The 576716-nt window shown below is 41.2% G+C and overlaps 2 protein-coding genes, 1 non-coding gene and 1 pseudogene across 4 annotated transcripts; 1 reads left to right on the top strand and 3 right to left on the bottom strand.

Moving 5' to 3' along the window:
- Positions 1-143939: 143939 nt before the first annotated feature.
- Positions 143940-145294, bottom strand: LOC131764141 (tyrosine--tRNA ligase, mitochondrial pseudogene; annotated as a pseudogene).
- An 11546-nt stretch (positions 145295-156840) lies between these two features.
- On the top strand, positions 156841-259505 carry TGFBR2 (transforming growth factor beta receptor 2). The gene is made up of 7 exons (XM_059077351.2): positions 156841-157324; positions 192537-192705; positions 196392-196582; positions 234460-235259; positions 236900-237041; positions 254072-254199; positions 256893-259505. The coding sequence occupies exons 1-7, from the start codon at positions 157231-157233 to the stop codon at positions 257070-257072; spliced, it is 1704 nt and encodes a 567-aa protein (XP_058933334.1). The 5' UTR covers positions 156841-157230; the 3' UTR covers positions 257073-259505.
- A 17560-nt stretch (positions 259506-277065) lies between these two features.
- On the bottom strand, positions 277066-539667 carry GADL1 (glutamate decarboxylase like 1). 2 transcript variants are annotated; one of them, XM_067043127.1, is made up of 15 exons: positions 539649-539667; positions 426029-426201; positions 421346-421472; positions 419025-419115; positions 415507-415613; positions 414699-414814; positions 408767-408846; positions 408592-408646; positions 403643-403759; positions 397497-397561; positions 397141-397222; positions 373758-373957; positions 364323-364374; positions 350119-350208; positions 277066-278818 (listed from the first exon to the last, which is right to left on the bottom strand). In XM_067043127.1, the coding sequence occupies exons 2-15, from the start codon at positions 426179-426181 to the stop codon at positions 278645-278647; spliced, it is 1509 nt and encodes a 502-aa protein (XP_066899228.1). In that variant the 5' UTR covers positions 426182-426201; positions 539649-539667; the 3' UTR covers positions 277066-278644. The 2 variants fall into 2 exon arrangements, with proteins under 2 accessions (XP_066899228.1, XP_058933355.1); XM_059077372.2 differs by lacking the exon at positions 539649-539667 and adding an exon at positions 466233-466548.
- Positions 358184-358290, bottom strand: LOC131764757 (U6 spliceosomal RNA). The gene has a single exon (XR_009337955.1). It is a non-coding gene; the product is annotated as a U6 spliceosomal RNA (small nuclear RNA).
- Positions 539668-576716: the final 37049 nt, after the last annotated feature.

Genomic DNA, 576716 nt, shown 5'->3' with positions numbered 1-576716 from the left:
ACACAATTAACCTGAAATTACTCAATAGCCAGAAACCATTTGTAGTTGGCATTCTGTTCAGCATGTCTTTTTTAAGGGAAGAAGGTGTAGAACATTCCTCACAGTTCTAGTGGAGTGGTTAATATTGCTTCCCATTGTCTCTAGGATAATTGTACACATTATTTTTAATTTAAAAAAACATGTTTTGATTTAAAAAACTAAGTTTTAGAATATTTTTGACCACTCAATTTTTTAAAGTTTTCTTGTTAGTCTGTTAATAAAATGCACATACAGAAAAGTACAGAAAACATAATTATGCCGTTCAATGAATCACACAGTGAATTTCTCAAAGCAAACACCTGTGTAACCACCACCCAGATACAGAAAAAGAATATACCCATAACTCCCAAAATACTGCTTATGCATTTATCAGTCAAAACACCAATCCTTCTTCCCACAGAAAGCCATGATCCTAACTTCTAGTACCCTTGTTTAGTTTTACTTATTTTTTGAACTTCATATAAATGGAATTTAAAAATCTGTGTTCTTTCATGTCTGGCTTTCTTTCACTGAACATGGTGTCTGAGATATTTGTCCATATAGTGGTATGTGGCTGTACAGTGTGCCATTGTATGAATATACCACAATTAATTTATCGATTCTACTCTTACTGAAATTTTCTGCTTCACCCTGATGCTAATCATATAGAATTAATTCCTCCTTCAAACTCACTATCTACATGAAGACAAGGTGTCATTATTTTACTCATATTCTGGTCTGATTACCTCAATCAGAGTGAGCCTCTGGACTCTAGTGTGTCAATTATGCCTCTGTGCTTAGGCTGAATTCATGAAAGTATGGTGTGTCTGTGTGTCTGCATTTTAACTACCCTAGATAATCAATCATTTTCCCTAAACACAGTAAACCCCCTTCACCACCTCATCCCAGACTTCTCAATAGCCTCTTCCTATGCCTTAGGGAATAGTTCAGGTTGATCTGAAACATGCTTCCACCTGAAAAGGGGTTGCATCTGTGGTTTCCAAATGTCATCCACTCTTGCCCTCTGTTTCAGAGCCCTGCTGCCCTTGCTGAGTGGCTGATCACTGTAGCTGGCAGCATTTTAAAACAACGGTACAAGTGAGGAAGGGAGAACACATTCTACTTGTCAAACTTACCATGGTTTTTAGAGTTTAAAAAAGGCTAGCATTATTTCCTAAATTTATCACAATCATTCAAGTTTTAAAATTCCATTTTTCCCCTTTTAGGGATGACTTGAATAACTTAGGAGAAAAATGACTGAAAATCATTTTTCCTAAAAACATTTTAATGCTTCTGCCTATCATCCCATATTATTGCCTGATACAGAAAGGTCTCCAAGATATTCTATTTAAAAAGGAAAAATAGGACCCTATATTTTTGTTGCCTTGAATAAACATAAAGTATCTCTAGAAAGTAACAGTGGTTACTTGGTTGGGGGTTGGTGGATGGGGATGAATGGCCAGCACATAAGGTAAAGATTTCACTGAATTCCTTTTAAAATGTATTAGGTTTGGCACAGGTTAACATGTCACAAATTCCAAAACTTAAATGAACAAACAAAAAAATCACACATTAAAAAGTCCTCAAAATGAAAGAACCTTTACCCCAATAAAACAAAAACCATTACCGTTAAGTATATTTTTATGTAGTAGTATTTTTATATAGTCACACTATGAGAGTTGAGAAATAAACCAGGTACAATTATGTCAGCATGCCAAAAATCTAAAAATAGAGTAAATAAAATAAATAGAGTATTTTACCATAATCTTCAAAAGGGAACAAACTTTTGCTGTTGACCGCAGTGGAGGAAGTGGGGCTGGACTTGTCTGTTCACCATAAAAACTAGAAAACTGGAAAATATACATGAAACTTCTTTCAAACATTGGGCAACGGGAAAAAACAGGTCATGATTTTTGAGATAAGGGAACTAACGATGGAAGCCCTAGAATCACCCCACTTTCTGCCTAAAAGCACATTCCAGACCACAGTGCAGAGAAGGGAAACAAAAGTGTATCACGGCATTTGGGCTGAGCTGAGGAAACAGAGCTCAGAGTTCAGGGAGGCTGAGGCAGCTGGAATTTGGGAGCAGAATTCTAGAAAAGAGGAAGCTATGCAGAGAAATCGCTCCAGATCTACGTTAGGATCAGGAGTCTGTGGCTGAATTTCAAGCCATATATATATATATATATATATATATATATATATATATATATATATATATGCTGAAATCCATGAGGCGGGGCAAAACAGATGGGAGGTCTGTCACCTGACCCATTTCCAGAGATCTAACAGAGCTGGGAGGGGTGTGAGCCAGCGGGGAGAGTCCTAAATGAGTGCAGGGCATTCCATAGATGCCCAAAAAGGGTGAGGGTGATGGTGTAGTAACAGGACCAAACTAGTCCTAGAGTAAAGGCTACTTTAGGTCAGCTCTGTCCAACAGAACTCGCTGCAATTATGGAAATGCCTTGCATTTGTGTCATGCAATACAGTAGCCACAAGCAACATGTGCCTTTCAAGTACTCAGAGTATGGCTAGTGTGACTGAGGAAGTTAATTTTTCATTGTATTTAATGTTAACTAACTTAAATTGAAATGGCCACACGTTAGCTTCAGACTCACCACAGCAACTTTAAAAAACTTGAAAACAAACTTCAAAAGGATCAAGCTGATTCTAAAGTAACTCAATTACCTTTGAGAATAAAGTCTAACACTCCTTAAACAAACATAACAAAATATGAAATCAAGGCTTCCCTGTGACCAACAGCAGGCTGTGCAAGTGACAGTGTTTGACCTCCAAGGCTGGACCAAAAAGGCATTGGAGCTGCCTCCTTAGTCCCTTGAACTTCTCTAAGAGAAGCCAAACACAAGGCTGGGTAACTCTCGAGCCACCCTGTGAAGAGGCTGAGCTGGAAAGTAACTGAGGCCTCCCACCAAAAGCCAGCCCCGGCTGGTCAGCCCTGAAGGCAAGTTTGTGGGCAATAGATCTTCCAAGCCCAGCTGTGCCATCACGCGACTGCAGCACCAGCCACAACCAACCACGGCCTTGTGAAACCCTGAACCAGAACCAGCCATGCCACTCCTGAATCCCTGGACCACAGAAGCCATGAGAGGTGTAAATAATATATTATTGCTATTATTTAAAGCCAATGTGTTTTGAGGTAATTTTTTTAAACAAGTATTCAATAACTAACACAATTAGGAATTATTTTACAACAACAAATTTGACAACCAAAATCCAAAAACACAAATTCCTTAAAAAATACAAATAGGGACTTCCCTGGTGGTCCAATGCGTAAGACTCTGTACTCCCAATGCTGGGGGCCTGGGGTTCGATCCCTGGTCAGGGAACTAGATCCCTCAGGCCGCAAGTAAAAGATCCCGCATGCTGCAACTAAAGATCCTGCATGCTGCAATGAAGATCCCACATGCCACAACTAAGACCTGACGCAGCCAAATAAATAAACAAATATTTTTAAAAATAAAAAATATAAATAATCACAACTGATGCAAGAAAGACTGGATACCTGAAGAGCCTGTGATTTATTGAAGAAATTGAATGTGTAATTAAAATGTTCTCACAAAGAAATTCCAGGCTCTGATGACTTACTTAACTGTTGAATTCTCTCAAAGTTTTAAAAATTATACCATTTCCACACACACACTTTCAGAAAAGAGGGGGAAAAAAACACTTGCAAACCCATTTGACAATGTCAGCATAACTCAGATACAACATCCAGGAAAGACAGTAAAAGAAAAGAAAGCCACAAACTTTCCCTCATGAACAGAAATTCAGATACTCTTAAGAAAATATTAATATATTGAATCAATTTATAAATAGAATAATATATCATGACAGAGGGAATTTTTCTCAGGAATGCAAAGTTGGATTAACATTCCAAAACCAATTAATGGAAAATGTTTTACAATTAGATTTTGGTAATGGTTGTACCACTGAATTGTATACTTGAAAATGATGAACTTTAATGGTATGTGAATAGCTTTATCTCAATAAAGCTATCATAAAAAGTTCAACTGGTGTAAATCACCAAATTAACTGAAAAAGAAAGAAAACTCAAGTGATTATCATAAAAAATGAATAAGAATTATTTAACAAAGTTCATCTCATGAAAAATCTCAGAAAACTACAATTAGAAGCTCAAGCTGATAAAGAAAATCTAAGAAAAGAAACTATAGATATCATTGTAGTTGACAGTAAAATGCTGAATGCCTTCTTTCTAAGATCAAGAACAAGGCAAGGATATCTTCTCTCACCATATCTATTCCTTATTGTACTAGAGATCATAGATAAGGCAAGAAAAATAAACAAAAGGAATAAGGAAGATTGTCTTTATTCAGAGACAATATATGGTCTGTATAGAAAGCCCCCAAAATCTACCAAAAAAAAAAGCTGCTACAACTGAGTTTAGCAAGTTTTCAAAATAAAAAGTTTATTCACAGATTAATATATTTTATATATTTATGTATTTATATATATTAGAAATAAACAACTGGAAATTGACACTGAAAAACAAAGCGAATCCATTTCTAATAGCAGAGGCATTCAGTTTCAGCCAAGATGGAATAACAGGAACCAGATTTGACCTTCTGCCTGAAAAACTTTTTTTAAATGGACAAAATATGAAATAAAAGTTTTCAAGATATCAGACATCAGATAAAGAAGGACGAGGATTCCTGAGAGATGGAACAAAGGAGGTGAGCCATACAATGGCTTCATCTTACTGCCAAGAGAGAGTTTGCAGGCTGTGGGAAGGGAGAGGAAAGCCAGGCGAAGCTTGGTGACTCCCTGAGTTGAGAGGATGGATATAGGCATCTCAGAAAACTGAGGCAGACAGACTCTTCGGGACTGCGTACTGGAGAGGAGGTGACCACACAAAGACAGAGCACAGGATTCCTGCAGAGGGCTCCCCTGGTCACGCAGTAGAATACTGGTCAATGCGTGCTTGTGAGGAAACTACTAGAACCTAGGAAAGAACCACAGGAAGAATTAGAGGTAAGAGTTCCCAGCTCCCATGCAGGTTTAGGGAGGTGCCTGTCCCCACCCAACAGAGTGGAAAACCTCATGATTCCCAGGGCTTTGGGTGGATGCCCAGGGGGTCTAGTCCCAGCTGTGCCTTTAGTCTTCCCATCCTAGATAGATCTTGAAGTCAAGATTCCAAAGGACCAAACTGCTTCCAAGACATTTAACTGCCCCCAGTACAAAGCTTAAGAATATTTATAGAGATGCAAAAATATCCAGCTCTAAAAAGGTAAATTTCACAGCAGCTGAAAGTTAAAGAAAAAATTTACCAGGGGTGTCATAATGGAGTACTATGCAGCTATGGAAAAGATGTAAGGTAAGGAAGATATCATAGAACTAATATGAGGTTGATTTCCAGGACATACTCTTAAGTGAAAAAATGCAAAGCCCACAAAAATTGTCCATAGTGTGTTAACGTTTTATATAAGAAAAGAATATAAATATACCAGTATCCGATCATTTGCCTAATAATGATTCTCTATTTTTCTTTGTTCCTGAAGAAGGAATTCAGCAGAGAGAAACCAGAAACTAAAGAGGTTGATTACCTCCAGGGGTCTGTGGGAAGGGGTTAGGAGTAACAGGATGAGGGAATAGGGCAGCAGGCGTAAAAAGGGGGGGCCCTTCCTTGAACATAACTTTCCATATAACTGACTCTCAGAACCACAGTACTGTTCACACATCCTTCCCATAACCCCAAATTAAACAAAGAATTAAACACATCCCGAACCTGAGGGTAACTCAAAATGGAATACAAACACTAGCAAAGGAACCTAACTGTATTACAAATAAATAATGACCACACTGAAGGGTATGGTAGAAAAAGAACTATCCATGGAACTTTGGAAAACTGTACCTTGACTGGATACTGTAGGCTAACAACAAAAACTGTAAAAATTATAATCCAGTTAGTAAAAGTTTTGGGGTTTGTTTTTACACAGTGGTTAAGTCTAGCAATTGTGAAACTACTTTCTGTTTATACTAGACTTGAACAAAAAAGTGAATAGATAATTGACAATGAGAGTCAGGGTTTCTTAGTGTTAGAAAAAGAATTTACACATAAGGAAAAAGGGAAGCCTAAAATAAACCACATGGTATCACATTAGAACCAGAGAGAGCAGTATGAATTCAAGAGTTTTCCTCTAATCCATGTAGATATGTGTGTAAGTGTGGATTAGTATATATGCATGAAGTAACTAGTTCTGCCTGCTTGGAGGTCAGAGCTATGATGCCCCAGCAACCATGAGAACAGCTAACACCCAGATTCTGTATTCAAATGAAAGGAACCGGGGCTCCTCGGAGAAGTGACTAATTCCAGGGCTGGGTCAACATAAATATAAGATGAGCCACAAACATCATGTGATGCCAGAAAGTAAGGGGAGTCTTGGTAAAAGAACACAGGAGCCCACCCGATGGAGCACTTCGTGGCCAAACTGGAAAAGTCTGAGCAACAGAGCTGTAACAACAAGATTGGACTTTAACTAGGGAATATACACCCATGAGTCCAAACTGATGTAGATAAATAATGGAATAAATAAATCTATACATACAGGAGAAGAGATAGCTCTTCTGCAGAGCAGTAGTCATATTAATAAATGTAGAAGGGAAGAAGAAAAGAATCATCATTAGGGAAATACCATAGAAATAAAGGATGTGGCAAGATCTTGCACATATTAGCTGCTATGAGCCCTAGTGTAATTTGCATACAATAAAATGCCCTATTCTACGTACACAGTTCGATGGTTTTTGACAAATATATACCCCTATGTGGCCATCACAAAACTCATGATTTGGAATATTTCTATCACATGAAAAAGTTCCTGCCTGCCCCTGTGCAGTTAACCTCTCTCATTCATGGCCAAAGATAATCCACTATTGGCTTTCTTTCACTATGTAAATTAGTGCTGCTTTTTCTAGAATTTTGTATCATATTATTCTAAAAGCTTTCTGACCTGGACTGTAAAGTCAATCAACACACTCTAAAGAAAAAACACAAACGTATAAAATCATCACATGTAATATCTAGGTCTCAAGCTGGGCTTCATTTGGAACTAGATCCTCCCTGTATGAAGTCAGGGTCCGGGGAGAAAAACGCAGTCTGTGTCATGTTGTTTATTAGATGAAATTTAACATTGGAAATATTAGCTGTTACTAGCCCTAGGGCGGGAAGGACAGCAGGGGGAGAGGCCATAGCAGAGCTAGACTGAAACTGGATCCAGGGCTAGAGTTGCAGGGGAGGGTCGGGACCAGGCAGGAGATGCTGCTCAAGTACAGATCTGGGGAAGATTCTCCCAGCTGCCACCTCTCCAGTGCCAGGCAACGGGGCAGGCTCAGCCCCTTAGGGGAAGGCCAGGGAAGGCCAGGAGGTGGACCTCAGGGCAAACAGGTAAATGACCAGTCCCAGTATGAGATGCTTCTTTGCCTTCAGCTGTGGAAAACTGAAGGGCAAATGGGCTGGTGTGGAAGGTCTGAGGTTCTAAATTTTATATCCTGACCTTCCTGAGCAAGGTGAATGGGGACAAATCATTTGGTTTCAAAACACCTCCCAGGGGTCTTTCGTAAAATAATGAAAAACTGCCAAGAACTTATCACAGAATCCATGCCAGATAAACATGGAGCAATTTCTGGGCTTCAAATCTTACCTTGGTGGGTCATTCCATTTTGAGTAGAAAATGAAGTCAATCATAAGTGAAAAGAGAACAAATATGTTAACATCTGAGCATTCCTCTCTGTAAAATTAAATAGAGCAGAGAGATGGATAGAAGCCCAGCCAAGGCATTTATCTTTTAGAAATGCTGAAGTATCACTAAGCAAATAATAAGCCAGAAAAAGCAAACATTCATTTTCCTGCCATTTCGGGGTGTGATCCTAATTCCTTCAATTCAGCATATTTGTGAGCTGCCTTGACCTCTTTCCTGCATTCTCCCAATTCTTGCGTCCTTGCAGGACTCCATCCTTTCACACGTGTTGTTCGTTCTTAATAAAGTCAGAGCCGACACTGCCTGCCCTCTCCAGGGAGTAATCTTGTTAGCTGTTGTTATTGATTCCGTTGCTAAGGTCTGAGAATCTCTGATGCTCCCCTGTGGGAGTGGAAAGGGGGAGGGAGAAGCATGTTCTTATAATTTTCCCATAAACCAGATGTTTTCTTTAACTCTTGTCTCTTTAAAATATTTTCTCTTGAGAAAAAAAAAAAAAAAAAAGGATTAGAACAAACTTGGGATGCCAATTCTTATTTTCTCAGCATACCATGAGCACACGCCCAGATAATTGAGAGGAGAATTCAGGCTGTGGGTGCTTGTGTACCTCTACTCCTCTGATAAGCGACACGCTGAACTGAAGGAAAGTCTGTTTCTTTAGTAAACTATATTCCTCCCATTTTCCAGTGATTCTGTTTCAATTACCACTGCTGATTAACATGCCACACCAAACTTAGGTAATACAACAACAGTCTTCTTATTTCACAGATTTTTGGGCCAAGACTTTGGGTAGGGCTCAGCCAGGGCAGTCACCTGGGCTCAGCTGGGATTGTCACCTACAATGTATACACGTAGCTTCTCCAGAATGGCAGCTTCAGGGAAGTTGGATTTCCATCGTGGTTGGTTTCTCTCAGAATGAGTGTCCCAAGAGAACCAGAATTCTTCGTGGCCTTTTATGGCCTGGCTTCAGAAGTCCCATAACCTTATTTCTGCCATTGCAGTGGTTCTCAAACCAGGGCCGCATTTGCCCCCAGAGAACGTTCAGCAATGTCTGAATATACTTTTGATTTGCACGACTGGGACTGGGCAGCTCCAGCCCAGGGATGCTGCTAAATATTCAGCAATGCACAGGGCAGCACCCGCACAGCAAAGACTCTGTGGCCCAAAACATCAACAGTGCCGAAGTTAAGAGACCCAGCCATGGCTGTCAGATTTAAGGGGAGGGAATATGCATCCTAATTTTTGATGAGAGAAGAGTGAAAAAAATTGCAGACAGTTAAAAAAATGACCACAAAGTTGTTAGTTTACGTTTTTTTCTAAATCAAATATCAAGTCTTCTAGTAATTCAATTCATGGGAGGTAAGTTAGAGAAAATAAAAGCTGTAATGGTTCAAAACCATGAAATGTAAATGTAAATTCCTAGATCCAGTCACACAGTCAAGCAGGCAAGCCGAGGGCCAGATATCAGTTGCATAACGTGATGTCCCCAAGCCATTCTGTGCTCTTAAGTCTCATGTTTCTACTTCCTTTCAGTCATTCCAATATTGCCCAGCTTTAGATGTATTATTTTTAGATGTTCGTGTGGTTATATTAAAACAATTTTCAAACTGACCTGCCTGAAATCTAGAGCATATTTGTAAGCTCCAGGGGAGGAAAACAGTATCCCTGGAAGACGGGGAGGATGCTCTGGGCTCAGAGGAGCCCTGCTGGACCTCAGCATGCCTGGGAGCTGTGGACAGTTTCCTCTGTCCCTCCATGCTGAGGAATGGCTGGAGCAAGGACAGAGTCTCTCTCAAGATGGTCCCCTGATCCAGGGTGACCTGTGTGGCAGCAGCCATTGGCGGCAGCGGTGTCACTGAGCGAGCTGACGAGTTTTGCACAATGGGAAAAGCACTAATGGCACCAACAGGTTATCCTGTTAGTTGGTTTCCTTTTACTCTTTTCTTAAAAATGTGTACTTATGTTCCTTTATCAGCTCCAAGTCTTTCCTACTGTCTTCGGTTAAAGCACTTGACTTCTTATTGCATCTTCTTCAGTTGATAAGAGGGGAATGACCTGGTTTCATTCCCACGTTCATCAGATGTTTCTGGAGCAGCTCCTATATTCCAGGTTCTGCACTGAGTATTAAAGAGTGAGGTAGTGACAGACAGACCCAAACTCACTGCAGGAGCCCCTGGGGCCGCCTGCCTCACATGGTCTAGTGGGAGGGAGATAAGCCCAACTTATGTTTATGTTACATATATATACATTATATATATCCATAAGTATATAATTACATGGGTTATAAATGACGGAAGAACCCAGCAGTGCTTAGAGTCCAGAAGCCTTCCTGGAGGAAGAGACATCTAAATGGAGAGTGAGTGCCCGGTGGACACAGTTGGGGTAAAGCGAGGAGGGGATTTTTCCAAGCCAAGAAAGCAGAGTGGATGAAGTCCCCTTTTCAGGTCCACCATTGTTGTTGTTTCTATTTGTTATTGGATTCTCTACCTGCTTGTGTACAGGTTTAAGATGTAAAGACAAATTCTTAACTCTTTGCATAAAAGTGGCAAGTAATTTGGAATAAGCTACTAGGTATAAGCTCTACAAATCTCTATTTTTCTGCATCTGGATATGCGCCATTTCCATACTGTGTCCTTTTTACTTGTTTTGCACTACTTATATAACCCAGGAAAAAATTCATTTTATCCTTCTTTATTTCCAGTGATGCTTTTTATTGGCAATCAACCTGACGCTCAGTGATGATCTAAGATGTGCCTTTGGCCATGCCTCCCAAGGCAGATCCCAGGCCCGGAGCACTCTGAGTTATCCATCACTTCCAACCGCTTCATATGCATTTGCAGCAGAACAGACACAGAGGTGTTTAATTTTCAGCTGATAATCTACTGAATAACTTATTTGTTGGTAATGTGAACAATGGCAAGTTTGCTAATTGTCTTCACTTTTCAAATGCAGCCTTCATGAACTGGGCTTTGTCTCCCCACATAGTTCAACCACTTACGTGCAGATGGATTCGCTATTTGCCATACTTAAAAAATTTCTCCAAACTGGCTTGTTTCTAATTTCAGTTATATGGAGAGAGCCCTCCAAACTGCAGGACATTCATGCTCAAGGGATCATTATAAAAGAAGGAAGGTTTAGGGCTTCCCTGGTGGCGCAGTGGTTGAGAGTCTGCCTGCCCAGGCAGGGGACGCGGGTTTGTGCCCCGGTCTGGGAAGATCCCACATGCCGCAGAGCGGCTGGGCCCGTGAGCCATGGCCGCTGAGCCTGCACATCCGGAGCCTGTGCTCCGCAACGGGAGAGGCCACAACAGTGAGAGGCCCGTGTACCGCAAAAAAAAAAAAAAAGAAGGTTTAAAATGAGAAGGAAAGATAAAATTTGACAATAATCAGGGTTTTCAAAAAAGATCTCTCTTTTCCTTTTATCACCCCAGCAAGTACAGTGAGAACCAGTAAACGCCCATATAGAAACATCCTCTTTCTGTAATACCTCTGAAGCTCAAGATTTTTCATCAGTTACGTGGGCCGAATGGTCCAGCCCAGGGCTATTCCCTCCCACTCCCTTCTGCACTTTCCCTCCATCACAGCCTCTGATCTGAGCCCTTAGCACTCGCTCACCCATCCCTCACATCTGACTACCACCCTATTGTTTTTATCCTCCTGACTTCTGATCTCGTCTTTGCTCCTATTTCTGTCCTTACCTCAAGCTTTCAACTTGACATATTATAAAGACATCATAACTATAGGTTTGGCTTAGTCACTATCAAATATACCATTCTCCATTCCAAAGCATGTGGCCTCAGGCTACTTTGAGTCCTCATTATTTGACCACCAGGACTACTGTTCCTAAAACTGCCCCGGCCAACGGTAGAGACTTAATATTTGTCGTGCAGACCCCAAAGTGGAAATTTTTCTGGAAACAGTATAAGGCACTGCTTTACACTGTAGACTCTAGAGGCAGATATACTGGATTTCAATATCAGTTCATGAATCACCAGTTATGTGACATTTATAAGTTTAGTTGCAATCCTTTTGATTTAATTTCCTCATAAAATGTTGATATTGATAGTATATAACTCCTGGGATTGACAGAACTAAATAAGATAAAGATAGAAGATGATTCGTCCACAGGCAAATAGATACCATTATTAACGTTACTGTTATCATTAATGGTAGTACTGTATAAATAATAATGAATTATAATAAAGTGCTTTTTAAATTATCTTATGTTTCTTTATAATTTCCATAGTGGTTATCACATACCACCTAGAGGGTACACATTCAGTAGAAACAAGTAGCTTGATTTGATATGTTTGCAGGGAGTTAGTGAGGGCATTTCAAACTGGGAAAATAATCTGCGATGCTGACACACACTCTTGCCATCAAAAATTTTACCTGAAGTGGAAACTGTACCATTATTTAACAGCTGTCTTTTGTGTAGGCATTTCACACACATTTCATTGAAACTACAAGTGAGGAAATCATCATTTAATAAAAAGTTCAAACTCAGTTGTCCACCTTTACAACTAAACACCTTCCCCTGAACCAACGAGTCTTAAGCTTCAGTTTGCATCAGGATAACCTAAGATTGCCAGAACCTGCCCCCTAGAGGTGTGTCATGAGCCAAGAGTCTGCATTTTTAACAAGTACCCCCATATCGTTCTTATTATGGAGCTGCCCAGACCTCAAACTTCACAATTATTCTGAATAGGAAAGAGCAGAAAAACAAATCTAAAAAAATCACAGTTTTAAAAAATTGAGATATAATCGACATATTAGTTTCAGTTATACAACATGATGACTCCATAGTTATATATATTTATATATAGTGAAATGATCACCACAATAAGTCTAGTTAATATCTATCACCATCCATAGTGACAAATTTTTTTCTTGTGGGGAGAATTTTTAAGATCGCCTCTCTTAGCAACTTTCAAATACACACTACAGTTTTATTAACTAAAGTCACTGTGCTGTGCATTTACATCCAATGACATTTAATTTATAACTGGAGGTTTGTACATTTTTCCCCTTCATCTGTTTTGTCCACTCCCCACCCCACCTCTGGCAACCACCAATCTGTTCTCTGTATCTATGCATATTTTTTAAAGTTTTGATCATCAAGTTTTGCAGCTGAATTATCTTATTAGCTGCTGAAGTCTTTCTATTTTGTTCTTGTCCACGTAGATAAGCTGGTTGGCCTATGGCAGAAAGGGGTATTTTGTTGCCTCCCAGACTTCCTTAGTTAAACAAGCCATTTGTAATTCAAATAATGTATTGCTATGACCTCCTTGGACTTGTTTCATATCTAAGTCATGGGTCAGAAGCACAGTCCCTGTCATGAACAATAACTGCCATTTCTCAATAACTGCCATTTCTTCATGTTCTCTTATATCCCAATTGCATGTCTCAAACTCCAAACCCAGAACCAGGTTACTATCCATAACCTAGCACCATTTTCCATGAGAATGGCTTCTTTGTGTAAGAACCTGAAAAAAAATTGTCTCCACAAATTCAGAGAACATTTGTATGCTTGGGCAGCAAATAAGTCCAAGGAGAAAAATGGAGCAAGAGGCTACTGTGTGTCCACAGCCCATATTTCAATAATTAATGAATTTGTTGGACACTTTATCTATGATAATACATTCCCTGGAGGCCACCAGATATCCATCCAGTACCTGGGTCAGGTCAAGGACCTCAGGGATTGTCTGGAGCTTTACTGAATAGTAGGAACCAAGCAGAAGCCTAGTCTTAGACGAGGCAGAGATGAATTTAGGAAGGAATTAAATGTATTTTTCTTTTTTGGTGCTGCAGTCAAAAAGATCGTTTAAAATCTGGAAGGGGACAGACAGCACAAATGGGAAAACGTGGGGAGAAGACTTCATCCTGGTCTCCGAGGGCAGTCAGGTGTCCTGAGTCATGTTCCTAAGAGTTACGATCGTATATAGTAAACAGGTTGGAACAAAAAGACACAGGCCCATCTCATGCAGCCCTGGGGACTTGTTCAGGGCTGACTGAAGGAAGATTATAAGAGCAATTATGATGAAATCCTTATATAGATGCATTCCTACATGCTGGATCTATTACAAAGGTAATTAGGTGCTTGTTGGTTGATGGCTTATCATCTGGGCATCCTTGGTATTATTCGAGTGGTTGGCACAGCCAGGCCTGGAGCTAACCCACATTCTCCTGATATTTACCTGTCAGCGTGTAGCAGTAGTTAAAATTTTAGTACCCTGCAAGCACTTTATTCATTGGAATACTATCACGGTTTCTGGTTTTTGGTCCTTTGGAAAGCAAATCATTTGCTGTAAATCTAAGACTGTCCTAAGGGACAGGATGTAACATAGAGACCGCCTTAGAGAAGTAAAGCAAATGGTTTGGCCAGCATAATAGACTGAAGAATGGTCCCCCAAAGATGTCATGTTCTAGTCTCCAAAACCTGTGAATAGGACTTTGCCTACATGATTAAGTTAAAAACATAACATGTGAGATTACTCTGCATGATTCAGGTGGGGCTAATGTAATCATATGGGTCCTTGTAAGAGGGAGTCAAGGGCTTTCCTGGTGGCGCAGTGGTTGAGAGTCCGCCTGCCAATGCAGGGGACACGGGTTCGTGCCCCGGTCCGGGAAGATCCCACATGCCGCAGAGCGGCTGGACCCGTGAGCCATGGCCGCTGAGCCTGCACATCCGGAGCCTGTGCTCCACAATGGGAGTGGCCACAACAGTGAGAGGCCTGCGTACCGCAAAAAAAAAAAAAAAGAGGGAGTCAAGAGTATCAAGGTCATAGAGAGGAGACTTAATGTCTAAAGTAGAGGTTAGAATGATGAACATTTGAAGATGAAGGGAAAGATCACAAGCCAAAGAATACAGGATGCCCCTAAAAGCTGGAAAAGGCAAGGAAACAGATTCCTCCCAAGAGATTCCAGAAGGAATACACCCCTGCTGACACCTTGATTTAAGGGCCAGAAGAACTATTTTGAACATCTTACCTCCCAAACTATCAGATCATAAATTACACAGTTTTAAGCCATCACGTTTGTGGGAATTTGCTACAGCAGCAACAGGAAACTAATATAGCCAATGTGGCTTAAATTGAGAAGTGCATGGTGTGGCATGTTATTGTTCACAAGACAGATGCTATTTTGGTTTACAGGTCTTAGAAAGAATCATTATTCTGCAGGTGATGATAACTGAGGTATGCTTGTAGAAAGAAATGAGGTGAACACAGCACTAGGGAAGCAAACAGAGGAAGAGTTATTAACATACAACAACCAGAAAGACAAGAAAGGGTCAACAACGATAAAAGTAGGTTAGAGAAAAGTTTATTACAAGCATTATTGGGTAAACGTTCTCAAACTGTGCCACGGGGTGGAGTCAAGATGGCGAACTAGGAGGACGCAGAGTTTGCATCTCCTCACAGCTAGGGCAACCACCAGGCACTGGTGGGGGACTATGGACACCTAAGGGGACAGGAGGAACCCTCAAGCGACCAGGTAGGACGTGGCGGGGAGTGAGGGGAGAGGAGAAGTGGAGGTGGGACAGGACCGGTGCCCCTGGAGGTGGCTGGGGGAGGGGAGGGGTTCCCACACCTGGAGATGCCCACCCACAGTTAGGGGATCAACAGGGATGGGGGGGAGACCCTTGGGAGAATGGAGGATTGGAATGGAATGCGGCCAGTGTTTCCCCTGCCCACTTTGGCCCAGGGAGCCTGCTGAGGTCCTGAGCATGATCCCCTGCCTACCGAGGCTCCCTCCTGCCACGTGGGGCCTGAGGGAGTGGGAGGCAGGGAGTGGGGAGGAAAAGTAGAGGCCAGACAGATGGGACCAGTGCCCCTGAGGGGCAGCTGGGGTAGGGGAGGGGTTCCCATGCCCGGAGTGGCCCACCCATGGTTAGGTAGGGACCTCAGCGGGGACCTCGGGAGAGCAGATGGTTGGAAGGGAACACAGCCACCATTTCCCCTGCCCACCTGGGAACTCTGGAGAGCCTGCTGAGGTACTAGGCCTAATCCTCCACCCTCCGAGGCTCCCTACAGCTGCCTAACCCCTGCCCCCACACCCCCACCCAGGGCCACCCAGGGCCTTACCTCCGTACTCTGCATTCCAAGGTCCCCCTCTGGCCATGCAGCCTTTGCCAGCCATGCCTAAACCCTGCCCCCACCTAGGCCCCGTCCCCCAAGGCCTTTTCCAGCCATGCGGGTCCTGAGCCTAGGCCCCGCTTCCCATGCTAAACCCTGCCCCCTGCCTAAGCCCCGCCCCCCACAGCCAAGGCCTTTTTTTTTTTTTAGGTTGTGGTTCTGTTACACCTTGTTGTAGTTGTTTCACTTATATTTTTATTTTTCCTAATATATTTTTTACTTTTCTAATTTTATTTTATTTTTTATTCTTTGTTATTGTACTGCTCCTTTTTTTTTTTTTTCTTTTCTTTGTTGCACCGTGTGGCTTGAGGGATCTTGGTTCCCAGGCTGGGGGTTGGGCCTGAGCTCTTGTGGTGGGAGCGCTGAGTCCAAACCACTGGACTAACAGAGAACCTCAGACCCTAGAGAATATTAATCAGAGTGAGGCTCTCATCTCGGCACCAACACCCAGCTCTAACCAACTGCCTGCAAACTCCAGTGCTGGACACCTCAGGCAAAATAACCAGTAAGACAGGAATACAGCCCCACCCATGAAAAAAATGAGACCACAAAAAATTATGTTACAGACAAAGGAGCAAGGTAAAAACCTACAAGACCAAATAAATGAAGAGGAAATAGGCAAACTACTCTGAAAAAGAATTCAGAGTAATGATAGTAAAGATCATCCAAAGTCTCAGAAATAGAATGGAGGCACAGATCGAGAAAATATAAGAAGTGTTTAACAAAGACCTAGAAGAACTATAGAACAAACAGTGATGAACAACACAATAACTGAAATGAAAAATACACTAGAAGAAATCAACAGTAGAATAACTGAGGCAGAAGAGTGAATAAGTGAGCTGGAAGATAGAATGGTGGAAATAACTGCTTAGGAGCAGAATAAAGAAAAAAGAATGTAAAGAATTGAGGAGAGTCTCAGAGATCCCTGGGACAACATTAAATGTACCATCTTTCGAATTACTGGGGTTCCAGAAGAAGAAGAGAAAGAGAAAGGGTCTGAGAAAATATTTGAAGAGATTATAGTTGAAAACTTCCCTAACATGGGAAAAGAAATAGCCATCCAAGTCCAGGAAGCGCAGAGCGTCCCACACAGGATAAACCCTAGGAGAAACACACCAAGACACATACTAATCAAACTAACAAAAATTAAATTCAAAGAAAAAATATTTAAAGCAGCAAGGGAAAAGCAACAAATAACATACAAGAGAATCCCCATAACGTTATCAGCTGATTTTTCAGCAGAAACTTTGCAGGCCAGAAGGGAGTGGCAGGATATATTTAAAGTGATGAAAGGGAAAAACATACAACCAAGATTACTCTACCCAGCAAGGATCTCATTCAGATTTGACAAAGAAATCAAAAGCTTTACAGACAAGCAAAAGCTAAGAGAATAAACAATGTAACTTTACACCTAAAGCAACTCCAGAAAGAAGAACAAAGAAAACCAAAGTTAGTAGAAGGTAAGATATCATAAAGATCAGAGCAAAAATAAATGAAACACAAATGAAGAAAACAAAAGCAATGATCAATAAAACTAAAACTTGGTTCTTTGAGAAGATAAATAAAACTGATAAACCTTTAGCCAGACTTATCAAGGAAAAGAAGGGAGAGGACTCAAATCAATAAAATTAGAAATGAAAAAGGTGGGACTTCTCTGGTGGTGCAGTGGTTAAGAATCCGCCTGCCAACGCAGGGGACACAGGTTCAAATCCTGATCTGGGAAGATCCCACATGCCAAAAAGCAATGAAGCCCATACGCCACAACTACTTAGCCTGCGTGCCATGACTACGGAAGCCCACGTGCCCTAGAGCCCATGCACTACCATTACTGAGCCCACACACCACAACTACTGAAGCCTGTGTGCTCTAGGGCCAGCAGGCTGCAGCTACTGAAGCCAGCAGGCCAAGAGCCTGTGCTCCACAACGAGAAGCCACTGCAATGAGAAGCCCGTGCACCGCAACAAAGAGTAGCCCCTGCTCAGCATAACTAGAGAAAGCCTGGGCGCAGCAACAAAAACCCAACAGAGCCAAAAATAAATTAAGAAAAAAAAAAAAGAAATGAAAAAGGAGAAATTACAATGACACCACAGAAATACAAAGGATCATAAGAGACTACTACAAGCAACAATATGCCAATAAAATGGACAACCTGGAAGAAACTGACAAAGTTTTGGAAAGGTACAACTTTCCAAGACTGAACCATGAAGAATTAGAAAATATAAACAGCCCAGTTACAAGTAATGAAATTGAAACTGTAATTAAAAATCGTCCAACAAACAAAAACCAGGACCAGATGGCTTCACGGATGAATTCTATCAAACATTTGGAGAAGAGTTAACACTTACCTTCTCAAACTCTTCCAAAAAATTGCAGAGGGAGGAATATTCCCAAACTCATTCTATGTGGCCACCATCACCCTGATGCCAAAACGAGGCAAAGATATAACAAAAAAAGAAAATCACAGACTAATATCACTGATGAAGATAGACGCAAAAATCCTCAACAAAATACTAGCAAACAAAATCCAACAACACATTAAAAAGATCACTCATCATGATCTAGTGGGATTTATCCCAGAGATGCAAGGATTCTTCAATACATGCAAATCAATCAATGTGATACACCATATTAACAAATTGAAGAATAAAAACCATATGATCATCTCAATAGATGCAGAAAAAGCTTCTGACAAAATTCAACATGCATTTATGATAAATACTCTCCAGAAAGTGGGCATAAAGGGCATAATGGTAAAAAAACTGAAAGGGTTTCCTCTATGATCAGGAACAAAACAAGGATGTCCACTCTTGCCACTATTATTCAACATAGTATTGGAAGTCCTAGCCACAGCAATCAGAGAAGGAAAAAAAATAAAAGGAATACAAATTGGAAAAGAAGACGTAAAACTGTCATTGTTAGCGGATGACATGATACTATACATAAAAAATCCTAAAGATGTCACCAGAAAACTACTATAACTAATCAATGTATTTGGTAAGGTTGCAGGAAACAAAATTAATGCACAGAAATCTCCTGCATTCCTATACACTAACAACGAAAGATCATAAAGAGAAATTAAGGAAACAATCCCATTTACCATTGCAATGAAAAGAATAAAATATCTACGAATAAACCTACCTAAGGAGGCAAAAGACCTGTACTCAGAAAACCATAACACACTGATGAAAGAAATCAAAGATGACACAAGCAGATAGAGAGACATACCATGCTTCTGCACTGGAAGAATCAATATTGTGAAAATGACTCTACTACCCAAAGCAATCTATACATTCAATGCAATCCCTATCAAATTACCAATGGCATTTTTCACAGAACTAGAACAAAAAATCTTAAAATTTGTATGGAGACAAAAAAGACCCCAAATAGCCAAAGCAATCTTGAGAAAGAAAAACGGAGCTGGAGGAATCAAGCTCCCTGACTTCAGACTATACTACAAAGCTACAGTAATCAAGACAGTATGGTACTGGCACAAAAACAGAAATATAGATCAATGGTACAGGATAGAAAGCCCAGAGATAAACCCATGCACCTATGGTCACCTAATCTATGACAAAGGAGGCAAGAATATACAGTGGAGAAAAGACAGAGTCTTCAATAAGTGGTACTGAGAAAACTGAACAACTACATATAAAAGAATGAAGTTAGAGCACTCCCTAACACCATACACAAAAATAAACTCAAAATAGATTAAAGATCTAAATGTAAGACCAGACACTATAAAACTCTTAGAGGAAAACATAAGAAAAACACTCGTTGACATAAGTCACAGCAAGATCTTTTATGACTCACCTCCGAGAGTAATGAAAATAAAAACAAAAATAAGCAAATGGGACCTAATTAAACTTAAAAGCTTTTGCACAGCAAAGGAAACCATAAACAAGACGAAAAGACAACCATCAGAATGGGAGGAATTATTTGCAAATGAAGAAACGGACAAAGGATTAATCTCCAAAGTATACAAACAGCTCATGCAGCTCAATATCAAAAAAACAAACAACGCAATCAAAAAATGAGTGGAAGACCTAAAGAGACATTTCTCCAAAGAAGACATACAGATGGCCAAGAGGCACATGAAAAGATGCTCAACATCACTAATTATTAGAGAAATGCAAATCAAAACCACAGTGAGGTATCACCTCACACCAGTTAGAATGGCCATCATCAAAAAATCTACAAACAACAAATGCTGGAAAGGGTGTGAAGAAAAGGCAACCCTGTTGCACTGTTGGTGGGAATGTAAATTGATACAGCCACTATGGAGAACAGTATGGAGGTTCCTTTAAAAATTACAAATAGAACTACCATACGACCAAGCAATCCCACTACTGGGCATATACCCTGAGAGAACCATAATTCAAAAAGACACATGTACACCAATATTCACTGCAGCACTATTTACAATAGCTGGGACATGGAAACAACCTAAATGTCCATCGACAGATAAATGGATAAAGAAGACGTGGTACACATATATAATGGAATATTACTCAGCCATAAAAAGAAATGAAATTGGGTCAATTATAGAGATGTGGATGGACCTACAGTCTGTCACACAGAGTAAAGTAAGTCAGAAAGAGAAAAACAAATATTGTATATTAATGCATATATGTGGAATCTAGGAAAATGGTACAGATGAACCTATTTGCAGGGCAGGAATAGAAATGCAGATGTAGAGAACAGACATGTGGACACAGCAGGGGAAGGGGAGCGTGGGATGAAATGGGAGATTAGGTTTGACATAAATATGCTACCATGTGTAAAATAGATAGCTAGTGGGAACCTGCTGTATAGCACAGGGAGGTCAGCTTGGTGCTCTGTGATGACCTAGGCGGGTGCGATGGGGGGGAGGGAGGTCCATGAGGGAGGGGATGAATGTATACATGTAGCTGATTCACTTCACTGTACAGCAGAAACCAACACAACATTGTAAAGCAATTATACTCCAATTAAAAAAAAAATTCTCAGACTGTCCCAATGTGAAAATTTGAGGTGCAGAGAAAACGTGCCATTACACAGCTAGTAAATGGCAACCAGAATTTGCACCCAGAAAGTCCAGTTTCCCAGCCTGTGCTCTTAGCCTCTTTGCTCTCCAGTCTCCCGTATGGCTGTGACATGACCCACAATTGTTTGGATGGGCAAGTTCTTCCAGCACGTCAAAGGCTAAAGAACTGTGTAGGGGACCACTGACTGCACAGGAGTGCTTTAGCTAAAGATGGTAAACATAGGCAGGAGAGACAAGAAGGGCAAGACAAGAGCAGGAGTAATCTGGACCCAAGGAATGTCATCAGTCCATCAGAGCCAAGAGGCAGTCTGATGAGAGAGGTCATACGAGTCAGATGACAGAGATGAAGACAGTGAAGAGGGCCTGAGCGGCGGGAGGTGGGGGTGGGGACTCAGAAGAGCCGGAGCACAACTGGAAGGATGAGTGAAGCCCAGGCCAAGCTCTGCCTAGAACAGGATTATCAGGTCAGCCCCTGTGATTGGATCCATAACTCTAGCATCTGGGGAATCTCTCAGAGTGGACCTTCAGAATACAGGAAACTCAATAGATATGCAGCATTCAACTGTGTACCAAAAGCAATTCCAAGAATATTTATAGAAACTTAATAAGAGCTCTACACTGGAAACTACTCAAATGTCCATCAACATCAGGATATATAAATAAATGATGGCACTTTTACACAGTGAAGTACTTATTCACCATGTAAACAGAAGACTTCCAACTACACTTGAAAATATGGTTGAATCATAAACAAAATGATACGTGAGGGAAACAAGACATTAAAAAGCGCATATTTTATGATTTTATATATGAAGTTCAAAAACAAGCATAAGCCATCGAAAGTGTTAAAAGTCATGATAGCTGTTACCCTGGCAGGGGGTGGGTGGATGTTGTCTGAAGGGGAACACAGAGGTAGCAGGGCTTCTAAGACAGTACAAGTAACCTGTCTTTTAATCCAGGTACTGGTTACATGAGTGTATTTGAGAATTCTATACTTATTTGTGCACTTTTCTGAATAATAATAACTTTAATAAACATATGAAAAATGTAGAAATATAGATGGATCTCTGGGGTAATAGGAGGTGTTAAAAAAATAGCATTTGAATCTAAACTGAGAGTTAATCAAACTGGGCTCAGCATCTTTAACTGGCTGCTGGAGAAAAATCTGAGAGCTGGTTGAGAAGAATCAGGGCCCCATGCTGTTGTCAGCTGAGCTTTATTTAATGCCACTTGGCCCTCACATGCTCACTCACTGTGTCAGGGATAAATCCTTGTTGCTTGCTATTACTAATTACTAGCCACAGATAAATTGACTTACCATTACTCCTCACACAGATTATTTCTTCTGATTAATGGTTCATTCATATCTGTGGATGGATCCAAACACCCATGTCCTAAATATTCATCCATGTCCATTGTAAAAGAGACGGTAGTTTCACAGCTCTGTGAAATAAACCAGGATCTGTGTTTAACTGTCCAGTTACTGGGATAAACTTTCTGTCATCTAGATACACTAGATATTATCTAGATCCATTTCCTCTCTTTTTTTTTTTTTTTTTTTTTTTTTTTTTTTTTTTGCGGTATGCGGGCCTCTCACTGTTGTGGCCTCTCCCGCTAAGGAGCACAGGCTCTGGATGCGCAGACTCAGTGGTCATGGTTCACGGGCCCAGCCGCTCCCCAGCATGCGGGACCCTCCCAGACCGGGGCACGAACCCGTGTCCCCTGCATCGGCAGGCGTACTCTCAACCACTGCGCCACCAGGGAAACACTCCTCTCCTTTTTTTGAATAGTCTCTAGTTCCCTGCTGATGAGCACTGAATTTTGATTTGTGCTCAGAATCACTTTGTCTAAGAAAATTTCCTTTAACAAGATGTCACCAAGGTAATCAAGTCAACAAACTTTTTTTTTTTATAATGGGGATTACAAGTACAAAATCGACTGGGCAGGATGGGTGAAGACAATGGTGATAGTTCAGGATGTGTCTAAGCCGATACTGTAACAGCCAGGTGTAACTTTTGCAGTAAAAACAGAAAGTGAGAAATCGGAATTGTCCAATTTTTAAATGTTGTCAACAAATTTTGAAAATTTCATTTGGTATAAGCTAAGCAAACCATATCTACGATAGGACTCAGCTCAGGCATAGCCAGTGTGAGCCTTCCACAAGCGTGATTTTATTCACTCCTCACAAATTCCCCATGATGTAGGCATCATACAGAGAAGGCTCACAGAGGTAACTGTGTGGGTCAAGTTCACACAGCTACCAAGGGGCCAAGCCAGGGTAACATTCAAGTCTAATTATCCAAATTGCTCTTCTTTTCCCCATGAGAAAAGCCCGATTTTGTAGCACTGATATTTGGGCTACAAATCAAAATGATGCTTTTTTACTACAGGTACAACGAGTGAAAAGGTAGAAGAACTATTTGCATTATTTGATAAGGAATTTGTTTTTTGGAAATTGATTGGAAATCCTGTACTACAAATAGAAAAGCATTACCTAGTATCGGATTTCTCATTATGATTCTGGCAAAAATATTCATCATAAAGATGCAGCAAGTAAGCCAATCACTTTATCTTGGACAATTCAATGACCACAAAGGGACATGATTTAAAATTATTTCTGGATAACAAGTGACAAATGTCATTTAGTGGAATAAATTTGTGGAGAGTCAGGATCCCTCTGTTTTGGTCTGGATTGTACCAAGCTTTCTACATGTTTATCCTCGGTGTGGTTTTCCAGAGAGGAGTCTTTTTTTAAATTAAAAACACTTTATTTTATAAAGTTTTTTTAAAAATTTATTTATTTATTTTTGGCTGCATTTGGGTCTTCGTTGCTGCATGTGGGCTTTCTCTAGTTGTGGCGAGCGGGGGCTACACTTCGTTGTGGTGTGCGCACTTCTTATTGTGGTGGCTTCTCTTATTGCAAAGCACGATCTCTAGGCGCACGGGCTTCAGTAGTTGAGACACGCAGGCTCTAGAGCGCAGGCTCAGCTGTGGCACACGGGCCTAGTTGCTCCATGGCATGCAGGATCCTCCTGGACCAGTGATTGAACCCGTGTCCCCTGCATTGGCAGGTGGATTCCCAAGCACTGCACCACCAGGGAAGTCCCCCAAGAAATATATTTTTTAAATTATTTGGAGAACAAAAATACAGAATTGTTAGGAAATATTCTCACTTGTTTCGTGATATCCCAAGTTGACATTAAATGCAATTTGTCTTTGAAGACAAATTTGTCTTTGAAGAAAAGTGAAACCATTTGCAAATAATATGAAATGAGGTTGATGAATTACATGTGAGGAGAAAAGATGGCCTATTTGTTTTAAATTATATTTTAAGTTTCTGTTTTCTCTAATATGGAAGGGTATAAGCCACATCTAAAGGGTTCCAGCCCTTTCAGATTGCAGGGCTGGAACTAGGCCTTGATTGTCTCTAAAAGTCACAAGATTCTTTTAAAATGAGATGCTTGTTTGCTTCACACCTTGGTATGGCTTTAGCTATTTCAGTTATAAATTTGCATTTGTTAGGCTATTTGGTTAATATATATGGGAAAGTGTTAATATCATTCCTCAGATGTTCACTATTCAGCAAGCCACATGGGGCTGTGCTGTACACAAATTCATTTCAAACCCTGCTAACCACTGAAATATTGCTTTTTCCTCCTTTGGATATTACTTCTTAGTCTTTTCAACTTTTCAAAAGTACTTGCATAAAGATCTTGCCAAATATACCATCTTCCTTCCCAGGACAATGACTCAGACCTTAACCAAGAATGTTAAATTATGTTCTCCTCACACTGTTTATCACATGAACTGGCTTAGACTTGAACATAAAAATATTTACTGTGAGCATGGCTTCACCTTTTACTCTAGACATTCTATAGTTTCATGGGCAGAGAATATCAGGCACTTAACCTTAAAAAATAAAAATAAAAGACTTAGGCCCTAAAAGGAGTTTCTACTTGGTTACTGCTTCCCACCAGAGGAAATCAGTCAATATATTCACCAATTCCAAGATCATTACTGTGTTGGGAACTGAAGGAAAAAAAGAGAAAAATACATATGTATTTATATATAGCTTACTATTTAGTAATATATATTATTATATATAACAATTTGTATAATTTATATTATATATAATATGTTAACATATATATGCATACATATTAATGTGACATTCTATCTTCAGGAGGTTTACAATCTATAAAAAAGTTGATGAAATTAAAAAAATATAAAACTATTTTAAATGCAGATACATTTTGCTTACATTTTTATTTAAAATAGCCCCTGATAATATTAACACACTCTTACACAGCTTTGGACACTAAATAAATATGAGGCAGGTGGTACTGTTAGATTATTTAGGGAATGTGTTACATGCCTATTTCATATAGTTTTTAACCTTGTATATGTCAGTTCAGAAAAACAGTGGGGGCTTCCCTGGTGGCGCAGTGGTTGAGAATCCGCCTGCCGATGCAGGGGATACGGGTTCGTGCCCCGGTCCGGGAAGATCCCACATGCCGCGGAGCGGCTGGGCCCATGAGCCATGGCCGCTGAGCCTGTGTGTCCGGAGCCTGTGCTCCGCAACGGGAGAGGCCACGGCAGTGAGAGGCCTGCGTACCACAAAAACAACAACAACAACAAAAAAAAAAAAAAAACAGTGGACTAGGGAATGTTTTGACTTAAGGGCAAATTGCAAAATTATTTCTTTTGTTGATAAGTGGTATAGAATAATCACAGAATCAAAGGGCACTCTAAAGAGCACCTTTCTTCATCTTTAGCCAATACTGAATTTTGTTGTTTTTCAAATGATTATTACAAACACAAAGTGCCAAATGCTAAGCCAGGTTCTAATGAGCATTATAATGGCAGTTGGTAGTCCCCAACCTCATGAAATCCTTCATCCAAATGGGAAGCACAAATGTAAGCAAAATCTAAGTGGACCCCAGGTGGTGAAGAGTGCTGGGTACTGAGTGCCCGGTCTACGCATTCCAAGTTAGGCCCTCCTGTCGTGGTGGGGTTGCTTTCAAATCCTGTCTCAGTAGCACATGCCATGGGGAAACAGCTGCAAACATTCATCATTAAAACATCGACATGCCAGCAACATGTCAGAGTTTCAAGACAAATTACATTTGTCCCTCTAGATACTACTATCCTTGGCTTTTGCTCCAAATGCAAAGCTCTCTTCCAATACTGTATCCTTATGGACCCTCTGGGCACGTGACGATTCTAATTTTTTGCTCAGATCTCTACCAGTGTTTCTTTTCTTCCTCCTGTTTATTAGAGACATCCTTGATATATTCTGGCTATTAACTGCCATTTTTTGCAAATATCACCCAGTGTGTCATCTGTCTGTCAACTTTGTTTATGGTGCCCCTCATTGAACATAAACTTTGAATTTTGATGTAGTCAAGTTCACTGACATTTCCCTTCTGGTTTGTGATAGAGGGAACAGAGTTTATAAAATCCTCCCACCACATTGTCACATAGACAAATCTGTATTCTTTGTTCTTAATTTCCAAATTAGCTAGGCCTCAATTCTTTGGTATGAATGCAAAATAAGCTTGTCATTTTCTTCAAAAAAATCTTGCTGGAATTTTACTGAATTTATAGACTAATTTGGGGAGCACTGACATCTTTAAAGTGTTAGATCATTGCAAATATAAACAATATTTAGCTCTCCATTCATTCAATTCCTCATCAGTATCCTACAATAGAGCTTACAAATGTCCTATCAATGGTTCTTTTTTTATTTTTCTTTATTGGAGTATAATTGCTTTACAATGGTGTGTTAGTTTCTGCTTTATAACAAAGTGAATCAGCTATACACATACATATATTCCCATATCTCTTCCCTCTTGCGTCTCCCTCCCTCCCACCCTCCCCATCTCACCCCTCTAGGTGGTCACAAAGCACCGAGCTGATCTCCCTGTGCTATGCGGCTGCTTCCCACCAGCTATCGGTTTTACATTTGGTAGTGTATATATGTACATGCCACTCTCTCACTTTGTCCCAGCTTACCCTTCCCCCTCCCTGTGTCCTCAAGTCCGTTCTCTAGTAGGTCTGCGTCTCCATTCCCGTCTTACCCCGAGGTTCTTCATGACCTTTTTTTTTTTCTTAGATTCCATATATATGTGTTAGCATATGGTATTTGTTTTTCTCTTTATGACTTACTTCTCTCTGTATGACAGACTCTACATCCATCCACCTCACTACAAATAACTCAATTTCATTTCTTTTTATGGCTAATATTCCATTGTATATATGTGCCACATCTTCTTTATCCATTCATCTGTCGATGGACACCTAGGTTGCTTCCATGTCCTGGCTACTGTAGATAGAGCTGCAGTGAACATTGTGGTACATGACTCTTTGAATTATGGTTTTCTCAGGGTATATGCCCAGTAGTGGGATTGCTGGGTCGTATGGTAGTTCTATTTGTAGTTTTTTAAGGAACCACCATACTGTTCTCCATAGTGGCTGTATCAATTTACATTCCCACCAACAGTGCAAGAGGGTTCCCTTTCCTCCACACCCTCTCCAGCATTTATTGTTTGTAGATTTTTTGATGATAGCCATTCTGACTGGTGTGAGGTGATATCTCATTGTAGTTTTGATTTTCATTTCTCTAATGATTAGTGATGTTGAGCATTCTTTCATGTGTTTGTTGGCAATCTGTATATCTTCTTTGGAGAAATGTCTATTTAGGTCTTCTGCCCATTTTTGGATTGGGTTGTTTGTTTTTTTGATATTGAGCTGCATGAGCTGCTTGTAAATTTTGGAGATTAATCCTTTGTCAGTTGTTTCATTTGAAAATATTTTCTCCCATTCTGAGGGATGTCTTTTCGTCTTGTTTATGGTTTCCTTTACTGTGCAAAAGCTTTTAAGTTTCATTAGGTCCCATTTGTTTATTTTTGTTTTTATTTCCATTTCTCTAGGAGGTGGGTCAAAAAGGATCTTGCTGTGATTTATGTCATAGAGTGTTCTGCCTATGTTTTCCTCTAAGAGTTTGATAGTGTCTGGCCTTACATTTAGGTCCTTAACCCATTTTGAGTTTATTTTTGTGTATGGTACTAGGGAGTGTTCTACTTTCATTCTTTTACATGTAGCTGTCCAGTTTTCCCAGAACCACTTATTGAAGAGGCTGTCTTTTCTCCATTGTATATTCTTGCCTCCTTTATCAAAAATAAGGTGACCATATGTGCGTGGGTTTATCTCTGGGCCTTCTATACTGTTCCATCAATGGTTCTTTTATTGTCTTTGTTATTTCCTGAATATTGTCGCACTTTTGTTAGTACTGAGAATATATTACTTTTGTTTATAATTTCTTGATTATCATTGTGAAATGAACACTATTAGTTTCTAGCTATCTTCAACCATGCTAACTCTCTTATTAATTCTAATAATTTCTTGATCTTGTACAATTCTATGTAGATGGTTAAGTCATCTGAAGATAATAATTTTGTCTTTCCTTCTCCTATGCTTATAACATTCGTACTTTAATTGGACAGAATCTCTAAACTTATGTTGAACAGTAGCGGCGATGAAAGGGTTTCTTGTCTTTTTCTGGTCTAAAAGAAAATACATCTAAATTTTTTCTCTTATGTTTTATGTTTGTCTAAGTTTGGAAATTTTTTTTTTTTTTTTTTTTTGCGGTACGCGGGCCTCTCACTGTTGTGGTCTCTCCCGTTGCGGAGCACAGGCTCCGGATGCGCAGGCTCAGCGGCCATGGCTCACGGGCCCAGCCGCTCCGCGGCATGTGGGATCTTCCCAAACTGGGGCATGAACTCGCGTCCACTGCATCGGCAGGCAGACTCTCAACCACTGCGCCACCAGGGAAGCCCTGGAAATGTTTTTATGAATGAAAGATACTTCCATTTTGATCATCATTTTCTGAGAGTTTCTCCTATAAATAGGTGTTGAAGTTTAAGTCTGTTTATAGAGCAGATGAGATATTCATGTGAATTTTTTCTTCAATTCCTAATGGGGTCCTCAGAGCCAGGAGTAAGGAAGGCAAGAGAGGCACTTATGGCACAAAATGTAAGGAGGCACTCAGCCCTAACATGCATGCCTCTGAAATATTATACCCTAGATGCCACCCCTAGAAGTGATTAACATAGATAGATCTTCTAATGTTAAACTTTCTTTCCATTCCTTGAAGAAGCCCTAATTGATCATGATGCATTTTTAATACTCTTTTAGATTCAGTTAGTTAATACTGTATTTAAAATTTTTGCATCTATTATCATTAGTTAAGTGAGCTGATGATTTTTTTCTTTTACAGCCCTCATCCAGTTCTGGAATTCTATCTTCTGAAAAGGAAAGGGATAATTTCCCTTTGATTCTAACTTTTTGGAAGAATTTGTACAGGATGGGTATCTACCCCTGTAAATCTTTCTAGCTCTGGAACACATTATGTGGGGTGAGTTTGGACAAGTCATTTTAACTCTCTAGACTTCAACTTTCCTCCTTTGTGAAATGGGGATAATGAAACCTGTCTGGCAGGTTTGTGGAGAGGATAAATGGTAAAGCTGTTAAAGTTCAAAGCATTGAGCTTCACCCAACTTACTTGGGCTTCCTCGCCTTTTTGGACCTGCCCCCCACCACCACCACTACACTGAAGGTTTACATTATGCTGTTGATCCTTCTCCAGCATTTACTTCCATTTCATTTGTGTCACCACACCTGTCGCTCCCTTCCTTGTCAGCCACAGCCCATTCTCGACTCCTTGTGGCTAACTCCTTTATGTTGGAATGCGGCAGAATAATGTTTCTGAAAAATTAACAATGTCCTTCCCATCTCATTTATCTCCTGTTACCTCATGATTCTTCTCCACTTTGGGCAGATGTTCAGAGAGCTCCATGATCCTTACATCCAGGAAGGAATGGAAATGCTGAAAGAAATGAGTATATTACTTTTTTAATAAATAAAGTGTAATTAAATAAATGAGTATATTACTTTTTTCTTTCAAAAATCTACATTTTCAAGAGGAAAAAATAGTTATCATAAATAAATATTACTTTTTTTCTTTCAAAAATATACATTTTCAAGAAGAAAAAAATAGTTATAAGCATAAAATATACACCAGAATTGGGAAAAAAGATAGATTTTGTTAGAATAAGACTCAAGACACACTACCCTCCCCAAACGCAAACCACCTCGGTAAGGTGGAAGACAGGGTTGAAACACTGAACAGTGATATGGTTCATAGGTTGATATGGTTCATATCAACCATGATATGGTAGAGAGGCAGTGTAGACACTTGGAGGAGGAATAGGCTGAAATGTGCCCCTCCTCTGGGATCCTTTGGGGATACAGATATAACAGGAAACTTAGATAATTCTGCAGATTCCAGTGCAGGGGAAACCTAGGCTATCTTTCACAGACAGACCCCAGGGAAATGGCAAGATGTCCAATCAGAAGTGCGTGTGTGGTCTGTTCAGGCAGATGGCACTGAGAGAGCCTCTCATTGCCCACTGCCCCAGGGTGGCATTGACGTCGTACAGTGTGCATACAAGATGAGCCTGGAAAGGACTAACAGAGGGCCACAAGGGGTCAAGCGAACTTTTCCAATCACAGTGTGGCCCAGATTTGGAGAATGACTCCAAATCCTAGGAGTTGCCTGAGAGTTAAGTGAGAGAGAACTAGCTGTGGGATTGGAGCCTGGTTACTGGGACCAACTCAGGAAGGGACAGCCTGGATCAGCACCTAAAGACAGACAGGAATGAGGACACCTTGGTGGGTCCAGCATGGAGAGCTGATGATGGCCCAGTCTTGCCTGCTTCCCTCAGGGCCCTGACACGACCATAAACCCCACCAGAACTCAGAGGCCACGCCAAGATATGGGCAAGAAGGAGGAATCTAGAACTGACTGTCCGAAAGTTTTCACCAACTGGCCAGATGGAGGGTTTATAGTAGAAATTGTGTTCTCTATGGAATCCTGAAGTCACGTTTCTTGCATACCCGGGTTTGTGAAATGAACTTTCTACCTACTACACACCTGCATCTCCCAATTGAAAACAATGCTTGTTGAAGATGTGGCAATGTGTTCCGTTGGAACATACCAATTGTTATAACCTCTGGCAAATGATTCAAACTCTCTTTGCCTCAGTCTCCATATCTGTAGATGGAAGTGGGGACTTTATTGCAGCTTTTTTGATAATGAAATAAAATACTGTGTGTTTCCCAGCACCGAGCACCTAATTAGTATTCAGTGTTGATTGTTTCATTTCCTAACTCTAACTCCAGGGAGAAAACATGGGGAAGGTGGCTACAGATATTAAAAAGAAAACAAAGAACTGGGGGAAGGTCTGTCAGAAGATTATTAATGCTGTTACTACTAATTATGAGACTGGGTGTGCAGCTGCTGGACAGGGACCACAATCAGCAAAATTTGCAGTTTGGGTCTCCCTCCAGTTAGCAAGGCCAGGCCTGTTGATTAGCCAGGAGTCCAAGTTCTTATTGCTCCACCATGAATTAACCCATGTGAAAACAAGAACTGGTTTTGTGTGCTCATTCTTTTTTTTTTTTTTTTTTTTTTTTTTTTGTGGTACGCGGGCCTCTCACTGTTGTGGCCTCTCCCGTTGCGGAGCACAGGCTCCGGACGCGCAGGCTCAGCGGCCATGGCTCACGGGCCCAGCCGCTCCGCGGCATGTGGGATCTTCCCGGACCGGGGCACGAACCCGTGTCCCCTGCATTGGCAGGCAGACTCGCAACCACTGCGCCACCAGGCAAGCCCTGTGTGCTCATTCTTTTAGTCCTTATGAGATTCTGAACAGAAAAATGTATGGGCAGTCAGCCTGACTTTGTTTTCTTCTGCCTACCAAATGGCCTTCCTGATTCAGTAATGTGCCTGTAATTAAACATCATGTAATTTTCCCTCACTTTGCGTTCAAGATTTCACCATTAGAGATTTATTCTTCTAAGTCCTATATGGTCTTCCAAGGTCAAGGGTTCCCTCTTGAAACGTGGTGGAATAACTATCTGCTCTTCCTTGCCTCACATCTTATGGTGGTTTGTGAGTGGCAGCCTGGAAGACTGTTCCAGAATTGCTCAGCACTGGGGCCTTGGGCCGCGTCTGAGGGCTTTGCCTTTCTCATTGATAAAAAGAAGTGTGAAGTTAAGTCACCTCTGGTTACATGGAGCATATATCATACATTTTTTGAAACATATTCAATTTCAAAGAGTCTTTCCCTTTGTTCTCATCAGTGGGTTCATTCCTTTTAGACCCAGAGTTCCAAAAAGTATCTCAATTTACTTTCAAGATTATAGCTGATCAAAGTTTCTATGATTCAGCTAGAGAACAGGAAATAAAATGTCTTGGGAGAAGGAAATAGAGTGAGCAAGGGAAAAAGCTGGAAGGCGAAACGTTTCAGGAGGGAAGAAGTGAGCTCAGAATGGGAAGCTGGGAATGTACCAAGGCGACTTCAATTTCCTCACAATTTTGCTCAGACTTTCCTGGCTACCCTGAAGCAGACATGGGCTTGTGGACTTCAGGATTGGGGCGATACGTCCTTTCTGTGTAATCATTTCCTTGTTAGTTAGAAACTAAATGTTTTGGTTCACGCTTTAAATACAAATGGGGGTATGGAGTGCTCTCAGAATAGCTGGTATATTCAGGCTGCGTGTGACAAAGAATGGACATGATTCATTCAGTGGAACGATGTCTACAAACAACTACGGTGTCTCAGATGCTGTGTCCATCAGTGGGACAACAGAGATTACTGAAGGCCCGTCTCTGTTCTCAGAGACCTCAGAGTCTAGAGGAAGGAACAGATGTATAAGTAAGTACAACAGAAGGAGAAACATGCATCAGCTCAGAGCCAAGTGAGTAAGTCTTAGAGGGAAATATTAAAGGACTGATTCCTGCAAAAGGGGAGATTTGAGCTGAATTCAAAGGATGAAGAGCACTTCCTCTGGTGATATTACACAGCATTTGGGGAGACATAACACTACGCGTGAATATATTTAGAAGATAGTGTAGATTCTTAGATACTCTAGAGTCTTGATATTTTTAGAGTACAAGGTGTACGATGGGGCAGTGCAGTGGGAGGCCAGAAGAAATGTAAGCTCGGGTAGATTGTGAATGGGGAGGAATTGAAGGGCAGGAATCTGTTATGGCATTTGAACTAGACCTACATGCCCATGAGGAGTCGGTGAAGCCTTTGAAGCAGAGGAAAACAGGACTGGGTTTGCCAGCAGGGTTGGAAGTAGGTGGGAAGGCAGTGAACGGTAGCCTCAGGAGGATGTTTTTGAGTATACAGAAATAGTACAAGTGAGATGTAAAGAGGGCTTTATCTAAAACAGTAGTAATGGGAAGGAAAACAACAGCTTAACTTGGGAGATGGTCATGAAACACTCAGTAGAATCTGATGCCTGATGTGAGGGCTGAGAGTGACCTCGATCCTCTAGCGCATGTAACTGAGTGGGGTTTGGGGTCATCGACTGAGAAGGAAAATGAGAAGGGGACATGTGTAATTAATTTGAGGGGCCAAATGTCGATCCAGATATCAGGACATGATCGGAAAGAGCTGTAAGGAGCTCAAAAGAGAAGGCTGCTGTCAAGCTCTGGAGAGCACCACTTGTTGTCACTTATGACCTGATGATGCCTGTCACATAGGAGCCACTAAGCTGGACTCAGTGGGCAAATGGAAAATGCCTCTGGCCCCAAATGCAGTCCCTCTGTCTAGGGGATTTACAAAGAAGGAGGGTGTAGCAAAGGGTACCCAGCACTGTTAGAGGAAAGACAAGGGTTAATGAGAACATACAGAGGGTTCACAGCAGAGACTTGGCCTTCGGTGCTATGGGGGGAGGGGAGTGGGGCAGGCTGCCTAGGAAAAAAAGAAAATGCAGAAGAAACCCCAAGAGTTACTAGAAATCGAAGAGTCGGTGGAAAGGAGGAAGAAAAGCCCTTGCCAAGTGGGGGAGGCTGCAGGCACAATGACCAGGAAGCAAGCATGAAGGTGGCCCTCTTGAGGACAGAGAGCAGTCCTGTTGGCTGGAGCATCCAGTCTCAGAGGGGAACGGCTGGGGGGAGGCTGGGAAAGTTAGCTCAGGCAAGAGGTGGCAAAGCTCCTTTGTAGAGCTGAAACTGCATCCACTGTGCAAGAGAAAGCCACTCGAGGAATTTTAGCAGGGCACTGAGACAATCAGATTTGTATTTTAAAAACTCACTCCAGCCACTGTGTGGAGAATGAGGGATTAATTACAGTACAGAGCCTGGATGTGATTACCCAGGGTACGGACAACAGTTCCATTCAACCTGATGATGTGCTTTGGCCTGCAGACTGCTTTTTAAAATTTCATTCTGAATTAATTGCGGGCGTCTAAAAATTGGGAGCTCTCACATAAAATCAGGGTTACAGGTTTCTTCTGAAAATTAGAGGAGACGTGGCAATGCTGGGTACATATTCCGGACCAATCAACAATTGGCTAGAGCATGAGCTGTCTAAAAAGTGACTCTTTCTGGACAAGGTGGGTGCGCCCCTGCGTCCCACAGTCTAATGGAAACACTTAGTTTGGTTTTATTGCTCCTGCCTTACCGGGAGAACATGCAGACCGAGAATGAGGGAACATGGTGCATGCCTGGCTTAAACCAAACTTGTGTGCCAGATCCCATTCCATGCCCTAGTCGCAGACCTCATTCCAACAATTCTCCCTTTTCTTGTTGGATTTTCCCTCTCTACTGGATCATTCTCATTGGCATAAAAACCTGTTGCCATTTCTCCCATCTTAAAAATAACTTCTCCTGGTCCACCTTCTTACAGTAAGAGGGATTGCACCAAAACAAAGCTCCCCCTTGCGTTGTCAGGCATTGGCAGCTGGCCTCCTAGCGAGTTTTTGTAAACATCTCTGTCCTAGGCTCAGACTGCCTGATGCCTAAGAGATCTGTTTATCCTCTCTGGCAAGATTGTTCTCACTCTTGCCTGTAAAAGGGAGAGCAAGAGGGGACCAAGTCCTTCCCTTAGAGCCAATCCAGCGGCTTCCTGGTCCAAGCACATTCCTTCACAGACAACAGGGAACTGCACACCCAATGGCCATCTGTCACTGATGCCACTTGAGCCATATGCACATCACCCTTGGCCCTTTCTTATTCTCATATCCTCCTGACCCTTTTTTCAAAGTCGTAGCTGACCACTTCCCATCACCTCCACTGCTACCCCGATTTAAGCCATGATCATCTCTTAGAACATAGCAATAACGTCTGTATTAGTTATCTATTGCTGTATATTACGTTTCTCCCAAACCTTAGTGGCTTGAAACAGCAACATTCATTACCTCACAGCTTCTGTAGATCAGGAGTCCAGGTGTGGTTAAGCAGGCTCCTCTACTTTAGAATCTGTCATGGGTTCTGGGTGTCCTCTGGGTTCCCCAATCTGCTCCAGACACACTGGCCTCCTCTCTGTTCTTTAAACATGCTGGTCATGCTGCTGCCCCAGGGCCTTTGAACTGGCTCTTCCTTCCGTCAGGAAAGTTCCTCCAAATTTCTGTACTGTTGATGCACTAACTTCCTTTGAGACTTTACTCAAATATCATGTCCTTAATGCATTCTACCCTGGAAAAACCACCCCTGTCCCTAGAACTCCTGATTTCTTTTATCTTATTTATTTTTCTATAACAGTTCTAATATATTAGTTAAATTACTTATTTATTACATAACACATAATGTTGAACCCATAAGGGCAAAAATCTTTATCTGTTGTTTCTTGTTGAATCCCAAGTGCTTGGAAAATAACAGGTGCTCAATAAATACTTCCTAAATGAATAAATGAATATGTAGAAGATGGCTGAGGACCAGCCTCAGGGAACTCCATATTTAAGTGACTGCTAGAGGAAAAGGATCCAGAAAAAAAAAATGGAGTACTTAATATCTCCTATGCCCTACTTCACATCCTACTGGCCCACTTTTTTAATCTTGTTGTTTTTGGAAGAGCAACCAGCTGAGCTCAGCTGTAATCTGAAAGTATCTTGTCTCAGCTATACCAAGTGACTGGGAATTTTTGCTACAGGGATTTGCTGCCATCGGCAGGAAGGGCACCTGTAGGAACCCACTGGACTCTTCTCCCCCTCATGCAAAGTTTAGAGTGAAATGCTTTTAACAGCCTGGAGAGCAATCCTTGACCAGTGGGGGATGGGAACTGGTGGGTGAATACTCCCCTCCCCTGAACCTCAGATGGAACATTCTCAGGTACATCTTCATACCTCCTTACACAGTTCCTAGCAAGACGGAGTCCCATGGATGCATTGGTGATGTTCTTAGTTAGTCGAGGGACATGCCATCAGACCAATTTGTTCTCCTTCCCTGCTTTACGGTTCCAACTACCTCTGAACTCATGTTTAGACAGAAATCACTTTCAAAAATGAACTCCTGGCATACAGCCTTTGTTTCATCATCTGCTTTCAGGAGAAAGCTATGTTGAAACATGTCCAAGTGAGACCATTAATAAAAAATGAACCCACAGATAAACAAAAAGTGTTGATGAAAACACTTTCAAATGCTACACAGAGTCAAGTGAGGTTAGGAAATTTGGAGATCATTGCTTCTCGGCCTTTTGGCTAAGATCAAGTGGAATTTGGAGAACACTCTTAGTGCACCAGAGAGCTGGGTGGGGAAGCAGTAGTAAAAGACTACAATGAGGTACCACCTCACACTGGTCAGAATGGCCACCATCAAAAAGTCTACAAACAATAAATGCTGGAGAGGATGTGGAGAAAAGAGAACCCTCCTACGCTGTTGGTGGGAATGTAAGTTGGTGCAGCCACGATGGAGGTTCCTCCAAAAACTAAAAATAGAACTACCATATGATCCAGCAATCCCATTCCTGGTCATATATCCAGAGAAAACTCTAATTCAAAAAGATACACATACCCCAATGTTCACAGCAGCACTATTTACAATAATCAAGACAGAGAAGCAACCTAAATGTCCATCGACAGATGAATGGATAAAGAAGATGTGGTACATATATACAATGGAATATTACTCAGCCAACAAAAAGAGTGAAATAATGCTATTTGCAGCAACATGGATGGACCTAGAGATGATCACACTAAGTGAAGTCAGACAGAGAAAGACAAAACCATATGATATCACTTATGTGTGGAATCTAACATATGACACAAATGAATTTATTTATGAAACAGAAACAGACTCACAGACATAGAAAACAAACTTATGGTTACCAAAGGGGAAGGATAAATTAGGAGTTTGGGATTAACAGATACACACTATTGTATATAAAGCAGATAAACAACAAGGACCTACTGTTAGCACAGGGAACTAGATTCAATACCCTGTAATAAACCATAATGGAAAAGATTATGAAAAAGAATATGTATATATAACTGAATCACTCTGCTGTACACCTAAGACTAACACAACATTGTAAATCAACTATACTTCATTATTTTGAAAAATAAAATAAAATAGATTACAGAGTAAAGGAAGGTAAGAAAATGGAGTCAGTAAATGGAGACTACTCTGTTTTGAAGGAAAGAGGCAGACTGGGGTGACAGCTGGAGGGATATACCGGGCACAGTGGGAAAAGACAGATGTTCTAAGAAATAAATACAGTCTAATGAAGTAAGTGTTATAAAAACATGATAACACAGGACCTGTGTGCCACATTTGCTGAGGAAGGAATACAGGAAGGCAGTTTTGAGCTGAGTCTTCCAGGATAGTTTTGCTAGGGGAAGGGTTGAAGGGTTGCGGACAAACCCCTGGGAACAGCTTCTGAAAGGCACTGAATTCTGAAAGAGGAGCGTGTGTTTGAGGAATTTCAAGTACAGCTGCCTGGCTGGAACATACACTATCACGACGGTTACAGGTGGCACTGGAGTCATGACAGGGCCAGACCGTTGTCTACAGTGGCCGAATATTCTCACTCAACGAGCTTTCTTTTATTAGGAGCACTGAAGTTATGGGAGAAATAATTAGTGCCATAATCACCCTAACAAAATCGACAATTCCCTGGTGTCATCTAATACTTAGTCTATAATTTATTTGACCCAACTGTTTCAAAAATATTTTACAGTTGGTTTGTTTGAATCATAATCTAAATAAGAGCATCATTTTATATATTAAGTCACTTAAGTCTTTTTAATCTAAAGAAGTAGATCCCTCACTTTTTTTTCCATGACATTTACTTGTTGCAAAAATTGAATTCAAACATTTTAAAGTCTGACTGCTGGACAGTCAGACAAGATAGATTTTATAATATCTGCTTTTTGGAATTATTGAGGTTTTCTTTACTGACCAAACATGGTCATTTTTGGCAAATGATTAATAGGCCCTGGCAAAGGAGGTTTATTTTACATTTGGACAGTCATGTTAAGGCTTTTACAGTCCTGGCAGCCCAACAGCTACAGGCTGTGTTCAGGAAAGGAAAGGTGAAGTCCAGCATCAACGAAGAATCCATACCTGCCCTGGATCAGCCCATCTGTTTGCTGAACAAGCACTCCTTTGTTTGCCAAGAACATGAAGCTAACTGTCCCCAAGTTCTTCAGGCCCTGGGGTTCTGGGCTTTCCATCAGAATTCTGTAGAATTTACTCAAGATGACTCCATCCATGTGGGGAAGACCAGGAGGAAGGAGTAGATAATGACAAAAGGGAGCTTTTAGCTCACATTTTGCTGCAGATAATTACGGGGAGGACTGCTATACAAATAATGAGGAGCGTGACCCTTTAGTCCTGAAGGATCTGGCAGGCACTTTAGGCTTCCTCTGCCAGAGCCCTACTATGTGACACTCTCAGGCAACAAACGGCGGACGTGACAGGCCATCAGCAGCTAAGCTGGCAGCTTAGTGTCCCTGCTCCTCCATCCACAACCCTTGTACACATGCTCTTCCCCTCTCGCCCCGGTGTGGTCCCCAAAGCTAGGCCCTTCCAGGTGACTACACATTGACCAAACCAGACCATGCTTCCCAGAGGCATCAAAGTTCCCTGGAGCAAACACTCCTCTGAGTCTTAGGACTATATCACATCAGCTTAAAATTGCATTCCAATATTTGTAATCGAGGCCAGAAATTCCAGTGGCTTTAAAAAGATAAAAGTTTTGCTTTTCTTTTCGGTGTAAAATAACTCTGAATGAGATGGTATATTAGGAAGTAACAGTGGCTTCAGCAAACCATTGGAGGACCAGGGCCCTCCTGACTTTCTGTCATTATAAACCAGAGTTTTTCAGCACTGCAAGTCCCCAGATTTCTGGACTTTCTCTTTTCCCTTCTATTCCTACTTGCAGACCGCCCAATGATTTTTCTGAGTTCACCTCTTTCATGTGAAATTCAGCTAATAGCACCAAGTCAGGCTACTGATATTCTGTTTGCAACTCCTAAAACCACAAGCTCATTTAGCTCATTATCTGGCTTCCAAATTAGTGCTGAGAGCTTTATCAAACGTTTCACTACAGCATAAACGGGATGCCGTCTTTCTGGTCTCATTAAGTCTCCTTGCCGTTCTCTGGCCAGACCCAGAGTCAATACCACATATATTGTTTGTTTTCCCTCAACAACTCACTTTTAGACGCAGGTATTTGTCGAGATGGGCTTGGCTGTGCTTCTGTCATAAACAACCTCAAAGATTCTGAGGCTTATAATCACAGATTTTATTTCTTTTTCATTCTCACCTTGCTGAGATTCAGCTACATATTTTCTGCATCTCAAGACTCAGACTGAGCACTTCTTCCGGATATTGCTGGGCACCAGGTAAAAGAAAAAAGAGAAGGTGACAGTTCTTAAAGCTTTTGTTACAAAAAGCTGAACTCATTATTTCTGCTCACGTTTCGCTGGCCAAATTCCCACGGCAGTGGAGTAGAGAAACGTAATACGCTGATAGAGAAGATGACGCATTACATATTCAAGCTTAAAGTCAATGGGGCAGATGTGCACTCCCTTCCCATGGAGGAGGGTAAGGCAGATGCAGTGAGCCCCCCATGAATATTCCCCTTGGCCTGGCCATTTCGGCACAAATCAGCCGCATGTCCAGCTGCTAGCGTGGAGCCTTCCTCGTCCATGTTTAGAACAGGCCCATAACGCCAGGAAATCAATGCCTCTTCCTACTGACCCTTTGGGCAGCCCTCCACCAATGAACATTCCACTTCCCTCATCCCTCAGATACATGGGAGTGGGATGGAGTCCAGTTGCCCTCCATGGTAACCTGCTTTATAACATGCCCTTTGTTGGCGTCTGTCCTGTTTCTGTCTTGCTTTTCATTCCCAAGTTTGTTTTCCCTGTGATTGCTTCCCAAATAAACTACTTGCACTTGAATCCTTGTTCCGAGGTTGCCTTCTGGGAATCCAAACTAGGATAGAAGGACCAAAAATATTTAGAGCAATGATACAATCTGCCCAGAAGAGAAGAATGGCTTTGGGCGGTAGTTAGCTATCTCTGCCAGAAATTCCAGCCTGAGAATGGATCCGCCCGTAGTCTCCACGTGTCTGTCCGCAGATCTGTTCATGTCTTGCTCAACCAGGAACACTGTTTCCCAGAAGTGATAAGGACTCCTGTAACAGACTATTTTCTTCCACTTCTGGACCACAGGAAGCAACAGCGGCTGTTTACTCTAAACAGATTTTACTACCTGCCTGTCACAGGGCCTCAGGGTGTTTACACAGGAATTCCTATATAGGCACGTATGCTCCCTGCCTGCAGCTCTGAGGCCATCTGTACCACACCGAGATGCTGAGAGCAGGTGCATCCCCGTCCTTCTCTGTGTCTCTCCCTCCCCGCTTCCCCCCACCCCATATCACAAAGCATTCCCCGTTCCCAAAAATCACCTCACCAGTGCTGTTCTGCATCCAACAGGCCTCATGCATACAAAAAAAACTCTCCATGCATACAAACTACAGCAGAGACAAGATAATTTAGGTTTCTTTTTTGGACCAAAAATTTTTAAAAAAACCAAACAAACAGAAAAAGACTAAAAAAGGATCTTTCTAAATTGCCCCCCGCCCCAGGAGCCAGTTTGATACTCATCATTCTACTACTGGAAATATTTTTTTAATATAAATTTATTTATTTAACTTATTTATTTTTGGCTGCGTTGGATCTTCTTCATTGCTGTGTGTGGGCTTTCTCTAGTTTTGGGGAGCAGGGGCTACTCTTTGTTGTGGTGCATGGGCTTCTCATCGTGGTGGCTTCTCTTGTTGCGGAGCACGGGCTCTAGGCGCACGAGCTTCTATAGTTGTGGCACGCGGGCTCAGTAGTTCTGGCTCGTGGGCTGTAGAGCACAGGCTTGGTAGTTGTGGCACACGGGCTTAGTTGCTCTGCAGCATGTGGGATCTTCCCGGACCAGGGCACATACCTGTGTCTCCTGCATCGGCAGGCGGATTCTTTAACCACTGAGCCACCAGGGAAGTCCCAACCACTGGAAATATTTTGACACTAGGAAGTGTGAGAGCCCACAATTCTGTAGCATATATTTTATAGGACAATGTAAAATACAACTAAATTCACTCCTTATGGACAAAATGTCTTCTTCCCTTTAGGAAGAAAGTAAATGTAAAGAGATTTTAAAAGGAAAACCATAACAAGAGTAAAAGAATTCCTATTCAATCCTGTCCAGAAACCAGAACTCAGTTGTAAAATATTTTAAAGCCCTTTAATTTAAGAGGATTGATGTGGCTTATTATTGTAAAAGTCAGAAATCAAACCAAACCTTAAATAAGAATGATGCCATGGGGACTGTGACAAGGAGAGCAGGGGACCTGTGCTGTTATCACTGCACAGCAGCCCACAGGCTGTAGTCGTAACACATGCGGAAGAGTGAGAGTGATCTTATTTTCCAGTGAAAAGACACACACATTTACATCCAAAGGAAAAAATGTTCTCAGTTTTTTGTGTCATATTTTAGTTGGCTTATATTTTCACTTCTTTGTATCCTAAGTGTCCTCACTTCTCTCTGGCCTCTTGTCATTGATGCATTGCTGATCTGCTGTCAGTTTTCCATCTGTGCCCCTGAAGGGAAGGGGAGTAGTACGAGGACTCAGACCCCTCCTGGCAGGACAAGCCCAGGGGCGCAGGGCGGGGACCTGTACTTCCATCTGTGTGTGACCTTTGATGAAGCCAGTTATCATTTCTGTGGAGATGTCCTCAGAGGGGAAAAATCAATAGAGTGACACACAAGAGACATTTGTGGGTTGGTGACACAGAGCCAGAATCTAGACACTGAAACTGACACATCCCTTACATGGAGGCTCCCAGACTAGGAATCTAAGAGAGGGAAAGTTAACAATTAAAAACTGGGTGATGTGGCATAAGACTTGCAACCTTTTAATTTCACCTAGTGAACAGATTACGAAAAACCAACCTACAAACAGATACCACTTATTAAGTGACTTGTTAGTGTCACTATTTTCAAAAGGAAGGACATTTGAATCTCTCCTTCCAACTGACTATATGTTGGTTTATAAGAACTGATCAATATGGTTCTAGTTCTCCTCCAGGTCGACATCTCCAGGCTGGGGAAAGCTCCATGCTGGTCCCACTCTATTCCGAGTATGGATATTAGGGAAAAAACATTTCTGAGATCCCCCTGGAAGAGCTTTTGTCTCCTGGGCAGGAATCTTGACAGGCTTCAGATGTTGGAATTTTGAGCACTGAAGCTTCTGGTTTGTACCTGAACTGCACACATTTTTTAAGTAGCTAAATAGTTTGGCAATGGTCACTCCTGAAAGATTTATAAGAATTCATGTTCTAATGACACTTTTTGTAATTCTTGAATTATCAGGTTGACAGGTTTGTACACATGGGTGCACAAGAATGAGCTAAAACACATTTACTGGGCCAGTGTCTTACTATAAACAATTACAACAATTCAGATAAATTATTGGCCAATATTTTTTATAGTGTTTCTTTATCTCTCTGCTAAGCAGAACATGTATGTATTTATTTATTTATTTTTATTGGGGTGTAGTTGTTTTACAATGTTGTGTTAGTTTCTACTGTATGGCGAAGTGGAGTTCCCTGTGCTATACAACAGGTTCTCATTAGTTCTCTATTTTATACATATTAGTGTATATATATTAATCCCAATTTCCCCAATACATCCCACCCCCACTTTCCCTCCCTGGTGTCCATGCATTTGTTCTCTACATGTATCTCTATTTCTGCCTTGCAAACTGGTTCATCTGTACAATTTTTCTAGATTCCACAAATATGTGTTAATATACAATATTTGTTTTTTTCTTTCTGACTTACTTCACCCTGTAGGACAGTCTCTAGGTCCATCCACGTCTCGACAAATGACCCAATTTCGTTCCTTTTTATGGCTGAGTAATATTCCATTGTATATATGTACCACTTCTTCTTTATCCATTCATCTGTCTATGGACATTTAGGTTGTTTCCATGACCTGGCTATTGTAAACAGTGCTGCAATGAAAAGTGGGGTACATGTGCCTTTTTGAATTATGGTTTTCTCTGGGTATATGCCCAGTAGTGGGATTGCTGGGTCATATGGGAGTTCTATTTTTAGTTTTTTAAGGAACCTCCATACTGTTCTCCATAGTGGCTGTATCAATTTACATTCCCACCAACAGTGCAAGAGGTTTCCCTTTACTCCACACCTTCTCCCACATTTATTGTTTCTAGATTTTTTGACACTGGTCATTCTAACCGGTGTGAGGTGATACCTCATTGTAGTTTTGATTTGCACTTCTCTAATGATTAGTGATGTTGAGCATCTTTTCATGTGCCTCTTGGCCATCTGTATGTCTTCTTTGGTGAAATGTCTATTTGGGCCTTCCGTCCATGTTTTAATTGGGTTGCTTGTTTTTTTGACATTGAGCTCCCTGAGCTGTTTGTATATTTTGGAGATTAATCCTTTGTCTGTTGTTTCATTTGCAAATAATTCCTCCCATTCTGAGGGTTGTCTTATCATCTTGTTTATGGTTTCCTTTGCTGTGCAAAAGCTTTTAAGTTTAAATAGGTCCCATTTGTTTATTTTTGTTTTTATTTTCATTACTCTAGGAGGTGGGTTAAAAAAGATCTTGCTGTGGTTTATGTCAAAGAGTGTTTTTCCTATTTTTCCTCTAAGAGTTTTATAGTGTCTGGTCTTACATTTATGTCTTTAATCCATCTGAGTTATTTTTGTGTATGGTGTTAGTGTTCTAATTTCATTCTTTTACATGTAGCTGTCCAGTTTTCCCAGCACCACTTACTGAAGAGACTTTCTTTTCTCCATTGTATATCCTTACCTCCTTTGTCATAGATTAGTTGACCATAGGTGCATGGGTTTATCTCTGGGCTTTCTATCTTGTTCCACTGATCTATATTTCTGTTTTTGTGCCAGTACCATACTGTCTTGATTACTGTAGCTTTGTAGTACAGTCTGAAGTCAGAGAGCTTGATTCCTCCAGCTCCATTTTTCTTTCTCAAGATTGCTTCAGCTATTCGGGTTCTTTTGTGTCTCCATACAAGCTTTACGATTTTTTGTTCTTGTTCTGTGAAAAATGCCATTGGTAATTTGACAGGGATTCCATTGAACTTGTAGATTGCTTTGGGTAGTAGAGTCATTTTCACAATAATTGATTCTTCCAATCCAAGAACATGGTATATCTCTCCATCTGTTTGTGTCATCTTTGATTTCTTTCATCAGTGTCTTATAGTTTTCTGAGTACAGGTTTTTACCTCCTTAGGTAGGTTTATTCCTAGGTATTTTATTCTTTTTGTTGCAATGGTAAATGGGATTGTTTCCTTAATTTCTCTTTCTGATCTTTCATTGTTAGTGTATAGGAATGCAAGAGATTTCTGTGCATTAATTTTGTTTTCCCTGCAACCTTACCAAATACATTGATTAGCTCTAGTAGTTTTCTGGTGGCATCTAGGGTTTTCTATGTATAGTATCATGTCATCTGCAAACAGTGACAGTTTTACTTCTTTTCCAATGTGTATTCCTTTTATTTCTTTTCCTTCTCTGATTGCCGTGGCTAGGACTTCCAAAACTATGTTTAATAATGGCAAGAGTGGACATCCGTGTCTTGTTCCTGATCACAGAGGAAATCCTTTCAGTTTTACACCACTGAGATTGATGTTTGCTGTGAGTTTGTCATATATGGCCTTTATTATGTTGAGGTAGGTTCCCTCTATGCCCACTTTCTGGACAGTTTTTATCATAAATCTATGTTGAATTTTGTCAAAAGCTTTTTCTGCATCTATTGAGATTATCATATGGTTTTTATTCTTCAATTTGTTAGTATGGTGTATCACATTAATTGATTTGCATATATCAAAGAATCCTTGCATCCTTGGGATAAATCCCACTTGCTCATGGTGTATCATGTTTTTAATATGTTGTTGGATTCTGTTTGCTAGTATTTTGTTGAGAATTTTTGTGTCTAGTTTCATCACTGATATTGGTCTGCAATTTTCTGTTTGCTAATATTTTGTTGAGGATTTTTGCATCTATGTTTGCCAGTGATATTGGCCTGTAGTTTTCTTTCTTTGTGATGTCTTTGTCTGGTTTTGGTATCAGGGTGATGGTAGCCTCATAGAATGAGTTTGGGAGTGTTCCTTTGAGACTTTTTGGAAGAGTTTGAGAATGGGTGTTAGCTGTCCTCTAAATGTTTGATAGAATTCACCCGTGAAGCCATCTGGTCCTGGACTTCTCTTTGTTGGAAGATTTTTAACTACAGTTTCAATTTCATTACTTGGATTGGTCTGTTCATATTTTCTATTTCTTCCTGGTTCAGTCTTAGGAAATTGTACCTTTCCAAGAATTTGTTCATTTTCTTGAGGTTGTCCATTTTATTGGCATATAGTTGCTTGTAGTATTCTCTTTTGATGCTTTGTATTTCTGTGGTGTCCATTGTAACTTCTCCTTTTCCATTTCTAATTTTATTGATTTGAGTCCTCTCCCTCTTTTTCTTGATGAGTCTGGCTAAAGGTTTATAAATTTTGTTTATTTTCTCAAAGAACCAGCTTTTAGTTTTATTGATCTTTGCTACTGTCTTGTTTCTGTTTCATTTATTTCTGCTCTGATCTTTATGATTTCTCTCCTTCTACTAACTTTGGGTTTTCTTTGTTCTTCTTTCTCTGGTTCCTTTAGGTGTAAGCTTAGATTGTTTATTTGAGATTTTTCTTGTTTCTTCAGTTATGATTGTATTGCTCTAAACTTTCCTCTTAGAACTGCTTTTGCTGCATCCCATAAGTTTTGGGTCATCCTATTTTCATTGTCATTTGTCTCTAGGTAATTTTTGATTTCCTCTTTGATTTCTTCAGTGATCTCTTGGTTATTCAGTAGCATATTGCTTAGCCTCCATTTGTGCTTGTGGTTTTTACAGTTTCTTTCCTGTAATTGATTTCTAATCTCACAGCATTGTGGTCTGAAAAGATGCTTGATACGATTTCAATTTTCTTAAATTTACTGAGGCTTGATTTTTAACCCAAGATGTGATCTATCCTGGAGAAAGTTCCATGTGCACTTGAGAAGAAAGTGTATTCTCTTGTTTTTGGATGGAATGTCCTATAAATATTGATTAAATCTATCTGGTCTATTGTGTCATTTAAAGCTTTATTAATTTTCTATCTGGATGATCTGTTCATTGGTGTAAGTGGGGTGTTAAAGTTCCCTACTATTATTGTGTTACTGTCGATTTCCCTTTTTATGGCTGTTAGCATTTGCCTTATGTATTGAGGTGCTCCTATGTTGGGTGCATAAATATTTACAATTGTTATATCTTCTTCTTGGATTGATCCTTTGATCATTATGTAGTGTCCTTCTTTGTCTCTTGTAATAGTCTTTATTTTATAGTTGCTTGTATCTGATATGAGGATTGGTACTCCAGCTTTCTTCTGATTTCCATTTCCATGGAATGACTTTTTCTATCCCCTCACTTTCAGTCTGTATGTGTCCCTAGGTCTGAAGTGGATCTCTTGTAGACAGCATATATACATATCTTGTTTTTGTATCCATTCAGCCAGTCTGTGTCTTTTGTTTGGAGCATTTAATCCATTCACATTTAAGGGAATTATCAATATGTATGTCCCTATTACCATTTTCTTAATTGTTTTGGGTTTGTTATTGTACATCCCTTTCTTCTCTTGTGCTTCCCGCTTAGAGAAGTTCCTTTAGCATTTGTTGTAGAGCTGGTTTGGTTGGTGCTGAATTCTCCTGGCTTTTGCTTGTCTGTAAAGCTTTTGATTTCTCTGTGGAATCTGAATAAGATCCTTGCTGGGTAGAGTAATCCTGCTTGTAGGTTTTTCCCTTTCATCACTTTAATTATATCCTGCCACTCCCTTCTGGCCTACAGAGTTTCTGCTGAAAAATAAGCTGATAACCTTATGGGGATTCCCTTGTATCTTATATGTTGCTTTTCCCTTGCTGCTTTTAATATTTTTCTTTGTATTTAATTTTTGATAGTTTGATTAATATGTGTCTTGGTGTGTTTCTCCTTGGGTTTATCCTGTGTGGGACTCTCTGCACTTCCTGGAGTTGACTGACTCTTTCCTTTCCCATGCAGAACATGTGTTTAAAATACAGCTGGTCTTTTCTCCATCAAAAGAACCTGAGCCAAATGTAAGGGGAATGGCTATCTGGTCAAGCACCTTCCTTGGGAGGATGCAGTGTGTATCATCTATGCCCAGTTTAATGAGTCTGGTAAAGGAACTCTTAAAAGACTTTTCATCAGGAAAACAAGGGACTTTGCTGGTTCTTTTCATCAAGGTAATTTTTTGCTTTTCTCCTTTAAAAAAATGTCCATATTTTTAAGTAATATGTACTAAAGTGTGTAGGAGGGAAAGCGACATGAGGGCCAGAATTTGCATTAAAATACTTCAGCTAGATGAAATAAATGAGGCAAAATCTCAGTAACTGTTGAAGTGACAGGTAAATGGAGCTCATTGTATTATCCCCTCAAAATCTGAGACTGAAATATGATCCTACTAAAAATTTAAATTAGTACTTAAAAGGAAAGACTACAACAGAAGAGGAATTTATGTCATGTTGGGTTGGGGCAAAGCAATGGAAAGGATCAGGTTATAAGATTCTTTTGGAAGCAGAGGGAAGGAGACATTGAGGTCTAGACACTGGCCTATGTGTTCTCTTTAATGTGCAGGTTAAAAGTCAGCTTGTGATGACTGTAGTAAAGATTGGTTCCCAGGCAAGAATCATCAATGGATACTAAATCTAGAAGGAAATTTATGATGCAGAAGAAGATATTTGCATGGTCTCACAGTGTCTCCACATAGAGGATTTCTTAGTTGCCAGAAGAAAAAAATCTTAAATATACAGTAGAGAAATTGGACAAGCCCTCAAGCAGGTGATCAAAATTAATGTCAGACATCAATGTGCCTGCAGATGTGATGCCCTGAGAAAGGCTCATCATCACCTTTGTGGTAATTATGTGGACAAAGGTCAAATCCAAGGGATGTTGGTACAAAACCTGAGATGAATCTTGGGACCTTGGACAACCATGGGGGGAACCACCTTACTGGCTATGGATCATCTTAGAACTCTTATTATGTGGAATGAATTACATTTCTACTTTTTTTTTTTAAATGTTTAAACACAACTAAAATCCAACTTAGACACTTTAAAGCTTTCTGCACTCTTGATTCAGAGAGAATATCAAAAGTAATTGTAGAAAACTCATATGTGAACTTGTGGTCTGTTCTAAAAAGTATTTCATTGTTATAAATGTTATATTTATTAAACAAGAAACATAGCACACATGAGTAAGAACTCAATTCAAGAATTATATGAAGAGGAATAAAGCAAATCTATGAAATGTAGGGAATTAATAAAGTTAAAAGCAGAAAATAAATAATTAAGAGAAACAGACTTCATAAATCAAAGGACATGTTCTTGAGGAAGACAATGAATTTTTCTGGCACATGTAATCTCAAAAACAAATTAGAGAATGTAAATTCACAAAATTAAATTGAAAAATATCATATAACCAGAGAAATGGATATTGTTTTCAAAGTTTAAAAAAAATATATCACCAACTCTTACACAAAATAGTACAAAATTGTACACAGATAAAATAGGAAATGAATAGCTATGGAAGAAATGGAAAATGTTAACCAAAGAATAAGGTTCATGAGAAAGACCAATGCTCAGATATGGTTTTATAGATTAGTTATTTCAAAGTATGAAGGGACAGAAAATTCTCATATCATATAAACTCTTCCATCACTGAAAATGATGGAAAGCTTCACAGCTCATTTATGTAATGAGCCTAATGCTAAGGCTGATATCTAACAGAGAAGACCAAAACATAAAATTTAAAGTTGAAGTAAAATACAAAATAAAAACAAATTTCATGTGATTGTTTCACAATAATTTATGGTGTGAACTTTTCTAAATAAATGCTATACTTCAATAAAATATAAAAATATAAATATAAAAATATAAATATAAATCTTAATGATATAAACCCTAAGCTCTCAAGTAACAGTTGAATTCAGTAGTTTATTAAAAAGGGATACATCAGGAGCAAGTGGGACATTGCCTAAAAATCTTATCCTCACATTATGATTTCTTAGTAAAAAAATATATAATATAATTTATCACATCAAATAAAAAGCCATGTAGTAAGTTAAAAAATAATTTGGTGAATATAAATGTACACAAAACCTTGAACTAGAAATAGAAAGAACAGTTAACATGGTAAAAAAAATATATCGAAGGCTAGTTTAGCATGTAAAAGTGAAGTACCAGAAACTAATAAGAGACAAAGATTTGAACCATTGCCACTACCTTTTCTTAAACCTTGGTTTGAAAGATTCAATCAATAACATTAAAAAGGTGTAAGTAAGATATTTAACAATTGCAGAGGAGGAGATACAATTACTATTTGTAGTTGTTATCATTTGACTTGAAAAATGAAGAGAATCAGATGGAAAATTTTATACAACTAATAAAATATCCAAAGACAAATATACAGAAACCAATAGCTGCAGTGGAAAAATGATTACTTTCACAATAGAAAATAAAATATTTAATATCTAGGAATATGCTCAACAGAAAATAATGTGCAAAACAATTCTATAAGAGAAATAAAATATGTTGATTTGTACAATATTCTGGAATGAAAATAAATTCTCACGAAGTAAATTTAAAAATCAATACAACATGTCCTTAAAAAAATCTCAAGGTGTTTTTTTTTAAAATCTGGCAAGTTGATGATGAAAGGTCATTTTGAAAAATATAGGGATGATACTTGCCAAGAATATTTTGAATAAACATGGAGTATTAAAAAGAAACTTCCCAACCAAATATGAAAATACACATAGACAGTAATTAAGTGAAAGTAATTTAAATCCCAGAAAAAAATGCTTTTTATATATACTAAAAGAAGAATTTCAAAGGTGACATTTTTGTACCAATAAATATTAATTGCACCATTGGTGAACTATTTGGGGGGGAAATTTTTGATGCCTACCTTATACAAAACATCTAAATGGATTCCAGATATAGTAAGTAGGTAAACATCTTCAAACAAAGCCTACAGATAAGCAGGTTGATCAAAGAGTAGATATTTAAGCCCTTCTCTTACAAATTCTTACTGAAATGATCAAAAATATATAAAAAGAAAATAAATAGTTAAAAAACAACAGAAATAGAGCAGCGCTGGAAAAAAGGAAAATGTATAACCATACACCCAAAACTTTAAGTGTACGTGAGAATAGATTACAGGAAGGGCAACAAAATTCTCATTTCCCAGCGAGCAAAGCTAAAGTCACCTAAAGAGTAAATGGGGGACACACCTAAGGAAACGCATTCTACAGAATTCTTACTTCCCTAAGCTCAGAGTAAGATCTGGGTAGAAAGACTGGCTGGGGGGTAGTCTTGAAAGACTTGTGAAAAGGTCCATGGCAGGCACCACTGCCCCATACCCTGGAAGCTGCCCTCAGTGCTGAATGTGGGTCCACAGTGAAATCGAGGGTTCTGGCCATCACTCTGCCACCTTCCCACACTCTCCACAGACAAAAGTGCTCCAGCAGGGACAGAAAGATGAAACAAGAGCAACAGACAATCCCCTAATGTCTAGTCACCTCTGTCCTGGGGCTCATGTTCAGTGGAAATCTTCCTTTACATTTGGGATCCGAGGACAGAGCGAACTTGTACCCCTGCTCATCGGAACTCTAGGTCACTAGTCGCCTGGAAAAGAGACTGAGAGGATCAGTTGTCTTCTGAGGGCCTGAGAGCAGCTTTACAGCCCCTCCCCCAGCTTCACAAAGGCACAGGAGAATCCCCAACCCTGTCCTATCCCAGAAGGAGGCGTGGAAGGTTTGAGGGAGGCCAGCTCGGTGGCCTTTGCCTCCTGCTGAGAGGGGCAGCCTGCCTGGGCCTGGCAGCTGGAGTTCTGGTGGGGCCAGAGCCACGTCAGTGGGGCCAGAACTGAGGACCCACATCCAGCACAGGACGACTGGACAATTCCCAGGGGTCCACGGGGATGGTGAGCGTGCCTGAGCACTGGCAGCAAAGGCCATAGAAGGAGCAATGGTCCAACCATCCCACAACCATCACAGACGACATCACCCTTGCACACACACCAGGCACATCTCAGCAGGACGCACCCAAGGCCCTATTTCCTGGAAAAGGAAGGGGTGACGGGCAGAATGAGATTGAATTATACTTCTGGATTTACTGAAAAATCACTGGATTGAAGCGATAGAAACATGCAGTTGGAGAGATCTGATTGTCTGCTGCTGGGCAGCTTGAAGCTAAAAATAAGAAATTAAAGTGGGTTATGAAACAGATTCTATTTTTACATGCCTGTGACTGAGATATTCATGCCTGTTATACCTTCATCAAGTCGGGTCTCTCCTGGCTTGGCAATCCTCGACAGCTTCCCAGGTGTGCTGGGAATGGAAACCCAAGCTGGTGGCCACCAGACCCCAGTGAGCCCCTCCCTGCTTGCTTCCCCCTCCTGGCTCATCTCACCATCGCCCTCCCTTCCTTCCAGACATCCCAGCAGCACAGACCTTTCCTCCCCTTGAACAGAGCAAGACCTCTGCCATCTGAAGTCTTTTTACCTTCTGGGCCCTTTGTCTGGACTGCTATTCTATCGCTTGGAATGCAATTTTCTTTTAACTTCCTTTTTATTCTTGAATTCTCAATTCCAATGTCACATCCTCAGAATGTTCTGACTTTCCTAAGATAGAGTTTTTTTCTATTATATCCCTAATGTACTTTCTTCATACTTTGTAAATCAAATTCTCTATTTATTATCTTTACTTGTTCACTGTTCATTATGTGCCTCCTCTCACTGAATGAGAACTTCCTGGGCCTGGACATCATTAGCTTTTTTTTTTTTTTTTTTTAATTTTGTGAATCCCTATTTCCTAGCATGGTGTCTGGGACATAAAATGTGTTTGATAAAACTTTTCTGATTGAATGAATTACTCAATTATTTAAAAATCATATTAAAGGAGAGTATGTATAGAATAGGGGAAATTTAAGTGACAAAAAGCAGATTACAGATAGATGATCTCAATTTTGTTTTGAATACCAAAAGAAATTTTTAAGTCTTGGAAGGAAATGTACTGAAAACTATCAGTGATTATTTTGGGGTACTGAGATTGCGGATCATTTCTAGTTCCTCTTTTATACTTTACTGGATTTTCCAATTTTTTCACCCTATACATACAGACACATTTTTTCAAGTATTAAATATCTCAAATATAGTAATTATCTGGTGGAATTTTATTTTTTTAGTCTTTGTTCTCCTTTATCTTTTAATCCTTTTTAATCCTACCCAAGAAACAGGACATTGCCATGGAAACAGCAGACTTGGGGTTGAAATCCATCTACCTCCTAAGGAGCACGTGATTTGGGGCAAGTTACTCAAGTTTTCTGAACTTCCGCTTCATTGTATAATAGTGTTACAGGGAATAATGGAGAGTATCTCACAGGAGATGGTGCAGAGGACCCCCAGTGTGCCCATCTGCTGTCAGAGAACCAGAGAGGATAGGGGAGCAGCTGCCCCCAGCTTCCACTCTCCCTTCTCATTGCACTTTTACTTATACTTCTTCCCTTTCCTATTTGATCCACGTTCCATCAGTTCTGGAATCATATCAGAAGCATCTTCTGGATATAGATGTCTGCTTCATTTATTTGAAAAGACTTATGTGCTCAATGAAAAATGGACTAGGATGGGTAGGGCCAGAAAAACCCAGAGCAAGAGTCTTAAGATGCTCTGGGTTCTGCTTCTAAATCCTCATCACCTTTTTCCTTTCTCTCACTGCTTCCTTTCAAGCTTTGAAACTCTTGACACCAGGGGGGTGGGGGTGGGGAATGGCAATCTTTGGACTAGAGCTGGAAAACCTCAGAGAAAGAAAAATTATCATACAAATCACATTCTACACAGCCAAAGAAGAGGTCAAGAACTGCAAAATTCAACCTGCAAAATATATTTGGCATAGACCAGGGTGGAGTGGGGTGGGGAGTGGCAGGAATGAATCTAATTCCAAACAAGAGAAAAATAAGTTTGAATTTATTTTCTAACTGACTCAGGAGAGATTTCAAAGTTGAAATGTTACAATTTGGCTGGCTCCTCTCCGCCAGGACCAGGCATTTCCATTCCACATGGGAAGAACAAAATGAGGCAAACAATCTAAGATTAAATGAAAACAGGTGGGATAGGGAGCTGCCTTTACATTTTACCACCTGGAGTAAGCATGTTTTCCTCTCGTGGTTTTTATAGACTTGGGGGCTGTTGAAGGAATCACACTTTGTATAAATTGAATCAACACTCATTAAACTCACTGGGAGAAATTTCTTTAGGAAAACAACCTAGATGGAAAACAAGCCCTTTGTTTTTATTGGATTTTACAATAGGGAGCACTCCAAGCTTTTAGACATTAAGGCGAACAGGAGCTAAGTATAGAAAGTACCCTGGTGTGACTGGACTTTGGAGAGACTCTGCATCTATAGAGAGATGAGCATATTTATCTGAGAAGACTGAGGTTAGAGAGATATTTTCTTCAAACCCCCAAATAATAACCTTAATGTGGTCTCACCATCACCCCATCCTATCTCCCCATGACCAACAGACTCCATCCCACGCCTGATTCCCCCTCAGTTTCATAGCTCTTCTCTAAAGAGCTGGCTTTTCAAAATATCTCACTCTGCAGCCTGATGATGTTTAGGCTACTGCTGAATGTCCAGAAGCAGCAAATATTATATAATCATAAGTGTACACAAGCACTGCAGAATCTTATCTCTAAAACACAGAACTGAAATGGCCACTTAAAACTCAAGTTAACTCCTTTTGCATACCAGACTTGTCTTTCTGTAAAGCCCTTCCAGGATAAAGAAGTCACTCTTCTGAAGTTCACTGCGGAACTGGTTTCAGTGTAAACATGTCCTAGGCGCCAGGAGATATGCTGAGCACTGCACGTAATATAAACAAGGGAAAGGGGAAGGGGAAACTACCAGCCTCTTTCTGGGAGCTTTATATCTTACTTTGTTGGTGTACCATTTACTCTCCGTTAAACTGAGTTACAGGGGACAACTAATTTTTACCAGCTAGTACTTTGGAATTGGAATGCAGATATGTTTAATTCTAAAGCTCATGATTTTTCCACTATCCTAAAGTTTGAGATGACTCGGAGCAAATAAATATTTGGGCTAGGATCAGCCAAAATTCTACTCATCAGAAGTATTCTTGGAAAGAGAGAACACTGTGTTCACATGGGAGAAATTCTTTGATAAGCCCCACCCACCCAGCCTGTTTCTAATAGGACCCTTGGTTCATGATGGGATGCCAAGGACATGATGAACAAGAACAGGGATCTGTCTTGATTCTGGGAGGTAGAATGCAGGAGGGTGAGAAGGAAACGTCTAAAGTCTTCTGCAGACTCCCAGTGTTTATGAGTGGGGTATATCTTGAAAATGGTTGGAAAATTGAGCTCTGAGTCATGGCTAACCTAGAGATAAGAGAGACAGCTCAAGTGATCTGAGAATTGAAGGATCGGGAGGATTCTACTGATATGTGAATTCAAGGGACATTGGATGAATTCTTTCTGCTGCCTGGTCTTCCTGACTCTCCTGTTAATGAAGAAATCCCCACCTTCCCGTAGAAAACTAGCTATTCAGACCACAGTTCTGTGGCAGGAGAAGCTGAAAACCAACTCCAAAGGAGCAAAAATATATTCTGCCTTCTTTAAAAATTTCCTTTTCTGGTCTGGATGTGTTCAAAGCGACACTAGAGTCAGATGACAGCAGGAAAGCCCATTACCCCCCGATGAACTTGAGCTCACAGGGAAAGCTCAGGACCCCAGATCAGAAGGATATTGGTGTGTCACCAGGGCCTGAGGCAAGGATGACTTTATGACTTTCTAGAAACAGAGTGTCCTTTCAACAGTCTAAGTCTGATGAGAAAACTTCTGCAAAAATCAATTCGATGCTTTAAAAAATTTTGTTTTTTCACAGTGAGTCTCAAACTTGGTCCAACATCCTCTCTGAACAGCACATTGAGAGGCCCCAAACCAACACAACTTAAAATCCCCAGTCCAGAGCCGCATGGACACTTCGAGTTTGTGGTGTTCAAGACACTGTTGGTTCTCCCATAAGGCTGGTGCATTTTGTTGTAACCAGTAGTTTCAGGCAATGCCAGGAACTTCTAGAGTTTCATGATCAATCCTTGCATGGTGGTAAAAGGAAAATGCATCATTTCTGTTTTGCTACAAGAATCCCTGGCAAAATTGCAGTGTGTTGTTTTTTCAATGTCATGCCTTTGTTTGATGCGTTTTTTTCAGTTAAATAATGAAGCTACAAGTAGGCCAAGAGTGTTTCTCCAAGTTAAAATGTTAAGGTTGCTCTAATTTTTGTACCTAATCTTTATTGTTTCAGAGACCAAAATTAAAAGTGTGTTACGTGAAACCATTAAGCAAAATGCAGTCATTGCTCACTACACCAAAGAATTAAACGCACCAGTAGGATTTCATTTTCTAACCAGGGAATGTACCAATCATTACTTATAACATGGCCCCTTTAAATAACTAAACTATATTTCCAGGTCTTATGCGCTATTTGAAGAGGTACAATGTGGTCTTTAATCACAGAATTTCATGCTTGAATTTTCACATCTTTGGAGAAAAAGCCAATGTTCTGGAGGAGATGGTGGGAATATCAAAGTGTTTCCTGATATAATTGTTGTTTTTAAAGAAAAGAACATACTACCCATTTCCGTCCTCCAGATTCAGCATAGAGTCTTTGCAGAGCCATTTACATCTAACCAAACACTCTAGCCACCTCCTTTTTAGTGCCCTGGTGCTGCCAATCCACGCAGACTATAAATGATGCTCTATCTCACTGTGGAACTGAGCCAGAGACTCACACAACAAGAGGATGTACGTGCCAGAGATAAACGCGGGTGTTAGGGACTGAATTGCGCCTCCCCCAACCCCATTCACAGGTTGGGTTCCTAACCCCCACTCGAGGTACAGGCAGGTTTAGCTTCTCCCGAGGCCTCACTCCTGGTAGATGGTGGCCTTCTCACTGTGTCCTCACCTGGTCTTTCCCCTGAGCATGAGCATCCACTGTGTGTGTGTGTGTGTCTCTCTCTCTTCTTGCAAGGACAACAGCCCCATTGGGATAGGGACCCACCCTTATGACCTTGTTTAACCATAATTACCTTCACAGAGGCCCTCTCTCCAAACACAGTCACCGTGAACGTACAGATTATGGGGCAATTCATTCTCATGAGAGTAAGGCAGCAAAGAAAGTAGCAGAGGGGTGACACTTGGGTAAGGCTTTGACAGATAACAGTGACAACCAGAGAGGGAAGCAGGACATTTCTAAAGTGGAAACTGCTTGAAAAGTTAGCTGATGTGAACGAGTGTGGAATTTTCTAAGAACAATGAGTCATATCAGGGATGAGAATGAGCAGTTATTTGCTATAACCTGATTTTGGAGATGATAATATTTGCTTTCCAATTCCACAATTTTATGCTGACACTACAGACCAGAGTTTGCAAACTGCAGTGGTGTAAAGAATTCTTACTTGATGCCAACATTAAATGTCAGGAGATTTCACATATGAAGGTGAATTTCTGACTTTCCTTGAAAAAACCAGGGCTTCCCTGGTGGCACAGTGGTTGAGAGTCCGCCTGCCGATGCAGGGGACACGGGTTCGTGCCCCGGTCTGGGAAGATCCCACATGCCGCGGAGCGGCTGGGCACGTGAGCCATGGCCACTGAGCCTGCGCATCCGGAGCCTGTGCTCCACAACGGGAGAGGCCACAGTGGTGAGAGGCCCACGTACCGCAAAAACAAAACAACAACAACAAAAAAACCAGAAGGTGTGTTTCAAGGCTAGCCTTGTTCGCAGATGGTCACCATGGGCTGAGCTGGAGTGACTGGCCCTGGACAGAGCTCCCTGCCCACTTGTTTCTTCATTTTACCAGCTTGGCACAGTGTATTCTGAGCTTACTGTCTCTGGGCTTAATATGACAAGAAAAATTATGAGATTTAAGGAGAATGTTCTTAGTCAACATTTTACAGAAGTACAGCACAGATTAAGAGAAGTGCATGAATCAATAGAGCTCAGTGATTTTTCAAAAAATGAATTCACTTGTGCAACTACCGCCCAGAACAGGAAATAGAATATTGTAGCACCCCAAAGCCACCTTCATGGTGCCCTCCCATCATCACCAACCAAAGAACACAACTCTTCTGACTTCTAACACTGTAGCTTAGTTTTGGCTGGTTTTATATACATGTCAATTAGGACAATTAATAAATCAACTTTTTAAATTTTACTTTTTATCTGTTTATTAGTCTGCCATTATGATTTCTCTATTTCTTTTTAATTTTCTTAATTTTTGCATTCTGTATTTTGATGTTTTTTTTGTGTTATGCAAATTCAGTATAGTTATATTTTTCTGGTGTCAGTTTTTTTAGGTTTTTTTTGCCAGCTTTATTTAGGATATGTACAGATAGTAAAATTCACTCATTTAAAATGTAAAATACAATGGGCTTAAGTATATTCATGTTGCACAATGTCACTACAATCAATTTTTGAACATTTTTATCACTCCAAGAATAAACTGCATTTATTTTAAATTTCATGACTAATAATTTTGATACATGGATCACCTATGGGCCTGTTTCTCTTGACTCTTTTCATTTATTCTTTCTTAGTTACATTTATTTTGCCCTGTCTCCTGACATATTTGGTAGCTTTGAATAAGTGCTGGGCATTGTGAATGAAATACTACAGAGGCTCTGTGGAAAGTTATGTTTTTTCAGAGAAAATTTCATTTTCTTCTGATAGGCAGGTAGATTACGGGCAGATCACCTGATCCAATCAAGAACTGAGATGTTTCCAGCTTGAGATTTTGTCTTTGCGAGGGCTGGTCTAGTTCTAATTTTTGATTTACTCCTAGGATATTGCTTCCCAGGCCTCTCAGATGAGATCACAGCATATATGCCAGGAACTCTTTTTGAAGTGCCCTGAAATTCAAATTCTGTCTCACAGGCACCAAGGGTTTGCTACAAAGCTGTGCTTAATTAACATTTAACTTTTAGCTGCTGTTCTCTGCTTTCCTTGAATGCTTTTACTATGTGCAGTTTACGATTCTACAAGTGCTTTGAGGGTAAAACCTGAATAAAATTTTAGAACTGCTTCTCTCCACTTCCCTTTCCTCTGAAACAACAGACCCCCAAATTCCAGATGTTGAATAACCTTGAGCACCAATGTTGTCTCCTCAAGCTAGTGAGACTACAGTAGGCTTGAGCTGTCAGTCTTCTGCTTGGTTCTTAGCCCTACACATCTTACAAATTAGTAAATATGTCAAGGAGAAAAGTAACCAGGAGTACTGGGCTCACCATGATACATTTTTCTTCAAAATCATAGTTGCTTTCCAAGGCCTTCAAGCAGCTGGGGGTGGGGGGGGTGTTGTTTTGTTTTGTTTGTTGTTTACCCAGCTTTTAGAGATTTCTAAGCAGAGTGATTGACCTGTATAAGCTACTTGATCATTACAAAAATCAGAAGTAATATCTATTAAACATTTGCTGATGGAAAATTTTAGATGAGTTTCAGGTCATCATTATTGCCCATCCTGAAATTTTAACTTGACCCCCATAAAACTGAATCTGATCTGATGCTATCTATCTACATGGAAATTTATCGTTGAAAAGGGCCTAAGAACATATCTCTTTATAATTTCCCTGTTTTGCAAGCAACCTATCAACTTAGTGATGAAGCTGGGGCTAGAACACTGGCCCCAACCTCTCAGTCCAGTATGGGTTCCTATACCACAGTGCCTCATGAATAATGCCAGCACATTCTCAATAACTACATCCTCATAACTACATCCTTTCAAAATTCCTTTGGCAGGGTTAAGTTGCAGTGACTTGAGAATAAATGTATTCTTGAAGTTATACAAGGAGTTTCTACAAATATACTGACAAATTTTAGTCAGACCAGTCTCCCAGTAGGAAATGATCATGCTTTCATCCTTCAGCTTTCATCCCTAAATAAAAATAACCCCTGTGCCCCAGATAAATAAATGATGACATCTGTAAGCAGAATCATGCTAGCAACCCAGGGCAGGTAGAATGGTTCCAGGGCTGGAGAAACGTCCACATCTATTGGTGGGAACTTTGGGAATGAAACCAGAGAAGCCCATTAATCTAAAATAAATTGTAGCACCTCAGCCCAGTTTCAGCTAAACAACTCCCCTGCTGCTACTTCTGCTGCTAGCACTAACTGCAGTTAAAGGAAGTTCATGTTTCTCAGGAGGCCCTAGCATAGGAAAGGCATCTTTAATTTTAAAAAGCAGGATAAATCTCTATCTCTTCCTTTCCCTAACAAGTGCTTCCACAAACCTGGTGGTGGGAGTGGAATTCTATAGGCAGTGTCTGCATATGGCTTTGGTCCCCAAAGTCTAAGCATATTCAGTAACTGTTTGCTGATAAGTCCACACAGGCTCTACCAGGCATTTGGGAGCGTCTCAACAGAACGTTGGTTGAGCCACTTTCAGCCTGGCTGTCACGTGACCAGGTTACCCCAGGGTGTGAATGATATATTCAGCTCAAAGACTTTTCAAGGGCCAGCTATAAAAGCTCACAGAATTCTGCCTGGTTACCCATGTGAAACCTTATTTCCCCAGTGCTTTTTCTTCCTGAAATTAAGTTCACTCCTTTGAGAGATAAAGGAATTTGCTTAACCAGCAGGAGAGTCATAAAAAGGCACATCCCAATACTTCCTGCCCTAAAGCCCCAGGAACTCCCCTGGCATTAGAATCCATTCTGTTTAATGTATAGCAACACATCGCTCCTACAGCAAGCCAAACGAAGGTTTTATGTTGAGAACCTAGGTATTCTAAGATGACCATGTCATCTTATTTTCAGAGCTTATATAATATGATCAGTGATAATTACCACCTAGAAATTCAATGAACACTCAATCAGCCAAGGTTACGGAAAGCACTATACTTTCCGTACTCTTGACTCTGGTATCTGTCAAAGGAGGCCACAAAACTGTTGTCATGTAATGAAGGAAAGCAAATAAATTATTTTTACAACCACAATTTATCCCTTAGGAGGCAGGGGGTACAAGAGAATTTTCTGGAAATGGTCTATATTTTAATTGGGGTGTGAGTCAAACGGATGCATACATTTGTCCAAGCTCATCAAATTCTATACTTATGATCTGTACATTTCACTGTATATAAATTGTACTTTGAATTTAAAAGGAGGTAAGGGGAGGGAAGGAAAAAAGACTCCAGTTCTGGCATGAACAACAGTTGCCATTTACTGAGATAGAGAATCAGGAACTTTCTTCAGAGTCATCAGAGGGACCAGGTGGGAGGGGCAGCCTCAGGCACTGTCAGCCAGGGAGCCTGTCCGCAGAGGACCCTCCACATGAGGTTTAACTTTGTTTCTTGTATGATTCTCTTAATGAATCTGTCTTTTATTACCTGTCACCTCACATTCCTTTTGAAAATAGGAAGAACATAAGAACAGATTCAATTATTACACCCTAATATCACCAACTCAACTCAGCATGGGTACCTCTTGACCTCACAGCCGTCTGACCAGCTCTTCCCTATTTGGTAATGACCCCATGGGTCCTTGCAGAGTGCTGGTCACTTTCTGGGGCACAGAGAGTTCAACAAAACTGTAAGAAAAAGTTTCACACCACCAATGTTGTTCTCTCTTGCAATAAAAAGGAAGCTTCAATTTAGAAACAACTTCCTGTTTCTTTCCCCCCCCCAGGAATCTCCCTCTGGTTTCCTTTCTTCAATATTCTAGTTGTTGTCACTAAAGAACAATTAAGAAAAAAATGCCGAGAGATCTAGATGTGATTTTTAAATAAAATACTATTGTTATCTTTCTGAATTGGTAGATATTTTAAAACAACACTTTCTGAGTATATCTTGAAGGGAAGTATTTTTTTCTCTGATTTCCTACAGTGACTATACGATAATAATAAGTCAGGTACTAAAAACTAGTTTTGGCAATTAATAAACATGTCCAAACCTGCTTTTGTTACTTCTTTGTGTAAATTGTTATAACTTATGATGAATAGTTAATACGGTCCAACAGTCCAATGGGACTGTTGCCCAACTGTTTTCTTTCAGAAAAAAATAAATATACTGAAAAATAAATTCCATCAGTGGAATGCCTTGGGAATCTTACTGTAGTTCACCTTGCATCTTACTATTTCCATGAAATATTTCCATTCTATGGCCAGAAATTAGGATGTCATTTTGTAGAATAGCGTCTAGAGGCAAGAAGGTATAATAGCACAATTTTACTTCATACATTTCCTTATTTATTGTTTTTAAAAATAGTCCAACACAAAGTATGATGGTGGAAGGTGGAAAGACCAGTGGATTAAGAGCCCCCAAATCTGTGTTCTGCAATATGCTGGTTGAAGGACTCTATGTGTGGGATTGAACATCAATGGTGGTGGTGGTGGTGGAAGAGGAGGAGAGGACTTGAGAAGAATACTAAGAACTAAGGAAAAAAAAAAAAAAAGAACCAAGGGAAGTGGGTTCAAGTCACAGTAGTGCTACTGGTTAGGAATGTTACCTAAAGCTCTTCTTTTTATCTTTCAAGAGGTCCATTTCCTTGTCCTTTCAGTTAGAACACAGTTCTGGGTAATCTAGCACTGTCTGTCCCTAGGATTCTGTGCAGAGTATTGAGGGGGAGAGGTCCCCTCAATATTGATTTGTGGCATTTTAAATCACCTAAGCAACTCTCAACATAAAAAGTGAATCCATTTACTTCTTCCTATCATTTGTACCTGTCCACAATGGAGTGTCTCCATTTTCATTTCTCAAGTAATGGCCATTGTACCTGTCCACAATGGAGTGTCTCCATTTTCATTTCTCAAGTAATGGCCATTTATAGATCAAGAAGTGAAATGAGCAAAAAAGCAGATAGTTTGGCACACTTTCTCTTTTCCTAATACTCAACTTCCACTAACAGAAGTGAAAGTCATATTTGCTTAGGGAGTAGGAGATCAGCCTTAAGGATCCCAACTGGCTATCCAGTCAAGGTCATTGAAAGGGCAGAGGCCAGCCAAAGTAAACAATTCAAAACTCTCTAAGCTTATTTTTAGTTTGAAGTATCAGCCTACTTTCTTGTTTTCTTTCCAGTGTGCTTCCACATAATCTGATTCTGATTACTAAATTAATGAGGGAGTTTTGAGGTTTGGCCTTTGTTCTTCAATCTTGCTCAGGACTGTCCGATCCTCTGGTCCAACGCATGCCATTTAATGTTCTTGAAATGTTATTCCCTTCTATCTGCAAAATGAGTAGCAATTCTCTATCTACCAAGAAGGATGAACACGTCCTGGTATGTGGACTCTTGCATTATTATTTACCGTCTATATAAATAAAAGTGTCCAGAGAGAAATTACATATTGCACAAATCATAAACTTGCAACGTTAATAAACAAAAAGCACACAGCTGAGAGCAGCTGCTTACAATTTCCTTTGGGGCCCTGACATTGAACCCAGCAAATAAATAAGAACTCAATGATTTCCCCATAACTTCGACAGTAGGCAGAACTAAAAAAATCTATGTTTTCTAAACCTTGTGTATTCTATAGGATTTGTTGCAACCCCACCTCTTGGTCCTGAATCACAGAGCCATCGCCTCCTTATGTGAAATTAACACCATTGACTAAATACAACGAGGGACAGGGGTCTTGGTCCTTCGCCTGTGCAGTTAATGAGGCCAAGCCCTAGGCTTCAGACAGAGCTCATGATACTTCTTAGAATTTTAAAACTCCTGCCTATTTGCAGTTTGTTCTAAACATAGCACTCACCCTAACCTGCCTAGGAATCACACAGACTCCTTGGAAGAACTGGTTTGTGGGAGACAGAGCAGTAGTGTGGATTATCAGCAGGTTGAGAGAGGGAAAAGTGGAGAGTGTGCCCAGGACATGCCCTGCTTCTCACTCCTTCCACAGGCATGTCTTTGTTATGACCCTGTGGGTCAAATGTAACTTCTATCATCAGAGGAGAAAGAAAGCAAGGAAGGGAGGGAGCAAGGAGAGAGAGTTATTTAAAGAAATCTTTCATCAGCCAGGCTCCATGTTAGATCCTAGAGACACAAAGATGGATAAAAGGCATGTGTGTAACCTTGAGATCCACCCACCAGTCTAATGGTGGAGGCAATACGTGTTCATGACAATTACAAGAGCATGATCAATTCAGTTAGAGCTACATAGTGACTTCATTCTGTCCTCCCAGTCACATTGGAAACACCACAGTCTATCCATTAAGGCCCTGAGTTCATAAGGCCTCCATCCTGGCCCTGACACTGGATACATGCGTGCCCTTCCTTAATTACCAAATCCCTCTTGATCTTCAGTATCTGTGTCTGTGATATGGGGGTGGAGAAGGGTGTAGCAATAACACCTATGTCATGGAAGTGATTGTAAAAACAAAGCAAAATAATACCTGCCAATGTTTACATAGGGCTTGCCACAGTAAGGACTCAACAAAATCGTTAGCTCTTTCTATTACCATCCCCACTTCACAGATGAGAAAACAGGCCCAGCCTGCACAGGGGCCTATGGGTAGCAAGAACCAGACTTGAGTCCATATGTGATTCTGAGCCCAAAGCCCTTCCCTGTGCACCATGAAGAGGAAGATTAAAGTGACTCAATCAATTGCTCTATCTGGAGAGACGCATTGCTGTGCTCCAGAGTTTTCTCTCTGCATTTATCATTGGTGTGGAAGCTTCTTGGGGGCTACAGGAGTTCCCAAATATCACAGACTATGTCTTCTTGCAAAAGAGCAAGATTTGAGATTGTGTCTAGGGCAGATCTGGTGAGTCAAAGCAGCACGTGTTTCTTTCCTCCGTCCACATTCCTTATTCCGTAATGAGATTGGGCATGTGAAATCTCACTGAAAAAGAGTTCTTTCATTCATTCATTGGTCCACCCAGCTTTCTTTGAGGACTTACTTTTGTGACAGGCACTGTTAAAGATCGTGGACTCTGCGTAAGATAAAGCCCTTGCCCTTAGGGAGCTTAGTTCCTACTGAGGTAGTAAAACATGTAAACAAATCTATTCTGTATTGTTTTAATATCAATTTATTTATTTATTTATGGCTGTGTTGGGTCTTTGTTGCTGTAAACGGGCTTTCTCTAGCTGCAGGGAGCTGGGGCTGCTCTTCGTTGCGGTGCACGGGCTTCTCATTGTGGTGATTTCTCTTGTTGCGGAGCATGGGCTCTAGGCGCATGGGCTTCAGTAGTTGTGGCTCACAGGCTCAATAGTTGTGGCTCACAGGCTATAGAACACAGGCTCAGTAGTTGTGGCACGCGGGCTTAGTTGCTTTGTGGCATGTGGGATCTTCCCGGACTAGGGCTCGAACCTGTGTCCCCTGCATTGGCAGGCAGACTCTTAACCATTGTGCCCCCAGGGAAGTCCCTATTCTGTATTTTAAAGTGTGGAATGGTGCTATAAATACCATAAAACAGGATGACAAGATGCAGAGTGAGGGTGGGGGCGTTACTGAAACGGTCTCTCAGAGGTGATGACTTTGAACAGAGACTTAAATGAGACAATGGAACCAGACACTTACATTCGTAGAGAACAAGCGGTCCTCAAAAAAGGAAATAGCAGATGCACAGACATACGAACTTGGCTTGTTCAAGGGACAGTGAGCAGCTTGTGGGGTGGGGACATCGTGAGCTGGTGAGACAGTGGTACCCAGTGAGATTTGCAGAAAGTATGAGCTCCACTGAGAAGGGTTATTCGGGCCCCAGGAGAAAGACTGGAGTTTATTCCAAGTGTAATGTAACGTCCTGGAAACGTTTAAGCTTGATAAGAATCACATTTTTTTTAAGTTGTCTTGACTGCTCTGTGGAGAATGGGCTACAGAAGGGCAAGAGTAGAAAAAGGAAGACCAAGCTGGGAGATGGCTGAGGTAGTCCTGGTTAGACACGCCAGGGACTTGGACCGGAATAGCCGAGTTTTCAAGTTTTCAGTGAATGAAAGCAATTACTTTGCATTAACATTTAACATTTGAGACTTTACTTGAATAATGTATAGAGTGGTATTTCTACATCAGAGATAAAGTGATACTGGAGTCTTCAAGGTTTGAATTGAGGTGATATGTAATCAAGAGTTAAATGCCCTTCGAGATTCTTAAAATTTTACTCCCCAAAAACCTACACCTCGGAGAAGCACCTTTTGCAATCTAAGCTTCTTAGGCACTAAGATTTAGCATTGTTTTTGTGTTATATTGAACATCTAAATGATGCTAATCTCGTCCTGCCTGCCTTTTCTCACTTTGAGAAACACAGAATCTCCTACAAGCCACAAATCAACAATCCTAGTTTGACTCACGTACGTGATATTCTCTCTTTGTCTCTATCTCTCCCTGGCTTGGAAAACATCCACAAAAGACCCCTTTCTCCAGGAGAAAAATGATCCGTCATGAGGAAAGGTCCACTGAAGAACCTCTGTCGGTTACAGTGACAGAACACTTTGCAAGTGTTCAAAGCGCAGGAGTGACTGTCACACACTATCGCACAGCCTGTAAGTGCATGTGTGAAAAAGGAAATACCTGGTCACTAAAGAAACTAAATCCTCTAAATTGCTGCTGTCTTTGGCTCCATTTTGAAGCATAAACCACAGCAACCAGCAATATCCAACCACTGATTTATAGCTCCTACCCACTTTCCAAAGCCATTCAAGCAGCAGGCATACAGCATTTACTACTGCAGGGATAAATGTGGTCAACAACTTGGTTGGCCTCAGGAAAACCATCGTGGGAGCTTCAGAATGAAGCAAGAAGATGATGCCGAGATTACTCTTTACAGGTATAAAATCTTCCTCTTTCTAAAAGGTATTAATATTTTCCTCCACTGAAAGACACCAAGATATTACCCATCCCTGTTTCTCTAAAATAATCTTAAACCAAGAGTCTTCACAGAGGGGGTCCCTGAAAGCTTTGACATAACACATCAGACTTTTAAATTCTATTCTCAGTGTTATCTGTGAGGGCACTACTTGGCCTAAGGCCCAGAGCTTCAAGGTACATAAGGGTGTGTGTCTTCAAAAGCAGCACACTCAATAATGTAGCATTTTTTCTTTCTCCCCACTCTTTCAGTCTCTATCCAGTGGAGGCAGCAAAGCTTATTCTGTGGTGAAACATGACCCAAATAATATTCAGAGGTATAAATGCAAAGTCTTCATCTTGTGTCCAAGGCAAACAACTGGGCATGGAGGAAAAATATTGAAACTGTTGAAGCTTGTAATACCATTTGATGGATTGCCGAAAGTTTCTGCTTTTGAGGTAGATGAGAAATTTGTCTTTGGGTCTCTTTGGAGACCACTCTCCAAGCCTTAATATAGAGTGCTTCTAATTAAATGATCTTTAAATCCAGCGACAGCTATGAATAAGTGTTTGGGGATACTGCCAGTTTCTGTGATAGATTGTGTCAACTTGGTGTCAAAGAATGTAGTAGTTGTTTTTTCTATAATCTTGTAGTTCCTCCTTCACACACACACACACACACACACACACACACTCATAAACACATGCCAGTCCTACTGGATAGGGTAGGATGGGCTTACCAAGCCCATGGAGCAATGCAGATGTCATTTAAATATATACTCATCCTCCTTGGGAAGGCCTAATGCAGCCCAAGCTATTAAATGTTGTTTAGACTTTAGACTTCTCTTCGCAAGAAAAGTGACTGTTCTTAATATGTATGTGTGTTTTGAAAAGTATCTTCTTAATAATTGGGAAACCAAGGCTCATCAGGAGTAATGAAGTGCTGGAGGGTTAGTACCTTCATAGTTTGGTATCTCCCATGGTGTTATTTTAAGTTGCATCAGCCAAACAGGAAATGAAATACTGAGGACTGCAACTGCCTAATTTAGACACAGAGACCAATTTACACCCTTAAGGTAGAGATGGATATTTCCTCTAAAGGAAGTGAACATTCCCATTTTCACAAATCCTGGGGAAGCAAAGCACCCACAAATGTTGATATCTTGAACTGAGGGAGGTAAGAACCTCTTTCCCTCTTGCCTGAGCTCAAGGGAAAGCTGGGAGCCTGTCTTCAAGGCAGAGTGGAACTGACCAAAATACCTTTGTAGAGAGAAGTGAGGTCGCCCCAGATACACCAAGGCAAACTGAAACCAAGGAAAGCTCCTCTGGCAGAAACCAAAAAGTTGTTGAGGATCCAATGATATTTTCTGCACTGTACTTTCCTGCTCTTGTTCCCAAACCTTGACCTTAACTGTCCTTTTGGGAAATTAATAGAGATGCTGGTCCCCATTGTTAAGGCGAAACAGCACTGAGGAAGGAGATATGAAACAGATGGCTGGTGAAATTGACAAGTGAAAACCATGTGGAAATTGTCCAACTTGTAAACAATCCCCTTGCATTCTCAGATATGCCTGGAGAGGGGATAAAATAACAGACCAGACTTTCCGCAGTCTGTCAGGATGACAACTCACATAGCTGATATTTGAGTATTAAAAGGGAAAAGAGCCCACAGAGACACTGGGTTACGTAAGCACAGGCTGCAGAGATGAGGGCAACGAAGACTCTAAGGCTCAGCTACGAAGGGTAACATGTGTCTCCCAAGATCCTCCCTGTGGTACAGCACCGGGCCCCTAAACCATCTCACTCCATCCATCCTCACAAGAGCACAAGGGGTGGCTTCCAATTGACAGGAAGCAGCCTCGACCCCCTTCATCAACTCTCTTGCATATAACTTTCTAAAACTCAACACTGATGAAATCAGCCACAAAAGGGGGCCAGATGTTCTTCAGAGTTAAGAACATCAGAGTCCAAATTCTTGCTCTGTTATTCATGGAATCCTGACTTGGGTGACAGAATTAAGCTACTTGGGTGTCAGCTTTCCTCTTTGTAGGAACTATCTGCTGAATATTTATTGATATCTTTGAGGAAAGCAGAGTTAAGTGGAATACTTTTCATTCATTTGCCCTGGGCAAGGTTAAACAAAGGCTTACCATACTGTTATTTTCATTTATTTTTCCTTTAATTTTGGTACATGTTTTCTGAGTTGACAGAAGAACACCCATCTGGGCTTCGCTGGTGGCACAGTGGTGGAGAATCTGCCTGCCAATGCAGGGGACACAGGTTCGAGCCCTGGTCTGGGAAGATCCCACATGCCGCGGAGCAACTGGGCCTGTGAGCCACAACTACTGAGCCTGCGCGTCTGGAGCCTGTGCTCTGCAACAAGAGAGGCCGTGACAGTGAGAGGCCCGCACACTGTGATGAAGAGTGGCCCCCGCTCGCCACAACTAGAGAAAGCCCTCACACAGAAACGAAGACCCAACACAGCCAAAAATAAATAAATAAATAAATATTTTTTTAAAAAGAAAAAGAACACCCATCTAGAAAAATCTGATCACTAATTTGACTGAAAAAAAATTACTCTTTACAAATGAAACTGATTATCATTCAACATGGGGACCTTGTTAGGAAATGCCACTAAGGAAGCAAATACTAGTCAATATGCTCAGCAGACAGATATTTTGATGGGTGTCCTGTGATTGTGTAAGCTCTGGAAATATAAAGTACATTTTCTTGGGAGTTCCTTGGTGGCCTAGTGGTTAGGATTCTGGGCTTTCACTGCCGTGGCCTGGGTTCAATCCCTGGTCGGGGAACCGACAACCCACAAGCCACTCAGTTCAGAAGGAAGGAAGGAGGTAAGGAAGAAAGAAAGACAGAACATTTTCTTGATTCATGAGAATTTTCACCTTTTAACATAGAGGGGTGAAGCCTTGCTATTTCTCCAAATGTACGGGTCCCTGAGTCCCCTCCCAATCCTGAGCAGTAAATCTATCACACAAAAGGAAAAACAAGCAATTTGCAAAAGCCATTATCATTATGCTGCATAAACTGATCAAAATAATGTATGCAGAGTTACCCAGTAGGTTGTACTGCAAATTGCAGGATGATACATATTAATCCAACCCTAGGAGGCCTGTCTACTGTTATGAAATTTTTTGATTTATATTAGCTATTAAGAAGTATTAGAAAATCTCCTGCTAGGGAAAAACTGTACCATAGCTTGAGGGGTCCCCTGGACATCTTGAAGATGGAAGGGCTTCTCCTGGAATAGAAGTCCTTCATGTTCGACAGCTGCTGGGCACATTCTGTGATAACCTTCCAAATATTTCGCGGTTCAGGTTCTTTTGATGGCTTAATTACTAAGTGCTGGCTTTTCTAATCATCCATGGTTTGAAGGTCTGAGGAATTTGTCTTAAGTCCTCTGGTGAGTTTGCTCTTAAGTCCTCCGGTGAATGTTAAATCTTTGTTGGTGAGTGAAAACTAAAGAATCACTCAAGTGTCTGAGAAGGCAAGAAAATCTGAGGGAAACAAAGATAGAGTTTTTGGCCTCCATGGAGCTACAAATGTTAAAGGGGAAAAGTGCTGATGTGAATGTCCTGCTGACCCAGCTGCCATTTTCTTGACCCCAAGGAAATGCCCTTCAGAAAGCTCGCTGTTCTGATACTAAAAGGTCTTCTTTTCAATCTCATAAAGCTGTGTTTTCCGACTCTTATGAATGCATTCTTATGACTTATATATAGCTCTAGCTCTTGGAATAAGATGGTTGGGTGACAGTAATGTCATTGTTGTTCTAATGTATCAAAGCATCCCTTCATGAGAAAAGCCATTTCAATAGACTTACATGTCAAGCAGAATAGGCCCATAGACTGTACTGAAGCCCTCTTTCATCAGGGCTTAATTCTAGCCAAGATCATCAGAAATCTTTCCATGGGAAAAAATGGTCAAAGACACCTTGAATCTGGAGAACTTGTTCTAAATTTCTGAAGCAGAAAGAATACTAAAAGTCAGGTGTGAGGTTAAAAGCTCTATACAACATATGGTGGGTTTTAGGGGTCAAGAGGGCCACATTTTTCAATCTATAAAATGATGATTGACAGGTGCCTCTATTTTCATTTTCTCCTCTAGGTTTCTAAAATTTTCAGATTTTTTTGAAATAATTTTAAAGTTGTAAAAATAGTGCAAATAATTCTCATATATCCTTCACCCATATTCCCCCCCCAAAATTAACATTAGCTTTATCTTTCTCTAGAGATAGATATAGATAGATGATAGATAATTAGATAGATACATAGATAAGAGAGATGATAGAGATAAACAGGTGACAGATAGATAGATAAACAGATATTTTTCTGAACTATTTGGGAACACACTGCAGACACTAGGTCCTTTTATCTTTAAAAACTTCCCTTCTTCTTTACAGCAGAAGACATTATCTTACATAACTGCAGCAGAGGTGTCAAAATCATGAAGTTAATATTGATACAATAATATTAGCAAATCTACACACCTTACCCGAATTTCACTGATTGTCCTAATAATGTCTTTAATAGCAAAAGGAAAACATAGTTATTTCTATATCAGGGTCCAATCCAAGGTTACACATTGCATTTCATTATTGTGCCTCTTCAGTCTTTTTAAATCTGGAATAGTTTCTCATTCTTTCTTATCACACAGGGTCCTTGATATAGTTGAACATTCTGGGCCATTTATTAGTTTTTAAACAGTCCCTCAATTTGACTTTGTCTGATGTTTCTCCATGATTTGGTTCAGTTATGCATCTCTGGTAAAAAGAGCACAGAAATGATGCTGTAGCCTTCCCTCCCTTTGGAAATGTGTTATTCCCCAGGCTTTTGTGACACGACGCTCACCTGAATTTCCTCCTGTCTCACTTGCTGTTCCATCCCTGTCTTCTCTATTAGATCCCAAAATGGCAGAGAAGCCAGAGTGTGCTCTCTGCTCCCCTCCCTCCTCCATCCACACCCTCTCTGGGTTGTCTTCTCTAATCTCTTGGAGCTAGGTACCACTCAGACTATGCTCTCTCTTCCCTATGCTCCAGACTCACGTACCCAACCTCCAACTCACATCTTTCTTTGGTTGTCAAAGCATCTAAAATTGAAAGAGGGCTGAAACCAAACTATTGACCCTTTCGCTCCAAAATTTACTACCAGAGACTCTGAGCTGAGACCTGAATAATAAGGAGGAATCTAGGCAAAAATGGATCAATTAACCTTTCTAGGATTATTAGAATCAGACAATGGAGAACTGACAATTGTCTTAGAAGATCTAGTCTAATATTGTCCATTGTAATCAGCCCTTCCATAGGGGCTGTGACCCTATAGTTGTTAGAGCTGTGATCATAAGAAATCTCACTTTACTAAAATAAAATCGTGTCACAGAAGTGATTAACTGAGCAAACCACAGTTTCACATATACCTCCATGTCACCTATATTGCATACTATTTTTTAAATGGACATAAATCAGGTTGCAAAAATGCACAAAATTGCAACACAGTTCATGACTGCTGATACTGAACAAAGGAATGGATGCAAAGTAAGCAAGCAGCCACTTGAAACACCTGTGTATTACTATGCTTCCTGCAACACTGTTTTTCCCTATGCTATCATGTTATAACTAATAGTGGTCTGCATAATACAGGTTGTGTTCCTGAATTAATCAATTAAATTACACATAATTTAGCTTAAGGGAGCACAAACTGCAGAAACAATATCTGTAATTAGCTTCTGCTCCAGTGCTCTCTTGCTGACAAGGAGACTGCTGTCTCACAAAGCGGCCCTTTTCATTTTTAAAACATTACCCAATATTATTAATGACTTCTTCATATTAAATCAAGGCTACCCCTCAATAATTTTTACCCATTGACTCTAAGATCAGTCCTCTGGAACTACAGAAGTCTTGTTTCTTCTGCACATAGCATGGTATGAAAACTGTCATGGTACCACTTTATTTGCTTTCTCTATCCTGGGCCAATACAACCCTAGTTGGTAAACGCCTTCTCGATAAAAATGAAGACAAAGAGGTAGGTGCTGCTGTTTGTGGACTGAACCAGAACAAGCTTAAGCATTGGTCCAGGCCGATGAGAATGATCTTCCTGCCTTCCAGGCTCTTCCCGGCATCCCCATCTCATGGTGATAAATGCCAAGTCCACGTTCACCCTTTGAAGTATTCACTGTGCAGTCTTTTCCTACCCCTGACTGCAATTCAAGTGTTATTTATTATAACCAAGGATTTGGATGTCCATAGCAAAGCTAATTCATTTCACTCCGACCTCTCATTTGGTCTCACTATGAAGATTCCAAATCCAGTAGTTCTGACACCTTGGAAACTATTGTACCTTTCCCATGGCTACTGTATGGTTGATGTATCACAACGACGTTCTCACCATCTCCATGAAACACATCCTATTCCTCAAGTTGGAAGGCAGTTTTCTTTTCCAGAAGGCCTCAAGGTCAAACTTAATTGTTCTGGCCACTGATTGGGCAGAGTTGTTTTTTTCTGTTTGTTTAACAGTGTCACCAAGGCATAATGGGCACATGATATTTAAAGTGTACAATTTGATATGCCTGACATATGTATACCTATAAAACAATCACCACAATCAGGAGAGCAAAAATATGCATCATCCCCCCAAATTTCCTTGTGTCCGTTTGTAATTCCTCCTTTCCCATCCTTCCTTGCCCTCCCCAAATACTCAAGACACTCAATCTGCTTTCTGTCACTATAGTTTTACTTGCATTTGTAGAGCTTTATATAAGTGGAATCATGTAGTATGTACTCTCTTTTTGTCTGCCTTTTTCCACTCAGAATAATTATTCAGAAGTTCATCCATATTGTTATATCTGTCACTATCTCATTTGTTTTGTTGCTGGATAGTATTCCATTAGATGGATATACCATAATTTTTTTTTTTTTTTTTTTTTGGCGGTACGCGGGCCTCTCACCGTTGTGGCCTCTCCCGTTGTGGAGCACAGGCTCTGGACGCGCAGGCTCAGCGGCCATGGCTCACGGGCCCAGCCGCTCCGCGGCACGTGGGATCTTCCCGGACCGGGGCACGAACCCGTGTTCCCTGCATCGGCAGGCGGATTCTCAACCACTGCGCCACCAGGGAAGCCCAGATATACCATAATTTTTTAACCATGCATCTAGTCTAGACAATTGGGTTGCTCCTACATTTTGAATGTTACCAAAAAAAAAAAAGAGTGAGCAGAGTTTTTTTAATCTATCTTAGATGGATAGGCTTATCAATGATTATGGTTCTCTGAGGTCTTCCAAGGGCCCACTGATTCCTTTAAAGATCCTCCTTTCACAAGAACTTATAGTAAGTGCCCCCCAAAGGCCTGTGGTTATATGAAACATCAGCTAGCACAGCACTGAAGTGTTGTTCACTGCATATCTTTAAACCACTCTCTCCTCAGGAAGATTTTCTGCCCACTGAGAAAATGTGAACTTTCTCTTCCCAAAGATTAGAGAAACCATGTTTCCCCTACTAGAGAGTTTTGGGCTCAAATCTTAGAATACTCATTGTTTGTCCTCGAAGGTCTATGGTCCCTTCGTGAAGGGATTCCCAATAGCCAACCTTGATGTTTCAGAATCTCCAGGTAAATATTTAGCTTAGATTCATACCCTGATTCTCCCTCTAAAAGTAGAAGGACATTAGGGAAGAAGAGATTCTCCAATTATCTTTATTGTGTCAAATCCCCCACTTTGAATGAAGATGATCTAATAGCTCTTCCTCACTTCTGCCACACCTCTTCTTTTTTTCTCTTTTTCATACTCTGTTTTTACATTTAAACCCTGCTTTGGGTCGAAGTTTCCTTTAGAATAAGATGAAGAAGGTTAAAAATTGTCAAGATCAATGAGATGGGTATATTGATTCTGTTTCCTTTTCCAATCAAGCTCTGTTCTGTTGCAAACCTTCTAACTTGGACAAAATTTGTGGGAATACAGGAAATGCAGAAATGTTTTTTTACCAAGATATATATATAAAAGAGGCTGTCATCTCTGGAAACAGCGCCAGTTTATTTGACAGCAGTTTCTGGGCTATAACGTGTTTGGAAATGTTCTCCCCTGTCAGGTTGCTTGAGTGACTGCTCTGGATACAACCTGGTCTCAGTCGAAGGCCCTGAGATCATGGAGCAGCTAATGGTTCACCTGGAAACCATTCTGCTGCGCCTTCAACAAAATGCTCTCCCCTTGTCTTTGACTTTCAGGCAAATTACCTTTCAACAGCAGGAGGAAAAAGTACCCATCAAAACCAATTCAATTTCTTAAATTGCTACCATTTAAGTTTACAGCACCATATTACAGCTATTCATTCGTCTTTCACATTGAAATCATTCGGTTCAAAAAAGGGCAGGGACGGGGCTTCCCTGGTGGTGCAGTGGTTGAGAATCCGCCTGCCGATGCAGGGGACACAGGTTCATGCCTCGGTCTGGGAAGGCGCCACATGCCGCGGAGCAGCTGGGCCCGTGAGCCATGGTCACTGAGCCTGCGCGTCCGGAGCCTGTGCTCCGCAACGGGAGAGGCCACAACAGTGAGAGGAAAAAAAAAAAAAAAAAAAAGGGCAGGTAATACCTTGGGTTTTGTTTAGTATCTTGGCTCACTGTAAAGACTTCATCCAGTCAGGAATTACCCTAAATCTGGAAAGCAAATTCTAAGGCTCCCAAACCTGGATTCTCTCATTAAGAACTCTGCCCATCAGTGTCACTCAACCCTTCCCAATCTCTTTAGTTTCATTGTAACTAATATGTTACTGAGAATGATTAAACCATAACAGCCTGCGATACACCCCCAAAGGGAATTACACAGGAAGCCTAAGGATGTTCCATAAGAAGTTTTATGGGACTGTGTAAAGGTGGCCTCCATTTCAAGTTCAAGAAGACTTCCTGCACTAATGGAGCTTTCAGATCCCAGATGACCTGGGATGATGTAAGCAGGAACCAGGGTCAAAGACTGGGAAACAGTACATGCAGATTAGATAAAGAACACTGACCTGAGCTTAACACCTAAAGGTTTATTAAGATTTGATCAGCACTCTTTAGACTGTTAAGACACTTAAATACAGCTGAAACTGGTTTAGTCAGGGAGGAGGAGGGACTTACTGGCTTTTATACTAAAAAGTCTGGGTTGAAGAAATGGCTGGATCCAAGAACCCTAATAATATTGTTGGCACCTTGCTTCTCTCCATCTGTGAGCCCTGTTTTCTTCTGTGCTGGCTTGATTCTATGGTAGCCTTTCCCCTCCTGTTGGTAAGATAGCCAGCCACCATCTTGCTCTGAGAGTTCATCATAGATTCCCGAGAGCATCTCTTTCCCAGTATTATAATAAAAATCTCAAATGTGCCAGTTAGCAATTTATTGCCTCTAGCTACAAATCCAGCCTCCACTGCTGTTCTTGTGATGTTGGAACACTTTCCTCTTGCCAGCTGGAATGATGTTAAGCTTTGTCAGTAGAAGGTGCTGGGGGACCCTGGAGAGGTAGAGGGCTTCTCTTCCTGGTTCCAGCATGCTTGGCTTTTCCTGGCTCCTGTTGTGTTGGGCTGACACACAGGACACTCAGTGGAGATCACCCCCTCAAGTGGCTTCCCAGCAGTGAGATCCATAGAACAAACCCCTGTGGTCAGCTTCCTGGCAAGCTCTGGGGGTAATACAGCAGGCTTCCTAGGAATGGGTTCCACAAGGGCCATCACTCACTTATCATCTGCTTCCTGGTGATAGCTTCCCAGTGGCCCGACCACAGGCTCCAAAACCCCACCCCCACTCAACTCCAACTTGATTCCCAGCAGTTTCCATGGCGACTCCTATAGGCAGCTTTCTGGGGAATCTGATAAGCACCCCAGCAGGTGGTTCTCTGCTTACTGGCCATGTCCCACTGATGTTGGACCAGCTCTGGTCTGAGCATCCCCAGAAACCTCCCCACCATCTATTGGCTACAATCATACCCTCTCCCAAGGGGTCTGAATCGTGGCCTGAGGGAGAATGTCCCACCTAAGTTTGGTCCTTCCCTGGGTATTCTCCCTCAGCCCTAGAATATTCTTTAGATTTCTCTTTTATCCATTTTTAGTTAACTCCCTGTAAATCATCAATAATCGTTTATAGTAAACCTTCCTGTTCAAATTACCATGTATGTCTGTTTCCTGATTGGACCCTGATCAACATCCCAGAGATGGTGCTTAGTCACTGACATTGACCAGGCTTGGCCACAGATCAATGGCTAACCTCATACTTATTACCAGAGAAATACAGGGAGCTCATTAGCCAAGCAAGGGTCTGCATCCCCTCCTAGAGCCATGGGTCACAGTCAGAGACTCCTACACCACATGGACTGGGATTGGAGAAAGATGGTTTCCTTAAGATAAACTGTGAGGAATGGATTTGGGGGAGGCACCAACGGCACAGTCCATCTGAAAGAGTATGTGCTTAAGCAAAAAATAAAGAGAGAGAGAGAGAGAGAGAGAGAGAGAGAGAGCGCGCGCAAGACTTAATAATTAGAGTCCTGAAGCAAAAAGCAGACATTTCAACTCAGAAGAACACAATTGACAAAAGTGATGTAGGTCCCACAAGGAAGACTCTAGACCAGAGAAAAGGCCTTTTTTTTTTTTTTTTTTGCAGTACGTGGGCCTCTCCCGTTGCAGAGCACAGGCTCCGGAAGCGCAGGCTCAGCGGCCATGGCTCACGGGCCCACCCGCTCCGCGGCATGTGGGATATTCCTGGACCGGGGCACGAACCCGTGTCCCCTGCATCGGCAGGTGGACTCTTAACCACTGTGCCACCAGGGAAACCTGAGGCCTTTCTTTAGCCACCAGAAGTAAGGTTCCCGGAAGCTTCTAAGAGAAGAGGAATGAAGATTGGGACCAAAACCACATACAATCTTGCTGAAACAATAGAGGATACTTTGGTTCACCTAAATAAAAAGGGCAGAATTAGGGCAAAATTTAAGCAAGACTTGATCCCTCAGCTCAATACAGCAAAGATACATTTCCTGTCATCTTTTGGCCTTGTTTTTCATAGTGCTGGCTTCATCCTGACCTTGTCTTCACTGTTATTTTTCAAAGGGCTGCCACCAGCTCCTGGGTTTCCTTGTCCAGAAAGAAACTGGGAGCATCCCTGACCCAGATTTCCCTGCAGAAGTTCTGTGACTTCTTTTTGTTTGACCTGCCTCATTCACAAATCCATCCCTCAACCACTGATTGAGACAAGGGGTGAGAAAAACATTAATTAGCTTAGCCTATGTCATACCTTTTGTGCCCCAAACCAAGAATGGCACAATCTGGGATTATGGGAAATTACAGCACACAGGCTAAGAAGTCAACCAACAGATATACTCACAGGAATTAAGTAACCACTCCTTCACTGAACACATACCATCTCAAATGAACTTCTAACTGATACCTATTATACTTATTGTATCTGTCTTCACACATACAACTCCTCCACTAGATTCTAGGTAGTTTCCTTCAATGATAGGAAATGGTCCTTGTTTATTATTTTGCTGCCAGGGAATAAACAGTAAAAGCTTAACGAAAACTTTGAATGAATAAAGGCCTTAAACATTATGCATGACAAAAGAGTTCAAACTTTACTCTGTAGACCATAATAAAGCACTCATGAAGGTTGCTGAAAGAACAGAATCATATTCTAAGATGTTTTAAAACCAACAATGTTAAAAAAAAAGAAAGACAGAAAATAAGTATGGAGGCAATCATAACTGACCAAGCAGTTGATTACAAGAATAATCTTAGCAAAGACAGCAGAAATGAAGAACAAGAGACTCTGAGAAATTTCAGAGGTGCAAATAGATAGGCCTTGACGATTAATATAAAGACTAAAATAGAGGGAAAAGTTAAAACAATTCAAATTTCTAACTTGTGTCACTAGATGAATTTACCAAGGAAAAAACAGAAAACAAGGAACAGATCTGTGGGAGAAGATAGTTTATTATATAAACTGTAGAACTCAATACTTGTTCATAAATACTTGAATAGCAGAAGACATTTATTTATAAATAGCCCTAAGATTTTTTTCAGCTTACCTCAAATTAGAGAGATAAAGTATTTGTTAATAATTATTACTGCAGTGTATATTATACTAAGAACAGATGGCTCTAATGTGACTAGCCTACAACATGACTTCTTCCACTTACAATGGTTTAGTGGGTTTCTTATTTTGATATCTACGTGGGCTACTGAATTTCCTTAGACAGCTGGCTCCATCAGTAAGAGAATGCAGTGGTGGACAATAGCCAAATCCGCTGCAGCTGCCTGTGAGCTAAGGACTGGGAGTAGGGGCATGAAGGGTTTTGTTTTCCTGCTGTTATGCTTTTCATATCTGAGCAGGGCTGAGTTCAAACCCCTGACCACACTCCTGCAGAAAGGACCTTTGCCATGGGCTTCCTGCCAACGGGCAATGATGGAACCAGGGTATCAAACCTGCTGCCTGGTGTCTAGCTTTTCACTCCCTTGTCTCTGCTGATCTCGAAAGAACTGAAGTGTTGGACTTGGAGCAGGGCTGGGCTTTAGAGCACAAGCTTTAAATTAGGACAGACTGACCTTGAATCGTGTATCTACCACCGATTATCTGTGTGATCTTGAGTTGTTTTTTTTACTCTTTTTTATTTTTTTAACTTTTTAAAATATTTTTTAACATCTTTATTTGGCGTATAATTATTTTACAATGGTGTGTTAGTTTCTGCTTTATAACAAAGTGAATCAGCTATATGTATACATATGTCCCCACATCTCCTCCCTCTTGCATCTCCCTCGCACTCTCCCTATCCCACCCCTCTAGGTGGTCACAAAGCACTGAGCTGATCTCCCTGTGCTATGTGGCTGCTTCCCACTAGCTATCTATTTTACACTTGGTAGCGTTTATATTTTACTCCTTTTTAAACCTCAGTCACCTTACCTTTAAAATGAGAATACTAGCTATTACCTAACAATACCACTATAATTAGACTCAATATATGAAAAGTACTTAGCACAGTGCCTAGTCAAGAAAAAACCTAGGGAATTCCCTGGCGGTCCAGTGGTTAGGACTCTGTGCTTCTACTGCAGGGGGCACGGGTTCGATCCCTGGTCAGGGAACTAAGATCCCGCATGCTACATGGCTAAAACAAACAAAAAAGAATAAACCTAATGGCTGTGATGATATTGCTATGAATGTTACAACTGTGAGATGTGATTTGTCACTCAGTCAGACCGCATTCCCTTAATACACATACAACGACCTTACCGTGAAGGCCACCTCTCTATCTCCTCATTCCATTTCTCCTGGGAACTAGCATGGAATATGGCACAGTGGGAATAGATGAGGATTTGGAATCCCACAGACTTGGGTTCAAACATGTTTTCCATAATTTGGGGGCTCATCTAAAATTAATGTTAATGATACATCTTCCCTCCAGGGTTAATGAGTTCACTGAGATTAGAGATTTTGTCTGTGCTGTTCACTGGTATGACCCAAGCGCTTCACCCAGTGTCTGGCATGAAGCAGGTAGTCAACCAATATTTGTTAAATAGTATTGAAGTTATTTGCACTCTGTCTGAACCATTTAATCTTATTTCCTTCATTTTGTGTTCCTCCTTCATTAGCTAACTGATGACTTGGAATCCATGGCAAAGTAACAGAATTGTCAGAGATGCTGGGATTCAATAGCTCCATAAGAAAACTGTAGCTGTTTTGAGCCAATTCTACTTTCCAGATGATCTTTGTTCCACATAGTGCTATTTGAATTTGTGCTAAAGAGATCTGAATAAGTTGCTAGCATTTGGGTAACTGAAGATGCCATATCAATAACCAAATTCCAGCTTCTCCAGAAATTTGGAAGATCTGGCAATGCATGGCTATATTCTCACCAGGCAACAATGAACAGAGCATCTGTTTCCTTAGACAGGGCATGCATTCCAATGGGCCGCAATCTCTACATCTCCCTATTGTATCTCTGACACTGCAGCTGACTGACTATGTGCCATCAACTTTGCTCTACTGGTTTTCTTATATCTAAACACCTCTCTCATTTACCTCCCTGAATTCTGTAGGTAGATGAGTTTATCAGTCCTGTCCCACAGTTTTAAAAGGTTATTGAGAAACTGGTGGTTTAATGCATACTTTTAAGCCTGTGGTGGGAATGGGGGTGTAAACGCAGGCTGAGGATCAGGTGGAGGAAGGGGTAAGAATCATTTCTCTTGCTAAGTCATACATATATTCAATAGAGTGCTTTACATTTTATGATACACATTTCCTCAATCTGTGAATACTGGTAACATTATAGCTATCACCACTGATACCATAAAAATGCCGACATGTTTGGAAATTTCATGAACATTTAAATGAATAACCTTGAATGTTTCATATTAGGAACATGTCTGGAAACATCTGCTGGGCTTGTGCTTTGGAACTGAATCTTAAATGATTTCATGAACCAATGGCATCTGAAGCAGCAGTCAGCTACCAAAGACGACAGAAAACATTTGCTGCTGGGATAACCACGGCCATTAAAACGCCTCCATCATGGTGTGCTTTCCCTAGTCTTTGTTTATGTAAGTTAGTGGTTTGTGGGCTTGAGAATTTCAGGATTTATCATCCTAGGAAAGCATGATGGGAAACAAGAAAACATAATCCTTTGCAACTAACTTTAAAACATCTGGCTCATGGGGTGTGGAATAAATGAAAGAAAGCTACCCAAAATTCAAAGAGAGAAAGAGGTGGGGGAGGAGGATAAGAGGAGAGGGAAAGAGAGGGGAAAGGAATGGAAAGAAAGGGAATAAAATTCAAAACTTCAAAAAAAATGAACCCCTGCCCCCCAAAAAAAAGAAAGAAAGGGAAGAGGAGAGAAGAGGGGAGGGGAGGGAAGAGGAGGGAGAGGAGGGGGGGAGGGGAGGGAAGAGGGGAGGAGAGGGAGGAGGGGAGGGAAGGAAGAGAAACTCAAGAAGTTTCAGCCTCCCTTTTCTTCTCTGCTAGTCATGAAAGAAGTTGACTGCAATCGGAAAAGGGAATGAAAAGGTGGAGGAGGAGGAGGAGAGAAAGGAGGAGGAGGAGAGAGTAATTAACTAGTGGAACTGCCAGGATTTCTATCTTTTCTCTCCTCCTCTCCATTTTGGAGGCTAAATAAAAGTAGAAAAATAAAGAAATCAAGACCACAGAGAGTTTTTACAAGATTCTCTTATTGGATGGAATATGCTGGCTCATGCCATCCAAGGAAATGATGGAAACTTGAATTCTGAAGGACTCATTCTTTACCTACAATGGCCCCCATAGTGAAAGCTGGTAATAGATAAAATGTATCTTTATTTTCAACCACTCTCCCTCACCACACACCCGGACATAAAACCTGTTTTCTCAGGACTCAGTCCTTTAGAGTCTTAAACTTCCCCAGAGAGATGTGGTGGTTTTATTTATGAACGAACAGAAAGGAAAGAAGGATATATATATATATATATATACATATACACACACACACACATATATACACATATATATACATATATATCTATCTCAGGGAACGTGATTGTGTCTATGGATCTAAGCTGCTTTCTCCTCCACCATAAATAAAGTTGATATTTTGATGTTCATCTAATTAATTCATTTCTCTATTCCTTATTCCTGAACTCAGAAAGACAAAAGAGAAATGCCATTTATTATTTTATAAAACTCCCAATTAGTGAATCAACTGGGAACTTTGATAGTTTTAAGTACTGATATTCAGAGGCTGAAATAATCCATGAAATCCATGGAGACACAAAGGTTACTGGTTCAATCAGGGCAGGAAGATGAGGCTTCAAGCTTCAGTGTTTCATAAACGGAAGGCTTTCTGGTTTTTGATCGTGGTAATTTGTGGCAGGTTTTTTTTTTTTTTTTTTTTTGTGATATGCGGGCCTCTCACTGTCGTGGCCTCTCCCGTTGCGAAGCACAGGCTCCGGACGCGCAGGCTCAGCGGCCATGGCTCACGGGCCCACCCGCTCCGCGGCATGTGGGATCCTCCCAGACCGGGGCACGAACCCGTGTCTCCTGCATCGGCAGGCGGACTCCCAACCACTGCGCCACCAGGGAAGCCCTGTGGCAGTTTTTATGGTGATTATACAGCTACTTTTTAACAGGCATGGGCTGTGGGGGCCTCCGCAAATTACCTTGAATTGTTCTCATGGGCACAGATTGTCTTTAGCAGGGATTATAACAACATTTGTTCATTCGGGACTTCCCTGGTGGCACAGTGGTTAACAATCCGCCTGCCAATGCAGGGGATATGGGTTTGAGCCCTGGTCCAGTAAGATCCCACGTCACAGAGCAACTAATCTCGTGAGCCACAACTACTGAGCCTGCGCTCTAGAGTCCGCGAGCCGCAACTACTGAAGCCCTCGCACCTAGAGCCTGTGCTCCGCAACAAGAGAAGCCACCGCAACGAGAAGCGTGCACACCACAATGAAGAGTAGCCCCTTCTCCCTGCAACTAGAGAAAGGCCACATGCAGCAATGAAGACCCAATGCAAACAAAAATAAAATAAATTAATTAAAAAGAAAGAAAGAAAAGAAATGGTAGTGACCTGCCCAAAATACATTCTATGTTTAAATAGGAAAAAAGAAAAAAAAGAAAACACAAACACTAAATTGTTGGAATCCACCAGAGAACAAAGAATAAAGGAAGATAGGGGGGATTAGGAGTTCCAAGGGTTGGAGGAGGGTTTCCAATGTAAAATGACTTGGTCAGGCTAGGCGACATTAAAAGATTATATTAGAGACTTGAGGGAGGTGATGGATTGAGCCAGGTAGCTATAAGGGAAAGGGAATAGAAGAGCATTTCAGACATAGGAAATGGCTTTAAAAAAAAATAATGTATTGCAAGGAGGCCAGTGACGCCAGGACAGAGTGAGCAAAGAGGAGAGAGTGTTGGAGAGGTAGGGGAGGTGTGAGGGAGAAAAATAATATAGAGACCTGTTAAAATTGTGCAGATTTGCCTGAGTGAGAGAGAGGTCATCCAAGGGCTTCATAGTCTGAGTTACGTTTGTAGAAATCTTGTGTCTGCTGTGTAAGAAGAGAATATAGGGCAAGGGAGGAAGTAGGGGGACCGTTAGAAGTAGGGGCACAGATGAGAAATGATGGTAATTTGGACCAAGGTCACCCAAAGGGAGGTAGTAAAGGGTATTCAATTTGGGGGTATTTTTTTTATTGGGTATAGTTGATTTAAAATGTTGTGTTTAATTTCTGCTGTACAGCAAAGTGATTCAGTTATACATATATATATTCTTTTTCATATTTTTTCTGTTATGGTTTGTTACAGGATATTGAATACAGTTCCCTGTGCTATTCAGTAGGACCTTGTTGTTTATCTCTTTTATTTTTTTATTTTTATTTTTTTAACATCTTTATTTGAGTATAACTGTTTTACAATAGTGTGTTAGTTTCTCCTTTACAACTAAGTGAATCAGTTATACATATACATATGTTCCCATATCTCTTCCCTCTTGCATCACCCTCCCTCCCACCCTCCCTATCCCACCCCTCTAGGTGGTCACAAAGCACAGAGGTGAACTCCCTGTGCTATGCGGCAGCTTCCCACTAGCTATCTAATTTACATTTGGTAGTGTGTATATGTCCCTGACACTCTCACATCGTCACCGCTTACCCTTCCCCCTCCCCATATCCTCAAGTCCATGCTCTAGTAGGTCTGTGTTTTATTCCCGTCCTACCACTAATCTCTTCATGACATTTTTTTTTCTTAGATTCCATATATATGTGTTAGCATACGGTATTTGTTTTTCTCCTTCTGACTTACTTCACTCTGTATGACAGACTCCAGATCTATCCACCTCATTACAAATAACTCAGTTTCATTTCTTTTTATGGCTGAGTAATATTCCATTGTATATATGTTCCACATCTTCTTTATCCATTCATCTGTTGATGGACATTTAGGTTACTTCCATGTCCTGGCTATTGTAAATAGAGCTGCAATAAACATTTTGGTACATGACTCTTTTTGAATTATGGTTTTCTCAGGGTATATGCCTAGTAGTGGGATTGCGGGGTCATATGGTAGTTCTATTTGTAGTTTTTTAAGGAACCTCCATACTGTTCTCCATAGTGGCTGTATCAATTTACATTCCCACCAGCAGTGCAAGAGTGTTCCCTTTTCTCCACACCCTCTCCAGCATTTATTGTTTCTAGAGTTTTTGATGATGGCCAATCTGACCGGTGTGAGATGATATCTCATTGTAGTTTTGATTTTCATTTCTCTAACGATTAATGATGTTTAGCATTCTTTCATGTGTTTGTTAGCAATCTGTATATCTTCTTTGAAGAAATGTCTATTTAGTTCTTCTGCCCATTTTTGGATTGGGTTGTTTGTTTTTTTGTTATTGAGCTGCCTGAGTTGCTTATAAATTTTGGATATTAATCCTTTGTCAGTTGCTTATCTCTTTTATATACACTAGTTTGTGTCTGCTAATCCCAAACTCCTAATTTATCCCTCCCCCATGCCTTTTCTGCTTTGGTAAACATAAGTTTGTTTTCTAAGTCTGTGAGTCTGTTTCTGTTTCCTAGATAAGTTCATTTGTGTCGTACTTTAGATTCCACACATAAGTGATATCATGTAGTATTTGTCTTTCTCTTTCTGACTTACTTCGCTTGCATGTATGGGGCCAGTAATGCAGCCCTGCTGAGATAAAACTATGAATCAGGGTGACTGGGTCGCAAGGAAGCGAATGTGATGAGGCAGGAATGGCTTTCCAGGCACATACTTCAGAGAGGCCACAAATGAACCACTTCATTTTTATTTTCTTTTTTCCAAATAATGAGATCATTATAAGGGCAGATTCTTTTACCCTTTTTCATAAATGATGCACTCATCCACCCTCCAATTCATCCCCCTTCCCCAATACAGGTCAGGATGTCCTTTGTCTTCCCACCCAAACCCCTAGCCCAGGACAAGCTTTGACTCAACTGCTGATCCTACAGGAAGGCACCAGTCCTTCCTCCCTGGGGAGGTGATGGGAAGGGCTGGCTGAGATCCACAGAGAGACAATTTTGAGGAATTGGCTGCTGCTAAATAATGCATGGGCTCTGTTTGTGAAGCTAATTAACTGAATTCACTTAATCGAAAGATGGTGCTAGGACTTCTTTTGCTTTCAGAAAGGGTTGAGGAACTGAATAGGAAAATCATCCCTCAGCAGAGCAGCCCTGATCTCTGTCACCGGAAAGTCATGTCAAACATCTGAAGGTGCAGAATATATTTTTCCAATTGCATTTTAGCTCTGTAATTACAAGGATCTAAAAACCTTGATTTGACTTTTCAGTAACTGGCAGTGGAAATCCATAAGCAAAGCCATTTCCCCCATGCCTGTGGGATGGAATGGATCATGAAGGAGCAGAGGATAGGAAAGTGATACTCCCCCCCACCGCCATTTTCTGCAGTGGCCTAGTTTGTCACTCATTTCATTTCCTATTTTTATTTTATTTATTTTATTTTTGGCTGTGTTGCATCTTCCTTGCTGAGCGCAGGCTTTCTCTGGTTGCGGTGAGTGGCCTTCTCATAGCGGTGGCTTCTCTTGTTTCAGAGCACAAGCTCTAGGTGCATGGGCTTCTGTAGTTGTGGCTCTCGGGCTCTAGAGCGCAGACTCAGTAGTTGTGGTGCACAGGCTTAGTTGCTCCACAGCATGTGGGATCTTCCCAGACCAGGGCTCGAATCCCTGTTCCCTGCCTTGGCAGGCAGATTCTTAACCACTGCACCACCAACGAAGCCCTCCTATTTTTAAATTCTAGCTAGGGAGCATCCAATTCCACATGCAGGGATTGTTTTGCTGATTTCAAAGTCCTGCAGGGCCACATTCAAATAGCAACGGGGACTTATTTCAGTTAAACTCCAGAGAGCATGGCAATGCAAGTGATTTTTGTTTTCCTCCCTGAGTGTGTATTATTCATCATTCTCTGCTATTTCAATGAATTATAAGGACAAGGCGATGTGTTGAGTCTGTCTTTCACCATTACTCAAATGCCATTCAGAGGCTTTCATTTTGTTTCTTTTCTGATTTTCTTTCTGTAGAATTTGTTTTTGCTGCTGTTATGTTTCATTTGTTTGGTTGTTTCTTTTTCTTTTTTTTTTTTTTTCAATTTAATCTTCAAGGTGTTTTTTTTTTTCCCTGAATAATACCCAGGGTTTGTATTCATCTAAAAATAACTCACACCTCTCAATAGCTGATTAGTCTACTCAGAGTTGACTTTAAGACACAGTACATATACTCAACTTTTAGTCTCGAAATTCAGAACACTGCTTGATAGCTAATAATGGAACCCACCAGCTCTTCAGGGAGAGGAAAGCTATTGGGTTTATCCCCAGGTTTTCTTCCCCAGAGTTGTCCCACTTGACTACCTTAAAACTCTCTGGAGGGCAATTCAAATGTTTGGGAGACATTTCTTGTGACCCCAAATGGGGCCTTGAGTTCAACCCATCCCAGCTTAGCCACAAAGAGCCTCCATCTCCAGCAGCTGTGGGTTTCCCCTGCTCTTGTAACCAAAAGCTGTGAGCAATCAGTCAGCTATGCTGGTCCCAGACCCAGTGGATTCAAGAACAAAAGATGTGCGTCATATGGCCATACCCTCTGCATGCCACAGGCCCAAATTTCTCCAAGCTGTGGCCATTACACATTTTTGTTCTCAGAAGAAGGTGATATGAATGGAAGATCACATGAAAATCACTGGAGAGGATACAAAGGTCAGATCAAGGGTGGGAATGCTCATCAGAGCAGTGTTCATGGAGGGTAAAGTGGTCACATCTGAGAATGTCATGTGAGAGGAGGGATGGTATTCTTGTTCTTGCCATGGGCCACGCAACGGCATCCTAATGGATATCGACCTGATATGATGTCAAAGGCCTGGGAAGATTCCCACATGCCGCAAAACGGAGAAAGAAAGGAAAAACAGAGGAAAAGAGCATTAATTAAAGACTCTAAAATTTCACTAATGAAAGAATATTAATTAAAGACCTCTAAAATTTCACTAATAAAATGTATTCCTTCCAGTTCTCAGCCTCCTTGGAGAGGTAGGCTATGTCCTCTGGTAGATGTGGTTAATGACTGATTTACTCAGTTACAATCAGGGATAGGAGATTCCTAGTCTTCTGGAGGGAGCAGAGCCATGGATGGCATGAGGCAAGCCAGGGGCCCACGGGGTAAAATTTAAGGAGGCTGACTGAGGAAGAGAGAATAAATATCCAAAACAGCACTTTTTAGAAGATGAATTGGGATACCAGGTAGGAAAGGAACCATGAGAAAAATAAAGGGATTTATGTGATGCATGCAGCAGACTGAAAGGAGAGATGGTATAAAACACAGATTTCCTGACTTCCAGGCTGGAGGGCTTTACCTGCTTGTTTTTGATTTATTTGGAATCCACAATATTATTTTACGTGGGTTACTACAGCAATGTGTTATATTATCTCTGCATTTTTTTCTGCTTTCTGACTTAGTTGAAATAACTATGGCTTTGGGGTTGGACAGACCGGATTCCAGTTTTACCACGTACAAATGTATGCAACTTTGAAGAAATTATTTACCACCCCTGAGTCATAGATTCTCCTCTGTAAAATGGGGCTGTTTCTGGAATTAAATGAGATAATTTATATGAGTTTACTTGGGCATTCATTCAGCGAAGTGTATTGAGTGCCTATCTATTGCCAGGGCTGCGGAGGAAACCAAGATGGCCCTAGGTTTTAATCTAGTGAAGGAAACAGATAAATAAACATGATATTTTGAATATATAAGACATTAATGAGCCCCTGCTCAAGTATTGTTTGTCAAGAGATGAAGTAGATGCTAATATTTGAGGTTCCCTCTTTCTTAGTGTAGGGGTGCTAGAATCAGTTCGTATAAGGGACTATTTCTTCTTTATTCACAGGTTTCATTTTTTTTCCAGTACATTAATTTAGCTTTACACCTCACCAAGTAGACATTAGAGCCTACTGAATGGATAATACACATTTCATAAATTCTCTTACACAAAAGACCACAGTGAGTCATGCTTTCAAAAGTGCCTGAAGATAGATTTACGCCCCATGACAGTCATAATGGTTCATTCGGAGCAGTTACACAGTCTGCTGGGTAAATAATGCAAGTTGTATAAATCACATCGATGCTGTGTTTACACAATAGGCCGTTACGATTCCAGAGGAGCTCAAACAACCTGATACAAGAGCATGTTATAAATGATGTCAATACAGTGCAAGTTTAAGTTAATCAAGGAAGCAGCCCCAAAGAAGGGCAGGTTTGTCAGGGCGGCCTAAAGGAGATAAGATGAATAAAATATGTCTTTGGTAAAAGTTTATATTAGTTAAGCCTCCTGGCTGCCAAATAACTGGAGTTGATTTAAACTCCCTTTATTTAAGAAAAAAAAAAAAGTGGAAGAAGGGTAGGATTACCTCTCAAAAATATGCAGGGATATTTCACAGAACCCCGAAGTCAAACTACAGCTAAGTTTTAAGAAGGAACTGAAATTAAGAGCGGGAATGCTGCAAAAATCCAGAAAGTTTCTCATTTCTGTCTTTTTTTCTCTCAAAAACTTCATTCTACTTTCAAATTACAAATTGGCCTTCTCTGTTTTCTTGTCTGTGTGGCCTCTTAGCATCCGAGTATCTCTGTTAACTGTTCCAGCAGATTCCCTGGCTCTAGGTCTTAGATTCAATTTCCCAGGTGGGAGATCCTCTTTGGCTCACTCGGGGTCAGATCTCCCCACCCCCTCACCCCCTCACCCCCAAGGAAGTTATAGGAAAAGGCTTGGGGCATATAGTAGAATCATGGCTGCCTGGGGCACAGGCCTGTACGCAAGGAGGTGTTTCTCAGAGAGGAGGATGGCTCGTGGAATGTAGAGACAGCCAGATAAATGTCCTCCAGAAGTGCTGTCCCCTTGATAAGACCCAGAGGCAGAGAGAAACACACAGAGTAGACTCAGGAGATACTGGGCTGCCCCAGAAACATCCAGGAGAGAGAAAGGATAAGAAAGTTACCAGGATGTTGCCTGTTTTTATAACGGCTTGATTTACCTTATATATATTTAATTCTAATGGAGTACTCATGTCTTGGCAGAATGCATTGCAAAATGAACAAATAAAAACAAAAACAAAACCCGCAATTTGAAACACTAGAAGGATAGGTTTTTGGTGTTCATGCCCTGTACCTATGAAAGGAGCTCAGTGAGTGTTTGCAATTTCTATGTTCTATTTATATGGGATCCAGAGTAGAAACATGTGAATAGCCTAGGCACCTGTTAAATATCATGGGCTTGATATGGGGTTACCATTAAAGACTAAAGCTCATTATTTATAAAATTCATTAGCATAACCCAAATGCCCCAGTACATTGTGACTTTGGCTAGTTCCTGTTTTGCCAGGAAGAATGATAGCAGATGGTTCTCATCACAGGAGTGTCAGGATAGTTCTTTGAATTTATAGCACGTATGCTGTCCAGCATTCTGCATCCTCCATGGTAACCCTAGTTCTTGGGATACCCTGAATCACGACTTTCCTTTGCTTGTCTCTTTCCTTCACTCCCCGTTCTTTTCTAGATGGTTCTCATAACCCAAGATAGGAACTTATTTATCAGCTGACTAGCTGAGCTTGGAAAAGACATTTTATTTGCTTATCAATCAGTCCACTATATGTGTAAGTGGACTGGCAGGCATTTGTGGGGTGTTTGGGAGATTCCCGCTTCCTTCCTTACCATTCAGGATATAATTCAGGGTCAGAAAGGCAAATTCATGTGTTATTTTTCTAAAAGTTTGGGTTTTTAGAAAAGGTAAGGAAGTTTAAGGAAGAAAACAAAACCCATCGAGAATTCCACCAAGTTTAGCATTAGGCATTCTTCTGCAAAGGAAAGGGAAGAGGGAAATAACACCAAATGGATCTTTCACTGAGGAGTACACAAGCTTTGTTGGAGGAGTTTATTAACTCACATCAAGATTAGAAAGATAGGGACTTCCCTGGTGGAGCAGAGGTTAAGAATCTGCCTGCCGTGGTGGGTGGGGGTGGTGGTGGGATGAATTGGGAGATTGGGATTGACATATATACACTAATATGTATAAAATAGGTAACTAATAAGAACCTGCTATATAAAAAAATAAATAAAATTAAAAAAAAAAAAAGAATCTGCCTGCCAATGCAGGGGACATGGGTTCGAGCCCTGGTCCGGGAAGATCCCACATGCCGCAGAGCAATTAAGCCCTTGCACCACAACTACTGAGCCTGCACTCTAGAGCCCGTGAGCTACAACTACTGAGCCCATATGCCACAACTACTGAAGCCCGAGCACTTAGAGCCTGTGCTCCACAACAAGAGAAGCCACCGCAATGAGCAGCCCGCGCACCACAACGAAGAGTAGCCCCCGCTCGCCACAACTAGAGAAAGCCCGTGCGCAGCAACGAAGACCCAGTGCAGCCAAAAAAAAAAAAAGTTTAGAAAGATCGAGATTGCTGACAACACTCAGTCAGCACTTACTCTTCACCAAGCACCAAACACAGACATCATCTCAGCTCATGGCGATTCTGTAAAGTAGTTAGGTTCCACGTGTTCATTTTAAAAGAGGTATTTTAGACTCAGGGAGCTTAAGTGACCTGTCCAAAGTGACACATTAATAAATGGGATCATCTGAACCCAAGTCAGAGTTGCTCCAATGCTGATGTTTATCCCCCTGATAAACATGTGAACTTCTTAAGGGAAAGAATGTAGCCTTGCTCTTCAGATGCTCCAGTCATGAAGTGTCCCCTAAGACACATTCATACAAAATCAGGTGGTTATTCACAATCCTTCCATTTTTAAATAGCAATCCCTGCCCATCCCCCACTTCATCGGATATGGAAGTTAGACAAGGACCTGCAGCTCCTGATCAAGACACACTGATGGATGCGGTCAGTGGATCACTGATACAACGCATTCCAAGCAAAGTATAGTCAAAGGGACCACCTCACTACAGAGTAAATAACTAGGTAAAGTAATCCATATGCAGAGAAAGAGAAAAGCCACATCCAACTCTAGAGCCAGGCAGACACTAGGTCTGTAAGTAATTTCTTAGGTCTCTGCTATATTTGACAGATGAACTCCAAGCTCAGTGATTAATGCAGCAACTTACCCAACCTGGGAAGCTAGGAGTAAGATTCAAGATGGGTAATAAGTTTAAGGAAGAGGAGAGGACATTGGTAAGAGACTTATACTGTGGTCAGATTATTTCACTGCATTATCAACTCCTGACTGGGCTTGGAGGGTGGGGGTGGCCATTCGTTAATTCACATTCATGTTTTTAGTGATGCACAAAGTACAATGCCATGTACTTAATAGGTGCTCGACCAAAAACAGCTGAAAAATATGACAAGGGTCAGGAGTTAAGGGGGAAGATATTTAAAAAAAAAAAAAAAAAAAAGAACTTAAAACAGTTTACTCTCTAGAGAGACAAACCGCAGAGAGATTTCCCAATGCCTTACAAAGGATTGTGGCAGAGCTTTGAGAATAACTCACTTCTTAAAGAAGATGTCCCCTAAAGAAGATGAATAACCTGCTATATAAAATAATAAATAAAATTCAAAAAAGGGAGATGAATAAAAGAAAATGGTCCTTTCACTTTGACTTTCAGTTGTACGACAGACTCTGAAGTATACAGAGTTGGTGCCCCACCAGCAGTGGGGTCCAGGCAGTGGAGAAAGTCTGGCCCTTCAGTGCTTTCTCCAGTTCGCCGGACCCGGGCAGGCAGCCCATTGTTCTGACCCATTCGTGTTCCAGACAAAGGAGGGACTTTTAGTATCCTAAAATAAATTTGTTGTTTCTGTTGGGGATTTCTTGCCCTCAGCCTAAAGTTTTTTAGTCTTTCTTGCAGCAGATGCACTAGCATACTTTAGGGAAGTCTCTTCTCTTCCCTGGCACTTAAAGCAGAAAGATTTTCTTGAGCACCCAGGGACTGCTCATAGGTGGCATCTCTCATTTTAGGGGGAGCTGAGCTGCCAGTTCAGTTCTGCTACCTACTAGCTATGTGACCTTGAGCATCACTTATCTAGTGTACTCACGCCTCAATTCCATTTGGTGTAAAATGAGAATCATAATAGTACCAACCTTATAATGTTGTTAATGACATTACAGAGATAATGTATGAAAAAGATAAGCCCAGTTCAGGCTCTCAATAAATTACTTATTTCTTCCTTTCTCTATGGATGAGGATACTTTGTCATACTCTTTATCAGCTGTCAGGAATATATGAGATGGTTCTCAGGATTTATTTAACAGATACGAGTAAAAGGATAAACCATAAGGAGTCAATATGGCCTTAGGGCAGTAATGCTTATATAAAACCTACATAAGAATACTATCAAAGAGTCAAGGTTGGTGAGAAGTCTCTTGAAAGATTAGAAATAATTACCAGTGAGTTAATAGGAATGGGTTCTGTCTGTTTCTCTTTAGTTTCTTTCTCCTACTCTTCCTTTGTCTTTGCTAGCTCAGGCTGCTTTAACAGAATACCATACACTGGGTGGCGTAAACAACAAACATTTATATCTCACAGTTCTAGAGGCTGGGAAGTCCAAGATCAAGGTGCCAAAAGATGTGGTTCTTGGTGAGGGCCCTCTTCCTGGCTTGTGGATAGGCCACCTTTTTTTCTTCTTTTTTTTTTTTTTTGTGATATGCGGGCCTCTCACTGTTGTGGCCTCTCCCGTTGCGAAGCACAGGCTCCGGACGCGCAGGCTCAGCAGCCATGGCTCACGGGCCCACCCGCTCCGCGGCATGTGGGATCTTCCCGGACCAGGGCACGAACCCGTGTCTCCTGCATCGGCAGGCGGATTCTCAACCACTGCGCCACCAGGGAAGCCCCACCTTTTTTTTTTTTAATTGAACTATAATTGAGTTACAATATTGCATTAGTTTCAGGCATACACCAAAGTGATTTCAGTTTTATATATATGTGTGTGTGTGTGTGTATATACATATATGTATGTATTTTCTTTTTCAAGTTCTATTCCATTATAGGCTATTACAAGGTACTGAGTATAGTTCCCTGTGCTATACAGTAGGTCCTTGCTGATTATCTATTTTATACATAGTAGTGCGTATCTGCTAATCCCAAACTCCTAATTTATCCCTCCCTTGCTTTCCCTTTGGGAACCATAAGTTTGTCCTCTATGTCTGTGAGTCTGTTTCTGTTTTGTAAGTTTATTTGTATAATTTTTTAGATTCCACATATAAGTGATATCATATACCATTTGTCTTTCTCTAACTTACTACTCTTAGTATGATCATCTCTAGGCCACCCTTTTGCTGTATCCTCACATGACAGAGATAGCAAGCTCTGGTCCCCTACTCTTCTTGTAAGGGCACTAATCTCCTCATTGGGCCCCACCTTCATGACCTCTAAACACAACTGCCTCCAAAGGCCCCATCTCCTAATACCACCACATGGGGGTTAGGGCTTCTAAACTGACAGGGGACACAAACATTCGGTCCATGGCACCCTCTTTCCTCCCCCACTATCCACCCTTTGGTCTTTCTCAACGTTTGAGATCCATTTACCTAGCAAATACCTTTGTTGTAGAAAAGAGAAATATGAGCAAGATTGTATAGACTAACAGGAATTTTCTGTGATATATGAGCAGTAGCCTCAATAAACTATAGGAGTCTGGACCTGCTGTGTAATTGCCCACAGAGAGAAGGCACGCAGATCAAATATTCTATAATCAAAATCATTATTGTGCTTATAATGGCTTAAAGCCAGCCAAGCTACACAGAAGGTGAACTCGGGTGTCTAGGAGTATATTTTGCAACTTATTTGTCCCAAAGATTTTTCCAAAAGCCTCGCATTATTTAAAGTTGGATATTTTGAGGGTAGGTATGTCAGTTATTGGCTGTCAGGTTTTATACTATAGAGAAGAGGTCAGGAAGCTTTCTGTAAAGGACCAGATAGTAAAACTTTAGGCTTCTGGGGTCATACGGTCTTCGTTACTACTCAACTCCACGATCAGAGCACCTAAAGCAGCCAGAGAAAGTTCATAAACATGTGAACATAGCTGTATTCCAATAAAACTGTGTGGACACAAGCTTGAATTTCATATAATTCTACATGTCTCAAAATATTATTCCTCTTTTGATATGTTTTCAAATATATAAATATGTAAAAACTATTTTAGCTTGTGGACCTTATAAAAACAGGCAGCAGGCCAGATCCGGCCCAGGGGCTGATGTGGCTTCCTCTGCTGCAAAGAACAGGCCACACTAACTTTAGCCTCAGAAATCATTCACATAGGTGCTGCCAAATGTCATTCACATGCAATCATTCATTTCCCAGCTTCGGTAATGGAGTGGAGACGTATATTACTTAGGTCACAGAAGACCTGAACTCGTGTTCAATTCTGGTTCTGAGTGACCTTGATGACGTCACTTAGCACCCCAGCAGCCCAGAAGGCATCTATGGAAGCTTTAGACACTGACGGTGAGGGGGCAGATCCACAGGGTCTGGCCCCTGCCTACCTCTCTCATCTCAAGCAATTTCACTCCCCCTACCCCACTCCCATTCTCTTTAGGCACTTGGGGTTCCTGGCTGTTCCTCAAATATGCCAAACTCGTTTTTGCCTCGAGGACTTTTACTTGCTTTTCCCTCAGCAAGTCACTTTTCCCAGAGACTTAGATAAGTGAATCATATACACTGTTCAGCTCTTTACTTAAATATGGCTTCCTCTACATGGTCTCCTCAGCCTCCTGATCTAGAACAGCACCTGACACCCACTGTACTACCTCTTTGCCTGCTTTATTTTCTACACTGACATTTATTGATAGCAAAATGATCTTGTTCATTAAATGTCTACTCCTTTGGTATCTAGCTTCCTTAATTGTCATGAGGACAAAATGTCTGATCCACTGCTAGAACAGCATCTGGAATATTGTGGTTGCTTCACAATCATTTGTTGGATGAACAGTGAATAATTAGTATGTGTCTCTGGAAATAAGAAATCTTTGGGGCCCTTATCCTTGGAATCAATTCCCAGAATCCCATTCAGAGTATTCTCTGTAATAGCAGATACTAAACATACCCTGCCATGTTAGGTAAGCTCAGAGAAATTAAATAATTTGCCGAGGGCTCGAAGGTAATATATGGCAGAGACAATGGGTGTTTAAACCCTGCTATAATATTTGAATGCCTGTTCTTTTTGCCCCACTCTTGATAATGTCTGATATCCTGTAGGTATGGTGACCAAACTGTCCATCATTAAAGCGAAGGTGTTTCCCCATCAAAAGTCCTGGCATATTTATAAATTAGGATACTACACAGAAGTCAAAGGGAACAAGCTACTGCTGCTTCCAACACAATGGGTGAGTCTCATGGTGAAAGAAGCCAGATCCAAAAGACTCCACACACTGTGTGATCCCATTTATATGAAGTTCAAAACAGGCTAAGCAAAATGATGATAATAAAAGCCAGAAGTATGGCTGTTTCTGGAACTGGGAAGAGGCAAAAGGGAACCTCACTGAAGGCTGAAAATGTTCTGTCTGTGTACGTGTGTACAAATCTCAAGATGTACACTTAAGGTTTGTGTTCTTATATGCACGTTTTCCTTTAATAAAGAATCGGAATTGAACAAACACTGAAACATAGAAAGTCAAGATATTTATAGAAACTACGGGATAGAGCAACTGAAATTAGGATGGCCTAAAAAAATTCAAAAGGTTTGATGCCCAGAGTTATAGAAAACCTAGCAGACCATCTAGAAGGGAATTCACGATGGTCTCAGAGGCTGACAGCTGATGGAAGATGAGACTGACCTCTGCCATCTGTCTGAAACCACTGCAAAAAGAGCTGAGCCAAGTCAAATTTAGGGAAGTGTGTCGTTTTCTCACGTCTTTCTTGCCTCAGCACCTCCCTCCGCTCCTTGAATTTCATGAAGCACTTCTCAGACCCAGCTTTTCTCCTGAGCGACAACCCCATTTTCCCTCAAACAGCAGGAGAGATGAGACATGCCCGTCAAACCTGAATCATGTTTGGCAGGAAAATAAGCTTGTTTTACTGCTGTTTGTCTTTGGAATTATCTTCCATTAAAAAGATTACAGTGAAGACAGCAAGTCTTTTCCTTTTTTTTTTCATAACAAGTCATAAAAACCCCAAGCCATTTAGGTATGGAAATATCCAAGAGCCCAAAGGGGCAGTCTGAGTTTTTATTAAAGAAACACCCGGTCCCTGAGAAGGAGCCCGAGAGGGTGTGATTGTGATGGGGGGGAAGGGACAGTCACCTCAAAAATGAGCCGGGGTCCTAAGAGATAAATTACAGACAAGCAACCTCCTTGAGCATCTTTGACAAATGACATCTGTGTTAAGACGAAAGCAAAGGACAAGGTCAGTTTCCCCAGTGAATGAGGCTGAGCGAGTCATACATCTGGGCACCTCGCATGCCTGGTGCATGAAGTCACCAGAGCGTCCAAAGAGAGTTATGTTTAAGGCCGAGGCTTATTTATGGAAAAATGAGTTTCGGGGCTTGGCTGTGCTCAAGCACAGACCTTTTGGGCTGTGGGTACATTGGTTATTCTTTACAACGTAGCTCTTGTCCTCAAGAACAAGTGTCCTGATTCCGGCCTCAGCGTGGAGCCCAAAGACCTGGCCTATCAGTTTCTTCATTTCCTGTGGGCTGGGCCACCCTCCCCCACTCCCTATTCTCAAAGGGCAGCTTTGAAAATGATGCCCTCAGCTCACTTGGATGCTGGTACCTCATCTGAATAATGAAGCCGAGAAACGCCAGAAGTGTTTATGGGCTGGAAGCAGAAAAAAGTGGCAAGGACCAATGTGGCCCTTTTACAGCATAACTGGCCTCATTCCTCCCCCTCCACAAGCAGAGACATACTGGAAAAGGACTGAGTGGCCGACCTCTTCTCTGAGCTTTCAGGACTTAGAGACCATAGGACAGATGGCTCCTCAAACTTGCTGCCGTGCTATTTCCTAGCCCCACAGGAATCTCTATCCGAAGAAACTAATTACTTACTGCTATTTTCTGCTTTCATCAAGAGCATTATGTAAAACCAGGACAAGATGATATGAAAATTGATAAAGGCCTTTAATTATGTTTCTTTGCCCCAAGTCTCCGTGGAGACCTCGGCATTTTCAAAATAAACTTGACGTGATGCTGGGGCACTTGAACTACTGTGGATATTTGAGAAAATAAGAGCATGGGCTACACTTATCAGCACTGACAAGGGGGCAACTGGGGCCGGCGTGTTCTCTAGCAACACGCCTGATGATCTGTAGTTCCTTTTTCCCTCTTTTTACCTTAGAAATCGTTTCTACTTTCCCCGAGGTGTACGCGGTGAGAGCAACTCTAAAGAAACTTCCATTGCTCTGCCCCCTTCTTAGTCTCTGGTTTGTAAATTCCAGGGGCTGTTTCTAAGGGCAGGGTGTCAGCCAGGATCGCTACTCCTGAAGGCACGTCTTGGGACCTTTCCCATCTCCCTTGCTCAGTAACGTGTTGAGTCACCAAAGGAAGGGGCGTGGCTGACAAAGGGACAGTGTCTCCCCTCCTTGCTTTAAAACACGTGATTTACCCAAGGGAATCAAAATACCTCCTGTCCAGTGAGGTTCACAGTGTGTGCAGACCTGAGGAAGCCTGGCTGAGGGCACAAAGGGAACAGAGTTCACTGGACCCACCGTGTCCCCCGGTGTGGACTCTGGCCTCCCTCCTCCCATCCACCCATTCACAGATATTCTGTTACCATTACAAGGACCCTCTTTCCTGTACTGGAACCACTTGGAGGTCCTGAAGACAAATGTCAGTTTCCTGAAGACAAACATGACCAATTGTAACAAGGAAGATTTCGGTATCCTTGAGACACTATGAGTATATGGCACACAGGTGGGACAGTGCATCCATCTTATCTCCAAGGTGCTTTTTTTTTTTTTTTTTTGACTGCAATTTATATGAGCCTAAAAAAATCACTTTTCTCAAGCCATCTCTGCCCAGTATTCTAACACTAGGTCCTCCCACGACAACTCCATATCCATCCTATGTGAGAGGGTAGTAAAGATACTAAGCAAGGTGCTGTGACCTCTGACCTCTGTCTCAGACTTACCCCTTATCCATCTCTTCCTTTCTTGTAGAACCTTAAGATTTTTCAGATTTGAAATTTTTCAGATTTCAAAATTCAGATTTCAAAAATTTCAAAAATTCAAGATTTTCCACAGCACTGAAGGATCTCAGCTTTACAGGACACTTTGACATTTGGGACCATTCCCCAGGTTCAAATGTACAGATCCAATAACAACCAGTGTTTAAATGGGCTCACTTTGGGCATTTGGGGCAGAAAAAGTCTCAGTCATGTGGGACTGTCCTGCACATTACACTGGAAGATTATAACACCTGTCTTAGTCTACTTGGGCTGTTCCAGTGAAATGCTACAGACTGGGTGGCTTAAAATAACAAACATTTATTTCTCATAGCTCTGGAGGCTGGGAGGTCCAAGATCAAGATGTCAGCATCTGGTAAGAGGCATCTTCCTCGCTTGTAGACAGCTGCCTTCTTGCTGTGTCCTCACACGGGGGGCGAGAGTAAGATTTGGTGTCTTCCTCTTCTTATAAGGACACTAATCCACATGGGGGCTCAGACCTTTCCTAAACCCAGCTCTCTCCCAAAGGTCCCATCTCCAAATACCCTCACACTGAAGACTAGGGCTTCAACATATGAATGGGGGGGCACAAAACTGAGTCCATAGGAACACCCCTGGTTTGCACCCACTAAAAACCATCAGTAATCCCAATCACTGTGACAAAATGAAACACTGACACACATTTCCTAATGCTCTCAACAGAGATCCACTAAATAAAAGCAAACAAAAACCTTAAGACAATGGGAGAGGTTGCTAAAATAGGATGGCTTTGTTCACTATATGAGAAAACACATCCAAATCTGAATATGTACATATATACACACATATGTATGTATAATTGAATCACTTTGCTGTACACTTGAAACTAACATAACATTGTAAATTAACTATACTTCAATTAAAATTTTCAAAATAAATAAATACATAAAACCCATCCAAGAAAGCTATAACATTTCAGTCATGACACCCAACTTACACTCTCCCACCTACCCCGATCCTGCCAGATGTAATTCAAAAACAAATGCAATGCCAGAATAGTAAAGTATAAGAAAATCCAATGTTTCATATTTTTTCCTAAAATAACGACTTTTTACTTTAAAAATGTACAAACTGTTTCAAAATAAAATAATTGTCCTTCTTCTGACTCCTTGGTATCTAAAGCATGTGCCTGATCTGACCATTGGGAAATCTAGCACTTCCCTGCAACTGAAGAGAAAGCTCTTCATCATGGACTTCATAATGAAGACCTGGTTTCTGCCTACCTCTCTACCCTCCCCTCCCACCATCCCACCCCCATGCTTTGTGCTTCAGGCACCAGTGGTCATGCAGATTCTGTATTGTATCCAACCCTAGCCCTATCCTCTAAATACACACACACACACACACACACACACACACACACACACACACACAATTCAAGTTCAAGTCTGTGATTCTGTTCATGTTTCCACATTACATGGAATGCTCCTCCCACACCCAACACCCAGGTCCTGTTCACCAGGCTAATTCCAGTCATTCTTTGAGCCTCAACTAGACAGCCTCTCCTCCAGGCAGCCCTCCTGACTGCCTCACCCCCTTCCTCATCACCCCTGCAGGCCTCCAGCAGCATATTCTACACTGGTCTGCAGTCATCTTTTGATATTCCTCTTTACCACTAGATTATAAGGAGTTTAACGGCAAAATTATTTTTCATCTTCTGTCACTTCAGCTTGATGAAATAAATTATTTCAAGTTCTCTGCGACATAGCCTTTCTAAAAGTTATAAGTAGCTAAAGTCATTCTTCAAAAATCTATGAAACTGTCAGAAAGCCCTCAGCATCCTTCCATCCTTCTTTCTCAGCAGAGATGTCTCAGTCCCACTCCCCAGACACTCACACATGTGCCTTGACCAAGGCTTTCTCTAATAGAAAATATCTTCTTGGACTTGGCCGTGCACGCCAAGGTTGAGCAACTGACTGAAGACTTTCCGTTGCTCATCAAAATTCCTTCTTTTTTCGTAACAAACTCTTCAACCCAGCTCTATGGCAGGTGATCTGATGAACTAGTCTAGCATTTCCAAGAGGGTGTGGTGAATTATTTAAGGTGGTTAATAGTTATAATTAATTTTAGTATTTTTATAATCTACGTAACTAGCAGATCACATCAGAAATTTCATAGTTATTATTGCTTAGGAGGAGGCTAAAATTAGAAGGAAATGAGTTACCTTAATAAAAAAATATTAAGTAGGAATATAAGTAACATAAAAATGTGACAAAAATCAAGAAGAATCCTCAACCTGATGGTCCATATTAAGTATCAGTCTGGATCAGCTGCTGTACCCAGTTATTCAATCAAACACAAATCCAGGTGTTGCTATGAGGGTGTTTTGTAGATACGATTCACATCTATAATCAGCTGACTTAAGTAAAGGAGATCATCCTCCATAATCTGATTGGGCCTGATTCAATCAGTTGAAAGGCTCTAAGGGTAGAACTGAGGCCGCCCTGGCAGGGAAGGAATTCTGCCTGTAGACTGCGGTGTCAAATCCTGCCCGAGTTCCAGCCTGCCCTATGGACTTCAGATATGTATAGCCAAGCCCCACATCTGCCAATTGGGAAAGTAGACAGAGATAGAAATAGACAGAGATAGATAGATAGAAAGATAGAGTGATAAAGAGAGAGAAAAAAGAAAAGGACCCCATCCTACTGGTTCTGTTTTCCTGTTCTCTGGTGGGATGCTGAATGATACATCAAATGACTGAGTTTTTGCTTGAGTTTCCCACTACCAGGGATAACTGCATATTAACTCTGACCTTCTGGAAACAATGCTTAAGAGCCTCACTCTCCTTTATTGTTTAGGATTGTTGTTGTAAACAAAATCTGAGATATTCGTACCTTGACAAGATGCCTTTGCTCTTTTTCCGCTTCCACATCCTCTACTGGCTTGTGGACCTATTGTCCCTGCCAAATGCATCAACTGGGATGGGAACAGTAATATATTTCAGCTGACATATATCACCCAATTTCAGTAAAGCAGTGCTGGTAGTCAGTAAATTAGTGCTGATACTTGATACTCACATGTGCTGTCAAAATAGAGGTGCTTCTTAGAACCCTGGGATCCTAGAGTAATCAGGCTCCACAAAGCCCTGGTATCCAAATCATATGGGGTTTTTTAATTAAAAATGAAATTTCCTAGACCCCCATCTCAGTTCTCCTATATCAGAATATCTGATAGGAGGCCACAGGATCTTAATTTGTACAAGCTCATAGCATGTGACTTACATGAGTTAACCTTTAAATCCAATGCCTGAGGAATTCCCTAGAGGCCATGCAGAATGGTTGTAGCTTTATATGTTTTAAATTTGGGGATCCTGTAACAGAATGTATTTGAGAACTCTCTTTTACAGCTATAAGGACCCAAAAGTTTAGAACCCACCAAGCCAGCCTGTGGTAGGCTGAATTACTGACCCCAATTCCCTCCCTGTCCCACACCCTTGCCATGGCCTCTTCATGGAGGGGGCATATTTCCACACTCCATGACTCTGGGGTTGCTTATGTGACTTACTTTAGCCAATGGCAGGTGGGGCAGAATTGACCTCTGGACCCTCGGTATAAAGTCTTACCATGGTGATAGCTAAATGATACATAGTCTAATTCCCTAATTGTGTAGATGAGAAAACTGAGGATCTAAGATGCAAAGTGACTTTCCTAAGGAAACTTAATCTGAAGGAATAATTCAAAATGCTAGGACTTTCATGGCAGGTCAGAAGATGGACACATTGAGAAGAAGGTTTTTAACACTCTTCCAATTACACAAAGCAGACCAGAATCCAAAGGTTGATGAACCTTTGGAGTAGCAGCATTGGTCCCTCCAAAAAACTTCACCATGTCATGCTTAGCCAAGAAAACAGATGAAGTTCAATGGGACCACCTTATACTCTGCAAGGTGAGGACTTGGCATCCTTTCCACCTCCTCTGCTCACCTCGGTTACTCTCAAACAATCATGCACTGCCTGTTGGAATGAAAACAAATGCCACTAAATGCTATTGTCCTGAGCATGGCATTTTTTTGCCAACCATTAAGATGTATACATCCAAATGCCTTTATTTACTACTCCAAGAAAGCATCTTGCCTACTGGGCAAGCACCTATAGTAGTCAACTTGACAGGGGGAGAGGAGAGTGGAACTGTTTGTCAAATGAGAGTCCAATAGGACTCAGGCTTGGAATTAAATTGCTCACTAAGACTTAAAAGAGTATCCAAACTGGGTGACTGATAATACGTTACAGAAGATACCACAAAAGAAATCTACAAATTCATGATAACCTAAAGGACATCATTTTGATGCCTGTACATGTCAGAGAGCCCGGTGCTTTGGATTACCACAGTGCTTCCTGGAAACTCTGTTTTGCCAAATATCTTGAATTCGGCCCAAGCATTCTCCCCATTCACAGGCATATGGTGGGTTCAGCTCTGAAGGGAGATGAACTCTGTGCGTCCTTGCAGAAGGCTCAGACTACGCAATATTTAAATTAAAAAAAAAAAAGATAAACATCATTCCAGGCACATTCCGTGCCTCATCTCCATGACCCAGTTCCTGTTATCCATCAAGTAGGTTTTAAAATAGTCCACGTTTTTCAGTCCTGCAAAGTCAACAGTACTGGAAAGTTGGCAGGTCCACTTGTTTAAACAAAGCTCCCAAGTTTTCTGCTGGCAGGTGTTTCCAGAGTTCTTGGAGCACAATTCTTTGGATAGGATATTTGCCAATATACATAGCAACAGGAAAAAAACGTGTTTTCCTTAGCCACAGTGGAGACACCAAAATGCCTTAGATGCAAAGCTGGATATTCAGTTTAGGGGCTTATTTTGGCTCTAGGCCAGGAATAAGCAATAATAAAATCCAGCATCTCTCTGTCCAGGTCTGATGGGTTTCACTTCTCAAGTTGGCGGTGTGGACTCTCCATCCATCTCTGCACAGTTTGACCCAATGAGTTTGGTTTTCCCTTCTTTGTCAATTCCTCCAGACTCCTGAATGTCCCATTCTCAAGCTTTCTAGCTAATTTTGCCTGAAATTGAGGCTGGGGATGGTGGGCTTGAAATTTAATATGATGAAGGCAGAACAGGTAAGACTTTATTCTTCCTCCATCTGTCCTTAGGCATTGATTTCAGTTACTCTTAAATCCAGCTTTCCAAAATTGAAACCTGAGACTGCTTTAAAATCACATGACTAGTTTTATAAATCTGTTCCCTGGCAGTTGGGCTAATTCATATTTGCTGCCATTCGATTCATTCCTCAGTCATTCAATTAAACTTGACATTGGTGCTGTAACCCCACGAGAGAGAAATAATCCCTTGTCTCTCACCCTGAACTGAATGAAAATAAATAGAAGATTTTTTTTAATGCAAAACCAAAGTCTGAGGAGGGGAAATATAAGCATGGAAAGGAAAGGTTTGGGGGACAAGTTTTTAAAACTCAAAGGAAGTCAAAATGTAACTGACTTAGAAGGTACGTAATGGTCAGTAAATTGTAACCCAACGAAAATTATGAGTTTCAAATTCTGCTTACAAAAATTTAGAATATTAGGCACTACTAAAAGTTATTTTAAATCATTTCTTCTTTAGTTACTTGCTAGTGGCAAATGTATTATTTCATGCTTGTGTTAATTGGCCTTATTTTTGCCTCTCTGTGTTACCTGTCTGCCACATCACCCTCATATTATCTTGTCATTTAGTATCTTTGAAAGCTTCCTTACAAATTTCAAAATGAAGATACACTTTACCGATGTTCTGGGTTTAGAATGGGCCCTTTCAAGTAAAGAGTCATGAACGTAGCCAAGGATCTTATAAATCCATCCGTTTGGGGAAAAAGAAATGGACATTTGATTGTCAGGGAAAAAAATCCATTTTTTCTTTCCTGTTAACTGTGGCTACAAAAAGAAACCACATTGATCAGACTCTGGATTTTTTACCTTGGGAAGATGTCTGAAGGAGTAATAGTTGTGAAAAATATAGACTTTGTTCAGACAGACCTGAGTTCAAATTCCTGCATTGCTACCTACTTTTACATGTTAAAAGATAAGGATCTTGGGACTTCCCTGGTGGTCCAGTGGTTAAAACTCCACACTGCCGGGCTTCCCTGGTGGCGCAGTGGTTGAGAGTCTGCCTGCCGATGCAGGGGACACGGGTTCGTGCCCTGGTCCGGGAGGATCCCACATGCCGCGGAGCAACTAAGCCCGTGAGCCATGGCCGCTAGGCCTGCGCGTCTGGAGCCTGTGTTCCGCAATGGGAGAGGCCACAGCAGTGAGAGGCCCGCATACCGCAAAAAAAAAAAAAAAAAAAAAAACTCCACACTGCCAATGCAGGGGGTGCAGGTTTGATCCTTGGTCAGGGAGCTCAGCCAAAAAAAAAAAAAAAAAAAAAACCAAGATGAGGCTCTTAATTCAGTAACAGTCAAATAATGGCACTGCCTCTTCCTAGCTCTGAGACTTAGGTCAGTTTGTTAAACTCTCTGGACTTTGCTTTCTCAATGGTAAATGGGCAGAATGAGTGTATATGTTTGGGAAAATTAAGTATATGGCAAGTGCAAAGCCCATAAGAGCAACTCAAGATGAAAACAGTAACAAACTTTGACAGAAGTGTATCTGGCTGCAACCTTGACATCACCACACTTTTTGTTTTAACTTTCATTGTGTTTTATCTTATGAGTAATAAATATTTGTTGTAAAAAAAACTGGAAAATATAGATTTTTTTAATGAGAATTGTTTAATCACTTATAGAATCATCTTCCAGAAATAATTCCCATGGAGAGTTTGAATCCTTTCAGACTTGATCATGAGACATCCAGGTGACATTACAATGCCCTTCAAAGGCTTCACTCCCATCTGGGGGAGGATTGGCCAGCTCCCTTGTAGGAGAGTAGAGAAGGCATGGGAAAATTGACTCGTAGGAGATAAATCAGGAGAAAGCATCCTAAGAAAATTTGGGAGGAAATGAACTTTTTTGTTTTTTTGTTTTCACAAAAGAAGAAATGTTGTGAATTTTAGGCAGGATATTGTTTTTTGCCAGATCATTTTTTTGGAAGAGGCAACAGTGCTAAGACAGAGCTCCTCCCGGAAAGATAAAAGGCCCTGGAGGATCTCTGCTGGTGAGTTTCAGTAAATATGATGAATCAATATTGTTTTAACTGTTAACTCCCAATGACTAAATTGGAAAGGACTGATAAAGCAATAACTTTTTTACTGAGTTGCCTCACTTTTCCCTTGATTATTGGAAAATTTGTGAAAACTTTTTGGCTGTCTCTGTGGCCTTTACTATCAACAGATCTCAACAAGTATTTTTGAAAAGATTCTCATAAAACCTGTTTGTTAACAATGTTGTATGTAATATTTATATACTGCTTCATTATTCATTATATTTGGAATATTAATAGCATAGCTACCATCTTTGGGGTGCTCTGTTTGTGCATAAATCCTCTAAATCCCATTTTTAAATTAAAAAAACTGAAGCTTAGAGCAGTTAAGTAAATTGATCAAGGTCACAGAGTTAGTGAGTAGTGGACATGGAATTTAAATACAGGTCTCCCACAGTCCAAAAATCATATTCTATTCACTACAATGTGTTAAACCTTATTGTGTGTGTACACACACAAGCTCATACCTGCTCCAGACCACTCACCAGGACACAATCAAGCAACTGCTGATAAAGGAAGATGTGCATAATTATAGAAATATGTGCATGTAGGAATATGCTTTGTAAGGGTTTACTGGGAATGGAACACTACGGCCCTAGACTTATACTTCTATTGGGAACTTCTCTGGTATGTGTGTGGCACAGTTACTAATTTTAAAAAGTCAATAAAATCAACTCATAGTCAAGAGCCTACACATATACATGAATATGATACTTGCAAAACCCAGAAAAAGGAAGAAAGGACACCAGTGAGCTCTTCACAGGCTCTGAGATGATTCCTGTAGGACCTATAGTCTCCATATGTTGGCGAAGATGACCACAGGCTCAAACTGCCAGCAACTGAAGGGTGAGCACAAGGTCTCGACGGAAAGGGAGGTAGAATGAGGTTGAAGTTAAATGGAACACAGAATTGCTTTCAGTGAGTAGAAGCCAAACCTTTCCTTTTCTTCTATACTTCATAGACTTTTCAGTCCCTTAAAAATGTCATGGGCATCAAAAGAAAACTTCTGGAACCACATGAAGTTTATTTCCTTTTGCCCTTATGTCCTCTCTCCGTTGAACCTCTACTAGCTTGAATTTGGGGAAGAAGCTTTATGAATGAATGAAGATGAAGCCAGAGAAAGAGAAGTAATGGTTATTAAGCACCCACTGAGGGCCAGGCACTCACCCAGTGGTCTGTATATCGAGTCCCTTCCCCAACACCCCTGCAGAGTAGATGTTATTATCCCATCTTCCAGGTGAAGAAACTGAGGATCAGATAAGCTAGGTAACGTGACTCATTCAACCATGTATTAACCCATGTATGAGAGTCAGGATGCCAGACAATTCCAAAGCCTTTCTACTGCATCGGGAAAAGAAAAAATAGGCCTGAACTTAACTTCCCAATTTCACAGGCATGATGAGACTTATTAATTTTGTTTAGTTTACTAATATCTGAGGAGTTAACATGTATCACATTCTTTGGGTCACGATAATCTTTAATAATTGTGAATTCCAGATAAAGCCCCCAATCATAGTCCAGTCCAGACCTTGGAGTAAAAAGAGGTTCACATAATAACAATAAATGCACATGTCTCTGCTTTGGGGAGAAACAGAGCCCTCTTTACATTCCTTCCGTAGAGTTTTGCAAATGTCTAGGGTGTATACACACTCTGTGAATTGTCTTCTTATGACACTAGGTGTCTGCTGTTTTCCTTCTCTTTTGCTCCATCTCACTGTGACTGTGTCTTTGGTTCTTTACATTATCAAGAGAGGCTGCCGGACTCCAGTGCCCACCAAGATGCCCTCATTGTTGCTAATGCTGCCAAGCCATGACCTCCCAAGGCCACCAGTGCCAGACTCTGTCGCTGCCCAAACTCCTGATATTAATGCTGCCCAGACATTGAGACCCCAAAGCCCACTGAAGCAATTAGTATTTAAAAAATGGAAAACAAACTTTCTTTACTTGTTCATAATGCACATCCATGGGGCCTGGGCTACAGAATCATTGGAGAGACAAGCCCCAAGGATGCTCAAGACCCCCAGCACTCCTCAACATCAGCCCACCACTGAACCAAGTTGTCTGAAGCTACCTTGTCTTTCCCTAGGATGTGGTCTTTCTTAGGAGGAATCTCATTCCTTCTTCTGAGGACTGGCTCCAGATATATGAGATGCTAAAGATAATCTCAGTCTGGAGCCCACCTGGGATCCCGGCTTTTGACATCTGTATGTGGAAAATGTGGTCCAGGGAAATTATGGGTTTGTTCAGTGTTCTCAAGCTTCTTAGTAGCAGAGATGCAACCAGAGTTTGGATATCCTGACTCCTAATTCAGAAAAATATTATTTTGTTCATTTGTATATCTATTCAATAAACATGTACGGAGGGCTGGTTTTGTGCCAGCCACACAGGAGGGATGTACACAACCTGTGCTGGTCCTTAGAACTCATGCCCTAATGGTGTGAAAAGTCCATTTCTAATGGGTGGTAAGTGCTCTGTAGGGTGAAAATCAAGTTCAGTGGTAGTTCACAGGAGGGGCCCCTAATCTGGGAATGGCCCCTGAGATGAGATGAACTTCAGGGCAAGGAAAAGGTACTCAGGCTAAGGAAGGAGGCTGATTTGTAGGCGATGGTCTGGGGAGGTTGGGGAGGTAGGTTTTTGATCCAGTGAAACCCGTAGATGGCTGAGCTCTAAGCTTTTTTGCCAATAAGTTTATGTTTTTCCTTTAGAAGTTAAATAAATATCCATTTTCTTTTTCTTGGTAATAACACAGACCTTTAAAAACAGCAACTTTATAACATAGAGGTTTCCGTGTGAATTTATTAGAAGGAGGGACAGAGGACGGGAATTTAATTAATGAGAAGGATGGGGCTGGAAGCAAGATTGTGACTTCAAATACATTAGGCACAACCAATGTCAAATAACCCTCAGGGGTGGATCCAGTTTTTGGGGGGGCTGAAATTCATATAACATGGCAGACATTTTTTAAGAAAAATAACGCAAAAAAATTTTACCTTTGTACTTTTTTGAAAGACCTGTGAGTACACGAACACACTGTAATTTGAGATGGGTCTTGTGAAAATGCAGGGTCCTGAAGTTTAAGCCTCATTAGCATCTTAATAAAGCCCCTTCTAAAGGCACCACTTCAGAGAGAGAGAGAGAGCCTAAAGCAATCATAAAATTCCTCAAATACAGGGCTGGGTTGCAGGCCTGTGAACTACTTATGTTCTTAATTTCAAAACTTTCCCTATTTGAGTGGTCTCAGGGAGTTCATAGATGGGAAAGAGAGAAGAGGAAAGAGGTAAAGGCTGTGTGTGTGTGTTCTTATAACTGTGGTCTGCTAAGGGAGATTTTTTTCATGGTCACTTTTAATAGACTGTGTTCTAGGAAGATTTCAACACCTTCTTAGCAAACAATGGCCATGTAAACCTGAAGTGAGCAGCCAAGAGGATGTGGTCTTTCAGCACTTCTGTCTAAAAAACTCTGCTGAGGAACTTCCTGCATGAAGGTGAAGGAAAAAATAAATCTTCCTGTGGACACACACACGTTCTCTGTGTTTCTCACAAGTGTTTTCGTTTGGAACACAGCTCTTCAAGGGTGTACTGGGGAGGTGGGTGGGAGTGTGGAGGGGCGTTGGAAGGGAAGGATGGGGTCAGGAAGGTGCTGTACTGTCAAACTCACGCTGCAGAAAAGAGAAAATCCCCGATGTCTATGCAGTGTCTGTGCTAAAATCACTCTCACTATGGCTGATTCCAGTCCACTGATCTGCCATCACTGATGCGGAGCTGGGAAGATACGGGTCCAACCAGTTCCTGCAGGTCACTGAGACCCACGGCAAGAGAGACCTCTGGATGTAAATTTTCTGTGGTCTGGTTGAGGTTTCCTGGGGGCACTCCCAGAACAGACCTTTTATTTCAAATCCTCTCAAATGTGAGAAGCAGGTGCTCGGCTTTGCCTCCAGCACCTGCAATAATACACAGAGTGAGGATGTCGGGGCCCACATGCTCTTGAGTGAATGCTGCTGGACTAAAGGAGATGCAGACCTGGGAGCAGGGCTGGCCTGGGTTTTGTAGACTCCAGATGGAGTCCTGGCACCCTGCTTATCAAGCTCTGCTCTCAGCAGCTGCAGCCTCAGAAGCAGAGGTTCCGGAGGCAGAGGCTCAAGCTCAGGGAAAAGCACAGACATTACAAGAATGGTGCCACCCTTACCAAGGGCTGCTTCAAATATAGTTTAATTTAGGTAGAATATGGTTAAATAAATGTTTTGAAGAAAAAATGTTGGTTGATTGATGGGTAGACTTCATTTATTTATATATCAGGAGTATATGTAACTTGCACTATAAATGTTTTTAAGAAATTTCCTCCCTCCCTCCCTCCCTCCCTTCCCTCCTTCGCACTGAGTGATTGATTACAAGGTTCTACACTAGATGCTTGTATAGAACAATGAATCAGACAAATAGGATGTGGTGTCTACATTGAAGGAGACACTCGTGTGAACGCTTACCTGAAGTGCTATGTTTCAGGCCCTGAGAGAGAAGGGTGAGCCAGACACAACTATGGAAGAAGCGTAGATTCTGGCTGGAGCAAGGGGCCAGAGAAGGGCAATCAAAGCAGATTGTGTATTGGGAGTTTGGGATTAGCAGATACACGCTACTGTATATAAAACAGATACACAACAAGGACCTACTGTTTAGCACAGGGAACTACACTCAATATCTTGCAACAACCTATAATGGAAAAGTATCTGAAAAAGAATATATATGTATGTATATATATATATATATATATATATATATATATATATATATATGTATGTATAACTGAATCACTTTGCTATACAACTGAAACTGACAACACTGTATATCAACGACACTTCATTTTTTAAAAAAAGGGGAAAAAAAAAACCAGATTGTGTAGAGTCATAACACAGAAACTCAAAAGGGGACAAGCCTGATGACCAGGTGTGCAGGGCAGCGTGCAGATGGTGTGAGTGGGGACAGGTGGAAACCCACGTGCTGGTCAAGGCAGCGCAAGGCCCTGAGCCTGCCTGGAGATCTGGGACGAGAGATGAAAGATGATCTGCCATGTGTGAAGATGCCGGGAGAAAACTTCCCATGGAAAATCTGGAAGAGCGTGCCAGGGTGTTGGGACTGAGGAGCCTCTTGTGGGTTTCTAACTGGGGAGCCAGTGGATCATTCCTGGATTCTGTTTGGGTTTGGTTTGAAGGCTCACTCTAAGCGTGCTGTATGAAGAACGGATCTGGAGATAAGAAGCTGGGGTGATAAAGGCAGTTAGAAAAACAGAGTAGTGGGCTCTGATGATGCCATTGACCATGCCATCCTAATAATGAGGATGGACAAAGCAGGGGAAGGAACTAAAACATTGTAAGGAGACAGAATTATCTGCACTTTGTCACCATTTTGATGTAGAGTGAAGAACGGTTTAAGTTGCCTCTCAGTTGTCTTGTTAGGGGTGAGGGACAGGGCAGGTACGTACTGAACAGTGATGAAGGGGGCAGTGGCTTGAGTAGAGAGTCAGAACTGTAAGAAAGTTAACTAAATTTAACTAAACCCTGGGAAACATAATGAGCAAAGTACAACAGCAGCAAGGATTACTTTATAAAATATGTTGAGATGTCTAGGATTTAGGATGTCATAAAAAAATAACATCCTGTATTCTTGCAGTAATTATCAATTTACAAAACCTCACTTTGATGCTGATCCTTACATGCACATACAAACCTGGTGTTACAAATACAGTAAATGGAATTCAGAGGGATGGAGGGGCATGTTCGAGGTCACACAGTTGCAGCAGAGGTGGGACAAAGAGTCAAACTGTCTTTCAGTCCTAGAGCAAAAATGGAAGGACAGACTGAACACCTATAGAGCATTTTCCTTTTCCTCTAGAGATATTCCTGCCATTGACACTGGGTGAGCTGCCTCCAGCCTCTAGTTTTGTCGGGCAGTTTCCTCATCAGGTCCCCAGGTCACGTCAATGGAAACTTGAAGGTCTTATTTGAGTTGCCTAAAATGATGTTCAGCTAGTAAGGCCTTGACATTCCTGAGGCTCTAATGATCCATTACCTTAGAAGTATCTGAAATATTGCCCTCCCATTTGTCATCCTCAGACCTGAAGCTGAAGAGGAAGAGGCAAATCTATTGTCATCTTTTCCTTTTCTGTGGAAAGCGGAAAGCAAAACACAGAAAAGCTGCTGTTGCCCTCAGGTCAAGTGACAGACACTGACCTTGGACATTCGATTCAGAAAGCTCCAAAATAAACAGAGAATGACGGAAGCCTGAAGAAAAGAAGCCAAATTAGGGATATCAAACTCTCTCTTGCCTAGACAAAGGACAGCTTTTCTCAGTACTCTAAATATGGCTCTGGAAGAGAAAATAAAGTTACTTAAAAACTCAATTATAAATTAAAGAGCGCAGAAAGCAATGTCCTTTGCAGCTTCTCAGAAGACAGCACTGCACACAGTTGGAAAATCTGTAAATGTTAGCTTAGCTTTCGTAAATTTCACGAATCCACATCTTCCTCCTATGCTTATTGGCTAGAATTGAGGGAAATGTCTCTTCACACAGTATTCAAACAGGTGGAGAAAAATGTATCATGATTCTTTTCTCATCTCGGAAAAGAGAAAAATACTCTGATTTATTTGCACAACACTATGAATATACTAAATGCCACTGGGCTGTATGGTTTAAAATGATTAATTGTATGTTATGTGAGCATTTTAAAGACTCTGAGAACTCCTGCAATGACTTAGATATAACTGAGAATTTCTCAAGTGCCTTGCAGCACAGAAACCTCAGTGCTTTGTATGTGTGTGTGTTCAACCAGTCTCAAAGAGAGAGATAGCAAAGTCCACAGTAGGCAGCCCTTAAATATCAAGGACAGACCAAGAGGAGAAAAAGACAAAAGATGCAGGAAGGAGTGGTGGGTAGGTGACTAAAATTCAATTGCAAAGTAACACGGATGATTTAATGAGATGGGGACCAGGAGACTTGTACTCACGTGTCTTAGGTCAGGTTCTCCGGGAAGTAGACTCAGAGATGAGATTTGCAGGCAGAAATCCCCAGGGATTCACATCTCTAAGGGGTGCAGAATAAACAATGGATGGAGGAGGAAGCTGAGCTGCGATGCAGGCTCAAGAAAGATGTTAGCCAACCCCGCAGGAAGCCTGGAGCTGCCCCTGTCCTTCACAATGGTCCATGGCCCCTGGTCCTCTGCACCAGCAAGCGTGGGGTGCTGGCTGCCCCAAATGTGCAACCTTGATTGAGGAGGACAACTCCTGCAGACAGATTTGCCTGTAAGCCAAAGGAAGGAAATGCTCCTGGAAGCTGGGTGATCAATATCTCTGTCCTGAAGTGGGGATCGGGGGGCCACACCAAAGCATCCTCTACCTTAGGCCACGATTTTCTGAAAAGTGCCCAACATCCCACAGAGGTCACTCCAGTTAAGACCTCTTCCCACACCCACACATCAAAGGAACATCACCTTCAGGAAATCTGCACTCAGTGAAGATACTGAGAGATTTCCTATCTCCATGCACTCTGATTCAGCAAGCGTTTTCACTTTGTGAAGAAAGGGAAAAATACAAGTCTACTTTCTAGGAGAAATCCTCTCCAGAAAGTTTGCCCACAGAGTTTGCATTAACATTACTTCAGAAAGAGTTGTTACAGATTAATCATCCTCAAATTGAAATGATTGTTTCTCGCTGCTATCCCCAGAAGTTTCATTAATTTACATCAAGTAATGCCACTGCTTGCTTTTGGTCCCTGCTCCTTCCATTGGAGTTGGCCTGTAACAGGGAAGAGCCAATTTTGACTCCATGTTGGATCTGTTTCTTTGACTTTAACCTTTGCTTTTCGTTGCTTTTGTTATTATAATCATACATAATGGCCTGCCTCAGGGAACCCTGCCCCTCTGCCTGAATGTTAAACTAAAGTGCCTTTGTTCAGCTCACAGCGAGATAATCTGACCCTGCCCACTTGTGAATGGCTGCAGAAAAGAAAAATTAACACATCCCTTCCGGGATGCTGGCCAAGCCAGGCAAAACTAATGGCCTCTTTACTTCCTCACCTCTTCTCCCTCTCTGTTCTATAAAAGAAACTGGCATCCAGACTCCGATAAGATGGTTATTTTGAGATATTAGTCTGCCATCTTCTCTGTCCCCCCGCTTTCTGAATAAAGTCATATTTCTTGCCTCAACACCTCATCTCCCAATTTACTGGCCTGTCCTGCGGTGAGCAGAGCAAGCCTGGGCTCCGTAAAAAGCCCACCTTCTACAGTGGAGTCATTTCAAAGGGGTGAGGGGCAATAGCTAAAACTAGAGATTTCTGGTGCCCCTCCAGATGATCTGTACCGGAATCTCTGAGGAAGAACCACAGCAATCCATCTTTTGTATTTTATGATTCTTGTGGATATAAACATTGAAGAACTGCTCTTAGGAGTTCTCAAACCTATCCTAGTTTAAGCAGATAATTAGGGAGTCATGGTTTTATGGTCCATCATATTGACTTGAGTAGCCCTCCTTTTACTTAATTGCACTTTGGCCAGATGCCAGTGTTACCAAACTCAGGTTTGGCTGCTCACTGCTGGAAAGTTGAGTGTTGGTTGGAAAGGAAAGGCTGCTTTATTCAGGAGGCCAGCAACTGGGGGAGAAGGTGGACTCATGTCCAAAAACCAACTCAAAAGACTGCTCAACCACTAAAGTTTTTAAAGGCAGAATCATTTGGGAAGGGGGTCAGAGTCTTCATTATCTTCTACCGTGTGCAGAATTTCTTCTGATAGGTTGGTGGTGAGGTAACAGGAATCTGTGTTCAGCCTGAAGTTACTGTCCCCCACCTGGGCGGGAGCCTTAGTTTCTGTAGAAGAACTCCGAGATATATTGTTCTATATATCCCTTGAGGAGGAATCAGGACCCAGCCCCAGGGCGGCTGCACTAGTGGTTCTTGCCTGCTCCTCCTTTGTTTCTGCATTCCTTTCCCTCCCTGATTAGCAACTGTTTGAATCTGCCCTTGGATCTCAGGGAAGGCCAAGGAAGCTGAATGAAGCCTATTTCCTACAAATAAGAAACGGGGTGGCGGGGGTTTCCCCGGTGGCACAGTGGTTGAGAGTCCGGACGCCTGCCGATGCAGGGGAAATAAGTTCATGCCCTGGTCCGGGAGGATCCCACATCATGCCGTGGGGAGGCTGGGCCCGGGAGCCATGGCAGCTGGGCCTGCACGTCCGGAGCCTGTGCTCCGCAACGGGAGAGGCCACAACAGTGAGAGGCCTGCGTACCACCAAAAAAAAAAAAAAAAAGAAACAGGGGACAAGGAAAGGATTTGTACCAGGGCCCCCAGGGTCCTGCTCTGTTTCACCAGAAGCCCACAGTATGGCGTGTTGTATGCACCTCCTCTGTACAACTATGTCTGTGTTTACTGATGAGATGATGTTTATGACATTTCACAGTGCCCTCTCTATAAAGACTCATGGGAGAAAATTCTAATCTCAGAATCAGACAGAATTGTTCATCTCTTGAGAATCACACATTTATAATGTTTCCTTCCTTTCGTTGGCTAGCAGAAACTTAAAATCAAGTTTTTGACACACTTCTAGAAAATATGCATGACTTCATAGTGTGATTTTTGTGTCCTGACTCATCTCTGCTTCTACTGGACTTTCCTGATTCATTTTTCTCATTTATTTGCTATTTCATATGTATCTTAGTAAGTTGTTTTAAATCCTTTCTGGAAAAAGGATGGGTATAAATAATCAAATGTTTTCCAATTATTAACAAGTGGACAGACACTGGACAAGTCCAATACATCAGTGAAACATCTTAACAGTAAAGCATTCCCTACCAGTATATTCTAAGTGTTTCTGCACAGAAAACTGTGTGAAGTTATTAGTAAAGCTATAGCCAGTTAATTGAATAGAATTTCAACTTTTGACAGCAAGAACTGGTCTAACAACATTCTGTGACTTGGCACATCAGGGGACATAGAAATAATACACCTTGTACATTTCCAAAGAATTACTGAGGAAGGAATTTAGTAAATGTCCTACAATTTTAATTCTCTTTCCTTCACCCCTAATCTTGTTTGCTTATGCACGTGTAGGCATAAAAATAATACAAAGGTTACGGAACCCCAAGATTTGAGTAAAATATTTCTGGTTCTCTGAGCTTTTACACAGAGCAAATTCCCTCTTTTCACCTAGCTGAAATGCATGTATTACACTCTGCTATGGCGTGAGGAAATTCCCAATACATGTTTGTTGCCATGTCTTTGTTCACCTTGGGAAAGTAAAAGTTAAACTGAAAATATTTAGAAGCTTGGAGTTAATACACTACAGATGAATTTGTATTTTGTAGTAGGTATTAACTGTAAGAGTATATTATAATTAGTGCTGGATATTTCCTAGAACTATATAAAGTATCTGAGTCTGCCAGAGATGAGCTCATAATTCTAATGACTTAGGAGTTAACAAGTGGATCATGAAACAACCCCCTGCCCCCACTTTTACTGAAGTCATCCTGGGAAAGATAGAAACAGCACAGGCCTCTGCTTCCAAAAACATATATGGGAAGGAAAGATGGAGCACTGGAAAATCTCTGGGGCTGTTAGAATTAGCCTTCCACCACACTGGTTGGTGACATATCACATAGTAGTTAAGCAGGCTCTGGTATCAGATTGCTCAGAGCTAAACCCTGGCCCTATTACATATTAGTAGCAACATTTGGATATTCAACTTAGTCTCTATGTGCCTCAGTCTCTCTTTCTATAGAGTGAGGATAATAATCCTATCTCACAGATTTGTTCTGAGGATCAAAGGAGTTAATCTATAGAGACCTGGACAATGACACAAGTTTAATCAATGTTAGGCTTGATTTTAACGCCTCTCTGGATGATGCCTTGAGACACAGATTTACCTGCATTCTTTATTAGGAGATTTGACAGGACATTCACACCGAAAGGAGCCATTACCACCATAATTGTTACTGGCCCCATTCCTAGTGGAAGATGCCAGGGGCAAAATGGTAGACGTGGTCAGAATGAACCAGCCTTGTATGCTTCACTAAGGAGTTGGAACTTTACCCCAGAGACAAACAGAACCACTGGAAGGTTGTAATGAGAAGAAAAAATGACTAGAGTTGGCTTTTAGAAGGATTTTTTGAAGATAAAGATTAGTTAAAGTGAGAGAAAAAACACAAACTAAGAGTGGCCTAAACAAGATAGAAGTTTGTGTGTGTGTTCTGGGATGTGTCGGTGTGTGTACAGTTCTTTCTCTTCCTCCCTTCCTCTCTTTCTCTCCTTTTTTCCATGTGAATGAGATATGCCCAGTACCAAGCTGGAGGCTGGTAAGGCAAATTCTCAAACTCATCTATGACCAAGACTGCTCTGTCCTGCTTCCTCTCCATCCTCAAAAATGTGGACTGGGGCTTCCCTGGTGGCGCAGTGGTTGAGAGTCTGCCTGCCGATGCAGGGGACACGGGTTTGTGCCCTGGTCCAGGAAGATCCCACATGCCGCGGAGCGGCCGGGCCCGTGAGCCATGGCCACTGAGCCTGTGTGTCCAGAGCCTGTGCTCTGCAATGGGAAAGACCACAACAGTGAGAGGCCCGAGTACCGCAAAAAAAAAAAAAAAAAAAAAAAAAAAGTGGACTGCACTTCGAGATTCAGGATGACTACTCAAGATGCAGGCATTATGTCTTCATTCCAGGCATCAGGAAAGGACAAAGAAAGGAAGGCTGTGCATTCTTCCTTTAAGAACACTCCCTGGAAGTTACACAAGACTTCTGCTTACTTCCTTTAGCTGAGCTCAGTCACGTGGTTTCCCGAGCTGCAAAGGAGTCTGGGAAATGTGGTCTTAATTCCAAGTGAACATGTAACTTAAAATATCTTATTATTGGGTGAAAAGAGAAAGGTAACTTTAGGGGACAATTAGCAGCTACCACCATTTGGCAATAGCTATTGGAGATGTCAGAAAGCTAGATCTTATAGGACCAGCTTCATGTAATGGGCAGAGTCAGGAGTGCCCCAGGTTTCTGGGTTTTGTGAAAGGATAGATAGGAAAATCCACTGATCTAAGGAAAAACTAGTTTGTATGGAAAATCATGTATTCATCTTTGAGCATATTAAGCTTGAGATATTTGTGGGAAAACCAAATGGAAAATATATCTGAACAGTTGTATTGAAATTTGAAGAGCTCAGAGGATTCATTCCAGCTGGTCATACAGAGTCATTGGTATAGAAGGTGGTTAAGGACAAGGGAGTGGGTGAGACAGCATCGGCTACACCTTCCTTCCCTAATTATGGCCTAGAAGGATGAGGGATGTGGCTGGTAAAGGCTCCGGCTGTGACAGACCCCATGTGGCCACTCTGAGTGATGGGATGACTCTAGACCCTCACACAAGCCGGGAAGGACCCGTATGGAAACAGGAAACATAGGAAAGACAGACAAATAAAAGCACGTTGCATAATTTTAAAAAAAGAACAGGGAGAAAAGAGATTCTATGGAGAGTCTGTGGGTAAAGAAGGGTTTATTCAGAAGAGGTGGCTGGATAGGCCACATGATGATGGGCGGCTGAGGACAGAGGCTCAGATGTCATGGTGGGAGGCCTTGTTTCTTCCCTGAGTCCTGGCAGCTGCTAATGCTTTAGGAAAAGGGTTCTCTCCAGTGATTTCTCAAACCATGGCTTTTGCATAGGTAAACCTGTGTCCTAAATCCAAGCAGCAGCAGAGGACTAAGGACCCCACAGTCTGAGGTCCTGGACCACAGTCTTCTGACTGTGCACAGTGCTTCAAGGGAAGCCAGGACAAGGGGTAAGTCTGAGACTTCCTAAGATGTGGAACTGTTTGCAGGGGTGCATCCTACCTGTCCAGGGGGTAGAGGGAGGGATCTCTTAGTTTCTCTATCCCATGAGCAGCTACCTTCAGTGGCCTGGAGATATGTCCTCAGTAGATAAACCAGTTACTTATGAGGATCCATTTAGATCAAACGTTGGCAAACTGGAGCCCAAGGGGCGAGAATGGACCCACTGCCCATTTTCGTAAACAAAGTTTCACTAAAACATGCCCTTCCTTTAGGATTATCTCTGACTACTTGGGTGCTACAGCAGCAGAGCTGAGTAGCTGTGATGCAGACCGTATGGCCTACACAGTCTAAAATGTTTATTACCTGGCTATTTACAGAGAAAGTTGGCCAAGCCCTAATCTGATAATATATACAAAGCACTTAATACAGTAATCTAGCACATAGTAAGTGCTGATAATTTATAGATGTTTTTATTTTTCCCTCTAAAGGCCAAATCTGGATTACTAATGTCTTTGTGATTGGAAGTTTGATTTTAGATGCTCTGGAAAAGCAATCCATCCTTGCTAATTTACATTTTGGTGGTGGTAAAATTTACCTATTTCTCCATTTTCTCTAAAGGCATGGATATATCATTTCAGCCATATGGATCTTTACGAGTGTGGAGACCGTGCCTAATTCAACCACATGGAAATTATTTTCAACTTAAAAGCATTTAAAACCAACAGATGATTTCATCTCTTATATATGCAATTATTATGAGAACTAAAATGTCCTACTATTTGATGCCAGGACAAGTAAATTCAAGGGCCTTTTAATCACTAATATTGACTATAAAAAGGGAAGTAAAAATGCGATTCAATTAATGTGTAATATTCATGGTTGTCGCATATGAAAATTAATAATGTGCGAGACTAGCAAAGCAAAACAAAATGAGACTCACGGATCCTATAACCTATTTTCCATTTACTTTAAGCACATGATTAAAAGATTTTAGCCTTGAAACTAAAATGCTGTGATATGGTAAGACACTAAATGTTAACCCAAATGATATTCAGAGTTTAGTAGAAAGAAATTCCTTCTACAGAATACGGGAAATATACCTAGTTAATATATTTGATTAAATTTAATTGCAACCGTCTATAAAATGTAATTTGAGAAGAGGTGGACTGAGTTGACACCTTATAAAGAAATACTAAAAAGCGACTCATAAAATGAAAGGTAGTAACAGCTGGGCCCCCCTGCAAGGAGACTTCGAGTTGAGCACAGGTAGTGATGGGAAAGGAAATGACGCATTTGGGGAAGTCTGGGCGTGTTGTGTTCAATCCTTAGCATCCTGGAGGGCCAGAGAAGTTCATGTCTCATAAAATCTCAGGCCTTGGCCAAGGTCAGATTTGAAGCAGTCATAGGTTGTTTTCAATCCCTGTCCTGCTCTTTTAGCACCTATCTACCTTCTCGTGGAGTTCTTTCCTCCCCTGGCCAAGGCCAGTACTGCAGTGTTGGAAATGTCCTATATCTGCACTGCCCACATGGTCGCCCCTTGCCACCCGTGGCTGCTAAGGGCTTGGAAGGTGGCTAATGCACTGAGGAACTGAATATTTTATTTTGCTCCATCTTAATTAATTTAAATTTATGTTTACATAACCACACGTGGCTAACAGTTACCACACTGGAATCACAGCTTCTATATCAAATAGGTTTCAGATTATCTTCAGAGCAAAGAGGAAGGCTGGGGATGTAACTGACATTGATGGATTATAGCTAGAAGATGTTTCTTAACATTGTAGGAAACCTGCCAGATGTGACCCACTACATTCTGTACCTCTCACTACCTCTCATCCTTCAAAACATACTTATCCCGTGTCCCATTTCTGAAATTCTTTTCTTCCAATCACTTCTCTAATTCATTAACTCAGCAAAAAATTACAAAGCAGAAAGTACTGAGACAGTGTCTTCCCCCCAAAGACTTTTTTAGTCAGTTTTGTCCAGAGATAAATACTGCAAAGTTTTAAGAAAAAAGTTAATCATTAAGGTTAAGATTGAAAAATTCACTTGGAAATTGTGGGAAATCCTTACAACGTCATCTTGGTAAATATCTGATTATCTAGCATGATTCCAATTTTGTTTGTGTACATGTGAAACAGGAGGGAAGGGGGCAGGACACAACCTTCAAAGGAATGACATAGCCCAAGGACACAACATAAACTGATTAGAACCAAACAAGTACAAGATGGTGGACAGTCCACTTCCACTAGACCTTGAGCCTCAGTATACACTCATTGTAACACATCAGCTAAATGACATACCCACAGGCACCATGATAGTTCCAAGGCTGACCATAGAAGGTCAAAAAGTGGGTGGTGGCCCAATTTCTGGAAATCCCCACCCCTTTCCCAGAATAGCTGGAATATTCCTCCCACTCATTAGCCTATGAAATTACCCATCCGTATAAAAACTGACAACCCCATACCCTGGGGCCTCTCTCACCTTCTGAGATGGCCCACACTCTTTCTGTGGAGTGTGTTTCTCTCTAAATAAATCTACTTCTTACCTATCACTTTGTCTCTCACTGAATTCTTTCTTCCATAAGACATCAAGAACCTGAGCTTCATTAAGTCCTGAGACCAGGTGTGTGATCTCAGTTAAAAGAACATGGGTTCAAGTCCCAAACTGGGTTTTGGCTGGGTTTGAGTCCTGGCACATGGGTTCAAGTCCCAATCTGAGCTGCACGGTTTCGTGTGTATAATCCTTAGATGTCCAAGTTATTAGACACAGTGAAAATGTTATTTTATAAAAGCAGACAAAAAAGTAGCAAGACAAGACTGACTCTCTAATTAAAGGACTTTCTAGAAAATCTGTAAAATGGAAAGATTTATATAACCCTGGACTTTTAAAAACTTTTCTTAAGTAAAGGCCTGTGTCTGTCTATTGGGATAATGCAAGAAAAAATCACGTCAACTCTATCAGTGACTAAAGTGAGTAAATCTCACAAATCGGCCACCAAAACTAAATCTTGTCAATGAGTTTCCTGACTCATACATGAGGAAATTATTTCCTTTTGTTTTCTGAGTTTTCGTTTCCTCCTTTCCAATGGAGATAAAACATGTGAGGGGCATCCCCACGACTCAGAAGTCAGGGGGTACACTGCCTGCTGTCACTGGGCAGTTGTGAGAATGAAACCGAGCAGGACACTGTAGGCCTCCTGGGTACAAAAGCCTTTCAAACAACTACTAATCGGGGAAGGGAGGGGATGCAGAGACAAGGGAGGAGCAGCCAAGAAACAATAGAGCAGCCTTGGGGCAGGGTCCTGGTTCCACCTCAAGGGATAAACATTAACAATATCTTTGCTCTTTACAGAACTAAAACCCTTCCAGAGAGAGGTTCACAGTTTGATAACCTCAAATCTCATCAGGAGACCACCTGAGGCCAGATTTTAAAGGAGCAGGGCCTTTCACACACCCTTATCCTTATCAGCAACCCCACATTTGAACCATTGCTATAAAACTCCTCACCAAGTCCCCCTGGATTGGGACACACAGTTTGAAGGGCATTAGCTCACTGTGTCCCCCTTTGCCTGGCAAAGCAATAAAGCTATTATTTTCTACTTCACTCAAAGATCTGTCTCTGAGATTCAACTCGGCACCAGCACTGGTATACAGAGGCCGAGTTTTTGGCATCAAGAGGAAAAGATGACTGTGTCTTCTAAAGAGTTTTAAAGAGTAGAATGTGCTGTCCACCACTTAGTATTGATTTTCTTCCAGTGGTCACATTTACGTTTTAGCGAGATTGTTATATTTCAACAAGGAATTGGAAGGAACTGGCCCACATCCTTCAACGCCCTTCTTAGCTACGGCACTGTTTTTCCTACAGGTAGACCCTACACAGAGTCATCACAGCCTGACACGGGAAAGTGACTTCTCCAGCCTGAGTCCAGCCTGGGGAGAGAGGGAGTTGCATGCCTTTATCAAAGAATAAGGAGTATTCTCTGTGGCTCCCACCAGACCTGGCTTAACTCCCAGGGTAGCTGTAACTCAGACACCTTGCTGCCACTCACTGGCTGCCATGTTATACTATCAGTTGTCTGTAATCTAAATTCTTTTCAAACGTATATACTTAAAATTTTTAAATAAAATTCTTAGGATTAATAGGAAATTAATGCTTGATATGTACACCTGAGAGGGATATTTTAAATCCCTTTTAATATTCATGGGAGGGTTTCCCTGGTGGCGCAGTGGTTGAGAGTCCGCCTGCCGATGCAGGGGACGCGGGTTCATGCCCCGGTCCGGGAGGATCCTACATGCCGCGGAGCGGCTGGGCCTGTGAGCCATGGCCGCTGAGCCTGCGCGTCCGGAGCCTGTGCTCCGCAACGGGAGAGGCCACAACAGTGAGAGGCCCACGTCCCACAAAAATAAAAATAAAAAATTCATGGGACACTAACAGTGAGAATTAAAATGAAGGCCACATTTTGATAAAACTTAATATTAACAGAGAAATAAATTTTGATACAAGTCACTGCCTTAACTAGATTGAGGTGATATAATAAAAGACAGCAAGAAGTGCAATTAAATCTTTTTTAAAAAATTGATGTCAAAAGAAAGATGAAAAGGGACAAGTTACATAGGGAGGGGGAAGTAGAAAATGATGTCAAAAAAGTAAAGTATACATAAGATTGTAAGCTATGTGCCAACTTTTTCAATTTTTAACATAAAAAATTGTCCAGTCTCACTAGCACTTTACACAGAGACCAACCCTTCAGGCCCCAACCTCATTCTGAGGGAACTTGGAAAAATTCCATTTTAGAGCCTTGATCTCAGGAGGAAGGAAACCTCTGACCTCCAAGTTAACCATGTTTCTCTTGCATGAGGTAAGCCCTCAGCAGCACAGGTGAGATTTACAAACCAGATACATGTTTGTCTAATCAGAGCCAAAAAGGGACTCTGCCAGTAAGAAGTAGAAAAGGCATTGTCTGGGCCAGAAAAGTCCGAACTGTTTGATTAAGATTACATTTCTAGGGAAGGTCGAAACTGCAATTAAATAAGGTATTAAATCTAGGTTTGCTTTTAGCCCAAGGGACACCATTTTGGGCCTGTGGATTTTGGTCACTAGGGTGAGCCCTTATTTAACATGACTGGTATCCTTATAGGAAAAGATTAGGACACAAACACACATGGAGAGAAGATCATTTGAAGACACCAAATGAAGACAGCGAATGAAGCCCGTTTGAGGACACAAACCAAGGAGAGAGGCCTTAGAAGAAACCAAACCTGCCAACACCTTGATCTTGGACTTCTAGCATCCAGACTGTGAGAAAATAAATTTCTGCTGTTTAAGCCACCCAATCTGTTATGGCAGCCCTGGCAAACGAATATAGGCACCTTTTCAAAATTTCTAAATCCAGTTGGTGCCTAGATCAGATTACACATAGAAGAGTAGTTAAAATGTTTCCTTATTACTGTCGACTTATAACAACAAAAAAAAAGCACCTTAAAGTTGAGAATTCTGTTTTATTCCTTGGACTTTCTGAGGACTCAAGTCCAGGAGGCAGGCTCTCAGCTCTGAGGGACGTCTCTGAAGAGGTAAGGGAGGAGCTGGGATATACAGGGGTTTCTGCAACAAAAACCAGTAGTCTGAACATCAAAACTATTAACTAAAGAAAACCAGACAACTCAAGTTAACGAATTTTAGCACTTCTCTATGTATGAGAAGATGCAAAAATCTGAGCTCATTGAAATCTTTCCTGAGATATGCACCTTAGCTACCTACATCCAGTGTCCTGTTCATTCCTATCCTGAATCCCCTCAGGGATCATCAGGGTGGCTATAGTGGCTGATGGCCTCATGGCCGCTGTATCCTTTGTTTGCTGATATGGCAGACAAGGTTTTTCATTCACGATACAAAAAGAAGAATACCATCAACCCATGATCTGACTTCTATTGGCCTACTGGTGCTGAAGCCAAGACTTTCCCACTCCGCTTTTAAACACAGATCCTCCCCAAACCTGAGGCTGCTTGCTCATTTTTCGACTTTTAAAATGCTTAGCAAATGGACTAATTAATAACAGATGGTGAATAGGAGAAGTAGAATAAAAGAAAAAGCTATCTCCCCATGGCACTGTTACCAAGACCTTTCTCCTAGATGGGTTTGTAGCAGAGGAACTACTGCAAACAAGCAACTGAGGAGAACTTTAAAATGTGAGCTCCATGGAATAATCAACCTCCTTCCCGGCACTTGGGTCTTTGTCAGGCGACAGGAACACCAGAATTACCCTAATGGAACAGAACAATGACTTATTTATTCTGATATCCTGTCTCCTACTGAGACTTATGCCAGGTTGTTTTGAGGAAAGGCTAAACACCACATAAGCACCTATTGTGTACCACTTGCTCGAGTGGGGAGGGGCGTTTGGGGGAGTATATAAAGGGTGGTTTTCTTCCTGACACACGCACATGGGTGTATAAACAGTATCCAATCATCTGTCCTCCTAGTTTGGATTTCTAGGGACCTTGGTGAGCAGGATTTCTGAGCTGCAAAAATACACTATGAATGGTGATAACACACACAACACTATATATTTTACTATTTTCAATCACTCCTTGGTTTCTCCGTGCCTCACCTTCTTTGATCTCTAAGAGGATCACACTGCCACCTTTTCTAAGCTTTTTATTTTGACCTTAGGTAAATGTTACATATTCAATTTTCCACTCTTGCCTATGGAATACTAATAACTTCTAGAAATCCATATTGATTAGATCCATTAAAAATGTATGATCTCTAACTTTACCTGGAGCATCAATACAATTACTCTATCTCTACTTGATATTTGTTTATTTACACAGCTGTTAAAAAATACTGTTTTCACTCTGGAATGCTTTGAAAATCCCAAATGCATCCTTGCATTTTCTACTACTTGCCTTATTTTTTTAGAATCTAATGTTTACTCAATGAATTTTTTATTATATAATATTTTATATCTATTCATGAAGTTTCAAAATATGCCAACATTTTCCATTTCTTAACTGATGTATTCTTATAAGAAGAAACATAAAAGTCTCAGAATACATCCTCATTATATCAGGGTCCCTGGTTCTGTCCACTGTAGCACTAGCGATGTGATGCCCTCAAACTATACAACCTGAAATCTTTTTTATATGGTAAGAGCTACAAGAAGATGGATAAAATCTCACAGGAAACATTATTCCAAAGCAATTTTCTCTGAAAGGACTGCCCTCACCAAAGCTACAATAGAACTCATATGGGAAAATGCTCCATTAGAAGTACTAGGAACTGGGGTGTATTCTGAGCAGCCCACAGGGGTAGATGAAAAATCAGTAGAGGATGAAAGGGCAAGAGCCATTCACATTCCATTGAGCTTTCACTTATTCTGACCCATCTCCTATTGTCTGGTTCTATAAATTTGTTTTTTAAAAATTATATTATTTTCATTTTATGAGAAGTAATTTTATTAAACTCAATGTATACACTGATTCAAAATGCATAAAATACAAAGTAATCTTCCCATATAACCTGAAATGTATAATAATGCAAACAACTTGGGGAAATATGCAGAAAAGAAAATTATAACAGATGAGATAAACAAGAAAAGGAAAAGACCAACAAATGAATCCTGTTTAACTGAATCATCCCTGCTCCAATCAACAGTCCTGGCCCCAGGATACTTTGCAGAAATGGTGGAATAGTTTCCATGTAGTAAGGTAGTAGAAGAAAAATCTTTTTCCTTCTGCATTTCCGGGTTCAGTGATTGTGGCCTGCAAATTAAACTGGTAACAGACAGACTAACAAGAGAAAACACAGCTCTAATTATAAATGTGTGCACTAGACTTCACAATGAAAAATGAGGCTCTAGGAGGCAGCCAGGTGATTGAGGCTTGCCATATGACTAAACAAAGGAAAAGGGCCTTTGGGCTTCTGGGCAGGGGAGGCAAGTTTTGAGAAGTCCAGGGGAAGAAAAGCACGATCAGTAAGGGTAGTCTTGCTATGCAGACTAGAGTCTTTCAGGTGATAAGAGTCTTCTCTCTGATACAGAGACATCTCTACAATGGAAATTTCCATTTGTGATAAGTAAATTTATTTACTTTATAAAAAGGGACATTTATATTTACTTTATTTGTAGACAATTAGGGGGAGGTGAAGAGCTTTCCCAGTGTCTGCTGGCTCTCAATTGCCTTTTGCTCAAAATATTCCTAACAGCAAAGTGTCATATTTCGGGGGTGCCCTATTCTGGTTCCCTTCAGGGACATATTACCACAAATTAATGAAGGTGAAATCCATCACTTCCCACTCTTCTTGTCTATTGGAGAATGAACAGACTTCATTTCATCCCAGGAAAATTGCTAAATAATTTAAGAATATAGTGTGCTGCAAATCCTTTTATTTTACAACAAGGATTGGAAAAGCTTTGCTCTAGAGCGTAAATACACAGCCAGGACTAGGGTAAGGCAAGTGAGGCGTCTAAGGCACAAATTTAAGGAAGCTGTCTCTCATTCGGGGTCATGCAGGTGCCCCTGGGAATTAGTACCTACTTAAATTTTACATCCCAGGCCCCTTCCTCACCTCACCCTCCACTGTGATGGAGTCAATCTGTTATTCTTTGCAGGCCAGATGGGCTCCTGCATCTACCCAACTCTGCCATTGTCCCACCATCACACCATAGACAATGCCACATGAATGGGTGTGGCTGCGTTCCAATTAAACTTTATTGACAAAAACAGGCACTGGGCCAGATCTGACCTGAGGGCTCTAGTTTGCTGACTGAAGTTTTATGGGAATATTTAAAATTAATATAAATGTTATATTATGTGATTTGCCCATTAAATTTCATCAGTATGCATGTTTTATGTCAGCAAATGACATCTATTAAAAAACAAATTTCTAGAATACTGACTGGACTTACGTAATGCTGGAAGGAAACTTCCAGAATTGGGATCCCAAATGTCACACATCTCTGGGTTAAGGCATGTGTATATTTTCACACCTTTAAAATTTTCTTTTAAAAATTTCTTTCTTTTCTTACGTTTTTTTTGGGGGGGTGGCTTTCACCTACCCACCTCCTAGTCCACTTGTCAAAATGCTAATTTTTTTTCTTTAAAAGCTAAATTTAAAATTTGCTTCCTCTATGAAACTGTCCCTCTTGGTCTCATCTCCTCAAATACAACATTACTCACACTCCCTCTTTGAAGATATAGCCCTTGGTTTGGAATTCTATACTATAAGTCTTCAAGTGGCCTTGGGTTATAATCTACTATACATGTGTCTAGTCCTCACTAAATTGGAATGGTAGGGCTCTTCTTGAATCACCTATTTTCCTAAATATGAAAGGATATTGCATTCTTGGTGGTCTTTAAATATATATCGCAATAAAGTGAATTGATTTGCATTGATTTGTTCTTAAGGTTTATAAAGCACCACTTTTACAAATCTCTCTCAGACCACTGCCCTACAAAAAGAAGTGCCCTGAAACCATGTGGGAAGCATGTTCGGCAGACTCTTGGCTCCAGACCACAATCACAGCCCACACTTTGTATTTTAACAAGCTGATAAACCACCCACCAGTTAATTATTATACTCTAATTTTCTGTGCTACATAACTCAGAATGAGAATACTCTAACAGCCCAAACAGGCTACGCTTTATTAGAAAAAGATTAATTGCAAACGATTTCTCAAAGTTATTCCACCAAATGCTTATGACATTTGGGATTCTCTTCGTAATAATCTAGTGGGGCAGGGGAAGAGAGGGCATAGATGAACCAAGATTGGTCATGAGTTGATGATTTTTATACTTAGGTGCTGGATCCATGGGGGCTTTTGTATATTTCTCACCAGTTTTATGTATGCTTAAAATTTTTCAGTAATAAAATAACAGCATTCAGTTAAAAAACAAAAGTCTGCCTTTGCCTTTGGTAAACACATTTTTAATTAGAGGCCAATCCACAGGGAAACAGAAAGGAAGAGTAGGCAAACAGATGGATGGATAGAAAGATAAAGCATTTCCCATTGAACTCATTTTTCTGACTTCATTTGTCTTGCTCCAATTCCTTCTAGACCTTCATTTATTGGTCTGCGCTTATGTTCACAGCTCTGGTAGTTTTCTTACTGTCTTCACCAAAAGCAGAGTAATGTGGCCTAATGGGTGGGTGGGTGGGTTCTTACATTAATACCAGCTAAATATTGAATATGTAATAGAGACAAAACACTGAAGTACTGTGTATTCATACATTTCATACATTTAATCAAGCAGCCTTGTATACCAACCAATGAGTTCAATCCTGTTTATTATCCTATTTTGGAGAAGATACTGTGTAACTTGACCTGTGCATTTCTGCTTATATGTCATTGGTCAAAACTGGGTCACAGAGTTATTCATATTTGCAAAGAAGTCTGGGTCAGTATCTTTACTTTTTAAAGTTTTTATCTGCAAGTATAGTCTCAAGAAGTTGCAAAAATCATACCAAGAGATCCTGTGTAGCCATTACACTGCTTCCCCCAATGTTAACACCTTCCATGATTATAGTACATTACCAAAATTAAGAAATTTACATTGACAGATTGCAATTAATGAGACTAGACTACTGACCCCATTAAGGTTTCACCAGTTTTTTTCATGAGCTCTGTTTTTGTTTTTTCTGTCTGTGTATGTAGTTCTGTGACATGTTATCACGTGTGTAGACTCATATTAACTATGGTCACAATTAAGATATGGAAAAGTTCCCAAACACAAAGGAACTCCAGGAGATGGGTCTTTTTAACTACATACATTGCAGCCCTGAACAAAATCAGGGATCCTGCTAGGAAGGAAGAAGGGAAATGGATTTGGGGTAGGCAGCAAGCAATACCTGCCACAAAGGGCAGCTATTTTAAGCAGATGGAGTTTTCCATGACCTTGGAGGTATGAATAGATTGCATCCACCCTCATCCTTCCTCCTGACACATACACTCCTTTTGTTCTTTAGAAATCTCTCAAACAAATGCCATTCAATTTGATTTATCTCATGCTGTAGGGCTGTAATGACCCCATTGAGATGTGGAATTCATAGTTTCAAGAAACAGAAAATGTATGTCTGAGTTCAATACCACTAAAACCACCCAAGAGACCAATGAAAGTACAAAGCATTTTTGTTGTTATTGTTCTGATGAGAATAATTCCTTGACACAAGACCAAAAGGCAACAGGTATAGGGAAATGAAAAACCAATAGGTTCTCAAAATGCATCATGTTTGGACAGGGAGCTGGGAGTAAGGGTGACCTCTTAACTAGAGAACCAACCATTATTTGCTGTTCAATTCCAGAATTTCCTAAATGAAATCCAGCAATTTGATTATCACAGGACCTGAGGAACATTCAATCTTGTTGACTAACATGAAAGTTCTTAAAGTGCCAATAATGAGGAAAAATGAATATGAAGAAACATGTAGAGAATTTGCACATTCACAGTAGGAAAAAATTATCTTCCAGAAAGTACAAATGTATCTAATAAAATAGGATCGTTTATTGAGTGCACTTTGATTGCACTTGCTTCGGCAAAACAAGGGCAAGCTTGATGTGATGTGGTTGATTGGTGACGAACAAAGGCAACTTGGGGACATTCTAATGACTTAGACAAGACTTGTCCTCCCTGTAACTGTTAGCTATGAGGGGTCTGCTGCAACCACAGCTAATATAATTAGCAACAGGCTGCTCAGACTCTGGGGAGAATGACCCCACCCAAGTAAAGAAAGAGCAATGGGGGCTTCCCTTCCCTGGTGGCGCAGTGGTGGAGAGTCCGCCTGCCGATGCAGGGGACAGGGGTTCGTGCCCCGGTCCGGGAAGATCCCACATGCCGCGGAGCGGCTGGGCCCGTGAGCCATGGCCGCTGAACCTGTGTGTACGGAGCCTGTGCTCCGCAATGGGAGAGGCCACCGCGGTGAGAGGCCCGTGAACCAAAAAAAAAAAAAAAAAAAAAAAGAAAGAGCAATGGGGAAAGCAGTTTACTCTCCTGAGCACATCCTCTCCAAATGCTGCCTTTTCCACCAGTTTTGAGGTTGTGATGGAGGTTTAGATGGATGATTTAAGACACCAGAGTAAGCAATGAGAAAATAAGGGTCAATTGACTCAATACTGGGTTGAAACCTTAGTGTTCAAACTATCAGAGAGCCAGCGAGAGTAACCAGAGGGTGACACCATTGTTATGTGCCAGCTCCCTCAAGATGGAGTAATGCCTGTGGCATTCAACCCTACCCCAGCTCACCTGGGTCTCAGTTCTAGGACTTAACGTTAGCAGCTAAGGGTGGGTGATACATATTTTATGTACTCATTTCCCTTCATGATAGAGGTGACCTTCTGAACCAAAAGACCTGAAAGCCCAGAGAGGGCCATAGAGCTAATAATGCCTTCTCAGGTTTCAGCCCCTACACAAGTAACATCCCCAAGGGAAGCAGATCAGTGCATTTCCATAAGGAGTAGTGAGGACCATGCCTGAAGGTAGCATGAATACCCTACCAGCGCACGCCAGCACACATTCAAAAACACAATAAAAACACAACAAACAAAGAAAACAAACACAAGCACAATGATATGCTCCCTGGATAGTGAGGGACAAATTCAATCCGGGATGCTCCACTATGAGACTTCTGAGTAAAAGACAAATATGAGACCAGTTGTATTCTTCCAACACCCTCCACTTTTCCTTTATCGCAAAGCTGAAAGCCAATTTTCTGCCTTCCTCATGGTTTCTTCCATTCATAAGCATTTTTCAATAAGTTAAACCTCGATATTTGATTATTCATCTCTAAGGCAGTTGATTCACCTTTCAATTGACCTACTCAGCCTGAAAATTGGCTGATGGATGAGTCTTGCAGTTTGGATGCTGAGCAAGGATCTCCGGCAGCATCCAATAGCTTCACGGATGTGACGGATGTCTAAGCACATAATTGCCAAGTTCTAAGGGCTTGAATTCTCTTGTGGTTCAATTCACGGAAGAGAAAGTCGAGACAGCCCATCTTAAAATAAGAAATCCTGCACATGCTTTATAGTACAAAATATAATAGCTTTATTGATACTACAAAAATATTAAAGGATTAACAGCTCAATGGTTTGTGTGGCCAAAAGTCCCCAAACACAAATTTTTCCTAATGCTGTTTAAACTGTGTTGCATCAGCAGCACCGGTAAGGCTGAAGTGGAAATGTGTTTCCAGGCAGTGATGAAGCGGACATGTCCTGGGCTGGATCAGGAGGGTGTGTACTTGATGAGATAAAGATGACAGCAAATTCTTTACTTTTTTCCCATTGGGACATGGAGTCTGATCCTTTTCCCCTTGAATCTCCGCTGGTCTCTCTGTTTGCTTGAACAACAGAATGCAGTGGAAGTTATATTCTGGCACTTCTAAGGCACGTTCTTAAGATGTCTTGCAGCTTCTACCTGGGTCTCTTAGACTACCCGCTCTGAGAAACTTGGGCCACCATGTGAGGACGCTGATTGTACAGGGGCTGCTAATTTGGATAAGTCATGTGTAAGCTCTCTGGAGGACAGTCCCAGACTTCCAGTCACTACCCCCAGGTGCAAAACATGTGAAATAAAGCCATCCTGGGCCCTTGGTCAACTTAGATCAGCCACCAGTTGAGTCCCACTGAGTGATCTCTGTCAACATCTAGAGCAGCAGAGAAATTACCCACTTGAGCCCTACCAAACTCCTGTCCTCTATAATTGTGAGATGTAATAAAATGCTTTTAAAAAATTTTATTGGAGTATAGTTGCTTTACAATGTTAGTTTCTACTGTACTGAAAAGTGAATCAGCTATACGTATACATATATCCCCTCTTTTTTGGATTTCCTTCCCACTTAGGTCACCACAGAGCATTGAATAGAGTTCCCTGTGCTATATAATAGGTTCTCACCAGTTACCTATTTTATACATAGTATCAATATATCAATAGTATATATATGTCGATCCCAATCTCCCAACTTAAAATGTTTGCTTTTTAAAGTCACTAAGTTTAGGGTGAATTTTTTTATGAGGAATAGATAAACTGAACTCTAAAAAAATATGTACCATGGTGTGATGTTGTAATTGATAAGAAATATCATTTAGATGACCAAATATATTTCTCATATATTTGGTCTTCATCCATGTTTCCTGGATCAGAGTTCCCCACACCCTTGAAATTTCCTTACCAATGAGAGCTATGGGAACATCTTCCATTATAATATTTGGTGTCTTGTCCTTAGTTCCTGAAATCTTTTCACAGCCATAAAGGCAAAGTGGGTATCTTATTATTCATAACAAGCCCTTTCCATGAAGACTGGGTTTATGCTAATGAGGTGACTTTAGGAAAGCACCTGAGGATGGGGGCTGGTTTCCAGGGGAACGAACAATGAGGAGAGGGTTGAAATCCCCTGATCTCTGAGGAGGGGAATGGGGGTTAGGGGTTGAATAAATTATCAATGGCCAGTGATTTAATCAGCCATGCCTATGTAATGAGGCCTCCACAAAACCCCAAAAAGACAGGGTTTGGAGAACTTCCAGGTTGGTGAACACATGGAGATTCTGGGAGAGTGACTTGCAGAGGGCAGGGAAGCTCCTAGCTCTTTCCCATACTGTGCCCTATGCCTCTCTTCCATCTGGCTGTTCCTGAGTCCTATTTTTTTCATAATAACCTGGTGATCCAGTAAGTAAAATGTTCCTTTGAGTTCTCTGAGCCACTAGCAAATTAATTGAACCCGAGGAGGCGGTCATGGGAACCTCTGATCTATCGCCAATAGTCAGAAGCACAGGTGACAACCTGGACTTGCAGTTGGCATCTGATGCTGAGGGAAGTCTTGGAGGACTGAGCCCTTCGCCTGTGGGATCTGACATTATCTCCAGGTAGATAGTGTCGGAATTGAGGTGAATTTTAGGACACCTGGTTGCTGTAGGACAACTGCTTAGGGTGGAAACACCTTCCCCTACTCATCTACATTGGAATTGGGTGTAGAGCATTTTAGATGGTTTAGTTCAAAGCCCTACATAGGATAATGACATTTACATAGTACTTACTCTGTGCCTGGCACTGTAACACATGCCATTCTCAAAAACCCTTATGAACTAAGTGTTATCATCCCTACGAGGAAACTGAGGCACAAAAGGATTGCAGAACTTGTCTGTGGTTACTCCACTAATAGCAGCAAGGCTAGGGTTCAAAGCCAGGCAGCCTGGCTTCAGAGTTTGTGCTCTTAACATTTATAATAAAATCACAACACTTCTTCTTTAAAAATTAGATTCCATTTATTTGAGCTAAGCAAGGACTATGGGAATGTACACCCTAAATCCTTTTTAGGTGGTCTGTGTAGGCAGACCATTTGTTCCCCTCTATTTTGCTTTGGGCCAAGCTGACCAGCTCCAGGAAGGACTGGGCAGGCTGGTGCGATGGCCACTGTCAAAGGGAGCCTCTGCAAACAGCCTGACTCCATTACAATGCTCCATTTACAAAGATCCTTCAGAACAATATTCTTCCTGACATTAGGATCAGGAATAGTTACAATTGTTCTGAACAATTGGTTGGCTTTGAATAACGACTACTTGGTTTAAAAACAAATATAAGTCCCGACAATAGAGGAGCTCAGGTTATGCATATTCTTTCTTCCTCTCTCCAGGCTCTACTGGATGCCCTAACCCTTGTTTCTGTTTAGATTTTGTCCTAATTCTTTTTATTACATGTGTCTGCAATTCGTGAATGCTTGTAAGTTTTTCTAAAGACATTTTAGAGTAAGACAAGTAGATATCAATCCATTAATAAAATGATGGGTGAGAAGATAGTTTTGAGTACTTGTGTAAGTTACAGAATTTGACTTAGGATGCTCTGATATTTTCATCTTGAATCTGAAGTGTGTGGGTGTGCGTGTAAATTATACCATACATCGCCCAGTTAGAAACTCTGGAATATTACTGAAAAAAAAAGTTCTGGGCCAGAGAAGAAAGAGGTTTGCTGCAGACATCAGTTAGAACGCTCTCAGGTAAACGAAACGAAAATCCTAAACTACAAGGAGACACAAAGTTGAAGCCCATTGATTTTTATTTACCAAGAAGTCTGGAGCAGCCCTTCCAGAGTCATTTCATCAGCTCCTCCATGAATGCATGGCGGACTGGTGTCGGATGTTCTCTTGGACCCTGCCCTGAGGTGGTAAGGTGGCTTCTGTCACTTCCTACATCACTTCCTCGTGTGACTGCTTCCCAGGGCAAGCCAGGATGGCAAGAAACCTCTCCCTGGATACCCTCCTGTCTTCATCACGGAGAAGCAACGCTTCTTAGAAGGACTCCAGAAGATGGCCTCTTCCATCTCCTCGTTCAAAACTATCTGACATGGGCATTCTCGGCTGCGAAGGAAGCTGGGAAAGGCAATGTGGACTTTTCCATCCTTCAGGGTGGAAAGCAAGAAAGCAGAAATGGGGCTGGGAAGCTTCATTAAGAAGCCCAATACTGCTGTCTGCCACAAGAATTCAATAAAAAACACTGATTATATAGAATATTTACTAAAGGGGATGGCCTTGGGCAATGAGTGATCAGAACAGAGGTGGCCTTGAACCGCAGGTTAGACTGAAATGGGGTTGCCCTTTACATATTAGTCTCGATTAGATACAAGTCCCCCAAAACATTAGCAAAATTCTCACAAGAATGTTCATGTTAACTGTGTAGTTCTTCCCAGGAAAGAGCTAGAAGGGCTTCTGTGGAATCAAGCTTGAGGAGAGAGGTAAGCTGGTTGTCAGCAGCCCCAGGGATGCTTCCTGGGTCACCTCTGGAGGTTGAAGGGCAGGTCAAGGCTGCCGGTTCTTAGAATGACCACCTGCCTTTGTCAGAGCAGGTCTGTATTTGTTATATTTCTACATAGAGTTTAAAAAGCATTTAGAGGCTCACAAAATGTCTGATAAACACGGGTAATTTGTTGCAGCTGTAGAGTAAGGTTTCCCAAAATGTGGTCTGCATCAGAATCCCCTAGGCCTGCTTGTTTAAAATTCAGTTTCCCAGATCCTATTCCAGGCCCATAAATTAGATATTCTGATTCACTGATTTGGGGCAGGGACAAACTTTCTGTATTTCAAGCAAAATCTAAAGTTGGAAACCCACCGAGATTCCCTATAACCAATAATGCCCTAAAAAGACACCTATTTCAATAATTAGGGATGTGAGCAAAGATTAAGTTACAAAGATGATTATCCCCTTGTCTTTGAAGTTGATTTTTTTTCTTCTTTCCTAAATGCTTGTGTTTGACATTCAGCCTTGAAATTCTCATACAGATTCCGAAATTACATTCCTGGTTTCTCTTGGCTTGTGTCTATGTATGCAAATTAAAAAGTGAAATATTCATTGAAAGTGTTAGATATAAGTCACTTTTTGGCTCCTGCCAGGAATGCTTTGTTCATTTCATCAATGAGGCAATATTTTAGAGTAATTGTTTTAAATGCAGACTTTTTCTTTTCCAGGAGTTAAATAAAAACAGGCAAGTACAGACAAATGCAAGCAGTGCTTTGTGAATGGCTGAAATTCAGGTACCCTTTCATTACATCACAGCAGCAAGAGACAGATTAAATTTCAAGCATGGAGACTTTCAATATTGTTCTTGTGATTGCAAAGCATCCACAGGCATTCCTTTGCACTAATAATTACCCTTCTCAGTTAATGCAATTGTTCCTAAAAATCAAACAGAAAGGTCCTAAGAAAATCAGTTTCTTTTTGTTTATCAACTGTAGATTAATTAAACGCTCTTGCTTCAGTTTCTGCACGGTACTGGTTTTCAATTGAGTTAAGCTTATGCTTTCACACTTTAAAGCCTGTTTATAGGATCATTTTTAATCCTCTTCTGAAAAGGTTTAATTTACAATTGAGCATGTTCTCTCCTCCACTTTAATTGTTCACAACAATGCAAATGAAAATGTTCTTTACAGCATGGAAAATGGGGGATAAAAGAATTCTCACATGTTGACTTTCAATATGTTTTTCTAATTTCTCCAGAAATGGCATTATATTTGAATAAGTGCCCTCTTCCATCACAATGGAAACATGGACCCAAAGAATGAGAGAGAGCACAGGTTTGTGTCGCAAAGGCAAGCACACCAGGACCCAGCATAGTAATAAAGAGTGACAGCTTTGATTAATGAGTGATAATTCTGTCCAGGCTTTATTTCCTTGCCTTTGCCTTCTGATCCCCTGCTTCCCCTTTCCCCTTCTTAATTTCAGTGACTACTCATCTCTTGTTCATCTTTAAAAGTTCTTTGTAGGGTTTCTTCAAAATTATATTTTGTATATTTTAGAAAAATATCAAGGCAATAAGAGAAGAAGAAGAACTGAAATGCGCAGGGAGAGTGAGCTGCAGTAAATCGCAAGTTCAAAAAAGCGTCCCTAATAATTGACTGCTCAAGTTGGAAATGTTAGCGCACACAATGCGCGCACACACACAAGTGCGCTCACACACAATGCGCAAACACAAAAGCGGGCGCGCAAACACAAAAGCTCCTGCACACACGAGTATATTAAAAGCAAAGAATAAAGATAGTTCTTACTTAATGTGCCTTTTTAAAAAGGGTATGACCCTACCTTTCATCATGAAAATAAAGAGGCTTATTAGCATGAAATGATTCTGTCCCTTCATTCTGTCTGTCTACTTTGAGAGTTTCCATTTGCTTCATTTCCATTTCTATTTGTATTTATGTCTTAATAGCAAAAGTCAACCTGATCCCAAATAGAGCTCACAGCCATGATGTAGAATGGAGATCACTGATAAAAGGTAATCCCCTTTGCTCCCAGCCTGGTGGATGAGATCTGGATAGATTAAACAGATTTGGACCAAACCAACAATGCACTCCTTGATTTATGAAAGTCCAAGCTGTGACCTTGGTATCACACCAGAAACCATTCTTTGGATGCCCTACCCAGGAAATACAGTCACTCTTCTTCTCTGGCAAAGTGGAATCATTAAGGAAACCCAAGGATCAGAAAGCTCACCAAGTTTGGAGACCATCAACTGGCCTGCAGATATATGTTGTTTGGCTCATATAGGTTTTTAATATTTTAAATTCATTGCCAGCATTTAAAAACATAAGATTTAACATAGAAAAGCAAGATAATTGATATTTTATGAAAAACTAAGATATCTGGCAGCGCCAAGCCTGTGCGTGGCAGTGATTGGCAAGAACAAAGTAGATGCTACTCCCTTTGGACAGAAGGGGTGCCCTCCTTCCAGTTTTCAGTCTCTACCCCCACCTCTTGCTCCCTCTTGCCCATGGCCTGCCCACTTCACCCACAGCTACTGCCTGCCTGGCCTCTACTGACATACAAATTTGAGTCTCCTGATTCAGCTCAGTGTCTCCACTTTACCAGGTGAGGAGACAGGATCGTAAGAACTGAAAGCCTTGACTGAAGTTGCAAGTTCAAAGTTGAAGCCAGCTTATCCCTCAGTGGGGTAGAGAGGAGCGGAACATAGTGAGTCAAACTCCCCTGTGCTGAGCAGGTGATGGAGTGTCATTCCAGAAACCAGTGAGTGGGAATCCCAGAGGGCAGGTGTGTAGACAGAATTCCTTACACCTGGATATGCTTCTGCTTTCTCCCAGTAAACTTAGAGTCTCATACCAGGGATTAGAGGTTTATTGTTACTGTTACTAACAACATTAACCTTGCTGGCAAGGCGAGGCCCAATTCCTGGGACCTGATTAGACATGAGTTAGTTCTACCATCTAGCAAAGATTGCCCAAGACCCAGGGCATACCAAGAGAAGCCCAGGAGTGGCTGGCCCCCACTGCAGTCAGTAAGACAGGGAAGTAGTGCATGTAGACAACACTAAAACAGTAATAAAACTGACTAAAAGTCAGCCTACTTTTTATTAATAGCACATGCTAGCAAATCTGAATGATGTCAGTGATACTGAGATATTCCTCTCTAAAAAAATATGTTGTTAAGTTCTAAGCAATTGCTGTGGTTATAATTGAATTTTTTTAAATACAGAAGCAGAAAATTAGCATATTATTTCTACATGAAACTCATAAAATCCTCAGTTAGACATCCTGCCCCAGAACACCTACACCCAGCTATGTGAATTCACTTTGACAGTAAGTTTTGTGACAGTCTGAAATCCTTTGAGCTGACTTCAGGCTAAGTTCCTGTTTCTAACCCCTGCTGTACTACATCTTCCTGTGCTTAAACAGTAGCTTGGAAATAAACAATGATGGCACAGTGATTGCAGACACAAGAAACAGAACTTGAGTAATGAATTCTGTCATTGTATGGTGTTTTAATTTGTGTTTACAATCCTTTAACTGCAAAAACCTTTATTTAAAGCCCCTACAATCAATCACACTATCTTTTTTTTTTTTTTTTTTTTGCGGTACGCGGGCCTCTCACTGTTGTGGCCTCTCCCGTCGCGGAGCACAGGCTCCGGATGCTCAGGCTCAGCGGCCATGGCTCACGGGCCCAGCCGCTCCGCGGCATGTGGGATCTTCCCAGACCAGGGCACGAACCGTGTCCCCTGCACCGGTAGGCGGACTCTCAACCACTGCGCCACCAGGGAAGCCCAATCACACTATCTTGAAGAAACAAATACATGGGTAGTTGTGCTTGGGGAGATTCAGTATAAAATGGAATTTTTATAATCTCTGCCAAATTTATCCTCATGTTTAAGATTTTGCATAACTATTTTTGTATACGTTGCTTAATGTGAAACATTTTTGAAATTAAAATGAATAAAACATGTTCTCTGATCAACTGTGAGTAAAACTGATTTTAAGAATCTAGATAACTTCTTTTTTTAAGGAATGTGTTAAGATTAATTTTGATGAGGTTATCAACAAATTGGCAGAAATGAAGCCTCAAAAGCCAACTGTAATGTTATTATTCATTACTATGAGTGAATATGATGGCTTACATCTTCCCCTTTATTCAAAGAATACATTAATGTAATTAAAAGTTTTAAACCATTACTCTGTGTTTCTTTTCTGACCATTATTATTATGAGTATTATTACTGATCATAATTTTATCTAATAAAGAAGGGTAGTGTTCAAATAGCATGAACTCTGGGTCATGACTATGCCAGAGTTTTCACATTTTGAAGTGCCATGTTCCACCTTTACCCCAAACTATATTCCCATGACTTCTCAGATGTAGGCTGAGAAGTCTTGGCTCCACAAATGATCACCCTGCAGACATCTTAGAAACAAACAAGCACCAGAGCAAGAATACATGTCTCTCCTTTGGACTTAGCAAGCTGGTCATACATGTGCCCTCGGAGGTCAGCCTGATTGTGGGTAGAAGAACAAAGAATCTGCCTTGAGGCAGACCTGGGTTCCAATCCTAGATCTGCCATTATCTAAGGTAGATCCACAAGTAGCTTAGGTTCTCTGACTCTCAGTTTCCATATTAGAAAAATGGGGATTATGCAAGGTTTTGTGGAAACTGATTAACAAACTGTTCTGATTATTTATTACTGTATAATGCACCACTCCAGAATTTCGTGATATATCAATGACCATGTTATTCTGCTTTTGAACTTTGTGGCTCAGGAATTTGGACAGGGAATAGCCAATGTGGCTTGTCTGCACTGTTCTGCCTGGAAACTTGGCTGGGGAGACTCAAATGGCTGGGGTTGACTTGAGCAGATGAGGCCTGGGATTACCTAAGACTTGTTCCCTTGCATGTCTGGTGCCTGAGCTGAGATGATATGGATGGCTGGGGCTCACCGGATCTCTCTCGGTGTAGTACTAGGGCCTCTCCAAGTGATTTCTCCAAAAGGCCTTATCACCATTGGTGACCTTAGGATGGTCAGATTTCCCACACGGCAGCTCAGAATTCCAGCAGCAAGTGTTCCAGCAAACAAGGTGGAAGCTGGATGGTCTTTTAGGACCTAGCCTTGGAAACCACTCAGTGTTATTTTCACTGAGCTCTGTGGGTCAGAACATGCCCTGCTCTCTCATACTCAAGGGGAGGACACATAGGTACTGCACTTAAAACACGCTATATTTAAAAGCATCAGCCTCACACCTAGAATATTAATCTCCAGAAATACTGTAGATCAGAATCCCCCAAATCAATTCCCTGTTGTAATCATACTATAATAAATAAACCATAAACTATGTGAACATATACTTCATAAGGCACTTTTATATCCATTGATTCATTATGTTACATTATCCCTATCTAAGCAGGAGAAATATTTTTTCATGTATTGGAAATAACATTCAGAGAAGTTGAATCAGTTCCCCAGGATCACTGGTATATCATTGGTTGTTAATTACACTGTTGGCAGCAGCATCCTCAAGCGCTAAAGAGACATGTGCGTGCAAACTCAGGAGTGAGGTTATCTACCTCTAATTATCATTAGAATCTGACCTGCATACTCATTAACTATTTCTCATTTCACATACACTCAAGAACCTGAAAGTTAAATGCTTGAAAATGCACTGAGTGCAATACATTGACGAAATATCACATTCATATGCCTGTAAAGAAACACTTAATATTGATGCTACTTTGATAATAAGTTATATATATACACACACATCTATACATATGTATATATATATATGTCATAAAGAGCTTGCACAGACACGATCACGTCTGATTCTCAAGGAAATATAGTTATATATGATTTTTTTTAACATCTTTATTTGAGTATAACTGTTTTACAATAGTGTGTTAGTTTCTCCTTTACAACAAAGTGAATCAGTTATACATATACACATGTTCCCATTATATATGATTTTTAAATTAAACTCTGGTTTTAAGGTAATTATAGATCCACATACAGGTACAAGAAATAAAGCAGAGAGATTCCATGTACTCCAAACCCACTTTTCCATTAGTGGTAACATTGCAAAACTATAGTACAATATTTCAACCATGACATTGGCATTAATGTTGCCGTCTCCTGTAGCCACACCCATTCCCTACTGCCTTCCATCCTCCTTAACACCTGGCAACCACTAATCTGTTCTCCATTTTAATACTTCTGTCGTTTTAGGAATGTTATTGACAGGTTTCCCGTTCTCTGAAAGTAGAGCGTTCCTATGAAACCTTCATAAGCTAAAATGGTGTGAAGCAAAGAAGTGATTACCTGAGGACACATCTTGATAACGATGTACTAAATAAATTGAGATAAAGCACAGAGGCTCCCAGACTCAGGGAACATAGCCTTTTCAACAAATGGTGCAAAAGCATTTGGACTTCCACATGCAAAAAACAAAAACAAAACTTTGACCTAATTCTCTTATTTTATAAGAAAATTAACTGAAAATGGATCACAAACTTAAATGTAGAAAGTAAAACTACAAGGATTTTAGAAAAGTAAACCTAGGAGGAGAAATCTTGGGGATCTAGCTGTAGATTAGAGTTCTTAGTCTTAAGAAAGTCAACAGAAGAAAAAATTGATAAATTAGACTTCACCAAAATTAAACCCTTTGCTCTGTGAAAGACACTTTAAGAAGATGAAAAGACAAGCTACAGGTGAGTAAAAATATTTGCAATCCACATATCTGATAAGGAACTAGTGTCTAGATCACATAGAGAATTCACAGAATTCAACATACAAAGCAGTTAGGACATGGGCCAATGACATGGGAAGATGTTTCATGAAGGAAGACATACGGGTGGCAAATAAGCACATAAAAGATGTCCAACATCAATGTTCCTTGGAAAATTAAAGTAAAGCCACAAAGAGATATCACTGCATACCTATGAGTGGGGTTAAAATAAAAAATAATGATAATATCAAATCCTGGTGATGACGTAGAGAAATTGGGTCACTCATACGTTATCGGTAAAAATAAAAAATGATGTGGCCACTTTAGAAAAGTTTGGTAGTTTGTTAAATAACTAAACATACAACTATCATATAACTGAGCAATTCAACTCCTATATATTTTATCCTAGAAAAATGAAGATACTTGTTCACATTGAAAAATGAACAAGAATGTATAGATTTACTCATAATACACCCCAAACTGGAAATAACACAGATGACTTTCAACAGCTGAAAACCTCCTTTTGTTGGCCCTTATGCTGAGTGAAGTTTTGAAGTGTAGAGATGATCTCTGACATTTCTAACGGATACCTGTATGTTCTTACTACATAAATAAAGTTGCTGCTATGAAGTGACATTAAAGTTTGTCAGTAAATGAATTCTTCCTAACTTTACTCCCAGAAGGAAGTTTAGATAAGCTATAGCTTTTTAACATATAAATCTACTTTGGAACATAGTAATACAGCTTATACTGTATGAAAGTCTTATGACTTTTTTCCTTTTAGATTTTTGTAATTGACTGAAGTATTATTACATCTCCATTTTTGTATATGAAGATAAATGACTTGCTCCAAGTAACACAGGTAGTAAATGCCTAGAATTTGAACTGTTAAAGCCATGCTTTACTGCCTGTAAGATTTTTCTAGAACAAATCTGATTGTAGACTATTTTGTGTGTATGTTTGTGTTTTACTTGATCCTCAGAGAAAATAAGGGTGTTAATACTTTGATTTTTCAGATGTTGGAAATAATTCTGGAGAATCAACTTGCCTGATGAAGGCAGAGCTTAACTGAACTGTCTTGATTCCAAATCCTTTAAATTTGACCTGAAAACTTCCCTTACTGGAATATCTTCTGGTATTCTCATATGGTTGGATATTTAGTATAATATTTGCCTCTATTTCATTTTGTTGGTTACTTAACTTTTTGGTTCATCTCAAGTTGCAATCTGATTGGGGACAGAAGTTGAAACTTGTACATTTATCAACTTTTAAATCAGTTTTAAGACATTGCTACCTTTTTACTGAGTGAAAAAAAAAGGCTATGAGTAAATTTAATTATATGGAAACACAGGCAAGGGCCTGGAAAATTGATTAGAAACTTTCTGAAAAGTCAAGTACTGATTTTTGTTTTCCTTGAAAAGAAACTATTTTGGGGACTTCCCTCGTGGCGCAGTGGTTAAGAATCCGCCTGCCAATGCAGGGGAAATGGGTTCGAGCCCTGGTCCGGGAAGATCCCACATGCCACGGAGCAACTAAGCCCGTGCGCCACAGCTACTGAGCCCGCGCTCTAGAGCCCGCGAGCCACAATTACTGAGCCCACGTGCCACGACTACTGAAGTTGGCGCGCCTAGGGCCCATGCTCCGCAACAAGAGAAGCCACCACAATGAGAGGCCCGTGCACCGCAACCAAGAGTAGCCCCCGCTCGCTGCAAATAGAGAAAGCCCGCCTGCAGCAAGGAAGACCCAACACAGCCAATAAATAAATAAATAAATAAGTATTTTTAAAAAGAAACTATTTCTACTGCAATTTCTAATGCCAACTATGGCTTCCTCTAACTTTCTCCTTTTTTACGGAGAACTGTATTTGCTTCCCAAACAACAAAAAAATCCAGTGAGATACAAACCTGATATAAAAGTATCCACAAGTCCTTATAGTACCTCTTTTTCAGTGTTCTTACTCATCTCCAAAAGAGCAAGGACAGGATAGGAAAGACAGCATTTAGTTTTTCATGAAATATAATTATTAAAAGAGATTAATCCTGGAAATCATGCTTTTCTATGGTAGTCCTTAATGTTTATGGATCAGGAAATAAAATAGCCCACTACTACACAAACATAACCAACCTATATAAATAATGAAATTACTCACACTTTGAGGCCGAGAGTATACTCCATTCTCTGTTTTGGATTTGCAAAAGCGAAGGTATAAGTTCGTATGTCTTGGGAATGAATGATGAATAAGTTTGAACCATCAGAAGGGTTTTTCATCATAGCTGAAGCCATTTTATCATGTAGAAATTCCTTTTTCCTATTTTACGTAACGAAAGGCCATTCTTAAGAATATGTGGTCCGACAACGAACACACTCTCAGGATTTGTTACTTGTCTGTGATTTATACTGACTCTGGCTTCTGTGATCATCTGATACCCTCAGGGACCATCTGGAATGGCATCTACTTTGCAGTAAATCTAGGACGCTTGTTCCAGGGTCAAGAACTAATTCAGAAATGAAGCTTCTTTCAACAACTCTTATAACCCTTGATCGCACATGACCTCCAGTGCATCTATGCTGCTAAAGGGCTTGTGTGCACCTTTTAGCAGAGTCCAGCTCTTCTTGTTCCTCAACAAGCTTTGTGACTTATGCAGCAAGTCGTTTCTGAGGACCCCGCTTTTCTGGCTCTTTGACATGTGGTCAATCTCTGCAAGGGGCAGAAAAGTGAAGAGCTTCAGGGACCTTTCTACCCAATCATCTTGCTGCCTGACAAAAAGTCGATACCATAAGCAAAACAACATTACCAGCAGACTTTTCCAGTTTTGCTCCAGCTGTAATTAGAGGAACAGAGATTCCAAATATAATACATCTTCTCCAGTCAACTTGTGGATGAACTCAGATTCAGACACGATATTGTCTGGTTGATCAGAACCACCCAGCTGTACCCGGCATCCATAACGATGGAACACGTAGTAGAAATCAGAGGCCTGGAGCACCTGGTATTACAACTCGGCCAAACTCCTGCCTTCCAGGCTCTTGAGGTTCAGCCGTGTGCCCACGCAGAAGTGGCCGACCATTGCTGCTAGGAAGTCCACCAGGTGCTGCTTCCGGTACCAGGCGGGGTTGTGCAGCACCATGAAGCTGCCCCAGGTCTGCCCGTGAGTGAACAGCCGCTGGTGATGAGCCTCGAGCCCTTGGAGCAAGCGCCTGCCTCTCTTCACACAGGCTCCGCCTCCAGCGCCTAGTGCTCTGCGGCGCTGTAGCTTTGGTCTCGCGGGAGCGCCTCGGCTTCTCCCACCAGCGTGGTCACGTGGTAGCGCGCTCACCGGAAGTGAGGCCCCAAAGCGCCAGCAGGTGTCCCACAGGAAGCCTGTCCGCCGTGGGGTTGAAGCCGCTGTGGATGGCTTGGGGAAAACTGCTTGCCAGGCCGCGGTCAAAGAGCTGGGGAGCTCTGTCTTCGTTCCTCTCCCTGGGGAGAATTCCTTGAACAGACCCCGAGGCTTCTGCACCGCCAGCAACCCCTGGGCGCCCAAGTGGGCTTTCCACAGCCCCGGGGCAAGACCCCTGACCGGCCTGGGCTCCCAAACCACTGGCCCCAGGAAATGCACGGCAACGGGGGCATCATCGCCATCCTGGAAGCAGCAGGAAGGAAATGCTGCCTCATGTGGGTTTATTTTTTTGTTTGTTAATTTTTATCTTATATTGGAGTATAGTTGATTTACAACGTTGTGTTTCAGGTGTACAGCAGAGTGATTCAGTTATGCATATATATTTATGTTCTTTTTCAAATTATTTTCCAATTTAGGTTATTACAAGATATTGAGTATAGTTTCCTGTGCCATACAGTAGGTCCTTGTTGATTATTTTATATATCGTAGTGTGTATATGTTAATCCCAAACTCCTGATTTATCCCTCTCCCCAGCATCATGTGGTTTTGATGAGAAATAAAATCACATGTGTAGAGACTTTGCAAATTGTCAAATGTTACCCCAATTTTATTTTGAGGTCTGACTAAAGGTTGTACACTTTGCCCAGAAGTAGAATTTTATGTACAGAATTGTTATTTTTCTGTGAAATATTCATGTAAAAGATATGATTTGAAAACTTTAAAAAGTTCTATGGTAAAACGATAATCTCATTTTCTCTAGTTAGAGAAAAATGTCTTATGGGTGTTCCCTATAAGAGAAGCAACATGCTTCATTGGAGCAAATTGGCTGAGATGGAAAAAAAGGCAAGCTTAATAAAAGGTGTCTATAAAATCAGTCAAGTAAAACATTAAGTGTTGGAAAAAGAGCTCAGTGTTTTAGTTGTCTTTCAGGAGTTTGTTCTGTGTGTGCAGGCAAAATGATAAGGACAAATTTCAAAGGCAGCCTCTCTGAACGACTTCCTCTGAAATCCTACACAACTGGTAGCATTCTGATAGCCTCTAGGTGAGAAATGAGGACGCAGAGCAGATGCTTGAATGTTATTATGACTTGGAGATAAGCATATGCCTTGGCAACTCTAAACAAGAACCAATGAGTCTACTGTCAACTTCAGGAAGGAGGCAGCCCTTTGAAATGCCTGCAGTGCAAGTGACCCATGCTTTCCCAATGATTCATCAGGTTAATAATTAATAACATCTGAGACTTGTGCAAATGATTACACAAGAGCACTGCATCCCACTATGAATTCTTCACCCCTGATACACTTGGGCCGAATGTTTTGTTACCAAATACTCTTTGCAATCATTCTTAGCCATTAATCTAAAGTTTCTGTGTTTGTAGAACTGCTGTGAACGGACCAATCTGTCATTGACAAATATTTGGTTACCTTTGGTTGATGAGAGAAGTTGGAAATGGATCAGAACTCCAGGTCTTGCCACGTCCTCACTACCAGGTAATGCTTCACAATAAAAGTGGGTCTCAGACTGAATTCTGCTACATGTGCAAATATTTGTCAGCAAACCAGCATTGGCTTCCTCTGTGGGAAGGCAAAGACTCTGCTCTCAGTCCTTTCATATATTCTGAAAGTATTTTTCCGGAAATGGTCACTCCAGGAAAATGTGACCATTTTCTAGCAGTGGAATTCAGTTAATCTGAGATCAGGGGTCAGACTCTCCCTAAAGTGGCTGAACACAGGATACTAGGTGAGGTCTAGGGCACCACTCCTTTAAGCCAATCTCCATATCCTGAGCACCAATTATTTCACCAATGAAAATTCACTTCTGATCTTCTTTTCGTCAATTGACAAACCCTCTGGAGTTAATCAGAGATAAAGATGGCTTGGGAATTCCCTGGCCATCCAGTGGTTAGGACTCTGTGCTTCCATTGCCAGGGGCCTGGGAATTAAGATCCCACAAGCCACGTGGTGCAGAAAAAAAAAAAAAAAAAAAAGATGGCTTAAATAATGGCAGAAGTTGCTTAGTGGGGGTACAGTCTTTTGATAAGGGCTTCCTAAAAGCTACCATTACCCTCCAAATACTTATCTTTAACTAGGGTACAAAATTTTTACCAGAAAATCTCAAATAGTCATTTAATCTAATTAGCACACATGCATGTTTTATGCTCTGAGCTGTGTACTAGCATGAATTTGAAGTACAAATTAAATGTAGCTCTTAAAATGGTTACTAATCATTTCTCTGACACCAGCTAAATAAACCCACCTTAAAGATACTTATATTTTTTAAGTCATTGAACCTGTACTGTTAAGTGATTTTGTACTTTTATGAAATGAACAGTTAGAACAGTTTGTTGTAATTAAAGTAATAACTTTTGTTTGATTAAGTTTCCAACTTTCAAGTCTTGTAATGTATTTTAGTTAATAACTATTCAGTTGAATGATTTTGAAGATTGGAAAATAATGTCAAAATGATAGGGAAGTTGTCCAGCATTTCTTAGGAAGCAAGTATAGTCAGCCCTCTGTATCCACAGGTTCCAAATCTATAGATTTCAACCAACCACAGATGAAAAAGACTCCAAAAAAAATTCCTGAAAGCTCTAAAAAGCAAAACTTGAATTTTCCTGAACTGCAGGCAACTATTTATATAGCATTACATTGTATTTACAGCCATTTACATTATATTAGGTATTATAAGTAATCTAAATATGATTTAAAGTATAAGGGATGATGTGCACAGGTTATAAGCAAATGTTAAGCCATATTATATAAGGGACTTGAGCGTCTGAGGATTTTGTATCTGAGGGGGTCCTGGAACCAATCCCCTGTGGATACCAAAGACAACTGTATTGTTAGAGAAAAAGATTTAAAGCTGTTTTGTTTTAATTTTACCTTCTTAAAAAATTAAGAATTAGAGATGGACGTTTTACCAGGATAAAACTGATTAACATAATTGTCAAACACATAAATCCTTTCTCCTGGGTGAAATCTATCTTCATTTGTACGATTTTTACTTTGCGAAGCATTTTCCAGAATTTTAAGGGAAGTTTATGCTGGTGATTAGATCCCTTGACAAGCATTTCTAGCCTCATTTGGTCATCAGGCATTGAGGGCACCACAGATTTTATTTCCCAAATTCACAATCTGCAGACTCTCAGTTCTTGAATATTACATATTATGGAGTTTATTCAGTGAATCATCCTCTCATTCACGGGTATTTATTAAGCAACAAATATGGATCAGGCACAGGAAGCTAAAGCTATGAGAAACACAGTCCCTGCCTCAAGAATGTCACAGTCTAGTGGGGAGACCGGGAGGTAGCTGGTGTGATGGCAGTAGATGACAAAGTTGCTGAGAGCCTGGGCTCTGCAGCCCTCTTGCTGGGCTGGAATTCTGGCTCTGTCATGACTTAACCTCCCTGGGGTTCAGTATCCCCACCTGTAAAATTGGTACGATAATACTATCAACTGCATAGGGCCGTTGTCAGGACTAAAGGCAGTTATTCATATTAAAAACTCAGGGGCTTCCTGGTGGCGCAGTGGTTGAGAGTCCTCCTGCCAATGCAGGGGACACGGGTTCGTGCCCCTGTCCAGGAAGATCCCACATGCCGCAGAGCAGCTGGGCCCGTGAGCCATGGCCGCTGAGCCTGCGTGTCCAGAGCCCGTGCTCCGCAACGGGAGAGGCCACAACAGTGAGAGGCCCGCGTACCGCCAAACAAAACAAAACAAAAAACTCAGAACAGGATCTGTCACATAGTAATGAATGTGTGGACAACACGTGTTGGCTACAATTATTATTAAGTGTAGGGTACTTGGGGATCTGCTTCCGCAATAGTCCCTCTGGTTCATCCAAGTCAATTCAGACACCAGTTCCTTCCAAACTGAACTCGTTACCTTTCTTATCTAGGATTTCCCTTCATTCCTGGTCATGACTCTGGTAAGAGTTGTTATTTCACACTTCCTTTCCTGACAGAGTCTTATGCCCTCAGATGTATCTTTCAGACTTCCCAGTCACTAATTTGAAAATCTTATATGATTATCTCTGATCATCTCCCTCCCCTGATCAAAATCTCCTTCAATGTCTGTCATCATCTTGAGTATAAAATACAGACTCTTCAGTCTCACATGAAAAACAGGGCCTACCAGAGCTCAAGTTATCCTGGGTCCCTCTTGGGTTTTGAGATGCCTTATTAATGTGTAAAAATGGAGAACTGCTAAAATAAAATGTCAAAATTTTGGTACGTTTGCAACATATAATAAGCAAATACAAATGAATATGTATTTATTTATGACAACAAATACATAAACATACAATTGTGTAATTCACAAGATAATTGGAGAAACCTTACAGATCTTAATTCATAGTTGATGTGGTTCATATTTGGTACACAGGTTGACAGCCATATGGTGGCTGGAGCACCTTCCTCTTTCCATATGATTGGTGAACTTCTTTGTATTAGTTAGAAATGAATTTTGACTGGAACTAATGACTTGTGCAGTACCAGTTTATTACGTCTCATGATTCTGCCATCTGGATTGGACTCACCTTGCTGAGTCTATTCCCTCTGCATTTACTGGGGCTGGAACATCCAAGATAGCTTCGTTACTCACATATTTGGTGCTTCAGCTGGGGGGCTGGGGTATCTGGTGGCTGACCAGCTGTCTCTTTCTCCATGTGGTTTCATGTGGCTAGCTTGGGCTCTCTCACAGCATGAAGATCTCAGGGTATGTAGACTTCTTACCTGGTAACTGGTTTCTGAGAGAGGAAGTCACTCTTTGAGATTAGTCCTAGAACTGGCACTGTGTCATTTCCATCATATTCTATTGGTGAAAGTAAGTTACAAGGCCAGCCCGTTCAAGGAGAGGGAAAATAGAAAATAGATCCCATCCCACCTCTGGATGCAGGAAGCAACGTGTGAGTATGGTGAGGGGAGGAAGGGATCACAGCCATCTTTGAGGACTTTCTACCCCAGATAACGTCTGTATGGAGGTAGTTGCTGTATTGATTCAGTGGGTCGACTCTGATAGTTTATTGTATCTCCTCTGTTTCAGCCTCCCCTAATCATGTTCAAGGGTAGGAAACAGAAGTAGTGAGGGGCACAGTGGCTTTCCTTGGTCGCTTATTTCTAACCACGTAGAGAAAAAATCTTTCTCACAAGCCCCGATCAGATTTCTTCTTATATTTCTTGGTGCAGAATTGGATTTTATATCTACTCTTAAAAGGATGGGTCCTTTCCCTAAGATGTAGTTAAATTTACATCCTAAACAAAATTGGACTTCTGAGAGCAATATGGAAAGGGGGGCATAGATTTTGTGCAAGCAAGTAACGATGCTGGCCATGTTCTGTAACTGCATATATAACCAAAATTGTAGAACAATTATATAACTGTATATAATTTCAGATAACACTGAAATATCCAAATTAGATATTTACCATCTACTGTCCGCGTAACAAACTCCATGCTACCATTTGACTATGGGAACCCTTTGCCTCTAGTGGGAGAAACTACATAGACATGAGGCAAAGAGCATGAATTCAGGGAGGGGTGCAGAATTGGGGCCAAAACATTCCATCTAAAATCCCCTCAAATTTATACTCCAGGCATTCTGAAACCTTTGCATTTCCTTACCTACTCCAAGCTCGCACGTCTTGTCTTTAAACTGCTGATCTGTGTACCTGTAGCATCCTTCCTCATGCCTTCACCTGACCATCCTTCAAGATTCAGCTCAAAAGGCATTTCTTCCCCTGGGCCTTCTCTTATTCTCAGGCTGGGTTAATGGCCTCTGTTGCCTGCCTTCTCCCGTGGTACTCTGAGCTCATCCCTATTGTGATAATCATATTATCAGATTTGTTAATATTATTTGTTTACTTATATACGTTTCACATTAGATCATAAGGACAGCCTAATGCCCTGCAATTAAGGCTAGGAGTACATTTTCTGAGTCCTCATATCTTCAGTACTTAAAGAGTATTTGGGTCACAGTAGAGAATCAAATGCTGGTTGACTAAATAAATGGATGGACAGTAGCTTGACATTCTATCCTGAAGGCAATGGGAAGCCACTGGATAATTTTAAATGTGATTGTTATTTTTGTATTTTTGGAGGGGAACATTTTGGTAACAGTGAAGGCTGTAGTAGAAGGGGTGAGACTAGAGAGGCAAGACAATCAGGAAACTGATGTAAGACTATGAAATAACAAGAGATAGAACTAAAATAATGTCAGTGTTGAGGATGAGAACAGAGCAGACTCAAGCGATATTTAGAAAGTAAAGAGATAGATCCTAATTCCCAGTTAGTTCTGGAGGGTAAAATAGAGGCCAACTCTTAGCTGATTTTTATGTTTCTGTCTTGGGTTACACATTGGAGATAGAGCCTTTTCTTGATGTCAGGAATGTACCAAGGAGTGGGTATTCTGGAATCCAATTTTAGAATAATGAGCATGTGGTACCGGTGGAACACCCATGAAGAGAGTTGAGTAGGCAATTGGAATAATGGTAGCTTAGGTGAGAAATCGGAGCTTGATAATTAGATTTGGAAATGATCATAGATTAGTGAAGCCATAGAAATAGCTGTGTCCCCCAGGAGGAATGAGAGAAGGGGCAGAGAACAAACTTGATAAGAACTAGCACTGACCAATGAGTGGAAGAAAACAAACCTGTGAAGATACTGAGAAGGAACATCTGGATAAGCATGTAGGAAATGGGGTGGACTAGTTTGCTAGGGCTGCCATTGCAAAATACCACAGACTCGGTGGCTTAAACAACAGAAATCTACTTCTCACAGTTCTAGAGGCTGGAAGTCTAAAGTCAGGGTATTGGCAGGTTTGGTTTCTCCGGAGGCCTCTCTTCTTGGTTTGTAGGTGGCCTCCTTCTTGCTGTGAGTTCACATGGCTTTTTCCTCTGTGTACTCACAGCAGCATCCCTGGTGTCTCTTCCTCTCCTTATAAGGACATTAGTCACATTGGATCAGGGTCCTACCTTCAAATATAGTCATGTTGGGTAGGGCTTCAACCTGTGCATGTTGGGGGATACAGTTCCGTCCATACCATGGGGATACAATAGCAACATGGCAGTCAAAGGAAGGAGGTGACATGCTAGTATCAAAGGCACTAGACAAGGAAGCTTCCAACTGAAATGTGTCCATGAGTTTTGCTGGTTGCAGACAAGGTGTGAGCTAAACAAAAGGACTTTCCACTGGACAGGGGGCTGCAGTGGCTGATTAATGAGTAAGAGATGAGGAAGCAACAGCAAAGGGTGGCCTGATCATTCCATAGTCATCTCAAAATACTAGGGTGACCAGGCCCATCAACCACCTGATCAATTTATCCTAGAGTGGAGACTCCGGAGCTGGACAGGCCTCATTCACACCCTGGCTCTGGTCCTTACTAGCCCTGTGACCTTGGCCAAATACTTAATCTCTCTAAACCTCAGTTTCTTAGCTGCGAGGTGAAGAGTAGAGTAGTATTGTGAGGACGTGCTCCAAAATGTTAAGGGGTTATCTCTGGGTGATAGGGTTAAGGATCCTTCTTATTTTCTGCCTCTGGCTTATCTGTATTTCAGATTTTTTTTCTATGTAAAGTTAACATACATTACTTTTGTAATTTAGAAAAGTTATGTTTTCTCCAAAAGAAACTATTCATGCTTTCTGTAAACGTGTGGCAGAATTGCAGTTTCTATGAATATCTGTGATGAATTGCAAGCAAGGAAATGGATTAGAGAAAGACTCTCGTTTTTCCCTCTAGTGAAGACAAGAAACATACGTTGAGTACTGCAGGGCACAGAATGGGGTTCACAGTTGAGAAAACAATCTGTGCTTTCAAGGACTTTACAATTAGTGAGGTAGAATTCCCCCAAATAGATGAGTAATGATAATGCACTCCATGCCAGAACAGGACAAACATTAAAAAATAGGTTAAATAAACTAAATGCTTCTGGGGTTCTCCCTGGCGGAGGAGGGGTGACATTTGGCTGGAGGAATCACAAAATGTTTCCTGGAAGAGGTAGTGTCCCGGGTGACCTGAAAGGTGTGTGTGTGGCGTTCCCTCGCAAATCCACTGTTGTCTCAGTGCTATTGGTCTGCTTCACAATGGAAGGAAAATTGGCCCAGAGATAAGAGATAAGGATGCAGAACAACGAGTTCACATGGAGAGGAATCTCCCTGCCACTGCTTTAGTTGCCAGTAACCTCAACAGCCATATGTCAGAAAGTACAGGGGAGTCAACAGTTCTTGCCTCATCACAATTGGGAGATGCAGGGCTTACAGTAACCACATTGTGATCCAGTCCAGTTGTTTTCTGTGTGTGTGTGTTCAGAGTTTGTAAAACTGGAAAAACGAAGATATTCAAGCTGTTTAACTTTCATTCCAGTTGGTTGTTACTGTTTTTCAATTTGATGAGAACTTAAAAATTACCTTCCTTGTTTTTCAAACCCTGAGTCACACTTTTATCTTTTTGTTTCCATCTGCAAAAGGCCCAGTTTTTGTGATTGTATCTTAACTGCCTATGTGAATACACAGAAAATTATATTATGTTAAATGTACAATTATATGTGAAGACCATGGCTAAAGGGTATCAGACTGCTCTTTCAGTGAGAATTCCTAAAGGAAGTTCATACTGACAAATTTGTAAGATTGTCAGATTGCAGTATACACGAGTTTACGTGTCTCTGATTGCACTTCAATGCTCTTTGAAAGATGAGTTTGCACTTGGCAATGCCAAAGTCAGACTCTCAGTTTCACAGGAGATTGAGGATGAAATCTGAAATATTAAAGGCAAACAAAATTAAAATCAACATTAGTCATATATGATGACAGAGACCACCAGTTAAATATTCCACCCTGGAATCAAATACCTCAAACCTGGCCTCTACAATGTAAAATATCTGTTCTTTGCAATAAATATAGAAAAGAAGGCCTTCGGAATCAATTGGGCATTTTTTTGCCTCAGTGTTTCTGGGAGTAGGGAAGTGTATGTATACTGTCCAGAGGAACTTGGGTGAATTTAGAAAAAAAGAAAAACCAAACCAAACCACAGACTTCTCCATTTTTAAGAAAAGGAAGTAGTATGACATCATCCTCGGCTAAAATCTAGCCTGTTTATATCTCAGTTTGTTAGGTAATAGAATGCCTTTTCCCAAGTTATAAAATAATTAGGATGATTAAGTACAGTTTTCTTCTGAATCTTGATTACCTCATTCATTCATTCATCCACCATATGTCTATTTAACACCTAGTCTATGCTAGGTCCTAGGAATACAATAGTGAATGGAGGAAAAGATATAATTCCTGTCCTCAAGAAATTTGGACTTGATTTGGGAGAACGGAAAGGAGGTATAGTAAGTGCTAAAAAGGAGAGGTCTGTGGTGCCAAGTGAACCTATGATAAAATGTCTATTCAGGGACTTCCCTGGTGGTGCAGTGGTTAAGAGTCCGCCTGCCAATGCAGGAGACATGGGTTCGAGCACTGGTCCAGGAAGATCCCACATGCCGTGGAGCAACTAAGCCCGTGAGCCACAACTACTGAGCCTGTGCTCAGGAGCCCGAGAGCCGCAGTTATTGAGCCCGCATGCCTAGAGCCCATGCTCTGCAACAGGAGAAGCCACCGCAAAGAGAAACACGTGCACTGCAACAAAGAGTAGCCCCCACTTGCCGCAACTAGAGAAAGCCCGCTGGCAGCAATGAAGACCCAACACAGCCAAAAATAAATAAATAAATTTATTTATTAAAAAAAAAAAGTCTATTCAGGGACGTCAGGGAAAGCTTGCCCATCAGGGAAGTCATGATTCACCCAAGGAAGACCAGGAGAGGGCTGGGTGGAAGGAAGGACAGAGGAAGGGAAGTGGGCCCAGGGAGAAGGGGGAGGCTCTGTGAGGGAGGAAACACAGGGGTGCATTCTAGGAATGTGGAGATCCTCTCATTGGGAGAGGAGAAACCCAAGGTTACAAGAGAGGAGGGCCTCAAGGCACCTTCAAGGATCTCATTTCTATCCTCTGTCTCAAGAGCAGTGGGAAGTCATCAAATGATTTTAATAGAAGGGTTGGTATAATCAGGTTTGCCTTTTGAAAATTTGACCTTTGCTAGGTTTTGAGAAATTGAGTGAAAAGGCCCAGAATGGCCCTGGTTGGGGGTGAGTGTCTGGGAGACTCCTGCTCAAGGGGTGGTGGTGGCATTGGCAGGGCCTGTGGAGGAAATGGAGAGAAACAGAGTTTGAATTCAACTTCCCTCCTTTGCTCAAGTGGCTTTGGCAAGGAGGTTGGTGGGAAGGAAGATGCCCAACCCTGATGATTTCACCCCACTTCCTGCATCCTAAATTCAAGAGCTAGGAAGTGGTCTTTTCCTAAAAGTCAGCTTCTGTGCTGGGTGGAACAATGGTGAGAAGACTTAACTTCCAGGACCAAGCAAAAGAACTCTCAGATTGACAGGGAAGATTTCAGGGGTTGGGTTTCCAGGGAGAGCTAGTTGCCTTATTCCCAGTAAGCCTGGCCACCTGCCTCTGCAAACAAGCTTTGTCTCAGATAAAGGAGTCTATTGTGTAACCTGCTGGAAGATCTCCTGACCAGAGAGAGGGCTATACTGAATCTAACTGGAAGTAGGGTGAGCATATGAGTCAATATCCAACCAAGACACATGGGAAAGAGACGGGGGGTTCTGTTAATAATTCAACTTTGAAACAGATGTACACCAGGATAGTTTGGAGGCAAACCTGGTCACCTTAGCAAGAAGGGAAAATTGAAAGTTCGTCCTTTTCTGCTCCCACCGATGTCCCCTTTTGCACGGGAGGGGCTCAGAGTTCTGTCCCTTCACAGGAAGTGTTGGAAGGCAAACTCTGGCACTTAGCTGACTCCCAGGCTACTTTTACTTTCACACTTTCTGCCATACCTGATACATTCTGAAGATAACGTTTCCCATTACCATTATCACTCTGTGATGGCTTATTGTTTATAATTGCTCACTGAGTCACCCCCAGGAAGAGGCAGCTCAAAATGGGAGGCACCACCCAAAAGCTTATCAGAAATGCTGCCTCTTAGATGTACTGAAGCAGAATCTGCATGTGTGTGTGTGTGTGTGTGTGTGTGTGTGTGTGTGTGTGTGTGTGTGTTACGCGGGCCTCTCACTGCTGTGGCCTCTCCCGAATCTGCATTTGTGTGTGTGTGTGTGTGTGTGTGTGTGTGTGTGTGTGTGTGTGTGTGTGTGTGTGGTACGCGGGCCTCTCACTGCTGTGGCTTCTCCCGTTGCGGAGCACAGGCTCCGGATGCGCAGGCTCAGTGGCCATGGCTCACGGGCTCAGCCGCTTTGCGGTATGTGGGATCTTCCCCGACTGGGGCACGAATGCGTGTCCCCTGCATTGGCAGGCGGGCTCTCAACCACTGCGCCACCAGGGAAGCCCAGAATCTGCATTTTAACAAGATTTTCAGGGGGTCTATGAGCACATTAAAGTTTGAGAACAGACTTCTGGACTTCCACCTACAGTAAAATAAACATTTTACAATGTAATGGTTTAGGCATACACAATTGAAACAAAGTTTAATGAGGAAATACTTTTACTGCTTTACTTGAAAATAAAAAAAGTGCTCACAACTCAGGTTTCAGCATCCACTCTTGGGTCGCCACTTGGAGTTTGAAAACCAGCTCTGAAGCACTTAGGAACAGCCCGAAGAGGGTTGTGGGGAAGGGGAGGATGTTGGTGGGGGTGCTTTGGAGAGCGCAGACACTCTCTGCGTTCAGTGACTTTATGGAACGTGTGCACTTAGTGCTCCGTAGTCAATCTTCAGAGCGGGAACGCGCGAGGCCGCTGAAAGTTTGCCAAAGCCCCGGAGGGGCCGGTCCCGGGGACGTGATTGGCAGCTGCGAGGGAGGGCGAGGACCGGGAGCCGAGACGGGGAGCAGGCTCGGGGCGGCGAGAGGTCCTGCCCAGCTGTTGGCGAGGAGTTTCCTGTTTCCCCCGCGGCGCCCGGGCGAAGTCGTGAGTCACTCGCGCGCCCGGCCCGACGACACTCCGCGCGCGCACCCGCCGGCCGGGCCGGCCTCCCGCGCAGCTCCCCTCGGCCGCCGGGCCCCCCGCGCCTCGCCCACCGCCACCCTCTGCGGCGCCACATCTGGCCGCACCGCTGCCCCGCGCGGGTCCGCAGGGCGCGGCGCGGAGGCGCGGCGTGCACGCTCGGGCCGGTCTATGCGGAGCGGCGGGGGCTGCCATGGGCGGGGGGCTGCTCGGGGGCCTGTGGCCGCTGCACATCGTCCTGTGGACACGCATCGCCAGCACGATCCCGCCGCACGTTCCCAAGTCGGGTGAGTGGCCCCCGCCCGGGCTTGGCGCCGGGGTCCCCGGGGCCCCGCCGGGCTGCGCTTGACAGTCGGCCCTGGAGGCGGGCGGAAGCCGGGACGTGGCCCCGGTGCCCGCGCCCCAGCACCCTGCGCTGGGACGGGTGCGTTTTTCTTTCCAGAGACTAGGAGAGTGGTCTTGGCGGGGGCGCGGGGCGCGCCTGGCCCCCTTTGTGCGGGCAGGAAGGGCGCTGCGTCCCGGGCCGCCCCCACCCCCGGAAAGGGAAGTTTGAGAAGTTGGTGATCGGCGCAGGCAGGACGCGGCCCGGGCGGCCTCCGAGCGAGCGGCGGGCACACCTGGTCCCCGGCCCGGGATCGCCCAGTGCTCCGAAAGGGCAGGGCCCCCATCCTCAGCTCTTGCCCAGGGCCACATGCCCCCGGACCGGCTTTTTGGCCCGGAGTTGCTGCAGCAAAGTTTCAAGGAGAAGGGCGATTGCCAAAGGAAACTTGTCTCGCTCCACTGCGGGCTGGCGTGGATGCGGTAGGGAGTGGGGCTTGTCAGGTGGAAGGCGGAGTATTTACTGAGTGCCTGCTAGGTGTTAGGTGCAGGAGATGTTGCCTGGCGCAGGACAACCCCGTCTTGCGGGCTTGAAGGTTCTGTGCAATTGTTTGGTGGAAATGAAACGGAAGGGTTAAAATCATAACACCTCCTGCCCACCTGATCTTGGTGTCTAGGAGGTTTTGTGGGGAGAAAAGTGCAGGAATTGAACTCGTAAGTATTTGTTATGCAAAGTACCAAACCCCTGAGACCTTAAAAGTTAGAAATTTTGTAGCTCTTTGCTACAGAACTGCGAACCTGCATCTGGGGTCTGGTAATGGAGTCTTTGGAGTTTTTGGACTTTTCTGGGCCGCAGTCTCCTCGTCCGTGAAAGGACATAGTTAGATTTGGATCATTTTACGTTGCCTTCATCTTTAACATCTTTTGTCTCTCTACTCCTTTTTGGTAACTTGGAGATGCCCTGTGTGGATTTGGGATGAAATGTGGAGGATCTGACAGTCCCCGTCACTCTGAGGCACACATTCTGTTTACCAAGGGCCAGAGGCAGACTTACCTTTGGTCTTGTCTAAAAGAAATATGGAACGGTTTCTGCATGGGACATTTCACAGTTCTTGAAGTGGATTGAGAATTTTTAAAAGTTATATATATATTTTTTTACTGAAGGTGGCATGGAGATGGGAGTTTTTAAGATAATGAAGAAGGACTATTGTAAACAAAAAAATCCTAACACAGATTTGAATTCTACAGTTTAATAAAGTTCCACTGTTTCATCCTTGGGTGCTTTCTTACTTTGCAGTACCAGAATGTTCAACTCTCTGATTATACACCAAACTCTTAAAAACTGAGTTATATTTTGCTAATATTTTAAACGGTACCCTTAATTTTCAGTGTACCTTAAAAATCATTAAAACTTTTGTTTCAGATTACGAAAGAAGGAAATTAGTGGGCCCTGATTCTGTTAGTCTTTGCTTAGGAGGATAAGATTTATGATTTGCAAATTCCAGACTCAGTAGTTCATGAGTCAGTCTCAGTTCATCTATATACACACTTTTAAACAATTAGCTTAAAAGCCAGCTGGCTTTTTATTTGGGCTTTTAAACAGTGTTACAAAACCCACAGATTTCATATTTTCATGGAATTAAAGCCACAAAATGGTTGAACTAAGGAATCATTTTGGATTGGTATTCATGTGAAATTACATTTGGAAGATAGTTGAAGGTCAAAGGTAGCTATAATGGAGGTGGGAAACCTAAATCCACTTGCATTTAATTTTCTATGGAAGTAAATGGTTTCGGGATTTTCCTAACGTTACTGGTAATCTGTCACTACATTTTTCAAAATATCTTAATGCATGGTAAGATAAGAGGAAATGAGATTGTTCACAGCCTTCTCTTAGGTTACTTAAAAAATCCATCTTATATTTAGTATATTGACAAGTGAGCCAAGGACTTCAGTATAAGAGCAAACTTCACTAAGATACATACTTAAAGGTATTTTAGTTTTTGTTTTTACTTAGTAGATTCACTCTTCCTAAATGCCTGAAATTAAGTAATTGCTCCTTGGGGGAAAACTTTAAATGTTTGAAAACTCTTCAGATCTGAAAAATATAACTTTTACTTTTCAAATACCCAACAGGAGATCCTTGTTGAGGACTCAATGTTGGTAAAAGTGTTGTACGGATACATTTCTTTCCCCAAATCACTGCTGATTTTGTCAGGGTTCTGGAAACTGCTAGGTCCAGAATTTGATCTTTGGTCTATTTGCTTTTGTTCCCAGAAAGCACAGTTTTCACCTCTAGGCCATTTATTTTTAACTAGTTACGGTTTCTATAAGATACTCATCACATTTTGGATTCCTTGCCTTTATTTATTTATGTATTTTTGGCCACGTTGGGTCTTAGTTGCGGGCTTTCTCTTGTTGAGGCGAGTGCGGGGGCTACTCTCTGTTGTGGTGCGCGGGCTTCTCATTGTGGTGCCTCCTCTTGTGGAGCACAGGCTCTAGGTGCATGGGTTTCAGTAGTTGTGGCATGCGGGCTCAGTAGTTGTGGCCCACGGGCTTAGTTGCTCCGTGGCATGTGGGATCTTCCTGGACCAGGGCTTGAACCCATGTCCCCTGCATTAGCAGGCGGATTCTTAACCACTGTGCCACCAGGGAAGTCCCTCCTTGCCTTTTTTTCAAGGTAGCACCCCACCTTGAAATGATGAGTCCTCCTTGCTGTCTGTGGAGCCAGCATACCTGCTACATGGTCTGCATTTCAGTTTTCAACACAACTTTTAAAAGTTTTCTTTATTTTTAACCATATTTTTCCAATTAAGAATGACACTTCATTGGTGCCATTGCAGAAAGTGGCCATTACCCATTCTTTCTTCTCAACAGTATCTATAGAATGTCACTTTTTGCCAGGCAGGCGGCTCAGACCTGGAAACAGTATTCTGAGTGAATAAGACAGGTCGGGTCTTTGCCTCCATTGAGTCAAACATATGGGGGGTGAGTTGAGGCCCAGAGAAGGATGTATATTTTAACCCTGTGTACTTGGAAGCATTACTGACTCTAGACCCCTTTGTCAAAAGCCCACTCTGTTGGGTGTTGAGTGTTTCCTTCCATTCCCTCCACTGTCCCTCTGAATGTGTTTTTCATTGATCTATTCTTTTCTGTGCCTGCCTTATTCCGGGACCCCAGTTGGGCCACCTCACTTTTGTTCAAGCTGCTGTCTGTCTGGAACTCCTGCTCCCCTGGATAATTTAGATTCATCTTTTAAGACTTGACTTAAGTGTCATTCTTAAGCAAACCTGCTTTCAGGGCCCTGGGTGGAGCTAAAGGTTCCCTCCTCCCGGGGACAGGCCTCTCTTTTCGCTGCTAACAATAGTAAGGCAGAATTAGCTCTTGATGAGACTCCCTTACCCATTCTCTCAAAGGCACTGTGTTTGTTCCACTCATTTCTCTGTCTCCAGGGTCTCTGGCAGTGCCTGGCATATCACTTAGCACCCAGGAAATGCTGAGTTAAACCTCCATTCATTCATCCTCCTAGAGGCACTGCAAGTCAGTTGAGCATTTCCACGACCAGGCAGTCACTATTTATTGGATGTTTGGTCTGAATGGTAAAATCTTTATTGAGAATAGTTTGGCTTTGATCTCAATAGGCAATTTGGCTATTTTATACTGTGTTATTGGTTCTTTTATTCTGATGACCTATGGAAAAAGATGACAAACATGTCAGCTTCTGACAGACATGATGGAAAGCTGCTAGAAGTTTTCATCCAAGTTCTTTAGCTGTACATTTTAATTCATGGAGGGCATTCAAAGCCATTGCAAAACTTTTTCAAAGTCTTACCAAAGACATTTGCCAGTGAATACTGAAATCTTCTCTCTCTCTCTCTCTTTTTTTTTTTTTTTCTAGAAGGTTGTTGAAAGGAGACTTTCATTAAAAATGAAGTGCCGAAATCTAAACTTAGCTTTGAAGTTTCTTTTTTCATCAGGGTCTTCTGTTTTGGTTTATAAGCAGTGAAGTGAGTTGGTCTAAGGGAAGTGCAGTCCTGGGGCAGCCGCTATCTGCAGAAGAGCAGTGTGGCTATTGTTTAGGTCTGATGCAAAGCACCAGAACAGTTTAAAATAGGGTGTGGAGGAAAAGTCCTTCCTGGCTACAGCATGGCATTATTTAGCCAATTTCCACAGAAAAGCATAACTCTGTCACCTTGTTGGCTTCTTCCCTCGGGGGCCTTCTGTACAGCTTCAGCAGATTAACTCATGATTTTCAGTAGAGATGATTTAGCAGATAGGTATTAGCAGCAAGAATGCTTACCATTTGTTTTGCACTCCTTCTTTCCCTTGCAATATGTTGCTTCCTGCCTACTTGTGGCTTCTGACCAAGGTGGGATAACGGTGATTCTCCTTCTTGCCTGGCGTGTCATGAGGGTTGGGAAGCCAGGCAGGTAAGTTGGCTCATCTCAAGGACAAGTGGGGAGAAGGGAGAAGTAACATTTGAGAACCTGTTCTGAGCCAGCCGCCTGACATTATTATCTAATTTAATCCTCAGAAGAAACCGACAAGATAATTTTCATTACCTTTATTTTATAAATGGAGAAGATAGAGTCTGCACAAAGCAACTTGACGTTTGCCTCTGTGTGTGTGTGTGTGTGTGTGTGTGTGTGTGTGTGTGTGTGTGTTTTCTAACCTTGTCTTCCTTGTGTTCTGCTTGGTCCTTTTCCCTGGTGTATCTGTGTGTATGTGTGTTGGGATAGAAGTTAGGGAGTGAGTAAAGGGATATCACATTCAAGACAGGGGAACTTACCATCTAATATCCACTCAGTGCCCCTGAGATCATGATTTGCTTTGCTTGCATGATCTGCCTCCTTCCTGATTGTCACCTGATTGTCATTGTCCTACAGAAAATCAGGATAGGGTAGAGTCTCTTTGCCCAAGAAAACTCTGCTATTCCTAGTCTGATAATGGCGTCTTGGTGGTGGGACCCACTGCGGGTGACCTGTGCCTTGACCATTGACAGCAGCTGGACATGCGCTGTTTTCAGAGATACATACTGGCAACCCCAGATTCCAGGCATGTAGGACCAGCATCTGTGTACAGACCTTGAACAGCTGCTGGGGAGGGTGGGAAGAGTAGAATTTATCCAGTATCACAAAGGGGGATGATTTTGAATAGTAGAATTTATCCAGTATCACAAAGGGGGATGATTTGACTTTTAGAAAACTTGTAGGTGGTCAATGTTCTTCTCCCAAAAGGATGTCTTTTATTTGCCATAATCAGCTTTTTTTTTAGGTCATGGCACTCAACATGGAGCAACTGCCTTCTTGCCTGTGTTCAATTTAGGAGCAACTGCCTCCTTGTCTGTGGTCAATTTAGGATCTCCTGCTTGACCTCTTTAGGGTTTCCTAGCGTCTGTGTTTTGTTCGCAGGGCTGAAGCTGTAGATCATTAAAATGGACTTAGCTCAGGGCAATTGCATGTGATGGGTGAGATTGTATCTGGGGAAGGCTGCCTGCTCTCAAGATAAGTGGCTCTTTTTTATTTTTGCTCCTTTCTGATGAGATACCCGCCCCCCCCATTTTTCTGCTCAGTTAAAATATAGGCCTAGTATATGGGCAAAAGGAGCCTCTGCCCTGGGATTTAGAGGGCACTACTTTTATTGTTCTCTGGTCAGCCCCTGTCTATGGGGTGAGGAGACTTCTGGGCCTCTGAGTCCAAAGTCTCCCCTTTATAGATCAGTTTCAGGTACCTGGAAACCCAAAATATGCTGCTCGGATGGCCATGGACCAACTTTTACAACCTACATGGACCTTTGGACCCATCTCCCTGAGGGCCTTTGTAGCCACTGGTCTGTGGGCCTGAGGGGTGGTGAAGGGACAGCCGTGTATGTGTGGGGTGTGGGGGGTTGTGAGTGTTAAAACTTGGGTGTTTTACATGTCACAAGGTCCCTCTTGGTGCCAGATGGAACAGCCAGTGGAAAGAGGAAGGTAGATTGTTGGCTGGGTCTGGGACAGTGTTTCCCCAGTTCCAGGGCTGGTCTCTGAGCAGGTCAAGAGTTTGAAGTTGAACTTGGTCTTTTCTAAGACGTTATGGAGGTGCATTTGTCAATCAAGGTAGAAGGATAAAACCTACTTTATTGAACAGTTTGTCAGTGTGATTTATAACTTTCAATATTCTGACCTGTGGTCTGTGGGCCACCATTTGTCCCCCTGCCCTGGGTCTTCCAACGCTGGGGATTGATCTGCACCAACACCACACCTTTGCAGATGTATTAGGTACAAAATTAGTTATTGTTGATTATATCATATTTTCCCTGGAGTAGAGAGATTGCTCATTAATGAAAAAGCTAAGAGTTTGTAATCATAGTGGGTATTTCCTTGGGGAAATTCAGTTTTTCATGGCTTGTCTTTTCCTGCAGGAAACTTCAGCTGTATTCATTTGACTTGTTCTATCCAGGATTTCACTTACACAGTTTCTTTAAGATTTCCCAGTGCCTTGGTTGCATTTCCTCTGTGTATTGAGAACATGAGGCAAGGCGCACCTTATCTGGATGTCTTCTTCTCCTACTGTAAATGTTTTATTTGAGTGATCCATGGCCTTCTCAAGCCTTTTTAAGGAAACAAGAATATCAGAACAGATAAAGAAGTAAAAAGCTGGTAAGATACTATACAAGGTATAGGATTGTGAAAACTGCATTGCAGGGAGCTGGGGGCTTGGCAGAACAACCATGAGTGTCTTTGAAGGAAAATACAGAGTCGGGTTCGTATTTTCAGTATTTGCCACTTTATCTGTTAAAGTTGTAAATCATCATGGAGGATTCATTGGCTGTGGCAGGAAATTCACTCTGCTGCTTTGTGGATGGCTGCTGGTGATCCTAAAACTCTGCAGAACTTTCCTATGGAAGGAGATGACAGTGGCTCATGCCGTTCTGAATGGTGTTAATATCTCGAGGAATGTTCACTCGAGAGATTTTGTGGGGCAGGTTTCCTGATAATGCATAGTAATGATTGTAGTTGCACTAACTGCTGCTGCCTGGACCATGTTGAGCACTTCATGTGTATTATTTAACCTCCAAACAACTCTACAAGGTCGACTTTATAATACTCATTGTAAGTCCTCTAGAGATCAGGGAAATTAAGGCCACTCAATTAGCAAATGATTAGGCTGGGGTTGAACCCAAGATGGTCTGGTTTGGGGACCTAGACCCTAAGTGCTAGGCTCTACTGGACCAGGCCACCTCGATTGATACAAATCACTTCTCCATTATAGCGTGGGTGCTGGGAGACTCTAGGAGTTAAGAGAAATAATGGTGAGATCCAACATTTTTCTAAGGCTTTGGTGTTTTTCATATGTTATCCCATGTAATTTCTTTAGGTAAATAAAATAACGTTTGATCCATACACCAGGTAGTCAAATGTTAGGCCTGTCTTGTGACTTTGATGGGAAAATGAAATATACACATCAGATGATACAGTCCTGGCTGAATCATGGCATAGTTATGCCATCAAGGAATTTAGTAGGTATTCTGAATAGAACAGGCACTTTATTTGGAAGAATTGGGGGAATTCAAGGATGCATAAGTAGGTGGGGGTTATATATGGTGTGCCAAGGTGGATTTACCATGATGTGGATGGAACCTCAAGGCTTCTCCCTGGTGCAGGCCCCCCTCCTGGCTCTGGGAGGGGCCCTGGCAATGTGGTTAACGAGTATTATCAAGGTAGAGAATATTTAAGACATCTTGCCATGCCCTGAATATTACAGCTCACCTGTAAAAGCAACTTCATAGAGGTTTTCCCAAATTTAGAGGCAACCCAAAACATTTATATGACATTACTTATAATGAGTTATGAAGCTGGAAAAAACTTCCAAGTTATCTCAAGAATAAATTTACAAATTCTGATCAACAGTTCTAGAGGAAAGATTGAATTATTTTAAATTTTCTCTAACGAGAATATCGTGAAATATCATTGGAAGAGGTGATCAAAGAGAATGTAACCAAAAAATGTAGCAATAATATTTCAGAGGTGTATCAGGCAGTTAATTAATAAAAATATTTGTTTTCTTTTAACTTTTATATTTGTGGTACCTGCAGCTTCTTAAAATTTATAATGTGTAAGATGCCACTCTAAATTCTAAATATTCTCTTTCATACCTAAATTTCTTTTCTTAATTTTTATATTCTTTTTCTTAACGAGCACCCCTTAAATTTTTAAGCTTCGACTTCCACAAGACCTGACTACATGCCTAATGGCAGGATTTGCTGGTTGGCTTAGAAAATAAATTCAAAGTGCTCCTCATCCCCAACCCCATCCAAATACTCTGGAGTCTGCATTGTTACATCACCAAACCAAAACGTTTTTTTTTTCCTAACCTCTTCATCATTTTCCTAGTTTAGAGGCCCCATACCAAACAGAAAAGAAGTTGCAAATATGTAATTATCACAAAACCTTGATCTTGAATGATCTAATCCAGCTGTGACCCTTAGTTTGAGATTAAGAATCTGCCTCGGAGACAGCTTAAACCCTGTCATACTAGCAATCAAGGTGTCTGGGGGACCTGGTTACCTCCTTTGGTGTCCCTGGGTCTCATTTTTCTTCTGTGTATAGTGACAAGCACTGAACTAGATGAGATTTTTAGCTTTTTATGTTCCAAAATGTTTCATTCTATATGTTAGTAAAGGAAATCATTGTTGTCCACTTAGAAAACATAATCCTTAGCTAATCAAAACAGAAAACTATCCAACGGCCTCACAGTTTGGAACTAACAAATACCACAAACATCCAATTGGAGTTTGTTGGAGACAACTGCTGTTTAAAAAAGAAACAGAAGCCACGTTTATTTTGAAATGTTCCTAGTGCAGGTGCCTGAGCAGACATCCTCACTAAAGAGCATGTTTACTGCAGCTCCCACTTTCTCCTTGCTGAAGAAAGGCTGTCTTGGTTTGGGTGGGAATACCATTTCCCTCTGGTTAATTACAGTGTTTGCATCCTCTCCTTTCTTTGAGCTGGTGAGAATGTCTGTGAAGGTTTTTCCTAAGTTAGAGAATTATGAAATGCTTTGCTATGTCTAGGAAAAGAAAGAAAGCCCTAAAGGAGCGTCTGTGTTTTTTTGGGAAAAGAAAGGAAACTTGTCTGAATATAGTCTTGTCTTGCCTTTCAAAAATTTATCCACCTCTTTTCTTAAAATATTCTCAGAAAAGACAGAATTTGCTCCAGATTGGCAGTTTTCAGACTGCTGTTTTAGGCAGGGGAGTAGCTGTGAGTCCTATAATCGCATTTCTGTATAGTCAGCAGTGGAAGAATCTTCTAACTATTGCTTTGAATGACGGTCTTGTTGTTATAGCTCACGTTTATGTTTTATTCTCTAAAACCCATAGTATTAGGGGAAAAAAAATAAAGAGAAAGACCATATGTGAAAAGGGACAAAAACACCCAATAGTAACATTTTGTATTCAGTATTCTGGAATCCCTTGAAGTTCATTGTTCGTAAAATACTTTCTAACACTCTCAACACACCCCGAGCACTCTTACTTTTATTCTTATAATTTCTTTCTTGTCACCTCTTATTTATTCTAATGAGCAGCGGGCCAGCCAGCCTTTTCCTCTGTTGCCCTCTTCTATTTTCCATCCCCTCTCCTTGCAGCCCTGCTGGCTCTACTTTCTCACTCTCCAGGAGCCTCATTCTCCTTTTCACATCTATTTTTTATGACTTATAGTATGCCTTGAGGCCCGAATCTTGAGCTCAAAAATGATGCCTTTCTACCATCCCCTGATAACAAAAACTAAAGATGCTCCAGTACTTTACTACTCAAAGGGTCGTCCAGCCACCAGCAGGAGATCAGCATCGCTGAGGGTTATGGGAAATACAGAATGTTGGGCCCCTCCCCAGACCTATTGCATTGAATCTGCATTTTAACAAGACCCCCAAGTGATTCGTGTGTGCATCGAAGTTTGAGAAGCACTGTTGTAACAGCATGAAAACCTTTCCACAGGGGTGTCAAGTGCAGAGATTTCAGTGTGTCAGATCAGACTTGTTTCTGTCCCTGAGGAAGAGAAGGATTCAAGGAAGGGTAGCTGCCCATTTTATGAAGGTGCTTCGACTCCTCCTCAGCTACAGGGCCCATTTTAACTGGGGGTAAGTAATGCTCTCCTGCTAGCAGGAGAGATTTGCTGAGGGCAAGTCAGTTAATGAGTGGGTTTTAACCTACCTCTTTTCCCAAAGCGTCCTTCTTGGCTGCTTCCTCCACTGACTGTCCCTTGACCACCAAGTGCAGCTCCCAGGAATCCTTTTCTCTGCTGAACTCACACCATTTATCATGTTTACTCCTTAGGTGTTTAATCACAGACCACCTTGACATCTGTAGGCCTTGAATCAGTTTGGAGCTATTACACCTGGGCATTGCTTAAAATATGTCGCACTCCCTTGTATACAAAGTATGGCTCCAATAAATTACTGAATTAATGTCAGGTTTTTCAGGAAGTGGTTCTGCTTTTCAACATTTAAAAAAAAAACCCTCCTTCTTTTGTCTTGAGAAAGTTACTTGGTCAGTGCTCTGTGAGGACTCAATTTTTCTTGAATCTTTCAACGTTAATTTTAGACTGTTCTGAGAGCCCCACGGCTGGCTTTCTCACTGATGAGCTCCTGTATTTTACTGAACATAAGGCCATGTTTGCACCTCAGTTACTTTTGTCTCCAAGAATTATGGGTCCCTGTCAGTTGCAACAACTGGTTCTCACAACTACTTTCTGATTTTTCCAAATAATTTTATTTTCTGACTTTCTTTTTACCTTTTGACATCTTACTTGGCAAAAACAAAAACAGAAAACACTTGCCATTGCAACCTGGTCTCATGTTGCTTCCCATCCCATCAGATCTCAACTTATTTATCAGAATAACTTTCAAATTTTAATACCTACACATTATTTACAACAGGGACATAGTTGCAGAAGATGCATTTTTGCTCTTAAATTATGCTACCAAAATGCAAGTCTGAACTCTTGTTTTCTGTCATCTGTAAGGATCTCCTCGTTGGTTTCTGCCCGAGGACACCCTTCATCTCTTCAATACACAATACGTTGCCATCAGTTAACTCTGCCCCTCAGATGTCATGTTGAATAGGTGACCTGCTGGAAGCCTTCTGTGGATCCTGTCCATGGATCCTAGGTGATTGCGTGGCCCTTGCTTCCTTTTTGAGCTCAGGGCTGCATCCCTGGCTCCTAGGGCACAGAGAAGGGCCCCAGCATAAGTTAGATCACCGGAGGCCTGGATGGCGCCGGCCTCTCCCCCAGCCCCCTTTCTACCCTCGTGCATCCTCAGGCCCTGGTTTTACTCAGCTTTTCTAACCTGTGACTCTCTTGCTCCCCACAATTTTCCCATTCTCTCTTCATGCCCTACAGCACCTTTGCTCCTTTGAACCAATGCTTGGCCGAACCCCACTTCTGTCAGATCTGCAGTTGGATTTGTCCTGTTTCTCCCCTTCACAGCCTCTCCATCAGGCCTGGCTTCCTCTCGGGCGGCCATGGTGGGAAGCTAGCTCCCTGTGGCTGGACGTATGTGTGTTTTAACTCCCTTCCTAGAAGGGAAGCCCTTTGAGGGAGAACAGTCTGTCTGATTCTTCCCTGGCGCTCAGCATGCATTGTCACTAAAAGATTATTGCTGTTTGGAATTTGTTGCTTTTAAAGGCCAGGGACAGTGCTTATAAATCCAACGTGGGGGTGACAAGATTTTTTTTTTTTTTTTGCTAGACTGCCTGCCTTTCCCCCAAGTGTGTCGTCAAGGGCTTTGTTATTTATAGCCATGTGTGGTGGTATGTGAGAGAACCATGGGCTTGTGGGAAATCTCGAACATTCTGATTTGTGTAAGTTGCTCTCTACAGTGGAGGTTTTCTGTGTGTTCAGCCTTTATTTTCTGTGAATTCAGGGGAGCTGCAGTGTGTGGGTGTGGAGGGCTGTTGTTTTTCCATCCATCACAGCCTGCCTTTGATTCATTTATCGTCTGTGTGCATCTTTTAGAGGGCTCAATGTGTTATGACTGCAGAGGCCAGGAAAAGTCAGAAAGCAAATCATACCACCTGATTTAGGATGGTTTTTGTTTTGTTTTGTTTTTTGGGTTTTTTTTTTTTTTTGCCAGTCCTGCCTTTCATTTTCTGACTCGTAGGTTATTTCCTGTGTTGGGATGGCTGGAGAAGGGGCCGTTGAATAGAGAGGGGTATTGGGGCAGTGCAGAGCGGCTGAAGACATCCTTCCACCTGCCTGATGCAAAACATCCCACATACAAGGGGGCTCCTGGTTGCACTTTTGGGAAAGCCCTGGTAAAACAGCACATGCGGGCTTCCCTAGTGGCGCCGTGGTTGAGAGTCCGCCTGCTGATGCAGGGGATGCGGGTTCGTGCCCCGGTCCGGGAAGATCCCATATGCCGCGGAGAGGCTAGGTCCGTGAGCCATGGCAACTGAGCCTGCATGTCCGGAGCCTGTGCTCCGCAACAGGAGAGGCCACAACAGTGAGAGGCCCACATACTGCAAAAACAAACAAACAAACGAAAAACCACAAAAAAAACCCAGCACATGCTCAGGAGACTTAGGTAGGAAGGCTGCCTTAGATGGGCGCTTAATATGGATGGGTCTCCAAAGAAGGCCTGGAAGGTCTCAGCACCTCCATCACTGTGGTCTCCACAGCCCCCTGCTGTCTAGGCTCCATCACTAGTGTGCTTCCTGGGTCAGCACGGCTTCCAGACACGTCTCCCCTCCTTTCCAGCTGAGTCATCATCCCTGAACCCTCCTCTGTGGAAATTCTGGGGCAGACTTCATAAAATTATGTAGACATGCACTAGCAATGCCCTCTCTGCTTTATCCACGGGGGAAAAGGAGGCGAAACAAGAAATTTGTGTCTTACTATTTCTGTGGCACTGATTAGGCAGAGAATACTTTTTTTTTGGAATATTATTTTATTTATTTTTTTATACAGCAGGTTCTTATTAGTTATCTATTTTACACATATCAGTGTATACATGTCAATCCCAGTCTCCCAATTCATCCCACCACCACCTCCCACCCCACCACTTTGCCCCCTTCATGTCTATATGTTTGTTCTCTACATCTGTGTTGGCAGAGAATACTTTTAATTTGATGTACTGTTGGTGAGCTCTCAAAACTGTTGAAAACATGAATCTTCCAAGATTTTGATGGTGGTGTTGGTGGGGATGTTTGTGGCAATTATAGAATCACTTATATTTATTCAGCGCTTTGCAAAGCAGTTTGTCAAACTCAGAGTGTTTCCTAACCAGTTTGTGAATGAGATGCTTCTCGTGTCTTCAGGGCCCAGGAGGGAATCTGGTTTCTTAACAGTTCAGTGGTTACTTCTTGAATAACTGTTGGAGCTCCAGAACTTGAACCCCCTCTGCTCCAAGCCTATTGGCTTTGCTTTTCTTTTGTGTAAAAGCAATGGACTGAATGTTAGGTGTCTATGTTACTTGTGTTCTGCCAGCCAAAGCAGTTTTGTTCTTCTCTGTATGTCTTTATTTATACATTTAGCTTTAAGTTTTGGAAAATGAAGCCCCAGAAAATACCTGACCTCTGATACAATGGTCTGTTTTGATGATGACCCGTACTCTAAAATAATTTATGTTCAGGAGAGTTTTTGGAGCAAGCCCCTGCAAAGTCTTGGCACTTTTCTTAAATCATCTTCCCAGGTTACACAAGAAGCCCATGGAAGCAGACATGGCCGTCATGCTTTCTCAGTTGAAGAGTCTTGAAGTTATAAGAAAACCAAGAGATGAGGGTGGTTAGTTGAGGATTGTGCTGGTTGAAAGCAGCCGCATAAACCTCAGGACACGATGGGCTTGTGTGCCTTTTATCAGCAGCGACCAGAGAGCCGCAATGGAAGGACCCTATTTCAGCGAACATTTCTGCCAACCGCCCACTGGTGCATATCTCTTGGGAACATATACTGTGTCTTTCATTGTTAAAATAGCTGTTAAATGAAAATTAAAAGCACAACAAATGTTGTAAAACTAGTCATTTACTTACTCGTCCAGGCAGATGGAAAACTAGTGCCAGGGAAACAGAAAAGAGAAGTGATTTGAATAACTTTACTCTCATTGAGACTGAACACACCAGTGGAAAAATATCTAGTCAGATGACTGTGAAGAAGACATATTGACCATGTCTGATTATAATAGTTTTTTAATAATCCCATACGTTCATAGAGTGCTTTGTTATCTGTAAAACACTTTCCCTTGCCTGTCACCTGTAACCTTGGAAACAACCCTCTGAGATGAGTCTAGTTTATCCCACTTGACATACGTGGAAACGGAGGCCCAGAAAGGTGAAACCACCCGAGGCATCATAAAGTATCATTTGTCTTTTCATCATTTTACTGCTTTTAGTCATTGTATTCCCTCGCCGCTTAATTTCTAAGTAAATATAAGATCAAAACTCTGGTCGCGTTGTGTTTTTATGTTTCCGTAACTGAATTGCAAAAGAGGGGACGGCACCAGAAGCCTCGTTGAAAATTTTCCCTTGAACCTGAGAAGCTGCATTTAGGACTGGAGCGTTACCTTCTGCCAGACGTTTGAGGGTTTTGTTCACCAGTCTTACTGGAGTTCACACTACATCGTGAGTCATTTTCTTTTTCCCCTTTTCTTGTGGGGACAGTTTCTCTTTTAAACACCATGTGGTCTGCTTTCTGAGGGTTATGTCACCATTGTCAGGAGGCAGATGTTGCTGTTTATAAAAACCTGTGGCCATTGCCCCAGTCCTGTAGGTTTGCTCTTCTGCAGAGTTTCGAGGTGCATGACATCGTCAGGGATATGGGGGTATTTATGTAGGAAGTCCCAGAGGTCAAGGACTGTCTGGGGTTCCTTCACAGATCTTCTTAGACTGGCAGAACACGAGTGACATTAGACATGTAATGTTTAGTCAAATGGCTTCGATAGTAAAGAAGTTATACCTTGAGGAGTAGCAAAGACTGTGCCTGTGACTGTGACATTTTGAAAGGATTTGGTAAAAAATGACCTCTTGGCAGAAACATTATTCAGGCTGCCAGCACACAAAGCTAATTTAGATTCCTGCTTCCTGCACAGTGCTCTATATAAATGTTATTTTCCCCACAACGTAAAAAAAGAAGTTGGGTTGTGTTGTGTTTTAATTAATTTCGGTTAAGGAAATGCATTAAAGCAGCCCCATCTGTCACATAGACCTCTTTTTCTCCCCCACCAGATCCATCAGGATGACTTCCTGGACTCAGGACCACAGATCATTCTGATCTTTCTTCCTCAGTGAATGTTTCCTAGAACAGATGAGCTTTTTTACATAATGACTGGGTTCATGAATTTGTATTATAATTGGAGAGATTTTCTTCAAACTGTAATACATTTCAGTGTTACCTTTTATGCACTTGCTTTTTTAAAGGGATTTTGTAGTAAATCCTCTGGAATAATACCTTTTATATAATCCTTTTAAAAATTATTGTTTTTACATACTGATTCCTGTGACTGCAAATGTAATTGTACCAAGGAAAATACTCACATTTTGAACATTTCAGAAATGATCCTTTTTTAGACCTATCATATAGATGATGCTCAATATATGTTTGTTTAAATAGAATGAAAAAGAAAAACGTCACAAAGACTAGGAAGAAAAATTACATTGCAGGAACATATTGACTTAAAACATCTCTTTTGTCTGTTTTATCTACTTAGCTTTGTGATTTTCTGAAGGAAAAGCTTATCTACAACTGTTAACTCTGATCTAAGGAACTGTGTATCTTATTAACTTCTTTGCTAGTTTCTCTAAAGGGAAATAAGCTTTCTCATATTCTCGTCTCCTTGAACTCGCTATTCATTTTGCCTCATGGGGTCAGAACACTTGAGAAATTCAGCTTTCTCAGGAAGCCTTCTCCTCAGATCTTTCAAACAGACCTTCCTTTAACCTTATTGTCCCCTTGGTGATCCGCAGAGGATTTCCACCCTTTAAATGATAGTAAATTGTAAAATCTGTGCTTAAAAATTAATCTAAAAATGATCTTCCTGGAAGGAATTTGTACAATAGCAAACGAATGCCTTGGGGCCATTGTGTTTTTGATCCCTGCCTCACTCCAAAAAAGATATTTTATGAGTCACATAAGATTGCTTGGGTTGGACTTGACCCTACCTGCATACATTTATAATAAGGTACAGTATTAATACAGTCTGTGATTTTCCTAACAGCAGGGGAAACATGGCTGGTAGGCCTGGCACCTCTGTCCGGTACTGCCATGCCTCCGTCTCTACGCCCTAAGTTTGTCCCCAGTGAGTTCTTCACTCCATATAGAATAAATCCTCGCTGAACGTATTTATTTTTTAAATTCTGGCTGCACATTAGAATCATCTAAGGAGCTTTTAGATGCCTGAGCCAAACCCATAAAAGTTCCGATTTATTTGCCTTTGGGGTCGGGTGCTGGCATCAGTATTGTTTCCAAAGATCCCCAGATGATTCTCATGTGGAACCCACTCAGCTAGGTTACAAATGGAGAATTTGACCAAGGGACTTACCTGATGTCTCCTAGCAAAGAAGTACCACTTTTTAGGTTCAAAAGCTCACATCTTCTGACTTTAAATCCTGTATAACAAGAGCAAGGTTTCGCGATAGAGCTGTAGGGGAATCAAAATCCCTTTCCTTCTGGAAACTCACCTGCAGAGTGGGGTAAATACAGGCCTACCTCACCATAAAGGTGGTTAAAAGTCAAGGCCAAAGGAGGCAGAACTCTCTGGGTTGGGTTGGAGATTGATGACCTTCCAAAGGGGGAGATGGTTGACCTGCGTCTGAAGGGCTGAGTACCACTCAGTGGCACCACTGTCCATTTGTTAGCCAGGGTCACGCTTCTGCGTTTGGTGCAAGGAAACGGGAAGCTGGGAAGACGCCTGCCTGTGATGTGTGCCCACCGAACACACAGAGGCTGTCCTCCAGCTCCCCGACCGCAGCCAAAGTGGGCATCAGCCTGCTGTGGACACCATGCTTCCTTGGAGAAAAGCCATTCTCCTGGTCACAGTTAAGCTCACAGCTGCTGGCAGAGGCACTGAACTCTTTCTGGGGCCTGGGCAGGCACCTTGGGGGTGATCCCTTGGCCTTGCACAAGTAGATCTTGGGAGAAGGTAGAAATGCCAGGGGTGAGGAAGGCAGAAGGCGTTAACATATCAAAGGGTTTCTGATAATGGATTTTTTAGCAGAAAGATAATCAGATTATGGGGGCCTTCAAGGCCAGGCCATGTTGTTTAGGCTTAATTCTCCAGTCACTAGCAAATCATAAGCAGGGGCATGTCATCCTAAAACCATTGCAAGGCCAGGAGTGTGTGATGTTCAGGCAGTGGACCCCTTTCTTCGTTTCCCATCATGCTTCTGCAATGAGCAGAAGACAGGGGAGCCCGTCACAACCCTCCCTACGCCTCAAGTCAGCTCCTGGACCCTTATTTCTGACCCCATGGTGGGGCTAGGGTTCCACCAGCAGTAGCATTTCATGATTTATTTTTTAATTAATTAATTAATTAATTATTTTTTCCTTATGCAGGCCTCTCACTGTTGTGGCCTCTCCCGTTGTGGAGCACAGGCTCCAGACGCGCAGGCTCAGCGGCCATGGCTCACGGGCCCAGCCGCTCCGCGGCATGTGGGATCTTCCCGACCGGGGCACGAACCCATGTCCCCTGCATCAGCAGGCGGACTCTCAACCACTGCGCCACCAGGGAAGCCCCTCATGATTTTTAAAAAATATATATTTAAAAAATTTTATTGAAGTATAGTTGATTTACAATGTTGTATAATTTCTGCTACACAGCAAAGTGATACAGTTATCATATACATATTATTTTTTATATTCTTTTCCATTATGGTTTATTACAGGATACTGAATATAGTTCCCTGTGCTCTACAGTAGGACGTTGCTGTCTATCCATTCTATATGTAACGGTTTGCCTCTGCTAACTCCAAACTCCCAATCCTTCCCTTCCCCAAACACTTCATGATTTTTTAAAACAATAGTTCCTTCATTGCACCTCAAAAGATATATAGGGAAGCTCTTAAGAGTCCCAGAACCTTTGGTATCCCCAGCTATCCTTAGGTTCGACCTAGACCTCACTCCACGCACAGCCTGCTGACTCCTCTGAAATATGGTGTGAAGAAACAAACAAGGGCACAGATTCATTAATTCCAAGGGAGCGCTTTCTTTTACCAAGTCTCACTCATAGATATTTTCATGGCATGTCTGCACCACGGGTAACTCAAACATACACTTCATACTTTTAGAAATCTAAAGAATTTAGAGTTTCAATTGAGGAGAGCCTCAATAGAATCCTTTTATTATGTCTGATGCCATTTGAATGGGCCTGAGCCTGGGGAGGTTGGTTTGATGGTACAATATACATAAACCTCTGCAAGGAATTCACTAGAGAAGGATGCCAATAGCCCAGAAACGTGGTATTCAGGGAGCTTTTTACTTCATAATCTCCATGATGTTATTGGGACAAATTATTTAGCTGTCTTGGTGAGCAGCACTGTTTAGTAGAACTTTTTGCAGTGGTGACCATATCTTATATCTGCACTGTCCACTGTGATAACCATTAGCCACATATGGCTTGAAATGTGGCAGGTGCAACTAAGGAACTGAATTATGTTATTTTGTTTCAATCAACTTAAATGTAAATAGCCACATGGGGCTATTGGCTACCATAATGGACAGGACAGTCATATCCTTGAAATTCCCATCCTCCTCAAGTCTTCCAGTGAGAATAATGAGGTCATTTCTTAGGGGAACAGATTGAATTATTTGCACCTTTCCATTCCTGTCCTCTGGAATTAGAGACTGTCTCTGTCCTGGATCCATGATATCCTAATGTTTATGGAAATACTCAATAGCAATGCATTCTAATTATAATATTCTCTTTTCAATACACTCTAATTATAATACCCTCTTTTATTATCTGTGTTTTTAGTTTTAATCTTTAAAGGGCTGGACAAATAGTGTTGTCTTGCAGGAGAAAAATATGCTTAAGGTTTCTGCCCATGGAGAGGTAGGGATCATAAACCGTTCCTGCTGGAAAACCAGGTAGAGAAGTTAAAGAGGCAGGTAGAAATCTCAGGGAGAAAACTTGCTCTGAAGGAATGCTTTTCATTGGGTTCAGCTTCCTTCAAAAGCATCCAGTGGAAGTGGCTTCCCGGAGAGCACTGGGATATTTCCCCTGTGAATAAATTCTCCCCCTTTGGTCACCTCTCTGCTGTGTTCTTCCGGGAACTCACCCTTCTTTGGCGTGCTGTGACTTACACCCTCCCAAAAACCTTGGAAAAAAAAAAAAAAAAAAGGCCAGTATTTTTCCTGAAATGTTCATTTCCTTTTGCTGTAGGCTTATGTGGGCTTTGAATGGAAACATGATCTGTGTGCCTTGCTCTGCATTTGGTTCCAGCCATTGAAATGGGGTTTAATAAGAACTGTTTGGTACCTTAGGAGTCAGATGGGCCTTATTTTATGAGCAGTGTATTGTCTTGGGTGTAGACGGATTGGCATCTTGAGAAGTGGCGCCAGCTGACTTGAGCCCTCCCAGGTGCCAGCTTGTTGCCAACCTAGTTTGGTCCATTTTTTTCTCACTTCTGGAACCTTCTGCACTGCCACTCACAGCTTACGGGGTTTACTCTGGAACTCTAGTCCCTATCCCTGACTGTCTTCTGTCCCTCCCTCAGTTGTAACACTGCAGATGGCCAATCGTTTAATATAAAACACATTCCTTATGAAGTCAGGATAGTCAGGATAGAGCTTTAATTTCCAAGGACATCTTAGCCAGTATGCACATATCTCCTGGGGGACTTCTTTTCTGGTTCTGCCCTGCTTCTCCTTCCATATCCCTTGGAGCCTTTGATTTCAGAGCTCCTTGGAAGCTGAGGAACCCAGGTTTTTTTGGATTTCTTTAGATCAGTGTTGTCCGGTTGACCTTGCTGCTGTGATGAAAATGTTCTAAATCTAGCCTGGCCACGTGCGACTACTAAGCCTCTGAAAATGGCTAGTGCTGCTTGAAACTGGAGGTGTGATTTTATTTAAATTTAGTTAATTTAAATCAAAAGGTCAACAGCTGTGTGTGCTCCTGGCTCCAGGTTACACAGTGCAGCCCCGTATAATGTCCTTGAACTTCAGAACAGTGCGTTGGAAAGAAGCACCTTCTCATGGGTGCCCCTGGTCCTCCAGCTTTGTGAGCCAGTTCTTCCTGGGAAAGAAACTCTCTTTGACTTCTTTTAAAAAAATGTTATTGAAGGGACTTCCCTGTGGCACGATGGTCAAGAATCTGCCTGCCAATGTAGGGGACACAGGTTCAAGCCCTGGTCTGGGAAGATCCCACGTGCTGTGGAGCAGCTAAACCCACGTGCCACAACTACTGAGCCTGTGCTCTAGAGCCCGTGAGCCACAACTACTGAGCCCACGTGCCACAGCTACTGAAGCCCGTGTACCTAGAGCCCATGCTCCGCAACAAGAGAAGCCACCGCAATGAGAAGCCCACACATAGCAATGAAGAGTAGCCCCTGCTCTCCACAACTAGAGAGAGCCCACGGACAGCAACGAAGCCCCAATGCAGCCAAAAATAATTTTTAAAAAAAGTTATTCAAGTATAGTTGATTTACAGTGTTGTGTTATTTCTGTACAGCAAAGTGATTCAGTTATACATATATATACATTTTTTTCATATTCTTTTCCATTATGGTTTATCACAGGATGTTGAATATAGTTCCCCATTCTGTACAGTAGGACCTTGTTGTTTATCGCTTTGACTTCTGAACTGACTTCTTTGTACAGGTAATGTTGGTTAACCAATCCTCGAGGTTTTCATTTTCTTTAAACTCTGCCATGACTATTTATACCCTCCATGCCTGGGTCCAATACATCTTTTTCCCCTATTTCCTCTGTGAGCATATTTTTATTCCTGTTCCAGCAAATATGTATTATTTTTTTACAAATGAGAGGAATTTATCAGGAGGGTAGAAGGTTTCTCTTGGAACCTAAGGAAGGGATATGAAACTTGACTTTAGAAGACTAAGGGAAACAGAAAACTGGAAACAGTGTTTATGGAGGACCAACTACCACGTGCCAGGCAGTGTTCACGATTCTGGAGCATGAAGTCCGTGTGTACAAGTGAGTAGAGAGTGACAGTTGTCATACCCCTGTCGGAAAAAGGCAGATGTCTGGGGCAAGAACGTTCTGGTTGGAGGGAACAGCAAGTTCAGATGCCCTAAAACTAGAGGCCGCTTGTCACCTCCCTACATCCACCGTCTCTCATCTTTACTTCTCTCTTTTTACATTTATAGACACATGTTTTTATATTGGACTCCATAAGAAATGGAGCCAGACTGCAACTCCACTGGTGTTGGTAAAAAGATAGGACTAAGATGGGTAAGAGACTGTGAAATGGAGTCAGAAGGTACTTTCTCTCAGTCACCTCTGGGGCTATGTAGCTTTTTACACATCTTGGCCTTCAGTCCAGCACTGGGTAGGTTTAATGAATGAGATTATTTGACTGCAAATCAAAGATGCCAAAGTTAGCTGCATACAAGAGCTTGCTTAAAAAGTCTTCTGAAGAACTAGAAAGTATTGTAGTTTGACTTCCTAATCAAAGGTAATTCACAGCATTTCATAGTTGAAGTTGTGTACTCCACCCTTAGCCCTCGTACTGAATGGTATTTCAGTATGTAAAGGTGGCCATCGCCCGTAGCTGGGAGCAGCCCATTGCATTCCAGTACCAAGTGAGAAGACGCACTTCCAGGGCTTTGTGGTTCTTATTTTTCCATATTAAAATGACAGCTGGATGAATAAAGAAGATGTGGTACATATATACAGTGGAATACTACTCAGCCATAAACAGAATGAAATAATGCCATTTGCAGCAACAAGGATGCAACTAGAGATTATTATACTAAGTGAAGTAAGTCAGAAAGAGAAAGACAAATACCATATGATATCATTTATATGTAGAATCTAAAATATGGCACAGATGAACTTATCTACAAATCAGAAACAGACTCACAGACATAGAGAATAGACTTTGGTTGCCAAGAGGGAGGCAGGGGTGGGAGTTGAGGATGAGTAGATACAAACTATTATATATAATATGGATGAACAACAAGGTCCCACTGTATAGCACAGGGAACTATATTCAGTATCCTGTGGTAAACCATCATGGAAAACAATATTTTAAAAAATTTATATATATATAACTGAATCACTTTGCCGTACAGCAGAAATGAATGCAACATTGTAAATCAACTAGACTTGGTTAAAATAAATTTAAAGAGTAAAATAAAATGAGTGCTGGGATCTTGACCCTCCTGCAGCCTGTTAACCAAACGTCATCATGTAAATGCTGCTTTCTCTTCTCAATGGCGTGAGTGGGACTGACAGGGCTGGGAGGGCTATTGACTTCTCACTCATAGCATCATACAGATCGCAGCTGCTTACCTCCCTAGAGCCCTTCACACTGTTTACTGCAAACAACAGTCAGGTCATGACAGCCACAGGTACCGCCCAGGAAGGGCAGAGACCACCTCACTTTCTCATCCAGCTGCACTGTGAGAAAACAAGCCAAGTTGCCCAGTTTAAGGGCAGATTCTCAGATTTTGTTTCAGATTTCCTACACTTTGTTGTCCTTTCTTGAAGGCTTAACAATGCTTGAAACTTGTTTCTTTTTTGTTTCACTTCCTCTGCTTGAACAACATGTAGGGGGAGGTTTAAAAGTGGGCGGTGTTATCTTAGAAACCAAACTGAATCTCAGCCCTGCTTTTTGCTCTTCTTATGCCAGTGAGTCAAGGGTCGTTTGGCTGCTCCTAATCCATTAAAAGTGCCCCCTACACACAAGTTCTAGAATTGGGTCCCTGTTAACATGATGCTGAGACTAGGAGTGCTTTTAACTTTCATTTCCTTAAAATTGACTGTATTTCTTTTCCTTCATTTGCATTTTGGGGAGAATCAGCCTTAAATAGATGGCATCGTGGTAGGAGCTTGATTTTGAATTTTGGCCTTTAACTCAGCCAGCATTTATGGTCCCCCTAGTATGTGGCCGACCTGGGCTGAGGCTGTCTGTCCTGGAACAAGAGAGGAGACAGTCTTGCCCTCATGAAGCTGCCAGCCTCTGCCTGCCAGCCTCAGCTAGTTATTTAAACACTTCCCTGTTCTGTAAATGGGAACAGTCATACCAATCTTTCATTAACTGTTTGTCACACGTAATCAAGGCATTGAGCAAGCAAAAGGCTGTTTTTGTATAACCATACCTGTTATTAATGGTTATCATTCAAGCTGATCCCAGAGAATGGATCCAGGGTAACCACAGATGTTTCTAATGCTGAAGGTTGTTGTTTGAAACTTTACAGTTAAAGTGTCCTAAATCAGAATTTCCTCCACATCCCCTGTAAAGTTAGAGGAAATGCCTATAGGGGCTGAATGGAAAGTGATCCTCTTGTCACCTGACAGCATTTTCCTCCCTTCCAACCTTATGATGCACGAATGACACTAGTTTTGTTCTTGGAAGACTGGTCAGCTGCCCTGATCAGGTTTAAGTCTGTGCACACGAAGGGGGGATGTGGTCCTTCATCAGCGTGCTGAGAAGCGGCACAGGGTGGATTTCTTCATTAGCAGAGGAAACAAAACAAAATGATAGTCTTGAGGCCATTTTTCTTATATAAATGGAATCATGGCATCTCATGCTATTTAAGTAGGGGTCAGTGCTGGGACATGTTTGAATTACTCAGCTTTCATAACTTTGGGGGTGGAATTGTGAATATTTTCCAAAATGAAAAGGACCTTAAAAATCATCGTGTTCGACCCAGTGTTTGACTGGCAGAGGAGGGGCTCACTGCCCTGGAGCCTGGAGCCAGCTGACTGTCATCTAGAGCTTTCTCCACTCCCAGCCTGGACAGTTCTCCAGTGTGACTCGGAGAGCAGTAGCCCCTCATTAATTTTATTTTTCTTTTCGGTACGCGGGCCTCTCACTGTTGTGGCCTCTCCCGTTGCGGAGCACAGGCTCCGGACGCGCAGGCTCAGCGGCCATGGCTCACGGGCCCAGCCGCTCCGCGGCGTGTGGGATCTTCCCGGACGGGGGCACGAACCCGTGTCCCTTGCATTGGCAGGTGGACTCTCAACCACGGCGCCACCAGGGAAGCCCCCTCATTAATGTTTATGAGACTAAATGGCCTCAAGGAGAAGAGATTAAGGACTGTTGCTTTCCATACATCTGAATGGCATTCCTTCTTAACTAGACACTTAAAAATCTAGTAAAGTTGCTGCTGGTGTCCTCCAGTTTTCTGGTCAGCTGTGAATCTAAGTGTCTTGGTTTTGTTTCCTTTCTTTCTTTCTCAAAGAAAGCCAAACTTAAGCTTATTTCAACATGTTAGAATTCCAGAGTCTTAAGGCGCCTCCTTGCCTCCCAGTCTCTGGGGGTCAAAACTCACTAATTTTATCAGCACGTTGTCAGGTAACATACTAGGTGTCGCAAAGCCAAAGCAGATCAGCTCTGGCCTGTTGCATGTTGTACAAGGGTCAGCAGAAGATTGGAAAACTGAACTTGATCTTCAACTTACTGCCTATTGGCAAGACCTAAGCTGGTTATGAACAATATTTTAAAACCAGGTTATTTGGTTCTAGAAGGGTTGTTTAAAGACCCTAAGCACTCCTGGGAACTTTACAGTAACAATGACTGATTTCATTCTATCTCTTTGAAAACTTTGGATCATCGCAGTAACAGAAGTTATTATATTTCAGTTTGCCTGTTTACTCAGATGTCCTGAAAGATTTCTTAGAAGTCATCAAACTGCTGCATTCTATTGATAAGTGGGAATAGATTTACCAGACTCTTAATTGTCTTGTCATTGGCATGCCTTTCCTGTAATTTTCTTTGGGGAGAGAGAGCATTGCCTGCCCTGTTCCTTTTCTCTCCAGGGAGTGCTTGTGTGGCACTTTTAACCGTCTAGACAGTTTTCACATGTACATCAAGCATGTTTTCTCTGTGTCTTGACCTTAAAAAGTACCATTTCATATATCAAGAAACAGAGGTTATGAGAAGTTAAGTGGCTGGCCCCCAAACCTGAACTCACACTCGAGTCTTTGACTTGAGAACTCTTGGACTTTACTAACCTGCCCTTATTATAGATGTATCCTAAAATAAAATAAGTGAAGTAATTGCAGAGAACCAAAGCTGTCTTCTAAGAAACACACTGCTCTCCCACCCCAACCTGTTTCCCTCAACTCCAGCTGGCCACACTCAGTCTTTGCCTTCAGCTGGAATGCGAGTGTACAGCTCTGCTCTTAAACCTGTAGGGGAATTTCTATTTTCTTGTTCATATCAGGAGGGATGAGGGCTTACATATGACCTGTGGCTTTGTCTCTCCTTGGCTGTCTCTGGTTGACCTTCCATAAGTTATTTCACCTCTTTGACCCTTAATCATCTATAAAATGATGATGACAAAATTACATGGCATTAGTTATTTCACCTCTTTGACCCTTAATCATCTATAAAATGATGATGACAAAATTACATGGCATTTGTGATGAGTAAATGAACTAATCGTTACAGCAGTTAGCACTGGACTAAGCATTTGGTTTTGCATCCAATAAATGGTGATAATAGAAATTATCATTGTTGTTGTTATTATCATTTATCCCACACAGATCTGATTTCTAAAGTAGAAAATTTTCCTTTTCCTTGAACTGAAATGTGAGTATCCACATTAGAGAATAAAATGCATATTGGAAAATATACATATTAGAGAGTTAATCATGAATTTTTACATTTCTGTGAAACCTCTAATATGGGAAGAGAGAATTGACTGGACATGTTAAATACTCACTAATGGTATGCTCAGGTGGCCAAAGGGGCAGGGGGTAGGAGACACAGAGGAGCAGCGGGGATGAGGCCAACTTAAGGAGGGGGCACCGCCCCTCTCCGCCAGATATGGTTGTCATGGGATGATGTTGCCCACTGTTGCCCAGTCTTTTTATTTTCTTAAGTGGAGTTGGAAATCCAGCTTTTCCTGTGACATCGCCTCATTTTCAAACTTGGTTCACAGTTGAAAAAGAAGAGAAGTTAAGCCAAACGATACATCTGGGGGCTGTCCGCGCCCACCACCCCCGCGTAGCGATCTTGGCTGGGCTGCAGCATCTCCCAGCCTGGTCCAGCCCCAGGCTCCTTCGTTGCCAGAAACCAAGCCTCTGAGACTCACCATCTGAAGGAGTGTCTCTCCCGAGTGCAGTAGTGTTTCAGCCCTTTTCCAGATCACAAATATGGGAATCATCTGCTTTGACTGATATTTTCACATACTTCATAAAACTGTAATTGAAAAACCTTTCCGGCACTGGGCCTGCATCAGGACACTGTAGCCCATTTTGGAAGAGAGGTAGGGAAAAAAACCACCACAGAAATTTAGAAATGTAAAGCTGGATCTCACAGGAGATTGATATTCTGACCAAATTCCTTGCTTAGTTGAAGCAAATGGCTCAACCCAGATGCCTATTTTTCTGATTCTCAAATAGTTGCTACCTTTTAAAAAATCCCTGCTCACCGGATTTTGTATTAGTTCTGGCATTTTGCATTCAGTTGCCTCAGCATTTTGAGTTAAAGTATTGTTTAATTCCTAAATAAATAACTTAATGGAAAAGCATATCTTTGGGTAAACCGTTTCCAAAGTTCTTTTGCTAAAAATCATTTTTGTGCAAGTTTTTTATTTCCTGTAGGATCATAAGCATCTTGAAAAAAAAAAACCATGCCCTATTCTGTCCAACCTTTCCATAAAGGGTTAATTTGAAGGCTCTTCCAGAGCAGATAAATAATGCATGTTGGTTTATGTTGGCTAATATTTCTGGTAAGTAATAAATGATTTTAGCTGAATTGGAATGCGATAATGCTCCATAAATCTTGTGCTCATTATCTTGCCTCTATCAGACTATTTACCAATGGTGTTTTGACTGTCACTAAGAGAGTTAGTTAATCATCTTTTATTTTCAATAATCTCTGGGCTATTTTCCTTGTTGCTACAGTCCATCATCCAAGTCATATCAACTGAGGGAGAATTGTTTTCTCAGTTACTATTACTTTATATAAAGGGCCAATTTTAAAGCCCTTGCTAGCAGGAAAGTTATGATTTTGACAGACTGTGAATTAGCGCCACAGTCTAATCTTCACTTGGTGAACTAACCTATATGTGCATTGATATGGCTTCATTTTTTCAACTTGTTTCCTTTTTTCCTCAGCCCCAGCCCTGCATGCTCTTGGGTTTTGGCTCATTTCAAAAACTCTATACAGTTAGGATTTGCCAGATGAATGCACTGTTAAAATCAGCTTTCTCAATGATAAACTAAAATTGGCAAGTATGGATGGTGGTATTTGTTGCAGACTGCTCACTTCTGGCCAGCCCTCAGAAGGGTGTTTTATCCATGAGATCCCTGTTAAAGATGAAGGATCTCTATTAAAGTTGAGAGTGCTAAACGTGTTTCAACTCTTTGAACAGGGCAGAAGTGCCTGTATTCTGAAATACTGCCTCTGGCAACAATATAGATATTTCCATCTGCAAGAATCATTTTAAATGGTTGGGTTTTGTCACCTGATATGTGACCTGATTCTGGGACATATATCAAAAAAAAAAAAAAGCAAATTCAACAACTTGTTTGAGAACTCAAACGGCATTTCATTCCTTAGTGATCCAAGAAATTCAGGGATAAGTAAGAAAACAAAGCATGCCTATTTGGGAGCTATTTGGAATTAGAGGGGCCGGGGAGTGTTAAATAGGGAAGATGCAGGTGAAACTCCTGCTCAGTTATCTTTATGTTTGTCACTGGAAAAAGCAATTATTTTTCCATTCAGTTACAGCTTGTTTTACACTATATATAACTCCTTTAATATTTCCTTGTAAATCGAAATTTAAAAATCCTAGTTCAAAGGCACAATCAAGGGACTTCCCTGGTGATGCAGTGCTTAAGAATCCGCCTGCCAGGGCTTCCCTGGTGGCGCAGTGGTTGAGAGTCCGCCTGCCGATGCAGGGGACATGGGTTCCTGCCCCTGTCCGGGAAGATCCCACATGCCGTGGAGCGGCTGGGCCTGTGAGCCATGGCCACTGAGCCTGTGCGTCTGGAGCCTGTGCTCCGCAATGGGAGAGGCCACAACAGTGAGAGGCCCGTGTACCACAAAAAAAAAAAAAAAAAAAAAAAGAAAAAGAAACCGCCTGCCAATGCAGAGAACACGGGTTCGAGCCCTGGTCCAGGAAGATCCCACGTGCCGCGGAGCAACTAAGCCCGTGTGCCACAACTACTGAGCCTGTACTCAAGAGCCCGCAAGCCACAACTACTGAGCCCACGCACCTAGAGCCCGTGCTCTGCAACAAGAGAAGCCGCTGCAATGAGAAGCCCGCACACTGCAACGAAGCGTAGCCCCCGCTCGCCGCAACTAGAGAAAAGTCCGTGCACAGCAACGAAGACCCAGCACAGTCAAAAATAAAAATAAATAAATAAATTTCAAAAAAAGAAACAATCAAGATTTCCATTTAAAGTACTGTATTGAATTAATCCCTTTGAAACATCCCTTAATTCCTTAATTTGCTGCAAATTTATGTTTATACAGTTCTTCTTAAAACCATCCATAGTGAACTGTTAATCTTATGAGCCAAAAGGGCTAAAAAAAAGAAACCCTCAAAGCTAAGTTCCCTCAGTTGAACAAGTCAAAGAGGGTGGGGAATTATACACATAAATGCACACACACACTCTCTCACACACACACACACCTCTGCCTCCTTTCCAGGTCATTCACAGTTACCTACATAACAGTGAATTTAGGCTGGAGTTTTATTAAGAGGGTCTACAACTGTCCAGACTCAGTGGTTTATTCACCAGCCCTTGACCTTTAAGTTTTTAAACCAGGCATTGAGCTTCTTCAGCTCGTTTTGAGAAGGGAGTAGTCCTATTATGAGATTAGATAGACAAAACTGGATTCTGTTCTTGCCTTTTGTGCTCCTGCTGGTACGTTTTTTATGCCTCGTCTACCTTCTTGCCTGTTCTAAGTCCAGCTTTCGCCAAGCCATGCTATGACCTGTGTACACACCTCAGACATCGTGTCCTCCCCTTCTGTCCATCTGTAAAACAGAGGATGCGTGTTTGTTGAATAATTCGCTGTCTTCAGAGATCCGGCCCCTAGATTGTTTAGATCCCCCATTCTGCTCAACCTCTCCTGGTCTATGCTCTGTTCCCAATCAAATGCCTTTCTGTCCTCTTGTGCCTCTGAAAACCAGACTCTGGGCTCCCAGTTACCTTAGTGGTGGTTTCTCCAGTACTGATCCTGGTTCCCAGAGACTTTGGGGGACTGTCATTGGAGAAAAGCCCCTCCTTTCCTGCTTTCAATATACTTATAATTATTTAAGGGATGAGGGTTAAAATACAATTTAAAAACTAATAAGGTATCGCCTTGTATTAGAAGTTCCAAGTATGCGATAGAAGTTCAGAGAGGGGAAATCTTCCTAAACTATCTTTGACTTAATGACGAGGGTTTTTTTGGTTTTATTTGTTTGTATTTAGCAGTTGGCCAATTTATTTGACTCGCTGGGGAATGGCTTTCTTTCATGACGAGTCATGAAGGGTCCTGTGGGTTGTTTGACTGGCTGCTTTGTTCTGGGTGGGATGGCACGTGTGACAGGCCAGTAGACTGGTCCCCCCGGGTCTCGGGGGCCATGGGTGTCTGTTGTCAGCATCGCAGACCATGGCGGCTGGCTGCCAGATGGTTGCCTCTGTGTCTGACTCGGAAATGCCAACTGCAATTAAAAACCTTCTTGCCGAGAACAAGTCTTTCCGTTGTGGCCCATATGGTGATCACAGGCTCTGGGTCCACGATCGTTTACAAGGCCAGGAGCAAGAGAAGAGCAGATGGAAAGAACTGTAAGAGGAGACCATGCCTGGAAAAATGATGAGGAGGAATCGGTATTCGATTTTGCTAGATCCAGAATGAGTGGAGAAAGGGAAATGATGGCCACCCACAAACTGGGTTCTCCGCAAACTTCCTGCCCAAAGTATGGACAGGCAGCATCAGCATCAGCTGAGGACAGACTCTCTGTCCCACCCTGGATGGTACCTGCGAATGCCTGGCGAGGCTCTAGTGCCCTGTTCTTTCATCCAACACGAATCTGGGGGTTGCTGTGAAGGTAGATGATTGACGGCTACAATCTGTTGACTTTCTGGAAAGTAGATTACCCTCAGTAATGTGAATGGGCCTCCAATCAGCTGGAAGTTCTTACAGGCAAGAACTGAGGTTTCCTGGAGAAGGAATTCTGCCTTAAAACTGCAGCACTGATTCCTGCCCGAGTTTCCAGCTTGCCGGCCTGCACTAGAAATTCCAGACTTGCCTGCCCCACCATTGCATGAGCCAGTATACTCCATATACATACCCCAGTGGGTTTAACATATTCCCAAGGGATCTGTGTGCTTGTTAATATCTGAGGAGCACTGCTCTGAGTAACAGTGAGTTTTGTTTGCCAGTTGCCGTGGATTATTCTTTGAGATGCTGCACTTGGTTATATCAATTTTAATGATCCTGCCATGAAATTTATAGCACAAAGCAAGACATCCACAGGTGTTTGTGGAATAAATGAATTCCTAAATGCCCCCAAAACATGCCATAAAACAACAGTAGATAGATGCAGGAATTCAAAGATACGTGAATGCATTTCTGCCAAAGTGTTTGGGATTATATGTGGAATTTTGAGACTTTACCTAATAGTTCAGCTAATAGTAGACACCATTCCAAAGTTATGGAGTAACAATTTGTATGAAAAATTCCTAATATTTATCTGGGATAATCTAACCTTTATTAGGCTGCTTGTCTATGACCTTCAAAGACAGTAGTACTATTCCAGAAATAGACATAGCTAAGCATTTGCTTAGTTCTTATTCTCAAGACTCGGAACCTCTGTCTCTAGATAGTGAGTTTGGGGAAAATGTGCCCTAAAATGAGGAAGGCAGTGTGATCTAGACTGAAGGTCTTGCTTTTACTCATGGGTCTGTTTGAAGAGAAGTGACATGTGATGGGCCATGTGATACTGTCATATGCTGGAGGAGGCCATCCTCATTCACTTCCTTTACTGGATGGCTTTCCAGGTGAGAGATCTCATTCTGGAGAACGTTACGAACAGCTCATTTGCCTGTTATAGGTAGAAAATTCACTGAGGATGGTCAATTGCTCACAGAGCGTCCCTAGGCAGGAAAATACACCTTAATATGAGATCATCTTAACTGAAGACACTTAGGAGAGTAATTTTCCAACCTGCTTTGGAAGGAATTTTGAAGTTGTTTGGGGTTGGCTATAGGGTTCATTAGGTGGTGTTTGTTATGCTGTTGTTTAGAGAAATATCTTTGTACCTGGCTACTTATGTGCATACATTAACTCTTCATTCCTTTGGCTTCACAAAAATTATGTATTAAGCATACTATGACAGTAGCTTCTTCTGTGGACTGGAATGCACAAGAGGCAGTTGTAAGTGGAGTGAATCACCATCCCCCCCACGTCCTGCCCCACTGGCTCTGCCCCCCACTCTGATTAGCCTTGAACTATCCAGCATGTTCTCAGTGACCTGCGAGGACTCCGGGGTGGGCCTCAGATTCTTCACCTGGGGCTATGGGCTTTCAGAGAATCTGTGAACCAGCCTCTGAAACCATGAGCAAAAGCTTGTATGCATTTCTCGCTCTCCTCTCTCCCCAAAGTGAGCACTTAAAGCCTTTATCAAGATTAGGTGACCCCCAGTAAAGGTGAAGGGAGCCATGCTCCTGCACTTATCTCTCTATCCCACCACTGCACTTGTTCACAAAGGACAACACTGGCCTTAAGCGGAGCCTGGATGCTATTTGTTGGTGGAATCATCCAGATCAGGAGCCTCCTGGGTCCGCTAGTATGGAGTGCCTGGTGGGGGTGGGGGCACGGCGGTGACTATGCCCTGTGTCAAGGCTTTCGAACTTTTCCAATTCAAAAAAAAGCTGGTCAAGCTAAAAAGTCTGCTCACCTTAGCAGTGGTAGCTTTTACTGTAACAAAGGGAAAAATGGGGCCCCCTCGCTTGGTACTCAGGAGGCTGTATGTGATAACTTAGCACCTTGACTAGCACATAGTAGGTGCTTAATATGGACAAGTTCTGTTGTATGCCTCCCCCTCCCTCCACATGCCTGTGCCTCCAAGTGTGAGTCAAGTTGTCCTTTTGCCTTTTCCCCAGAATTCGGCTGTGAGATTTCTCTTTTTTGGCCTCTCCATCTGGCAGCAGGGCTGTGCATCTGCCTGTCTCCCAGCTCCCTGAGCCCTGCAGCCTACCGGTCCCTCTTTCTTCTTCTTTCTCTCTTCTTTCTTTTTTTTGATGACCCTTTTTTTTGTCTCTTCCCTGTGGATTGTGTTTTGCAGGCATCAGATCTAAAGCACTTATACTTGTCAACACATCTGTGGTTGCCGCTGCAGCTCCCAGCACCAGAGTCACATCTGGTTTTTTTTCTCTCCCATCACTCCTGACTCTGCCACTTTTGTCACACTTCTGAGCTTTTGTTAGAAAAGGATCTGCCGGCCCAGGGAGGGACTCCTTTCCATCAGCAGTGTGTCAAAGTGCTAATCACGTGGTTTTAGGTGTGTGTTTTTCACAAGGAAACATCTTCCAGCTTTATTGAGGGGCTACCCCACCACTGTCACATACATGATATATGTGTTTGTGTGTTGGAGGCAGGGAGGGTATTTTTGTGCTGATTTGTTTTGTGCCAGTTATGTCGTTTCCAACTAATTCTGGATCAGGGTCTCAGCCTTGGTTGCATGCGAGAATCGAGAATTGTCTGAGCAGCTTCTAAAAGACCTGGTGCCCAGGCCACTCTCCAGAATAATTAAATCAACATGTCCGGGGGGTGGGGCTGCTTCATGAGTTTTTAAAGTGCCCTAAGTGATGGATTCCAACATGGCCCCAAAGTTGATAACCACTAATAGAGGCTAAAATACTAAAATGCTGGAAGGCTGAATTCCAAGTCTTGGAGGCTTGATTTTATATTTAAAAACAGCAACTTTCTAACCAGCAAATAGATGTTTGTCTGAAACTACTCTATTAAAAAAATCAAATAAACAGAACATGGCCTAGCTTTTTTTTTTTTTTTTTTTTGCCTTGCCCATGTCTCATAGGGAAGCCTGAAGGATTAAATTAGCTGTTTCACAAATGGATCCAAATCTAACCATTGTAGAAAAAATACATATATTCATTGTTGTCTTAGTCCCAAATGGAACACAAGATTCAGAGAGCATTGTGGCCTGTATTTTTAGCTAAGCTTAGTTAGAGCTCTTGGTTTGGGAGACATTGAGAATTTCAAAATAGTTTGTTACCTAAAAATACACTTCCTGAAATGAACTTGAGGCCTGAGAGGGATGAATGGGTTTATTTTTTTGCTTCTATATTTAATGTACCACAAGAAAGCAAATCTTAAATTTATATAGGTTTATATTTTTAGAGACCCAGGAAACAGGTGCTATGCCCAAGCGACAAAGACGTCTGCGTGGCAAAGTGTCGGTGACAGAAACTAGAATTCACGGGCAGGGAGCGGCCATGGGAGGTCTTGGAAGCTGTGCATCGGGACTTAGGCTGGAGCATCCTTAACACAGGAGAGGACGAGGAGGATTTGCTCAGGCCTTTCCAATGGTGACCCTGGGAGAAGCACCCTCCTGCTTCCTGATGGAGTCTGATCTAGTGCCCCCTGCTGTCTGGGTGCTTAATCTTTCCTAGTCTAGCAAAGAAGTGTCTTTGAGTTCACGTTTGTTGACAATAGCCTGGTCTCACTCTCCAAACTCATGCCTTTAGTTACCACCATTGCAAATGGAAAAGGATCTCATTGAGGGAAAAAGGTAAGGGGTGTTATACCTTTTTAGCGCCTCTCAGCATGCAGATATGTGTTGCCAAGGACAGTTTGTCTTCAGTGTGTTACTGGTGAATGTGAGTGAATATTGCGTGTATCATTACACTCCCCCAAGGGGAGGGAGGAAGCTCTCTGTCCCTTCTCACCTGGCACCAAGGCCAGATGTGAACTTCTTGTGTTCATTCCTTCGTGTATTAGCTAGTCACCATTGATGCAGTACGCTTGTTTGGATGTCTTCTATGTGACAGCCCCTTTTCTTGGCCCTGGGGAAGCAGTGTGGAAACAAGGCAGAGAAGGCCTCATCGAGCTTGCATTTTGGTGGATGGAACAGAAGCCAGTGAGTGATGGAGATTGTGCAGAAGATCAAACAAAACCCTATGTTGGTTCCTTGTAGGCTGCTGCTTTAGGATGAAGAGGTGACATTTAACCGGAGATCAGGAAGGTGACAAGAAGGCAGGCAAAGGGCACAGCAAGGGAAAGGCCTGAGGAAGGCAGGAGCTTGGCTTCTTCCAGGAAAGGCCCATGTGTCTTAAAAGGTAGTGAGTGAAGAATATGAGGGCAGCTGGTGGCGGTGGGAGGGATGAGGTCAGAGAGGTTGCCGACAGCAGACCCTTGAGATGGAGCTTGCTGGCACTCACCTGTGGGACTCCAGGCCTCACCTGTGTGTGTGTGTCTAGGAGACACACTTATCAACTGAGTTGGCTCAAGGCAACAGGAAGCAGTCAGAGCCAGGCTCTTGCAAACAAGGCCCGGATAGCTCTGTCGGGTGTAGGTCAGGAAAGTGATGGCAAAGTCCCACCTCACCCCCAGGGTCGCCTCCGAGCTGGCCGACCCCCTTTCCCCACGTCACAGCTCTGCTCCTCGGGGCCCCTCTCTGTCCATGAGGTGGTGACTCTCGTCTGGCCCCCACGTCTTCCATGCCTCTCTTTATTTTGGGTTGCCCTGCCCTGGTCTGTTTTCGTGTCCATCCACCAGCTAAACTATAATTTCCTTAAGGGTACGTTCACCAGCACCCAGCACCATGCAGTGGGGCGACGCAAGCTCTGTCTCTGGATTGAATGAGGAGGGTTTTGTAGAAAGAGTGCCTTATGACACTCACTGACAAAGGCAGGAAGTTACCAAATCTCCTCCATCCCAACCATCTCCACCCTGCCCTGGCTTTCATTACAAAATTCTCATCTGACGTGGAGGCATTATGTGGCCTTTCTCCACATTCATTCTTCTGACACCAGGTTCATTTGAAATTGCATCGTATCAGGAATCCACTGGCGGCTGATTATGTTGGTTAATCATGTACTGCATCTCTTTTCCCTCCCAGTTAACAGTGACATGATGGTCACTGACGACAATGGTGCTCTCAAGTTGCCGCAGTTGTGTAAATTCTGTGATGTGAGATTGTCCACCTGTGACAGCCAGAAGTCCTGCTGGAGCAACTGCAGCATCACGGCCATCTGTGAGAAGCCGCAAGAGGTCTGCGTGGCTGTCTGGTAAGGTTGCCCTGTGACACCTTTCTTTCCCCTTTTGTAAGCAGCGTGCATTCGTGGTACGTAGTCATGTGTCTCCATGCCCAAAACTTCGACATCTGTCCCATTCCCTTCCCTTTAGACCATCTCTTTTTCAGTCGTTCCGTGTAATTTCTAGAGATACTCTATACATGTTCAAATACACACATGCACCTTTACTATTTATAAGTCCGGAAACCATTCCTTGTGTCAAGGAGAGGGATTTGCCACTTACTAGTCATTTAATTGAGACCTTGGGATCCCCGTAGTGATGCCAGGAGCTTTGTTTTTCTGACACAAACTCAGTCCTGTTTCGTGGAGGTGAAAGGTGGGCTGTTGCGAGAGGGACGCACTCGTCAAAAATGGGGGAAGCGACTCGGCATCAGGAGACAACCTATTCCTTAGTCAGAAGCCTTGGCCAGTGCCTCACACCACTGCTGGGCCGAACACTGCGTCTTCCTCTGGGAGCAGATTCCCTTCTCTTCCTCACTCTCTCCACCCCTCCCTCCCCCCTCCCTTTTCCCCTCCCTCCCTCATCCTCCTATCTTGCCAGGCGTGCACGCACACAGACACACAGGCACACAGACACACACACACACAGTGGCTGCTCATGAATCATTTGATTAACTCATAGTTATGAATTGGGAGTATAAGCCAGAGATTTAAAAAAGATAGAGATCATTAAGAGAGTCCTTATTTTATAAAAAACTACACATTCGTTAATGAAATATAACATTTTGAAGCCTTATTCTGATGGTTTCAATTTATCAGCTATTTTTTTTTTAAAGTACCCTCTGTGTCTCCTGGCCATTGGCAAATGAGAATGTAAACCCAGATATCTTCCCCACTCCTTTTGGAAGGAGTCTTTTGAGAATTTCTCCAGAACGTGTATACTCAGCATTGATGATAAATCTGAAACCCTGGGACATTTCCCTACGTACCAGGACATGAATTAGGTTCTTAAGAACTAAAGGAATGTTAACAGCAAAGATCTTGCCATACCCGCCAGCTGCACTTGTGTCCAGCTCTGAGTGGTGCTGTTGAAAAAGGGATTTTGACAGAGACGGTGTTCAGAGGAGAGGCACGAGTGTGATTAGAGGTTCAGAAGCGTGCCATCTGAGGGCTGGTGGGGGCAGTTAGCCACGGCTAGTCCAGTAAAGAGGACGTGGGCTCTGTTGAGAGATCTGAAGGGCTCTCAAGTGGAAAATATAGTAAACTTGTTGTGCAGGACACAAGGAGACCCACAGCATTTACAAGGGGACAGACAGACTTGTACTCGGGATCCGTTGAAACATTTTCTCAGTCGTGGTTTCCTGCCAGTGGGACAGGCTTCCTTCTCTGGAAGAGTCAGACCAAGTTCGAGAGGATGGAGGACCACTTGTCAGGTTTGGGGCAGGAAGCCTCAGACCCCAGACCAGGTGACCCCAGGCTCCTCTTCATTTCTGTTTTCTGCTGACTGTCTTTACTTAAATATCCACTGGAGGTGAGAACATACTTCTGCACCCAAACAGGCTCTTTTCATTAAAGGTAGTTTCCCTACCCCAGTACAAGTCCAAGGGGTGGAGTGTGAATCACATATCCCTGGCATTGAAGCTTTGCTGTCTCAGAAGATGTGGGCATGTGGGGAAGCCTCTCTGTGCCCTCTGTGTCTCAGCCTTGAAGATTAAATACAGTGAACGTTATTTTTACCTTTCTGGGCAACGACACAGTTGGATGTGGAGAGAGAGAGGTGCCAGGGATGCTGTCCTGCACCCCCACCCATGCAGCACTCACCCTGGGCCTGAGGGATCACCCCAAGCCCTCCAGGGGTGCTCCTCCCCTCCGCTCCCCGAGCTGCTTCATTGGAGTCCGGCAGGTTCAGCCTCTCTGTACCAGCAGCCAGCGTCCCAGGACTGGTTGGTGCAGGGGCCCAAACGCCTGACCACTTTGCCTCAGCTTGGGACAGCTCTGATGGGCCATCCCAGCCCCCAGCTGCCCAGAGGTCAGCAGAAGCCTCATCGCCACCCCCCTCCCGACTCTGTGCAGCCTTGCTCCCTTTGGTCCCTGCAGGGGAATCTCCCTAGAGCTCCTGCACCGAGATCCAGAGATCTCACAGCCTCAGAGTCTGTGTCCAGGGCACGCACACTCGGACACTAGGCTATCTTAGGAGTAGCCCAGTGGGGGAATAAGACTCTGCTCTCTGTGGTGGTACTCTCCCATGATCAATGTTAGTGTTCTTTTCATTCACTCGCTGATTCATTCACTTATTGAACTAATGCCAGTTGTGCACTCTTACCATGTGAAATGCTTAAGTCCTTTTCAAGGATAGAAATATTTTAGAACCAAAATTAATTTCATAACTGTGGTTCTTTTGTCGCAGATATTGACGACCTCTTCAGTAGCAGGACAAAGAATTCTGTATTTATTTCACTGTATCCTCCCTTTCTGTGCTCCAGTGTATCCACAGATGTTTTGCACAGTGGGCCCTGCCTGTCCAGGAGACACTGTTACAGCACCGAGTGGAGGAAGCAGTTGAGGACCTTATGGAGCCTCAAGCACTGTGGTTGAGTTTCCTCCCTCTGATTCTAGTTCTTTAGGCAGAGGTGGGTGGAAGGCAGGGGGCTCCGAAAGAGCTGCCCCAGGGCTGCAGAGCAGATTTCCTTCATGGCTCACAGTTTCTTCCTTGTCCCATCCCGGGGCCTCTGGAGGCTTCATAAGGTGGGGATACCATGCTTTTCCCTGGGATCCCGGAGGACTCAGCACGGCTTCATTTTGTTACCAAAACCAAACACAAACCCCCACCTACACAGGTGGGCACACAACTGTGGGGGCAGGGAGGGAGGTCCTTTTGTTTCATGGCCTCTGTTTTTGCCAAGACCTTCCAATAGCTTGGGGGTTAAGGATAAGTAGGGGTTTTGTTTTATTTTTTTAGGTTTTTTTTTTTTTTTTCAAAATTTATTACTTTTTAATTTTTTATACAATTTTTAAAGATTATGCTCCATTTGTAGTTATTACAAAATATTAGCTATATTCCCATCCTTGAGCCTGTCTTATACCCAATAGTTGGTACCTCCCATTCTCCCCACCTCCCCACTGGTAAGTAACCACTAGTTTGTTCTCTGTATCCGTGAGTCTGCTTCTGTTTCGTTACATTCACAGTTGTATTTTTCAGATCCCACATATAAGTGATATCATATAGTATTTGTCTTTCTCTGTCTGACTTATTTAACTTAGCGTAATGCCCCCCAAGCCCATCCATGTTGCTGCAAATGGCAAAATTTCATTCTTTTTATGACTGAGTAATATTTAGCTAGATTCTGTCCAACAAACTGGAGATGCAACGCTAGCCTCACAGTGTGGTCAGGATGGAAGGTTTGGAGTCACCCCGAGGACCTAGCAATCTCCTGTTTCCCCGCGCCCTCCCTTTAATGATTTAATTAAGGCATAACGTGTAAAGTTTTCTGACAGGTTTGTCTCTAAGGAAAGCCCTCATGTCATGATCCTAAGTGGGTTCTGAGATAAGCAAAGGAAAAACTGAAGTGCATGGAAAAGCACAGGACATGACGGGACAACCTGTAAGTGATGGAGAGCAGGAGGCAGCACTGCTGTTAGGAACAATGTCCTGATGGAGATACAGTCCAGACTGCTTCCCTGTGGGGTCACACTCACCCCCTCCTTCTCTGTAACCCCAGGAGAAAGAATGATGAGAACATCACGCTGGAGACGGTCTGCCATGACCCCAAGATCGCCTACCATGGATTTGTCCTTGACGACGCTGCTTCTCCAGAGTGTGTTATGAAGGAAAAAAAGGGGTCTGGAGAGACTTTCTTCATGTGTTCCTGCAGCTCCGAAGAGTGCAATGACCACATCATCTTCTCCGAAGGTGAGTGTTCCTCTCAGGATGGTCTGCAGGCTCAGGGCACATCGCTTCCTGGCTGGTGCTGGAGGGTGGGCTCACACTGGGGAACAGGCCCCCTTCACCCGCTGGAAAGAGGGGCTTAAGGGGTGGCAGGGTTGGCTCAGGTCTGTATCACTTCTGGCTCCCAGGGCCCACATTATGATTTGTCACTGAGAAATAGTTTGTGTCACCCAGAGCAGTGGTTCTAAAGCGCAGTGCCTGCAGCAGCAGCAGTGGCATCACCTGAGAACTTGTTAGGCATATGCAGATTCCGGGGTGCCACCCCTGACTGTGGAACCAGAAACTCTGGGTGTGGGCCCAGGGTGATTCTGAGGCAGCTCAAGTTTGAGAACAACTGGCCCAGAGTTGGGAGGAGGCTGTATGATTCAGGAGGGAGACTTGGCTTTAACTCAAGTTGTTGTGTGGACGTACTCCTGGGATTTGTCTAAAGCGGAAAGTACATTAACCTCAGTAATGATAGCCTGTTGGATGCGCACTTGTCTCTATCCATCGTGCATCTTGTGTCGGCCAAAAAGTTCGTTCAGGTTCTGTAACATCTTGCAGAAAAAGCCAAACGAACTTTTCGGCGGCCAACCCAGTATTATCCCTCCTTCCCTCCCCTCTTTCCCTACTCCCTCCCCTCTCTCCCTCCTACCGTCCCTCCCGTCTTCCATTTGCCCATCCATCCATCCACCCACTTTTCCATCTCTCCATCTGTCTTTGCATCCATTCATCTTTCTGTCCATCTGTCCATCCATCTCTCTGTTCATCCATGTATCTGTCCATCCATCCAAACACCTGTCCATCCATCCACCATCCATCTGTCTGTCCATCTATCTGTCCATCTGTCCAACCATTCATTGCACCCACTCATCCATCATTCCATGCAAATAGTTGATCATACTATAAATATTACCTGGTAATATTTCTTTTCACCCACCCACTTTTACTTCTCTTCTGAACAAGACAATATATGTAGATATATTGTATACCTTTGAATTGTCCAGAATTGCATAATATGGCATATCTTCTATGAGTGACTTAACCATTCTTAACTTATTCCCAAGTAAGTTGGTAGCTTATTTTAGGTGTCTCCAGTTTTCCACTTAATGCTACATTGACTATCTTTGTAAAAACATCTTATACGTTTGTGCTAGTATTTCTGCAAGATAGATTTCTAGAAATGAAATTTCTGGATCAGAGGTATGCACATTTTAAATTTGGATAGCCACTATTAAACTGTTCTCCTCCCCCAGAATATATATAAAGCATATGAATTTCCATCTGCTTTCTCCAGCACTGGAGATTATAAGCCTTTTAATTTTTCCAGGCTGATGATGCAAATAATATTCTCTTGGTTTTAGGAATATAAATTCAGCATGGGGAAAGGTTATTTTAGCCCCAAATAGGTCCAATTCAATAAAAAATACTTTTGGAACACAAGTGCTGGGTCGACACACTATCCCTGCTACTGTGTGTGTCCCGACTATGGAAAGTGATGAGTCTCATGCTTTGTGTATGGTGCTCATGGGCATTGCAGACCCCCCTCTTGCTCTCCGTGTGTCCTTCAGCCAGTTTCCCTCCCTGCCTGTTCCACTCCCCACCTGTGCCAAGTTCTCAGTGTACAAAGGCAGGCATGTACATCTTGTCAGCGCAGCACTTTCCAAAATCACTCCCCTCTCCTGTTTTTTCGTCCTACAAGCACTCCATGTCTCTCATTTTCCTTATGTAATTTGAGTTAGGAGGGACATTGTAACTAGATTAAATCACACTAAAACATGGTAACCTTGATATCCTGGTTTACCATGTTAACCTTCCCCAAGTACTTCACCTTTAAAAAACAAGGCCCAGGCTAAGCCAAAGGAATTAATCCCTAATAGTGGAATATCCAGACATATTTATTACCATCTATGAAACTTTTCTCTCCTTTTGCATACTGGCTTATCCACAATGGAAGAATTTATTTCATTCAAAGGGCACAAAAGTTGATAAATGGCTTGCAAGTTGGATATATTTTTTATATATATGTATATTACTATAAGCTCTTAAGGTATTTATGACTTCAGTTTTCAGTGTGTTTTCAACTCATGTGATAATCATGGGCCCACATTCATGTTTTCCCTCTTATTCATTATCAGACTGTTTGTTTCTTTATGAGGTGAGATAATCAGCATAAAGGTGGTTTCTCATTGTACAACTCAGGAAATCCAGCACAGCTGATGACTCAGATATTTGAGTGATTTCAGAGTCTTCTAAAATGCTCCAGGGAGTATGCTTAAAAATAACCTTCTCTCTTCTCTCTATTTGTTGTAGGGAGATATTTTCCTCCCCTGCAACATCAGGTATTAGGAAGAACACTTTGGGGTCCATTTCTCTTATTGCCACCATCTCTTCTTTATATTAAGGAATGAAAACTTTTTTTTAATTGAAGTATAATTGACTTACAATATTGTGTTAATTACTGATGTACAGCAGAGTGACTCAGTTATGTACATATGTGTGTGTGTGTATATATATACATTTTTAAATATATTCTTTTCCATTGTGGTTTATCATGGGATTTTTAAAAAATTGGGATATAGTTCGTTTACAATGTTGTGTTAGTTTCTACTGTACAGCAAAGTGGAGTTCCGGTGCTATACAGCAGGTTCTCATTAGTTATCTATTTTATACATATTAGTTAGTATATATATGTCAATCCCAATCTCCCAATTCATCCCACCTCCACTTTCCCCCCTTGGTGTCCATATGTTTGTTCTCTACTTCTGTGTCTCTATTTCTGCCTTGCAAACAGGTTCACCTGTACCATTTTTATAGATTCCACATATATGTGTTAATATACGATATTTGTTTTTCTCTTTCTGACTTACTTCACTCTGTATGACAGTCCCTAGGTCCATCCACATCTCTACAAATGACCCAATTTCATTCCTTTTCATGGCTAATATTCCATTGTATATATCTACCACATCTTCTTTATCCATTCATCTGTTGATGGGCATTTAGGTTGCTTCTATGACCTGGCTATTGTAAATAGTGCTGCAATGAACATTGGAGTGCATATGTCTTTTTGAGTTATAGTTTTCTCTGGGTATATGCCCAGTAGTGGGATTGCTGGGTGTCATAGGATATTGAATATAGTTCTCTGTGCTATATAGTAGGACCTTGTTGTTTATGCATTCTATATATAAAAGCTTACATCTGCTAATTCCAACCTCCCAGTCGATCCCTTCACCAACTCCCTCCCTCTTGGCAACCACCAGTCTGTTCTCTATGTCTGTGATTTTGTTTCTGTTTCATAGATAGGTTCATTTGTGTCATATTTTAGATTCCATATATAAGTGATATCATATGGTATTTGTCTTTCTTTTTCTGACTTACTTCATTTAGTATGATAATCTCTGGTTGAATCCATGTTGCTGCAAATGGCGTTATTTCGTTCTTTTTTCTGGCTGAGTAGTATTCCATTGTATATACATACAACATCTTCTTTATTCATTCATCTGTTGATGGACATTTAGGTTGTTTCCATGTCTTGGCTATTGTGAATAGTGCTGCTGTGAACATAAGGGTGCATGTATCTTTTTTGAATTATAGTTTTATCTGGATATATGCCCAGGAGTGGGATTGCTATATCACATGGTAATTCTATTTTTAGTTTTCTGAGGAAGCTCCATACTGTTTTCTACACTGCACCAATTTACATTCCCACCAACAGTGTGGGAGGGTTTCCTTTTCTCCACACTCTCTCCAGCATTTGTTATTTGTAGACTTTTTAATGATGGGCATTCTAACTGGTGTGAGGTAGTACCTCATTGTAGTTTTGATTTGCAGTTCTCTAATAATTAGCAATGTTGAGCATCTTTTCATGTGCCTGTTGGCCATCTGTATGTCTTCTTTGGAGAAATGTCTAGTTAGGTCTTCTGCCCATTTTTCAATTGGGCTGTTTTTTTTTGTTGTTGAGTTTTATGAGCTATTTGTATATTTTGGCAATTAAGCCCTTGTCAGTCACATCATTTGCAAATATTTTCTCCCATTCTGTAGGTTGTCTTTTCATTTTGTTTATGGTTTCCTTTGCTGTGCAAAAGCTTGTAAGTTTGATTAGGTCCCATTTGTTTATTTTTGTTTTTATTTCTATTGCCTTGGGAGACTGACCTAGGAAAACATTGGTACAATTTATGTCAAAGAATTTTTTGCCTGTGATTTCTTCTAGGATTTTTATGGTGTCATGTCTTATGTTTCAGTCTTTAAGCCATTTTGAGTTTATTTTTGTGTATGGTGAGAGTGTGTGTTCTAACTTCATTGATTTACATGCAACTGTCTAACTTTCTCAGCACCACTTGCTGAAGAGACTTTTTCCAGTTTTATATTCTGGCCTTCTTTGTCAAAGATTAATTGACTGTAGGTGTGTGGTTTTTTTTTTTTTCTAGGCTCTCTATTCTGTTCCATTGATCTGTATGTCTCTTTTTGTGCCGATACCATGCTGTTTTGATAACTGTAGCTTTTTAGCATTGTCTGAAGTCTGGGAGGGTTATGCCACCTGCTTTGTTCTTTTTCTTCAGGATTGCTTTGGCAATTCTGGGTCTTCTATGGTTCCATATGGACTTTAGGATTATTTGTTTTAGTTCTGTGAAAAATGTCATGGGTAATTTGATAGGGATTACATTAAATCTGTAGATTGCTTTGAGTAGTATTGCCATTTTAACAATATTAATTTTTCCAATCCAAGAGCATGGGTTATCTTTCCATTTCTTTGAATCATCTTCAGTTTCCTTTATTAATGTTTTATAGTTCTCAGCATATAAGTCTTTCACCTCCTTGATCAGGTTTATAAGGTGGGAAAACTCTTGAAGCAATTTTTATTTTTCTACTCCAAGTCAAATAAGATGGTGAACACAAAAGCTCTCTGGAGTGTTCTTTGTGGTATTTTTATTAGGACAGCACTCTGTTCTTGTTGATTTCTGATCTACAAACAGTGGATAATGATTACTTACAGCTTACATTTTTCTTAAATATGTGAGGGAAAAAAAGTTGAGCCACAAGATTTACTCTTTAAATGTAGATCTTTATTTTCAGTTCTACTATGAATGATAGCTGACATTCAGAGGGAATGTAGTTGCTGTGTTTGTTGCTAAGCCCCTTTGATGGCCTGGCCTCATTTAATCTCATAGCCACCCCATGAGGTAGGCACTGCTAGTATCCCCATCTTATGGATGAGAAAACCAAGCTCAGAGAACTGTAACACCTTGTCCAGGATCCCATGATTAGTGGGTGGCATAGCTAGGATTCATAATGGGCTGTGTATAAAATAAAACTTCTGTGAGGGTTTTTCCCCCTTCCTTCTCTTTTTTTTTTTTTTTTTTTTTTTTTGCGGTACGCAGGCCTCTCACTGTTGTGGCCTCTCCCGTTGCGGAGCACAGGCTCAGCGGCCATGGCTCACGGGCCCAGCCGCTCCGGGGCATGTGGGATCTTCCCGGACCGGGGCACGAACCCATGTCCCCTGCATTAGCAGGCGGACTCTCAACCACTGCGCCACCAGGGAACCCGCCTTCTCTTTTTATTTCCTTCTTTCTTGCACTCTCTCTATCTCTGTCTTTCTAAACAGATAATATTAAAACATATTAAACATATTAAACATATTAAAAAATACAAATTCGACAAACTGGATACAGTGAAAAGAAAACCTCCTCTTGGTCTGTGATCATCCATTCATCCAGAGAGATTTTTCTGCATGGAAATCCTAAACTTGGTAAATCATATCATTGAGATTTTTTTTTTTTTGAGTCAGATTCATTGTTGTATAATTTGCATAAAATAAAATCCACCATTTGAAGATACTATTTTCATTGAATTGTGACTAATGTATATAGCTGTGTAACTACTGCCACAATCAAGATACAGAACATTTTTGTGACTCCCAGTAAATTCCCTTATTCCCTTTTTCCATCATCATTGGGATTTTTATCCTCATTTTAGAAATTTGGTTGCTTTCTTCCTGTATTGGGTGATTTCCATGTACTTAACCGAGGCCATGACCTCAGTCCTCCGAAGAATGGACAGGTGGGACAGCCCAGCCTCAGACAACAAGATACCACTGTGTTCCTTTGCCTCTATAGGCACCCAGGCCTAGTCTACCAAAAAATAAAAAAATAAGGGACAAATGCCAACTCTTTGCATTATTTAGTACTGATTTTCTCTCCTGCTCCATGTTGCTTGTCTGTACGCCTGGCATAATGCCTGAAGCCTGGCAGATGGTTTGGGGGAGGATGGGCCTCTACACAAGCCACCAGTCCTTCCGTCTTCACTCCTTTCAGGCTCCCAGAGGTTGGTGTTTAGTGATGGCTTGTATGCCTCTGGTCTTGTTCACCTTGTCGAAGCACCTTTACATTCTATACCTGAGAAATGTGCAGAGAATGTATTGAAGATACTGAAGATTCGTTGAGATAATCGTCTTAAGGCCCAGAAAGATGATTAGATTACTGTCCCCAGGTGATGATGGCAGAGAGCCAGGAACACAGAAGTTAGGTGACTTGCCTGTAGTTACTCAGCTAGTTAGTGGCAGAGCTGGGCTACAGGTTTGGTCTCCAGACTCTCACCAAGGTCTGTGTCCCTAGTACAGGGTTTGAAGTCTGTATTCCGAGGGGCATCAGGGGCTGCTCTGAGGAACTGAGGGAGAAGGGAGTAAATCAGCTCTCCTTTACCTGCCATGTGTACCAAGCTTCAGCAGAAGATATGAATCACAGAAAGGTGTTGCCAGCTTTCATGAGTTTGAAACCAATGTTCCAAAACAAAGGAATTAAAGAGACCTTGCTGTCTTTCTTTTTGAACCAGGTACCTGTCTTTTCCCCCCAAACCCCCCAGTGGGGCCTTGTGCTATGCCCGGTGGCTCCCTGCTTCCCTAAAGTAGATCAGTTAGAATGAGGCTAGGGTCCGTTCTTTCAGCTGCTCTCCAAAAGTCAGGTCTCCCTGTCCTGTCTGATGATTCCTGCCTGGTGAAAGATGTGTAGAATTCTGAGGAAGTCATTATCTCCCCCTGAGCTCACCAAGCCCTAGGATTCCCATTAGAAGAGAGGGCATTTGTCTGGGTCCTTATTGATGTCCTGGTGACAGCTGTCAGTCAAACAAGCCCTGTCAGGCTCCTGGACCAAAGGGAGCCCAGGATGGGGGTGGGGACCCCAAGCTAACGGCTCCCTGTTCACTTGCAGATGACATGTCCACTTCGCAAAGTCATGATGTGGGTAGGATCGCTCATTAAGCCTTGAAGAATCCAAAAAAACACTCACTTTTATTCATTTCACAAATGGTTTCCAAGTGCATTAAAGATGCTTCATTTGCAGAGTGCCGGGCAAGGAGATGATTTCTGCTTGTTTTAGGTACAAAATAAACAGTCCAGTGTAATGTTAAGATGGGTCTGTGGTGGGTTTCCGGAATTTTAAGGCCCATTCTACCACTTGTTCGCTTTGCCACATTGGGCCAGTTTCCTGACGTCTCCTAGTCTGTAAAATGGAACTAAAACGGGGGGTGGGTGGGGTGCGGCTAGATTGTTACATGCAGTGCTTACGACAGCGCCCCATCTGTTAGCTGCTGGTATTATTTGGGGGTTTATATCCGATGGGGGCTTTTGCTCACCCTGAGATGTGAAGGCAGGCCTGTCCGGCTCTCTGGTGTGTTCCAGCACTGAGGTCTGTGGTGGAGACTTGACCACAGCGTGCAGCAGGCCACCCAGACCTCCTGTGTATGGCGCTGCAAGGGTCGGTACCGCGCTGCAAGGGTTTGGGAGGGGCTCGTGTTGCTTTAACTCGTGCCTCGAGCAGCTTCTGTCTTCTCCACGTGCCTTCACAGAGGTAGGGGGAGTATACCGAGTCCACAGTTTGTAATCAAAGCTAACCACATCCCTCCATCGTCGGATAATATCACACATTAGGCGCGTTGTTCCTATTTTGACGCAGAATCACAGTAAGTGGGAGGACTCACAGTGCCCTTCAGGTCAGAGCTCGGGGCGATCGCAGGCCTGTTCTTGCCAAAGGGCTTCACCCGCTCTTCCTTTGCTCAGCAGAAAGCTGCTTTGGGCCACGTGGCCGCCTCACTGGATGGCTGTGCCGCTGTTGACCACTTAGTGCTGATAGTGTAACCTGTGGCCTTGGGATGCTGTGGGGATTGAAGGAGGTGGAGCTTGGGAGGGCCAGCGTGGCAGCTGGCACACAGTAGGTGCCTCCATTCTCCCTCATTCCTCCGGATAAGGAGCTCACTCTTTGCTGAGGAGAACCCCTCGTCTGAATGGGGGAACCCTCGCTACTCCAAGTGTCCACAGACCAGCTGCAGCACTGCCGGGCAGCTTGGTAGAAGAGCAGAGCCTCTTCTGGGCCCTCGTGGACCCACTGCATCAGCATCAGTGTTGTAACAGTGTCCTTGGTGATCTGTTCTCACGCTGAAGTGTGAACTCACCCAGCTAGGAATGGAACCAGAGGACCAAAGATGGGTCTTGTTAGCTTCATGCTGGTAACTTGCCCAGCTGATCAGTCAGCCCAAGAGGAATACATTTGGTCTTAAACCTGGACATTTGGAAATGAGCTAAATATGCTTGACTCCGTCCTTTCGTGTAACAGAACTCCCCACTGAAATGGGGGTGTTTTTCCATAGCGATAGTGAAGTCATTTTTTGTATGCGTTACAAACTTTGTGCCGGCATGGAGCTCCACGTAGAGAAGATGAGGTGCCTTTGCAGGAATATTTCTTTGGTTTCCATGATAATGTTCACACACTTCATCTATGGGATCATACTCTACTATTTCCCAAAGCAAGATGACATGTAGGAATACTTCAAGAAGCATTTCACAAGATGTTTTTCTGAACTGGATCTGTTGATACAAGGGAGTTGTTTGGTAGCCGGGGGGAGCCCTGGACAAGGGATAGGGAGGCATTGAAAGGAGTTCGCCCGAATCAGTTTGCGCTTCAGTTTTTTGTTATCATCATCTGCTGGTTTAGGACGGTAACTTGGCAGATCGAAGGAGGTGTGCTCTGGACTGCTCCCAGCTCCCAGGTGGCTGGATCCCTGGCCATCCCACCTTTCCTCCTGACTTAGAGCTGAACTGCTTCTTCTGGAAAGGGCAAGTCTCCATGGCCATGAGGCAAAGGGAATGAGCATTAAACTCAAGCCTGGACTCTGAAAAGCTTGGTTTCAAGGCCAGAGTCCCACCCACTTCCTTAGCTGAAGTGCAAGGGAGCTGGCACCATGCCCAAGGCGCAGACCATGGAAATCCCTAGAACAATAGTAGCGATGGTCTCTGCCCTGGGGTGAGAGCCTGCTGTGGTTGGTCCACCTGTGCTAACTGCTTTCAGGTGAGTTGCCTTGTTTCCTAGAGTCATAACTTTTTTTGACCTCACGTTCTAGCATTTTTTCAAATTTATTGAGGTATAATTAACAAATAAAGTTGTAGATATTTAAAGTGTACATCATGGTGACTTAATATACACATACATTGTGAAAGGATTCCCTCCATCTAGGCAGTTCACACATCCATCACCTCACATATTTTTCTTTTTGTGTGTGTGAGAACATTTAAGTTCTACTCTTGGCAAATTTCAGTTGTACAAGACAGTGTTATCAACCATATTCACCACGTTTTACACTAGATTCTCATCACTCATTCATCTTAGAGCTGAAAGTTTATACCTTTTTACCAACCTCTCCCTATTTCCCCCACCCACCCAGCCCATGGCAACCACCGTTTTACTCTGTTTCTGTGAGGTTGCTTTTCTTTCTTTTTTTTTTTTTCAATCTTTCTTTGTTTTTAATGTAGGCTCTTATCACTATAAACTTCCCTCTTACTACTGCTTTTGCTGTATCCTATTTTTTAAAACAAATTAATTATTTATTTATTTTTGGCTGTGTTGGGTCTTCGTTTCTGCGCGTTTCTGCGCGAGGGCTTTCTCTAGTTGCGGCGAGCAGGAGCCACTCTTCATCGCGGTGCGCGGGCCTCTCACTATCGCGGCCTCTCTTGTTGCGGAGCACAGGCTCCAGACGCGCAGGCTCAGTAGTTTTGGCTCACGGGCCCAGTTGCTCCACAGCCTGTGGGTTCTAACCAGACCAGGGCTCGAACCCGTGTCCCCTGCACTGGCAGGCAGATTCTCAACCACTGCGCCACCAGGGAAGCCCCTGCTTTTCTTTTTTTAGATTCCACATGTGAATTATACCATGAGGTATTTGTCTGTCTCTGTCTTATTTCATTTAGCATAATGTCCTCAGAGTCTATCCATGATGTTACAAATGGCAGGATTTCTCTCTTCCTCATAGCTGAATACTGTTCCATTGTATACACCACACCTTCTTTATCCATTCATCCCTTGGTGGACATTTAGGTTGCTTCCATGTCTTGCCAGTTATGAATGGTGCTGCAGTGAACATGGGAGTACAGATAGCTCTTTGAGATCCTGTTTTCATTTCTTTGGATAAATACCCAGGAGTGGGATTGCTGGGTCGTATGGTAGTTCTATTTTTAGTTTTTTAAGGAATCTCCATACTGTTCTCCATAGAAGCTGTATCAATTTACATTCCCACCAACAATGCAAAGGGCTTCCCTTTTCTCCACAACCTTACCAAGACTTGTCCTCTTAGTCTTTTTGGAGTCGTAACTTTTTTTATGCTTTTCATTTTACTGACAAAGAAATGGATTTCTAGAGAGCGGTGTGAATTTCCCAAGATTTCTCAGTTGGTTCTCCACCATTTGTCCACAGGAGAGTTGGAGAATCTTGTCTCTTTTTTCAGGGAGAACCATCAACCCTCCATGTTCAGGTGTGTGGGGGGTGCTTGTTAACAACAGTCTTACTCCCATGTGAGGCTGTGGACACAAGCCTGGTTGCTAATCTGTGCCCAGTCTCCCCATTCAGCCAGTCCTGGGCAAGCAGCACAACCAGAGGCTATACCACTCATGGGCTTGTTAGGAACGAGCTTTATAAATAACGCTCAGCTGGATGCTCATCTTTTGAGAAGCTCATGCTCTCCCCAGTGAGATTTTCTGGGTTCAAATGTCAGCTAAGCCATTTATGAGTTGTTTGTCCATGGGTGAACCAATTTACCTCAGTTTTCCCCTCTGAAAAATGGGGATAAAAATAGTGCTTACTTTGAATAGGATTTTTGTGAGGAAAAATGTGTTTATTCATGTAGGGAACTTAGAATAGTACCTGGCACAGAGCAACTATGCAATAAATTTTGGCTGTAAAGAGTTACTAGTGTTCCCCTAGATTCCAATGTCTTGTCTTTGGATTGAGCCAGATGAGTGAGGCACTTTGTACCAATGTCGTGTTGTATTCTCCTTCCTGAAAATTCCTTCTGCTGACTCGTCTGTAAGTACCATCCATCATCAGCAACAGTCCTGTGAATCAGAAGAACAGGTTCACTGTAAAGAACGCTGTTGAGGAAGCTGTTCTCTGCATTGTATTGTCACCTTACTGAGGAAGCCAGGAGAAATTTCTCTCAGCTCTCTGCTTTGGAAAGATTATTCCCCTCATGAGGACATACTTGCTTCTGACCTTAAGGACACTCTGAAGCATATAGAGCTTCAAGTAGAGCAGGGATCAGCAAGCTTCTTTGGTAAAGGACCAGTTCATGAATATTTTGGGCTTGGCAGGCCAGAGAGCCTCTGTTGCAGCCACAGACAGTATGTAAACAAATGGATGCAACCATGTTCCAGTAAAATTTTATTTACAAAACAAGGCTTCAGGCCAACCCCTGATATACATGACCATGTTTTGTTGTATTTCTCCCTACAATACTACCAGAAAAGCTTGAGTCATGCTTCTAGCAAATATGTGGGTGTGTACTTTGCATGCTGACATCACCCCTGCTTGCCTGTCTTCCTACATTGACCTTCCATTTGTCTTGATCACAGCTCCCATTTTTACTTTTTTGTGGTCTTCCCCCCACTACTATGTCTATCTCTAGGTTGCATGAGATTTTTTTTTTTTTTTTACAGGGTGGAACCATCAGTAAATACGTCAGTTATATCTAGTTAACCTAGGAACCAGGACTCTAGAAACCACTCTGATTCAGAGTTCACCTGCTGTGGTTAAACGCTCCTGGCTGACCCACAAGCTGCCTGCAGGCCCCACAGGACCCAGAGAGGCTGAGAGCAAGGAGATGAGGAGACAGGGACTCCTGGTAGCCACAAAGTCTCCTTCTTTCCTTTCTCATTGTTGTCGACTTTCTTTTAAATGAGAACAGCCTCTTTGGTTTGCAGGCCTAAAGCTGGCAGGAAGACAAATGATTTTTTTTTTTTTTTTTTTTTACAATATCAGACATGCGGTTTCCTGTCTCTGTTTAACTTGCTAGCAGATCATCTCAGCCAGCTGGGTCCCCCTGGACCTGTTGTGACCTTAATAACGTTGCTTCCCGCCATCCAGCAGACCCACTCCGGGTGTGGATCGCACGCCTTGCGTACTGTATGGACTTATCTTGGTTTCTGAGGCGGGGAGGGCTTGGACGTGCTGCCAGTCTCATTCTGTGTTTGTTCTGCTCCAGCATGCAGCAGCTGGCTTCCTGGGGGAAGCTCTGAGTTCCTGCGTGCAAGAAACCAGAATGATGGTGCTCTGGCAGCTCTGGGCTCTGGGTGTGCTGCTGCCTTTGAACTGCGCCCTCACGACTCAAAATAGCTGGCTCACCAGCTGTGCTTTTTTGTTTCAAGAGAAACAAACCAGATTTACTTTCTGGTCTCAATGCAAAAGGAAACTAAACCTAAGTGTGGAAATTTGGTGGAGAAAAGTTGTTAGAAGAGGAAGAAAATTATGGATTAAAGTCACTCGTCTCATTCCGGGGAAGAGAAATCAGTTATCTGAGGGGATGACTCAGTGCTGAAGGAGACTTGGGTCGGGAATGAGTTAGAAGCATCCTCGGAATCCCTGAATACAGCCCCAATGTCTGGCCAAGGAAATCATAAAGATTGTACATGCCAGAGGGCACTGTTTCTCAGTCCAGTGAGGCTTAGCCTGTATTTGAAGTGTCTTCAGGCAAAGCAACTGGCTTCTGTAGGGTTTTGTTTTTTTTTTTCCCCTAAGCAGCAAAGTAAACAAAGATGCTCTGAGGCCAGATGTGGTTGCCAGCTGTGAATATTTCTACCCTGGAACCTCATCCTGACGTGAATCACAGCCGAGTGGAATCCATTAAGGACACAGTCTGTCTCGAACCCCATCCCCTAGATGTAAGTGACCAATAAAACAGTTGAGCCAGTAAGGCTGGCGTTGCTGCGAGGCTGTGGTGAAACGTCTGCAGTCTTTCTCACAGTGGCCTTCTCGTGTTCTGTAAACAACACACAGATTGGGTGATGGCAAAAAGGGTCCAGGAGATTGCCTGCTACTTTCCAAGTACCTCAGTGTCCCACCAGTGGAAAAACACTGGAGCTAGCTAACCACTGAGAAACTGAGCCTCATTTCTGCCCGTCCTGAACTCCAGAGGCTGTATTTACCTCCAGTTGGACATCCGGCTGACTGGCTCTTGGAAAACCTTTTCTGATCCTCAAATAACTCTTACACGTTGCTAATTATGTAGAATCTCAGTGTTCCCAGCAATAATTATGCCTTATAAAAACTAATATTAACTTCTAAAGAAACAATTCATATTTGCTTCTTTACTTTAAAAAGATACATACACCTCATGCCACTGTCTCCAGTGTCGGGAACAATGGATCCTAAATTTAGTGATTAAAATTCTTTCCATGCCTTCTCTTTTTTTCCCCAGGTCCCATCCCAGTCTCCCGTCAGGCCTTGTTCTAGGCCTTGTTCTAGGCCTTGGCTGCACATTGGAACCACCTGAGAAGCTTTAAAAATGACTCATTAGCTGGGTCTTAGCCCTGCAGTTTCAGATTTAATTGGTCTGGGGCCTGGTGTCAGGATTAGAAAACCAACAACCCACCAAGATATTCTAATATGCAGCCAATGTTGGGAACCACTGAATTCAAGGCAGTTTGTTCTGCCACATCTTTTTGTATTTTTCATCATGTTCCTCATATAACTTGAAAGAGGGTGGTAACAATTAGAGAGCAGTAACCACCACAGGAAGTAGCTAAATTCAGCCCTCCAGGTTAGAGGAGAGGGGAAAACAAGCAAACTCACACCTGGGTCACCCCCTCCCCGGGGAATAATAGGATTCCTTATTACAGGATGTCACTGTGCTTGCCACACTTTGCAAGCGAGTACCTCAGAACGAGGCCGCGGGCCTCGCTGGGTAGGCATCTGAGGTTTTCGAACTGGTGAAATGATACATTCAGGGCAGGCACATTTGCAGCCTGAAGGTGTGGATGGCAGGGTCTGGGTGCCAAAACCCAACCACAGTGTGGTTCAGGCGGAGCCAGAGAGAAGGCAGGAGGTGTTTCGGCGACGTGACAGGTTATTGATAATGTGTATAATTGATGTGCTTTTCTAAAGCTGGCGGGTCTCCCTGTTGGAGAGGATAGTGGGGGTAACTCAAGCCCTCTCTCTCTGTTTTCAGGTTTCCTGAAAACATGAAGGGCCCCTAGACAGGGTGGAAGATATGATCCGGCCAGGCAGCCAGGAAAAGAATGAGAGAATCGGGGCAGCTGGGGGATCTTAACAAAGCCCAAGCTAAGTTAGTGGTCAGAGGACTCTAACACAGAGAAGGAAATGAAAAAATCCTGCTCCAGAGAGCACAGGTCAGCCCGTGGAGGATAGATATTCATAGGACGTGTCATTGTGTTGCAGGCAAAGCCTGGCACGTTTTAGGCTCTCTCTTCATGTGGGAAGGATGATCAGCACAGGGGAAGGAATGCCTAGTGGCAGGGACGGGATCAGGGTTCTAACTGCCTGAAATGACCGAGATACGAAACTGAACAGATACATGTCAAGCCAGGCCTGTCTGTTCACACAGTTGATGGCAAAGGAGCAGCTTATCAGAAAGCTGGCTTGGCATCTGCTCAGGCGATAAAGACCCAGGGGGTTAGAGGTGAGTTAAGGTCATTCTGAAATTGGGGTGACCTGGTGGAGACGATCAAAAGGAAACGAGAGGGGCTTCCCTGGTGGCGCAGTGGTTGAGAATCCACCTGCCGATGCAGGGGACACGGGTTCGTGCCCCGGTCCGGTTAGATCCCACATGCCGCGGAGCGGCTGGGCCCATGAGCCATGGCCTCTGAGCCTGCGCGTCCGGAGCCTGTGCTCCGCAATGGGAGAGGCCCGCGTACCACAAAAAAAAAAAAAAAGGAAACGAGAGCACACAAACCAGCAGTAGTTGGTGCTCATGGGTAAGAACGGTGAGAGGCCTTCTGTTACCTGTGTACACGGATGGATCACGTCCCACGTATTGGAGCTGGGTCTGGTGAAATGTCACAGAGAATCTGGAGAAGCAAGAATGATTTCAGAGACCAGATCACTTTATACGTAGACCTGGCACATCAGGCGGGAGTCTGATAAACGTGCCGGACTTTAGTGTCTGATAAATAGGTCTTTTTAGGAGTGATTGAAGAAGACAGAGATGTTCAGCCTGAAAATGAGATGATTTAGGGAAATGGGTTAAATGTCTAACAGCAGTGTGAGAGCCGCCATCCCATAGAAGAAGGAGTCTTTGCATTGCCTTTTGCTTTAGAGAATAGCACGAAAGCCAGGAAGTGGACTTATGGGAAGGCTATATTTGATTATAAAGAATATATTTAAAAATATCCCGATGTTGAGACTTTCTCCTAATAGGTCTATTGGGGTTAGATTATGGGATGATTTATAGAGGAGTGGAGTCCCTCTGTCATAACACTTAGGACAGAGGTTTCCTCTGTACCTTTCAGGAATATTCTGGAAGAGGTTGTCATACTGGATTAGACTACATGTAAGACCCTTTTGTTGGGGAGAGAGGTAGGGAGGAAATAACCTAAAGGAGACTCTGCAATGGGATGTGAGGTGAGGCAATAGCTTAGTTTTGAAATATGTACAATTGGAATAAAACAGTCAAATGGACTGGAAAGGAGAATTTTTCCATCATTTGGGGAAAATGTATTCTCAAAGTTTGTCTAAAATGTCAAACAGTGCTGTCCATATGCTAGAAGTTAAATTAAGCCCTGCATTCCCAGTGAGCTACTGTCCTTCTGTTGTTTAATTAAAATGATCTTTTATTGTATTGCCTGAATTTGTTTACTTTTTCTTGAGATGATGGATGGGGAATTATATCTCATTCTACACTCCTCTTGAAGTTCATTTGACTAGAACATTCTCATGGACCATTTTCTCATTGGCTAGCACTGAATACAACTGCCCTAGGGCTTTGAAAGCAAGTCCACTGTGAATTTTCTCTGTAAGAGGGAAACAACTCTGTGGTAGAATCCCAAAGGATGTTTGCTAAAGCAGTGCTTCTCAAACTTTACTGTGTAAATGAATCTCATAGAAAACGTTATAAAATGCAGATTCTGCAGTCAGCAGTGTAAGACAGGGCTGAGATTCTGCGTTTCCAGTAAGTTCCCAGGTGCTGCCTGCTGATACTGCTGGCCTGGAGGCACCAAGAGATCCTTTTTGTACCGTGCCACCAGAAAATATGCAAAATATTGGAACTCCCGAGTTAGAAAGTATGTATACAGTGTGATGGATTGGGGTGTGTGTGTGTGAGAGAGAGAGATGGGGCAGTAACAGAGGAAAGCTGATAGGATGTGGAGTGTCACAGAATAAGGAGGCAATTTGCTTTGCTCCTTAAGAAATCCTGTATCTCTGCCTCTAGGGATCCCCATGTGTCTGTGCCCAGCCAGGGCTGTGACTCAGTAATGTTCCCTTTGTCTGTCAAATGAACATACTTGGAACATAGCCAGTACACATCTAGCGGATATCGGTACCTTTTGTTCACTTTCATCATTTTCTTTATTATAACTGGGTCCCACTTCACTAGACGTGATAAAACTGAATTTTGTCTCTGGGAAAACAGAATCCAAACCAGACAGCCAAAAAGCATCTGCCTTCCTTTCTCTCAGCGCAGCCAGAATGACTCCCTCCAAGGCCTTCTACCTGCTTTTTTAAAAAACTTGAAGTATGGTTGATTTATAGTGTTGTGTTACTCTAAGGTGTACAGCAAAGTGATTCAGTTATACATATATACATATATATTCTTTTTCAGATTCTTTTCCATTATAGGTTACCAGAAGATATTGAATATAGTTCCCTGTGCTCTACAGTAGGTCCTTATTGTTTATCTATTTATATACAGTAGTTTGCACCTGTTAATCCCATACTCCTAATTTATCCCCTCTCCCACACTTTCCCCTTTGGTAACCATAAGTTTCTTTTCAAAGTCTGCGAGACTTTCTGTTTTGTAAATAAGTTCATTTGTATCATTTTTTTAGATTCCACATGTAAGTGATGCTGTACGATATTTGTCTTTCTCTACCTGACTTACTTCACGTAGTATGATAATCTCCAGGTCCACCCATGTTGCTGCAAATGGCATTATTCCATTCTTTTTTATGGCTGAGTAATATTCCGTTATAAATGTACCACATCTTCTTTACCCATACCTCTGTCGATGGACATCTAGTTTGCTTCCATGTCCTGGGTATTGTAAATAGTTGCTGCAGTGAACACTGGGGTGCATACATCTTTTCAAAGTATGGTTTTCTCTGGATATATGCCCAGGAGTGGGATTGCTGGATCATACGGTAGCTCTATTTTTAGTTTTGTAAGGAACCTTCATACTGTTCTCCATAATGGTTGTACCAATTTACATTCCCACCGACAGTGTAGGAGAGTTCCCTTTTTTCCACACCCTCTCCAGCATTTATTGTTTGTAGACTTTTTGATGATGGCCATTCTGACCAGTGTGAGGTGATACCTCATTGTAGTTTTGATTTGCATTTCTCTAATAACTAGCAATGTCGAGCATCTTTTCATGTGCTTTTTGGCCATCTGTATGTCTTCTTTGGAGAAATGTCTATTTAGATCTTCCACCTCTTTTTTAATTGGGTTGTTTGTTTTTTTGATATTGAGCTGCATGAGTTGTTTGCATGTTTTGGTGATTAATTCCTTGTCAGTCGCTTCATTTGCAGATGTTTTCTCCCATTCTGTGGGTTGTCTTTTCATTTTGTTTATGGTTTTCTTTGCTGTGCAAAAGCTTCAGAGTCCCAAGTTCCTAAAAACCAACTTATACTACCTCTAAGTATACAGAATAGGGTCTGTAATTTTTTTTTTTTTTTCCGGCCACACTGCATGGCTTGTGGGATCTTAGTTCCCTAACCAGGGATGGAACCCAGGCCCTCGGTAATAAAAGCACGGGGTCCTAACCATTGGACCACCAAGGAACTCCCAGTATCAGTCAATTTTTGAATTGCAGAATCTGCTTTGATTATTCTTAGGGCTTTCCAAATTGCCTGATATAAAATATTACTTGTTTCAGTCTAGAACTATTTTTTTTCTTCAAATTGTCAAAAAAGGCAACTTCTCTGTGTGCATTGAGAAAATCATGAAATCGAATCTTAGCTCAGTGTGGTGTCTGGACATATCATGGTTTAGAGGCAAAGAAGTAACGTGAAAGTATATCACTTAGATTGTAGACTTGGAAAGCTCAAGAGAAGTCCTCTTCCAAGAGCTGCAGGGACTTCAGGATTTGAAATGCAGTCTCTGTTGTGTAATATCCTGCACAAAATGTGACCTTAAACCCCCGGCAGCAAACACAGCGTGGCAAAGAGAGATGATTTAGGGATATACAGGAGACTTAGGATAAAAATCCTCAAATAAACTCTTTTAACAAAATGTACTCTGTGGGCTTCCCTGGTGGCGCAGTGGTTAAGAATCCATCTGCCAGTGCAGGGGACACAGGTTCGATCCCTGGTCTGGGAAGATTCCACATGCTGCAGAACAACTAAGCCCGTGTGCCATAACTACTGAACCTGCACTCTAGAGCCCACAAGACACAACTACTGAGCCTGTGTGCCACAGCTACTGAAGCCCACATGCCTCAGCTACTGAAGCCCACATGCCTAGAGCCCGTGTTCTGCAACAAGAGAAGCCACTGCAATGAGAAGCCCGTGCACCACAGCGAAGAGTAGCCCCCGCTCGCTGCAACTAGAGAAAGCCTGCATGCAGCAACAAAGACCCAATGCAGCCAAAAATAAATAAGTAAAATAAATTTATTTTAAAAAATGTACTTTGTGTTAGTCTCTTTGGAAATAATAGGGTTTTGGGACTGAATGTAAGAGTGCTTTTAATATTGTGAACTTCCTGTCTTCCCGATATCAAATCATCCTTTAAATATAAATTATATCATCAGAAAAGCAGCCACCTGTCAGTGGATCTGTTTGTACAGTAGATGAGTGAGTGCAGTGACATCTGGAGACTAAGAAACTGCACAGGTGTAAAAGGACCAGGCAAGATGAGGCTGTCGATGTATAGACCTTTTTTATCTGGTATGGCAGGTTCTCCCCTTTTGCCTTACTGTGCTGGTTGGTTGGGATCTATAATTCATGTGGACTAGAAATAGCTATAGTTGGCCTCAGTGCCTGAACTGTTTTTCAAAGGAATGCATTTAAAATGTCCCCATTACAATAAGGTTTGCTGAGGATTGTTGGTATATATATATTCCTTATGGAGGCCTTTAGCTTTGTCATATACTTTCTCTATATCTACTGAATTGATCATACAGTTTTTCTCATTTAAATTATTAATGTGGTCAACGATAGGAGTTGTTTTCTTTGCATATTTGTTTTTAATTCAAAATAATACTTTTTATTTTATATACTCGACTGGATTGGGGTTGCTGCCATTTTTATTTATTATTCTTTTTTTTAAATCATGGTACACGAGTGAGATTGTTCTGTAATTTTCTTATATTCTTTTTGTCTGCTTTTGGTTGTCCTATTTTCAGAGAACGCTTTTCCTATTCACTGAGTTTGTGTGACATTGAAATAACCTACTTCTTGAAAGTTCAGTGGCTCTTAGCTTCATCTAGGACAGGTGTGTGTTTGGGGCTTCGAGGGGAACACTGTTGCTCAAATGTTTTCGGATACTTTTTCCCCCAATTTTTACTGAAAATAAATTAAACTTTCTGAAAAGTTGAAAGAACGGAACAATGAGCCCCTGTATACCCTTTCCCTTTCTATTTACCATGTGTTACATTTACCACCTTCTCATTTCTTTGTGTGTGGGGATGCACTGGGGGTGGGTGTGTGGGTGTGTGGGTGTATTACAGTCCACATTCATATTTCCCCAAAGCAGTGGGGTTTCTGCTGTTCCCGTCAAGGACCACGCATGGCATTTGGTTATTTTTGCCTCTTCAGTGTGTTTCTTGTTTTTTGTGACTCTGACTTGAAACAGGTGGGCCATTGATTTTACAGAGGCACATTCTGGATTTATCTGATGGGTCCCACTTGTTTAGACTCTGATTAAACATTTTTGTAAGATGTGCACTGGCACTTTTATTGTAGGAAGTTTTTTTAGAGGGTTGACAATTCCACAAAAATCAAATTCTGAAGTGTATTCAGTCACTGATACTAAGAAATTTGACAGTAAAAGGCTTTAAGATAAAAAAAATTAGGGTTATACTGTGGAAGATTTTTAACTACTCAATTTAATGTTTGTAAGATTATTCAGGTTTTTCTTAGGTCAGTTTGAGTAAGTTACACATATAAACTTTTAGGACTTTGACCAATATTGGTTTTTTTTGTTTCTTTGGGTTTTTTTTTGTTTTGTTTTATTTTTTTGCGGTACACAGTCCTCTCACTGTTGCGGCCTCACCCGTTGCGGAGCACAGGCTCCGGATGTGCAGGCTTAGCGGCCCATGGCTCACGGGCCCAGCCGCTCCGCGGCATGTGGGATCTTCCCGGACTGGTGCACGAACCTGTGTCCCCTGCATCGGCAGGTGGGCTCTCAACCACTGCACCACCAGGGAAGCCCAACAATAGTGTTTTAAGTTTTCAGACTTATTGGAAAAGTTTTTCAGATCCCTTTAGTCTTGGCTGTGCCCGTGATTCCGTCTCCTCCAGGCCTTTGCCCTTGGCTATGTATCAGTCTCACTGAGGTTTGCATGTTGTGTTGATCATGATACAACCCATTCAGGGTGTTGTTGATTCTCCCTCTTGTAACTTTGTTTTCTAGTCCACTGATTTCAACTTTTATCTTTACTCTCTTTCCTTCTCTTTTCTTTGGTTGTGTAATCTTGTCCTTTTTCTAAATGCTCATATTGAAGCCGCTGTTGGCCAAAGATCCTGGGAGCTGCTGTCAGCATCCCTCTTGAATGACACTGCCCCTCCAACTCGCCCCTCACTGCCACACCAGCCTCGTCTGCAAGGACTGCAGCTCACTGTACACACAGGCTTCCATCTGCACGTCTAGGAAATGGGAACTGATTCAGATCTAGCAGTGTGGCTGCAGGGGTTCAGAATAATCCACGTGAAACCCAGTGTTTGGCCTTTAGTAGGTTCTCAATAAATGAATGCTGTGCTTTTAAATATTACAGTTAACTTGACTTAATGACTTGAGACAGGAAATTCTCCTTTCCCACCAGCTTATCTCTCTTGAGCAGTTTCCTTCTTTGGATCTCAGCCTGTTGCTTTAGATGAACATGTTGGCGTGTGAAAATCTCTGTGGTTAGCGTGTCACTGCCAACTTCAAGCACCTCTGTGGTTGTCCTGCAGTGTTCAACACACTAAGGTGTACAGAAAACGAGCATCTGTATCCCTTTCTGTGTCTTGGATAAGTTACTATCTTGGTAAATTTTTGCCCAAACTCTTCATTGAGCAGAGGAATTGCAGAACTAATTCAAATATTAAAGTAGGATCCCATCTGTCAAATTCAGCTCTGTTAATTTGGTTTTTATCAAGATGCATTAACCAACCCACATAGGCATTTTTACTCTTGGCCTTAATTTACTGTCCTTTTTACTATGTGATTTTTTGGAAAAAAAAAAAGAATTATAGAGATTCAGTTTTAAGTTCCTTTTGGTAATCATTGTTGGATTTGGGCCTCACAGAGGACTTGAAAGAACCTGGGAGCTACATGTTTCCATTGTGTTGCATGTGTGTGCACACCTGTGTGTGTGTGATTAGGCAACTTACCTACTTTTTTGTTTTTTTTTCTTTAACTTATTTACTTTTAAGTCACTCTGGAGGAACCTATACCAAGGAATTTCCCCTTGAGGTTTTCTGCCAGTTTGTGTTTTTTTTTTTTTTTAATGGCATACTAACATTTATCTTTGACATTTGTCCTTAAAAACTATTTATTTATCAAGATTCTGACATTTGCAAATGGCTCCTTATTTGCAAGTCAGTTTGGCTCCTCTGTGTGGGACACATTTGGTTGGAAAATTTTGGAATTATTAAACGGGCCTAGGTTCATTGCTAGGGAGACATCGTGGTGGCATGGAAAGAACAAGGGCTCTGGAGCCACTCAGACTTGTGGAAAGCAGGCTCCTCTCAGTTTCTTTCTTTCTTTTTTCCCCTCTTTCTTCCCTTCCCTCTCTGTCTCTCACTCCCCCTTCCGCCTCTCATTCCCCCCGCCCACTTCGCCTTTCTCTCTCTCTCCCTTTCCCTTCCTCCCTCCCTCCCTCTCTCCCTCCGTCGCTGCCTCCCTTCATCCCTCCCTTCCTTCCTCAGTAGCCTCCTCTATAAACCAGGGCAATGAACAGAACCTTACTTGGCTGTTGAAGAAATAAAGTGAGATGCTGCTGATAAAGTGAATGATCTGTGCCCAGTTCGAGAAAGCCCATGATAGGGCAGTTATCTCTGTTGTCCTTAAGACAGTTCAGAGGAGAATTTCCCATCCTTTTCCACTGCAGAGCTGCCCTCACACATGATAGAATCCACCCTTGTCCACCATGACGGCGGGTCCGTCATTGGCACCTGTATCCTTCCTTACTAACTTCCCAGAGAAACAGATGAGTCTGGAATGCTCTGCTCTAGGAAATCCTGGCCGAGAGGCTAGGGCTTGATGCCTTCACTCTGCCCAGGGCTCTCTGGTTTTATGTGTGTGCCCTGTACTTCTGGGATGTCTGGCGAAGCCTGTGGATCTCTTCACAGTGATGTCTTCAAATGCATAAAATAGAATACACAGGAGTTCAAAGAAGATCAAACATAGGGTAATACAATGATCAAATATTGAAAAAAATAAATTTGTGATGTAGTAATATTTACTTCTATAGTAATGGTTTAAATAACAAGATCTAGCATCAGATCGAACAAATTGAAATGGCTAAGTGATGAATATAAAGGATTCACCGAGGCCTCTGCAACCGCTCTGTAAAGCGGCATGAAAATATCTGTGGTTTCTCTTGGTGACAAAGTCATAGGTGTGGCTAATGCCGGGAAATGTGAAATTTTTGTTAAAGGTTAGCGAAAATAAAAAGATGTCATTTTGCCCGTTTAAATTTACAGATTCCCAGAAGTCTATCTCTGGAGCCCAGGCTAAGAAAGTCTGCTGTTAACAGTGGAGAGCTGCATGTGTATGAACCCTGTAAAAGTTCCCCTCGTTTGTAATGCCCCCCAGAACTCTGTGTGGCTCAGTGTTACATAACAAGGGAGTGTCATGTGAACATCACCTTTTGAGCACTGGTTACCTGTGTGCCCAAGAAACAATTCATGGAGGGTTCCATATCTTGAGTGCCCTGCATTCTAGGTCCTACGAAAGATTTTAGGGTTCTTCCTTGTGTAAGACTTTTCCTTCCCAGGCAGGGAAAAGATGCATATTTGCAAGAGAACTAGTCCACTCTGGTTCTTAGTTAAGAGCCAAGGGGAACAGTCTGCACACCCGACACGTTATCTGAGAACTGCCCAGTTAAACCTTAGTGGACAGCCATGAAGTCACTTAGTCCAGCCCCCAGTGAAGAAAACCACTTTATCAAATTGAGAGCTTGTATGAAGTCATTTTTAATCAGCTCCCACTGATGTGAAGTTTAGAGACAGTATGGCATGGGGTTAAGAGCGGGGGTCTCTAATCAGAGCTAGAGAAATTATTTAAACTGTCTGACCCTTAGCTTCCCTATCTGAAAAACTGGGTTTATAATAATAGCAGTATCTACCTCATAGGGTTTTTCTTTCAATTAAATATAAAATTCTTGGCACACAGAGAAGTACATACTTTGTATTCGATAATTATGAGTTTCTGTGTAACTGGGGGCTGGCAAAAAGAAATACTTCCTGCTGGTCTCTAAGTGAAGGAGAAGCTAGCTTGTACCTACTATAGCTATAGCTGTTGGTTTTTCTAGGAGCAGCTCAAGGGTTAACTCTGAGAGCCTGTGGGTGGCTTCGGTTTAGATAAAGCCACATCCCAAAGCTTCCTTTCAGCCTGATTTGCTACTGTTAGGGTTTTTCACCACCGCTTTGAAGTTTCAAGATTGACAGATGTTAATAGATAATTCTTTCCTCACCACATTTTTACCTATAGGTTTTCAAAAAGAAATCAAAGGAAATTTGAGGGGAAAGTAACACTTTGGTTTCTGACATTGAAAGGGAGATTTCTAGAGTCTTCTTCAATTAATAAATTAAAGGAGATTTCTGTTTTTCTGTTTCCCTTAGCCTGAAGAAGACTAGAAATCAGCAAGGAAGACCCTTTTACATACATGGACAGGAATTAGAAAATAAAATTATCAGTGATACATGAACAGTTCATTTGGATGTTTTACACACTTTAATGAATTGGAGACATAGCTGAGTAATTATGCAGTTAATATTTAAAATTTTTTCGTTGTGTTGTTTTCTCATATGTAAAAGAATACTCACATTGGACCAGAATGAAGTCTCTCTAAATTCTGCCAATGCATTGCAGGTTGTTAAAATAACACCAATAGAAGAGGGGCTAGTAAACTTTTTCTGTAAAGGGCCAGGTAGTAAATATTTTAGGCTTTCTGGGCCAGATATGATCTCTGTTGTATGAACTACTTAGTTTCTTTTTGTATTTAAACGACCCTTTAAAAATGAAAAATTCACAGCTCTTGAGGCTGTACAAGAGCAGCCTGTGGGCCCTGGGGCAATAGTTTGCCAACCCCTGCTGTAGAGCATAAAGAATGGGAGGGATTTTTTTAAAAATTGAAGTATAGTTGATTTACATTGTTTTGTTAATTTCTTCTATACAGAAAAGTGATTCAGTTATACACATATATACATATATATAATATATATATATACACACTTTTTTTTCATATTCTTTTCCATTATGGTTTATCACAGGATATTGAATATAGTTCTCTGTGCTATAGAGACCCTGTTGTTTATCCATTCTATATATAAAAGCTTACATCTGCTAACCCCAGCCTCCCACTCCATCCCTCCCCCACCCCCCTCCCCCTTGGCAATGTTCTGTATGTCCATGATTCTGTTTCTGTTTCATACATAGGTTCATTTGTGTCACATTTTAGATTCCCCAAGTAAGTGATATCACATGGTATTTGTCTTTCTCTTCCTGACTTATTTCACTTAGTATGATCATCTCTAGGTCCATCCATGTTTCTGCAAATGGCATTATTTCATTCTTTTTATGGCTGAGTAGAATTCTTTATCCAAGAATGGGAGGGATATTGTCCCACATAAGTAATCATTCATTCAGTTTCTACAGGAAACATTTGCTGAGTACCTAAGTGCCCCGCCCTGAGTCAGCTGCTGGGTAGAGCTTGGTGATCAATATGTGTGGATTTACCCTTGTAGAGCTTAATTTTTCATGGGAGGAACAAGCAATCAGAGAATCGAACCCATTTATTTATAAGACATTTTATGTTGTTAAAGACAAGCGGCCACCTGAAGAAAACACGCCCACTGGATAGTCCAGATAATAGAGGTGGAGTTATAGAAGGGGAACCTTATTTTCTGCTGCATCTCAATATCATTTCATCTGTCTCCTCAATCTTGATCTCCAGGTTCATTCTTTGCTGGACAAGAGAGACCATCCATACTTCTGCACAAGATCTTCTGTGTCGCTTGTAATTCCAATCTTCCTTGTAATCACTTTGTCCCACCACACCGAAGCTTCTAGTCCCATCTGCCTTGGGTCCCACTCAAGCCTGACAGTGTAAGAACTTAGGTTTTCAAGATTCAATCACCAAATTGTTTCCTTCTTCCTATTCTTTAAAATTTTATTGAAGTATAGCTGATTTACAATGTTGTGCTAATTTCTTCTGTACAGCAAAGTGACTCAGTTATACATACATATATATTCTTTTTTCATATTCTTTTCCATTATGGTTTGACACAGGATATTGAATATAGTTCCTTGTGCTATACAGTAGGACCTTGTTGTTTATCCATCCTATATATAATAGTTTGCCTCTGCTAATCCCAAACTCCCATTCCACCCCTCCCCCCCTCCCCCTTGGCAAGTCTGTTGTCTATATCTGTGAGTCTGTTTTTGTTTCGTAGATATGTTGATTTGTATCGTATTTTAGATTCCACATATAAGTGATATCATATGGTATTTGTCTGTGTCTGACTTACTTCACTTAGTGTAAAAATCTCTAGGTCCATCCATGTTGCTGAAAAATGGCATTATTTTATTCTTTTTGATGGCTAATATTCCATTGTGTGTGTGTGTGTGTACACACACACACACACACACACACACACACACACACACCACATCTTCTTTATCCATTTATCTGTTGATGGACATTTAGGTTGTTTCCATGTCTTGGCTATTGTAAGTAGTGCTGCTATGTACATAGGGGTGCATGTATCTTTTTGAATTATAGTTTTGTTAGAGTATATGCCCAGGAGTGGGATTGCTGGATCATATGGTGACTCTAGTTTTAGTTTTTTGAGGAATCTCCATACTGTTTTCCATAGTGGCTGCACCAATTTACATTCCCACCAACAGTGTAACAGCATTCCCTTTTTTCTGCACCCTCTCCAGCATTTGTTAATCGTAGACTTTTTAATGATGGGCATTCTGACTGGTATGAGGTGGTACCTCACTGTAGTTTTAATTTGCAGTTCTCTAAAATTTACCAGTGTTGAGCATCTTTTCATGTGCCAGTTGGCCATCTGTATGTCTTCTTTGGAGAAATGTCTATTTAGGTCTTGTGCCCATTTTTTGATTGGGTTTTTTTTTTTGGTTGTTGTTGAGTTGTATGAGCTGTTTGTATATTTTGGAAATTAAGCCCTTGTCAGTCACATCTTTGCAGATATTTTCTCCCATTCCGTAGGTTTTCTTTTTGTTTTGTTTATGGTTTCCTTTGCTGTGCAAAAGCTTGTAAGTTTGATTAGGTCCCATTTGTTTATTTTTGTTTTTATTTCTATTGCCTTGGGAGCCTGACCTAAGAAAACATTGGTACAATTTATGTCAAAGAATTTTTTGCCTATGATCTCTTCTAGGAGTTTTATGGTGTCATGTCTTATGATTCAGTCTTTAAGCCATTTTGAGTTTATTTTTGTGTATGGTGTGAGGGTGCGTTCTAACTTCATTGATTTACATGCAGCTGTCTAACATTCTCAGCACCACTTGCTGAAGAGACTGTATTTTTCCCATTTTATATTCTTGTCTCCTTTGTTGAAGATTAATTGACTGTAGGTGTGTGAGTTTTTTTCTGGGCACTCTATTCTGTTCCATTGATCTGTATGTCTTTTTGTGCCAATACCATGCTGTTTTGATTACTGTAGCTTTGTAGTATTGTCTGAAGTCTGGGAAGGTTATGCCTCCTGCTTTGTTTTCTGCAGGTTTGCTTTGGCTGGGTCTTTTATTGTTCCATATAAATTTTAGGATTTTTTGTTCTAGTTCTGTGAAAATGTCAGGGGTAATTTGATGGGGATCACATTAAATCTGTAGATTGCTTGGGGTAGTATTGCCATTTTAATAGTATTAATTCTTCCAATCCAAGAGCATGGGATATCTTCCATTTCTTTGAATCATCTTTCTTTTATTAATGTTTTGTAGTTCTCAGCATATTAAGTCTTTCACCTCCTTGGTGAAGTTTATTGCTAAGTTGTTATTTATTTATTTTTTTGATGTGCTTGTAAAAGGGATTGTTTATTTACATTCACCTTCTGATATTTCATTGTTAGTGCAAAGAAATGCAACCAATTTCTGTATGTTAATCTTGTATCCTGCTACCTTGTCGAATTTGTCTATTCTTTTAAATACATTCATGTATCTTCCTCCAAAATAGTGATTTTTTTTTCCTTTTGATTGCTGAAATTCTGATGTTTGGGGGTACTTTTCATGTTTTTAGTGGCATCAAATAGATGTAAGACCTAAGGCTTTCATCTAGAATAGTCAGTGGAAGTTGGCATTTCCACTTAGAACTTCCCTTAAGAATAGGTAGTTAATCATAGTGCCACTTGACATCGTTTTAGTTTCATTTCTCTCTGTGCTTCATTAAGTGAAGGTATCAAATACCATTTAGGTAACGGGTTCCCTTTGAGAGATGATCTCTGTTCCACATGGACTGTATTCTCATCACTTTTTAAAATACACTGCCAGTAGGTGAATACTGCCAATTATATAATTATGAATCCATCCTTGGACATGATGTCTGGTCCCAAACCACCTACCCAAACTTTCCTTTCTATTCCTTTGTGCACAGTTGTCAGTTTGTGACTCCTGCTCTTCCTCAGGTAGATCTGTATTCTTACTTCTTCACATAACGTTCCTTCTGCCATCGTTGACTGCTTCCCATCCTTCACTGGCCAGCTCACAGTCCTTACCAGTGTGCCATCCCTGTCTCTCTGTCTTTCCCACACTCCAGGATAGACAGGGGCACGCATTAGCTTCCATTCCAGACTGCTGGATGTTGCCAGACAGGTGTAGACACATCCTAACTTCTCTGCTGGGTCATCCCCACTTTGAGGGCTGTCCCATCCCCTAGTAGCACCTCAGTAGTGCTGTGATTAATGAATGAATCTAGCTTCTGAGAATGAGGACTACTCCTTAGTGGGCACCTTTGAAAGAAAATGAATGACTGATAAAGTAATAGAATTCTGGCATCTGTTTCCAGTGGAGACAGGCTAGCACAAAGCTCTCCCTGAACTATAACTATGTTTCCCAGACTCTTGCCCACTGAACATCTCCATCCACGTTCTTCTTCCCAAGAAGAAAACTATTTAACCAGAGCCAACCAAGGCCAGCTCATGAATCAAAGTTTGAGGAACAAGTCATTGTAGTTACTTAGCTGGTGATAAGGGCTCTTCTCCATCCCCCACAGAGCCTGCCTCAGTGGTCCCCAGTCAGGAAACTGGCCTGCATTTCCCTTCTATAACTTCTCTCACTAATGTTTCCATTATTGCTACTAAATATCCCTGTTCTATGAAGCTATAAATCACATGACACTGAAAAGAGAAACATTAGGGGGATATAAGGTAACTGACTTCCAAAGAGACCCTTGCCACAGACCAGTAGGCCCAGAGCTGATGTTTCATGGTAGCCTGGGTGTTGAACAGAACAGGACAAGTGGGAGTTTACAAAAGAGCACAGACTGCGGCAGGACTGTGGCTGTCTCTTTGTTTTCACCAGATACCATATACGTGAGCACTCTGGAGGCAGGAGTTCTCATTTTCTGTATTCCCAAAACCTCCTGCAGTGCTTGGAGCTTAGTGAACACTCAGTAAATGCTTCATCCATTTATTCAACACTTATTAAGGCCCTCATGTGTGCTAAGTGCTGGTTACAGTCATGGAGAAGAAAGGCATGGTCCCTGGTAGCATAGAGCTCTTAGTCTGCTGGGGTGGGGAAAGTAGGGAAAGGCAGATATGAAACCATATGGAGTCATAGTTATTTAACTCAAATTGTGCTCACTTGTTGCACAGGAAAAATGTGGCATGCTATGAGAATATATAAAATAGAAAGTTTTCCTAAATTTCCTTTGAAGGGAGTGACATTTAAGCTGAGTTTTGTGGTTTTTTTTTTTTTTTTTTAGCAGAGAAAGATTTATTGCAGGGCCATGCAAGGAGAACAGGTAGCTCATGCCCACCACCCCCGCAAACCCCGAATCTCCCGAAGGGTTTCAGCAAAGCATTTTTTAAATTGAAGTATAGTTGATTTACAATGATGTGCTAATTTCTGCTGTCCAGCAAAGTGATTCAGTTATACATATATGTACAACCTTTTTTAAAATATTTTCCATTATGGTTTATCCCAGGAGATTGAATGTAGTTCCCTGTTCTATACAGTAGGAACTTGTTGTTTATCTATTTTATATGTAATGGTTTGCATCTGCCAACCCCAAACTCCCAATCCATCCCTCTCCCACTTCCCCTACCCCTTGGCAACCACAAGGCTGTTCTCTGTGTCTGTGAGTCTGTTTCTGTTTTATACATAAGTTCATTTGTGCCATATTTTAGATTCCACATGTAAATGATATTATATGGTTTTTGTCTTTATCTTTCTGATTTACTTCACTTAGTATGATGATCTCTAGCTCCATCCATGTTGCTGCAAATGGCATTATTTCATTCTTTTTTATGGCTGAGTAATATTCCATTATATATATGTATGACATCTTCTTTATCCATTCCTCTGTCGATGGACATTTAGGTTGTTTTTATGTCCTGGCTATTGTGAATAACGCCAGCAAACCATTTTTTTTTAACATCTTTATTGGAGTATAATTGCTTTACAATGGTGTGTTAGTTTCTGCTTTACAACAAAGTGAATCAGTTATACATATACATATGTTCCCATATTTCTTCCCTCTTGTGTCACCCTCCCTATCCCACCCCTCTAGGTGGTCACAAACCACCTAGCTGATCTCCCTGTGCCATGCGGCTGCTTCCCACTAGCTATCCACCCTACGTTTGGTAGTGTATATATGTCCATGCCACTCTCTCACTTCGTCACAGCTTACCCTTCCCCCTCCCCATATTCTTAAGGTCATGCTCTAGTAGGTCTCTGTTTTATTCCCATCCTATCCCTAGGCTCTTTATGACTTTTTTTTCCCTTAGATTCCATATATATGTGTTAGCATACGGTCTTTGTTTTGCTCCTTTTGATTTACTTCACTCTGTATGACAGACTCCAGGTCCATCCACCTCACTACAAATAACTCAATTTCGTTTCTTTTTATGGCTGAGTAATATTCCATTGCACATATGTGCCACATCTTCTTTATCCATTCATCTGCTGATGGACACTTAGGTTGCTTCCATGTCCTGGCTATTGTAAATAGTGCTGCAATGAACATTGTGGTACATGACTCTTTTTGAATTATGGTTTTCTCAGGGTATATAGCCAGTAGTGGGATTGCAGGGTTGTATGGTAGTTCTATTTGTAGTTTTTTAAGGACCCTCCATACTGTTCTCCATTGTGACTGTATCAATTTACATTCCCACCAACAGTGCAAGAGGGTTCCCTTTTCTCCACACCCTCTCCAGCATTTATTGTTTCTAGATTTTTTGATGATGGCTATTCTGACCAGTGTGAGATGATATCTCATTGTAGTTTTGATTTGCATTTCTTTAATGATTAATGATGTTGAGCATTCTTTCATGTGTTTGTTGGCAATCTGTATATCTTCTTTGGAGAAATGTCTATTTAGGTCTTCTGCCCATTTTTGGATTGGGTTGTTTGTTTTTCTGTTATTGAGCTGCATGAGTTGCCTACAAATTTTGGAGACTAATCCTTTGTCAGTTGCTTCATTTGCAACTATTTTCTCACATTCTGAGGGTTCTCTTTTGGTCTTGTTAGTGGTATCATTTGCTGTGCAAAAGCTTTTAAGTTTCATTATGTCCCATTTGTTTATTTTTTTTTCTATTTCCATTTCTCTAGGAGGGGGGTCCAAAAGGGTCCTGCTGTGATTTATGTCATAGAGGGTTCTGCTTTGATACTGTCTGGCCTTACATTTACGTCTTTAACCCATTTTGAGTTTATTTTTGTGTATGGTGTTAGGGAGTGTTCTAATTTCATACTTTTACAGGTAGCTGTCCAGTTTTCCCAGCACCACTTATTGGAGAGGCTGTCTTTTCTCCACTGTATATTCTTGCCTCCTTTATCAAAGATAAGGTAACCATATGTGTGTGCGTTTATCTCTGGGCTTTCTATACTGTTCCATTGATCTATATTTCTGTTTTTGTGCCAGTACCATACTGTCTTGATTACTGTAGCTTTGTAGTATAGTCTGAAGTCAGGGAGCCTGATTCCTCCAGCTCCATTTTTCGTTCTCAAGATTGCTTTGGCTATTCGGGGTCTTTTGTGTTTCCATACAAATTGTGAAATATTTTGTTCTAGTTCTGTAAAAAAATGCCAGTGGTAATTTGATAGGGATTGCATTGAATCTGTAGATTGCTTTGCGTAGTAGAGTCATTTTCACAATGTTGATTCTTCCAACATGGTATATCTCTCCATCTATTTGTATCATCTTTAATTTCTTTCATCAATGTCTTATAATTTTCTGCATACAGGTGTTTTGTGTCCTTAGGTAGGTTTACTGCTAGATACTTTATTTTTTTTGTTGCAGTGGTAAATGGGAGTGTTTTCTTAATTTCACTCTCAGATTTTTCATCATTAGTGTATAAGAATGCCAGAGATTTCTGTGCATTAGTTTTGTATCCTGCTACTTTACCAAATTCATTGATTAGCTCTAGTAGTTTTCTGGTAGTGTCTTCAGTATTCTCTATGTATAGTGCCATGTCATCTGCAAACAGTGACAGCTTTACGTCTTCTTTTCCGATTTGGATTCCTTTTATTTCTCTTTCTTCTCTGATTGCTGTGGCTAGAACTTCCAAAACTGTTGAGTATGAGTGGTGAGAGTGGGCAACTTTGTCTTGTTCCTGATCTTAGTGGAAATGGTTTCAGTTTTTCACCATTGAGAATGATGTTGTCTGTGGGTTTGTCATATATGGCCTTTTTATGTTGAGGAAAGTTCCCTCTATGCCTACTTTCTGCAGGGTTTTTATCATAAATGGGTGTTGAATTTTGTCAAATGCTTTCCTCTGCATCTATTGAGATGATCATATGGTTTTTCTTCTTCAGTTTGTTGATATGGTGTATCACGTTGATTGATTTGCGTATATTGAAGAATCCTTGCATTCCTGGAATAAACCCCACTTGATCATGGTGTATGATCCTTTTAATGTGCTGTTGGATTCTGTTTGCTAATATTTTGCTGAGGATTTTTGCATCTGTGTTCATCAGTGATATTGGCCTCTAGTTTTCTTTCTTTGTGATATCTTTGTCTGGTTTTGGTATCAAGGTGATGGTGGCCTCATAGAATGAGTTTGGGATTGTTCCTCCCTCTGCTATCTTTTGGAAGAGTTTGAAAAGGATAGGTGTTAGCTCTTCTCTAAATGTTTGATAGAATTTGCCTGTGAAGCCATCTGGTCCTGGGCTTTTGTTTGTTGGAAGATTTTTAATCTCAGTTTCAATTTCAGTGCTTGTGACTGGTCTGTTCATATTTTCTATTTCTTTCCTGTTCTGTCTCGGCAGGTTGTGCGTTTCTAAGAATTTGTCCATTTCTTCCAGGTTGTCCATTTTATTGGTATATAGTTGCTTGTAGTAATCTCTCATAATCTTTTGTATTTCTGCAGTGTCCATTGTTACTTCTTTTTCATTTCTAATTCTGTTGATTTGAGTCTTCTCCCTTTTTTTCTTGATGAGTCTGGCTAATGGTTTATCAATTTTCTTTATCTTCTCAAAGAACCAGCTTTTAGTTTTATTGATCTTTGCTTTCGTTTCCTTCATTTCTTTTTCATTTATTTCTGCTCCAATCTTTATCATTTCTTTCCTTCTGCTAAATTTGGGGTTTTTTCTGTTCTTCTTTCTCTTAATTGCTTTAGGTGCAAGGTTAGGTTGTTTATGTGAGATGTTTCCTGTTTCTTAAGGTAGGATTGTATTGCTATAAACTTCACTCTTAGAACTGCTTTTGCTGCATCCCCTAGGTTTGGGGTCGTCGTGTCTCCATTGTCATTTGTTTCTAGGTATTTTTTGATTTCCTCTTTGATTTCTTCAGTGATCACTTTGTTATTAAGTAGTGTATTATTTAGCCTCCATGTGTTTGTATTTTTTACAGATGTTTTCCTGTAATTGATATCTAGTCTCATAGCATTGTGGTCGGAAAAGTTACTTGATATGATTTCAATTTTCTTAAATTTACCAGGGCTAGATTTGTGACCCAACATATGATCTATCCTGGAGAATGTTCCATGAGCACTTGAGAAAAATGTGTATTCTGTTATTTTTGGATGGAATGTCCTATAAATATCAATTAAGTCCATCTTGTTTAATGTATCATTTAAAACTTGTGTTTCCTTATTTATTTTCATTTTGGATGATCTGTCCATTGGTGAAAGTGGGGTGTTAAAGTCCCCTACTGTGATTGTGTTACTGTCGATTTCCCCTTTTATGGCTGTTAGTATTTGCCTTATGTATTGAGGTGCTCCTATGTTGGGTGCATAAATATTTACAATTGTTATATCTTCTTCATGGATCGATCCCTTGATCATTATGTAGTGTCCTTCTTTGTCTCTTGTAATAGTCTTTATTTTAAAGTCTATTTTGTCTGATATGCGAATCGCTACTCTAGCTTTCTTCTGATTTCCATCTGCATGGAATATCTTTTTCCATCCCCTCACTTTCAGTCTGTAAGTGTCCCTAGGTCTGAAGTGGGTCTCTTGTAGACAGCATATATATGGGTCTTGTTTTTGTATCCATTCAGCCAGTCTGTGTCTTTTGGTGGGAGCATTTAATCCATTTACATTTAAGGTAATTATTGATACATATGTTCGTATTACCATTTACTTAATTGTTTTGAATTTGTTCTTGTAGCTCTTTTCCTTCTCTTGTGTTTCTTGCTTAGAGAAGTTCCTTTAGCATTTGTTGTAAAGCTGGTTTGGTGGTGCTGAACTCTCTCACCTTTTGCTTGTCTGTAAAGGTTTTAATTTCTCCATCAAATCTGAATGAGATCCTTGCTGGGTAGAGTCATGGTGGTTGTAGGTTTTTCTCCTTCTTCACTTTAAATATGTTCTGCCACTCCCTTCTGGCTTGTAGAGTTTCTGCTGAAAGATCATATGTTAACCTTATGGAGATTCCCTTGTGAGTTATTTGTTGTTTTTCCCTTGCTGCTTTTAATATGTTTTCTTTGTATTTAATTTTTGATGGTTTGATTAATATGTGTCTTGGCGTGTTTCTCTTTGGATTTATCCTGTATGGGACTCTCTTCTTCCTGGACTTGATTAACTATTTGCTTTCCCGTATTAGGGAAGTTTTCAAGTATAATCTCTTCAAATATTTTCTCAGTCCCTTCCTTTTTCTCTTTTTCTTCTATGACCCCTATAATTGGAATGTTGGTGCATTTAATGTTGTCCCAGAGGTCTCTGAGACTGTCCTCAGTTCTTTTCATTCTTTTTTCTTTATTCTGCTCTGCAGTAGTTATTTCCAATATTTTATCTTCCAGGTCACTTATCTGTTCTTCTGCCTCAGTTATTCTGCTATTGATCCCATCTAGAGTATTTTTAATTTCATTTATTGTGTTGCACATCGTTGCTTGCTTCCTCTTTAGTTTTTCTCGGTCCTTGTTAAATGTTTCTTGCATTTTGTCTCTTCTATTTCCAAGATTTTGGATCATCTTTACTATCATTATTCTGAATTCTTTTTCAGGTAGACTGCTTATTTCCTCTTCATTTGTTAGGTCTGGTGGGTTTTTATCTTGCTCCTTCCTCTGCTGTGTGTTTATCTGTCTTTTCATTTTGCTTATCTTACTGTGTTTGGGGTCTCCTTTTTGCAGGCTGCAGGTTCGTAGTTCTCATTGTTTTTGGTGTCTGTCCCCAGTGGATAAGGTTGGTTCAGTGGGTTGAGTAGGTTTCCTGTTTGAGGGGACTAGTGCCTGTGTTCTGGTGGATGAGGCTGGATCTTGTCTGTCTGGTGGTGTGTTTTGGGGTGTCTGTAGCCTTATTATGATTTTAGGCAGCCTCTCTGCTAATGGATGGGGCTGTGTTCCTGTCTTGCTAGTTGTTGGGCATAGGGTGTCCAGCACTGTAGCTTGCTGGTCGTTGAGTGAAGCTGGGTCTTGATGTTGAGATGGAGATCTCTGGGAGATTTTTGCCATTTGATATTATGTGGAGCTGCGAAGTCTCTTGTGGACCAGTGTCCTGAAGTTGGTTCTCCCACCTCAGAGACACAGCCCTGACGTCTGGCTGGAGCACCAAGAGCCTTTAATCCACACGGCTCAGAATAAAGGGGAGAAAAAATAGAAAAGGAAGAAAGGAAGGAACGAAGGAAGAAAGGAAGGAAGAAAGGAAGGAAGAAAGAAAGGAAAGAAGAAAGAAAGGAAGAAAAAAGGAAAGAAGATAAAACAAAGTAGGATAAAATAAAGTTATTAAAATAAAAAATAATTATTCAGAAGAAAAATTTTAAAAAGAAAAAAAACTGGGACGGTCAGAACCCTAGGACAAATGGTGAAAGCAAAGCTATACAGACAAAATCTCACACAGAAGCATACACATACACACTCACAAAAAGAGAAAAAGGAGAAAAAAATAATGTCTTGCTCCCAAAGTCTACCTTCTCAATTTGGGATGATTCATTGTCAATTCAGGTATTCCACAGATGCAGGGTACATCAAGTTGATTGTGGAGCTTTAATCCGCTGCTTCTGAGGCTGCTGGGAGAGATTTCCCTTTCTCTTCTTTGTTCACACAGCTCCTGGGGTTCAGCTTTGGACTTGGCCCCTCCTCTGCGTGTAGGTTGCCTGAGGACGTCTGCTCTTCACTCAGACAGGATGGGGTTAAAGGAGCAGCTGATTTGGGGGCTCTGGCTCATTCAGGCCGGGGGGAGGGAGGGGTGTGGATGTGGGGTGAGCCTGCGGCGGCTGCCTGAGGCACGCCACGCGTTCTCCTGGAGAAGTTGTCCCTGGATCCCGGGACCCTGGCAGTGGCAGGCTGCACAGGCTCCCGGGAGGGGAGGTGTGGAGAGTGACCTGTGCTCACACTCAGGCTTCTTGGTGGCAGCAGCAGCGGCCTTAGCGTCTCATGCCCATCTCTGGTGTCTGCGCTGATAGCCGTGGCTCACGCCCGTTTCTGGAGCTCCTTTACGTGGCGCGCTCAATCCCCTCTCCTCTCACACCGGGAAACAAAGAGGCAAGATAAAGTCTCTTGTCTCTTCGGCAGCTCCAGACTTTTCCCGGACTCCCTCCCAGCTAGCCGTGGTGCACTAACCCCTTCAGACTATGTTCACGCCGCCAACCCCAGTCCTCTCCCAGCTTCCGACCAAAGCCTGAGCATCAGCTCCCAGCCCCTGCTTGCCCCAGCAGGTGAGCAGACAAGCCTCTTGGGCTGGTGAGTCCTGGTTGGCACCGATCCTCTGCGGGAATCACTCCGCTTTGCCCTCCGCACCCATTCCTGCGCTCTCTTCCACAGCTCCGAAGCTCCCCACTCCGCCACCCGCAGTCTCCGCCCGTGAAGGGTTTCTAGTGTGTGGAAACCTTTCCTCCTTCACAGCTCCCTCCCACTGGTGCAGGTCCCGTCCCTATTCGTTTGTCTCTGTTTATTCTTTTTTCTTTTGCCCTACCCAGGTACGTGGGGAGCTTCTTGCCTTTTGGAAGGTCTGAGGTCTTCTGCCAGCGTTCAGTGGATGTTCTATAGGAGCAGTTCCATGTGTAGATGTATTTCTGATATATCTGTGGGGAGGAAGGTGATCTCTGCCTCTTACTCTTCCACCATCTTCTCTCCTTCCTCCCAGAAAACTATTTTTAAAGACCAGGCATGGGAGGGCCATCCCAGGGTACGTGATTAGCTCGTGCACAATTCTCTGATTGGTTGATGTTGAGTTTTGATTTCTAAGTTGAGTTTTGAGGGAAGAGTAGGAAATATTGACTAGATGGCCAGAGGCAGGCAAGACTGGATAAGTGCACACTAGCATCCATGCCTGTAAAAAAAACTCACCATATGTTGTCCACAAAAACTATGCTGAAGGTAAAACCTATGATGCTTGGGGTGTGGACCACTTCCTTCCAGTGCACACCTGCTGACCCAGCTCCTTCTCTCCTTTGTTCCCACCTCAGAATACGCCACCAACAACCCCGACTTGCTGTTGGTCATCTTCCAAGTGACAGGTGTCAGCCTCCTGCCGCCGCTGGGCATCGCCATCGCTGTCATCGTCACCTTCTACTGCTACCGCGTCCACCGGCAGCAGAAGCTGAGCCCAGCCTGGGACTCGGGGAAGCCGCGCAAGCTGATGGAGTTCAGTGAGCACCTGGCCATCATCCTGGAGGATGACCGCTCTGACATCAGCTCCACCTGCGCCAACAACATCAATCACAACACGGAGTTGCTGCCCATTGAGTTGGACACTCTGGTGGGCAAAGGGCGCTTCGCCGAGGTCTACAAGGCCAAGCTGAGGCAGAATACGTCTGAGCAGTTTGAGACCGTGGCTGTCAAGATCTTCCCCTATGAAGAATATGCCTCCTGGAAGACGGAGAAGGACATCTTCTCAGACATCAACCTCAAGCACGAGAACATCCTGCAGTTTCTGACAGCTGAGGAGCGCAAGACGGAGCTGGGCAAGCAGTACTGGCTGATCACTGCCTTCCACGCCAAAGGCAACCTGCAGGAGTACCTGACGCGCCACGTTATCAGCTGGGAGGACCTGCGCAGGCTGGGTGGCTCGCTGGCCCGTGGCATCGCACACCTGCACAGTGACCACACGCTATGTGGCCGACCCAAGATGCCCATCGTGCACAGGGACCTCAAGAGCTCCAACATCCTGGTCAAGGGAGACCTCACCTGCTGCCTCTGTGACTTTGGCCTCTCCCTGCGGCTGGACCCCACTCTGTCTGTGGATGACCTGGCCAACAGTGGGCAGGTAGGGCAGCCCCGGCCCCCTTGGGCCCCTCCCCTTGCTACTGGCACCCCTCCCTCTCATCTCCATCAGCCCTGCACTCTGACACTGGTCCAGGGAATCCAGTTAATCCCGACCGCACCCCGCTCTCATGCCAGGGTACCTCTGCCAACCAGCAGCGTTTCTCTCCCTGGTTCTCCAGATCCTTACCAGCTTAGCACAGGCATTTCTCCTTGAGTCAGTCCTCATTTCTCTTCCATTTGGACATTATTTTCCTTTGCTTTGAACACTGCTAGTACTGTATCTCTATCTTTTTCCTGTCTTAGGGTTGTACTCAGCCCTTGCTACTCTGTACTGTCGGTCCTTATATTGTGGTTTTTGTTTTTTTTTTTACCATTTTAGGAGGCAGTCTCCTTGAAGTCCAAATCCACATCTATTTGGTCACATCCATCACAAGGCCTTGAACAGGGAAAGTGACCAATAAGTATTTGTAGAGTGAGTGACGGACTGGGTGAAGGAAGAGTTCCTCTTTTGAAGCATCTCACAGATTAAAATTGAAAACTTTTTGGTTAAGGAGCTATTAGATACTAACATTACCATCATTCTTTATGTTTCACATGCCGGAAGCTTGGCTGTGGATTAGAGTGAAGTGTTGAGAGCACCATTGTTTCCTCTAACCAGGCTGAGGGGAGTGCTTTTGAAGCATCTAGTCTCTGCTCAGGCAGCTCTCCGGGTCCATGGCCACACATCCAAGTGTAGAGATAAACATGTTGAAACACGGACAGATTACTGTGCCAGGGTAACAAGTCATGCAATGACCTATTAAAAAGAAAAATTTCTTCTAACGCATGCCAGTAAGAAGCGTTATTTGGGGTGATATTATCAACTCACTTGACATTCCCTGGATCCTTGGGAAGGTAGGATTTCATTGTTATTTAGTCAATCTATACAAGCTGCATTATCAAACATTCAAGTGATGTTTTTCCCCAGAAGCATTTCTTTTTTGTTCTTATGTATCACAGTGTTTTCATACTACCAGTCATCGTTCAAATAAAACTACATAGCATGCCTATCAAAATTATAAAATGACCAGGTTTGGGCTCTTAATGGAAATACTTTCATACAATTCAGTTTAGCAGAGATTTTATGTAATTATATGACATGCTTGGCACACTAGAATGTGCCATGGGGTAACCAAAGAAGATTAAGACTATTCTCAAGTGACAAAAAATTAATGGCAATTATTATTTCACCACAAGTCTTGGAGTTACAAGCGTGAAAATATATTTAATTTGCAAAAACAAAAATCAACATCAAAAGTATCACTGATGTGGTCGCTCAGGTTCTCTGCAAGGATGTTATCGTATACATGATATGATGACATATGTCACGGGGCTAAACAAAGCAGCTCTGGGGTTTGGCATTTCCTTATTGTGGCATTTTTTTCTTTATATTCATTAAAGGGTTTTCAGGGAGAGAACACCTATTTTTAAAAAAATAATTACATAAGCTGTACCTTTCTGTGCAGGTCTCATTACTTTAAAAAGCATTGTGCTTTTTAAAGGTCAGCTACCTGTGTAGGGGACAAACATCAGCTATATTTTGAAAATAGGTGTGCAGCTGGAATTCAGTGATGGGCGCCTCAATGTATGTTTTTGCTTTAGGTGGGAACGGCGAGATACATGGCTCCAGAGGTCCTAGAGTCCAGGATGAATCTGGAGAATGTTGAGTCCTTCAAGCAGACGGATGTCTACTCCATGGCCCTGGTGCTCTGGGAGATGACGTCTCGCTGCAGCGCAGTGGGAGGTAGGCATGGACACCGTCGCGGTGCAGTGGTGCCTCATGGGCCTTAGAGCGCGATGTCGCACTATTTGCTTCAACACGGTTCCAGGGATACAGAGCGCTCATTGAGATCTGGTAGGACACAGCTATTCCAGAACGATCGGGAATGGTGCTAAAAAGCCTAGGTTTTATAGCTGAAGGCCAGGTTTGGAGCATAAAACATTTTATCTCCTTTCCTGAAGTTTATAATTACTTTTCTCTTGACCCATCGCACCACAGATATTTACATATTTGGCAAGAGATGAATGCTAGTAATATTTATAAGAATTATTTCTGCTTATCAAATGGGTACCATGATTCAGAAAAGTATCTGACTTTTGTTTCTTTTTGTATTTTAAGGTTTTTCAGAATTATATGGTACAGGAACTGGATTTGACTCAAAATTTACTTTTATGGACATAACTTTCCTTTGTTGAACAAAACAAGCAAAATGGTCTGACATATTTGTTTAGGTTTTGAAAAATCTAGTGAAGAGAGGTTATTGAGGAATGCAGTATTCTTCAGGGGTACGAGGGGATGTCATCGTTTTAGAGAGCATTGTCCCCTGATCTTCTCGGAGGTGGGATTGGCTGATGTCTACATCACTTTGTCCTTTTCTGACCCTTCTCTCAGTGGTTTCCATCAGGGTCTTAGGTCTCACCTTAGAAAATTGATATATCCCAACCTGGTCCTGGCTAGATGCTAAGTCAAACCCAGCTAACTCCAGTTTTAACCCTTTGTCTTATAATAATGTTAGACACACAGAATCAGTGCATGATTAGCACAGCGAGTTCCCATATGCTCTTCACCCAGCTTCCCCTTGTGCTAACACCTTACCTAAACCATGCACAGCGGCGGAAGATTGGACATTGATGTTGGTACCATGTCTTTAATTAATCTATATAGGACTAACTTGTATTTCCAAGCCCCTAGTAATGGGGAATAGGATCCACTGAAGGATTCCATGTTACCTTAGCGTCCAGGCCACCTCAGTCTCCTTTGATGTGTGATGGTTGCTCAGTCTGTGTTTCTTTCATGACCTTGACACTTGGGAAGAATTCAGACCAGGTATTTTATAGACTGTCTCTCACTTTGGGTTTCTCTGATGTTTTCTCATGATTAGATTGACATTGTGCATTTTTAGGCAAGAATACCACAGAAATGATGTTGAGCCCTACTCAGGGTGTCACACGCGGGTGCAGATGCCAGTGTGTGATCCAATCTCATCACGTGGTGAAGGTGTCTCCACATTTCTCCCTGTAAAGATACTACCTTTTCCATTTGTAATTAATACAAATCTTGTGGGAAGGCACTTTGACCTGTTTCTACTAAACACCTGTTTAGTAAGGAGACTAGACCTGTTTTTTTTACCATTATTTTACCTGCTAATTCTAGGGTCCATCAGTAGTTCTTGCCAGCTACAATTATTACTGTAATGTTTGCCTAATGGTGATTTTCTGTTTTTCTTACCCCTTCTACATTTATTCATAGATATTCTGCTTACGAAATATCTGTCCTTTCTCTCACCAGCCCCTTTTATTTATTCATTTTACTATGTATTTATATGAGTATGAAGTTGTGGATATTTATCTTATTCTATGGATATTTAATATTATCAATATTTATTTTGTCGCTTAGATTATAGCTTTGGTCACTGGGCCGAACTACCTAGCATTTTGCTTCAGGTGGATCTGGTTGGCACCATTTCCTGCTCTGATAATTCCTCCTTTTGATCCTCCTTTTGAGAACTTTCTTAGCTGACTCTCTATGATGGGTCCTGCTGGGAGCCTTGCTGTCCCATCACCTGTTTCCCTGGGTCCCTGCATGGGGATGGCACTTCCTGTCTGGCTGACCCTGTTATTTTCTGGTTTCCTGCCTGAGATGTCTTCCCCCATAGCACTTCCAAAAGTAACAGTTTTTTCTTGCATGGTGAAATTTGTTTAATCAAGTTTCAGCCACTGAGAATCATTTGCTGCTTGAAAGCTTTGACAGCTCGAAAATGAATCCTTAGACCAGACCAGAGTGAGTTGTGTCAGAAGAGACGATGATGCTGTTGTCATCGTCTCAGAATAAATTTACCTCATTTTGGGTATCTCTTATCCTTTCAAGCCCGTCATTCTATAAACGTGAGCTGGAGACTGTGTCCCTGGCTTCCCCTCTGGCAGTGCTGCCAGCTTCTTAAGGCCTGATGTGAGCTCCCTGCTTCCACAGTTATCAGTGACTGACGCCCTTTCCTGTTGATGTTTGCTGAGTGTGGAAGAATTCAACCTAATGGGGAAGAACCAAGTTCACCAGCTTTTACAAGGTCTAAAAATGGATACAGTATAAATAAGTTTTCCCAAGGAAGGAACAGGGTCCCATTTGTTCAGCAGGCCTCAAAAAACCTTTCATAACCTTTAGGATAAGAACAGACAGCTTTAGGGAACCGGAAAGAGGCCATCCCGGTTTTCATTTTGTTTGATCTTAAGCCCACAGTACTGTTCCTCCCATCTCCGCTCAGGCTGCAAAAATCAAAGTTCTTTGTCTATCCTCACTTTTGTCCAGCAGACAGCCCTTCACTTGATTAAGTGCATGAACTCATGTATTAAACCCTTTCTGTTGCCTTCTTTTAAAAGTACTGTTTTTTTTCTGTTTTGTTTTGTTTTCTGTTTTTTTGTGTCTGTGCTTCAAAAACCGTGAAGGCAGATTTTCAGCCTAGTCTTAATTACAGAGACTTTTCTTTTATATTTAAAGAGGCCCTTAGAGGGTACATTAAAGTTAGTACCTTTTAAGGGAAGTTAGGGTGTGTTCCCTCTAATCTGTTGTACAAACACAGATGGAAGGACAAGTATTTCCATGAAGAAGCTTGCTGTCACTGATGAAACACACTTTTTTCTCCTTTACTTTTAAAAACTTTGCACATTCAGACACATTTCTTACCTTACACATAGAATAGACAATATCCCTCTAGTTGATATTACGCTTTAATTTATACAGAGAGAGGGCAGGATATAAAAGGGCTTTCCTTTAGCTTAAACTTCCTTCTGTGACTTGAAATACAGCATACGTAATTACTATTTTTCATGGACAGTCTCATTTCAGAAAAGGAAATGTGGAAAATGCTTACCTCAGTGTGCTGAGTTATAAATTGATATTTTATTTCACAATAAAGATCCACTGATATTCTCTCCCATTTAGTAGCAGGACATCTAACTGAATGAAGCAGGAGACTAGGCATCAAAGGACGGTGTTGCAGGAGGAGAAGGTGAAATCCCATCTTTCCTGACTCGAGTGACTCTGTTCTGTTCTCAGGGCTGAGCCCAAACTCTTGGCGTGGATGCCCAGCAGGTCTTGCCTGCTTCTCTCTGCGTTTATCACAGGTCTTAGTGCTAGGCTTTGTCTCGTACTATTTACTGGGCCTGGAACACTGAAGGAGATATTTTTACAGGTGAGGCAGGGGACAAAGGACTGAGTGCCCAGATTGGCTAAAGGGAGTTCAGGCAAGGAGGGTTAGGTCAGCTCTCAAAGGAACAATGGGGCTCAGAAGTGTCCTCTCTGTGCAAGAAGTACAGAGGAAACACAAACAAGAGACAACACGACACTGGAGAAGCTGCACTCTTCTCAGGTGAGAAAATGCAGAGGTGGTAATAGCACCCTTTGGAAGCCAGCTGGTCCAGCTCCCTTACCACAAGATTCCACCTAGGAGCTCAAGAGATGGGTTGTCATAACTGAAGAGAGTCGTCAAAAGGGAAAGACTTTCTGGTAGAAGTAGATTTGGTCCAGATGAAGAAGGCCACCGAGAAACGATAAATACTGTTACATAAGCAATTGCTTCATGGAACAACTCATTCCACCTACCAAGGACTCTTTGAAGGGTGTGCTGTTACTAGCTCCATTTTACAGATGGGAAAACTGAGGTTTAGGAGGTGGGAAAGTTGTGGAGACAAGCATCAGAGCCCTGTTGTCTGGCTCTGGCCCACAGGCCCTAACCTTCCTAGTACAGTGTTGGCCTGACCAATGGAGAGCATGTATAGCCCATGGCAGCTAGGACTACCATTATTATTTTTACAGAAGGGAGTAGTCAGTGCTACTCTGTGTATTGTGGCCTTTGACTCGAGGCCTTTCTTTCTGGAAGCATCTGGCAAGACAGTTACACACTTGGGGAACATTCAGTGATGGCCTCACTTCTGAACATTTCCAGTGGTTGACTTTCCTCTCACCTCTGGGTGAGTCTCTGTTAAAAGAATCCCAAGGCTATTAAATGCTGTAGTGTGTTACAGCCTCAGTGCCTTAAAGTCTGAGATAACTTCCTTATCCTTATTTCTCTGAAGATATATCTATTCATTCATTCTTTCATTCACTAAACCAATATTTATTGAGTACCTACTGCATGGAAGGCATTACTCAAAGTGCTGAGGGTACAGAGACTCTCAGGAGATGGCAGAGTAGAAGGATGTGAGCTCACCCCCCTCACAAAAACACCAAAATCACAACTAACTGCTGAACAACCATCGATAAAATAATGCTGGAGGCTACCAAAAAAGATATACTACATTCAAAGACAAAGAAGGAGCCACAACAAGACAGTAGGAGGGATGCAATTGTGATAAAATCAAATCCCATACCCATCGGGTGGGCAACACACAAACTAGAAAATAATTATATGGCAGAAGTTCTCCCACATGAGTGAAAGTTCTAAGCACCACGTCAGGCTCCCCAGCCTGGGGGTCTGGCATCTGGAGCCCCCAGAGCATCTGCTCTGAAGGCCAGTGGGGTTTGATTGCAGGAATTCCACAGGACTGGGGAAAACAGAAACTCCACTCTTGGAGGGTGCACACAAGGTTTCATGCACACCAGGACCCAGGGAAAAAGCAGTGACCTCATAAGAGCCTGGGCCAGACCTACCTGCTGTTATTAGAGGGTCTCCTGTGCAGGTAGGGTGTGGCTCTGGCTCACTGTGGGGACAAAGACACTGGTGGCGGTAGTTCTGGTGAGTACTCATTGGCATGAGCCCTCCTGGAGGCCACCATTTTCTCACCAAGACCTGGCCCCACCCAACAGCCTGTAGGCTCCAATGCTGGGACTGCCTCAGGACAAACAAACAACAGGGTGGGGACACAGCCCCACCCATCAGCAGAAAAGCTGTCTAAAATCTTCCTGAGCCCATAGCTTCCTGATAAACACACCCCTTGACACAGCCCTGCCCACCAGAGGGACAAGACCCAGCTCCAGCCACCAGTGGGCAGGTACCACTCCCTCCCACCAGGAAGCTGGCACAAGCCCATTGAACCATCTGTATCCACCAGGGGGCAGACAGCAGAAGCAAGAAGAAATAAAACCCTGCAGCCTTGGAACAGAAACCACAATCACAGAAAGTTACACAAAGAGATGGCAGATGAATATGTCCCAGATGAAGGAACAAGTTACCCCAGGAGAACAACTAAGTGAAGTGAAGATAGGCAATCTACCTGAAGAAGAATTTTCATACAGCACAATCAAGTGGGATTTATCTCAGGGATGCAAGGATTTTTCAATATCTGCAAATCAATCAGTATGGTACACCACAATAATAATTAAAAGAATAAAAACCATATGATCATCTCAATAGATGTAGAAAAGCTTTTGACAAAATTCAACACCAATTTATGATGAAAACTCTCCAGAAGGTGGGCATAGAGGAAACATATGTCAACATAATTAAGACCGTATATGACAGACCTACAGCTAATATCATGCTCTGAGGAAATGCTTTCAGCTTTTCACTGTTAAGATCAGGAACAAGACAAGGATGTCCACTCACCACTTTTATTCACCATAGTTTTTGAAGTTCTAGCCATGGCAATCAGAGCTGAAAAAGAAATAAAAAGAATCCACATTAGAAAAGAAGGAAAACTATCACTGTTTGCAAATAACATGATACTATACATAGAAAATCCTAAAGATGTTACCAGAAGACTACTAGAGCTCATCAATGTATTTGGTAAAGTTGCAGGATACAAAATTAATACACAGAAATCTGTTGCATTCCTATACACTAACAACAAAAGGTCAGAAAGAGAAATTAAGGAAACAATCCCATTTACCATTGCATCAAAAATAATAAAATACCTAGGAATAAACTTACCTAAGGAGGTAAAAGACCTGTACTCAAGAAACTACAAGATGGTGATGAAATAAATCAAAGATGACACACACAGATGGAAAGATATACTGTGTTCTTGGATTGGAAGACTCAATATTGTCAAAATGACTGTACTACTCAAGGCAATCTACAGATTCAATGCAGTCCCTATCAAATTACCAATGGCATTTTTCACAGAACTGGAACAAAAAAATCTTAAAATTTGTATGGAGACACAAAAGGCCCTGAATAGCCAAAGCAATCTTGAAAAAGAAAAACAGAGCCAGAGGAATCAGGCTCCCTGACTTCAGACTATACTATAAAGCTACAGTCATCAAAACAGTATGGTACTAGCACAAAACCAGAAATATAGGTCAATGGAACAGGATAGAAAGCCTAGAAATGAAACCATGCACCTGTGGTCAATTAAGGTACAACAAAGCAGGCAAGACTATACAGTGGAGAAAAGACAGTCTCTTCTTCAATAAGTGGTGCTGGGTAAACTGGAACACTACATGTAAAAGAATGAAATTAGAACATTCTTTAACACCACAAATAAACTCAAAATGGATTAAAAACCTAAATGTAAGACTGTACACTATAAAACTCTTAGAGGAAAACATAAGAAGAACAGTCTCTGACATAAATTGCAGCAATATCTTTTTTGATCCATCTCCTAGAGTAATGGAAATAAAAACAAAAATAAACAAATGGGACCTAATTAAACTCAAAAGCTTTTGCACAGCAGAGGAAAACATAAACAAAATGAAAAGACAACCCACAGAATGGGAGAAAATATTTGCAAACAATGCAACTGACAAGGGATTAATCTCCAAAATATACAAGCAGCTCATGCAGCTCAATATAAAAAAAAAAAAAAAAATCAAAAAATGGGCAAAAGAACCTAAATAGACATTTCTCCAAAGAAGACATACAGATGGTGAAGAGGCACATGAAAAGATATTCAGCATTACTAATTATTAGAGAAGTGCAAATCAAAACTACAATGAGATATCACTTCACACCAGTCAGAATGGCCATCACCAAAAAGTCTACAAAACAATAAATGTTGGAGAGGGTGTGGAGAAAAGGGAACCCTCTTGCACTGCTGGTGGGAATGTAAATTGGTGCAGCCACTATGGAGACCAGTATGGAGGTTCCTTACAAAACTAAAAATAGAGCTATCATATGATCCAGAAATCCCACTCCTGGGCATATATCCAGAGAAAACCATGGATCAAAAGGATACGTGTACCCCAATGTTCATTGTAGCGCTGTTTATAATAGCCAAGACACAGAAGTAATCTAAATGTCCATCAACAGATGAATGGATAAAGAAGATGTGGTATGTATATACAATGGAATATTACTCAGCCATTAAAAAGAATGAAATAATGCCATTTGCAGCAACATGGGTGGACCTGGAGCTTATCATAGTAAATGAAGTAAGATAGAGAAAGACAAATATCATATGATATTGCTTATATGTGGATTCTAAAAAAAATGATACAAATGAACTTATTTACAAAACAGAAACAGACTTAGAAAACACACTTACAGTTACCAAAGGAGCAAGTTTGGCTGGCAGCGGGGGATAAATTGGGAGTTTGGGATTGACATATACACACTACTGTATTTTAAATAGATAATCAACAGGGACCTGCTTGCTGGTGGCTCAATGGTTAAGAAACTGCCAATGCAGGAGACATGGGTTCGAGCCCTGGTCCGGGAAGATCCCACATGCTGCGGAGCAACTAAGCCCATGCGCCACAACTACTGAGCCTGTGCTCTAGAGCCCGGGAGCCACAACCACTGAGCCCGCGTGCCACAACTACTGAAGCCCACACACCTAGAGCCCATGCTCCACAACAAGAGAGAAGCCACAGCAGTGAGAAGGCTGCACACAGCAACGAAGTGTAGCCCCCGCTCGATGCAACTAGAGAAAGCCTATGTGCAGCAACAAAGACCCAATGCAGCTGAAAATAAATTAATTAATTAAAAAATAATAATAATACCTGAGAAATGTACAGTATGACCTCAAAGGAAAAAAAAATACCAAGCACAGGGAACTCTGCTTAGTATTCTGTAATAACCTATAAAGGAAAAGAATCTGAAAAAGAATAGATATGTATATATGTATAACTGAATCACTTTGCTGTACACCTGAAACTAACACAAATTGTAAATCAACTATAGTCCAATTAAAATAAAAATTAAAAGAAAATGCTAAGGATGCAATAGTGGAAAAAAATACAGTTTCTGTCCTCAAGGGACTGGGTGTCTAATGAAGAACTACTATGCTAAAAAGACAAGTACTGCATGAATAGATATAGAATCATAACTTAAGGGCTGGGGGTGTGTATGATGATTGCAGAAAGAAAAACAAAACAGAGTTAGGGAATAGCTAATAAAAGGGGTTGTTATTTCAGGCACTTGGGTCATCTGAAAGTATAGAAAAGAGAAACCAAGAAAATAGGTTTTTTCAGAGTTGCTTGAGGAGGGAACAAATGGAAGGAGGTGGCCAGTGTGTTACTGTTTTATAAAGAAGGAGGAAAGCAATGAACTCACCATCCCTCCAGGACAAATCAGGAGAGTTGTTCTCTTCTACAAAGAAGTCTCTGTCCTGGCTTTTGGGCTTGTCTGGTGTCCATGCAAGTGTTTGCACCGTGTGTGGTGTGTGGGAAGCGGAGGAAGGTGGGTCCTTCAGGGCCGCCTCTGGGAGCACAGCAGGCACAATATTCACGTCACCCCAGCCAACCGGGCCCCCAGGCTGGCTGACTTCCAAATCCCTGGCCATGTCGGCCTTTGAATAGCAGCTGACACACAGCAGCCAGCTGAGCAAGTATTTTCACAAGAGGAGAAACACAACCCCAGCTTGCTGCAGGCTGTGAGGCAGACAAAACATGCAAAAGAATCAAAAGGAAAGGAGGGAAGAAATAAAGGAGGGGTGGGAGAGGAGTGAAGAGAGCCTGGGATTGCAGCCTTCATCTTCCTGCATTTCCAGGCAGGATAATTTGGAAGGAAGGCAGATATAAAAGTCAGGGTTGTGCCCAGGGGAAAACCGCCAACAACTTCACGGCTCTATGAAGTTAGAACCACGATCAAAACAGCAGCTGCAGACCAGATGCTGACTTTCAGGGAGTAAGCATCTCCGCTGCCTGGGTCCCCTCTGAGCTCCAGAGCCGGAGACGGCAGACTTTCTTCTGAGAGAGAGCCTCCAGCCAGACAAAGAGATGCTGTGGGGCTGGGATGGGGCGGTGGCCCTCAGTGAAAGGACTGCAGGGAGGACGGGATGGGGGTAGGAAGAAGAGCAGAGAGATCTAAAAGTTTCTTAGAACAGAGGCTGTGTGAGGCCCTCAAGGAAATCCCAAGGTCCCTGTTGCGCCTGTAGGGAGGCAGCCAGCTGAGGCCCAAGAGGGAGCCTGGTCCCAGCAGGTGGTCCTGCCGTGGCGATGGGGCGTCTGCCTTGGGTTGGGTGCCTCGGGCCCTGGAACAGGAGCCCGAGCTGAGCATTCTGTAGGAAAAAGAGGGCAGGAAAAGCCACGGAGAGAAGGAACAGGCAGTGAGTCAGGAAGGGGAGGGAGCTGATGACCCCTGTGCTAGCAGGCAGGTCACCACGGGGACAACCAGGGCATGATCCCATTGGGGACCCTGGCAGTGCACAGAGCCCACATGCACCTCAGCATCACACCCCCGGCTCAAGGAAGCCCGGTTTATCTTCCAACCCCCATCTGCTGCTGATTGAGGGCTGCCCTTGGGGCACGTTGGGAGGATGAACCCCAGTCGCCGGCCTGACCCTCTTGGACTTGAGCCAGCGTGGGTGCACAGGGTGAGTGCTGAGCGCTGTGGCCAGCATCCTAGGGTAGTGAGCGTGCCCTCGGCCGGCATCCGTGGTTCAGCATCCGCGGATCCAGCCACTCACAGGTCTTGTAGGGTGTTTACAGTCCATGGTTGCTTGAATTGTGGATGCAAAGCTTGCATATACAGAGGGGCAAATATGGGGCTTGTGCACCTGCAGATGTTGGTATCTGCCTCTGGTCCTGGAACCAACGCCCCCACGAGTACTGAGGGAGGACTGTGTTAATGATGGCCAGCACTTGCGCTTTCTCTTGTTTTGTGGATACAAAACTGAGGCACAAAGAGTCGATGTCTCTTTTCCAAGTCCTCATCTCTAGTTTATGATGGGTCTGGGGTAAACACAACGAATAATACCCTTACTTATGATGCATACCGTTAGCACTTTTTTTTTTTAAGTGCTAAACTCGATCTTACTCTCTAAGCTGTTTGCTTTTTTTTCTTAGAGGCATTTCCAAAATTTTTAAAAGATGGTATTTATTTTAAAAGATGGCACTCTCTGAACTGACCCCACTTACCTTTTGACTTGCTTTCTTGCAGTCTTCACATTATTTGATCAAAGGCACAGAAAGAAAAATGCAACAGTCTCATTTTTCTCCATCTCCACCACCATCAGCCTTATCCCAGGGGGAGCTCTGGAGCATGAACTGCACAGTAGTCATCTCCTCTAGAGGCAAGACAGACTGTTAGACCTCCTGTGTTGACCCAGCAATCCCACTACCAGGCATATACCCAGAGAAAACCATAATTCAAAAGGACACATGCACCCCAATATTCATTGCAGCACTATTTACAATAGTCAGGACATGGAAACAACCTAAATGTCCATCAACAGAGGAATAGAAAAAGAAGATGTGGTACCTATATACAATGGAATACTACTCGGCCATAAAAAAGAGTAAAATTGGGTCATTTGTGAGATGTGGATGGACCTAGAGACTGTCATACAGAGTGAAGTAAGTCAGAAAGAGAAAAACAAATACCATATATTAATGCATATATGTGGAATCTGAACAAATTGGTCTATACGATCTTATTTACAAAGCAGAAATAGAGACACAGATGTAGAGAACAAATGTATGGATACCAAGGGGGAAGTGCGGGGGATGAATTGGGAGATTGGGATTAACATATATACACTACTATGTATAAAACAGATAACTAATGAGAACCTGCTGTATAGCACAGAGAACTCTACTCAGTGCTCTGTGGTGACCTAAATGGGAAGGAAATCCAGAAAAGAGGGGATATATGTATATGGATAGCTGATTCACTTTGCTGTACAGTAGAAACTAACACAACATTGTAAAGCAATTATATCAATTAAAAAAAAAACTTCCATGTTAATTCATCATTGGCTACAGACTGCCCTCCAGGCCAGGAAGCTCCCATCAACCAAGGGTAATTCTCCATAGAAGGGAGAAATTGTGAGCCCTTACAACTCAGCATTTGTAGCACCTCGGGGCTGGTGTTCTTGGCTTGGTAAAGGGGGTCTAGGCAGGCTGCCAACCACATCTGCTATGGCAGCCAAAAGAGTTGGAAATGGAGAGTCAGTGGACTGATACATTATCTAAGGAGCAGTTTATGTCATATGCAAATCATATTACATTATATTACATTATATTACATTATATTATATTATATTATATTATATTATATTATATTATATTATATTATATTATATTATATTATATTATATTATACATACCTCAGGGCATGGCACCAAGACAGCATCATTATTTGATTAGATTGAATTACAGGATAGCTCTGGAGGGGGACATGGAGGTCATCTAGTTCAGCCCATTCATTTTATAGAAAAGAAGATTTAGGTCAGAGTAAACCCTTACTGGGAACTTAGCTCTTGCCTGAATTCAAGCCAGCTCATATTTATTGAAAGCCTACTGTGTATAAGGCACAATTTCAGCAGACACAAAACTCTGTCTCTGCCTTAGGCCTTAGGATTTTACAGTCCAGTAAAAGATAAGGGACTAGAAGAAAGAAATACGGTGTATAAATACTATGCAAATCAAAGTTCAGATCTCACCCCAAGAGCAGTACAGATTAAGTGCTATGGGCACTTGAAGGCAAATGCAGACACACAGAAGGATGATTTGTGCTTGTCTCAAAGTGGTGGAGGAGGGGAGGCCTTCATCCCAACTAAGGAAAAAGAAAATACCCTGCCAGCTCTTCTAGTTGGGTGAGGCAGAAAAAAGATAAATATGCAAGTAAGGTTCTGGGAAAGGGGGAAAATCAAATAAACAAGAACAAGCCATCTCTTTTCAAAATGTCATTTCGCCTTAAATGCTTCTTCAATTCTCAGCCTGGAAGGGCAAATTATTGAAAGTTTCACTCATTAAACAGGGTTATTTTGAAGTAAAGGCCAAAGGTCCTATTTATTTTGGAGGAAAATGGTGAATCCAGCCCACTCTTCCCTTTTGGCTCAGGCATGTTTTAGTACTGGAGTGATTTTATTTTCTAAATTGTCCTGTGATGCACTAACATGGGTATTGTCCCACCCACTTAAATTAATAGATGTTCTAATATTCACCCAGAGTTTATGCATTGGCCACTTTGGACAGGATCTAAGATTAATTAATTCATTCGCTCAACAAAGCATTTATTGAGAGCCTGTTGTATGGGAGGCCCTGCCATGGGTGCCAGGAATACAAGCATGAGAAAGGGACTCTGAACCTGCCTGCAGACGCTCACCATCTGGTCGAGTGAGACAGATAAGCAGTGGCTGTACACCCTGAAACAGAGCTCTGCCCCAGATGTCTAATAAAGAATGGCTCTGGGGATATTCAAGGAAGCTTCTATAAAGATATCGACCATAGAACAGGAGGGGTGATCAAGATGGCAGAGTAGGAAGACCCTGAGCTAACCTCCCCCATTGAACATGTCAAAACTACCACTACATATAGATCAGATCTCTCTGAGAATGACCTGAAGATTAGCAGATCAGCTCTTCTACAACAAAGGCTATAAAGAAAGAACCACACAAAGTCAGGTAGGAGGCAAGGACAAGTGATCTCATCCAGACCCACACCCCTACTGCATGACCCAGAAAAGGAGGGAGTATCACAAGCTCAAGGATCCTCCCTGGGAAGCAAGAGGTTTGAGCCCCATATTAAGCGCCCCAGCCCTGCGGTCTGGCACTGGAAGATGATCCCCCTTGGCTGGTTGGAAAACCAGTGGAGCTTACCAGAGGACTGTAAGAAACCAAGACCCCACTCTTGAAGAGCACACAGACAGATTTGCTTGCTCCCTGCCCCAGAGCAGAGGTAGCACCCCAGGAAAAGACATGGTCCATGCACTTCAGATCCAGCTCTCCCACCAAAGCCACAAAGGGCACATGCAGACTGCATAGGGATGCACACAAGGATATGCCTTCAAGATCAGGATAGATAACTTTTTCACTTAGTCAAAGTGAGAAGACAGAGGATTCTATTTCAAATGAAGAAACAAGATAAAACCCTAGCGAGACACAGATAAATAATTTACCTGACATAAAGAATTAAAAGCAATAGTAATAAAAATACCTTGATACAAATGAAAATAAAAACACAACTTTTCAAAAATCTGTGGGACATAGAAAAAGCAGTTCTAAGAGGAAAGTTTATAGTGATACAGGCCTCCTACTTCAAGAAACAAAAATCTCAAACAACCTAACGTTCTACCTAAAAGAGTTAGAAAAAGAAGAACAAACAAAGCCCAAAGTCAGCAGAAGGAAGGAAATAATAAAGATTAGATAAAGATTAGAGAGGAAACAAAATAGAGATCGAGAAAACAATAGAAAAGATTAATGAAACCAAGAACTGGCTTTTTGAAAAAAGAAACAAAATGGATAAACCTTTAGCCAGGCTCACCAAGAAGGAAAGAGAGAGGACCCAAATAAACTAAGATATTAAGGTGGAGAAGTAACAACTGATATCACAGAGATACAAAATATCATTAAGATAATACTACTAACAGTTATGCCAACAAATTGGACAACATGGAATAAATGGACAAATTTCTAGAAACATACAACCTGCCAAGATTAAGAAGAAACAGAAAATTTGAAGACACCAATCACTAGAAGTGAAATTGAATTTGTAATTTAAAAACTCCCAGCAAACAAAAGTCCAGGGCTGGATAGCTTCACAGGTGAATTCTACCAAACATATAAAGAAGAGTTAATGCCTTTATTTCAAAAACTATTGCAAAAAAATTGAAGTTGAGGGAACACTTCTAAACTATGAGGTCAGATTTACAATTTACAAATTCTAAGAGGTCAGCATTACCCTGACACAAAAACCAGACAAAGGCATTATAAAAAAAAAGAAAATTACAGGCTGTTATCCCTGATGAACATAGATCTTCAACAAAATATCAGCAAACTGGATTCATTAGTACATTAAAAAGTCTCATACATCGTGATCATGTGGGATTTATTCCAGGGGTTATGGATGTTCAGTATCTGCCAATCAATGTTTTACAGTACATTAACAAAATGAAAGAATAGTCATATGATCATCTTAATAGATGTAGAAAAAGCATTTGACAAAATTCAACATCCATTCATGATAAAAACTCTCAACAAGATGGTATAGAGAAAACACACTTCAACTTAATAAAGACCAATATGATAAAGCCACAGCTAAATAACATTATACTCAATGGTGAAAAGCTGAAAGGTTTTTGTCTAAGATTAGGAACAAGACAAGTATGCCCACGGTTGTCACTTCTATTTAACATATTATTGGAAGTCTTAGGCACAGCAGTCAAACAAGAAGATATAAAAAGGCATCCAAATTAGAAGGGAAGAAGTAAAACTGTCACTCTTTGCAGATGACATGAAACTATATGTAGAAAACGCTAAAGACACCATCAGAAAACTATTGGGAGTAATAAATGAATTCAGTTAAGTTACAGGATACAAGATTACTATACAGAGATCTGTTGCATTTCTGTACACTAATGATGAACTATCAGAAAGAGAAGTTAAGAAAACAATCCCATTTATAATCAAATCAAAAAGATTAAAATACCTAGGGATAAATTTAACCAAGGAGGTAAAAGACCTATACTCTAAATACTATAAGACATTGAAGAAGGAAATTGAAGATGATACAGATAAATAGAAAAATACCCCATATTCATGGAATAAAAGAATATTGTTAAAATGTCCATACTCTTCAAAGCAATCTACAGGTTTAATGCAATCCCTATCAAAATACCCATGATATTTTTCACAGAACTAGAACAAAGAATCCTAACATGTGTATGGAACCACAGAAGACCCTGAATAGCCAAAGCCATCTTGAGAAAAAAAATTGGACGGATCACACTCCCTGACTTCAGATTATACTACAAAGCAGCAGTAATCAAAACAGTATGGTACTGGCACAAAAACAGACATATAACACAGCTCAGTGGAACAGAATAGTGAGTCCAGAAATAAACCCACACACTTTTGGTCAATTAATCTACAACAAAGAAGGCAAGAATATACAATGGGGAAAAGACAGTCCCTTCAATAAGTGGTACTGAGAAAACTGGACAGTTAAATGTGAAAGAATGAAATTAGAACACTTTCTCATACTACATACAAAAGTAAAATGTATATGTGTGTACACACAACACACACACAAAATGGAATATTAGCCATAAAAAAATGAAATTTTGCCACTTGCACCAACATGGATGGTCCTGGAGGGTATTATGCTTAGTAAAATAAGTCAGACAGACAGAGAAAGACAAATACTGCTTGATTTCACTTACATGTGGGATCTACAAAATACAGAGAACAAACTATGGTTTCTTGCCAGAAGGGTTAGGGGTGAGGGGGATTAAGAGGTACAAACTACTAGGTATAAAATAGATAAATTACAAGGATGTAATGTACAGCACAGGAAATATAGCCAGTTTTTTATAATAACTTTACATGGAATATAATCCATAAAAATATTGAGTTACTATGTCGTATACCTGAAACTGATATAACGTCATAAGTCAACTAACTATATACTTCAATAAGAAAAATTAGAAGAAAATCAGCAACCTGAATTTCCCTTAAAAAAAGAAAAGATTTTGTCCTTAGTTGAAACCTGAAGTCCTAATGAAGTGTTTACATCATCCTTCATTATTTTCTTTTTAGCAAGTATCACTGAAGGAAAGTTACCTTTTTAAATTTTGTTTGTTGGTGTTATTAGTCTCTCTCCTCTGTCATCTAAAACAGCATTTTCTGAACCTCTTTTTCATTATTACTATTGCAAGGAGCCTTTGTAGACATTTTTTTCTTAATCACTACTCCTCATGATTTTTCTCCCTTTGGGAAAATTATACATGATATAAAGTTCACCAGTTTAGCCATTTTTAAGTGGTTACAATTCACAACTTGAGTGGTACAGTTCGATAGCATTAAGTACATTCACAGTGTTGTGTAATTATCACCATTATCCATTTCCATAACTTTTTCATCCTCCCCAACTGAAACCCTGTACCTATTAAACAATATCTCTCTACCTCTTCTCCCCCCATTCCCTGGCAACCACTATTCTGCTCTCTGTCTCTGTGAATTAGCCTGTCCCAGGTACCTCATATAAGGGGAATCATACAATATTTGTCCTTTCGTGTCTGGCTTATTTCACTAAACATAATCTGTATTGTAGCATCTATCAGAATTTCATTCCTTTTTTTATGGCTGAATCTCCCCAAGAAATTTAATATCACATATTAAATCTATTTATGTACTGTGGACCTTTGTAGGGCCACAAACCATTGTAATATGTAAGATTTTTCTACCTCCCAAGAACCAGGATCGCCCCATTGAGATGTCTGCATTAAAACCTGAATCCCCTGACCTTGTTCTCTGCTCTGTCCCCAGCTGTTAGGACATCGTGGGCACTCAACAGTCATGTGTTGAATACCTCTCAAGCTCCTTCCACAACCCCTCCTTATATTTGAACCCACAAGAATTAAAAATTGCCCCTAGTGTAATCACAGGTGCATCACACTCAGTGTCTTAGCTGTGCACACCCTTCTCAAGGGCCCTGTGTTTGCCTGCTCTCTCCAACAGAAGTGAAGGATTATGAGCCTCCATTCGGTTCCAAGGTGCGGGAGCATCCCTGTGTCGAAAGCATGAAGGACAACGTGTTGAGAGATCGAGGACGGCCCGAAATCCCCAGCTCCTGGCTCAACCACCAGGTAAGGAGTGACTGTTGCGAAGGGCAAGTAAAGTTCATCCAGAGTCATATCTTAGGTAGGAGAGAATTCCTGCCTATTGGGCATCAATCTGAGGCAGGTCCCTTTGTTTTCCATGACCCTGTTCACTTTTCTTTATAAACAAGTTTCAGTACAGTGGGATGACCTTGTTATTGCATGTTCTACCGACCATTCAGAAAGGGCTCACACAGAATCATTTGACGGGCATTTGTCATATTGTCCAAGCTGTCTTGCTTCTGAGTTAAAATATGTTGTTTGCAGCCTGTGCCACTCACCTCTTATAGGGAGTTTATGTTTTGTTCCCTTCTGGGTTCCAAATGTTTTCTTCTGGGAATCTTCAGCTCTGGCAGGAAATACTTAGTGAGGAAGAAGGGGTGTTTGTCAGCCACCTGGCCCACAAGGGGCTGCTGTGCGCTCAGGCTGCGGCAGGTGTGTCGAGAAGGAGGAGGCTGGGATAAAGGAAAGCACAGAAGAGCAAAGGGCAAGGGAACAAACAGGAAATCTGTCTTTCCAGAACTTCCTAATGGCTTCTTCTTTTTTTTTTTTTTTTTCCTTTTAAGCAATGGTAGGTAAGGCCATCCATCCATAGCAGGGCCAGTGGTTCTGACATACAGGGAGACCCATCCAAATTCCCCTCATCAAAATGCCCCCAATCAGAGGAAAAGAAGGAGGCATAGGTTGTGAGAGCTGGGGACTGTCAGGCACAGCAGGGAAGAGCTGTGAATGAGGGAGAGGGGCCTTGTGCCCATAGCTCACTGACAACACTGTCCTTTCCATTGACGTAAACCTTCTATGGCTGCCTTTGGCTGAATTCCCTTACCCAGGGAAGGCTGGGGCTAAGTCATAGGTTTCCTAAGGGCAAGGCAAATAATTCAGATAAGAAACAGAAACCACAAGTCAGGTGCCATCGAGGAGACAGATGGAGCAGGAAGCCTGGTGTGTGCCAGCCCTGGCCAAGAGCCACTTCAGCGGACAGACCCTGATAAAGCTGGGGGAGAGCGTGGACCAGGCCGTGGCCCAGGGCTTCTCCCTGGGTTTTAGGAAAGCCTCTTTGACTTTGAAAATGCAAGACTATTTTGTGTTAACTCTGAAATCAGAAGGCACTAGTATTGTTTCTTTCAAACTCTTGTTGCCTCCTCTCCTGTACTGTTCTTCTAATGAAGCCATCATTCATGATGATAAAATTCTGGAAAGAATTTGCATAATACATTTTTTCTCTTAATGAGATTTGTTGCCTTATTTATTTCAAGTTAATGCTTAATATTTAATTTAATTTACTGCCTGTAATTACAGTGCCAGAATAAAATAAATGTTACTTGTGTACCAACAATAACACTCTACTCTTAACAGGGCCATCAATCAATACCACCAATTAGGTGAATTACACAATTAATTCAACATCATGAACTCACTCACAGGGCGGGAAGGGAAGGTCAGGTTCCTAGGTGTGTGGGGAAAGTTGTTGGTTAGGCTGCAAACAGGAAAGTGCCATTCTCAGGGCAGAGTTGGGATGGATTGATCCATCCCACCTGGCCACTCGTGCGAGGGGACACCAGTGATACGGTTGGGCCTCTGATTGGCAAGAGCACAGTCTGTTTCCACCTATTGGGCTATCTAGTTAATCCGTTCCTGCTTTACTTCCAAAAAATGACTTGAAATAACAAAAATATTTGCAATGCAAAATAAAAATTAAAGCCATGAAAGAAGACCCTTGTCACGCATTGTGGGCAGCATTTTCTGGATGGGCCTTTTGAATGGGGCCTTTATGGGGTTAGGTTGAACTCTTTGAAACAGCCTGCAGGACCTACAAAGACAGACAGGGTCCAGCCTGATGGAGGAGAGGAGGGGCCTAGCATAGGGTCTCCTCAGCAGCTGCTGGAAGATGGGACGTGAACCCAGAAAATGCAACCAAACCAATGCCTGGACTTCACTCAGATATTCAGTCCTGTTTACATAGGAATGTGTACATGATTCCAGCTCTTAAGACTCTCTGGAAAAGGCAAAACCATTAAGACAATAAGCAGATCAGTGGTGGTCAGGGGCTGAGGGGGAAGGAAGGAGGGGTGATGAGGTAGAGCACAGAGGATGTTTAGGGCAGTGGCCTTCTGTGGATACTGTGATGATGGACACATCTGCCAGAATCCACGTCCTGTACATTACCGTGAACTGTATTCTGGTTGACTTTGGTTGATAGTGACGTGTCAGTGTCGGTTCACCGATTTTAACAAACGCACCACACAGATGCAAGGTGTTGATAGCTGGGGAGGTTGTCCGCGAGGGTGGAGGGCATATATGGAAACTCTCTGTAATTTCCACTTGACTTTGCTATGAACCTAAAACTGCCCTCGACACTAAAGCCTAAAGCTGTGCCCCTCCCCACCAAACAGACAGGTGTGAAATGGCATTAGAAGCCCACTTCACGGGAATTTTCAGGATTGGGGATGCTGCTGTGCCCCAGAAGCCTACTGGGGGGCCTTGTGCTGTGTCTTCATTTCCCCACTTCCTATGATCAGATGGCCCCGGAACGCTGGCCGCCTGCAGCTGCAGTCAGATGGTGCTGGGGCCTGGCCTGCAGGCAGGGACAGAGCGATGGCGGCAGAGACAAGGCAGGGGCTGCCTTGCCCCCAGGAGCCGCCATCCCCTCTCAGAGACCTGTGGACCCTCTCCCCCTGCAGGGCATCCAGATGGTGTGTGAGACGCTGGCCGAGTGCTGGGACCACGACCCCGAGGCCCGACTCACGGCGCAGTGTGTGGCTGAGCGCTTCAGTGAGCTGGAGCATCTGGACAGACTCTCGGGCAGGAGCAGTTCGGAGGAGAAGATTCCCGAAGACGGCTCCCTGAACACTACCAAATAGCTCTTCCGGTGGCTGGCCGAGTGTGGCTGCCCCTGTGGCCAAAGAACAGAGGCAGCAGGAAGCTGCCCCTGAACAATGCTTCCTGGAACCCCGGGGCTGCTCCCTCCCCCCGAGCTGGGGAGGGGGTGACAGGAAGCGTCCTATGTCTTTGACTTTGTCATAGGATAAGCTGTGCTAGCACTTCCTCAGGAAATGAGATTGATTTTTACAATAGCCAATAACATTTGCACTTTATTAATGCCTGTATATAAATATGGAATAGCTATGTTTTATATATATCTATATATGTCTATATCTATCTATACAGCCATACTCTAGAAAGAGGTGAGGAAAAAGATCAAATATGCCCAAGAAATGGGTTGGATGGGCGAGCTTGGCACTGAGCACAGAAGGAAGGGCTCTGGGGCAGCCTCAGCACTTGGCAGTAACTCGTGTGCTGGGCCTCTGAGCACACAGGAATTGGGGGGTGGGGGTGGGGGGGGCGGTCTTTGCCTTCAGAGAGAGGCTCTAGGTCTCAGAGCCTGCTGTGGCCAAGTTGCACTTGCTTTTGCAAAGTAATAATTCCCTGTACTGGGTCCTGTTCTGGCCATGGAGCTGATTGGAGTCGCACTGTTTGGGGACCAGACCCTGGGGTCCCCGTGTGCCATCATCTCTCCTGGACTTGTCACCGGAGCTTCACGACCCACCTCTCGTTTGTGAACCTCCTTCCTCAGCTAGTTCAGAAACTTTGCCCCATTTCTAATTGCTTAAATGTTTTAAGCCCCATGTTTTACCTTCACAGGCTACAGAAAAATCAGGATACATTTCCCCACCCATGAAATTGCCACACCTTCTACTAATGAGAAATTGTTATTTTTTAAAAAAATTCCCCCCCATACCTATGTTACTGTTCCCTGTTTCCTAAAAGGGAACAACAGGTCTCCCTTCCAGGTTCTTTATGTTTAGTTTCTTATCACTCTTGGTTTCAGTCTCCAGCTTTCTATGCAACACTAGTAGGTTCTATGCTCTGGGCTTCAGGGGACTCGAGCACATTTTAGCCAAGGGGAAAGTATTTGAGCAGCACAGCACTGCCACAGTCAGGAGTCTCCTCACGCACTCTGAACGTGTGTTTTGCTTGGCCAGCACAGTGTTTAACAAAATCGAGGCACTTTTTAAATACCTGGAGATTTTGCAAAAAAAAAAAAAAAAAAAAATTGGATCCTCAAGTAAGACTAGAGAGCAAATGGTTTCCAGTTCTCTCTGGTCCACATCATTCACAGACGCAGGTGTGGACACTCTTAGAAAGCTGCTCACTTCCTCCATGAACGTTTGTGTTTCCCACCCACCCCCACCCCAGTCTGCGAGTTAAACCTGCTTCCAGCCAAGGGCCCCTGTGAGAAATGTGCCTCCACGCACTCCTCTGGCTATAGAGTATGATTTTGATTCCCTTCCTGGGGTTAAGATTTGAAGCTGGGCTTCGTTTGGACTAATGGGGACCTCCTCTGGGTGGTCCCTGTTAACCCAAATCTCTTTTGCTTGTATTTTAAGAGCTTCCCCCTCTGCTTTCAGAGGGAGCCCTTTACTCCAAGAAGCTGTCGTCATGGTTACTGGCCTCAGTCACACCTGCCTTCCCAACCGTTGCAGAATTTGAATGTGGGACACAGTAGTCCCACGTACAGTTAGGAAATTTGTGTCCACATGGACAAGAACAAAGAATGTGCTTTACTACTCCATAGGAAACTCGTTAATCCACAAACAAGTGTTAATGCTGCAAATAACAATTTTTTTTTAATGTTTTTGAAGCTTATTTTCAGCCAAATAGGAATATTGGAGAGGGACTGGCAGTGACCAGCTCTGCTTGGGTTTTGGAAGGTCTCATCTCATTGGGGTTTTAGCAGATATGCTGAAGTTTGGGATTAGGTGGAACTTTTAGGAACCCTACTCGGTGGGGGTGGGCTGAGAGAGTTAAGGTAGTTTGACCCGCAATGCCGCGGAAGTGCCCAGAAATCCCCTGCACTTTAGGGCTGGTGAGGCCGTCCCAATAGCTGTTGCTCATTGACCTCTAGTGGTGAATTTCTAGAATACTGGTCCATTATGGGATCTTCCAAGAGTCAAAAGAGCTTTATCACTTATGGGTGGTCATCAGCATAAACTGGAATGTAGTCTCAGACGATACTGTGGCTTGTTTTATGTTTGTTTCCCTTATTCAAGAAAAAGACCAAGGAATATCATTCTGTAGTTCCTAAAAATACTTTTTTCACTACTCTACATAAAGGGAAAGTTTTATTCTTTTATGGAACACTTCACCAGTACTCATGTATTAAAATAGGAATGTGAATGCTATATACTCTTTATATCAACTGTGTCAAGCACTTATTTTCATTCTATGCATTGTTTGTCTTTTATATAAATAAAATGTTTATTCGATTGAATAAAACAAAAATACTCAGGTCAGCTTCCTGCCTCCTGTTTCCTATTCATAGGGGTCCACGAGCCTTCATTTGGTTGTTTTGCAGTTTGTGCAGAAAAAGCCACAAGACAAATCCTCTCCAACTTTAACACATTCATTGTCTTCTTCAACTGACAGTGTCAGGTCCCTGTTTTTAAAAAAGCAGTCACTTCAGTACTGGGAGACGTGGCAGATGCTGGTGGTGGCTTGCCCCTGATCCCAGGTCCGGCACGGTGTCCCTCTACATCCCAGACCACCATCTCCCCTGTCCCCGGGTCCCGGGAGCGGCCCGCATCCACACACGGCTTCTCTCGGTGTGCAGCCGGCTCCGCGCATGCCCACTTCTCCCTCCCCACTCAACAATTAACAGCCTGCCACTATCTCCACCCCCACCCCCGCCAGGTGTCACGCTTCCTCCCTCTTCCTTTCTACCTAGCACCCCATCCCACTTGGAGCTTTTTCATTGAGGTATAATTGACATACGACATTGTATATTTCAGGTATACAACATAATGATGCAATATTTTGTATGTACTGTGAAATGAACACAGTAAGTCTGGTTAACATCCGTCATCATACAGAGTTAGAGGATTTTTTTTTTTTCTTGTGATGAGAACGTTTAAGATCGACTTTCTTAGCAACTTTCAAATATGCAGCACAGTATTATTAACTATTGTCACCATGCTGTCACACATTACATCTCCAGGACTTATGTTATAAACTGTAAGTTTGTACCTTCTGACCCCCTTCACCCATTTCATCCACTCCCCACCCCCTGCCTCTGGCCACCACCAGCCTGTTCTCTGAATCTCGTTTTCTTTTTTTTTGTTTTTTCCAATTCCACATATAAGTGAGATCATATGGTATTAGCCTTTTTCTGACTTATTTCACTAAGTGTGATGCCCTCAAGTTGTGTTCATGTTCTCACAAATGGCAAGATTTTATGTTTTTATGGTATGGCTGAAAAACATTCCATTGTATACGTACGCCGCTTTTTTTTAATCCATTCATCCATCAATGGACACTTAAGTTTCATGGTTATCTTGGCTTTCGTAAATAATGCTGCAGTGAACGTGGGGCGCAGATATGTTTTCAAGTTAACGTCTTCATCTTCTTCAGATAAATACCGAGAGGTGGAATTGCTGGATTGTGTGGTAGCTCTATCTTTAACTTCTTGAGGACTGTCCACACTGCTCGTCTCCATAGTGGCTGCACCAGTATGTGCACTCCCACCAGCAGTGCACCCGCTCCACAGCTGCAACAACCAGAAATGTCACCAAACATTGCCACATATCCTCTGGGGGACAAAAGTCGTCACTCTCAGCTGAGAATCACTTAGCTGGATGACAGGGTCCTGTACTACTGCGGGCATTAGTTGTAGTGCTGTTTTAACTAGTAGCTTGGCAGTTTTAGAGGTTACTAATTTTAGCAGTTTCCTGCTCCTCCATTTACCACCTGTGTGACCTGGGCAAATTACTTATGCTCTCCATGCCTGTTTCATTATATGTACAATGGGATTTTACAGGCTTCATCCCATACCAGTGACCACTGTGGCAAGGAATACTGGCAAGGCTTTTGGTGTTGCGTCTTGAACTTGGAAAGCCTTCAGTGCATACTGGCCAGTATTCGGTTGGTTTAGTGTGCCAGGGCTGCTTTCCGAAGAGGCTGATCCTGAGATACATCCTAGAGGGTGTTAGCGACACAGAGAAGTGGACACACGCTGCAGGCCTGGAGCCCAGGGAAGCTCCTGTCCTGGGTGAGTACTGGTCATCTGGGGAGGACGCCCATTCACTGGGCGAGACTAGGTCCATGAGGTAGGTACTGTACCCATTTTACAGATGAGAAATCACACTCGGAGGACTCCAGTAAGAAGCCTAGGGTCTCACAGAGGTAGGTCTGCTTGCAAAGCCAAGTGGTCCTGGACCTCAAATTTGAAATAATAATTTGGAATAATGCTTGGTTGTCTTCTCGTATTATCTCCTGAGAGACCTGGCCTGCCCAGCAGGATGAGAGGGCTGCATCACCATGAAACATGCCCATAGCGCCATCATTGTTCTCATCCACCCCCAGCCCCCGGGGGTCTGTCTGCACAGTGGGAACAAGGAAGGTGTGCTCTTATCTCCATTGCTCCACTTGCTCCCACCCACATGAGAAGTGCTGTCTAAATTCTTGCACAACTGGACAACGAGTGAATAGTGTTGCCTAATGCGTGGAGTCTGCCCGCTCCTTCAGACGGTTTCAGATTGTGCCAACCTTTAAAAACGTTATTTTAGTGGGTCTGTTTTTATTTTAACATGTACTAGAAAAAATAAACACATTTACCCTGGGCTTTCACATATTATTGCTTGAAATATAGCTGGGTTTAAAAACCTGAATTGACTTTTTAAAATGCATTAAGTAGATAACGGTCCTTATTTTTGGCAACTGCAGGGGCTGGGAATATGAATGATGAGGTTGGCGTGCTCCCCACAAGGAAGCAAATCCGTATGAATTGCTAACATTCATGGAGCACTCGGGAAGCACCAAACACCATTCTCTGTGTTTTACCATCTTTATCTGCTTTCATCTTCACCACCAACCTATGAGGTAGTCTTACCTTCATATATGAGGTGAGGAAACAGGCAGGGAGCAAGGTATTACAAAGAGTCCCACAGTGAGCGGTCTTAAGGCCAGGATTGGAACTGAAGCAGTCAGACTCCAGAGCCCGCATGTAGACCTTGAACACAAAGTGAAGCTGGAGTTGAAGGGCAAGGTGGAGTCCTGGAATGCTCGAGGTCTGATTCTTTAGGGTCAAATCCACAGGAGGAAGATGCAGTGCACACTGGAGGGGCCAGGGTGGCCATCAGGGAGCAAAAGTAATTCCTCAAAGGCACATGGACTCTGGGCTCCAGCCCAAGTGCTCCAGCCAAAACAGGAGCCAAGGTCCTCTGACGCCCCCCCTTACAGGCTCTGTTTTACCCGGGTTATTTCAGTCCTGGCTACTGCAAAGTCGGGAGCATTCCCAGTTGGCAGTAAGTCTCCAAGTGCCCTCAGCGGGGTCCCGGTCCTTGCACCCGTCAGCAGCTTTGGAATGCAGGCGCTCTCTGCGCCTGGCAGTTTCTAGTTTGCAGTGGTGGTTTTTGTTTTAAGCTCCCTATGCAAATGACAGGGTGTACACTAATAGTCTAGTCCCGAGGGAAAACCCTTCCCAGGGTGACAGAGAAGTTTTTTGTTTGTTTGTTTGTTTTTGTGGTCCGCGGGCCTCTCACTGCTGTGGCCTCTCCCGTTGCGGAGCACAGGCTCCGGATGCGCAGGCTCAGCGGCCATGGCTCACGGGCCCAGCCGCTCCGCAGCATGTGGGACCTTCCCGGACCGGGGCACGAACCCGTGTCCCCTGCATCGGGAGGCAGACTCTCAACCACTGCACCACCAGGGAAGCCTGAGAAGTTTTCATCTAAGCAAGCATGTCCATCCTTTTTCACAAGTCACCACAGTTGGCATCTGCAATTCTGTTCATTTTCCTTCTGAAATAGGCTGCCTAATCGTTGCTTATCACATTTCCAATTAGTATGTCTTTTTTTACTTGGATAATTACAGGTCCAGACTATGGGTGTGGGGCTATGGCTTTCGGGCCTACTTCGCAAACTGCAGATAAAGACAAGATTGTGAACCTTCCCCCATTACATGGCCTGCCAATCAGCCTCACACGGTGTAATTTAATTCTAATACACCTCCTGATTTTTGGTGCATTTAAAAATAGCTTGTTAATAGTCTTCCTATTCTAATTAAGCTAAAATTGCACACGGTGTGAAATGTGTGCTCTCTCTCACTCTTTCTCTACACACACACACACACACACACACACACACACACACACACCCCGATGCTAAAAACTCACACTGCGTGCAGCCCATGCAATCGGTGCTGCTGAAACTATCCTCGAATCTTCCCCCCTCCATGCCTGCTGTGTAGACAATAGAATAATGATAGCCCTGGTGCTTGTGTGTCACCAGAAAGATGAAATACCTTTGAAATGTCATATTTTGTCTAAATATTCTAATAAAATCATTAAAACTGGGACCTCTGGAGTCAGATCCCCTTGGTTTGATTTAAATTATTGTCAGCTCCACAATGACTGACATGGCATGAACCTTTTAATCATTTTATTACTTTGGTTTCTTACCTTGTAAAATGGGTAATGACAGGACCTACCTGAGAGAGTAGTTAAGAATTACTATAAAAATAGAGTTACTGTTTTCAAAGTCATTAGAACAGGGACTGGTGCACATAAGCATTAATTATTATTATCTACTTCAAAATGAAGTTGTGATGTCATATTTCAAAGACATAATGTCTCAACATCACTAACTATCAGAGAAATGCAAATCAAAACTACAATGAGGTATCACCTAGCACCAGTCAAAATGGCCATCATTAAAAAGTCTACAAACAATAAATGCTGGAAAGGGTATAGAGAAAAGGGAACCCTGTTGCACCGTTGGTGGGAACATAAATTGATAACAGCCACTATGGAAAACTGTGTGGAGGTTCCTTAACAAAAACTAAGAACAAAGCTACCATGTGATCTGGCAATCCCACTCCTGGGCATATGTCCAGAGAAAACCATGGTTCGAAAAGATACATGGACCCCAACGTTCACTGCAGCATTATTTACAACGGCCAAGACATGGAAGCAACCTAAATGTCCATCGACAGATGAATGGATAAAGAACATGTGGTACATACATACAATGGAATATTACTCAGCCATAAAAAACAATGAAATCATGCCATTTACAGCAACATGGATGGACCTAGAGATGATCACACTAAGGGAAGTAAGTCAGACAAAGACAAATATCATATGAGATTGCTTACGTGTGGAATCTAAAAACTGATACAAATGAACTAATTGACAAAACAAAACCAGACTCACAGACTTAGGAAAGAAACTAGAGTTACCTAAGGGGGAAGTTGAGGAGGGGGGAGAGATAAATTAGGAGGTTGGCATTAACACATATACACTACTATATATAAAATAATCAACGAGGACCTACTGTATAGCACAGGGAACTCTATTCAACAGTCTGTAATAACCTATGTGGGCAAAGAATCTGAAAAAGAATAGGTACATGTATAACTGAATCAAGTTACTGTACACCTCATAAAAACACAACATTGTAAATCAACCATACTCCAACAGAAAATAAAAATTTTTAAAAAAAGGAAAGAAATGCCTACTCTATTCTCCTCAGGCCTTGGTGACCTGGGCTGGTGTCACATCCCCTGGAGCCTGAGCAGGCTTGCGTCCCAAGGCTGGACTCTCATGGGGCTGAGGGAGCTGGGGAGGATGTACCAGCAAATGAGCCCCCCTTGGACCTGTAGTGCCTGGTCCCCTCTGGATGGGACCACAAGCTCCAGATCCAGGCAGGCTCTTCAAAAGTTAAGCCAAGCCCATTGCACCCAAAGAAGGGTGGACCCTCTGGTCTGGAAGAGCTTTGAAAAGTCACCTGGTCTCCACATCTCCTGGTGGTGGGGTTCCCACCTCCATCCTCCTTCCTTACAGTTGCCCCACCTACAGATGACAGCACCCTCAATGTTGTGGTTTTGTAGGGTTGGGGTTTGTCTGGTGGGTGAAGGATAGGGGGGAAGAAGTAATGAGACACAAGCCCTCGGGAGTTTCTTCTAGCACATTCCACCCTGATAACCCAGGAACGCGAATTTCCTAAGGCTCTGGTTGCCCAAGTTGCCAGAGTGGGGCATATAGAAATGCTGCTGCCTTGTAGCCATTTCTCATAACAAAAACTTTAAAACTGGTGCTTATGGGTACTTCGTCTTAACAAGACCTGCGGGGCTATAAATATACCTGCCCTCAAGAAATGTCCTGTGGTAGGCAATCAAAAGGGAATTCAAAACAAGGCCAACTTTCAAGAAGCCAATTTCAAGAGGTAAATTTTACTCACACTGTTTTTTTTTTAAAAAAAAAGCACATGAAAAGATGCTCAGCATTGCTAATGATTAGAGAAATGCAAACCAAAACTACAATGAGGTATCCCCTGGCACCAGTCATCAAAAAGTCTGGGAACAATAAATGCTGGAGAGGTCATGGAGAAAATGGAACCCAACTACACTGTTGGTGGGAAGGTAAATTGTAACAGCCACAATGGAGAACAGTAGGGAAGTTCCTTAAAAAATGAAAAACAGAGCTACCATAAGATCTGGCAATCCCATTCCTGGGTGTATATCAGGAGAAAACGAAATTCAAAAAGATACATGCACTCCAATGTTCATGGCAGCACTAGTCACAATAGCCAGGACATGGAAGCAACCTAAATGTATATCAACAGATGAATGGATAAAGAACTGGTACATAGAGACAATGGAATATTAGTCAGCCATAAAAAATAATGAACTAATGCCCTTTGCAGTAACATGGATGGACCTAGAGATTATCATACTAAGTGATGTAAGTCAGACAAAGACAAATATATGATATCACTCATGTGGAATCTAATTTTGAAAAAATTGATATAAATGAACTTATTACAAAACAAACAGATTCACAGATTTCAAAAACAAACCTATGGTTACCAAAGGGGAGACGTGGCAAGGGGGATAAATTAGGATCTTGGGATTAACATACACACACTACTATGTATAAAATAGATAACCAACAAGGACCTACTGTATAGCACAGGGAACTCTACTCAGTATTCTTTAATAACCTACATGGAAAAGAAACTGAAAAAGAATGAATGTATGTATATGTATAACTGAATCACTTTGCTGTACACCTGAAACTAACACAACATTGTAAATCAACTATACTCCAATAAAATTTATAAAAAAGACATAGTGTTCCACAAATCATTGGGTAAAATGGACTCTTGAGGAAGATGAGCCATATCTTCTGTGTAAAAACCTTGCCCCTAGCTCTGGTCTGTGGAGCACTCCTAACTACTTGTGGTTTTTTAATATGTTTCACTTTACCTTTTAATATACATGAATATACCACAATTTCTTCATTCACCTTACTCAAAGACACTGGGTTTTTTCCAATGTTTTTTTTAATAATTACAAAGTGTTAAGTAGACAGTACAGATCTATTTTATTAGAAAAAGGAAATGATATCAAAATTAATTAAAAGAAGTAAGAAGATTTAGATTTTAAAATTCATTGAAAAATATACAGATTGAGCATGACTAGTGAAAAAACAGGATAAGGAGCAGAAGACAGCATAATTGTGACACACACACCCCCCAAAGTGATAAAAGCTCTACCAGTTTAAATGCTAAAAAATTGTATGCAGGATCTGTATGCTGAAAACTACAGTAAACTGATGAAAGGAATATAAAAGACCAAAATAAATGGAGTGCTATTCTGTGATCATGAATTGGACGACTCAATATTGTTAAAACATCAATTCTCTCCAATTTGAGCCAATTAAATCTAAACCCTAGCACTTTTTTTGGTAGATATCAGCAAGAAAATTCGAAAATTTATGTAGAAGTGCAAAGAAACTAGGATAGCACAAACAATACTGAAAGCAAACTAAGTTCTATCTACTTTGAAGACACACTATACAACTATGTTGACCTAAAACAAACAGACTGCCATTTATTTCTCCAGCAAAAATGGGTATATTTTGGATCCTCAAGAGATTGCAATTTGGAGTCTGCAACAATGGCAAGTCGCAGGCAAGTCCCCTGCACAGCAAGGAGAGGAGAACTCTTAAAGAGAGGTGAGGGAGGAGTGGAAGGTACAATCTATGGAGTGAAAGATAGGCTCAGTGATGTCTTATACAACATGGGGGATACTGCCAACATTTTGTAATAACTGTAAATGGAAAGTAACCTTTAAAAAGTGTATAAAACTTTTTTAAAAATTAAAATATAAATAAAGAGGGAGAAAAGAAGTTAAAAGGGCTATAGTAAACAAAGAGTCGTCTGTAGGAATTAAGATGTTGAAGAATAGTGGCTTTTCATTGGCTGAGTTGTGACAGTCTCTCATTGGTTGAGCCCTTGCCAGACATAAAGAGAACGTCTTTCTTCTTCCTTTTGGGCTCTGCTATGGTCATAAGATGTTTGTTCTCCTTTTCTTTTTCTGTGGTTGATTTTTCGTTTCATGCCATTGTGGTCATAAAAGATGCTTGAAATAATTTCTGTACTCTTAAATTTACATGGAGACTAAACTACATGCTACTAAAAAACTAATGGGTCAACAATGAAATCAAAGAAGAAATTTAAAAATACCTTGAGGCAAATGACAATAAAAATACAACCATTCAAAATCTATGGGATGCAGCAAAAGCAGTTCTTAGAGGGAAGTTCATAGTGATACAGGCCTTCTTTAAGAAACAAGAAAAATCTCAAATAAATAACCTAACCTACCACCTAAAAGAATTAGAAAAAGGAGAACAAACAAAACCTAAAGTCAGCAGAAGGAAGGAGATAATAAAGATCAGAGAGGAAATAAATAAAATACAGATTTAAAAAATTTAAAAAATCAATAAAACCAAGAGCTGGTTATTTGAAAGGGTAAACAAAATTGACAAACCTCTGTCCAGGCTCACCAAGAAGAAAAGAAAGAAGACACAAATAAACAAAATCAGAAATCAAGAAGAAATCACAACTGTGATGGTTCAACATACACCAATCAATTAATGTGATACACCACATCAAATAAAGAAAGGACAAAAACCACATGATCAACTCAATAGATGCAGAAAAAAACATCTGATTAAATTCAACATTGATTCATGATAAAAACCCTTATGAAAATGAGTATAGTGGGAACATATCTCAACATAATAAAAGCTATTTATGACAAACCTACAGCCAATATAATACTCAATGGTGAAAAGCTGAAAGCCTTCCCCCTAAAATCTGGAACAAGACAAGGATGCCCACTCTCACCACTTCTCTTCAACATAGTATTGGAAGTCCTAGTCACAGCAGTCAGACAAGAGAAAGAAAGAAAATGTATCTAAATTGGAAGGGAAAAAGTAAAAGTGTTATTATACACAAATGACATGATACTATATATAGAAACCCCTGAAGATTCCATACAAAAACTACTAGAACTGATAAACACATTCAGCAAGATAACAGGATACAAGATTAACTACAGAAGTTGGTTGCCTTTCTTTATACTAACAATGAAATATCAGAAAGGGAATGTAAACAAATAATCCCTTAAAAATCACATCAAAAAATACTTAGAAATAAACCTCACCAAGGAGGTGGAAGACTTATATGCTGAGAACGACCAAACATTAATAAAGGAAGTTAAAGATGATTCAAAAAAATGGAATTGGGGCTTCCCTGGTGGCACAGTGGTTGAGAGTCCGCCTGCCGATGCAGGGGACACGGGTTCGTGCCCCAGTCTGGGAGGATCCCACATGCTGCGGAGCGGCTAGGCCCATGAGCCGTGGCCACTGAGCCTGTGCATCCAGAGCCTGAGCTCCGCAAAGGGAGAGGCCACAACAGTGAGAGGCCCGTGTACCACAAAAAAAAAAAAAAAAAAAAAAAAAATGGAATTGGAAGAATTAATATTGTTAAAATGGCAATACTACCCAAAGCAATGTACAGACTTAATGCAATCCCTATCAAATTACCCATGCCATTTTCCACAGAACTAGAACAAATAATCCTAAAATTTATATGGAACTATAAAAGACCCAGAAGTGCCAAAGCAATCCTGAGGAAAAAAAACAAACCAGGAGGCATAACCCTCCCAGACTTCAGACAATGCTACAAAGCTACAGTATTCAAAACAGGGTGGTATTGGCACAAAAACACACATACAGATCAATGGACCAGAATAGAGTCCAGGAAAGAAACCCCATACACCTACGGTGAATTAATTTTCAACAAACGAGGCAAGAATAAACAATGGAAAAAAGTCTATTCAGCAAGTAGTGCTGGGAAAGTTGGACAGCTGCATATAAATCAATTAAGTTAGAACACACGCTCACACCATGTACAAAAATAAACTCAAAATGGCTTAAAGACCTAAAGATAAGATATGATACCATAAAACTCCTAGAAGAGATCATATGCAAAATATTCTCTGATATCAACTGTACCAATGTTTTCTTAGGTCAGTCTCCCAAGGCAACAGACATAAAAACAAAAATAAACAGATTGGACCTGATCAAACTTACAATCTTTTGCACAGCAAGGGAAACCATAAACAAAATGAAAAGACAACCTATGGAATGGGAGAAAATATTTGCAAATGATGCAACCGACAAGGGCGTAATTTCCAAAATATACAAACAGCTCATACAACTCAACAACAAAAAAACAAACAACCCAATAGAAAAATGGGCAGAAGACCTAAATAGACATTTCTCCAAAGGAGGCAGTTAGCCAATAGGCACATGAAATGATGCTCAACATCGCTAATTATTAGGGAACGGCAAATTAAAACTACAGTGAGGTACCACTTCACACCAGTCAGAATGCCCATCATTAAAATCTCTACAAACAACAAACGTTAGAGAGGTGTGGAGAAAGGGGAACCCTCTTACACTGTTGATGGGAATGTAAATTGGTGCAGCCACTGTGGAAAACAGTATGGAGTTTTCTCAAAAAACTAAAAATAAGAGTTGCCATATGATCCAGCAGTCACACTCCTGGGCATATATCCAGAGAAAACTATAATTCAAAAAGATACATGCATCCCTATGTTCATAGCAGAACTATTTAAAATAGGCAAGACATGGAAGCAACTTAAATGTCCATCAATAGATGAATGGATAAAGAAGATGTGGTACATATATACAATTGAGTATTACTGAGCCGTCAAAAAGAATGAAATAATGTCATTTGCAGCAACATGGATGGACATAGAGATGATCATACTAAGCGAAGTAAGTCAGAAAGAGAAAGACAAATACCATATGACACCACTTATATGTGGAATCTAAAATATGACACAAATGAACCTATCTACAAAACAGAAATAGACTCACAGACATAGAGAACAGACTTGCGGTTGCCAAGGGGAGGAGGGGTAGGGGAGAGAAGGAATGGGAGTTTGGGATTAGCAGATGCAAACTATTGTATATAGAATGGATGAACGACGAGCTCCTACTGTATAACACAGGGAACTATATTCAATATCCTGTTAGAAACCGTAATGGAAAAGAACATAAAAAAGTATATATTTTTAATATATATATAAAAGTATATATATACATATATCTATAACTATATAGTCACTTTGCTGTATAGAATACAACACTGTAAATCAACTATACTTCAATAAAATAAAATAAAATAAAATAAAAATAATAAAGAGCCCAGAAATAGACTTGGCAAATATAGGCAACTGATTTTTAATAATTGATGGGGAAGTCTAATATTATAAATAAAATCTTCTGCTAATGAATAAAACCTAGCCACAAAGGTGACAGTTTTATTGTTGACTAAGCATTAAACCAGAGGTTATGTGCAGCTCAGGTAATATGCTAAAGAGATGGTAAATAGCCCCAGGAGGGAAGGAACAGGCCCAAATGTCACATAGTCTGCTTATGAGTAATCTCCAGGATTAGCACTTCACCCTGGATTGTTTACATTAGGAGACATGATGCAGAAATTCCCACCTAGACTTGATTATGCGGCTGTAACTATAACGTGCATCCAGCGCTTGCAGGAAGTGGAGAATCTCAAACAGATCCTTATCATTTGCCCACCAGATTCGAAGGAATGTGTGTGCTCCTGCCTGACAGACCAGCAAATCCCTCTAATATGAATATAAGACCTCCCCAGAAGCCATGCAGGTTGAGGTGTGTGGCTCTGCCCCAAGGATGTGAGAAATACTAAAATTTATCCTCTAGAAAAGTCCTCTCTGGAGACCCAAATGTGAGATGCCTTAGTAAAACATGGCACTTGGGTTTTAGAACACAACCTAATAATCATTCAACTAAAAATTCAACTCACCTGTTGACTTAAGTAGGATTGGAAGACATTTTTAGGTTTAGCACAGGTTCTCCAATGTGACAGTAGGGTCCTCTTCCAAGGGCAGGGAGGCGAGGAGGTAATGAAGTTCCTCCAGTATCGATGCTCACCCCCTGCCCCACCCAGCCCACCACAGAAAGGCCTCCCCCTGCAGAGAGAACAACCGTGTTTCCATTACGGTGTAACAACCTTCTCATTCCTTGGTCTGCAGCAGAACATGACCTGCCCGTAGAAGAGCCTTCAAATAACAGAAGAAAATTGTTTAGGACTCACTATTCACTTGGGTTATATTTTGCGGCTATTTGTATTCTACATTGTTATCAGCTATCAGTCAGAATTGCAGAATGTCAAATATGAGTGGGTCCTAGGCAGTGTTCATAAAATGTTAACCGACCTGTAACTTGTGATTCTTAAAATGACTGTGGCTTTAGCCTGACATTCTCTTGTGAGAAAATATTTACAAATCAAAATCATGCTACTCCCAAGAAGAAAAGTTTTCTCGGATAAGTCAATCTAAATTCATTTATTAGGGGGAAACTTTTTTCTTTCCCCGCAGGGATGCATATACTAACCAGAACACTTGACATTTCAGTTTGTAGCATGTGTTTTAAGATTAAAGGTGACTTCTGTTGGTGGGAATGTAAATTGATACAGCCACTATGGAGAACAGTATGGAGGTTCCTTAAAAAACTAAAAATAGAATTACCATACAATCCAGCAATCCCACTACTGGGCACATACCCAGAGAAAACCATAATTCAAAAAGACGCATGCAACCCAATGTTCATTGCAGCACTATTTACAATAGCCAGGTCATGGAAGCAACCTAAATGCCCATCGACAGACGAATGAATAAAGAAGATGTGGTACATATATATAATGGAATATTACTCAGCTATAAAAAGGAACGAAACTGGGTCATCTGTAGAGACGTGGATGGATCTAGAGACTGTCATACAGAGTGAAGTCAGAAAGAGAAAAACAAATATCGTATATTAACACATATATGTGGAACCTAGAAAAATGGTACAGATGAACCGGTTTGCAGGGCAGAAATTGAGACAGAGATGTAGAGAACAAACGTATGGACACCAAGCGGAGAAAGCGGCGGGCGGGTGGTGGTGGTCTGATGAATTGGGCAATCAGGACTGCCATGTACACACTGATGAGTATAAAATTGATGACTAATAAGAACCTGCTGTATTAAAAAATAAAATAAAATTCAAAATTTTAAAAAAAAGATTAAAGGTGATTTAAGAGCTTTTTCTAAGACATGAGTTAAGTTATTTTATATTTACGTATCCAGGTGTTCCCTAAATAAAAAAGTTATCACCTCCAAAGGCAAACTAAATGCACCTACATGCCAACTCCTCACAGCCACGATTATTTATTAATATGTGCTAAGCCCCCATGGATATTATAGTCTAATTTTTAAATGCATAGAGATATATAATTACAAATAGTGATACAAATATTTTAAGAAAATTATAGAGAGCTTATATTGGGATGGATCCCCTTTTGGGTGGGTGGAAGGCAGGCAGAGAACATCCCTAAGAAACAGAATCAAGCTGAGATCAGAACTGTAAGCAGAAGTTTAGCTAGGTGGAGGGGGAAGCAGCATTGTAGGAAGAGGCAGGACTACATCCAAAGGTTTTGACAGCTGGGGTAAAAAGGAGGGGTGGGATCTGAAAAAAGCCCAACTTCTGGCTCCCATCAGGTGGGTGACAGCACAACACAACCTGTATGGGGCTAGAAGGACACAGTGCCTTGGCAGCCACTTCCAGAATTTGATCTTTATTCTGGGAATTAAAATCACTTGCTTTCATATATCTTAACTATCAGGACCGCGATCACCTACGCCAACATGATTTAATTTTGTTTCAGGCGATTTTCGCTCAGAAAGTTCACATTGTAAATCAGTGAGTAACTTTACTGTTTGCTTTAGAAAATTCCTGCCAACCAGTTGAGCTTATCCAGAGAAACACTTGACTCATCTCTGCCATCAGGACAAAAGAGGGTTCAGCTGTAGAAACAGCTCACTTATCACACAATTTACTTATGGAGACTTGTGCCAAGACACTCCCCTTGCTGTGCCCACCAACCCTACACCATTACATGGTGGACTGTGTCCCAACCAGTTTGCCTTAAAAGACGCACTACTTAAGCCACTTGAGCACACACGTGAAGCCTGTAAATAAGCTTCTTCAACTCCCCCTTCTGAGACCCCACTGAAACTCTTTCAAGGCAGTGTTGCTCCACACTTAGTAGGGCTAATAAAGTTTTAATTAGCTTTGCTTGACCAACAGCTTTTCTGATGATCTTCTGCAGCGTTTGTGAAACAGAAAGTGAGAGATAGGATCAGTTTGTGTTTTAATATGGTTGCAGTTTGGTGAGCAGATGGGACAAAGCCCAGAATCAATGTGTGGATGCAGTAAGAAGGCTATAGCTATAGTCCAGAGGAGAGGTGAAAGGAGTTTGGAATTTGGACATGACAATGGAGCTGGGATAAATGGATGGATTGGAGACATGTTTTGGAGGTAAATCCAACAAGGCCTGCTCATAGGTTAGACACTGGGAGAGATGAAGACAGAGATATTAAGCATCAATTATAAATTCTGGTTTGCTGAACTAGATAATGATGTCATTCGCTGAGATGGAAGCATGGACAAAGGAACTTGTTTGCACAGGGGTGTAGAAAATCCTGAGTCAGTTTTGGGCATTCTGAGTTTGAGTGGGACTTGAGTGGAGTTGTCAAGTAAGCATTTGCCCATGTGGGCATGGAGCTCACAAAGGTCTGAGAAAGCAATGGCCAAATACTAAGAAAATATTTATTCTCACCTCCACTGGGGTCCCTATTAAAATTTCTTACTATTTCAAATCAAAATGCCCTCTAGGCTATTGCCCTCCAACTTCAATGGCAAAAAGCAGACAGGAAAATTCCTATCTTCTGGTTTGAAAAAGGGGTCATGACAGTATGACATAATTATTATCCTCTTAAACTAACTACTTCTTGATGTTTCTGTTTGCCAGGTAACTGTGGGATGTCAGACACAGTCAGATTGCTAGGATTAGTTCAAGATGACCCTTTTCTCTCTATACATCTACAATAGCAAAGTGAAGAAGTTTAGAGCCTGGGCTCTGGGGTGAGGTGGATTTAGATTTGACCCTGGGGTCTACTACTCAGTAGTCTGATAATCTTGGAGAATTTTCTTACACTATTTGTGTACCAGGCTCCTTGATTGTAAAATGAGGATAATAAAACTCCCACCTTGATCAAGTTTTGTGAGGTGTAAGACCATGTAAATGTACTAGCTGGCACAGTCCTTGGCATGTCATATGGACTCAGTAAATGTTAGCTATTGTCACCATCATCCTTGGTTTTCTGCATTAGAGGAGGCTCAAACTTGTGGAATTTGCCATGAGAAACACCACACCTGCAGGACTAACAGGTTAAAGACACAGGAAACCTATATTATCTTTCTCCTTTTGGCTATAGCACTCCACATACTCCCTGTGCCCCAGGGGCATTTACTTTAATGGTCTGGGTGTCCAATGCTTCATTGGTTCAGTCTAATGGCCCCCCGGAAGTTGAGACTCAAAAGTAATTTCTTGTATCATATCTGGTTGGCTGACTTACAGCACACATTTTACATGACCAAAACCAGGTAAAGCTACTCTTCTTGCAGCCCTCATCCCAGTAATGGCAATTCCTTTCTTATGGTTGCCCAAGCCAAAGGTAAATGAAACTATCCTTCATTTCTCATTTCTTTTTAAATATTCTATTCCATTAGCCAAGATTCCACCTTTCAGTGCCTCTGGGATCAGACCCGTTTTCACCACTTCCTTCACTATATCTCTAGCATAAACCACCATGGTTTCTTGTTTGCGCTATTGCAATTGCCCCCATTTGATCTCCACCCTTGCCCATGCATGCCCTATTCCCCAAACAGTAATCAGAGTGATCCTCCGAAATATAAGCTGAATCATGTCAATACCCTGTTCAGATGCTCCAGTGTGTTTCCATCTAAGACTCCATCTACATGGTCCAGTAACCTGACTCCAAGATACGTCCCTGATTCCATCATCCTATCCTGACTACCACTCACCCCCATCAGTCCCTCCACTCCAGCCACATTTACCTCCACGTTGGTCCTTGGATGGATCACAAGTGCAGCTCCTCAGCCTTTAGCTTACCAAGCCCTCCTCCTGGTACACCCTTTCCCCAGATACCCAAAGCGCTCTCTCTCCACTTCCTTGATCTCCATGCAGAGGTTTCCCTGTCAGAGAGGCCCTGCCTAACCAACTTCTCTCCAACAGCCAAGTCCACCCTCACTGCTACCATATTCCATCCCTTTACTCTTTTTCTTCAGAATACACATTGGCACCTGACCTGTTACATAGTGACTTGATTGTCAGCCCCAAGGATATAGAAAGCTTCACAGGAGCAGAGATTTTGTCTATTTCAGTCACTGGGTATTCCCTGCACCTAGATAACAGTCTGGAACATAGTAGGCCCATTAGCAATACGTTTAAAGGGTGAATGAATTACAATTAACCTTTTTTTTTTTTTTTTTTTTTTTTTACCCTAAGACTCTGAGCCATGGGGCAGAGCAGTTCTCTTAGATTCCCTTACCCTACTGTTCTCTGCTCAAGCACCCCTTTTCAATAAAGTCTTTTGCTTTGTCAGAACTTGTGTCTCCTCTGACAATTCATTTATGTGTGTTAGACAAGAGTCCACTCTTGGGGCCTTGAAGGGGTCCCTATCCCTGGCAATAACTTCATTCTACAATTAACCTTTTATCAAAAAATTTTTCTTGACCATTCAGTCAAATACCTGATTGGGGGTGGTATATCTGAACATTTTAAGGAGAAAGGAGTGGGATGTTCAAAGTACTGGTAGCAGTTGGGTTTTTTTTGCCATTGAGCAAGGAACTGTCATCTTTCAAAAAAAAGGCTCAACAGGAGCTGAGCTCGGTCTATTGAGTCTCCCATGGCCTGCCTTGTAGATGAAGAAAGACTGAACAAAAGGCAAATCCATACTTGGCTATAACTGTTTTTTCCACTTTATTCAAGGTGTTAACTAAAAAACAGACCACCTCCAACCTACTCTCTCAATTATTTAAAATGCCAACAGAGCCCAAATTACTTCTGAAATGTACTGGTACCAAATGAACTAATTTACAAAACAGAAACAGACTCACAGAGTTAGAAAACAAACTTAAGGTTAACAAAGGGGAAATGTAGTAGAAGGGATAAATTAGGAGGTTGAGATTAACATGTACACATTAATATATATAAAATAGATAATCAACAAGGACCTGCTGTACAACACAGGGAACTCTACTCAACACTGTAATAATCTATATGGGAAAAGAATACGAAAAAGAAAAGATATATGTATATGTATAACTGAATCAAACTTCTGTACACTGACAACAAACACAACAGTGTAAATCAACTATACTCCAATATAAAATAAAAATTAAAAAAAAGATTTTAACACTTAAAAATATAAAAAATAAAATGACTATGTGTTACTTACAAAATAAATAAATAAATTAAATGTACTGGTACAATCCAGTAAAGAGGGGGTGACAGGAAAAGAAAAGCCAAACACAGTGTGCTCGCATTGCTTTTTATTTCATTAAACCCAAATTATTGCAAACATCAGTTTCAGAACATTTTAGGAAGACGTTAAAACCAAAAGGCAACAAGAAATGCAATACACACACACAAATACCTATCACCAGAGATTGAAGTAATTCAGAGAAAGATTAAAATTTTCTTTGACTGATGGAGATATTGAGAAATGACACACCCTAAAATGAGAATATGGAATAAAAGCAAATAGTACACATCTGCTTTTTAAGTCTTCACAATTTAAGTAATTAGGGAAGGCATACAAAATGCTTATTGAATATGCTACGTCTAGTACTTGAACAATCTTCAATCACGTGCCTTCCAAATCACAGCTCTAATTAGATTCATAATTATACTTTGTTGACCTCTGCACCCACACCTCTGAATTCTGTTTATTTCTTAGTCAAAGAAAATTCTGCTAGAAATCTAGGACCAGGATTAGATAGAATTACAATTATCCATTCCCAGGAGAAATGGAGGAGGTGTTTGACCTGAAAGACCTCTAATTCCCAGATTCTCTGCCCAATATAAATCACTTAATAGTCTACACTGACATTTCAAAGCTTGAGAAGGGGAGTGTTGTATAACCCTGGACTTCATTCTGGTTCTTTCCTACAAGTAGAGAACAAGATAAGAAAAGGGCCCCTCAAGCTTAAAGAGGTACCTAATTAGAGACATGTATACCTATCGTCTACTCCCAATTAATGACACGAATGATTTTGGGAAGTGAATTAGGACTATTGCTTTGATTGAAAGGACTACACTACAAAGTGTTTGTCTTTTATCTTTATCTCTAATTTAAATAATTTATAATAGATAATGGCTAATTTTAACTTTTGAGAATAAACATTTAGTCTGCATAAAAGATACTTTTTATAAAGTAACCATCTTATATAGTTTCTCTTTTAAAAAACAGCTTTGATATACTTCTGATGACCCTTGTGCTACAGATGCCACAGCTGCATTTTCAGAGACCAACTCGGGAACCACTGAAATATTAGATAACCTTTTGCTGGCAACACATCAGAGTGCTTATTCACTCAATTCAAAGTTGTGCTAAACTAGTGGTTCTCAGATTTTACCTTGCCTCAGAATCACGTGGAAGACTCCTTAAAATTCAGAATACCCAGCCCACCCCCAGAGTTTCTGATTCAGTAGGTCTGGCGCGGGGCTGAGAACCTGCATTTCTAACATGTTTCCAGGTGCTGCTCATGTAGGGATCACACTGTGAGAACGACGGCTTTAACCCACTAATTTCGATATTCTTTCAAGAGAAATGAAAGCTTAGAACCCAGAGCCCACGTAGTACTCACTAAACTCTCTCCCAGGCTCTGCCCCAGGGATCATCCGTGAGAAAATCCTTTATTGCAGCAGTAGCACCCAGGCAGCTAAAGAGTCCTTAACACTACTTGCTTAGCATTTTGGTTTTGCTGGGCAAGGATGGGGCATGTTTCCTATTTCTCACCAGAAGGGCTGCAATCTCCTATATGTCCCCAGATGCCCTGGATCTGTAACCCTCCAGGGCAGGACCTGTGCCTCTGGGGGATCAAAAACCACAGCTACATGTCCCTACCCAGAAGGTCTATCTCATCCAGGAGGAAGTCCATGTCCTCCCGTCTGACTTGAGGGCTGATCAGCACCTGCCGGAAGAAGTTGACCTTCCCCCGGTGGGGCTGGTAGCCCAGCATGAGGCTCCCCTTCTTCATCATCCGCTCCTTAATGGCCGGGGCCACCTGCATGGGAGAGGATGGAGGCGGTGAAAGACCAGAACACTGAGGCATCATGATTGCATTGTACCCAGTCATTGGCTATTCACAGGGCAGCCACTGGTGTGGATGCCATTCTCACACACACAAAGTTGACATTAATAATAATCACCTGCTGAGAACTTATGGCATATGAGTACTGATTCAAGTGCCTTAGATAGATGAACTCACTTAATCTTCAGAATAACTCCACAAGGGAGATATTATTAATATACCCTTTCCAGATGAGGAAATTGAGGTGCACAGAGATTAGACAAATAGCCTGAGGTCCTGCATTTGGTAAGTGGGAGAGCTGAGATTTAAAAGCAGGCAGTCTCACCAAAGCCCATGCTCAGAAACTTAAATCACGATGCAATGATGCTGCATTAAAATCAAACCAGGTGTTCACAGCGGTCATAGTCTCAAAAGTGTCAAATGTTACGTTCCCAAATTTGTTGGAACTAAAAAATACTCCAGTTCAGGCAATTCAAATAAAGAAGATTAGTCAGAAATGGATAAAAAGCACACAAAATAACAGCCATGCCTTGACAGTCTACCAAAGAAAACACTAAAACAGGTACTATGTGCAGTTATATTTTGAAGACTACCAGTTTCTTAGTTTATTAATAGAACATATTGGTTCGTTAACAGGAAATATAACCACTGTGTCACTTATTAAGAGGCGTACATTGGTAATAAAATTAGTAAGTCCATATTTTAAGGATTTCTGGTGAACACGGGAAGAATGGGCCCTGAGAGTCCAAGTGCACACATTTTTCTAATTTTCCACTTCCATTTTCATTTTAACTCTTTCACAGTTGCTGAGCATGTCCTCAGTGAATATGGGCAAAGAGAACAGAATGAGTGTCTGTCCTCTCCTGTCAGGAAGAGGAGACTTAGCTAGTCGAGAAGGGAGAAACGCATACTTAAATAAAACCAGGCACAACGTGGTATAAGATGCCTTAGATGAGGGGCATAAATCTCGGTTCTCGGGAGCCCTTCTCAGAGTGTGACCACTCCACACCACTCTGGTTTGAAACACATCTATGATTTGTCAGATACTTCCCTAAACACAAGCCAAAGTACTTCATCCAGCTCTCAACAAAATGATCTATTCCAAGCTTATGGGAAGATCAATGCTTCAGACCTCTTGAGATATATGAGCCTTCTTAAGCGATGTCCAAGGGTCATTTTAGCTAAATACTTTTTTCATCATGTGCTCATTTTAGAACTTAAATCTTGTAAAACATGAACTATAACTGTGCTTACAACAGCAAAAACGAAGACTTACTAAGCACAGTCACACTGTCATTCTAGCGAAGAACTGGACATCTCTCATAGTAAAAGGAACATAAAAAGAAAATATAAAAGCTTGAATGAAAAATAAATGTAGAAAAAGAAGATGAAGTCAGAGGTCAAGTTACTGAAAAAATACAGACCATCAGGTTCTATAAATGTCTGGGATGTGTCACAAATTTTATTCTGAGCTTTTTAGATTAGGAAAACAGGGTTAAATCAACACCACCTCCATATTCTTTGCCAAACTTAGTGACAAAGTCCAGTGGATACTGAAGCTGGAAGCTGGTAGGTAACTGTGTATGCTTATGCATGTCCACTTGAAACCCTTCGATTTGTATGCTCTTAGCATCAGTTTTCTTCCAAAGTTGCTATGCAAGTACCATTTCTTATTAGAATTATAAAATATAGTGAAATAATACTAAGCAAAGGAAAGTGAAAAGGAGAGTGTTTTCCATAAAAACTAAGTTGAATCCTTTGGAAAGACCAGATAAAGGAGGCGAGGGGCTGCCAGAATTTACTGCCATCAAGTTAGGTGTGATGGGAGAGCTGTAAAAGCTTTAAAACGAAGTCTTGAGAGTCCAGACCAAATCTGCCCACAGGTGCCTGCCTAGGTGTTGAGCAAGCTTTCCATTTAAAGAAACCTGAGCTGGAAAGGACAGATGATTCCTGAAGAGTATAGTTTACATAAGAACCATAGATACCCTCAGAGCATCAGAACTCTGCTCAAGAAAAGCCTCATTTGCTCTTTGAGATCCTCACTTGATGGAAAAAAAAAAAACCTTTCCATCAAAAAATGGGGAAATTAAAATGCACATAGATGTGACTTAAGTTAAAATATTTAAGTTATGTATGCATCACATAGTTTTCTAGGATTATTTGCTTTAACTTGATCAATCCTCATCCCCTTAGGTAGGTGGGCTTCTAGTGCATATGTTGGTATGAATGCATGTGTATGCATGCATGTGTGTATGTGTATGTATGAGCATTGTGTGTGGTATGTATGTGCATGTGTGGGTGTGCATGTGTGGGTGTATGTGTGCATGTGTGTGCACAATCACATGTAATTTAAACTTCTAACCCCCCATTTTTCATTTACTGCTCTTAAATCCTCCTAGTCACAGGGCAATGCAGAACTGTGGGCTGACTTAGGCTCATGACAAAGGTACATTTATTTTTAATTCCAAGAGCGAGTGGGCTCTTGCATGTAACCTGTAGGTGTGAGAGTAGGTATGAGAAGGCATGGCCCACAGTGCCCGTGTTAATCAATGCCAGAAAGATCTGGTCCATGTGGGGCAAATGTCTGCCCAGGAGAGTCACAGACTATCAATTTTAGAGCTTACAGCTTGCGGTTCTGCAGACTTTTTTTTTTTTTCCTGGTACGCGGGTTTCTCACTGTTGTGGCCTCTCCCTTTGTGAAGCACAGGCTCCAGACGCACAGGCTCAGCGGCCATGGCTCATGGGCCTAGCCACTCTGCGGCATGTGTGATCTTTCCGGACTGGGGCATGAAACCGCGTTCCCTGCATCGGCAGGTGGACTCTCAACCGCTGCACCATGAGGGAAGCTCTGTAGACTTTTTTTAAAATAAAAATTCACTTCGTATTTATCTCCATCTTCCTCTAGGTAGTACCCAGGGTATAATCCACTCTGGCTTATAGCAAATTTTAAATTTAAAACAGGCATATTCTTGGCTCAAATCAAATTTGCATTATCTATTCCTATTTATTTTTCCTCTATTTTTCTTTCCCAAATGATAATTTATGCCTTACCTTTGGAGAGCAGAATTTTGATTCCAGCTCCTAATGTGGCTCACAGGAGGTGCTTATCAAAATGAATGTCAGGTTTGCATTTCTTGTTAGCAAACCAAAAACATCTCCTAATGTGAGGAAGAAAGATAAAACTAAGAGGCACTCAGATGTGTTAATATAAAGATATTTTTGATCTTTAAATTCTTGCTCTTTGTAAGGCATAAAAATTTGCCTCCATGGGCAGAACACCTGGCATCAGAACTAAACTTCTAAACTAAATTTTGTCACTGACCTTCAAAAATTATAAAGAAATGACTAAATATCTGTGTGATTCAGAGAACCAGCTAAGTTAGGGTTTGGCAGTACAACACACATCTTATTTTCGTACCCATGAATATAAGCTTAATTCCTGGAGGTAATTACTCATGGACAAGAGGGGAAAACCTCCTTTGTTTAAATACTTCATGGGGAAAAGCAAGCTGTAAGCAACACCAACATCATTCATTAAATCTGCCACAAATTGTAATTGTAGTAGTAGTGGTTGTTGTTACTGTTAATATTTTACCAACTCTTTAACATTTGCAATGTGCTCTTCATGTCTCTGATTCTCATGAACCCAAATTAAAGCTTATTTGAAAAGAAGCCACATTTTTGCAATTTAGGGACCAGAATGTTCTCATGATTAGCCAGTTTGTCACCTTTGCACATAAAAAAAAAAAAAAAATCAACCACTTCCTATTTAAAAAGCTTCAGGCATAATCCAATTCTTGGCAACTAGGATATTCTCTTTTGCTGATCACAGCAGAGAAACAGTCCTAATCCGACAAGATGGAATACTCACAAGGGAAAGAAAATATGCGCAAACTAAACGTAAATATCCGAATATCGCCCCTAAATGGAGCACGCAAGGAGGAAAGCAATTTAGCAGGAGTGAGATTGCTTTCCAGCTCTCAATTATTTTACTGCTGGTTTTTCCCCCAAATTGTAAATCAAATTCTGTTCTCCTGCCTCAGTGCTCTGGTCCCTGCATCTCAAGTGGAAGAAGATCCTGACATTTCTATTTGGTTGCACAGGAACTTAATCAACACATTTCTGTAGGGTTGCTGTTTCCCCCCCTTAAATTATGTTTCAGCAATGATTTAGCCATTTAAACAGAATTTTGTTGCCACACCCCTGCTGCATAAACAGCATTTGGTATTTAAAAGTTGCTTAAACCCAAGGAAAAGAAAAAAATAACTCTCTCATTCTGGCCAAGTACAGTAATTTGGTAACAGATAACTGACCAGGTGCCACCGGAGCCTTTTATTAAAATAAAATCGTCATGTCTGTAAAATGACATTTCTTCTTAAAAATGTGTAACTTATTTAATGTTAAACAACACATTTTTTTTCAATACACAAAGTGTTTCTCAAACTCTCTGTAAGGAAGTTTACTCTTTCCAGTCCATTACATACTTTTGTGAAATACAATAAAAGTGAATAACTAAGTGAAAAATAATTACTAAATTAAAATGAAATAAAAAAGACGTAAAAACTAGGTCTTACTGTATGGCACAGGAACTATATTCAATATCCTGTGATAAACCATAATGGAAAAGAATATATGTGTGTGTGTGTATAACTGAGTCACTTTGCTGTATAGCAGAAATTTAAAAAACATTGTAAATCAACTATACTTCAGTACAATTAATTTAAAAAAATTTTTAAAAAGACACAAAAAGAAAGTAGGAAGGTAAAAGGAAGACATAATAAGTACAAGCTAAATTAGTGGGTTTTTTAAAAAAATCAACAGTAAACTTACTGTTGTTATAAAAGCTTCTAAACAGTAACTCTGGGTTCCCATGTTTTTCTTATGGCAGACACCCAGTTCATGGATCTGCAGGGTGCTGGAGACCACATTTTGAGCACTGCTGCTCTGTTTTAACTCCCTTGTCTCCTTGGGGGTGTATATAATTTTAGTTATGAATGTTGGTGTTATTTTTCATACTTACTTCTGCATATTGGCATAATCTCCATACCACTTTGAATCGTGTTTTTATTTTTCGCTAAACCACTGTGCCATAGTTTACCTAAACATGTGCCACTTGTTAAGTCTTGGAACTTCTTCCAATGGCACTTCAGTGAAACCATGAACCCAATCATGACAACTCTAAATCAGTTCTTCAAAGTCTAGTTCAGAGATGATAAATGTCTCAAAATCTCCTAGACATTAGGATCTTTATACAACTTTTCCCATCAGATGCTCTAAGGGTGAAATAGTCACATTTTCACTTGCAAAATATGGGGCAGCACAACACCCAGCATTACTGAGAAGATAAGCCGGTAATTAAAGGAAGTGATCCTTTTAAGCAAATATGAGGGACAAAGACTACATACACTTCTACCGTGACTCTAGATAGCAGAATCATTCAGAGCTTCTAATAAACCCAGCAAGATTTGTGTTTTGCTAAATTCTCCCCTAAATTGATGTTCTTCAAACTTCAGATTTTAGAGCTGTTTTCTCAATTTCAATTTAATTAAATCTTCATTCTGTAATCTCTAAGGAAGCAACGATTTTTTTTAAGGAGTAGGAGGCTAAACTCATAATAATTTGCACATCTTGTGGGTAGAGCATGGAGTGGGCAGGCAGACTAATAAACTGAAGAATAAATTAGTTTTATTGTAATTAATAAAACTTTTTCTAAGATTATTTTGCCTAAAGGAGTTAGTTGTATCAAATGCAGAAAATTATCTACAATATTTTTTCTCTATATAAAAGTCACTTGAAAGAGTTTTAAATTTCCTTATATTTACACTAAACTTCATACATCTTTGGCACCTTCTGTATTTCCCAGAACAGAGTTTATAGCCATACCAAAGCTACTCATTGCAATACATGGTTAAGCAAATAAACACTGAGAAAGCAATATAGTGGGGGCTGATTCAGCTACTATGTTGAATAGAGCTAGCTGCTCTAGCTCTAGTTTGGTACGCTTTTTTTTTTCTGTAAAATGCCAGACAGTAAATATTTTAGGCTTTGTAAGTCATACAAGCTCTGCTGCAAATACTCAACTATGCCACTGTAGCATGAAAGCAGCCCTAGACAATATATAAACAAATGAGCATGGCTATTTAGGGACTTTATTTAGGGACAATAAAATTTAATATTCAATATCATATGATTGTCACATGTCACAAAATATTAACTGCTTTTCATTATTTTTCAACCTCTTAAAAATATTAAGCCCATTTGTAGCTCCTAGGCTGTACATAAATAGGTGATAAACTAGATTTGGCTTTGGACATAATTTACTAACTCCCTGGTCAAAATGGAAAAAAATACATTATGATATATAAAATCTACCCCTTTGAAGGAAAAAGTGCATGAATATTAGGTTCACTGGGCTTCTTTCAGAAACTCTGAGTTGAGCCAGGAGATGAAAAAGTTCTTGCTGTCTTTTCTTCTCCAACAGAGCATGAAACCAGAGCCACAGATGGGTGGGCAGGGTTGCCACAGTGGATTTCTTCCAGAACAATTATTCTTGAACCATCACAACAAGTAGCTTGCTTTATATTGTCTTCCCAAATAATCTGGGTTCCAAATAAGCCCCATCTTCCATGTTAACTTGAGGTGGGTTCTTCTGAGTAGGATATTAAAATCTAGCTCATGAAAAGAGTTGGCAGGAAATGTCCACACTTGGTAGCTGGCACCCAACACAGAACTCTTTCCGAGACTTATAACAAGGTATGTAACTCCTTTCCCCATTTAAGTCTTTTTTTTGGTATAGTTTGGGGACATCTCAGATTTTCTGAGCCCAGATAGAGATGCAATGCTGATCAAGGTGGGGGCCAGAATTCAGGGCATGAATAGCAGCAACGGCCAGAATTTAAATGGAAGAATTCCAGTCCAAGAGAAGAATTAGCAAGACTAAACCAGTCAGAGAACTTAAGTGGGCTTTCCAGGGGCCTTCCTTCTTCTAAGAAAAGTGCAGACCAGCACAGTGACAATCTAGGAAGCAAACGGGGCTTTCCCAGTGCGTATAAGCTGAAGGCCAATCAATCATCAGAGAAAAGCTACCCTGGAGAGATTCTCCAGGCATTCCTGAATGCCCAGTTTTGCAGTTATAGAAAATAAGATGTGACAAAGCCTGTAAATCCTTTATTTGTTCATTACTTTCTCTGGTATTTATCTCCATAACTAAAGCATCAGGATGGTCCTTGCATGAGCCAGTGAATGGAAGGTCATCATAACACTGATACTGGATCACAGTCTAAACACAGATTTGCATCTCTTATTTTCCTCTTAGCTTCAATTAAAAAAAGATATACTCTCCAGTGGATAAGTTCATTCCATCAATTTCTGCTCATGAAAAGAGCTCAAACATATAAGAACTTCCCAAAACTTAAATGAACATTTTTATCTTAATTTCTTCTAACTGTACATAAGAACCAGATACCTTTATTTCTTTTGACTGTACATAATAACTGGCTTTTCTAAATTTTAAATTTTGTATGGAAACACAAAAGACCCCAAATAGCCAAAGCAATCCTGAGAAAGAAAAACAGAGCTGAGCTGGAGGAATCAGGCTCCATGACTTCAGATTATATTACAAAGCTACAGTAATCAAAACAGCATGGTACTAGTGCAAAAACAGAAGTATAGCTCAATGGACAGGACAGAAAGACCAGAAATAAACCCACAGACCTATGATCAATTAATTTATGACAAAAAAGGCAAGAACACACAACGGAGAAAAACAGTCTCTTCAATAAGTGGTACTGGGAAAACTGGACAGCTACATGTAAAAGAATGAAATTAGAACATTCTCTAATACAATACACAAAAATAAACTCAAAATGGATCAAAGACCTAAATGTAAGGCTGGGCATTATAAAACTCTTAGAGGAAAACATAGGTGGAACACTCTGACATAAATCGCAACAATATCTTTTTGATCCACCTCCTAGAGTAATGAAAATAAAATGAAAATAAAAACAAACAAATGGGACCTAATTAAACTTAAAAACTTTTGCACAGCAAAGGAAACCATAAACCAAGAGAAGAGACATCCTACAGAATGGAAGAAAATATTTGCAAATGAAGTGACCTACAAGGGATTAATTTCCAAAATATAAAAACACCTCATGCAGTTCCATGTCAAGAAAACAAACCACCCAATCAAAAAACGGGCAGAAGATCTAAATAGACATTTCTCCAAAGAAGATATACAGATGTCCAAAAAGCATATGAAAATATGCTCAACATCAATAATTATCAGAGAAATGCAAATCAAAACTACAATAAGCTATCACCTCACACTAGTCAGAATGGCCATCATCAAAAATCTACTAACAATAAATGCTGGAGAGGTTGTGGAGAAAAAGAGAACTCTCCTACACTGTTGGTGAGAGTGTAAATTGGTACAACCACTATGGAGAACAGTATGGAGATTCCTAAAAACCTAAAAATAGAACTACCATATGATCCAGTAATCCCACTCCTGGGCATTTATCTGGAGAAAAGTCCAATTCAAAAAGATACATGCGGGCTTCCCTGGTGGCGCAGTGGTTGAGAGTCCGCCTGCTGATGCAGGGGAGGCGGGTTCGTGCTCCGGTCCGGGAAGATCCCACGTGCCGCGGAGCGGCTGGGCCGGTGAGCCATGGCCGCTGAGCCTGCGCGTCTGGAGCCTGTGCTCCGCCACAGGGGAGGTCACGGCAGTGAGAGGCCCGCGTACCACAAAAAACAAAAAACAAAAAACAAAACAAAACAAAACAAAAAGATACATGCATCCCTATCTTCATAACAGCACTATTTACAATAGTCAAAACATGGAAGCAACCTAAATGACCATCAGCAGAGGAATAGATAAAGAAGATGTGGTACATATATACAATGGAATATTACTCAGCCAAAAAAAAAGAATGAAAAAATGCCACTTATAGCAACATGGATGGACCTAGATATTATCTAACTGAAGTCAGAGAAAGACAAATATCATGTATCACTTCCATGCAGAATCTAAAAATAAATGATACAAATGAACTTATTTACAAAACAGAAACAGACTCACAAATTTCAAAAACAAATTTATGGTTACCAAAGGGGAAACAAATTTATGGAGGGGAGAGATAAATTAGGAGCTTGGGATTAACATATGCACACTACTATACATAAAACAGATAACCAACTGTAACTACTATTGTAGGACTCTACTCAATATTCTGTAATAACCTATATGGGTAAAGAATCTGAAAAAGAATAATTATATATGTGTGTGTGTGTGTGTGTGTATATATTTGTATGTATAACTGAATCAATTTGCTGTACACCTGAAAACTAACACAACATTGTGAATCGACTATACTCCAATAAAAATTTTTTTAAAAAGATATTTCATTTTCACGGGTTTAACATATTTCTGCTGTTTGGATATATGTGAAATTATAAATTAAGGAAAACTGAACACTATTATAACAGTGAAACTTCCCATCAAAGAAAAAAAAATTGGCTTTTCCTTTACACATGCAATTCAGAACATATAGAAATGGGTTTTGAATTCAGCCAAATATATATCCTCCCATTTGTAACCTCTGTGTTACACAGGGAGGCTGTTGCTAAATGAACAGCTATTGAAAGAAAACATTTCCTTATGGTCTAAACATGTTATAGTCCAAAGGAGAAAGTGATTTTTTAGTCTTATAGAAAAAAGTTCCTTGTGGTAATGGTTAGCTTTACATCCTTAAAATGTAGTAAATGGAATCTCTCACCCGATACTAAAGAAACAGTTGCTACCTCACAATACAGAAACTATTCCTTTGTATTTCCAAACACTTTAGAGTAATTTGCCCCAAACATGACATTCTATATAGAATAGGCATTTGCCCTCCTAACACAGTTTGCTTTTGTCTAAAATTGTTCTGAGCTCACAGCCCTAAACAGCAGAAATTTTGCTTATGGTTGATCACACAGGCAGTTGCCACCTCCCATCAAGGAAGAAACCAGTATCTGCCAGAACAACATTAAACCACTTCCACATTTCTAAGAGCATTTTTGACTCAAAGAAGGAAAACTGTGATACTGTAGTGTGGATACATGACCATTGGACTATAAACTCTGTTCAAAGCTAGGTCTTCACCTTATTTTTCTTTATATCCCTCAGAACCTAATGTAAAGCCTTGCCAGGAGATAATGTTATGCACTTGTCAAAACTCAGAGAACTGTGCACCTTGAAAGGTAAAGTTTACATGTGTAAATTAAGAAATGAATAAATTAATTAACTTAAAAAACAACAGAGATTCTGAGAGGGCCATGTAGATAGGTGAGATCATGCAAGTATCTTCAGCTCCTAGTGCCCCAATTTCCTTATCTCTATGCAAGAGATAATAATAATAGTACAGATCTCTTCCTAAGATTGATAAAATATGGAATGTGATATTGTGGGTGAAGTGTGTAATGCTGTGAACAGACAGTCCATGATGGAGATTAATATTCTTACTCAAGAAGAATATAGAAATACAAATCAAAACTACAATGAGGGGCTTCCCTGGTGGCTCAGTGTTTGAGATTCCGCCTGCCAATGCAGGGGACATGGGTTTGTGCCCCGGTCCAGGAAGATCCCACATGCCGTGGAGCAGCTAGGCCTGTGAGCCACGGCCACTGAGCCTGCATGTCCGGAGCCTGTGCTCTGCAACGGGAGAGGCCACAACAGTGAGAGGCCCGTGTACCGCAACCCCCCCCCAAACTACAATGAGGTACCACCTCACACAAGTCAGAATGGTCATCATCAAAAAGTCTACAAATAACAAATGCTGGAGACAGTGTGGAGAAAAGGGAACCCTCCTACACAGTTGGTGGGAATGTAAATTGGTACAGCCATTATGGAGAACAGTATGGAGGTTCCTTAAAAAACAAAAAATAGAGCTACCATTTGATCCAGCAATCCCACTACTGGTCATATATCCAGATAAAACTATAATTCAAAAAGATAACATGCACCCCTATGTTCACAGCTGCACTATTCACAATAGCCAAGACATGGAAGCAACCTAAATGTTCATCGACAGGTGAATGGATAAAGAAGATGTGGTACATATATAGAATGGAATACTACTCAGCCATAAAAAAGAACAAAATAATGCCATTTGCAGCAACAATGGATGCAACTAGAGATTATCATACTAAATGAAGTAAGTCAGACAGAGAAAGACAAATATCATATGATATCACTTATATGTGGAATCTAAAATATGACACAAATGAACCTATCTATGAAACAGAAACAGAATCACGGACATGGAGAACAGACTGGTCATTGCCAATGGGGAGAAGGTTGGAGGGGGGATGGAGTGGGAGCTTAGGGCTAGCAGATGTAAGCTTTTATGATAAACCATAATGGAAAAGAATATATATGTGTGTATATATATATGTATATATATATAACTGAATCACTCTGCTGTACAGCAGAAATTAACACAGCATTGTAAATCAACTATACTTCAATAAAAATTATTAAAACTGAAAAAAAGAAGAGTCTAGAGAACAAAATCCGGAAAGGAAATAGAGCATGAATTGGGATGTTTCCTTCTAGTTCTATCACTCATTGCATGTCCTTTAGCAAATCACTTGAGTTCTCTGTAGGTCTGTAAATGAGAAGGGTCATGTTGACCACTCTTAAATGCAAAGGATAAAGGTATTTTGGACATGGTGGCACTTGAAGCTTTTCTTCTTAGTAGGCAGTGGAAACTAATGGAAACTGTATGGTCTGAGGTTTTTTGGAGGCTTTGCAGTACATAAGATCAAATATACTGGGGCTTCCCTGGTGGCGCAGTGGTTAAGAACCCGCCTGCCAATGCAGGGGACACGGGTTTGATCCCTGGGCTAGAAAGATCCCGCATGTCGCACAGCCAACTAAGCCCGTGCACCACAACTACTGAGCCTGATCTCTACAGACCGCTAGCAACCACTACTGAATCCCCCGTGCCACAACTACTGAAGCCCACATGCCTAGAGTCCGTGCTCCGCAACAAGAGAAGCCACAGCAATGAGAAGCCTGTGCACCGCAATTAAGAGTAGCCCCCACTCGTCGCAACTAGAGAAAGCCTGTGTGCAGCAGCGAGGACCCAATGCAGCCAAAAATAAATAAATAGATAAACTTATATTTTTAAAAAAGATCAAATATATTGTAATAGGAAAAACAAATCTGACTTTATATTAGATCTGTTCTTTTGCTTTAACCTTTGTGCTCTGTTGCCTGTGCTTAGTAATGCTGGCTCTGCACCTTTTGTAGAGGAATGTTGCATATAGCCTAAAATATACAGGATAGCCCATTCTCAAGTCTCTGACCTTTAAGAGTCCATTCATATAAAGGTAAAAAGTTGCAGAACAGAGAATAACATGTGTTTTGTTAGAGGTTTACAGGAGCATCATGACCTATGTGGACAGCTGCAAGAATGAAGGATTCTGGCACCAAGAAGTTGGTAACTAACCATGCCCAACCTCCCTTCAGGTTGCCTTTAAGAGTGCTTTGCTGAAACCTTTTGGGGAGTTTGGGGTTTTGGGGCACAACCCACCCATCACCTAGCATGGCCCTGCAATAAACCTTTTCTCTGCTCCAAACTCCGACGTTTTGGTTGTTTGGCCTCACTGTATGTTGGGCACACGAACTTGCATGCAGTAACAATATCACCGTACTTATTAAATAGAAGTCACACATAATTATAGAAGATTTCAGTTGAGTTGTGATTGACTGTTAACATAATGTTCATTATCTGTGATTTTGCAGTTTTTCTTTTGTATTTTGGAGCCATCTTTAAAAGTTAGCAAGTATTTTTATATGCCCCAATTCAATTCTTATACTCCACCCCATGCTTATTTTGCCTGATGACTAAATAAACTAGCTCTATGCACATGAGTGGCCAAATATCCACTGTCCTCAGGACAGACTCAACTTATACCTGTAATTATCACAGCACTCCTTTTCACTGTTATAAGTGTCCCAATTTAGAGGCTAAGTTATATGGTCTACTAACCATAAGTAGACCCAGAGACTAATTTACTGACTAGGGACACAATTCCTGAAATTCTGTGTGACTCTGGACAAGAACTTTGGACTTACTCCTGTGGGACTCATAGTCCTCTCTTATGAAAAACTGATAATCCCTTGTAGGATTGTCATGTGGACTAAATGAAATAATATAGATAAAAACACCAAGCATAGGGGCTTCCCTGGTGGCACAGTGGTTAAGAATCTGCCTGCCAGTGCAGGGGACATGGGTTCGAGCCCTGGTCCAGGAAGACCCCACATGCTGCAGAGAAAGTAAGCCCGCAAGTTGTGGCTCTAGAGCCCACGAGCCACAACTACTGAGCCCGCATGCCACGACTACTGAAGCCTGCACGCCTATAGCCCATGCTCTCCAACAAGAGACGCCACCGCAATGAGAAGTCCACACACTGCAATGAAAAGTAGCCCCTGCTCGCCGCAACTAGAGAAAGCCCGCACGCAGCAACGAAGACCCAGTGCAGCCAAAAATAACTAAATTAAATAAATTTATTTTTTTTAAAAAAGCATAGAGTTGGCATCTGCTAGGCACTCAATAATATGAACTAGTATTATTAATTTCTTAAAATGAATTTGCTTTTAATCAATTTACATTCACACCTGGTCTTTTATTACTCTATTTCATTATCTCTTGAGACACAGAGCATTTGAAAGTGTTGTGAAAACATGACTTGTAATTTATTCTTTCTCCCCAAAGCATCTAAACTGTATTAAATAATTCTGAAAGGTTGTGAGTTAGCAGTTTCAGAAATTAAATCTTACCCCTCATGTATGCTGCTTCTATATTAATCTTCTATTTATGTTCTAGGTTTTTTCCAAATCAGACAAAAATTAACAAAGCAAACTTTTTTTTTCTTTAAAAAGTAAAACAGTTGTTGATTATCTTGGCCATTTCATGGTGGGGAGAGACGTTTCCATTGAAATGTACTGTGGGCAGGGATGAGTATTGTATTCTAGAAATTTCTATGTGTTGTGTAATTTTGCAGCATACAGAAATATTTCCTAAGTAATGAAGTTACTTCTTCTTTGGACATGTGAAAAGTTCACAAATAATGAAAAGGTCATTTGTCCCCATATTCGTGAGCTTGTATCCAAAACTTTAGTCTCTGTGTTGTCCTGCCACGTACATTTTTATCAAAGGAAGATCAAAGAGCTGTGTTAGGTGCTTCCCAAATGTGCCTGACAATACACGGCACCTGGATCCAGACCCCAATCCACAGCAGCTGAATTTGAATTTCGATGGGACAGGCCATTGGTCTGTATGTTTACTGACCAGGCACTCAAGTTCTTGCTATCATGATGCAAGTTTGGGAACCTGGACAATGGCAGTCCTTTAACTAGGATGTTGGAGACAGATGGTGCGGTAGGAGGTGAGAGGTGTTGGACAGGAAAAAACAATTTTGAGAGAGGAAGGAGGTGAGATTGGGGATCTCCCCTTCCTGAATTGCTTATGTTGATTTCATAATAAATGAGAGACCTTCAAAGAAGCTGTTAGCCAACTTTTCTGTTAATCATAAAACATGAAAAAGTATTCAACACACTTAATTATGGCCCAGGAAACAATGAAACTCTTCATACTGAATGCTTAAAGAATCAATTTTCCTCTCTAGATATATTTCCTGCCATTCCTTACCTGCTCAATTCTTCTCCTACTCCTTTGCCCTCACTCTTTTCCCCTGATGTCTCCCCTCTACAATTTAGAGGTGACCTGCACTGGTGTACCTCCCAAGCTTACATGATGTAAAATCGGTGGTCCAGAGCCCATGAAATCATTTGCGTCTAAGAGATCATTTCAGCTTGGCAGACATGGAAAAACACGCCACACTCGGGGCATACCATTTTTCAAATATGGATTTTTACCCTTATTTTCCTCTGGAGTATATCTCGAAATCAGCACAACATTAAAAAGTGCTCCACTTTAAAAGCACTGCCTTGTCTATACGCTTCCCAATACAGATGAGCAAAGCTACAGAAACAGAGGTCAGACCTCCAGGAAGAATGAAAAACACAGCTTCACATGGAGTGTTTGTAATGTAGAAATGACAATGACGGCAATTCCAGTAAACCTAATGTCAGTCATATATTCAAGGCAGCCAGAATGAACAGTCATAAAAAGAAACCAAACTGAACTGAAAGCTTTAGCTGGAGAATGGACACAATAAACGTTTTACACACTCTACAAAGTAAAACCTTAATAGTGGTGTCACATGAGCTCACAGCTCCTCAGTAACCGTTGTGCGCCAACCGCCAAACGTTAGCCCATGCTGCGAGATCCCTATATTGTTCCTTAAATGGCAAGTTATTCAGTAATGCTCAGACAAGGCTGGCACCACCTCTCTGGGGCATTTGGAAAGGAGTCCAGGCATTGTGAGTTATTGCAATGACAGCTGTGTGTTTCTTGCACTTGATGTGTGAGGGTCAAGAGTGACAAACGCTTCACAATGGTTAGACACAACTTGCCCAAGGAAGAATGATGTTGCCCCAAATGCCAGTGATGCCCCTGCTGAGAAATGCTGATCAGGAGCCCTGTGGGCTCCAGGAACACCTTCTACACTTTGTCTTGACACCTCTGGGTCCTTTCAGTTTCTCCCACAAGTTATTGACCTTGCTTTGAATCAGAACAGATGACTCAGTTGATGGGTCAGCAAAGTAAATGGGATCCTTGAGGGCAAAAAATAGTATTTTGTTGTTTCCTTTAGATTCTTTTTTTAATGTTTCATTTTAATTTCACTTTTTCTAGCTTTATGAGGTCTATTTGAGAAATAAGAATGGTATATATTTATAGTGTCCAGTGTGATGTTTTGATATACACTTAAGTAACAAAATGCTTTAGCTTTGCACATACTGAGCAAATTAACAAAATTGATTATACATTCTTCCTTATGGAGCTCCCTCAACACTGTTGAACCCAGTACTCAAAATTAGAAGTTGCTTTTGAAGCCACATACAAGCCCCTGTGTCCCTGACTTTTGAAGTAAAATGCTGACTCAAGAGTTATGATTGGGAATTGTGAAGAGGTAGAAACAGAGAACAGCTGTTGGGCTGGGGAAATGATGACAATTTAGACTATAAATCCATCACATAGCAAAATCACCTAACTCCCAGTTCCCTGAAAGATACAGATAAAGGCCTGACACACTCCTGAGTTGTTTGTACAGGAAGCAGACCCCCTCCAGGTGAAAACCGCTGACCACAAGCACATAGACCCTAGACTGGTTGAAACCAGAAGGTTGAAGATGCTGACTCCCAATTACCTCACCAATCAGAAGAATGTCCATCAGCTGATCACATCCTCTTTGAACCATTACTATAAAACTCCTCACTACCCCCTCCAGGCATACACAGTTTTGAGGGCATTAGCCTGCTGTGGCCCCACTCCTTTGCCTGGCAAAACAATAAATCTATTCTTCTCTACTTCACCCAAAACTCTGTCTCCAAGATTTAATCTGGTGCTGGTGTACACAGGCCGAATGTCAGCAACACTTTTTCCTTAAAGTCATGGAAAAAGTGTTGGCTGCAGGGTGCTGCCCCTGGGGACAGGGGCTGCCACAAGAGGCAAGAAGGAAGCAAAGCAGACAGGGCCCTTCTTGGCCTCAACCAAGCTCCTCTTTACCTGTCTTACATGGTGGAATTCTATGTAAGAATTTGTGTGACAAAAAGGGATCTGCCACTTAAAAAGACCAACTTTGAATTTGATTGGCAATGTATGTATTATTTATTCAAGAGCTATCATTTTGGAATATCTGCAAAATAGCCCTCTAGATGTTGGCCAAGGGAATGCTCCCTAGATGCTGAGTCTAAGGGCAGAGAGTGGACCCTGGGGTCTGACATTCTTGACTGGGTTGGGGAAGCTAAGAAAATTCACAGGGAAATATGTCTCCTTGCTAAAACTAAGCTGCTTTTATTTAATAGTTAAGGATAAGGGGCTTCCCTGGTGGCGCAGTGGTTAAGAATCCGCCTGCCAATGCAGGGGACACGGGTTCGAGCCCTGGTCCTGGAAGATCCCACATGCCGCGGAGCAACTAAGCCCATGTGCCACAACTACTGAGGCCTGTTCTCTAGAGCCTGGGAGCCACAACTACTGAGCCCACGTGCCACAGCAACTGAAGCCCGTGCGCCTAGAGCCTGCGTTCTGCAACAAGAGAAGCCAGTGCAATGAGAAGCCTGCGCACCACAATGAAGAGTAGCCCCCACTCGCCGCAACTAGAGAAAGCCGGCGTGCAGCAACAAAGACCCAAACGTAGCCAAAAATAAATAAATTAATTAATTTTAAAAAAAGTTAGGATAAGCCATACGTTGTCAAGTTACGTTCAAGTAGAGTAATAATAAATAACCAACAATAATAAATGATCATTTCACATAACTGAACTTAAGTATGTCCCAAGTGCAGCTATGTAGCAAAGCCATATCACGTTCCAGGGGCTCTGTTGCCTCTGGCAGGTAATCATCATTCCACTCCCATGCTCTCACTCTCCTGTAAGTGCCCCAGGGTTTCAACTCATCCGCTGGCCACTTGAATGTCCTCTTTTTTTTTTTTTTTTTTTTTTGAATGTCCTCTTTTTAAGAACTGCTTGTTCATGTTCTTTGCCCATTTTGGGTAATCATCTTTTTCTTACTGATTTAGAAGAACTCTATGTTGGTAAAAACATTATCTGATGGCTTTACATGTTGCAAGTGATTTATCTGCTTTTAACTTGGTTTTCAGTAACTTTAATTACATATTACAATTTTTAACCTTTAAAATCCTTAACAAAACCAAGAAACAAGTAATTGAACTGTTACTCCAGCATTTACTGATTGGCAAACTTAAGAACATATTCCATAACCTCTAAAAACTTACATTTTTCTCATAGCATAATTTCTCCTTAACGTGGTACAAGATGCGTGTTTAATAAACCCAAACATCTTCTGAAGTTCTACTAATTAACCCAAGGCTGAAGTCTGAGGCAAAGTGGGCTGGCTGTGTTTGTATTTCAAGGACATGATGAGAGCTAACTTCAAGTTTTCTCCGAAGTATATTTTTGTTCTCTCAGGGTCAGAATTCTGAAAACAGTATTTTATCAAGCTAGCTTTCTCTAACTTCATAAGCAAACAGAACCAGTTTTGGAGTTTCCAAAGAGTTTCATCTTAACCATTTTTTTTTCCAGAGTCTAAAGAATACCATTGTCATATATGGCTAAAAAGGGTATCTTTCTTTTTCTTTAGTCATAATATCATAGCTAAGGTTTTTCTAATGAATTGAACCTGAATTTCCCATTTTTCAAAAGACAACAAAGATACCAATCACACAAATGGAATATACACTCATATACCAGAAAACACAACTGTCTCAAATCCTCCGAGAAATGACTGATAAAGTCCCAAACACTTCCCAACACAAACAGGCCTCGACGTCAGACACACATCAGAACCAACTAGCAAAATACCCAAATGATGCTTCGTGTTCAAAAGAGAAGTTTGCCGGGTGCACACCCGTGGACTTACTCGGTCTTGGAGCTCGTCAGCTCTTCCAGAGGCATCTTTCCGTTCTACCAAGGGAAAGCATACATTGGCAGCCAGGACTGAGCAGGGAAGAAACAGGGAGGAGCCCCGAAACAAATGGTTTGGGCAGCTGCTAGGAATGTCCCCGCCAAACCCCTCTCAGGGCAGGGCTAGCGAGCCCCGAGCTGAGGGCGTCCCGAAGCCATCCCGCGCGTCTTCATGGCGGCGGCTCTGCTCAGGAAAACCTGGGAGCCAGATATCGCGAGAAGCCAGCCTCACGCTGGGAACCAAATACTTACCTAAAGTGGGTCCAGCTGCTCGCCGCTCAAAAGCCAATAAAGAGGCAAGCCTGGTGGAAGGGAAAGCTTGCTTTATTTTGGAGGCCAGCAACCAGACTGGGGGGGGCAGGCTCCTGTCCAAAGGCCGACTCCCCCCACTGACAATCAGTCGGCAAGAGCTTTTATAGACAAAGGGAGGGGGCTACATGCAGAAACAGCACAGTCAGCTCTGACCGTCATCTTGAAACTAGTCATCGGTGGTCTGACCACCATCATCTTGATTGTTTTAAGTAGTTAATCTTCAGTTCCAGGGTGGGTTTACTCCCATTTCTTTGAGGCCAGTTCTCAGAATTGTGGCAGCTTATGGTCATGGCGACAGTCTGGTCATCATGTATTAACCTCTTCCACCTGGTGGGGGTTTCAGTATCTATAAGACAGCTCACAGGACACGGCTCAGAATATTATCTATAGCTCTTGAGGAGGAACTAAAGGTCCTTGACTTTGCTTCATTACTAAACTATTATTATTTAGTCTCATTGGACTGTTTTCCTTTGTTTCTGCATTTTTTTACTTCTCTGATTAGACTTACTCTTCGGCTAAAGTTTTTCCCTCAAACAAAAGGCGGGCTGAGGACGTGAGGGGGGGGGCAAGGACCACAGGGTCCTGCTCCATTTCAGATGGACCTAGCGATGATCATACTAAGTGAAGTAAGTCAGACAGAGAAAGACAAGTATCACATGATACCACTTATATGTGGAATCTAAAAAATGATACAAATCATCTTATTGACAAAACAAACAAATTCACAGACATAAAAAACAAACTTATGGTTGCCAAAGGGAAAGGGAGTGACGGGGGAAAGGGAGTGACAGATAAATTAGGAGTTTAGGAGTAACAGATATACACTATTTATAAAACAGGTAAACAACAAAGACCTACTATAGCACAGGGAATTATATTCAATATCTGGTAATAACCAAAATAGAAGAGAATCTGAAAAAGGTATATATATATATATATATATATATATATATATATATATATATATATATACACACACACACACACACACACACACACATATATATCTGAATCACTTTGCTGTTCACCTGAAACTAATAGGATATTGTAAATCAGCTATACTTCAATTTAAAAAAAAGAAGGGATACAAAGAGGAAAAAAACTTCTTTTAATATGATTAAAATTATATTAGGCCTATATATTAATGAGGGAAAATTAATCTTCTAATCTAGAATTATGGTATTTTCCAGTTTCTTTTTTATTATACAAATGGTTTATTTGCTTCATCGTATTATGAATATTATACATACTCAGTATAAAACACATACATGTGCATGTATGCATACACATACAAATCACCATCAATCACCACCATTAAAAATATAAATTAGAAAATAAAGATTATCCAAAATATTATGACCCAGTGATAATATCCATATCTATTTAACAAGAAAATTCTTAATTCGCAGATGTCCATAAACAGGGTATACAAGGGCTATTCTGGATCCCGTTCTCTTCTTTCTTCACTTTATCATTCTTCATAAGTCTTAAATTTTTTTTTTTTGAATTTTATTTATTTTTTTATACAGCAGGTTCTTATTAGTCATCCATTTTATACACATCAGTGTATACATGTCAATCCTAATCTCCCAATTCATCCCACCACCACACCCACCCTCCATTGCTTTCCCCACTTGGTGTCCGTACGTTTGTGCTCTACATCTGTGTCTCAATTTCTGCCCCGCAAACGGCTTCATCTGTACCATTTCTAGGTTCTATATATATGTGTTAATATACAATATTTGTTTTTCTCTTTCTGACTTCACTCTGTATGACAGTTTCTAGATCAATCCACATCTTTATAAATGACCCAATTTCATTCATTTTTATGGCTGAGTAATATTCCATTGTATATATGTACCACAACTTCTTTACCCACTCATCTGTCGATGGGCATTTAGGTTGCTTCCATGACCTGGCTATTGTAAATACCGCTGCAATGAACATTGGGGTGCATGTGTCTTTCTGAATTACGGTTCTCTCTGGGTACATGCTCAGTACCAGTGGGATTGCTGGGTCATATGGTAATTCTATTTTTAGTTTTTCAAGGAACCTCCATACTGTTCTCCATAGTGGCTGTATCAATTTACATTCCCATCAACAGTGCAAGAGTTTGTGGGAAAAGTTCCCTTTTCTCTACACCCTCTCCAGCATTTGTTGTTTGTAGATTTTCTGATGATGCCCATTCTAACTGGTGTGAGGTGATACTTCATGGTAGTTTTCATTTGCATTTCTCTAATAATTAGTGATGTTGAGCAGCTTTTCGTGTGCTTCTTGGACATCTGTATGTCTTCTTTGGAGAAATGTCTATTTAGGTCTTCTGCCCATTTTTTGATTGGGTTGTTTGTTTTTTTAATATTTAGCTGCATGAGCTGATTATATATTTTGGAGATTACTCCTTTGTCTGCTGATTCATTTGCAAATATTTTCTTCCATTCTGAGGGTTGTCTTTTCATCGTGTTTATGGTTTCCTTTGCTGTGCAAAAGCTTTGAAGTTTCATTAGGTCCCATTTGTTCATCTTTGTTTTTATTTTCATTACTCTAGGAGGTGGATCAAAAAAGATCTTGCTGTGATTTATGTCAAAGAGTGTTCTTCCTATGTTTTCCTCTAAGAGTTTTATAGTGTCCAGTCTTACATTTAGGTCTCTAATCCATTTGAGTTTATTTTTGTGTATGGTGTTAGGAAGTGTTCTAATTTCATTCTTTTACTTGTAGCTGTCCAGTTGTCCCAGTGCCACTTATTGAAGAGACTGTCTTTTCTCCATTGTATATCCTTGCCTTCTTTGTCATAGATTAATTGACCATATGTGTGTGGGTTTAGCTCTGGGCTTTCTACCATGTTCCATTGATCTATATTTCTGTTTTTGTGCTAGTACCATGTTGTCTTGATTACTATAGTTTTGTAGTATAGTCTGAAGTCAGGTAGCCTGATTCCTCCAGCTCCATTTTTTTCCCCAAGACTGCTTTGGCTATTTGGGGTCTTTTGTGTCTCCATAAAAATTTTAAGATTTTTTGTTCTAGTTCTGTAAAACATACCATTGGTTATTTGATAGGGACTGCACTGAAACTGTAGATTGCTTTGGGTAGTATAGTCATTTTCACAATATTGATTCTTCCAATCCAAGAACATGGTATATCTCTCAATTTATTGGTATCATCTTTATTTTCTTTCATCGGTATCTTATAGTTTTCTGCATACAGGTCTTTTGTCTCCTTAGGTAGGTTTATTCCTAAGTATTTTATTCTTTTTGTTGCAATGGTAAATGGGAGTGTTTCCTTAATTTCTCTTTCAGATTTTTCATCATTACTGTATAGGAATGCAAGAGTTTTCTGTGCATTAATTTTGCATTCTGCTACATTACCAAATTCATTGATTAGCTCTAGTAGTTTTCTGGTGGCATCCTTAGGATTCTCTATGTATAGTATCATGTCATCTGCAAACAATGACAGTTTTACTTGTTCTTTCCCAATTTGGATTCCTTTTATTTCTTTTTCTTCTCTGATTGCTGTGGCTAGAACTTCCAAAACTATGTTGAATAACAGTGGTGAGAGTAGACATCCTTGTCTTATTCCTGATCTTAGAGGAAATGCTTTCAGTTTTTCACCATTGAGAATGATGTTTGCTGTGGGTTTGTCATATATGGCCTTTATTATGTTGAGGTAGGTTCCCTCTATGCCCACTTTCTGGAGAGTTTTTATCATAAATGGGTGTTGAATTTTGTCAAAAGCTTTTTCTGCATCTATTGAAATGATCATATGGTTTTTATTCTTCAATTTGTTAATATGGTGCATCACATTCACTGATTTGCATATATTGAAGAATCCTTACATCTCTGGGATAAATCCCACTTCATCATGGTGTATGACCCTTTTAATGTGTTGTTGGATTCTGTTTGCTAGTATTTTGTTGAGGATTTTTGCATCTATATTCATCGGTGATATTGGTCTGTAATTTTCTTTTTTTGTAGTATGTTTGTCTGGTTTTGGTAGCACAGTGATGGTGGCCTCATAGAATCAGTTTGGGAGTGTTCCTTCCTCTGCAATTCTTTGGAAGAGTTTGAGAAGGATGGGTGTTAGCTCTTCTCTAAATGTTTGATACAACTCACCTGTGAAGCTATCTGGTCCTGGACTTTTGTTTGTTAGAAGATTTTAAATCACAGTTTCAATTTCTTTACTTGTGATTAGTCTGTTCATATTTTCTATTTCTTCTTGCTTCAGCCTTGGAAGGTTATACCTTGCTAAGAATTTGTCCATTTCTTCCAGGTTGTCCATTTTATTGGGATAGAGTTGCTTGTAGTAGTCTCCTGGGATGCTTCGTGTTTCTGTGGTGTCTGTTGTAACTTCTCCTTTTTCATTTCTAATTTTATTGATTTGAGTCCTCTGCCTCTTTTTCTTGATGAGTGTGGCTAACCGTTTATCAATTTTGTTAATCTTCTCAAAGAACCAGCTTTTAGTCTGAATGATCTTTGCTATTGTTTTCCTTGTTTCTATTTCATTTATTTCTGCTCTGATCTGCATGATTTCTTTCATTCTGCTCACTTTGGGTTTTGTTTGTTCTTCTTTCTCTAGTTCCTTTAGGTGTAAGGTTAGGTTGTTTATTTGAGATTTTTCTTGTTTCTTGAGGTAGGCTTGTATAGCTATAAATGTCCCTCTTAGAACTGCTTTTGCCGCATCCCATAGGTTTTGGATCATGGTGTTTTCATTGTACTTTGTCTCTAAGTATTTTTTGATTTCCTCTTTGATTTCTCCAGTGATCTCTTGGTTATTTAGTAATGTATTGTTTAGCCTCCATGTGTTTGTGTTTTTTACATTTATTTTCCCTGTTATTGATTTCTAATCTCATAGTGTTGTGGTCAGAAAAGATGCTTGATATGATTTCAATTTTCTTAAACTTACTGAGGCTTGGTTTGTGACCCAAGATGTGATCTATCCTGGAGAATGTTCTGTGAGCACTTGAGAAGAAAGTGTAATCTGCTCTTTGGGGATGGAATGTCCTATAAATATCAATTAAATCTATCTGGTCTATTGTGTCATTTAAAGCTTGTGTTTCCTTATTAATTTTCTGTTTGGATGATCTGTACATTGGTGTAAGTGAGGAGTTAAAGTCCCCCACTATTATTGTGTAACTGTCAATTTTCTCTTTTAGATCTGTTAGCAGTTGCTTTATGTATTGAGGTGCTCCTATGTTGGCTGCATATATATTTGTAATTGTTATGTCTTCTTCTTGGATTGATCCCTTGATCATTATGTAGTGTCCTTCCTTCTTTCCTGTAACATTCTTTATTTTAAAGTCTATTTTATGTGATATGCGTATTGCTACTCCAGCTTTCTTTTGATTTCCATTTGCATGGAATATCTTTTTCCATCCCCTCACTTTCAGTCTGTATGTGTCCCTAGGTCTGAAGTGGGTCTCTTGTAGACAGCATATATACATGTCTTGTTTTTGTATCCATTCAGCAAGCCTGTGTCTTTTGCTTGGAGCATTTAATCCATTCACGTTTAAGGTAATTATCAATATGTATGTTCCTATGACCATTTTCTTAATTGTTTTGGGTTTGTTTTTGTAGGTCCTTTTCTTCTCTTGTGTTTCCCACTTAGAGAAGTTCCTTTAGCATTTGTTGTAGAGCTGGTTTGGTGGTGCTGAATTCTCTTAGCTTTTGCTTGTCTGTAAAGCTTTTGATTTCTCCATCAAATCTGAATGAGATCCTTGCTGGGTAGAGTTATGTTGGTTGTAGGTTCTTCCCTTTCATTGCTTTAGGTATATCATGCCACTCCCTTCTGGCTTGTAGGGTTTCTGCTGAGAAATCGGCTGTTAATCTTATGGGAGTTCCCTTGTATGTTATTTGTCCTTCCTCCCTTGCTGCTTTGAATAATTTTTCTTTGTCTTTAATTTTTGCTAATTTGATTACTATGTGTCTTGGCATGTTTCTCTTTGGGTTGTCCTGTATGGGACTCTGCGCTTCCTGGACTTGGGTGGCTATTTCCTTTCCCATGTTAGTGAAGTTTTTTACTATAATCTCTTCAAATGTTTTCTCAGGTCCTTTTTCGCTCTCTTATCCTTCTGGGATCCCTATAATGTGAATGTTGCTGCATTTAATGTTGTCCCAGAGGTCTCTTAAGCTGTCTTCCTTTCTTTTCATTCTTTTTTCTTTATTCTGTTCCACAGCAGTGAATTCCACCATTCTGTGTTCCAAGTCACTTATCTGTTCTTCTGCCTCAGTTATTCTGCTATTGTTTCCTTCTAGTGTATTTTTCTTTTCAGTTATTGTATTGTTCATCTCTGTTTGTTCTTTAATTCTGCTAGATCTTTGTTAAACATTTCTTTCATCTTCTCACTCTTTGCCTCCATTCTTTTTCTGAGGTCCTGGATCATCTTCACTATCATTATTCTGAATTCTTTTTCTGGAAGGTTGCCTATCTCCACTTCATTTAGTTGTTTTTCTGGGGTTTTATCTTGTTCCTTCATCTGGTACATAGCCCTCTGCCTTTTCATCTTGCCTATATCTCTGTGAATGTGGTTTTTGTTCTGTTTTCCAGTTTCTTAATGAAGTGGTTTTTAAAATATGGCTGAAAATTCTTTGGCAGTGCTCTCGGAAATTTCCTGAATTGGAGATGATTTGTGGCAGCAGGTTAGTTACCAGTAGAGAGCAATGGACACTGCGTGGCCCCTGTGATGAGGTCAGGAGAGGTAGTAGGGCAGAGTTCAGCTAGTTCTCAGGGTCACTCACCTTTTAAGGTCCAACTATCCTGACCCCCCCCCCCAGCTCTGCTGAATCCCAGGCTACCTGGAGAGTCCTCCAGCAGGTGCTCTGGTTGACAGTCCCCAGTGAGTTTCCTGCCCAGGGTCAGCACCAACCATCAGACATAAGACTGAAGATGTCTCCAGAATATTCCAGCCCCAGCCACTGCGTCACCCTCAGCTATATCAGTATCCCAGATGCAGCTCCAGACATCCTATTTCCTCTGTGCTGTCTGAATGCCTAACCCACAAAATCTGGGTGTATAATAAAATGGCTGTTTAAAGCTGCTATACTTCAAATAATTTATAAAACAGAAACTGTTCCTGGAATATTAAGGATAATTTTTTGGTCCTTAAAATTTTATAGTTTTCTTCTGAAGGTACTATACTTCATTTAATTCAGTTATTTCAAGTATTTTTTGCTATTGTGGTGATGAAATTATTCTGACTAAAAATCTGCCTTCTGATATAAATTTCAATTTTTAAGCTCCCAGTTTCTCCTTCTGTATGTAAGAAAAAGCTTTTTAAGGTATTCAACTTTGTACATCTACTATGGAAAATTTCTAAGTTTTTTATTTGATGCCCTTGGGTCTTATCATTATACAATCATATAATCTAAAATGAATGTATTTGGATCTTCTCCTTTTAAATCTTTTAAAGCCCATGTCTTCTTGTGGCTATTAAGCTGGTAGCACTCTTTGAATAACATTAATGCACAGCAGGGAGGGCAGATGCTCGTAATGTGTTCCTGAGTTTAATGGGAAGGCTTTTTGTGTTTAATATAATTTAATCTCAGTCATCATATAAGCAAACAAAATGATATAACCATGAGATAACCTCTAAACCTTAACATTATTTTTTTTAAATTGAAGTATAGTTAATTTACAATGTTATGTTAGTTTCAAGTGTACAGCAAAGTGATTCAATTATACATGTACATATACATAAATTTTCAGATTCTTCTCCATTATAGGTTATTACAAGATATTGAGTATTGTTCCCTGTGCTATACAGTAGGTCCTTGTTGTTTACCTATTTTATATATAGTAGTGTGTATATGTTAATCCCAAACTCCTAATTTATCTCTCTTAACATTAATTTTTTTCTTTTCTTTTTTGACTGCGTTGGGTCTTCATTGCTGTGCATGGGCTTTCTCTACTTGTGGTGCGCGGGGGCTACTCTTCACTGTGGTGGGTGGGCTTCTCATTACAGTGGCTTCTCTTGTTGCAGAGCATGGGTCCTAGGTGCATGGGTTTCAGTAGTTGTAGCACACGGGCTCAGTAGTTGTGGCATGCGGGCTCTAGGGTTCATGGGCTTCAGTAGTTGTGGTGCGTGGGCTCAGTAGTCGTGGCTAATGGGTTCTAGAGCGCAGGCTCAGTAGTTGTGGTGCACGGGCTTAGTTGCTCCGTGGCATGTGGGATCTTCCCCAACCAGAGATCGCACCCATGTCCCCTGCATTAGCAGGCAGATTCTTAACCACTGTGCCACCAGGGAAGTCCCTTAACATTAATTTTGAAGGTCATTCAACATGTGTATTTTTGTTCAATTTCTAAGGATTTTGTCTTTCTTGCTTCATTTTAAGTGGGAGAAATACTTTTGGACTACTTTCTTGATTTACTTGTTCAGCAATAGGTATAAAATGATGAAATTGCTTTTTCTTTTTTTTTTTTTTTTTTTTTTTTTTTTTTTTTTTGTGGTACGCGGGCCTCTCACTGTTGTGGCCTCTCCTGTTGCGCGGAGCACAGGCTCCGGACGCGCAGGCTCAGCGGCCATGGCTCACGGGCCCAGCCGCTCCGCGGTATGTGGGATCCTCCGGGACCGGGGCACGAACCCGCGTCCCCTGCATTGGCAGGCGGATTCTCAACCACTGCGCCACCAGGGAAGCCCTGAAATTGCTTTTTCAAACTTGCTTTGGCTGAGCATTGGAAATAATGGAGTTTGGCAGGATGGAGCACAGAAAATGGAACCTTGGGCACATGGGTGACTAATCCATCTCCTCAGTTTTGGGGAATCCAAAAACACTATATAAATTAAGTTTGTCAGTCCTGAGCGGATTATTGTGTGGCTTCCTGAAATAATCCTCTCATCTTCTACCACAGTTCTGACCCAGTTTGGAGAAGTATCTTTAATATCTTCTCCTACTTCACTGACTTTGAGGCAGAATAGCCAGAAAATCTGCATTTAACAGACAACTTTCATCTTCAGGCTCACAAAAGGGTCAGCTTTCTTTAAAAAGGACATGGAAACTTAAACCATAGGGTATCTTCTTAGGCGATTTGACTTTCTTTGTTGTAACCCTGACAAACAGAAGACAGAGATCTGGAATAACTGAAATGCCTCAGAATGGTGCCCACCTGCTGATGGAAGTAAGTCGAAAGCTGTTGAGTGGACCTGCTTTACCTCACCATTGACTGTTTATCAAGTCATGGGCACTTGCCCCAGAAAGAAAAATAGAAACACGTGCATGGAAGGTGGGGTAAGGCTAGGTGGTTAGAACAAAACACAGAACAATAACCCACCTGGAAGAGGAGGGGGATCGTGAAGTATTTACAGGAAGCAGTAACTCTGAGATTTCACAACACATCCTGGTTACCTAAGGGATGGTTAGGAGGATGGAGATTCTCTAGTTGGCAGATGGGGGACTGATTGTTCTGGCCTGCAGAAGGTTTTATTACTGTCCTCAATTATCCACACATCCTGCTCACTGTAAGAGTGTGCATCCTTGCCCTTGCCTCGCAGCCTGTGGGGCCTCCTTACAGCAGGAGTATGTATCATCCTTCCATCAGCATGTGACCAAGGATCTGCTGAAACTATAAGAGCCCTTGTGTATTTCCATCCGCCCTTTTCTCCTTTCCCTTTGTTGTGAGGATGGCATGTCCCAGACAGGGGTCCTCCTTCAGCCTGGATGTGAGGATGAGGGCCCTGTGTCAGAGCAGAGCAGCCACTGACCTGCAGCAGACATGAAACGTGATCAAGAAATAAACCTGAGATTGGGGAGGGGGAGCTCACTTGTTCTGTAGTATAACTAAGTGAACCCTAATGAATGTGACTCAAACTAAGGTATAGAAGGTTAGATCTAGGCTGAGTCCCACTTTAGAGGAAACTAGGTAACTCGTGCTTGTTTGGAAGTTTGGACCTAACTAATTCTTCCCACATTAGACCAGGGAGACTAAAGCCCTCAAGCCCTGATGACACCACACACTTAGATTTCCACAATGTCAAGGCAACAATCTGGTGATTCTAAGCTATTATTAGATGAATATCTGCCATCATGAAAGTGGTTTAGTCATATAGAGAGAGCATCAATCCGTAGCACAGGGGTTGGCAAACTTTTTCTATAAAGGACCAGGTAGTAAAAACTTTAGGCTTTGAAGGCCATACAATTTCTGTTGCAACTACTCAGGTTGTAAGTGAAAGTAACTGTAGATAATACAGAACACAAGACTGTGGCTGTGTTCCAATATAATTTATTTACAAAAACGAACAATGGGCTGGATTTGGTCTGGGGGCTGACCCTGCTATAGCATAAGAAAACTTAAAAAACACAAAGAAACAAAAAAAAAAATCTTAAAACCAGCCTAGTGTTTTACAACCATGTTTCTATTGTTTTAACATTAAAAGCCCCACCCTGCAGCCACGGAAGGACATGCATAATTCCTCAGTTTTGCCAATGAGATAATAAAAGCCACTTCATAAGGCTTTTGGAGGAATTAATTAAGATGAAATATAAAGTGCCAATGAGTAAGCACTCAATGAATTTCAGCTCCTTGCATCCCTCTTCATTCTGCTCTACAGACTCAGAGTGGATTCTCACTTTAGACCTATTTAATGCATGCTGAGTTAACGCATGAGGTCAAACAGTAATGAGGCGAAGCAGAGAATCCTTTAAGTCAACATTTGCTGAGCAATTGGTTTGATATGACAAACAGGATAACTAAGAATAAATATTAATATCTGTCATGATTTACATGACCATTAATTAGATTCTTAATTATATTGACCTGACATGGAAGTGCCTTATTTTCAATTCAGGGGTGTATTTTGAATGATAGATAATAACTCTGTGTTCTATAGCAAAGTCATGAAATTCCCAAAGCCTTGCATTAAGAGCTTGTTCTGCATGGACAAGGAATAGAAAATAAGACCTTAGTGCTATCTGCTCAATTACACAGAAGTCAATTTTGTGACTTACTGAACTCAAGTTTTCTTTTAAAAGATAATGAATCTCAATATTACCTTGCTCTATGTTGTGTTAAATGTCTTCTGACATAAATCGTTAGGGTCAGATGTGCTTAGGACCCCAGAGCCGATATCCAGCATCTATGGGGCATGGGCCATAGAGACAATTGTTGAGATAACTGAACTAACTTTTTTCTTCCTCCAAATGTACATGCCACCAGAGAAAAGTATACTTATTTTTTCAATACATTTTTTTGGCCTGATTTAGCATCTTAAATTTATCTTCCAGTCCTCCTCTTGGACTCACCATGTCCCTGAATTTTAAAATCCCCTCCCTTCCATTCTTTCCATTTCTTCTACTGCCAAAATAATGACCAACATCATTAACAACCACACAGTGTCTTTTCTGTCTAGGAGATGGATGATCAGACATGCATCTTATCTATCACTGTTGCCTTGCAGGACATCAAGGCAGGTTATGAACACCTTCCTCCTGGAATAGTGTACAGAGGAAGGGAGAAATATTCTCCTGTAAAACTGGTTATATACTTAAGGAAACTTCTACTTTTTCACAGGGTAGGGGGGATTTTTAAGGTAAGTGAAATTGCTCTGAGGTGATGGTATGGTTGTGTGTTTAAATAAACATATGGAGAAGGGAGTACAGAAAAGGGAGATGAGTTAATATTCATTTAATCCTGATGTTAACATACTTCAAGTATAGTGGTGAGTGGAGACAGTATCATTTACACGAGCCCTGAAGCACCCTGTCTAGTGTTTCTGGAATGTGGACACATTGCCTTGGAATCATCTCAAGATGCTTGTTAAAAATACAGATTTTAGGGTACCACCCACTGCAGACCTACAGAAACTTCATTCTCTAAGAAGTTGAGCCTGGAAATATGATTTTTACCAAAATTTCCCTGTGATTCCAATGTTAAGTCAAGTACAGGAACCTCCTTATGAAGATCATGAGAGAGGCAAACAGACATCACCATGAGTGTTTTCGCATCAGCATGAAAAATGGCACCGGGGCCCATCCCACTGGGCAGCAGGGTGACAGGTGGGCTAACATTTCTGTGAGAAGCTTCTTTCTCTTTCTACTTTGTACTTTTCTCTAGGCCATCAGGCATCTCACACTCTCAGGAACATCAACAAATAAAAATGAAGTATAATTTGGGGACTCAAAAAATTATTAAAATAATTGTCAATAAAAAATACCATTTAAATGTTTGAAAAAATGAACCAGATCGATCACATGTACAAAAATCATTCATTTTCTATGAATTCAGTGTTGTCTTTAAGCGTTCTTGTGGGCTGGCCATGGAGGAGAGTGAAAATGAACTAGTGTGAGTTTGAGCATTAAAGGGCAGAAGGCCACTGAAAGATCCTTCCATGAAAGAATGCAGTCGAGGCCAGGAACGTCCATCCTTCATCTTCACAGGCCCTTTTGGGTACCCTGTAAAATCACAGCAGTTATATAGGGATGTCTCTAAAACATACCACCTTTCAGGGTCCTGCACTTTTCTCTTTGCCGCTCAGATGATTTTCATCATCACAGGCCTGGACTAAGCCTTGCACATGAAGCATATCCTCAGACCAGTCCATTAGAACTGGGCTCTGCTCTATTTATGGTAACAGCAGAATCATCACAAGTGGAACCAGGCCATTGTTCCCTCCCAGAGATTTTAGACCCAGCCCACTGGGTGGTCTAAAAGTTCTTTTTCCCATGGAGCTGCCTCCAGACACAAACATGTCATGAAAAATTTCAGTTTCCTTGGCTACTGACAATAAGGAATCAATTGTGTATACAGCTGTCAAAGTGACGGTGTGTTTAGTTATCTGAATAATGGAGCACAGCTGGGGGAGGAGAGCATGAGGAACTGTGGAACTGAGTAGGATAAGTTCATATCTATTCATACATCTCATTGGACCGTCATTTAAAAAATATCTTCATTGGAGTATAATTGCTTTACAATGTTGTGTTAGTTTCTGCTGTACAACAAAGTGAATCAGCTATACATACACATATATCCCTATATCTCCTCCTTCTTCAGCCTCCCTCCCACCCTCCTCCCTATCCCACCCCTCTAGGTTGTCACAAAGCACCAAGCTGATCTCCCTGTGCTATGCAGCAGCTTCCCACTAGCTATCCATTTTACATTTGGTAGTGTATATATGTCCATGCCACTCTCTCACTTCATCCCAGCTTTCCCTTCCCCTGCTGTGTCCTCAAGTCTGTTCTCTATGTCTGCGTCTTTATTCCTGCCCTGCCACTAAGTTCATTAGTACTGTTTTTTTAGATTCCATATATGTGCGTTAGCATATGGTATTTGTTTTTCTCTTTCTGACTTACTTCACTCTGTATGACAGACTCTAGGTCCATGCACCTCATTACAAAGAACTCACTTCTGTTCCTTTTTATGGCTGAGTAATATTCCATCATATATATGTGCCACATCTTCTTTATCCATTCATTTGTCGATGGACATTTAGGTTGCTTCCACGTCCTGGCTATTGTAAATAGTGCTGCAATGAACATTGTGGTACGTGTATCTTTTTGAATTATGGTTTTCTCAGGGTATATGCCCAGTAGTGGGATTGCTGGGTCATATGGTAGTTCTATTTTCAGTTCTTTAAGGAATCTCCATACTGCTCTCCATTGTGGCTGTATCAGTTTACATTCCCAGCAACAGTGCAGGAGGGTTCCTGCACACCCTCTCCAGCATTTATTGTTTGTAGATTTTTTGATGATGGCCATTCTGACCGGTGTGAAGTGATATCTCATTTCTCTAATGATTCGTGATGTTGAGCATCTTTTCATGTGTTTGGCAATCTGTATGGCTACTTTGGAGAAATGTCTATTTAGGTATTCTACCCATTTTTGGATTGGGTTGTTTGTTTTTTTTTAATTTTTTTTTAATTGAAGTGCAGTTGATTTACAATGTTGTGCCAATCTCTGCTGTACAGCAAAGTGACTCAGTTACACATACATACACATTCTTTTTTATATTCTTTTCCATTGTGGTTTATCACAGGTTATTATATATAGTTCGGGTTGTTTGTTTTTTTGATATTGAGCTCCATGAGCTGCTTGTATGTTTTGGAGATTAATCCTTTGTCAGTTGCTTCATTTGCAAATATTTTCTCTCATTCTGAGGGTTGTCTTTTTGTCTTGTTTATGGTTTCCTTTGCTGTGCAAAACCTTTTAAGTTTAATTAGGTCCCGTTTGTTTATTTTTGTTTTTATTTCCATTATTCTAGGATGTGGGTCAAAAAGAATTTGCTGTGATTATGTCACAGAGTGTTCTTCCTATGTTTTCCTCTAAGAGTTTTATAGTGTCTGGCCTTATATTTAGGTCTTTAATCCATTTTGAGTTTATTTTTGTGTATGGTGTTAGGGAGTGTTCTAATTTCATTCTTTCACATGTAGCTGTCCAGTTTTCCCAGCACCACTTATGAAGAGACTGTCTTTTCTCCATTGTATATTCTTGCCTCCTTTGTCAAAGGTAAGGTGACCATATGTGCATGGGTTTGTCTCTGGGTTTTCTATCCTATACCATTGATCTATAGTTCTATTTTTGTGCCAGTACCACACTTGGGCCGTCATTTTTATAGCATCCTCAAATCCAGTTTGTTTTTGAAAGATAGTCTCCAATATCATTTGTGAATCAAATGAATTTTTCAGTATTTGAGAAAAGCAACATTAATTCATCATTTCCTTTGAAATGAAGACTCTAGACACAGCCGTGTCTAACAAACACAGATCCAAGATTTACATATGTGGGCGCAGATTTGTACTTTTGCCAGGTCTATCACCTTCTGTAAGTATTTCTATTCATTACCCATCTGTTGGCCCCACTCAGGGGCCACACCCAGGTTTCAGTTCCTGTCGGGATAGTGGCTTGTGGTTTGAATTGACCATCTTCACCAGGGGGTTAAAACGAATTTGCTTGTGATTCCCAGCACCAGCGAGAGTCATGGGGGCCACTGATGATGAGTCTAGCAAAGCTTCCTGCCAATCACACAGAAATGTCTCCTGTCAGAACCACTCCCAGATACTGACACATATGGCCTGCAACACAGCTCAACAATACGCAGAACTACTCACTGGGTAGTGGGGAAAAGTCCAGCCATTCTTGAAGGCAGAGGGAGGGACCATGGTCAGTCACCAGGGGATGGCTGTGCGTTTCCCCCATTTTCCTGGACCAAAGCAACCATGTAGAGATCACGGATTGATTTGGAACACCATCTAGTGAGGGATTTGAGGAAGTGCATGAACAGAGAAAGAAAATCCCAAGCCCAATTCTGATTCAACTCTTTCAGACTATTTTAAATGGCTCTAAAATGATGATGGTATGATTTTTTTTTTTTAATTTAGGGCAAAAGCAAAACAGGATGACCCGTGTGCATTCCAGCAAAGACCAGATTCAGCTAGTTATCCCACCTGCTTCTTAGGATAGAATGGGCACTGCTCCCCTAGCACTTTCTCGTGGACTATAGTAGGAATGGAAGCAACACACGAGTCAGCCCAACCTGCCAGAAAGTCTCTTCTGGGAATGACAACAAAGGGCTTGGGAAGTACGATGTGAGGGCACCAGATTTTCAAACACACATCTACAAACTGCCATGTTTTTCAGCTAAACAGTATATGTGTCAGAGGCCTTAGCTATGAAAAATTTATTTTAAATTTCTAGAACTCAGTAGCTTTTATCGCCAGAAAATGAGTACCAACATTACCTATTTCACAGTGGGCTGCACACCAAAAGCACTCAATAAATATAAGATTGTTCAATAACTAGAAGTGAGAGAGAGAATTTTTTACTGGGGAGGAAAGCTGAAAACAACTCAACCATTACATTTTGAATTCTTCTATATAAAGCTGTGTCCTTTATTTATTTACTTATTCATTCATTCATCTATAGCTCAGCTCCACATTTTAATGTCACACTCCTCCATACATTGATCTATGTGCTCTTGGCGTTGAATAAATGTCATGTGACTGTCTCTGAACTTCAGGGGGAAGAAATAAAGCAAACAACAACAACTCCGCACCCCCCAAGTTCAATCTTGTAGTACTTTGACCATAATTAACTATCAGTAGTTTCTAACAAATCTTCATTCACCTTATTCTGACTTTCAAAAATCCTCACTTCACATTCTTGATCAGAAGCTAGCTTTGTCATTTCTAGCTGTTGCTCAGAAGTTACACCCTCCGTTTGCTATTTGGGGCACCACAGTTCCTAGGAGTAACTGATTCTAGCTACTCTAAATGAAAGTAAAAGCTGTATTTGTGTTTCTAATGTTGCTGAGTTTTCCTTTTCAGGTGAAGAAAAAAAGCCTCCATCAGGCCTCCCAGCCTCAATCAGAGGTCCCTGGGGAGATGGTGGCCTTCCATCAGGCCCTTGGTCTCTCTCTAATTAGAAGGAAAGAAGGCCAGCCAGAATGTGGGTGGCTCTTCTTTTTTTTTTTTTTTTTTTTCGCGGTACGCGGGCCTCTCACTGTGTGGCCTCTCCCGTTGTGGAGCACAGGCTCCGGACGCGCAGGCTCAGCGGCCATGGCTCACGGGCCCATCCGCTCCGCGGCATGTGGGATCTTCCCGGCCCGGGGCACAAACCCGTGTCCCCTGCATCGGCAGGTGGACTCTCAACCACTGCACCACCAGGGAAGCCCGGTGGGTGGCTCTTTTACTTCTTCCTTGAAATCTTCCACTGACAAATGGCATATTACGATCATTATCTTAATCCAGCCCTGCACTGACTAAGCCATGCTTATTTTTTAGCAACAAGTGACTCTCGGGACATTTCTTCAAGAAGTCAACACTTTAAACCAATTGGACTTACTTTGAACTTAGAGAATATAGCAGTTTTCAGCAGTTTTCAAACATTTCAACTACACTTTCCTTACATTTATTGGTAGTCCTGTAACTACTAAGGAGGGAGGGCTGTTACCTGGCAAAACATTCTCAGTCTGCTAGACACTCCATGAAGAGCACCTGTAGGCAGACAAAGTGGTCAGATGCTGCTGTTAGTGGCTTGAGCCCCACTGCCTGTGTCACTTGCCCTAGTTCAGCACCTCACACAAACAAGCCACCGAGGCTGCTAACAAGGAATAAGTAGGAAAAACACATTATCTCTCAGGGAGGGGTGAGAAAACATGAAAATGATTATTGCATGAAATGAAATGGATTAAATATCAGAACTGAAGAATGAAATGTGATGGAGATTTAAGACACAGTGTTCTATAGGCAGAGATCAGGGGTGACAGAAAAGAATACTTTGGGCAGGAGAGTTTATACTTTAAACAAGGGTCCAGAGATACTGCTGGTGCTCAATTAGGTGTGCAATGTGTAGGCAACTTATTATTAATCAGGTTACAGCATAGGAATTTGCAAGTAACTCTTCCTCTTCCTCCTCCTCCTTCAAGGTAAGTAAAAAGCATTTCAGATTATCCCAATATAACACATGTCTCACTCCTCTGACATGCTTTCATGAAAGAGAGAGAAGAGGTTAAAATAACAATCAAAAAAGTGTATACCAGAGTATTCACCTCTGTTATTTATAATATTAAAAATGTAGAGGGGAGGGATAAATTAGGAGGTTGGGATTAACATATACACACAATATATAAAATAGATGATAAACAAGGACCTACTGTATAGCACAGGGAACTCTACTAAATAATCTGTAATAACCAATATGGGAAAAGAATCTGAAAAAGAATAGGTATATGTATATACCTGAAACTAATGCAACATTGTAAAATAACTATACTACAATATAAAATAAAAATTAAACTACAAAAAATGTAGAAGCAGATGTCGACAATGCAAGACTGAATTATGTAAAACAATGGTATAATACATGCATTCTCTTGCATGTGTAGCCAGTGAAAATGTTGCAGACCTATATCGGACACCATGGAAAGATGTCTAAGTGTTTACTGAAGAAAAGCAAATTGTAGAACATTATATATAATTTGATCCCATTTGTGTAAAAGTATATTCATGTATCTGTGTACATATGCCCATATGTAAAGAAGACCAGAAGAATGTTTACCAAACTGTTAACACTAGTTATCTCCTGGTTCTGACACCACAATGGATTTTTACTTGCATTGCACTTTCTGTATTGTTGGGTTTTCCAATTTGTTTTTACAATGAGTGTGTATCATTTTCACTAAAACAAAGGTCTCTTCTAAGATGATGCTGGTTTCATCAAACACATATATAAAAATTGAATAAAAATATGCTTTCTGCTTTTGGACCTCATCAGAGAAAGAATCGTGAACTAAAAAGAAAGAGCCTATAACTAGGATGCTGGTTTGCTCTGAGATCCACTTCACTTTCAAAAGTGTCCTGAGTTAAGCAATACATTCTCTGGTCACCAGACACACACTGACAGTCTATCTTATGGATGTTATGTAACTAGAAGGAGCTGCGAAGTGGGCGGGATGCATTAGCAGCACACACTGCCCCAGGAGCCTGTCGGTCTCCCTCTGCTAAGGTTTCCAAAATGTGAGGTCTCCCAAGACATCCAAAAACATTCCAAAGGTGAGGCTGTAAGAAATGTCATAGTCCATTGAGAGGGTACCATTTTATGCTTTCATATGTTGGAAAGTGCACTGGATACAAGTTCCCATCTCTCCCTTCCTTTCCCAGATGCCAACCTTTTACAATAATTGCTACAAATAATTGCCAATATTAGCAACACACAAACACACACACCCCATACACACAGTCTCTCTCTCTCTCTCACACACACACCTGTATATGTAATGTGTTCTGTGGCTTCATACTGCTTAATTTAAATAAGTATCTTTGTCAAACTAATTTACTTTCAGCTCAACTCAAAATAAGTGCTAATTGTCTTTGGTGGAGCTAATGGCGGACTGTGGGAGGGATCATGCCAAGGAGTACTTCCTGGAACTTCTGCTACCAGTGTCCTTGTCCCCATGGTGAGCCACAGCTACCCACTGCCTCTGCAGGAGACCCTCCAACACTAGCAGCCTGTGGAACAAAAATCACATTCACAGAAAGACAGACAAGATGAAAAGGCAGAGGGCTATGTACCAGATGAAGGAACAAGATAAAACCCCAGAAAAACAACTAAATGAAATGGAGATAGGCAACCTTCCAGAAAAAGAATTCAGAATAATGATAGTGAAGATGATCCAGGACCTCAGAAAAAGAATGGAGGCAAAGATTGAGAAGATGAAAGAAATGTTTAACAAAGATCTAGCAGAATTAAAGAACAAACAGAGATGAACAATACAATAACTAAAATGAAAAATACACTAGAAGGAATCAATAGCAGAATAACTGAGGCAGAAAAACAGGTGAGTGACCTGGAAGACAGAATGGTGGAATTCACTGCTGTGGAACAGAATAAAGAAAAAAAGAATGAAAAGAAATGAAGACAGCCTAAGAGACCTCTGGGACAACATTTGCGTCATAGGGGTCCCAGAAGGAGAAGAGAGAAAGGATCCGAGAAAATATCTGAAGAGATTATAGTCAAAAACTTCACTAACATGGGAAAGGAAATAGCCACCCAAGTCCAGAAAGCGCAGAGAGTCCCATACAGGATAAACCCAAGAGGAAACACACCAAGACACATAGTAATCAAATTAGCAAAAATTAAAGACAAAGAAAAATTATTCAAAGCAGCAAGGGAAAAAGGACAAATAACATACAAGGAACTCCCATAAGATTAACAGCCGATTTCTCAGCAGAAACCCTACAAGTCAGAAGGGAGTGGCATGATATACTTAAAGCAATGAAAGGGAAGAACCTACAACCAAGATAACTCTACCCAGCAAGGATCTCATTCAGATTTGATGGAGAAATCAAAAGCTTTACAGACAAGCAAAAGCTAAGAGAATTCAGCACCACCAAACCAGCTCTACAACAAATGCTAAAGGAACTTCTCTAAGTGGGAAACACAAGAGAAGAAAAGGACCTACAAAAACAAACCCAAAACAATTAATAAAATGGTCATAGGAACATACATATTGATAATTACCTTAAACGTGAATGGATTAAATGCTCCAAGCAAAAGACACAGGCTTGCTGAATGGATACAAAAACAAGACCCATATATATGCTGTCTACAAGAGACCCACCTCAGACCTAGGGACACATACAGACTGAAAGTGAGGGGATGGAAAAAGATATTCCATGCAAATGGAAATCAAAAGAAAGCTGGAGTAGCTATACTCATATCACATAAAATAGACTTTAAAATAAAGAATGTTACAAGAGACAAGGAAGCACACTACCTAATGATCAAGGGATCAATCCAAGAAGCACAAATAACAATTATAACTATATATGCACCCAACATAGAAGCACCTCAATATATAAGGCAACTGCTAACAGCTCTAAAAGAGGAAATCAACAGTAACACAATAATAGTGGGGGACTTTAACACCTCACTTTCACCAATGGACAGATCAACCAAAGAGAAAATTAATAGGAAACAGAAGCTTTAAATGACACAATAGACCAGATAGATTTCATTGATATTTATAGGACATTCCATCCAAAAACAGCAGATTACACTTTCTTCTCAAGTGCTCACAGAACATGCTCCAGGATAGATCACATCTTGGGTCACAAATCAAGCCTCAGTAAATTTAAGAAAATTGAAATCATATCAAGCATCTTTTCTGACCACAATGCTATGAGATTAGAAATGAATTACTGGGAAAAAAGCATAAAAAACATGGAGGCTAAACAACACGTTACTAAATAACCAAGAGATCACTGAAGAAATCAAAGAGGAAATCAAAAAAATACTTAGAGACAAATGACAATTAAAACACGACAATCCAAAACCTATGGGATGCAGCAAAAGCAGTTCTGAGAGGGAAGTTTAATGCTTTAAAAGCCTAGCTCAAGAAACAAGAAAAATCTCAAATAAACAATCGAACCTTACACCTAAAGGAACCAGAGAAAGAAGAACAAACAAAACCCAAAGTGAGCAGAAGGAAAGAAATCATAAAGATCAGAGCAGAAATAAATGAAATATAAACAAAGAAAACAATAACAAAGACCAATAAAACTAAAAGCTGGTTCTTTGAGAAGATAAACAAAATTGATAAACCATTAGCCAGACTCATCAAGAAAAAGAGGGAGTGGACTCAAATCAATACAATTAGAAATGAAAAAGAAGTAACAACTGACACCACAGAAATACTAACCATCCTAAGAGAGTGCTACAAGCAACTCTATGCCAATAAAATGGACAACCTGGAAGAAATGAACAAATCCTTAGAAAGGTATAACCTTCCAAGACTGAACCAGGAAGAAATATGAACAGACTAATCACAAGTAATGAAATTGAAACTGTGATTTAAAATCTTCTAACAAACAAAAGTCCAGGACCAGATGGCTTCACAGGTGAATTCTATCAAACATTTAGAGAACAGCTAACACTCATCCTTCTCAAACTCTTCCAGAAAATTGCAGAGGAAGAAACACTCCCAAACTCATTCTATGAGGCCACCATTATCACCCTGATACCAAAACCAGACAAACATACTACAAAAAATGAAAATTACAGACCAATATCACTGATGAATATAGTAGCAAAAATCCTCAACAAAATACTAGCAAACAGAATCCAACAACACATTAAAAGGATCATACACTGTGATCAAGTGGGATTTATCCCAGGGATGCAAGGATTCTTCAATATATGCAAATCACTGAATGTGATGCACCATATTAACAAATTGAAGAATCAAAACCATATGATGATCTCATTAGATGCAGAAAAAGCTTTTGACAAAATCCAACACCCATTTATGATAAATCTCTACAGAAAGTGGGCATAGAGGCAACTTACCTCAACATAATAAAGGCCATATATGACATACCCAGAGCAAACATCATTCTCAATAGTGAAAAACTGAAAGCATCTCCTCTAAGATCAGGAACAAGAAAAAGATGTCCACTCTCTCCACTATTATTCCACATAGTTTTGGAAGTTTTAGCCACAGCAATCAGAGAAGAAAGAGAAATAAAAGGAATACAAATTGGAAAAGAAGAAATAAAGCTGTCACTGTTTCCAGATGACATGCTACTATACAGAGAGTACCCTAAAGACGCTATCAGAAAACTACTAGAGCTAATCAATGAATTTGGTAAAGTAGCAGGATACAAAATTAATGCACAGAAATCTTTTGCATTCCTATACACAAATGATGAAAAATCTGAAAGAGAAATTAAGGAAACACTCCCATTTACCACTGCAACAAAAAGGATAAAATACCTAGGAATGAACTTACCTAAGGAGACAAAAGACCTGTATGCAGAAAATTATAAGACACTGATGAAACAAATTAAAGATGATACAAACAGATGGAGAGATATACCATGTTCTTGGATTGGAAGAATCAATACTGTGAAAATGACTATACTACCCAAAGCAATCTAAGATTCAATGCAATCCCTACCAAATTACCAATGGCATTTTTTTTACAGAACTAGAACAGAAATCTTAAAATTTGTATGGAAACACAAAAGACTCTGAATTGCCACAGCAGTCTTGAGGGAAAAAAACGGAGCTAGAGGAATCATATTCCCTGACTTCAGACTATACTACAAAGCTACAGTAATCAAGACAACATGGTACTGGCACAAAAACAGAAATATAGCTCAATGGAACAGGATAGAATGCCCAGAGATAAACCCATACACCTATGGTCAACTAATCTATGACAAAGGAGGCAAGGATGTACAATGGAGAATAGACAGTCTCTTCAGTAAGTGGTGCTGGGGAAACTGGACAGCTACAACTTAAAGAATGAAAGTAGAACACTCCCTAACACCATACACAAAAATAAACTCAAAGTGGATTAGAGACCTAAATGTAAGACCAGACACTATAAAACTCTTAGAGGAAAACATAGGAAGAAAACTTTGACATATATCACAGCAAGATGTTTTCTGATCCATCTTCTAGAATAACGGACATAACAACAAAAATAAACAAACGGGACCTAATGAAATTTAAAAGCTTTTGCACAGCAAAGGAAACCATAAAGACGACGAGATGACAACGCTCAGAATGGGAGAATATATTTGCAAACGAATCAACAAACAAAGGATTAATCTCCACAATATATAAACAGCTCATGCAGCTCAATATTAAAAAACAAACAACCTAATCCAAAAATGGGCAGAAGACCTAAATAGACATTTCTCCAAAGAAGACATACAGATAGCCAAGAAGCACATGAATAGCTGCTCAACATCACTAACTGTTAGAGAAATGCAAATCAAAACTACAATGAGGTATCACCTCACACCAGTTAGAACTGGCATCATCAGAAAATCTACAAACAACAAATGCTGGAGAGGGTGTGGAGAAAAAGGAACCCTCTTGCACTGTTGGTGGGAATGTAAATTGATACAGCCACTATGGAGAACAGTATGGAGGTTCCTTAAAAAACTAAAAATAGGATTACCATATGACCCAGCAATCCCACTACTGGGCATATACCCAGAGAAAACCATAATTCAAAAAGACACATGCACCCCAATGTTCATTGCAGCACTATTTACAAGAGCCAGGTCATGGAAGCAACCTAAATGCCCATCAATAGATGAATGGATAACGAAGATGTGGTACATATATACAATGGAATATTGCTCAGCCATAAAAAGGAACGAAATTGGGTCACTTGTTGAGACGTGGATGGATCTAGAGACTGTCATACAGAGTGAAGTAAGTCAGAAAGAGAAAAACAAATATTGTATACTAATGCATATATGTGGAACCTAGAAAATGGTACAGATGAACTGGTTTTCAGGGCAGAAATTGAGACAGAGATGTAGAGAACAAACGTATGGACACCAAGGGTGGAAAGTGGGGGGGTGGGGGTGGGAGTGTGACGAATTGGGAGATTGGGATTGACATGTACACACTGATGTGTATAAAATGGATGACTAATAAGAACCTGCTGTATAAAAAAATAAATAAAATCACATTAAAAAGAAAAGTGCTAATTCATTCGCCTGACGTAGCTTATTTATTTATTTATTTATTTGTGGTACATGGGCCTCTCACTGTTGTGGCCTCTCCTGTTGTGGAGCACAGCGTCCGGCTACACAGGCTCAGTGGCCATGGCTCATGGGCCCAGCCGCTCCGCGGCATGTGGGATCTTCCCGGACCGGGGCACGAACCTGTGTCCTCTGCGTCGGCAGGCGGATTCTCAACCACTGCACCACCAGGGAAGCCCAGCTTATTTTTTATTTACAATGAAAATCAGGCCCTGGTAGAGCATATAATAAATAGAACATGATATATTTTACATAGTTTTGGAAGACACAGGACCTCATCTGCTGCCCAAGGTCAACTTTTGTAGCAAATGTGAAAGGGCATATTTGGGAGAGAAAGAAGTAAAGAGCTATTTCTTAGGCAAACTGAATATACCAAGCAGAGCAGAAGACAGCCCTTCAGTGTTTGAATGGCAGTATCTGCCGAAAATAGGCTAATACACAATTTCAAAGACAAATGATTTGAGGGATGATCTTCCCCTCCCCCAGTCTATTTGTACTACAGCTGTGTCCCAGAGACATCAATAGAGGCACTGAGAAACTCAATTAGATTTCTGCTGCACTGACGCCCCCCACTGGTCTCACCATCTCACAGTTTCAGAGGAAAGCCCTTTGGAAAATTTTTCACAGGTTTTTGTCACGTGCAGGATTTAATTCAGCTTCCCTCTTCACCCCCAGTCAATTTCATTCCCCTCTCTTTCCAAAAAGTGAATGGCAAAGGGTAATGAGACCAAGGATGAAAAGGACAAAAAAAAAAAAAGAAAACAAAATGAAAGAAAGACATGTGATGGCTGTCCATCTGAATAAAACAGGCCAAGGTTCTGAAATTAAACCCAGCAGGCAGTATTTTCCAAAGGCTGCCTGACCTGACGGCTGAAACCTCTTTCATCCAAGTTCCAAGTGCTGGTGTGGGTTCTCAGTACACACACACAAAGGGACCTTCACTGACACACCTGAGCTGTCGTCCTGCTCCCCGGGCTTCTTCAGGTAATTTCAGGGTCATTTCCAAGGGATGCAGAATCACAAACTGAGCACTAGCCCAGACTGGCATGAAACAAAGTGTACTGTTCTGTCATTTCAGTCACTGTAGGGCCTGCCTTTCCTGTCTGACAGTCACAGGGTACAGTTTAAGCATAAAATCCATGTAAGTGGTATGCTGTGCATGGAGGTGAGGAAATTTATGGTACAAGATGATGGGAATAACAGTGGAGTCTGTGCCATGCTGACCTCAGCTTTAGCTCATGCCCTGCATCTCACAGTTACTATAGTTACTGTGCATTTACTGTGAATCTCCATAGCCCTGGAGATGAGGATCACATGGAACTCTGTTTGTTTCTTTAAATCACCAGAACCACTCCGAGACCCAGTCTCAAGGAGCTCTAAGTGACTCTTTCCTTGTTCCTTGTCTCTTCACCTCTCCCCCTTAACACATCTGATAGCTGCAAGAAAATGGTGGTTGGAACACACTCCACAACGGATGGCAGGAGCAGAAGGGCACCATAGATTGTTCTAGAAGAAACTTCCACCATCTCCTAGTTCACTTGTGGGTTTCTAGAAAAGATTTGTTTCTTAACATTTGAAAGATGTCAATCACCTGTTAAAACAACCCAACTGTTGGGAGACTAGTGCTTGTTTTATTTAAATTAATAGGATAATTATTTCTTAAAGTCTCAAAAAATAAATGCTAAAAAAGGTGGATGGAAGTCAAGCCAGTATAAGTGGATGACAGCAAACAGGTAAGTCCCTTGAAGTCAGCTAAGAATGTAGACTCTCATCCTCACCAACTTCAATCAGTGTAGGACACTATCATCAGAGCAGATGAAGTCTGTCTTTAAAAAAAATTTTTCATTTTGAAGCATAGTTTTACAATGTTGTGTTAATTTCTGCTGTACAGGAAAGTGATTCATTTTTACATATATATATTCTTTTCCATTATGGTTTATCACAGGATATTGAATATAGTCCCCTGTGTTATACAGTAGGACCTTGTCATTTGTCCATCCTATATATAATAGTTTGCATCTGCTAATCCCAAACTCCCATTCCATCCCTCCCCTGATGAAGTCTTAAATTAAATTTCAAGTATATTCAGATTCATCATAGAGGAGAGTGATAATAGTCATCTTTGTAAACCAGCTTCTCTTTAAAACAAAACACTGTCACTGCCAAAAAAATGCGATGTTTTCTCTTGTTGATGAGGCAACAATTCACAGCCTCTGTGATGTCAATCTGCTAAATAGGCTTGTGAAATATTAACCACACTACAGAGACCCTACCCATGATCGCATGCAGACAGGGGGACCTGACTTCAGATCATGTGCGTGGGGACAGTTCCAGTTGACATTATATGCTGTGTCCATAACAGCATTTTTTCTCTGACAGTTATTCCTTCCATTCAGAAGTCTTTTCTCAAAAGCAGCTTTCCTAGGTCCAAATACATCTTTAAAGATGCCAGGGAGAGATTTGCATACAACATGCATTTTGCTTATTTATCTTGGTTAATTGGGGTTCTTGCTTATTGTCTATTTTTAAATTTTCTTAATTTTAATATTTAGGGAAAACAGAATATAATACTCTCTCAAGTAGTAATTTTTTCAATTTCAAAAGAAACAGCAGAAATTAAATACAACATTGAAAATCAACTCTACTTCAATAAAATTTTTTTAAAAAAGAAAGCAAACTACTGCTGTCGAGGAAGCGTGGTTTCTTATTGAAGGTGATTAATGAGAAACCCTTTTCCCCACCCACCACCACGGAGCTCATCCAACAAAACCAAAGACCACAGACGTTAAAGGTTAACTGGTTAGTCCTCCTCCTGAGCAATACTTAAACTCATCCTCTTAACCCCATGTTTACCTGTGGGTCAGGACCTACAGGAGGTCCCGCTGACATGTGGGTAATCATATGAGGAAACCAATGTGAATTTAGTACCACGAAAAATAAACAATGACAGTCTCATTTGCTTCTTAACTATTAAACCTGGAAGGCATGTGTTTCTAGGTAAGATTTAGCTAATTCATAAACTGCAAGAAAACAGGCAAGTTTCTTTGATGCCTCAACCCACTTATGAGGTTCCCGACTTAGTACTTAGTTTTAGTGGCCTCTGCAAAAATAGGTAACTAGAACCTTGACTAATCAGAGAAGAGGAAGCAGTTGCTTAAATGACATCACTAGCTGTTAGAAGCACGCTGAAAGTCACGGAGATGCACACAATTTCCCCAGGGGCGATGAGGGCCATTTGCATGACCAATTTCATTTTCTGTCTTCGTCTTTCAAGTAATAAACTCAATTACTGACACAGACTCCTGTAAAAAAGAGGCTGATTGATACGTGGTTTCCAAATGATTAAAACCCCTTTCAATAAAAAGAGAAAAGAAGGTGTATTAGTTTGCCTTTGAAGTGTGACTCCATCCTTTTCACTTTCTCCAGGGGTTACAAGTCCAGTTTAGTGTAAGGGGCAGGAAGCCCACCATTTATTTTTAACAAGATGTATAAAAAGGGTCCTACACGCAAGCCTTTTGGGACACCAACTATAATTTTATCCAGCTAATGAAATAAAAGTTATCAAGTAATACTACCTTATGGATTCCTTCAGGAAAGAAAAAGGGAGTATGTTGTGACTGCATTTTGAGAGTCATGATGCAGTGACGATGATAAACATTATAAAGCCTATATCCTAAAGGGATAGGGAAAGAGAGCTCCACAGGGATGCTGATGACAAACTTTTGAAGCTACAGGAGCCTGGGAGCATTAGAAGTATGGAGTCCACCTTCTACAGCTAAGCTGACAGATGATAAAGTATATTACCTCAACGGGTAAATATTTAAGCTTCATAGAGTGTTAGATATTTGACTGTAAATGAGCCAAGAATACAAAATTAGAAGGAAAAAAAACTGCCTGTGAAATTATACTGCAGATACAAACCCTCAACTGCCTGAGAGCCCCAGTTTTTTAAAAGCTGTGGTTGACAGAACAAATTAAGCAGTGAGATGTTTACTATGGTTAACAGAGATAAACCAGCACATGTAAAAGATGTAATTACTCAGCATGTTTTCCTAACAATGGATCTTAACTCTGGGCCATGGGAGCACTGGTTTCTTTTCCTTTTTTTCTTCCTTTCTGAAAAATCATCTCAGGTGCTTGGGAAAAATTTTTTAAGTTTTCTTTAGAAACTAATAAGATGGTTAAATATTGAAAAACTGAGACTTTCATTGAGAAAGCATTATAGCATCTCTGAAGAGGATTTCCTGGATGAAGAATACTATTTAAGCTAGCAAGAAATCCAGAGAATTTGCATTGCTATCAAGGACTTACCTTTCCCTTAATGTAAATTATATCCCAACTAGATATGTCTTGTATATAATAGGAGATAATAATTATTTATTGACTTGAAGGTATACATACAGAGATGTTTACATTATGAAACCATAAACCTGATTTATTAAAGAACCTGGGTATTTTTTTCTTGTTATTAAATAGCAACAATAAAAGAGGACAGTTCCAATCTAGCTCTTGGAAGAAGAGAACCACTATAAATAAAGTTTTCTACACAATGAAACTTTAAATAAGTCAAAAATTTCTCTAAGCCAACACTGGAGTAAATACAAAGATAATTAGTCACACATTAAAAAATATATTAAGTTAAAGTCTTGGTGAAGATTCTACCTCTCCATTGGGAATTTCTTGAGCCTGTGCTAGGGTGGGGTTACCTCCTCTGCAATACTGGTAAGACAAGAAATTGTCAGGGGGCTTTTGTTAGGGTGTGACTTTGGAGAGAATATAAACTTTCTGAACGACAGTAAAGTTATAGTTATTTATATGTTTATCTGTATATTTATATGTATTAATGTTTATATTGCATATATACACACATACATGTATATATGGTGTATATTTATATACACTAATGTAATGTTATTTATTTGTCTGTTCATCTGTATATTTATACACATATAATATATGCACATATGTACATATATGTATATACACATGTAAATATATAGTATATTTATATGTTTGTCTGTATCCTCCATTAGGCCTTAAGCTCTTTGAGGACACAGAACCCTCTGAGAACAGAGCCTGACATATTGGAAACACTCAATAAATATTTATTAAATGAGTGAGTGAATAAGATAAAGGCTGAATGTCCAGAAACACATGTTATGATAGAAAATAATTTAAACATGTGCCAAAGCACTCTCTTTGCCTACTAAAAGAAAGTGCGAGGCACTCGTCTGTATACCCAACATTCACACAGGTAACCCCAAGTCAGCCTTAAGGGGCTGGTTCCTCTGGGAGAGCCATGCTGCCTCACAGGTAGACCTCCGGCAGCCCTCTCCTATGTGATATGAAGAGCACCCCCATCCAGACCATCCATAAAGGCACCGTGCCCAGGCCTGGCAGCAGAGAGCTAGCATGGTTCAGGAGACACTCACAGCCAGAGCGAGCTTCACAAGATGCCTCAGCAGCGTGGAGCCAGCAGCAGCAGAGACAAAATGACTCACCACTCTTTGGACACACACGATCTAGCTACATCAAGAGCATTTCTTTTCCCTTCATCCTTTGATGTAATCATCTTCTCATGTGCCATGAAAACCATATGGGGCGTGGTTACAATAAGAACTGTATTTAAGTCTTGGCTCCACCTCAACTCTACCTAATTAACTACCTAATGAACTGATCTGGGCCTCAGTTTCTTCATATGTAAGATGGGAATGATCATAAGAATGAAACTGACTTTACAGGATTCTTAGGCAAGTCAAGTGAGATTGTGGATGTGGAAACACTTGTCAAGCCATAGAACACTCTGCAATATACAAAGTTATAAAGAAAGGGGTCTGTGTGGTAGAATGCTAATTTCTATCCCTCTGCCATGCTTTGCAGTGTGACTTTTAAGTTCCCCCCATCAGCAGTGGTGGCATCTATTCCTCCACCAAACCTCTTCTCCAATTGGTCTGGCTTCGCAATTTGCTCCGATCTATAAAAAACAGCAGAGGTGATGGTGTGGGAGTACTGAGCCCAAGAAGTCCTGCAAACTTTCATTTTCTCTCTTGGAATGCTACCACTGCCAGGACAACACACCCAGAATAGCCTGGTGAGGATTAGAGTCATTCGGAGGACGGCTCGGTTGTCCCAGCCGAGGTCATACTAGTGCAGCATCCAGCAGCAAACAGAGCCACGATGAGCAGAGCTGCCTGCCTGCCCCATAGCTGACTGTAGTTGTAAAGGGAGCCCAGCCAAGACCAGCAGAACTGCCAGACCATCTGTAAATTCATCAGGACTGATGACAGCTTATTGTTTGAGACCACTGGGTTTGAGGGTGGTACGCTACGTGGGAATGACTCACTGAGCTGGCATCATAGCTGCCTACCAGAGCCCTTGAGGACATGTCCAGAGAAGAGGGCTCACGTGGTCGGAAAATGTGTAAGTCAACGACAACTGCATGGTACAGCTTTTCCCTTCAGCTTCCTTCAGCATTTCCAGGGTGGTTTTAACCACAATTTCTGGCTGACCTCAGGACTAGGGCTGAGAGCTTCTGATCTCAGCAGAAAGCCTGCCCTGAGTTCACAGGATACCATGTGAACAGCTGTGCTTCTGCTTCCAAGATGCAATCTAAAAAGAAAATAAGAAATGGCCTCCTGGATCTCATCCCTCTTTAAGTATGCTGTCCCGGCAAAGAGCCAAAGATGCAGGCAGGTCTCTTTTTAAATATAGCTTCTGAAATCAACCTACCCAGACTGACATTTAAAAATCGGCTGATACAGGAAAGCAGGAAGGGATTAGTCAGCAGAAGTGGAAAAGGGAATAGATCAGAGGCTAGATCATCAGAAGCCTATAAAAACCATAAATGTTCAGGATGATTTGTGTGGCAAGTGGAAAGGTAATTTAAAAAGAAATGAAAGGGTAAAAGCCATCAAAGTCTTCTTTATGACCAACTATGTCTTTGCTCACAGAGCTTTGGCCACCATAGCCAAGGCTAATGTGATGCCCTTCGTGAATATTCTGAGGATAATCACAGGCCCATGGATTAATGTTTCCCAATATTTCTGCTTTGTTGATGGGAGTTTTGTTTATTTCCTAGGGTTTAACTCTCCCACAGAGTGTGCATAAGCATGGGATGAGGGCCCAGGACTCCAATCATCCAAATATGTCTCATGATTAATAGATCAGGTTCACAAAGTTATGAGGACTTGAAGGAATTCTACAACTCCTACAAATATATCTCCGCCCTTGCTTAAAGGGTTCTCTTTCTATACTGTAACTTCTGGATACACAGCCTTCTCTCTTTCTCCTTTATTATCAAAATACACCAGCAGCAAGGCTGTTTAAACAACCAACAAATCAGCAAAAACTAAGAAAAGCATATGAGCTTAAGATCAGAAGGCCAAGTACCCATAAACAATGACTGCAGATACCATTTACGGAGTACTTTACTATGTACTAAGCACCATGGTGTTCATCCATTACCTCAAATTTGTCTCTCAACAATTCCATGAGTCAGGTATTGTTAAGCGCATTTACAGATGAGAATTGGCAAGATGTAGCGGCTTGTCCCAAAAGCCTCATAGCTACTTACTGGCAGAGCTGAGAGCAAAACTAAGTCTGGATGAGACCAAAGTACTTCTCTCCCAACAACCACTTGAACCTCAAGCTTTGACTCCAGCCAAAATTCTTTGCATTTGAAACTAATGCTTATTCAACATGTTACAAACTGCCAAGCATTTTGTCAGCTGCCTGAACCAAATGTTTCACCTTCCTGAGTGCATCCCCTTCCTCAGCAGAGCTTGGTCCAGCTCCCTGCAGAGCCCCTCCTGGCTGACAATTTTTCTTGGGGCCACTTTTTGCAGCATCTCCCAGCTCTGCCTTTAGCCTGAGCTCCATTCTCTACATATTTCTTTTCATCCTTTTTGCTCCCTTCCGTTTACCAAGAGCCACGGTGCCTGGGCTTAAGAGCTTTAGTGTTAGACTAGCTCTGTCATTAACTAACTAATTGATTAACATGAGATGTTTGACAAGTAACTTACCTTATCTGAGGGTAATAACAGAACCTACTTCATAGAAAAGACTAAATGAGTAGGACAGAAAACTAGCCTCAACAAATTTAAGAGGTATTTCAAGCATCTTTTCTGACCACAATGGCATGAAACTAGAAATTAACCATGGAAAGAAAAATGAGACAAAAGTGATTACATGGAGACTAAAAAACATGCCACTAAAACACCAATGGGTCACCGATGAAATTAAAGAGGAAATTTAAAGATAATTTGAGACAAATGACAATGAAAACACAATCATACAAAATCTAGGGGATGCAGCAAAAGCAGTCCTAAGAGGGAAGTTCACAGCAACACAGGTCTTCCTCAAAAAACAAGAAAAATCTCAAATAAACAATCTAACCTACCACCTAAAAGAATTAGAAGAAGAGGAACAAACAAAACCTAAAGTCAGCAGAAGGAAGTATATAATAAAGATCAGAGAGAAAATAATAAGATAGAGCTTAAAAAAAATTAGAAAAAAATCAATAAAACCAAGAGCTGGTTTTTTGAAAGGATAACCAAAATCGACAAACTTCTGGTCAGGCTCACCATGAAGAAAAGAGAGAGGACCCAAATGAACAAAATAAGAAAAGGCTAAATGAAATTATATATGTACTGGGCTTAGCACAGTGTAAGGTAATATAGTAAAAGCTCAAAAATTGTTATGGAAAAATAAATATATGTCTTCCAGGAACATATAAATTTGGTGGAAGGAGAAAGCCAAAACTATTCCTAGATTCTTGTTACTGAGAAAAAGGTCTCCATGGTGACCCCATTCAAGAGGACTTCACTGGAAGTACATAAAGCAAGCCTTCTTTATATTTGTTTGCTGTTTTACAATTTATAAAGTACTTCCATAAATAAAATCTTATGTCACACTTGACATGAGGCAGCACTTTCCAAGACATGGTACCAATGCCACACTCTTGATGACGTCTTCCCAGAACTTCCTGTAGAAGACATTAGGGATTGATTCAGCATCATCCAACCTCCTCTTTTGCAGCTAGGGTGTCTGATGTGATTGAAGGTTAGCCAACTATTGGAACATGTATAAGATATCATTTCAGAATCGACTGGGAGAAGGGGCATAATGGCAGGGATCCGTTTTTGCCAGGAAGGTCATGGTGGGGCAGCTGGTTCTGGTGCTGGCATCTCTTATGGAAGATTCACAATTCAACAGGCCACTTCAGACTCAGGAAGAAGCAGCAGTCCCCTGCACAGCCCAGTTCTGGGGTAGGACTTTGAAACGTGTCTTTTCAGCCCTTCAGTGATTATGTAAGTCTTTAATTTTCTATAAATCCCTTTCTTCTTCAATTAACCAGAGTATGTTCTATTTTCTGAACTTGATCTCTAAGCAGTCACTTAGAAGAGGAATTCTTCTTGACCTCCTTTCTGTACCCACAGTCCTTTGTTCCTGCCCATAATTCTTGTGACATTCGACTTTTCATTACAGTAACTTTTATATATGACTGTCTCTTTTTCCGATTGAAGGCAGCTTGATAGAAGACATCATTTTCATCTTTGATTTTCCCCACAGCATTCAGCACAATGCATGTGCTGAATGGAACCAGGACTTCCCCACAGCAGCACTGTGGCTGGCAAAAGACTGATTTTGAAATATCACTAGGTTTTATTGTTCCATATCTCTTGTTAAATTATGCCTAAATGTAAGTTTTCAAAGTGGCCATCTTTATTTGTGGTAGACTAGGTAGCTCTTCAGAAATATTTCTTCCCACTGCCTCATTTCCAAGGGAGTACTATATTGATTTTGGTCACATGACTTGATGTGGCCTCACACTGGGGTAGAGCATATATCTCCACCATCTTTTCATGTTGGGTTCAGTTACGTGATTTGCTTTGGTCAATCATCTGTTAGCATACATGCTATAACAGAGACTCTTGAAATGCTCTTACACAGTAGGTTTGTGCTCGTGGGTCTCTTGTCATTGTCATAACAACATGCCCCAGAGAGTCCACTGGCTCAAGGAGGATAAGGGATCCATGGAGCAGAGCACCCCCTCCAAGAGTCCAGCCTAAATTAGCACCCCCACCTCTCCTTCCCCTCTCATCTGCAGATGCATAAGTAATACATGCTTACTGTTTTCTATCATGAGGTTTGTGACACAGTGTTGCTGTAGCAATAAATCATGTTCCTGGAGAGACAAAGAGGGAAATTCCCCCTTTCAAAGAAGATCGGATGTATTAGAAAGAGAAGGTGCCTCTTGTATGAAATTTAATACTTTCCTCCACACCCCCCATCCTCCTGGAGACTCATCTCCTTCATTTCCACCCAACACACATTGTGGGGTTGGAGCTACTTTCTGCCCTTCCCACCCCACCCTCCTGTGCTTTTCAGTAGGTGTCGGCTTCTCTTCACTGAGTCCTCTTCTCTCCTCTCAGTATCATTTTTGAGGACTTGTATCACTCTCTGCGGAAAACTCTCAAACTCTAGCCCCAGTCCCTAAGTTGTCCTCAAGTCACAGCCACTGATTTCCAGCTGCCAAGAGCCTGTCTCCCCAGCTGGCACTCCTCACGGGATCTCTGACACGGTACTCCCAGACCACAGCGAGCAACTTCTTCTAATTCACTCTTCTGTCTCCTCTTCCTTTGACCATCTCCCAGGTCATCCATACACAAAAACTGCGGGAATAAATAGTTCTCTTCCTGTCACCAAATACCTGCCAAATACCTTGTAGGTGAACTGATGTGGCTTTCAAAAGCACTCAGAGGGAGTTATTTAGGTTCATGGAGCTTTTAAAATAAAGAAGCATTCTCTGGAATAATTTTGTAAAGCGGAGGGACTTTGGCAATGCGGCTTTGCCCTGAATGTGTTCTCTAATTTCAGGATTTTTACTGTATACATTTTCCTTGAATTAGGGGCAGGGTGGTGAGGGGCAGAAGATGGAGCCTCACGTATAAAAAGACTATGGAAACCAGTAAGGGTTTTGGTGGGACACAAAGGGCATAGGGAAACTGCGGCCATGCCCACTTCAATTATCAACATTAAAGGCTGATATCCTGTACTGTCCTATTCAAAAACCAATGGCTAGGGCTTCCCTGGTGGTGCAGTGGTTGAGAGTCTGCCTGCCGATGCAGGGGACGCGGGTTCGTGCCCCGGTCCGCGAAGATCCCACATGCTGTGGAGCGGCTGGGCCCGTGAGCCATGACCGCTGAGCCTGCGCGTCCGGAGCCTGTGCTCCACAACGGGAGAGCCCACAACAGTGAAAAGGCCCGTGTATCGCAAAAACAAACAAACAAAAAACCCAATGGCTAATAAAAATGTAAGCAATATTAATTCAGGCCGGCAAAACAGGGATTATAATTTACCATGCAGAACACAGCCCATAAAAATTTTGCAACTAGGTTTTTTTGCCATTCAAAAAGGGTATCACACTCTCAGCTTATAGGCATTTAACGAAGGACTTCTGAAGAGACCCTGGGCGTAAATCTCATGTTGGATGCTTTTTTTAAAAACTCATTTTGTATAATTCCAGCTTTTCTTCCAGTCTGGCTGGCTTTCTACCACACTGTCTGTTACTGAGATCTATCCGGCAGGGACAGTAATGAGAATTCTGGGCACAGCCTCTAGGGAGGAGACAACGAGAGCCTATCAGAGCCCCTTACCACGTTGCTGAGTTAAAACCGATTCAGAGAATATTTCTTTGGTGGATTCCAGGAACGAATGACAACTGTTTACTAAGTGTGTGTGTGTGGGGGGGGGGGGGGGGGCGCTTATTGACAAAACAAATGGCTACATCTTCTCCAAGGCACCCAGTGTCTGTAGCAAACACATTTTCACATCCCATTAACTGCAGAACTTGAGGTTTTATATGTTTATTTTTATTGCATGGTATATTTTAGCTCCTGTGCTGGCCAAGTGTCTTTGTGCAGATGGAAATTGGGCAAGCTTCCTTCCCTGACTCTGTAGTTGATCCTTGTTCTTTACCCAAAAAAAAGTCTTTGAGTCTAGATTAAACTTTGTCCCATTGAAAATATCAATATGTAGCAGACTGCAGTGATCAAAAAGGGGACTGGGATGAGATTTTCAGAGGTGTGTAGGGGGAGAGAGGAACAGACAGAGAGAAAATGACTTTACTGGACCAGCATTAAGTCAAAAAATCATACTGGAACTCTTATTCTACACCATACCCACAATTGAGCATGCAGACATGCACCAACTGGGGCCAAACGTAAGGTTAATATTTTTAAGACAGTGTTGAAATAGTACAGCACATTAGTATGCTGTCTTTGGCCTTATATATAATAAGAAATGTTGACGTGTGTGTACACATACACATACTTATATACGTATGTGATATTTCAGGAAGATGGGATGATGGGTGCAGTGAGATTCTATGAAAAGGGGGCATCTGGGACTAAGGTACAGAAGGGAGAGATGAGACCTTGAGCTTGGAGCTCTGGGATCTGAAAGGAACACATGCAGCTAGGACAGGTGGGAGGTGTAGCTGCAGGGGGAGGCAAAGCCACACCCCCAAATGCCTCGATGGCCCCGCTCAGGAACCCGCATTTTCTAGAGAAGGTGGCGGGAAGGTCTTAAGCAGTGGAACACAGTGATTCATGGCCATTTATGCATGGCCCTCTGACAGTGTGAGGACAGGGCCTTGGAGCAGAGGCAGTGCCGGAAGCAGGTGGGTCAGGTGGAGACATCTGTGGCAATAATCTACGTAGGAAAAGTGAGAACATAGGTTTAAAATAGCTTCCAGTTCACCCAGTACCTCAATATAATGTCCCTTTGGAAGGCTATAGTCAAAATTTCCATGTGATTTTTCAGAACTGCCATTACTTGAAAAAATACACAAAACATATCTGAGTTCTCCAGTACAACAAACTGACCTCCAAAATCAGAGATTAGAAATTTAATAAAAATATTTTTAGTAGCTTGTAAGCTGTTTTTTATTCAACATACTTTCCACCCTTTGACTTCCATTAAAAATATAAGTGTGTGGCCAGTCAGGATGGCTATTATCAGAAAAGCTAGAAACAATAAATGCTGGAGAAGGTGTGGTGAAAAGGGAACCCTCCTGCACTATTGGTGGGAATGTAAACTGATACAACCACTATGGAAAACAGTAAGGAGGTTCCTTAAAAAACTAAAAATAGAACTACCATATGACCCAGCAATCCCACTACTGGGCATATACCCTGAGAAAACCATAATTCAAAAAGACACATGCACCCCAATGTCCATTGTAGCACTATTTACAATAGCCAGGACATGGAAGCAACTTAAATGTGAATCGACAGATGAATGGATAAAGATGTGGCACATATATACAATGGAATATTACTCAGCTATAAAAAGAAACAAAACTGAGTTATTTGTAGTAGGTGGATGGACCTATAGTCTGTCATACAGAGTGAAGTAAGTCAGAAAGAGAAAAACAAATACTGTATTCTAATGCATATATATGGAAACTAAAAAAAGAAAATGGTACTGATGAACCTAGTTGCAGGGCAGGAATAAAGATGTAGACATAGAGATGAACTTGAGGACACGGGGTGGGAGGGGGAAGATGGGGCGAAGCGAGTGTAGCATTGACATATATACACTACCGAATGTAAAATAGAAAGCTAGTGGGAAGCAGCCGCATAGCACAGGGAAATCAGCTCAGTGCTTTGCGATGACCTAGAGGGGTAGGATAGGGAGGATGGGAGGGAGGCTCAAGAGCGAGGGGATATGGGAACATGTGTATGTATACGGCTGATTCATTTTGGTGTACAACAGAAACTAACACAGTATTGTAAAGCAATTATATTCCAATAAAGATCTATTTAAAAAAAAGTCACTTGAGACAGAAGCACCTGAGAGTAAACAGAGACATATGTTGACATACAATATATTAAGTACTGTTATTCTTAAATGAATGAATGAATATTTTGTTAATTTTCTGTCATAATTTTTTTTTTTTTTTTTTTTTTGTGGTATGTGGGCCTCTCACTGTTGTGGCCTCTCCCGTTACGGAGCACAGGCTCCGGACGCACAGGCTCAGCGGCCATGGCTCACGGGCCCAGCTGCTCTGCGGCACGTGGGATCTTCCCGGACCAGGGCACGAACCCGTGTCTCCCGCATCGGCAGGCGGATTCTCAACCACTGCGCCACCAGGGAAGCCCTGTCATAATTTTTAATTCTATAAATATTGATAAACGTAACCCACATGAACTAAAGCTCTTAAATGTTCTCAGTGATTTTAAGAGTGTAAAGTGATTTTTGGTCTCAGGACCAAAAAGTTTGAGAACTGCTGTGCACAGACAATGCCTGGCACTTAGCAAAATGATGTCAGTGATGGTTAAATAACAAAATAAGCAACAAATCTGATCTGGTTGCAATTTATCACATAAAAGAACTTTGTTTCTTGTTTTGCATTCGTAGACATTTTAAAAGGGTCCAAGCTTTTTCTGTGTGAGACAGACATTCTGTAGGAAGATTCCAGTAGGCTTACTTGGCATTATTGCTTCATTTGATCACTTTTCGGCTTACTTGGCATTATTGCTTCATTTGATCACTTTTCAATGTGAATAAGACACTTAGGGTGCAGATGAGAATTGTTGGGGTACACACATTCACATTTCAGATAATCCTCATATGTTGCCTAATTAAAGATCAACTATTTTAAAAAATCCCCTAATAGCGTGTGATGTTGGGGAAGTGAGTGTACCTCTCTGAACCTCGGTTTTCTCATTTCTAAAATGAAGATCATAGTACCCACCCATTAAGGCTATACTGAGGATTAAATGTAAAGTGCTTAGAATGGGGCCTGGCATGTAGAAAGCACTATAAAATTGCTCTTATTATTTCTGACAACTAAATTTGCCTTGTGATTCTGATTTTTCAGCTTTATTGAAAAAGTTGTTGAATTCTGTGGAAAAATGAACATTTGTAAAGATTAAATGTATTTAATACAACTTAATACTTAGGGGACTGTAGATCTCAATGGCTTTAGAAAGTTGATTTTGTTCAAAATATTATATCATCTTCATGCTTAAGGATGTTCTTCATTAGAAAATAATAAATATACACTAAATGGAAAAAAATCTAAATGTGTGTGTATAAATAAATGTATATATACACACATTCAAATTATACGTAATTACATATATATGTCTGTGTGTGTGTGTGTGTGTATATGTATATGTATACATACATATAAAATCTTTAGTCAGCTTTTGGGGAAATTTTAAAATTATATAACAAAGTTAATATACCTATGAAATGAAGAAATGTGCAAGTATCACAAAATATCATTTTTGAAATGAGGTAGAATGTGGCTGTCTATATTTGGAAAATATGGCTTTAAAAATAAGTTCAATAATACAAAAGAAACTATTCTTTCCATTGATTTTCTTTTCTTTGTAACAAGAAGAACCAAAATATCATAGGGTGTTCTTATTAACTAACTTTAAACCTCTGAATGAGGCTATCAGGCAATAAAATTCTTTATTCAATATTAATTTTATGATAATAGCATAGAAAAATTTAATACAAGTGATTTACAAAGATGTAAATTGATATTTAATATATTTATATATTTATATTTGACATATTCACATTTATCTTTAATAATGTAATTACTGAAGCTATATTATATTTAAACTTCATACCAAAAAATAAAATAAACTACTTTAAGAAATTTCAAAATTTAGTTCTCTTAAATAATAACAGGATATGAAAGGGGAAAAAATCTCAGTGGAGTTAAGAGTGTAAGATTTTAGATCCAAGACATTTTCTCTGTTCAGACTATAAGAAGACACACAGTAGAAACTAGTTTCCAAGACATGATCTGATAGATTCTGGTGTTCAGAGTATAAAAGAAATCATAACTCAGTTTTGCAACATTTATGTTCAATTACACTTACAATGTAATGTATGCCTGTAAGAACGACAGAGCTGCAGGACCACTGCATTATAAACTAAAAACCAAGCTGAACCTTCATTTGTAAAAACTGAGGAGTAATTTAGTTTTAATTTTGTAAATCTTTCCTGTTACCCTTCATAAAACCTCAGTCTCTAATTGTAATTTTTCTAAGCTTTGATCACATTTTATTAGAGAAACTACTCAACAAAAGAGATGTACCCCAAGCACCTAGAAAAGAGTCTGGTACATGGTAGGTGCTAGATACGTATTTTTTGAAAGAATAGGCAGATTCAAATGAGAATTCTGACACCCTGATTGTCTTTTTACCCGGAAGCATTGTTAACCCTTATGAAAGACATGATTAAGAGCCAATTCATTACAAGATTCTAACCCAGGCATCCTGAAACTCTGGGCCAGGGACTGGTAATGGTCCGCAGCCTGTTAGGAACCAGGCCGCACAGCAGGAGGTGAGCGACCGGCAAGAAAGTGAAGCTTCATCTGCTGCCCCCCATTGCTCCCCATTGCTCACATTACCGCCTGAACCATGCCCCACACCCCCGCCCTCTGGTCCATGGAAAAACTGTCTTCCACAAAACCGGTTCCTGTGCTAAAAAGGTTGGGGACTGCTGTTCTAGCCCATTGTACTACCACCTGGAAAAGCAGCTCCCCCCAGGTTGTAGACTGAAAGACAGTCTCAATTCTGAGTCAGACAGGTGGCATTACAATCAACTAAAGCAAGCTCTGCCACTGTATTTCTAGCATTTGAATTATCCCTGCCCCCTAAAACGGTGGAGTGCTATTCTTTCTAGGACCTCCTAGATAGGGGGATATTTTCATAAGAAGCAGAGCATGATTCAAAGATAGGGAGTATGAAAAGTCTGAACTAAAATCAAAAGAGCTATCTGAAGTCAGGCTTTAAAAATTTTGACCTTCAAATTTTTTTTTTTTGCCTTCTGAACTAATGATGATTTGGTGAACAGAACACAGCTAACTAGACAGCAAACTACCACACCAACCCTGTTAGATTCACATAGAGACAGAGGAGGTGGCCTCCTCCAATTTATCTCCTCACAATCTCTTCATTATTAAGCTGCCCTCATCCTGAGAATCCCTTACACAGATCATTCGTAAGATGTGATGGTTCCCAGTCCTTCCTGCATATCAGAAACCAGATAAAAAAGATGATCCCAGCGCTTCACTCCAGACCAACCCAATCACACTCATAGTTTTTTAAACTTCTGTGGGTGAGTTGATGGGCAAGAAAGGTAAGAACAACTAATGTCTTTAGGAAACCACTATAAGCATGAGAGTCAGTCACCCAAAGGGTAATCCATCAGGCCATGTCTTTACTCACCGAGTCATTCATTTAGCAAACATTTATTGTGCATCTACCATGTGATAGCAGAGAGAGAAAATGCAAAGAAATAGTAACACTAGCAACTTTCCCCTTATTAAACACTCATACCACATGAGTATACAACTAGGCTGGCCTCCTAAGTGTGCAACCAGTGTAGCTGCATAGGACACTGAGTGTGGAAGAGCCCTGTGCTGTCACCATCTTGAAATTCTTGATAATTTTGGAACAAAGGCCTCTGCATTTTCATTTTGCTCTAGTATAGAGCTTCAAGGGCTCTATACTAGCCTGGCTTGGGATATTGAAGCTCAAATATGGCCAACCCCAGTGTGGGACATGCTGCCCACTTTCTTCATCTCCCCTCCATCGACAGTGTCATCAGTACAAATAAGTGAATCTTTGTTGATAATGGGGGTTATCAATGCATCTTCCTTGTGCTAAAATCCATCAGCTATTTCCTGCAATGGGTGACTTCTCACTGCCTACTCCCCTCCTCCCTGGCTTGCCACCATCTTTTCCATTCCCCACCCCAAATGCTGCTATCTTACGGTAATAGCCAAGACAGGGTAGCAAAGATGTCACAGCAGTATATGGAAAGGGTACTCATACTCAAGTGTCAGGAAATGCCTTCTGGGCAAGTTGAGATGTTGCCAGCCTAATTTAAGGTCTACTCAGACCCCCAGATTCCGTATACTATATTAGGTTGAAAGCTATAAGAGGCTTCGAAAAGACTAGGTCATAGTCATAATACTTCAGAGGAGGAAACAAGTACATATCTCTGGGGCCTCCAGGAGAAAACTGTATGTGAAGAGGGTTAGCAGGAGACAGGGTACGGAGGTTGAGTTAAATCATATCTCCGCAGTCCCTGAATGTTTGCAGACTCTTTCCTTTGGGACAAAGGGAAACATAAGGAGTGACATGATCAGGGTTGTATTCTAGAAAGTTTACTGTTGTAATAGTATTTAAGGTAATTTGAAGGGGGATAAGCAAAAAGGCATGAAGAAGACATTTAAGGCTCATACAGTCCTTCAAAAATGAGGAAACAGGATTAATAATAATGCAAGATAATATTTAATGAACACTTACTCTGTGCCAGACACTGTACCTGGATTATGCCATTCAACCCTATCAAAACCCTTTAAGATAGTTGCTTTTTATTATCCCCATGCTGTTGAGGAAAAAGGGGAGGTAAAGGGACTTTAAGTAACTTGTCCATGGTTACACAGCCAGTGGCAGCAAAGGTATTATTTATTTAACTCCAGATTCAATTATTTTAAACTCCGATAAAAATCCTAACAAGATGTCTTTAACTAAAAAAAATTTCTACAATCCGTACAAAAAATTTTAAATGTAATGTTAAAGAATGCTCTTTTAAAAAAGAACCAGAAGGGCAATATTTTAGCAGCCTTGAGAACCCATTATAAAGCAATACCATTTAAAACCTTTTGTTCCTGACACAAAAACAGAAACACAGATCAATAGAACAGATTGAAAAATCCAGAAATAGACTAAAGTGTTTAAAAAAGTGTAACACATGATAACACAAGCTTCCCATAATAAAAATTGTTAGGAAGAATTATTAAATAAATCAAATTGGAATAACTGGATAATAATTTGGGGAACTGATCAGGTTAGATACATATTTTACACTGTACACAAAAATAGCCTCCACATGAATTGAGTTAAATACAAAAAATTGAATGACAGAAAAACCAGCAGGAGATGGAATAGAATATTTATCAGATTTGTGAAAGAACAATAACTTCCGCTTTGAAGCAGTGGAATAAATCATGAAGGAAAGGACTGACAGATCTGAATACATAAAAAATTTAAAACTTCTGTACAATGAAAAAACAGCAAGACTAAAATAAAAAGGACATTATACTAAGGACATTATTTGCATTCCATCTGACAAAAAGTGCTTTAAAACTCAAACTGTATATATCATCATTCAAATTTATAAGGAAACCATAAGACCTCAAAATACAAACATGTAAGATAAGAAAAAACAATGGATACACAGAGAAGCACCATCAGTAAACAAAAAAATAGAAAATGGTTCAAACCACCAACAATTAATACAATAAAAGCAAAACAAACTTAAGATAGTATTTTTCCCTTTCTAAATAACATTTCCCCCCAAGCAGGCAACACCCAGTGTTGCCGCAGTTAGACGGAAGGCTGTGTACTTGTTGCTTACTGATAGAATGCAACCTTCTTAAAAATCAGTATCCCAATACACAGCCAGAGTCAGGCTCCAAACCACAATGATTTCTATAATCAGTAATTACATACCGAGCACTTTATCTTCTGGAAATAATAAAAGCAAAAGTGGATTGGGGATGGAGATGGTCATTCGTTACCACTCACAAAGGGGAAATGTTGGAAACAACCTGAACACCTCAAATTATGGGAATGGTTTTATAAACTATGACACAGACTATTATTCAGGGTGAGATACTTTAAGCTATAATTTTCATAAGTTTAGTCCAAAGGGATGGAGAAAGAGACAGGGATGTATCTTGAGGGGGCAACAGTATTAAGAGAAAAATCATAAAATTATTTCCTTTAAGGTTGTCATAGCCTGGATGTGCTTATCATTGGAGGGGAGCAATGTATTAGAGAAAAAAGAAGAAGGAAAATGTGAGAAGGAGTGAGAGAGAGAAGTAAGAAGAAGAGAGGGTGGGAGGGCAGAGAAGGAGAGGGAAGTGCATGGTAAGCTTGCAGGTGGGATGAAGTCCAGACAGCAGATGCAAAGGTAAGCACAGAAGAGTTTGCTGTGGAAACGAGGAGTGAAGACGAAGAAAGAGCAACAAGAAACATGTTTGAAGTGAAGACACACAGGTCAATTTTATCCTTTGAGAATTCCTCACTCAGGTGAGCTGCTCTTGGTTTGGCAGAATCCAGAAGCCCTGACCCCAGTGATGCTGTAATTCTGTAACATTTTATAACCGCATTTATTCAGTCCGCATTTAGTGTCACTTCCCAGGAAGGAAAGGAAAAATGAGCAAAAGTGCCACCAGGGGGCAGGTTTGGTACTGGCAAAGGGACTTCAAAGACAACATGCAAAAATATATATATATATTTTTTCTTTCAGCACAGGATCCATTCTTTGTTTTGCAACAATAAATACTGCATCAAGTCCAGAGCAATTCCTTAATGGATATGAATTTCACTCAGGTGTGCAAGAAATGTCACAGTACTTTATATCCTTTAAATAAAATTAAATCAAACCTCAAGCCGCTATCCTACTAGGTCAGGTTAAAAGTCAATTTCAGTCATTATTATGGCTCCCACAGCCTCATTGGGTCCTGCAGAGGTTCTTGGGGGTCTCAGCCAGGGCTAACATTTAGGTCATTGGTTCAATATGTGAAATGCTTATGGTCTGAACCAACATGATCCCTTGATAGGCTGTGACTTGTTAGGAATGGGCAGACATTCCATCACCTGGAACACACACACACACATGCACACATGCGCACACACACGCGCACGCGCGCTCACACACACACACATACACACCCACAACCTCTTTAGGGCACTCAGAGAAGGGAAGCTGGGATTCATCCTTATCTTTAGAGCTCTGGTCTCCAGCACACCCCTTTCTGCTCCTCTCTCCTGTGCCTGCCTCTCCGCCTCCAGACTCCTCGCCTTCCTCTATGGGTTTCATCTCTGGCCAGCTGAGGCTTTCAGAAAATCTAGGAAGACAGATGTCTTCAAGGCTACAGAAGCCTCAAGAGAAGCATGGAGCCCAGAGGCCAGGTCCAGTGCTCAGGACAGGGAAAGGAGAAAACACAAGAACATCAAAAGCACGGCAAACACCCATATATCCTAATTGTATTGCCACATTGACCACAAGACCACAGTTCTTAAAACCCCGTTTACAAGTCTGACAGCATGCAACAGTGAGTTTTCTTTTTCTGGTAGATGACACAGAACTCGGACATCTCTCAAAGTTGATGGCGGGCCGGGACTGGCCATCAGATTAGCTGCCCCGGGGGGACAAAGTCAAAGATGGGGCACACGCTCATCTCACGGAGCTTCTGGTGACACATAAAGAGAAACGGTGATAGGGCACTAATGGATTTAGGTAAGAGTTGCAAACTAAAAGCCTGAAGGCCAGAACTCGCCGACCTTAGCAATTTTTCACTTGCCAACATTTAAAACATTAAAAGCAAAGGACGGTTTACATAAGTTTCTATAAATCTAGCATCTCTTAAAAAATAAGAAGACCTGGCAACCCAGACCTGCATTTCCACATGGCAGCCATCATTAGGAGCTGAGTAGAGGTTGCCCCCTTTAGCTGGGGCCACTGCTTTCCAGTTGTCCACAGTCCCCACCACTCCCCATCGTGTTATGCCCCATCTACTTCCCTCATGTATGCTATTGGTCTAGCTTCTATAGGTTTTGAGTCTGTAACTCCTGACTGAGTGAACTAAATAAAATTATACTCAGGGTACAGTGGTAAGTGTTCCATGAAACTAATTAAGCTTCTGCATTTCTTCAATTCACACTCTGATAGATCTGGAAATTCAGAATTATTTCAGATGGGCCTGAAGATTTGAGCAGAGACTGAAGAAACTGTTGTATTTAAGTGATTAACTTCGTTCATATGCAAATGTTACAGACAAGGCCAGCCATACTCCTGGCATCAAGTAGACTCGTCGCTTGTGTGCTAAAGAGTAAACCCAAGGCACAAAAAGATACTTGTGAAATGCAGCTTTAGCTATGTTCTTTGGCCTCATTTCCCATTACTGCTATCTTGAGTGCCCCATGGAGTGTGTGCTGGTGTGAGTGAGCTACAGGAGGCCACACCCATGGACATTCCTCTCAAACCTAGTCCTGTCCTGACCTCAGGTCCAGGACAGTTCAGCCCCAGCCTGCAGAGACACCCAGCTTCATTTTGCTCAATTTTAACTTTCAATAGATCATTCCAAGTTTAGAACTTCTTGCACAGTCAATAAACTTAGGGGAGAAAAATAAAGGAAAGAAAACATAATTATTTGTTGAGGACATCTGGACATGTCTGGTTTTCCTGGGGATTCAAGTAACTAACTATGGAAATTCCTCTCTATGTGTCTGAAAATAATGTTTAAAAGACTAAAAAGCAACATATGAAATAAATAAATTAACAACACCAATTTGGCAAGTGTATTCTATGTGTTGAAAGGTGTTGTTGAATACAAAGGACAACTCATGTGAACTTCCCCATGGTACATGCATATCCAACAAGGATGCTGTTGGAATCTTTTACTGCTTGAAATTTTATTGATCCAATGGAGTAGAGCTATTTAGAAAGACCAGGAGTAAACAGCTGGGGAAGAGACATGGGCATAAAAGCTATAAGACAGAGTATCCCATGTCCTTCAACAGAAGGGACACACAGCTTCCCCAGCTGATTTCTGAGGAAGGCCATACACACAGGACTTATCTAAGTAGCTCCTTGACCCTTAATGACACAGAAGAAACTGATTACAACTAGTAGAATATCTGACAGATTGTAGAAAATAACATCTCTCCCTGAGAGAATAGTTAAAAGAACAGCATTTTATCTCAGGTCTTAATAATTTGGGGAAAGAGAATATAGTATCTGCAAGAAATAGTACATTAAGTATTCAGCACATTAAGCATTTTCAAAATCGACATCCCAGCCATCCTCAGGAGAGAGTCTCAAGTCACACTCAGAAATATTTTAAGATACTTCTATATTACATTCTTCTTAAATATAATTTTTTAAAAGTAGAGCTTTAAAATGAGGGATATCCACTAGCAAATAGGATTTTTGAAGATGTTATAATTTCTATATCACAGGATTAAAAAAGAAACTCATCTTTGAAAATTAAAAAAACAAAACGAAACACTGTCACACCTTTAAAGAAACAGGTTTTTTTTTCACAATCCAAAAACAAGTGCTTGATAAACAAATGTCACACATGATGAAGGAAAGAAAATCAGAATCAAAGTCCTCAAAATACACAGAAGACCTCAAAATGTGTATGGACTCATATGCACTCATGTGAACACACATGCACACACATATACACACACACAGCGGAAACAAGTGAAGCACCACCAGGGGCACTGAGAGGCCCTCCCTGATGCAAACCCAGAAAGTGGGCATCCTTGAAAGCACACAACCCTACCCAGTCTACGCTGTCTCATCTTCAAGTGCTGTTCATCAGAAACCTGCAGGGAGAACACTAGATTCTCTCCAAAGATATCTGGAATACCATATCAAGTTATATCACCAAATAAGCAATACAACAAACCCATCTAGTAGCTTCTAAAAGATTTATTCTTTGCCTACTGTCGAGGAGAAATGAGCTTATTATAAATGTCTAACATTAGTCACAAATCTGCAGGTCAGTGAATGAAAAAAACGTTGAAATGACCATGCTTAAGTACAAAAAGACACCTTGGTAATTACTTTTAAGAATGTAAATTATGTTGGTGGAATGCAGGACTGTTTATGAAATGTCGACAAGAGAGGAAATCTTCTGCATCAGAACATTGAGTAGTGATGAAATAAAACAAACTGATGAAATTTTCAATTACATTCTCTGGGTCTTATGCTTTCAGCTTTACCTTTGCCCTCTCTCCCCAACTCCCTCGCCCTCCATACCTGATCACCAAGTGAGAAGAAACAAACATACATAATCCTATCTGGGGCAGTCACCTTAGCGAGTGAAGTCTACCTCGACCACAGAGCAGGCAGCTTTCAGGAAGCCCTGAGAAGCCTGCTGAAGTTCTCACTGTGGACCCCAGGAGCAACGTCTCTGAACTTGAAATCAGTGCAGATAGTGTAGGTATTTCAGTAAGGAGATAAGGAGAGAGAAAAAGAGAAGTAGGAAGGGAAGACAAATTATATACTATGTCTGTGAGCAAGTCATGAGAGAAAATAGATTGCAAACTAATTGAGTTGACTATGGTATAATCATGGTCTCCAAACAAGACAATCCCTTTGGTATAAGAAGAAAAGATTAGAGCATCTCGGAATAATTAATTATTTTAAATCCATCCTTAAAAAAACTTCTTTTGTGCATTTTTAAAATGTACATACTATATTTAAAAATGAATACATGTAGATAATTTAAAACAATAAACAAATATTGGGGTAAATACTCAACTAAAAAATTTTTTTTAACTATTAGGAGATTGTGGTCAAAACCTGGATAACCTTTGCCTGGATAAACACTCAAGGAACTCTAAGGTTTCGTTGGGTCAATTATTCTATACTTTGGTTTATTATTATTATTATTGTTGCTGCTGTTATTATTATTTTCACAAAAGCAATATATATTAATTGTAGAAAATTAAGCAATTGCAGAGGAATACAAAAGAAAGGAAAAATCATCTGTAACTCTATTTCTAAAATAGTTTGGTGTCCCTTATCTAACCATATATACAATATTGTATATGTATATAAATGTCTATGTATATACAATACAGTGACTGTTCTATAACTTATTTTTTCAATTAATAATAAATTATGAATATGTTATTTTGGAAGAAAATTTTAATTGTCTATACACTACAAATTTGCATATAAGTTATGTACCACATTTTAATCAATTCCCTATAGTTGAGTATTTAAGTTTTTAAAATTTTCTTGCTTTTTTAATGCCTGAGGAACAGACATGGAGGCCTTTGGATGCCACGCAGAATGAACTAGATTTTATACTGTGGACCAGTCATTCTCATTACACCTCCAGGGAATATCTTCAAAATTTGGGCAGATGTTTTTGGTTTTCATGATGTTTGGGGGTTGCTTCTTGTGTTTAGAAGGTGGGGAACAGGGATGCCAGCTGCCTTGCACCGTGGAGAGCAGTCCTGAGCCAGGAAGAGCTGCCCCATGTCCTGTACAACTTTGAAATGTCCTGCTGGAAATGCAGGAGGCCAGGAGCCTGATTACAATTATCCAAGCCCAGAACTTAACTCCGGTTTACATGCAAATGCAAACTATTCTGTGCCCATTTAAAATACACATTAAGTTTTCTACTACCACGTAAATCAAGGGGAAAATGTTTTCTTCAATGCTTTACCAAGAATTGTGAACCGTTTTTGAAAATTATGTCACTAACATCACCCCATTCCTATTATTGGCATCAGCAACATCACCTGCTTCTAAGAGTCTGCATTTGAAGATGGCTCACATTCACAGTGATTCTAAGAGGATGTGTCAGCATCTTATCACTTCCTTGTGTCTTCTAATGTTGTCATGCCAAACGTTTATGTAATGAAATACATATCTTTATTATAAAGATTATTTTTCCTTCATATGACATGTAAGACCTTCTATTGCCTTTTACAAAATTCCATGTAGGTAGGTCCTATTTTCTATTGGTTTCATCTTAGGAGAATAAAGAGAACATTTAACAGCATTTAATATAAACAGTGGTCATTGTTCGATCGGGTTGAAAGCTGCGAGTGTAAAGAGTGTAAAGCATTTGGAGGCTTCCAGCAGGAAAATGACAAGATAAAACAGGGCTCCAGGTATGACTGTGTGGAGAAGAAGGAAAAGAAACAGGAGGCAGAGACCAGAAAAGAAGCGAGTACAATCTGGGCAGAGAACTAATGAAGACCTAGAATGCCGCAATGCCTGAAAAAACCAAAAAGAAGAACTTTCATGGAGGACATTTTAAAAAGACGAGTTGCTGGAACTCGGTGGTTGAACACAGTGTCAGAGAGGGGCTGTCACAGCATCAGTAGACAGCAGAGTGACTGTGTTCTCAAAAACAGTCTCACGTGTGTGTGCACATGCACACACGCGTGCACACACACACACACACACTCCCAAACTCCAGGTTCTTTATGAAATAATCCCGCTCCCCTCCTGCTGCAAAAGGGAAGACTTATCACACCACTGATTCTGAAATCTGATAGCTCTGTCTGACATGAGTCTGAATTGGAGGGAAGACGCCTTATTCGGTTTATTTATTTGTTTGTGATTCTCCAACCAAGATAAACCCTGAAACAAATTTCAAGTGTGCTTTAAGTACACTCCAGGTTATAAATCATATACTTGCATTCTCATACTACAGTAAGCATGAAACCACATAGATCAACAACAGAGATATATGCCTCCCTTCCTTGTCAAATTCACGCACACACACCCATGCCAAGAGAGGGGATAAAAGGAAACTAAGACAGAACTAATGATGATTCATCTGCAGCATACATGTTCAGGATTCAGAAGCAACCAGAACAATTAAAATAATATGATATTAGACTGGGCAAGGGCCCCATGGTTCTAAATGGCAGAAAAGTATTTCCAAAATGAAGAGATGGAGAATCATGTATGTCAATCATGACAGAACCGATGCTGGAGAATACTGGGGAGAGAAGAGACTGTCCTGATTCATATTTGATCTCCAGTTAAGATTAAAAGTGTATTATATGCTGATTTATTTGATTTTAGCTTATATACCCATCCTCAATTTCAAATTTTCTGAGACCAGATAATGTAAATATTTCTTTAAACAGTGGAAGAATGAGTCCATAGTATCCCCAAACATAAAGAGACTATTTACTTATCCTGATCCGTGTCCATGCAACAGTATTGAGTCCATAAAACATGAATATCATCTTCTCAGTTGCTTTTCTTAACAATCAGAAAGTGAGAAGGATGGGAGCCATATCCTTCTCAACATCACCAAAGAATGCCTGATGCATTCCATCAAAGTGCAAAATGTCCCCGGAAACATCACCATTAAATTCTCACATTGTTTCTTTTTGAGTCACTTACCATCTGGAATGTATTCTTTAGCACTTTCTCATTTACATTGTGTGACAAAAAGACAAACCAGATCCAAGGACCACGCTAACTGCCTGAAACGGCCAGTGGAGGGCTTGTCTAGGCAAAGGCACAGGTAACTCTGTCCATCTCTCCCCATCTCTGCTGCCTGACCTCAGGTTTAACAAGAGGTAAGATATTTATATATTGAGTATGTATTGTGCTACCTTGCAGGAGGCTAAATGAGCCACGAAGAAACAGAAAGTGGCCTGAGGCTAAAGAAGATGCTGCAGGTGAGGATCCAGGTGGCTATGACTTAAAGGCCATGGTCTTCCCACCTCTACCTAACTAGGCACAAATCCCAAGCACCTTGTCATGGAAGATGAGGCCTCCATGCGCTCCCGTGCCTGCTGCTCTTGTCCTACTCCTAGCACTGCCCCTGCCCCACTGTGGTCTTCAATCACACACTCCCCTCTTAGCCTCTGGACCATAATGTTGTGATTCTTCCTGGAACCCACTTCTTCACAGCTGTCACCGACTCACACCTACTTATTGTCCAAGACTCCAATCTAGTGTTACACTTTGGGGTAGATATTCTTTCTCTCTGCCTTTACAGGGTTTCTCTTCATCTCGGCACCTACTAGTTACCTGGTGATGATCTCTTTACTCATTTGTCTCTTGGAATATGAGCTTCCCAGGGCAGGGACCAAGTCTCTTTGATGTTTATATCTCCAGTGCCCAGCATAGTGAGTGCTGAATGTCTGTCCCTTGCATGACTGGCAAGTTTTTCCTTTTCTTCTAGAGGGTAAGGAGAAGGGCCATCACCTATCAAAGCTGTTAAAACTGTCATTGATTTCCACACTGAGGGTAAGGAGGGGTTTGCAAGTCACATTTAGTTCAATGATCAGTTGAAATTCATTACTGACATTTCTTTTCTTTTTTATCACATAAGCCCCTTAGTGGAAAGAACAGAAAGTCTCACACTCACAAAGTGTACCAGATTTAGACTTCAACATTATCTGCTAGTGAAGTGATGCAAGCAGTCACAGACATGCACCAGCAGAGTTGAAGGAAGAAGCCATTCATCATACGACATTAACCATTACCAGATCACATGCTCTGAAGTACACTGTGAATTAAAACTTCTGATAAATTCTACCACTCTCTTGCAAACAGCACAATTATTTTGAATATGTGTGTGTCAAGTATGTTGATTTGTTTTAACAAATGCTCACAACTGTTTGGCATGTTATTAACTTTTAATATTCTAAGAACAACCTCTCTAGATCCTCAAGAAGTTCTTGCAAGTACCAAATTATTTATAGGATCAATAGACAATGGGCATTGAATCTATTTCATCCAAAGGAAAAAATGCAATATGCTTATCACTCACCAAATGAAGTTTTGCCCAGAATTCAGGTCCTTCCTCCATCTCTCTGAGGCTCGGTGGAATGTACCAAAAGCAAACATTGGCATATTCAGGCTGAAGATGAAGAAAGTTTGGAAGTTTTTAATTAATCTTAGAATGCAATTCAACTCTTAGTTAGTTTCTTTGAGTCATCATGTGTGTCTTACGTTGATAACATCAGAATCTGATAGATTAGACATCCTTTCAGCCTTACTTTTGATAACAGCTTATTGAGAAATTTTCTTCTCAGTTGGGTGCAGCCAGAGAGTGCTCTCCCCTCTGGGTAAGGAATGTGCACAAGATCAAAAATAAACAGAATGAAGTTTGAAGCTAACTCAACCCAGCTCTAACTAACCATTAGTTAGTACCTGATACACATATACCTAGAGATACCCTGGTTCATCCCTCTTCAACCCTAATCCTTAAGTTATATCTCACACCACCATATCCTTCCAATAATTTCTTCTCTACTTAAGGTGGCCAAAGTTGTCTTCTATTACCTGCTACACTTGACAAATGCAAAATCCCCAATTACCTGTGAGTCGGTAACATAACATACTTGGGCTCCACTTAACCAGCCCTGCTGTGACCCTGGCCAATACAGCATCAGAAGGGGAAAAAAAGGCCATCAATTCGACTACTGGCTCTCAAGTAGCAGTATCAGGAAGGGTGTGAGTCTGCTAGATGGCTTGCTCAAAATGAAGACTCTCAGCACCTGGGATCAGAACACCCAGAGCTGAATAAGTCTGTCATAGAAATGGCTGAAGAACTGGGTCATGCTGGGTCATGCCCACCCACTCAGCACCTTCCTCATCTGATTTTTTGTGCTGAAAGTTTTTGAAATGACTTCCATTTTCCCACCACAAACACAGTTTGTACGTAATAACTGGTGTTATAATAGTTCTCAATAACCAAGTTATGCTCCATTGTCAGTATAAAGTTTCAAAGTATTTCAGAGAGAGGAAACAGCTATCACCTCACATCTTAAAATCAAAACTGGTATTATAAAGAGTTTTGATTTTAGTGGATTTTAAATTACAACTGATAGCCCAGAAATATTCCAGCTCAACAAGGAAAGCTCTTGATCTGATCATCCCTTCACCTTTGAAGTTTGTAATAGGCTTATTGAATTTGACTGAAAAAAAAAAAAAGGAGCTACAGAAAGAACAAACAAACAGAAGAGGAACCAAAATGGTGGACTAGAAGGATGTGCTCTCACTCCTTCTTGTGAGAACACCAGAATCACAACTAGCTGCTGGACAATAATCGACAGGAAGACACTGGAACTCACCAAAAATATACCCCACATCCAAAGACAAAGAAGTCACAGTGAGACGGTAGGAGGGGGCCAATCACAGTAAAATCAAATCCCATAACTGCTGGGTGGGTGACTCACAGACTGGAGAACACTTATACCACTGAAGTCCACCCACTGGAATGAAGGTTCTGAGCCCCACATCAGGCTTCCCAACCTGGGAGTCCGGCAACAAGAGGAGGAATTCCTAGAGAATCAGAGTTTGAAGTCTAGTGGGATTTGATTGCAGGACTTCGACAGGACTGGGGGAAACAGAGACTCCACTCTTGGAGGACACACACAAAGTAGTGTGTGCATTGGGACCCAGGGGAAGGAGCAGTGACCCCAGGGGAGACTGAACCAGACCTACCTGCTAGTGTTGGAGGGTCTCCTGCAGAGGCAGGGGATGGCTGTGGCTCACAGTGGGGACAAGGACACTGGCAGCAGAAGTCCTGGGAAGTACTCCTTGGCATGAGCTCTCCCAGGGTCTGTCATTGGCCCCACCAAAGAGCCCAGGTAGGCTCCAGTGTTGGGTTGCCTCAGGCCAAACAACCAACAGGGAGGGAACCCAGCCCTACCCATCAGCAGTCAAGCAGATTAAAGTTTTACTGAGCTCTGCCCACGGAGCAACACCCAGCTCTACCCGTCACCAGTCCCTCCCATCCGGAAACTTATACAAGCCTCTTAGATAGCCTCATCCACCAGAGGGCAGACAGCAGAAGCAAGAAAAACTACAATCCTGCAGCCCGTAGAACAAAAACCACATTCACAGAAAGATAGACAAGATGAAAGGGCAGAGGGCTATGTACCAGATGAAGGAACAAGAAATAAACCCAGAAAAACAACTAAATGAAGTGGAGATAGGCAACCTTCCAGAAAAGGAATTCAGAAAAATGATAGTGAAGATGATCCAGGACCTCAGAAAAAGAATGGAGGCAAAGATTGAGAAGATGCAAGAAATGTTTAACAAAAACTTAGAAGAATTAAAGAACAAACAGACAGAGAAGAACAATGCAATAACTGAAATGAAAACTACACTAGAAGGAATCAATAGCAGAATAACTGAGGCAGAAGAACAGATAAGTGACCTGGAACACAGAATGGTGGAATTCACTGCTGTGGAACAGAATAAACAAAAAAGAATGAAAAGAAAGGAAGACAGCTAAGAGGCCTCTGGGACAACATTAAACGCAACAACATTTGCATTATAGGGGTCCCAGAGGAGAAGAGAGAGAGAAAGGACCCGAGAATATATTGGGAGAGATTATAGTCGAAAACTTCCCTAACATGGGAAAGGAAATAGCCACCCAAGTCCAGGAAGCGCAGAGAGTCCCATACAGGATAAACTCAAGGAGAAACACACTGAGACACACAGTAATCAAATTAGCAAAAATTAAAGACAAAGAAAAATTATTGAAAGCAGCAAGGGGAAAACAACAAATAACATACAAGGGAACTCGCATAAGGTTAACAGCTGATTTCTCAGCAGAAACTCTACAAGCCAGAAGGGAGTGGCATGATAAACTTAAAGTGATGAAAGGGAGGAACCTACCACCAAGATTACTCTACCCAACAAGGATCTCATTCATATTCGATGGAGAAATCAAAATCTTTATAGATGAGCAAAAGCTAAGAGAAACCAGCACCACCAAACAAGCTCTACAACAAATGCTAAAGGAACTCCTCTAAGTGGGAAACACAAGAGAAGAAAAGGACCTACAAAAACAAACCCAAAACAATTAAGAAAATGGTCATAGGAACATACATATGGATAATTACCTTAAACGTGAATGGATTAAATGCTCCAACCAAAGGACGCAGGCTTGATGAATGGATACAAAAAGAGGACCCATATATATGTCGTCTACAAGAGACCCACTTTAGACCTAGGGACAGATATAGACCGAAAGTGAGGGGATGGAAAAAGATATTCCATGCAAATGGAAAAAGAAAGATGGAGTAGCAATACTCATATCAGATAAAATAGACTTTAAAATAAAGAATATTACAAGAGACAAGGAAGGACACTACATAATGATCAAGGGATCAATCCAAGAAGAAGATATAACAATTATAAATATATATGCACCCAATATAGGAGCACCTCAATACATAAGACAACTGCTAACAGCTCTAAGAGAGGTAATCAACAGTAACACAATAATAGTGGGGGACTTTAACACCTCACTTACACCAATGGACAGATCTTCCAAAATGAAAATAAATAAGGAAACAGAAGCTTTAAATGACACAATAGATCAGATAGATTTCATTGATATTTATAGGACATTCCATCCAAAAACAGCAGATTACACTTTCTTCTCAAGTGCGCACGGAATATTCTCCAGGATAGATCACATCTTGGGTCACAAACCAAGCCTCAGTAAATTTAAGAAAATTGAAATCATATCAAGCATCTTTTCTGACCACAACGCTATGAGATTAGAAATGAATTACTGGGAAAAAAACGTAAAAATCACAAACACATGGAGGCTAAACAACACGTTACTAAATAACCAAGAGATCACTGAAGAAATCAATGAGGAAATCCAAAAATACCTAGAGACAAATGACAATGAAAACACAACGATCCAAAACCTATGGGATGCAGCAAAAGCAGTTCTAAGAGGGAAGTTTATAGCTACACAATCCTACCTCAAGAAACAAGAAAAATCTCAAATAAACAATCTAAACTAACATCTAAAACAACTAGAGAAAGAAGAACAAACAAAACCCAAAGTGAGAAGAAGGAAAGAAATCATCAAGATCAGAGCAGAAATAAATGAAACAGAAACAAAGAAAACAATAGCAAAGATCAATAAACTAAAAGCTGGTTCTTTGAGAAGATAAACAAAATTGATAAACCGTTAGCCACACTCATCAAGAAAAGAGGGAGAGGACTCAAACCAATAAAATTAGAAATGAAAAAGGAGAAGTTACAACAGACACTGCAGAAATACAAAGCATCCTAAGACACTACTACAAGCAACTCTATGTCAATAAAATGGACAACCTGGAAGAAATGGACAAATTCGTAGAAAGGCATAACCTTCCAAGACTGAACCAGGAAGAAATAGAAAATATGAACAGACCAATCACAAGTAATGAAATTGAAACTGTGATTTTAAATCTTCCAACAAACCAAAGTCCAGAACCAGATGGCTTCACAGATGAATTCTATCAAACATTTAGAGAAGAGTTAACACCCATCCTTCTCAAACTCTTCCAAAAAACTGCAGAGGAAGGAACACTCCCAAACTCATCTGCGAGGCCACCATCACCCTGATACCAAAATCAGACAAATATATTACAAAAAAAGAAAATTACAGACCAATATCACTGATGAATATAGGTGCAAAAATCCTCAACAAAATACTAGCAAACAGAATCCAACAATACATTAAAAGGATCATATACCATGATCAAGTGGGACTTATCCCAGGGATGCACGGATTCTTCAATATATGCAAATCAATCAATATGATACACCATATTAACAAATTGAATAAAAAACACATGATCATCTCAATAGATGCAAAAAAAGCTTTTGACAAAATTCAACACCCATTTATGATAAAAACTCTCCAGGAAGTGGGCATAGAGGGTACCCACCTCAACATAATAAAGGTGATATACGACAAACCCACAGCAAACATCATTCTCAATGGTGAAAAACTGAAAGCATTTCCTCTAAGATCACGAACAAGACAAAGATGTCCACTCTCACCACTATCTTCAATATAGTTTTGGAAGTCCTAGCCACGGCAATCAGAGAAGACAAGAAATAAAAGGAATCCAAACTGGAAAAGAAGAAGTAAAACTGTCATTGTTTGAAGATGACATGATACTATACATAAAGAATCCTAAAGATGCCACCAGAAAACTACTAGAGCTAATCAATGAATTTGGTAAAGTAGCAGGATACAAAATTAATGCACAGAAATCTCTTGCATTCCTATACACTAATGATGAAAAATCTGAAAGAGAAATTAAGGAAACACTCCCATTTACCATTGTAACAAAAAGAATAAAATACCTAGGAATAAACCTACCTAGGGAGACAAACGACCTGTATGCAGAAAACTATAAGACACTGAGAAAAGAAATTAGACATGATACCAATAAATGGAGAGATATACCATGTTCTTGGATTGGAAGAATCAATATTGTGAAAATGACTATACTACCCAAAGCAATCTACAGATTCAATGCAATCCCTATCAAATTACCACTGGCATTTTTTACAGAACTAGAACAAAAAATCTTAAAATTTGTATGGGAACACAAAAGATTCCAAATAGCCAAAGCAATCTTGAGTGAAAAAAACGGAGCTGGAGGAATCAGACTTCCTGACTTCAGACTATACTACAAAGCTACAGTAATCTAGACAATATTGTACTGGTACAGAAACAGAGATATAGATCAGTGGAACATGGTAGAAAGCCCAGAGCTAAACCCACACACCTATGGTCAATTAATCTATGACAAAGGAGGCAAGGATATACAATGGAGAAAGACAGTCTCTTCTATAAGTGGTGCTGGGAAAACTGGACAGCTTCATGTAAAAGAATGAAATTAGAACACTCCCTAACACCATACACAAAAATAAACTCAAAATGGATTAAAGACCTAAATGTAAGGCCAGACACTATAAAACTCTTTGAGGAAAACATAGGAAGAACACTCTTTGACATAAATCACAGCAAGGTCTTTTTTGACCCATCTCATAGAGTAATGGAAATAAAAACAAAAATAACCAATTGGGACCTAAGAAAACATAAAAGCTTTTGCACAGCAAAGGAAACTAGAAACAAAATGAAAATGCAACCTTCAGAATGGGAGAAAATATTTGAAAATGAATCAACAGATAAAGGATTAATCTCCAAAATATATAAACAGCTCAAGCAGCTCAATACTAAAAAAACAAACAACCCAGTCAAAAAATGGGCAGAAGACCTAAATAGACATCTCTTCAAAGAAGACATACAGATGGCCAATAGGCACATGAAAAGCTGCTCAACATCACTAATTATTAGATAATGTAAATCAAAACTACAATGAGGTATCACCTCACACCGATTAGAATGCCATCATCAGAAAATCTACAAACAACAAATGCTAGGGACGGTGTGGAGAAAAGGGAATCCTCTTGCACTGTTGGTGGGAATGTAAATTGATACAGCCACTATGGAGAACATTATGCAGGTTCCTTAAAAAACTAAAAATAGAACTACTATATGACCCAGCAATCCCACTACTGGGCATATACCCTGAGAAAACCATAATTCAAAAAGACACATGCACCCCAATGTTCACTGCAACACTATTTACAATAGCCAGGTCATGGAAGCAACTTAAATGCCCATCGACAAACAAATGGATAAAGAAGATGTGGTACAAATATACAATGGAATATTATTCAGCCATAAAAAGGAACGAAATTGGGTCACTTGTTGAGACGTGGATGGACCTAGAGACTGTCATACAGAGTGAAGTAAGTCAGAAAGAGAAAAACAAATATTGTATATTAACACATATATGTGGAACCTAGAAAAATGGTACAGATGAACCGGTTTGCAAGGCAGAAATAGAGACACAGATGTAGAGAGTAAATGTATGGACACCAAGGGGGGAAGGTGGGGTGTGGTTGTTGTGGTGTGATGAATTGGGAGATTGGGATTGACATGTATACACTGATGTGTATAAGATAGATAACTAATATTGAACATGGGAAAAATAAAGAAATGATTAAAAAAATTTAAAAAAATGGAGTACTTTGTAATTCAAGTCAATTCCATAAACATTTATCATGAGACTACAATAGTCTTTACAGATCTACATAATTTATACTTGGTTTTCTAATTTATGATTAATTTGGTTTCTCTAGAATAGAATGTACTGGCCTTCAAATTGTTTAATCATCTAATGTGAATAAATCTTTTTGTGAATAAATAAAGTCACTATGGTTGATTAGAATGTAGAAAAAACAGAATTATTATCTGTCACTAGATTCTAGTAATTTGCGTCTGGTGCCATTTATGTCAGTTATCAATTTATTGCCTCTCAGCTCCAAATCCACCCTTTCTTTATGTTCTCCAATAATGGAGGTGGACTCTATATATATTTCTCCTTGCCATCTGGTCTAATCAGATACTTTATCACCAGAGGGTGCTGGAGGGACATGGAGAAGGAAGAGGTGTCTCCTCCTGGTCACATGCACTCATCTCATGGGGCTCCTGCAGTAGGTGGGGCTCTTTTCAGCAGTTTTGATGACCAGCAGCAAAAGTGGCCCCTGACAGCTTCCCCCAACACCACGCCCTGTGGCGGCTTCACAGCAGCCTGGTCACAGGAGGATGCCCATAAATGGTTTTTCCTTGCACACTCTCCTCCAAGGACTTCATAGGGAGGGCTGCCAGCGAGGCACCTTTCCTTGGATGGCTTGAGTGAGTTCTAAAATATGGCAGTGCCCTGATATCAGCATCCTCCAGCACTCCAGGGGCTGGACTCCTAGAGACCCCACCTGTGTGACACCTTGGGGGACTTCCCTGTCATCTTGTGAGCCACACTGCACCCTCTCCAATCAAGTCTGGATCTCAGCCCTGGGTGGGGGTGGCCTCTTGCTCAGTGCTCCATCTCAGTTCTAGGAGTGATGTCTGTTCTTTACAGTATCTGCTATTTCTGTATTTTTTAGGGTCTCTTTCTCGCCTGCGAGGCAATCTCCCATGACTCCAATCCCCTGTTAATAATTCTTTTTTTTTTAATATGGAACTCTTCACAAATCTGCATGTCATCCTTGCACAGGGAGCATCCTAATCTTTTCTGTATTGTTCTAATTCTAATATATGTGCTGCTAAAGCAAGTACGATAATTCTTTACATTGCACTTTCCCACTTCAGATTACTGTGCAGTTTTTGTCTTTTTATTGGACCATAATACATCATTAAATAAGCCATTCTTTTTCATTTGCATGGCGATATCATTCTTTTTCATTTGCATGGCAAATATCTGGATATTCCTGATATTACAAAATGAATCATTTTGTAATAGTTTCTATCTGCTACCAGATCTGCTCTATATATTATGTTAGGACCTAGTCCTTTTGAACCACCTTTTATATTTTCTTCCTTCAATAAGTTTTGGTTTAGATATTTTGGAAGTGACAAATCTGTGATATCTTGGCCCAGTCTCTTTTAGAATGGTGTGGCTCTAGTGCTATGATATTTGGAAACTGGTGAAGCCTTTCTGACATTTCATTTCATTGGAGGAAATTTGATGCTCCATTTGGTGGAATACCTTTACTATGGGCATTCCCCAAATTATTAAAACTTGGAAAAAACATCCCTTGAATATCCACAAGGAACATATTTGAGTTTTTCTGTCTCTTTGCCTCTGTAGCTTTTATTTTATATAGACTTTCTTCAAGTAGCTTCAAAGCAGTAAAGTGTATTTTCAGAGTAGAACCATTCACATGCCACTTAATTCCCTACATATATAAAAGTCTGACCTCTTGGGCATCTTAGGACCACATTTAGTCCATATTGTCTAACACCACAACATTGAGAAGGGAATCCAAGTGTCTAGACCAGACGGATGATAGAGAAGGGTACAAAAAACCTGCAGCAGTAAAAGCATTGTCATCATCTTTAAAAATTCATGGAGAGGTAGAGAAGTGTCACTAAAGAAAAGATGGGTTCATTCTATCCTGATTTTCAAAGAGAAAGAAAGAAGATATATTCCAAGAAATAAAGCCAGTGCTTTGATGTCAATTCCAGCAAGGATTATTGAGCAAATAATATGAGACCCTTGGGGGAAAAAAAGTCAGTGGTCACCAAAATATAGTAGCTTGTATTCTCTAAAACTGAGCCTTGTCAAAAGAAATTCATCTCTGTTGCTGAAATATCACTAGATCACAATGATGATGATGATTAGTAATAATAATAAAAACTAGCAGTATGCTTTTTAATAAGTATAAATGTAGAATATAGCACATAGACTGAAATGATCAAACATGCAAATATAGAATGGAGAAGGGGGTCATGATGGATTTTACCTGACTTCAAGCTCACAAGTTTTAAGTAACTGATTAGACTACTGAAAAATTCCGAAGGCAGCACTGAGTAGCACAAAAAGACTGGGTTTTGGAGTCACATGGATGCAGTTTGAATCTCAACTTCACCAGGTCTTTGCTTGGACAAGTGTCAAACTTTCTAAGCTTCAGCTTCCTAATCTATAAAATGGAGATTATTTTGTCTACCCCACAGAGCTGGTTTGATGAGTAAAGAGATTATTTCCAACATTAACCACCACATGTGGCACACAGAAGGCACTCTACTAGTGTAGTGACTATTACCTGGAACTATATTGGTAGAAAGATGTGCTTTTCAAGTGGATAAACAGTCCCACTTGAAAATCTTCACTGGGTGAGACACATCACTGTGTTAATTTCTGCCTACATATTAGAAGGGGAACATAAAAAAAATTATAGCATGTCCAAAGAAGGGCAACTGAAATGTTCAATTTCATATGATTTAAACACAGAATATAACTCAGAGAACAGTAATAAGGCTAGGTACAGGCAATCAAGCTGCAATGGTATGGGCATTTTCAAAGAAGAAATTTCTCATAATCCAAGAAATATTCCTGGCAAAGCGAATACTACACAGGTAGAAGTTGGTGTATTCAAGGTGATGGCAAGTACTTGGAATGACTAGATGGCAGGGTGTGCTGAAGAGGGGTTAGGCTGGAAACAGAGATGGGCATCCTTTCACAAAGGGCTTCCTCACTGGCCATGCTGGGGAGTCGGGGCTTGATTCCAGAGGCAACTGGAGTGTTTCAGTCTAGGGGACAGATTTCATTTTATTAGAAAGCCCACAGGGTGGCTGCAGCATAGAGATGGGATAAAGGGGTCTAAGACTGGAAGCAGTGGATGAGTTGGGAGACAGCACCAACCTGAGTGCTAAGAGGAGCCTGAACTAAGGTGGTGGCTTTAGGAGTAGAGAAGGAAAATAGGTGAAGACAACATTGAGACTTTGGTTTAGATAAATCATGGTTCTAAGGAAAAAGAAGATGGATCATAGTTCTAATGGAAAAGAGTTCCAAAAATTCATCTGGAAAATGTATTTATCAAAATTTTGGTAAAGAAAATGGCTACACTTCAGCCTTAGAAATGATGAATTTGAGGTGACTGTGGGAGTCTGGAAAATTCCAGGACATACCTGTATACAAAGGACTGAAACTGAAGGGACAAGTCAGGGATGGAGACATTATTGAGACTATTGATGACAAAGCTCTAGACATAGATGAAACATTTCAGGGAGAGTATGTAGACACAGGAAAGGGCCAAGACAAAAGAATGGAGAGCATTTAAGCAGTCCTCAGATGAAGAGACCTTCACACAGAGACTGAGAAGAGAAGTCACATGGAAAGGAGAAAAACTGGGAGAGAAAGTTAAAGGAGCCAAGACAGGAAAGAAGTGGATAATCGTGCAAAATGTTGCAGGAGTCCAAGAAGAAGATTAACGGATGTGCATTGAATTTAGCAAATAGAAGGTTGTTATGATCTAATAAAACTATATAAAAACTATATTTAAAAAACTGTAAGTTGCAATGTGCTTGATACATACCAAATCCTAATAGTAGGATTCAGTTAGTATTAGAATATGAATATTTAGAGCTCCCTGGAAGAGGAATAAACTGTGAATTCTCTTACACAGGAAGTGTCCTGGCAGAAGTTGACTTCCTGTTACAAGAACTATCAAGAGAGGTTTCCTGCACTGAGCAGGAAGTTGACTAGATGTCCTTGAAGATCCTTTGTAACTCAGAAAGTCTATGAAACCTAAATAACTCTTTCTAAGGCAGAAATCAGGAAGAGAAAAACAAAAAGTTGAATAATTAGGACTCGCCCAAGAGATCAAAATAAACATGTGAATGACAGTATATACCGCTAAGAAAACATCTATTAGATCTTAGATCCAACATGGAAAAATAAAGATAGGATTTTCAGGGGCCTATGAATAATGCAGAATTCCTTTGAAATGATAAGTTTCAATCGTCTTCAAGAAGATATGCATTACTTTTGTTCTTTTCAGGCAAAGATATTCAAGTACTAGATACTCTGTGTGGTTGTGTTCATTTACTGTTTGTAATGTTCCACTTAACACTCACTGCCATTTGCTTCACAGTGAAATATATGTATCTATCATTATAGACTTTGTTTTTTCCTAAATTGAAAACCTTGCAGTTTTACAGACCTGGGCTCTCATCAAACCTGTGTATCTCTTCCCTTAAGTATGCATTAGGGTTATATTTAATCAGTGCAAGGAAGGCATTTGTTAACAAAAAGAGGCTAATCAATTTGACATTTATATGTGAAATTCAAATTTACTAAATTTACTAAATTTACTTTATTTCTCTAAATGGATACAGAGAAAAGAGACAAATGCAGATCACATACAAAATCCCTTATAAGTAGGAATTCTGGAGGACCATTGAAGGAGCCACCTTCCCTGCTTTGGGGCCATCTGGCTCACACAGATAAAATATCCAGGGCAGAAGGCTGCCTAATGCTTAAAATCCACCTTAACTTTCATTACAAGGATGTGAATGTTTGCATTTCCCTAAAGATGATGGTAAGAGGTTCCTCCCTCAATTTTTAAGCCTTTAGGAAGGTATATAAATAACTTTTAAATCAGTTCATCATTTTGCTCGTCACTTTTCCTCTCAGCTCTATCAAAAGACTGTGCAGTTCTAAAAAAAAATAATGACACAGTTCTGAGGTATACAGCACTTTCCTTAAGACCTATAGCTCCCACAGCCAGAGAAATAAAAAAGGCAATTCAAACTTGAGAAAATAAAGAGGTAATTCAACCTCAAGAAAATAAAAAAGGTGATTCAAACTCAAATTCAATCCAGTCAGATAGCTCTTGTTTCATCCTTACATGGTAAGTACACATCTCTAGAAAATACAGACATTTTCTTCTGTAGTTATAATGCCACTGTCATGTCTAACAAAATCAGTGATAACTCCTACCAGTTCATATTGGAAATTCCCCAACTGTTTTAAAATTTACTTTTTACAATTGGCTCCCTCAGACTAGGGTTGCCTTTGGTTGTTCTGCCTCTTAGGTTTCTTTGACCCCAGAAGTGATCAACATCACACTCTCCTTTATTTTTCCTCATGCCACTGACCTGTTGAAGAAACCAGGTCAGCTGTACTGTGGAATGTTCCACATTCTAAACTGGTCTTCTTGTTTTTTAGTGGTGTTACCAGAAAGTCGTTTAAATATGGACTCTTCTGCTCTTTTTGCAAGTTCCTTTACATCCCTAGTTTTCAGGGAGTCTGGAGTCTTCGAACCTTCTGATCAGATGCCCCCTTTGCAGACAGTGGGAGAATCCACGGCCAGGAGTCTCCGGAGCAGTGTTTCCCGAAGTTATCTGAGGACCATCATCACATCTCACCCAAGTTACTGCAACCGTCTCCCACCTTGTCTCGCTTATTCTTTTCTTGTCCTCCCCTCACCACCACCTCCTCCCTCTCTTCTCATGACATCCAGCACCATCTTTCAAAACGGAAATCAGACTCCTCTCTGCTGAAAACTTCTCCAAAGATTACACTTGGAATAAAAGCCAAAGGTCTTTACCATGACCTGCCTGGCTCCAGCAGATCTGGTCTCTGCCAACCTCTCCACACTATCACCGACTATCTCTCCCCCTTGCTTAATGCACCTTCTTTTGGCTCCTCAAACACACAGAACTCTTTTCAGCTTCAAGCCTTGGCAGTTGTTTATTGATTCTATCTAGAATGCCTTTCCCCTCAAGCATCTGCGTGGCATGCTTCTTACCATCACTCAGCAGGTCTCAGCGCAGAGGCAACCCCAGGGGGCCCTACCTGCATCCCAACCAAACAGGCCACCACCACCCACACCCCCCATTTCAGCATTTTACCCTATTTATTTCCATTATAGTACTTCCCACACCTGGAACTGTCTAATGAGTTATTTGTAATTACTTATTATCTTTCATGAATCTGTTTTATTGTTTTCTTAAGACTTCCCCCAACTTGATGTTTCCCATGTAATAATTTGATTGTTTATTGCCTGTCACTTTCCCTTTGAATGTAAGCACCATGAGAGTGGGGAACTTCCCTGTCTTATATCTCCAGCACGAAACAATTGCTCAGTAATTCTTGCCAAATAAATGAATACCAAAAACTAGCCAGATTGCTTATATACAGGATAGATTCCTGGGCTGCAGTCTCTAAGTGATTTTTATTATGTTAAAAATTGCTATAAAGTATATGCTATAAGAAGAGCTAAGCAAACCTCACACTTTATATTTCTTAAAAATCAGAATTAAATAATATTCTTCATATTTTCTAACCATATATTTTAGAAAAGTACCCCAATAATCTCTCTTTGTAACCACCATATTTCTTATATATAGCAAACAATCCAACAACAAAATGACTTATATTTCCATTGCTCCAAAGCTAACATGCTCTCATTATTTTATAAAAAGAGAAAACTATATGCATTATTGTACATTCACTTAATTGATTTTTCACAGAAGCACCACTATAGCACAGTTGAATGTTTGCAGTACAATCATTATGCAATTTATATATCAAGAGACAGGTCATAATTTATTCAGTGTTATCCTTGGTAATTATTATTGAGCACTGTAATTTTCAATACTTAAGGCAAGTGTGTTCTCTGAATCCAACAAAGGAAAAATACTCACTAATAAAGTAAATTAACATAATGGACTCTATGAATTAAGCTAATGACTTGTTTCTAAGTCTGCAACACAAAAACCAATGAAATACAACAGATTAGAAAATTACCACCTTCATTACTGTTGACTGACAAAATCACAAGCACAATTCTGTAATCACTTACTTCCATCAGTAATTTGAATCCTTCTCTTTTCTTGATTTCTTCTACTAGGTACCTAAAAAAAAGTCACAATAATATTTATAATCTGCAATCTAAAAATTCCATGAACATGGCTGACATACAATAAAACTATAATTTCTGACGCAGAGACAAGGCTTAGAAATAAGTAAGGGTACATGTACAGGCACAGGTCTGTATTTAGACGGATACACCTGAGCCTACTGCAATCCACTGGGGCCTGAGTAAAAAGGTACATCTCTTTGACGAGATGATGTCTATCTTACATGTTAGCATCAGACTTCAACCCAAGTGTGAAAGCCACACAAAGTAGATTGGATATATATCTCATTCATATTCTAGATGGGGATTTAGCATAGGTACTTAAATTATCTAGCTGGCTTGGCGGTAAAAGTTTTTGGTGTTTAGTCTTGCTTGTGTGTTCTTTTAAGATCAAGGAAGTACAACACCATACTTCCCAAGGCCAGGCCAGAGGGAAGAAAGACTGATCACTGGTATTATGCTAAAAGTAAGTGGGTTGTAGCCATTGATAGAATGTCTATGAAGTTATCTTGAATGTCAGGGAAAAAAGAATTATCGTGCCATAAGCAAAGGGCACAGCTACATGAGATATGGAATGTGATGGAGAAAAGACTAAAATGACATTGAGAATGTAGAGTAAATTAACACTGACTCTGCCCCACTGGGCTTGGTTATTGTCTAAATAAAAAGATAAACCTTCTGAACAATTGGCTTTGAAAACTAGTGATTTGTTCATGAGCTTTGAAAAGTTCATAACAATTGACACAGTATTTCAAATTTGGGGGTCAAATGTAAGGAAATGATCAGAGGTGCTGACAAAAATGTACTTTCCAGGGTATTTTGCAATTGTATATGTTATAGCCAAAAAGAAAGGAAGGAAGGAAGAAAGCAGGCAAGCACTGGCTTTGAAAATCCTGTTCGGTCATATGGAATTATGGTACCATCATATGGAATTGATTGTGTAACTAACTTACATACATTCAATTAATATTTAAGGGCAACAAAGAAATGCTCCTCTTTGGACCTCAATTCCCTTACCTGTAAAACTGGAATAACACATTCTGATTTTCCAATCTCAAAAGGATGTTGTAAAAAATATAAATAAAATCATATGTAAAAAATTGTATAGAATATAAACCGTGGAAATGGGGGATTATTATTACTATGTTTATTGACTAAAGGACATTCTAGAATGTGGATATGGAATATACCAGTTAATGGGACGAAGTTCTTTTTTCCCAAACAATTTTTTTAGCTTTTTGCATAAGGTTAAGTATCGGTGCTTAGCATACAGATTATATCATCTTTAAATTATAAAATATCTTTAAAAATCCTATCGATATTAACTGGATAATACGAATCTTTTATTTTGAGCAATAATGTTGTGACACCACACACGTGCGTGCACGCACACACACACACGCACACACATTCACAAAGTATTTGATGTTCTTTCTACATACTCCTTTCCCTGAATCTTTTTTCAGGAGATGTCATGTAGCTGTAAAGTTTTTACACCGTTAGCACACTGCCTAACTTTCGATAAAAGCAATTCCAATGGTCAATAAACATTAGAAAAGATGCTCAAGATCACTGGTAACCAAAGAAGTGCAAATTAAAATAACAATACTAAACCTGTTGCCCACAGGACACTGGAAACAAATTTAAAGAGGGACAACATCCAGTGCTAGTGAATGTGATAGAAAGCTGCTATAAACCTTTCAAAATTAATAATACTCATAGCTTCTGATCCAGCAAACCACTTATGAGATGCTGGTCTACCAGGAAAACCTCATCAACACTAAGACAGATAGAGAGAGACAGAGAGAGAGAAAGAGAGATGTATACACAAATGTTGCTGCATCTAAATCTACATGTGCATGTGTATGTGTGTGTATTCCATACGGAATAATTGGAAAAAAGATTAATATCCAGAAATTGGCAAAGGGTAAAATAAAATGTATTATAGCAACACATGTACTACGATGCAGCTATTAAAGAGAATGGATTATATCCACTTCAATTAAACCACAGAGATGCTCATGATATATTAGTAAGAGATGAAAGCAAGGGATTGAGAAATGTAGATAATATGATTCTGCTTTTTAAGAAAATATTAAAAAAAGAAAAAGCATAAGTGATCCCTCTCCACATGTATATATGAGCATGGAATGAAGTATGGAAGACCGCATCCTAAAGACATCCTCGATGTCTACCTGAGGAAGCGAGAAACAGGATGCAGTGGGGAGGTAGAGACTATTTACTCTCTTTTTATATCTCTGCAAAGCTTCATAGGTGTGGTTACTCATAATTTTTGAAAAGGAACTTAATAAAAGAAAAAAATACAAATCACAAAACAAAATAGATAGACATATACAATCTTTATCTATACAAGGAAAGCTTCATGAACCCTATTTTTTCTTGCCTTTTCAGGCACAAATATAATGGCAATCTGCTAACTCAGTGCCATGATTCCATTCTGAGGGGGCCTGCACTAATCCTGGATACCCCCAGGCTATGAACTCCAGGGAATGACTCTAGAAGATTCTAGTTGTACACTTGATCAACTTTGTGATTCTAGGCAAACTCCTCAGACTCCCTGAGCCCTCCTCAGTTTCCTCATGCACGTAATGGAGATGTGGAACTAGATTTGTAAAATCCTTCCCCAACAGATTAAGACTGTTAAGATGAAACTTCGACACACTGCCTATACTCTCAGTTTAAAATATCTGTCAAACTGACTAACACTGCTCCTGGGAGAAAGGTATCCTAAGGCAGAGCTGAATCAATTCAGTTAAAACTCTGCTCTTTGCTAACCACGTGGATCTGGGCTCTGTGCCTGATCAATGCCCCCATGCAGTCACTCTCAGAACCTGTAAAGCCCAGTGTAACAAACACTCCAACTGAACTGAGGGTGGAGGTGATTTGGATAAAGAGTTATAACAATAATAAAAGGTTTACACCAGGGTTCTCAAACTATGTTCCTTGGTATACTGTGTTAATAGGTTTCCCACATGAAAGGGTTCCATTCAAATAAATTTGAGCAATGCTAGGCATATCCATTAGATTGCTTTTGCTTAAAATTAGAAGTGTGCTTGGCTTAAATCATGAGAACATTTATTGAGCTGGTTGGAAAGTTCAGTAATGTCACCAAGAACCAGGCATTTTCTATTATTCCAGCCTGCCATGTTCAGAGTGTTAGTGAATTCACTTGTGTTCACAAGATGGCAGCCACAGCTCCACACATCACATCTATATGTGACAGTGTCCCAGGAAGAAAGAGAGGAGGCTGGAGCAAAATGCATTTTCTCTTAATTTCTATTAGGTAAGAATATTTTCCTCAGAAGCTTTCATAGACTTCTTCCTGTATCTTTTTTTTTTTTTTAATTTTTTTTTGCAGTACATGGGCCCCCCACTGCCGTGGCCTCTCCCATTGCGGAGCACAGGCTCCGGATGCGCAGGCTCAGCGGCCATGGCTCATGGGCCCAGCCGCTCCGTGGCATGTGAAATCTTCCCAGACCAGGGCACGAACCCATGTCCCCTGCATCAGCAGGCATACTCTCAACCACTGCGCCACCAGGGAAGCCCCCTGTATCTTATTGACTGAACCTAAGTCATATATTCATCCCTAAGCTAATGACTGAAAAGGGAATAGGCTTAGCTCAATGTTCCCAGCTGGAATATTGCTATCTATATAAAATTGAGAGGTTCTGTTGGCAAGGAAAAAGGAAGAATGGGTTTTGGATGAAGAGTAACAGTGCCTGCCTACTGGCTAAAGTTTAAGATATTTCTATATTACAAGCCCCTCAGAGCCTTTAGTGTACTAATGAACACTTTGAACCTCCAAGAGAGGACCAATGTATTGGTTAGCGTTGTCAAAACATATTTGACCGTGGAAACATTTCTTGGAAGAACATCTATTAAGATCTTCTGGAAGTCTATTATCCCACGGAGCATAGGTTCAGAAATGCTAGCATAAAGTGCCTCTTCTATAGGGTACCTACCCTCCTCTTAAATAAATGCTTAAATGAAATGGGTTTTGGGGTAGGGGATCCAAATAAGGTTTATGTCACTTCTGCCCACATTCATAGGATGATTTATTCCTCGCAACTTTTCAGTATATGGAAACAGCCTAAAGAGAAAATACATTAAAAAACAACTCTATTCTTATCTTATACAAGCCAGGAAAAAAAAGATATGCATTGAGTTTTTTGATAAAACTCAGGAACCATAAAACACTTCTACCAAAAGGCATCCAGGTAAATGGGTTCAAAAAGCAACAATAGCGTCATAAAATTCACAGTCCTTCCCACTAAGCTTAGCAAAAAGAGAGAAGAGAGAAAAAAATAAATACACATTAGTACGTTTTCACCAATCCTATTGGGTAAAAAACTCATTTTATTAAGATCCTGGCATAGTTTTGAAATGTACATTAATGAAATCTTGCTCTGAAACATTTCCCTCCTTAGTTCCATGAGTCCATTTAACAGTTGTGCATTTCATTTGCCCTTTTGCAGGACATACATTCCTTTCCAGAAATAGACTTTCCAGTCCTGTTCTCAATTCACCAGCCACTTGGAGTCTCCCTGGAGCGCTCTGGACCAAGTGCCTCTCCCAGTCTCATGTCATTTGAAATTTCTTCTGATGCAATGGAACCTCCCAGAACTCCTGGGATTTTTTTCCATATGCTTTCTGTATGCTCTGCATATATGAGAACATATTGCATGGCATGTGTGATTCATCACAGACACCTACATGTTACATTTTACAGCACTGTGATGTTTTTAAAATTACAAATATAAAGAAAAAAATGAAAACGTTGGCCCTTCCATAGTCTTCTAGACTCTCTCCCTCTCCTCTCCTAGAGAAATACACTAGCACAAAATTGCCTTGTGTTACTGCTTATCTTTTCCATACTGGTACCAATAAATCCCTCAGTGTTCATGCAAGTCAGTGAAATGAATTCCATCTGAGAGATTACAGAGATTGTGTGTCAGAGGAATAGATAAATGATACACTGGAGACCTAACAACATAGCAGAATGGGAGTTCCTGACCTGTTTGTTGTTCTTGAAAAGACTTACGCACATGACTCTTCTAGATTTGCTTTAAAAATTACCCCTTAGTGAATATCCATTTAACTTGAGTGTTGTAACAAAGGCCTACAAGGTGCCCTCAGCAACCAGTAGCCCTAGGTATTGTAACACATTTTCAACTTTTCTAACTAGACATCAGAGATCACAATCACCTTGTGCCTGTGATGGTGGTTTTAATAAACCTCAGCCTTCTGGGTTTCAATTATGCTTAATAATCACATGCTGCTTTAGGTTCCCAATGTCACTGGTTTTCCAACAACCAAAGGAGAAAGCAAGTTTTTTGTCACTAATATTTCTTGAGAGAAATGTTATCTCATCCATTGGATGACAAGGGTCAAATGGAAATTAGGGAAAGCCTTAGAGATCTTCTAGGAACTAATTAGTTCCTTCTTGCTGGATTTCTGACAACTCATAAAACAGGAATCATTTTCCTCTTGAAAAGGTCTGCTCTTGCCTTCCCAAGGAAGAGGGAACATCTGATCAGGGTGATGGCTGTCCTTTGGTCCATCAAAATCTGGTCTTAAGGTCAATATACAAAACCTTAAGGTCAATATACAAATTTTAAAACTAAGTTCCATTCAGATTCAGGAACATAGAAATGTTGTTTCTATGGAATCAGTGCAATCCTTACTGCAATATGCCAGGGGAAAAGACTTGCACAGCCTTCTCTGTGTTGAAGAGACCTGACCTAGGTAGGGCCTGTGGGAATGGACATCTTATCTACCTCAGGCTGCTGATGATAGATGTATACCGCAGATAGTAACACAATTGTCATCTGCAGCTTTACTTTGCTAGAGTTGTTATCTACTGGAGAAAATCATACTTCTTGGAAACAAAACAGTGTTGGTCTGACCTAGAAATTAAGCCAAATAGTCTTTTGACAGTGGATGAGAGTCATTTTTATTAGGTAAACTCTAAAACAAGTGGCTGCAGGTCAGTAGGCTTGATGAGAAATGGTATTTTAACTCCCACCAGCCAGTGGTTTGAACCGATTATGCTGGCTCATATAATCAATGGTAGTATAGAGTTAGTTTGTACTGGCTAGTGAGAGCCAATTGTAAAATAATCAGAAATTTACCAGCTGCGACTGTTGGTAGCTTGCAATTTTCCACAGTGGGAATATTTACACCACGGAAATTGGCAGACATTACAAACTGGGGCCTTTTTCCCCTCCTGAGAAACAGTTTACCAGTGCACAACTGCACATAGGCTGCAACTAATAGAACAGACCTCAGAATTCAGAAAATGTTTCTTCTTTCCTAAAAAGCAGAACCACATTCAATTTGAAAAGACATAAAATCATGAAAATAAAGCACTTGTGTTGCTAATGTGAAATAATTCTTAATCCCAGAGAAACGTTCTCCAAGTTTATAATTTCACATTCATTCCAGGTGACATGCCTAAAAGGACTCTTCCTTGGCACCTGTCACTGGGGATGGGGGAAGAGGATGGCTTTTGCCCACTTCAGGAATGGACTGTTGGATATCAAGAATGTGGAAAGTTAAGGCAAGAAAACCATTATGACTAACAGCATGACAGAAAAGGGATTATTTTAAATATAGGTCACAGAGTCTGCAGTGATGCTCGCTGAAATGTTAATTCAATTCAATTCAACCTGACAAACATTTACAAACAATGTGCTGTTGAACTGAACGGAAATGTTTACATTTATCCTCCTGTGATATTTCTCTGCAAAATTAGGAAGTAACCTTGGACTATAAATTAAATTCCACCCTGAGATGAATGTTAACTTTGTAATAAATACGATCATCAAATATTTACATCTAGCCTTGTTTTAAGACACCTGTCACAGAATTACTTAGCAGCTTTGATAAAATAATGCGGAGTCTAGCATACTTAAATAGTATGAGAAAAATACAAACAAGGGAACAGAGCTTTCTGAACTTCTAGTTTAATGGGCAACTATGGATATTTGTGGTAGACAGTTTCATGTTTTCACACTGTGTAGTTATCTCCCCACTTCTGACGAAGGCACTTTATCCCTGCTTCTAACAGAGGTACACTCCTCGCCCAGTGTCAGTATATTCTATATACATAGGAGGAGTCAACAGTCTTCCCAGTGCCAAGGGAGAGCATGTGACTCAGTATCACATTTCCCTGGCAACAGTGATTGATTCAGATATGGACATTTGCCTCATTCAGAAGGAATTAAAACTTTCCTTGGGATTGTTGAGAAAGGAGCACTCTTTCCTTTTGACCTTGAAGTTGAACCTGGGAGGCTATAGATCTGACCCTCCTGGCAGCTACCTTCCTACAGAGGAATAAACTGAACATGGAGGAGAGCAGACCTAATTGATGGACAGAGATTAAGGCCTGGTGATCTTGTTTAAGCCCCTAGAATAAGCCATTCCATAGTCATCACTACACTGGTTTATTAGTAACATGAGCAAATAAATTACCTTTCTTTGTTTATAATGCCTTGAATGAAGGTTTCTGTTGTTACCAACAGACACAGTATTTACAGATTTTTCAAACTACTTTTTAAAATCAAAAATCACCAGAATTGCTGACTTCTAACAGTCTTCTGAAAGTGCCAAAGCCGTCTTTTTCCCTGTCCTTATATCTAAGCCCTTCGCCATGTAACCTTGCAGTTCTTTCTGCCTCTTGACATTGAGTTTGGCCATCTGACATTGAATTAGGCCATCTGATCTCCTTTGGTCACTGGAATGCTAACAGACATGATGCAATCAGGAGCTTAAAGTATGCTTGCCTTCTTGGGCTTCTGTTACCACCATCACAAAACCAGGCTCTGGCTGGCCCGTTGGTCCAAGGAAGATGCAAGACATGCAGGCAGGAGACTCAGACCCTCCTCCTACCCCCACAGCCGCCACAGGATGAGATGAAGCCACTCCAGCCAACTTGCAGACCTCTTAGAATAAACGATTGCTGCTTTAAGATACTGGGTTTTTAGACAGTCCTCAGTGATGCTCAGAGCATCACTGTTACACAGAGAGGCGCATAGAGCACCTATACCGCTTCCCTATAGAGAGAGGAAATTGTTTAAATCTCTAAGGAGACACTGCAGGTTTTTGCAATTGAAATATGAACAGGTAGTAAAGAAGGAGAGATTATCCAAACCAGAGATCACAAACTCTGATGCTTCTAGTGGCCAAGCAAGTAAGAAAATAATAACTAATAAAACTCATATAGCATGTGGCATATGCCAGGCACCGTCCTGGGTGTTTTACAAATATCAATTCATTTAGTTCTACTAACAGTTGTTTGAGTTTGAAGCTGTTGTTGCTTCCATCTTACTGGTATACCATGGAGGTAAAGAAAGTTTTAGCAACTTGTCCAAGTCACAAAGCTTGTCAATGGTGGAGCTCACTTTTGAGTCCCAGCTATTAGCATTCTGTGCCACAGTAAAATAGGCTCAACAAAAACCAGCGGGCGTGGAGGGCACTGTGGGTCTCCAGAGTCAGGTATCACCGTGTTCAGTGCCTTGTCATCAGGTGGGACTGAGAGCTCTCTGATCTTTTGAGAGAAACCACAAATCTAGATTTTTGACGGTCTCCCTATTTAAAAATATTTGGAATGTTTAAATGTTTGATTTTTAAAAAACACAATCCAGGTTAACCCAATGGAGATCAGGCCCAACAAATCACATTTAAAACTGCATTTGGCCATGGCCTGCCATCCACACACACTGGTCCAAGCTTACTAGCAGAGTCCTGCTCTGGTGGCAAGCACCCAGCACCTGTATCTCAAGAGCTTTTGTAGTGTTGTTGAAAGTGGTTTCAAAAGCTTTGCCTTTATGTTACAAGAAGGCAGCAACGACAGTGCTTCCACATCACCTTTACCTGTATGTCTTTCCACCAGCCCCACATTCTCACAGACCGTCTTTTCGTGTCCTTGAAGTCACCAGGATCTCTCCCACATCCAGAGATTTGGGCCTGGTGCTCCCTCCTCCTGAATCAATCTTCTCTCCTTTCTTCATTGGGTCTTAGTTGAATGCCACTTCCTCTAGGAAACCTCTGCCAATATCCCTCAAGAACATACCAGGGAACCCTCCCGAGTGCTTCTGGAGCACCGTGTACCTCCCTTTACCAAAAACTAGGTGCACCTGTATTTTATCTGCTTTGTCACTTGGAGGTATCTCTCACTAGGTTGGGATGCTGGAGGGCAGAGGGTAGAACTGCTTTGTTGGCAATTCCTAACACATACTAGGTACTGAGAAAATGGTTATTAGATGAAAGAAGGAATACATATATGGAAGAACATCTTTCTATTAGACACCCATGGACACACACACATACACATACACACACACACAGAGCAAATACCTAGATAAAGCGAGAGCACGATTAACTTTTTCCTCAAGGCCTAATGTGCCCAGGGCCTTCCAGGTCATCCAGAACTTGAATGCATCTGGTCTTCTGCTACATTGGATAGACTTGTCTCCCGTGTCATAGCTGACATCATAGAATTTATCCTGTTGGAAGAGGTAAGATGCCTTGGCAGAGTAGCATTTCTTAAGAAGGTCCTTTCGGGAAAAAAAAAAAAAAAAAAAGGAAGAAAGACAAACTGTAAGACTGTCCATTTCAGAATGCAGTTGATTTCAAAAGCACATGCCCACCAACAAAACCTGTATAGTATTCTATCACTTTGTGCCCAAAGTATTTGGTCTCACTCTGTGACTGCCCTACATCAGGAACATTAGGTGTGTATTAACTTTGAGACACAGATGACCCGTTGTGTTTTCAAAAAAACCAAAAACCCCTCAGAGCTGAGAATGCTAAGTCCATCTTCACAGTTGTATTGATAAGTATTAAGAAGCTGTGAAATGATCATATCATTATCTATATAACATATGACATCAAGATGGGCCAATTTCTCAAGATGAAAAAAAAATTGTCTATAACTCACTCAAGGCTCTGTATTAGAAAAAAAATACCCAACATACTGTACATACTTTATGCAATTTCATCGGCAAAAAACTAGGCTTTTAAATCCAAATCCATTTTTCAATTCATAGCCATATTGAAAAGGCCAGAATTGACAGTAACCCAGAGATTTAAAAAAAAAAAAAAAAACCTGAGGAAAGAGCTTATGGAAGAGTCAAACAAGAGCTAACACGTTTTAACCACCACTAAACAGCACCTATAATTCCATAGAATTGGGGGGGGGGGGGTTGTTCTCACACTGGTTTTATTTGCAACCAAATTCAATTTGCATTTACTGACTGGTTACTTTTCTCTATGATTTACCCTGGGTGACAATTTACCCTGTTTATTACCATTCTAGAGTCTTTACTTTGACCTCAAATTATTAGAGTTTAAGCCCTATTTCCTTCAATGTCATGTGGGATCTAAGAAATCCCAGGTATCCTAGCCCATCCTTCACAGCCCCACAATCCCCTGAGCATCTTCACTCCTAGAGAATACCCATTAGAACCTTCTGCTTCCCTAGCATAACCAAACTGCTCAACGCCCCTTAATCACTAGATCATGCCCCATTTGTATCTCTGTTCACACAATTTGCTTCTCTTTGTCTCTGTTTTAATGTATTTGACACACTTGAAAGAATAAATGCAGCATACTTATAAGTTGTGAAGTTTACTAACGCTGAACACAGTTGCCTCTCTTTCTCTAGGTTTGCCTTTCCTTTGGGTCCCATCTCAAGTTCTGCTTCCCCTCCAGCTTCTTTATCTGCCCATCCCGTTGGACTCCCTTCTTCTTTTCACATTTGACTGCATCTGTTGCCTTTGCTCCTATGCTGCCCCTACTAAGTGAGCAGCCCCACATATTTTCTCCTCATGAGGCCAAGCAGCTTCTTGAGGGCAGGAATCATTTCCTGTCCATGTCCACATCCACAGAACTTAACACCATTGGGCACAAAGACCCTCACTAAGCAGTTAGGGTGAGGACACCACCCCCCCATATTCTGTACTTCTCTCACCTCCCCCTGACGTTTAATATGAACAAAATAAACACAGATACAAAAACTTCTCATTTGGTGCATCTTCCAAACTTTAACAATGCAGGACCATCAGTGCTGTACAGGAAGCTATGGAGAAACTCCCCATGAGTCATGGAAGTCCTAGAAAATGATCCCTCCTGAAGAATGTATTACATGCCTCATTTGAGTGATCAACATGTACTTAAAGAATAAGGAGAAAATCTCAAGGTATCACATTCCAAACAAAAGCACACATTTGTTGTCTTAATAACAATACTGTCTTGCGTGGACACTAATCTGGGTATTATATGCTGCAATACCAGAAAGTATGATTCTACAGTATGTAAAAAATGATACACCAACTATAGTCAAGAACTCCAAAATCTGGCTCATCCAGTATCCAAAAGTAAACTGATTTTAAAATAATAAAGGAATACAAGTAAGCCTTCAGCCTGGCTCTGATGGGTAATATTGGTAGACACAGGGGAAGAGGAGATTGCCCCGACCTGATCATTAAGGTAGAAAAAGCCCTTATTCTTTAATCTTTACTATAATTCTACCATCAATCTCCCATCTCTGATCACAGCTGCCACCACTGCATCTCCCTATCCTCAAAGGTCAGGAAATTTGGTTACTGTTTCCATAGCAACTACAGACTGACCATATATTATAACATTAAAATACCACTGCAGTTTAAGGACAAAGCATGCGCGTGCGCGCACACACACACACACCACACACTTGTACTTGCATCATGATTATACATTTACTTTCATCAACCATGAAAGATTCAAAAATTCCCAAAGCAGATGAACTTTGGACACGTCTTGGGCAAGTTTCAGTGCCTTCTGCTATAGTGACTGAAAGGTAGAGGAAGCCCATCCATTAGAGGAAGACAAATGGCATCATCACAGACAAATGGAGAAGCGAAGAGCCCAGAAAGCATATCGCAGAATGAGTGATTACCCTGTAGTCATGACACTGTTGATCTCGCTGCACTGAAAAATCCTCCTGTCTTGGGAAGGTTTCATAAAGAACAACTAAAAATATTTTGATATCTACTTTATCAAAATAAATGAAAACTTTCCTCCCAAAGTCCCTGCTTTGCATTTTAGTTTCTATCTTTGTATTAAAATGGATGAGCTGTCTTTAGTTTTAAGATAGACATCAACTAAGAGAAGGTGTTCAGATCTCCAGAGAAAACAATTTAGAATAAGTATGGTAAAAGTTAACATTTTTGAAAACATTTAATTAGTCACTGCTGTGCTATCAAAGAGAAGGACCATGTTCATCTCGCTCATCTTTATATTCTTAATCCTAGCAGGACAGTAAATACTAGTTATCCGAATTCTAGAAACAAGTATTCAATGAGAATGCCAATTGCTCCATATTGTGATAGCGTCTCAAACACTTCTCAGGAATTAGGAGACACTGGGTTAGGATACACAAAGTGACAAGTGAAAGAAATGCAATCAAAGTAACTTAAGCAAAAAGGAGAATTTTTATAGGTGCATATATTTAACAATCCAGTCATATATAACCTTCAGGCACAGTTGGATCCAGGATTAAATCTACAATCTGTCTTTTCCCTCTTGTTCTGTTTTCTTCTGTATTGGCCTCATTCCTAAAGCAGAAGGCTGGGAGGAAGCCTTGGAACAGTGTCTTCCAGTAGGACCTGTGAGCCCAGGGGGAGGCTCTGTTTAGAGAGTGATGAGAAATGTAAAAGAGGTAGCCTCGGCTGGTGACGCTACCCAAGCCGAGAGACCACTGGCCTCCCAGCCTCAATCTCTTCTGAAGCCAGTGGGCAACGGAGCCCAGGAAATGTGACTCCCCGCAGTCAGGTCTCTTGCAGAGCAAAGCTGAGGAAAACTGGAGAGTGAATTATACAGTAAAGAGAAATGACAAATGACAAGCACACTACATGAGTGCAGAAGCCACAACACTCCTTTTCACCAAGCATGTAACAATCATGACCAGAGCTAACATTTATGGAGTCCTTACTGTGTGTCAGGCACTGTGCGTGGATGAACTCATAACAACCCAATGAGGTAGTTCTATTATTTTTCAATGCCATTGCACATGTGTGGAAACTGCAACCCTGTGAGGTTCAGTTAATGATGTAAGATCATGTAGCTACTGAGTGGCAGAGCTGGGTTTCAAATCCAGGCTGCTAGGATTCAGGGTGTGAACTCTTTACCCATTATACCTACTCTCTCTGCACTGGAGCTTAAATATTTGTGGAGGAGAGGGACCTGTAAAAGCTCATGAAGAGTTCTTGAACATGGCACCAGAGAATATACCACAACAGAGGTCAAAGCAACTCACATCCTGTTTCAGATTCTTACTTTGTTCCTGTAAATACGACTTCTAGTCTTACTAGTGTAGTATCTTCTCTGTAAAGCATTTTGAGATTTTTTCTAAATACTTGTGACTGGTGATACTTAATTTATCACCAAAAACACATCCAAGGAGTCAGTGACTACTCTCAGTTCTCACTTCTTGCAATCATGTTTTTCAGCTTAACAAAATCTCCTGAAAACTCTTCCCGTATGGCTTTTCACATAATCTGTCCCATATCACCATTATTTACATGCAAGAAATTGCCTAAATGCCTTAGGAAATGGGTATATTAATCATCTTTGTACTAATTAAGTCATTCCAAAATTAGGTATTGAGGACTTTTATAACAAGCACTATGATGCCAGGAGCTTAGATATATAACCCCATGGAGGTACAACACATCTAGGCTCATACTCGTTGATCGAATGTGCAAAACTAAATTTAGACTGTGAATAGCAGGAAGGCTTGGTTGCAATCTAGAATACAAAAGTGAATTTTAAAAATGATTATAGCTTCTGATGTTGTCTTTATATATTTATTGAGGAAACATTTTAAGAGCCTGAATATATGCCCAAAGCTGTGCTAGGCACTGGGGCTGTAGTGGTAAATGAGAACATCACTATTCTTAAGAACTTTAATGTGGAAATGGGAATGGAAAAACAGTCAGTTACAGTACAGAGCAAGATCAGGGGAAAGAGCAAGGTCTAAGGAGCAAGAAGGAAGGTCATTTTTCACTAACTTAGAGGCATTACAGGCATTAGCACATACCACTCCCATATTTTCTTCTGAAATGTAAATCTTCCTTAAATTCACCCAAACTACGGGTTAGAATGAGCGGATTCGGAAATGAGGAGGCTGAACTAAAAGACATTTTTAAGGAATGCAACTTAATACTTTTAAGCAGTGATGGTACCTACAGGAGAGGGTAAAGTCAGGCTCAGTGTCTCAAAGAATGTGTAAGGGCTTCTATAAATAGGCAAGAAACATTTGATAGCGCAGAGGACACTTGGCAATACCTCTGCGTGCCCTACACACATTTAAAAATAGTTCTATCAAGCTTCTCTCTTAGGACAGATGGAGATTTTCTGATCTTCCCCAGGCAACTATCAACATACCTTCTCTGTTAAAGATTATTTAAAACAGTGTTTTTCAGTCTTTGACTACAACCCACAGTAAGAAATTATTTTTCAATAGTGACAGCATCCATTCTAAAATACATGAAACTGAAACAAAAGTTTCTTGATAGAGTATCCATCATTTCTACATGAAATGCATACTGATGTTTTCTATTCCATTTTATTCTCACTGTTCATTAAAAGGGAAAATAAAACCCTGATGTGACTTACAGTTGACTATATAGCTCAAGACCAATTAGTAATGGTGGTTCTTAACCCAAGTTAATATTAGAATTATCTGAAGAGTTTTTTGAAAAATAGCAATGCAGGGTCCTTACTCCAGATCAAAAAATCAGAATCTTTGATGTGGGGTAAGGGCAATGCTATTTATTTAAAAAGCTTCCCAGGTGACCCCATTGTGCAGCCATGACTGCAAAGCACTGCTCTGATGGGTCTTGACCTTATGTTGAAAAATCCTGATCTAGACGTTTTGGTCGGCATTACATTCACATTGAATCTAGAAAACTCTCAAGTGTTGAGTCTTCACCAGAGCATAGAAACCAGGGTGATTATCTGCCTTCTTTTTGTGCTGTGAGTGCCAGTCATCAAAGTTTTATTTGTGTGTGAATACAAGTGAAGAATGACTTTAGTCCATGCAACTAAATAAAGAGCATACAGCTTCGATATGAATAATGCTGGAGTCTTCATCAGAGGGGCGAAAATGCTCTGAGCTATGAAACATACATGCAAGGATTTGGTGTGGATGTGATGTGAAAAAAACCCCACAGCCTTAATCTATGACACTTTTCAATTTGCTAGGTGTTTGTGATGGGGGACAAAGATTCACTTGTTTTTGGAAGCTTAATCATATCAACATGTATACGAGTAAACCTTGCTCACTCAGCTGAGATCTTGCATTACTCCCATCTCTGAGTTTCTACAATTCTACCTGATACATATCTATTGTCACCCTTCTTGTTGCAAAAGGGAGTTAAGGCAGCTTACAAAAAATATGATATGGTAGGATTAGAAGAGAAAAGGAGGAAGGGGAGGCAAGACAGCAGGGAAGGTAGGAGGAGGAAGGAGGGGGAGGAAAGGGAGGAGGAGGAGGAGGGGAGGACACGGGGTCCATTCCGACAGAAAAGGTGATGTGGAAACACGATGAAATGTGGAGTGACATCTGTGCACAAAAGGCACGCCAGAAGGAGAATGAAAGGGGACAGATATTTGCCAAGGTCTCAGCACACCCGGTCCCACAGGCACAGCAAAAGCGTCCAGGCGTCACTTCCTGCTTCTGAGCGCTCAGTCTTGACTGTGAACTGTCAACTACATCATGCTGTCCCATCGCCTCACTCATCATTCCTCTGTAATGTGAGGATAATGACATTGTGTTGCATCCCACCTCTCGGGGATGGATATTCATGGCACAATGTTTAAGTGAATGTCTGGAAGCAAACATTTATTAACTCAAGACATATTTCTTCAGTCTAGATGGCTTAGTTGCCTCTCTCCAAAACAGGTGGACAGACATAGATGGAAATGAGGTCTTTCAAATTGGACAAAACGGACACCGAGCAAGTGTGCTGCTTTGGACGGGGGCTATGAGAGCGATTCTACAGCGGGAGCACAATATTTAACAAAATCAATCTATGTCTCCAGCTTATTGCAATGCTGTTCACAGGGGCACGTTCAGCAAGCAGCAAGGCTGCAGGCCTACATTTCTGGGAGTTTTAGCATCCTTGAGAGGTCTGGCCTCTGAGGCCTGGAGCACAGGTAAGAGATCGATTTTGCACAGGGAAATGCTACCCAGGAGGGCCATTTCTGAAACACTGTTCCCTAATTTTTGTAAAAATCCCATGAAAGGGTTGTTGGAACTTGTTGATATTACCATAACCATGGGCAATCCCACAGAAAACTGGCTTAAATAATAGTTTGAAACGAACTAGGAAGCACTTGGTAAAAACCTCTGAATAGAACCTAGGATGTAGTGAACAAAAGCATTCTTCTCCCAAAGACTCATGATAAAATACAGAAATGTGCTAAAATGACAAAGAATCTTCCCACTGTACACATGGACATTTGTCCACACAGAACAATCTGTGCATTCACATGTGCCCTCAATCTGGAGAGAACAAGGAAACAAGAAATGGCATGCACAGGGTGCCCAGCACACGGCTGGCAGCATACTGTGCACTTTTGGACATTCTCTCACTCAAGGTCATAGCACTTCTTCAAAATGGGAAGTGTCTCCATTTTACAGGTAAAATAATGGAATTTCAGAGAAATTATGTGACTTGTCAAAGTCACACAGGGCAGAAGCAGAGGCAAAATTTGAACACAAGTCTTGCTGGGCATCAAGGGCCCTAGGTGGAGGGAGGTATGCACTGAGAAATCGTATTTAATCCCAGAACTTCCTAGTCAAACTGTGGTCCCAGAGCGTGGGGAAGACAAAGTCCTCTCCTCTGGAGGTTCTAAATCAGGGATGGGCTAACGAGGTCTGTAAACAGCCAGAGAGTAAATATTTTCAGCTTTATAAGCCATGGGATCACTGTCATGGCTACTCAACTCTGGGAGTAGAGCAAGAAAGTAGCCATATGGGATCCTTAAATCACCAGATCACACATTCTCCATTTCAGACTGTTTAGAACAGGTCAGAAATCAGGCAGTAACTGGGGTGAAGGCTTCACCCTGACTCTTACTCCATATCCTCAAGGCCTCGAACAGACCTCTGCTCAGAACCTCTAGGAAGGCCCTGTGCGCTGACAGGTCCAGTGCCCAGAGGCACAGGAACTGCAAATGAACCACAGCTACCTTTCTTCTCCCAGCCTCCCCAAATCCATGAAATTGGTACAGTGATGAGGGACAGCATATCTTCTCTATGATTTCATGTAGCCTGGCACCGATGAATGACATTTTTTTCCTAAATAATTATAATAAATACCCTGAATGTAAGTGATGCCCTGTCTCAAGGATGCCTAAAGCAATGGCGGCTTTGGGGGACATTCCCATGTAGGGAAAGTTAACCCCCGCGGGTTCCCATCACTTCATTGTTAAACTCTACAGCCAATATCAGACTCTACAGTACACTGAAGATTGCTGGCTCCATGAAGTTAACCTCACCACCCATAAAGAGGAAGTCAATCCCAAAGCACAATCTTTTTAAATTAAAGAGACATATAAAGAACTTCATTCCCCTGGAGGTTTTCCTCTTGGATTTCAACTGAACCCTTTAAGTAAAAGGCATCCTATAACTCTCATAATGGGAAAATAAAATCTGTTAAAGTGACTAACCTTCTAACACTTGCTGTTGCTACCTCATTGGTAGAAAACAATCTTTTTCTTATTATATATAAATTCCTGGTTCTCAGTAGTTCTGAAAAAAGCTATGTATTTCATTGAATTTCACTACATCTCTGGCAAGTTGGATATTGAAATGGCACAAAGACGCTGACAATACTATAAATGAATGCATTGGTATTTCTGTGACTGGGTGTCGAGGGTTCAATCTGCACTATGGTGCTGTCTAAAACCGGTACTAAAACAGAGGAATAATATGCCAAGATAAGATCCAAAGGACATATAATAGTGACATGTGCTACTCCGTGACAAGGGCATAATGAAATGTACTGGGGAGAGAGTAGCCTTATAAAAAAGAAGCCGTGAACTTCTTTCTGACAACTGCTGTGAGCTAGAAATGGGCAAGATGCAATCCATCTACCTTGTTCCATTTCAGTTTCTGGACCAGGTTGAAAACTCAGCAATCCATTAGTAAGTTGTCACAGCAAGAGATGGAAGACATTTATAGTACACAATTTAGTCTCTCTGCCTGGTTCCCAGGGACCTCTTACTTCCCTTCTCTCCCACAGAGATGGTCACATCACACCGTTCCCCTGCCGCACCCCCCTGGTCCCAGCTTACTGGACCAGAGGTGGAGAAGACAAGGGATTTGGAATGAACACTGCGAGATCCTAATTTAGCTTGTGTTCATCTTTGGGGTAAATATGTAAACATCATACTGTGAAGTGCCAACTTTTACCTGTCACATGAACTTAAAAACATATAAAATTGTTATGAATTTCAAAATGGTATCACTTTGGATATGCAAAAATGACACTTCACTTTTCTTTCACTGAAAACATTTCTGATTTGGAGCTATGTTTATTTCCAATGCAAACTATTTAATCGGGTCACTTCCAGAAAAACTCAAAGCTCAAACCGAGTGATTTCTCAGACCACACAAACATAAAACATGGGCAATCGAGATTTTTCCTCTGAGAGGTTTCTTCCTCTTACATTTTGTTTAACAGCGTTGGGATAGTCACAAATGCAGCTAAGGAGGGTTATCAGATAAAGTACAAAACCACCTATTACATTTGAATTATATACAAATTTCATATAAATTCCTAAAACCCAAAATTTTTAGTAAAAGTATTATGCCATGCAATATTTAGGATATACTTATACTAAAATATTACATGTCATTTATCTGAAATTCAAATTTCACTCAGCATCTTATGTTTTCAATCGCTAAATCTGCTGACTGAAGCTAAGGAGGGGACATCTGTTTTTGCAGTGTGGTCACCGCTGTCCTTGTGCTGACCACCTGACCATCTCTAGCTCTTTCCAGATGCTCTTTCCTGCTTACGTCTAAAAACCTGCTTTGGGCTGTGGTTGTCAGATCACATGAGTCATGCTCCTTGCTTCTTGACCCTATTTCCAGTCTCCCTTGTGCCCCCGGTTCATTTTCAGTCACTTCCGGTTGCTCTTCCGACCAGCCACCGTGAAGCCTATAGGAGAACTGGGGGTATCTCAGGCACTCTCATGCCTTGTTTATAACCGCTTCCCATCTCTATTTAATTTCTGCTTTCCAGATTGACATGAGAGGTGGGGGAGAAGGGATCCTTCCCAAATCTCTGAGCCTCACCTAGAACTTGGGCCAAGAAAGGAAAGAACCTACATATTCTATTTACAGGGAAGTTCTGGTTTTTCTTGAACCCCCTGGGTTTGCTTATTCATATTTAATACTTGGTTCTTCTTCAAACACTTTTCTCCCCTCCCCAAACTTGAGGACTGTTTATCTGTTTGGGAAAGAAAATGCAAACTAAAAGTGGATTCTGGATGATAAGGTGTCCTTTCAACTTTTTTTTTTTCTTTTTTCTTTCTTTTTTTTTTTTTTTTTTTTTTTTGCAGTACGCGGGCCTCTCACTGTTGTGGCCTCTCCCGTTGCGAAGCACAGGCTCCGGACGCGCAGGCTCAGCGGCCATGGCTCACGGGCCCAGCCGCTCCACGGCATGTGGGATCTTCCCCGACCGGGGCACGAACCCTCGTCCCCTGCATAGGCAGGCGGACTCTCAACCACTGCGTCACCAGGGAAGCCCTGTCCTTTCAACTTTTGAGTTTAAAAGGTAAAAATTCATCACTCTTGATCTCTGCTTTCATTTTGATTATCTGACTACAATAAAACAAACTGGAATTTCATAACACATCTTAAGCACTTGGGAAGTTAAAATTACTTTTATAAATCACCTTGGCTCAAAAAGTAAATCAACACTGTGATTATAGATTAATTGGGAAATAATTTAAATGAGAATACTCCAAAAGAAAATTTAAGAAGCTGAGCCAAAACTGCCCTCAAATGTAAAATAACATTTTTACAGAACAAAAACATAAAGAAGCAGGAGTAAATGAATAACAATTAAATAAACAATAAAGATGTGACTTGAAAAAATAAATGCAAGAAGTGATTCTTATGGAGAGAAGATAAGGTAAGAAAACTAAGAAAAAATATTTTAAAAATTAAGACTTCAGGCAAGGATGTAAGGTAAAAATTAGATGAAAATGATGAAATGATATAGATTCTACTAATATACTTGAAAACCTCAATAAAATGTATTAAATATTTGAGAAAATGTTCTTGAAATTGATCAAGCAGAGCATGAAATTCTTAGCAGTTGAATAAAAATGGGAAAATAAAGAATTATCTCCCTCCAAATTTCTGAACAAGAGTTTTATGATTGACTTTTCTCACCATTTCTAAAAGCTGATGATCTCTATGCTCTCATAATTATTCTAAAACATATAAGACAGTTGAAAGCTGACAGTCAAAATACAATCCAACCAAGATAACATGCACACACACTTGCGTGCATACACACACACAGAGTAGATTAATTGTATGTATATAGAGGCCAAAATCTAAGTATACAAATCCATTAATACATTAAAGCAATTTACTGCAACTAAATGAGGTTAATCAGTAATGTAGAAAATCAATGAACACACATCTAACTTTGTTCAGGAGTAAAATGATAGAACTACCTTATCAGATATTAAAAAGGGATATGGTAAAATTCAATACTCATTCCTAGATCATTTCTCAAGAGGATTTATACAGAATGTATATTTAAGGCAACTTTAATAAAATCACAAGGAAGATAAAAATGCCTTTTATTTACTATTATTACTGAACATATTTTTAGAAATTTTATCTGCATTATAATTGCAACTGTTATGAAGCAAACAAAATATATTAGAATATTAGACAGCAAACAAAATTACAGTTATATACTAATATTATTATATATTTATAAAATGCAAGAGAATAACTTGAAATCCCTCAGAACTAATATGAAATCTGGTAAGATAATGGTGTTCATAGTTAAACAAATGAATAATTTTAAATGAAGATTTTATAAGCCCAAGTGCCTCTGTTTTTTAGATAATGAGAGGGGGTAGGAATGGGTAAAGAAAGGAGATGCTAGTTATAGAAGCAAAATACACGAATCTATATCAACACAGATACAGTAACATATTAATATTCATCTATCAAGAAAATCTGAAATGATTTAACTTTGGTGGGTACGAGTAATTTTTGTATTCCTCATTATGCCTGACACTATGCTATTTTGATCCTATATTGCTTTAAAAATGGAAAGAAAATACCAATAATTGATATGTTAAAGGTCACATCTGTTTCAATTAAGTTTTCTAGACCAGCTTCTTCAGCAGCGTTGTTCTTTCACTTGATCTACATTTCCAAAACACCTGCTTTTTACTCTATTACATAACTACAGGTATTATATTTTAATTATTTGCTTAAAATTTGTTTCTTACTATCCCAAGTTCACTTATGATAGGGAGCATGTCTTACTCAAGTAACACATAAGAGGCTGCACACATTTGCAGGTGGAATGAAAGGGTGAGTAAATTAACGAATGCTCATCCCCACTGGCAGCACTGAACAGCAGCTGATTATTAAAAGGCCAAAGCCTGACATATATCAATTCTGGTAATAAAAGACTAGATGAACTTGAAATGCTCCTACTGAAAATAACAAGAAAGGCTGGAAAAAAACATAAAAACTGCATCTAATAAAAAGCGTAGCAGGGTTTCCCTGGTGGCACAGTGGTTGAGAGTCCGCCTGCTGATGCAGGGGACACGGGTTCGTGCCCCGGTCCAGGAAGATCCCACATGCTGCGGAGCCGTGAGCCATGGCCACTGAGCCTGCACGTCCGGAGCCTGTGCTCTGCAACGGGAGAGGCCACAACTGTGAGAGGCCCGCGTACTGCAAAAAAAAAAAAAAAAAAAAAAAAAGTGTAGCAGACCTACACAAGGCAGAAGTAAACTTCTGGGAGGTACAGGAGAGGAGTGGAGCTCAGAGGTGAGCCAGAGATGCTTCCACCCCAGGGGCATGTTCAGACTCAGAAAGGCAACTGCGACAAGAGCTAGAGTGGGGAGAGGTGAGGGAAGGGGGAGTGTGGCCTCCACGTGTGGGGACCTGGAGTATCACCATCACTTTTCCTCCTAGCAGGCATTTCATGGGCTTCAGGAAACAGAGTTCAAAGGTGGTCAATGTAACAAGAGCACTAAAGCAATCCTTTCTCTTGTTTAGGACCCAAAGGTCTCCACTGGAAAGAGAGGTCAAGATTATAGTCTGAAGATCCAGAGAATCTTTAAGCATTGGTCCTAGACTGCTAATCCCCCCACAAGATGCCCAGAGAATGAAAATAAAATCCTCTGTAAAGAAAGAGAGCTTCACTTCTAGTTTCAAATTATTCCTGAAGGTAAATTTTTAAATGAAATATTCAGTAAACCATCAAGGATTGTAAGGTACCTCTCTAGACAATATGAGAGCCAGGACTCACAGACTTAAGAAACAATAGGCATAGCACTTGTGGGAATCCAGAAACTAGAGTTAGCAGAGGCAGACTGTGAATCTATGTTCAGAATGTTCAAGGAGATAAAAACTGATCTTAAAAATGTCAACAAGAACCTAGAGACCTTCTATATGTAAAAAAGATTCAATTTGATGCCACAAAACCAGAAAGACAATAATAAAGTAAGAACCCAAAGGTTAGTGTTAATAGCAGATTAGACATAGCTGGAGAGAGAATCAGTGAATTTCAAATAGGCCCTAAAAATTATCCACAAGGAGCCAAGGAAAGACAAAGTTATGAAACTTACAAACTAGAGTAAGAGAAGAAACAGTAAGAAGGTTTAATAAGCATTTAATTGGAGTGCCAGAAAAGAAAGGAGACAAGGTCGATAATTAAATAGAGAATTTTTTAAACTTATGAAACATGTCAATCTTCAGATTCAAGAAGCACAATGGAGTCTAAGCAAGAAAAACCAAACAAAATATATAATAATAACATTATAGATAAATGACAGAAAATTAAAGAAAGCTAGAAAATCTTAAAGGAAGCCAGAGAAAGAAGTTATTTTGCCACCAAAGGAATGACAGTTAAGTAGTTAACTTTCTAATACACAATGCCAAAAGACAAAAAAAAAAAAAATAACATTAAAGTTCTAAAGGAAAATTCCTGACAGAATTCTATCCCCAGAAAAAAATGAAATAAAGACATTTTCAAAGAAGCAAAGTCTAATAGAGTATGCCACCTTTTGATTCATTAAGAAATTCCGAAATATGATCTTCAAGAAAAAGGAAAATTATACCAGATGGCATCTCTGGGACATAGCAAGCAATGAAGACATGCATACAAAAATGTTCGTAGCAAAATTTTGTAAAATCCCCGAATTAGAATAATTCAAATGTTCATCAATAGCAAAATGGATAATCAAATGGTGATTTGCTCATATGAAACAGTATAAAGCAGAAAATGAATAACCCTGTGATTGTGCAATTCATGAATGAATCTTACAGACATAAGGTAAGTTTGAGTAACAACAGTAACAAAGCCAAACCAAAAAATACATACTGCATGATTCCATTTACATAAATTTCAAAAAGGCAAAAGTAAACTAATTATTTGAAAATGCATAACTACAAAGCAAAACTAAAGAGAAAAGTTAAAAAGTAACAGGAAAGAACACATAGGGGATTTCTGGGTTTCTGTTCTTTGTTTTAATCTGTGTGGGAATCACCTGATTATTCTTTTTATAAAAATAAATTAAATAAATGCATTTCACGCATATTTTATATTTTCCTTATATTTCATAATAATTAATTGAAAAATATCAATGTCTTCTAAACTCCCAAATAGCCCTTAGAATGAACTACCAGAGAAGATTCTAATTCCTTTTGCAATTAACAAAACTTCCTAAATTATGATTTTCCATCAGCATCATAGTGACCTAAAGGCAAGTATGTTTGCTGAGTAATGCACGTGTGCTTGCATGCACGAGTTGTATGTAACTTCAATATATAAAATATGGCAATTATTTTACAGAGTTTCTGTTTTTCTACTCAGTCCACAATTAATTCCTTTATTATATTCCAGTAACAATTTCTGTACAAATTAGTGTTTAAGTGCAACAGCTAAAAATCTATATAAGATAAATCTATATTTACCACCTCTGTGTTATCTATAAAATTAAAATACCTCTCTTATTCACATGCACTTTTAGCTACATTTTGAATTGCCATGGAAGAAAAACCCACAAAAAAATGGACTCCCTGAAATTATTTGGCCTTGAAACAACAAAGCTAGAAAGCCTAATCAGGAGTGTCAGATATGTTTTTAGATATCTTCCTTGGAAAACAACAAATATGACAGCTAGAAATGTGCAAAGGAAAACAAATGGAACGATTTATGCCAAGAAGTCAAAAGGGCCTCAAGCATCACACCAGAGAGTGGAAATAGAAGAGAAAGCCTTGGTGTAGTGAGTTAATAGTAAAAAATAAAGGCAAAAGGCAGATGCTTAGAATATTTAAAAAATGCTAAAATCAAATTTTAGCCTACCCACGGAGGCAGGTGTAGCTTGCTACTTATGGCATGCATTTTTCCATTAGCTTCTTTCCAGGTTTTCTTTTATGCCTTAATCCTTATGTTTCTTGTTTTTTTTTTAGATTTTAACTTATGTAATCTTCCTATATTACGGGACCCTAATCAGTTTTGTTACAAGGTAAGATAGAGAAAATTCAATCTGTAAGTAGAATCCTCCTTCTGGGATATTTTTCAACTGCTAGTTTTTGTGGAATCAGAGATGACAAAAGGACACAAAGGTAGAATTTCCTATTTCTTCCCTCTTGGTCATTTCTTAGCAAATCTGAAGTTTTCTGTGATGAATGGCAGAGAAGCAAATGTTGCGGTCCCATAGACATGGGATGGCTGTTATGAAGAACGAATTCTTTACCTGGAAGGATATCAGAGAAATTCCCATATTCTTTGGGTTCTCCAGAAATAGACAGGCAGATGATATTAAATGCAACCACGGGCAGCACCCCAACTCATTCAAGTCAAACTGATGAAATAAATGTAGCTCAATCAGTAGGACCAGGTGGCAGCCACCCAAAGGTTTGAAGGAACTCAAGGATGAAATTGGAAAACTGTTGGCCAAGATGCTTGATCTAGTATTACAAACAGCCACCACCGTTACCCTGGCAGATTGTGAATGTCATTCTGTTCATTAGAAGGGGTCAAGAGAGGACCCGGGAGCCCTGGAAAAGCAAGCTTCTCTTCCGCTTGTCCAGTATCCAATAAAGCACAGCATCATTAGACACTGAAACAAAAATAACTTTCTAGGGGAAAGACAATATGGTTTCTGCAAAAGGAAAGCATGAGTCACTGATTTATTATTGGTCTCTGAGGCATGTAGATAAAAGGCCAAATGTTGGCACAGTTTAGGGTAGACTTTTTCTAATCACCAACATGAAATGGGATGTAAGGAAATAATGGACATCTCAAACCATATGGATAAGACAAGCAATTTCTACACCCCCTCAAAACAAATAAACCTCTATGTACTAGCAAGAAGGGATGTTCTGAGACTTGAAAGAGATTAGGATGTGATGATAAAGGATCTACTGCAGGTAACAAATTTAAAATATTACCATTTTATAGTATTGGAAAAAGATACAAAGTAAGTTCACTCCAGGAAACCTTTTTTTTGAGCATGAATCGAGTGTCAGGCTTTGTACTAAGTAGTGAGAGTACAGCAATGAATAGACCCCTTCTGCTCTCCAGTAACTCACAGTCTACCATATAGATGATTCCAAGAACCAAGGGATAGGTTCTCTGCTGGGACTTGTGCCCATTTATGACATGATGGCAACTATTGACTGGAATCAGATAGTACAATCATGATCATGCAATAACACATCCCTCAGAGCTGCAGTTCACCTAGGAATTAATATACTAGGCTATATGATGCATGGTTCTAAAACAAAGTACAAATCTCCCTGTTAAAATTAATGACAATTGCAATATGAACCCAGTAAATCCTAAAACCGAATTTATTGGTTTGTTCAGTGGAGAAAGATATGATGGGTTTTGAACACAAGCAATTCTAACATTAATTATTATCTCTACCTCATGGGGAAGGAGAGCAGACACTATACCATGTGAAGTTTTTTAATGTGATGTGCATATATATATATATATATATGCACAAATTTCCAAAAGCCTCACGAAAAAATTAACTTTTTTCATTATAATTTAAAAAAAACCAGCAATTAAAAAGAAAATGGGCTATTTACCAACCACGAATTTGTTGGGCTCTGCCAGTGTCATGAAATTCTCAACCTTGCTGAAAAGCTGAAGAATTTTCTGAGCTCAGGCAAAAGTCTCCAAGATCTGGAGAATAATTTCGGCAGCCTCAAGCCCAGGAGACTCATGTCTCTCCTTCAAGTCAAATGCTTCTTTTTTTCTAATCAGTTTTAAACACTGACCTTCCCCCTTTTCTGTTCCATTAGCTAGGAGGCTGTCATTCCAAAGAAATGTATAATGTACGTGTGTAGGGGAAGTGTGAGTGTTCTCTGTAATGAGAGAAAATAAGTTTTTGATGATCAGATTGTTCAGTATTTTCAAACCACCTAACGGCACGTTCATAGGAACTCCATGAAGCAAAATGAGAGCTGAAAAAGCAGACACAGTTCGTCCTAGTTTCTCTGATAAGCCATGTTCTCTCCCTTTTTTATTTTCTTGCACATTTTTTAATGGCATATAATAGTTGTCCTTTGCAATATCAATGATCATTCACTATAGAAATTTAAGTGGGTCTGAGACAGAACACATTTCTCAGGTGTGGTATCCCAGTGAAAAATTCCCACCTTCTCTTGGGGAACCACACTGGGAGATGGTATGAGTCTCCTTTTCCATTTTTTCTCCATGCATAGCAGTGCCAGGCCCACAGTATACCTTCAATGATGTATACTGAATGAACTCCCTGCTCCTCTTCTTCCTGCTACTTCTTCTAAAGAAAAACTGGGACCATCCTGAGCCTCCTCTAGACTGAAGATGAAAGGGAAAGAATTGCAAGTCTATCTCCAAAGCCTCACATTTGAAACCTAGGTAGCCCAGAATTGAATGTCAATACGTCCAGCTAAAGAAGATCCCTGAGTAGGAGGAGATACAGTACATCACTGGATAAAATGAAAAGGAAAATGGTTACGTGTCTGTTAGTATGGGTGTACAAATGTCTTGCCTTTCAAATCAACAAAGCTAAAAAAACCTTGCTATGTCAAAAGCTAACACACACACACACACACACACACACACACACACACACACACTCATACTCTGCTAGTGAGAAGGCAAGCAGTTTTTTAGAAGGAAAATTAGGAAACAAGTATAAAAAAGTATCATGAAAGATGATCATGGCTCTTCGACTTCTAAGAATTTATTCTAAGGGAAAAATAAAGGATATGCCCAAAGATTTAGCCTCAAAGGTGGCAGCCACATCTATATTAGCCCCAAATCAAAACAATCTAGTCGGGCTTCCCTGGTGGCGCAGTGGTTGAGAATCCGCCTGCCGATGCAGGGGACACGGGTTCGTGCCCCGATCCGGGAAGATCCCCCATGCCGCGGAGCGGCTGGGCCCGTGAGCCATGGCCGCTGAGCCTGTTCAACTGGAGCCTGTGCTCCGCAACGGAAGAGGCCACAACAGTGAGAGGCCCGCGTACCGCAACAAACAAACAAAAACCAATCTAGTCGGTCAGTGGTAAGGAGGTAGTCTAGTTAATTATCAAATATCAGAATGATAGAACACCATGCAGCTATGGAAAACGTATACAATGCATATTGACATGGAGCAATGTTCACAATTTTGTGAAACAGAAAAAGCATGCTAAAATCAAAATATGTTTTATGTTAGATAAATACATATGTGTACACTTAAATATATAAATATGCCTAAGAAAATATGCATCTTCAGATATTTGTAAAGGGCATCTTTTTTCTTCATCCTTCTCCCTATCTGAATTTTCTGATTCTGATCTATGATGTAGGTGAATTACTTCTGAAATAAACATATAAAAATGGACATAATAAAAAAAATCCTTAGTATCTACATAGTTTTTCTAAGAAAAAAGTCCCTTTCATTATCTCTAGCTGCTAGGTTAAACAGGAAGTCCTTGTGAGTTAATATTGGATGATGATGATAAGTAGAAATAGAGAAGAATTATTTACTCTCAAAAAGTCATCTGATCAGCATTTTTCATGTTCTCATATATCTGTTAGATTTTTTAAAACTAAATAGTTCTTCCAATAAACACTAAAAGTCAAAAAGCCAATACTGAGATTTTTCTCCATCTATGCATCTGATTCTTAGATGCATTGCCTTTTATTTTAGATCAAAGCATCAAAATTGTCTTTGATCCAAAGCAACCATGTAGACCCAGCATTTACATCTCAAGTCAACCTATTTATAATCACAGATTTTTTTAAAATCCCTGATTTTCTTTTTATCCCTATCATGCAGAGTGTTAGTGATAGTATGACTTGGAGAGCAACAGCTCTTTGTTTCAGAAGCAGTCTTCTTTATGGATACAGGAAATTAAAAATGTGAACAAACACCATCAGCTATTCAATCAGGAAAACAGCACTATGAATGCTGGGGCTTTGAAGGTACAATTAGGGAATTAGTTTTTCCCTTAACAGAAGTATGTTCACTAAGTAATTTGCTTTCTTTTAACTAGAGTTACCCCCTTCCATTAACTGGAGAAGTAAGTCCAAATTAAAATCACTATTCATCAATTGCCTGCTGGAGGCACACTCAAGCCTGTGTTAGGACTAAGGCAATAAGGCTCATCAACTATCATTTTAATCATTGTTACCTCAGAGCTCTCAGAAGGAATAATTTGGGGTAGGGGAGAAAGTGGAAACTCCTAGTTATTGCTGATATGAAAGCAGATATTTCTGAGGATTTTAAATTCACTCAATCATTCATTTTTTTCAGTGGATTTTTATTTTTTCCTCGTTCAGTGAGTATGCGCTAGGCACACGGGATACAGTGGTGAATATAATGACATGGCCCCTATCTATATACAGCTTACATTCTAAGGGAGGGAACATTAATACATGAGAAATCATAATTACAAATTGTGCTGAGCACTTTAGAGGAAGGGAATGGGCTCTGAGAAGGAATAATGGAGAGATGACAGTTACTTGGGTGAGTCAGGAAACTCCTCCTTAAGGAAGTGATACTCAAGCTTCGACACTAAGACAGAGTCACACTCCTCCTAATATGTTTCTCTCTATTTCATTAGCATCACCCTTTCCTGGTCCTCCTACTGTCTCCCTGGCCGTTCCAACTCAGCTTTCTCTCTCACTGCTGGTTCCTCCTCTTCTAAACTCAGATTCTGAAGTTTTTCAGGCCTAAGATCTCCATCCTCTTTTCACTACAAAGTTCCTCCCAAGGCAAGCCATTCCACTTTATGACCTCAAGCATCATCTGTATTCAACAATCCCCTAATATATTTTTCCAGCCCAGAACCCTTTTCCTAGCTTTGGATCCATATGTCAACTGCCTACATGACACCTTCACTTGCATACCGCACAGGAGTCTCAAATTTAACATAGCCCATGATAAATCAAGATATTTCCCTGTGGAATCTTCTCTTCCTTCAGCAATCTCCATCTCCCTACACAGGACCATTCACTCAGTTGCTGTATCACTACTCAGGGAGTCAATCATGATGCCTGCTTCCTCCTCATGTCCCATATATAACTGGAAATTCAGCCTGGTCTAGTTGATAGCTAAAATATATCTTGAATTTTATTACTATTTTTCCATACCCTACCATTATCTTGTTTGGATACTGCAGGTCTTTTCTCATCTTGTACCCATTTTTGCCCCCTTTCAATTCGTTGTCTTAAATGAAAATCTTTTCTGATTACTCCTTGCTTTTAAAATTCTTCCATTGTTCTGAACACCGAATCATTAAAATGGTTTCTAAGACCCTGCATGATCCATCGACTGCCTAATCTTTTAGTCTCATCTCATGCTGGTCTTAGCATTACTCTCTGTACTTCAGCAACAATGAACCTCTTTCAGTTCCTAAAATTTAAAAAAGGACCCTCCTTTCTTAAAGACTTTGCACATGCTGCTCCTTCCATCTGGAACTTCTCAGGTGTCCCTGCTTTGTAGTCTGAGTAATACACTGTTCTCTGTCTCATGTAAGAGTGCATTTGGCTTCAAGTAACAGATTACCCAGTAGAAGTAGTTTTAGCAATAAAGACACTTACCACATGTATCACAAAAATCTGGAAGTGGGCACTTCCATACTAAGTGCAATATTTCAAAACTGTTATTCAAGACTATGCTCTGCCATTCTGTGCATGTTCACTTTTTAATTTAGGGTCATTGCCTTATGGCTACAAAGTGGCTGTCAGAGCTCCCTATATCATGGTCTGACACAACAATGTTTCTGCATTCATGGTAGAAAAGGGGAAGGAATGCTCTCCTCTTGGGTATAGCACCTCTACCAGAAACTAAAACCTTTGTTTCACATTTCTCCCTCATCATAGTGGCCATATCTGTGTCATATGGTGACTCTTAGCTGCAAGGGGGGGGCTCGTTAGATGAGCATCAGGAGAGAGAAGGAAGGAGGTCGGGACAGCTGGTGAATATATAATCAACAGTGTCCAACATGCTCTTCAGAGCACTTACCAAAATAGTAATCAAACAATTCAATATGCACACTTTGTTCACTATCTCCTTTGTGAGATTATAAGCTCTTTGACTATGGGGAATGTGTCTGTTTCTAAGCCCGGCATCAGTACTGCGCCCAGCCTATGTAGGAGTCAGTTGGCAGTGGTAGAATGAATGAAAGTACGAAAGAAAACAACAGAGGCAGAAAATAGGGACAAAAGGGACAGAAAACTGCCGACACAGAACTTAAGCCGATGGTCATATCTCATACCTCATGGTTCAATTCTGCATTCCAGGTAATTTGAAAACAGTCGTTCATCAAAAAAACGCAACTTTTGAAAGTGCTCCTTTCTTTGCACCATGAATGCAATTTTCCTAATCTGTTAATTCCTGCCATGTGAGCAGACATGGGTGCTATAGTCTGCATTGAGGTCCAGGAATGAATTCTTCAAAAAAATTATTTTAACCACTGTTATATAGTGTTAGATGATCCAGAAAATTTTAAATTGCCTCAAGGACATGAATGTAAATCAATTCTTAGCTAAATCACTCCAAATATCATTCAACAAGAAAAACTTATAAAAGCTAGAAAGTTATTTAAAAGAATAGTCATAAAATTTGGGGTCTAAATTTTCCACTCCTGAGAGCATCACACTAACAGATAAGGATGTCATTCAGATGATCCAATTAGGGAGAAAGCAGATGTAAAATGTCTGGCACATAAAGGATGCTTGGCATGTTTTTGTTCTTATATCTAGACCACAGGAAAACCTGGGTTTACTCCTAACTCTTTCATGTCCTATATATGTAACTGTGGGCAAGTTGAATATGTTCTTTGGTTCATAAATGATATAGTAATTTTTAACCACCTTTCAGTTATAACATGCAGTCACTCTACTATTGAAAAACTTAAATGAATAAAAGTTAAATGGCATTGAATGCAGTCCATAGTAGCCAACCTAATAAAACATGAAGGAACAGATTCATATTCCCAAGAGTCTCTCTATCTACAGATGCAGAATCTGTTCATAGTTTCTGATGGACATCCTGTTTGGTCATCTCAAAACACAAAGGGCACCAACATGCAAATATCACAAAATTTTTTTAAAGAAAGTTGTAACCATCCACACATACGAGACAAGATTTCAGGTTTTAAATATGGTTGTCATTTGAAATAAAATTCCTTAAAAAGAGAAAATGACTTAAACATTGGCAAAGGGAGTCCCCTAAGGAAAAAAATGTAAACAGATGGCTGAGAAAGATCACCCACATGCTGCACACAGATCTTAAGGAGGCATTTCTAAGAATGAAGTGGCACTTCCCAGTCTGGGCCACGTCCCACAAGGATCCTTATTTAACCCAGAGAAAGCATAGAGTTTCTACCTCTAACCAAGAGGAACTTCAGCCTGCTTGCCTCACAGCAATCCAGACTAGTTTCCAGCTCTCCCCAGTGTTCCAACAGCAGCTAAGTACCAACCACTTGAGATAGGCAATCCCCTAATAAATCAGGGTTTGATGATCAGCCCTGAACCACAGTCTTCCCATATAAAGGGGCTGTTAAGCCCCAGCTAAGCATATTAAGCATTCAATTTAAGGTATGACACACATCTGCTCTCCTTTCTCAGGGAGGAGAAGTTTCAAGATAACTTAAATCCTGGACTTAATCAAGGGGAAAAAAATATCTTGGCAATGTTTAAAACTGAGTCTAAAAATATAATCCAAATGAGGGCGAGAGAGACCATTTTGCTGTAAGTAATGAGATTATATAATACCTAAATCAAATACACAACATTACCTGAGCAGAAGACTTGTTTCTTTTATCTGGGTCTATTCAACTTTCCTTTTGATTCCATCAACATTTACCAAAGACCGTCATCTACCTCTGGCCCAAGGTATAAAATACAAGCAAAAACGGGTCCTCTGCAAGTAGGGTAATCTACCCCCCTCCTTGCCTGATGAAGGCCATAAGAGGAAAACTCACAGATTTGTCTTTTACAAGGAAAGCACAGCACTGAATCCCAGCCATCAGCATCTTGTGTGGATTCCATGCCACAGAATCAGCCCTGTTACGTTAAACAAAGAAAAAAACAGGGTAGGGAGGGGAGACTCAATTAGTTTCTACTGGTGGGAAGAATGCTGGTACATTCAGTATTCACATCCAAGTTAGTGCTCCAAAGGATTCCTTGTGTGAGCGGTTTAAGGAGTTGGGGATTTTTTTTAAACCAAAACAATTTCTTAGTTTTTTGCCTGTTTTCAAAATGTCGCTTAATTGGGCAAAGGCCAAAAAGAGTCCCTTGCCTAAATAAAAGGCACTGTGACTGGGGAAGCTACATTTACCTGTGGATGCCGTGCAGAAGCTTGCGGTGCTTCCTTGACATCAAGGCTGAGCCACCCCAGGAAGCCTGTTGAGATATTTATATAACCAAAATGATGTTATTTCAATGGTACTTGTTTACCAGCCAGTTGTCATTTGATGCTTTAAGTCGATGTTAACCAATGTGGACTCTAGGACATTTTGATCACTGACTCTATCCAGGCGATCAGAACCTCATCACAATAGATGGTCCCCCACTGACGCTTAGAAGTTAAATTCCCACACTATAAAGAAATTGGTATAGTACTCATTGAGTTGCCTGTGGACAAAGAGAAGTGTAAAAGACACAGTCCATATCCTCTCAAATCTTAGAATCTAAAATAGACAATAGTCCTTCAGTGTTGACATTCTACCATACGCGATGTACAAGGGCTGATCATGAGACATGGGTTCAGGAAAGGAAATCCCATAGTCAATAAGTCTGGAGGAGAGGCAGGAAGAATCAATTTGAGAAATAAGAAAGTCAGTTTGGTACTTGAAATCGAGCAGACTTGTTGTGAGGGAATATGAGGGGACCAGCATGGGAGATGTTGAAAGCTCTCCACGGTTATTTAAATTGCACAACGTTGTACTGAGAACAGAGTTATCATCATGTCAATTTTTTAATAGAAAAACTAAGGTTTGGAGGTTATAAATTTTCCAAGGTCTCATAGGTAATAAAAATCAGGTCTGAGAGACAAAAGCCCATTCTTTTATTACACTAACATCATATCTTAGGGAAGGTGACCAATTGGCCTGATGGTAGAACCCAGCATGGAGAATTGAGGGAGGAGGGGAGTTGCCTAGCAGAATTTTAAAAGGCAACCCCAATGAACATGTACCCCAACGTTCACTGCATCGCTATTTACAATAGCCAAGACATGGAAGAAACCTAAATATCCATCGACAGATGAATGGATAAAGAAGATGTGGTTCATATATATTGAGCTGGCCAAGAAGTTCGAACTTTTTGGCTAACACAATACAATGGAATATTACTCAGCCATAAAAAAGAACGAAATAATGCCATTTGCAGCAACATGGATGGACCTAGAGATGATCATACTAAGTGAAGTAACTCAGACAGAGAAAGACAAATATCATATTATACCACTTAATATGTGGAATCAGAAAAAAAATGATACAAATGAACTTACATAAAAAAACAAATAGACTCACAGATATAGAAGACAAACTTATGGTTACCAAAGGGGAAAGGAGGGGAAGGACATGTTAGGTTGTTGAGATTAGCAGATACACACTACTATATATAAAACAGGTAAGCGACAAGGACCTACTGTATAGCACAGGAAACTATACTCAATATTTTGTAATAACTTATAATGGAAAAGAATCTGCAAAGAATATATATTTATATAATATGTATGTATAACTGAATCACTTTGCTGTACACCTGAAACTAACACATTGTAAATAAACTATATTGAAACTTAAAAAAAAGATCTTTCTAAAAATTTTATGCCCCAAACTTTGACCTTGAGCATTCTAATATGACTCTAGTGAGTATAATAATTTAATTCAAGAAATATTTATTACATATCTAAATAGACTGACACTGATATAAGTGCTAGAAATACAACAGTAAATAAAACACTGAAATAATAACTCCAAATAAAAGGTAAGGAAGAGCCCAATATCATGCAGAAAGAAATGGCAAGACTGTGTGCACCATGGATGTGAAGGAGGAAGTAAATGAGAGGTCTCCATGATCCTCAGAGTATTAAAAAGCTGAGCCCAATGGTGGACAATAAAGAGTGGCCTTAAGAACAGCTCTCTCGGGCTTCCCTGGTGGCGCAGTGGTTGAGAATCCACCTGCCGATGCAGGGGACACGGGTTCGTGCCCCAGTCCGGGAGGATCCCACATGCCACGGAGCGGCTGGGCCCGTGAGCCATGGCCGCTGAGCCTGTGCGTCCGGAGCCTGTGCTCCACAACGGGAGAGGCCACAACAGTGAGAGGCCCACGTACCGGGGAAAAAAAAAAAAAAGAACAGCTCTCTCATTCAGGGCTGGGCCCAGGGGCAAGTGAGCGAGTCACCCAGGGTGCACCCTTAAGCTCACTCGCAGAGTTGGACTCTTGCATGGCCCTGGGAGTGAATCCCTCCTTAAATTTTCAAATACCAAGCTGACTTTCTTATTTCTCACATTGATTCTTCCTCCCTCCCCTCCAGACTTACTGACAGTGGGATTTTGTTTCCTCTCCTTACTCTCAACTCCCCTCTCCTTTGCTCACAATACTTACCTGTCCAATGAACCCTAGGAACCTCACTTGCCTCACCTTAGTTCCAGCCATGTTTCCAGGGACTAGACTCTCCAGTGACCCCATAGGGTTCCCAAAAGTTTGTGGGATGAAGGTGGTGTGCAGGTGAGTTCCAAAGATGCCCAGATAAAGGACTGATGATCAGGATTGTCAGTCAAGTCCCCTTGCTGCTGCCCTCTCTGTCCCACCAGAGTTCATGATGGACCATGTGTGACCAAAGCTGAGCTATGGAGGCAGCTGCCCTCAGCCTCTGGGAAAATGTGATCTGAACCTGCTAACTGAGGCTCCCCAGACCTGGGGTTTGAGAACTTGACCCTCAGGAACATGAAGATGACTTACATATTAGGTTCTTTTACTTCTCTTGTATCCTTAAACTCTAAGTTGCCTGCTTTTCTCAATCTTTTTAACCCCCAACTGCATTGAGAACCTACCAGTGGCGACTAGCGGAAGGATTAATCAGTAAAGCTCAGCCACACCCATTCACTCTCACTCTTTCCACCCGCCCTCCCTGGTGCCTCCTGCACTGGCCGCTGCCTCTTCTTCCTCCTCAAAAAGTAGACAATATTCTGCCAATCTTAGTGAGCTGGATTGAAGTTTTAAAATCACATGAACTCTTTCAAGGCATTAGTTCACTGGTTTACAGGGTGGTAGGCAGGGTTAGAAGCAGCTCATCCACAAAAGTATTCCTCAAAAGAGCTGAAAGGGGAAAAACGACGTGCCTGATGCCAGTGCCCTACTTGTATTGGCTTCACTCCATAACCCCCTCACTCCAGAGCTCGCAACAACATCGAACCAACGGATGTCATTATTGAGCTATGAGCCAGACACCATGAGTACCATTTTACTACATTTTTCTCTTCAAGTAATTAGTTAATAATTTAATTGTAGAGCCATTCTTGAAAGGGAAGTGGAGGCAGGGTGGAATGTAGAGATGGCAGTCCCTAAAGCCCATGATTTTAAATACAGTGTTTGTCACCTCCCCCGGGACTTGGGATGGAGTGTGGGTGACACACCGTAGGAAGTGTTGCTGGGAGGGTGAGGTTTTGCAGTGGCCGCAGCCTGTGCTTCAGAGAAGAGCTGGACCAGCCCTGAAATCCTGGTCTCAGGCAGAGGCTGGGATAACATTGACTCTCGCAGATACAGAATAATCCTGGAGGCAAAATATTCTAACACAACTGAAGTTTTTCTTATTCTGCTGTTTAAAAATACATTGTAATTAACCAAATTTCAGACACTATCAGCGGTAAGAGTACCATTTTTTTGTGGATTGCTAAGAAGGAAAAAAAAATGACATCAACATACCAATTAAGTATATTAAAAATGTAAACAAAATATGTGTATCTTAGAAATAATAAGATATAGTATATATGCCAGGCAACCTGGTTTTATGGAAAACACAGACGACCAAGCAATTCTAATTACATTTTTAAAAAGAAATCAAGTAAATGCCAGTTTTTAATATTTTAAAGGATCTTTAAAATACCCTTCAGAAAATTTCAGGACTTCCCTGGTACCGCAGTGGTTAAGAATCCGCCTGCCAATGTAGGGGAGAGGGGTTCGAGCCCTGTTCCAGGAAGATCCCACACGCCGTGGAGCAACTAAGCCCGTGCGCCACAACTACTGAGCCTGCATGCCACAACTACTGAAGCCCATGCACCTAGAGCCCGTGCTCTGTGACAAGAAGCCACTGCAATGAGAAGCCCGCACACCACAAGAAAGAGTAGCCCCCGCCCACTGCAACTAGAGAAAGCTGGTGTGCAGCAATGAAGACCCAATGCAGCCAAAAAAAAAAAAAAAAAAAATTCAAACAGGCCAAAGAAATCACTGTAATTTTACTAATTTTTTATCTGTAAAATTAATAAACTACCCTTGGTATATGAAGTTTCTTCAAGAGAAGTTATATGCTCCTGCATAAAATTTTATCAACAGAATGATGTCTGCAATATTAGAGGATGAGTGAGTACTGTCTCAATGTTAGAGCTAATTTCTTTAATAAGTCATATAAACAGTTGTCAAATTTATCTAATACTACAGACATTCAACTTGAAGCTTATTATATGAAAGAGAACAATTTGCGTGGCTTAAATATTCCCTTATAAAAGTGTTTTCTTCAAAAATTCAACCTATGATTTTTAGAAAATCTAGAGAGGTTTTCATTAACATCTTATAAATCACAATTCTTTCTAAGCCCCATGAATCTCTTAATATCATTCCCAATTGGGAAACTGCTGTAGTTACTCTGTTTTACATAAACCATATAATCTATATTTGATGTTTCTTTTATGAGAGTAGAATTTTTAAGTATAACTGCTCATATATTTGATTTTGCCCCTATTTCCACAGTCACAAAAGTACTCACTTCATATTATCATTCAGGACATACTGTATTATTATGCTTCTAAGTCCATAAAAATCAATAAGATATAAGTTGAAATGTGAACAGATACAGACACTATAATCCCATTTAAAGAAGTCACAGGGGCTTCCCTGGTGGCGCAGTGGTTGCGAGTTCGCCTGCCAATGCAGAGGACACGGGTTCGTGCCCCGGTCTGGGAAGATCCCACATGCCGCAGAGCGGCTGGGCCCGTGAGCCATGGCCGCTGAGCCTGCGCGTCCGGAGCCTGTGCTCCACAACGGGAGAGGCCACAACAGTGAGAGGCCCGCGTACCGCAAAAAAAAAAAAAAAAAAAAAAAATCACACACAAAAAAAGAAGTCACAAATAATCTACCTGATGTATTGCCATTGGCTTACTAATCAAGCCTATAACTCTAGTGAGCTTTATATTACTACTTCTGCTTTTACCAAATATTAGCATACATTTAATGAAAGCTTTGAGTTGCTGAAAAATCTTTTGATATTATATCATAGAAACTTTACCTTGAAAGCATAAAATCATCCAAACTATAAAATTATGTACAGGCATATCCCCCAAATAAATGCTCAGTTACCTAATGTTCAGTAAGTCAAAAATATTGGCCTTTCTTTTTCTGATAAGGAGGACACGAACCACTCACTTACTGGAGGAAAGTTCCTCTCAACTGCAGGTTCAACAGTTCTTTCTATGGGGTTGAATCAAACGAATTAACTGCTGTTTTCACACACACACAAAGAAAACCAAAATGCTCAACAAGCATTCATAACTGGCTGAATTCAACTTTTTTACCCTAAATAAGTAGGATTTTAAGAGTTACTTTTAATTTAGGACCATAATTATTATGAACAACCCCAGGGCCTACAAAACTAATTAGAAAAAAAAAAAGGCCAACCCTTTAAGTTAGAAAATTGTTAAGAAAATAAGTTATCCCAATCCCTCTCCAATAGTTATCTATGATAGATCCAGATAAAACCTGTTTTAGTTATGGCATGCAATGAAGTCATGCAGCCTTTTGCATGTTCCAGCTGATTGGAAGCACAGAATGTTAGAGCTAGAAGATCCTTTATTGACAACGTCAGTCATTTCCCTTTTTACAGATGAAACCAAAACCCAAACAGCTGGGGTCACAATGAAGAAGAGGCAGATTCGAATCCAAAACCAGCCTCTTGACTGCACAGTAGGAAATGTGTCCCCCACACCGTGTGGCCTCAGTGACAGTAGATCCAAGGGACCAAAGAAATGATTCAGGACAGAAGAGGAAATCTGGAAAACTAAGACAAAATGCGCATCAATGCAGGATCTTCTTCTTTATTACCTAACAGGAAACAACACATTTATTTCCCCTAATTAGAAATATACATTTAAATACAACTAGCTGCGGACCTCACATTTAGTTACTGAGCATACGAAACACTTCCCACCAAAGCTGCAAAAAGGCTAGAAAGTTTAACAGATATGCACACCCAGATGAACTTACATCCACGTGGAGCCAGAGGCCATGCCTCTCGCAGACATCCGCTATCTCATCCAGAGGATCAAAGGCCCCCAGTACCGTGGTACCAGATGTGGCACAGACAAGGAATGGAGCTGCGTCCTGTGAGAAGGACCCACACGTGAGAATTATAAGAATCATCATCACCATTAAATCTGTGCTGCAGTAGATTGGGAAACACAAGGGTTATACACCCAGACATTTATCTGGTTTCTTTGGAGATAAACATTCATTGAGTGAGTGTTGTTTACACTTCTCCATCACATGGCCTCTAGTCACTATAAATAGGTTAAAGAAACAGAAAATGCCATGACAATAGTATCCTTTGTCCCAACTCCACATGCATCCTTATTCTCTTTACTCTCACTTTCTTTATTAGTCTTTTCTGTTCTCTAGGTTTTCCAGATAGAAGTGAATAAACTCAACCTCCACAGCAAACTGGCATCCTGTGTGACTCCTAACTCCTTCCCAGGGAGACTCATCAGGGCCTCCCTAACACCTCCAAAATAAGAAGGAACAGGACTGGAAGACAAACAGCCAGCTCCAGGGGCAGGCCATTCAGGCCTGTCTGCTTGTCACCTGGTAAAGTAAGTGCAGCTACAAGGCAAGGGATGTAATCAGGTACAAATTTGGCGTCAGAGGGGATACGGTAACCTCACTGGGATACACTCCCCCAAACGGGTGCTGCCACAGAGAAAGTCATTAGAATGTGCTGGAAAAGAGAACCTGCGTCTTTCTGCCATAATTTTCCCTCCTCATCCAGTCCATGGCTGCGTCTTGTGGAGAGAGCAGGTACCCATGAGAAATAGGAGGAAAGGGAGAATGTGGGAACAAGTGCAGAGATGAATGGTGATTCCAGCCAAGCGAGCCAGGCACCCTGGTCCCATGAGGGATTTTATGGCAGCCATGTAGAAGACAGTACACGAGGTTGTTTCCAGATAGATCCATCCCAACGTGTTGGCAGAGGTGTGTTGCTCTCTTTGGAAGTGCCATGAGGGGAAAATTTGCAGACAAAGGTGGGGGTCAGGAGAGCAAGCAGAATCCTGAATCTAGAGCACAAGAAGTCAGTGACAAGAATACTTACTTGCAGATAAAGAGTTAAAGTCATTTTAGGATGGAGTCATTTTTCCCTCAGTTTTATCATGAAATACACTTGTTCTTATAACATATTTTAATGTCCCGTTTAATGTCATGGGTGTTCGGCTTGTACCAGATTCATTCCAATTTAGCTGACCTTTGACAGAAAGAAGTTATTTCTCGATGGAAAGCGGGGCAGAGCAAGAATGCTTGGTCCACATCTCTAGGCTGAGATGCACAGGAATCAAATTGATGGTACACAATGCATCCATCTGCCACGTGGGGAGATGGCTGTGACACATGGAATACATTCCACCAAGCCTCCTAGAGCAGGGCCAGTAGGTGACAGAGCCCCTGGGACCACAGGCTTTGGGACTTCTTCCCTGTAATCAACTACCAACAGATTATGTCTTTATCATGCCCATGACCTAAATGAAACGTGACCAGATTTACATCCATCAGTAAAAGCAACAGAAAAAGTAATTTACTAAAACCACTGAAGGTGTCTTTAATGGTTGAGCTTTCCTTATAAAGTCTATGACATCCTGACAATTGTGAGAAAATATCTATGCTAGCTATTACAGACCATTAATGAGTTTTCCTCACCTTTTTAATCTAGCTATAAATATAAGTCCCAGAAATTCAACTTTCATAATCTGGATTTAACTTTCCAGGTTTTTTTTTTTTCCCTTTCTCATATCTCACACTATTAATGGGAAAAGTCAGTGGAAACAGTATTGATTGTGTGTTGTCAATGAGTTGTATTCTCTAAGAAAGTTTGTCATTTCAAATACTCATACATAAAAATACTTCCAATTATTCAGTGTTTATACTAGTTTTATCTTTTTATAAGCACTTTAGAACTTCTGATGCTTCTGTGGTTTTTACCATCTTTGTAATGGCATCAAGGTAAAGGTCACTGCTCAACAGATTTTTAATGGATCGTGGTTGGCCAGGGAGTTGAATCCCAGCAGCAAAAAAATAAAAGTTGATAACTATTTCCTACATCTGTAACAATATGAGTTAAAAGCTTGAAACAAACAAACCACAACAAAAAGTAGGTCTGAAGCTACTGAGAAAAAGAAACTAGTCATCAGGTATTAAAGTCTCAGAATGGATGCAAGATTTGGCCTTAGTGAATCCAAGCTCAAGTTTTAACTGACTTGAGAGAAAACTGAGGAGGCATGCCAACTCTAACCCTGTTGCCCTACTTTCAAATGTGCCTAAAGCAATTTTTACTTTTTAAAAACTTCCCTTTCAAGTTCTCAACTTCAGGATATGTCACTTTTATGGACTTTCATTGTCAAAACAAACAGAAATTTGAACAATGAAAATAATAATGACTGCCGTGAGAGTAAAATCCATCCAATATGTTAGAAGATGAGTTCTTCGTGACACTTTAAAAAGAAAAAAAAAGTTTGGCTATCTTTCAGGATGCTTGGCAACTCACTCACTATTCTGAAAATTGGTAAATGAGGGAAAAGAATAAAATATTGATTCTGTCTTGCTTGTCCAAAATGTTTCCTTAGGGAAACCAAATGTGGATGAAGAAACAAAAATATTTAGGGTAGTAGGGCTGCCACTAAATGAAGAAGGAATAAGAGAATGAATTAGAACATCACTAATGAAATAACAGGTCTAGACAATGATGACAAATGGCAGCAAAATCCATGAGGTGAGAGGCTGATGCAGAGTTCTGTGATAGATGGACTGATAACAAAAGGAGGCCCAAGACGTCTCCTGATTGAAGGGCAAAATGCCACCCATGAAGTCTTCCTGGTAAAAATTCCAACCTGAATCTCCCCAAGTCTCAGTATCTAACAGCCAAATTACAGGAAATATAGAAAACAGATGGGGAGGTACAGGGGAGGGGAGCACTTAGAGTCTCAAATTCTTGATGGAATCAACAAAATCCATAATGTGAAAACGCTACAGGACAAAGGACTTGGTTACTCCAACAGATCGGTTGCAGGGGAAAAAAGGAGGGGAGACTGTAGGTTAGAAAAGATTTATGTGATAAATCAACCAAATGCCACACATGGACTTTGTATGACGACTCATTCAGACCACCAGCTATTCTTTTAAAAAGGCAATGGGAGAAAATTTAATCAGAGTGAATACTGGATAATATTAAGAACTTATTGTTTCTTATAATTGCGTTATGGGTTTTTCTTAAAGAGAGAGTACGTATCTTTTACAGATATACTGAACTATTTATAGATCAAATGATATAATGTGTAGGATACACTTCAAACTGATCTAGAGGTACTGGGAGGGGATGCAAGCATAAGCTAATGATTGTGAAAGTTGCATGACTGGTATATGGAATCTCATTATATTAGTTTTACATTTATTTACAATTTTCCATAATGAAAAGTTTAAAATAAGGAAGAAAGAAAGAAAGAAAGAAAGAAAGAAAGAAAGAAAGAAAGAAAGAAAGAAAGAAAGAAAGAAAGAAAGAAAGAAAGAAAGAAAAAGAAAGAAAGGAGGGAGGGAGGAAGGAAAGAGAAAGAGAGGAAGGAAAGGAAGGAAGGAGGAAGGGGTGTTGGTGGGTGTTCCCCACCAATAAGCATTAATAACATAAAGTTCTTTTTGATAGGAACTTCTGTAGAAAAAGATAAAACTAGATTTTAAAAAATAGATAAAACTAGAAGGTGATATCTGTAGTTCACAGTAGAATAAACAGGTTGCAATACAGAATTTTACCCAAGAGATAAAGAAATCTGATAACCTGTACCACCAGACAACTGTCAAATCCACTTGTCAATGGAATGTTTTTAAAAATATAGTGCTAAGGACACACACCGGAAGCCAATACATCTGCAATAAAGGCAGAACTTTGAAGTACAGAATTTCACACCAAATACAGTGATCTAGCATGCTCTAAACAAGTTGAATTTCATGAAAAATTTTTAAAAATATGAAGAGTGAAATAAAAGAAATATAATATTAACTCTTAAAAAGTAAAAATAAAAGAACCCATCTTTCCTAAAGTGTGAAGCCCTCTGAGGAGAGATAAACTTATATCCCAGCTCAAAAGCTGGTCTTTTAATTTTTCAGCTGTCACACCCAATGTTGTTGCCGTCTATTGGCAAGTGGTGGGAGAACAGTCCGAAGCTCCACTGGCATGGGGGCTGCGGGAAGATGGGAGGGAAGCAGTGAAGTGGCTGCACCTAATCCAGTAGGCTTTTGGGTCAAGAAGCAAGATGGCTGGCACCAAGACAATGCCACACCCAAAAAGCAGATGTCAGGCTTAGCTGGAGTACAGCAGGTGACCAGGGTCATGCCTTGCCTTGCCTTCCCCAGCAATGGATGTGTCAGCTTTAATACATCCTGGCAGCTAAGGAAGAGAGGACAGTCTGCCAGAGCTGAAATACTAGACCCACACCCAACAGGGGGTGATGGTTATGGATGGGCTTTGGGTGGAAGCAACCCAGGAGGACAGTTTGATCAAGAAATCAGAAATCATCCAGAATGCAGCCCAGAGACAACTGGTTTAGCCTGTAGCATCCTCAGAGTCAAGAGCTACGTAGGAGAGTGGATGCTGGGACCCTGCTAGAGAGGCTGGGCTCATCTTTTGAGGCTAATTCTAGGCAAGAATCCGGAATCCAGTGATGTCAGTGTTTTAATAAGCTCCAGCCACCTGGGAATGAGACCATCTGAGAAACTCCGCAGAACGTGTAGAGCAAGCACCCGGAAATAGCACATCTGTAAATGAGCTTCCTCCTTTAATTCTAAGGGCCCCTCTTCTCTCTCCCACACATACAGACCTGGGCCTGGCTGCTGGCCCTGCATGCTCCCCCCAATGCCCAGACACACACACGTTTTCTCTCCCTCCCTCTCCTTCGCCCTCTCACCTCTTTCTTGGCTTGCCACACTTGCCTCTCCAGCTCCTCGGGTATCATCTTACCTCTAAGAGACACAGGTTTGAGACATTGTTATGTTCAGCAGTGAACAGACCTTGGTACTGCTTTTTATATAGTATCAGTTTCCCCCTCCACCCACCAGGCTTCTGGATCCTGTCCCCATTACCTTCCATCTGTTTCCACAAAGCAAACATTCTCAGTACCAATCCCAAGAAAGGAGGCCGCCTTCTTCATAGAGTAATGACACTACATTCAAAAAGGCGAGGGGGAGAGAGAGAGACACAAATACATAGCATGAAAAAAGTACTGTTTATTATCTAAATGGGTGTACATCATACGGCTAAGTCCAATCTTTGGAATAGTATAGCCATAAAAAAAAGAAAGTCATTTAACTGGGCTCTTTAGTATAGTGGTTGAAAACACTGATTTTGGCTGGGGTCAAAGAAACCAGGATTTAATTCCAAGTTTTCCCAGTTACAGCTATAGACCCTTGAGCAAAGAACACATACTCTCCAAGCCTCCATTTGCTAATCTATAAAGCAGGCATGTGGATGCCTCCTCCATCTGCTTTGCCATGGAGTTAAATGGGTTAATGTATGTCAAGAGCTAGCACAGAGCCTGGCATATGGAAAAAACTTGGTCATTGGAGGCTGTTGTTTTATGTAACATTGAGAAAAGTTTCTCTGGATGCTACTAATAAAACTCAGTATTAATGGAAACAGAATCTAGTCCACTGCTGACTCAAAAACCCTCTAAGGAGTGAGCAAGACTGTCTCAAAAATTATAGTCACAGACCACAGAAGAATCTATTTTCAAGAGCAAACAATGGGTTATAAATGCTGATCAGACACTTGACCAATCTTGTTTAATGTTGAATATAAGACCGAAATTAGACACACGGGAATGTGGCTAAATCATAACAACAAAAGTAATAATAATTTATAGACACACTAATGATGCAGCCCTGGCATGAATGAGGCTAAGAGCTGGCTTTGGAATTAGGTCTTGTCTATTTCTTATTGGCAAATAGTAGTATATACTTTGGATTGTTGGGTCTTTTTGCCCTATGTAAATCCTATAAAATAATTAGCATTCAAACATTGGAGATGTTGCTCTTTATACATTACTGTGGACAGGTGGTGAATTAATTCTTTTTCATGCCAGAAAAAATGAAGGTGCTAAAGGACATTATTGTACCAAAAAACCTTCATAATTTAATTTGTAGGTATGAATACATTAAAAGAGTAGTCAAACCTTCACACTTAACTTGATATATTTCCCTCAAATGTGGTAATTTTTTTCCTCTTTTGTCAAGAGAGTTTTATGGGGAGCTCTTTTTTAACTCTGTAAAAATAAATGCAGAAGTAACACCATCAGGAAAAATGAAACCATCCTAAATAATTAATTTCCAAATATAAAATAGGACACATTCAAAATGCCTGTAGGATGCATTCATTTTGAGTTGTTACAAGAACACGTGCATAGTGAAGAGTAATAAGGTACATGAAAATATAGTTAATTCCCTACTTGCTACATCAGCGCACCATAGCTAAGGTGACACAGCTAAGGTGAATTATTTCTCACCAGAGATTAGGGCTCTGGCACCAAACAGCTATTGATTTCATAATGATAAATAGAAGCCTACCCCCACTGACATCTGCCAATAAGGAAAATCACATTGCTTTGCCCTAAGAAACAGCAAAATACCCTCAACCAATGGATCTGCTGAAAAAAAAAACCTGTCATCAGAATAAGAATAGCTTTGGTGGAGTTATTTTTGGGTATCTCAGGGCAAAGTAGAGTCCAATGTCAATCTCAAATGGATAGAGACAGATTTTTACAAGTCTGAAAAACTGAAGTCTAAACATCTGAAAGCATCAGAGGAGGAAAAGAGCCCTGGAAGGGGGAAAAAAAGAGAGAGAGAGCAATGCTTCAGAGATACTGAGTAGTTTCAAGAGAAGGAAAAACCTAGAAGGCCAGAGTTCAGAAGTAACAGCTGCATTTAGAAACAAGAGGTGCCTAGTCCCTTCACTGTCAGAAGAGAAGTTAGTCCTTCTAAGACCCAATCTCCCCCTGAGTTTCACTCGTCCACAGAAGACACACAAATCTCAGTGGGTATTCATTTCTATAAAAGTAAGATGGCCAGTGCCCACAGGAAAGACAGAATTGCACTGAAGTTTTCCTTCCTGGTTCCAGCAAGGATTTCATCTGTGACCCTGGGTTTCTCAGTAAACCGCTGCTTTCCCCTCCTGTGGATTGCGTTTTGGACACTTGAAGTCCTAAGATGCTGACTAGTTTGAAGTTCAAATTAGCTTCAGGTGGTGGGGAGAGCAGGGTTATGAATGTTATGCCTTCGGAAATAAAGAAAAGGAATGTACAGGGACTTTTCCAAGAGCACGCAGCTGGTTCAATTCCTAAAGAGGCAGAGTCAGAATCCAGATGGACTACCTTACACTCTGTACAACATCCTGAAAAGCACCTGCTGGCCCGTGAATGCCTGCAATGGCATCCAAACTCAGGGCAGCCTCACCTAGAGAGCAGGGCCATGATGGAGGGAGTCAGGCACTGCAGGTGCAAAATTTAAGGAGGCGTGACCTTGAGATGTGGACTCTAAACGTCTCACTTGCCTCATCCCAGCCTGGATCCTGCTAGTAAGGAACTATGACAACTGATCACTGGCCTGGGAGTGAAAAGGGTTTCTTTACTCCCTCACATTTTAGTTGCATACAATAATCACTACTTCATGCTAATTCCCAAAATGATTTGAATGACAACCCTAAGATTTCTATAAATGTAAGGAATTCATATCTAACTGCTAATCAGGCCACAAATCTGTTCCTTTTATTACTTTTCTCCAAAAGTCCCCTTCTCTTTGGTTCCCACTTGGCCTGGAGAGGCTACCTTCGATATGCTGACAGTCTAGGGGTCTCTGCTGTGATCTTCCTGGTCTCCACCAACAGTTGAATTACCATGGACAACTGAAGTGTATGCAAAAACCCCTTTAGTGGTGAGTGCACATATTCTGCATTTGATGGTGCAAGGCAGAGATGGAGTAACTTACCCTGGTTCATCTGGGGCTGCATAAAAACTGGAAAAGTAAAGCCAGCTGATAAAACAATCTGGGAAAATAACCAGGGGGCCATGGGCCAACGCCTGAAAAAAAACAAGGGGGCTCTAACAAAAAGATTAGCGTAGGGTTTAGGATCTTTTAGGAAACACAGCTTTCTTTAATCTTTTTTTTTTTAACTAAGTAATGAATTGATTTGTTGTAAATAGTGGTACAGAGGTCCCTAAAATATGAATTAAAGTAATGCCAATGCTATGACTTGGGTCTCTTTGGCAGAGCAGGGAAAAGAAGAAGCTACAAAGAAGAGTATGGTGGATGGGGTAAAATTTATATTTTATAAAATTTATAAAATTTATATTTTAAAATTTATAAAATTTATATTTTACCCCAAGGCTACAGTGTGTTCAAAGTTATGGAATTTTTCTGTGGAGTTCACTTTGTTTTGGACTGAATGTTTGAGTCCCCTCAAAATTCGTGTGTGTTTAATCCCTGCCCCCGCAATGTGATGGTCTCCAGGGCGAGACTCTGAGGGAATGAGTGCCCTTGTAAGAAAAGGAAGGCAGGCCTCACTCTGACCACGAGCCTGGACGGAGGCAAGGCCATGTGAGCACAGAGGTTCACTCGCCAGGAAGCAGGTTCTCCCCAGACACCAGACCTACCAGCACCTTGATCATGGACATCCCAGCCTCCAGAACTGTGAGAAATAGACATCTGTTGTTTAGGCCACCCACTCTATATTTTGCTAGAGCAGTCTGAGCAAACTAAGACACACATCTGGCTTGGTTTTCTGGCTCCATCATCTGCTGGTCTGTTAGCCAAGGCATATATTTTACCTCTTTTTGCACCTATATCTCCACCGGAGATTGTAAAAAATACTTAGTTCTGGGTTCACAACTTTTCAATTTCTTTTCATTCCCAACTTGCCAGCTACACCTGTTACTGATCTTTCCCAGGCATAATCTTTATTTTAGGCTTCCATAGAAATTCTTCCCTCTTTCTGGAGCAATTATCCCAGAAAAGAACTCTGGTAACATTTTAAACCAAATGAAGAATGAAAAAGGCAAAAGTAAAAGCAATGCACTGATAGCAGGGCCCCTATGTAATCAGCTTTCCAAGGCGTGGAAATAGCAATTCTAATGTGGAGGGGCTCTGCATTTGTGATACACTAGGGTTCCTCCAACTGAAATACCAAGGATTGGAACCCGAGGGTTGGAACCAAAGTTTTCCAGGGCAGGGAAATTCTACTCTATAATCATTCCAATTAACCAAGCATTTTCCCCAGATGTCCACATTCCCAAGCATTCTTCTCTTGCTACAGAATGAACATCTCATGAGGAAGGGCCCGGGGAGTTGAGGTCAGAATCTCAGACTAGATGACTCCTCCCAGCTGCCCCCAACTCAATGCCCACTTTGCCCTTAGTGCTGAACTAACCAGAACTCAGGCAGGGCAGGGGAACACGCGGGGGTGGTCAGGTTCCTGCACCATTTATACTTTTGCCATAATAAAGTAACTTGCTCTTGAAAGAAAGTAACAGATACAGGAAAGTCCAGCTGGAATTAACAGAGAATTTTCAGATTTTGCCACCTCACGTGTTTGACAGGAGACCTAGGATTATTGCAGAAGGTACAGGAGGGGACATGGGGAAGAAGCAGTGGTGGGATGGACCCCCAGAGGCCCCCACTGGAATCACAAAAAGAAAAACAAAAAAAGCATCCCTTTTAAGTAAGACTGCATATGACCTGTGCTCCGCATTATTATTGCTGGGTCATTCTCCTCCTCCTATTACTACTAATAGCTAACGTTTTTGTCTATCTAGCATGTGCCAGACGCTACTTTACATGCTCTAACTCATTCAATCTTTGCAATAACCCACTAATCAATCAGTGCCTCCTAAGCTCATGTCACCGCTGGGCTGCTTTAATGGCCCCAGACTGTTCACTGCTCCCTGAATCCAATCCCTTTTCCTGGTGGCTTTGCAGTCTCCTTAAGAGGTGAAGTCTATTTTCCCACTTCTTGGATCTAGGCTCCTATATACAACTTATTTTACCAAGAAAATGAGGGAGAAATGACAATGTGCCAGTTCTGAGCCCAGGACTCAGGAGGCCCAGTGTGTGTCCATGCTGTTTTTTACCTGCACCACTGTCATGACAGCACACCTGGATTAGCCTGCTGGAGGATGAGAGACACGTGGAGCGTCACTGGGGTCATCCCAGCCCAGCCACTCCCAGATCAGCCACTCGCCAGCCAAGCCCAGCCAAGAACAACAGCACTGCCCAGCTATCTCCAAACTCTAGGGCAATAATATCTGGCTATAGTTCTATGCCACTGGGTTTTGGAGTAATTTGTTAGATATTAGAGCTAACTGATATACTCATTTTTATAAATTAGGAAACTGAGGCACAGAGGAGTTAGTCAACTTACCCAAGGTCAGTCAGATAGTAAGTAGTGGAGACAGGAATTGAATCCAGGCAGCCTAGCTGAAAGCCAATGTGCTCATCCACAGCTGGACCTCCTACTTCAGTGGGGAGCACAGTGAGATAGGGGATTGTGGCAACATCCAACTGTGCGTGTGTGTGCGCGCGTGCGTGCGCATGATGTTCATTGTTACTGAATATCTCCCTTTCCTCTTGAAGAGCCCTTGTGTTAGCCATTCAAAGCAATCAATTTCACAAGGAAATGGGAGTAGAAGACATATGTGATATCAGTAGCAATCATCTAAGTTCTCATAAATAAGACACTCAGATTCATAGAAAGAGGTGGCACTTTCAAATTAACTGTTCTCTTTTCTCTAAGAAAATGTTACAGACTATAAATTTTAAATAAAGGTGATGTACAAAAGTGGGTGGCCAGGGCTTACAATATCAAACTGATCAGAATTTCTTTTGGAATGAAATACAACGTTGTACATAGGCACATGACTCACACATGGATGGGATAAAAGCACATCGGGAGCACCCAAACAAACAAGCCCTCTTCATGTATTCATTCTCAGGAAATGTATAACTCATATCAAAAATAATTTTTTTTTACCTCTGCCGATGTGAAAAGGATTAATCTTGGCAAGCCAGACAGCCCCTTTTCTTTAATATCAGGACAGTACTTGTATCTGGCTAAATTCATGGCATACATATTGGACACTGAACCACCTGCAAAAACAAAAACAGAAATATGTATAGCATGATGTCATTGTTCCCCAAGTGTCGGCTATGGTGGGAGGCATGGATGGCTGTGGGTGTACCAGCCTAATGACAAACTACTGTCAAAAGCAAAGGAGCACCCCCCCCCTCCCAATCCCATTACTCTTACACACTTCCTCATCTCCAGTTCCAGAAGTTTTGGTCTATTCTCTCATTCCAGAGCTTTTCTAAACTAAGAGTTTCCATCTATGGACTTAGGGCCAGACCCAAGTCTCCATAGTTAATAATATTCTTTCTGTCTGTCTCTAATCAATAAAATGACAATACATGCTCCTCCCTGGTTCCAAAGAAAGACTGTAGGAGAAACAAAATATGGTTCAGGAAACTTCTCAAGTAAAATTAATTGATAAACTTGAAAAATGTATGATAGCCCTTCCTAACTCCCAGCAGCAGATAAATTCATGTGTGTTGGATATAAATCCAAAATTGTAGACATCTCATTTGTTAGCATGTATGTCATTTCTGTAGCATTTATGCAAAATATCACCACTTTGGAGAAAGGCACAAGCTCAATTCTCCCCAAGTGGCATGATTAATATCCAAGTTTTTGTAATGTGGAAGTCTGTGGGGAGTTGTTCCTCAAATAAGGCATGAATAAAATTGTAGATGCTTTAATGGAGGCAATAACTGATTGTACTTACCTGGGTTAAATATTCCATCCCCTTCTTTCCAGCCAATAAATTCAATCATTTTCTTCAGAACCGCTTCTTCCACTAACAGAAACACTGGGGACACCTCATACGTATAACTAGATAGATATAAAAAACACTTCACTTCTATGACTAGAGTCAAACCATCCCTTTGGAGTCCCAAGAAATGCACATAGAGTTTTATTAAACCAAGTGGCTGTTGAAGTGTGGGTAGAGTCTTTGGAAATGAATCCATTGGAAACAGAGAAATACACAGTCTATGACAGCTCTGGTCATGGTTAGATAAACGTCAGTAGCTGGTGGCTTTTAGGATACTAGCTACTTCGTAGTCTTAATTTAGAGGAAATCTTCAATTCCACTGGGGGAGATCAAAGCAGTGCACCTGGATTCTTCGTATTAGCCATGAACAGCGGCCATTTAGCTCTTTGGATGCTGCTTTGGATGCTGGTTAAATAAAAACCATGTCATGGTAGCCAGGTTTATTAGGTTACTACCATGAAGTACCCTAGCAGTCAGCTCTAGACCTTGGGATTCCTCCACCACACTCCTGGGTTTGTACAAATGGCAAGAGCACTGTGGACATCTCTTATGATGTGATGATTTTACTACACAGCACTACCCGGATCCCTGTCATGAAGGTTTGAGGCTCTGGAAGGGCTGGAATGCTGTCATTAGAGAGCATTGCTAAATTAGCCCCTTTAGGAATGTCCTGTGGTGGTCCACACCCGATGACTGGTCCAGCTGGAGGTACAACTGGGGCTGGCCTTGGGGGCCCAGCTCCAGATGACACTGAAGGGCCAAGGTAGCTCCAGAGACGTCTGTGGGGTCAGCCGAGGTGGTCTTAGTGCCTACACAGTGGCTTGACTCCTATCTCTGCCCACTCCTGCTTCCTTCCCCTCCCTTCCCCTCCCTCAAACCCTGTTGACCCCAAGGGTTTCCCTTAATAAACATCCTACTCACTAAGCTCTATCTAGGGTAGCTGCCCAGGAATCCAGCCTGAAACAGTTACCATGTGATTGTATAACGTTTCTTTCTTTCTCCAGATAACTGGAGGGTGACTAATATGTATAATCTCCTTCTCGAACAATTAGGTGATTACCTTAAATTGAATCTGAATAAATATGTACTCTAAATCTGTAAGCTTATCAGACACATTTAAATTCATAGTCATGGAATTTAATGCAATTATGTTAACATCAGAAGGAAAAAAACTTTGGTAAAGAGGCAAAACAAAGAAAAAAGGAAAAAAGAACACCTACTGTGTTATCACCTCCCTACCTGCCAAGCACTCTACAGAAGTTACATCATTTTTCAAACAATTTAGCTTCTATTTTCAGCCATGCTAGGAAACCACTTTACACATATCAAAAGTGTGGGAAAAAAAGTATATATGTGTATGTGTACGTACAAATAAAAGTGAAATAATCATTCACTTTTTAGTAAGAAAAAAATATTATTAAACTTGTCTTTGAAAACTACCTCAACTATAAACCTGGAAATTGGCCTGGTGGTGGAGGAGAGGACAATACAGAATACGCTTGTGGCTTTGTGAGATTTTGAGTGGACTACTCAGCTTAGCAGCAATTTAATACTTCAAAAGCCTCTAAATATTTCAGTAAAAGAACCCAGATGAGGAGTTAGAAAGATCCCAGGACTTAAAAGGAGAGGTTCACAGAATTGTGTAATTTCACTATCTTTTCTACCACTTAACTCTTCTACCCATTGTAACCTGGTATCTGGTATTGTCTTGAATTATTCCACAAAAAATTCTGTAACTGAAGTCACCAATGACATCCATGTTGTTAATCCAGGGGACATTTTTGTCTTAGTTAAACACTCCGCTCAACAATATATGACTCTGGACACACTCTCCTCCATGGCTCCCAGGCCTTCCCAGTGGATTTTCTCCTTCTTCTCTCTCCACCGTAGGCTTATTCTCCTCCTCCCAACCATGAAATATCAGATGCCCTCAAGGTCCAGGCCCGAGCTGTCTTCTCTCCTCACTCTATGCTGTCCTGCAGGCAGTGCTTCTCCATCTCCTGGTTAGTTTTTATTTAAAATGTCTCCATCCTGCTCATTAAAATCACTTGTTGGGCTATGAAAATATATCAGTGCCTGGGACACATAGACAGAAATTCAAATTTAATTGGTCTGGATTGGGACCCAGGTCTTAATATTAACCAAGTTCCTAGGTTGATTCTAAAGAGCAGAAAGAGTTGAGAATCCCTGACTTTAGGAATCTCATCCATGCCCACTACTGAAATTACCATCATTCGCCAGTAACACCTAAATTTATAACTTCCATATAAATATCAGAATTTCAGGCCCATATACATCTCAACTCACCAAGAATATATACTCTTAAATATTTCAAAGTTATTGCAAATGCAAATGTTCACAATTGAAAACTGAATTACTGCTCTTGCCTTTTTTACCATATACTTGAAAATTGGTCCCTCTTCCAGTGCTTCTTATCTCAGTGAGTGACATGACCAACGACCCAGCTATTAAAGCCAGGAACCCAGGCATCATCTTATAAACCTCCCTCTTGTACCCATTTCCAAGATCCAGTATATTATCCAGTCCTTTCTGTTTTATCTTCCAAACACATTTTTTCCCCTCTATTCCTACCACTTCTGTCTAAATCCAAGCAACTATCATCTCTTACCTGACCAAGATAATGCCATCCTAATGGGTTTCCTCCAATCCACTCTCCATATTTCCAGTGATCTTTTGACTAAGCAAATGTCACCTAGTGATGTGGAAACCTTCAATGGCTTTTCATTGTACTTAGCATAACTCATAAATGTGGCCCACTGGGCCCTGCATGTCTGGCTCCAATCTTGTCCTCCATGACACCCCCACCATAACTTTCTCAGCTACACGTACCCTGACTTTTCGGTTCATAGCACATGTCATGGTGTCTCTTGTCATAGAGTCTCTGAACATGCTGTTCCCTCTGGAACCCATCCCTCCTCTTTTCACCTAGTTAACTTTCATTCACTCTTTAGCACCTAGCCATCACTTCCTCAGAGAAGACTTCCCTCAGTGCCCAACAAGGAAAACTTGTCCCATTTATATTTATAGTATCATGCACCTCTCCTTCATTTGAAAATAATACATTAATTTGTGTAGATGATTTTTATTAATTTGCATGCATCTCTATATCACTAGATTATTTGCTTCATGGAGGCAAAGCGGAGGTTTGTTTTTACACAAAGTATCTCTCCAGCACCTTAGCACAGACATGGCTTTTCATGCAGGAATGAATTCCTAATCAATTTTCTCATCTGTTAAGTGGAGATAATTCCTGCCTTACCCATCTCACAGTACCATTATCAGATCAAACTGTTCTTTAAATACTGCAAAGTGTCATAAGACTATTCCCTTATTTATGATGACACTGCATAAATGAAACCATTAAATAGAAGTTCATGAAATAAAACTTCACCTACTTAACAAAATCTCTAATCCATATTCCTTGTAAAATGCCATTTAAAGGTACTCACACACTTGGGTTTAATGCTTCTGTCATAAATCTGGCCACCAGGGAGTAATAATCAAGTCCAGCATATAACTGGTTGAAAAATCTTGGATGGTCTGTAATTTGAAACAGAATATTAATCTACACAGCAGTAAAAAAGAAAGAAAACTATCGACACAGAATAACATAAGTGAATCCTTCAACCAATGTAAGCAGCTGGATACAAGGAGTATACAATGCATGATTCCACTTATATGACGTTCAATATGGGGCAAAGTTGATCTGTGGAGACAGAGATTAGAATTCTGGGTACTTTTGGCAAGGAGATATTGATTAGGAAGGGGCTTGAGGGAGCCTTTGGAGTCCCAGGAATGGTCTGTTATCTTGCTCTGGGTGATGGTCACTTACATGCAGATATGTACAAATGCACTGAGCTGAGCACCTGAGGTTTTCCACTTTCCTGAATGTAAATTATACCTCAATTTTTAAAAAGCATTTAAAATATTGTCATGTACAAGGGAAACAAATGTTGAAGACCCATTTCATAGCCCTGTCTATTGAACAATATGTTTCCAAGCAAAACTTGAGCACTCTTGAGAGCTTTGCTTTACCTGTTTCTTTTTAAATACAACCCAGACCCAAACTAGAACCTTGAGAAATGGATTATTTGAGCAGTATGTCCACATATCAAAGCCTGCTGCTACCTTTACCTTCTAAAAATATCAACGTTAATTTCCCCAATTTAAACACATTTCCCTCACCAACAGGGTTCACTTCAGGCTCTTGGCAATGAGTGGCCTTTTAATTTTTCAGATTGGACCATTTTTTATAGTGCAACTGGCATCGTGTTGATGGAGTAAGATGTGACTCATCATGCAGCTTACATAAACTTTCTGATTCAAAGGCAGTTGCCTTTAAGGCTCGAAAAACTTCAGTTCCAACTTTCTATTTTTTTCCCTCCTATAAAAGGTCTCATAAAGGTTCTTGGCTTTACACAGTGTGAATATTCACACCAAACCCCCAGCTAACGGCTGGCTTGACATTCTCAATCATAGGAAGCCCAGTGAGACAAAGAATAAAGAGGCAGGAGGCCTATTTCTAAATTTGGGTATTTGGGAATCATTTTAGTTAGTGACCTCTCACTGCAACTCACAGCATTTGGTTTTGGGGTTTTTTTCCTCTTTAAACCAGTTCAATGGAAAACAAAAGTCTCAGAAGAAAACGTCTTTTCGTATAAAACATGGCAAACTTCCTCCAATCTGGCAAAGGAAACCAGAGATTGCTACAAGTAATTTTAATAAGATTTTTTTTTTTAGTTCCACGTTAATTTATGATTGATTTCCATGGTAACTTTATGGAAAGTATCCAGTAAACTGAAAAATCTACTGCATTAAATGTCATTCTACACTTCCGACATGCACTGTAATAATGAGATATGTATCTCTGCTTTTGAAATGCTAACTGTTTTTTTGATACATACGCCAGACTTTCCGAAGGGAATATAAACCAATTATTTTTAGCCAGGATTTTATTATGTTCTTTCCACTAAATTTAGTTCAGTGTCAGCACTCACAAAGCATAATGCCTGTATGGTCGTAAGCACTAGATTACCTTTATATCACACTGAGAAATGCATATTTTGGAAAGTTATTCTTCTACTTCTGAGACTTATTCACTGGGTATATAGGATATTAACAGTCAATTGGAATAGGACTTAAGCACAAGACAAATATCATGTTACTGCATTTACAAAAGATCACAGTGGTTAAGCATTATTGTGAAACTATCAGAGCAAAAACTCACCATACATTCATTTTCTTATACCTTCCGAAAGGTTTTTATCTTTTGATCCTGCTAGATTTGATCAAATAATTTGGTACTTGCCAACTGCCATGAGTACTTTACAAATAAATCTATCCCTATTTATAGTAAAGACACCCTCTTGAACATTTTGGGGGGCCATATTCTGGGCGATCAAGATTTAAAATCCCTTAACAACTTCTAAAATCAAAATACTGTTTATCAGTTTGGACCAACAAAAGAAACGATAAGTAGCAGTCATGATACTCTTACTTATCAGGAGGATGAGGATTGCTGAAGAGCAGATAATATTTACATATGACCACTAACACCATCAGTTTTTCTATCACCCTATCTTTGGCCTTGACAAATCTATTTTACTGATTAGATGGACCATTGTCAAAACATCAGAACCACTATTTTTGATCCAGCTTTCTCATCCCATAAACAGTGCCCTAGTCGCCTTTACTATGAGGTAAATACAGGCTTAAGAAAATGGAAGAACGTGTTAGAGGCATGGATCAAGGGAGTCAGTGAAGTTCTTACTGGTCTTGACGCTGTAGCGTATGACGTCCTGGCAGAGTTCCAACAGCCGGTGGTGTGGCTCTCCTGTGTCCCTCAGCTCCAAGTCAAGGAGCTGTTTCAGCTGTTCAGGGGGCCGCCACTCACAGACCTAGAGATTCGGCAATGGCACAGTTAACTGGGCACCCGCTAGAGCCAGGTGTGGAGAGGATGTCAGAAGCGTGGCCCCTACCCTTGTGAAGCTTCCAGACAAGTGGGAGAGAGAGAGATTTAACCTGCAACCATAGTTCCCTGTGACCAGAGCTATGATGGTAAAGCAGATGTTGTTGGAACAAAGGAGGGACCCCATCTTACATTTGGGAAGATGTCCTGGAGGAACTGACATCTAAGTTGTGACATAAAATAAGAGTGGGGTGAACCAAGCAAAGATTAAGGGATGGGGTCATGCAAGGGGCCTTCTAGGTGGGAGGAACAACACAAGCAAAGCTGAGATATAAGGGCACCCACAGCCCTTCTGAAGAGTGAAGTCCGTTGGGTGTGGCTTGAACACAGAGCCTGGGGGAGGGAGGGAGAAGTGAAGCTCGGCTCCAGGCAGAACTCCTAACTTGTCTCTCTGCTTGTCCCCTGGCCCCGTACAATCTACTCTCAACCAGGCAGCCAGAATCCAGAATGCGCCTCTTGTATATGAGCCACGGTCACCCCTCTGCTCAAACACCTCTGATGGCTCCTCATTCTTTCAAAGTAAAAGCCTAAGTCCTTATAATGACCTAAAATGATCCTGTACAACCTCCTTCCCTGGTGGCACTGCTTTCCTCCCAGCTGACTCTGCCCCCACAACCTGGCCTCCTTTCTGTTTTTTAAAAGACCAGGCACATTCCCACCTTTGGGTCTTTGCCTTCAGCCTGGAATGCCCCCTCACCCCCTGCCAAATATACTCATCACTAACTTCCTCACTTCATCCAAAACCCTTCTCAAATGTCACTTTCTCAATGACATCAATCCTAAGTCCTTATTTAAAAATCCCAGGCTGCACATTACCCCATCTCTAGCAATTCCCCCCAACTGTTTATTCTCTTCCTTCTTCCATAGCACCTGTCTCCTTCCAGCATGCTGTGTAATTCATTTATGATATCCTACACAATCTCCATGAGAGCAGACATGTCAGTCAGTTTGCTCACCGATCCCAAGTAACTAACAGAGCCTGCCATAACAAGAGGTTATCAACAAAGATGTGTTGAATGAATGAATGAATGAATGAAGAGATAAACAAGGTTCAGATTATGACAGGCTTTGTGTGGCATGTTACAGAGTTTGAACATGGCTCTAAAAAAACTGTTATGCTTTGGACAGGGGGATTATATGATCATATTTGTGTTTTAGACAATAGCTTTGGTTGCTATATGGAGATTCCAAATAAAATTGGAAATAAGAGGTTACTCTAATAAACCAGGCAAGAGAAGGTAGTAGTCTCGATGAGGCCAGCTGCTTTAGGAATGAAGCATATCTGGAGATTTTAAAAATGCACCATCAATAGAACTCGGAAAGCAGTAGCACATTAAGGATGAGGGAGAGCAATGAGCCAAAGGCCATCCTGAGGTTTCCAGCTTGCACACGGGTTGATGGTGGATGGGGTGGGGTTGGGTTGATGATTTGGGGGCATATTTAGTCCAAGGCACCTTCAGGACACCCGAAAGGGGTGTAGGAGTTGGTCTGAAGCTCTTGTAAAATATCAGGAACAGAGTTCCAGGCATCCATTATAATATGACACAGGTGACACACCTCAGAGGGAACCTACAGTAAGAGGGGAAGGCACAGGGTCTCACCTGGGCGGTGCCAACGCGTAAGAAATGGGTAAAGGGAGAGGAGCTCAGTTGTGAGGTGGAGGACAAGCCAGGGAGGCAGGGAGAATCCCAGAAGAGTTTTGTGCTACTAAACAAAGGAAGAAGGATGCTTGAAGGAGGAGATGGTCATCACTGTCAAATCCTGCTGCTACTAAAACAAAGGACAAGAATGTTTTAAGGAGAAGATGGTCATCACTGTCAAATCCTGCTGAGAAGCCAACTTAGACAAAGCCTGAGAAGTGCTCCTGGGATTTATCAACAAGGAGGTGTTCTTGGCAAGAGCATTTGACTGAGGGAGGTGGGAGTGGAGGCCAGATTGCGTGAAGTGAGGATGTAGGAGGTGAGGAAGTAGAGGGAGGGGGGCAGTGTTGACAATCTTTAAAAAGTTTTGCTGTGGAGGGGAGGAGAGAGACAGGGGGGCCTCCAGGGAGTAAAGACCAGGATGTGGGAGGCTGGGGAAAGCAGGAGGAAATACCAAGTCATGCGAGAGGTATGAAATCAAACTCTGAGCTTAGAACCATAATGGGCAGAAGTAAATCAAATGGGCTGAGCCCATCAAAAGGAAGGACTATGGGTTCATGTAACATGGATGAATCTCCAGCACATTTTGCTGAGAGAAAATAGCAAGACTCCAAAGGCTACTTGTGATATGATTCCATCTACCTTACCTTTGGAAAAGGCAAAAACCACAAGGACAAAAACAAAAACAAAAACAAAAAACCACAGATCAGTGATTACCAGGGGCTAGAGGTGAGGGGAGAGGTTGACTATGGGGAAATATGGGGGGTGATGGATCTTAATCTGTATCTTAATTCTGTTCATGGTTACATGACTTGTCAAGACTCATGGAACTGCACACCAAAAGGAATACATTTGACTGAATGTAAATTACAGCTCAGTTAAAAACAAACAAAAAAAGTGGCTGAGAAAAAGTGTCTATCAAAGAGGGCACTAGTAATAATCATCTAAGGGTGGGGACCCATCCTGTCCTCAGGTCACCTTTGAAAGGAGACTTGTTGAATCTCTGACCAAGTAGGCTAAGTCAGCAGCATAAAATCCTCACCTCCCTCTCCCAACCTCAACATAACTTTCAATCCAGCTTCATATGGATGCACGTCTACTATATTGCAATGGGCTTGGGGTTGCTTCATTGACAACTTAGGATCTTAAGCCTACCCTTCTCATCCTACCTCCCATTAGTGCCCTGTATGAGCCCTTCTTTCTAGGTGAAGGGTCCTCTTAGTGTATTAAATACCTTATCCTATTACAACTCTCTCTCTATCATTTACCTCCCTCTTTCTTCAACACACCTGTGCGGACTTCTCTCTGTCCATCAAAACCTTACTTCACCTTCAGACTCTGCATCAAAGTTCAAGGTGCCCACTCCTCAGTGAAATCCCCAAAGTCTGCCCAAATCACTCAGCATTTATCACATTCTTATTGGGACCCCCTGATCTCTATCCCAACAAAAACTTGTTCTCCCAATGAGATTAAAATTCTGTTCAAAGCTGAACCTTTATCTTACTTTTCTTTATATCCCCCAGGCCCAAATGTAATGCTTTACCCATAGCTAACAGTCAGTTAATATTTAATGATTGAATAAAGGCCAATATTAAAAAAGTTCCAGGGGAGTTGTTTACTCCAAAGTAAAGCAGGTCCAAAATATTCCCCAAGTACAAAGAAGACAGGAAAATATGCAATTATAAGTACATATCAGGAAACACCTCCAGTGACTTTACCTTGAATTTAACCATTCCAAGATCATGGGTCATTTCAATCTATTTTCCTATTAGTTTTCCCAAATGCATGTTACCAAAAATTCAGCATACCACTTCACATTCGAAATCATTTTTTAAATGACATTTATTTCTCCTGATAAAATTGAAATGAAAATCTCTCCCTCCATTTCCTGATAATCTGATTCCAGTATGAAAGGTGATCAATGTGATAGAGGTTAATTTTGAGATTTTAAGAGACGTATGGAGGAATCATTAAAAGCACAAACTCTGAAGCCAGCCTGCCTGGAGTTTAGTACCAGCTCTGAGACTTGCTAGCATGTGCTTTGGGGCAACGTACTTGACCTCTTGTGCCACATTTTTTCCCTTGTCTTTAAAATGGAGTTAATAAACAGTACCTGCATCTTAGGGATCTTTAATGATTAAATACAAAAAACACATGGATTAAATACACAAATACGCATGGAATCGTTCTTAGAATATCACCTGGCACGTAGTAAGTACTGTTAAGAATAGATGTTATTAGTGGTAATTCCACTATCAATGTGCATCTGAATTTGAGTCTGAATTTGAAACCTAGAACCAGTCATTGGTACCAGTCAGAAGTCAGACTTAACAACTGAAGATTTCTAGTCTGAGCTCAAACAAAGTCCTGGTAAAGATCCTCAGATAAATTTTTAAACTTTTCACACTTTTTCTACCTTCTGCTTGGTTTTCCCTAGTAACATAAAGAATATGCACAAGAAAATGGAAAGCAGAGTGTGCTTTGGAGAGTGTAGAAATCAGATCATTGGGTGGTTTATAATCTATATTGTTATCTGCGGCAGAAAGCTTCATCCTGTGCTTCACAGCCTTACCTGGTTAAACTCTGGGTCTCGGCCAATTTCCTGACACATGCTGGGTGGCAAAGTAAAAGTCAACCCTCCCAGGAAAACAGAGACTGGGTGGGGGTCTGGAGGCAGGGATGGGGTGGGGAGTAGATCCAAACTTTGGTATCTGGGCATCCCCTTGAAACAAAGGTATAGAGGAAATGAAAGCATGATTCCCATTTCCCTTACATCTAACCATCCAGGTTTGGTTAAAACCTATCTTTCCCACTCTTAGGGTTCCTTATAGGTTTTTATATTTACCTTCTCATTGATGTCTGTAGCCTTCAAAACCACCTCTTCCATTATTAGTCTACAGGCCTCTTCGACAAATTTTTCTCCTGCTTTTGCATCTGTTGTGGGGCCATTCAGTATGACTCCATCCACGAAAACAGTGTTCTTCCTGCTGGAAACCATCTCTTGTGGATCTATATCTCCTGGAAGCACACAATCAAACCATGTTTGAGAGATAATCTAATTCGAGAACAGAACAAAACATAGGGGAAACGGCTCACCGTCCCACCTTCAAAGGGCATACCTTCTTTTAATACATTTGAGGCACTGAAGCTGACAGCTTTTATGGTGCCCAATGGCATGACAGAGTTAAAAGAAAGAAAGTTCCATTTTCCATGCCTGCAGCATCTTGTTTAGCATCAGGGAGCATGGAGGAGCTCAAGCAACATAAATTCAACCCATTTTACTCACTCATACAAACATCTTTCAGACACAGGTACAAAAAGATCTTTGTAAACACGAGCCCATGTCTATTTCATGGGCACACACTCTCTTGTAATTTAAGGATGACCATATATTTCCTTTTCATAAGTCATTCCTAAAGAAGAAGAAGTAATGTCAACATGCCTTTTCTCTTAACTTTACATTTTAAGCCTGTGATTAAATGCCCCTCTGCCTTGTCTATGAAACCCCTCATTAAACCCACTCGGCCATTTCCTACTGGGAGAAGGAGAAAAGAACGTGAGCAGTGTCACAATTCCTGTAAACCCGTATTTAACACCTTTAAACTTTTCAAACTTGCAATTGAGGCAGAAGGATGGAGCAGGACATTTTCAGGACTGGACAGTGACTAAAGGTTAAAAGTCAACATGGAAATCTATATCTGAGAATAAAGGTTACTGCCTACCCAAAATAGCCCTCCTCCAAAATAATTCTGGCAACTTAATCCAGATATTCAACCAATATCTGCCTCAAGTTCTGATTCGATTGTGTTCTCTTTTTCTAATCACTATCTCTTTCCTCCTTATAATGTACATGTTCACTGAGTTGTGGAAATTTACAGAAACAATTTTTAAAAGTATTTTTCAGTGCCTCAGCTAGCACAGCACCTCACTTATTCTTTGTAAATACACCTTAAATATGCTGACGGTCTGTATGTATTTCAAACATTTTTATACTTACCGAGGGTTCTAACCGTATTAACAGTTATTATGCCCCGGAGTCCATTTTCTCCTCGCAGTTAAATGTTTGGCATAATTCCGTGGTTTTCTAAACCCTTTAATTCTATGACTGGCAAACTCAAATGGTGTCCACAAAGACAGATACAAATGTCACAAGAAGATTCCCCAATTTGAGAAAGATTGAATCTGCAGCAAAGGATCGATCTTTTAACCTCACAGACAGGGGTAAACCATCCAGAGCTCCCATGATGAATTTCAGTTCCATCCTTCACTTTCACTTATCTTTCACTTGAAAAGATGTATTTAACATGGTTTAGGACAAATTGTGAAGCGCTGGAGTTGAGCTTTTGGATGGAAATGCTCTACACATAAAGGCACTTTCCTCCCCCCAAATTTTAGGTCCTAAAAATAAATTGGAAAAGAGGGCAATTATTCAGGGAACCCTGGTTATGTAAGTGGGCAGTGCTATTACTAAGCACATGGAAAAAGTTCGATGTTTTTCTAACCTCATTAGTAGGATTTCAGGTTTTTATTGCCCAGGGAATAGCAACCACTCTGTAGGCCTCTCAGAGTTTCTCTCTCTCTCTCTCTCTCTCTCTCTCTCTCTCTCTCTCTCTCTCTCTCTCTCACACACACACACACACACACACACACACAGTAAAAAATGTCAAACACCCACTTGAAACCAGAATAGCAGAGAAATTGAAATTGTCTGTATCTCCACAGCCATCAATTACAGAAATCTCCCATAATTCAAACAATTATATAGGAGAAAATACTACTTAAAAAAAACTAAATAGAATTGGGTATAGAGTATGCGTCTTATCTTGATAGATATGTTTTATTTCTATTACCAGATGTGATCATGTCGCTCTTTCCCCACTACATTTGCCCAACTGGAAAAGACCCTCTGGAGATTGAACAGTCAGTCAAGCTGTGATCTTCTGGGGATGCACACCCAGGACCTCCCTCCCATCTAACTGCTATAGTTGATAGTGGTAAATAATGAAATTGTTCAATGGAAGGAGTGTTCCATGAAGAATATACCCAGAATCTGTCTGCTCTTCATTCCCCCCTCCCTTATCACCATCAAACACTTGGGTTAGCCTTCCAACTAACCCCTGGCTGCCACACTGCCCTATGTACCGTGTAGACAATTCTCAACATAGTAGCTCCTATGTGTCTTTGAAAAGATGGCAGATCACATGATGACTCCTCTATTCAAACCATTCAATGACCCTTTATCTCATCAAATTAAAAGTCAAAGTCCTAATAATGACCTCTAAGGCTTTAAATGAACTCCTCCCCCATTATCTCTTGGACCTCAAACCTCATCTCTTATTCCTGCCCTCAAAGCTCACCATGTTTCACCCACTTTCTCCTCTTCACTCTTCCTTGACTCTTTCCTAAACACCAGCTTCTCAGCGAGGTGTCCCCGACGACCCCATTTCACACTGTACCACTCCCCTCCCCCACCTTCTTTCTCTGCTTTATGTGACTCAAGAGCAGTGACATACAATTCTTATCAATTTACTTGTTTAAATATTGTCTCTGCAACAGAGGTTTTGCTCTATGGGAACATGAGCTTGTGTTTATTCCACAGCACCCAGGATGTGCCTGGCAGTTTGTAGGAGTTCCATAAACATTTGTTGGCTATTAAATTTTAAAAGCCTGGGAACCTGGTTCCCTCCACCATCCAGTGATCATGTCCCTTCCTCTGAGGTGCCATCGCAGGTTGCCAGCCCTAACTGAGGAGGAAACACCTTTGGTAGGAATAGGGCAGACATGGAACTCCATTCATGGGCTAGAGAAGGGGCAGCAGGGGCTGCAAGAAGGACCTGGAGAACAGGATCAACAAGGCAAAACTGAGTTTGCAGTCTGGATTATCAAAAGAAACAGTTGGTGAGAAGCTCTCACTTTCCTCCCTGAGCCGTTCTTTTCACCAAGGCCACTCCTACTCTCTCTTTTCCCTCCTTCCCTTTTTTGTAGTCATATGACTTCTGAAAGTCAGTCCATAACAAATCTCATTCCAGGAACCACAATTCCAAGCGTGGAAGCCAGTCAATCCTGAAACATTCCGACTTCTGAATTTCCACCAATTCCTCAACTCCATACTTTCCAAACCCCTATCTATATAAGCTCAACTTCCGTTTTGTTTAGAGATGCACAGCTCTGCCTTGCTGAACAAACAATAAATTCAGCTTCAAATATTGTTTCAGAGATTCAGTCGTGGCCTCTTTCGTTGACATAGGAGTAAATGAATTAATACAGACGAAAACCTAAAACAATGCCTGGTGTGTAGTGGGCACTCAATAAATGTTAGAAATATTAGCTAACTCAGTAAGTGTAAATTAATAGTAGTAGGCAGTCAAGACTATTTATTAAATACATAAACAAACAGGAGTAAATTACATGTGACAGTAAGCAATGACAGTAAAAAGGGAGATCTCAGAGTAATCAGATGCCCAGGGTAATGAACTCTAAAGTGGCTGGTGAGTTATCCCCTGGAAGAATGGGAAGATGAAGGCTCAGTGGGAAGGGACTGTCCTTATGAAGAGAGTTGAACTTCTGGCAACAGCCAAGCAGTTCAGCCCACATGGGGTGGGCAGCTGTCCAGACTTCCCACCTTGTCACTTTCCACCTTGCACCGTGGTTATCTGTGTAGAGGTTTTATTTCTTGCACCAGATTGTAAACGCCTACAGAAGGGATCCATGCCTCAGTTTTCTGGACAGCCCAGAAAACCATTCAGCCGTTGGCATTCGTAGGCACTCAGCAACTCTGAGGACTGACTGGCTGAATGTATTGTTATCTTGGAAGTCATCTTATCTAACCCTTTCATACAGTCCTAAAAATCCCCTCCCCAACCCAGTGGCTGATACAACAGGAGAGCTGAGTTCTAGTCTCTCAGGTTCTTTGATCCTGGAATAATACATCCTCTCTGTGCTTCAGTTTCCTCATCTATAAAATAGGAGATAACCCGAGGAAAGTGCTGGGCTGGCTGCACTCTCACTTATGCTAATAGTACTGAAATATACTAACATTGCAGGTGGGTTTAGGGACCACTGTTCTGGTTGATCTCTAAGATGCTTCCAAAATCTTAACATCTTCGTTTGCCTGGCTTCCCTCTTATCCTTTAATAATTATGTTTTCATTTCAACAAACATGTGTTATTCACCTACCATGTGCCACACAGCAGGTGGGGGCTAAAGACAGGAATTGGATCATCTCCTTGGGGATCTCAAAGTCTCTTTGGGGAGTTAGGTGCTGAAAATTTACAAGAATACAAGACATGTGGGGTAGGCTCTGTTCTAAAAATTTTATAGATTTAGCAAACTTAATTGTCACAAAATTTCCAGTTAGTTACTCAGTTTTATAGTTGAGGAAGCTGAGACACAGAGGGTTTAATTGGCTTGCCCAGGGTCACAGAGCTGGTAAGTAGTGAAACTGGGGTAAATAATATAATATATTGAAGTTCTACAAAGGAGCAATGAGATACTGCTCTATGGGCATCTACAGTTTGCAAGGCAGTGTTAGGGAGTTAGTAATGACAGCAAGATGAATTAGACTCAGTTCCTATCCTCGGTAATTGAAAGCCTCAGAGTTTGAATAATGCAATAGAAGATAAAGGGTGTCAAGTGCCATGAGAAGGATACCAATAAAATGTTTTGAATGTAAGCAATGTAGACATTTAGGGTTAAGGCTTAGGGTTATAGGAGAAGTTGAGGTATCAGAGAAGACTTCTGAATTGGAAGACCTGTCTTCTCTTTAAATATCTGCAGTAAGAAATAATAATAATAATTTTAAAACCTCATCACAAAGTTATAATTTTAAAACCTCATCTTAAAGTAGCAAGTCCATGACAAACAGCTGGGAGTGGTCACAAAGCTTCTCCTACAGTGACTCAACATGCATCTGTGTCATTTCTTCAGGCTTTTACACTAGATGGGTAGACAAAGGAAGTCTAATTTCTCTTCCATGGGACTCTAATCCAAACACGAAGACCTTTATCAACTCTCATCTATATCTCTTATTTTGCCAGTTAAAACTGTTCCAGTTTCTTCCATGGATCTGACAGACCATGGTTGTTAGTCTGGGTCAGTTTATTTCTATCTTACAAAATGAGTCATATCCCAGGTGTGGTCTCACCAACTCAAAATACAGTGAATTGGTATTTCCCCTTCTCTGGTCATCATGATTCCATTAGTAAGACTTCTATTAGCATCCTAGTTGATTCCAAAGCTTAAGCTTTGAAACCAGGAAGATCCTGGCCTCTATTCTAACCATGTTGCTGTGATCTTACCCATGTCACTTACCTTCCATGTGATCCAGATTTCTTATCTGGCCAATAGAGAAAATAGCCATGCCTATTGCACTGAGTCATTCGGAGGGTTGAATGTGGCCATACGTGCAAACTGCAGAGCCAACTGCAAGGAGTACAGTACAGGACACAGTGAATGGGGACCTTTACTGTGGCTAAGTCTACATGAACTCTCTTCCAGCACCCACGTTACACTGCTGGCCCAGGTAAAGTTTAGAATCAATAGCCTTAGGTCTTTGTCAGGTCTGCCAATAAGAGCCAAGCTTCCCATATGAGATTCTTTAATTGTTAAGAGCAAAACAGCACTAGGAAAATAACTCTTGCTTCCAAAGGATGGAAAAAGGAACAACGGATCAAAAGTGAATCCAGGCATCTGGTAGGAAGGCCAAGGAACTCTTCAGAAAACTTGTGCCAAAGATATTGGGGCCCCAGGGAGAGCCGAGGGTCAGGACTTGGAGAGCTCAGTAGGCCAGTCCAAGATAGGAATGAGAAACAAAACCTGGGAAAAAAGGATAGTATTAATTAATAAATTAATAAGGCCTACCGTGTACTAAGCACCAGCCTGGTACCTGGGAATACAGAAATTAAAAACACAGAATCTCTGCTTTCAAGTTGCTAAAAGTCTTGAAAGACAATATCCAGGGGGCCAAGGAGAAGAAAAATAGAGCTGAACAAAAGTTGGAAAAGACATTCCTCTGTTCTGGAGTTTTCCAAGTCAGGTGTCTCTTCTAAGCTCAAAAAAGTGTACACCTAATTTAGTCAATGTACCTGGTCCTGTAAGACTTATACATTGTTTGCATCCCTTGTGAGTGTCACAACCATTTTAAGTCATTTTTGTTGTCTTAGAAACAACACGCCAATTCCAGAGTAACTACGAGCAGTCTACAAGGAAGAAGACAATAGGAAATAAACAAATATTAAGAAATAACAATACAAAGCAGTGGCCACAGAAGCTCTGAAGGTGTGGGTAGTAGCAACAAGTACAGGGACTGAGTATCTGAATCTAGCTCTGTGATTGGTAGAATCATAGACCTGACTTAGAGACCAAACCACGTCCACAGTACAGCCCCCAAATATGAAGTCACAGGAGAAAATGGCAAAACTATGCTCACAACTTTAGTCAGCTAGAGATGGGCAGCCAAAGGCAAAAAAAAAAAAAAAAAAAAAAAAAAAAAAAAAAAAAAAAAAAAAAAAAAAAAAAAAAAAGAAAATTTGAATCACTCAGTCTCATTTTGGGGGTTAAACTCTCTTTAGCTGAAATACACAGTGAGTTAATACTTCTTTCATTTATACATCCCTAAATATTTACTGAATACCTGCTATGCATAAGACACTGGGGTAGGCACTGTGGGAGACTCAAAGATGGATCAGACACACAGACAGTGACCTCAAAGTCCAATAAGGAAAATTAGACACGTTTGTGAATACCTAGAATCCCATCCAGAAGGTATAAAGCCTGATACTTGAGGTCAGACAAAGCACACACTGAAATTCCAGAGGAGGGCTTCTGACTGTGAGGAGCAGAAAGCCCTCTTAGAAGATATTTAAGATGGTCCTTCATTCAACAATTCAGCAAATACTTAGTGCCTGTTATGCTCAGAACACTGTGTGAGGCACTGGAAGCCGAGCCATGAACAAGAAGACACAAATTTACATTTACTTGGGATGGATGGGAGAGATAGTTAATACAAAGGCAAACAGATAAATAATTTAAATAACTGCAGACTCTAATAAATGCTCTAAAGGAAATTACCTGAATGACTTGATAGGGTGAAGATAAGGAGGTATTTCAGATCTGATCAGGGGAAAGTATTTCTGAAGAAGAAACATTTGAATTGAGATGCAAATGAGGAGAAGGTTCCAGATATAAAAAGACATGAAAAGAGAATAGTCCAGAAAGAAGGAACAAAAAATGCAAATAATCTACAAATTGCCCTTTTAAAGGAATAGAAAGACATCAGTGTAGCCCAGTGTGAGGACAAGGGGAAGGAGGAATAGAGTGAGCTTTGGAAAGACAGATGGGGAGCAGGTTAGGTAAAGTGTTTTATTCTAAAAGCAACAGGAAGCCACTTAAAGGTTTTAAACAAAGGAGTAACATGATCTGGTTTACATTTCTAACAGATTTCTCTGGTACCCTGTAGAGGATGGACTGTCTGAGGGCAGATGTAGAAACAGGGAGATTGCTTAGGAGGCTACTATAGAAGTCCGGGCAACAGAGAATGGTGGCTTTGATCCAGAAGATGTAGGAAAAGCATTGCATTCTGGGAAATTTTGGTGGTAAAGCCAAGAGGACTTGCTGATGAAGTGGGTGCAGGGGGTCAAGAAAACAAAAGACTCTTAGATGACAGGGCCTTAAGCTGATACAGGGACCACTGGAAAAGGGCAGTTGGGTCAATGTGTGGTAAGGTGGGGATGCAGAATCAAGATTTTTGACTGATTTGTAGAAATTGGTTATGATGGGATAGAAACAAAGATTATGGCAAGGACATTCATAACCAAAAAGGAAACTGAACTAGGCAAAAAAAATGTGTGTGTGTGTGTGTGTGTGTGTGTGTGTGTGTGTGTGTGTGCGTGTATGTGTGTCTGTGTCTGTGTCTGTGTCCAGGAAACCTCAAGTACTTCTGTTTGTCCAAGGGGCAGGGTCTGTAAATGGGAGAAGTGACTGACTGCTGAGAGGTGACATGGGCACCAATCTTGCAGGAACCTCACTGGAGACTGAGGAATGTGTGTGTTACTTGGTAGACAATAGGGAGCCATTGAGAACTTCTGATGGGATAAGAGGAGTGCTTTAGAAAGATGAAGTGAGTACCAGTGTCGAGTTTAGGTGGGAAATCAAGAGCTCAATTTGGGGAGACATGATGGCAATAATCCAGGCCAGGGAGAGGGAGGACATGGACTAGATAACAGACAGGATGGGGGGTTATATTTATTTTGACTTCTCGCCTACAGTATTATTATTGCAAACTTGAAGTCAGGAATCCCTTGTCTTTCTAATGAGCCCTACAACTGTACATGGAGAGTATAGTTTTCTATCCTCCAGTAAGTCTATGTTCTAAAATGATCTTTGGATGAAAGGTGACAGAATAAGATAGGAAAAGGTAATTTTGTGTATCCATACATCAGCTCCTCTCTTGCAAAGCATGGATGAACACAGAACCTTTCGGTGACATGTTCCCATTACCCTGGGTTTTATTTTATGAGACCCTGTTGTGTTAGCATCTGGGATGTCAGTCAAAGGACTCCAATTCTGTGGAAACGCCAAGGCATGCCCTTTAACAAATGAGCTGGGTCCATCAACACCATCCATTCTCTGAGAGGACAAGCTTCTTAGAAAGGAGTCTCTGAAACAGCTCCTTAATATAGCTGTCAGTGCCCTGCCAATGGCCAATAAGTGCATGGTCACCATATACCCTATTTATTTATTTTTAATTTCAAAAATGTTTTCCTTTCACTGGGCACCAGGCCAGAAATTGGGTAACCTTCTGATGTTTTCAGGAGAGTAGGCTTCCCCGAGACATCTACTCCTATGGTTTGAGTAAACATTACTTGACAGGATCTAAATGCTGGTATTGTAAGTCTTAGCTTGCCACATTGATGGCCAGCCCGTGAAACCAGCCCCAGCCATCATCCCCCCTCTACACCTTATGAACTGATGGGTACTACTTCAGCTTACAGGGACTTGAATGCAGCCAGGTTCTATGAGAAAACTGGACTGGCATACGCATATAGTAAATTCCAACCCGGGCTGCAGAACGTGGCTATGGATGATGTCCTTTCACGTGGCTTATCAGCACCGTGCTCCCCAGGAGCTGCTCTCACCACATCTGCCCCCTTCTTCGCTGGCCACTGCCCCCCAGCATCACCATTTCTGCTGGCACTTCCCCCTCTGCCATCTTGCCTCTGTACGCTCTCTGACTCTTCATCTAGTTTCTTGCCTACATATAGTTGTGAAACATTACATTTGACTTGTTGCTTTATCAGTGACTCCTGTGTTTTCTGAGATTTGAGGCTGATTAGGGAGAACATTCATTTTGAGTTTGCTTGTTTGCTTGGGGAATTTTTGGCCTAATCGGCATCCCAACTGGAACCACTCTTCCCCCCAGGACACAGTCTTGGCAGCACTGTCAGTTAAGGTTTTCCCCTTTCATGGTATCTCCAAGTCTCAAGTATTCCAGATCTCCAGAGTTGCCTTGGCTCCTGTCTTTTCCAAGGCCTCATTATTTAGCTCTCTCTCCAATTCTGTGAATTCTCCAAAATCCTTCCAGTCAACTCCCTCTTCTAGTGAGCAAGAGTCATTCTGTGTTCTGTGAAAACAGAGAACCATAACTAATATTCTGAATAACTTGACTTCTGTAGAAATTCCCAACTAAGGAAAGTTAAAGACAACTACACACAGCTTAATAAGTATATTCTCTGTACCTTAAGAGTTTCCCACCTATTTTTATTGTTCTGCAAAACTTAGAGGTCATCCAGTTACTGTCAAAAAATAAATATTGCATTTTTTTCTCTTTTTAAAAATATTCCACTTATGTACAAGTCAGGATGTTTGTGGCCAGTGGGTAGAGCACTGTCTTAGCCAAAAAGAGTCTAGAACAGCCCTGCCAAAAAGAAATACAAATCCAGCCACCTGTGTGATTTTACCTTTTCTAGCAGCTTTTCTAGTAGTAGTATGGCAGAGGGGGAACAAAAATGTAATTGCATTTAGAAAATAACAATAGCTAACATTTATTGGATACCTGCAATGGATCAGGTACTGAGCTAGGTACCTTATATGTGTTACTTCATTTATTTCTCATAATAAGTATCTTCATTAACTCAATTTTACAGATAGGAAAACTGAGTCCAGAGAGATGAAGAGAATTATAAGTGACAGAGCCAGAATTCAAAGCCAGGCAGCCTGAGTTTGAACATCATGTTTGTAATGACTATATTCTACCTTTTTCAAAAAAAAAGGTGAATAAAGAGATATTGTTTCTCATGTCTTATCAACCATTCTAAACTATCTGGACACATATTTTATACTCCTAAACCAATAAGACATTATCTGGGAACTATGTATTAAATTGCAATGTGCTGCAATGTAATATATAGTTTTAAAACCAATTTGCTCAAGTGTTGACTGCAGGATTTTAAATGATTCCACTTAACCTGCAATTTAAGTGAAAATTTAAATACATGCTATAAATGGGTACCTCATTTGCATGATCCATTGATTAACTCTGATGTGATGCTCATTTGTGCCCGTGGTACTGCCTCCTAGCCTAGGCTTTTGGAAGGTCAACTTCTAGGTCAGTAGTGGGCAGTTACTATCAGCTCAGTATTTCAACACACATGGTATGACATTCACACGTGGCCACACTCAAATGCAGAGAACATCACTTACCAAAACCTCTTTATGGAGTGTATTACATGAGACTGGAAAGAATATACTGAGAAGCTGTTTGGGATGGCAATAAGACCGCTCCAGGAAGCATCTTTAAGTGAAAATAGATGGTCTAAACTGCCTTCTAAGGAGGGAGAACTCTTACTTGCAGGGCAAATGCATTGCTAAATGGGGTATGCAAAGTTGGGTTCAGAGATGAATTGCTCAGTAGAGAAGAGGGTGAGGCCACCACCAACATCTTTCTCCTCATCGTTTATGCTACACAGAATCAGCCTCACCTCCATATAAAATCAGAGCAAACATTCCAAAATTTTAACCTACCTGGGAGCCAACACAGTCACATAAACTACATTATAGATGGTGCCCCTGAAATGGCAAACGTGGCAGCTCTGGGAGATGCCCACACATCTCATTGCAACTCTTAGGTTGATAAGTGAGGCACTCACAGAACACTGCATAAAAGACCATAAAGGCATTGGTCTGGGCTAGTCTACAGCTGAGACCCAATGAGGCATGAGTTTAGAGCCATCTAGAATATGTGACAAGGTGGGGTTTTGGCCAATTTTGTGTAGGATCATGGGATCTTAGAGCTTGAAAAGCACTTACAGATAATTTGAGAAATGTCCTCCTTTTGAATTTGAGACAATTGTGATTCAGTGGCACATAGACTGTTTGATGTTTACATATCCCCTTCTGTAAGTCTATTGGATCCTCTAAGGGCTGTCCACACTACACCTCTCATAAGTATTTAGAAGCTTTTTCACATAATAATAGCTACTATTTATTCAGCCCTTCTATGTGCCAGGTTTTGATAAGTCCTTTACAAACTGTAGCACATTTATCCTACACAACAACCCTGTGAAGATGCAAACAACTAAAACCCACTCTGGTTAAGTTAAGCAGAAAAGTAATTTATTGGGAGGGTGTGTAAGTTATCTATAGTTGTGTGTAACAAATGACCCAAAAACTTAGTGGATTAAGTCAACAAGGATGTATTATTTCCTGTGATCCTGTGGCTTGGCTAGGTCTGGGTAGTTTTTCTGGTCTTCCCTGTGCTAACTCACACACCTGCAGCAACTTGTATGTTGGCTTGGAGCTGAGTTCAAAACTGGGAAGACTGAGATAGCTGGACCTCTCTCTCCTTGTGGGCTTTCATTATCCAAGAGATTTGTCAGGTCTTCCTCAGAAGGTGATGACAGGTCTGAAAACAGTGAAGGAAAAAGCTGACAAGCTTCTTGAGATCTCAGATTGGATGTCAGATAACTTTTTTTTTCTTTTGTTACTTCTGACAGACTCTGTTGGTGAAAGCAAGTCACGAGGAAAATTGTACTCAAAGATAACAGGAAAAAGCTCACCTCTTGGTGACAGAAGGCAACATCACATTGCCAAGTGTATGCATTCTAGGAAAAAAGGAATTTGAAGCCATCTTTGCAATCCATCAGAGTCTACTCCCTGACCATAAATTACTCATATTACTCCCATCTACAAAATACGCTCATTTCCATCCCAGGACCAACCCAAATCTTATCTCATTATAGAAACAGACTTCAATTCTGGGATCTCGTGAGTTGTATCAAGTCTACAGACAGACAAGGCTGTTAAATTGCAGCTGCTCTTGATCCAGGGACCCATAAACTAAAACACAAGTTATCAGACACCATGCACAAACAGTGAGAAGAACAGGATAACTGCCATAGATACACCCAGGAAAGAATGAAAGGCCCAGGGCCAGGCACTGACCCATAGCAGTTCTGAAATCTAGCAAGGCGTATATTGCATATATTGAATGTGTTCTGATTCTGCCCTCTGGGATGGTTTCCTAACCCATTATTCTTTGTGGCTCTTGGCTCTGCACTCTGGCAGAAGCGAAGAAACATCCCAGCCTCTCTGATATTCTTTGAGGTAGCATACAATGATGGGTAGTTGCAGACATGCAGTAGTGAGCTTGGCCTCACTCTCTTCTCTCGTCTGGATGCTTGGTTCTTGTTCCTCCAAGATGGCAACTACACAGAAAAACAACTTTCTTTCTCCAGCTCCTTTGACAGTCACATTTTGGCAACTGTGTATGCCAGCATTCATGGATTCCCACACAAACTCTAACTTGTCCATTTTGATGGTGCTTCAGGAAGGCTAGTAACTTTTCTGTGACTTCCAACTTCCCCTTGTGGAATTTTCCTTTCATAGCTCCTCCTACATTTGTGTAAGGTTTAATTCCAATAATAAAGTCCTTGTTCCACAATGCATCTTACATACAACCTGTTACTGCATTTAATCTTCATCACAGCTGTACAAGTTATAGACATCCCCATTTTACAGACAAGGACACTGAGGCTCAGAGAAGTTAGGACACTTTCCCATGACTTCACAACTAAAATATGTCAGAGCTCAGATTTGACCTCAGATTTATCTGATTCCCAAGCCTATGCATGTAATTCCTATTCTCCATCTACTGGAAGAAAAGGGATGGGAACAGTGGTGTGTTGCTAAAATTGTTTCTGAAGAAAAACAGATCCTGATAGATCTATTTCAATGGTATGGTATTCCCATCAAGCTAATTTCAAGGTACCAATAGTTTACAAATTGCCTTACAACATTTCTGAGTATCTGACACTCTATGGTATGAAGTGGCTTCTGCCCACCATGGTATAGGGATCTAGGAAAACAAAAAGGTCTTCAATAAGTAAATGTAATCATAGTTAACAAAAGTTGGGTAAGGTGGTTCTTCGGGTGTCTCATTCATGTACAAGCTACCTGATTTCCAAGTGCCAGCACTTTCATCTCTTTGCCTGTGGCCTTTCTATTCTGCCCACTTACATAGCAAATCAGAAGCTCTGAAGAATTAATACCCATATCAGCATCCCTCAATCAACAAGCGATAAAAATTAATGTGTTAACATCCAGCTCTCTTGTCCTTCATATGGGATAACTCTGAGAGGTGTATTCTTCACTAACACTCCTAGTTACCCAGTGGAAGTAAGCTGTAGTTACCCTCAGTGATAACTTGCTTTATAAGGTATTCTCTGTTGGCCTCCCTGGGACCACCTTCCAAAGGTACTACTTATGCTCCAATCCTTGACTGCTTCTGGAAAACCCAAATCAAAACAAATGACTACTGTTTTTTGAATGCCTGTGGACCAGACAAACACTACTAGGTACTTATGTTACATGTCTTTATACAAATCTTCATAGCACCTTATGAGGCAAGTATTATACCCAATTCTACAAATATGGAAATGTGGATCCGAGAGTTTAGTTAACTTTATGCAGGTCACATAGCTGGCAGGGCAAATAGCAGAGCTGATATTTAAACTATGATTGATGGCAATGTCTCTTTTCTTTCCACTAAACCATGCAGCCACTCTCGCCAGGGAGGTTGGACTAACACAGGTGAAACAATAAAAGAACAATTAACTGCTAAGCTGGCATACTGTATTGAACACTTCTGGGCAGAAGTGTCATCATATGTATGTTCTACAATTACTTTCTAAAATTCTCTTTTGTTGTGCCATCAACTTGAAAAATAAGGCCATGGACAAATATTAGGAAATTCAATTTTTCATAATTTTCTTTCTCCTCTATCACTGCTTCATACAGATTAGGTACTGAAATAAAACTGAGTGGATATTATAGCAGAATATACCATAAGGAAAATGCATATGAGGAAAATATGTTCCCTGGATGTATTTTCTGGCCCACATAGCATCTGAAAGAACAGATATGTCATAAAATACCAACTAAGTCTTTATTGATTTTGTAAGTCGATACAAAGTATTAGAAGATCAAACAACACAGCATCCAGAGTGCTGAATTGGGAATAGGCTTATCAGCTAGGAAACTTAAACAAAGGGAAGATTTAGCAATTCATTTAAGAGGCAAAAAATTGAGTGTGGGAATTTAAAATTTGTCAATGCTACAGCTAAATCACCAAAACAGATTTTAATATTTAACAATGGCTTGCAGACCTCAAGTAATTTAGATAGTTGCTCGGCAATATTTCCCACTAAGAAGCTCCTGGATACTGAAATTCTTAGCACTGCATGAAGACATGGCAGATGCTGGTGGAAACAAATATAAATCCAACTCTGATTTAATCAGTATTTTGCAGAGTTGATTTCTTACATTTAATTATCTGCTCTGACAATATGCACAGAAAGAACACTCTGGAATATGGAATGGGGTGGGGGTTCTTGCCCCAAGTCTGGCTCTATATAGTTCTGTGGCTGCCAAGTAGTACTTTAACCTGTCTTGTTAAACGATGCTCTCAGTTAAATGGTGCTCTACAAGATGACTTGCCACCCTAACAGTCAGTGGTTCTATGGCTAAAGCCCTTTTTTCAATTAAATTCCTATTCATGTAATTAACATATATCACATTCCAGCATTTCTAAAAGCAATCCTCATCAATGCTCTCCATGGTAGTGGCTCAGGGGAGGAACTGATAGAGATGATGAGCAGGTGAGCCTGTTTTGCTTAAATAGAGTTCATAGGCATGAATGAATGAAGGAACACTTTGGCTTCAAATTACAATATCACTGATTGACTTTTGGCAGCCATTACTTTCCCTTCTTTAAAAAGTGGAGAACTTATCTACTAAGCCTCTTGCCATGGGACACTTCATCAGCAGACCTGAGATCCAGCTTTACACACATTTGTCTTTGGCAACTGCACTCCCCCAAGACAGTGCCAGTGTCAAGGGCAGTCACTAAAGCAGCCAATTTCATTTATTTCAAAGCTATTTGTAGCACAATTACATGTATGACCCTCAGGTATACTGAGAAAATATAGTACTGACATACCTCGGAGATATTGCTGGTTTTGTTCCAGACAACCACAATGAAGCGAATATCAAATAAAGCGAGTCATGTGAATTTTTTGGTTTCCCAGTGTGTATAAAAGTCATGTTTACCCTATACTCTAAACAAAGGGAGGATTTAGCAATATATTTGAGGCAACAAATGAATTGTGAAAATTTAAGATTTGTCAGTGCTACAGCTACAGTTAAGTGTGCAACAGCATTATCTCTAAAACAAACAAACAAAAAAACACCCACTTAACTAAAAATATTTTATTGCTAAAAATGCTAACCATCACCTGAGCCTTCAGTGAGTCCTAATGTTTTTGCTGGTGGAGGGTCTTGCCTGAACGTTGATGCTGCTGACTGATCAGGGGCGGTGGCTGCTGAAGGCTGGGGAGGCTGCGGCAGTTTCTTAAAACAAGACAGCAGTGAAGTTTTCCACATCAATTGACTCTTCCTTTCATGAATGATTTCTCTATAGCATGCAGTGCTGTTTGATAGCATTTTGACCCACAGTAGAACTTCTTTCAAAACTGGAGTCAAACTCTCAATTAAAGTTATTCTAAATCCTTTGTTGTCATTTCAGCAAGCTTCAAAGCATCTTCACCAGGAGTAGATTCCATCTCAAGAAACCACTTTCTTTGCTCAACCATAAGAAGCAACTCCTCATCTGTTCAAGTTTTATCATGAGATGCAATAATTCAGTTCCATCTTCAGGCGCCACTTCTAATTCTAGTTCTCTTGCTGTTTCCACCACATCTGCAGTGACTTCCTGCACTGAAGTCTTGAACCCCTCAAAGTCACCCATGAGGGTAGGAATCAACTTCTTTCAAACTCCTGTTAATGTTGATATTTTGACCTCTTCCCATAAATCATGAATGTTCTTCATGGAATCTAGAATGGTGAATCCTTTCCAGAAGGTTTTTAATTGACTTTGCCCAGATCCATCAGAAAAATTCCTATCTATAGCCTTACTAAATCTATTTCTTAAATAGTAAGACTTGAAAGTTGAAATCACTCCTTGATCCATGGGCTGCAGAATGGATGTCGTGTTAGCAGGCCTGAAAACATCATTAATCTCTTTGTACATCTCCATCAGAGCTCTTGGGTAACTAGGTGCCTTGTCAATGAGCAGTAATATTTTGAAAGGAATTTTTTTTTCTGAGCAATAGGTCTCAATCATGGGCTTAAAACATTCAGTAAACCATGTTGCCAACAGATGTGCTGCATCCAGGCTTTCCTGTTCCATTTATAGAGCACAGGCAGGGTAGATTTAGCAATAATTCCTAAGGGTCCTCTTTCAAAACAGTAAATTTCAAAATGGTACATGAGCATTGGTTTCAATGTAAAGTCACCAGCTGCATTAGCCCCAAACAAGAGAGTCAGCTTGTCCTTCGAAGCTCAGAAGTCAGGCATTGACTTTTCACCTCTCGCTATAAAAGTCCTTCCAATAGAAGGCTGCTTCATCTACATTGAAAATCTGTTATTTAGTGTAGCCACTTTTATTAATTATCTTATCTAGACTTTCAGGAGAACTTGCTGCAGCTTCTACATCAGTACTTGCTGCTTCACTTTGCACTTTGATGTTATGGAGACACTTCTTTCCTTAAACCTCATGAACCAACCTCTGCTAGCTTCAAAGTTTTCTTCTGCAGCTTCCTTACCTCTCTCAGCCTTCCTAGAATTAAGGAGAGTTAGGGCCTGGCTCTGGATGTGGCTTTGGCTTAAGGGAATGTTGTGTCTGGCTTGATCTTCTATCCAGTCCACTAACACTTTCTCCATATCAGCAAAAAGGCTGTTTCTCTTTCTTGTCATCCATGTGTTCACTGAGTAGCACTTAATTTCCTTCAAGAACTTTCCTTTGCATTCAGAACTTGGCTAACTGTTTGGCACAAGAGGCCTAGATTTTAGTCTGTCTGGGCTTTTCACATGCCTTCCTAAACTTAATCATTTCTATCTTTTGATTTAAAGTGAAAGACTTGGTGGGAGACCTTCAAGATGGTGGAAGAGTAAGACCTGGAGATCAACTTCCTTCCCACAAATACATCAGAAATACATATACATGTGGAACAACTCCTACAGAACACCTACTGAATGCTGGCAGAAGACCTCAGACTTCCCAAAAGGCAAGAAACTACCCACGTACCTGGGTTGGGCAAAAGAAAAAAGAAAAAATAGAGACAAAAGAATAGGGATATGACCTGTACCTCTGGGAGGGAGCTGTGAAGGAGGAAAAGTTTCCACACACTAGGAAGTCCCTTCACTGATGGAGACAGTGGGTGAGGGAGGGGAAGCTTCGGAGCCACAGAGGAGAGCACAGCAACAGGGGTGCAGAGGGCAAAGCAGAGAGATTCCCTCACAGAGGATCGGTGCCTACCAGCACTCACCAGTCTGAGAGGCTTGTCTGCTCACCCGCCAGGGCAGGTGGGGGCTGGGAGCTGAGGCTCGGGCCTCATAGGTCAGATCTGGGGGAGAGGACTGGGTTTGCCTGCATGAACACAGCCTGAAGGGGGCTAGTGTACCACAGCTAGCCAGGAGGGGGTCCGGGAAAATGTCTGCACCTGCCTAAGAGGCAAGAGACCATTGTTTTGGAGTGCGGGAGGAGAGGGGATTCAGAGCACTGCCTAAACGAGCTCCAGAGACAGGCGCGAGCAGTGGCTATCAGCATGGACACCAGAGAAGGGCATGAAACACTAAGGCTGCTGCTACAGCCACCAAGAAGCCTGTGTGTGAGCACAGGTCACTCTCCACACCTCCCCTCCAGGGAGCCTGTGCAGCCCGCCCCTACCAGGGTCCCGTGATCCAGGAACAACTTCCCCGGGAGAACACATGGCGCACCTCAGGCTGGTGCAATGTCACGCCAGCCTCTGCCGCCACAGAGGACCTACAAAGTACGGCTCACCCTGTATTCCGTACCTCTCCTTGCCCCCCGGCCTGAGTGAACCAGACCCCCTTATCAGCTGCTACTTTAACCCCGTCATGTCTGAGTGAAGAACAGACACCCTCCACACAGAGCCAGGGCCAAATCCATAGCTGAAGCCCAGGAACTGTGTGAACAAAGAAGAGAAAGGGAAATCTCTCCCAGCAGCCTCAGGAGCAGCGGATTAAATCTCCACAATCAACTTGATGTACCTGCATCTGTGGAATACCTGAGTGGACAAGGAATCATCCCAAAATTGAGACGGTACACTTTGGGAGCAACAATATATATTTTTTTCCTTTTTCTCTTTTTGTGAGTGTGTATGTGTATGCTCCTTTGTGTGATTTTGTCTGTATAGCTTTGCTTTTACCATTTGTCCTCAGGGTCTGTCTATCCATTTTGTTTGTTTGTTTTTTTCGTTTTGTTTTTTTTCTTTTTTTTTGTTTCTTGTTTTTAGTATAGCTTTAGTGCTTGTTATCATTGGTGGATTTGTTTTTTGGTTTGGTTGCTCTCTTCTTTCTTTTTTTTGATTACTTTTAATTTTTCTCTTTTTAAAAATTATTTTTTATTTTAAAAACTTCATTTTATTTTATTTATTTTTTTCTCCCTTTTCTTCTGAGCCATGCTTGGTGCTCCAGGCGGGTGTCAGGCCTGTGCCTCCGAGGTGGGAGAGCCGACTTCAGGACATTGGTCCACCAGAGACCCCCAAGCTCCACGTAATATCAAATGGCGAAAGCTCTCCCAAAGATCTCCATTTCAATGTTAAGACCAACCTCCACTGAATGAACAGCAAGAGACACTGCAGGACACCTTATGCAAAACAACCAGCAAGACAGGAACACAACCCCACCCATTAGCAGAGAGGCTGCCTAAAATCATAATAAGGTCACAGCCACCCCAAAACACACCAACGGATGCGGTCCTGCACACCAGAAAGACAAGATCCAGCCTCATCCACCAGAAAACAGGCACCAGTCCCCTCCACCAGGAAGCCTACACAACACACTGAACCAACCTTAGCCACTGCGGGCAGACACCAAAAACAAAGGGAACTACGAACCTGCAGCCTGCAAAAAGGAGACCCCAAACACAGTAAGTTAAGCAAAATGAGAAGACAGAGAAACACACAGCAGGTGAAGGAGCAAGGTAAAAACGCACCAGACCAAACAAATGAAGAGGAAGCAGGCAGTCTACCTGAAAAAGAATTCAGAGTAATGATAGTAAAAATGATCCAACACCTTGGAAAAAGAATGGACAAAATACAAGAAATGTTTAACATAAACCTAGAAGAACTAAACAGTAAACAAACAATGAACAACACAATAAATGAAATTAAAATATACTCTAGAAGAAATCAATAGCAGAATAACTGAGGCAGAAGAAAAGATAAGTAACCTGGAAGATAAAACAGTGGAAGTAACTACTGCAGAGCAGAATAAAGAAAAAAGAATGAAAAGATTTGAGCACGGTCTCAGAGACCTCTGGGACAACATTAAACACACCAACATTCGAATTATAGGGGTCCCAGAAGGAGAAGAGAAAAAGAAAGGGACTGAGAAAATTTTTGAAGAGATTATAGTCAAAAATTTCCCTAACATGATAAAGGAAATAGCCACCTAAGTCCAGGAAGCACAGAGTCCCATACAGCATAAACCCAAAGAGAAACATGCCAAGACACATAGTAATCAAATTGGCAAAAATTAAAGACAAAGAAAAATTATTGAAAGCAGCAAGGGAAAAACAACCAATAACATACAAGGGAACTCCCATAAGGTTAACAGCTGATTTCTCAGCAGAAACTCTACAAGCCAGAAGGGAGTGGCATGATATACTTCAAGTGATGAAAGGGAAGAACCTACAACCAAGATTACTCTACCCAGCAAGGATCTCATCAGATTCGATGGAGAAATCAAAAGCTTTACAGACAAGCAAAAGCTAAGAGAATTCAGTGCCACAAAACCAGCTTTACAACAAATGCTAAAGGAACTTCTCTAAGTGAGAAATACAAGAGAAGAAAAGGACCTATGAAAACAAACACAAAACAATTAAGAAGATGGTAATAGTAACATACATTTCGATAATTATATTAAATGTAAATGGATTAAATGCTCCAACCAAAAGACACAGGCTCGCTGAATGGATACAAAAACAGGACCCATATATATGCCGTCTACAAGAGACCCACTTCAGACCTAGGGACGCATACCCACTGAAAGTGAGGGGATGGAAATGGAAATCAAAAGAAGCTGGAGTAGCAATACTCATATCAGATAAGATAGACTTTAAAAGAAAGAATGTTAAAAGAGACAAAGAAGGACACTACATAATGATCAAAGGATCAATCCAAGAAGAAGATATAACAATTATAAATATATATGCAAGCAACATAGAAGCACGTCAATACATAAGGTAACTGCTAACAGCTCAAAAAGAGGAAATTGACAGTAACACAATAATAGTGGGGGACGTTAACACCTCACTTACACCAATGGACAGATCATCCAAACAGAAAATTAATAAGGAAACACAAGCTTTAAATGATGCAATAGACCAGATAGATTTAATTCATATTTATAGGACATTTCTTCCCAAAACAGCAGATTACATATTTTTCTCAAGTGCACACGGAACATTCTTCAGGATAGATCACATCTGGGGTCATAAATCAAGCCTCAGTAAATTTAGGAAAATTGAAATCATATCAAGCATCTTTTTGGACCACAATGCTATGAGATTAGAAATCAATGACAGGGAAAAGAAAGAAAAAGACACAAATACATGGAGGCTAAACAATACATTACTAAATAACTAACAGATGACTGAAGAAATCAAAGAGGAAATCAAAGTATACCTACAGACAAATGACAATGGAAACACGACGATCCAAAAACTATGGGATGCAGCAAAAGCAGTTCTAAGAGGGAAGTTTATAGCTATACAAGCCTACCTCAAGAAACAAGAAAAATCTCAAATAAATAATCTAACAATACACCTAAACGAACTAGAGAAAGAAGACAAACAAAACCCAAAGTTAGCAGAAGGAAATAAATCATACAGATCAGAGCAGAAATAAATGAATTAGAAACAAGGAAAACAATAGCAGAGATCAATAAAACTAAAAGCTGCTTCTTACAGAAGATAAACAAAATTGATAAACCATTAGCCAGACTCAGCAAGAAAAGGAGGGAGAAGACTCAAATCAATAAAAATAGAAATGAAAAAGGAGAAGTTACAATAGACACCACAGAAATACAAAGCATCCTAAGAGACTACTGCAAGCAACTCTATGCCAATAAAATGGACAACCTGGAAGAAAAGGACAAATTCTTAGAAAGGTATAACCTTCCATGACTGAGCCAGGAAGAAATAGAAAATATGAACAGACCAATCACAAGTAATGAAATTGAAACTGTGATTAAAAATCTTCCAACAAACAAAAGTCTAGGACAAGATGGCTTCACAGGTGAATTCTATCAAACATTTACAGAAGAGCTAACACTCATCCTTCTCAAACTCTTCCAAAAAATTGCAGAGGAAGGAACACTCCCAAAATCATTCTATGAGGCCACTATCACCCTGATACCAAAACCAGACAAAGATACTACAAAAAAAGAAAATTACAGACCAAAATCACTAATGAATATACATATAAAAATCCTCAACAAAATACTAGCAAACAAAATCCAACAACACATGAAAAGGATCATACACCATGATCAAGTGGAATTTATCCCAGGGATGCAAGAACTCAATATATGCGAATCAATCAATGTGATACACCATGTTAACAAATTGAAGAATAAAAACCATATGATCATCTCAAGAGCTGGAGAAAATTTTTTCAACAAAATTCAACACCCATTTATGATAAAAACACTGCAGAAAGTGGGCATGGAGGGAACCTACCTCAACATAATAAAGGCCATATACAACAAACCCACAGCAAACACCATTCTCAATGGTGAAAAACTGAAAGCATTTCCTCTAAGATCAAGAACAAGAAAAGGATGTCCACTCTCTCCACTATTATTCCACATAGTTTTGGAAGTTTTAGCCACGGCAATCAGAGAAGAAAAAGAAATAAAAGGAATACAAATTAGAAAAGAAGAAGTACAGCTGTCACTGTTTCCAGATGACATGCTACTATACAGAGAGAACCATAAAGATGCTACCAGAAAACTACTAGAGCTAATCAATGAATTTGGTAAAGTAGCAGGATACAAAATTAATGCACAGAAATCTTTTGCATTCCTATACACAAATGATGAAAAATCTGAAAGAGAAATTAAGGAAACACTCCCATTTACCACTGCAACAAAAAGGATAAAATACCTAGGAATGAACTTACCTAAGGAGACAAAAGACCTGTATGCAGAAAATTATAAGACACTGATGAAAGAAATTAAAGATGATACAAACAGATGGAGAGATATACCATGTTCTTGGATCAGAAGAATCAACACTGTGAAAATGACTATACTACCCAAAGCAATCTACATATTCGATGCAATCCCTATGAAATTACAAGTGGCATTTTTCAAAAAGCTAGAACAAAAAATTTCACAATTTGTATGGAAACACCAAAGACCCAGAATAGCCAACGCAATCTTGAGAATGAAAAATGGAGCTGGAGGAATCAGGCTCCCAGACGTCAGACTATACTACAAAGCTCCAGTAATCAAGACAGTATGGTACTGGCACAAAAACAGAAATACAGATCAATGGAACAGGATAGAAAGTCCAGAGATAAACCCATGCACCTATGGTCAACTAATCTATGACAAAGGAGGTAAGGGTATACAATGGAGAAAAGACAGTCTCTTCAGTAAGTGATGCTGGGAAAACTGGACAGCTACATGTAAAAGAATGAAATTAGAACACTCCATAACACCATACACAAAAATAAATTCAATGGGTTAAAGACCTAAATGTAAGGCCAGACACTATAAAACTCTTAGAGGAAAACATAGGCAGAAAACTCTATGACATAAATCACAGCAAGATCCTTTTTGACCCACCTCCTAGAGAAATGGAAACAAAAACAAAAATAAACAAATTGGACTTAATGAAACTTAAAAGCTTTTGCACAGCAAAGGAAACCATAAAGAAGTTGAAAAGACAACGCTCAGAATGGGAGAAAATACTTGCAAATGAAGCAACTGATAAAGCATTAATCTCCAAAATTTACAAGCGGCTCATTCAGCTCAATATCAAAAAAAACAACCCAATCCAAAAATGGGCAGAAGACCTAAATAGACATTTCTCGAAAGAAGATATACAGATTGCCAACAAACACATGAAAGAATGTTCAACATCACTAATCATTAGAGAAATGCAAATCAAAACTACAATGAGATATCATCTCACACCGGTCAGATTGGCCATCATCAAAAACTCTAGAAACAATAAATGCTGGAGGGGGTGTGGAGAAAAGGGAACCCTCTTGCACTGTTGGTGGGAATATAAATTGATACAGCCACTATGGAGAACAGTATGGAGGTTCCTTAAAAAACTAGAAATAGAACTACCATATGATCCAGCAATCCCACTACTGGCCATACACCCTGAGAAAACCATAATTCAAAAGGAGTCATGTACCACAGTGTTCATTGCACCTCTATTTACAATAGGCAGGACATCGAAGCAACATAAGTGTCCACTGACAGATGAATGGATAAAGAAGATGTGGCACATGTATACAATGGAATATTCCTCAGCCATGAAAAGAAACGAAATTGAGTTATTTGTAGTGAGGTGGATGGACCTAGAGTCTGTCATACAGAGTGAAGTCAGAAAGAGAAAATCAAATACCATATGCTAACACATATATATGTAATCTAAAAATTTTAAGAAAGGTTATGAAGAACCTAGGGGCAGGACAGGAATACAGACACAGACAGAGAGAATGGACTTGGGACACGGGAAGGAGGAAGTGTAAGCTGGGACGAAGTGAGAGAATGGCATGGATTAATATATACTACCAAATGTAATATAGATAGCCAGTGGGAAGCAGCCGCATAGCACAGGGAGATCAGCTCGGTGCTTTGTGGCCACCTAGAGGGGTGCCATAGGGAGGGTGGGAGGGAGACGCAAGAGGGAGGGGATATGGAGGTATATGTATATGTATAGCTGATTCGCTTTGTTATAAAGCAGAAACTAACACACCATTGTAAAGTGATTATACTCCAATAAAGATGTTTAAAAAATAAAATAAAGTGAAAGACTTGGGACTCTTCCTTTCACTTGAACATTTAGAGGCCACTGCAGGGTTATTAATGGCAGAAGTTCAGCATTGCTGTGTCTCAGGGAATAGGGAGGCCCAAGGAGAGGGAGAGAGATGGGGAAGAGCAGTCAGTGGAGCAGTCAGAACTCACACATTTATCAATTAAATTCACCATTTTATATGGGCATGGTTCCTGGCACTGAAAAACAATTGCAATAGTAACTTCAAGGCCCTTTAATTACAGATTGCCATAATAAAAGAAAAATTTTAAACATTGTGAGAGTTGCCAAAATATGATATAGGACATGACATGAGAAAATACTGTTGGAAAAATGGTGCCAATATACTTGTTCAACACAGGGTTGCCACAAACCTTCAATTTGTAAAAAAACACAGTATCTGGGAAGTGCAATAAAGCAAAGTATAATAAAACAAGGTCTTCTTGTATCTTTATTTTGTTCTCTAATTGATCTTATCTTCCCCATGAGTCTCCATTGATGGACGGAGTTGACAAAATTTCCTCTATTTAAACCAATCTGGTTAAAATGTGGTCACCTATGATAAATTAAACAGTCCCTTTAGGCAATGCTCAGTTTTACAGTGCTCAATAAAAATGCTTGATCTCTTAGATTTTCACTCCCCTGTTTCCATATATTCTTTCTGGTGGCTTCTAGGTACATGGGGAGGAAAGCGTTATGTTACTCAACTTCAGGATGGTGGAAGAGTGGTGGGGTCCTTGGATCCGTGTAGGCTCCCAGGCACCTTTGTCTCTAGCAATCTCACTTATCTACATCTTTACTTCTCTCCCACCTGGCAATCATGGCTGAGGCGTACTTGTGGTCTCTTCTCTCTCATCGTGGTCAGATACTGGGGGTGCTCCCTGCCTAAGATGGACTCACCTTGGCTGTTGGTAATGATACAGACCCCTCTGAGCTTATGCCACATTCTTCATCAGCTCCCTAATAGAGCAGGTTTATCCTACTGTTTCTACCTTCATCCTCATCAGAGAGAGACCCTTGGGAGGATCAAGGGTACTCTATCCAGCTACCTTCCTCTGAGGAAAAGAGGGTCTTTCTGACTCACCTCCACCTCCTGAAGAGCTAAGTCCAGCCTCTCTATATCTACCTCAGTGAGCCATCACTTTTTGCTCTGAAGAGGTTGCAAGGTGGTCTCCTCCAAGAGAAGCTGGTAAAGATCTCTGTTGTTCAGTGTTTCCATTAAATTACCATGTAAATGATCTACTGCCCCTCACTGTCCCTTGGCTTTGATCTCAAGTAATGAAATAGAGACAAGTCTTTCAGCACTGACCTATCTTGCTTCAATCTCTTTTTCTGTACCCATTATCTCTTCAGTTCTTAAGTGGAGGTTTTTTCACTGAAGTTTTTTACATTAAAAATTCTCTTTTTTGACCCTAGGTTTATGGATAACCTTTAAAGGTGCACAAGGGGATCGTCTCTGTACTATGGACAAAACTCCATGATTTTTGCCTCCTAGGTTTAGTAGATCATGTTCAAGGGGAAATAAACGAATTTAGAGGGGACTTCCCTGGCGGTCCAGGGGTTAAGACTCCATGCTTCCACTGCAGGGGGCACAATTTTCATCACTGGTCGGGGAACTAAGATCCGCATGCTGTGCAGCATGGCCAAAAAAAATTAAAAGAATTTAGAAAGTCCTATCTGAAGGCAATAGTCTGTCTTGCAAAACTATTGTTTTGCTTTGAAACCCTTATTTTGACCATAGTAATCTAAACAGTAATTGTCTTTCTCTTTGTATTCTACCCGCAAAGGACACAATCTCTCTCAGGCAGACATCTACTTGGAGAGAAGAGCAGGTACTCAGAAACAGCAGAAGAAAAGCACAGTAATATATTTTTGAAATATCATACACATGGAAATGCCCTAAAATTGGATTTTGGTGAAGGCTGCACAACTCTGTACATTTACTAAAAATTGAATTGCACAAACAGGTGAATTATATGATATGTAAAGACCTAAAAACCTATGTAAATCATACCTCAATAAAGCTCTTAAAAAATCATGTGCAATGTAAAGAGGAGTGAAGCACAGTTGCCCAGCCTCCTGTAAGCTGTACTACAGACCTCTTAATAGTGAAACTAAGCAGGACCCTGTGGTGCTCCTGGGCATGGAAGCCTTTCTGTGTCCCCTGTTCCTTGTTTATAGGGAAGAGACTCCAGCCTCCTTGACCTTCCCTGAGTTCCAAAGGGCAGATTCGAATAGTTGTCAATCAAGGAAGGAAGGGGATGGAGAGATAATAGACGAACAGCCAAGAAAAAACAGTGCAGCCTTGGTGCAGGGTCCTGGTTCCACCTCAAGGGATACACAGAGCAGTATCTTTGAGCTCTTTATAGAACAAAAACCCCCAACAAATGGAAGATGGTAGCATTCTTCACTCCAGAGAAGACCACCTGAGGCCAGATTAAAGAAACCAGAGAACCTCATCAAGAGACCACCTGATGCCAGATTAAAGGAGTGCAGGCCCTGCACACACCCTAATCTTATCAGCAACCCCATACCCTTGAACTACTGCTATAAAACTCCTCAACAATTCCTCCCAGGTTGGGACACACAGTTTTCAAGGGTAAAACTTTGCCTGCTGTGTCCCCCTTTGCCTGACAAAGCAATAAAGTTATTCTTTTCTATTTCACCCAAAACTCTGTCTCTGAGATTCAATTCAACACCAGTGCACAGAGGTCAAGTTTTCAGCATCAGTAGGGCAGCTGATAGGAGTAGTGTAAATAAAGCAATTAAGGCAAGAACATGCAGGAACTGACCTTTTCATAAGGGTTAGAGACCAGTCATACTCCCAGTGCAGTTCAGTGAGTAGAAAGATATAATTTTCCCTTAAACTGGGACCTACCAACTATGTTTACATGTGTATCTCTTGAGCAATAAAACGTTATCCATTTCTTCAAATTGTAAGCATGAACTGTAATTATTCATGCATATGTTCACATAAAAATATATTTTCATCTATAAACACTCTATATGGAAGCTTCTTATCTGGCAACAATGAACATCCAGAACTACACAAGAATACAAGAAATGCAAAGTAAATAAATAGAACAATGTCAATGTGACAGGTACTCATAAACTCCTCTCATAGACCTCTTCACACCTCATTCAGAGGCAATCTGCTTTCTATCATGGACAATTCCAACCTTTTGCAAGCTAAAAAAACCAAGATGAAATAATTGCCAAACTTGTTGAAAACAATAAACTGGAGTAAGTGCAGCAAATGGTGATTAAAAATGCTACTAGGATTTATTAGGAGAAAGAAAATATAGCTGACACTCATGGGAAACCGTGATGAGGGAGACAGCAGCAGGATAAAAGAAGATGCTAGAATTCAAGAACAGCAATCTGACATTATTCAATGAAGGGACAAAGAAACAGGTGGATACATCTCAGCTCCTGAGAATGTTATATTATTCAGTGCTCACAATGGCAATGTCAAAATACACAAAGAAGGTTAAATTGTTCAGGGAGGCAAGTGAGTTCTTAAATTATTTTATAAATTTTTCTATCCTTAAAAGTATTTTTGTTTGTTTGTTTTTTAATTTGGTATTCCTTTTTTGTTGTGGTACCAAAACACAGCATAAAATTTACCATCTTAATCATTTTTAATTATACAGCTCACTATGTTAAGTATATTCACATTCTTGTGAAACAGATCTCTAGAATTTCTCATCTTGAAAAACTGAAACTCTATGCCCATTAAATACTTCCTATTCCCTCTATTCTCCTAGCCATTGGTAACCACCATTCTACTTTCCATTTCATATAAGTGGAATTATACAGTATTTGTTCATGCCCAGCTTCTTTCACTTAGCATAATTTCCTTCAGGTTCATACATGTTGGAGCATGTGACAGGATTTCTATCATTTTTAAGGCTAAATAATATTCTCTTGAATGTATATAGCATATTTTGTATATCCATTCATCCACTGATGGATATTTGGGTTGCTTCCACCTGTTGGCTATTGTGAATGGTGCTGCTATAAACATGGGCATCTCTTTAAGACCCTGTTTTCAATTATTTGGGATATTTATCCAGAAGTGGAATTACTGGTAGTTTCATTTTTCAAGAAACCTCCCTACTGTTTTTCACAGCAGTTACACCATTTTACAATCCAACAACAGTGGACAAGAGTGTATAAAAAACTGCCCCATAATGCTCCCAAATTACTAATATTTGAAATAATTAGTAAATGAGAGAATCAACTTTCAACCAATTCATTAATAATGCCTAATGAAGTTAATGCAAGAATGGAGGAGTTGAATAGGAGAAACTTAATAAAATGTTTTATTGCCTAATAATAAAAAGCTTAATAGATAAAATGATTTCATGGTTGTTTCTAAAATTTAAGGATCAGAAGAATAAATGTAATTTAGCCAAAAGGACTGAGAAAGAGGAAGGGCTAGAGTGGTATAAACCAGAGCTCGAAAGAAGGCAATCTTCAAGGAAAATGTTAAACCATAAGCACAAAAGCAGCAAAATCCAGATTGTGGGGGATTCTATAGACCAAATGGCCCACATTCTTCAACAAATAAATTATTTGAATAGAAAAGGACAGTACATCTATAAATTAAAAGATCTATCACAATTTTTTTAATGGGTAGGACTAAACTGTTAGGTCTAGAAATACATATTTGGTTGGTTAAACTATGAAAAATGCAAAAATCTGGGTAATGGTTCCTTACAGGGGAGGGAAAGGGCTATGTCTTAGTATGTGTGACCCCAGGACACTGGTAAAATTATACTTCCTCATCTGGGTGGTGGTTCCAAGTGTACAAAATGAAAGCTAGGTGTTCTATATAATCAGTCCCTCATAATCCAAAAGGAAGTCTAATGAACACAGTCTGGAGAACAATCATTGTGGAGTTCCAATCTCTCAGGGACCATCAGAAGCTCAAGGTGATAAGAAAGTGGGAAGGCCCAGACGGACTGAGATGGATCCATGAGTGTTGGAGCAAATTTAATGGGAGGGATTCTGTGTCTGAGACATTATTTCCTTTCAGGTATTTTTCCCTTTCCATATCCCTTGTATCACAATGGGGTGGAATAGGGGTACCATCTTCAAATGAAGAGGTCAGGACCTCTAGAGAAGGAGTGTAGCAGAGCTGGATAACAGGGAAAGGATGGGGTCCCCCATACTCAGCAAGGTTATAAGAGTGTTTGGGAGGGAAAACCTCAAAAATGAGGTAGGAATTTCCTTCAAGACTGAAAGAGTTCTACACATGGAAGAGAAAAGAGATGCTGCTGACAGAACCTGGAAAAAGAGGCCCAGGACCTACCTCTCAGTCAGAAGCCTGAAGAAGCAATGAGAATTAGAAAGGAAACAATATCATGATGTCACCAGGGATGCTGTAGAAGCGGCATTGTGATTTCTGTGAAGTACATATTGATAAACATGAAAGGTTAAGAATACTAATTCTTCCAATCCATGAACATGGTGTATCTTTCCATCTTTTTGTGTCATCTTCAATTACTTTCATCAACATTTTATAGTTTCCCAAGTACAGATGTTTTTGTCTCCTTAGGTAGGTATATTCCTAGGTATTTTATCCATTTTGATGTGATTGTAATTGGGAATGTCTCCTTAATGTCTCTTTCTGATGGTTCATTATTAGTGTATAGAAATGTGACAGATTTTTACATATTAATTTTGTGTTCTGCATCTTTACTGAATTCACTGATGAGCTCTAGTAGTTTTCTAGTGGCATCTTTAGGATTTCTATGTATAGTGTTGTGTCATCTACAAACAGTGATAGTTTTACCTCTTCCTTTTTAATCTGGATTCCTTTTATTTCTTTTTCATGTCTGCTTATTGTGGCTAGGACTTCCAATACTATGTGAAAATGACAGTACTACCCAAGGCAGTCTACAGATTCAATGCAATCCTTCTCAAAATATGAAAGGCATTTTTCACAGAAATAGAACAAATAATTTTAAATAATTTCAAAATAGAAACACAAAAGATTCTGAATAGCCAAAACAATCTTGAGAACTGGAGGAACCACACTCCCTGACTTCAGACTATACTAAAAGCTACAGTAATCAAAACAGTATGGTCCTGGCACAAAAACAGACACAATCAATGGAACAGAAGAGAGAGCCCAGAAATAAACCCATGCACCTATGGTCAACTAATCCATGACAAAGGAGGCAAGACTATCCAATGGGGAAAAAACAGTCTCTTCAATAAGTGGTGCTGAGAAAACTGGACAGCTACAGGTAAAAGAATGAAACTAGAACATTCTCTAACACCATATACAAAAATAAGCTCAAAATGAATTAAAGACTTAAATGGAAGACTGGAAACCATAAAACTTTAAAAATTGGGAGGAACACTCTTTGAGTTAAATCACAGGAATATTTTTTTGGATCTGTCTCCTAAAGCAAAGGAAATAAAAGCAAAAATAAACAAATGGGACATAATTAAACTTAAAAGCTTTTGCACAGCAAAGGAAACTACTGACAAAATGAAAAGACAATCTACTGAGTGGAAAAAAAGTTTGCAAATGATATGAATGATAAGAGGTTAATATCCAAAGTATATAAATAACTCATATAACACAACATCAAAAAACCAAACAACCCAATTAAAAAATGGGGAGAGCACCTGAATAGATATATTTTTCCAAAGAAGACATAGAGATGGCCAACAGGCACATGAGAAAATGCTCAACCTCGTTAATCATCAGAGAAATGCAAATTAAAACCAAAATGAGATATCACCTCCCACCTGTCAAAATGGTGATCATCAAAAAGAACACAAATAACAAATGTTGGTAAGGATGTGCAGAAAAGAGAACCCTAACATTTAGAGAAGAGCTAACACCCATCCTTGTCAAACTCTTCCAAAAAATTGCAGAGGAAGGAACACTTCCAAACTCATTCTACGAGGCCACCATCACCTGGATACCAAAACCAGACAAAGATACTACAACAAAAGAAAATTACAGACCAATATCACTGATGAATATAGATGCAAAAATCCTCAACAAAATACTAGCAAACAGGGCTTCCCTGGTGGTGCAGTGGTTGGGAGTCCGCCTGCCAATGCAGGGAACACGGGTTCGTGCCCTGGTCTGGGAGGATCCCACATGCTGCGGAGTGGCTGGGCCCGTGAGCCATGGCCGCTGAGCCTGTGCATCCGGAGCCTGTGCTCCGCAAGGGGAGGGGCCACAACAGTGAGAGGCCCGCGTACCGCAAAAAAAAAAGAAAAAAAAAAAAATACTAGCATACAGAATCCAACAACACATTAAAAAGATGATACACCATGATCAAGTGGGATTTACCACAGGGATGCAAAGATTCTTCAATATAAGCAAATCAATCAATGTGATACACCATATTAACAAATTGAAGAATAAAAACTATATGATCATCTCAATAGATGAAGAAAAAGCTTTTGACAAAATCCAACACCCATTTATGATAAAAATTCTCCAGAAAGTGGGCATAGAGGGAACCTACCACAACATAATAAAGGCCATATATGACAAACCCAAATTAAGTATCATTCTCAAGGGTGAAAAACTGAAAGCATTTCCTCTAAGATCAGGAAGAAGACAAGGATGTCCACTCTCGCTACTATTATTCAACATAGTTTTGAAAGTCTTAGCCACAGCAACCAGAGAAGAAAAAGAAATAAAAGGAATACAAATTGGAAACAAAGAAGTAAAACTGTCACTGTTTCCAGATGACATGATACTATAGAGAATCCTAAAGATGCCACCAGAAAACTACTAGAGTTAATCAATGAATTGGGTAAAGCTGCAGGATACAAAATTAATGCACAGAAATCTCTTGCATTCCTATAAACTAATGATGAAAAATTTGAAAGAGAGATTAAAGAAACAATCCCACTCACCATTGCAACAAAAGAATAAAATACCTAGGAATAAACCTACCTAAGGAGGTAAAAGATCTGTACTCAGAAAACTATAAGACACTGATGAAAGAGATCAAAGATGACAAACAGATGGAGAGATATACCATGTTCTTGGATTGGAAGAATCAATATTGTGAAAATGACTATACGACCCAAAGCAATCTACAGATTCAATGCCACCCCTATCAAATTACCAGTGGCATTTTTACAGAACCAGAAAAAAAATCTTAAAATCTATATACAGACACAAAAGACCCCGAATAGCCAAAGCAACCTTGAGGGAAAAAAACAGAGCTGGAGGAATCAGACTCCCTTACTTCAGACTATACTACAAAGCTCCAGTAATCAAGACAATATGGTACTAGCACAAAAACAGAAATACAGATCAATGGAACAGAATTGAAAGCCCAGAAATAAACCCAAGCACCTATGGTCAACTAATCTATGAAAAAGGAAGAAAGGATATACAATGGAGGAAAGACAGTCTCTTCAGTAAGTGCTAGGAAAACTGGACAGCTACACATAAAAGAATGAAATTAGAACACTCCCTAACACCACACACAGAAATAAACTCAAAATGGATTAAAGATCTAAATGTAAGACCAAACACTATAAAAATCTTAGAGGAAAACATAGGAAGAACACTCTAACATAAATCACAGCAAGATCTTTTTTAACCCACCTCCTAAAGTAATGGAAATAAAAACAAATGGGACTTAATGAAACTTAAAAGCTTTTGCACAGCAAAGGAAACTATAAATAAGATGAAAAGACAACCCTCAGAATGGGAGAAAATATTTGCAAGCAAATCAGTGGACAAAGGATTATTCTCCAAAATATATAAACAGATCGATATTAAAAAAACAACCCAATCAAAAAATGGGCAGAAGACCTATATAGACATTTCTCCAAAGAAGACATACAGATGGCCAAGAGGCACATGAAAAGCTGCTCAACATCACTAATTATTAGAGAAATGCAAATCAAAACTACAATGAGGTATCACCTCACACTGGTCAGAATGGCCATCATCAGAAAATCTACAAACAACAAATGCTGGAGAGGGTGTGGAGAAAAGGGAACCCTCTTGCACTGTTGGTGGGAATGTGAATTGAGACAGCCACAATGGAGAACATTATGCAGGTTCCTTAAAAAACTAAAAATAGAATTACCATATTATCCAGCAATCCCAGTACTGGGCATATACCCTGAGAAAACCATAATTCAAAAAGACACATACACCCCAATGTTCACTGCAGCACTATTTACAATAGCCAGGTCATGGAAGCAACCTAAATGCCCATCGATAGACAAATGGATAAAGAAGATGTGGTACGTATATGCAATGGACTATTACTCAGCCATAAAAAGGAATGAAATTGGGTCATTTGTAGAGACGTGGATGGACCTAGAGACTGTCATACAGAGTGAAGTAAGTCAGAAAGAGAAAAACAAATATCGTTTATTAACACATATATGTGGAATCTGAAAAAATGGTACAGATGAACCGCTTTGCAAGGCAGAAATAGAGACACAGATGTAGGGAACAAACGTATGGGCACCAAGGCGAGAAAGCAGGGGGTGGTGGTGGTGGTGGTGGTGGTGGTGGTGGTATGAATTGGGAGATTGAGATTGACATGTATACACTAATATGTATAAAATAGGTAACTAATAAGAACCCACTGTATTAAAAAAATGGAATTAAAAAAAGAGAGAGAACCCTTTTACACTGTTGGTAGGAATGTAAATTGGTGGAGCCACTGTGGAAAACAGAATGGAGGTTTCTCAAAAAACTCAAAATAGAACTACCACATGACGCAGCGATTCCACTCTTGCATATATATTAAAAAATAATGAAAACACTAATTTGGAAAGATACATGCACCCCAATGTTCATAGCAGCATTATTTACAAGTGCCAATTATGGAAGCAACCAAAGTGTCCATCAACAGATGAATGGATAAAGGAGATGTAATATATATATATATGTGTGTGTGTGTGTGTGTGTATATATATGGGTATATATACATGGGGTAGGGGATTAAGGGATACAACCTACTATATGTAAAATAAATAAGCTAAAACAATATACTGTACAACATGGGGAGTATAGCCAATGTTTTATAATAACTATAAATGGAATATAACCTTTAAAAATTGTGTATCACTATTCTGTACACCTGAAACTTATTTAGTATTGTACAGCAACGATATCTCAATTTAAAAATTTAAAAATATGTAGGGTTAAAAGTTACTCATTCACAACTCTATCCCTAAAGAATGGTGACTTTAAAAAAAAAGGGAAGAGACCACCCTGCTTTACAAAATTCTTGTTCCTGGAACTAACTCTGCAAACAAATTATACAACTGGTAGCCACCATGAAAGCACCTCAAGTACATACACAAAACAATTAGGAAACACTTACTAACTAGTTATTCATGAACTGTCCTAACATCTTTACACAACAAAGGAAGGAAAGTCTAGGGCAGAGGGGAGATGAAAAGTTAACTATGATTTGCAGCAAAGCAATATATTCAATAAGAAGACATGTTGGAAAATTAGTATCTTTTGTCCTTGGCATTGAGTCATTGGCATTCTTTTTCCTACTTTGGGTTTCTTTTTCAATTGCTCATCTCTTTAAAATCAATTATGCTACTTTGTAACCCTGAGATGCTGAAACTTATTTAAATGTTCAAAACAATTAGGCAGATAAATTTGGAAAATCAGTTGAGAAGACAACTTAAGTGTCCAGTGACAGGGGATTAGGTGATGCAGTGTAAGTGACCTATGATATTGTTTTTTTGTTTGTTTGTTTGTTTTGCGGTACGTGGGCCTCTCACTGCTGTGGCCTCTCCCGTTGCGGAGCACAGGCTCCGGACGCGCAGGCTCAGCAGCCATGGCTCACGGGCCCAGCCGCTCCGCGGCATGTGGGATCTTCCCGGACCGGGTTACGAACCCGTGTCGCCTGCATAGGCAGGCGGACTCTCAACCACTGCGCCACCAGGGAAGCCCTATGATATTGTTTTATAGTACATAGTTCTTGTATTGTGTTGCTTCCTTAAAAAAGAAAGCAAGTTTATTACATAACATAAACAAGTAAAAAAAAAAAAAGAATATCCATCATCCCATCTACCCAGAGGCAACACCTATTAATCCTTTGTTATCTCTCCATCTAGATCCTCTTGCAACATATAATCATTTTCCAAAAGCAGAATGCCTTCACATAGCATTTGATAGCCTTCCACAATTTATTTAAGCCATCCAGAAAAGGATATTTATGTTTTAAATAACACCCTATTGTTTGGCATGTAAATACTTATAAATTTTCACTATTATAAACAACTTGGAGACGGCAAAAGTGAATATGAATTCAAAACTTAATGTAGAAAACAACAAAGACTAAAGTATTTCAGGAATCACACATTGTTACCTCCCATCACTTTCTTATTCATTCACGCATTTCTTTATTCAACAAACATACATTGAATATATGTACCTACGCTGTGCCAGGCACTTAGCTTTAGCTACGTGCTGGGGATCCAGTAAATAGAAAGATGTGGCCCATTCCCTATGGATTTTATGTAAGAAACAGAGATATAAACAAACAATTAGAAAACACTTTGAAAAGTGGTAAGATATGGACAAAACAGGGTTTACCAAATTACACTAGAAAAATCAGTGACCAAGAATCAAAGTCTTGAAAGTCGATTGTGAGGGTAAACTCCATGTGCCATGGACAAAACTGCTTTCTGAAAATCACCCTCCACAATTCACCTGGACTCCTAACGCATCTTTCTGTTTTAATGTATAAATTAACTTCTCCTCAGTCTTTCCCCAAAATGAAAGCCCCACTTGCAGACACAGCAGCCAAAGCACATACATACGCACCCCACCGTGTGTGGCTGATCACACACCTGGCAGGCTTCCTGCATCAGTCGGTAGACTGTGCCCGGTAGTGTCATATAGTTCAATGGATGTCACGTGAGCCCTATCTTTCTGGGGAGCTGTGTATTGCTAACACATTCCAATTACCTCATTAAACTCTACATCCAATTTTCTGGATATAATAAGTTTATGGGGAGCCTGCTACTTGCCAGACACTCTGTATATTAGTGCTAATGTTCACAATAATTCTAAATAGTGGATTTTTTTATCCCTATTTTACAGATGAAGAAACTGAGACTCATGGAGTTTTAATCATGTATCGAGAGATACACATCAGAGCAGGCTGAAGCCAGAGTATTCGCTGTGCGTCCTTCTCCCTCTTCTGTTCCCACAGTTCGCCACAGAGAACAGCTCTGCTCCACTGTGGGTCAGCCTGCTCCCAGCCTTCGTTTTTTAATTTAATTTTATATTGGGGTATAGTTGATTGACAATGTTGTGTTAGTTTCAGGTGTACAGCAAGGTGGTTCTGTTATACATATACATGGATCCATTCTTTTTCAGATTCTTTTCCCATTTAGGTTGTTACATAATATTGAGCAAAGTTCAGGGCACTGCCTTCTAATGTGGACCCATCTGCTGCAGCCTGAGAAAGAAGGGACCCCTGGGCCACCTGCTCCAGAGAAGGGCTTTAGAGAATGTCCCATGGGGCACTGCCTTCTCCCTCAGAAAGACCAAGCTGCCCTTCTTTCCTAGCAACCAGAGGGGTCCTGCCCCAGGGGCAAAGCACAGGTCCCTAGACCCTGGCTAGAGGGGCAGAAGAAGTTTCCACTTCCAGCCCTTTGAATACTGAGGGTCTTTCCTCCCATTTTCCCACCCAAAGGAAGTGGGAAGAATGCTGCTCTCACTTCAGTGAGTTTAGAGACACCTTCCAGGGGCCTCTCCAGCATTCTCCCTGTGGTCCCTGAATAGGGTGGCAGAGGATGCTGTGGGCCACCTGTGGACATTCGACATTGTGGTCCAGCAGGAGGCAGCACAGGCCCTGGGTTAGGTGTTAGGGGCATGTGAACACTCAAAGCTGACAGTCACCCTCTCAGAGCCTCGGTTTTATATAAAAAAATAATAATAATAATAATAATAAAAGCTGATAGTAATAGTTCTCCTATCTAGTGAGGGTTAGAGAAGCTGGTGCTTGTAGCTCAGCATAGCAGGTAAGTAAGTGTTCAATAAATGTGAGCACTTCTTATCCTAAACGAGGGATCAGCCGCTGGGTGATAAATTTTACCTACAGTGGGTTTCATTTAAATTATGATCAAAAGGAGTAAATAAAAAGTGAAAAGTTTACAGACAGAAAGAAAATGAAGCAATATAGAGGAGACCAAAAAAAATTACACAGAAATTTTGTTCCTGAATATCATGGTTTCAATTTTATTCCAACATCAGACTTACAACAGGCTATAAAAGTCAGATTTTCAACAGAAAAAGTTTCTGTCCCCTGCTATTAAAACTTAAAATTTTCTTCCATTTTAAAAGTGTTTCAACAAGAATCAAAGCTGCATAAAATAAAAACAATGACTTTGCAGGCCAAAATTATATGGAAGGTTTGTGTTATGATTTCAAACCAAAAGGAAAAATATGATTTGAGTGCAAATAATTCTTTATTTCTAATGGTATCAAAATTTGAATCTGGTATAATTAATTGCCTAAATTTCTCTGGGATGTACTATGGGCAGATTATAAACTGGATCAAAACATGAGGAGTAGAATAAAAATTCTTTATCTGCAACAGGATTCCCTATGACGTTCCTCCATAATGTATAGTCTGTAACAGATACTCAACCAGAGAGCTTGCTTAACACAGGCATGTCATTTAACATACTCATCACATGTCACTTTCACAATCTTGTCAAACATACTTGGAAATTTACTAAGTCTGACAGATACATATCCAGTCCTCTTTTAAGATATCATAGCAAACATTTGGCACAATTAGGTGTTATTGGACATGTTATCACCTTGTCACCTGCTCAAGGATAACCAGACTGACAGAAGCCTAAGCCTTTTGGTATCCTCCAAAATTCAGATTTAAGGTTAAACTTGGCTATTCACATACAGTAATTACTGAAGTCCTCACAAGTTACAGACATGCCTGGTTATAAGGACATATGCTTAATTTAGGAAGACTAGATACTTTTTCTTAAAAAGCTTTCTATCAGAGTTCTGAAGGGTTTGTGGCTTTAAAACAGGAATTAAGATTCCAAACAAAACAAACCAAACAAAAGAGTGCCGGGCTAAGGTAGTCAGATACAATTATCCTGACCATCCTTGCCTCACATAAAGAAGCCTGCCATATTATCAGGAATTTTTTAAAAATTAGTCTTATGTATCAATCAGTTTTCAAATAACCATTTGTCTTAGATTACACTGTGTGCCGACCTTAGAAACACAAAAGTAATCATTTTACAAAAAGTTCCAGCAAAGTGCCAGTTTATTATGTTATTGAAAACAATAACAATGCAACTTAAAAAAATATTTTCAAGAGGATCCAGGGCAGTGATGCTGAGAACTCTGCTTGGGACTGTGAAAGGAAGGAATGAAATGTTTTTTGCAGCACAGTGATTCTTGCCTTACCAATTACTGTGCAAAATTCCTGGTCCACAGGGAACCCTGGCCTGTGCACCTGCCTCACAAGCCTCCAGAGTTTCAACTTAAAAAGCAACTTCATTAAGTCGTGTTCAGTACAATCCGAAAGGGTTATTGATGCAAAGACGAGTTTATTCCCGGAGGAGCGATCTCCCTAAAAGGTCAACAACTAAGTAGCTAATAGCAATAATGATGACCTTTCAGGGCAGGGCTTTTGAACCACAGGTAACCGGAGTTAGTTAAGGGGCTAAGTTTGAAATCTTTAGCAAACATGCAAATAGGTGAATAGGTGAATTTTGACCGGAAAAAAAACATTCAAAATATTTCATCACCCGTTCAAAGCAACCTGAGACGCTTCCCTCGCAGAATCGTACAACCATTATTTCCCAGTAGAACTAAATGACACCCGAGTTCTGAAGTCAGTTTGGGGAATTCTGCTGCACGATGCCTTCTTTAAATGAGTAACGTCCCGGGTCCCCCACCCCCCAGGCTCCAATCCGAAGAACATGAGGGCATCACTCACTCTGTAAGATGAGGTAGCCTCTTTTAACGCCTGTTTGTGGAGGCGGGGGTGAAGGGGTGTTGCTGGGTACATCCCAAAGTAGAAGCAAGATCATTCTTTAAAGGGAAGGAACTCCCACCGTGTCTAGAGAAACCCGCGGCAGCGCACTGGTCAGCGAAACCAGCTCTGCCATCTGATTTGACAAACCCGCACAGCGTGGCACTGCGTTCCAAGAGCGGTTCTCTGCGCTTTAGAAAAGTTAACTTGTTTCATTCTAAAAAGAACCCCAAAAAGAACAGAAAGGGAGCAAAATTGCAGGAAGACGAGGACTTCCTACCCATTCCAGCCGCCTAACAGGGAAATAAATAACCCTCCTTCTGGTCCCCCTGATCCACCGGCACCGGGAAGTTATACCCCGCCTGGGGCCGGTTAAGGACTAAGAGGCCGCGGCGCCTGCGAGTCGTTACCGTCCAGCGGGCGCTCGCGGTCCGGGTGGCAGCTCATCTCTGCTCCGGCTCCGGGCGGCCCGGGCGCGGCTCCCGCAGTCCAGGCGGCGCCTGCAGATGCCGAGGCAACGCCCGCCGTGGGGACCCGCAGGTGCGCGCGGCAGCCGCTGGGCGCTCGCCACCGCGTGGGGACGGATAGGGACGCGCTCGCGCTGCCTGCGCTCCGCAGCCCGAGGCCCCGGCGCCAGCCTTCTGCGGCCCGCGCCTCTCTATTAATACTTGGCGAGCTGTTGGCGGCCTGCCGCCCGCTTGACCCGGGACCAGGGTCCCTCTGCCAGAGCTGCGAAGGGCTGGGGCACGGTGTGCGGGGGCGCGGGGCATTTGCCCAGGTGGGAACGGACAGGGCGCACCCCCGGCAGCCCTTCAGGATACAGACTGGACACGAGGTTGGGTGAGTGAGCCTTGGCCTGTGACCTTCCCAGCATCCAGTTTTTTGTAGTCACCACCTCGCTGGGTCTGATCTGGCCAGAGGAGCCCTAAGCTAAATCTGATGCCCGCTCCAGGCCACCAGCGCAGGGAACCTATTTTAGGGCAGCCGCGGTGAATAGGATACGCTATCCATTCATTCAGGCCTGCCTTGACATTTAAGAGTTCCACAAGCGAATGTCTTGCCCCATATCACATTTCACCCTTTTGCCTCTGCAACATTACAAGTTTGGAGAAGGGAAAGCCTTTGGCACCTTGTTGTCCCGTGGTAAAGAGCAAAAAGAGGCGGTGAATTCGAAAGGGCCTCTATCTGTTTGGTCTTTAGACTCAAATGTTCACAACACTGTAATTGCTCCAGCAAGCCCCTGGAAGTTAGGCTTCAGCCATGTTCCTATTGTAAATTTAAATTTAATCAGCGAGGGCTGCTTTTTTGTCATCCCTCCAACAAGTTTTATGTTTAAATTCCCTTAGGAGCTTTTAACTGAGGCCGTTGAGATGATAGGAGCAATCGGTTAATACCATTTCAAAGCACACTGATGACAACTACATTATAGAACTGCATTTGTAATCCACATCCTTCAAGGGGCTAAAAAAAAAAAAATCCTCCTTTACTTTCTTAGCAGGTGAACTATTTCCTCTGGCTGCATAATTAAAGTCCATATCAGTGAAGACAGTGCAGCCCTTTTTTTCTCAAGTAAGAATTGATTATTCCTAATATACATAAGACTAGAGTTATTAAAAATATTAAAGTTAAGACCCTGCAGACAAATTTTATGAAGTTTCTGAGACCACCGTCCCTCCATCTACTCTTCTGTAGGCAGTTTCACCAGATAAAGGACTGAGATCTAGTGATGGAAGTATAAATAAGAACTTCAGGAATTAAGCTTTGGTGACTCTATTAAAAAAAATTGTAAGGAGTATACACTCTGGCAAGTTTTTCATTTAATTTTTTTCAGCTTTGTAGTAAGTGGACCCTCTCTACCCCAGCTCAGAACAGTGACCAGTGTCAGCCTCTGCTAAATTAAATACTTCTCTGTGTGAGGCAAACCGGGACCAACTGGGCCACAGTGGACTCTAGAAACGTCAATTTACAGACCTGTTCCCTCTCCCCTCCTGCGCCAACCAGGGAATACGCCATTTAAAATTTCTTAGATTGAAAGCCAGAAACTGCTCTATAAGCTCACCTCTTACTGGCTTATCTCAACTCTCATATTTGCTCCTATGACAAAGGCATTGTGTTATATTCCTTCTTGCTTTCATTCAATTACTTGGCACTTCCTCTGTGCCATTTACTAGGGATTTCAAGAAAAATCCTGCCCTCAGAATGCTGTAGTGTAGTTGAGAGAGACAGGCTTAGAACTAGCTACTTTTTCATCATTTGTTTCATGTTCCCTGAAAGATATGGGGCACTGAGGAGCCACAGCTGAGGGGATGGCTAATTCTACTTGAAGGATTAAGAAATGCTTCTAACCAGTACTGACCATTTTCACTAAAGATAGTAGCTATTATCTTTAAACATGTACTGTGAGTTAGGCACTCTGCTAAATGCTTTTCATACATTCCCTTCTATAATCCTTATATGGGATTGGAAATTATTATTACCCCCGTTTAAAGATGGACAAACAGAGGCTCAGCTTTAGTAATTTGCCCAGAAACACAGAGGGGAAGCATTTCAGAACCATGATTATAAGGCAGCTTTCTGTAATTACAAAGCCTGTGCCCAGTGTCTACACTGGGTTGCACTGATTAGCAAAGATACTTTCCACAGTCTATGATAAGAGCTTTTCACCAAAACCTGTCAGGAAAATGGGTCCTTGGAAGGTACACAGACAGGCCGGCTGGCGTTGCAGGAAACTGGACTGCGCCCTGGCAGTCTTGGCTCCCTCACAGAGTAGCATCCACATTTCATAACAGGGTGGGACCCAAAAATTGGTCTTAAGAAATAACTTGGGAATTGTTGTCCCAGGCAGGACTGCTGTGAGAACACCATTCATTCGTTCATAAATCCATTCAACATTTGCTGAGCACTTACTCTATTACACACACTTTGCTGGAAGCCGATTTCATCTCAGCAATAGATCCCCCTAGGAATGCTCCAAGGAATTAGTAATTTACATTGAGAGAAAGGAAAAAAAAAGTATCTTTAGACTTAGAGTTGGTTGGCCATTGGGCCAATTTACTAGAGGTTGAAAAACATGCCTTTTGCTGGACAGGAAGTGAGAGAGAAGAAAGAAGATCCTGAGCATCTATTCCAATAAGAAAACTTCCAACTTAGTCACACCTGCTCAAGGAGGCCCACAAGTTGTATTGGTCTAAAATTCTGGAGGCATGTTCAGCTCAGGGGCAGTAAAATGTAATGATTAGGAATCCAGCCTTTGTGTCAGACAAACACTACATTCAGATGCTGACCTGTCAGATCCTGGGCCAATGATGATCCAATATGATCAATCCAATACTGTCCAGTGAATGAATAGTAACTCGGGCAAGTTTTACAACTAGCCTAAGGCTCCATTTTGTAAAATGGGATTAATAGTATAAACCCTATAGGATTTTTGCATGATAATCTTTGTATTGGTAAAGATGTATTTTCAGTTGCTAGTAGTAGAGACCCAAATTAGCAGTGATTTAAATAAATTAGATTATTTTTCTCCCCTAACATGAAGGTAGTAGAGTTAGATGGTCTATACTTGGTACTGAAGCTCCATGCCTTCATCAAGGACCTAGAAGCCTTGTCATTTTTTGCTCCAGTATCCTTAATACAAGCTTCAGCCTCAGGACTTCCTCATGGTCACAAAATGGCTGCCAGAACTCCAAACTGACTCATGTCCAAACAAGGAGAAGGAAGGGGGAAAGGGCAAAAATAACACCTGACAGCTGAGTCAGGTCCCTTAAAATAACTTTCTTGGAAGCCTTATCCAACAACTTCCATGTAAAATTCAATATATATTTCCTCTGCAAGAGAAGCTCGGAAGTGTGTGTGTCTGTGTGTGTGTGTGTGTGTGTGTGTGTGTCTGTGTGTGTCTGTGTTAACCTGGGCATTTTACAGATTCTGTTATCCAGGGAAAGACAGCCAGCAATCTGTGCCATAGTTGGAAAACCATTTGACACAGTGCCTGGCACAAAATAAGTTTAAAGAGAGACAGACAGAGGCAGAAAGAGACAAAGAGAGATAGTAGCTGTGTTAGGGAATCAAGAAGTTCCCCAAACAAACAGATGATAACAGGACTGGTCTGAATGTGTGTGCATGTTGGGCAGGGCAGCAGGGAGTTTGGGTCAGGTGGGTATTTTTCATGAAAGAACATTCATTCATTTTATCAGTTTCAAACAGAGTTCAAAACTGCCAGGTAACATCATTTAGATTATAATCAGCACATTTTGGTGCTAAAAACCTAAGGAACACAACTTAGAGAAATCAAAGAACTCAGGACAAGAGGAAGAAAGACTACAGCAAATTCATAGAAACAAAAGTGGAGAGAAAAAATGAGAAAGTTATCTACCATTTACTGTTTTGAAACAACCTAAGTGACATCTGGCTACCTTAAGAAATTTTTTTTAACAAGCACTTTATTACGAGGATATCAAGGGCATCAGACTTGACTGGATGTTAGAAAATCAGACTTAGAAGTCAAGCAAGAACCAAGCCAGGTCTGAAAGTTTAGTAAGGAAGCGGCACAGCAGGCATCTTTTTGCAGGGACAGGTCTAGACAAGGATGCCCCCCCACCCTGAAAGCCCCATTGCCACCCTCAGACCCTACCTCAAGTACCCAGAAAGAATGCAACTTCTTATCTTGGGATCACTTGATCAAATCAATCAGATGAGTGCACCGGATTGGCCAGCCTGGATCCAATGATGTATACAGGATGGATCTCTTCCCTTTGGATCTCTTCCCCAGGTGCTGAAGTGCCCCCACTATTACCATACTCAAAAAGAGGACCCACAAACACATAGGAAGAAAGGATAGATGCAGGACAGCCAAAAAAGACAAATATCACTACAATATCCCAGTGAGCCAAGCTGCGTTGTGAGCACTTGGCATGTGATCTTCACAAGAATCCTGAGAAGCAACTGTAGGGGTTCAGGGTGAGCCTTCCCCAAATGTGCCACTTTTGCAAGGGGATTGTTTTGAGCTAAAGGCAATCAAGAGTCTGTGGGGAGCTTCCCTGGTGGTGCAGAGGTTGAGAATCCACCTGCCGATGCAGGGGACACGGGTTCGTGCCCCGGTCCAGGAAGATCCCACATGCCGCGGAGCGGCTGGGCCCGTGAGCCATGGCCGCTGAGCCTGCGCATCTGGAGCCTGTGCTCCGCAACGGCAGAGGCCACAACAGTAAGAGGCCCGCGTACCACACACACAAAAAAAGAGTCTGTGGGTTCAAGGGAAATTACCACCCCTCCCTTAACTACCTAGGAGAACTTAAATTGGGAATTTTTCCCAGAAAAGAGTTACTACTGAAGATAAACGTTATCTAAGTGGCCCCATCTATATGCCAGGACAAACATCTAATTACCAAATATCTGTTCTTCTTCTGATCATCCTGTGAATTGCCCTCCTGTCCTTGGAAGCCCCAGGCCCCTATTCCACTCCTTAGATCAGAATGGCATATATACCTCATTTTACCTTTCTGTCTCTGAAACTCTCATGTATATAGGGTTCCTGTACATTTGAAATTAAAATTGACGTTCTTCTGTTCATGTGTCTCATGTCAATTTAATTCTTTGACCAGCTAGAAGAACCTACAAGGGTAAAGTTTCCTTCCTCCTCAACATAATTATTATGACTTCCATTTTATAAATTTTATTAGGCCTTTGTCTAAGGCTACATACTTAGTAAGCAATAGAGCTAGGATTCAAACTCATGGACTTTAAGAGTTCTTCCTTTTTCTAATCTGTGACATACTTCCATCCTTTGTTTTATCTGGATTTGGCATCATAAGAAAACATCTGCCTCACTGGGGCTAGGGTCAAGGGATTTGGAAGCTGACATTGGGATATTGAAAGTCACTTGACATTGAACACAGTTCTTGCAGCTAACAGATGATGAAGACACAACAGTTATTTGTCCACTGATCAGTAAATAACTCTTTTTGAGCCTTGATGATGTGACAGGCACTGAGTTAAATGTGGTACACAAGTAAGACATGGTCCCTCAGAGAACACTGTCTGGTAGGGGAAACAGATGTATGAACAGTTAAATCAAAATGTGTTGTGTTAGATATAACAATAAAAGTAGGTACAAAAGTATGTACAAAAGTAGTGGTGAACAGGCAGCAACTAACTGTGTCAGAATGACCTGGTTTTGCTTGGTAACAAATAAGCCCTCAAATCCCTGTGGTTGATGACAACTAAGACTTATATCTCATTCCTACTAAATGTCCGTCATGCATCTGGTGCAGCTTTCTTCATCACCCAGCCAGGACCCAGGATGCTGGACCATTGCTTCCTCTGGACCATTAACAGGCAAATCACGCTCTGTCTCTGTTACAGGAACAACAGCCATTATTTCTGGTGATGGTTAATTAGGCAAAGAAAGTCACATGGCCAAGCCTGACATCAAAAGAACAGGAAAATAACAGTCTTCCCTCTGAGAGGGACAGTAAATGTTTGTAAACAAGGATATAGCCACCTGGGGGAGGGTAGCAATGGTAAAAGCTTCCCCAGAGAGGAGAAATAAGAAGTGACTGGGAGCAAGATAGACTCTGGAATCAGCCTGGTTTGAATTTCACATCTACCACTTGCTTCATAACCATTGGAAAGTCACAAAAATTAGCTAAGCCTCCTTTCCCTCAACAGTTACTATAAAGAGTAAATAAAACAAACATTTAGCACAGTGCCTATAATACTTGGATATTATAGTACATAGTAAGTACTTCATAAGTGTTAGCAATTATTGGTGTAAAGAGCTGGCTTTTGAGAAATGAACACAAGTGTATCATATTAGGAAATGAGGTGGAATGCCAGTTTTCCAGGCAGAGGGCCTAACATAGGCAGAGTGTTGGCATCAATAATTGGGTTGGTGTTTCTCAGAAAGGCTAAAGTGGGGAGATGGGGGTGCCTGGAGATAAGGTCCTAAAGAACCTGTAGTCCATGTTTAGAAGCTTAGACTTTCTCCTGGAGGCAATGGAGACCCAGTGAAGAGTTTTAATCTGGGGCAGATGGAGAGAGGCAGTGGCATTATGGAAGATGGATGGAGGGTGAAACCAGAGGTGAGGAGACCAGCCATTCTAATAATCCAGGTGAGAGATGGCGAAGTGCTGCCACCAGGGAGGGACAGTAAGAATGGGGAGGAGAGACAGGAAAGAAAGAGTAAGAAATATGTACAAACTGTATGTGGTGAGGGCCTCTGTCTGCTTTCTCCACTACTGAAGCCCCAAACCCAGCACATCATCAGGCATGAACCAGGCCCTGAGTAAGGAGCTATTAAGTGAACACATTGGCAGGACTTGTGCTGCGACTAGATTCTGGTCTTCCTTCTCTCAGTGTTTTCCAGATTCCAGAGCTTTCCAATTAGACTCACCTCTGCTCCCATTCCTATGTCTTGGATGGGAACCTGAAATCTATATTTTTAACAAGCACTATTGATTAGAGGTAAGAAACTAATGATCAACATGAGAAACCCTGCTAAATTAAAATATTATTAGCCGAGAAGAACAAGGGAGCTGTGTATGTCAGTGAGGTACCATTGGGTGATCTAGGACATTGCATTCCTTCTTCTGTTCTGGGAACTCATGCTTGTATTCTAGAGGAGTTACATTATGGTTAGTTATGTTATTTAAAAAATAAATGTCTTTGTTATAAGCAGTGTGGCTTCCACCCACTATTAGGAACTCTGGCTAATATACTAAGTTTTCTAGAAATCCTGCCACCCCACTGGCTCATGCTTTGTGTTTGATCAGAAAGGCAATGGCAATACCTCTAGAATGTTCCTTCTTGGAGTGTGATCTGCAGAACAGTGCCAGTCTGGGAAGGGCTCATAACTGGTCCATAAATAAGTTCAGACAGAAAATGAGGGAGTCATTTAGAAACTGTAATAGAAACAACCTCAGCACCATTGACATCTTGGACCTGGAGGTGGTTGTGGGGCTGCCCTGTGCATTCTAGGCTGTGTGGCAGCATCTCTGGCATCTACCCACTAGATGCCAGTAGCACCTTCCTCTCAATGAGGACAACCAACAACATCTCTAGACATTGACAAATGTCCCCATGGGACAAAATGTTCCTGGTTGAGAGCCACTGCTTTATAGCAATTTGACAGACTAATTTTATGTCTGATGTATCAAATAATATAAAAATCAAATTGTGACTTGCATTATGTATATCTTTTTATTTCATTTTTCTAGTAATTTGTTATTATCATATTTTACTATTAATTTAAGGCAGATTTAAAACATGGTCCTTCCCACAGATAGTTTAGAACACACTGATACAAAAGGTCACTCTTAAAATACAGAAGTGTTCCTTAGAGGAAAGGGTACACCTGGATTATCCTTCATCTCTCTGCTGTAATAACCAAACGTTACAAGGTGACTTATGAAGAAATTAACTAGCCTTTATGTTTTATGGTTTTGCTCCTGTAGCCACCATGGAAAGTCTCCAGCCCTCCACTGCTAGAGAAAAAGAAGCGTTTTCTGGTAGAGTAAGCAGTTCTCTTGTCTTTCCCAGGACAGATGAAAATTTGCTGGGGAGGGTATAGGCCAAGACAGAGACAGACCCTAAAATTCTTATGACAGAAAGGCCTAGGTCAGAGGTCACAAACTATCTAGCCACCAGCTGAATTTGGCCTACAAACAGGTTGGTTTTGGCTTCTACCTTGAGTTTTTAAAAAAATCAATTGCCAAACTATTTCTCATGAAAATCTCATTCTCAGCATCTCTTGAAAAATCAGAACCTTTTGGCCACAGTGGGCTTGGCTTCCCTCATGGTGTCAGTCAGCAGAAACTGAAAAGCAGCCACTGTCCTTAGTGCTCTTCTGCTGTCCCCTGACAAGCCCGCCTCCTGGTGCATGTGAGTTGGTAGAGCCTGGGATAGGCCTCCAGAACAACTAACTGGAAATTTGGAGAAACCAAGAAGGCAGAGAATTTGACCTTTGGTGTGGAAGGAAATGGGGCCGGCGACTCCCCAAGCCTGGGGGGGGCAGGTCAGAGGTTCAAACAATTGCAGTAAGTTGCCCAGGTCTTGGCCTGGACCCTGGGGGCTGGAGGTAGGCAGGCTTCAGAAGGGGCTGGCGATACAGGCACCTCTGGAGGGAGAGGCAGATGGTGTCAGTCTGATCTTCCCGACTGTTCCTTTGGAATTTGAGCCATGATTCTGTCTGGTCCGCCTGGTAGGTGATGACCCCCACCCGCTGGTGTGCAGGCCCCTCTCACATCACCAATTACTTGGTATTGTAAGACTCAAGATTCCCCTGCCTAGAGAATGCCTAACCAACCCAGCAAGTGAGTGCTTGAGCCAAACTTAATGGACCTTAGGAAAATAAGTAACTGTGCCATTGATTGCACTCTGGGTGCCAGAGAGCAATTGCCATCTGTTAGAGAAATACTTCGTGAGTATCTACCATGTATGGACTCTGAGGCTACAAAGACAGGTCAGACCAACAGTAGTCTTTTCCCTCTGATGCTCTCAGCTGAGGAGTGGAGGCAGATGTGTAGAAAGATAATTAGGACACATTGGGTGAATCAAATCCTGCAGCAGCCAGAGCATAAGTAACAGGTCTCTGCTTGGAGAAACATGGGCTTCCCAGAGGAGACAGCATTCAGCTGGGCTTAGAAAATGAGGGAGTGTTTACCAAATGAAGAAAAGAAAAAAAGTCATTAGCTACAGGAATCAGCTGGTGCAAAGCCAGAGGTCTGCAGGTTTGCTGAAATGAGCAGCAGTTCAGGGTGGCAAGCACAGGGGGTGGGGTCGGGGGGAGTAAACAAAGTCGTGGGGATCTGAGAAGGGGGTTGGGGTAAAGTAGTGTCTTCAAGTCAAGGTGTTCAGACTTGAGCTTGTACATTGAATGTCAACTCAGTGGGGTATATTATCAACTTTGTTTCTTTAGAAGTCAAATCTGGTGACACATTAAAGATAGACTAGACAAGAAGAGCTGGAGATGGACAGAGCAATTCTGAGGCCATTTGTAAACCTGAACTAAGGAATAAGGAGGTAAGGAGGAATTTTCTAGAAAGCTCAATACTTGCATTAAAAGGGGAGGTGAGGAGACCTTCAAGATGGTGGAGGAGGGAGACATGGAGATCACCTTCCTCCACACAAATACATCAGAAATACATCCACATGTGGAACAACTCCTAGAGAACACCTACTGAACACTGGCAGAAGACCTCAGACATCCCAAAAGTCAAGAAACTCCCCACGTACCTGGGTAGGGCAAAAGGAAAAAGAAAAGACAGAGACAAAAGAATAGGGATGGGACCTGCACCACTGGGAGGGAGCTGTGAAGGAGGAAAAGGTTCCACACACTAGGAAGCCCCTTCACTAGCAGAGACAGGTGTAGAGGTGTGGGGGAGAAGCTTCAGAGCAACAGAGGAGAGCACAGCAACAGGGGTGCAGAGAGCAAAGTGGAGAGATTCCCACACAGAGGATCAGTGCCAACCAGCACTCACCAGCCTGAGAAACTTGTCTGCTCCCCCGCCAGAGCAGGTGGGGACTGGGAGCTGAGGCTCGGGCCTCGGAGGTCAGATCCGAGGAAGAGGACTGGGGTTGGCTGTGTGAACACAGTCTGAAGGGGGCTAGTGCGCCACAGCTAGACGGGAGGGAGTCTGGAGAAAAGCCTGGACCTGCCTAAGAGTCAAGAGACCACTGTTTTGGGGTGTGCAAGGAGAGGGGATTAAGAGCACCCCCTAAATGAGCTCCAGAGACGGGCACGAGCCATGGCTACCAGCACGGGCCCCAGAGATGGGCATGAGACACTACAGCTGTTGCTACAGCCACCAAGGAGCCTGTGTGGAAGCACAGGTCACTATCCACACCTCCCCTCCTGGGAGCCTGTGCGGCCCACCACTGCCAGGGTCTCGTGATCCAGGGATAACTTCCCCGGGAGAACTCACGGTGCTCCTCAGGCTGTTACAATGTCACACCGCCCTCTGCCACCGGAGGCTCACCACACATTCTGTACCCCTCCCTCCCCCAAGCCTGAGTGAGCCAGAGCCCCCTAATCAGCTGCTACTTTAACCCCGTCCTGTCTGAGCGAAGAACAGCCGCCCTTAGGCGACCTACACGCAGAGGCAGGGCCAAATCCAAAGCTGAGCCCCAGGAGCTGTGCCAACAAAGAAGAGAAAGGGAAATTTCTCCCAGCAGCCTCAGGAGCAGCGGATTAAATATCCACAATCAACTTGTTGTATACTGCATCTGTGGAATACCTGAGTAGACAATGAATCATCCCAAGATTGAGGTGGTGGACTTTGTGAGCAACAGTATATATTTTTTTCCTTTTTCTCTTTTTGTGAGTGTGTATGTGTATGCTTCTTTGGGTAATTTTGCCTGTATAGCTTTGCTTTCACCATTTGTCATTTGTCCTAGGGTTCTCTCTTACCTTTTTTTAGTATAGTTTTTAGCGCTTGTTATCATTGGGGCATTTGTTTTTTGGTTTGGTTGCTCTGTTCTATCATTTTTTTATTACTTAAAAATTTTTTTTATTTTTAAATATTTTTTATTTTAAGAACTATATTTCATTTTACTTCTTTCTTTCCTCCCTCCCTTCTTCCTTCCTTCCTTCCTTCCTTCCTCCCTCCCTTTCTTTCTTTCTTTCTTTTCTTTCTTTTCTTTCTTTCCTCCTTTTCTTCTGAGCCGTGTGGCTGACAGGGTCTTCTCTGGCGTGTGTCAGGCCTGTGCCTCCAAGGTGGGAGAGCCAAGTTCAGGACATTGGTCCACCAGAGACCTCCCGATCCACCATAGACCTCCCGGCTCCAATGAATATCAAACAGCAAAATCTTTCCCAGAGATCTCCATCCCAACACTAAGACCCAGCTCCACTGAACAACCAACAAGCTACACTGTAGGACACCCTATGCAACACAACTAGCAAGATGGGAACACAACCCCTCCCATTAGCAGAGACACTGCCTAAAATCTTAATAAGGTCACAGACACCCAAAATACACCACCAGATGCGGTCTTTCCCACCAGAAAAACAACATCCAGCCTCATCCACCAGAAAACAGGCACCAGTCCCCTCCACCAGGAAGCCTACACAACACACTGAACCAATCTTAGCCACTGGGGGCAGACACCAAAAACAAAGGGAACTATGAATCTGCAGCCTGCAAAAAGGAGACCCCAAACACAGTAAGTTAAGAAAAATGAGAAGACAGAGAAACACACAGCAGATGAAGGAGCAAGGTAAAAACGCACCAGACCAAACAAATGAAGAGGAAGCAGGTAGTCTACCTGAAAAAGAATTCAGAGTAATGATAGTAAAAACGATCCAACATCTTGGAAAAAGAATGGACAAAATACAAGAAATGTTTAACATAGACCTAGAAGAACTAAACAGAAAACAAACAATGAACAACACAATTAATGAAATTAAAATATACTCTAGAAGGAATCAATAGCAGAATAACTGAGGCAGAAGAAAAGATAAGTAACCTGGAAGATAAAACAGTGGAAGTAACTACTGCAGAGCAGAATAAAGAAAAAAGAATGAAAAGATTTGAGCACAGTCTCAGAGACCTCTGGGACAACATTAAACACACCTACATTCGAATTATAGGGGTCCCAGAAGGAGAAGAGAAAAAGAAAGGGACTGAGAAAATTTTTGAAGAGATTATAGTCGAAAATTTCCCTAACATGGTAAAGGAAATAGCCACCTAAGTCCAGGAAGCACAGAGAGTCCCATACAGCATAAATCCAAGGAGAAACATACCAAGACACATACTACTCAAACTATCAAAATTAAATACAAAGAAAAAATATTAAAAGCAACAGGGGAAAAATAACAAATAACATATAAGGGAACCCCCATGAGGTTAGTGGCTGATCTTTCAGCAGAAACTCTGCAAGCCAGAAGAGAGTGGCTGGATATATTAAAAGGGATGAAAGGGAAGAAACTACAACCAAGATTACTCTATCCAGCAAGGATCTCATTCAGATTTGACGGAGAAATTAAAACCTTTACAGATAAGCAAAAGCTAAGAGAATCCAGCACCAGCAAACCAGCTTTACAACAAATGCTAAAGGAACTTCTCTAAGTGGGAAACACAAGAGAAGAAAAGGATGTACAATAACAAACCCAAAACAATTAAGAAAATGGTAATAAGAACATACATATTGATAATTACCTTAAATGTAAATGGAATAAATGTAAATGGAATAAATGCTCCAACCAAAAGACACAGACTAGCTGAATGGATACAAAAACAAGACCGGTATATATACTGTCTACAAGAGACCCACTTCAGACCTAGGGACACTTACAGGCTGAAAGTGAGGGGATGGAAAAAGATATTCCATGCAAATGGAAATCAAAAGAAAGCTGGAGTAGCAATTCTCATATCAGACAAAACAGACTTTAAAATAAAGACTATCACAAGAGACAAAGAAAGACACTACATAATGATCAAGGAATCAATCCAAGAAGAAGATACAACAATTGTAAATGTTTATGCACCCAACATAGGAGCACCTCAATACATAAGGCAAATGCTAACAGCCATAAAAGGGGAAATCGGCAGTAACACAATCATAGTAGGGGACTTTAACGCCCCACTTTCACCAATGGACAGATCATCCAAAATGAAAATAAATAAGGAAACAGAAGCTTTAAATGACACATTAAACAAGATGGACTTAATTGATATTTATAGGACATTCCATCCAAAACAACAGAATACACTTTCTTCTCAAGTGCTCATGGAACATTCTCCAAGATAGATCATATCTTGGGTCACAAATCAAGCCTTGGTAAATTTAAGAAAACGGAAATCATATCAAGTATCTTTTCTGATCACACCGCTATAAGACTAGATATCAATTGCAGGAAAAAATCTGTAAAAAATACAAATACATGGAGGCTAAACAATAAACTACTTAATAAAAAAGAAATCACTGAAGAAATCAAAGAGGAAATCAAATAATACCTAGAACAAATGACAATGAAAACACAACAACCCAAAACCTATGGGATGCAGCAAAAGCAGTTCTAAGAGGGAAGTTTATAGCAATACAATCCAACCTTAAGAAACAGTAAACATCTCGAATAAATAACCTAACCTTGCACCTAAAGCAATTAGAGAAAGAAGAACAAAAATACCCCAAATTTAGCAGAAGGAAAGAAATCATAAAGATCAGATCAGAAATAAATGAAAAAGAAACTAAGGAAACAATAGCAAAGATCAATAAAACTAAAAGCTGGTTCTTTGAGAAGATAAACAAAATGGATAAACCATTAGCCAGACTCATCAAGAAAAAAAGGGAGAAGACTCAATTCAACAGAATTAGAAATGAAAAAGGAGAAGTAACAACTGACACTGCAGAAATACAGAGGATCATGATCATATAAGAAAACCTGGAAGAAATTAACACATTCTTTAAAAAGCACAACCTTCCGCTACTGAACCAGGAAGAAACAGTATATATACTCAGACCAATCACAAGCACTGAAATTGAACCTGTGAGTAAAAATCTTCCCCAACAAACAAAAGCCCAGGACCAGATGGCTTCACAGGTGAATTCTATCAAACATTTAGAGAATAGCTAACACCTATCCTTCTCAAACTCTTCCAAAAGATAGCAGAAGGAGGAACACTCCCAAACACATTCTACAAGGCCACCATCACCCTGATACCAAAAGCAGAGAAAGATGTCACAAAGAAAGAAAACTACAGGCCAATATCACTGATGAACATAGAAGGAAAAATCGTCAACAAAATATTAGCAAACAGAATCCAACAGCACATTAAAAGGATCATACACCATGATCAAGTGGGGTTTATCCCAGAAATGCAAGGATTCTTCAGTATACGTAAATTAATCAATGTGATACACCATATTAACAAACAGGATAAAAACCATATGATCATAACCATACATGCAGAAAAAGTGTTAGACAAAATTCAACATCCATTTATGATAAAAACCCTCAAGAAAGTAGGCATAGAGGGAAGTTACCGCAACATAATAATGTTAATATATTATCATATATATCATATATATATTGTCATAATAATATATGACAAACCCACAGCCAACATTGTTCTCATTGGTGAAAAACTGAAACCATTTCCACTAAGGTCAAGAACAAGACAAGGTTGCCCACTCTCACCACTATTATTCAACATTGTTTTGGAAGTTTTAGCCAACAGCAATCAGAGAAAAAAAAGAAATAAAAGGAATCCAAATAGGAAAAGAAGAAGTAAAGCTGTCACTGTTTGCAGATGACATGGCACTATACATAGAGAATACTAAAGACACCACCAGAAAACTACTAGAGCTAATCAATGAATTTGCTAAAGTAGCAGGATACAAAGTTAATGTACTGAAATCTCTTGCATTCCTATACACCAATGATGAAAAATCTGAAAGAGAAATTAAGGAAACACTCCCATTTACCACTGCAACAAAAAGAATAAAATATCTAGGAATAAACCTACCTAAGGAGACAAAAGACCTGTATGCAGAAAACTATAAGACACTGATGGAAGAAATAAATATGATACAAACAGATGGAGAGATATACCATGTTCTTGGATTGGAAGAATCAACATTGTGAAAATGACTATACTCCACAGAGCAAACTACAGATTCAATGCAATCCTTATCAAACTACCAATGGCATTTTCTACAGAACTAGAACAAAAAATGTCACAATTTGTATGGAAACACAGAAGACCCCAAATAGCCAAAGCAATCTTGAAAAAGAAAAACGGAGCTGGAGGAATCAGGCTCCCAGACTCAGACTATACTACACAGCTATAGTAATCAAGACAGTATGGTACTGGCACAAAAACAGAAATATAGATCAATGGAACAGGACAGAAAGCCCAGAGATAAACCCACACACATGTGGTCACCTTATCTTTGATAAAGGAGGGAAGAATATACAGTGGAGAAAAGACAGCCTCTTCAATAAGTGGTGCTGGGAAAACTGGACAGCTACATGTAAAAGAATGAAATTAGAACACTCCCTAACACCATACACAAAAATAAACTCAAAATGGATTGAAGACCTAAATGTAAGGCCAGACACTATAAAACTCTTAGAGGAAAACACAGGCAGAACACTCTATGACATAAATCACAGCAAGATCCTTTTTGACCCATCTCCTAGAAAAATGGAAACAAAAACAAAAATAAACAAATGGGACCTAATGAAACTTCAAAGCTTTTGCACAGCAAAGGAAACCATAAACAACATGAAAATACAGCCCTCAGAATGCGAGAAAATATTTGGAAATGAAGCAACTGACTAAGGACTAATCTCCAAATTTTACAAGCAGCTCATGCAGCTCAATGTCAAAAAAACAAACAACCCAAGGATGGGCAGAAGACCTAAATAGACATTTCTCCAAGGAAGATATACAGACAGGCAAGAAACACATGAAAGAATGATCAACATCACTAATCATTAGAGAAATGCAAATCAAAACTACAATGAGGTATCACCTCACACCAGTCAGAATGGCCATCATCAAAAAATCTAGAAACAATAAAAGCTGGAGAGGGTGTGGAGAAAAGGTAACCCTCTTGCACTGTTGGTGGGAATGTAAATTGATGCAGCCACTATGGAGAACAGTATGGAGGTTCCTTAAAAAACTAAAAATAGAACTACCATATGACCCAGCAATCCCACTACTGGGCATATACCCTGAGAAAATCATAATTCAAAAAGACTCATGTACCATAATGTTCATTGCACCTCTATTTACAACAGCCATGACATGGAATCAAACTAAATGTCCATCGACAGCTGAATGGATAAAGAAGATGTGGCACATATACACAATGGAATATTACTTAGCCATTAAAAGAAACGAAATTGAGTTATTTGTAGTGAGGTGGATGGACCCAGAGTCTGTCATACTGAGAGAAGTAAGTCAGAAAGAGAAAAACAAATACCATATGCTAATACATATATATATGGAATCTAAAAACATAAATGGTTATGAAGAACCTAGGGGCAGGACGGGAATAATGACGCAGATGTAGAGCATGGACTTGAGGACATGGGGAGGGGGAAGGGTAAGCTGGGATGAAGTGAGAGAGTGGCATGGACATATATACACTACCAAATGTAAAATAGATAGCTAGTGGGAAGCAGCTGCACAGCACAGGGAGATCAGCTCGGTGCTTTGTGACCACCTAGAGGGGTGGGATAGGGAGGGTGGGAGGGAGATGCAAGAGGGATGAGATATGGGGATATATGTATATGTGTAGCTGATTCACTTTGTTATAAAGCAGAAAACTAACACACCATTGTGAAACAATTACACTCCAATAAAGATGTTTAAGAAAAAAAAGTGGGAGTGTGAGAGAGAGAACTGTCTCAGCTTTCTGACTTGGGAGACTGGGTGGATGATGAACCTATCAACAGAAAGTAAAAAACTAATAAAGAACTAAAATCGTGTTTGGGGTAAATGCAATAATGAATTGTTTGGGATAAATTTGAAACAACTGTGAGGCCTCCAAATGATGCTTTAAAATAGGGCACTAGATATTCCAAGTCCAAGAGAATGAGAAGGAGATACTAGGACAGAGTTCATGGATGGTGGATGAAGCCACGTGCAAGGCTGACATCGCCAGAAAGAGGAGAAAAGAAAGGCCAGGAAAGAACCTCAGGGAGCCCCAAATGTAAGAAGCAAACAGAGGAGAGGATGCAGCAACAGGAGAGAGAAAAGACAATTGGAGAAGCAGGAAAGTAAAGTCTGGACAACAGAAGCAAGATCAAGGGGGGGAGGGGGTTGGGATGGTCACCCTGACGTGCTCGCAGAGGCCAGGCCAGAAGAGATGCACATGGGACAGAGTGATGCAGAGGCTACCACTCAGAGCCACTTCAAGGGGTGGTGTTGGCCAGAGCCAGAATGCAGTGGGCTGAGGCGCGACCCGAGGGTTTGTGGAAGTACAGATGGCCAAGGTGAACTATTAATTCAAAAAGCTTGATGTTAAAGATGAGGCGAGAGTAACAGGCATGATGTGGCCTGTGGTGGTGGTATTGTTTCAGCTTTGTCTTGCTTTTCAGACTTCGGGGTGAGGGGGCGAGTCAGGGGGCAGGACTTGAGCATATTTTCAGGGAGTGGGAAGGACCTGGTGAAACGAGTCTCGCTGACAGTGCAGGGGAGGGGGCTCTGGATCGTGCTCCAGTGAGGCCATCATCTGGGACTGAGGGAGGAACCACAGGCCGTCTGGTTTCCCAGGTGTCATGGGAGGGAAGGTGACTTGAGGGAATGTCTCTGGAAAACCTTACATCCCCCCGAGACTTGTTATGCCTCAGCAGGTGGGTGGCACTCCCCCAAGACCCACCAAATCAGAGTATCTGGGACACAGGCCCATAACCTGCATTTAAAACCAGCACCCTGGGCCACCGTGTGAGAAAGGCCATGAAGTGACAGTGGAAAGAGTGACCTCTGAACCAAAGTGCCTGTATCCAGCTCTCATCTCTGCCTCTAACCAACTGTGTGATCTTGGGAAACTTATGAAGGGTCTCTGTGCCCCTTCTGGTTAGTGAGGATGATAGCGCCTACTCCACAGGAGGACTGCTGGGGAGTAAATGAGTTGGCCTATGGAACACATTTACAGTCGTGTCTAACACGTAAGAAATGCACGCGGACTGAAAAAAACGCACAACCTAAAAGCTGAGATACTTCATTTGGTGGACTTGCTGAGGACTTAATCCCGGGATGCAGCCTCTCAGACAGCTCTGAGGGAGAGCTCCAAAGAGGTAAGGGAGGAGCCAGGATATACAAGGGGTTTTGCAACAAAAACCAGGTAGTTGGAACATCAAAAGTTTACTGCTAATTAAAGAAAACCAGACATCTCAAGTTAAGGAATTTAACGCTTTTCTATGTGTGGGAAGATGCAAGAATATGGGCTCACTGAAATCATTCCTCTGATATGCACCTTAGCTATCCAGGGCCAGTATCCTGTTTTTCTCCACCCTGAGTCCTCTCAGGATGCACAGTCGGGGGCAGCTGCAGAGGCTGCTGGCTTGATGGCCCCAACATCCTTTGTTTACTGATATGGCAGGCGACATTCTTGGTCCACATGCACAAGAATGTGAACATTTATTGTTTCTTCCACACCATCTGTCATAATAATTCTGCTTACAGTTTGCCCACAAATCACCTGGGGTAGCTTGTTAAAATGCCAAATTCCACTGCTGAGACTCCAGAGATTATGATGGAGTTGGTCTTGGTCTAAGGTCAGAGCTTGAAATTCTGCATTTTGTTTTTTTACTTTTTCAATATTTATTTTTTTACTTTGGCTGTGCTGGGTCTTAGTTGCGGCACACGGGATCTTTGTTGCGGCGTGCGGGCTTCTTAGTTGCAGCAGGCGAACTCTTTAGTTGCAGCATGTGGGATCTAGTTCCCTGACCAGGGATCCAACTCGAGCCCCCTGTATTGGGAGCATGGAGTCTTACCCACTGGCCCACCAGGGAAGTCCCGAAAATCTGCATTTTAAGCAAGTCCCTCCTCTTCCCAGATGATTCTGGTGCAAGTGGGCACAAGGACCACACTTCTAGAATCATGTTCTGTAGGATTGGTCATCAGGCTGGCTGTGCCTCGTTCCCAGCTCTGCCCACACATGGGAGGCTCAAGATGGCCACAAGGTCTTGAGAGGACCTCACAAGAGTCCACAAAGAGAAGAGAAAGGACTGCCAATTAGAGCTAATTGTGACAATTCTAAATACAACTTTCACTCTTAAAAACTCTCAAACTACTTTCACCCAAATTAGTCATTTGTCTACCTTAATTGCTACTGATGTTTTCTTTGGGGGCAAAGAAACTTTGAAAAGAGATACGTGTGATTATGTCGGAACTAAGTTTCAGGGACGTGAGGTCATTTTTTGGTGTATTTACACCACGGCTGTCCCTGTGTATGTTGGTTTCAGACCTGACATTATAAAAAAAAGCAAGAACTGTAAGAATGTAAATGGGCACAGCAAACCAAACATTTTCTTCCAATTTGGTAGTGGTTCCACAGTTTCAGCTTGAGTACTCAGTAAAGGGATGGTTATTTATTTTCCTAAATAAAAGTAATGGAAAAAATGATTGGAGGTGAAATTAGATTCCTCCTGGCAACTCTATGTAATGAAGGGTAATTGAAAAGGAGAGGCCAGGTGGCTGGCCTCCTGTGTGCAATGCAAATGAGGCTCCTTATTTGCTAGGGTTTTTTCTGGGCAACTTTTAGTTAACTTACCTTGAGACCTGGAGTCTCCTGCTGAGGAAAGGGGGTGGTCTAGCAGGTCAGCTTCTACTCTGCCCCAATCACAGTGGATTCATATTAATTTACCAGGGTTCTCTGTATTTTGGATTAAAAACATTTGAGTTTTGCTGGCTTACAAGGCTTCTAGAATCATTGACCTGAGGTTGCAAATGGTTGAGTTTTGCTGGCTTACGAGGCTTCTAGAATAATTGACCTGAGGTTGTGGGCCATCGCTGGCCCACAGAGGTGCTTTCCTTGTCTTGCATAGTGTTTTTAACGTTTCTAAATAGTCGCTAGGTTTTTTCCTTAACTGAGAGACTTCACATTAAATTCAGATTTCAAGCTCTTGAAAAAATACAGGGTCATGACCCAGATTCCTGCATGTTTACAATGAGTACCCATTGCTCCCTTTATACAGGAAAGGTAGTCTCTGAACTAACTGCCCTGTGTCTCAGTTTCCTCATCTGAGAAATAGGGTTAATAACTCTGCTGCCCCATAGAACTGTGGTGAGCAAGGAGCTGACATATGTAAAACACTTAGTGCCTGGCTTGTAACAAGTGTCACAGTCTCCACCCAGCCCAGTTTATTTAAATTCCTATCAGGCCCTTATATGCATTTGCATTTGTGACTGTTACTATAAGCCATGCAAAAGATAATGGATACAGAAATTTCTGGAAAGCAAAGGAAATTGTGGGGAGTTAGTACCTTCCTTCCAAAAAATTTTGGCTGTAGGGAATTTAAGATCTGAGGAGAGCAAGACTAATCTGCTGAGGAAAAGAAGTAGAGGCCAAATCTGTAATGCATTCTACACCTCAGAACACTTTTTCTTGTTAAACTTTGCAGTGTAATTTTGAAGCTTTGGGACTTTTTCCCTTTTATCTCTTCTCCTGTGTTTGTAAGTAGTAAAAATCATTTAAAAACCTCACACAATCTTGGATGTGTTCAAGAAGAAGTAAATAAAAGATTCAAGACAAGACTGTGATCCTGACAAATTCCTAGTATGAACAGTCATATGGCATCAATAACGTGAAAGCGTTGCCTTCAGGAGAGAAAGTCCAATGAAAGAGGTTCATAGCAGCTGGGGTGACCCTGCCTTGTCACCAAGGATTGACCTGTCTCACCACGCTGTACATTTTCATTCATCTTCCCATATCCTCTCTCCCCACTCTCCCACCCTGCTCTATGCCCAGGAGGCTGACCTGGATCCCACTGGGCTTCCCCGCCTTCTGGTATACAGTTGGATTCAGCCAATGAGGGGCTTTGGCAGGAGATTGGGTGAGGGGGAGTGTGAGCTTCCTGTGCTCCCTCCTCACTGGTTCGCTACAGGTTGGTTGCGTCTCCCCACTGATGACCCATGTGGCTCCTGCCACATGGCCCCTTCCAAGCAGCTAGTCTCTCTGAGTTCCAGTAACTGCTCTCCCCACTTTGCCTCTTCAGGCAGGTCAAGGATGACAAAGGATCCCACTGCTGCCAGACCAAGGATACTACTCCATCCTGCATTGCTTCCCTAATGCCTGCTGGCACCATAGAGAGCAATCCTTCTAGTAAAAACTCAATTGTTCCAGTGTAGACGGAGGTGGTATTGGTTTCTCACCAGGACCCTGACTGATAAACTTGTCTGCTTTATAATATCCATCACCACTTACATCTTGCTTGTGTTTAAGAACAGGCCTTTCACATTTTTCTGAACCATGTCCTTATGGGTAAATTACTGGATCTGATTCCATCATTATCTGGTAAGCAATGCTCAGTCAGTTATAAAGGGTAAATTAAGTAATGTGCTAATCAAAATATTTAACATTAGTGAATGGTGACATTTTTAAAAGTAATAATATTAATCTACATGAATGTTTGTCTACCATTACCTTGAAATAATGAGGAAAAAAAATGCTTCATCAAGGGAAAAATGGATAAAGGTAATATGGTATATATACACCACGGAATAGTACTCAGCCATAAAAAAGAATGCAATCTTGCCATGTGACAACATGGATGGACCTTAAGGGCATTGTGCTTAGTCAAATAAGTCAGATGGAGAAAGATAAATACCGTATGATCTCACTTATATGTGGAATCTTAAAAAACAAGCAAATAAACAAACAAAAAATACCAAGCTCATGAATATAGAAAATAGATTGGTGGCTGCCTGAGATGACTACAATAATACTGTATTGCACATTTGTGGGTGGCCAGCAGGGTGGATCTAGAAGGCTCTCGTCATAAAAAAAAAAAACATTTTTTAAACTTACGTGGTGACAAATGTTGACTGGACCATTATGATCACTTTGCAATATACACAAATATTGAATCATTATGCTCTACACCTGAAACTAATATAATATTATAGGTCCATTCTCTCTCAATTAAAAGAAAATGCTTCAGTACATGTGCCCCCCTTACTGCCTTGGGCCACGAGCACACTCCTATCCTCCCCCTCCCCCAACCACGGAGCTCAAACATTTAGGTTTTGAAATATAACAGAGAGTTTCTACATCACTGAAAATGAAGGAAAGTCTCTACAGCAGGTAAAGGAGTAGGGTTGTACTGTCTACTGCGGTAGCCACAGGCCACATGTGGCTTTGAGCAGCTGAAATGTGGCTGACCAGAACTGAGAAGTGCTGGAAACATAAAATGTGTGCTAGATTTCAAAGACTGATTGGGTAAAAATGTAAAATAGCTCATTAATAATGTTTTAATAATTGCATGTTGAAATTATAAACTCTTGAACAGACTGAGTTAAATACAATATGTTATTAACAGGGCCTCCTGGCGTTTGAGATTTGCATAAAATTCTATCCAACATTATATTCCCATTGAGAAGGAAATCATGCATCTCTCTTCCTCAGATCACTTCTAATTCCCTCTCTCTTCTTATTTCCACAAGTCTTTCCCCTTGTATTTCACACTGACCCAGGAGTGGTCAATATGTCCTTTTTCTTGATGTTTCCTCTAGCCTCTCATGCAATATAGCAAAAGCTTACTGGAGGTTTAAGGAAGGGGAGAGGTTCCTATATAACACCACGGTGCTGGGATTTCTCACTGGTAAGGCAAGCAAGCCAGAGAAATCCTGTGCTTTAGACGTGAAGGGTCAACATGCAGTAGGGACATTGACTCCCTTTTGGGTTTTGGCTGTGTTTTATCAGTCAGAAGTCCAAACAGGAGAACAGAGGGAGGTGATGTCATCAGGATGTTTATTCTCCAGGCTTGACAGGTCACCTTAAGAGGCTGTTCCTTGGGCTTCCCTGGTGGCGCAGTGGTTGAGAATCCGCCTGCCGATGCAGGGGACACGGGTTCGTGCCCCGGTCCGGGAGGATCCCACATGCCCCGGAGCGGGTGGGCCCGTGAGCCATGGCCGCTGAGCCTGCGCATCCGGAGTCTGTGCTTCGCAACGGGAGAGGCCACGGCAGTGAGAGGCCCGCATATCACAAAAAAAAAAAAAAAAAAAAAAAAAAAAAAGAGGCTGTTCCTTCATGAAAGGTCACTGCTTTTCTCAAGGTGTCTGACTCTACAGAAATTTCTCTTTCACCTTGTGCCACTGGACTAGGATTTGTATGACCTGTGTTTTTATACTATCCTTCGTGGTTCCCCTAAACGCTGGCTACATCTTTATAATTAGTCCCTTTGTAAATTCACCCTCCTAGAATTGTCCTTATTTGAATGTGTCACCTATTTCTTGTTGGGATCTTAACTGATACAGGTTGCAAATGGAGATTACATTCATTTCAGGGACAGTGGGCCTCCATCCCAGGGGCTGAATCCTGATTGGTCTAAACCATTCCTGGTGATCTCAATCTTGGTTACTAATGATTGGTCTAGGCCCTAGATTCTAGGGGGTTCCAATTGCCTTTACTGAATATAAAGACAGAGCTTCATGATAGAAAAAAAATGTCCCTGCTGATTCCCTCTTCCTGTGGATGCTGGTGTGAGTACCTGATGCCTGGGGCTGCAACAGCCACCTTGTGACCAAAAGGTGACAAAAAGAAACCAAACAAAAAACAAATACACACACACACACACACACACACAAATCCCTAGCATGTCCAGAGTGTCAGAAAAATATATATATACACTTAGAAAGAAAGTGGATCCTCAATAACATTTCAGAGCCACTACATAAAACCGAAAGCTGTCTACTTTATATTACATTTTGGGTGAGATGATTAAATGCCCTTATTGCTTAAGCCACTACCTGATAGAGAGAGGGTAGGAGTTTGATTGTAACAATTTTCTATTCTCCAGCTCAGGCTGAGATGAAGTAGGTGGTCACAGAATACTGAGTCTAAGATGAAGGAGGCTGTGCAATGACTTGCCTGCATCCTTCCAGCTCCAGAAGGTAGCAAGACAGGCTCTTCCCCACCCATCGGACTTGCACAATTTCTGATGTAACATCAGAGTCCACTACCTCAGAAGCTTCTTTATGTTCAGGATCTGACCTCCACTGCCAGTTCACCCTAGAAGAGTCTCACTCATGTTCCTAAATCTTTTATTCTAGATTCTTGATTGTGTTTCCTTAGAGTCTTCCAGAATCTGGCCTGAACTGAACTAAGTGCATTTGTTGAGCTCTCAGACGCTTACCCTGAGCCTGTCCACTTGGAGGCACTGGTTACCAATTATCTCTGAAAAAAATAGTCCTTCTCTATGTAGGAGGAGAGTAACCAACATTTCTTGAGTACTGACTCAAACCAGGCACCGTCCTAGTGTTTTAGGTATAGCATTTCTAATCCTAACAATCCTGCAAGATAGGAACTATAATTATCCCTATTTTATAGGGGAAGAAACTGAAGTTTATATATGATAAATCACTCAAGCTTATCTTAGATCTAAGTCCATTTGTTTCTGCTAACAAATGTTTCCCCTAACAAATACAATATGTTTCCCCTAACAAATAGGCAAGCCCCAATGTATAAGCGTGTACCTAAGTCACATTTGCTATTGTTCCATTGGCCAAAGCAAGCTATATGACCAAGCCTGTGTGTGGGGGGGAATGACTATCCTAGGGAGTGGCTATAGGAAGGCATGAACAAAGAGGAGGTCACCACAATAATCCACCATATGACATAAATCTAAAGACATATACAGTTTTTAAGAGGAATAAGCAATTCTAAAATAAAAAGAGATCTGGATTATGCAAACAATTTTAAATAATTATAAAGGACTAAATCATGTAAGAAAACCAATGTTTCCCTACAGGAAACCATCTAATAAGTTCAAATTTTAAAAGGCAGGTACACATTGAAGGATATCATTATCATAAATAAATGAAATAATGAGACACCTGTGAGAATGGGTTCAGAAAGTTAAAAAATAAATTGAGGTTTGAAAAATGCATCAAGACAATGAAAACCACTGGAGAGATTGTTTTTGTATTGCTTTGTTGTTCTTCACATACGTTCTTTTTTTTTTCCTTTATTTTTTTGGCTGCCTCAGGTCTTAGCTGTGGCATGCAGGGTCTTCGTTGAGGTGTGCAGGATCTTTTGTTGTGGCGCAGGCTCTTCATTGTGGTACAGGCTCTTCATTATGGAGCGTGGGCTTCTCTCTAGTTGTGGCATGCAGATTTTTTTTCTCTCTCTCTCTAGTTGTAGCTCTAGGGCTCCAGGGCGTGTGGGCTCTGTAGTTTGCAGCACAAGGGCTCTCTAGTTGAGGTGCATGAGCTCAGTAGATGTGGCGCAGCATGTGGGATATTAGTTTCCTGACCAGGGATCGAACCTGCATCCCCTGCACTGGAAGGTGGATTCTTTAGCACTGGACCAACAGGGAAGTCTCTCACATATGTTCTGAGCAAGGGAGGGGAAGTGATGGGCCAAGGCCTGGGGCAGTGGTGTTAGGTGAGGGTGGTGGGGGAAAGGCAGAACCATTCCCTTCCTGATGTCCTTCCACTTCATCCACTCAAATAAAAGACCTTCAAGCTGGGAAAGTTGGAGTCATTTTGGTTAAGTAAAAAGTGAACCCCCAATTGCTCAGGTGTTAAATGAATTTGGGGCTCAGAGAACTAGATGGGATAGTGACAGCAACTGCAGATGTGACTGTAGAATTTTCACTTGAAAATATATGTAGGGAGAAGAAATACAAAGGATCATGAGAGATTACTACAAGCAACTATATGCCAACAAAATGGACAACCTGGAAGAAACGGACAAATTCTTAGAAAAGCACAACCTTCCGAAACTGAATCAGGAAGAAACAGAAAATATAATCAGACCAATCACAAGCACTGAAATTGAAACTGATTAAAAATCTTCCCCAACAAACAAATGCCCAGGATCAGATGGCTTCACAAGTGAATTCTATCAAACATTTAGAGAAGAGCTAACACCTATCCTTCTCAAAGTCTTCCAAAAGATAGCAGAGGGAGGAACACTCCCAAACACATTCTACAAGGCCACCATCACCCTGATACCAAAAGCAGAGAAAGATGTCACAAAGAAAGAAAACTACAGGCCAATATCACTGATGAACATAGATGCAAAAATCCTCAACAAAATACTAGCAAACAGAATCCAACAGCACGTTAAAAGGATCATACACCATGATCAAGTGGGGTTTATCCCAGAAATGCAAGGATTCTTCAATAAATGCAAATCAATCAATGTGATACACCATATTAACAAACTGAAGGATAAAAACCATATAACCATCTCAATACATGCAGAGAAAGCTTTTGACAAAATTCAACACCCATTTATGATAAAAACCCTCGAGAAAGTAGGCATAGAGGGAACTTTCCTCAACATAATAAAGGCCATATATGACAAACCCCACAGCCAACATCATCCTCAATGGTGAAAAACTGAAACCATTTCCACTAAGATCAGGAACAAGACAAGGTTGCCCACCCTCACCACTATAATTCAACATAGTTTTGTAAGTTTTAGCCACAGCAATCAGAGGAGAAAAATAAATAAAAGGAATACAAATTGGAAAAGAAGAAGTAAAGCTGTCACTGTTTGCAGATGACATGATACTATACATAGAGAATCCTACTAGAGCTAATCAATGAATCTGGTAATGTAGCAGGATACAAAATTAAGGCACAGAAATCTCTAGCATTCCTATACACTAATGATGAAACAACTGAAAGAGAAATTAAGAAAACAAACCCATTTACCACTGCAGCAAAAAGAATAAAATATCTAGGAATAAACCTACCTAAGGAGACAAAAGACTTGTATGCAGAAAACTATAAGACACTGATGAAAGAAATTAAAGATGATACAAATAGGTGGAGAAATATACCATGTTCTTGGATTGGAAGAATCAACATTGTGAAAATGACTCTATTACCCAAAGCAATCTACAGATTCAATGCAATCCCTATCAAATTACCACTGGCATTTTTTACAGACCTAGAACAAAAAATTTCACTATTTGTATGGAAACACAAAAGACCCCGAATAGCCAAAGCAATCTTGAGAACGAAAAATGGAGCTGGAGGAATCAGGCTCCCTGACTTCAGACTATACTACAAAGCTACAGTAATCAAGACAGTATGGTACTGCCACAGAAACAGAAATACAGATCAACGGAACAGGATAGAAAGCCCAGAGATAAACCCATGCACATATGGTGACCTTATCTTTGATAAAGGAGGAAAGAATATACAGTGGAGAAAAGACAGCCTCTTCAATGAGTGGTGCTGGGAAAACTGGACAGCTACATGTAAAAGAATGAAATTAGAACACTCCCTAACACCATACACAAAAATAAACTCAAAATGGATTAAAGACCTAAATGTAAGGCTAGACACCATCAAACTCTTAGAGGAAACATAGGCAGAACACTCTATGACATAAATCATAGCAAGATCCTTTTTGACCCACCTCCTAGAGAAATGGAAACAAAAACAAAAATAAACAAATGGGACCTAATGAAACTTCAAAGCTTTTGCACAGCAAAGGAAACCATAAACAAGACCAAAATACAACCCTAAGAATGGGAGAAAATATTTGCAAATGAAGCAACTGACAAAGGATTAATCTCTAAAATTTACAAGCAGCTCATGCAGCTCAATATCAAAAAAACAAACAACCCAATCCAAAAATGGGCAGAAGACCTAAATAGACATTTCTCCAAAGAAGATATACAGATTGTCAACAAACACATGAAAGAATGCTCAACCTCATTAATCATTAGAGAAATTCAAATCAAAACTACAATGAGATATCATCTCATACCAGTCAGAATGGCCATCATCAAAAAATCTACAAACAATAAATGCTGGAGAGGGTGTAGAGAAAAGGGAACCCTCTTGCACTGTTGGTGAGAATGTAAATTGATACAGCCACTATGGAGAACAGTATGGAAGTTCCTTAAGAAAGTACAAATACTGTACTACCCAGCAATCCCACTACTGGGCATATACCTGGAGAAAACCATAATTCAAAAAGAGTCATGTACCAAAATGTTCACTGCAGCTCTATTTACAATAGCCAGGACATGGAAGCAACCTAAGTGTCCATTGACAGATGAATGGATAAAGAAGATGTGGCACATATACACAACGGAATATTACTCAGCCATAAAAAGAAACAAAATTGAGTTATTTGTAGTGAGGTGGATGGACCTACAGTCTGTCATACAGAGTGAAGTAAGTCAGAAAGAGAAAAACAAATACCATATGCTAATACATATATATGTAATCTAAAATACAATTTTTTTTTTTAATGGTAAAGAAGAACCTAGGGGCAAGCCAGGAATAAAGATGCAGACCTACTAGAGAATGGACTTGAGGACACGGGGAGGGGGAAGGGTAAGCTGGGACGAAGTGAGAGAGAGGCATGGACTTATATATACTACCAAAATACAGAGCTAGGGGGAAGCAGCCGCATAGCACAGGGAGATCAGCTTGGTGCTTTGTGACCACCCAGAGGGGTGGGATGGGGAGGGTGGGAGGGAGGCAGACGCAAGAGGGAAGAGATATGGGCACATATGTATATGTATAACTGATTCACTTTGTTATAAAGCAGCAACTAAAACACCATTGTAAAGCAATTATGCTCCAATAAAGATGTTAAGAAAATAAGAATTTAAAAAATAAATGAAAACACTAAGGGTCAAAAAGATTAAAACAAAAACAGAAACAAAAACTGCCCCCTATTAAACAACCAGTGAGCAGGATAAGTAAGACAGAAGAAACCCAGGGTAAGATTCTAAGACTCGTGCTCTCCTCATCCTCACAAGGCTCCAGGCCCACCAGTATCAGCTTTAAGCAATCTACTGCTGACTTTACACACACCCATGTGCCCCCAAGAAATATAGTGGTGTCCTTGAAAGTTAAGACTTCACTTCAGCCAGAAGAAAACACAATACTTGCTCAACATTGCTAATTATCAGAGAAATGCAATTCAAAATTACAGTGAGGTACCACCTCACACTGGTCAGAATGGCCATCATTAAAAAGTCTACAATTTACAATGCTTGGTGTCAGTTTATCTCTTGTAAAAAAAAAAAAAAAAAGTCTACAAATAACAAATGTTGGAGAGGGTGTGGAGAAAAGGGAACCCTCCTACACTGTTGGTGGGAATGTAAGTTGGTGCAGCCACTATGGAAAACATTATGGAGGTTCCTCAGAAATCTAAAAATAGAGACAGAGTTGCCATATGATCCAGCAATCCCACTCCTGGGCATATATCCACACAAAACTCTAATTCAAAAAGATACATGCACACCTACATTCATAGTAGCACTATTCACAATAGCCAAGACATGGAAATAACCTAAATGTCCATCAACAGATGAATGGATGAAGATGTGGTACATATATACAATGGAATACTACTCAGCCATAAAAAAGAACAAAATAATGCCATTTGTAGCAACATGGATGTAACTAGAGATTATCATACTAAGTGAAGTAAGTCAGAAAGAGAAAGACAAATACCACATGATATCACCTATTTGTGGAATCTAAAATACAGCACATGGCTTCCCGGGTGGTGCAGTGGTTAAGAATCTGCCTGCCAATGCAGCGGACACAGGTTTGAGCCCTGGTCTGGGAAGATCCCACATGCCGTGGAGCAACTAAGCCTGTGTGCCACAACTACTGAGCCTGTGCTCTAGAGCCCACGAGCCACAACTACTGAAGCCCATGCACCTAGAGCCCACACTCTGCAACAAGAGAAGCCACCGCAATGAGAAGCCCACGCACCACAACGAAGAGTAGCCCCCTCTCGCTGCAACTAGAGCAAGCCCGCGTGCAGCAACAAAGACCCAATGTACCCAAAAGTAAATTTAAAAAAAAAAGGGCACAAATGAACCTATCTATGAAACAGAAACAGGCTCACAGACAGAGAGAACAGACTTGTGGTTGCTAAGGTGGGAGTTGGGGGAGGGAAGGACTGGGAGTTTGGGGTTAGCAGATGCAAACTATTATATTGATATATAGAATGGATAAACAACAAAGTCCTACTGTATAGCGCAGGGAACTATATTCAATATCCTGGGATAAACCATAATGGAAAAGAATATGAAAAAGAATGTATATATGTGTGTAACTGAGTCACTCTGCTGTACAGAAGAAATTAATACATTATAAATCAACTATATTTCAATTTAAAAATAAATTTAAACACACACACACACACACACAAAGAAAATATATGTAGGGGAAAACACATGGAACAACAAATTTCCAGAAAAATCAATGATGACCCTTCATAAAGCTGATATACCAAAGTGTGTGTGTGTGTGGTGTGTGTGTGTGTGTGTGTGTGTGTGTGTGTGTGTGTGTGTGTTGGTGGTGGGGAGGGGACATGGTTTCAAGTTCAGAAATTTCACACTATGAGCTTGAAATCCTTCCTAGGTTTTAGGAAGGATTCTTCCACTCACTGATTCTCATTCATTTATTTTAATCAACACATATGTATTGAGGGTCATTCTGTGCTAAACAGCCAACATAACAAGGAATGCCTGTCCCTGTTTAGCTTGGGAGACAGAAAAGTAAACAAGCGCTATATCCCTTGTGAAAGAATGCTAAAGAGAAGAGAGAAGGTCTTGAAGGATGAGTGGGATTTGACCAGGTGGGAGGAGGTGGGTTGGGGGTAGAGGAAATACAGAACTGCAGTGTATACAGAGAAAGCCACATATAAAGGGATTTAGATCACAGAGAGAAGACTCACATGGCTCAGGGCAGATGGACAGTAGGGATGGGTGAAGAACTGTGGGAAGTAAAGCAAAGGCATAATTTATTCAGAGGTAGCAGGGGTGCAGAATGAAAAGCATTATTTGCTAGCTTTACATTTACCCCAAGGAGAAAGGGGAATTATAAGTTAATTTCCAAAATAGATCTATTTCTGGATTTTCAGTGTGTGTCCATGTGTTCATATCTAAACAGATGATTGAACACATCCCTAGAACAGAAAGTGGGACTCACCAAAACCCATCATGGTTCTTAAGACATGTTCATGGGCTTCCCTGGTGGCGCAGTGGTTGAGAATCCGCCTGCTGATGCAGGGGACACGGGTTCGTGCCCTGGTCCGGGAAGATCCCACATGCCGCGGAGCAACTAAGCCCGTGAGCCATGGCCGCTAGGCCTGCGCGTCCGGAGCCTGTGCTCCGCAACGGGAGAGGCCACAGCAGTGAGAGGCCCGCATACCGCAAAAAAAAAAAAAATTTCAGGTACAGAAATTGGAAGCATGACCCCAAATGGCTACTTGCTTCTGGTGATAAATTCTACAAAGATTTCCAAAACATCCTAGTAGCCAAGATGAAGGATAGGTTAATAGTATAATTAGGTAGATCTATTGTGATTGGACAATTCAGGTATTAGGATCAGCCTAGGCAGATTCATATTTGGTCCTTTTCCTTTCATTTACTTTTCAATCAATAACTTGGATGAAGAAAGATGATTTCACAATGTTTCAGTAACAAAAGCAATAGCTAATAATTTTGACAATGAAATCCAGGTTCAAAGGAACCTTGATATACTCTAAATAATGAAATCTGAGATAAAAGTCCTACATTTTGGTTAAAATTTTTGACGCATCAACCAAGTGCAATATGAGAGCCTTGTTTGGATCTTGAGCTAAATAAACCAATTTTGAAAAAAATATTTGAGACAATTTGGAAAAGTTGAATATGGACTCAGTATTAAATAATATTAACAATATATAACCAGTTTTTTCTTTTAGGTATGGTAATGACTTTCTGGTTACTTTTTAAAAAAGTTTTTAAATTTGAACAATACATGAATGTTTACAGGTAAAATTATGTAACTGTGGGATTGACTTTAAAATAGTTCAGGAAAAAAAAAAGATGGGATGTGGATAGATGAAATACATATGTCAGAAAATTACAATGTTGAAGCTTGGTGATAGGTTCCTGCTCTGGGGGCTGATTATTACCTACCCCTCTGATTAAGGTTGGTAGACAGGCTTTCGATTGTCAAAAATTAAAGTCTTGTCTCCTCTTTAGTTGGCAAGGAAATACTCTCTGTGGATGGTATCCACCCAGAAGGGTGGTTTGTATTTAGAAGGCCATCAGGTGAATAGACCGCTTGGTTCTCCAAGCTCCATCACCCTCTTCAATGGAGGTGAGGCCAACCTTCTGTCTACTCTGCCCTCCACAAGCCAATGGTTTTCAGTTCTAATGTGTGGTGTAAGTGCAGGCATGTGTTGAGGGGAGGGGAGGGTGAGGCAGGGATTAGAACAGGGAGAGACCCACTTCTCTCTCAGTCTTTCTAGAAAGGTAACTACGTCAGGTAACATCTACTTGGTTTCCCTGCAGACTAGTCACTACTTCAGTCTCACCATGCAGGACACCTCCTTTTATAGTTTCGTCAATGTCCACTTGAGAAAAATGTAAAACAAGGTCCTCCCATCCAATATTCTCATCCTGTGGTGTGCCCTGTGGGAAGCTGCAAACTCTCAGAGACTACTTTATAGAAGGGCTTAAGCTTAAGCCAGGTGGTTAATTACCAAGGAGCTTATCACCTGGCTGAATGCCTCTTCTAACCCTAACATTTCATAATCTATGACACTAAGTTGTTCAAAGGTCTTTAGGTGAAAGGAACCAAGTGCTCCTGTTTTCAAGTACTGAGGCGTCTAATTTTATAAATAGATGGCTCTGCTTCAGAAAAGTCAGCTGGAGCTTTCAACCCGTAAAATTGTTAACTGAAGGACAAGAACCATCATGGTATTAAATGAAGAGGCAGAAATGCAGGGGAGGCAAGTGCAAATAATATGCTAAGAAATTAAACCTGTCAAGGGGAGAGAAACCAAACGGGAGAGTGGAGGATTCTGAAAATTATGGCTGAGAAACAGCTTAATAATTAAATCAACACTTAGTCAACCTACCTAATTATTGTGACATATAGAAGGTGCCTAATATTCAGAATTTTTTAAAAATTGATTTGTACATTTTGTAAATTCCTCTTAAAATGAGCAGGTAGGATCACACAAGTGAAAGCATATCTAATCCAGCAAAAGGGAAACTGAAGATTAGGGAGGTGAAGTGACAAAGTCACATAGTTAGAGTCAGCACACAAATAAGCATCCAGATCTTTGAACTCTTGATTACATTGTTTTCTCTAACAGATTAAGACAAAGAGCCGGAAACAGGCCTCCACCTACAGAACCACAAAGTTCTAGAAACCCAGTAAGGCTCGTCCTTGGCTACAGAGTTTGGAGTTCCATTTTAATTTTTGCTGGTATCAAGTATCTTATAAATACAAATTAATAGAATCGTGTTCTCCATCAGGTAAGAGCGTATCCCCAGAGTAATTAGGCATTAGAGCCAGTTCCTGTGGGCAGGATAGTGGTGGCGATTGGAGGGCTGTGGGAAAGGTCGCAAGCTGCACTCACCTGCTGGGTTAGACATGCCCCACAGGTATCATCAGAGCAGTTCCTGTCTCGGGCTCAGCTCCAGCTGGGCAAGCGCATGTACCAGGAAGAGCTCTCCCCTGTTCCCCAAGCTATGAAAGTCTTTTGCATATACCCAGGTATCTTCCTGTTGCACTTCCCCCCGACTTTTCTCTGTGCTTCTCCCTGATTGCTAAGTCTACAATCACACAAAATCACAAAACCATGCAGAGCAATGCAGCTCTCTGCAATCACAGTGCTGTTGTATTTTTACAGTTTGGGATGTGACCCTTTGATTAAGGCCTATCTCCCCACTAGCCTCTAAGCTAAAAAATAAGAGAGGAAAATTAACTCACCCGACAGAACCTCCTAACTTTCCAGCTGTCAGCCTCCAAGCCTGCCTAAATCTTTTCCCACCCAGCCTTCTCCCTTCCCACCTGTTACAGTAGAAGAGATGTGGGTCCTGGCTCTGGCTAATCCCTCTACTTGTATTCTAGGTTAGAGCCTTTTCTACCTGCTCATAACGCAACGCTTGTATTGGCTCCTCCTGATCCTGTCTACACCTTGCAACTGTCCCACCCTGTTGGCCCCTCCCCATTAGAACGTAAAGACTCTCAGGGCCTTTTCCAGGTGCCACCCTTTCTCACTCTCCTTTCATTAGTGAACTTGACACCTGTCCACACTCACTGCTTCTCCCACTTATCATTCACTCCTCAGCCTCCTAACACCTCACTGAACATTGCTTTTCCAACCTCCTTATCACCAAACCTAACAGCTACTTTTAAGTGCTTGTTTTACTTCATCTCTCAACAACAGTTGACAGTGTTGACTGTTATCTGCTATTGAAACTTGTTTCCTCTTACGAGACACCCCAACCCTGTGTCTCCCTCCATCTATTTAGCTGTGTTCAGTCTCTTTTGCAGGTTCGTTCAATTAACAACTATTTATTGACCACTTAATATGTGCTGGGCAATGACCTAGGTGCTGAGGATAGAAAGGAGAATGAGACAGGAAGCTTATATTCTAGTGAGGGAGGAGCCAAATAAGTAGGTAAATAAACTAACAAGATGACATCAAAAAGTAAACTTGGCCTTAGGTAGGTTGTCCAATAGCTTCTTCCTAGGTTTAACTTTTAGTTATGCAGTGAACTTGATATCTTCTCTGTGCCTCCCAATTTCCCTATTTGGGGAAGATAATTAGAAAAAGATGACAAGGATGGGAGCAGAGTGGCAACTAGCATCCTGCACCTTCACTCCTTAGAAAAGCAAGTCATGAACAGAAAAAAAATAAGTATAAGAGAATCGGGACACACCTCAGTCCTCCCCTAGAGATGCCACCTATTAAAGAAAATGCACTTCCCTGCCCCAACAGGAGAGGGGGCTCTTAAACCAAGAAAGCTATTGAACCGTCCAAACCTGTCTGCTACATTTTCTAATGATCATCCAGTTAAATCTAAGACATTTAAAAACAGAACACAGGCAAGATCCATATGAAGTTATTATATAAGAACAATAAAGATGGGAAATAATTGATATAAATACTCTAAGGAAAGGAAAAGCAGAATAAAACTGTACACAACATTTCAACACAAATCGTATGCCATTAACAACCATTTGCAGATACAGGACACCTCAAATAAGAAATCCAGTAGAGAATGGGCAGAAAATAGGAATATGTGAAATAGACACCCAAACTCAGGAAATAATTTGAATAAAAAGAAAAACTATATCAGAAATAGACTAAATTTCAAAGTCGCCAAGGGAAAATTAACTTGATTAAAAATAAATTGAGAGGGCTTCCCTGGTGGCGCAGTGGTTGAGAATCCGCCTGCCGATGCAGGGGACACGGGTTCGTGCCCCGGTCCGGGAAGATCCCACATGCCGCGGAGCGGCTGGGCCCGTGAGCCATGGCCGCTGGGCCTGCGCGTCTGGAGCCTGTGCTCCGCAACGGGAGAGGCCACAACAGTGAGAGGCCCGCGTACCGCAAAAAAAAAAAATAAAAATAAAAATAAAAATAAATTGAGAAACATTGAGGAAATGAATAGTTAACATAAAGAAAGTGAAACAACAGATATGAGAAAAACTATAAGTATTCTTGGAATAAGGATAACTGAAATCCATGAAGGAGGGAAACAGAACAGTGGGATCTAACTAATGTTTAAGAGTCTAATCTAAGAAAATACTCCAGGAGAAAAACATTCTGGAATGCACATATTGAAAAGGACCACCAACGCTCAGGGCTGTCAACTCCAAACCACAACTTAGAAAAAGTTTAGACTTTAAGAGATAAAGAAAAAAATGACATGAGCCTCTCAGTAAAATGATGGAGTCACTGGCAAAGAATAAAAATTCAGGTTTGCATCAGCAACGTGAAAAGCCAAAGAAATTGGACCAACATTTTCTTAAAACTGAAAGTAAGAAATTGTGAATCAAGGATTTTTTTTTAAAATTCAGGCAAATTTCTAGAATCAAAACCATTGAAAAACAAATTTAAACACGTAGGAACTTAAGGAATACTGTATTCCTAAATTCTTGAAAAACCTACTAGAGGATGGCCAAGAGAATATTGGAAAAATGTCACAAATTTGAATGTACATATGTAAATATGTGTGTATTATATCTATAAGTACACATAGACTTATATTACATATATATTTGTAGATCTGAGACAAAAACAAAGGTAGTTGTAAAGATGGGAGATAGTTTGTAAATGTTTTGTTCTGATAAAGTTGAAACAGCACAACTAAAAAATTAGAGAAGAAGGGAAGAAAAAAATGAAAGTAGAATAAGCACATCAATTGTCACTTAGGTAACAGGTGAGGTACAAAGGATATCATTTAAAGATGACAAATCAAATAGTAGAAAGCTAAGTAAGAAAAATGGAAAATAACAATGAAAGGTATTAATACTTAGGTAATACTACAACAAAAATACAAATCCTTTCTAAATACAAAAAAAAAAAAAAAAAACCCAAAAAAAACAGAAAGAAAAATTTAAAGCAAAAACAGACTACCTAGAGAAAAAAAACCCCACAGGAATATGTAACAAAATACACAGCAGATCTAAGCACTTTTCAGTGCGGTCTTTTCTTTCTCCCTTTTTCATTGCCTACTCCGTTTTTTCCTTACCACATCCTCACAGAGCTCTTCCTCTCCCACGGTAGTCCATGCATGTGTATTTCCATTCCCATGTGTGTTTCCACACTTAGGTCAAGTATAAACACACACACACATTAATACACATGCATACATACATACATATTGGGAGGGCTTTTAAAATGTACAAAATGACATGTATTAGTCACCCCTTTCTGTATTTTATTTTTCGTCTTCAAGCAAACCTCATGACAGTATCTCCATGAAAAACTCACTCACTCATCTTGAGGCTACACAAAACACCAGGGTGTAGATGTTCCACCTCATTCATCTGTTCCCCTGACAGTTTTGTGGCCACTGGAAATAATGCTGTAAAAACATATGAGTACACACATCCTTTTATTTCTATGGGATAAATTCCAGAAGCGGGGTTTCTGGTTTGAAGGCTACTCATATTTTTTATTTCAATAAATGTTTCCAGATTGGTTTCCAAAACAACTCTAACACATTGTATCCCCATGAGGCAAGAATATTATCTCCCTTTTAAATCTTAAGAAACTGAAGTGCAGAAAAAGTCAAGAATATGCTGGGACCCAAACTACACCTGCCTGCCTTCCAAACCGGTGCTTTCTCCACCCCGTACTCAGCCTCCCACGTGACCCACACCTATCCTTCAGTGGCCAAGTGTGGGTGCTTCAGGGAGAAAAGCTCGTTTTTCTTAAACCTCCCGTGCAAGCAGCTGGCAGTGCCCTCATTGTAGCCGCGGGGCCACCGCTGCAGGGCTTTGTGCTATTTACAACATATAATGGCCCTCTCATAAAAGTACAATGATGTAATCTTTGTAAGAATAATGATACTCCGGGAGCGAAAGTGGCTACTAGAGCTTGATGGTACTAAATTTTACCTGAGAGGTCACAAGAGATTGCTAGTACAATGAAAAATACAGGGACTCTTCTGCCCAATTAAACACATTATCCCAGTAAAGGCGGTGGGACAGCAGAAGGGGAAAGAGAGGCAGGTCCCGGGGTCAGTTTGGTTACTACATCTCTACTCTTCGAGTTACTATGTTCTGTAAATAACTAAAGAATGTGCCACTCACTAAATCCTACTTACTTAGAGGGGAGAGAGAGAGAGACAGAGAATGAAAGCAGAATTAATTTTAAGAATACACAAGCTGAAGCATCCTTCTGTAGCTGCTGTTGATGGAGCTAATTTTGGAAATTCGGTTATGCCTCTGGACATGTACACTGGAGAAGGTTAGCTATAATAATTCAGAGAGCATTGCTAAGGCTTCCCTGGTGGCGCAGTGGTTGAGTCCGCCTGCCAATGCAGGGGAAACGGGTTCATGCACCGGTCCGGGAAGATCCGACATGCCACAGAGCGGCTGGGCCCGTGAGCCATGGCCGCTGAGCCTGCGCATCCGGGGCCTGTGCTCCGCAAAGGGAGAGACCACAACAGTGAGAGGCCCGCGTAACGCAAAAAAAGAAAAAAAAATAAAAAAATAGAGCATCGCTGTAACAACATCCCTTCCAAATAAATTTGAGAAAAAACAAACAAGTTTCTGTTTTGACCATGGGGAAAAAATCGGCATGGCATTTGAGTCCTTTCACAGTGTACAGGAAAGAAGTTCTGCTAATGTGTGAGTTCTGGCAGGAGAGACATAATAATGAATAATATTATGAATAACAACATCTCACTTTCTTCTTGGAAAAATGTAGTAGAGAGTGGTCAAGTTGACGTGGGACTGGTCAAGTAGGGCCAAACCATAAGCTTCAACAAGTCTGATTTACACTTGACCATGAGCACATGAGCAATGGGACAGGAGTTCCTGGGTCTCTGTGGCAGACAGGAAACTTACAGAAAAAAAAAAAAAAAAAAGCAGGAAATATCAGAGTGATCCAGTTCTGCATGATGGGGCAATATTGTGTAATCCTTCTAACCTTCAACTTTCTTTTAAACAGTTCTTTAAATAATTGAGCTTCTGTTTTGTTTCTCTTTTAATCACTTTTAAACAGTCACTTTGAGTGAATGCTTTAGTTTGAACTGAAAAATACCCAGGAAGTAGAGATTAGGAAAAAATAACATAGAATGTACCCTTGTATTTTGAGTCCATTGGTAATCTTCTTCTATTAGTTCCCTACTGGCTCCATTTTATGTTACTTCTTTTATCTTTCTACATGGCTAATGATATCACTGATAAATATTTGTACAGCATTTTCGACTTTTTCTAAGAGCAGTCTTTTCACAACTTCCCAGTGGGGTAAACACACTAGGTGTAATTACCCCCACTTACAAGTGTACAGATCAGTTAAGTCACCTACACAGGGTCACTTAGCCATAAATAGACTCAGGAAGGACCCAAACCTCCAGATGCCTAGTCCAGGCACTTTCATTATAACACACTTTGTACAAACAGCAACATGGAGTCCAAATGAGTGTTTATCACCTTCTGTATGAAATACCCAAGTTCTGGGCTGATGACACACCAAGTACAGAGGTGTTTCAGAAGGATCATGAAGCTATCAGTGCCTGTGATGGGTTGGAAATGTCTGCCATGGGTGAGGAGAAGGGAGTGTTAACATGCACAGCATGCCAGCCCTGGGTCCCTATTCTCCATTTGGACTACAGTCTTTACTGGCACCCAATCCCATCAACTTAATCTCATGGTCACTTCCTGGACCATATTTCTCAGGATTGATCCATCCGTAACATCCCCTGTTTTTTCATTTGTGTCTATAACCTCCTCTTCTTCCACCTTCCTCAGTTTCCAACCCCCACCTTTGTTCTTTCACCTCAGAAACATCCTCAATTCCTTGACCACGTTCTTACCAGTCTGTCTGACTCCACAATCCATTAATTCAATTATTCTTCTAAGATGCTAAACTATTTTCCTCCTTTGTCTTTTTACTAAACTTTGTTTGAACATGTCTTATTGTGAATTAATCTAACCAGCCTGATTTTAAACTGAAACTCCACTGCAGTAAATGTCTCCACTAAAAATTTTGGATGTTCAACTTCAACAGGCCCATCTGTGTCCTTTTCAAACCATTTCCTCCTCATTGGTCAGCAGATTGTTGCACTGCACAGCACCTGTGAGTGGTGCCCAGGTCTGTACAATGCAGCGGTGCTGTTGGTCAGCATCCCTTCTCGTTCCCCTCACTGGTCATTTCAAGCCTTCAGAACTAGCCTCAAATTCCCTCACTCATTAAAAAAGATGATTTCATGGTGCATTAATAGTTCAAAATCATGACATAAGGTAGATCTTAGTCTCTCCACCCTCAACCTAAAGAACTGTCTGGGGGGCTTCCCTGGTGGCGCAGTGGTTGAGTCCGCCTGCCGATTCAGGGGACACAGGTTCGTGCCCTGGTCTGGGAGGATCCCACATGCCGCGGAGCGGCTGGGCCCGTGAGCCATGGCCGCTGAGCCTGCACGTCCGGAGCCTGTGCTCCGCAACAGGAGAGGCCACAACAGTGAGAGGCCCGCGTACCGCAAAAAAAAAAAACCCAAACATTTTTTTTTTAATGCTTCCTTCTTTCCCCGTCTGTCTCATTATAATACTGCTCTATTTCCTGGGACCCGAATAAACTACTTGCACTTGAAACTATGTTTCAAAGTCAGCTTCTAGGAAAACCCAAATCAAGACACCCTTCTTTGACCCTCTGCTTACACCTAGTGACCACATACCCTTTCACTCCTTCACTGCTAAGGTTCTTGAAAAATAATCATATCATGAAGAAATTGCATTTTACTACTAGTACAGAGAACCCAAAATGACTTAAACAAATTCAGGGTTATCTTTTTCTCATGGAACAATAAATTTGAAGCTATGAATTCCTGGGCTGATACAGCAGCCCCAGGACATCCTGAGGAACTCAGCGTCCTTCTGTCTTCCCACTCAGACATCCTTCACATCTCCTAAGCACCTCATCATCTTCAAATGGCTGAATCTCCTCCCGTATCACCTCCAGGTTTGAGGATGGAAGGTGGCAATGGATGGGCAAGAGACAGAAGGTCCCTGCCAGCTGAGTCAGCCCTTTCATCAAGGAACTTTTTCAGAAGCACTATCCAACAGCCCCTTCTTACATCTTATTGGCCAGAATTTAGACCCCACTTCACTTCAAAGACCACACTTAACTTCAAAGACTAAAAACTTTTTTTTTTAATCTGGGCTTTGTTTCCTCTAAAACTATTGGGATTGTCTTATAAAAAGGAAGACGGGATACTGGGTAGATAAACAGCCATCTCTGTTGTAAAAATCTATATAACCAGTTATAATTTCTCAACTGCTATTGTCTGCTTTAACCACTGTATGGAAAATCTCTCTCCTAAGTTAACAATTACCACCTACCTCTGATACACAATAGACAATTTTCAGTCCATTTCTTACTGACTTCCCTGATATCTCATCAACTCCCCCTATTTTATTTACCACATTTGTACCCATTTCCCTATATTGAATCTAATTAAAAGTCCTTATCAAACCCTTCAGCTTTTCAAGGTCAACAGTCTTATGCTAAACTAGTTAGGAAGGAATGGAGAGCAAAGACAAAATGGTGGAGAGTATGTCACAGTCTGCCCAATCCCCTCAAATACCCCTTTAGCATTTATTTATTTACAGGCAGACCTTGCTTTATTGCACTAAGCTTTGTTGCACTTCACAGATATTGTGTTTTTAACAAACTGAAGGTTTGGGGAAACCCTGTACTGTCAGATGATGGTTAGCATTTTTCAGTAATAAAGTAATTTTTAATTAAGGTATGTACATTTTTTAGACATAATGCTATTTACTGCACACTTAATAGACTACAGTATAATGTAAACATAATTCTATACACCCTAGGAAACTAAAAAATTCGTGTCTCGCTTTATTGCAATATTCAACTTATTGCAGTGGTCTGGAACCAAACCAGCACTACCGCCAAGGTATGTGTGTATTTTGTATGTGTGTGCACAAACCACAGCCCCACCACCCTAGGACATGGATGTGCTTTTGTCTCCAGTAGTTTTGTTTCTGAGGACTCCTCTCAACCCACTGGAACCCACTTTGCCTGTGTGAACAGAGCTAGAAGTCCCAGAAGAATGAATGAAGAACTCACCTCCCCCTATGGTTGCAGGGGTATGAGTCCCGGCTCCCTTGCCTGAGAAAGTGACAATTTTGAGGTGTGACTAATAGCCCAGAGCTAAAGCTACCCTCTGCTGGACTCCCCTGAGCTCACACCTCTGCCTGGCTACCTCCTCTTCCCCCTCTTCCTTCCCCACTCCCTTACTGGTCTTCACTGAGAGCCCTTCCTCAATAAATCACTTGCACACGTCTGGGGAATCGATGTTAAGACAATCAGGTAATAAATATCTGTTGGAATGGAATGAAACCAAACAAGCTTTTCAAGATATGTTGCTGCATTAAGATAACTTTTGAGGTTTTCATATCACCTCTCTAAAAATTAGACTGTTGCTTCTGAAAAGTAATATTTTGCTATAGTTCATAAAGTCTAAAACATCCAATTGCAATTATTTGTTTAAATGCACAGCTTATCTAATATTTATCCATAAATCATAGGTAAAATCATATAAATAATTCTAATATAATATTGCTACACAGTTTGAATTGCGCTCTGTACTAGCATTCTTAATTTTATTGTTTCATAAGAATTATTCATTAAAGTTATAGAAACTTTATAAGCAGTGTCTGAGAAATATTTTTGGAGATATAGGAAGATACAGATATATTATCTTTGTATACTCATCCTTTCTTTTTTTTTTTTTTTTTTTTTTTTTTCGGTACGCAGGCCTCTCACTCGTGGCCTCTTCCGTTGTGGAGCACAGGCTCTGGATGCGCAGGCTCAGCGGCCATGGCTCACGGGCCTAGCAGCTGCTCCGCAGCATGTGGAATCTTCCTGGACTGGGGCACAAACCCATATCCCCTGCATCGGCAGGTGGACTCAACCACTGCACCACCAGGGAAGCCCTCATCTTTTCTTTTTTGAAGAAGAAAACTAACAGTGCTGAATTCTCCTATTATCTCTTCTCCCACCCATGTGGATGGGTGAGTTATCGATAGATAACTAGCTCCAAGGTCACCCTTTTTCCCTGCTCCGTGGTAGGGAGGTGGACCTGGTGGATACTTTGTTAGCCAGGATGATGTTGAGTTAGCAGAGTGCATTGAGAGAACACTGGTGAAGGAAGGGGTGCTCGCTTCCACATTCTGGTGGGCCCCTCTTGTTGTCCTGGTTGTGCTCCTGCAAAGTGGGTGGCTTTCTGGGGTCGTGTCCCCATAGCTGGCAGCAAGAGTCACCTGCTCATGGGGTGTTTAGCAGCGTCCCCAAGGGCAGCTAATAAGATCCCTGGGCACCCAGCTCATTTCCCAGTCGTTTCCCAATGACAGTTTCTTCCCAAGGAGTAAACAGCATCCCACCACAATTTTAGAAGCTTCTCAGAACTTTTCTAGTGAATCCATTGGCTGGCTTTCCAGAAAGTCAATGACACCCACTGCTCACCCCCCTTGGAAGCTTCCTGCTGAGTTTCCTTGGCATGCCCAGTGGTTCTCTGCCTGCCAGCCTCAGCCCCAGCCTCAGGCCACTGACTCTGGACATGACAATGTAGTGAACTTTTCCACCATCCAGTGGGCTACAATCACATCCTTGCCAGCGAGGTCTGAATCCCAGCCTTGGGAAGAACACTCCCCTCCCAAGAATTTTGTTCCTTCCTTGGTTACCTTCCCTCAGGCCTAGGGTACCCTTAATAGTTCTTTTATTCCCCTCCTCTTAGCCATTTCTTTATTAATAATTTTTCGTATTAAACTTTCCTTGTCTGTCTTCTGACAGGACCCAAGCTAATAGAGCGACTAAGGAATACAAAGTACCTAAATCTTAAAAATGGAAAATTCTCTAAATGTGTGAGTTCTTTGAAGAAGATTTTTTCCTAAAGATATTTAAATAGGTCGTGCCCTTTAAATCTCTTTTTCTAAAGTTGTTCTTGAAGTCTGCAAATGGTTTTCAATTTGAGGCAAAAGAAGTTGCTGCCCCCAAGAGTGAGAGCTCTGATTTTTATATTAATGATATGGCTATACGGCCGTATGACTATATACAGAAATCCGGGCTGTCACTCTTGGACTATCTACATAGTGCTCAGCACTCTACAAACAAGCATGACACTTAATTCTCAGAAGAGCTCTGCAGATCAGCATCATCTTTGTCTTAGAGATAAGGAAACTGAGGCTAAGAGGTGTGAAATTATTTTCCTGGTGTCACCCGCCTAATATGTGGTCTAGCTGAGATTCAAACCTGTATGTGTGGGATCCAAAGCCTTTTCCCTCTTTTCCATGGCATCTTCTATAAGCATAGGATAAAACTTTCCAGATTTTTGTTAATTAGTTCCTTCATTCTTTCCCCAACATTAGTTGGGTACCTGCTATGTTTCAGGTACTATACCTCATGCTAGGTTAAAAATAAAAGACCCAGAGTCCTTGCCCTCAAGGAGTTTTCATTTTAAGCATTTTTCTCAACTACATGATCTTGACCATTCATTGTACCTTGACCATTTTACAGGATCTTAATTCCCATCCAAGCTTGTGGAACTTTTGCAAAGTTGCTGTGGGTACCTCCTGCTTGGCAACACTCTCTATTTGACTTGCCTAGTTTTTCTGCCCCCTTTTGGGTCCCTAGGCCTCAGAATTCGGTCTCAGCCTATTTTGTTGGCTGTTGACCTATCTGGCGGCTGCTTATCCCTCCTCTGACCTTCACCTCTTCCCCTTCTCCATCTTTGCATCTAAGACCAATCTCTAGGCTCTCCCAGAGTCCACATTCCACGACCCATCACCACCTCTCCCGGGCTTGCCTCCCCAGTCAAGCAGTGGCATGCACTTTCTCTACGTGGGGAACATCTGTTTCATCAGGACTCAGATTTGTGGGCCGCTCTGATCTGCCTGGGGTCATGAGCAGGCAACACTTTCACAGAGGCAGCTCCTCTGGCCTCCTCCTATTGCCTTAAACAGGGCATGGTGTATGTCTCTCCTGAATGCCCTTCTTTTCCTTTCTTGTGTCTCCTGCTCTTGCCCATAAAGCTGCCGTTCACTCCAGCTACCTGGATAGATGCTACGCACCTTGCACCTTCCACTTTAGCATTAATTCTTCCTGACAACCCCTCCCTGTCCAGCTCAAGGACATGGGACACCCTGTAGCACTGCGCTGTAGTGGCTGATTCTTTCCAACAGGAATCAGGAGTATCTGGAGTGCAGGGACTTGTTGGATTAGTATATACCCCAGGGCCCAGCACTGTGCTATATGGTAAGGCACTTAATAAATATTTGGGGAGGGAGAGTGGGAGAAAAGAGAGAAGAAAAGAAATGTATGGCATTTTATCATCTGAATTAAACAAAGTTAATCATCTGACATTTAGGATATCTCTAAAAACACTGCTTTAGGTGGGCCCTGGCTGAGCCTCAGTTCCAGCCAGTGACCTCACTCAAAGACAGAAGGAATAACCACACCACCATCAGTACCACCACAACAGAAATTACATCAAACAATGCACCAGGTCCGATGCTGAGCATCTTCTGTGCATAATCTTATTCATCACCACAGTCAGCCAATGAGTAGATACTATCCCTGTTCCTATATAAGGAAACTGAAGCTTAGAGATGTGAAGGGCCTTGCCAAGGTCACACAGCTTGTAAATTGCAGGGCAGGGATTCTAAATCAAGCCTTTAAACAGCCAAACTTCTAACTATCAATACAGGCTGTGTCTCTAAGGAAAGTCTGTACATTCTCATGCCCAGAAGGCACACAGGACAGCAGCCTGGTTCCTAAAGAGAGACACCAATCAACTTTGATCAATAAAAGGCATTTAAAAATCCACGGGCTTCCCTGGTCGCGCAGTGGTTGCGAGTCCGCCTGCCGATGCAGGGGTCGCGGGTTCGCGCCCCGGTCCGGGAAGATCCCACATGCCGCGGAGCGGCTGGGCCCGTGAGCCGTGGCCGCTGGGCCTGCGCGTCCGGAGCCTGTGCTCCGCAACGGGAGAGGCCACAGCAGTGAGAGGCCCGCGTACTGCAAAAAAAAAAAAAAAAAATCCACAACATGAGTCAACATGTGATGACATTTTCTTATGGAAGCAAAGTAAAAGTCGCCCCCGGAATGGCATCTCCCTGCTTATTTGAGTGGGGGTGGAAGGGTAACAGGAAAGAGGGAAGAAGTGAATAGCATCATTTGCACAATTTCCCAGAAAACTGAAATAAAAAATAATAAAACGATCGTTGCACTCAATCAGGAATAGAGGCATCAAATAGACTATCGTAAATAAAATATTGCAGTAGTGAGGCTCTTGGGCAGAATCAATTCCCCAACAGCTTGATATGATTCTGTCTCAGGTCAGAGTGCAGGTGAGTCCCCCATGCACTCGGTGGGGAAAAACATCAGCTGCAGAAGGCACTTTCAAAAGGAGGATGACAATTTTTCACAGTGATGAAACAAGCTTCACAAGAGTTGGTTTCAAAATTAAATGGCTTGTATGATGTTCACTTTGCACTTTGACTCCTGACACATCAAAATATAAAATGCTCTTTTGCATGCATTCTCACAGCCATTTCTCTCTAATACTGCACTGCTTTGACAAGCATGTTATGTTAGGAGGAAATAACACACAAAGGGAGGTGGGCTGCCTGGGGACCTATCCTATGGAGTCCCTGTGACTTGCTTAAAGTTATTCAAAGATCAATACAAAGAGATGGGTCTTGCTTCTTTCCCCTAAACCTCATCTGGTCTCTTGGAAAGGTAAGGATGAGAATTTTCAGCTTTGAACACTCAACTTCAGAAACTCGCTAGCTTGGTTCTGCATATACTAAATTTCAGACTGGTTTCCACTCTCAAGTGATTCATTCTCAGAATGATTGGTCACATGTTGGTTGACAGGTTATTTACTTAGATGCAGGCAGAAGGCAGTAGGACATCATAAGAAGAGTTTACTCCCAACCCCTGGTCCTCACATAGGAATTCACATAAACCATTTGTGGTACATTGTTTGCCAAAGTGGCCACAACCCTTTACTACTTCTTGGCTTGTGGCTTTGCAGCTCCTTGCATCAAGAGATAGTTTATTTCACCTCCTGCTGAGTTTTGTGTCTGGCTTTGACCAATAAAATGTGGCAGAAGTGATGCTCTGCTGGTCTGAGTCTGGGCTGCAAGAACCTGGCACACTTCCACTCACTTCCATGGCCCCTGACTCCACCATGTGAACATGCCCCAGCTGACCTGCTGGAGCATCAGAGACCATATGGACCAGAGCTACATGAGCCCAGTTGTCCCAACCAACATCAGCAAGCCATCCTCCTGGCCGCCATTCATGACAGGGGCATGAACGAGCCCTGCCAAGACCAGAACTATCCAGATGAGCCTCAACTAAATTGTCCACCCATTAGAATCATGAGTTAAACAAATGATTGTTGTGTCAAGCCTCTAAGTTTCCTTTTTTTTTTTTAATGCACAATAGGTAACTGACATACTGTCTCAGAATTAATTCTGTTATTGGTAGGAAGCCTCATAACTGTCCCTGCCCAACACTGAGAGCTGAAGGAGTCCAGGCCATGTGACAGTTGAGTGATCCTGGGCTCAAAATCAGTGCCTTTGGAGCAAAACTTGGAGCTTCTACAGGACAGAGCTCAGAATGCTCTATAAACCAGATCACATGCAGGTGCAAAATGTAAGTCATAAGCATGGTATCTAAACACCAGATACCAGTGAATATTCCTGAGGGCACACAGGGGTCATGAGTGGGAAACAGGCAGAAGGTGGAAGACAAGGGGCGGCAAACTCCTCGGCAGTTGTGTCATGTGCTGGGTGTGCTCCCCAAGCACAGACGCCCTTACTCAGTATGCTCACCAGGCTCTCACACCCAGGAGCTGTTCAATCAATGTTTGTAGAGTGAATAAGTGACCTGACAGCCCATATTTGGGACTTGCCTCTTTGCATCTGTGGCTGAGTAGACAGGAAACATGGGGCTTTCTTCCCAGAGGGAACATGCCCAAATGATCAAAGAATCTACTACTTTAAAACAAATTAAGAAGTATTTATATAGCCCTTCCTATGGGTTGGTAGGGTTCCAATCACTTAATAAATAATAATCCACTTAATTCTCTTAATAGCCATATGAGGTAGGCATGCACTTTATCTGTATCTCCCCCATGAAAAGCAGAGGCATGCAGCCCAAAGACATGCAGCCAGCAAGCAGCAGAACCAGGAGCCTGGCTCTCCAGTCTGCTGCTGGCATCTCCTCATGCTGCCTGTCCTAAAGTCATCACAATGAATACAGAGGCTTTAAAAAGTGATTAGGTCAACCCCTCTTTCTATAGATGTAAACACATGAGCCCAAGACTTACATGACTATCTCAAAATCCCACCATTAATGATCCAGCAGAGGCTGGACCAAAATACACATCTCCTGACACATAGTTTGGTCTTCTCTCTTTGATACCACACTGAGGATGTGAAAAGCTATTTTATGGGCATCTTTATTTCTGAAAGGGTTCAGAAGTTTGAGACATCTTGAACTCTGAATCTCAAACCCAAGAAGCAGTAACAACTAACAGGTGGAGAATTAGGGAGGAGAAAGGAAACGTGAAGGAAACAAGTGACAAAACCTCCAGTCCTCAGATAGCCAAGTTATGTTACAATGGACCATGGGTCCCACTTACAGACTGAAATCTACTGGGGATTCCAGAAGCCTCCAGGACTCAAGTTTTTGTTTAGCATGTGTGTGGAGGGGTCTGATGGACTAGTACAGAGCTTCTCAAACGCTACAAATCACCTGGGGATCTGATTAAAATGCAGATTCTGATTAATAAGTGCTGGGCAGGGCTGGAGATTTTGCAGTTCTAACAAACTCCTAGGTGATGCCAGTGCTGCTCATTTGTGGACCACACTTTGAGTAGCAAGGAAATACAGCCCTTAGCTGGGTTCTTCAAATACAATCTAAGGTCCTGATGCAGACAAATTCTACTCAGGGATCTGAGAGAGCCTGAAAGGAAAACCCTAAATTTTGGTCAGTGGTCATTCAGAGATCTAGGTGCATGAGATATATTCATATAAATATTAACACAAATATGCACATATAAAATAGAGTTCAGTTTTTCGAAAAGAAAATACACTTAGAGATCGCTAACATTACATGAAGAAAGACAGCCAGGTTTTATGTGCCAAGTGATATGACACAGTAGGAAGTACCCAACACCATCTATACAATATTCTCGCCAAAAATCATTGAATTAGAGCAGACCTTTAACTCTAACTACCAGTTTAGAGGAAATACGAGGCAACAGAGGAACATGTGAAGCACGCATGAGGTACCAAAAAATCCAGAATGTGAGAAATTTTACAGAACAAATGAACTGATATCTTCAACAAAATTTATGCAAAATAAAAACAAGAATAGAGACTTAGAAGTCTCTTAAGAGACACATGGACCCAGTGTAATGTAAGTACCTTGTTAGGATACTGATTCAAACCAAGTATTAAAAAAAAAAGTTTAAAAGATGATCTAGAGGAATTATTATTTTTAGCTACAAAAATTTTTTTAAAAACCTGTTTGGGGGCACATCCTGAATTATTTACAATGAAACAATCTGATATTATTCAGAGGAATCCAGTGGCGGTTGGGGGAGGATTGTACCAGGGCATAGAAAAAACAGGTTGGCAGAGAACTAAGCCTTGAAGCTGGTGATGGGAAGGTTGAGGGATGTTATACTAGTTTCTCTGTTTTTCTGTTTGTTTAAAGATTTCCAAATTCAAGGTTGTAAGTAAATAAATAAGCAAGGAAAGAAAGAGAGAGAGAGAGAGAAGAAGTGAGCAAGAGGAGGGAGGGAGGAAGAGAGAGAAAAAAAGGAAGAAAGGACGAGGGGGGAGACAGAGAGGAGGAGAGAGAGGAGTGCTCAGAGAGGGCCACCTCGCACCCAATTACTCTTCAAAATAAGTAGATTCAGTGAACTTGTGATTCCAATTTCAATACCAAGTAAGAGTCTAGGACATATTATTGAAATGGTGAAAGTTAAATTTGAAAAAAAAAAAAAAAAAGAAGAAGAAGAACAAAAAGAAAAAGAAAGCTGAGATCGCCAGGCCCCACTAAGGGCGGGTTGCTGAAGACCCTTCCCTTTATATTATGGCTTCCTGACAGGCCTGTCAGAGATCCCATAGACATAAGGCCTCTGGATCCAGCAGAGCATATGTCAGAGTCTCTCACGATCTTTGTAAAGAAGGCAGAGATCACGGCTCAGGTGAGAGCTCCGCGAGGTGGATTGATGACTGGTTGAACATCCATCCCCAGAGGAGCCCTCGGGAGGCTGGGGGCATCTCTTCAGCAGAGACTGAAGGACTCATGTTCAACACGCTCTTGTTCTTTGTCGATGACAGATGAAGATATACAAGCTGTGTTGGTCAAAGTGACAGGGGACATAAAGGACTACCTTTGAATACGTTTGATGACAGAATGATTATCTAAAGACATCTCAACATGCTACAACAGAAGCTACGTTAGCAGGCTGAAATGTAGTAGTGTTTATTATCAAACAACCAACCAGGAAAGTCAAGGTGAGGAAAAGCCCAAAGCCTGTGGCCGATGCAAAAACATGTGAGTGAAAGCCTGACCGTGGACCAGGTGCACTTAGGGCTCTTGTAAGATACAGATGAAGGGACACTTCCTTCCCAATGATGTCATCCTCTCTCCTGGCTGGGGAAACACTGACTTAAAGATTTTCTCTTACCGTAAATTCCACAGGAGTCAACAATCTAAGTAGCTGCCAAAGCTAATTTGATCTGCTAATTTGATTTTAATGTACATTAAAACAAGTTTTTTCCAGAATTGGGGATGAAAATAGTAACCACGTCTACCATTTAGTAAGCGTTTACTATGTGAGGCATCATGCCAGGTACTGTATGTACGTTACCTTATCTAATAGCCGTACTACCCTTTCAATGTGAGTGCTAATAATCTCACCTCCTAGATGGGGAAACTGGGGTCCAGAGTGCTTCAGTGACTTGGCTGGAGTCACACAGCCAGCAAGGATCAGAGCTGGGATGCAAAGGAAACGCCGCTGTGTGGATGTGGCTTAGGAACACAAACTGTCTGGGATGGTCCAACAAAGTGCTGAGTATGGGATTGAGTTCTAGTTGCCACACTTTAGGACAGTGCTGGCACAACCTCGCCTGTGTCTAAAACCTGGTGTTTTTGGTCAGGCCAGTGAGAGGACCAGCAGATCCTAAGAGGCCCAATTAGAGCAACAGGTGATTTTTCCTGTCACAGTACGTGCTTAGCGAATGTTTGCCGAACGGCTGACTTTAGCTGGAAAGAAGTTTCATGCTGTCTGCTGTTTGGTGTCTAATGCTGTATAACACACCGTCCCAAAGCACTGGCTTAGAACAATAAGAGTCATTTACTACTGTTCTCTCTCATGGTTCTGGGAGCCGGCTGGGCTTAGCTGAGGGATTCTCACTCAGGGCCTCTCCAGTGGTTGCAGTCATGTGGTGGCAGGGGCTGGCATCGTCTCTGAAGCTTCTTTGCTCCCTTGTCTGGGGCCTGAGTTGGGAAGACAATGAGCTGGCCTCCTCAGCATCCTCCTCTCTCTACGTGGTTTCTCATGTGGTTTCTCCAGCATGGCGGCTTCTGAGTAGTTGGACTCCTTATAAGGTGGCTCAGTGTTTCAAAGATTCAAGTCCGAAGTGAGAAGAGGGTTCAGTGGTAGCTGTATTGCCAGCAAGCCACACGGTGTGACTTCTGCTGCATCCTTACTATCAAGTCCACCACAAAGGCCTGCCCAGTTTCAAGGGGAGAGTATACAGAATCCACCTCTTGAAAAGCCAGGGGAGAGATTCTGGAAGAGCTTCTTGGACCAGACATGTTGCAGCCATTTTTGTAAAATCTGCCACTTCCACCCAAGAATATTTGGGGTGAAGGTGAGGGGCTAGAATTATTCTATAAGGAGTGAACTTAGGCCAGGTTATGGAAGAAAAGTAAAATGGAGACAGATTTTTCTTCAATAAAGGAAGATGTTTTAAAGGTGATGGTTTCTTTTAAGGTGGAATGAATTTTCTGCCACTGAAGGACTAAGCATGGACTGTCAGAGCCCTTCTAGGGATTGATAGAGTAAGGTATCTGCTCCCTCTGCCTGAGTGTATCCAGACATCTGCTAAGGGGACCAATTTAAGGGCCAGTATCTATAGCAAGAAGTCTTCGCGAGAACCAGAAAGGCCAGAGTAGTGGGCAAAGCTAAAATTTTAAACTTTTTAAAAATGTAAAGATCATGAGACCCAGGCTGCCAGTGGTGGGACATTCAAGTTGGGGGGTGGAAACAAGAGTTTGAAGCCAGAGAAGAGCAAACAAGTATAAACAACGTGGAGCTGGAGCTAAAGATTTGGAAAGTGGGTAAAGGATGGCAGAAGAGGCCTGAGCCTCTTCCCACCCTGGAGTGATGAGAGTTTGTTTCACATGCCAGCTGGGGTACTGGGTGTGCTGGAGGGGAAGGAGAGATGCTGGAAAGAGGTCAGCCTGACCTTGAACACTATGTAGCCAGGAACACTTAAGCATCAAGTGGAGGACTTGAATTAGTGTGAACAATGAGGCACCTTCTGAAGCTAAGACTGTTAATTCTCATGTCAACAATCATGTGGTAAATGATGGTCAGTCTCTAGGTATTTACAAATCAAAACTGCTACCATGCTCCTCCGGGTGCTATATGAGTCTTGACAGAGTAAGGATTTTTCTGCCCTCTGATAAGTTCTAATGAACAACAATCCCAGCGTGCCAGCTTCAGGCTGTGATGACACTCAGGCAGGGAGTCACAGCTTCATGGCCTTACACATCAGCTCACTGCATGGTTTTGAGAAGGTTAATTTCATAATTAAAATCCGTGTCTGATGAACAGCCCAGCACCAAGGAGCCAGAGCAAGTCTCTTGCGGTCCTGGTAAAGATCTTTGTAAAACTGGGTTTGATACACAGAAGAGAAATCACAATGTATTACATTTATCTGTCTATCTATCTATCTATCTATCTATCTATCTATCTATCTATCATCTATCTATCTATCTATCTATACAGGCTACTGAGAAAGCTAAGTAAGATAATAAGCTAAGATAAAATAATACAGACAAGAAGCTGAGATAAAATGAGTGATGGGCAAATACACGTCTGAATCAATAAAGGAAATTTCATCCTGGATCACCAAAAGGACAAGGGCATTGGCTGGTTTTTGTGGTAAGTCAATGAGTCAAGTGAGTCACTTTCATCCTCACCTCATGTGAGGATGAAAAAATGGATGGAACAGATGGAATGGTAGTGATCTTACAGAGACCCAGAATGACCCAGTTTGGCTAATAAGCCGGCAGTTCCATATTGTACTCAAAGAGACGGGCTGCACTAAATCATCACGCCTGGGACGTCCACCATAAACCATAAGGTGCTGGTCCTTCCCCACTGTTCATAAAGTGGCCAGTGAACCAGACCTCTCAGTTATAGAGTACATCAGTCTAGGAGCAGATACATGAATTTAAATCCATATTGAAATACAGTTCAGTCGGTGGGCAGTATGATTCATGATTTTAGTTTAAAACCTCTCTGGAGCAACGTAGCTAGACTGGAATCTGTTATCCTTCACCCCTTGATGTTCACCTTCCCATGATACAGGTGGGTGGGCAAAACTGAACAGAGTCCCAAGTTGAAAAGCGGCCCAAAGGTTCAAAGAGGAGATGTAGATCGAGATCAAAACTCCCATGCCTACTTTGAATTACAGAATTTTGAAGTTGGAAGACGCCTTAGAAATTATCTAAACCAATTTCTCATCTTATAATTGGAAAAACTGATTCCATAAAGGAAAATGTACATATCTCTTGGCCATTTCTTTCTGATAGAGCATTTAGCCAATGCACACAGTGAAAAAGAATGGGAAAAATAGAATTTGGGCTTGTGGAATTTTATTTTAGAAACCCTGCCATAGAATAATTGCTGTATCACTTGCCACCCTTGGGGCATGACCTGATGGGAAGGAAGAAGCACTGTGGGTCAGGAATTCTGTGATCTAGTCCCACCAGCATCTTAACTAGCTCTGGAACATTCTCTCAGGTCCCTTTCTGATTTTCTTTCTTTATCCCCAAACCTATCAGAGTTCAGAGCACATGGTTGATGCTAAAGAAACATTTCATGAATGAATAAATGCACTTAAGCTCTAAACTTCCATGCTTCTCTGCATAGTAATAAGAAAAAAAGTAAGTCCTCTTGAAAAGGGAAGGCTTCATCTATCAGAATGTGGATGTATTCAAATTCCTGGATATGTGCTAAGATAAATGCACAGTAATTTTGCTAAAAATACTTTTTAAGAAAAACAATTAATTTAAGGGCACCCTGACGCCCCAGAGATGTCCATTCATATCATTCAATTTAGGAAGAGGAGCACTTCATTTTTATTCACTGGAGAATCAAGACCTCTGGGGACAGCTTTAAAAATGGATCTCCCTTTAAGCTTCCTTTATCCTTGCTTCTCAAAGCAAGGTCCCTGGACCAGCAGCAGCAGCATCAGTATTATCTGGGTGCTTGTTAGACTTGCAGAATTTCAAGCCCAACCCTACAGTTTGAATCTGCAGTTTAACAAGAGCTCCAGGTGATTTGTGTGCGAGCTAAAGTTAGGGAAGTGCTGTCATAGATCAGTCCAGCAGGCTGAGATGGTTAGGAGAAGTGCCATTCACTTTGCAGTTTATAGTTCCTTCTGCCTCTATCAAAAAACCCACCATTTGCACTGCCTACTTAAACACTTAGAGATAAATTCCCAGTGGAACAAACTTCAAGAAGCCTTCAGAATATTTCCTTCTTAATTATTAGATTGAACCATATGAAATCACTGGTACTCAATGGTTCTGAACTACAAAAATTGCCATTTTGGGCTTCCCTGGTGGCGCAGTGGTTGAGAGTCCACCTGCCGATGCAGGGGACACAGGTTCGTGCCCCCGTCTGGGAGGATCCCACGTGCCACGGAGCGGCTGGGCCCGTGAGCCATGGCCGCTGAGCCTGTGCATCCGGAGCCTGTGCTCCGCAACGGGAGGGGCCACAACAGTGAGAAGCCCGCGTACAGCACACACACACACACAAAAAGGCCATTTCATATATTTCAACTGCTTACAATGCACCAAGCTTTGTGTTAAATACTTTTAACTATGGTCATTCTAATCCACAGAACACTCTATAAGATAAATATTAAGTCAATTTTGTAGTTGAGGAAGTTAAGGACTAGAAAAGTCACGTTCACAAAGTTTCACAGCCAGGAATGCAAAGGCTCATGTCCACACCCAATCCTGACCCTGAGGCCCAGCCTTTCTCAAGGCGTGAACCTCAGACCACCACGTGGGAAGTCTGTTAAAATGCATATTCTAGGTACCATCCCAGACATATCGAATCTAGATCTCTGGTGTTGGGGATTAAGACTCTCTATTTTATTAGCTTCCCTGGGAATTGGGCATGTTTTATTCGAGAACGAATTGAACCCCCTTCTTTTTATACCCTGCTTCCTTTCCAAGTAGGTGGTGAAAGGCCACTGGCATAAAAATCTAACTCACCCCAGGGCAGACTAAACCATATACCCAATTTCCCCAGGACACTCGTGGTTTACGGACACTGTTTATGTTCACATTACAATTTCTAAGATTTCCTCCTTTGACTCTCAAAAGAGTTCTGGTTTGGATGATAAATTATATGGTGGCCTTGTGCTAGGGGGAAAATTGGGTTGGGTTTCTCCCAGCAGAGCACCAAGCCTCCCTCCCCATCGGGCAGCTCTCTTGAGCTTCCCAGTGAGCTGGGCAGGGCTGCGTCTGCCCCGGTATATCCAGTGTCCTGAGTCTCACTCTCCCCCTCCTCCAACCCTGGCCTCCCAGGCCTGCAGCGGCAGGCAGGCTAAGGCATTCACACAGGGATGCCCACGCTGCCATTCCCTGGAAACCTGTTAGAAACCTTTGAGCTGTTTTGATCTACGCTCCACTGACAACATTGTCTCTTTTCCATTATCATCCTCTGTGCCATCGGGGTTGCCTTGCCTGAGACCCCTTCTCCATGACTACATAGGTGTGTCCTCACTAGGCCACTAGGGCTAATGAGGTCTGACTCTTCTCTGGGACACAGGACCAGGCACTGAGTGAAATCCCAGTGGGTGTTTGCTGATAGTCCAAATGATCAAACTAATGCAGTTATCAGATTATTGTCCCAGGAGCAGGTTTTGACAATTGAGGAGAAAGGAGAACCAGAAAACTAGTGGGCAGGGAATGTGATTACATCAAGGCCTTGAGGGAGTTGAGAAAAGAAAAAGCCCAAAGGGTGTCCGAAATGTCAGGATACAAAAAAAATAAACTTATCTTTAAAGAATATGTTAGCTTCACTGTCAAATAATGTAATCGATATATTCTCCTTCAACCTCTAGACACGTTTTCAGGTAAAGTGTCCCTACATTTAAAAGAATGGGTCTCATTATGAATGTACTACAGAGCATCCAGAAAGTCTGGAAACACAGAGAAAATAATTTATTCATTATATCTTTTTCATATTAACATGTTGGCCCATTTCATTAAATTTACAGGAATTTTATCTGCAGACATGTCTGGAGGTTGAAGAAAATGTAACTTACATACCACTTAAAAATAAGTTTATCTTATGTGTGATGTTTAATTTTATGTGTCAACTTGACTGGGCTATGTGGCACCCAGACATTTGGTCAAACGCTATTCTTGGTGTGTCTGTGAGGGTGTTTCTGGATGAGATTAACATTTGAATCTATAGACTGAGTAAAGCAGACTGACCTTCCCAGTGTGGGTGGGCCTCATCTAATCAGATGAAGAACTGAATAGAACAAAAAGGCTCAGTAAGCAGGAACTCCTCCTGCCTGACTTCTTGAGCTGTGACATCAATCTTCTCCTGCCCTGAGACTGGAACTTACACCATCAGTTTTCCTGGTTCTCAGGTCTTTGGACTTGACCTGGACCTACACCTATACCACTGGCTCTCCTGGGTCTTCAGCTTGCCAACTACAGATCTTGGGAGTCTCAGTCTCCATAATCATGTGACACAATTCTTTACAATAAAGCCCGTGGCTCATATGATTACAGAGGCTGAGACATCCTAAGATCTGTAGTCAGCAAGCTGGAGACCCAGGAGAGCCAGTGGTCCAGAAGTTCCAGGCCGAGTACTAAGGCCTAAAAATATATATTCCTGAACATCTGCCTACCCTCAGGTCCAGGGAAAAATTCAGAATTGCTATAATTCAGCCTTTTCCAATATCAGTTCAACCAACCAGTATATTACCCACCCACTCCCAGTAAGTTTTAGTGGTCAAATAAATGAGAGAAACACTAGATAAAGGGAAAACATGGAACCAGTACCTTTAAGATGATTGCATGTACATGAGCCTCAAAGAGAGGAATATAACATGTTAGCTCTTCTCTAATGCTTTTGACCACTTATTCCCCATTCCTCCATCACCCTCTTTTTATCTTGCAAGACTGATATTCCAAGAAACACACTCGGGAAAAGCTGTGGCCAATCCATTCAGAATGGCCAGTTCTGATCATCAAGAAGCCAGTAGCAGGTTGGGCCTCTGAGATGTCTTCTGTGGATGGTACCCTAGGATCTATAAGGTCCTTTCCATTCAAATTCCAAAGAGCTTGTACATATCTGTTGGCTCCACTTTTGTCATCATAAAGCAAGATTGTGTCTCTTCCTGTAGAATCTGCTTCATTTAGGACTGAAGATCAATATGAAGCATAAGGACTATGATTCCTGGCTCTGATGTTTACCAGCTCTATGACCTCAGGCAATGTGCTAACTTCTTTGTGCCTACTTTGCTATCTACAAAATGGAGATGATAATAGTCGTTGTGAGGATTAAAGGAATGAATGCACATATAGCCTTAATATAGAGTTGTGCTGTCTCATAGGGTAGCCACCAGCCACATGTAGCTATTTCCACTAAAATTAATTAAAAATAAAATTAAAATTCAGTTCCTTGGTTGCACTAGTCACATTTCAAGAGCTTAATAGCCATGTATGATGGGTGGCCACCATATTGGATAGTATAGAAGAGCCATTTCCATTGTCACAGAATGTTACAGAGCCTGGGCAGCCAGCAAGTGCTGAATAAGGGCTAGGTTTTATTTTCCCAAGGCCCCAAAATAGGTCAGGTTGGTTGATTAGATCCTTGACTCTTCAGTCAGTTCTCCCTCTAGGGGACAAATACAAATTGTATGTTCTCAGTCACTCTGCCCTCTCTTCTCTTTATCTGTTTCCACTTCCCTCCCACCTCCCTCCCTCCCTCCCTTCCTTCCCTCCTTTCCTCCCTCCCTCCTTCCTCTCTCCCTCCTTCCTTCTCCCTCTTCCTTCCCTCCTTTCTTTTTTTTTTTTTTTTTTTTTGCGGTACGCGGGCCTCTCACTGTTGTGGCCTCTCCCGTTGCGGAGCACAGGCTCCAGATGCGCAGGCTCAGTGTCCATGGCTCACGGGCCCAGCCGCTCCGCGGCATGTGGGATCTTCCCAGACCGGGGCACGAACCCGCGTCCCCTGCATTGGCAGGTGGACTCTCACCTACTGCGCCACCAGGGAAGCCTCTTTCCTTCTTTCTTTTCCTTTCTCCCTGCCTCTGTCTTTCTCCCAAATAGAAGTATCACCAGAGAGTTTCCTGGTCCTTTATCATAATTTGATACCTGAACCTTTGCTGTTGTGTTTTCCTAGTAAAATACCCTGCTCTCTTGGTTCACTGCTCCAGGATCACTGTTGCATGTGCCCAAGGGCTCGCACTGCTCTCACACCACCTCTGGGAGGCCCAGACTTTGTGGGTCAGAGAGCTAAGACTGTCTTTCCACCAACTCCATCCTTTCTCTCTAGCAAAGTGAAAGACTTTGACATACATTAATGTGCACCTACTAAATTATTTGTAGTAGCAAATGTCACTGTAATGAGATCAGCCAAATACTACTGCCATGGGCTGCTGCCTAGGCCTTAGAGAAACAGACTGAAGGAAACTTCCTGTTGATAATACTCGTGATAAGATGTGACCACCATTCCTTTCTAAAAGTATCATAATGGATATCGATTCTTAGTTTTGGAGTTTGGCTCGTTAAAATACCAAACAGAATTCCATGGGGAATGAGCTATATTGATTGGTTCATTTTGCTTTATGGGTTTGTTTCCTATGTAACATGTAATTGTATTTTATAGTTGCTATAATATGCAAGAATTAAAGACCTAATTTGGCTAAATAAGAATTGACTTGTAAATTATGAAACATTCTCTCTCATCAAACTCCTGGATAATTAAATGAAACTTTAGCAAGTGTTATCTTTATAGATTGCTTTGTATTTGGGGTGGGAGCTGGAAGAGTGGGAACTTTTTTTTTCTCCTGTCACTTTTTAACTTTCTTAGCACTTAAGCCACTAGTAATGAGTTTAGGGATTTCAGACAAGGCTGTTAAATTTTTGCTGAGGTATATTAAGCTGTCCTTTCTTTCACATTATTTTGCTTCTAAAATCTCAAAGTGAATTGCCCTGAGTGGTATGGTGGCAAGGGCATAGGTTCTTGTGGTAATTAGACTTAAGTTCAAATTAGGCTCTGCCTCTCCCTCCTCATTTCAGTAGGTAGGTTGTGCTTTCCTGCACCTTGTTTCTGCACTTGACCATGTAACATGCCTTTGCTGGTGGAAAGTGAGCAGACATGATGCACAGAATAACTTGAAAAGCACTTGCATTATTGGGCTTGCCGTATTGTTCTATCACAGCCATGAGAAGAACATGTTTATATTAGCACCTAGTCTCAGGAGAAGGAGAATAAGCACCTGGAGGAGAGCCACCCTCAGCCAAGCTCAATCTAGACAGCCAACTCTTAGCCCATAGGTGTATTCTGGGCTGAGGAAGTGATTATTGCTGTATGGTGCTGCAGTTGTATCACAGCTAACTGACACATACCCTGTCAAGCATTATTTACCCATCACCTTCTCCCACTGTCAAGGGGGATGGCTCTCTCTCTCAGCACTGCCCTTAGAGATGAAGAAAGTCACCAACAAGAATAAAGAGATTTTTAAAAAAGAAGAAGAAAGAGATTAGTCCATGTGTTGAATGGATATGTACACATCCAGTGCAGAACAGTTCTTCCTATCTGCAAGAGTCAAGTTTATAGAGACAGGAAAGCATTTGTGGTGTCTAAGGAGTAACTGCCTGGAAGACTAAGAATATAGCCTTTACACCATAAAACATATATTAGAGAACAGAGCTGCTAAATAGGATAAACTATTAGAAGACAAGATAATAGACAGAAGGAGGAAAAATATGAGGGGAGATGACTAAAACCTAGATGCAAGAGATATTTAAGGGCCCAGCTGAATCCAAAAAAGGAAGATGAGGAGAAAGCCTAAATAAGATTAATTTATGTGGCTTTTTTTTTTCCCCTTTGTTTAAATCAGAGTCTACAACTCTCACAGGGAATCCAAGCATCTAGCATGACTCCCTTAATGGTAGATTCACAATGGCTGAGGGATTTATCAAGGTAAATGAGCTTCAGAAACCCATCCACTTCAGTGACGGGTGGTAAAACAGGAAGTGACTCTGCACCCCATCCCAGGGAATCCTTGCACTGCAGCACAAAGAAGAACTGAGTGAGAAAGAAGAGCAGAAGAGACCAGGGGGATTGCAAAATGGGTGCACAGAGATGTGGACCTCAGGACCAGATGGTTGGGCTAAGCAATGAGAACACAGCTTAAGCAAAGAAATGGGATCTTTTCTGGACTGAAGAGTGTTAGCCATTAAATTCCCGAGTCCCCGTCTTATTTGACACTGTCTGGCAAGTGAATATTGCACAAGGAAATCTCTGCATCCTGGGATAACACTAAGGTCTTTTGAGTAATACATATAAGGAAGTTCAAGAAAGATCCCACAAGACTGATGGCTAAAAAGTGGCTGGTCAGATTCAGTGTTGACAAATGTCTGATAAAATGTTTCAAGAAAATGGCGTTCTTCCATGAAACAACATCAGTAGTGTCTGTATGGCCAGTAACTTTAGGTGATTAGAAAGAGGGGTATACCCACAAAGACAAGAAAATAGGAAAGATGATGTTAGAAGAAGATGGAAAATGATAGACAAGTGCGAAGTGACTCAGTAGAAAAGAGAAACAAGAATGCTAAAGGCCTACAGAGGAGGGTGCCAGTAACATGCAAAGGGATTAAGACTGTAGAACCCAGAAACACTCAGAAATCGAAGCTAACAGGGGAAGGCTGGGACAGAAAGCAGAAGGGTTGGTATAAAGTCTGCATAAGGAGTAGTTAGACACCCAGATCCCCTCTCCTACACCCTCAGCCACTAAATGACAATTATTCTCCTACCCAACAAGGAGATGGAAAGTTTTTTTTTCTAAAAAAATTGAACAAGGGTGGCTCCACTTCCTGTATGGTGAAGCACTATGTTAAAAAGACAATTAAGGAAAGAGCTACATAAGTAACAGGCAGGTCCCTATCCTCTTTCCTCTACTTGCTTACTAAACACTAGGCAGGTGACTGGAAATATTTCCTGCAAAAATAAACCTAAGAGAAAGATTTCCCCATTGAAAAGGCCAGTTTACTCTGATTTTGCTTTAGTGAAACACAAAGATTTGACAAGCCTTACTCATATATACAGAGCTTTCACCAGTTTTTTAATACTTCATATAAAATATGATTAGATCTCCAAGGATCACCTGATATGTGTGAAACCTCTCAACATCAAAGACTGAAACTGGATTGATCTAACAGTTGGCCAAAAATAATAATGTTTTAAATATTAGAGGAATTGATATCATTTTTGTGTAAAAGAAGTCTAAAAGTAGGCATTCCATGATGTGTATGGTGGTACAGAGTCATTAGGGACACAGGCTGCTTCTTTGAAGATAATAGAAAGCTGTTTCAACAAGCTAGCATCTAGATTCTGACCTCAACTAACCTCATGGTTCAAGATGGCCATTAGAGCTCCAGCCACCATGTCCAATTCCAAACAGTAGGGAGGAAAAGAGCAGAAAGACAAAAAAGCAAAACCTCTAGTTGAGTCATCTCTCTCTAGGCAGCTTCCCTAGTAGCCCTCCAAACACTTCTACTTACCTTTCACTGGCCAGAACACCCTCTTTCTCTAGCTACCATGGAGGCTGGTAAATGCAGTCTTTCATCAAGGTACATATCTGTCCTGAATAAAATTGTTTTATGGAAAAAGGAGAGGATAGATTTCTGATAGACTCAGCAATCTCAGACACATAAACACACACATGCTCATGCACACATACACACACACTATATAAAGCAATTGGAAAGAAACATGGTTGATATGCCGGGAACAGAAGAAAACCTCAAAATATATTTTCAGAAAGTTAGAAGATGTTTCACCCCATGAATAAAAAACATATTTCTATTTAAAAGAAATGAACAAAAAATAAGAGCTGTTTGAAATTTAAAATATGGTAGCCACCAAAAAAAGGAGAGTGAATTGAAAGATACAGTGGAAGAAATCTCACATAAAATAAAAGCAAAAAGACTAAGAGATAGAATAGTAGAAAAGACCAGGAAACTAGAATATTAGTCCAAAATGCTTAATGTCTTAATAATGTTTGAGAAAGAGATTTTAGAGAAAATTGAAGGAGGTTAAAAAAATAATCAGTTTTCTCTCTTTTGAAGGATATGTTCCCATTTGAAAGTGCTCACTGAATATCCTGTAAAATAAAGGAGAAAAATTCACAAAAGGTACATTATTATGAAATATAAGAACACCAGAAAGACAAGACAAAATTTCCAGAAAGAAAAAAAATAAAAGATTCCCAAAGCAACAATAAAAGATAGAAGATAGAACTCAAAGGAAAAATGTCTTATACAATCTGAAGGGTAATTACATTCAATCTAGAATCCTATACCCAGCCAAACTATCAATCAAATGTGAGGATAGAATAGCCATTTTCAAACATGAAGTGACTCAAAATGTTTATTTCCCATGCATTCTTTCTTGGAAAACCATTAGAAGATTTTCCCTGTTGAAATGATGCAGTAAACAAAGAAAAGGGAAGACTTGAGACCCAAGAAACACAAGGTCCAACACAGAAGGTAATTCTCAGGATAACAACAAGGAAGTTCTCTGGACATCAGCTTTGCAACAGGCCTGGGGAACAACGAGTCAAGATTGTAGGAGGTGGACAGACTGGTCCAGGACAGGTGGAAGTAAGCAAAGGCATTAGAACTGATGAATATGACCATCCTGAGAGAGCCTTTATGTTTCTAGCAGAGAAAATTGGTTCACATTCATAATGCTTTACAAGTAACAAAACTGTAACAGGCTATTATCTTCTTTAAAAAAAAAACAAAACTGAGGGACTTCCCTGGTGGTCCAGTAGCTAAGACTCCATACTCCCAATGCAGGGGCCCTCGGTTCAATCCCTGGTCAGGGAACTAGATCCCGCATGCCGCAACTAAAGGTCCCGCATGCTGCAACTAAGACCCAGCACAGCCCAATAAATGAATGACTGAATAAATTAATAAATATATATTTTTTAAAAATAAAAATTAAAAAATAATATTTAAAAACTGAAAATTTGTATCAAAGGGATATATAATATAGGATAATTCATAGCTCAGTTATGAACAATATTTACAAAGCTATAATAATGCAAAATGTTAATATAACCAGAAATTATGATGTAGCCATATCAGAAAGATGGGAGAGGGAAGTTTAGGAAGTATATGTGGAATATAAAATTAATGAAGTTAAACATAGCAGTTTAAGTGTATGATTTAGGAAAGTAGTGGTAAATAGGAGAAGAAAGAGTAAAAAAAGGATTAAGACCAGTTGCCTTTGGGGAGTGGGACTCCTGGGTGGACAGCGGTAACTTAAGTTACTGCTGTTTTTCATGATAAACATGATGGAAGCACCACTTGACTTTTAGAACTATGACACCTATTGTTATGATGAAAGAAATTAATCATCTATGCAGAAGCAAACAAAACAAACTGGTTCTATAATGACAATTTCTGGGTAGCACTCGAAAAGATTTGGAAAAAAAGGAGAAAAAAAAGAAATGTCAAACTGTTTGAGCACAGCTCTGCATTCTTCTGCTCAGACCCCCACATGCATTTCTGTCCTCCTTGCTCAGAAAAGCTTTGCCAAAGCAGGAAAACACCCAAGAAGAGATTTGTATTAAACCAGCAGTAAAGCTGCTTCACCCTAAAGTGACCGCCTTCTGTCAAGACGCTGGCCCTCCCATTATTCTAAAAAGCAAGACTAATAATAAGGTCCTCTGTCTTAGAAGGTGAAGACTGAGGAGGACATTATCTATGTTTAATGTCATGAAAGTTTTGCCAGGAAGAATAAACTTAGTGTCATAGGAGTAGAAAAAGGCACAGGGGACAAGAGTGTCCCTATGCCCTTTCCTCATCGTCACAAATATTAAAAGTATTAACTGAGAGACATAAGTCAGTAAAAATGCTTTCAATCAGCTCTACCAATTATAAAGCTAAATCAATGTAAATATCTGAAACATTTCATCAAGAAACACTCAATTGCTGAATTCAGTGACCAACTCAAGACATGCAATAATATGGGTCAATATAAAAAACGTCATGTTGGGACTTCCCTGCTGATTAGCGGTTAAGACTTGGCCTTCCAATGCAGGGGGTGCGGGTTTAATCTCTGGTCAGGGAGCTACGATCCCACATGCCTTGCGGCTAAAAAAAACCAAAACATAAAACAGAAACAATATTGTAACAAATTCAATAAAGACTTTAAAAATGGTCCACATCAAAAAAAATCTTAAAAAAAAAAATGTTGAGTGACAGAAGCCAGACACAAGAGCACATACTGCATTTATTCATTTTGCCATTGTTCTCTAAACTGTACATGTGTGATTCACATACTCTTCTAGGATGATATGATATGTTTCCTAATTTGAACGATTCTGAGGTTTACTCTTGCAATATTTCTGGAATATAATACTTTTACCTAAAAATACTATCTATGGAGGTCATTAATGTTTGCTAAAAACCTACTGTCCTGTAGCTACATTATATATATCATCATCTTTATACTCAGAGTAGCACTTTATTAGTTATCATGGTTCTAAATGAAAGATTAGACAACTGAGGCTCAGAAAGGCAAAATAACCTTGCTCAAGACCTAGACACACATGCAGATCTACTTGACTCCAGGGTCCCTGCTCTTTTGACAGCATCAGATTGTGGTAATTTCATTCTTTTAAGAGGAGACAAAGGATTATTTGGAGTTGTATGCAGAACATGATCAGGAAAGGCAGGTGAAGCTCTTATCTCTCAGAAGCCTGGAGTAGATGGTGGTGGTCTAGCCTCCCTGGAGGGGGCCCCAGAATTGACTTTAGCATTGCTCTCTTTCTTCCATCATCTTTCACTCTTCTGGATAATTCTGTGCCCTGATGCTTAGAGAAGTTCCATCCTCGACATTAACTTCACCAATGATACAGACACATTTGTCCTTCCCAGTGGGAAGCTAACTGAGAAAACAACTGATCAGTGATGAGCAGAAGTCAAAAATGAACAAAACTGGAAAGTGATGATTCAAACTGCCAGGAGACTTAGATGAATTATGTAGGATATTCCAAATGCACTCAGATTTGACTGTTGCCAAAGAAAGTAAGTAGAACCTTGGTGATTTATTTAAGAGATTGTTTAAATTCACTTGATCCATGGCTAAGGCTCCAGAGGTGATATGACCCAGCCAGAATTGCTACTCTTTCTGGAGTAAAAAGAAATGAATAAAAGGAGAGATAGGTAACTAAAGTTCCCTTCTGATCACAAAAGAATGCCTAGTGATTGTTTTAGGAATCTCTTTAGGTTGGATAAATGGCAGAATACAGAATTTGCCCTCTTCCCAGACAGTTTCGTTTTTAAAAGCATCAAGTGAAGCCTCCAGAAGGGAGTTAAGTGCTGCAGAAGACAGCCACAAACAGCGACTTCTTAAAAATAAAACTGAAAAACAGACTAATTAATTTACAAAGTGTAGGGTATGCTAAGAGTACAAAAAAATCCTGCCCATTTAGTGTCCACTCGTGTTTCAGCAAAACAGAGCACTTGCAAAGTGCTATATATTAAATTATAAGGCACAACTATGGTGCATAATTCTCAGATACTCAGATATAATATATATATATATATGGACAATTGAACTGAAACCATTCTTAATGCAAAAAATCCCTTAATATCTAATTGGTAAGCATCTCTATTGGCCATGTTACCAGGACTGTATCTCTGAAATTTTTACTAGTTAGGCTGTCTAGGTGACTCAGACCAGGGTGGTAGCAGTGAATGTTGTTGAGGAGGTTAAATTCTGGATCTATTTGAAGGATTTTCTGACAAATTGATGTGGGTTATGAGAGAGAGAGAGGAAAGCATAGAGAATGACTCAGGGTTTTTCACTTTGAGCAAATGAAAGATGGAGTCATGATATAAAGTAAGATGAAGAAACCCAGGAGTGGAGCGAATTTGTAGGGAGAGGGAAGCTCAGTTTGGACATGTTGGGTTTGAAATAACCACTGGACTTCCAAGTATAGGACTAGAGCAGGCAGGTGAATATATGAAGAGAGAGGGGAAAGACCTGATATTTTTTGTGTGCCTCCATGGTTGTCAGACCTTATACTCGTTACCTCATTTAATTCCACAGAAACCTACATGTTAGATATTTTACCTCTGCTTTGTTTTATGTTGTTTATATACAAATGTTGAATATCAAAGCATTTAAATGACATTGTCAAGGTCATACAGCTGGTAGATGGGGAGGCTGGAATTCAAATCCAGGTTGCCTGATGCCAAAGTCCATGCTCTTTCTTTCTGCTGAGCCATGCTGCCTCAGGCCCGTGCCCTTTGTATCTTTTCACTCTTTGAGGAAGTGAATATTTCATTAGTGAGAACACAGGTTGCATGTTCTAGAGACCCCAAATAGTAGTGGTTTAAACAAAACCACTGAAGTTATTTATCTTTTCTGTTAACAGACTGAGGTAGGTACTCCAGGCATCATCATGGGACCTAGGCTGCCCCCATCTTCCTGCTCCACCATCCCCATGATACTTCCTTTTCCTGAATGGATCAAAATAGCTGAATTCCATGGCCGTGATCCAAACAACAGGATGGAAGAAGGGAGAATGATGGTCCTTATCTGAAAATTGTGCACATCATTACTATTCACATTCCATTGGCCAAAACTTAGTCCTAAGCCATCTCTAGCTGCAAGGCAGGCTGGGAAATATTGCCTTTATTTTCAGCAATCAAATGCCAAGCTAAGAAACCAGGCCTTCTAATATTATACTCTGAGAGAAAAGGGGAGAATAGGGATCAGAGGATAGCAAGATCTGCTCTAAAAGTTGAACTAAATTTCTTCTTAATGTCTTCAGGTGAATGCTTATGAAACAAGTTCATTTTATATATGTTTGAATTTTAAAATATCATTAAAATCTCAATGTATGTGAATTTTTAAAAATGCTAATTCCTTCATATAAAATGCAAGGAAACAATATTTCAAAGGATGGTGTGAAATCATAGAAAATATATGTATTGGTCTTTGTGCCTGGTTCCTAACAGGAGCTCCTGAAAACCTTGTAATTTTCTAAGTGATAAGGGCACTAGGAGCATCTTTTGTTCTACTATTTGGTCTTTGACCCCAGCTCCTAAATCCCTTGGAATTTCCTGGGTGATGGGAGTCTTTTGTCCAAAGGAGAAGACTCTTAGAGGACTCCTGGATGGCTTTGGGATGGGGGTTGATCACCAGAAAGACCAAGCCATGATTAGAAGCTTGGAACTTTCAGCCCCACCCTCCATCCTCCGGGAAGGGGAGAGGGTTTGGAGATTGAGTCAATGATCGTGCCTACCTGATGAAGCCCCCATAAAAATCCCAAAAGAATGAACTCTGGCACGCTTCCAGGTTGGCAGAACACATCCATGTGCCGGGCGGCTGATGTACCCCAACTCCATGGGGACAAAATCTCCTGTGCTCAGGACCCCTCCTGACCTCGCCCCATGTATCTCTTCATCTGGCTGATCATCTGTATCCTTCATCACATTCTTTATTATATAATAAACCAGTAAAAATAAGTATGTGTTTCCCGGAATTCTGTGAGCTGTTCTAGCAAACGACAGAACCTGTGGAAGGAATCGTGGGAACCTGCAATTTATAGCTAGTCGGTCAGAAGCCCAGTTGACAACCTGGGACACACAACCGGCATCTGAGGTGAGACAGCAGTCCTGTGGGACTGAGCCCTTAACCTGTGGGGTTGACACTAACTCCAATTAGTGTCAGAATTGAACTGAATTGCAGGATGCCCAGGTGGTGTTGCAGAGGACTGCTTGGTGTGGGGAGAAACGTACATAGCTGGTGTCAGAAGTGTGAGTGTGGCAGCAGTGTGTGCATATGGAAAAAACATAGGAGAGCTCCTTCCCATACAGATGGGGACAATGTGGGTCGTAAACTATGCTGACACTATTGCCATATGGAGCCACCAATTTAGCTGGTATGTCAAAATACCTGTCATCCTTGGTCAGGATGAGTCTTGAAAGACATGAGTTTTTAATTATCATATTCCCTCAGTAATGCATCTGTCACATAAACTGTGGCCGCCCAATAATTTTAACTTCCCTTTCCATGATCCAACAAGACAGTTCTTTCATAACAGAGCAACTCTTGTCAAAATAGTGTTACTTTTCAAATCAAACTGCCAATTTTAGGAAATTGAGGTCAAAAACACCAAGATCGTTCCTCTACTTCTCTCTGCTCCTATTATTAAGTAGAATAACAATGACGGTAATAATCATGAGGAATGAGAGAAAGAACTTTTTAATGTAAACCCCAAATTTACATTTCTAGTTCAGACTTCTAGCTGGTTTGTATATATCATTGTCTCCACCTGGAAGTCTAATAGACATGGCAATCTCAGAATGTCCAAACTGAACCCTTAAAATATTTATACCCTGCATAGCCTCCTCATCTCAGTTGTTGGAAACCTAACCCTTCCAGTTACCCAATCCTTCCACAGGACAACCATCTGGGACGCTTCCCATGTTCTCATACCCACATCCAATCTGTCAGAAGATCCTTTTGGTTCCATCATAATCTGATGACTTCTCACCACTTCCACCTCCGCTATCATAGTACTGGCCACCATCTTCGTTTCCCTGGGCTATTGCAATATCCCCCCATTCTGCCTGTACCCCTACAGTCAACACTCAACAAAGCAGCCAGGGTGATGCTTTTATTTTATTTTATTTATTTATTTTATTTTTTCCCAGTACACGGGCGTCTCACTGTTGTGGCCTCTCCCGTTGCGGAGCACAGGCTCCGGACGCACAGGATCAGCGGCCATGGCTCACGGGCCCAGCCGCTCCGCAGCATGTGGCATCTTCCCTGACCAGGGCACGAACCCGCGTCCCCTGCATCGGCAGGTGGACTCTCAACCACTGTGCCACCAGGGAAGCCCAGGGTGATGCTTTTAAAACATGACTCAGATCATGCTCTTCCTCTGCTCAAAGGCCGGCAAGTGGTTTCCCATGTGCCTCATAGTAATGGCCACAGGGGTCTCCAAAGCCCTGTGACCTTCCTGCCTGCTCCTCTCTCCCTGCTCACTTGGCTGAAGCTCCTGGGCCATGACAGGCATTTCCACCTGAGGGATGTTGCTCTCGTCAGTCCCCTGCCTACAGTGCCCTTTCGGCCAGTCATCCCCTGGCTCCAGCCCTCACCTCCTTTATGTCTTTGCTCTTCAGTGAAGCTGACCTTCATTCCTACTTAACACCTCAGCTACTCTCCACCTCAGCATGCTAGATTCTCCTTGATTCTACTCTACTTTTTCTGTTTTTTCCCCACTGTGTTCAACACTTTTACTTATTTGGAAGTGTTAATTCTCTCTCTCCACTCAGAATGCCATCTCCTCGTGGGCAGGGATCCATGTCTGTCTTGTTCATTGCTTGCAGGCCCCAGCCTAGAACAGTGATGGGCCCATAGGAGCCCCAGCCCAGAACAGTGATAGGCACACAGGAGGGAACTCTGCTCTGTACAACTGCAAGTTACACCTACTAACCATGTCATTTTGCACTTATCAAAGAACTATTACATTTAATAACAACTGTATTAAATTGTTTTATGGATAAAGAACATTCTCAGAAAATCATGGCATCCTATTGTTGGGATTTTTTTCCTCAGATTTTGTATCATTTCATTAGAAAACATCGCGTTTATGGCTCAGAAAGCTTAACCAAATAACTTCTAACTAGTCGAGTGGTTGAAAAAGAGAGGTAAAAAGAAAACCAGCTATTTGCTTTCAGGAAAGGCATGAAAGTTGGCAAGACTTCAGATTACTAAGGGAAGAAATTCTCGAGGGTTTCATTTTGGTAACTGTACCTGGTATTAATGATCCGCCAACGTGTTGTTTAAACACGCACAGTCAACACATTAGGCAAACAACGCCCTGGCCAACAGCATGCAGGGGCTTTTCACACACATCACACTTAAGACCCAAAGTCATAGCTAATTCATGGCCAAGGACACAACTAATGTGAGCAGTAAATAAAGTCGTGCCCCTAGTGTCAGCAGATCAAGAAAGACATCACTACAATGGAATTACTCAAGGTCATAAACTAGGGCCTCTTTATTTGTTCTGCTTCTGGACCGAGGCCTAGACCTAGCTCAGTGTAGACAGTCAGTGTTGTGGAATGAATGAATGAATGAATGAACAAATGAATGACAGGGCTGCTAAAGAGGACGGAGTCCTTTACAGAGACTTCTTAAAGTTGTTCTCATTGCTTTCACTTTTTCATTTCTCCTTCTATTTCATTAAGATGATTGAAGAGGAGGATGAGAAATAATCTCATGAGAGGAATCTGAATAATGATCTGTTTCATGGCAAAGCAATTAAAGGCCAGAGATACAAAATTATTGGGCCAAGACCGCACACCTTTTGGTAAAGACTTTACAAATAAAGAAAATTTACAGATGTTTTCTCACATCTTTATAGTAGTTTTTCAAAACCCACACTCATGGGACTTCCCTGGTGGTCCAGTGGTTAAGACTCCACACTCCCAATGCAGGGGGCCCAGGTTAGATCCCTGCTCAGGGAACTAGATCCCACATGCCACAACTAAGATCCCGTAGGCTGCAGAGAAGATCCCACACACGTGGCAATGAAGTTCCCACGTGCTAAGACCTGGTGCTGCCAAATAAATAAATAAATATTTTTTTAAAACCCACACTCATGATTCTAACAATAGATCCAGACTACTGAAGATTTTCAGATTTACTCTATCTTTAAAGCTAAAAGTATAGGGCTTTTCTTTGTAATTATACATCAATTTCCAAGGGGATAGGGAAATAAAAGTCATGAATGACTCATTCCCAAAGAGCTCACAGACATTCCTGCTAGGGTACCCCATTCTCACTCTTGTGTGACCTTAAGAAACTCTACAATGAGAACAGATTCTGAGTGGGTGAGAAGAGGAAACACTCCCTATTCCCTATCCCCAATCCTTCCGATGTAGGCAGTTTCTTAAAATTCCTTTTAACTAAGGACCACAATTGTTATTCCATAAAAATACTTAAAATGCAAATATCTCTGGAAGAGAAAAAACAAAACAGTTGACTTAGATTCACACTAGGGGGTAAACAGCTTATCAGATCTTTTCCAGGGAGTAGGTTCTGAGAGCTTCAGACTCCAAGGAGAGAAAAAAAGCACCGGAGAAAAGTAAAACAAATGTTGCCTCACTTACATCTTTGCTTGAGGCTACCCTGCCTCTGAATTTAGCAGTGTCTCTACCAGATCAATTCCCAGGAATTTGTTCTGAGCACTTACAACTCCAGTGTCCGTTCTATTCTCACTACCTCAGCCTTCCTCTACCTGCCTGCTTTGGTCCTCCCAACAGTCCCCTCTGCCAAAGGCAATTCCAGTTTTGTCCCCGTCTGTCTCAATGAAGCTGCTCTCATGGGATAAAATACTAAATGAGAATCTTTTGAGATAACTGTAACCCAGGTGACTAGTAAAGGACTCAGGTTTTCCCTAAGGACAGTATTACTTGTCAGTTCCCATGGGAGTAGGCCCTGAGATGGAATTGTAGCAGGAAGTTTATTGCAGACTATTCTCAGAATCAACACTCCTGGGGAACTGAGGGGAGCAGGGCTGGGCAGGAGAGAAGCTGAGCGGCGATGCAGTTGAAGCAAAGGTCTCAGCCAATCCAACGGGGAGACTATAGCCTAGATGGCCCTTCGGAGGTGTCCTGAATGAAGGCAGGAGGAGCGCCACACTTACAGCCCAGCATTGACCAGACATCAAATGACATCTATGCCTGAGTAGGGGGCATGATCTTGGAGAGATCTTGGGCAAGGCAGCCCCTACAGCTGAGGGCAAGACCCAAAGAGGACCATCAGCTGAAGGCCATCAGCCAACAGCACTGCCAGCAGCTGGGGAAATAGGTGCTTCAGTCCTGGAGGAGCATCCTAGCAAGGTACCATGGCATCTGCTACCATAAATCACTGTTCCTTTGAAGTACAAGCTTTGAACAAGGGCTCAGAGAAATAGAAAATGGATGGTTATTTTGTTAGAAACTTTACCAAGATCTGTTCTGTTCAGAAACACATGCCCCCCCCGCCGACACCCAGCAGTAATGTCACCCACGGTTTGGTTTTGAGTTGCCAATTCACCACTTCTGGATCAATCTGCATTTGCAACTGCTTGCTTCACTGTAAGTGTAGTCAGACTCACAAATTAAAATGTTCGAAATTCATATTATAACAAATTACTTTTCTGTTATTTCTCCTTTATATTCAGTTAAAAATATGTGCATAAGTAATAATATTCATATAAATTTCATTTCAGGATAGTAAAGGAAGCATTATAAAATATTTGATGTGAAAAAGAGAATTAAATCTCAAAAAGTAATTTAGGATTGGAACTTGCCCTAGAGTAATTCTCCTGGCTGCCCATTAAAATCATCTAGAAAGCTGTAAAACATCCTGATGTCCAGGCCATACCCCAGGCCAATTAAATCAAACCTCTGGGGTTAAAACCCAGGCATCATTGTTCTGGAAACTCCCCAAGGAATTGCAGGGTACAGATAAGGTTGAAAAGTCTGGGCCCTAGTGCAACAGATCTCAAACTTGAGTGTGTTTCACAATCAGCTGGAAAGCTTATCCAATCACATTTTCCTGGGCCCCATCCCCAGAGTTTCAATAGCTCTGGGATGGGGCTGATAATTTGCAGTTCTAATCAGTTCCTGGGTGATGCTGATGCTGCTGGTCCCAGGACCATACTTTGAGAAACAGGGTTCTAGGGGCTTTGCCTAACCACAGCCTCCCACCACATTTAACAAATCCCCAGCCTTACTTCCTGGTTCCCCTACCCTCCAACCCCCAATCAAACACCTTGGAAAATCTTGGAAATTTTTCCCCCTTAAATCAGCCTTTGCAAAGACCCTTTTCCCCTCTACACAGCTATTTCCAAATGCTACATTTTCCCATCCCCCTAAGCAGCAACCACCAGCCACCAGCTAAGACGACCTCTAACTTCTTCCATGATTTTTCATCTCCTTTTGTCTTGAATTTCTCTGTCACTTAGGCATGATTCTGCAGATTATAGGACTAGAAATACTCTCTTGAAACAGCAAACTAATTGCTTCTATTGCATACTTCAAGCCCAGCATTTATGCTGTTGGAAAGCAAATCCACTCACCTATGTCTTTTCACACTTGCTGTTTTGTATCCTGAGATGGGCCACATGCAGTTGTTCGTCCACACAGCATTTTGCTGGCAGGATCTTGAAATGCATTACACTGTTATGACTCAAATCAAGCAATGTCTGTAAATAACACAAAGATGGACAGCAGTAATTTGGCTACAGTGCTCTCTTAGTTCCCCCTAAAATCAAGGTATTTCACAGGAGGGTTTAAAATAAGATTTAACCCTTGCTTTCTTATAGTGCTTTCAATGGGAAAGAGACCTTTCCGAAAGGTCTTCTCATATTGACTCATACCCTCAGCTCCAAACACTAAATCTGAAAAGGCATTTGAAGATTCAGATAAAAATGAACTTTCCCATTTAAGAGAGCCTGAAGAAAAAGGAGACCAAAAAAGTCCTCATTTTCTCTAGCAAAAGAAGAATATTCACACAATTTTTCAGTTTGGCCAAGATTAGTAACTCATAATCTGAAGATACTGGCTTCTGTTGAAGTGAATATCAAGATTTATTGACCTGCAGAGTAAATATTAACGGAGGTGAAGCTGAGGTTAATAACAAAGCTCAAGGGATAATACAACCTTATATTTGCTGAAATAAAACCTCAGCCCATAAATCGCTCATACATACATTCAGAAACCTCTTTAACCAAAAAGCTCTGGAAATCTCTTTGCTGTGACAGATTGCTTAAACATATGGCCGAATTTCCATTTGTATTAACATTCTCCAGGTACCCAGCCAGCCAGAAAAACAAAGCATTAATCACTTCCTCTGAGGATCATCAGTAGCCAATCAAAGGGCAGCCAGTTATTTACATATGAGATCTGATTGGAAGATCCGAACCAGCATCTCATTCTCATCAATCCTACTAATGTAAGCAGAGTATTGAACTGACCCACACTAATGTATCTTTTTATCACATACAAAATAAAAATATTCTAAACTTCTAACTTCATATAAATCCAAATAAATGCTCATTGTCCACAACAAATTTTATAAACTAATATTTGTTAAGGAGACATTTTTAAAAATAGAAAATAGAAGTTTACCTGAATAAAGGAAGAGATTTCTGGGCTCTGGTGTAGAGGACCATTGCTGGAATTCCGGCTCTACAACTTATTTGCTCTGTGACATTAGGCAAGTCACTCAACTGCTCTGTGCCTCAGTTCCTCATCTGTAAAATGAAGATAATAGCACCAACTTCATAAAGTTGTTTTGAGATTAAATGACTTAGGATATGTAAAGTACTTTAAGTGTGCCCAGAGTGTAGCAAGGGGTATACAAATATTTGTTTTTAAAAAAAGTTCTAGGGGAAAAAGACTTAAAGGTCACATGGCCCGAAAGCCTCAAAGCTTTGCGGGCATCAGATTCATAGTTTTCTCATGCTTGGACTGAGCCATTGACTATTAAGTATTGCTACTACTGATGTTTATTTAAATTTAAATTTTGTTGTCAACATCTAAAACTCAGGAGAATTCCATGTAAAATAATCAGGATTTACAGCTCTTCTTGAAAAACTTTTCACACACACAAATCCATACTGGACTCATATTCTCAGAGGCCAACAATCGAATGGTGCTGAGGGGCAGTTGCCTGCTGCACAGAGGTACGGAAGGTCCCAGAGGACATGCTCTCCTTCGGCCACAGTTCCCACACCCCCCATTACTCCCCTTCCTGAGGCTGAGGGTCAACTGACAGGTATTACCCCAGTGATATCATTGCTTTTATTATAGAGTAAAAAAGAGAGAAAAATGTACCATCACATCCATGTCTTTTACAAAAATGGAAAAAAGAACAAGCTACGTGTTTCTAAAAACAAAACAAAAAAAAAATGTGAGCCAGACAGACTTTTCTAGAACATAAAGATTTCTGGGTTTAATATGCCAACAAAGTATGTCTGCAGCAAAAGAATACAACTTAATCTTCCATTAGGAAAACAAACCATGAGAAGAGCCATGACTGTTGTGTGGAAAGGATGCCAATGAAAAGATTAACGATCTGTGAAAGAGACTGGAATTTCAACACAGTTGTTTTTGTGAGTGTGAAGAAAACAAGTGGCAATGCTGTGATACACAGTAATGTACACGTTTACGGTTCTGTCACTTGTCCTGCCCATGTAGGTGTTTGTTTGTATTTCTGACCCCTGACCCAAGCCAACCTTATCATTGTATAAATGAAGGAATTGAAGCCAGAGAAGTAAAGGGATTTGGGGTGGATATGAAACCACAACCTGGGTCTCTTGGGTACAGTTCAAGTAGGAACAGCAGTGTGACCTCACAATGATGCTCAGAGTGAATATACACCCTCATGTGAGCTGAATCCCAACCTTCTCATCTTATCAGACCATAGACACAGATACTCTCCGAGTGTTAAGCTCTACAGTTAGAAAACATGAATCTCGGTCTTGGAATTCTATTTGCCCAAAGTGTTTACAAGATGGAATCAAATGTTTGATCTACTGGTGTTTGGGTCAACAGACCACATAAATGAACTTAACACTTACCCGAGGTCTTAATTGGCAAAATGTCAATGTTGAGTGAAAATATAAAACAGACACTTAGGGCTTCCCGGGTGGCGCAGTGGTTGAGAGTCCACCTACCGATGCAGGGGATGCGGGTTCGTGCCCTGGTCCGGGAAGATCCCACATGCCGCGGAGCGGCTGGGCCCGTGAGCCATGGCCACTGAGCCTGCGCGTCCGGAGCCTGTGCTCCCCAAGGGGAGAGGCCACAACAGTGAGAGGCCTGCGTACCGCAAAAAAAACCCCAAAAAAACCCCAGACACTTAAACAGTAAACACACATTTGGTGACATGACATCTCATCACTTGCCAGAAATGTCTCTATTTTCCTATCTCAAACAGTATAAACAGCCTTCATTTCTTTTTGAGAAAGTGCAGCATCACTTGACATCTCTTACTTAACCTTAGTTGACTCTCTGATTCACTCTAATTTTATTATCTCATTTTCTCCCAATTCTATGAGCCCACTCGTCAGATACCTTTAGAAAGATTGCAAGATACATACCTGAAACTATAAAACCAAGGACAGGATAAAAACAAAAACAAAAAACTTACCCTCTCTCAAACAGACTGACATGCGAATTATTAAAGTCAAAGGTTACAATATTAATTAATATTTACAATTATTCACTCCAAATATGTTTTGTTTTCTATGCCTTTGCTGTTCCTTTTTTGGCCAATGGCTTTCCCAAAATAGGAAATAAAAATTTTTATTCCATTGCTTATTTTATTTTTGATGGTGTTTTCTTTTAGTTTTATTTTTTAAGGTATTAACTGATCTTTTTTCCTTTAGTATTGCCCCTTCTTTCCCTTCCTGTTCAAGGGGAGGGGGCTTTCTAGAATTGCCTCAAGGGAGAGGTCTAATGCCTCAAGGGTGGAAACCCCTTAAAGGGTGAAAATGGGCTTTCATGCTTCGGTTTACAAAATTCTAACCCAATTAAAAATTGTGCTGATCATATATCAAGAGAAAGAGTCTGAGGGAAAATATAGAAGAGAGAGGGATCCTCTTGAGAGAGTTAAGAAGGGGAGGTGTGAGATGGGATCCCAAGAAACTGAGACTCTGCACCTGTTTCCTTGGCAGAACTCGGTGCCATGCTGGTGATTCCAGGCTTCCTTGGGAATCCCATGCTCCTCGTCTGAGGCCACGTGCAGCAAAGACCTCCAGACCCGAGGCCAACGGCGTCAGGAAGAAGGACATCCCAGCATGCCTGTGTGGCCTGATGCCCAAGATGCAGCTGCGTGGCCCCACACACCCCACTAAGCAACCTCCCCTGGGATCATAACTGCTTACGGAGGTTCAAACCCTAGGGGAGGGGAGGGGAAGCTCCAAATAGACGGAGCAGAAAGAACAGGTGGATCAAAACGAAAAAGACAATTGTGAGGTTCTATAATTGGCTTTTCTTATATATCTGAGCTTATTACCTGAGCTTGTGAACTCATTTAAGGGCAAAATTCAAGCACCAGGATTATTCTGAATGAAGATAATGTAAACAGCCCCCATTGGGTTGTCAGCAATGAGCTTATCCGCCCTTTCAACAACCCTGTCCAAAATCCCCTTAAGAAATCCTGTTTCCCCATCACTAACCTAGGCATTCAAACACGGCTTCATCTTCGCTTTCCTCCACCTCTCAACCCGTTTATCATTTCCTTCTGTTGGGGGAGGCCATCGAGAGGACATGACCACTGGTTGGCTCTGAGCTGGACCTGGGCAATCAGCAGCCCCTCCTACATCCTTGGAATGTACAGTCCACCTGCCCTGCTCACAATGGAAGCTGCCCCAAGGACGCAGCCTTGAGATAGGATAGTGCTGTTGAGACCATCTGGACAGAAAGTATACGTGACTAAACCCACTTAAAGCCTCTGTGTAAACTTTTAAGATTCTGGCGGTGCAGGTAGGGATCCACGTACATCCACCTCCACTTGCGATGTCCAAGACAAGCCTCCTATGTTACACCTGCCTTTTACCTATCTGGTGTGTTCTGCCACTTTCTTCAGTCTCTCCTTGCCCTCCGTGTACAGGGGTCAGTTTGGGAACCAACAATTGGCAAGCCAGGCAGGAGACCAAAGAAATGGGTCTTGGGAAAGAGCCATCTGCCACGGGGGAATCCCAGGTTGGTCATCAACCTCTGTGTGGGGAGGGGTGACCATACGGTAGATACTTTTGGACCACTGTGTGAGTACAGGGATGCCTCCGAAGTCAGCTGGTCTAATGCACTTGTTTGAGGAACTGCACAGAGCACACTGAGGAAGAGAAGTGATGACATACTTTAAGATCATTTAAAAATCAAAATGGATGGGTGGCCCTTGTGGAAGGGCTTTCAGACAGGATCCTGCATCCCTAAGAACTTGAATCTTCTAAATGGTGTCAAACTCAAAAGATACCATCAGCCATTTTCAAAACAATATGCACTAGTTTCAAAGATCCTCCCCCTTTGCAACTATGTAATCATTTCAAACCCCAACCAATCCTTTCTTAGCAAGAACCTTTACTTCTTGCCAGCTCCAGTCCTAATTCTTGACAAACAATTTATGCAACCTTGTGGGTTTTGCCTTTATAAGCCTCCCCCATTTTTGTGTCCAGCGGAACACAATTCAGGTTCTTCTTGGATCTGTGTCTCCTGAGCTGCAGTCCTAACAAACCCCAAATAATCGCTTTTTTTTTTTTTTTTTTTTTTTAACCTCAACTGGGTCTCAGTTCTTAGAATTCTTGGCTAACAGAAGAGGATGGAGGGCTGCTGTGGTGGGCTGACCTCTAGGGTGGGCAGGGTGGCTGGACACTGACGTCCAGCTAGAGGCTGAAGCTTGAGTTCAGAGAAGGGGAAGAAGAGCAGAGGTTAGAGGATGTGCAGACAAGGCGGAAGAGCAGGGTGGTAAGTCCCCATGTTGCAAAGTGAGGCAGGTGCAGGGTACTGTGCATTAAGGTCTGAGCCCTCTTAGCAAAGCCTGATGGGGACGCTAAGAGGTGGGATCCTGGGAAAGTGAGGAGGGGAAGAGAAGGATGTTGTGTAATGACAGTGAAATGGACAAAACGCCCTAATGCAGAGGAAAGAAAGCAAAGGCACAGTGACAGCATCCCAGCCCATGGGGCAGCCTCCAATTCAGGAAACACTCGTGACGAGAGAATACATGCCTGCTCAGTTTACTCATGTAGCTGCTAAGTTCCAGCAAAAGGCCAGGGAAGGTACCCAGGCATGGTGAGTGGGGATATGGGATACCGGGTGGAGGCTGGCTTTTCTCTAACGGGCAGGAGGCAGAGGAAATGAGCCCCAACAGCACACACCCAACCGTCTGGCAGCACCTGCGTGGTACTCGGGGGATTCCAAGGCCTCACTCCCTTGTTAATTGGATTATTTTCGCTGCAGGGAGGCTTGGCCCAATGAGAGGGTCTCCCTGGACATGTGGGGCCTTGGGAATCTACAGAGGAGGGGCCACAAATCCATAGGGAGTAGGGAATGAGACAGGCCATCTACCTCCTGTCTTTGAAGGCCCTGATTGGGCCACATTCACTGCAGGAATATAAGCCAAGACAATCAGTCTGCCCCCAGCACCTGGTGTGGGATCTGACATCCACACTCAGCCCAGTCGTGGGACAGGACATTTATGATGTTGGGTGGTCCACTGTCCATTGCTGATCTGGGGGAGACTGACAAATCCCGGGAATGGGTACAGGCTGTGGGAAAGAGCCAAGACAGAGAGGAAGCTGGCAAAGCCAGAAGGCTATCCCAAGGCTGTAGAGGGTCCAGTGAAAGGGTCCAGCAGAGGCCTCAGGGATACAGTCCTATTCTAGGTGGGATGCAGGCCGCTGGAGGTGATCCAAGGCCTTGTGTTAGACTCCCTATTCACTGGTACCCAGAAATAAACAAAAGGTGACAGCCCTAGTGGATACTAGCGCTGAACATACTCTATAATACGTGGTCACCCTCAGGGGGTTTCCTGCCCCGCTCAGCACCATCGATGGTAACTGATGGCAAACGGTTACAGAAGGTTCTGTCAAGGAAAGTCGCCTTGACACGGCAAATTGGGCACTCTCCCTCCCAAGAATACAAGGTTTTTATCTCTCCAATACCAGAGAACACACTGGTCACCGACAACTTACAAGGTCAGATGCTACAAACCTCTATCAGTGAATCCACTTCTGGGTGACAGTGGGCAAACCAGTGCTGAGGGGAAACCCCAACTGGGAACCAGTAAGTTTACCTTCCCCATGCAGAGTGGTAACTGTCAATGTCAGCTGCCTGGGGGGGATGGAGCAGGAGGAAATAGGAGAAACTACCCAAGAACAACATCAAATGGGTACTGCCCACAGTGCTCTTAACCAAAATTACATAAATGGAGACGTGACTGAAACGAAATATTTGGGGTTTGTTAGGACTGCTGTCTGGGAGACACAGATTCAAGAAGCACTTGAATTTTGTTCTACCCAACTACAAAATGGAGTTATAAAGGCAAACACTAAAGGTTATATTTACATGAATTGTTTGTCAAGGATTGAAATTAGAGCTGGCCAGAAGTATGGGTGATTGTTAAGTTAGGCTTATTTGGGATCTGAAATGGTTGCATAGTTACAGGAGGAGAACTTGAGACCATAAAGTTGCAGCTGGCAGGTGCTGTTCTGAATACAGCTGGTGGTGTCCTTGGGCCTGGTACAGTTCAAAGAAAGTTCAAGTTCTCAGTGGGGCAGCGACCTGTCTGAGACCAGATCCTCAATGGCTGGCTAATTCCATGTTTGTAAGCATACTGTGAGTCAATTCCTATAATAAATCTCCTCATCTATGTATGTGATATACATATACACTACTGGCTCTGTTTCCTGGAGAACACTGATAATACACCCCCTTCTCTGTCCTTCCCACCCCTGCTGTGATCAATGCATTCATCATCTCTTGACCCACCTGTTCTCCTACCCTTCCAGCTTGTCTGACTTGTCTCTGGGTTTTCAGTCTTGCCTCCCATTGAGATTAATATCAAGGGAGCCTCTGAGAATTCTACAATTCAAATCTGGCAAGATCTTTCTGATTAAAATCCTATATTGTGGCTTCATAGGTACGGTTTTAGCTCCTGTCCCTTGATCTCTCTACAGGCTCAGGTCTTCTCTCACCTCCAGCCCGTGGTCACCATGCTGCCACAAAGCTGTGTCTCTCCTCGGTGCTTCGCTCTTGCTGAACCCTCTGCCCCAACTCTCCACCTCACCTTGTTCTTTCTCCCCTCCCCCTGGGCTAACTCTAGCATATCCTGCAAGTATCGGGAAGCCCCACTTCCTCTAAAGACTTGGCCACCTGCTCTGACACCTGCTCATCTGATGGATGAGCAGTCCCTCCTTAATGCTGCCTGCACACCCTTCATACTCACCATATTACCTTCCAAGTACCTGTTTATGTGTCTCTCTCCCCCATTAGAATTTGTGAATTTTGCCAAGCTAGGGACCAGGCCTAGGTTCTGGCTTTAGTTCCCAGAAACTAGCACAGTTTCAGTGTAATGGTGAGACCTCGGTGAATTTCGGTTGAATGCATAGATAGATGAAACACACACACATTACACACATGCACACACACACACACACCCCACAGAGTTTCCTCCTCTCTCTCCCACTCTCTTGGAGGGATTAAGGGATCGCTGCTGGAAGTTCTAACTTCTAGACTAGCTAATGCCCCAGTTGAACTGATGCAGATGCTGGCCCAGAAAAGGGCAGGAATTCAAAGAGCTGGATGAAGGATGAGTAAGTTTACAGAGGAAAAGGAAACTGAAGAGTGATGAAAGTTTATCTGCAGAAGAAAACCAAGACGAATCATGGAATGTGACTGTGAGGACAGAAAGGGAGGAAAAGTGACCTTTGTTGACCATTTCGACCAACCAGCCAGATAAGTGTTATATACTTTACTAATTACTTTATTAACAAATGTAATATCCCTCAAGTCCTTCTGAGGTAGATACTATGGTTCCCTCCAAACGAGGAGACTGAAGTTAAGAGGGTATAAATGATACACTCTTGATTAACAGCTAATAATCACACAGCCTCGGTCTATGTGATTCCAAGACTGGTGTCTTTTCAGCCACACCATGTTGCTTCTAAAGATACAGATGAAAAATGTTGCTTTTTTCCCTCAGCTCTTCCTGGGGGCAGATGGAAGGGAATAGATGGGCCTAGTCACCATCTCCTGGCTTTTATAATAGTAACAAACACAGAGCACTTAGCATATGGTTTGCACTGTTATCATTTAATCCACACCCACCCCTCGGGAAAGATGCAGTGGTCGGCCTCCTCATTTGACAGATGAGCAACCAAAGGCCCAGAGAGTTTACAAAGCCAAGCAAAGTGTGACTGGCAGATATGGATTCAGAACCAGGCAATGTGGTCACCAGATTGATGGCTTTAGCCTCCAGTGGTCCCCACATGGGACACAGAGAGACCAACAGAGCCTGGAAGAAAGGAAACCCAGAAGGCACAGACTTTTCCTAGTCACCCCAAGGGTTTTCATCGTAACTTTATGAAGAGAACAGTAGAGGTATATATCAGCATCCATTACATAGGTGACCTTCACCAGACCTTCAATTTGCAGCTAAATTTGATCTTGGAACAAGGCTACAAGTCATACCATTATAATTTAAACTCCTATTTCCTACAGGTAAATGCGATAAGGTTTCATTTCTGGAAAACCATTACACTCCATTAAAAATACCAAGAAAATCAGAAGGAAAAGAACACAAATGGAAGCTTTTGTAAACATTTCTTATGTTAAAAAACATTTAACATAAGTTTGGTTCCTGAAGGTACTAGTCTTGTTGAAGTTGGCTAAAAATATGAATCAGTGAAGTCTGGATTGAAGATAAATGACTTTTCCTAGCAGATTTCCTGGTGGCGAGCACAGGCATATGTCACTGCTCTAAGCATCTTAGACTTGAATTCAAAATTAGAGTGATTTGTCTCAAAAAATTTATTCTCATTCGGTGTGAATGAATGGAAAATTTTTGCACAGTAAAAGCTGGGGAAAGAGTTCCCACAATGTCATTTTTTTCCCATGATCTCTTGCTCTTCTATTTTAGTAAGTCTGTTGACAATGACCTCTCTGCCTGATGTCAATATTGCTAATCAATTACGGTCATTATTGGTTTTGATATTTGGGTGTTCTGATATATGCTACTAAAAAATCACGCATTTTTTACTAATGTAACACCACTGTTTTAAAATTTAAATAAATCTGAAAATATTTGCATATTGATTGCATATTCAAAGAGTTCTCTGTTGCATTCAAATTTTGTGTTGAACAAAGCTTTCTTGTTTAGAACGCATTTTTCTAAATCCCCAGAATCCTCAAGAAGAGGAAGAAAATGACAATTGATAAAGTAAAGCCTCATCCACAAGAATAATTCTTATCTAGTTCAAAGGCTTTTCCAACTAGTGGTGTATAAATCTGACAGTTTTGAAATTGGAACAGGTAACTCTGCTTAGAGTATCAGGAGTACAAGATAAAACCAAAGAAGACATAGATAAACCTGAAATGCTCTCTTTGAGACAAAACATACAGCTCTCTCCCTCTTCTCTCTCTCTATTTTTTTAATATAAATAAATATATGTATAAATAAATAGATGCATTTATTTATACATATATATATTTATATGACTTTGGTTCCTGAAAGTTGTTCAAAGAGTGTCCCTCAAACAGGAGATACAATTATAAAGTTATTTGAAGATGAAGAGTCTTATTTCTTTCTCACATTCCCCGATAAGAACACACAGGAGCCATTTCAGCAGCTAGAAAAAGTTGTTCAAAGATGTGCTTACGGGCTTCCCTGGTGGCGCAGTGGTTGAGAATCCGCCTGCCGATGCAGGAGACACGGGTTCGTGCCCTGGTCCGGGAAGATCCCACATGCCGCGGAGCAACTAAGCCCGTGAGTCATGGCCGCTAGGCCTGCGCGTCCGGAGCCTGTGCTCTGCAACGGGAGAGGCCACAACAGTGAGAGGCCCGCATACCGCAAAAAAAAAAAAAAAAAAAAAAAAAAAAAAAAAAAAAAAAAAAAAAAAAAGATGTGCTCACAATTCCCCAATCATGGTATCAACACACATGGCCTTTATTTTGTTTTATTTTCAGAGTTAGCTCTTTAATTTGTTTACAAAGGGCAAATTACATTTTCAAATTTTTCGTGGTTATCATTTCTTCTTTCTCATGTAATGTGCTATAGATAATACCGTGTTTATTAATTTTAATCTGTTAATGTGTATTTAGCATTTACATTTTCAATATATTTTTCTAAACATTTTATAATGGGTTTAAATGTTTTTGTATTTGAAATGTATTTCTATTTAGTTGCTGGTTTTAAAATTTATTTTATGAATCCTGAGCATGCTTTAAAAAGGTAGTAATAATGCCAGTATTACTCAAATTAACTACCAAAATGCTGTAATTGTCGTCAGAAAAAACCAAAAAACTTTATTGTACAAGTTTTATAGTACAAGTTTTGGGTTTTTTAAAATTTAACATAAGAAAAGTGAGCAATGTGATGCTATCTTACAAATAAATCTAATATAAACTAACTGTATGACATTTAGAATTTAATTCTACTTACACTATCTCTTTAGAACATTTTTAAAAGTTTAATTTGCACAAGAATCACCTGAGGATCTTGTTGGACTTCAAGTCTCATTCAGTAGGTCTGGGCTGGGGACTAGGATTTTGCAATTTTTAACAAATTCCCTGGTGATAATGATGCTACTGGTCCAGGGACCACACTTTAAATAGCAAGCCTCTTTTCATGAACTTCACATCCACCTCATGGATTTAGTCATCTCCAGATGAATGTTAGAGATAGGTACCAGGTAGGATCGTTTTAACACCTATGATTTGAATGAATGGAAGGGGCCTGCTGGGAGCTGTGAAGTAACAGAGCTGGATGACCTTGGCCTTAAAAGTCAGCGCAGGGTTGGATTTATATGGAAGAAAACAGAGTTACAGACTCTTGTGAAGGGAGAGCTAGGAAGCCTTCTGGTCATGGTGTGGAATTGAAATATTAGAAGAAACTGGCTGAGAATGTTTCCAGCAGCTTCTGTCTTTCTTTTTTAGTTAAGGGTTTTTAAAAAAATTATGTGTAACATAGACAAAGTTATTTAAGTCAATAAATTTTTAAGGAATTTCACATGTTCTGATTCTTTCCACTGCCAATCACCTTAGTTCCTCCAAACTCATAATCTTCAAGATAAAATAGACCGGGAGCGAGAAGACGGCGGAAGAGTAAGACACGGGGATCACCTTCCTCCTCACAGATATATCAGAAATACATCTACACGTGGAACTTCTTCTATAGAACACCCACCGAACGCTGGCAGAAGACCTCAGACCTCCCAAAAGGCAAGAAACTCCCCACGTACCTGGGTAGGGCAAAAGAAAAAAGAATAAACAGAGACAAAAGAATAGGGACGGGACCTGCACCAGTGGGAGGGAGCCATGAAGGAGGAAAGGTTCCCACACACTAGGAGCCCCTTCGCGGGCGGAGACTGCGGGTGGCGGAGGGGGCAGCTTCAGAGCCGCGGAGGAGAGCGCAGCAACAGGGTGCGGAGGGCAAAGCGGAGAGATTCCGCAGAGGATCGGTGCCGATCAGCACTCACTAGCCCGTTAGCCTTGCCTGCTCACCCGCCGCGGCGGGCGGGGCTGGGAACTGAGCCTCGGGCGGATCCCAGGGAAAGGTCTGGAGTTGGCAGAGTGAAAACAGCCTGAAGGGGTTAGCGCACCACGGCTAGCCGGGAGGGAGTCCAGTTGAAGTCTGGAGCTACTGAAGAGGCAGGAGACCTTTTCTTCCCTCTTTGCTTCCTGGTGCGCGAGGAGAGGGGTTTAAGCGCACCGCGTAAAGGAGCTCCAGAAACGGGCGCGAGCTGCGGCTGTTGGCACGGACAACAGAGACGGGTGTGGGACTCTAGGGTTGCTACTGCCGCCACCAAGAGGCCTGTGTGCGAGCAGAGGTTACTCTCCACACCGCCCCTCCTGGGAGCCTGTGCAGCCCGCCACCGCCAGGGTCCCGGGATCCAGGGGCTGCTTCCCCGGGAAAACGCACGGTGCGCCTTGGGCCTGTGCAGCATCACGCCGGCCTCTGCAGCCGCGGACTCGCCCCACATCCGTGCCCACCCCCCCCGCCCCGCCTGAGTGAGCCAGAGACCACGAATCAGCTGCTCCGTTAACCCCGCCCTGTCTGAGCAAAGGGCAGATGCCCTCGGACGACCTACGTGCAGAGGCGGGGCCAAGTCCAAAGCTGAACCCCAGGAGCTGTGTGAACAAAGAGAGAGGGAGGTCTCTCCCAGCAGCCTCAGAAGCAGCAGGTTAAAGCTCCACAGTCAACTTGAAGTGCCCTGCATCTGTGGAAAAGCTGAATAGACAGTGAAATATCCCAAGTTGAGGAGGTGGACTTTGGGAGCAAGATATACTATTATTTTCCCCTTTTTTCTTTTTGTGAGTGTGTATGTGAGTGCTGCTGTGTGAGATTTTGTCTGTATAGCTTTATTTTCACCATTTGTCCTAGGGTTAGACCGACCCGTTTTTTTTTTTTTTTTCTTTAATAGAAATTTTTCTTCTTAATAATTATTTTTTTATTTTAATAACTGTATTTTACCCTACTTTATTTTGTCTTCTCCCCTTTCTTTCTTCCTTTCTTCCCTCCTTTCTTTCCTATTTCCCTCCTTCCTTCCTTCCACCCTTCCTTCCTTTATTGCCTCCTTCCTTCCTCCCTCCTTTCTTCCTCCCTCCCTTCCTTTCTTTATTAACTCCTTCCTTCCTCCCTCCCTTCCTTTCTTCCTTCCTTCCCTCCCTTCCTCCTTCCTTCCTTCCTTTCTTGCCTTTCTATTTTTTCTCCATTTTATTTTGAGCCGTCTGGATTAAAGGCTCTTGGGCACTCCAGCCAGGTGTCAAGGCTGTGTCTCTGAGGTGGGAGAACCAACCTCAGGACACTGGTCCACAAGAGACCTCTCAGCTCCACGTAATATCAAACGGCGAAAATCTCCCAGGGATCTCCATCTCAACACCAAGACCCAGCTTCACTCAAGGACCAGCAACGAACAGTGCTGGACACCCTATCCCCAACAAAGAGCAAGACAGGTCTACAGCCCCATCCATTAGCAGAGAGGCTGCCTAAAATCATAATAAGGCTACCAACATCCCCATACACACCACCAGACGTGGACCTACCCACCAGAAAGACAAGATCCAGCCTCATCCACCAGAACAGAGGCACTAGTCCCCCCAACCAGGAAACCTGCTCAACCCACTGAACCAACCTCAGCCACTGGGGAAAGCCACCAAAAACAGAGAGAACTACAAACCTGCAGCCTGCAAAAAGGAGACCCCAAACACAGTAAGATAAGCGAAATGAGAAGACAGAAAAACACACAACAGATGAAGGAGCAAGATAAAAACACACCAGACCTAACAAATGAAGAGGAAATAGGCAGTCTACTTAAAAAAGAATTCAGAATAATGATAGTAAAGTTGATTCAAAATCTTGGAAATATAATAGACAAATTGCAAGAAACAGTTAACAAGGACCTAGAAGAAATAAAGAGGAAGCAAGCAGCAATGAGCAACACAATAAATGAAATGAAAAATACTCTAGATGGGATCAATAGCAGAATAACTGAGGCAGAAGGACGGATAAGTGACCTGGAAGATAAAATAGTGGAAATAACTACTGAAGAGCAGAAGAAAGAAAAAAGAATGAAAAGAACTGAGGACAGTCTCAGAGATCTCTGGGACAACATTAAACGCACCAACATTCGAATCATAGGGGTCCTAGAAGAAGAAGAGAAAAAGAAAGGGACTGAGAAAATATTTGAAGAGATTATAGTTGAAAACTTCCCTAATATAGGAAAGGAAATAGTCAATCAAGTCCAGGAAGCACAGAGAGTCCCATACAGGATAAACCCAAGGATAAACACGCCAAAACACATAATAATCAAACTGTCAAAAATTATATACAAAGAAAACATATTAAAAGCAGTAAGGGAAAAATAACAAATAACACACAAGGGAATCCCCATATGGTTAACATCTGATCTTTCAGGTGAAACTCTACAAGCCAGAAGGGAGTGGCAGGACATATTTAAAGTGATGAAGGAAAAAAAACCTACAACCAAGATGACTCTACCCAGCAAGGATCTCATTCAGATTTGATGGAGAAATTAAAATCTTTACAGACAAGCAAAAGCTGAGAGAGTTCAGCACCACCAAACCAGCTTTACAGCAAATGCTAAAGGAACTTCTCTAAGCAAGAAACATAAGAGAAGGAAAAGACCTACAAGAACAACCCAAAGCAATTAAGTAAATGGTAATAGGAACATACGTTTCGATAATTACCTTAAATGTAAATGGATTAAATGCTCCCACCAAAAGACACAGACTGGCTGAATAGATACAAAAACAGGACCCATATATATGCTGTCTACAAGAGACCCACTTCAGACCTAGGGATACTTACAGGCTGAAAGTGAGGGGATGGAAAAAGATATTCCATGCAAATGGAAATCAGAAGAAAGCTGGAGTAGCAATTCTCATATCAGACAAAATAGACTTTAAAATAAAAACTATTACGAGACAAAGAAGGACACTACATAATGATCAAGGGATTGATCCATGAAGAAGATATAACAATTGTAAATATTTATGCACCCAACATAGGAGCACCTCAATACATAAGGCAAATACTAACAGCCATAAAAGGGAAAATCGACAGTAACACAATCATAGTAGGGGACTTTAACACCCCACTGTCACCAATGGACAGATCATCCAAAATGAAAATAAATAAGGAAACACAAGCTTTAAATGATACATTATACAAGATGGATTTACTTGATATTTATAGGACATTCCATCCAAAAACAACAGAATACACATTTTTCTCAAGTGCCCATGGAACATTCTCCAGGATAGATCATATATTGGGTCACAAATCTAGCCTTGGCAAATTTAAGAAAATTGAAATCGTATCAAGTATCTTTTCTGACCACAACGCTATGAGACTAGATATCAATTACAGGAAAAGATCTGTAAAAAATACAAACACATGGTGGCTAAACAATACACTACTTAATAACGAAGTGATCACTGAAGAAATCAAAGAGGAAATCAAAAAGTACTTAGAAACAAATGACAATGGAGACACGACGACCCAAAACCTATGGGATACAGCAAAAGCAGTTCTAAGAGGGAAGTTTATAGCAATACAATCATACCTTAAGAAACAGGAAACATCTCGAATAAACAACCTAACTTTGCACCTAAAGCAATTAGAGAAGGAAGAACAAAAAAAACACCCAAATTTAGCAGAAGGAAAGAAATCATAAAGATCAGATCAGAAATAAATGAAAAAGAAATGAAGGAAACAATAGCAAAGATCAATAAAAGTAAAAGCTGGTTCTTTGAGAAGATAAATAAAATTGATAAACCATTAGCCAGACTCATCAAGAATAAAAGGGAGAAGACTCAAATCAATAGAATTAGAAATGAAAAAGGAGATGTAACAACTGACTCTGCAGAAATACAAAAGATTATTAGAGATTACTACAAGCAACTCTATGCTAATAAAATGGACAATCTGGAAGAAATGGACAAATTCTTAGAAATGAACAACCTGACAAGACTGAACCAGGAAGAAATAGAAAATATGAACAGACCAATCACAAGCACTGAAATTGAAACTGTGATTAAAAATCTTCCAACAAATAAAAGTCCAGGACCAGATGGCTTCACAGGCAAATTCTATCAAACATTTAGAGAAGAGCTAACACCTATCCTTCTCAAACTCTTCCAAAAGATAGCAGAGGGAGGAACACTCCCAAACTCATTCTATGAGGCCACCGTCACTCTGATACCAAAACCAGACAAAGACGTCACAAAGAAAGAAAACTACAGGCCAATATCACTGATGAACATAGATGCAAAAATCCTCAACAAAATACTAGCAAACAGAATCCAACAGCACATTAAAAGGATCATACACCATGATCAAGTGGGGTTTATCCCAGGAATGCAAGGATTCTTCAATATACGCAAATCAATCAACGTGATACACCATATCAACAAACTGAAGGAGAAAAACCATATGATCATCTCAATAGATGCAGAGAAAGCTTTTGACAAAATTCAACACCCATTTATGATAAAAACCCTGCAGAAAGTAGGCATACAGGGAACTTTCCTCAATATAATAAAGGCCATATATGACAAACCCACAGCCAGCATTGTTCTCAATGGTGAAAAACTGAAACCATTTCCACTAAGATCAGGAACAAGACAAGGTTGCCCACTCTCACCACTCTTATTCAACCTAGTTTTGGAAGTTCTAGCCACAGCAATCAGAGAAAATAAAGAAATAAAAGGAATCCAAATAGGAAAAGAAGAAGTAAAGCTGTCACTGTTTGCAGATGACATGATACTATACATAGAGAATCCTAAGGATGCTACCAGAAAACTACTATAGCTAATCAATGAATTTGGTAAAGTTGCAGGATACAAAATTAATGCACAGAAATCTCTGGCATTCTTATACACTAATGATGAAAAATCTGAGAGTGAAATTAAGAAAACACTCCCATTTACCATTGCAAAAAAAAGAATAAAATATCTAGGAATAAACCTACCTAAGGAGACAAAAGACTTGTATGCAGAAAACTATAAGACACTGATGAAAGAAATTAAAGATGATACAAATAGATGGAGAAATATACCATGTTCTTGGATTGGAAGAATCAACATTGTGAAAGTGACTATTACCCAAAGCAATCTACAGATTCAATGCAATCCCTATCAAATTACCACTGGCATTTTTTACAGAACTAGAACAAAGAATTTCACAATTTGTATGGAAACACAAAAGACCCCGAATAGCCAAAGCAATCTTGAGAACGAAAAATAGAGCTGGAGGAATCAGGCTCCCTGACTTCAGACTATACTACAAGGCCACAGTAATCAAGACAGTATGGTACTGGCACAAAAACAGAAATATAGATCAACAGAACAGGATAGAAAGCCCAGAGATAAACCCACACACATATGGTCACCTTATCTTTGATAAAGGTGGGAAGGAAACACAGTGGAGAAAAGACAGCCTCTTCAATAAGTGGTGCTGGGAAAACTGGACAGCTACCTGTAGAAGTATGAAATAAGAACACTCCCTAACACCATACACAAAAATAAACTCAAAATGGGTTAAAGACCTAAATGTAAGGCCAGACACTATCAAACTCTTAGAGGAAAACATAGGCAGAACACTCTATGACATAAATCACAGCAAGATCCTTTTTGACCCATCTCCTAGAGAAATGGAAATAAAAACAAAAATTAAAAAATGGGATCTAATGAAACTTAAAAGCTTTTGCACAGCAAAGGATACCATAAACAAGACCAAAAGACAGCCCTCAGAATGGGAGAAAATATTTGCAAATGAAGCAACTGACAAAGGATTAATATCCAAAATTTATAAGCAACTCATGCAGCTCAATAACAAAAAAACAAACAACCCAATCCAAAAATGGGCAGAAGAACTAAATAGACATTTCTCCAAAGAAGATATACAGATTGCCAACAAACACATGAGAGAATGCTCAACATCATTAATCATTAGAGAAGGAGCTGGAGGAATTAGGCTCCTTGACTTCAGACTCTACTACAAGGCTACAGTAATCAAGACAATATGGTACTGGCACAAAAACAGAAATATAGATCAATGGAACAGGATAGAGAGCCCAGAGATAAACCCACACACATATGGTCACCTTATCTTTGATAAAGGAGGGAAGGATATACAGTGGAGAAAAGACAGCCTCTTCAATAAGTGGTGCTGGGAAAACTGGACAGCTACATGTAAAAGTATGAAATTAGAACAATCCCTAACACCACACACAAAAATAAACTCAAAATGGGTTAAAGACCTAAATGTAAGGCCAGACACTATCAAACTCTTAGAGGAAAACATAGGCAGAACACTATACGACATAAATCACAGCAAGATCCTTTTTGACCCATCTCCTAGAGAAATGGAAATAAAAACACAAATAAACAAATGGGACCTAATGAAACTTAAAAGCTTTTGCACAGCAAAGGATACCATAAACAAGACCAAAAGACAACCCTCAGAATGGGAGAAAATATTTGCAAATGAAGCAACTGACAAAGGATTAATTTCCAAAATTTATAAGCAACTCATGCAGCTCAATAACAAAAAAACAAACAACCCAATCCAAAAATGGGCAGAAGAACTAAATAGACATTTCTCCAAAGAAGATATACAGATTGCTAACAAACACATGAAAGAATGCTCAACCTCATTAATCATTAGAGAAATGCAAATCAAAACTACAATGAGATATCATCTCACACCGGTCAGATTGGCCATCATCAAAAACTCTAGAAACAATAAATGCTGGAGAGGGTGTGGAGAAAAGGGAACCCTCTTGCACTGCTGGTGGGAATGTAAATTGATACAGCCGCTATGGAGAACAGTATGGAGGTTCCTTAAAAAACTACAAATAGAACTACCATACGACCCAGCAATCCCACTACTGGGAATATACCCTGAGAAAACCATAATTCAGAAAGACTCATGTACCAAAATGTTCATTGCAGCTCTATTTACAATAGCCAGGACATGGAAGCAACCTAAGTGTCCATCAACAGATGAATGGATAAAGAAGATGTGGCACATATATACAATGGAATATTACTCAGCCATAAAAAGAAATGAAACTGAGTTATTTATAATGAGGTGGATAGACCTGGAGTCTGTCATACAGAGTGAAGTAAGTCAGAAGGAGAAAAACAAATACCGTATGCTAACACATATATATGGACTCTAAGGGAAAAAAATGTCACGAAGAGGTTAGTGGTAGGACGGGAATAAAACACAGACTTACTCGAGCATGGACTTGAGGATATGGGGAGGGGGAGGGGTGGGTTGTGACGAAGTGGGGGAGTGGCAGGGACATATATACACTATCAAATGTAAATTAGATAGCTGGTGGGAAGCTGCTGCATAGCACAGGGAGATCACCTCGGTGCTTTGTGACCGCCTGGGGGGGTGGGATAGGGAGGGAGGGAGAGAGGGTGATGCAAGAGGGAGGAGATGTGGGAGCATGTGTGTATGTATAACTGATTTAGTTTGTTGTAGAGGGAAAACTAACACACTATTGTAAAACAATTATACTCCAATAAAGATGTTAAAAAAAAAAAAATCATTAGATAAATGCAAATCAAAACTACAATGAGATATCATCTCACACCGGTCAGATTGGCCATCATCAAAAACTCTAGAAACAATAAATGCTGGAGAGGGTGTGGAGAAAAGGGAACACTCTTGCACTGCTCGTGGGAATGTAAAATGATACAGCCACTATGGAGAACAGTATGGAGGTTCCTTAAAAAGCTACAAATAGAACTACCATATGACCCAGCAATCCCATTACTGGGCATATACCCTGAGAAAACCATAATTCAAAAAGAGTCATGTACCAAAATGTTTATTGCAGCTCTATTTATGATAGCCAGGACATGGAAGCAACCTAAGTGTCCATCAACAGATGAATGGATAAAGAAGATGTGGCACAGATATACAATGGAATATTACTCAGCCATAAAAAGAAATGAAACTGAGTTATTTATAATGAGGTGGATGGACCTGGAATCTGTCATAAAGAGTGAAGTAAGTCAGAAGGATAAAAACAAATACCGTATGCTAACACATATATATGGAATCTAAAAAAAAAAAAAAAAGTCATGAAGAGATTAGTGGTAGGATGGGAATAAAACACAGACCTACTAGAGCATGGACTTGAGGATATGGGGAGGGGGAAGGGTAAGCTGTGACGATGTGAGAGAGTGGCAGGGACATATAGACACTACCAAATGTAAATTAGATAGCTAGTGGGAAGCTGCTGCATAGCACAGGGAGATCACCTCTGTGCTTTGTGACCACCTAGAGGGGTGGGATAGGGAGGGTGGGAGGGAGGGTGACGCAGGAGGGAAGAGAAATGGGAACATATGTATATGTATAACTGATTCACTTTGTTGTAAAGGAGAAACTAACACACTATTGTAAAACAGTTATACTCAAATAAAGATGTTAAAAAAAAAAAAAGATAAAATAGCCCTTTCAAAAAGAAGTTGTTGGGGCTTTCCTGGTGGTGCAGTGGTTGAGAGTCCGCCTGCCAATGCAGGGGACATGGGTTTGTTCTTCGGTCCGGGAGGATCCCACATGCCGCGGAGCGGATGGGCCCGTAAGCCATGGCCGCTGGGCCTGCGCGTCCGGAGCCTGTGCTCCGCCGCGGGAGAGGCCACAACAGTGAGAGGACCGCGTACAGAAAAAAAAAAAAAAACCAACAACAACAATAAAACAATAATTGTTGAAGTTCAGTTATAGATATTTGGGGGCTCGTCCGACTGTTACATCTACTTTTTTGTGTGTCTGAAAATGTCCAAAATTTAATAAAACACAACCACAAAGAAAGATTTAGACGGCCTTCTCAACTAATGTATAGTTCTTTTACAGCAGAAAAGGCATTAGTGCGTTTGCCACATAAACCTCCTTACCTTATTGCTCCATCTTACTGTAATCTGACATTAAAAACAAACCCTAATGGTCCATGTATCAGCAGAATTGAGTTGGGTATGAGATACAGAAATCATACTGGACTGGCTTAAATAAGTAAGAGTTAATTTTTTCCTGGTACAGGAAGTCTGGAGGTGAGTAGGACGGGCCTGTGCAGCTGGTCCATGAAATCACCAATACCCATATCCTCCCATCTTCCTCTTCACCATCCTGGCACTTGGCTTTCATCCTAATGCTCATGCAGTGACTGATGCCTCTCGGAGCACCACGTGTATAGTCCAAGCAGGAGGAAGGGGACAGAGGCCATAGTTTCCCCTAGGGCTCCTTCACTTGAGGAGGCAAGTCCTCTTCAGGGATTTCTGCCTCTTCTCATGGGCCAGAACTGTGAAACCTGACCACACTAGGTGCACAGGAGCCTGGGAGTCAGTGCACCTCACTTTTCAGTATTACAGCATCATTCCTAAGTAAAACTGTATATCAAATATTGGGAAAAATCATATCTTAGTTCATCTGGGATAGTCCTGGTTTACACTGGTAGTACTGGCATAATCACTGAAATGGTCCCCTTTTAGCCTCAAGTGTCCTGTTTGGATGATAAGTGATATGGTTAACCTTTCTGTAATAGAGAATGGCAGAAGTGCTGAGCAAACCAAACTTGAGTATCTGCTGTACTCCAGCAACCAAAATAACTGAAAATCAATGCAAATCTTAACTTACAGTCTTTTGTGAAAATACCAAAAAAGCGTATATTTACAACACAAAGCTAAACTTCTTTCAGATGTTCCTTCCCATTTCTCTTGCTGTCAGTATCTTATGTGTGCATGGCTGATGTTCCAAAGGGCTTTCCTCTTCCTTCTAAGTCCAGAAAGTTCTCCTTCTAATTCAGTCTGAGCAGCCCCCTCCCCCTCAAGTCTTTATTATGCCCTCCTCACCTCCCCACTACTGTCTCCTCCCTTCCTCAGCTCCGAGGCATCTCGCCGGTCTTCCCTCCAAGAAGAAACCAAATAGTATGAAATTTATATCTACCATACTAGTATCCTCTTGAGGCTCATTCTCCATTCAAGAGCCGAGACCACTGATGAAGCCCAGTGTCCTCATTTCACAGCTGAAGAAACAAAGGCGTAAATGGGGTCAGCGATTTGCCGAGGACCCCACAGCCAGACAATGTCAGAGCAAGGCCAGATCCAAGGTCTCTGAGCCACAGATTAGTTCTCTTTCTAGTGTCTTCCCCACCAGTTTTCTCACTGACCTTCACATGCTCATTTCTCAAGCAGAGCTGGGTGGGCAACAACACATGGAGTGCTTGCTCTTGTTACCTGGTGGTGGTGGTGGCCATGTGCATCAGACATGGAACAGAAGGAAACACCACAAGGTTTCCCAGATGTGAGGAGGACAAGGACGTCCCCCAGCAATGATGTTCTGAACACAGCAGGGGACTCACCCATCAGGACACACAGCCATAAACAACTACTAGAGATACCAGCACCTTCCGACTGGGTATTACCCTTGCCACCTCGCTGATCCAAGTTAAGAAGACATTTTCCTCTGTTTAAATCCAACACTACAGCCCAAGCATTCATAGCTTTGGGCTAGAAACTTCAAGTTTAAAATCCATTTGTTCGCAGGAAAAATAAAATGTGATTTTCTATTTGCTGGCAGGAAAGAATGTTCAAGTTACCCCTTAAATACTTTTTGGAAGTTAAATCACTTCTGCTGAGGAAAAATGATGAGTCAATAGAAACTAAATCATGATCAGATGGATTAAATTTTTCTCAATAAAGTAATTTTTTAAAGGAAGGGCAAAGTGTTTAGAAGAATGGGTCTCCAGTAGATTTTATATTAACGATCATCACTTTTCTGTACTTAAGGCTTATCCAGCCTGTTGTTATGGAAATACGGGATGTGGTCCTGAATGCAACAGTAGTATAATTTCACTGCAAGATTAACCAAGAGTGCGGTAAAACCCCTAGTTAAAATGTAGAGCTTTGGTGTTCTATTAAGTACAAGAAGGAAATCAGTACCCAGGAAGGAATTTACATTGACATCTTACATTTCTAAAGCTTTGGTTCCAGTGGGGAAATTCCTTTTGACTGCCTCTCCCTTCTGGATGGGCATTCCATTGAATACAGACTTTCAGGGAATCCCAGCATATTAGAGCTGTAAAAGGTCTTAGGGAAGACTGTGTCCAGATGCTTCATTTGCTTGGTGATGATGCTGAGGCTCTGGGAGGAGGGTACCTCGCTCAGTCAAACAGCTGGGGGAGAGAGGACTCGAACCCCGGGCTCCTGATTCCAGCACCGACGCAGGGTCCACACTACCACCCATCTAAAACACTTAGAAACAGTTCAGCAAAAGCATGAGCCAGCACTACAAAGCAGAGACCCCCAGAGGAAGAAGGGATTTGCAGAGATGCCTGCTCTTTGCCTCTCCAGCCTCCATCGCCTTCTGGCCACTGTCTCTTTTTGTTTGAAGACCCCTGGGTCCCCCACTTCAGTCCTCAAGGTTAGGTAGGGTCATGCCACTAGCCTAAGGGGTGCAGCATGTGACCCAGGTCAAGCCAATCCCCACAGGACAACCAATTCCACTGTGATGGGTTCGTGGATGCACACATCACCCAGTCCAAACCAACGGAAAACAACCAGATTCTTTTTCTTTTTGCCACTAAGTAAACAAAATTTTTATTTGCAAAGTAATTTTAACCACTTTTCTGTATAGAAGGGATTCTACTTCTTTTTTTTAACTTATTATTTTATATTGGTGTATAGTTGATTTACAATGTTGTGTTAGTTTCAGGTGTGCAACAAAGTGATTCAGTTATATATACATGTATCTATTCTTTTTCATATTCTTTTCCCAATTAGGTTGTAACAGAATATTGAGCAGAGTTCCCTGTGCTATACAGTAGGTCCCTGTTGGTTATCCATTTTTAATACAGCAGTGTGTACATTAACTTGAGAAAGTATTTCATTCTTTTCCTCTTTCAACTTTAAAGGGAGAAAATATTAGGCTTGAAGCCACTGCAGCCCTCTTTCTACAACTTGGCTATTGAGAATAAAGAGAGTATATCAGCCAACAGAGCCAAGAGATGACAGAAATCACATACAAGAGACATTGTTTGAACCCTAAATCCAGTCATGTCTGAAACCAGCTCAAAGCATGTACCTTTTGTTTACATGAGCCAGTGAAGTCCACTTAATCACTCAAGCCAGTTTGGACTGGGTTTTCTATCATTTGCAATTATAAGGGTCTTAAATAACACAAAGCCCTTGAGATAATTAGACCTATTTCCTACATTACAAATTTTTTGAAAAACTGTTTTTAATAAAACTGAATCCAGACAACTGAAGCATCTTGTGCAATATCACTGAATTCTATCAGCAAAGACAGGCCAGAACTTGACTCCAAGTCCCAGGTCAACTTCTTGAGTTCTGAATTATTCAGTAGGAGTGCAGCCTGGGTCAGGTGACGGATGCCTCAAGGAACCGACGTGGGTAGGCTCCCCCAGTCACCCAAAGTAGGATGAGGAGGGTAGAGATCTAAAGCCAGGGACAAGCCTGGATAAGCATAACAAATAACAGAAGAGAAAACTAAGACTGAAGATGAGCGATGGAGACGTGAATCAGGATCTGATCGAAAGCAAGACAGGAGCACATGGAATGGAATCAGGATTTGGAGGAGTAAGGAAAGGATCTCAGCCACCTGGGGACTTCTGAGGCTCCTCATTACCAGTCACCTATTTGTCAAGCCTTTTGAAGGTTAGCACACAAAAGCATGTAATTCCCATTATGTACGGCTGGCTTGTCTTTCCCCAGTGAGTTAACCCAAGGGTCAATATGGAGGCAGATGTGATTGTGTTGGATGTTCAGAGACCAGTGGTCCAGTCCCAGCTCTGCCACAGACCAGCTGCTGGCCTGGGGCAATGCCAACACTGGGCTCAAGTAGGCCATTGGAATTTTTGTGATTTAACTGAAATTCACTCATGTGAAACTTCACATGGGAGCTTCGAGTGGTTTCTCTGAAGAGAGATGAGATATATATATATATAAAATCTATATCATGATGTATGTCTTCATACATACTTATGATTGTGTATTTTCGTTATACTTTAAACCCTTAATCATACAAGTTCATTAATGGCTCTCCTGGTGCCTGGTAGTTGAAGTTCACTGTCACTGGCTTGTCACACAAGGCCCTTCATGATTGACCCCTGCCTCTGTCACCAGATTCCTGGCTCATTTCCTCTCCACATTCCCAATATTCTTAGCACACTTCACCACCACCTGTCTCTCCCTTGGGAGAGAGATTCAGGAGGTGGTCCTGGCAGTTGGAGGTTGGACTGGCAGGCACTGAAATGGACGGAACCAAAGGGATACGAGTGGGCTCTGAGGATGCCCTTCTACCCCCCTGTGCAGCACCTCCTTCCTGCCCCATGGCTGAATGAAGGCCTTACAGGAGGCAGAACCACAGAACTGAGAAGCCTGGATCCTGATCTGACCACTGGGAAGGCCGCTCACTGGCCAGGAACATCCAATTGGACTTTACAAATAAACAATTTTGCTAAGCTACCAAAATGTGGGGATTGTTTGTTACAGCAGTTAGCCTACCCTGACTAATACAGGGAGAAAGCAGATGTTTGGACAGCCAGCCATAGTCATGGCTTAAATCTTGGAATCCGTGGGTGACAGGAGATGCAGCCGGGTCACTACTTTGTTAATAAAAATCAGTGAGATGCCAGCTGGAAAGCCATTGAGGTTACAAAGGCATGATAGGCAGGCGGACCCAAGAAAGAGCCTCTTGTTTTTAAGTAAGAAAAGCCCTGGCTCAGAAATGCAGAGGGTTTTTGAGCTTTGGCCTTTGGCTGCATTGTTTCAACTTTCTTTCCAGGAAGAGGACCGACCTGAGTAAGTCTAAGCACACTGCCCTTTAGGCACTGCAGACCCATCTAAGGTTGCGGAATAAACTCCCCAAGGGAAATAAACCAATACTGAATTTGTGCCTAAGCTCCAAGTTCAGTGACAAAGAAAGGACACTCTCCTCCATGGCTCCTGCTCAAAAAGAAAGTCAGCTTCGTGGTTACTGCCCCAGTGGGGCCAGTGATGACAAGGGTGTCAGGAGCTCTGAGGAGGGAAGGATGGAAGGGGGCCAATGTAGTTAAGGGCTGGCCTCCCGCTGTGACAAGCCACCAGCCTTCACAATACAGGGTGTTACACAAGGGAGAACTGCAATCCCACTTAGTCTAATTAATTTAAATTTAAATTACTTGAATGTATTGGGAACTTGTGGAGTTGGCAATCTTAAAATCATGTATTTATCTTTTTTCTAAGTATTCATCTAAATATTTTATCTAAATAATTTATGGAAACAATTATATAAATATTTTCTTCCAATAACTTGTGTGCTGTGCACAGCATAGGCATCTGAAAGCATTCTGTTGATGGAACATGTGAATGACACATGCTTTAATACCCTTTTCGTGTATTGACAAAGTTTTTATTTCCATTCTCATATACAATACAATTAGTAAGATTTCACTTTGTTAATAGCTTTGCTTTCTCATTTCTGGTGCATCATTCCACCCCACTATCCCTCCCCGTCCCCCCAACAATGACAGCAACAAAAAACACATCTCAAAAACCTTTCTCGACAGCTGCAATCCTCAGTATGTCACGTCCCCCTCCTTCATCTTGCATCATCCCCTCCCTCCATGGCAGCCTGCTCCCTGAGAGAGACCATCCTGCTGTGATAAAAATCACCCACATTTGGTGAAACTTTACAATTCACAAAGCGCTCTCTCCAGAGTTAAGGTGTTTGATTTTCACAGTAATCCAGAGAGGAAAGGCAAGACAGGTATCACTGACTCCTGTTTCAAATGAGAAAAACTGAGGCTCAGAGGGGCCCAGTGATTTGCTCAGGATCCTACAATGAGGAGGTAGAGCAACAGAGGCGCAGGACACACTTTCCTCTCTCCAAACCCTGTGCTCTTTAAGCCTGATGAGGCTGCATCTCCCACACTACTGACTTCTGAGGCAGCTTGCCAGGCGACCCCAGCACACCTGCCCCCAGGTACCAGCTCTGTGACTGTCAGCTGCCAGCATCCATGGCAGGGAGTAACGAGTGAGCTCACAAAAGGGGCCACCTCAACATCCCTCTTCTGGGCAATAAGATCGTGATAGAGACAGCTGAGGAAACGAGTGGAGCTGATGGCCAGAGAAGAGCCTGTGGGGACAGGGGCTGCACCTACAAGGACAGGACTGCAGACCTCCCCCAGCTGCTCAGAACTCAGAAATCAGAGGAAAGCTGGGCCCTTGAACACTTTCAAGTCAGGCACCTGAGCGTTTGAACCCAGCTCAGCTGCTTCTATCATCTTGGGTAAATTTTAGCCTTGCTGAACCTCCAAAATGGGGAAGAGAATATTAACATCACAACATATTTTCAGCCTCAGTGGAGATGGGTAAATAAAGTGCTTCGGCTAAGTCCTCAATAATGGAAGCTATCATCGGTATCTATAATTTATATCACCATAATGCACCTATGACATATGATAACAAATATGAGACAACTGTGTACTGCAAATAAGACATGGATGGATCAAGAAAACAAAAAAGCTACCTAAGGAAGCTTTGCAAAGAGGTACTGTTGTCTGTATCAGTGACAAGCACCTAGCATGGGTCCCATTTCACCCTGCCTGATGTGTTCCTGCATAATGAGACGGAGGTCGTCACCCAGCATCATTCTTGGTGTGGGAGAGGAGCGGAGTCAGAGGCACCTGTGCTCCAAGGCACTGGTCATGCCCTTCAGTCAAATTGTGCCTGCAAAACTGTGTTAGGGCATCCTGGATCTATTCTCTAATAAAGCACCCCAAGGAAATTCTTGGGGTGTGATGGTGGCTCAGGCACCTCTCAGAGATAAGAATAAGAGTCTCCCTGGTGCAGCTTTCCAGGGTAAAGAGCTAAGTGATCCGGGGAAAGACAAGTTGGCGTTCCAAAGCAGAGGAGCATCTAGATAGACCTCCATCGCTGGGAAAGCCTGCATTCTGTTGAAATCTTAACCTTTTGAAGGGCACTGGCTATTTTCATCTGATAGCCAAAGTTCTTGAAGTTGAGGGTTCTGGCATGGAGATCCAGAGTCCTTAGAAAGACTAGGTGGGAAATATAAATTTTGTGTCTACATCGAGTACACTATACAAATTTTACAAGTTTGATTTTAATAGCTATGAAAAATAAAACCTACTAGAAAATTGGAAAATTCATTACTTTGAGAAACTAAATTATCCTTGCAGAAGTGTTCACTATCTCAAAATAATACACATAAATAGGATTCTCTGAACTTGGAGAAAGAAATGGACAATTCATTGATTAATTCCAAAATATTGAGTGCCTTCTCTCTTCTAGACACTTAGCTAAATTTTGAGAACAGATAAAGATCCAACTCGTACCCTAAACAAGCTTACAGCTTAGTGAGAGAGATGGGCATGCATTAAACTATGGCAAGTGCCAGATTGTATTTTCCAAAGATGGTTCCAACAACATCTCCCATCTCACATGCTCTTCTAGAACCTCGAACTCCCCCATCAAAAAGTAGAGTGAACCTAGTTCTCCTTCCCTTAAAACTGAGCAGGCTAGCGACTTATTTCTAGCTGAGAGAATGCAGCAAAAGTGACACAATGGGACTTCCAAAACTAAGTCCTAAAGGCAATGTAACCTCTGCCTTGCCTTCTGCAATACTCACTCTTCACGCGTTTAGCTGCCAAGTAAGCAGTCTGATGGTCCTGAGGACACCATGCTTTGAGGAAGTCCAGACTAGCCCCTGCAGAGAGACCACACGGAGAGGCTTTGAGACCACAGGAAAAAAGAGATGGCTGTGGGCTGACAGATGCTCCAACACCCCCCTCCCCTGTTTTGCCAGCTGCAGCCCCCATTTAACTGTCACTCCACCAGGGCCCTAAGCTAAATGCCCCCAGCTGGATACTTCCTGCCTCCTGACCCACATAAGCCGTCAGAGGCGAGATGGCTTCACAGCACCAGGTGTTGTGGTGATTTTCTACGTGGCAGTAGTAACCAGACTGGGGGCCCTGGAGCAGAGCCCTGTTTGCTCTGTTCACCTGTCTTTACTCTGTGGCGATCTCAGTGCCTGGCACAGTTAATATTCTGGAAGTATTGGTTAAATTTTGTCGAGTAGAGGTAAATGTTAGGTACATCGGTAGCTAAAGGAATTATTCATGACATGGAGAAAATAGGAAACTCTTTTCAGAGGAAGCGACTCGTCAATTGGATCTCAAGGGATGAATCAATATGTTTCAGTCAAACAAGGAAGGTAGAAGGCAAGCAGATGCAAAGCACAAAGTCATGGAACAGCTGGGTAGATGTGGGGAAGCACAGGTACCGTGACAAGGCTGAAATGGGGCACATAAAGGTAAATGATGGGGACTGTGGCTGGAAAGGCCAGTAGGCCAGAGTGGGAGAGGCCCAGATGCCCAGTGGGTGAGTCTCAGAGCCATGATGGAGAGCCGCTACCCTCTCCATCCCCAACAGAAGGCCTTCCCCGGGGCAGCCAGGCCATCTTCTATGGCTTCATGCCTGTATCCGGCATGTGGGCCTCTTCTCTTGACCTTGTGTCCCCAAAGGGGTGACAACTGTGTGAAGAGACTCAGCTCTACCAGGCATTGAAGACCCATCTTCTCCTCATCAAGCTGATGCAGGGTTTTTCTAGAGATGGGACACAAATCCCTTCGGATCTTGAATCTCCGAGCCCCACTGGGGTTTCTAGAGAAATTTTCCACCTCACACAGACACAGACAGAGGACGAGGACTCAGGGACACAGTGGCATCTAAGCTCTTTACCTTCCCCTCAGTTCTCCACATTTTTTTTCCTCTAAGCCCAGAGGACCCTTGCTTAGTCTGTCAGAGGTTAACGTGGACCTCCAGCTGGTCTTTCAAATTTGTTTGTGTACCTGCACCTTAGATGTTTGAAATGGAAAGCCACAACTCAAATCCTTTGCTATCTCCATTTTAAAATGACATCCTTGAGATGCTGTACCCATCAGAGCCGGTTATGTAATGCCGTAGGAACAAGTTCCCAAAGCTCCGTGGCTAACATAACAAACGCCTGTTTTTCTCTCTTTCTCAGGTCACACGTCCAATTGGGGGGGTGCTCTGTGCATCACCTCCCTCAGGACCAAGGCAGACACAACTCCATCTCCACACATGCTTTCACAGTCACCCCCTCGGGTGAAGAGAAAGTGCTACGCAGGGCACTAGCTTCTAAAGCTTCTGCCCAGAAAAGACACATCACAACTGGGGCTGAAGAGTAAAGTCTGCTATAGAGGCTACAGGAAACTGTCAGGGGGAAAATGCCTTAGTTATTGTCTTAGTCTGTTTGGGCTGCCACAGCAAAACCCAAAGACCAGGTGTCTTAGGCAACAGAAATGTATCTTCTCATAGGTCTGGGGGTAGATGTTCCAGATCAAGGTGCCAGCCAGCACAGTTGGCCACTGAGAGGAGTTGTATTCCTTGCGTGTGGCCAGTTGGCTTCTTGCCGAGTCCCCAGGGGCCATGTTCTGTGTGGTGCAGAGGGAGTGAGGGCTCGCTCTTGGCACCTCTTCTTACAAGGTCACTAATCCCGTCAGGTCAGGGACCCTGCCTTCTGACCTCACCTGACCTTAATCCCTCTTTCACTCCAAATGCAGCCATGCTAGAGGTTAAGGCTTCCACATATGAACTTGGGGGACTCAAATATTCAGCCCACAGCAGCTACCATCGTTGAGAAGGGCCAGTATGAAGCTGAGCTCTGACCCTTCCTGTTAGAGGGGTACAGCTATAATTTAAAAGAACTATCAAACAGTGGCCTTGGATGTCAAAGCTCCTTGTATTTTTTCAATATTATGTAGTAAATCTCTTCTCTGTGCTGATTTTTAAAATAGAATTAAGCACCTAGTAAATTTTTTTTTTTTAAAGCTTTCACTTAGCTGATTAACCAACGAAGTCTTGACTTTAAGGAAAAAAACAAACAAAAAACAAAGAGAAAACAGTTTTGGTTCCTCTCTGTTCTCCACCATAAGTTAGAGTTTTCTTTTCGTTCAATGTAAAGGTATAAGGGTCACATTGTTTTATTATAAGAGTCTACGTTTTGCCATCTGAAATGCAAATTCCTCATTTTCAATAATCTTAATTTAGATTACAGCATAACATCATTAAAAAGGCCTGAGCAGGAGATTTTGATAATTTGTAAACTGATATAATGGAACTGGAAAGGAATTTTCTGCCTGGTTCTTTATTCTTACCTTTGGGTCATTGTTCTCTCAAACAATGTTTTTTTGAGCTGGCCATTACAATTTGCCAGCTTTTTTTGGGGGGGGGGGGCAGTTTACAATGAACCTAAACCAAATAAAAGTGCTTCTGACTATTTCTAAACCTAAACATAATATGGGGGGTAGTTTGTATTTCAACAAATCCTTGTCAGTATATCCAACTAAGAAAAAAGAAGCAGTAACAGGAAAGAAAGGGGAGAGAGAGAGAAAACGTGTTCAAACCTTCATGTCATATTTTCTTCTTCCTAAGCATCTCAATCTGAACCTAGGCTATGTCACAACTGGTGTTCATCAATAGCACTGTCTGGGCAGTTTTGCAAATTAGCAGGTCTACTCAAGAGAAGCCAATTTAACTGAAATGCTTTGCATAAGAGCCTTTATCTCATCAGACAGGGGCAAGAGCAGCTTCTGTCCCGAGCAACTGGGTGAAGAGATGAGGAGACAGACAAAAGGTGGTTCTTCCCCAACCTGGCAGTGTGGACCATGGTCATTGTGAAAACACATTCTTCCTCTCCCTGAATTTCTGTTGACCCACAAGATTGTCTTCTCTCCCAGAAGTTTTATTCTCTTGGCTCTTCCCCACAAGAGCAGAAGTGACGCATCTGGTCAGTGAGACAGGGAAAGTGTTGTAGCCACATGATCTGTCTTTGTTCTCTCTCCACGTCCTCTCCTTCCCTCTCTCCATGCAGCAAGGTCTGTATGGAGGACCCATGCCAGCAGGGAAGGGTCTGAGGATGTTCAGGGCTTCTGCCTGTGACTTGATGTGGAAATTAAATTCAGAGGAAAAAGTACAGAAAACCCATTTGGCTCCTTGTCTGCATCTCATACTTTGTAATCTAGCCCTATGGCAATAACTCAGATATTTTTGAGTTTTTCAAAATATTTTTCACCTTTGTGTGAAAGTATTAATAGCCAGTCCTTATATGATGCTTACAGTGTGCCAGACTCTGTCCCAAATGGTTTACAACTATTAATTCATTTCATCATCATAAAACCCAAGGAGGCATGTGGTAGGCCTCACAATGATATCCCCGTCCTAATGTCAAAAACCTGTAAATATGTTTCATTAATGACAAAAAGGGAATTCAGGAATTGAGACTGAGAATCAACTGACCTTAAAATAAGATGATCCCAGATGACCCAGAGGGGCCCAGTGTCCTCACAAGGACCCTTAAAAACGCAGAGGGAGGTAGAAGGATTTGTTGCTGAGTGAAGCAACTTGAGGATTGCTTGACCAACTGCTGCTGGCTTTGAAAATGGAGGGGGGACCATGAGCCTCAGAACACAGGTGGCCTCTAGAAGCTGGACAAGGCAAGAAAATACATCTTCCCCTGGAGCCACCAGAAAGGAACACCTTGATTTTAGCTCAGGGAGGCCCACTTCAGACTTCCGACCTCCAGAATTGCAAGATAATCAATGTGTGCTGTGTTCAACCACTAACTCTGTGGTTATTTGCTACAGCAGCAAAAGGAAACGAATATGAAGTGGATACTATTATTAACCCCACTAACCCGCTGATGCAACTGAGACAGGCAAGTGTGAAATAACCTGTCCAAGGTCATACCAGGCCTCCCACACCAGCCTCCCACATACTCCCATTTCAGAGTCTGCCTTCTTTATCACCGGGCCAGCTACCTCTCCAGTGCTTTCCTCAGTTGGATTAGAAATAGGTGGGGAAAGGGATGTAAGTAATTGTAACCTTTACCAGTCTCAACAGGAAGAGAAGACAATAACAAACATGTGAGTTTTTACAACTCTGGGCATCTGGCAGGTACTTTCTACTGGACCCTAACAACAATCCCATGCCGTGGACACGGTTATTATTCCCGTTTAGTAGATGAGAACGCAGAGTTCTTCAGAGGTGAAGCAGCTAACCTACTGCCCCAGGATCGGGAAGCAGTGGTGGCAGGGGCTGTGCACTGCTGTCTCAACGGCAAGCCACACCAGTACATACGTCGCTCAACTCGAAGAATTAATTTTACAAGCTTTCTAAGACACAGACATGTAGCACTGCTTCACACCTTGAGGACAAAGTATCCTGTGGATCGGGGAAGGGGGAATTTCCAGCTTTTCTACAGGCACAAGGCCCGGCTCTAAGACTTGTGTACTGGTAGCAGTGCCTGTTCCTGTTGGCCAGGAGGCTGTGGATATCCCAAAGACATACAGTGCAGTTGCTCTGACCTGGTTTGTGATTACACATGAGTCATGTCCAGAGGCTTTCAGAAATATCTAGGGCATGGAGCTGAGCCTCTGGGGAAAAGTGGGTATAAGAATCAACAAAAATGATATAGCACCTTACTGGGATTCTATCTGTATCCACAGCAGGTAAGTGTAGGAAAAGACAGACACACCTGAATCACTGAGCTGTTGCCATGCTATTACTCACAACCACAAAATCTCAGTAACATACAATAATAAGCACTTACTTCTCACTCACATGCCTACAGTTGGGCTGATCCAAGCTGGGCCAAGCTGGGCCCCACCATAGCCTATGGTCGGGTCCAAGTTGGCCACACATATCTCTCATTATTCTGGGACCAGCCAGCTCTCCACGACATGTCTTTTTCATGGTAATAGCAGAAGCACAACAGGAAAAAGGGGAACAGATGGTGGCTCTTAAGGACTAGGCTTGTAACTTGACATTGCAACTGCCACCCTTTTTGGCCATGTCAAGTCATGTGGCCAAGTCCAACACCTCTGGAGCAGGGAAGTATATTCTTCCCATGCGTGTGGCAGGAGAAGGGCGGGGAGTATTTGTTGACCAGTAATCGAATCTGTCACAATCATTGCAAATCAAATGCCACAAGGAGAAACAGATACTCTTGAAGGCTGCAAACATACTCCCATTTCAAACATACAGGCTCAGGACTTCCCTGGTAGCACAGTGGTTAAGACTCTGTGCTCCCAATGCAAGGGGCATGGGTTCAATCCCTGGTCAGGGAACTAGATCCCACATGCATGCTGCAACTAAGAGTTCACATGCCACAACTAAGGAGCCAGTGAGCTGCAACTAAGAAGCCCACCAGCCACAACAAAGGAGCATGCTTGCCACAACTAAGACCTGGCACAACCAAATAAATAAATATTTTTTTTAAAGTAAAACTTTAAAAACACATACACACAGGCTCTTGCTTCTGTTCTATGCAAACTGGTGATCTGTGCTGTCAGAGAAATGCAGTACAGCATTCCTCATCCTCAACTTACCCGTGTGTATGTCTGCTGAGCCTCTTATACATCTGAACCCCAACGACATAATGTCCCTAAATAGGATCTAAGTTCCCAGCTGGCACGGAGTGAGAGAAAACTCCACATGGAAATGATGCTCTTGTAACACAGTCTGTGACCTTGCCGTGCTGGGTGTCCTCCAGCCATCCTGGCTGCTTGCATAGCCTGTTGGAGAGGCCTGCTGTGTGCATCATGGCAGGTTCATTGCAAACTCAGTACTTTGGAAAGAACTTTTGAGGTGTGCTGAGCTCAAAAGGAAATTTGTTTTCAAGTATATTCTCTCTCAACCGAAGGCTGGACAAAACAGCAGAGAAAAGGTGAAGCCCTAAACCATACGATTCTCGTAAGTTATAAACATGACACAAATGTTTACAAAGGTAGAGAGATCCTGCTCCTTTCTTTGAGAGAAGAAAAAAAGCAGATGACAATTTTGCAAAGCATGAATACATTAATTGTCTATGGTTGGAAACTATGCTATCAGAAATAACATGATGTATTTTCTAGTTTGTGATAAGATACTGAAGGAATCCAGGCTTCACCTTTTTGACCCCCAGGACCATCTTTTGAGGAAAGAACTGGAATTCTTTCAAGTAAATCACATAACCCTTGCAGTTTTATGTTGCTCTCATTTTTTTTTTCTCTCCATGTACTTTCTTTAACCTTCATGGTTAAAAACAAATAAACAAAAGTTGTGGTAGGCTTTGCCCTGGGCTCTTGTGAGAAAGAGGAAGGATGTCTCTAATTCTTTACTGATTAGTTCTGCTAATGAATGGCCTCTGTGTCCATCGAATTTCCACGCAGGAAGGCATAATAGAAAAGAGACAGGATTGAGATGTTTATGCCTGATCCAATTCAAGAGGTTATTTTGAATATCAGCAGGTAAGTTCAAAAAGTAATATCACACTGGGAACATTTTAGACTTGAGTGATCAGGGAATTTTGTTCTCTCCCTTATTCCTATTCTTCAGGTGGACCTGAGCTAGACAGAGCTCACACCTCACCCATCTCCTCCTCACATCAATGACAGGGTTATGGCCAGTATGTATTGATCTTTCCCCTGTGTTACAATTCTTAGCCCATCCCCAGGCAGCCATCTCCATGTGGGAGCTCAACAACACAGTCCCCAGTCACAGACTAAGGTGAGAGCTGGGATGGGGAAGGAACCACACACTGGTTTGCTGTGGAGGGGCTTCCGTGTAGAGGTGACACACAGCACTTGTACTCATAGCCCACTGGTCAGAACTAGCCACGTGACCCAGACTCCCCGCAGCAGGACTGGGGGGTGTGGTGGAGCAGATGGATATTCACATAGCAGTAAATATCTCCACCACACAGGACTTCAAGAGAACCAAATCCAAGTCTTTGATCACCCTGACCACATGCAACTCTAGCTAGGCATCCATGTCTCTGGGCAGGTTGACCAGACAGACATACCCTAACCCCTCCCATCTCTCTGATGTGATCATCATTTATGAGCTCAACAACAAGACTGATGTTAGAATTTAGGGGAATGTTTTAATTATTAAGATCACAAAAGATAAAGTAGAGTGCAATGGGCTGAGATTAAGGGAGGAATGCTGTCTGGTGCCTGGGAAACATGAATCAACAGGATGCCCAGAAGAAAAGAAATAATCAATGTGGAAATTTTAAGAAAACATCCAGAGCACAGCTATGAACTGGTAGCTTCCAAGACACATACATCCCACAGATGTGTTCTGTCTCACTTACACAAGGTTTGAAAAAAATGTCTTAATTAACTGCCAACACTTAAAAAATGGAAAATTCAACATAATAATCTAGATTTTCCGCTACTGTTGAAAAGATTGGAAGATTGGGCAACACTGAGTCAGCAACAGTTTTTCTGCTACGCCTGGCAACAATTAGCTGGAGAGAGGGGCACCTGCTCTTTGCAGAGGCTCAGCCATTTACCCCAGTCCCTATGGAGCCCTCTTCACTCATTTATAGCACCCGATGACCCCAGTAGGTGTTTGGGTTTGCAACTTCTGGTCTAAATGAGTTCATCCAAGTTCTTGCCAGCTGTAAGCAATCATGCTGTGAAGCACATAGAGCTTGTTTCCAATAAGAATCTCAAGCAGGCATCTCCAAGCACCATTGCAGGCCAGCACAACCCTTTTGGAAAGCAATGTGGCCAGGTATCAAGGACGTTCCAAATCTCTACACTCCTTGATCCTGTAATTTCACCCTTGAGAATTTATCTTAAAGAAATATTCCCTGCACTGCTTCACATAAACGATCTTCATGACTTCATTTATAATGGAAACAACTGGAAACAAGCAGAAAGTTTACGCTGAAATCTTTAGGTAAACTATACTGTACAACTAGAGAGCTCTAATGCATATATACAAAAAATACAAATTAAGGTGCATTCTACTAAACTACAGGCCTCTATTCTGCAAAAATGTCAATTTATACAAATCAAAAG

The sequence above is a fragment of the Kogia breviceps genome, chromosome 10 (genome assembly GCF_026419965.1).
Source record: "Kogia breviceps isolate mKogBre1 chromosome 10, mKogBre1 haplotype 1, whole genome shotgun sequence".
In the NCBI taxonomy this organism is placed as follows: Eukaryota; Metazoa; Chordata; class Mammalia; order Artiodactyla; family Physeteridae; genus Kogia; species Kogia breviceps.
The sequence above is the reverse complement of the archived record's forward strand: the minus strand, read 5'-3'. Positions and strand labels throughout refer to the sequence as shown.

Bases quoted from the DNA above. Each gene is read 5' to 3' on its own strand.
- TGFBR2 (XM_059077351.2), top strand. From the start codon at position 157,231: ATGGGCGGGGGGCTGCTCGGGGGCCTGTGGCCGCTGCACATCGTCCTG. The intron at 157,325-192,536 runs GTGAGTGGCCCC...TTTCCCTCCCAG, and splicing joins GCCGCACGTTCCCAAGTCGG to TTAACAGTGACATGATGGTC. The intron at 192,706-196,391 runs GTAAGGTTGCCC...CTGTAACCCCAG, and splicing joins GAGGTCTGCGTGGCTGTCTG to GAGAAAGAATGATGAGAACA.
- GADL1 (XM_059077372.2), bottom strand. From the start codon at position 466,269: ATGAGCTGCCACCCGGACCGCGAGCGCCCGCTGGACG. The intron at 397,562-403,642 runs GTAAGTTCATCT...ATATCTCAACAG, and splicing joins GCCTCTGGCTCCACGTGGAT to GCTTCCTGGGGTGGCTCAGC. The intron at 350,209-364,322 runs GTAAGTGATTAC...CTTCATCTTCAG, and splicing joins GATTCAAATTACTGATGGAA to CCTGAATATGCCAATGTTTG.